The sequence below is a fragment of the Dipodomys merriami genome, unplaced genomic scaffold (assembly GCF_024711535.1).
Source record: "Dipodomys merriami isolate MVZ:Mamm:240054 unplaced genomic scaffold, mDipMer1.0.p SCAF_19, whole genome shotgun sequence".
NCBI classification, from domain to species: Eukaryota; Metazoa; Chordata; class Mammalia; order Rodentia; family Heteromyidae; genus Dipodomys; species Dipodomys merriami.
Window position 1 is genome coordinate 32322457 of NW_027203270.1, and position 573444 is coordinate 32895900.

General features: G+C 43.2%; 7 protein-coding genes, 1 long non-coding RNA gene and 1 pseudogene across 32 annotated transcripts; 5 read left to right on the forward strand and 4 right to left on the reverse strand.

Moving 5' to 3' along the window:
• The first annotated feature begins 12873 nt into the window (after window positions 1-12873).
• On the forward strand, window positions 12874-18290 carry Wfikkn2 (WAP, follistatin/kazal, immunoglobulin, kunitz and netrin domain containing 2). Its single transcript, XM_070026874.1, has 2 exons — window positions 12874-13083; window positions 15442-18290. The coding sequence occupies exons 1-2, from the start codon at window positions 12874-12876 to the stop codon at window positions 16960-16962; spliced, it is 1731 nt and encodes a 576-aa protein (XP_069882975.1). The 3' UTR covers window positions 16963-18290.
• A 20747-nt stretch (window positions 18291-39037) lies between these two features.
• On the reverse strand, window positions 39038-43626 carry Tob1 (transducer of ERBB2, 1). 2 transcript variants are annotated; one of them, XM_070028378.1, is made up of 2 exons: window positions 43609-43626; window positions 39038-40970 (listed from the first exon to the last, which is right to left on the reverse strand). In XM_070028378.1, the coding sequence occupies exon 2, from the start codon at window positions 40831-40833 to the stop codon at window positions 39796-39798; it is 1038 nt and encodes a 345-aa protein (XP_069884479.1). In that variant the 5' UTR covers window positions 40834-40970; window positions 43609-43626; the 3' UTR covers window positions 39038-39795. The 2 variants fall into 2 exon arrangements, with proteins under 2 accessions (XP_069884479.1, XP_069884478.1); XM_070028377.1 differs by lacking the exon at window positions 43609-43626 and adding an exon at window positions 42801-43112.
• Window positions 43627-124702: 81076 nt separating this feature from the next.
• Window positions 124703-256352, reverse strand: Spag9 (sperm associated antigen 9). 11 transcript variants are annotated; one of them, XM_070028379.1, is made up of 31 exons: window positions 255866-256257; window positions 236963-237083; window positions 220319-220389; window positions 209382-209476; window positions 201592-201742; window positions 189046-189087; window positions 180544-180751; window positions 179609-179708; window positions 174525-174646; window positions 164152-164209; window positions 163133-163285; window positions 162212-162263; window positions 160487-160617; window positions 156681-156737; window positions 155480-155653; window positions 152745-152874; window positions 151369-151458; window positions 150787-150957; window positions 149441-149612; window positions 148466-148684; window positions 148004-148199; window positions 145481-145606; window positions 144046-144126; window positions 143301-143368; window positions 138830-138978; window positions 136863-137034; window positions 134847-134960; window positions 133212-133250; window positions 132195-132371; window positions 130925-131074; window positions 124703-128496 (listed from the first exon to the last, which is right to left on the reverse strand). In XM_070028379.1, exons 1-31 carry the CDS (start codon window positions 256166-256168, stop codon window positions 128381-128383), a joined length of 4008 nt encoding a protein of 1335 aa, XP_069884480.1. In that variant the 5' UTR covers window positions 256169-256257; the 3' UTR covers window positions 124703-128380. The 11 variants fall into 11 exon arrangements, with proteins under 11 accessions (XP_069884480.1, XP_069884481.1, XP_069884485.1 ...); XM_070028380.1 differs by having other exon boundaries at window positions 150787-150954; window positions 255866-256256; XM_070028384.1 differs by lacking the exon at window positions 189046-189087 and having other exon boundaries at window positions 150787-150954; window positions 255866-256352.
• A 126-nt stretch (window positions 256353-256478) lies between these two features.
• Window positions 256479-279942, forward strand: LOC138830485 (uncharacterized). 2 transcript variants are annotated; one of them, XR_011373027.1, is made up of 4 exons: window positions 256479-257149; window positions 257363-257570; window positions 260782-260825; window positions 279824-279942. It is a non-coding gene; the product is annotated as an uncharacterized lncRNA (long non-coding RNA). The 2 variants fall into 2 exon arrangements; XR_011373026.1 differs by lacking the exon at window positions 279824-279942 and having other exon boundaries at window positions 260782-260844.
• Window positions 279943-280181: 239 nt separating this feature from the next.
• On the forward strand, window positions 280182-287597 carry LOC138831173 (nucleoside diphosphate kinase A). Its single transcript, XM_070028392.1, has 5 exons — window positions 280182-280315; window positions 281864-281993; window positions 283564-283665; window positions 285822-285934; window positions 287304-287597. The coding sequence occupies exons 2-5, from the start codon at window positions 281868-281870 to the stop codon at window positions 287419-287421; spliced, it is 459 nt and encodes a 152-aa protein (XP_069884493.1). The 5' UTR covers window positions 280182-280315; window positions 281864-281867; the 3' UTR covers window positions 287422-287597.
• Window positions 287598-292593: 4996 nt separating this feature from the next.
• Window positions 292594-297786, forward strand: LOC138831172 (nucleoside diphosphate kinase B). Its single transcript, XM_070028391.1, has 5 exons — window positions 292594-292702; window positions 292950-293082; window positions 294073-294174; window positions 296400-296512; window positions 297533-297786. Exons 2-5 carry the CDS (start codon window positions 292957-292959, stop codon window positions 297648-297650), a joined length of 459 nt encoding a protein of 152 aa, XP_069884492.1. The 5' UTR covers window positions 292594-292702; window positions 292950-292956; the 3' UTR covers window positions 297651-297786.
• A 1855-nt stretch (window positions 297787-299641) lies between these two features.
• Window positions 299642-366184, reverse strand: Mbtd1 (mbt domain containing 1). 12 transcript variants are annotated; one of them, XM_070028400.1, is made up of 20 exons: window positions 365842-366086; window positions 365100-365175; window positions 362934-363041; window positions 361037-361101; window positions 360403-360501; window positions 345781-345980; window positions 339530-339669; window positions 338162-338276; window positions 336096-336178; window positions 323964-324081; window positions 321528-321662; window positions 321289-321377; window positions 320874-321108; window positions 320056-320111; window positions 319640-319744; window positions 314573-314720; window positions 313351-313433; window positions 312871-313105; window positions 312109-312186; window positions 299642-302816 (listed from the first exon to the last, which is right to left on the reverse strand). In XM_070028400.1, the coding sequence occupies exons 6-20, from the start codon at window positions 345932-345934 to the stop codon at window positions 302698-302700; spliced, it is 1893 nt and encodes a 630-aa protein (XP_069884501.1). In that variant the 5' UTR covers window positions 345935-345980; window positions 360403-360501; window positions 361037-361101; window positions 362934-363041; window positions 365100-365175; window positions 365842-366086; the 3' UTR covers window positions 299642-302697. The 12 variants fall into 12 exon arrangements, with proteins under 12 accessions (XP_069884501.1, XP_069884500.1, XP_069884502.1 ...); XM_070028399.1 differs by lacking the exon at window positions 365100-365175; XM_070028401.1 differs by lacking the exons at window positions 365100-365175; window positions 365842-366086 and adding an exon at window positions 365482-365612.
• Window positions 366185-366543: 359 nt separating this feature from the next.
• Utp18 (UTP18 small subunit processome component) lies at window positions 366544-391087 on the forward strand. 2 transcript variants are annotated; one of them, XR_011373127.1, is made up of 15 exons: window positions 366544-366992; window positions 369178-369290; window positions 372174-372272; window positions 373322-373389; window positions 374686-374774; window positions 376993-377118; window positions 377220-377394; window positions 379097-379197; window positions 379434-379524; window positions 381272-381395; window positions 384613-384787; window positions 389361-389503; window positions 390156-390194; window positions 390298-390418; window positions 390953-391087. XR_011373127.1 is itself a non-coding variant. In XM_070028406.1 (14 exons), exons 1-13 carry the CDS (start codon window positions 366645-366647, stop codon window positions 390178-390180), a joined length of 1677 nt encoding a protein of 558 aa, XP_069884507.1. In that variant the 5' UTR covers window positions 366544-366644; the 3' UTR covers window positions 390181-390194; window positions 390953-391087. The 2 variants fall into 2 exon arrangements, 1 of the variants encoding a protein (XP_069884507.1); XM_070028406.1 differs by lacking the exon at window positions 390298-390418.
• Window positions 391088-479070: 87983 nt separating this feature from the next.
• Window positions 479071-479724, reverse strand: LOC138830486 (ferritin heavy chain pseudogene; annotated as a pseudogene).
• Window positions 479725-573444: the final 93720 nt, after the last annotated feature.

Sequence of the window (573444 nt, forward strand, 5' to 3'; positions counted from 1 at the left end):
AGCCTTGAGTGAAGAATGCTAAGCAAGAGCTTGAGGCCCTGAGTTTCAAGCACTAGTACTAGCACAAAAAGAAATTATAAAAAAAAAAAAAGCCGGGTGCCAACAGCTCACGTCTGTAATACTAGCTACTCAGGAGGCTGAGATCTGAGGATTCAGGTTCAACGCCAGCCTGGGCAGGAAAAGTCTGTGAAACTCTTATCTCCAATAAACCGCCAGAAAACCAGAAGTGGTGCTGTGGCTCAAGTGGTAGAGCACTTGCCTTGAGCTGAAGAGCTGAGGGACAGCACCCAGGCCCTGAGTTCAAGTCCCATGACTGACAAAAAAAAAAAAAAAGTTGTGGCCAGGCACCGGTGGCTCATGCTTGTAATCCTAGCTACTTATGAGGCTGAGATCTGAGCATCACGGTTCAAAGCCAGCCGGGGCAGAAAAGTCTGTGAGCACCCAGGCCCAGAGTTCAAGCCCCATGACCCACAAAACAAACAAAAAGTTGTGAACCACAAAGGGACATGAAATCTCAGTCTTGTGCAAGTCAGAGTTGGGGAGTGTCCCTCCTCTGAGCCTGGGAATCTTGGTCTTCCCACCTTTACATTGAGAGGGAATAGCTTCTGGGCGGGCTGAGAACTGAATCTGAAAAGGACCTCTGTGTGTGGTTGCTGGCATCTGGGATGGACCAGAAGTAAGTAGCTAAGGTGATTTTTCAGGTTTTGAGGGAATTGTGGTGTCAATCATAAGAACAAAAGAAGAAAAAAGAAGAAAAAACCCTTTGGAGTTTCAAACCATCTTCAGACCTCAAAACATCTCCCTGCAGGAGCTGTGGGCATCCCAGGTGGGCAGCAACCAGGAAGACATAGTTGTATACACCCACTTCCAGCGTGGCCTTGACAAGACGGACACTGAAGGGTGAGACCACTGGGGTGGGGTGGAAGCAGGACACAGAGAGTAGGGTAGGGCGATTCCCCAGCGGGCGCGAGCCCAGGCGTGAACCCAGGCCTCCCAGCCTCCCTCAGCCTGCCAGGTACACGGGGCCACTAGCATGAGCAAAACTGTGTGCCTTTTACATTTTCTTTTCCAAAGATGATGACAGGACTGCTTTTCCTGTCTGACCCTGCCACCACTGGATATTGGATGTGTGTGTGTGTGTGTGTGTGTGTGTGCGTGTGTGTGTTTTAGGATAGGGAAGAGAGGACACAGATAATTGTTCTTTTTCTTCTTTCTTTAAATGTTGGTAGCAAGCCTCAAGCTGTCACTCAGCTTTTTCATTCATGACTGGCATTCAAGCCAGGTCTTCAGTTCCAGCTTTTTGCTGGTTAATTGGAGATAAGAGTTTTGCAGTTGGCTCTCCCCCTTAAAAAAATAAAATTATATATATATATATATATATATATATATATATATATATATATATATATATATGCGCCAGGCACTCATGCCAACAAACCACCAGAAAACTAGAAGTGGCACTGTGGCTCAAGTGGTAGAGTGTTCACCTTGAGCTGAAGAGCTGAGGGACAGCGCCCAGGCCCAGAGTTCAAGCCCCATGACCGACAAAAAAAATAAATATATATAATTTTATTATAATTATTAAAGTTTTGTATGGAGAGGTTACCATTTCATAAGTCAGGTAATGAGTACATTTCTTTTTGGACAATGTCACCCCTTTCTTTGCTGTTCCCCAGTTTTTCCCTCCCCAGCCCTGCACATAAGTTGCATAGTTAATTTTCCATATAGTGTATACTGAATACCATGACTACATTTGTTCATCCTTCCTCCATAAAAAGACACACACACACACACACACAACCCAAAGCAAAAACAGATACCCCATCACCGCCAACAACAACAAAAATATGTTTCTATTTCCTGGAATTTGTCTCTATAAAAAGTATGTAAACTATTCAGAGGAACCTTTGGGTTCCTCCTCAAAGAGTATTCTCCTTTAGTCTGATAGTTTGTGTCTGAGTGCCTGCAGCTGTGTATAAACACTCATGTCCAGTTGTATTTTAGCTTTCACATATGAGAGAAAAGATGAGCGTGGCTTATCTCACTTAATATGATTTGTTCTAGGTCCAGCCATTTCCCTGCAAATGCAAATGGCACAATATTATTCTTTTATTTTCCAGTCCTAGGGCTTGAACTTTGCACCTGATTGCTGTCCCTGGGCTTTTTGCTCAAGGCTAGTGCTCTACCACTTCTGGATTTTTTTGGTTAATTGGAGGTAAGGGTCTCACAGACGTGTCTGCCAGGCCTAGCTTCAAACTATAATCCTTAAATCTCAGCCTCCTTAGTAACTAGGATTACAGGTATGAACAACAGCCATCTGGCATATTATTATTACTGTTATTATTAACGTTATTAATATTATATTTTTTGTTGGTCGTGGAGCTTGAACTCAGGGCCTTGAGCTCCCAGCTGTTTTGTTCAAGGCAAAATGAAGGGCTGGTGCTTGCCACTTGTCCTTGAGCTCTTTTGCTCCAAGCTAGTGCTCTACCACTTTGAGTCACAGTGCCAGTTCTGATTTTCTGGTGGTTAATTGGACATACTAGCACGGACTTTCCTGCCCAGCTACCTTTGAACTGCAATTCTCAGCTCTCAGCCTCCTAAGTAACTAGAAGTTCAGGTATAAGCCACCAGCACCCAGCAATATCCTTCTTTCTAATGGATGAGTACCATTTTGTGTGTGTGTGTGTGTGTGTGTGTGTGTATACATGTGTGTATGTATATATATATATATATATATATATATATATATATATATATATATATATATATATATATATATATATATATATGCCTTTTTTTTTCCCCTGGTCATGGGGCTTGCCAGGAGGCAAGTAATCCCGTATATACACTTGAGAAGCAGGACTCAAGACTGGCTAGCTCAAGGTGGCTGCTGCTCAAGTCAGTGGCTCTTTCAGGGCCTCACTGGATACCCAAGGATATTATCCAGGTGGATGGTGACTTCCAGAAGGTTCCATTCATTAACTATTAAATGGATGGTGGGGGGAGCAAGTAGAGGAGAGGAATTCCATAAGCTGAGGGTCATAGAACCAGGTGCCAAAAATGTCCAAAGAACAGCTGGGAAAGTTCTGTCATTCTTTGACCTCTGGGTCTTGACAAGCCTGACTGTGCCCCAGATGTCCAGTTTTATGAAGAATGAACTCCCTGAAGTCCATCCAGGAGGTTCAATGTTAAATGAAACACCTAGGGCCCCCCACAGAGTCATTACTTGGCGGGGGGCATTGTGGGTAGGAGTGGGGTGCCCAATCTCCCCATGTCCCATGGCAACAGGAGACTGATGAGGCCACTTCCAGGGTTGTTTGGATTGAATGTGGCAGAAATCCCAGATAAGCCAGAGTACACAGAAAAGGCGATACATTTACTGGAAGCAGCAAGCAAACTGTAGCAAAGCTGCTGTCAGGACCAGTTGGATCCAGGACACAAAGCTCCCTCAGCCTCCACCCCCACCGCTACACACACACACACACACACACACACACACACACACACACACGGATCCTCCATATTCACACACACACACACACACACACGGATCCTCCATATTCACACACACACACACACACACACACACACACACACACACACACACACACACACACACACACACACACACACACACACACACACACGGATCCTCCATATTCAGGAAATCCCAGGAAGATGGAGGGGGTGAGGCAGGAGGTACTGGGTTTGACTGGGGTTTTCCATGGAGGGTTCACCAAGTCTTCAGAGGCACATGGCCATCTCCCTTCCTCTTCTTCTCCCTTCTGCCCTCCCACACAGCAGCCAGATCTGGAGCTGTGACCTGAAGATGGGTTCACTGGTAGAAGACCTGGCCACCCTATCTGCTTGCTGGTCCATCTTCCCTAGCAGTGGCTGGGTGTCAGGTCAGTTGGCCATGGTTGGTCCCATCTGATGAGAGTGCTCTGCACTGTGGAGGACCTGGGTCTCGAAAAGTGAGGTGGGGCTTGTTTTCATTTTGTTGTTGTTGTTTGGCCAGTCCTGGGGCTTGAGCTCAGGGCCTAGGCATTGTCCCTGAGCCTCTTTGTGCCCAAGGCTAGCATTCTACCACTTGAGCCACAGTGTTACTTCCGGGCTTTTCTGTTTATGTGGTACTGAGGAATCGAACCCAGGGCTTCATGCATACTAGACAAGGACCATTAAGCCACATTCCCAGCCCTTGAAGACTGGGGTTTGATGAACATGGCCCCATCTGATGTCCCTGGTCCCTGGCCCTCTGAGTGTGCCCCTTCCTTGGGGACACCCAAATGGGTGGGGTTCATCATTCTCTCATTTTGACCCTCTGCACTTAGCCTTGAAGCTTAATTAGCGTTTCCTTTATTGCTGAGTAGTGGTAAAATGAATAGACACATTGCAATTTATTGAAACTACTGAGGGATTTTGAAGTTGTTTCTGGCTTCTGTCTATCTCAAAGAAAGTGGTTATGGACATTCATGGACTAGTTTTGAATGGATATGACCCTCCGTTTCTCTTGAGTAAATACCCACAGATGGAAAGGTAGATATTAGAGTTGAGGTCGTCAGCTGATGGTATATTTGAATATGGTGAACTCTTTAGTAGGTGGGATCTAGGGGGAGGACGTTAGGTCTTTGGGGTGTGCCCTTGAAGGGATTCTGGGACCCTTCCTCTTTCTCCTTGCTTCCTAGCTATCCTGAGGTGATGTCCGGACTCCCCCAAAGGTTCAAAAACAAAAACCCAGGGCTGGGAAGGTGACTCAGTGGTAGAGTGCTTGCCTCGCATGCACAAGACCCTGGGTTCGATTCCTCAGCACCACATAAGCAGAAAAAGCCGGAAGTGGCGCTGTGGCTCCAGTGGTAGAGCACTAGCCTTGAGCTGAAGAGCTGAGGGACAGCACCCAGGCCCAGAGTTCAGGCCCCATAACTGGCAAAAAACAAACAAACAAACAAAAAAAAACAGACAATGTAGCCAACTGACAAGACTGAATGCTCTGAAATCAGGAGCCAACATAAACCTTTCCTCCTTGTATTTTGTCTCAAGTAGTCTGTTACAGTAACAAGCTGACTAACAGCAAATTTTAAAAATGCCAACAAATAATCACACATTTTGTAGTGGTACAGAAGATACTAATGTTCTCCTGAAGCAGCATCTGATAGTCATCATTTTGTATGGGTAGGTTTTTAAATTTTAACCACTATAATTTGTGTGCAATGGGATCTCATTGACTTTTCAATTTGCATCTCCCTAATGACTAATGATCTTGAACATTTTTAACATGTAATTGCCATTCATCTTCTTTGATGAAGTGTGTATTCAAAGCTTTTGCTCATTTTCCACTGGGACAATTCCTTCCTTCCTTCCTACCTTCCTTCTTCCTTCCTTCCTTCCTTCCTTCCTTTTCTTCTTTCCTTTCTTCCTTCCTTGGCCTGGGCACTGTCCTTGAGCTTCTTTATGCTCAAGGCTAGAGATCTACCACTGGAGACACAGCACCACTTCTGGTTTTTGAGTGGTTAATTGGCGATAAGAGGCACACAGGGACTTTTCTGCCAGGCTGGCTTCAAACCTCAATCCTCAGATCTCAGCTTCCTGAGTAGCTAGGCTTGCGCCACCGGCACCCAGCTTGGCTTAAATTTTGCACTGCTTCTATGATTAGTAAACTTCTGGCTTCTTGTTCTTCTTGTTCCTCCTCCTCCTCCTCCTCCTCCTCCTCCTCCTCCTCCTCCTCCTCCTCCTCCTCCTCCTCCTCCTCCTCCTCCTCCTCCTCCTCCTCCTCCTCCTCCTCCTCCTCCCCCTCCTCCTCCTCCTCCCCCTCCTCCTCCCCCTCCTTCCCCCTCCTCCCCCTCCTCCTCTTCCTCCTCCTCTCCCCCTCCTTCCCCCTCCTCCTCCTCCCCCTCTTCCTCCTCCCCCCTCCCTTCTCTTCTGCTGGTCCTGTGGCTTGAACTCAGGGCCTAGATGCTATCCCTGAGCCTCATTGTGTTTAAGACTAGCACTCTATCACTTGAGCCACATCACCATTTCCACCTTTTTCTCAGTTTATTCAAGGTAAGAGTCTCCTGGTCTTTCCTGCCTGGACTGGCTTTGAACCCCGATTCTCAGATCTCAGCCTCCTGAATAACTATGATACACTGGTGCCCAGCTAACTTATGCTTTCTTGTTGGATAAAAAAGAAAAGAATGGCTGACTCTAAACTTATTAGAAGAGAGAATGGGCTAGGGTGAAGCTAAATGCCTGTGGTGGCATTGAAGCATGTCTAGGAAGGCCATGATAGAGCTTTGGGCTGGTACATGCATTCTGTATAGCTGCTATAACAAAGGACCACAAATTTGCTGTAACCTTAGCTACTCAGGAAGCTGAGATCTGATGATTGTGATTCAAAGCCAGCTCAGGCAGGAAAGTCTGTGAGACAAAACCGAAAGTGGCGCTGTGGCTCAAGTGGTAGAACGCTAGCCTTGAGCTGAAGAGCTGAGGGACAGCACCCACGTCCAGAGTTCAAGCCCCACGATGGAGACACACACACATACACGACCTGAATCGGTGTGGGAGGGAGGTGGGGCGATAATACTAGAAGAGTAAACAGGCAAATGTGATCCAGGTTGAATTATTTGGCCTTATTCTGAAAGACAGGAGAGCATCATGAATCCATGATGAATCCACAAGTCATACAGCCATGGTGCGTGAGGCAAAAGCCCGTGTCTCATCCTTGTGCCATTCCCCCACGCACGCGCGCGCACACACACGGACGTCCGGGCACCTGCACGCATGCCCCATGCGCACCATAGCACATTGTGAGTGCTGAGCAGTAAGGCTCATCTTTAGAGGGCTTTAGAGACCAGGGCCGCTTTGCCCAGCACCATGAGGTCCAGGGCTGCCCTGCCATTGCCTCTCACCCAGAGAGGAGGATACAGGACCAGGAGGCAAAGCTCAGACACGCGGCCAGCAGGAGCAGTGATGGGAGGCAGGGGCAGAGCTGTGCCTCTCTGGTGGTGCTCTCGCTGAGACCCCAGGGCCTGGAAGAGTGGAAACCGCCCTCACCGCGTCCCCCCTCAGCCCCGGGGCCAGTGTTTGTCTTGGCTGAAGGCGACTCTGAGCTTTTTGAAGCTGATCCCATCAGGACGGGGCTGGGGAGCCGTGGGATCCCAGAGGAGGGAGATGCTGGGGAAACAGAGGTAGTCCTGTCCAGGCTGCTGGAAGACTCTGTGCCCAGCACCCAGCCCAAGAACCGCGGCGGGGGTGGAACCTGGGCCCAAACTCCCTCCAGGAGGACGCAGGAGACCCCAGAGGTGCCCAGCTCTGTGCTGCGCGGGCGCTCCGGCCGTGCCAGCACCCCTGCCCCGGGCCTAGGCTGGCCTAACTCATCCCTCCAACCCCGCAGGCCCCAGCTCTGGATGCGGGCCCCGCCCCGCCCCGCCCCCCAGCCCAGCACACGCCCTCCCACCGTCCCGCGGAGGGTCACGTGTCCCGCAGCTGACGGCCTCCCCCTGTCCGTCCGTCCGCCTCCACCATCTGCTGAGGCCCCGTCCTGAGTGCAGGCCCCGGCGCAGCCTCGCTCTGGCGGGGAGGGCTCACACCGCCCTGTAATGTAACCCAGGCCCCAGGGCATTCTGGCGGGAGGTCCCCAGCTGGGGCATGAGCCTCGGGCTTTATTGAATGCAGCTTAGGAGCTGACCGGGAGCTACCCTGCCTAGCTGAGTAAGACATTGAGGACAGCTGCTTTTCCGCCTCTCCGGAACCCTGTTCCTGCTCCCCACAAAATGACCAAGGATGGAAGAGGAGGACCCCGGGGGAGGGGTGTGGGCCTTCCCCCTACCCACAGGGCAGAGAGTGTAGCTGTGTCAGTCTGGGGCCCAGAAAGGGTGCACCAGAGCCGGCGGCTGCGCAAGGAGACCTACAGCTCCCACCCCCACTCCTCCGAAACCTGCTGACCTGCCCCCGGGCCTCTCGGAGGGAGGGCCTTGGCTGCGGAGGCTAGCTTGCAGGCCAGGCCTTTTTCAGGGAATTGGAGGGAGCTGCCTCTTCGCATTTGCTTGCTCAAGTCTCTGGCCTCAGCCATTGTCATACACGTGTAGCAGCAAACCCAGCCCAGCCCCCCCACCTCCTGTCCCCCCACCCCCACCCCAGCATTTCAGGGACCCCTCAGCCAGCCTTCCCTCATCATTGATTCATCTTATCATCATGATCCTATTTGTTTATTTGCAGCGCTGGGGATCAAACCTAGGGCCTTTGTGCACACTAAGCAAGTGTTAGACTACTGGGTCACACCCCCAGCCCTTTGGCCTTCAACTCACTCCTTTGCTCAGGCTGGTCTCAAACCCAAGATTCTAATGTCTCAGCCTCCAAGAGCTGCGATTACAGGTGTGAGTCACCCGTGCTGGGTTCAGGAGGGCCTTACCGTTTTTGCATGCTGGCTTTCTTACCCAACCTGGGCCTCTCTATGGACAGACTTGTGGATTTCTATGTGCTTATAGAAAACTTAGTAGATACTTTTGTGTGTGTGGAAAGAAATAAGATAGAAAAAGAGAACAGATACAGTGAGAGGTAAGAAGTTTGGTTTGTTGCAGGCCTGTGGTGATTTGCGAAGTGTGATGGGTCTCTGGGTCTCCCCACAGCTCTTGCAGCTGAAGCCTGGGGGGAGGGCTGGCTAATTTGGGAAATGGGATCAGCTGTATTGTCCTGTCAAGACCCTAGGGATCCAGGTGTGGGTATATGAAGGGTGACCCTGTGGTCAAGGATGACCCAGAGTTCACTGTCTAGGAGTGACTTCCTCCCAGCCCACCGTGGAGGGTATGATGGGTGTGGTCGGTGGGAATAGATCTGAAGTAGGCCAGTCCCGCTCTCTCCCTCACCTCTCAGGCTGCTCTTCACATCCTTAGGGAAAAGGTGATGGGCAGGGAATACTGGAAGATTGGCTACTCAAGCCAATCAGAGCAGCCTGAGGCCAGACCTCTGCCCAGCAGCCCAGCTCAGGCTCCATCCCTGGTGGCCTGCAGAGGGGGCCTTGCGGACTGGAAGACTGGTCACTAATCCTAGCTACTCAGGAGGTTGAGATCTGAGGATCACAATTCAAAGCTAGCTGGGGCAGGAAAGTCTATGAGACTCTTTTTTTTTGGGGGGGGGGGGAGGTCCGGTCGTGGGGCCTGAACTCTGGGCCTGGACGCTGTCCCTCAGCTCTTCAGCTCAAGGCTAGGGCTCTACCACTTGAGCCACAGCGCTACTTCCGGCTTTTTTCTTATGTGGTGCTGAGGAATTGAACCCAGGGCCTCATGCATGCAAGGCAAGCGCTCTACCACTGAGCCAACTTCCCAGCCCCTCTATGAGACTCTTATTTCCAATTAACCACCAAAAAGCAGGAAAAAGCCAGAAGTAGAACTGTGGCTCAAGTGGTAGAGCACCAGCCTCAAAGGACAGTGCCTAGGCCCTGAGTTCAGGCCCCAATACTGGCGTACACACACACACACACACACACACACACACACACACACGACTGGGTGGTCATGATCATGATCCCCCTTCAATATATGGGGATCATGAGAGAGGCAGTCCAGGACCCTCTAGAAGGGAGGGGCCTACCAAGGGACTTTCAGGCTCTCAAACAGCTTAGGAACAAGCTGGCCTGGGCCTAGGCCTGGTCTCAGGCAGGCTGAGAGGCCTTGTCAGGGGCTAGAAGCCCCCAAAAGGGTATGTGGTTCTCTTGGTCATGAGACCCTTGGGCAGCCCATCCTAACCTCCCCATGACTCAGTTTCCTTTCTCTCATTCAGAGCTCCTTCCTAGGCTTCAGTGGTGATGGAGGAATGGGCTCCAAGTCCTGCCTGGTTAGATGTGATTTGTTATTCTGAGGTGTGTTTGGGTGGGAGAACTCAAAAGGGCTGAAGAGAAGACAGGACAATCTGGAACCTCAGTATTCCCCAGCACGGTTCGGAGAGTTCTCAGCTCCATGGCGAGGAGTCCTCGAGGCCCTGGGAAGGAGGCTGTGGATGGGATGAAGCAGAGTGAGACCTTTCTCCAGCATCCCTGAAAGAGGAGCGGGTAGCATGGCCAGGCTTTCCCCTTCTCTGCCCCCTCCCCCCCACCCCTCCTCATGGGCTCAGCGGCCTCCCCCAGGAACCAGCCTCCCCTGGCTGCTTGTTTGTCTATGTGTAATGAGGCTGTGACAATTTCTCTAAGTGCCGCTTAGAAATGTGTCACTGCCCATTTCCCTTTGTGGTATCGTAGGAGGCCGTGCAGCCGCTTCTGAGCTAGGGTGGCTCTGAGCAGCTGGAACATGGTTTATGAAATTACAGGGAATTCAAAGCAGCCGGCGACGCCCGCTGTCTGGCTTCATTTCTGGGACTGGCCTCCGAGGGAGGTTTATTCCAATCATTTAGAGGATTAGGATCTGACACCCTTCATTAGCAACTTGACATAAACAGAAAAGACAGAGCTTGCTGAATGAGCCACACGACAGGAAGGGGGCTGGTTCAGAGGGGAAGGAGCGGACACCCACCCAGCTAGGCAGAGTCTATGCAGGAAGATTGTGCAGCCTTTTACAGTCCAATTAGATGAGGAACTGGGCCTCAGCCTCAGTTTCCCCATCCATGAATGGACAAAGCCGCTGAGGAGCTTAAAGGACCCTACCACCCCGGGGCCTACCTGTCCCTCGGCCTGCTTCTCACACCCTGGGTGACTTGTCCTTGCATAGACTCCCCCTCTCTCTTGTGGGGCTCTGACCCCCCCCCCCCGACCACTCCAGCATCAAAGGACCAACACACACGTCCAGCTTGTTGACTGTTTTGTGACATTTTAGATACAGGCCATTTCCTGTCAAATGGGGGAGAAATTACCCTTGGTCCCTGACAGTTTCTACCTCCCTTCTTCCCAGAGCCTCCACAAATACAATCCCTGACTTTCAAAATTTTCTTGTTCAAAGTCAGGTGCTGGGGGCTCACGCCTGTCATCCTAGCTACTCAGGAGGCTGAGATCTGAGGATTGCCGTTCAAAGCCAGCCCGGGCAGGAAAGACCGTGAGACGCTTATCTCCAATTCATCACCAGGAAACTGGAAGTGGTGCTGTGGTTCAAGTGGTAGAGCGCTCACCTTGAGCTGAAGAGCTGAGGGACAGCAGCCAGGCCCGGAGTTCAAGCCCCATGACCGACAAAATAAGTAAATAAATTAATAAAATAAAAAATTATTGTCCATTCTGTACAAACCAGACTTGAGTCTATCCCTTGACAACATTTCGGTTCTTGTTTCTGTTTGTGTGCTGGTCCTGGGGCTTGAACTCAGGGCCTGGTTGCTGTCTCTGTGCTTTTGTGCTCAAGGCTCTACCACTTGACTCCACTTCTATTTCTTTTTTGGTGGTTGAGTCTCAGGGACTTTCCTGCCTGGGCTGGCAGATCTCAGCCTCCTGAGTAGCTAGAATTAGAGGTGTGCTTGGCCCTTGACAACATTTCTATTAGATGGATGGAGGAGCAATGGTTTCCAAAGGCTGCTGCCCACACCCAGCAAGCTTGTATCCTTGCCTCCTAGAGCTGTGTGACTTAGGCAGGCTGTGTAACCTCTCTGCGCATCCTTCTCTTAAAGCTAAAATGTGCTGTGAGGATTAAGGGAGATGATGTGTTGTGAGCGCCTAGCCACTGATATGATTACTTTTGTGTACTGGGAGCCTGTCAGTGGCTTGTGTTCACCTATCAGAGCATTTTCTCTATGGTGGGGCGGGGGTGGGGACCCACGAGACAGCACCTTTCCAATGCCTGGTCCTCAGAAAGCGCTCACAGAGCAGGCCCACGGTGGCCATGGGCAAAGGCAGCTTGGCTGTGTGGCATAGCCGGGGACACAGCTGCCGAGGAGGTTTTCTTGGAGCCAACAAGTGTGTTGGGGTGAGGGGGGCCGAGGAATGTGACAGGTCCCACAGGCGGGGAGCCGGAGCCGATCTGGTATGTGTCTGGAATGATTGGGGGGTGGAGGGGAGATCACCAACATCGGAACTGAAGACATAAATGGCCCCCGGGGCCCAGATCTGGAGGAGGAGTTGTGGGTGTGCACACCCCCTCCTTCCAGGGGGACGGGGTGCTGGAGCGGGAGTCGGCCTCCACAGCAGAGCCACGCGCCGCTGGGCCCGCCCTGGAATGGCCGTGAACTTGTTGTTTTTCCACGTCATTTGCTCTCCAGTGTACGATGGCGCTGGGCGCCGCTAACCCAGAGGCTCAGGTCCCTCCTTGTAACAAGCGATTGTGTGTTCTTCAGGGGTGGCTGAAGGGGAGGAGGGGGCCCAGCCCGGGGAGGAGGGGGAAAAGGAAACAAACCCTGCTTTGCAGTGAAAGTGAGCGTGCGTGTCTTGAAGCCAGCTCTTCTCCAAAGTCCAGGCCATTTCTGGGCCCTCGAAGGGGTTAAAGGCCTCCTGGAGTCAAAAACAAGCAGGTGTCCCACCGTGCCAGATACGCTGCCTAAACTACTTCCAGCTCTTTTTTTTCCCTCCCCCCCACCCCCCGGCCTTCCCCCCCCACCCCCACTTCTGCAATAAGTCTGTGATCGGCCACGGGACAGAGGCGCCGGCCGCCTGCCTGTCACGGGCGGCAGGTTGGCTCTCTCCCGCTCGGGTGGCGCGCCCAGGATATCAATCCAGGTTCGGTGGGGGCCCTGCTGCGGCTCCTTCTCCCTGCACACCCAGGAGCCGAGTTGCCTTCCAAAGACCTTTCTTTTATCTGGAGCCGCGCAGCCCAGCAGGCTGGTGGAGGCTCAGACAGCCGCTGCCGCTGCTGCTGCTGCTGCTGCTGCTGCTGCTGCTGCTGCCGCCCAAGCGAGGAAACCTGCTGGGGTGCGGAAGGCAGGGGTCTCTAGCCCTCGGAGAAGAAGCCCCTGGTGTCATCCAAGGGGAGGTCTCTGGCCGTTGTAGCCCACACCATGTGGGCCTTGGGGTGTCGTTGGTTCTGGTCCCACTGGGGGCTGCTGCTGCTGCTGCTGCTGCTGCTGCCCTTGCTTGGGGTGTCTCCGCGAGGCCTGGCACTGCCGCCCATCCGCTACTCTCATGCAGGCATCTGTCCCAACGACATGAACCCTAACCTCTGGGTGGATGCTCAGAGCACCTGCAAGCGAGAGTGTGAGGCAGACCAGGTGAGTGGGAAGCGGGGAGTCGGAGATGGACCATGTGAGTTGTGTGACTAAGTGGTGGGCAGTGTGTGGGGGGGAGATAAGAGGGGTGTGGGGATGACTGGAGATGAGCTGCAGGAACTCAGATGAAGGTTCCTGAGCCCTGTCTGCCTGGAGGTAACTGTCTTGAAGCCTGTTCATTACTACAGAGGCCTGGATGAGGAGGGACCATGACTCCATCCTTAGGCTCCTCCGTGCTGCTATGAGCCAGCCCTGTGCTGGCCCAATGGTGCAAATTGGTCCAACATACCAGCACAGGGGCATCAGCCACCTGCTCACAGGGGCTACCCAGAGCTGTACTGTGGCCAATGAGGGACCCCTATCTGACTGGCACCATCCAGCCTCCAGCCACCTCCCCAGGGTTTGGATCTTGACCCAGAGATTAACCGGGCTGACAGGTAGGCTGAGAAGGAGCAACTGTGGTCCAGGTGTGCTGGGTGTCCTCAGAGGGAAGCAAGCGGGGCCCAGCCCTGTAGACTCTGAGATGCTTCTTTCTCCCCACTGCCTGGTGCTGGCTGAGGACAGGGCTACTTCTAGGGCTGTTGTCCTTTGGCTGCTGAGGGAGGCAATCTCTGCAGGCTCCTGCAGGGCAAAGGACAAGTACTTCCACCTGCTCTGGCCACAGTCCCTTTCTGCTTCACCTGGCCTCCCAGGGCTCCTGATATGATAAGAGCTAGGCCTTGCCGAGGACCCCTGGCATCTCCACAGAAGAGTATCTTCTGTGGAGATGCTGGGGACAGTTCTCTGGCCACTCAGGACACATCAGTCAGTGCTGTAGACAAGAGGATAAGGAGCAGGGAGGGGTGGCGGCTCTCCCCGTTGGTTGAGCTCATGTCGCTAGTAGGAAGTCTTTCCTCACTAGCCCAGACTGGCTTGAGAAATCAGGCAGCACTATATTGGAAATGAACTTTACAACTTTGGGAAGGGTGGGGAGGGAAGGGATGGTAGGAGAAAAACAAAGGAGGGGGTAACAATGCTTGATAAGAAATGTACTCATTACCTACTGACGTCACTGTAACCACTCCGTATAGCATCTTTACAAGAAGTCAGGCAGGAAAATGACACCTGCTGCTGATGTGTCTTGGGGAGCAGATACCCATGCGGGGCTGAGGATTCAGATAGCCTGCAAAGTCCCAGTTCTGAGCTGAATGGCGGTGAGGGGGAGAAGCACAGTAAACAAGTGAGGGGGGTCAGGCTCCCCACAGCCCGGTGGAGATATTTCCCCTTCTGAGCCTGTGTGGAATGCCAAGGAGACTGAAATGAAAGGCCGAAGGACGAGAGGCTGGTCCTGGTAGGGAGTCATTCATGGAGTTATTACCTGGTGCCGGATTAGGAGGGCTGCCCAGCTGCCCGTGGGTACGACCTGTGATTGTGGAAAACACCACGTGAAATCGTGTGTATGCTGGCTCCTGGTGTGCATTGCTCATTTGGAGGAATTAAACTAATGTCTTATGTGGCTCCATAGAAAACCAGCAGGGGTTATAGACGGAAAAAGCCTCAATGACTGTTGATTTTTGCCACACAAGGGGACTTTTGTCTTGTTACTTTCTTTGTGAAATGTCCCTCACGGAACTGGTCTAGTACAGGCCACAAGACCTGGTGTTCTTGGGTCTAAGACACCCTGCCGTCCTTCAGAGGAGAGGTGTGGAGAGACTTGAACTTGAATGGCTGTCCCAGAAGCGACTCCTTCACGTTGGCCAGATAATCCTTACCTCAGTGTGAGACGTGGGAGGAGGTGGCAGATTAAATCTGCAACCCTAGGCCTAGTTTAGGTAACCAGATGATGGATGATGTTAGGATCCACCCCCTACACAGGCAGAGAACGTGAACCTCTTTTCTACCACCTTCGTTCCCTGCAACATGGGTGTTACTTCTCTGTATTTTTGTGAAGTGGTAGTAAGAAAACATCCTCTCTATTGAGTGATAGTGCACTCCTGTAATCCTAGCTACCCAGGAGGTAGAAGTAAGAAGATCAAGGTCCAAGCCTGCCCTGGGCAAAAGCATGAGACCTGATCTGAAACATAAACTAAAGCAAAAAAAACAAAACAAAAACAAGGTCTGGAGGAATGGTTCAGATGGCACAGCACTTGTCTAGCAAATGTAAGGCCCTGAGTTCAAACCCCAGTACCACCACCAAAAGAAGGAGGAGGAGGAGGGAGAGGAGGGGGCGGCCCATAATACTAGCCTTAGGCCCTTGGTCCTCTTACAGGACCTTCCTGTAAGAGGAAGGTAAAGGCTGCACTCTTTCGCGCGGTAGGAGGTAGGAGTCGATCCGTTCCTCCCTTGTCCTGTCTCTGTTGAGAGTTTTCTTGGTTCTCTCAGGAGTGTGAGACCTATGAGAAGTGTTGCCCCAATGTCTGCGGAACCACAAGCTGCGTGGCAGCCCGTTACATGGACGTGAAGGGGAAGAAAGGCCCAGTGGGCATGCCCAAGGAAGCCACGTGCGACCACTTCATGTGCGTGCAACAGGGCTCTGAGTGCGACATCTGGGATGGCCAGCCCGTGTGCAAGTGCAAAGATCGCTGTGAGAAGGAGCCCAGCTTCACCTGCGCCTCGGACGGCCTCACCTACTACAACCGCTGCTACATGGACGCCGAGGCCTGCTCCAAGGGCATCACGCTGGCCGTGGTCACCTGCCGCTACCACTTCACCTGGCCCAACACCAGCCCTCCGCCGCCCGAGACCACCTTGCACCCCACCACGGCCTCCCCAGAGACCCCGGGGCTGGACATGGCAGCCCCGGCCCTGCTCAACCACCCTGTGCACCAGTCGGTCACCGTGGGAGAGACGGTGAGCTTCCTCTGCGATGTGGTGGGCCGGCCCCGGCCGGAAGTCACTTGGGAGAAGCAGCTGGAGGATCGGGAGAATGTGGTCATGAGGCCTAACCACGTACGTGGCAATGTGGTCGTCACCAACATTGCCCAGCTGGTCATCTACAATGCCCAGCTCCAGGATGCTGGCATCTATACCTGCACGGCCCGGAATCCTGCTGGGGTGCTGAGGGTTGACTTCCCCCTGTCCGTGGTCAGGGGGGCGCAGGCTTCGGCCACCTCAGAGAGCAGCCTCAATGGCACGGCCTTCCCCACGGCAGAGTGCCTCAAACCCCCCGACAGCGAGGACTGTGGCGAGGAGCAGACCCGCTGGCACTTCGATGCCCAGGCCAACAACTGCCTGACCTTCACCTTTGGCCACTGCCACCGCAACCTCAACCACTTCGAGACCTACGAGGCCTGCATGCTGGCGTGCATGAGCGGCCCGCTGGCCGTGTGCAGCCTGCCCGCCCTGCAGGGGCCGTGCAAGGCCTACGCGCCACGCTGGGCCTACAACAGCCAGATGGCCCAGTGCCAGTCTTTTGTCTACGGTGGCTGTGAGGGCAACGGCAACAACTTTGAGAGCCGTGAGGCCTGTGAGGAGTCATGTCCCTTCCCCCGGGGCAATCAGCGCTGCCGGGCCTGTAAGCCACGGCAGAAGCTGGTCACCAGCTTCTGTCGGAGTGACTTTGTCATCCTAGGCCGGGTCTCTGAGCTGACGGAGGAGCCCGACTCAGGCCGTGCCCTGGTGACTGTGGACGAGGTCCTCAAGGATGAGAAGATGGGCCTCAAGTTCCTGGGCCGGGAGCCACTGGAGGTCACGCTGCTCCACGTGGACTGGGCCTGCCCCTGCCCCAACGTGACGGTGGGGGAGACGCCGCTCATCATCATGGGGGAGGTGGATGGTGGCATGGCCATGTTAAGACCTGACAGCTTTGTGGGCGCCTCCAGCACCCGGAGGGTCAGGAAGCTCCGTGAGGTCATGTACAAGAACACCTGTGACGTCCTTAAGGACTTCCCGGGCTTGCACTAGGCTGGCCTACCCTCCCTGGCCCTCTCCCACCTACCCAAACCCCAGGGCCCCTGTCCACAAACCAGGCAAGATCAGCTTAGACTTGGGCCAGCAGGGAAGCACCAGGCTACGTGTTGGAAGAAAGCTACCAGTGGGTCTTAGAGTAACTTCTAGTCTTTTGGTTTAATGAGGGATGTGTGTGTGTCTCCATCTCCTTTTTGTTTTCGCTGAGGAGGCCAAAAGGAGATGTCAATAGACACAGGTAAGTTGCTCCTGAGGACCACTCTGCTCAGGTCTTCTCCTCCTCCTCCCCCCCCACTGCCCCTCCCTCCATCCCCCAGCCATGGCTCCCCAGCCAGGGGTCAGCAGACGGCTGGGAGATAAACAGTTGGATGTGTCGACTTGTAAAACAGGTGCAGGTGGAGAGACCAAGAGCCCAGAGACCCGTCAGGATAACTTCCCTCCAGACTCCCAGACCATTGTGAGCAGAGGCTGCTTCCTGTCAAGGGCTGTGAGCAGTGGAAAGCCAGAGGCATAGTCCAATCCAGCGAACGGCATGTCCTGAGTGGAGGCTGCCAAGGACAGGTGCCTTTGGCTGTGTCAGCCTGTGTCTCTGAGGCTACCATGGCACACACAGTAGAATCCATGCTTCTTCTCAGCTGCACGGGCTTGTGGGTTTGGTTCTGTTGGATTCCATCCAGTGGACTCTTTCTGAATACTTCTGTGTATCAGAGGTTGGGACCTGGTTCGAAGAGCCCAAACACAGAGCCCTGATCCCAGAACCCCCTCTCTCCTGCCCGGCCCCCGCCCCCCCAAAAAAACCTCCAAGAGTCATGGCTGGCTATCCAGCTGTCAGTTTCCATCTGATGGCTGATGGAACATTCAGTGACTGCTTTAGACAGAAATTAAATAGATGTCCCAAGATGTGTTTTGGTAATAAGAGAAATAAAGAGAAGAGGCAGGCAGGGGCGGGGTTAGTGGAGGACTGGAATGAGGGGAAAAGAAGATAGGGGGAAAGGAAGAGGCATCTAGGGAACGTGGGTTGCTCGATGCTGCCATCTGGTGGTGGTCTCCAGAACCGGCAGTGACCTGGAGGGAGGCTGCAGGTGGGGCCTGGGAGGGAAGGTGGGAGATGTTGCAACTGGTTGATTTTTGTTTCTAGACTCCTGTGTGGGCCCAGGCACCCCACCACTAGGAAGAGGGTTTGGGAGCCCCACTGCCAATTCTGCATCTGTCCCCATTCTCTCAGCCCTCTGTTCTGACCTTGCCTCTCCAAAGCCAAGGATGGCCATGTGGGGTTGGGGAGAGGGGTGTTCTTTCTCCCTTGAAGATAGGGAGGAAAATGCTAATTAAAAACTCATATATCAACCGCTTTTGTGTGGTTCTCTTGGGCTGCTGCGGGGAGCTGAGGGAGGAGCAGTGCTTGTGACACTTGCTCTTGTTACCTCTTGTCCAGTGGGGCCACATTTGGATGCTGGAGGGACACTGTGAGTTCTGAAGGCGTTCGGCACAGCTCAGAGCAAAACTGGAGAAGTCAGAACCAGCCAGGCAAGGTGAATAGGAGATAGAGGGGTGGAACTCTGGCCCGGATTTGCAACCTCAGAGCTCTCCCTCTTCAAACAATGGGGATGGAAGTGTCAGGTACAGAACCCAGATCCCAACACTGACATTTCAACCGACCGGGCAGGAGGGGAGTCCTGCCTGGCTATGATTCCCCAGGGGACTCAGGGTGAGGCCTGGTCCCTGGAATGCTCAGGGCCTGAAACGGTTCTGCGAATGGAAGCAGCAGAGCTTTCAACCTTAGGGACTGTCATGACAGCTCCACACCCTTGGACAAGAATCCAGGGCCCTGAAAGCCGTGGTCCTACCCCCCCCACTTGTCTGTCCCCTCCAGTTCCCAGGGGATACCGCACCCTGCAGTTTTGCTGTGGCCACGACCCAAAGGAGGAATCCAGGCAGCCACACTCACCCACGAAGAGGGAACAAAAGGTGGGGAATGAGAGCATCAGGACAAGCTATTCCCCAAGACAGAAGTGAGGCCCAGGGAGTGGGAGTTCCTCATAGCATCACAGGAAGCCACACAGCACAAAACTGAGCCACCAAACTGCCTCATGGGCCCATTCCCTCCTGGGCCAGGTGACCTGGCAACCTGGAAGGTTGAGGACTGTCACCTCCCCCTGCCTCGTTTGTGTGTATATGGGACCAGGATAATAGCAGGGCTGGTACAGCAGGGCTCCAGCTCCCTGTTCTGCTTCCCTGGGGAAGGGGAAGGTTCCAGATGCCACCCCTACTGCATCAGACTGGCAGAGCCAGAAACCATCCAGCCCACAGAGCTGGAGACTGGCTCTGCCACTTACCTGTTCTCCAAGCCACTGTCTTCACATGTAACACAGATGGCAACAAGGGCAATTTATGGAGGCCTGAGGTTCCAATCATTCCACAGGTAAAACTGGAAAGCCTAAACAAATTGGAGCCTTGTGCAGAGACAGTGGTTTTCTGGGGGCCCTTCTCAACCAGCCCCAGGGCCCCAGTCTCTCCTCCTCTTGCGCTTCGAGACTCTGACCATAGCTTTCAAGGCTCTATTCTGTGGTTCCCAGAAATCTGAACTGAGTACCTCCCCCAGCCTGATTCAGAGCTCAGATAACTTGGATGCTGAAAGAATGATTACAATTTCTGACCTACTTTGTGACATCAATTGTGTGTGTGTGTGTGTGTGTGTGTGTGTGTGTGTGTGTGAATAGTGGGGTTTGAACTCAGGGCCTGGGCACTGTCCCTTGACTTTTGACTTTTTCACTGATGGTTGGCACTCTACCACTTGAACCACAGCTCCACGTCCTGATTTTCAAAAGAAAAAAAAATTGCTGTGTTGGCTTCGACACATGATCCTCAGATCGCAGCTTCCTGAGTAGCTAGGATTACAGGCATAAACCACTAGCATCTGGCAATATCAATTTTTCTATCTTCAAAACTGCACAGCATGCTGGGTGCTGGTAGCTCATGTCTATAATCCTAGTTCCTCAGGAGGCTGAGATCAGAGGATTCTGGTTCAAAGCCAGTTTGGGTAGGAAACTCTGTGAGACTCTTATCTCCAATAAACTACTCAAAAAAAAAAAAAAAGAAAAAAAGGCTGGGAAGGTGGCTCAGTGGTAGAGCGCTTGCTTTGCATGCTCAAGGCCCTGGGTTGGATTCCTCAGCACCACATAAGAAAAAAGCCAGAAGTGGTGCTGTGGCTCAAGTGGCAGAGTGCTAGCCTTAAGCTGAAGAGCTGAGGGACAGCGCCCAGGCCCAGAGTTCAGGCCCCACAACTGGACCCAAAAAAAAAAAAAGCCAAAAGTTGTGCTGTGGCTCAAGTGGTAGAGTGCTCGCCTTGAGCAAAAGCAGCTCAGGGACAGTGCCCAGGCCCTGAGTTCAAGCCCCAAGACTGGCAAACAAAACAAAACACTCATCATCTTTCATCTCAATTTCCCTAGGATGTGACAATGTCTGGCATCTAGCAGGTGCTATCGGGGCTGAGAGGAGGCTCCAAGTCTGGGTGGCCAGGCGGCCTGTAGAAGTTACCCACCTCTCTCTGGGAGCTTTGGCCCCAGCTGGGTCCCAGCACATGGATCCTAAGGCCTCTGCACCAAGGCTAGGGTCACCCACCTCCCTGTCCATGCTGCCTGCTCATCCCTGGCCTTTCTCAGGTCCATTTGGCTCTGTTTCCCCCTCCAATCCCTCTCTCGAATCCCTCTCTTTTCCTTTTACCCATTCCATCTCGCCTGTCGCTGGACCAGCCTGCGTTCCCCAGGCAGAGCAGCTTGGCCGCTTCCCCTCTTTCTTCCACTCCCAGTCCCCAGCCATGGCCTCCCAGGACACTGCTCCATTGTCCCCCTACCAGCCTCCTAGGACTCTGCTCCATTGTCTGGCCAGCTGCTCTTTGGTCTGTCGTCACCCCCTGGACAGTAGGCTGAAGAACAAGCAATCAGGATGGAACCTGACTAGGGAAGAAGAATGACAGTGAAACACAGCCTCATGGTGGTATATTTCCTTTGTCTGGGAACTTCCTCTGTCCATCTGCCCTGTTCTCATAAAATCTGCCTGAGCAAGGGCTTAAGATATGACAGGCACCAGGCCCCATCTTTTGTCAGTGAGCTGTGACTGTGTGAGGCAGAATGCCATTTTGTAGGTGGGAGACACAAAGCTAGAAGAGATAAGAAATGTGCCCAGGATGTCATGGCTGCTAAGTGGCAGAGCCGAGATCTGCATCCTGCCAGTGTGACATCAGATCTCTTAATGTTTGTGCTATTCTCCTAATGCGTGGAACACACACACACACACACACACACACACACACACACACACACACACCTGCTGTGGACTGGGCAGTGTGGAGTCACATCCGGACATCAGGAACCCACATATCTCGGAAGGACCTGTGTCCAGTCAGCCAGCTGCACGCACACATTCAGGGCTGTTTACATGTCACGTGACATCACACACATGCAATCTTGGCCTAGATTCCTGAGCGAGCCCTCAGCCTTGTGCCTACTCATCCTTCAAGGCTCAGCTCCTCAGGGGAGCTCCCCCAGGCTGCCTCAGCCTCATCCCTAAGTCCCCATCTCTCTCTGTGTGTCCACGGATCCACACCAGAAGAGCAGCCCGGGGACGCCAGAGGCAAAGCCCACAGAGGTCATGGACAGTTTGCCAGATGGAGCCAGGAGGTGTTACTGTACCAGAGGATCCACAAGAAGGGGCTACTTCTAGTGTCTTCTCTCCTGTCCCCAGATCTACCTTCAACCTCTTCCTCCTCCTCTTCCCTCACAAAGAGTCTGAAGCCTCCCTCCTCCTCTAGGGAATGTGTGATTAATGCAGGCAGGATAGGTGGCAGGGTTCCTGGGTCCTATTCTTGGCTGTGCCCTCATTCTGGAATGTGCCCTGAGGTCAAGTGACACTGCTCTCTTGGGCTGTGTCAGGAGGAAGATAGAAACAAGCCTCCAGCTGGCATCACTCGCAAGAGGGTGGGCAGACAAGTGAGCAAACTTACCCACTCACCCCCAGAAGCCCTCTGAGCCCCAGCCCCCAGCACTGCTACTTTAAGGTCAAGTTGATGGCTCTGTATTCAGGTGCCAATTAACCAGGGACAGGCAACCTTGGTGTCCAAGTCTTCGGCAGCATTGGCCACCCTTGGAGTCCACTCAGAAGGAGGGACAGACAGCAAACTCAATTCTAGCACTTGCCCAGGCCAGGCCTCTTCCCAGGTGAGGTGCCCCGCTGGGTGTTGAGAATACCGACAGAATGCCAACAGAAAGGAGATGTCTTTGACCTAGGGCCATACCTCTGATTTTGCCTATAATCCAGGAGAGGTGGTGATTCATGTCCTTTCTGTGTGCACCCAGGAAGCCGCGGGGGCCTGGGGCACTGTGGAGCCCCTGGGCCATACGAAGAACAGTGACAGAAGGAAGGAGCTTATATTTGAGTTCTAACAACTCTCCCTCAACCTCTTTACCTAGGTTATCCAAGTTAACCCTCTCTAATCTCGTTAAGCAAAAGATACTATTTTTACTATTCTCTCATATGATAGATGTGCCTTAGACCGTAGTTGTCCAAAGGGCAAAAGTAATGTGTTCTCATTCAGTGTATTTACCCCGAGCAAGACCTGGCCATGTGGGGTGTTCAACACATCCGAATGGAATGGATGATGGAGCCCTGCACCTCGGGTGATGGAAGAGAAGCCCACACAGGTATCACGTCTCCTGTTTTACAGATGCTCAGAGGCTCTAAAGCTTCCCCGAGGTCATAGGGTTAATAAATGGGAGTGCCAAGAATCAAACCCGGGGGTCTGAGTTCCAAGTCTTTTCCAAGTATATATATATTCCAGGATGGGACATATATTTTAATCATTACAGCTATAGGCTGAGGCCTCAAATGATGGCTTCCATCCTCACTGTCCCTAGCAACCCTTGTGTGTGTGTGTGTGTGTGTGTGTGTGTGTGTGTGTGTGTGTGTGTGTGGTCTTGGAGACATGATCCTCATTTCTCAACCTCCTGAGTAGCTCAGATTACAGGTATGAGCCACCAGGCACCTGGCCTTATCTGCCACTTCTAACTGGTCCCCAGCCTCTGGGAGAAGAAGGTCTTACACAATGGATAGAAAGCCACACTCTCAAGGCAGACAGTATTGAGTGCATGTAAATGAATTCAAATTAAATAAAGTTGAACTTCATCTGCACAGGCCGCAGTTGAGTGCCACGTTTCACATGGCTGGTAGCTATGACCGGAGACAACACAGACACAGGATTTTCCATCGTCACAGACAGGTCTGTTGTTACAAAGGAGCCACCCAGAGTTCTTACTTATTTTGTCAGAAGGTTGTGTAGGGGCAGAGGCATCTTTAATGATCTTTAAGCTCTTGCTCTGCTAAGGACTTCAGATGGGTCATGGCCACTTATGGGCCTGGGGTCTCACAGTCCTACTGTCCAGAGTCCCTGAGAAGGTACGCAAATTTACACATGGGTAAAGAGGAGATTACCAAAGCTTTAGCTAAATGTGGCGGCCAGGTTGCTGGGAGGAAGGAGGGAGGTATAGGAACTACACCTGTGCGGGGCCTCCTTTGGCACATCACAGTAGCCTGTGGCAGCCGCTGCCTCCAGAAATTGGGCCGGGCTGACTATGGGCCCTTTGGCCACAGCTGTGTAGACGCCGCTGCTGGTAATCTTGTATCCTGCCTGCACCTGCTGGCTAAAGGCCTAAGAACTGCTTTGTTGCTGGTCATCCCTGCTGTAATCTTACTGCCTAAGGCTTTTGTTTTGCTTGGTTGGTCATAGAACTTGAACTCAGGGCCTGGGCACTGTCCCTGAGCTCTTTTGCTCAAGGCTAGTGCTCTACCACTTTGAGCCACAGCTCTGCTTCCAGTTTTCTGGGGTTTAATTGGATTATCCTTCCCAGGTTGACTTTGAACCATGATCCTTAGGTAGCAGCCTCCTGACCAGCTAGAATTACAGGCTTGCCACCAGCACCCAGCACCTAAGTCTTTTAAAAGAGGAACTGACCAGATACTGGTGGCTCATATCTGTTAGCTATTCAGGAGGCTGAGATCTGAGGATCTCAGTTTGAAGCCAGCCAGAGCAGTACAGTACATGAGTCTTATCACCAATTAACCACAAAAGTCAGAAGTGGAGCTGTGGTTAGGTACTGAAATTCTAGCCTTAAGAGAAAAAGCTGGGGCTGGGAAGTTGACTCAGTGGTAGAGTGCTTGCCTCGCATGCATGAGGCCCTGGGTTCAATTCCTCAGTACCACATAAGCAGAAAAAAGCCAGAAGTGGTGCTGTGGCTCAAGTGGTAGGGTGCTAGCCTTGAGCTGAAAAGCTGAGGGACAGCGTCCAGGCCCAGAGTTCAGTCCCCATGACTGACGAGAGAGAGAGAGAGAGAGAGAGAGAGAGAGAGAGAGAGAGAGAGAGAGAGAGAGAGAGAGAGAGAGAGAGCGAGAGCTAAGGGGCAGCATCCGGGCCCTGAGTTCAAGCGCTAGTACTGGCATTAAAACAAACAAACAAACAAAAACCCAAAGACCAGATACTCTAGGCTTTAGGCTCCCCAGATCTCCTTACTTCCCTTTGTAGGCAGGGAAGAATCCAGGAGGAGGGTGGTGGAGAAGAGAAGGGAGATCCAGGGAGAGGCACGAAGAAAGGAGAGAAAAAGAGCCACACACGCTCCATACATTCCCCAACTCTCAGATTTGCCAGGTTGGACAGTTGGTGGGCAAGCAAGCAGAGAAGGTGTAGAAATGGGGGTAAAGTTGGGAACCCCTGAGTCCTGCAAGGAGGCCCTAAGATCATTTCTCCACCCTTCATTCCCAGCTCCAATGCCCCTACCCTCCAATGCTCAGCTCTCCCCGTCAAAATGTACCACACAACAGGAGCCGCTGCCCAGGGCTCTAGTGGGGTCAGTAGAAGACGTCATCTCTCCAATCAGCACAACTAATAAGAGGAGAAGCTTGTGTGAACAGATGAGCAGAATTCAGATCTTATGATGTGATTTACACAGAGGGTGACTCATCCCTGTCCCCAGCCTCCCAAAAGGTAGGTCTTGCCAGGGGCTGGTGGCTCACGCCTATTATCCTACCTACTCAGGAAGCTGAGCCCTGAAGATTGCAGTCAAAGCCAACCCAGGCAGAAAAGTTCCCATGAAACTCTTATCTCCAATTAACCACCAGAAAACCAGAAGTGGCTCAAAGTGGTAGAGAGCTAACCTTGAGCAAAAGAACTCAGGGACAGCACCCAGGCCCTAAGTTCAAGCCCACAACTGAACAAAAGAAATGGGTCCCCTTTTCCCATGGGATACCATAATGGCAGGGTTGATCATCTCCATTCTAAGGGCTAACACCCCTTAATATGTGCCCATGTGCATTAGTTCATTAAATACTTACAGGCCTTGGAGGCAAGAGTTATTCACCGCCCTATGATAGTCTCATTTCAGAATTGTGAAACAGACCCAGGGAGGTGGAAGAATTTGCCAAGGTCCTTTACCTAGCAGGGAGTCAAAGCCAGGTGGTTCCCTGTGCGTCAAGAGCTCGTGTATCAAGTCACATGACTAATTCAACAATAAACATAGATTCAACAATAAACAACTATGGTCAGATAACTGGTGGCTCACGTGGAATCCTAGCTACTCAGGAGGCTGTGATATGAGGATCACAGTTCAAAGTCAGCTCTGACAGGAAAATCTGTGGGACTCTTATGTCCAATCAACCAGCAAAAAGCTATAAATAGAGGTGTGGATGAAGTGGTAGACCTTCAGCCTTGAGTGAAAGAGATAGCCCTGACTTCAAGCTCCAGTACCAGCCAAAGAAAGAAAAAAGATTAAACAAAAATAAGGGTCAAGTATGTTTTTCTCTCTTTTGCTTCCTTCTTGATTATCCATCAGAAGTCTTGTCTCCCCGGATTCTCATGAAATAGCATGTACAAGGTCAGCTGACCTCCCCTATGGGTTATGGGGAGAGGGATCATGCCTAATGCCTTATATAGTTTTACACTCATCACCCCAGTGCTAACCGATAGAATTTTCAACCCTCCTTTACAGAGCTGAGTAGGTTTAACTGACAGGGCACAGCAATGAAAGAGTGAGGTTGGGGATTTGGTTCAAAGCTCCTATTCTGTTTACCCAGGAACACTAGGAGTTATTAATGGAGGCCTACCATAGCCCTTTGTTCTACCGCAGAGCCTTCTTCTTTGGTTGTTAGTAGAAATTGGGGAGTCTGCTGGAGTGAGCCCTGAGATAGATGTTGTTGATTTGGGACCCAAAGCCAGACCCATGACATTTTCTGAACGCCCCAGATCATGTGGAAGAACTGGCCACTTTGTGGCTGTATTTTCAGTGGATGACAGCGTTAGCCACAGAAGATGTCAGACCCCGGGGAAGAGCAGCTTTGTCCAGAGGGAATAAATAAAGACAAAAGTGATTTGGAACTAATTTCTGGATGTGCTTTATACAAAGCTTTCCTTCTATAGTCTCTGATTCCCCCCCCCCCGTTGTTTTTTTTTTTTTTTTTTTGAGAGAGAGAGAGAGAGAGAGAATCAGCCCAGACTAGCCTGGAACTCTTTATCCTCCCTACATCATGAATGATGAAATTACAGGTGTGAACTACCATGCTCTGTCAGAGTCTTGTTCTTTGATTTATGCTCAAACTGGCAAGTCTTTCAAGCATCCAAATAGCCTAAGTGGCAGAAGGAGCAATTGAACTCCACAAGTCTGGCTGTCTTTGCCAGGGCAGGGTGTGGTGATGGGTGGCACACCGGAGTAGCCTGAGGTGTCCGAGTTTGTGCAATGAACACATACTTTCCACCAACAGCAGCTTCTGGAAGGGTGGTACCTACTGTCAACGCTGACATCACAAACCCAAGCAGTCTTTGTCACTAAAAGGTAGGAAAACAAATGAGAAATGAGGTGACCCCTAGAGGGAGCTTCTAGCCTGAGGAGGTTCCTAAGACATTAAACTGAAAACCTGTGTTGAAAGACAGGACTTGACCCTCTTTCACTGCAGCTGCTTCTGCTCTTGGGCTTCTAAACCATCTCTTGCATAATTTTTATACAAAGCTTGGAGTTGAGGGGGAAAAATAAGTTAAAATGTCCAAGTTGCTGGGCATGGTGGCTCTCGCCTGTAATCCTAGCTACTCAAGAGGTTGAGATCTGAGGATCACGGTTCAAAGCCAGTCCGGTCAGAAAAGTACATGAGACTCTTTTCTCCAATTAACCACCAGAAAACCAGAAGTGGAGCTGTGGATCAACGTGGCAGAGCATTGGTCTTGAGCAAAAGAAGCTCAGAGACTGTGGTCTAGGCCTGAGTTCGAGCCCTACAACTGACATAAAAAGAAAAAGTTGAAAATGAGCAAAGACACACAAAAAACCCGAGGTCACGATGAAGACTGAAGTTGAATTTAAGTCACAAAAAAAAAAAAATGACATGGGACAAAAGTGATCTCTTGTTCAATATTTCGAAAGGGAACAAAAGCCCAGAAGATAAAGTGTGCAGAAAAATGACACAATTATATAACTTGAGGGTAGGGATGGGGGAGGGGGAATGGGGAGGATGATAGACGAGGTGACATCAACCAAGATGCACTGTACCCAAGATCCAACCAAAAAAAAGGTCCAAGTTCACCCTCCAGCAATCATGGACTGGCAGCAGTTTCTCCGGATCTGCTTCCCTTTGCCTTTCTCTCATGGAATAGCAGCTCACATCCTCCTACCACACACACATGGGATGGAAAAGCATCTCTCAGTTGGCTGATCCTCCCCAGAGCTGGGCATTCAGGGCTCCAGGCTTCCCCATGAACTTCAGTGAACTGATGAACTGTTTTAGTGATGAACTGTTTTCTCTGCTTAGTCTAGGCTACCTAGACAAGCCCAGTATCTCTTTTGTTCTTAGTATGTCCTAGTATGGTGGCTACTTGGGCTTGTGTGTTATCCTCTGCTAGAGGATGTCATCATCGGCTCCTAAGCAACAAGTGCTTGATGAAGCGTTGAGGGGATGAACACAGTGGCTGCTTAATCACATCTCACCTGAGCAAGAAGATAGGAACAACAATGGAATCCTAGCCCAGAGGAGCCTCTTGAGTCAACCATAACCCTAGTAAATTAAGCCAGGACCAAACATCTCAGTAGTGAAATGCCTATAGTTCCTTCTCAAAGACTGATCATCTAAGGTGGGCCCTAGTAGCTCATGTCTATAGTCCTAGCTACTCAGGAAGCTGAGATCTGAGGATCACAGTTCAAAGCGAGTCTAAGCAGGAAAGTCTGTGACACTCATATCTCCAATTAAACACTTTTGCTGGGCTCAAGCGGTAAAGTGCTGACCTTGAGCACAAGAGTTCAAGGACAGGCTGGGAAGGTGGCCCAGTGGTAGAGTGCTTGCCTAGCATGCATAAAGCCCTGGGTTCGATTCCTCAGTACCACATAAACTGGAAAAGTTGGAAGTGGCATTGTGGCTCAAAGAAGTAGAGTGCTAGCCTTGAGTAGAGTGCTAGCCTTGTATAAAATAAGCTCAGGAACAGTGCCTAGGCCTTGAGTTCAAGCCCCAGGATTGTGTGGGGGGGTGCGGGGGGAGTTCAGGGACAGCGCCCTGGCCCTGAGTTCAAGCCCCAGTCTGGCCACAGGCATAAGCCACTGGCACCAGACCTACTCCCTTTGCACCTGGGCACCCAGGACAAAGATCAGATCTTTCCTTTCATTTCTCTACTCCTTAGGAACCTGAAAAGTTCTTTGGACTTTTGTATTCAGATGACAAGAGCCTCTTCTCCTGAGTCACAAAAATAAACAAATGAAACACTTCTTTCAAGTCTTCCAATCTTTCCTAGTAGAAAGATGCAATTTCCCCAGGTAAAATCCTTTAGAGCTGTGTACAAACTGTTTCCTCAAAGTCTGGTTAAAGAGCCTCTGGTGACATCTTAGTTTCTAGAAATACTGCCCAGGGACGGCAGCTTTCTAAGCATCATATGGGATGGTTTAGTACTGAAACAGGATGTGGGGAGGAAGGAGGGACTCGGCTCCACAGAACTTTAGAGAGGCAGGTGGGCAGTATGCTTTGGTGGGGAGCGAGCTCTGCAGGCAAATTGGCAGATGTGGAAATCAGAGTAGAAAAAGAACAGGCACATTCATGGGCAGACAGAACCCAACCTCTACTGTGACCAGAAATAAACTGAAGCCTGGTGAAGGGATGGAGAGGAAAAGTCATCTGATCCAACTTCTTGTATTTAAGGAAAAACAGAAAAAGGGACTTTGCCTAGGAACTATTGAACCTGTGTCACAAGGTATCTGGACCCTGTCCTAACATGAACAATATTTGCATGGTCCTTCAATGTGTGTGTGTGTGTGTGTGTGTGTGTGTGTGTGTGCGTGCATGCATGCTAATACTGGGACTTAAAGGCTGGCATTTTACCACTTGGGCTACAGCTCCACTTCTGGTTTTTTTTGATGATTAATTGGAGATAAGAGTCACATAGGCTTTTCTGCCCATGAACTTTGAACTTTGAACCTCAGATTTCAGCCCCCTGAGTATCTAGAGTTACAGGTGTGAGTCACCAGAGACCAATCTGAATCAATTTCATAAGTCATATGAGAACATACTACAGGTGTCTCTTCCATCGGCACCAGGAAGTCATAGGTTTTCACTCATTTGCTAGAACTGAGACTGAAATGGTACATGTCCATCTTGTCATACTTCCTGGCCTAAATGAATTAGGAAATACTTCAAAATCCTAATTTGGCGTTAGGAAGACACATAACCCTGAGTCAGTGGTGCCACATTTTCTGGTTCTCTCAATAGCACTGAGGAAGGAAGAGAAAAAAGGACCTCAAGAACTAGAGAAGGACATGTAGAAATCCAGTGTTTAAAAATAGTTGCAGCTGGGCTGGGAAGGTGGCTCAGTGGTAGAGCGCTTGCCTTGCATGCCTGAAGCCCTGGGTTCGATTCCTCAGCACCACATAAGCAAAAAGAAAAAAGCTGGAAGTGGCACTGTGGCTCAAGTGGTAGAGTGCTAGCCTTGATCTGAAGAGCTGAGGGACAGTGCCCAGGCCCAGAGTTCAGGCCCCACAACCGGACCCCCCCACCAAAAAATAGTTGCAGCTGGGCATCGGTGGCTCACGCCTGCAATCCTAGCTACTCAGGAGGCTGAGGTCTGAAGATCCTGGTTCAAAGCCAGCCCGGGCAGGAAAGACCATGAGACTCTTATCTCCAATAAACCACTCAAAAAACTGGAAGTGGCACTGTGGCTCAAGTGGTAGAGTGCTTGCCTTGAGCTGAAGAGCTGAGGGACAGTACTCAGGCCCAGAGTTCAAGCCCAAGACCGACCAAAGTTGCAATTTAGCTGGTGGCTCATGCCTATAATCCTAGCTACTTAGGAGGCTGAGCTCTAAGGATCCAGGTTTAAAATCAGCCCAGGCAAGAAAGTCTGTAAGACTCTTATCTCCAATTAACCACCAGAAAACCGGAAGTGGTACTGTGGCTCAAGTGGTATAGAGCTCACCTTGAGCTGAAGAGCTGAGGGACACCTTCCAGGACTAGAGTTCAAGCCCCATGGTGGACCAAAAAAAAAAAAAAAAAAAAGTTGCAACTTGATGGCTTGGGAAGAAAGTTTAGGTTGGATTTTAATATTCAGTGTAAAACAACAAAAACAAAACATAGAAGCAAGAGTCTAGCTCATTCTGTCAATGTGGTTTTTCCACAATTATTTTGGAAACCCTTGAGGGGTATGCCTGCCGACAGAAGGGATGCGACCTATGGCATATGCCGCCAAGGGTTGTCTAAAAATACTTCACACCTGTTCTCTGATCTCACACGGGTCATATTTTGCCAGTGAAGTAAGTACTTATAATGCTAGACGGAATGTGTTTTTCCTTCCAAGGCCTCAATGTTTTTCCCTTCTGCAAAGTAATATGGCTAGCACCATTACCCAGGTGTCATGGCCACCTCCCAGCTACTTTCTGACTACTCCCAGGACTCAGTGTTGCTGAAATAAGAACTGCCATCACACTCTTCATACTGTTAATTTAGCAAATGTGTCTGACCCATCCCAAGAAGGAGTCAGCTAGTTTGGAGGGCCTAAGTCAACTTGTCCATCTACAAGAAAGAACCCTATTTCCTCAGTGCCTCAGAAGCAGAAATAATAACTTAGTGATCTCTGTCCCAGCCCTGCCTGCTCCCCCCCACCCTGCCAATCTCTGGTGCTGGTACTAGTGCTTGAACTCAGGGCTTAGGCTCTGTTGTCCCTTAGCTTCTTTGCTCAAGGCTGGTGCTCTACCACTTAAGCCACAGCTGTACTTCTGGCTTTTGTGTAGTTAATGAGAAATGAGAGTCTCACAGACTTTTCTGTCCCAGCTGGCTTTGAACCTTGATTTTCAGATCTTAGCCCCCTGAGTAGCTAGGATAACATGAGAGGAGTGACACAATGGCATCTGGCTTGGAAGTATATCACTGTCCCCCTGGCGGAGCCATCTGGGCCAAACAACTTAATGTGATTAAGCAAGGAACTGGACCTATAATTCCAAATAGTTCCCAGACAGGAGCTGTTTATTTTTTTGTGATGTTTGCCCAATTGTGAAATAATCTCAAATTTTTAATAGAAAGCAGGTTTTGGGGCTGGGAAGGTGGCTCAGTGGTAGAGTGCTTGCCTTGCATGCATGAGGCCCTGAGTTCGATTCCTCAGCACCACATAAGCAAAAAGAAAAAAGCTGGAAATGGCGCTGTGGCTCAAGTGGTAGAGTGCTAGCCTTGAGCTGAAGAGCTGAGGGACAGCGCCCAGGCCAAGAGTTCAGGCCCCACGATGGGACCCAAAAAAAAAAAAAAAAAAGCAAGTTTCCTAAAATATAAAATCTTCTGTAATCCTAGCATACAGGAGGCTGAGGCAAGGTAATTATGAGTTTGAATCCTGCATGGACTGCATAGCAAGACCTTCTCTCAAAAAAATAGGACATTAGAAAACAGGAAGGGGGGGGGCTGAGAAGGTGGCTCAGTGGTAGAGCGCTTGCCTTGCATGCATGAGGCCCTGAGTTCAATTCCTCAGCACCACATCAGCAGAAAAGCCAGAAGTGATGCTATGGCTCAAGTGGTAGAGCACTAGCCTTGAGCTGAAGAACTGAGGGACAGTGCCCAGGCCTAGAGTTCAGACCCCATGACCAACCAAAAAACAAAACAAAAAAACAACCCCCCCTTGGGTCTGGGAAGGTGGCTCAGTGGTAGCGCGCTTGCCTTGCATGCATGAAGCCCTGGGTTCGATTCCTCAGCACCACATAAGCAAAAAGAAAAAAAGCCAGAAGTGGCGCTGTGGCTCAAGTGGTAGAGCACTAGCCTTGAGCTGAGGAGCTGAGGGACAGCGCTCAGGCCCAGAGTTCAGGCCCCATGACTGGACCCCCCCCCAAAAAAAAAGGAAATAGGGGCTGGGATGTAGCTTAGTCAAGTGCTTGCCTAACAACTGTAATGTCTTGGGTTCGATCCCCCCAAAAAAGAAAGAAAAAATAGGAAATGGGTCAGAAAATGTAGTTCATGCCTATAATCCTGGCCACTCAGTACTTAGATAGCTGGATGATGAAGGTTCAAGGCAAGTCCTGGCATAAAAGTTAAGCGAGTCTCCATCTTAACCAACAAGCTACATGGCAGACGTGAAGTGGAAAATGTCAGTCTAGGCTGGCCTAAGAAAGTCTATGAAATGAAATGAGAGAGGCAGAGATAGAGAAAAACATTGGGGACTTGGCTCACACTGTAGGCAGAATACCTGCCTAGCAAGTGGGAGGCCCTGAATTCAAACCCCAGTACCACCAAAATAGTAGTAAACTATACACATATATAATAAATTATATATATATAGTACGCTTGGAAATATCACAATGGAATTACTTTGAACAATATATGCTGACAAAAAGTATATATACATATAAAATCTTAAAATTCAAATATTGAGAAATGATAGAGGTTTCTATTTATAAGTCAAATTCCATTACTAATAAGAATATCCCCAGCCCAAACTTTCAAAAGCCCATCTTAGGATTCAACCATATTCAGTACAAGCAAATTCAAACTAACCCTAAAATCTAAATAGTATGCAACTTTGTATAATAGGAATTCATTCATATGGAAACTAAAGAAATTCTTGAGGGCCATTTTAAAAATAAGGCTGTCTGTCAATCTGAACATATACAAAACTAATAGCAACAATAAAAGGCATGAAAGGTTTATAGTTTATGCTTCTAAAATGTTATTGCTGGGGCTGGGAAGGTGGCTCAGTGGTAGAACGCTTGCCTTGCATGCCTGAGACCCTGGGTTCGATTCCTCAGCACCACATAAGCAAAAAAATAAAAATAAAAATAAAAAAATAAAATGTTATTGCTTATTTTAAATCAAATGTATTTTTAGTGTTTTTAGGAAAGACTTTCAGAACAAGCTTAAATGAGAAGTCATTTGGTTTAAAAGCAAAAGACCATTTGTCATGTTTTACGAAGTTTTGCCTTAAGATACCTTTCAAAGTAATATAAGAAAGAAGATATAGTGCTGGGCACTGGTGGCTCACACCTGTAATCTTAGCTACTCTAGAGGCTGAGATCTGAGCATCTCAATTCAAAGCCAGCCAGGCCAAAAATATTCTGAGACTCTTGTCTCCAATTATATATGTGAGGCTGTGGCTCAAGTGATAAGAGCTCTAGCCTTGAGCAAAACAAGTTCAAGGATAGTAACCAGGCTCTGAGTTCAAGTCCCAGGACTGGCATACACATAAAAAGAAAAAGAAAAAGAAATTATCGGGTCAGATACTGTGGTTCATACCTGTAATCCCTAGCACTCAAGAGGACTTTGAGTTCCAAGCCATCCTAGGCATCATAGCAAGACCCTGTCTCTAGGTATTAAGACTATATTGTTGAAGGTTACTTGGTGAGTCAATACCTGGCATTTCTTTGATATCTATCAATAAGTATAGATAAGCAATATTTATAAAAACAGGCTGGAATGTCAAGTGCTGCCTGCCAGCAAGGACTGAAACCTCCAAAGACAGGAGGCAAAACAAATTCTTCCTTAAAACAAAACACTACACAACAAACCAGGCTGGAGGGTGAAGGGGAGTCTGTGCTTAATTTTACTTAGAAGTAATGTGGCCATTAAATCTACATTTTTTAACCCCAGGGAATCCTCCAGTGGTTCTAAAATGAGAGAAGTAATTTATGACAGAATTAAGAAAACCATCAAAATTATAGCACTGATATAACTTAATGATTTCTAAGAACATTTCCAGATAGTCTAGCTTATGACGAATGGAAATTAGAATTAAATAGCTCTCTCATAAATATCGTGACTTGCTGGGCACTGATGATTCATGCCTGTAATCCTAGCTACTCAAGGAGGTTGAGATCTGAGGATTGTGGTTCAAAGCCAGCCTGGGCAGGAAAATTTATGAGACTCTTATCTCCAATTAACCACCCAAAAACCAAAAATGGAGTTGTGGTTCAAAGTGGTCGATTGCTAGCCTTGAGCATAAAAGTTCAGGGGCAGTACCCAGGCCCCATGACCTACCCCCCCCAAAATAACTTCTGAGCATGATGCTATGTTTTAAATATAGTAACCTCAAAAGGTTTATGCGTTAAAAGACTGGGTCACCCATTGGGAGGTGCTGTGGGTCTTTAAGAAGTGGGTGAGGCTCATTGGCAGGTACTTAAGTTGTTGCGGCTGTGGGTGAAGGATCAAGTCTCTTTCTTACTGTGAATTGTTTGCCCCCACAGGCACTCTTCCTTATTGCCATCTGGTGCCCCACCAGAGGGGTTAAAAATCACTCCATCTTGGACTAGAACCTTTAGGACTGGTAAGGGTAATTTAGTGAGCAAAAGAAACATTTTCTCTTAATCAGATACTTTATCTTAGTAGTACAAAACGAATATACACGATCAATATACAATCTCTTAATAGACCCTTCTCTTTAAACTGTTGTAGGAATTCTTAAGTTGTGCCAGGCACCAATAGCTCACGCCTGTAATTCTAGCTACTCAGGAGGCTGGGATCTGAGGATTGTGGTTCAAAGCCAGCCTGGTCAGGAAAGTCTGTGATACACTTACCTTCAATTAACCACCAGAAAACCAGAAGTGGTTCTGTGGCTCAAAGTGGTAGAGTGCTAGCCTTGAGCAAAAGAGCTCAGGGACAGCATCCAGGCCCCAAGTTCAAGCCTCATGACTAACAAAAGAAAGGAAAGAAAGGAAAGGAAGGAAGAAGGAAGGAAGGAAGGAAGGAAGGAAAGAAAGAAAGAAAGAAAGAAAGAAAGAAAGAAAGAAAGAAAGAAAGAAAGAAAGAAAGAGAAAGAAGGAAGGAAGGGTATTGGGAAGGTGGCTCAGTGGTAGAGTGCTTGCCCTGCATGCATGAGGCCTGGGTTCGATTCCTCAGCACCACATAAACAGGAAAAGCTATGGCTCAAGTGGTAGAGTGCTAGCCTTGAGCTGAAGAGCTGAGGGACAGCGCCCAGGCCCAGAATTCAGGCCCCACGACCGACAAAAGAAAAGAAAAGAAAAGAAAGAAGGAAAGAAAGAAAGGAAGGAAGGAAGGAAGAAAAAAGGAAGGAAATAATTCTATAAATTGAGTCTTAATAGATCAAAAATGGTTTTATCCCCTACCAGAACCCTGGGCTTCAAATCAGAAAAGTAAAGTAACTCTGAGGAGACAAGGCGTAGTGCTGAAGAGCATAAACTTGGCAATCACTACTTGAGTCTGAATTCCACACTGCCACTTCTTGGCCAGGCAATGCATGAATTGAGCTTTTTCTGTCTCAGTCTTCCAGTGTGCAAGATGAGTATTTACCTATATCATTTACACCAATAGGAAAAAAGGCCTCAGCAAACACAAGTTATTCTCACACAGATCTGTGATCCTTTAAACACTGTATTTTCTCAATATATTACAACAATTAAAGAACTCTGACCCTCAAGTGACCTCTGGGACCAATTTATTCACATATGTGTCATTTTGCTCATTTCTTTTTCTTTTTTTCTTTTTCAGAACCAATTGGCTAACCATTTATTGAATGTTTAAGGTTCTAAAAACATAGTTACAACTTTGTCAATAAATGTTACTGACTTATGTGCTATATTTGCTCATTTCTTTTGAAACAGGTTTCACTTTTTAGAATCTCTGGCCTCTTCCTGCTACAGCCTAGCTCTAGTGCTGGGATTACAGGTGTAAACCACTATGACTGGTAACATGTTTTCTACACAAGGCTTTTCTCCTATGTTCTCTTTTTTTTCTCTTTTGTCAGTTGTGGGGCTTGAACTCTGGGCTTGGGCACTGTCCCTGCACTCTTCAGCTCAAGATGAGTGCTCTACTGACCACAACGTCACTTCCTTCCTTCTCCTCTTTTCTCCTACTAGGGTAGGGTAGGGTCAGGAGGCATGCATTTCGGCCCAGCAAGGAAATAATCAAGCCTTCTTTATCTGTGGGTTTGTACAAACTCTTCCTTTCATTGTTCCCTCAGCAATTCAGTTTAACTAGTTATGTAGGATTTACATTGTACCAGGTACTATAAATCATCTACAGAGGAGCTAGCATACAAGTGGCATGCAAATACCACACCATTTTATTTTAGGGAGATGAGTACTGTCACATTTTGCTATGGGCAGAAGGGATCTGGACAGCCCCTCCCTCAGGTTCTCTAGGAACGGTTCTGTATTTGATATACTGTGCCTTTGCTATTGATGCTTGAGAACACAGGGTTTCCAACCAGCCTTTTTTTTTTGCCAACCCTGGGGCTTGAACTTAGGGTCTGGGCACTGTCACTATGCTTCTTTTGCTCAAGGTTAGCACCCTACCACTTGAGCCACAACATCACCTCCAACTTTTTCTGTTTATGCAGTACTGAGGAACTGAACCCAGGGCTTTATGCATGCAAGGCAAGCACTCAATCACTAAGCCACATTATCCTTTTAAGTCAACTTGTTTTAAAATAGCCTAAGTCCTGAAGGAAGGTTTGTTAGATTAAATCTCCCAGTTAAGGTCCTGTTTGTGAATGGTATTAACAAACAATACATATTAGAAAACTCTGGGGATCCTACAGTACCACCTTCAAAGTGTCTCTCGGTAAAGAGATGTGTTGACAGAGGTGTACATTTGCTTTCTAATGTAGATAGCAGCTACTCAAGATTTCACTCTGCATTTGGTTTAGCAAGGCAAGGTGAAGGTAGTGTTAATAGCTTAAATTGCAAGGTATTTCATTTGCCTTCCCCTGCTGGTGAGCTTCCGGACCTGTAAGGCTGTGTTGGACACAGGGACAAGCCACTCAAGAGGCTGCTAGTGTTCAGTAACCAGAGCTACAAAGGTCTATGAAAATCACCCCTCAAACTGTCAACCAAAAATAGTGTTCATGCAAAGGACCAAAACCGGATGACAGGGAGAAGACGATTTAGGAGTAAGACATAAGCTTTCCTTTAGACCTGCTAGACAAAAGCACCTTGTGTGAACAATTTCCATTCCAAATGAGCAAAACAGGCATGAAAAAAGAGCCTTTGTTCATTCTTAAAAAAAAAAAAAAGTCCTCAAGAATACCAAACTCAAACTCCTGAGTTTCATAAAACCAATCAAGAGAAAATTTTGAGTTGCTAGTTCCCAAATGACAAATCGACAAGAAGGAATTTCCCTAATATCTCACACATTAATATATTAAGCTCCGAATTTGGAATCTGAAGATGTACTAGTCTCAAGTACATCTATTGTTTACACGCTATCTTATTCTGGTTTTCAGAACAAGTATGTTCACACAGACTCTCATTTATGGGCAGTGTTCTTCAAAGTTATGCTTATCGCCAGTCTGTAGCAACAAGAGCTCTTTCAACCTTTCCCCAAGACCCAAACCGTTGTTCAATCCTGATGATCACCAAAGCTCAGAATTGGTAAGTGCTGGCAGACCCGATCTCAACCGGGCCCGTGGTTCTGATACTTCTTCCTAGCCTCATTCTGTCCACTGAGGGACAAAAGCCTCACCATGGAGCTAACAGAGCAGTTCAGCTTGCTTATTCCCAGTGCTTGTTTCCTTAAAACTTCTTATTGCTCTACACTGCATCAGTAAAGAACAAAAGGCTTTTGTAAACTGGTGTCCAAAAACCTCATTTGGGACCAAATTTATTTCACTGGTAACCCAGGCAGTGCTGGTTTCTTACTCTAACAGTTCAAGAATTATTTGTTATTTCTTGTTCAAGACAATTTTCCCACCAATGCTCTGTCAATACCATATCAATGGACATTTAAATAGTGAAGTGACTCATTCTACTTTAAAGATGTTTCTTAAAATTCACTGGCCTAAAAAAAAAACACAACATCCACCAAGACCCTATACTAACCAACAAGACCCCAAAAAGCAGTAAAATGGATATCACTTGCAGAAAAAAACAAAAACACACTTTGGGGAAATGAATACAAATCCTAACATCTATTGACTAGTCCAAATGTGAATGGGTCTTGATCACAATTTCTCCAAGTACATACACTGAACCTTCGAGTGTGAAGATTGATAACACAAGGTGAATAGAACCAACATCTACTATATACCGATATATGGAAATATTACTATGCATAGCTTAGGGTGCTCTATTTTTTCTTTTATTTTTATTAAGTAGTTGTACAAAGGGGTTTGTATTTGTTTAAAAACAAGGGATTAAGAAACAGATCCAGATCTAAATATTTTCAAGTTATGTCATTTGCTTTGTCTAAGCAAGTTTCTGAGCGATTCATCTCCCAATTAAAAACAGAAAAATGATCCTACGTTGTCTCTCTCTCCATACTCCTTTTCAAACAAATGCTCTCAGATTACACGAGTGAATCTCATTGCATCCCCTGGTGCGCCCTCCCAGATGTCAGCATGACATTGTTATAAAATAGGGTTGATTGGCCTTAACACACCTGCCTCATCATGGGGAACAAACAGGGACTGACGAGGACTGTTATAAGGTTGCCCACGGCACTGGCCATACTGCACACTATTCTGGTGCACAATGGGGCCACGATTTTCCATTATTCCTTGGTGACTCTGAGTCAAACCTTCCTTCCCCATTAGCATTTACAACTAGACTCCAGTTCTCTCGTACATGCTGAAAAACAAAGAACACACGCTAGGCCCTTTTAATTTTAAAGAATTTTAATACAAACTTAATATAAACTATTTCAGTCCCTCTTAACATGTAAGACACTGACTCAAAATACTTTTATACCGTTTTTTTCAAGTATTGCACAATATAGGTACAAAATTAATATTTACGATTACATTTTCTTCCATAATATATAGCAAAAATCTTTAAACCTTTAACAGAAAATACATTTTTTTTGAAAAAGCAAATATTCGTACATTTTAATTCCACCACTAAAGGAATATCCTGTACACAATTTTCAGAATAGCTGATGTCTTTAAGATGGATATTTTACAATTTCAGTAAAAAAAATACATGAAGCTGCTGCTGTCACAGATCACTGTAGTAAAAAGATATAAATGCAATACCATGTCGTAGAAACAATATATATATATCCTCTGATATTTTACAAACTTTGTACTAAATTAAATTATACAATTAGAAAAGACCAATAAACCCACTTATTAGTGCCAATTTTTTATAAAAAAAAAAATCAGCCATGTCCTTGCTATATCTTAAATACTGTAAGAGGCCATATCTGAGAGTATACTTGAAAATATACAGTCAGTGTAAAATAACTTTGTGCTTGGTTGGCAAAGGAAAAACGATGCATGTTTTTATTTTTGTAACCAAGCTTGAATGTATCCTTACTATAAGCTTAAAAAAAAAAAAATCTCAAGGAGGTGAAAAAAATTCCCCCTTGGGCCCGTGCATGTTTAATGTGTACGATACATTTTCTCTCTCTCTCTCTTTAGTTAGCCATCACAGGCTGGAATTGCTGGTTAGAATACTGCATGTTATTTAAGCTAAAATTCAAGCCATCTACAAAAGACTTGTCATTGAGGCCTCCATAGGCTGCAAACACATCAAAGGCATTACTGTACTGGAGAGGACTGAGGTTAAGGGGGCTGTCACCTGGGAACATTCCATTGGTACTACTACCTTGACCCTGCATATTAGGAAAAATAAATTCCTTGGCATTAGGAGAAAGAGCAGAGGTTTTCTGCTGCTGCGGCTGCTGTGGCGGAGGGGGGAGCGGTGGGGGCTGGGCTGGCTGCTGCTGTTGCTGTGGGGGCTGTTGGCTGCCCAGGCCCAGCCCGTACAGAGAGTGCATTGAGGAAGAGATGGCTTTCTGCTTCAGGAGGTCGTTCACATTCAGGCCCAGGTTGATGGGAGAAGTACGTGCAACCTTGTTGCTCCGGCCACTGTTCTTCATTTTGGTAGAGCCGAACTTGGTGGCAGCAAAAGTGGCAGTGGTAAAGGTTAAAGGCTGGGTGGAGCGGGGCATGAAGGTCGGGCTCACAGCAGCAGAGTGACCGAAGGGAGGCGATGGAGAGCTTGACGCGGAGGAGGCTGGGTCGCTTATGGGCATAAAGACCTGGGCCTCGGGGTTGAAGCTGTTTTTGATCTCCTTATCCAACTCACATCCATTTTCATTATTATCATCCACATAGAGCACCTTCACTGGTCCCTTTTCACCAATTTGGTAGGAAACCTCAAATGGGTCGATCCAAACACTAAGATCCTGTGGCAGATTGCCACGAACATCATCAATGTCCAAACCACTCTCTTTGGATGCTTGCTCGATCACTGGGTCCACTTTCTCCCCTACATGTATACATCTAAACCCTGAGCCTTTGTATGGCTTTTCAGGATACCAGTGCCCTTCATATTTCTTCTTCAGAAGTCTTTCAAGCTCTTCACCAAAAATGTTGACTCGTCTCCTGGGAAGCTTATTGTACAGATATGAAATAATAAAATTGAGTGCTACTTGGATTTCAAGCTGCATAGCTGCTATGCCACAAAGTTAAGTTTCTTTCAACTCCTCCACAAAAAAAAAAAAAGCTCAATTTGTGGCAGAGAAACAAATTCTCATTCAAAGTGCTGGTATTAGTAGATTATCCTTCACCTTGAGTGGTCTTGTTCCTTTAAGAAAAAACAAAACAAAACAAAAGCAAACACGTCCAAATAAGATCAAGGGAATTTCTCATCGGCTTTTTAAATTTAATCCTAGAGTAATTTCTCTTTTGAGAATGTTAGGTTAGAGAGCCTGGAAAATATAATCAGTACTAAATACAGGAATAGATAATAGTAAGCTCTTTATTGAAGTTCAAAAATCTCCTGGGCAGATGCCTGTGAATAGTACTTTTTTAGAACTGTATTCTGTAATATATAGAACTTTTGGGCATACTTGATTTAAATCTGCTCTATGTTAAAACATTTAGACATTTGCAAGTCAGCAAAATTATGTTGGATTTTTCAGAGTACACGATGCTGAGATGAAAAGTGCCAAAAGAACTGTCGCCCTCATAAATGAGCCAAATTACTCTAAGCAGTTGTGATCCTAAACATACTAAGGATACACACACACACACACACACACATACACACACACAAATAACTGCCCTTCTCTAGCTATCTTCTCAGCTTCTTCTTCCCCTCCCCAATCGGACATTTCCTTTTCAGCAGCCAGTATAATAACAAAAGCAACAACCACTTTTAAAAACTCTTACTGATTATTGTATTTAAAAAGCCATGTTTCCTAGCTGCACTGGATTTTAAAGAGCCCCCCCCCTCCGGCCCCACCCCCAACGACCAGAGAACAGCTCGGAAAGAGTGACTGGTACGATTAGGGCGACCTTTAAACGTTTGCTGGATCAGCACTGGGTGGGGATAAGAAAAGATCAAGGGCAAACAGAAGATATTTCCAAAGGAGATCTGTTTGTACGCTGAGGTTTGATTATAAAAGGGCATTAAACAACCACCACATCAAAAAAGAAGCCGGCCTTGAACCGTCTGTTCCATTTTCCAAATTCGTGGTGACAATGGGAAAAGAACCCGTTTACCACCACCACCACCACCACAAAAAAAAAACACTTTCCAAGCAAAAAGAAAAAAAAAAAAGCCCCAAACACAGACAAACAAAAAGCCATGGGTGTCGGGCAGAAGGGAGCTGGTGAAGCTCTCGATTGCGTGAAGGTGCAGCCGAGCAAAAATCCAGGCTGGGATGGTTCGGAAAGCAACGCCTGAAGACAGGAGTGCGAAGAATTACATAAACAGCCAGTTGGGTCTCATTAGATTTCTGCTCACAGCCCCGGGAGCCCGAGCGCTTTACGACGGCGGCAGCGGCAAGGGGAGGAGGAGGAGGAGGAGGAAGAGGAGGAGGAGGAAGAGTACGAGCTGTTGCGGGAGGAGGAGCGCGGCCAGGGGAAATGGAGAGGCGGCCTGTCTTCCCCGTGGGCACCGGGCACCGGGCAGGTCGGGGCGCCGGCCCGAGCCGGGTCAGCCGCTCCCCTCCCCCGCCGTAACCCGACCCGCCGCTCCCCGCCCCCCCCCCCCCGCCCGCAGCTCCTGGGACCCGGCCAGCGCCCGGGGAGCACCGGTCCCCTGGCACCATGTTTCCAGCCTCGGTGGCCACCGGCTCCCAAGGACGCCCCCCCCGCCCCGCCCAGTGCTGCCCACTCCCCCCCCACCTCCCTCCACCCCACCCCCGCGAGGTCGCCCGCTTCCCCCCCCCCTCCCCGCCACCCCCGGGCACCCAACCTCCGATCCTCATCAGCTGGCCCCGCGCAGCCCGTCGCCGATCACCGGCCGGGCCGGGTTTCGAACCGCTCTCCCCGAGGGTCCGAGCACCGCCACCTCCTCCCGGGCCGGGTCGTCCCCGAGCGCCTCCCTTCCTCCAACCCCGGGCTCGACGACGCTGCAGCCCCTCCCTCGGAGCCGCCGCCCGGCCGCCCGCCGCCCCGCGATACTTACGGGCTGCTTCGGGGCTGCGTCCGCCACAGACCCGCGGCGGGGCGGGGGAGAAGGGGCGGCGGGGCGGGGGGCGCGGGCGGGTCGGCCGCGGCGAGCAGACAGAGTGCAAGACGGGGCGCGCCGCCGCCGGACGGGGGACCGAGGCCTGCGGGCGGGCCGCGGGGAGCTCGCCGCTTCTGGCTCGGGGTGGCGGGGACGGAGGTCAGGCGAGCGCGCTCACTGGTCCACCTTCAGCCCGGTGCCCCGGCCCAGCGTCCCCGTACCGTGCGCACTCCGTGCCGGGCCAGAGCTTCGCTCCTTCTGCCGCGGCGCGCGCCCCGCCTCTCGTTTTATATCCTCCTCCCTGCCCCCCATCCTCTCCGTGGGGGTGCACGCGCCCGTCCGCGTCACACAGCTCCGGGCGGCGTAGCCATTCCCCGCCCTCCCCGCCCCGCACCCCGGGTCCTCTCTGGCTGACTCCGCCCCTGCCCTGCCCCCCGACGCCATTGGCTGCCCAAGGCAGGACGGCCCCCTAGGGAAGGCCACACCCCCAGGGTGCGAGATGACCAATGAGCCTACGATCTGGAGAGACTGTGGGCGGGATAAAGAGAAAATGTGAAAGGCGATTGGAGGAGAGACGTGCCAGGAGGGGTGAAAGGGGTGGGGCAGGGCGGCCGACGCTAAGTCTGAGCCTAGAGCGTCGAGAAGGGGGCGGGGAGGGGGGGGTGAAAGGGGAGCCGAGCGGAGCAAGTGGCGAAGCGGCTGGGTAGAACCGGGAGAGGCCCAAAGCTCGGAGAGGGTGGGGAGAGTGTACAGAAAATGCCCTTACCCGAGTGTGACTGGGGAGAATCCCACTCACGGACGAGCTACCGAGTCGGGTCTCAAGCCCACCCCGGGGGCGGGGGGGGGGCTAGAGAAGGAGCGAGCTGGGGACTGGGACTCGTGCTCCCGATTGATTGAATATTAATACCCTTAGGGCCTAGGCCAACTGCCACCCCGAGAGTGGCAACTGCAGAACCCAAAGCCGCCGTGCAGGGCTGGGGGTGGGGAAGGAAGGCCACCTCGTCGCACCTCCCGCCCAGGTGACAGTTTAACTGTCCATCAGACCTCCCCGGGTCACCCAGCAAGCAGCTCGGAGATGGGGTTGGCTGAGAGACCCTAAGAAGAACCACAGTTGTATCCCAGATATCCCGGTCGAGGCCTCCGTGCCCAGGGTGTGGGCGAAACGATGCCATACTGCTGATCTGAATATTTATATCAATAAATCGACGCTTATATCTACATGCATTTCAAGGGATTGCTAACACAGGTGTACACAATAAACGTGGTGCCTTCCCGTGGTGCGTGTAAGATCGTCTTCGGCTGAACTATGTGTGGGTATCTGGTGAGAGGGGAAAAGAAGGGACTCGCGGGGGGGCGGCGGCCAGCGTCCTTCTCACAACCTGCGGCGGAGAAATACTCCGAGCTACACTGGGCGTGGAATGGGGCGTTCCTCCCAGCTAAAAATATTACTCACAGGTAGCAACGACGCCTGATTGGCCACGCTGGCCCTTAGCAACCAGGCGATTGGCTGCCTGGTATCCAGGAGACAGACGTCAAACTGGGACTGGGGAAAAGGGAGAGAAAATCTAGGGGGAGCCGAGTGGAGGGGGGGTGGTGGTGAAAGAGAAGCAATGAATGAAACGCCCCACGCCTGGCCTTCCCCTTCCCCTCCGGGTCCTCTCCATTCCAGGAGCGCTGCTTGGGGAAACACCCATTGGGGTGCTGCTGTCATCCCCCCAAACTTGCAGGGCCTGAATTTTCAAACCTGCTATCAGGAAGGTGTGCGGTGCTTAGCGGCACCGACCGGTGTAGACCCGCTGCGATCCTTGGACACAAACCCGCCTTAGGCATTGGGGTCTATATAGGAGTTTCATCCGAATGCAAAGTCTGGAGGTGGCCTCCGACAACCGATGGTCTCTCCTGTCCTCCTTCCTTCTCTTTACGAGGGAACTGCGTTGATATAGGATGTTTCTAAAGTCTCAATCCGTATGCCAAGGGAAGATGGGTTTGTGAAAAGGGTGGAGGGTGGGGTCTGGTCAGGTGACCCATTTCATGTTTTCTTGCAAAGATTCCTAAAACTCTGGGCAGTGATTTTTGTTTTGTTTTAAGAACATAGACGTTTTAGACGTCTTGAAATGCTAGTTTACGTTTCGGTATTTGGGTGTTTGAATTGCAAACCGAGAAGAGTGAGATTGGACTTGGGAATAGATGGCAATCATTTAAAATGAAGATGTCTTTCTCTTCACCAGAATATTTTATTCTGGCAATTACTCGTTTAGTATTTTCTTCAGGTTTGTTTTTTTTTTTTTGCCCAGTTGTATGTTTTTGGCTTTATGTAAAGAACATTGATTCTATTTGTAATGAAAATGACTTATTTTTAATTTTATAATTAGTTGAGCACAGATATGGCAAGGAACTAGGTAAGATATTTTGGGAATGGCTTTCCAAAGGGAAACATTTGATTGTTCACGTGCCCAGAAGCTAATTTCTTACCATTTAAGCAAATAACATTATTGTAGTAAACACTTAGAATTGCAGGACCATGTGTTGGGACATGTGTCTTGATTTGTAGTTTGGAAAATATATCACTATAATTAGGGGAGTGTATTAGGCTTGGCTGAGATTAAAATGTCTATCTAAAAATAGGTGATTCATAATTCTGTTCACGTAATCTGTACTTTTTAAGAATTCTCTAAAGAAAAAGCATAACTGTTCATCCTAAATGTCCCTAACTATAATCCCAGATATAAAAATCCTAAAACAGTCACCTGCGAGGTACTGGTTAAATAGCAGTAACAGTAAACTTAATTTTTCTTTTTGCATTTTTGAGACAGGCTCTAGCTATTTAGCCCCAGGGTAATCTTGAACTGATAATCCTCCTGCTTCAGCCTCCTAAATGTTGGGATTAGAGGTGTATGCCACCAAACCTGAAAATCAGAAATTTGGATATAAAAAATTTAATGAGTTCATCTCAGCCCTTGGAAGGCTGAGGCAGAAAGAAAAGTTATAGGACAGCTTGTGCTATGTAACAAGACCCTATTTCAGGTATGAAGTCAAATATAATTATGAACACACACACACACACACACACACACACACACACACACACACACACACACACACTGAAGCCCTATCCCTTTCTGGGGGAAAAGTGTTGGCAAATTAGGAGTTTCAGTTTCTATCAATTTTTAGTTTTATTGCCTATAAGAAATAAGAATAGGGCTGGGAAGGTGGCTCAGTGGTAGAGCACTTGCCTTGCATGCCTGAGACCCTGGGTTCGATTCCTCAGCACCACATAAGCAAAAAGAAAAAAGCTGGAAGTGGCACTGTGACTCAAGTGGTAGAGTGCTAGCCTTGAGCTGAAGAGCTGAGAGACAGCGCCCAGGCCCAGAGTTCAGGCCCCACGACCAGACCCCCCCCCCAAAAAAAAAGAAATAATAATATTAAGTCTTCTGTAAGTCTTTTATTTAAAAATCCACATCTATTAATATTAGTTTTCTTTTGGGGGGGGCGGTCCGGTAATGGGGCCTGAACTCTGGGCCTGGGTGCTGTCCCTCAGCTCTTCAGCTCAAGGCTAGCGCTCTACCACTTGAGCCACAGCGCTACTTCCAGCTTTTTTTCTTTTTGCTTATGTGGTACAGGGAATCGAACCCAGGGCCTCAGGCATGCAAGGCAAGCGCTCTACCACTGAGCCACCTTCCAGCCCCTCAATGTTGTTCTGATTTGCATTTCTTTTATGCCAGAGAGGTTGAACATTTTTTTTTTTTTTTTTGTCGGTCATGGGGCTTGAACTCTGGGCCTGGGCGCTGTCCCTCAGCTCTTCAGCTCAAGGCGAGCGCTCTACCACTTGAGCTACAGCGCCACTTCCGGTTTTCTGGTGGTTTATTGGAGATAGGAGTCTCACGGTCTCTCCTGCCCCGGCTGGCTTTGAACCGCGATCCTCAGATCTCAGCCTCCTGAGTAGCTAGGATTACAGGCGTGAGCCACCAGCGCCCGGCTTAGGTTGAACATTTCTTATCTTTTTCTTTCTTTCTTTTTCTTTTTGCCAGTCCTGGGGCTTCAACTCAGGGTCTAGGCGCTGTCCCTGAGCTCCTTTTGTTCAAGCCACAGTACCACTTCTGGCTTTTTCTATTTATGTGGTACTGAGGAATTGAACCCAGTGCTTCATGCAAGCTAGGCAAGAACTTTACCACTAAGCTACATTCTTAGCCAGATGTTGAACATTTCTTTATGTGTCTATTGGCCATTCTTATTTCTTCTTCAGAGAAGTCTCTCTTTAAGTCTTTAGCCCACTTATTAATAGGATTGTTGTTTCTTTGAGGATTTGTTTGGGAGAGGTTAATTTTCTGAGTTCTAAGTATATTTTAGATATGAGGCCATTGTCTGTTGTATAGCTAGTAAAGATCTTCTCCCAATCTGTGAGCTGATGTTGGCAGGGATGTGGCCAAAAAGGAATGCTACTACACTGTTGGTGGGAATGTAAACTTGTTCAGCCACTCTGGAAAGCAGTATGGAAGTTCCTCAAAAGACTAAACATAGAGCTCCCTTACAACCGAGCAATCCACTCCTGGATATTTACCCAAATGACCATAATCAAGACCACACTAAACCTACCAGCACAACCATGTTCATCACAGAATTATTTACCATAGCTAAGATATGAAACCAACCCAGATGTCCCTCAGAAGATAAATGGATTAAAAAAATTTGGTGTATATACACAACGGAATTCTATGTTTCCATCAGAAAGAACGGCATTGCCTGATTTCTAAGGAAATGTAAAGACTTGGAAAAAAGTATATTAAGTGAAGCAAGCCAGATCCAAAGAAACACAGGCTGTATGGTTTCCCTCATTTTTTTTTTTTTTTTTTTGCCGGTCATGGGACCTGAACTCTGGGCCTGGGCGCTGTCCCTCAGCTCTTCAGCTCAAGGCTAGCGCTCTACCACTGGAGCCACAGCGCCACTACTGGCTTTTTCTGTTTATGTGGTGCTGAGGAATCGAACCCAGGGCCTCATGCTTGCAAGGCATGCACTCTACCGCTGAGCTACCTTCCTAGCCCCGGTTTCCCTCATTTATAATAACTAGAATATTACCATGATATCACCAGCTGAGGATCACAAAAGCTCAAAAGCTAAGTGCATATGACCATATAAAATGAAGTTTATCAAAATGAACTTCAAAAAATGGAAACAATAGTTTTTATAACATACTGTTTGCAGTTATTTCTTTTTTCTTTTTTTCTCCTTTGGTTTTTGACCTGTTGTCACTGTTCTTGATTTCTATGCCCTTTGTCTTGTATATAAGTTTATCTGATTTGGGGAAGGGAAGGGAATCACAGAAACAGCAGGACAAAGAGTGAACAATTGCAACAGTGATACTCACTAGACACTATGTTGGAAATGAATTTTACAACTTGGTGGGAAGGGAGTGTGGGGGGTGGAAAGCAGGAGAAAATGAGGGAGGGAGTAACACTGTTCAAAAAGAAATGAATTCATTACCTTTCTTATGTAACTGTAACCTCTCTGTACATCACCTTTACAATTAAAAGAAATTCCACATTTTACATACTTGTAATTCCAGTACTCCAGAGCTGAAGCAAGAGAGAGTTCAAGGTCAGCCTGGACTTTATAGTGACACATTGTCACAAAAATAAAAAATAAAAAAATAAAAATTATAAATTCAATGTCCCTAATTTTAAAAAATTAACTCTTTTGCAGGAAAAATGAGCTCCTTATCTTTGTGTGTGTGTGTGTGTGTGTGTGTGTGTGTGTGTGTGTGTGTGTGTGCCCATTCTGGGGCTTGAGCTCAGGGCCTCATGCTTGCTCAGCTTGCTAAGCTGGTGATGTACCACTTGAGCCACACCTCCAGGCCAGCTTTTTGCCGGTTAGTTGAGCTAGAATCTCAAAGACTTTTCTGCCCACGCTGGCTTCTCCAATAAACTGCAGTCTTCCAGGTCTCAGCCTCCTGTGCAGATAGGATTACAAGAATGAGCCACCAGCTCCTCACCTCACCTTGATTTTAAGAGAGCTCATCCTAAATTTTCTATTTTTTACCCTGCTTTCTGGTAGTTGGAGATGAGATTGAGGTTGCCCTGCCAGAGGAGCAACCTTTCATCTTTATTTGAAAATAAGGCCACATACATATCATGTTCTTGTTCCTGTCATCCATTTTTTTATTCATTTCTTTTTAGACAGTCATACCATACCAGTCACAGTGTATGCATTTTATTTTATTTTATTTTTGTCGGTTGTGGGGCTTGGATTCTAGGCCTGGTCCCTCAGCTCTTCACCTCAAGGTGAATGCTCTACCACTTGAGCCACAGCACCACTTCTGGTTTTCTGGTGGTTTTTGGAGATAAAGAGTCTCACAGACTTTCCTGCCTGGGCTGGCTTTGAACTAAATCCTCAGATCTCAGCCTCCTGAATAGGATTACAGATGTGAGCCACCAACGCCCAGCTATGCATTTTATTTTATTTACTTATTTTGCCAGTTGTGGGGGTTGAACTCTGGGCCTGGGCATTGTCTCTCAGCTCTTCAGCTCAAGGCTAGTGCCCTACTACTTGAGCCATAGCACTACTTCTAGCTTTTTTCTGCTTATGTGGTGCTGAGGAATCAAACCCAGGGCCTCATGCATGCAAGGCAAGCACTCTACCACTGAACCAACTTCCCAGCCCCTGCATTTTATTTTTAAAAATAATTATTAAATAGTTGTACAAAGATATTTCAAATCCACAAGTCAGATTATGAGTATAATGCATTTTAATCATTCTAACCCCTTCCATCATTCTCCCCCATTTTCCCCTTCCCATCCCTACCCTCAAGTAGTTCAATTTTTACATAATATACATTGAATATAATGATTGTATTTGCTTACCCTTCCTTCCTTCTTTTGTGTGCCTCCCTACCCCTACCCCCCTCCAACATGTATTCACTCCTTGGTATTGATTTTGTTAAATAGTCTCTTAGTTTTCAGAGGAGTTACACCGTTTGTATTTTAGATCTGACTTCCACCTATGAGAGAAAACATGCGTTGTTTGGCTCTCTGAGCCTGATTTAATTTCATTTAATAAAATGTTTTCTAGTTCTATTCATTTCGCAGCAAATGATATATTATTCTTTTTAATAGATGAGTACAATTCATATATATATATATATATATATATATATATATATATATGTATACACACACATACACACACGTACACGCACACATTTTCTTGACCTACTCATCTGCTGTAGGACATCTGGACTGTTTCTATAACTTGGCTATCATGAATAGTGCAGCAATGAATATGGATGAGTGCACACATTTTAAATTAATAATACAATTATAACGCAATGTAAGTTATCATGAACCAAGTAAACCAGTTCTTTCCTAATCATTTCTCAAAGGAAAGCAACACATTCAGTCTCAGTGTAGCTTCCTGTGGCTTCCACCCGAGTTTGCGGATGAGAGCTGTAGAACACACTGGCTCAGAGACTTGAGTAATTAAAAAATGACCACATAACATTGGACAAACCATTTATCATAGGAACAAGCAATTCTACTGAAGCATCTTGGATGGAAAGGAGGCTGTGTCCTTAGAAACTTCTCTTGTCCCCACTTATCAGATGAACTCAAAAGTCCAAACCAGATTTTGAAATTCCTTTCCATTCACCAAGGACGAGGATGATGATTCTAGCAAGAGACTCTGGAGTGGATTTCCAGGAGGGATACCAAGATCCTGACATTTTAAGTACAAAGAACATTTATTTAAAGTTCGCAGTGAGTGAATGCTATTAGAATACTTTACATTTAAAGCATGGGTGGCATATGTTATTATGCAGCTTGAAATAGAATATATCCCATTGTGGCAGACACTGTTGTGAGCTCACTGTTCCTCATCCCCTCCTCTTCCCTAATCCTCCTGACTAAAGGCTAAGGGTGTGCTTCCCCAGGCTTCTCTGCTGCACAGGTGGTCTTGGGATACTGACAGGTAAGCAGATGTCAGCTGGGATGGATTTGAGGAAGGCTTGATTACTCTGATCAAAGGGATTTGCTTCTGTTAGGATTCCTGCACAACAAACCATCCCAAACAGTCTTTTATCACAATTGTAAATACCCATTGTTACTGGTGGCTCATGCCTGTAATCCTAGTTACTCCAGAGACTAAGATCTGAGGATCATGGTTTGAAGCCAGCCTGGACAGGAAAGTGTATAAGACTTATAAGACTCTTATCTCCAGTTAACCAAAAGTGGGAAGTGCAACTGTGGCTCAAGTGGTAGAGCACCAGCCTTGAGTGGAAAAAGCTAAAGGACAGTACCCAAGCACTGAATTCAAGCCCCACAGTACCCCTCAGTGTGTGTGTGTGGGGGTGTAGGGAGTGTGGGGGTGTGGGTGTGTATTGTATTATGTCTACCACCTAATGATTAGGAGCTGAATTCAGGGAAGGCCCAGGGTCCAGGACGATGCAATGCATGGCTCATCTCTGCCCCAGGACATCTGGATTGCATCTGGGGAGTCTTGAGTACTCACATATCATCTGGAGCCACTGTGGGTAATAGAACTTTCTCCAAAGATGGGAAGTAGCTACATCCATACTGCCCAATATGTTAGCCACTTGGATCTGCCCAGCATTTGAAATGTAGCCAGAGGGACTGAGGGACTGGAGTTTTAATGTTATTTCATTTTAATTAAATTTCACTCTAAATAAGCTCATGTGGTCAGCAGATGCTGAGCTGGACAGCACAGGTCTAGAGACTTACATACACACGTCTAGCACCTGGGCTGGGATGACTCACACCCTGGGCTCTGTTTGGCTTGAGTACTGCCACATGGATTCTATTCTCTTCCCTGTGATCCAGGCTCTGCACAGCATGGCTACTAGCCCCAGGAGGCAGTCTCTGGAGAGAGGATGTCCTAAGAGAGTCATGTAGAAGCTACGTGACCTTTCATGGCTCGGCCTCAGAAGACAAAACACACCATTTCCACCATCCTCTTTTAGCTGAAACAATCACAAGCTACATTAAGAGAGGAAGATATAATAACCCTCACCTCTCAAAGGAAGAGGTCACAGAAATTGGGCCATGTTTTAGAATTACCACTAAGACTCTTTCAACCTTCTTCCTGCTTTGAACATAGATCTGAAGGTAAGAGTTTCAGCAGCCTTCTCGTGTGTGTGTGTGTGTGTGTGTGTGTGTGTGTGTGTGTGTGTGTGTGTGTGTACATGCACACACACATGTACGTGCTGATACTAGGGGGTTGAACATTGGTTGTTGTCCCTAAGTGCTCAAGGCTAGCATTCTAACATTTAAGCCACAGCTCTACTTTTGGCTTTTTGGTGTTTTATTAGAGATAATGGCATGGACTTTCCCATTCAGACTGGCTTTGGATCTTGATCCTCAGATCTCAGCCTCCTTCGTAGCTTAGATTGCAGGTGTGAGCCACCAGCACTGCACTCAGCTCAGCAGCTTTCTTATAAACATGAGGGAAGTTGAGCACAAAGCACAAAGGTCAGACCACCAAGGCTCTGACCCATGACAGGAACTGCCTAGGTTCGCCTCACTTTTTAAACTATGAGAACTGTTCTCTTACAGCTGAACTATCCTTAGCCAAAACACCAATTTAACATCCCTTAAGGAAACCTAAACTTGATTCTCAAAAGATCAAAATATATTGTAAAATATCAGGTCTTCCTTCTCATTATATAACTGAAAATGCTCAATTATAGGAAATTTGGAACACACAGATGGGAATGAAGAAGACAATAATAGCAGGGCACTGGTGGTTCATACCTGTATTTCTAGCTACTCAGGAAACTGAGATCTGCAGATCAAGGTTCAAAACCAGCCCAGACAGGAAAGGCCAGGAAATACTTATCTCCAATAAACCACCAGCAAACCAGAACTGGCATTGTAGCTCAAGTGGCAGAGCACTCACCTTGAGCTGAAGAGCTGAGGGACAGCGCTTAGGCCCAGAGTTCAAGCCCCATGACCAGCAACAACAACAAAAAGAAAGAAAGAAAGAAAGAAAGAAAGAAAGAAAGAAAGAAAGAAAGAAAGAAAGAAAGAAAGAAAGAAAGAAGGAAAGAAAGAAAGAAAGAAAAGAAAGAAAGAAAGAAAGAAAGAAAGAAAGAAAGAAAGAAAGAAAGGAAGGAAGGAAGGAAGGAAGGAAGAAAAGAAAGAAGGAAAAAAGAAACTATGGACTGGAAAGGGGAGGATTTGTGTTGGAGCTTTGCTCTAACAGGTATTTGCTAGGCATGGCTGCTCAGCCCTGCCATAATACATAGACGCAGTGATTACCCTTGGAGCTGTGTGAGAATGAAATGAAGCAAGGCCTGTGCAAAGGCCTTGTAGACACTAAGATCCCTCCCCACTCCCTCCTTCCTCCTTCCTCCTTCCTTCTCCTCCTCTGCTTCTTATATGTAGCAGAAACTCAAGATCTATCTGATTCAGCTCAAATAAGAAAATGTAAAATCGCTTTTAAGCTACAAACAAGTACTGTTCACATTGTGTGTGTGTGTGTGTGTGTGTGTGTGTGTGTATGTGCATGTGCATGAATACACATGTTAATACTGGGCTTGAACTCAGGACCTGAGCATTGTCACTAGCTATTTTGCTCAAGGGTGGTGTTCTAACAGTTGAATCACAGTGGTCTTTAGTTCTGGGTCTGGGTGCTGTCCCTGAGCTTTTTTTTTTTAATTCAATCTTTCTACATTTTTATTTCATGCCACAGCCACTTGCAATTTGGTACAATTCACGCTGGAATCATTTGCTATTTTTTTTTCTTTCTTTCTTTCTTGTTGGTCATGGTGCCTAAACTCTGGGCCTGGGCACTGTCCCTCAGTTCTTCAGCTCAAGGCTAGCACTCTACCACTTGAGCCACAGCACCACTTCTGGCTTTTTCTGCTTATGTGGTGCTGAGGAATTGAACCCAGGGCCTCATGCATGCAAGGCAAGCACTCTACCACTGAACCATCTTCCTAGCCCCCTGTCCCTGAGCTTTTGTGTTCACGGCTAGACTTCTACCACTTGAGTCACAGCTCTACTTCCAGCTTTTTGTAATTAATTGGTGATACAAATCTCCTGGCCTTTCTTGCCCAGGCTGGCTTGGAACTGCAATCCTCAGATCTCAGCTTCCTAAGTAGCTAGGATTACACGTGTGAGCCACCTGCATCTGGGTACTAGATTAGTTTTATCACTCAACAAAACAGTTTCAATTATCTGGTTATTCTTTTTTTTTTTTTTTTGTCGGTTGTGGGGCTTGAACTGTGGGCCTGGGCGCTGTCCCTGCGCTGTTCAGCTCAAGGCAAGTGCTCTACCACTTAAGCCACAGTACCACTTCCAGTTTTCTAATGGCTTATTGGAGATAAGAGTCTCATGGACTTTCCTGCTCGGGCTGGCTTTGGACCGTGATCCTTGGATCTCAGTCTCCTGAGTAGCTAGGATTACAGGCATGAGGCACTAGTGCCCAGCTTAATTACCTGGTTATTCTGAAGATAAAATTGTCACTGCATTTTAGAAAAGAAATAGATTTTGCTGAAAAATAATATTTCTACCCATCCAGGAATAGAAGAAAAGGAAACAATTCTTTGACAGGATGTAAATTATAAAACAACTTTGGAGGCTGAGATCTGAGGATCGCAGTTCAAAGCCAGCCCGGGCAGGAAAGTCTGTGAGACTCGTATCTCCAATAAACCACTAGAAAACTGGAAATAGTGCTATGGCTCAAACGGTAGAGCACTCGCCTTTAGCTGAAGAGCTCAGGGACAGCGCCCAAGCCCAGAGTTCAAGCCCCACAACTGACCAAAAAACAAAAACACCAAAAAACAGCTTTGGAGCCGGGTGCCAGTGGCTCATATCTGTAATTCTAGTTATTCAGGAGGCTGAGATCTAAGGATCTCAGTTCAAAGCTAGCTGGGGCAGAAAAGTCCTCTAGATTTCTTATCTCCAATTAAAAAGCAAAATGCTGACTGGAAGTATGGCTCAATTGGCAAAATGAAAATGTAGAATAAAAGTACAAGGTCCTGAGTTCAAGTTCCAGTAGGTACTAAAGAAAAAAGTACACATCAACATGAGAAAAGATAAAATGACTCTATTTACAAATGACATATATGATTATTTATATCCCCAGCACCAACAACTTATAAAAAAAGTTAACAAAGTGTCAAGTGAGAAAATAAATATACAAAAATCAGTAGTTTTCCTCTACAACAGTGAATTAGGCAGCAAAAAAGCTGCCATTTATATTAATAATAAAGACTTTATATAAAGAATTGAGGAATAAATCATTGAAAAATATACATGACTTAAGAAGACATTACAAAATGGTTTTGCAGAATTCAAATGCTGAACATATGGAAAAACAGCTTTTATACCTGGATGAAAAGCTTCAGTATCAAAAAGATATAATCTTCTCCTAAACAAGTTCCTAATGACATTCTAGCAGGATATTTTATAGATACAATGATTGTAAACTATATGTGGGAAGTAAATGTTCAAAGAATAATGGAGAGCTGGGCATTGATGGCTCATGCCTGTAATCCTAGCTACTCTGCAGGCTGAGATCTGAGGATCGCAGTTTGAAGACACATCAGACAGGAAAGTCCATAAGATTCATCTCCAATTAACTACTAAAAAGGTGGAAGTAGAGATGTGGCACAAGTTGTTATGCCTAGGTCGCCGGACCCCCACCAAGAAGACCACCGAGAGTCAGACTCTACAGCTGTTTTAAGGTTTTATTTAGACGGACTGCAGCTCGGGCCTCGTCCTACACTCCGACACAGCGGAGCCCAGGAGGAGAGCCCCAGCTAAGGATTTGCAGGCCTTATAAAGGCGCACAACCAGGTGGTTTAGCACCACGTGTTGCTCTGCTCTGAAACAAGCAACAAATGGTCACTGCCTCAAGTACTTTAACCCTTCAAAGTGATAGAGTGTTAGCTTTGAGCAAAAAAGCTCAGAAACAGTGCCTTTAGTTCAAATCCCAGGATTAGCGCGCGCGCGCGCGCGCGCGCGCACACACACACACACACACACACACACACACACACACAATGCACAATGTCCACAATGGGTGCTTCTTTACAAAGGAGGGGAGACCTTGTCTGGGGACAGACTTGGGACCTGAACCCCAATCAAAGACTCTGGCCTCTGGCGTCTCTAGCCTTCCTAATACTGTCCTGGAAGGACAAGAAAGCCACAGAAAATCAGAAGAATCTCATCTTAGGGGTGGTAGAAAAGATGTCTCATTATGTAGGGAGAGAGAGATGGCTACATTGGGGAGAGGTAGCTTTGGGGTGTATGAAGGGAAGGTCTATTTGTTTTTCTATTGTTAGTTGGTCAGTGATAGGGCTAAGCCCTGGGCCTATGTGTAAATCAGCCTTCCTCCCTCCCCTCTGCCCCTCACTGGGGCAGCCCAGCCAGTGTCTCCCATTTCTCTGAGGAGGAAGCCCAAAATCTACCTACAGATATCTATCTCAGGAGGGATGGTTCCTGGCTACCCTCCAGGACAGCCCAGAGCTGGCACAACCTTCCTCTTGCCCTCTTTACTCCATCTGCTTCCTTCCCACCCAGCTCCAGGTCTTTGCTCAGGCTGGGCGGGTCCTTTCACCACCCCTCACAGCATTAACCCCCACTGCTATTTCCTTCAGCTACCCTGGCCCTTGTTTGCTCTCCTAACTCCCATGAAATTATTTACCCAACAGCAACATTCAGCAGGGCGGGAGCTCGGGCTCCTGAAGTTTCAGTGGGCAGGGCACAGCTGCCTTCTGGGGCATGGGGGAAATGAAGGGAGCTTTGCAGGGAGGTGGACAGGGTTATTCCATGGCCAGGGCAGGGAGGGGAGAGGGCTGGTCCAGATCTCAGCAATCACACGTAGGCTAGAGACTGGTTGTCAGGCCAAGAGCCCTCAGAAGCAGAGATAAGGCTGTAACCGTGGGTGAGGCCAACCTGGGAAGGGCTGTGCATACCAAGAGGGGATTGAACTTTATTCTGTAGGCCATGAGGGAACCTAGGGAGATGTCAGGAGACCTTCCCTGCTACTCCCTCTCTGTTCTTGCCCTTCCTGCTCTGCTTTCTTTCAGGAGAAAGGACCAGCTGTCCAAGTGCCACCCAGAGTGCTCTGGATTCAAAAAGGGGTCCATGGAACTCAGCGGAGCCATCCCCCAACCCTGGCCACAAATATAAAGCCGAGTTAGCCCCAGTGGTCACACTTGTAATCCTAGCTACTCACGCGATCTGAGGATCGTGGTTCAAAGCCAGCCTAAGCAGGAAAGTCTGTGAGACTCTCCAATTAAACAGCAAAAAGCTGGAAGTGAGCTGTGGCTCAAGTGGTAGAGTGCCAGCCTGGAGTGGAAAAGATAAAGGGACAATGCCCAGTCCCTGTACTGGCACGCGCGCACACACACACACACACACACACACACACACTGGTACACACACACACACACACACACTGGTACACACACACACACACACACACACACACACACACACACACACACACACACACACACACACACACACACACACCCCAGAGCTCAAATGGAAGAAAGAGGGACACTCTCCCAGAGCCACTGCATTCTCCCAGAGCTGGGGAGGGACCCCAAAAGCTCTTCCCTCATAGATAGAGGAGGGGTAGAGAAGGCCAAGACCTCAGAGAGGTCTGCCCTGCCCTGTCTCCCAGTTTTGCCTCTGGGCTGTTCCCTCTGCCTCCAAAAGCAGAGGGCTGGAAGTCCAGGACCCAAAGGTTCCTTCCACCTTTCCCAAAGCCAGGCAAAGTTATCTGATTGCAAACGAAGGCTGGTGGGTAATGAGAGCTCAAGGGAGCCTCAGGCTTCACAGCCTCACCTCGAAGACCAGGATCCCAGGATCCCAGGATTCCAGGGTCCCAGGATCCCAGAATCCCAGGGTCCCAGGGTCCCAGGGTCCCAGGATTCCAGGGTCCCAGGGTCCCAGGATTCCAGGGTCCCAGGGTCCCAGGATCCCAGGGTCCCAGGGTCCCAGGATCCCAGGATTCCAGGGTTCCAGGGTCCCAGGATCCCAGGGTCCCAGGATCCCAGGATCCCAGGGTCCCAGGATCCCAGGGTCCCAGGGTCCCAGGGTCCCAGGGTCCCAGGATCCCAGGGTCCCAGGGTCCCAGGGTCCCAGGGTCCCAGGATCCCAGGGTCCCAGGGTCCCAAGTGAGGGTAATAACTCCAGACTCTAAGTGGGCTGATCAAATCACATGACAGCTGAGCTAGGTTGGTGGCTTCTGATGACTCAATCCCCACTTGCCTGCCAGCCTCCTCTACTGAAGTTGTAAACTTTCTACAATTAACTTTGTAACTTTCAAGTGCTTGGGGTCTATTGTCTTTTGATTCCCCTGTCCTACTCTTTAGGAAGGAATTTAGCAGAAACTGGATGCTGGCTGTAGGCCAAAGCCCTGTGTGCTAGGCATGTGGCTCCTAAAGATGAATCACAGCTGGGCTTGTTGGCTCACACCTTCAATCCCAGCTACTCAGAAGGCTGAGATCTGAGAACTGTGGTTAGAAGCCAGCCTAGGCAGAAAAATTAATGAGACTCTTGTCTCCAATTAAATCAGCAAAAAGCCTGACGTGGAGGTAAGTGGTAGAGTAATAGAGCAAAAAAAACGCTAAGGGTGAGAGGTCCTGAGTTCAAGTCCCCCAGTATTAATATACACACATGTGTGTGTATGCACGTACACACACACACACACACACACACACACACACACACACACACACACACACACACACACACACACACACACAGAGCAGGCAGGATTCCCTGACTCGAATGTGTCATTAATCAGGACTGGAAATTGAAAATTAGAACTCCTTACTTGTATTTCTCTAGGGAGAAAAAAAAATCACTTGCCCACTTGTCAGCAATAGCAGAGGGGTATTTAAGAGCCCAGGGGCACTGCGCCAGTGACTCATGCCTGTAATCCTAGCTACTCAGGAGGCTGAGATCTAAGGATCATAGTTCGAAGCCAGCCTGGGCTGGAAAGTCTGTGAGACTCTTATCTCCAATTAACCACCAGAACACGGGAAGTGGCGCTGGGGCTCAAGTGGTAGAGTGCTCGCCTTGAGCTGAAGAGCTGAGGGACAGTGCCCAGGCCCAGAGTTCAAACCCCATGACCAACAACAACAACAAAAAAGAAGAGATCAGGAGCCCAGTGTAGGCCAGAGGCGTGGGGTGGGGCAGCTAGCTTTCCAGGTGTCCAACCACATCCTCCAGCTTTCGAGATTGTTTCAAGCAGCTGCTGCTGTGAAACAAACCATGGCACAATGCAGTAACTCAAAACAGTCATCTGTCATTTCCCACAGTGCTCCTTGAAAGTTCTGGGTGGTTCTGTGGGTCTTATCTGGGATCCCAACGAAGAGGCTGGAAGGTCCAACATGGCTTCATCCATAGAGCTGGCAGTTGGTGCTGGTTACCAGTGTCTCTTGTCCTCCGGAACAGAACAAGGACCACAGCGCACAGAGCTCCCTTATCCGGCCATGGGAGGGAACTGTGCTGGTGAGGAAAGGTCTTGTGTGTGGGGGATGAAGGCAGGGAGGGAAGGGGGTGCAAAGAGTGCTCAGTCGATGTGTGAGCACTAGAGAGATAAATATTTCCTTTTCGTGGTCACTGGATTTGAACCCAATGCTTCTAGCTGGCCATGTGAGGGATAAACTTTTTTTTTTTGCCTGTCCCAGGGCTTGAACTCAGGGCCTTCCATTCGAGCTTCCCCAGGGTGTGTAGATTCCCCTCTTTGTGTGGCTAAAGTCCCTGAGGGGGGGATGGGAGGGTGCCCTATCTATCTTGTTTGGTGCCTCTCATAATGCCTATCTCAGTGGCTCATGCCTGGTGACTGATTAGCAAATGTGGTTTGAATGAAGGGATCACCCATAAAACATCCACGATATTACGAAGGGCCACACTAGTCAAGGCTTTGGGGAGGAGTGAGCTTGGAGAGTTAAGGGTAGGTAGGAGATAAAAGGTTTTAAACTGATTGGGAGCTTTCCCTTACCTTTAAGAGCTTATATGTAAGTCCAAGAGACAGTCTCCAAGACATATCTGGGTCAATTACCCACTTAGTTCCTATTGATTTCTTGTTTGTTTGTTTTGGGATTTGAACTCAGGGCCCTACACTCACTAGGCAGGTGCTCTGTCCCAGGGAGCCACATTCCCAGTCCATTGTTTTCTTTTTTTTCTTTTTTTTTTTTTGTCGGTCGTGGGGCTTGAACTCGGCCTGGGCTCTGTCTCTCAGCTCTTCAGCTCAAGGCGAGCGCTCTACCACTTGAGCTACAGCGCCACTTCCGGTTTTCTGGTGGTTTATTGGAGATAGGAATCTTACAGTCTCTCCTGCCCAGGCTGGCTTTGAACCGCGATCCTCAGATCTCAGCCTCCTGAGTAGCTAGGATTACAGGCGTGAGCCACCATCGCCCGGCCCAGTCCATTGTTTTCTACATATTGTCGCCAAGTAGAGATTCTGCTGTCCTATAGTCTCTCTATCCTCCAAGGGGCCACTGCAGCCCAACTATAGGACAGAAGAGATTGAGAAGGACCTCTTAAATACCATGGTGAGATCATGGGTGCAGTTAATATACACTAAGGGGGAAAATAATCTCAGGAAAATAAGTCTGACTCTGGAGGGGAGGAAGGGATCCACAGGAGGAGGGGGTGATGGAGCAGTGAGTGAGGATCAATAAGGTTGAAGTAGAGGGAATGGGAGAAGGGAAGAGGGGTAGAAGAATCGAGTTTGCTTGAGATACACAGCCCATGTAAAGAAATGTGACAACGAAACTAATGTAAGCCAATAACAATCATTTTTTAAAAAGCAATCACAATAAACAAAAAAGAAAATGAAAGATGTGTAAAATGCTGGTCCCTATTGCAGCAGTGACTAGGGCTGAGTTCTAAGCTTTAACGTACTGTGCAGATTCTGAATCATAGAGGTTAAGGCCAAGGCTGAGGTCAGGTGGAGATCCGGCAGAGTCCACCACTGGGAAGACTAACAAGGAGCAAGAGGAACCAGAGCCAGAGCCCTTACGGCCTGCCAAAGGTCAGAGTGGAGGCAGGAAGTTCAGGTGCCAGGCTTCAATGGCAAGAGGAAGGCCATGAGTGGGGGAGGATCAGGTGGCTTGGTAATGGAGTGGGAGAAAGGCTGGGCCAGAAGTGAGGTCATGGCTTCTGGAGTGACCTGAAGGATCCACAGCAGGACTTTGGAGGTGCCGGCCAGGAAGGTAGCAGAAGGCAGGGGGTCAGGACAGATACCTTGCATCTGGCTATGAGGTAGGTCTTTGTGTGTTCCTTGTACCCAAACCCCAAAGGTCCCTATGTAGGGGCTCCCTAAACTTTCTATTGGATCAAGTTTCTGTCCCTTAGCTGCCAAGTGAGAAAGAAAGGTGAAGAAGAAAAAAGCGAAAAGAAAAACATAAAGAATGTAAACGAGCTTTTTTTTTTTTTTTGTAAAGTTGATTTTCAGTTCCAACTTAAGTGGCTACCTGTTCTGAAACTCCTCATCTGTGTTTACTTTTGGTCATAAGATGGCTTTTCTTTCCTGGAACTGATGATGGTATCGGTGACAGGTTTGCGGTTGTTTGAATGGTCTCACTGGCCTGAATGAAAAGCTTGGAAATATATTGGTTCCCAGACGTCTGAAGGAAAACATTAATAAAGCATCTGATCCAGTCTGGTTATTTCTGCTGTGAGGAACCAAAATCTGGTCTCTCTTATCCACACATTCTGGCAACCAAAATAATATGGTTATCAAGAGCAATAAGAGCACTGGGATGGATCAACTTCAAGCCAAGCCCTACCCCCAAATAATCAGCTCCTCCCTCTCCCGACCCCATGCCACTTAGAGATGCCCCAAGTCTTGATCTGACCCTCCCTGCTCTGTCTACATCAAACTACCCAATGTGATAGGAAGGTACCACCAAATTAGCTACTGTAGTCACGGATCCAAGCACCAACAACTGCTTCCTCACCAAGGTAAAAGTGTCCACTTCAACTTGGTCACTGCTGCTAAAATTCTCCTCTTCCATCTGGCAGTCTGACCCACTGACGCCATTTTTGTTTTGATTTATTTATTTGGCAGTATTGGGATTTGAACTCAGAGCCTCAAGCTTATTTCTCTTGCTTGCTCAGCTGGCATTCTATTCCTTGAACCACACCTCCAACATTGGTTTTTGCTGGTTATTTTGGAGACATAGTCTCTGTGCTGCCTGGACTGGTATCAAATCAAGAACCTCCACATCTCAGTCTGCTGAATAGCTAAGATTAAAGGCATGAGTCACCAGAGCCTGGCTTTGTTTTTGTTTCTTAAGACATTGTCTCCCTATGTAGTCCAGGCTGGCCTTGGACCACCCTACCTCAGCTACCTGAGTGTGAGGATTGCAGGTCTGTACCACCATGGCTGGATTGACTCCATTGCTTCTGGGGAGAAAAAAAAGTGTTCTGTGGACTCTGGCTATTTTTCTGGTGGCTACTTTTGCCTGAAATTTCACAGGCACTCTATTTTCCACTGTCCCAAAGTTACCAATTCCCAGTTGCATATTTCACAATTGAGCTTCCCCTGGCTGAGAGGGACCTCTGGGTTCTACATGAAGTTGCTGTATGAGACTTTAAGATGGTGAGATTTAAGGGGTCTCACCATGGGCCTGAGTCAATGGCTACAAAGCCCCCAATTAAGGTCACCAATACCCGCTTGTCCCAGAGCTTGTCTTTACTCTCTAGCTGAGCCTGAGGCAAAAAGAAAAATCTCTGGAAGTGGCACTGTGGCTCAAGTGGCAGAGTGCTTGCCTTGAGCTGAAGAGCTGAGGGACAGCGCCCAGGCCCAGAGTTCAAGCCCCATGACAAACAACAACAACAAAAAAAGTAAGTAAGAAAGAAAGAAAGATCTCAGTAACACAAGTCCCATCTTTATTAAAACTTTCATGTTTTGATGATCATATATCTATATATATTTTATTTTATTTTTGTTGGTCATGGGGCTTGCACTCGGCCTGGGTGCTGTTCCTGTGCTCTTCAGCTCAAGGCGAGTGCTCTACCACTTGAGCCACAGTGCCATTTCTGGTCTTCTGGTGGTTAACTGGAGATTAGAGTCTCACAGAGTTTCCTGCCCATGCTGGCTTTGAACTGTGATTCTCAGATCTCAGCCTCCTGAGTAGCTAGTATTACAGTCGTGAGCCATGGCGCCCAGCTGATTATGGTTTCATTTGCATTCATTTAGATGCATTTAAAATGTTAAAGTAAGATATTACTCATCTTGGGCTGGGAAGGTGGCTCTGGTAGAGCGTTTGCCTTGCATGCGTGAGGTCCTGGGTTTGATTCCTCAGCACCACATAAGCAAAAAGAAAAAAGCTGGAAGTAGCACTATGGCTCAAGTGGTAGAGCGCTAGCCTTGAGCTGAAGAGCTGAGGGACAGCGCCCAGGCCCAGAGTTCAGGCCCTATGATCGGACCCCCCAAAAAATTTTTTATTTTTTATTTTATTTATTTATTTTTTGGGTCCGGTCGTGGGGCCTGAACTCTGGGCCTAGGCGCTGTCCTTCAGCTCTTCAGCTCAAGGCTAGCCCTCTACCACTTGAGTCACAGCGCCACTTCCAGGTTTTTTCTTTTTGCTTATGTGGTGCTGAGGAATTGAACCCAGGGCCTCAGGCATGCAAGGCAAGCACTCTACCACTGAGCCAACTTCCCAGCCCCCAAAAATATTTTTAAAAAAAGATATTACTCATCTTGATCGTTGAGTTTGGGGGCCCTCTTTTTTGTTGTTTGTTTGTGCCAGTACTGGGGCTTGAACTCAGAGCATCACACTCTCCCGTGGCTTTTTCACTCAAGGCTGGTGCTCTACCACTTCAGCTGTCCACTTCTGGCTTTTTGGTTATTTTGTTGTTGTTGTTGTTTACTGTTAACTGGAGATGAGTCTCACGGGTCTGTCTGCCTGGATTAACTTCAAACTGATTCTTAGCTCTCAGCCTCCTGAGTAGGTAAGATTACATGCTTGAGCCACCAGCCTGGGGGCCCTTTTAAAACCCTAGCAACAGTGAGTAGTGACTCACATCTGTAATCCAAGCTACACAGGAGAGGAAGATCTGGAGACATGCAGCTCCAAGCCAGCCTGGGCAGAAAAGATTGGAGATTCCATCTGCAGTCTCCAATTAACCAGCTAAAAGTTGCACTAGAGATGTGGCTCAAGTGGTAGAATGCCAGCTGTGAGCAAGAAACTGACAGTGTGAGGCCTTGAATTCACACCCCAATAAGAGCAAAAAGGAAACAAAAATAGCAGTGACAAACTTATCTTGAATGGAGTGTTCATTCAGGAAAGTTTTGTCACAAGAGAAAAGGGTGAATGGGAGTCTTTGCAAAGCATTTGATTGCTGATGGAGTTAGAGAGAGCAGTGTTCTGGAGCAAAGCCTGTGACGTATAGCTCAGCGGTAGAGCTCTGGCCCAGCCCATTTGAGGCCCTGGGTTCCATTGCCAGCACTATAAGCAAGAAAACACAAAAAGAGTCCTGTGAAGCATGGACTACAGAAGCCAGCTGCCCAGGTTCAAGTCCAGACTCCACCATAGTGTGTTACTTCACCTGAGTCACTCAGCCTCCAGGCCTCCCTTATCTTATCTTGGCAGGGAGGAAGGAGCTAATACAGAGTTAATGGTGGATGAGGCCTCCAAACAGAGCTTGGATCACGAAGCTCCCGTGTGGACTGTGACTTGTCTGTGGCAGAGGGGGACTGGCATGTCACCACCATTTTACAGTAAAAGAAACCAGGACTCCAGGAGGCTGGAGGAACCACTCGATCTCACAGATTTTAGTTAGACCCAGAATTGAACTTCAGAGACTTAGTTCCGTAGCTGACATTGCCCTTTCTTTATTTGTTTCTTTCTTCCTTCCTTCCTCCTCCTCCTCCACTTCCTCCTCCTCCCTCCCCTCTTCTTTCTTTCTTGGTGCTGGCCCTGGGGTTTGAACTCATGGCCTGGGTACTGGCCCTGAGCTTTTCTTTTCTTTCTTCTTTTTGTCAGTCGTGGGGCTTGAACTCTGGGCTTGGGCGCTGTCCTTGTGCTCTTCAGCTCAAGGCGAGTGCTCTACCATTTGAGCCACAGCACCACTTCCGGTTTTCTAGTGGTTTATTGGAGATAAGAGTCTCATGGACTTGCCTGTCCCTGCTGGCTTTGAACCACGATCCTCAGCTCTCAGCCTCCTGAGTAGCTAGGATTATAGGTGTGAGCCACCAGCACCCAGCTCCTGAGCTTTTCTTACTGAAGGCTAGCACCCTACCACTTGAGCTATAACATCACTCCAGGTTGTGTGTGTGTGTGTGTGTGTGTGTGTGTGTGTGTGGTTAATTTAAGAGTTTCATGGACTTTTCTGCCTGGGCTGGCATTGAACCAGAGTTCTCAGATCTCATCTTCTTCAGTAGCTAGGATTACAGTCATGAGCCACCAGCACCTGGCTTATTTCTTTTCTTTTTGAGACAGGTTCTTGATGTGCAGTCTAGGCTGGTCTCCAACTTCTGGTCCTCCTACCTTTAGCCTCTCAAATACTAGAAATAAAAGTATAAACTACCAGGTGTGGCTTCTATTTCTCCTAGTAGTTTCTTCTGTCCATTTCTAACATGACTGCAGTTGGCCACCAGTGTCCAGCCTTATGGATGCACTCCTGCAAATCCAGGCTTCCTCCTGATGAGCACGGCTGCTGTGGAGCAGACCTAGCAGCCTGTGCTGTGAGCCCTGTGGGATTACCCTTTGCCTCCCTGCCGTGCCTAATTCTGCAAAGCCTGCGTGGGAGAAATGAAGAGGAGATGTGGCTAGCCCAGGGATGACTGATGAGGCTGCCAGCTGTCTTCTCCTCCATGGGACAAGCCCGAGGCCTTATCAGGAGCACAGCTCAGCCAGTGGGGTATATTGGAAGCTTTGTTGTCGGCAGGTGCTTGGGCAGGAGAGGCAGAACTGGGTGAACACCATCCTTCAGTGACTCAGTCCCAGGAGACAGCCCACAACCAGTCACTGAACTCCACTGAAAATTCCTGCAGACCCATACCTGAATATGAACCTGTATTTGTTTTGTTTTGTTTTGTTTTTTTTGGTCGGTCGTGGGGCCTGAAAGCTGGGCCTGGGCGCTGTCCCTCAGCTCTTCAGCTAAAGGCTAGCACTCTACCACTTGAGCGTCAGCCCCACTTCTGGCTTTTTCTGCTTATGTGATGCTGAGGAATCGAACCCAGGACCTCATGCATGCAAGGCAAGCGCTCTACCACTGAGCCACCTTCCCAGCCCCGAACCTGTATTTGTTTATCGGCCATTCTTTTTTTTTTTTTTTTTTTTGGTAGGCCGTGGGGCTTGAACTCCGGGCCTGGGCGTTGTCCCTCAGCTCTTCAGCTCAAGGTGAGCTCTCTATCACTTGAGCTACAGCGCCACTTCCGGTTTTCTGGTGGTTTATTGGAGATAGGAGTCTCACAGTCTCTCCTGCCCCAGCTGGCTTTGAACCGAGATCCTCAGATCTCAGCCTCCTGAGTAGCTAGGATTACAGGTGTGAGCCACCAGCGCCCGGCTTATCCGCCATTCTTCTCCTCACTCACAGCTCAGTTCCACAATTATTCCCTGCATGTCTTTTGGCCACCTACTGAAAATCTGTGCATTGAGTGCCTGACAAGTCCCCTAGCAAATGCCTGGCTGGGCTGACTGGCATCCCGGACTTCACTGGGGACAGTCACTTCAGGAATGCAGACTTCCCTTGACAGTGAAAGGCTCTGACTCCTACCTGAGCCCTCATAAGGACAGATTTTCTTCTTTTCCATGTCCCCAAAGTGGTAGAATGCTAGCCTTGATTTAAAAAAAAAAAAAAAAAAGCTAAGGGTTAGGAATGGCTCAGGTAGTAGAGCACCAACCAGTGGGCAAAAATGTCAGACAACAAGTTTTAGTCCTAGTCTGGACAAAAGAAAAAGGACATCCATGGCTCACACCTGTAATCTTAGCTATACAGAAGGCTGAGCTCTGAGGATCATAGTTCAAAGCCAGCAAGTTGTAAGGCTCTTATCTCCAATTAATCACAGAAAAATGTGGAAGTGGCGCTGTGGCTCTTGGGGTAGAGTGGTAACCTTGAACAAAAAGAACTCAGGGACAGTGTGCATGGGCCCAAAGTTCAAGCCCTATGACTGGCAGAAAGAAAGAAAGAAAGAAAGAAAGAAAGAAAGAAAGAAAGAAAGAAAGAAAGAAAGAAAGAAAGAAAGAAAGAAAGAAAGAAAGAAAGAAAGAAAGGAAGGAAGGAAGGAAGGAAGGAAGGAGGAAAGAAAGAAAGAAAGAAAAAAGAAAAAGAAAAAGAAAAAGAAAAAAAGAAAGCCAGATCCTGGTGGCTCATGCCTGTAATCCTAGCTACTCAGGAGGCTGAGATCAAAGCCAGCCCGGGCACAAAAGTTGGTGAGACTCTTATCTCCAATAAACCACTCAGAAAACCAGAAGTGGCACTGTGGCTCAAGTGGTAGAGTGCTAGCCTTGAGCTGAAGAACTGAGGGACAGCGCTCAAGCCTAGAGTTCAAGCCCCATGACCTAAAAAGAAAGAAAAAAGCTAAGGGAGGGACCAGGGCCCAGCTACCTTAGTTCAAGTCCTAGTACCGGAACACAAACACACACACACACACACACACACACACACACACACACACACACACACACACACACACACACACACACACACACACACGTGTTTTCTATTTCCCTCTAAGTGATGAAGTACCTTAGGACAGCAGTTAAATGCTGTTTGTAATTATGTTTCCTAGTTACTAGCAGCATGGTTGATACACAATATATGTTCAAAAATAGTTATTTTTTTGATGACTAGAATGAAAGAATGAGAAATATTAGCTGCTTAATGTAACCGCTGCTTAGAAGATGAGTGTCATTTGCTGTTGTTCCAGTTCCTGATAGGATGGTGTGAGATACGTGTTACAGGCTCAGTACGCTTGGGGAACACAGCAGGATCTTGCAAACAGTGAATAACATCACCAAAATTTGAACGAAGGTCAAAGTCACGATCATTTTCTAGACAATGATTGGACTTCTGTTGTTTGGGGCAGAAACTGGTTTCCGCCCAAGAGATCTAACCCTGACATAGCTCTCCTGCTGTGTCCTCTTTCTTTTTTTTTCTTTTTGTGCTTATACTGGGGCTTAAACTCAAGGCCCTGTCCTCACTCTAGCGATTCTCTCAAGGCTGCTACTCTACCACTTGTGCCACAGCTCCACTTCTGACTTTTTGGTGGTTAATTCGAGATAAGAGTCTCATAGACTTGGGCTGGGAAGGTGGCTCAGTGGTAGAGCGCTTGCCTTGCAATGCATGAGGCCCTGGGTTCGATTCCTCAGCACCACATAAGCAAAAAAAAAAAAAAAGAAAAAAAAAAAGAGTCTCACAGACTTCTGCCCAATGAGCTTCAAACTGATCCTCAGATCTCAGCTTACTGAGTAGCTTGGATTACAGGCAGCAGCCACTGGCACCTGGCTCTGAGTGTCCTTTTTTTTGGGGGGGGGTGTCCGGTCGTGGGGCCTGAACTCTGGGCCTGGGCGCTGTCCCTCAGCTCTTCAGCTCAAGGCTAGTGCTCTACCACCTGAGCCACAGCGCCACTTCTGGCTTTTTTTCTTTTTGCTTAGCTGGTTCTGAAGAATAGAACCCAGGGCCTCATGCATGCAAGGCAAGCGCTCTACCACTGAGCAAACTTCAAAGCCCTCTGAGTGTCCTTTATTGGTGAAAAAATTGTTATGTTCAATTCTGTCTGCTCATTCAGTCATTCATGCAGAAAACATTTCCGTCTGTCACAGCTGAGGCCTCGCCTTCTCTGCTTTATCTGCCCAGTGGAGCTGGATGAATATAGACAAGAACGAGGCAGAGTGCAGAGATGATTGCTCCAACTCCTGAAGGATGTGTAGGATGTGTTGGTTGCTGGGGGCTGGCAGGTCAGAGGTGGGGCTCCAAGTAGTGTGCCTCTCCTCCAGGCCCCAGAGCACAGCTGGACCTCCTGGGGAGCCCAAACCAGCTCAACTGGGCATCCTATGGATGACAAGCAAGACTGGTTCTCACTGAACCGGCAGAAGGCAAGTTACAGGAGACAGAGGAGATCTAAAGAGGAGCCAGGGGCACAGACAGCAGGCCCCTGCGAGGACAGGACAGTCCTCGCTTCTGTCTCTGTCTCTTTCCCTTTCTTTAAAGAGAAAAAAGGAAAGCCAGTCACCAGTGACTCACACCTGTAATACTAGGCATTCAGAAGACTGAGGTCTGGGGGATCATAGTTCTAGGTCAGCCTGGTTAGAAAAATCCACTAGACTCCATCTCCAAAATAACCAGCAAGCTGGAGGTATGGCTCAAGTAGTATAGTGTCAGCCAAGCAAGCAAGCTGAGCCAGTGCCAGGCCATGAATTAAAAATGTCAGTCCCAATGAGAGCAAGCAAGAAAGAAGGGAAGGTAAAAGAGAGGAGAGGAGAGGAGAGGGAGAGGAGAGGAGGGAGGAAGGAAAAAGATAAGAAAGAAGGGAGGGGGACTGGGAAGGTGGCTCAGTTGGTAGAGCACTTGCCTTGCATGCCTGAGGCCCTGGGTTCACTTCCTCAGCACCACATAAGCAAAAAGAAAAAAGCCAGAAGTGGTGCTGTGGCTCAAGTGGTAGAGCGCTAGCCTTGAGCTGAAGAGCTGAGGGACAGTGCCCAGGCCCAGAGTTCAGGCCCCACGACCGGACCCCCCAAAAAAAAGAAAGAAGGGAGGGAGGGAGGGAGGGAGGGAGGGGAATGACCAGGGTCCTCCAAATCTGGAGGCAGTTAAGCCAGGTGCTGGTGGCTCACGCCTGTAATCCTAGCTACTCAGGAGGCTGAGATCTGAGGATCATGGTTCAAAGCCAGCCTGGACAGGAAAGTCCAGGAGACTCTTATCTTCAATTAACCACCAGAAAACCAGAAGTGGCGCTGTGGCTCAAGTGGTAGCATGCTAACCATGAGCTGAAGAGCTCAGGGACAGCTCCCAGGCCCAGAGTTTAAGCCCCACAACCGACCTAAATAAATAAATAAATAAATAATCTGGAGGCTATGTAGAAGCTAATGCGCCACTGTGGGAAACCCCCACAACACACACAGGGTTACCTCAAAAATCATGCAGGGCCTGTGGTCAAGTCAGTCATGTGGTGAAGGAGGTAGCTAGTAAAAGATGGTGGGAAATGAGAGACACCTGGAAGAAATAAGGAGCAGCCAAGAGAGGGGAAGCCCAGAGCCAGGTAGAACGAGGCCCTGTTTCCTCTCTCTGGATTCCAACAGCTCTGCCCAGGGTCCCACTAGGGCACAGGCAGCTTGAGTGGCCCCCGGGAAAGGCACGGTTGGCAGGAAGAAGGCTGAGGAGGATTGACTGGGCGCGGCAGAGTTTGTGATCCTGGCAAACTTGTAACCTGGGGACTCCTGAAGAGATGTGACAACAGGTTGGTTAACTGAGCCACTGAAGAAGGGAAGGTGGCAGGGAGGGAAGAGGAGGGGGTGACAGTCACCACAAACACCAGAAAGCAGCGGGAGCCCTGTGTTCCCGCAGCCTCCTCTCAGGATGGATCATTGCTTCTGGAGGCATTTGTGTGTGTAAGTCCTTACCCTTTTCCTTTGATTGACTTTAATTTGTAACTGGTGATCAGCAATGGCTGATCTTAGAATGTAATTAGGATCATAAATAAAGCCCAACAGAGACTTCAGAGGACCCCACCGCCTTCCAGTAGCAAGCCCAGGGACCCAGCAACTTCCTGGGAATTCTATTTTCTAATGGTACATTTGCTCCCTCATTGATTCAAAGGGGCTGCCAAGGCCCCGAAGAATCCTCACATCTCTGTTTCTAGAGAAGATCCAGGCTGAGGTTTATTGTAGGAAGCTTTTGTGTGTGTGTGTGTGTGTGTGTGTGTGTGTGTGTGTGTGTGTGTATGTGTGTGTGTGTGTGCGCGCGCGTGCGCATGCCTGCATACACGCATGCTTGCATACATGAATCAGTACTGGGGCTTGAACTCAGCACCTCACACTTTCCCTTAGCACTTTTTGCTCAAGCCTGGCACTCTGCCACTTGAGCCATACTTCATTTCTCAGTTTTTTCTTGTTTGTTAGTTGTGAGGCTTGAACCCAGGCTCTTGGTGCTGTCCCTGAGCCTCTTTGTGCTCAAGGCTAGCACTCTACCACTTGAGCCATAACGCCACTTCTGAGTTTTGAGTGGTTAATTGGAGATAAGAGTCTCACAAGGACTTTTCTGCCCGGGCTGGCTTTGAACCGTGATCCTCCTTAGCCTCCTGAGTAGCTAGGATTACAGGCATGAAGGACTCATGCCTGGCTAGAATGGATCTCTTTTACTCAAGGCTCGTCCTCTACCACCTTAAGCCGCGGCTCCACTTCCATATTTTAAGGTAGTTAATTGGAGATAAGAGTCTCACAGACTATCCTGCTGAGGCTGGCTTTGAACCACGGTTCTCAGATCTCAGCCTCCTGAGCAGCTAGGATTACAGGTGTGAGCCACTGATGCCTGACAAGTAGACATCTTTAGAATTGAGAGCCCATGGCATGAAATGGTGTCCAAAGTCCCTCCTCTGAAATACAACCTTCCCAAGCACACGGCACATTCCTGCCCTTGCCCTTGGGTACACTGGACCACAAGGCCCTCTCATTCGCTCTTTCCCCGCTCCTGTCCCCGCGCTGGGCAGCCTTTGTTCAGGATGACTCACTTTCCAGCTGGGTTTTTTGCAGTCCTCCCAACTGGTCAGCCAGTTACCCATCTTGCTGTCTCCAAAGTGATCTTTCTAAAGTGCAAAGCAGCCATGTCGTGCCCTGTTTATAAGCCTCCCAGAGCTTCAAGATAAATCAGCTCTCTCTTAGCATGGCAAAGAGAGAAATCTGGCCTATTTCTCCTGCAGATCCCGCCCCCACCTTCTTGCCATCATGTCCATCATGGTCCCCAATACAGGCACCCCCTTCCTCACAGTTCAAGAATTTACACAGGGTAATTCTTTTTTTTTTTTTTTTTTTTTTTTGGTTTTCGTCTCATAGAAAACTTCTATGCACCTGTCAAGACCCCATCCAAATAACTCCTCTAATGATTCTCAACTGATTCCTTGGGCCATTATCATTGCTTCCATGGGAAATTATACTCTCATTTTTCTCACTGGGTTACCTGGTGTGTGTGTGTCTGTGTCTGTGTCTGTGTGTCTGTGTGTTTCTGTTTTTCTGTTTGTCTCTCTCCTCCTTGCATCTCTCTTCCAGATCCATTCTGGCTTGGACTAACATTGGCTCTCTACTCTCTTAAATTCTGTGTCATTGTATTATTTTGGGGTTGCAGATGCACTCTTGGGGGAACTCAGGATCTCTGAGGTTCTTGTTTTTCTTTTTAAGCCCCAGCTAAGATAAGAGTGAAGCACAAGGCTGGGCACTGGTGGCTCACACCTGTAATCCTTGCTACTCAGGAGGTTGAGAGCTGAGGATCCCGGTTTGAAGCCATTACAGATAGGGAGGTCTATTGGGACTCTTTCTTTTCTTCCCCCTTAAAAAACAAACAAACACTTTTTGAATAGCTTTTTTGGGGGGTGGGGATAGAAGAGGTGTTGGTCATGAGGCTTGAACTCAGGGCCTGGGTGCTGTCTCTGAGCTTTTTCACTCAAGGCTAGCACTCTACCACTTTGAGCCACAGCACCACTTCCATTTTTCTGGTGGCTAGTTGGAGATAAGAGTATCATAGACTTTCCTGCTTGAGCTGGCTTCGAACTATGATCCTCAGATGTCAGCCTTCTGAGTAGCTAGTATTACAGGCATGAGCCACTATTGCCCAGCTTATCTCTTATTTGCAATTAACCAGTAAAAAGCCAGAGGTAGAGCTATGGCTCAAGTAGTAGAGAACCAGCCCTTAGCAAGAAAAAGCCAAGTGAGATTGAGGCCCTGAGTTCAAGCCCCAGTACTGGCACAAGAATACGGAGCGGGAAGAAGGAGAGGAGGAGCAGAGGGGGAGGGGACAGTCTTCCTGGGTGTGTGGTGGGGGTGGGTATGGCTGTGGGATCAGGATGCGGCTGTGGAATGGCAGTAGCTGTGTTTAAAACACTCTCAGGGGATGGTAAGAACAAGCCAGAGGAAAATAATGACAGTGTTTTTAGCCAACACTGTATCTGCTTAAACTCAGATATAAATAGCTCCTTAAGCCCTCCTCTGCTTAGCAAGGCCACCTCAGCCTCATTCAGGAGCAGTGACTTGGAGGGGCAGCAGGGGATGATTGCTAGTGAGGAAAAGCTCTCCACCAATCACATGCTCCAGCCTCCCTTCTGGACAACCCTGGACAACCCTGCCCGGTCCCCAGGGAGAGAAAAGGCCAGGCCTGAAGGGCAGAGATGGGATGCATTCAAATCTTTCCCCACTTGTACACTGTAAATGGGACAAGTACCTCAGGGAAAAGTGGGACAGCTTCTGAGAAAGAAAACCATACAGCCCAGCGCCCTGCAGGTGGAAGCAGGAAGACTGAGAGTTCAAAGCCACCATGGAGGGGAGAGAGAGAGAGAGAGAGAGAGAGAGACTACCCATTCCCAGGGAGACTCATGCAAATGTTCATAGGTGCTTTATTTATAAAAGCTACAGACTGGAAATGGCCCAGATGTCCAAACACAGATAAATGGAAAAACAAACAATGATATCTCCAGAAAGTGGAATATTATTCTGCAATAAAAAGGATACAACTACGAACCAATTCAGCTTCATGGAAGAATCTTGAAGTTATGCTGTGAGGAAAAAGTCAATGGGTGGCTGGGGGCGCCACTCCCTGAAGCGGATGCGAGGAAACCTTTCAAAGGCTGGAAGTGGTCCCTACTTTGATTATTGTGATAAGAACATAGACACGTTCGTTAATCAACTCATTGAGCAGTGTACCTCAATGAGGATGTTGTGTTACATCAGATCTCCATGAAGTTTTTTTGTTTTTGTTTTTTTGTTGGTTGTGGGGCTTGAACTCTGGGTCTGGGCTCTGTCCCTGAGCTCTTCAGCTCAAGGCTAGTGCTCTACCACTTGAGCCACAGTGCCACTTTTGGTTTTCTGATGGTTAATTGGAGATAAGAGTCTCATGGAGCTGGGTGCCCGTGGCTCATGCCTGTAATCCTAGCTACTCAGGAGGCTGAGATCTGAGGATCATGGTTCAAAGCCAGCCTGGGCAGGAAAGGTCCATCAGACTCTTATCTCCAATAAACTACCAGAAAACCGGAAGTGGCGCTGTGGCTCAAGTGGTAGAGTGCTAGCCTTGAGCTGAAGAGCTGAGGGACAGCGCTCAGGCCCAGGCTTAAGTCCATGACCACCACCACCAACAACAAAAAGAGTCTCACAGACTTTCCTGCCCAGGCTGGCTTTGAACCGTGATCCTTGGATCTCAGCCTCCTGAGTAGCTAGGATGACAGGTGTGAGCCATTGGTGCCTGGTTCTATAAAGTTGACTTAACAAATAATTCCTTTCTGGGAGCACAGATGAGGGGGTACGGCCTGGTCTTGTCAGAGGTAGCCGCAGCCAATATCTCTCCAGAAAGGCAGCTGTAGAATGGGGGAGGCCTTCCTGAGCCTGGGCAATGCTGCCAAGCTGGAAAAACAGCTCCCTGGCAGCCTGGAAAAGCCTCCCTCCAGCCTGGGCCTTCAGAGGCCGGAATTTCTGGCTGAACGAGAAGGCTTGGGATGGTGCTGGGGTCAGCTTCTCAGCTCTGGCAGGCCAGGACGCCCAGTCACCCCTCACACAGGGTGGCAAGCTGCTGCCCAAGTTCAGGACCAGGTAGATCTAACAGGTGCCCACAGCCCCCATGCCCCTGGACAGCAGAAGGAGATAGCCTGGTGCCACATTGTCCCCAGGCAGCAGTCTGTGGCAGGCAGGCCTGTGCCAGCACAGCTGGCTCACAGGTGACAGCGTGAACTCAGGGCCTAAGTCATGGGGGCCTTTCCTCCCAGGGAGGATGGCTTTACAGGCCCCAGAGAGGGCCCCAGAGCTGGGACAGCACAAACCAGGCCAAAGCCCCGGACTTTGAACTCTTGGCCCAGTTCTCTTTCCCCCACGTGCCCTGAACTCTGGAGGTTTGCTGAGGGAGGCAGATTTCCTGGGACACAAAAGGCCCAGGTCCTCTAAGGGGGCCAGAAAGCCCGTGAGTGACTATGCAGAGGATGGAGGATTGTGGAAGGGCAGCTCTGGCCTCACCAGGGTCTTCTGATCATGCCAGGTCCTGGGGGGGAGGGGGGAGGGCTCAAGCTTTGCCCATTCTTATCTTGTCTCTCTCTACCCCTCCCCCATGTCACCTGCACCTGTTTTTTGTTCTGGCCTCCCTCAATCTCTCAATTCACAGGCTGTTTGTTCCCAGGGGTCCCCTCCTCTTATCTCCCACACAGCTGTGGCCAGGCCCTGGAGGCACAGGCTTAGTTAACCTTTCTCTTTCCCATGCACTGTGTGCCCTAGCAGCCAGTGCAGGCTGGAGAGCCCAGGGGTGGAGCTCAGGATAGCCTGCTGGGGTGGGGGTGGGGCAGAGGGAGAGGAGGGTAGGAAGGGGGATAGGCCAGGGCCTGAGTCACCCTGTGACCTTACAGCTCCATTCATCTGCTTCTATTATCCCAGCTCTGCATCCCCTCCTCAACACACACACACACACACACACACACACATACATGCACACACAGACACACACACATGCACAGGCACACACACATACATATTTACAGACACACACGAATATACACACACACACACACACACAACACACACACAACATACTCTGTGTTTTAAAATGTTGGGGCTATCAGAGCACATTCATCCGAGCATTAGTAATTCAGGAGCTGATTTTGTATGAAGAAAAACCAATCAGCTTCAGAACAACATGTTATGGTTTCATTTCCTGAATGAATAATTACCGAATCAATGTACCTCTGTCATACTCCCTGTGACAAAGGCAGCAAAGAAACTGCACATTTTAAAGCTGGGCGTCGGTGGCTCACGCCTGTAATCCTAGCTACGCAGGAGGCTGACATCTGAGGACCATGGTTCAAAGCCAGCCCGGGCAGGGAAGTCCATAAGACTCTTATCTCCAATAAACCACTCAGAAAACTAGAAGTGGCACTGTGGCTCAAGTGGTAGAGCACCTTGAGCTGAAGAGCTCAGGGACAGGCCTATAGTTCAAGCCCCATGACCACCACCACCAACAACAAAAAAAACCCTGCACATTTTAGTTAAGCCCGTACAGTCTTCACAGGAATAAATGTAATCTTCACATGGATAAATGTAGTGAGACTTGAACTCAGGGCCTGGGCACTCTCTTAGCTTTTTTGCTCAAGCCTAGTACTCTACCACTTAACCCATGCTTCCACATCTGGGTTTTTTGCTGGTTAATTGGAGGTAAGGGTCTCATGGACTTTCCTAAATGGCTTGTTTTTGAACTATAATCCTTATATCATGGGTAGCTAGGTAGTTAGAATTACAAGTATGAGCCACCACCCCTAGGCTGAAATGTCCTATTTCGGATGGGATTTTAGAAAAATAAAAAGCAGCTCCAGGCTCCTCCTCTTCCTCTGTTGGCCTAGGGTGGGAAGTGAGGACTAGGAAAATAGGTGGTCTTTAAGACCCCCTTATGGGGGTAGGATAAAAACTAATGACCTCTCCTGTGGAGGGATTTATAGGTCATTGGCTAGCACATCAGTCGATCATCAGGCCCCACCTCCCCGTGCCTGGTCTGGCTAGGGGACCCTGCCTGCTCACCCATCTCCACCAGCACTGCTTCTCCGAGCCTGCCAGTCCAGCCTACAGTTAGCACCCAAAGTCAGCGTGATCAGTGCTAATAACAGCAGGAGCAGGAAGGGCAGAAGCTGAGGACCCTGGAGGCCTTTCCCCAGGGTGGGAGGGACCCAGGCAGGGGGTAAGCACTTCCACAGGGAGGTGTGGGGGTGGGGGTCCACTGTTCTCCCACTGACTCAGGGTGTCCAAAGCAGAGATTCCTATGGTCAACACTTCCAATCCTAAAGAGGAGGAAAAGGAGGCCCAGGGAGGGTGAGAGTGGGGGGGGGGAGGGAGACGTTCAGTTCCCTTCTATCCTCTCTGATCCCTGCATGGTGGACTCGGGTCCCAGTGGAATAGAGGAAGAGCCCAGAACTGGACATGGCCAGCCCAGCTGGTGACTCCCTGATCTGTGCTCCTGCCCTTTGAGGGGGTGCACCGGGAGGGTGGGGGACTTGAAGTGAGCTCACATCCAGCCTGCTCAAACTACCACCTGAACTTGCACCCTCTTTACCCTTGAGCCTCCTTCTCTGTGCAATCATACCGTATCTCCCTTCTCCCACCTCCACAGTCCTGTCCATGCCCTGCTCAAGTGTCACCTCCTCCAGGAAGCCTGCCCTGAATGCCTGTGACCTCCCTAAACGCCTCCCTTTCCATCACCCAGCATCCTCAGACTTGGGTTATCATTACTTCTGTGCTCATCTTCCTGAAGGTGGGGCTTGCCTTACCTTCAGAATTCCAAGAGTGCCCTGCACCTTGCCTGGGTGCTGAACAGGTATTTCTGGAAAGCATTACTGTGCTATTGATATTGTCATTACGAGTGGCTGGTGATGACAGGCTTCATTTGAGTCAACCACTGAGCTCAGTGGGCCGGTCAGAGCTCCTGCCTCCGCACAGCAGACCTGTTCATTGGCCCCACTTCTCAGATGAGGAAACCTGCCCAGAGGAAATCAGCAGCCAGCTTGGGCTGGAAGGAGCCAGAGTTGGAACTCAAGCAGAATCAGAAGGCAGCTGTGTGTGTTTGTGTCTGTGTCTGTCTGTCTGTCTGTCTGTATGTGTTTTGAGATAGTTTCTCTATGTACAAAAGCGGGCAGGGAACTCAAGATTTTCCTTCCTCTGCCTTCCAAGTGCTGGGATTATAAGAATGTGCCACCATGCCAGGCTACAATTGTGACTCTTAGTCTTTAAGCTTTCTTTGCAGCCAGGTGACAGAACACCTGAAGGACAGTTGAGGTCCTGGTGAGAAGCCAGGACTCCCTAGCTCTGATGGTCCTCCCACCTGATGACCTCTGAGGCTCCAGGGCCTGAGGACAGGGCCCCTCCAGGCCTGATTTGCTGCAGCCCCGCTGTGTTTAGAGGTAGTTTGAATCCCAAGCAGGCCAGGTGACAAGAGTTCCCTGCTGGCGCCCTGCTACAGGAACACAATGTACCTTTGCACATAACCTCCCCTTTGTCCCCTGCTGGGGACAGGCCGGAGGAGGGCAGGCCAAGGGCAAAACAGTAATGCCACAGGAGTTTGTGTTGGACTGCTATGCTCACTCCCTTTTGCCTGGAGTTCCTGGCTGGGCAGAGCTTTTCTGTCCTAGCCCAGAGGGTGGGGAAGTGGGGGGCTTCAGACTCTTGTCAGGAAGTTAGGAATGAAGGTGAAGTTTCTTGAGCATGAAAACTTGCACCCCCACCACGGCTAGTCCCAAGGGGAGCTTGAGTGTCCCTTAATCAAAATTCAGGGAGCAAGCTGAGGGCCAGAGGCTCACACCTATAGCTGTTCAGGAGGCTGAGATCTGAGGATCAACGGTTTGAAGCCAGCCTGGGCAGCAGCAAAGTGAGTGGCGACTCTTATCTCCAATTAACCACCAAAAAGCTGGAAGTGGAGCTGTGGCTTAGATGGTAGAGTATCAGCTTTGAGTGAAAAAGTTAAGGGGCAGTGCGCAGGTCTTGAGTTCAAGGCCCAGGACTGGCAGTTTTGTTTTGTTTTATGTCAGTCCTGGGGCTTGAACTCTGGGATTGGGCACTGTCCTTGCGCTCTGCAGCTCAAGGCGAGTGCTCTACAGCTTGAGCCACAGTGCCACTTCTGGTTTTCTACTAGTTTATTGGAGATAAGAGTCTCACAGATTTTCTTGCCCGGGCTGGCTTTGAACTGTGATGCTCAGATCTCAGCTTCCTGAGTAGCTAGGATTACAGGCGTGAGCCACCGGCGCCTGGCTACAATTTTTATTTTTTAATGAAAAAATCCTCAATCCTTTCTCTCCCAGGGCTGCTCGACCTCCTGTTTCTGCCACCATTTCTTAGAGGGTACAAGGATCCCAGTCCCAGGCACTGGCCTTCACAGAAATCAATCTCCTTGAACCTCTCTTCCCACTGAAGTTCAGCAGGCCACCCCACCAGAATGTCAACTTCTGGGATTTGAACCTTGGTCCATGTGGCTGCTGCAGGGCTCTCTGCTAGGACCCTCCTTCCCCCCTGGGTAGCCAATGTCCTTTTGGGAGAGCCAGCAGAGCTTGTCAACTTGTCTTCCTCAAAGTCTGGACACCAGTGTCCCCAGAGGCTGGGGCAAGCCAGGGCCAGCCTGGGTCAGGCAGGAGACTGGCTGGCAGCCTCTGGCTCCTCCCTGGAGTCCCAGGCCAGCTCAGTCCTCCAACGTCATCTGTCCAGGATGCCAGCCTGAACCTTGAGTTTCTGTTTTGTGGACCAAGATGCCAAGAAATGCCCAGGGGGAGGGGATGTCCTGGGGAGGAACCAAGGCAATTATGGAGCCAAGCACTTCCTTTCATGGCTCATGGTGGGTGCTAAAGAAAGGTAGTCCCCAGCCCAGCTGTGGTCAGGATGGGGTGGGGGCTGGGAGAAATGACATAGAATCCCACAGGAAACCTCATCAAAGAGACCGATGTCCTGATCAAGGGAAGCAGCACTTGAGAAGGAAAAAACCAAAACAAAACAAAAAAAACAACTTCTCCATTTTGGCTGAGTAAAGGCAACGATATAATTACCATCATTTATAAAAAACGCCTTCCCATTAATGGCTGATTCCCATGAAGCGCAACAATGATTATCTTATTAACTCGGTGGCAGATTAACTTTGTTGTAGGCTTTATTTGATTAAAACATCGCTGTCTCCATGTGGATTCTCATTCTTTATAAGCTGAGGTTTGGGGAGTGTGTGTGTGTTGGGGGGGAGTAATGTTTCTCTGTTGACAACCTTTTTCTCCATTTCCCTATTTCCAGGGAAGGATTTTGTGAAAGTCTGTTATCTGGAGGCCTCAAAAGCCAGCTGCGGCCAGGTGGGATGGAGGACCTCTGCTCCCTGGCACCTCCCAACCTTGGGCTTGCAAAAGCCAACGGGGATGGATGAATTAGGTGTCAATCTTTTGCAACCTTTAGGGCTTTTGTATTCTTGGACTATGTTACTATGTGCATCTGGATTGGGTTTTGTGACATCCTTGTGATTGTGGACTATGCTGTTGTGTTGCTTTTAGTTCTGCTCCCAAATTCATTGAAAACTCCAAAATCATTCCATCCAGGGTCCATAGAGAAAGAGTTGTCCTTTACCACGTGTGTTTTGGTGCCTGGCATTTTGTTCCCTGCCTTTAGCGAGAGACGCTGCCAGGCGGAGGCTCCCAGCTGCTGGCGCAGGGGGCAATACACGGAGGCAGCATTTCCAATAGGGAGGTGACATGCTTTGCCAACTCCTGGGAAGATAATAATTGGCTAGAATTACCACCTGGGCAATGGAGCCAGAAAATGTAAGCTAGTGGGAGACTGGTCTCCCACCATGCCAGACCAGGGGCTCAGACCCTGCAGGGGGCCCTTCTGTCCCCAGGAACCCTCTTGTGCCCTGCTGTCCTGGGGGGGGGGGGGAGAGAGAGAGAGAGAGAGAGAGAGAGAGAGAGAGAGAGTGTCCCGGTACCATGGACGATCCTCCTTCTGAGGTCCTGTGCCATGGGGGGCTAGGAGGAAGAATTCAGCTGGAGACCCCTCTCATCATGACCAAAATGGAGGCCAAAGGAGGAATCACTCTGTCCTGACTCTGCAGGGGGAGTGGCCAGCTGAGCTCCTGGGGTCAGGGTGCAGGTGGAGACAGCGTGTCTTATTCAGTCAGACCCAAGGGAAGCCTGGATGAGGAGGGCCAGGGAGAGGAGCCTCTGGCAACAGTTGAGGCAGAAAAGGAAGGCTCTGGCCACTTCTGGGCCCTCCTAAGCAGGGGCAGCCTCTGCATGTGGCCCGGAGTCCCCATCTCAGGGCTCCTGGGGACCCTGCTTCTCCTCAAGCCCAAGCCCAAGTTCTGACTGTTTGCCTATGACCCCTGGGCATCCCATGCAGTGCTGTCCAACAGGAAGTGAATGCAAACTACGTGTAGAATTTTCTAGTAGCTGCATTCTTACAAAGTAACCCATAAACAGAAATTAATTTTTCAGAATCGATTTGGTTTATCTAATATATCTAGAATAATTGTTTCAGCATGAAATCAATGCAAAAAGTCAATGAGAACTTTTATTTTGTTTTCTTTCTTAAAACAGGGTCTCACTACATAGCCCAGGCTGAAAGAGAGCCTAAAAAGAACATAGCAAAACATTGTCCTTTGTTCAAGCTTAGTGAGGGGTATGGAGCTACCAAAGGTGTCACTGTACTTTGTTGTATGTTTGAAATATTTTGACATTTACACTTGGGGGAAACTATAAGGAGGATAAATACCTATGATCTGATCTCACGTTAGCCACTGCCTGATTCAACAGTGAAGAGTAATCCCTCCCCCAGCACAGACCATAATCCCTAAGGCCTCTGCCCTCCTTGAGCTCTGACAGTCAGAGATTATCTTAATTGAGCAAGGGTTGGAGGTCCTCAGGAATTGAACCTGATCCCATAAGTTATACAACAAACATCAACTGGGCCTTGGGGTATCAGATATGAAAAGGTTCTAGGGGGATTAAGACCCACCTGCAGTTTGACACTGGTGGCTCACCCCTGTACTCCCAGCTACTCAGCAGGCTGAGATCTAAGGATGACAGTTCAAAGCCAGCCTGGGGAGGAAATTCTGTGAGACTCTCATTTCCAGTTCATTATCAGAAAGTTGAAAGTAGAAATGTGACTCATCAGCCTTGAGCAAAAACACTAAGAGACAGTGTCCAGGCCCCGAGGGTACGGGCACAGGTATGTGTATTGTGTGTGTGTGTGTGTGTGTGTGTACAAATACAGTCCACCTGACCTCAGAGCTGACTGAGGACACAGGCCAGATCTTCTCCTCCTATCCCCAGCCTACCAGCCCAAAGAGAAGCCCCTTCCTTTCCCTCCTGACTGCTGCTCCCCTTCCCATCAGGTGAATTGCTCAGCATTCATCTGACCAAGTCTGAGAGCATTGCCCAGCTGGCCCACTTCAAATATCTAAGTGGTTCCCTAAACCCAGGGTCTGTTCCTGCCAATCACCACTTGTCCCCCCTCCCCCATTACCTCTAAGACCCAAAGATCAGAAAGGTTAGGAAGTACACCAGGTCACTGTAAGTGCAGGCTGGCAATGGCATGTTTGGTGGGAGGTGGATGGTTGTGGAAAAGCAGCATGTGCCAGGCTCTGTGGGGCTGTGTTACCCTGGGAAACAGGTCCTGCTGCTTTGCCATTTGGAGAGAGAGTTTGGGCCCCATTCCCATGGCTGGTTAAAAGGTAACTTGTCTTGGTTGTTTGTGAACAAAACGGTAGGCTGGCCCCAGAGACAAGTGAGACCCAGCTAGCTCCCAGTGCTACTTTTTCTTTTTTCCTTCCTTCCTTCCTTCCTTCCTTCCTTCCTTCCTTCCTTCCTTCCTTCCTTTTCTTTTCTGCACCTCCCCTTTCCCAGCTCTCCAGGCAGCTGAGTCAGGGCAAGAAGGAGTGGTGATATTAATGACAGAGTACCCCAGCCACTCAGGGCCTTTCATTGGGTGATTTCTTTACCAAGAGCCGCTGTACCTATTTTACAGGAGGAACAACTGAGGCCAAGTAGATTGAGGTCAGTCTGAGTCACTGCAGGCCTGGTTCAACGTGGCTGAGTCAAGGAGGCGGAGCAGGCATGGCTGGGGGACAATGCTGGGAGACAAACTCTAGTTCTGAAGCCCCCGTGAAGGTCCTTGTTGGTTCTTTACTATGTGGCCAGGCCCACCCCTCCTGCTGACTGAAGAGCCAGCCACAGGACCATCGAAGCCTGAAGCCCCCTCGCAAATATCAGGACTGGTTTCAAGAGACAAGGAAACAGCATCAGCAGAAACCAGGGGACTTGTTCCAAGTGTCACAGCCCCAGTGGGAATGGCCCTGTAAATGCAGTACGAGACCCAAGCTTGTCTGAGGCTCCTGGACTCCTCTAGGCCTAAGAATTTGAGAAAGCTTCCTTTATTCCTTCCTTCCTTTCCTCTTTCTGTCCTTCCTTTCATCTTTCTTTCCTTCCTTCCTTTCATCTTTCTTTATTTCCTTCTTCTTTCCTTGCTTCTTTCTTTCTCTTTCTTTCCTTCCTTCCTTCCTTTCTTTCTTTCTTTCTTTCTTTCTTTCTTTCTTTCTTTTTTTTTTTTTTTGTCGGTCATGGGGCTTGAACTCCAGGCCTGGGCGCTGTCCCTCAGCTCTTCAGCTCAAGGCGAGCGCTCTACCACTTGAGCTACAGCGCCACTTCTGGTTTTCTGGTGGTTTATTGGAGATAGGAGTCTCATGGTCTCTCCTGCCCGGGCTGGCTTTGAACCGCGATCCTCAGATCTCAGCCTCCTGAGTAGCTAGGATTACAGGTGTGAGCCACCAGCGCCCGGCTTTTCTTTCTTTCTTTCTTCTTCATTACTAGGGCTTGAACTCAGGCCTGGGCACTGTCACTCAATTTTAGCACTCTACCACTTGAATTACAGCTCCACTTCCAGCTTTTTGCTGGCTAATTGGATATAAGAGTCTCATAGACTTTCCTGCCTGTGCTATCTTCAAGCCTCGATCCTCAGATCTCAGCCTCCTGAGTAGCTGGGATTACAGTCACGAGCCACTGGCGCCTGGCACCTTTCTTTCTTTCTTAAGATAGGATCTTGTTGCATAGTCCAGGCTGGCCTTGAACTCTAGTCCTCCTGCCTCAGCCTCTTGAGTGTAGGGATTATAGTCCTGCACCACTATGCTCGGCTTAGAAGGCCTTTTCTTGACACAGATAGTCACTCAAAGAGTAGGGCTGGTGGCCACGTCTTTTTTTACTTTTTTTTTGGGGGGGGGGTCCGGTCATGGGGCCTGAACTCAGGCCTGGGCGCTGTCCCTCAGCTCTTCAGCTCAAGGCTAGCACTCTACCACTTGAGCCACAGCGCCACTTCCGGCTTTTTCTGCTTATGTGGTGCTGAGGAATCGAACCCAAGGCCTCATGCTTGCAAAGCAAGCGCTCTGCCACTGAGCCATCTTCCCAGCCCCATCTTTTTTTACTTTATTTGGGGCTAGTTTGGCCTGGCTGGGCGCCAAGATGGCATGTGCATACCAAGCGCACCAGGGCCAAGCTTGCTTATTGTTGCGAGCATAGCCATTTCTCTGTCAGGACTCGATTGCCACCATGTACCCACCTGTCCAGCCTTGTCTGGTGCCAATATTCTAGGGAGACGAGGAGATGAAAAGGACAGCCCTACTGTCCCACAAATCCCAGGTGGGCATAGAGACCCTCCCCAGTGTCTGAAGACATTGGGGAAGAGAGTACCTCATCCCCCCCCCCGACAGTGGACATGAGCCCTGAGGCATGGTGGAGGACAATGCCCCTGGCCAGAGATGCCAAACCAAGCAAGAGAGGTGTCTGTCCAACAGGCCCGTGGCTCCTAGCGTCATGATTCTAAACCCTAGAGCAGGGGGAGACCACGGATTCACTAGGAGGCAGCATGGTGTCCTCAGCTCTCAAGGTGGGGACATGTGAAGCCGTGCGGGGGGGGGGGGGGAGGTCCCTTACTGGGGACCTCAGAGGTCAGTGAGAGGCAGGAGTCGGGGCCACAGAGAGGTCAAGCCAAGGACAGCTGTCCGCAGCAGGCCACAGCTGGTCTCTCCCCCACACTGCGGGCTGGCTTGGTTGTCACATGAAACCACATTATGTAAATCAGCACTGACTGAGCTGGGACTGGAACAAGTGCTGGCCCCTCCCTCCTTGCTTCTGTGGTGTGTGTGTGTGTGTGTGTGTGTGTGTGTGTGTGTGTGTGTGTGTGTGTGTGTGTGTGTACATGCGCACGCGCATGCAGGTATACAAATGTATGTCTGAGACCTAGGCCCATACAGGTGACCAGTTAGCTAGCTCTGTGTCCCTTGCTAAGGCCAGAGCAGGTGGCCTCCATACTTCTCCAGATGTTTCCAGACATCTGGATGCCAGGGCTCTGCTACCTGGGGCCACCAGCCTGAGAGGCGGCCCGAGGTAGAAGCATGCCCATTACCAGATGAGTAGGGAGGAAACCTCCTACCAGGTATGCCCAACCTTTGACCTGATTTCTTCTTCTCTGAGGCAAAGGGAAAGGGTGTGATTCAGTCTCCCAGGGGCTCAAGGCTGGCTTTCCATCTTTGCCTGGGCTTGGGCAGCTGCAAGAGATCCCTGAGACTCATTTCAGTTGATGGAAAGAGAATGTGTCTGGGGTAAGCACCAAGTTCCCTTTTGGTGGGTCCTGGGCCTGGGTTTTGGAAGCGTCATTCCTTCCCTGGCTGCCTGTCCCCAGATGCCTGCCTTCTCCACATGAGAGCCTGCCACCCCAGGACACAGGCCGGGAGCCACCCAACAGAACCGGTTTGAAGCCAAACAATGGCAAGCCAGCTGAGCCAGCACTGACCACAGACTAGGTACACACAGATTCCTGGCCAAGAGGGGCAAAGGCCTAGGACAGGGGCAGACCGCATCATGGGTGCCCGCCAGCTCTTCCTTGCCTCAGAAGAGGCCAGAAGAGGCCAAGTGCTGTAGCTCCTATCTATCATCCTAGCTACTCAGGAAGCTAAGATCTGAGGCTCACAGTTCAAAGTCAGGCCAGGCAGACCAATCCAAGAGCCTCATCTCCAATTAATTACTAAAGAAGTGGAGCTATGGCTCAAGTGGTAGAGTACCCACAGAGCGTGGAAAAGGCCACAAAAGAAAAGCATTTTTAAAAAAGGACTAAGGCTCCCTTCCCTTCCTGATGGCTGACCTGCTGCTTCCAGGGTACACAGCCCCTCCCCCTCAAGCCTCCCTCAAACAACAGGTGCCTTCCCTGGCCCCGGAGGTAAAAGAAAGGGGTTCCCCAAGGATGGGGAGGAGACAGGGCAAGGTCGACGGCCTTTCGAATGGGAGCAGGGAGCATTCTAGGTCAGAATGGCTGCCTTCAGCGCCAGATGATTGCTGTCTGCCTCCCTCCCTGGGAGCTGAGGGGCCCCTGGGGCCAGAGAGAGGGCTGGGCACCAGTTCTGGGAGGAAGTTGAGCAGAAAGTGGGGCAATGCAGTTGACATGGAAAGTCTGAGTGGGTCCTGCCCACGGTGGTGTCTGTGGTGAGAGGTTCAAGGTTCGAAGCCAGCCCAGTCAGCCCAGGTAGGAAGTTCATGTGCGATTCTTTTTCTTTTTTTTTTTAAGGGTTCATTTCGCTTAGCATCATCTTTTTTTTGGTTTCATGTGAGATTCTTATCTCCAATTAAATCAGCAAAAAGCCAAAAGTAGAGGTGTGGCACAAATGGTTGAGTGCTTGCCTTTAGCAAAAAAGCTAAGGGACACAGCCCAGTGCCTGAGTGCAAGCCATAGTATTGTTGAGAGAGAAAGCGAGAGAGAGAGAGAGACAGACAGACAGACACAGACAGACAGACAGACAGAGAGACACAGAGAGAGAGACACAGAGAGAGAGAGAGAGACAGACAGACAGACAAACAGACACAGACAGACAGACAGATAGAGAGACACAGAGAGAGAGACACAGAGAGAGAGAGAGAGAGAGAGAGAGAGAGAGAGAGAGAGAGAGAGAGAGAGAGAGAGATTATTTCTGGACATACTGCCTTGCTCCTGCCAAGAGGAGGCTTGAGTGACCTTTCTCAGAACCCTGACTACTGGGCCTCCCTGTTGCTTAGTTCACTGTGGGTCGATCAGCCACACTGACTTCAGAAGGTGCCATGCCCCTAGCCTTATTTTCTGCAGAACCCACTTACCCAAGAGCCCACTCACAGGCACAGGAGACCCAGAGCCTTGTCCACATCTTGGCTCTTCATCACACAGAGGGTGACTTGCGCCAGCCCACCTGCTACCTGGGCCTGGAATTGCCATCATCAAAATGAGGAGGAGACACTAGAATAGCCCTGAGCCACCATATCACCATCGGTGATTCTCCTTGTCACACATCACCTCCTTCTTCTCCTAGATGAGGGAGGGGGGGTAGTTAGGGAGGAGGGGCTCTCACAGCAAGGGGCTAGCTAGCAGGGGTTCAGGTTGCTTCCCTAAACTTGCCAGAGCTGGCAAAGGTCTTTACAACATGGCCCCTTCCTGGAGCTTATTCTTGACTTCATTCAGTCTTCCTAGCAAAATAAAGGAGTGTTAATTCTGTGTTAGAGGAGGAGAATGAGTCTGAGACAGGCTCCTTTGGCTACCTGGCCGGGCTGGGGTTTGGAACCACCCACTCCAGCCCAGCCTCCTAGCTGAGTCCTGCCTCTTCCTCCCCTACGTCCTGGTCTAGTCTGTTCCATCCGTCGTGGTTGTCGTTGTTACTGCATTGTAAACACCTCCATTCAGGGCCTGACTCTGCAGCCAAGTAAGCCCAGTGATGTCAGTGTTGCCATGGAAACCCTCCCAGCCCGGCAGGCAGGACCAGCCTCCCCTGAGCAGTCTCCTTTTGTGTGGACTTTGCAATGTGTTGCCAAGGCAGTGGGGCCTGCTGGGCGGGTTGGCACGGGGTGGGAAAGCAGACAAAAATCCCACACCGGCATCCCAGCAACCAACAGCTCACAGCGTGGAGAGGGAGGAGCTGCAGGCGGAGCCTGCTGGGCTGGTGGCCAAGGCGGAGGGTGGGGGGTGGGGGGGAGCCACTCAGGCCCCCCTGTCTCCCTTGGGCCTGGGTCTTATGGAAAGGACAGACCTGCTTTGGCAGGGGGAAGTAGGAGTTGGTGGTTTAAATAAAACCCCAAGTCTGTGATCAGCTCTGAGAACCACCTATTGGGGGGACAGTAACATTTACTGTGCCCCTAGATCTGTCTGGCCCGTTGGCTGATTTCATCTTGTAAATCTTCTCAGTAACCCTGGGGGGGGGGAGAGAAGAACAAAAGAAACACAACATAATGTTTTGTTTTAAATGGTTTTATTGTTATTGTAAAGGTGATGTACAGAGGGGTTGCAGGTATGTAAGTCAGGTAAATAGTCCATTTCTCTGTGGACAATGTCACCCCTTCCCGTGCTATCTCCCAGGTTTTCCCTCCCATTCTCACCCACAGGTTGTATAATTCGTTTTTTCGTTTGAGGACTGAATATGGGACCTGCTAGGCAAGCACTCTACCACTTGAGCCACCTCTGTGGCCCAGTTTTGTTTTGTTTTCTTTCAATCTTCATCTTAACAGTGGAGGACACTGGAACTCAGAAAGCTTAATTCTTCAGCATGTCCAAGGTCACTGAGCACAGATGTGGAAGTATCTAGGTTCAAATACAGGAGTCCCAGGTTCTAGTTCTCAGTGCAGGCCCGCCCAGCTGTCTTCTTCCAGGAAGAATTCTTTCTTCCTCCTCCTCGTCCTCCTCATCCTCTTCCACTTCTTCCTCCTTCTGTGTGTGTGTGTGTGTGTGTGTGTGTGTGTGTTGTGCTGGTACTGAGACTTGAACTCAAGGCATAGACACTGTCCTTAGCTTTTTTTTTTTTTTTTTTTTGTCAGTGGTGGGTCCTGAACTCTGGGCCTGGGTGCTGCTGTCCCTCAGCTCTTCAGCTCAAGGCTAGTGCTCTACCACTTGAGCCATAGTACCACTTCTGGCTTTTTCTGCTTCTGTGGTGCTGAGGAATTGAATCCAGGGCCTCAAGCATGCAAGGCAAGCGCTCTACCACTGAGCCACCTTCCCAGCTCCGGTCCTTAGTTTTTTCACTTAAGGCTGGCACTCTACCACTTGACCCTCACCTCTACTTCTGGCTTTTGCTGCTTAATTGAAGACTTTCCAGCCTGAAGTGGCTTCCAACCCAAATCCTCAAATCTTAGCCTCCTGAGGAGTTATTGTATCCAGGAAGCATTCCAAGGTGCCCTTGGAGGGTGGGTCAACTCTTTCTGAAGCCCCCTACCAGCTTTAGGATCAGACTAAGTAGAGATAGACCCACAAAGCTGGGACCCTCGCCATTGCCTGTCTGCAGGGCTCAGGAGCCCGCCCTACTCTAGTAAGGAAACCTGTGCCTTGACCAAAGTCTCACTCTGGCCCCATCCCAGCCCTCTAGCCACACCTCTCTCTGTCCTATAGATTGTTGTGGGGCCCTTGCTTCTTTTGGAGACTCCTGGTGTTACCCTGGTATGTGCCCTGCCTGTGGGCAGGCAGCCCCTGGCCCAGTTCACAGAGATTCCTCCTCCCCACCCCTATCCCCATTCTCAGAAGCATCTATTTTTCCAAGAAAGCAATCTATATGACCTTTGTGGGCCAGGGTTGTATTGGGTCCTGTCCACACCTCCTTGCTGTCTCTAAAGCCCGCCACCACCAGAGCAACCACCACCATCTTAGCATCTCAGAGAGACCCAAGGCTGCAGAGAGGAAGCTTGCCCTGAGCCCTGGGGTCCATTCTGCCTGTTAACTCTGGGTTGGCTGGTGGATTTACAGCCTCCGTCCCTGGCCTCCTTCCCTTTCCACCTGTTTTTCTTTCACTCCATATCAGCAAACACTGGTGATGTAAGGTGGGGATGAGAGCCGAACTCATGCCAAAGATACCAGCAATGGTTGCAGGGTGAATGGCTATGGGATTTCCCAGCCTGTACTGGGGCACGCCCAATGCTGGCCACTGTCCTGCCCCAGCCATTCCTTCACGAAGCATGTATTTCCTGAAGTCTGTGCTCTATACTAAGGAGGGCTGGGTTTTTGTTTTGTTTCATTTTTAAAGTTCCCTTTTTCCTCTCCCCCCCTAAAAAAAGAAAAAAGATGGAGGAGAACTTATTTAAAACTAAACTGAACTAAATCTTTTTTTTTCTTATGTGGTATTGAGGATTCGAACCCAGGACCTCATACATGCAAGGCAAGCGCTCTACCACTGAGCCACCTTCCTAGCCCCTAAATCTGGTTATTGCGTTTAGTTGTGGAAGTATTTTTTCACCTGGAGTGGGGGGCACCATGACTGATTTTGAAATACCTTTGCCCCAGCCAAGTACAGTGCCTCAAGCCTTTAATCCTAACTACTCTGGAGGCTGAGAGCTGAGGATCAAAGTTCCAAGCTGGGGAAGGAAAGTCTGTGAGGTTGATATCTCCAACTAGCCACCAAACAGGCTGGAAGTAGAGCTGTGGCTCAAGTGGTCCTCTACCACTAGTGCATGGGACCAGGGCCTTGAGTTCAAGCCACAGTACTGTCATTTTTTAATGATACCCCTAAGATATCATTTTGGTGAGCCAGTGGGCCTCAGGCATGCTGAGCGCTTCCAGGGATCAGGGAAAAGGCTGAAGTCATCTGCTTCTTCCTTTTCCCTTCCCACTGGGGCACTTCCAGAACCAGTGGCAAGTTCCCCAGCCCCACTTCTGCAAGGTAGATGAGGCTGTCAGGGGCTAACAGCCCAGCACTAGGGGAACCCTGGGGCATCTGAACCCAATGACAGCATCCACAGAACCAACAGGCCAAGGCAATGAATGGGAAACCCTCCCTCAGATCTTATCCCCCACTCCCTGGCCCAGCCAATCTGGAAAGCAGAGGAGAAGAAACGGAAGTACAGGCTACCTGAGGGAAGAGCATCCTTGTGAGCTGGCCTAACCTCCATTTAGCCATCTAGAAATGGGAACAAGAATAGCTCTTGCACAGGTGTTTGGGGGAAATGAAATGAAATAGGGAACTGAGAAATGGAGGTGTGGCTCAAGTGGTAGAACACCAGCCTTGAGCAGAAAAGCGTAGGGAGAGCACAAGGCCCTGAGTTCAAGTCCCAATACTAATGCACACACACACACACACACACACACACACACACACAGGCTATCATAGTCAGGTGCCAGTAGCTTGCACCTGTACTTCTAGCTATCCAAAAGGCTAAGGTCTGAGAATTGCTGTCCATGTAAAGAAAGTCTATGACATTCTTTTTTTTTTTTTGTCAGTCATGGGGCCTGAGCTCTGGGCCTGGGCACTGTCCCTCAGCTCTTCAGCTCCAGGCTAGCACTCTACCACTTGAGCCACAGCGCCACTTCTGGCCTTTTCTGCTTCTGTGGTGCTGAGGAATCGAACCCAGGGCCTCATGCATGCAAGGCAAGCACTCTACCACTGAGACACCTTCCCAGCCCAGTCTATGACATTCTTGTCTCCGATTAATAACCACCAAAAAAGTTAAGCTGGGCGCTGGTAGCTCATACCTATAATCCTAGTTACTCAGGAGGCTGAGATCTGAGATTTGTGATTGGAAGCCAGCCTGGGTAGGAAAGACCATGAGACTTTTTTTTTTTTTTTTTTTTTTGTCGGTCGTGGGGCTTGAACTCTGGGCCTGGGCGTTGTCCCTTAGCTCTTCAGCTCAAGGCGAGCGCTCTACCACTTGAGCTACAGCGCCACTTCCGGTTTTCTGGTGGTTTTATTGGAGATAGGAGTCTCATGGTCTCTCCTGCCCGGGCTGGCTTTGAACCGTGATCCTCAGATCTCAGCCTCCTGAGTAGGTAGGATTACAGGCGTGAGCCACCAGCGCCCAGCAAGACCATGAGACTTTTATCTCCAATAAACCACCTGAAAACTGGAAGTGGCGCTGTGACTCAAAGTGGTAGAGTACTAGACTCATGCAAAAGAGCTCAGGGACAGTGCCCAGGCCCTGAGTTCAAGCTTTACCACCAACAACAAAAGAAAAAAAGTAAAAAATGAAGCTATGGTGGTAGGGTACCAGCCTTGTGTGAAAAAGCTAAAGGACAGTGCCCAAGACCTAAGTTCAAAACCCAGTACTAGCATTAAAAAAAAGGGGCTGGAAAGGTGTCTCAGTGGTAGAGTGCTTGCCTTGCATGCAAGAGGCCCTGGGTTCGATTCCTCAGCACCACATAAGCAGAAAAAGCCGGAAGTGGCGCTGTGGCCCAAGTGGTAGACTGCTAGCCTGGAGCTGAAGAGCTGAGGGACAGTGCCCAGGCCCAGAGCTCAGGCCCCATGACTGGCAAAAAAAAAAAAAAAAAGCCACCATAGTGGCACTAGGCATCTGTCCTGAGACAGGAGCCATGCCTGTCCCCTCTCAGGAACCAGTGGCCCTGCAACTTAGGCAATGTGGTCCCTTTGTGTCTTGTTTTGTTTTCTAGCAGATAAAAATGGAGGCCTAGCTGGAAGCAGAGGGTATCATCTGTGCTCTGTACTTGTAGAGGGAGGATCTGCCTATAGGCTGTGGGCTTGGGGTGTGGGCAGACACCCCAGAAACACCCCCTTCTGAGGCTAAACCGATTAGGCTTCCCACCTGCTCTTCCATTTGATAATCTCTCACATTTGATTTTCTAACCCAACAGGAACCAGGCCATTCTCCAAGGTCAGAAGCTGGTGAAAGCCCCTGCCCCCCCCCCCCCCATGCCCCGCAGGTCCCACGGTCTAAATTCAAACCCTTAGACCTGGGGGCTACTTTCTACCAGAGTTTCCAAAGACCACATCTTCTGATAGTCTCTCCTAGGATTGCTTTGTGGCCTTTCTTTCCCTTTCATAACTGATTAATTTGAGATGGGGTCTGGCTACGTTGCCCAGGCCAACCTGGAACTCCTTGGGTCAAACATTCCTCTTGTCTCAGTTCACCAAGGGCTGGAACCACACCTGGTGGTTATATTTTAATTATTACACAAACTCCATGGTAGTACCCAAGACAAAAACCTTCTCAAACCAGGAAACAAAGCATAACCCTTGAACAGTATTCCAGTGTATTCCCCCAAACTGCCTTTCACTCTTGGTTCATAGGACAATCCAAGTTCTAAAATACAATTCTTCACATATCTAAAATACAAATGCATCTTTTAGTTGGCATATACACATCTGATTCCTCCTTATTTTGAACAGAGGAAATAAAACGGGTCATTTGCAGAGATGTAATAAAAGCCAGCCACGTGATTTGCCTCCTACGTCCCTCCTTACACCCTATGTCCCTGCGCATGAGGATGGGGTTTAAGGAGGGGCAGCTCTTATTGGATGAGATTCAGTAAATCATAATCTCCAGCCAGCTGGCCACACCCATATAGGGCAGTTGGGAAGGAAGTAGGCTAACTTTAATACAAATCAATACCACAGTAGGATCTATGTAAGCCACTGCTCTGAAATTCTAAGTGGGAATGAGAAGGAAATAAAGTGATGTTTTAGTGTGTACCTACTTGTGTCAGTCTTGTGTGGGTTTTTTTTGGGGGGGCAGTATTTGTTTTTGGCTTCTTGAGCCTATGTAGCATGGCAAACTTAAAATTATCATCACCATCATCATCACCATCATCTTTGTCATCATCATTATCATCATCTTGTTTCAGCCTCCCTTGTGCTGGGATTTGCCTGACTATATTGTGGGGCTTGAGGCCTAGGAAGAATTCTGGTCCAATATTGAAAAGAAGATTATGTGTGGTAGGCCTTGCCTATAGTCCCAGCATTATGAAGTTCTCAAGGAGAGCTTGAGCTTAAGAGTTCAAAGCCACCCTGGGCAAGGGAGCAAGATCTAGGGGGAGGGGAGAATGTTTTGGGGCCCTAGGTAATTCAGAAGTTCGAGAAAAATGTTAATTCTTATTTTTAAAATGTCTTTAAATTGAAAGTGCCTCATTAAGCTGGTTATTTCCAGGTGCCTGAAATTCCCAGCCAGCAGCTACTACTTAGCTTCCAATCTCTTGGGTCTGGAGGGGACACACACACACACACACACACACACACACACACACACACACACACACACACACACACACACACACACACACACACACACACACACACACACACACACACACACACACACACACACACCCCTGAAATTCCCAGCCAGCAGCTACTACTTAGCTTCCAATTTCTTGGGTCTGGAGGGGACACACACACACACACACACACACACACACCCCTTGCACACACACACACACACACACACACACACCCCTTGTGAAAAAGTGCTGGTCTTGCCCTGCCTGGGATTTAGCAGGTCTAGGGTGGGGCTGAGAATCTGCATTTTTAACTAGCTACCTGGTGACCACGGAAGCCACTGATTGTTTGGGACTTACCTGGGAAGGCTCTTAAGAAGGTATGTACCTGGCTCCCACCAGCCTGCCTGCCTACCGGCTTTAACTGGTCTGGGTACAGCCCGCCTTGGGGATCGCTGATGCTCAGAGGATTCTAATAAGCACTGGGCTTTGAGTGGAAGCCGGCAGACAGGGTTTGGCGGTGGGGATTTCACAGGCAGCCTCCTGTCTCCTTTCCTATTGGAGCCTGCTGGACAGAGTCTCAGACAGGTGTGGGGAAGCTGTATTCTCATCTGTCCTTGAAACCGCAGGAACCGTCCACTGGGAAAGACACAGACCTGTCACTGTCTGAGCAGAAGATGACAGGCCGCTGTGTTCTCAGGACAGCTTCCGGACCTCACGGCTCAGCTGCCTGGAGCTGGGTGTGGCGGCTGCCCCTACCAAGCCTTGTGGATTAGCACCTTCCACACCTGGGTTTTTAGCTGCTTGGCATCATGTACCAGCCATGCCCTTCCTTTAAATGGGAGAAAGGTCTGTGTGTGTAAATGGAAGCCTGGCATTAATCTGAGATTCAGAAGACCTATAGCCTAACCCAGGCTCTGTTGCTGACTCTTGAGATGGCATTGGCTGCCATACACCTCTCTGTGCCTCCATTTCCCTAATCTGAAAGGTGAATATTCTGTGGTCCCCTACCCTTCCTGTCTCAGGGGAGAAAGGGCTCCCTGGTTATGCAGCAGCGGGTTGGGAAAGACCTTAGGCCTCAGGCAGGAGGCAGCAGGGGTGCCCTGGGTGTGGGCCAACACCAAGTCTCAACTTGTGCCTGGCCTGACCATAGGCTCCAGAGCTGGGCCCCGAGTCCCCACCCAGAGACTCAGCCCTCCCAGTTCCTGTACCAACCCCGCCAGCCATCGGCAGAGGTGGCAGCACCTCAAGGTCACCAGCCCCGCGGGACCAGCTGTGGCCTTGCTACCTTCCAGGCCATGTGGTTTGGCAGGTCATCAGCACACCTTGGCTCAATATCCCCACACAGAACACGGACATGTAATGGCTGCCCTTGGTGATCCACTGAGCTACACCCAGAAGATGTTTCCCACAGAGCACAAAGCCCTGTGGGCCACTACCACCATCCTCACGAAGAGGAGAGATCTGTTCATCCTCCACATCTCAGCACAAGATGCATTTGTGTGTGTTGCGGGGGAGGGGTTTGAACTCAGGGCCTAGGCACTGTTCCTTAGCTTTTTCACTCCAGGCTAATACTGTAGTGTGTGAGCCATAGCTCTACTTCTGACTTTTGGTGGTTAATTGTAAATAAGATTCTCTCAGACTTTTCTGCTTGGGCTGGCTTTTTTTTCTTTCTTTCTTTCTTTTTTTTTTTGTTGGTCATGGGGCTTGAACTCTGGGCCTGGGCGCTGTCCCTCAGCTCTTCAGCTCAAGGCGAGCGCTCTACCACTTGAGCTACAGCACCACTTCCGGTTTTTTCTGGTGGTTTATTGGAGATAGGAGTCTCACGGTCTCTCCTGCCCGGGCTGGCTTTGAACCGCGATCCTCAGATCTCAGCCTCCTGAGTAGGTAGGATTACAGGCGTGAGCCACCAGCGCCCGGCTTTTTTTTCTTTCTTTTCTTCTCTCTCTCTCTCTCTCTCTCTCTCTCTCTCTCTCTCTCTCTCTCTCTCTCTCTCTCTCGCTCTCGCTCTCGCTCTCTTGGTTGTGGGACTTGAACTCTGGGCCTGGGCACTGTCAGCTCTTCAGCTCAAGGCAAGCGCTCTACCACTTGAGCCACAGCACCATTTCCAGTTTTCTGGTGGTTAATTGGGGATCAGAGTCTCACAGACTTTCCTGCCTGGACTGGCTTTGAACCATGATCCTCAGATCTCAGCCTCCTGAGTAGCTAGGATTACAGGCGTGAGTGACTCAAGCCTGGGTAGGCTGCAGCTCTTGATGCAACAGCTTCCAATAAAGCCCAGGCTCCCTGAAATGGGGTCAGGCCCAGCTGGAGTACATTGGGTGGTTCTCGGGCTCCCTGCAGGCTAGGCCCACTGGGTCAGGTGATCCTCTGCTCTCACGTCTCAGCCCCATTATTGTCCCATTCCACTCAATGTCTCCTGCCCTAAGCACCCTCACCCCTACCCCTGCCCCAGACATTCTGGATTCGGAGTTAGACAGCAAAATCCTCCCTGCGGTATGACCTTGGGTGGGTTACTCAATCTCTTGGAGCTGTTAAAATGAGAATGGCTCCTCTTGACCCTAAACTCTACATAGGCTTTATCCACCTGGAAATGCCAAGCATCTAGTGCAGTACCTGGCACATAATAGACATAATAGGTGCTGAGTAAACGTTTCTCAGGTGACTAAAGGTGAAAGCCCATCCTCTGGTGCTGGGCAGCCGAGATGGCACACCGCAGGCCCTCCAGCAGTGTGTCTTGGATCTGAAGTTGACACTGTGGACTTGGGACGTTTTTCCATCTTGCCCTTTCTCGTGGCCTACCTGTTGAGGCACGCCCCAGAAACTCTGACCACAGGTCAAGCAGGGCTTTGTCATCATACTTGGCTTCCCCCTCCTCCCTCTTCGGCCCATTTCAACAGCAGAGTCTGCCCCAGGGCCTGTCCCGTGATGGCCACCTCATCTATACTAACGAACTCAACCACCACCTGCTGCTCTGCACTCCTGTAGCACAAGTCTCTGTACCTCCCCGCCTCCTCCCTGGGCATCTCTCCAACTCTGCTGCTCTAGTCTAATGGGCTCTTAGAGTCTCTACCTCAACTTGCCCCAGGCTGTTAAACACCAGGTCACCCCTTTGGCTCCTTAAGTCACTGCCTTGCCTGGTCACAAGAAGGAAACCCAGGACACACACTGGTCCATGAACTACCCAACCAGGCCCCTCCCTCCTCAAGCCTGATCTCTTAGCTTCTAGATGCTTCTCACATCCGGTCTCTCACAACCCCTTGAGCCCTGGCTCCCAAGACATGAGGGTCATCTCCTGATTAACATTATCTGGCCTCTCTCTCACCTCCAGGCTGGCGCCTCCTACCTGAAATGCCTCTCCTTCCTCCCCTCACGCCTTCACCCTGTCAACCCTTAATCACCTTTCAAAGCCAGTTCAATGTCACCTGCTCCAGGAAGACTCTTCAGACCCTGGCCAGCCTAGATTACAGACTCTCCAGCGCCGCTCTTCTTTTTTTTTTTTTTTTTTGGTCGGTCATGGGGCTTGAACTCTGGGCCTGGGCGCTGTCCCTCAGCTCTTCAGCTCAAGGCGAGCGCTCTACCACTTGAGCTACAGCGCCACTTCCGGTTTTCTGGTGGTTTATTGGAGATAGGAGTCTCACGGTCTCTCCTGCCCGGGCTGGCTTTGAACCTCCATCCTCAGATCTCAGCCTCCTGAGTAGCTAGGATTATAGGCGTGAGCCACCAGCGCCCAGCAGCGCCGCTCTTCTATTACCTGTGCACGACACCTTCCTTGTCACGTTGTTTTATAATCATCTACTTCTATGGCTGGTTTCTCCATTGCAGTTTGTTTATTGGGGACAGAGGCCAAGCTTATTTTACTCTGTGTGCGTATGTGTGGGCCCATGCTGCTACTAAGGCTTGAACTCAGAGCCTGGGCTCTATCCCTTGGCTTTTTCACTCAAGATTGGCACTCTACCACTTGAGCCACAGTTTCACTTCTGGCTTTTTGGTGGCAATAAGAGTATGGATAAGGGGCTGGGAAGGTGGCTTAGTGGTAGAGTGATTGTCTAGCATGCATGAAGCCCTGGGTTCGATTCCTCAGTACCACATAAACAGAAAAAGCCGGAAGTGGGGCAATGACTCAAGTGGTAGAGTGCTAGTCTTGAGCACAAAGAGGTTCAGGGACAGTGCCCAGGCCCTGAGTTCAAGCCTCAGGACCAGCAACGAAAAACACAAACAAATGAACAAACAAAAAAGAGTATGGATAAGAGTCTCAAGAGACTTTTGCTGTCCCAGTTGGCTTTAAATGCCCATCTTCAGATCTCAGCCTCCTAAGTAGCTAGGATTACAGAGGTGTGCTACTAGTGCCCACTATTATTCACTGTTTTACCCTATCTAGATACAGGGACCCCTTTTTCTTTTCTTTCTTTTTTTTTTGTCGGTCGTGGGGCTTGAACTCTGGGCCTGGGCGCTGTCTCTCAGCTCTTTAGCTCAAGGCGAGCGCTCTACCACTTGAGCTACAGTGTCACTTCCGGTTTTCTGGTGGTTTATTGGAGATAGGAGTCTCACGGTCTCTCCTGCCCGGGCTGGCTTTGAACCGCGATCCTCAGATCTCAGCCTCCTGAGTAGCTAGGATTACAGGCGTGAGCCACCAGCGCCCGACCAGGGACCCCTTTTTCAAATTCTGCTGCTTTGTAAAGAATTGCCCGCAGCAATTATTACCATTTTATTTATTTATTTATTTATTTTTCCCCAGACCTGGAGCTTAAACTCAGGGCCTGGGTATACACTGTCCCTGAACTTCTTTTGCTCAAGGCTTGAGACACAGTGCCACTTGAGACACAGTGCCACTTCTGTTTTTTTCTGTTTATTTGGTACTAAGGAATCAAACCCAGGTCTTCATGCATGCTGGGCAAGCACTCTACCACTAACCATATTCCCAGCCTCCATTTGATTTTAATAATGGTTTTGTGGAGCCAGAATTTAGAAAAAGCTCAACCAAGTAGGTCTCTATCTGAGGGTCTACCATGGGCTGTGGTGACCCCATACACAGCTCTTAGGACTGGATGCCCAAGACAGCACATGCTCAGAGCTGTAAGAGGCCTGGGCTGGCTTCACTGCACTGGGATGTCAAGTTGATCAGACTTTTCACGCAGCCTCCCCATCAGAGCCAGGAGGAGACTGCAAGTCTGGGCTAGTCTAGCCTTGGAAGTCAGGCAGGATCATGCCCACAGGACTCTACTGGTGACAAGAGTCTCTAAGGTCAGCCCAGATACAAAATACAAAGGGAAGGAAGGGACAGAGACCCTTTCTTCTTCCTTCAGTGCTGGTACAGAGGTTTGAACTCAGGGTTTGGGTGCTATCCTTTAGCTTTTTTTTTTTTTGCCAGTCCTGAAACTTGAACTCAGAGCCTAGATGCTGTCCCTGAGCTTTTGTGCTCAAGGCTAGCACTCTACCACTTGAGTCACAGCTCTACTTCCACTGTTTGGTGGTTGATTGGAGATGAGTTTCACGGACTTTCCTGCCCAGGCTGGCTTTGAGCTTCGATCCTCAGATCTCAGCCTCCTGAATAGTGAGGATACCAGGTGTGAGCCACTGGTGCTCAGCTTCCTTTAGTTTTGTTGCTCAAAGCAGGTGCTCTACCACTTGAGCTACAGCTCCATTTCCAGCTTTTTGCTGGTCCATTGGAGAGAAGAGTCTTGAGGATTTGTCTGTGAAGACTGGCTTCCAACTGTGATCTTTAGTCTCAGCCCCCTGAATAGCTAGGGTTACAGAGGTGAGCCACCAGTGCCCAGCCCACCGTCCTTTTTTATGCTGCTCTATAATACATCCTGGCATGGATGTTCCCGAGCTTCTTGGACCCTTCTTCACATTGTCCCAACATTTTGGTGGCTTCCAGTGTTGCAGGATCGCATCCAATCTGAGCCTCTTTTAAATCTGACTGCAACGCTGTCAGATTTGCAAGCTGTGTAGCCTGGGCCAGCTCCCTAGAACTCAGCCTGTGCGAAGCAGGACTTAGGACAGCTGGGCTTAGCAGTCCCAGGGCTGCTAGCTACGTGTGGTGCGGTGTGGGGCGCCCGCAGGCTCTCCCGCCCCATGCCTCCCGCTGGGACAGGCTGGCAAGGGGAGGAGGGGAAGACGGGACAGAAGGGCCCGGGGCTGGCTCGGAGCCACCGCTTATCAGAGCCGAGCCCTGGCGCCAATTACGTAACTGGGCCTTCTAAAGCTGTTTTATTTGTCGATGGAACTCAAATTAAAAGAGGAAATTATTCTCCTGATGCTCAACTCGCCTAATCGCCATCTGCCTCTCCCCTGGTCCCCCCGCGCGCACCGAGCGCTCGCATCCAAAGGTCTTGAACGCGTTCCAGACTTCTAATTTCGTTTGCTTATGCAACCAAAAATATGATGGCCGCGTTTCCTGGGGGTGATGAAGTCTATATTCTGGGCTCCAGGCACACTAAAAACAGCAGCGCGGGGCCCGCCCCGCTGCCCGCCCCGCTCGCCTGCGCGCTGGAGCGCGCGCGCACACCACGCGCAGGCTTTTTTTGGTTCCTCCCCAGTCCGGTGCGGTGCGGTGCGGTGGGTGCGGCTCCGGGTGGCGGTCGGTACGGGCGCTGTGCGGTGCAGGCAGCTCTGTAGACCCGGGCTAGGCCGGGTCCTGAGGAGCTCTGGCCCTGGAGCCCCAGAGGCACGAGGACAGCAGATAAAGGCCCAGCCTGGGGTCCAGGAGATGAGGGAGACCCGCTGTCGCTTTGACTGTTCCCAGGTGTCCTCTCGGATGGGCACCCTCCTCCTTCGTCTTTTACTCTGGCTGATTCCTCAGCCCAGTGCGAGTTACAGGAATCCATCTTTCTTTCTCTCTCGCTCTCTCGCACATGCACCCCCCCTCCCCAGAGATCTATACAGAAAGATGTTTAAAGCACTATGGTGCGTTCAGGAAGGGCGGGGTTGCAGGGGAGATGGGGATCAAATCAACACATGTATGAACCAGGCAGCCATCAAATAGGATTTCACGATGGAATACTGTGTAACTGATTGGAGAAAAAAAAATAGGGTTGATCAAGAGGCACTGACGGGGATCCGATTGTTAAATTTCTTTTAAAAAGCAAGCCACACAAACACACAGCAAGCCTGGAATCCTAGCTACTGGAGAGGTGGAGATCTGAGGATCTCAGTTCGAAGCCAACCCAGGCAGGAGACTCTTATCTCCAATTAACCACCAAAAAGCTGGACTTGGAGCTGTGGCTCAAGTGGTGGACTGCTTAGCCCTGAGCATAAACGTTCAGGGACAATGCCCTGGCCCTGAGTTCAAGCCCTAGTCTGCACGAGGGCGTGCACGCACACACACACACACACACAGAAATACACAGTTCCACTTAGGTGTTTTTTCAAAAAAAAAATCAAACAAATAGCAAAAAAAACAATGAAGGTGGAGAGGGAAAGGTGCTGAATTATTAGCTTGTGTGTTACTTCTGATGTGGAAATCCAGGGAGGGGGGAAGGGGAGGAGGAAATGGTAAAAGGTGGTTTCATTCTATTACTCTACTGTAGTATTTGAAATGTACAAAGAGTCTGTGTTTATGTGACATTTGCATAGTTTGTTTTTGATGTTCTAGGAGACAAGGGAGCAGGAAGCTGTCCGGACCTACCTTCTCTGGAAGCAGTGGTCAGATCAGGAGTGGGACTGGCAGGAAGGCATCAGCTCATACCACAACCTCCACTCTTGGCTGGGGCGTTGAGAGCTCTGAATATTGTGTTCTGAGCTCTTCTGACCGTGGAGAGTTGCTGGAGGCCCTGGGGCTGAGCTATGGAGGGAGCCTAGAGTGGTAGGGTGAATGCTGGGCCGTGATCATCTACTCCAGGGTGGGTCTGTATGTCTGTGTAAGGAGTGCTGGAATGGCTCAGTCTCCCTTGGACGTGCAGTTCTGGGTCCTGGAGGGCAAAAACCAAGCCCACGGTGATTCCTGCTTGAATCCCCAGGCTTTGGGCATCTCCTGCTCTGATGCCTGCCTTGGGCCAATGGGAGGAAGCACCATGTCCCCCTCCAGCTTGGAGGCTTGGGGTCAGGGAGAGGCTGGGTTTGAGGCCTCAGCTGCCTTCAGAAAAACGCCCCTGAATGTGCTCTACAAGATACAGAGGCAGAGAGCCTAGTATGCTGCTGAAGCCACAGGACTCCGGTCCCCTGGTCCAGAGCAGGGGCCCAGCCGATCTCAGCACACCTAGCAGCTGGATACAGCCACAAGCCACACAAGCCGCCCATGTCCCCACATGCAGGAGGAGACACACCAGTTCCATCAAGGAGTCAGCATTTTTAATCTGGTTCTGAAATCAAATTCTTCCAGGAAGTCATGCGTGATGCTAACTTAGCAGATTACTTCTGGAGACCTTTATTACACGCATGGCACCATGAAGGCCAGTCAGGTATATCTTTTCCCAAAAGCACAGGAAACTGACAACATGACTGGACGGGGGTTTGAACTCGAGGGCCTCTTGCTTGCTAGGCAGGTATTCTCCTAATTGAACACCCCCCCCACACACACACAAAGAAAGGGTCCCAATCCCTTTTTGGACTGTAATTTTTTTGGATAGGGTCTCACAGTTTTGCCCAGAGCCTGTGATCCTCCCGCATACACCACTTCTGCACGAACACTTAGAGGTGGAGGCTTCCACACCTAGGCTGGGAGCACTGTTTGTCTAGAGGCACAAAACAATGAGCCCCAGGGAAGGTGGGACATGGGCACAGAAGGTGGAAGGCCCATTACAGGGGCATTTGGGGATGACTTAAGTGTACAATGGTATGAGAAATGAAGAAGCTGCTGGCCTGCGCATGGGTGGGCGCGCGCGTGCACACACACACACACACACACACACAGGATGTGTCTATGGGGGGCAGTCTGCCAGGATAGGAGATGGGCCAAGGATAAACTCTTCTCAAAGTTTGATTTGGGGCACATGCACATGTGTATGCAGGCCTATGCACATAGCCAAGGAGACACACACATACACATACACATACACATACACATACAAACTTACAATGAGAAAACAGCCAGGCATAGCCATATAGCTACTGTATGCACACATTCTTTTTTTTCTTTTCCTGGTCCTGGGCTTGAACTCAGGGCCTGGGCACTGTCCCTTAGCTTTTCCATTCAAGGCTGCACTCTATCACTTGAACCACAGCTCTACTTCCAGCTTTCTGGTGGGTAATTAAAGATAAAAGTCTCATAGACTCTCCTACCTGTGCTAGTTTTGAATTGTGACCTTCAGATCTCAGCCTCCTGAGTAGCTAGAATAACAGGTAGTGAGCCACCAGTACCTAACAATGTACATATTCTTTTTTTTTTTTTTTCTGGTGCCAGTCCTGAGGCTGTCCTTGAGCTTTTGTGCTCAAGATTAATGTTCTATCACTTGGAGCCACAGCTCCATTTTTGCGGGGAGGGGTGTTGGTCATTAATTGGAGAGGAGTCTCATAGACTTTCCCTGTCTGGGTTAGCTTGGAACTGCGGTTCTCAGATTTCAGCCTCCCAAGTGGCTAGGGTGACAGGTGTGAGCCACCAGCACCAGGCTAAGCATTTTTGATGAGAACTATGAAACAGGAACACGCTCATGCACGCATGGCTACGCAAGCCCATGTGATGGTGCAAGCTTGCACCCACAATAGCAAGGACCCTAGACGCACAAAGGGAGGCCCCTGTACCTACACACTGGAGTTCAAGCAGACACAGCTGTGCATACCACACACCAGCACTCGCTGACACACACCTGCACCAGCGTCCATCCAGACACAGGCTCACCGGTGTGCGGTAGGCCTTGGAAAACCCACCTCCACCCAGCCTGTTCCTCCCGGTGGCTGTATCGGAGGAAGAGGGCCGTGGGGTGGAAGGGAAACTGTGGCGTGGAACAGCTTACAGAAGGCACGTGTCCTTTGAGTATTTTTATCTTCAGCATTTGTGTGTCTAGCAGCGTCTGGGTGGCTCAGGGTGCTAGCACGGGGAGGAGGAGCAGCTGGATTTGAAAGCAGATGGCCTCCAAGTGCAAAGGGAGGGCACTTCTTGCTCCTCCCCCACCAAGCCCCCCCCCTCCCAGGCCACCTGCTACCCCCCCCCCCCAGTGAAGGGCTGGGCTGACGCTCAGTGCAAGACCCTGGGGTGCTAACACAACCTCATCACGTGGCTTCCCATACCTCCTCCAGGGCCTGGCTGTGGCAGCCTGTGGGAAGCCGTTCCCCAGCTGCCCCACGTGAGTACGTGCTCCGGGTTTTCTGCCCCGCCCGGGCTGGCAGGAGGTCTGGCATGTGGCCTGGCCCTCAGGCCGGTGGACGAGCTGGTGGATTTTGAAAGCTTGTTTAATCCCTGGGTTCTGACGCACCGATTCACCACCAAGCAGGATCTAGTGCCCGCAGACCTGATGTCAGAGGCTGGATGTGGCCTCGGCCTGGTACTGTCCCTCCTGCCCACGTGGCAGCGGGAGGGGCAGGAGAGAGAGGGGAGGGGGCTCAAAGCCTCCATTTGCTGGCCTCTCACACATCACCAGGAACTAGAAGATGAGGCTGGAAAAGAATAACATGGAAAAATAACCAGAAGCTAGTAAGTGAAAGAAAGATAAGCAGAACACTGTAACCTTGTGTTTATTCTGAAACAATGACAGATGTGTTGAGGCAGAGAGAAAAGCCCGGAAAAGTTAGCAGTGACTATCTTTGGAAATTTATCCAGCCACAAATATTTATTGAGCATCTACTGTTTGTCAGAATGTTCTAGGTGCTGGGGGCCCAGTAAGGAAGAGACAAAGCCCTTTATTCAGGTAATTGGTATTCTAGATCATTCACAGGTAATAAGCAAAATGTGAGTGATTTTTTAAATTTTTGTTTTTGTTTTTGGTCGGTCGTGGGGCTGAACTCTGGGCCTGGGCACTGTCTCTCAGCTCTTCAGCTCAAGGCTAGCGCTCTACCACTTGAGCCACAGCGCCACTTCCGGCTTTTTTCTTTTTGTTTATGTGGTGCTGAGGAATTGAACCCAGGGCCTCATCCATGCAAGGCAAGTGCTCTACCACTGAGCCACCTTCCTAGCCCCCTCTGATTTTTTAATTTTTAAAATCGTTTTTATAAAGGTGATGAACAGAGGGGTTCCAGCAGTATGTGACATTTTGTTTTATTTTTTTGTCAGTCCTGGGCTTCAACTCAGGGCTTGGGTACTGTCCCTGAGACTTTTTTCTCAAGGCTAATGCTCTACCACTTGAGCCACAGTGCCACTTCCAGCTTTTTCTGAGTAGTTTATTGGAGATAAGTCTCATGGACTTTCCCGCCCCAGCTGGCTTCAAACTGCAATCCTCATATCTTAGCCTCCTGAGCAGTTAGGATTACATGTAATATTTTAAAGGGTAACAAATGCAATGGAAAAGGGCAATGGAATGGTATGCCGACTGGAGAATGCAATGCTTTGTTTTTGGTGATATAGGATTATGAATTTAAGGCTTCTTGCTTGCTTGACAGATGCTCTACCACTTGAGCCATGCCTCCAGTCCAGCTTTTTGGTGGTTATTTTGGAGATGGAGTCTCGTGGACTTTTCTGTCCAGGCTGGCCTGGTAGTGATCTTGGCCCAATCTTGGTCTCCTCAATAGCTAGGACTAAAATGTGAGCTACTGGGGTTTTCCTTTATTCCTTCTTGCCTGCCTTCCCTCCATCCCTCCTTCCTTCCTCTCTCCTTTCCTTCCTTACTTCTGTCCATTCTCTTGCCTCCATCTCCCATGTAGCTAAGATTACAGGTGTGTAGCACTATGCTTGGCTTCGTAATTTTTAATAGAATGTATCTTTAGGGAGAGTTTGGATTCACAGAAAAACAAGTACAGCTGGGCATCAGTGGCTCACGCCTGTAATCCTAGCTACTCAGGAGGCTGAGATAGGAGGATTGAGGTTTAAAGCCAGCCCAGGCAGAACGTCTGTGAGACTCGTATCTCCAATAAACCACCAGAATACTGGAAGTGGCACTGTGGCTCAAATGGTAGCCTTGAACTGAGGAGCTCAGGGACAGAGCCCAGGCCCAGAGTTCAAGCCCTACAACTGACCAAAAAGAAAAAAAAAAGAAAGAAAGAAAAGAAAAACAGTACAGAGTCCTCCCAACTCATCTCCACACTTATCTTTCCTAGTTTTTTTTTTTTTTTTTTTCATTCAATACTGGAGTTTTAACTTAGGGCCTGGTGTTTACCAGTCAGGCACTGGACCACTTGAACCATATCCCCAGCACTTTTTTACTCTGGTTATTTTGTAAGATAAGCTCTTGCTCGCCTGGATCCACCCTCCCTCCCCCTCCCCCCCTTATTTATGCTTCCTGAGGAGCTGGCAGGACAGACAAGAACCACCTTGTCCAGCTTTTTATTGGTTGAGGTGAAGACTCTTGAACTTATTGCCTAGACCTGGAACCACAAGCTTCCCAGTCTCAGCCTCCTAAGTAGCTAGGATGGCTGGACTGATCCACTGATGCCAGACTGTTTCCCTGTTACTAACTCATCCACATTAGTATGAGACATGTCATGGTGGATGAACCAATGTAGATAGTTTTTTATTTGTTTATTTATTTTTTTATTTATTTGTCAGTCATGGTACTTGAACTCTAGGCTTGGGCACTGTCCCTCAGCTCTTCAGTTCAAGACTAGTGCTCTACCACTTGAGCCACAGCACCACTTCTGGTTTTCTGGTGGTTAATTGGAGATAAGAGTCTCACGGCCTTTCCTGCCTAGGCTGGCTTTGAACCTCGATCCTCAGATCTCAGCCTCCTGAGTAGCCAGGATTACAGGCGTGAGCACCAGCACCCAGCATATTTATATTTATTTTTAAGACAGCATCCTCACTATGTAGCTCAGGCTGCCTTAAAAGCTCTCGATTCTTCTGCCTCTGTCTCCTTGGTGCTGGGGTTACGGGCATGCGTTTCCACACCTGCCGATACATTATTATTAACAGTAACTCCTAGTTTCTTCAGAGGGCCTTACCATGGCTAATTCTCTTTTTTCTTCCACATAGCACCCCCACTATCACACTGTTTCCTTCTACCACTTGAGCCACACCTCCACTTTTGGCTTTTTGCTGGCTGATTGGAGATAAGAGTCTCACAGACTTTCCTATCCGGGCTGGATCCTCAGATCTCAGCCTCCTAAATAGTTAAGATTACAAGCGTGAGCCACCATTGCCGGACTTCTTCCTCATTTCTGATGATCTTGACAGACTTGGGGCTTCTGTTTGTACATGTCATTGCATAGGGTTTGCCTGGTGGTTTTCTCCTGATAGACTGGCTATGTATTACAGTTATAATCCGATACTGTTGATGCCACTGCTCCAAGGTCACAGCTGCTGGTGGCTGGCAGTTCTTTCCCTGGGCTCCCATGTCCTTTTGACCTACCTCCATCTGTGCGGTTCCTCCCCTCCTCTTTGGTTTTGTTGAAACAAGGTCTCACTGTATAGCCTAGGCTAGACTTGAACTCACAACCTTCTTACCTCAGCCTCTTGAGTGATGGCATTACAGGTAGGCTCTACCATGCCCAGATTGATTTTTTTTTAATAGAGCTTCCTTACTCTCTGAAAGTACAAAACACATCTTTAATTTTTATTAGGGAGGCTAACAAGGGTTTGTCTGATACAGTAATGAGTAAAGGCCTAAGGTGAGGAGCGAAGCATGGAGATTTTGATGGGAGAGGCCAGGGACTCCAGCAAGAGAGAATAGTACATGAAAAGGCCGCGAAGTCCTGAGGCAGGTATGTGCATGTATAATCAAGGAACAGGGAGGCCATTGGCTGGGGCCCTGTGCACACTGGTGGGAGGTGACATGGGAGAAGCAGAGAAGGTGGTATAGAAGCCGTAATAAAGGACCTGAGGGCTGGGAATGTGGCTTAGTGGTAGAGTGCTTGCTTAGCATGCATGAAGCCCTGGGTTTGATTCCTCAGTACCACATAGAACAGAAAAGGCCAGATGTGACACTGTGGCTCAAGTGGTAGAGTGCTAACCTTGAGCAAGAGAAGCTCAGAGACAGTGCCCAGGCCCTGAGTTCCTTGCCTACGCAAGGAAGGAAGGAAGAAAGGAAGGAAGGAAGGAAGGAAGGAAGGAAGGAAGGACCTAGCTTTTTCCTACACTGGCAGGAGAACCAAACAAGCAACACAATCTCCTTTACTTCCCACCTTATGTTCTGAGATGAGGTCTGGTGTTCAAGGCCTGGCCTTGGCCTTGAGTCCCAGCTGCAATGGCAAGACCTGTGATCATGGCCTAGATGAAGCCTGCTGACTGAGGGGAGGCTGAAAGAGGGCAGGGCCAGGCGGGGGCCAGCAGACGTTAAGCCCCATGATCAATATGGCTGCTGGTCTGGCCTGATTCAGCCTCCAGATAGCCGAGGGAATACCAGGCTTAGGTCACCTGCCACTGACTGCTCAAAGGACTGATCCCCCCATAGCAGTAAGGGGTAGTTTTTCCTTCGTTGCTGTGTTACCCATTAAAAGAAAGAAAGGAAAAAAAACATAAGAATGAGGCACTCCGTAGTGGCTCATGTTTGAATAAAAAACACACAAACAAAAAAACGGTACCTTCTGAACATGGAGGTGAAGGATGGAACACTCTCCTAAGCCCAGAACCCTGTGCTATGGAGACATGATTAATGAGACACCTGCTTCCAGCCCTGACTGGCCAGAATGGGTGCCCTATGCCTTCAACCATCGCAGGGACCTGGAACCCACCCCAGCATCTGTCAACAGCAAAATGGGTGAATGAATTATGAGAGTCACACAGGGGGACTCGTGGCCTGAGACCATGTGACAGTGCAGTCCAACATGGCTGGCACCAGGAGCAGAGCCAGTTCCCAGGAGCCTGGGTCGGGAGACGGGTGGCAATCGTTGGGAGGAGTCTGGAGGGGCTTTGAGGAAAACCACCTGGCTGTGCCCCCTGGGTGGCTTCCCAAAGCTGTGTACTTTCTCGTTGATTGGTGTGTGTTTGTAAACACCTGTGTGTGCGCGCGCGCACGTGGACTCAGGGTCCAGTGCTCTTGCTTGGCTTTTTCACTCAAGGCTGTCACTTTACCACTTGAGCCACACCTCCACTTCCGGCATCTTGCTAATTAGTTGCAGGTGAGAGCCTTTCCGATTTGTCTGGTCAGGCTGGCTTTGAAAAGGTGGATCTTCAGATCTCTGCCTCCTGAGTAGCTAGGATTACAGGGGTGAACCACAGAGCCCAGTGGAGGCGTGTAAAGGCCAAGTCCTCCTCTCTGTTCAAAGGAGCTGCCTCCTGGGGCGCCTATCCAGACCCTGGGGCTCCTGAAGCCAGGGCCTCAGACCCTGGATGCCTGGACCCCGAGTTAACCCTGCAGCTGGGGCCCGGGAGCGGGGCCTGCCAGGCTGCAGGCCGTCCCTCCGGGTCACCCGGCGCGGCCGGGGCCTGTCATCCTCAGCGGCTAGCGGGCAGGGGCTGGGGTGGGCCGCGGGGGCAGGGCGCAGGGCACGGCAGGTTGGGTCCTCTCTGCCCCCTTCCACCCGAGGGCCCCTGGGCGGGCGTGGGTGATGTCTGCGTCCACTCCGCCCTGTGCCCCAGCAGAGGATGGGGAAGTCCAGGGGCCTGGTCTGACCTTGCGCCCCACTCCCAGAGGTCGCCGCCGCCGCCGGGGTTCAGGTTCCCGCGGCTGTCGGGAGGGGAGGGCCGTAATCATGGGCGCGCGGATCCAGCGCCGCCGCCGCCGGCCGCCCCGCGCCGTGGTTATTTATAGCCCGGGGTCGCGTTACCGCCCGACCTTCAGCGCCGCCCGCCCGGCGATCCGCGGCCACGGGCGCCTAGCCCGCCGCCCAGCGCGTCCCCGGCCCCCGCACGCCCCGCCACGACCACCGCGCCCCGCGCCCGTCCCGCGCCCTACGTGTGTGTGTGTGTGTGCGCGTGTATGTGTGCGCGCGCGCGCGCGTGTGTTTGTGTGTGTGTGTGTGGTGCGGGGTGCGGCCGGGGAGGAAGAGGCCAGAACCACCCGGTGTCCTTGCTTCCTGGGTTGCAAATGTCCTGGGCTATTCTGGTGCTGGCTTTATTTACAAAGAGGGCTTCCCGGCCCGGGCGGGTTCCACCCGCTCCCGAGCCAGCGGCGGGGAGGGTGGAGTAGGGTGGAGGCCCCGAGAGACCTGCACAGGTGTGTCCCCGCTCCTCCCCCCCCCCCGCCCCCCGCACCGCCCTCACCGCTGCAGCTGCCCAAGCCCTCACCAGAGAGGGCCGGGAAGAAGGTCACCCAGCCGTCCCCTGCCGACAGCCCAGCTGCTGGCTTTGCTCCCTGGACCCCCATTACCCTCCCCAGGGAGGGGGCTTGCAAAAGGAGGCTGGGGCGGGAAGGTTGGCCAATGCACCTATTCAACAAATGTAGCCCCCAACAAATGTAGCCCAGCCGGAGACTCACACCTGTAATCCTAGCTACTCAGGAGGCTCAGATCTGAGGATCACGGTTCAAAGCCAGCCCAGACAACAAAGTCCCTGAGACTCTTATCTCCAGTAAACCACCAGAAAACCAGAAGTGGTGCTGTAGCTCAAGTGGTAGAGCTGAAGAACTGAAGGACAGCGCCCAGGCCCAGAGTTCAAGCCCCATGACCAACAACAACAACAAAAAAGTAGTCCAGACTGGAGTTGAACTCATGATATTCCTGTCTCTGCCTCCCCAGTGCTGAAATTATAGGCATTCACAACATGCTGGGTCATTCAGCACTTTTTTGTGGGAGTGGGGAGAGGAGGGAAAGGGGGAAGGGGGGAGGGGAGGAGACCTACTGGGTACCTGGGGCCTGGTCCTTTGATGGAGCCACAATAAAAGCTTTTTTTTGTTTGTTTTTGTGGGTCCAGGGGCTTAAACTTGGCCTGAGCGCTGTCCCTGAGTGTTTTGCTCAAGGGTAGTGCTCTACCACTTGAGCCACAACTTCACTTCTGGCTTTTTCTGTGATTAATTGGAGTCTCACAGACTTCCCTGCCCTGGCTGACTTTGAACCTTGATCCTCAGATCTCAGCCTCCTGAATAGCTAGGATTACAGGCGTGAGCCACCAGTGCCTGGCTTCCAAGCAGTTCTTTGATATGTGAGAGCCAGGAAGGGAAACTGAGGCACAGAGGGCTAAGCTGAGGGTGGTTGTTTTGTTTTGTTTTTTTTGTGGGACCAAGTTCTTGGGCTGAGCACTTGACTCTGAAGGTCAAGGCTGAGCCAGTGGTTCTATCCCAAGCCTGGGAAGGGCAGTGGAGGGGCCGGCTGGAATGAACTGTGTTGGCTTTGGCTGGTCTAGAGACCCTCTCTCTAGACCAAATGCCCTTCCACCTTGAGTTTGGCTCACCCTGGATGTGTCTTTTTGGTCTGATACAGCCTAAGGGGACAAGCCTAGTGGTGGACCGGTGGATGTTAGAGTAGCTGGAGTGGCTGGTAGTAGCCAAGAACCCATGGCACTGGCAGAAAAAGTGATATGTACAGGCACTTACTTGTGTGGAGGGAGGGTGAGGAATCTTATTGTGGAACAACGGTGGAGGGGCTTTGGAGATCACTGGGTATCTTGGTGGGGTGGAGGCTGAGGCCCAGCAGAGGCCAGGAAGGGCCTTTCCCTCACTGTGCTAGCTGCCCCCCCCCCCGTCCACATGGGCACTTTGTGGCCAGCGGGGGCCCTGACCAGTCAATGAACTCAAGGTCTGGAAGAGTCAGCGGCTTTTCTGACCTTTTTGCCAAATGGGATGTCAGCACAGAGGCGGGGTGGGGCTGGGGGGGCGGGGAATGCCACTGGGAAAGGTGACAATGACTTCATGACAACTGGCAGCTGAGCAGCTGGGGTGGGGAGGGGGCAGCGGGGGAGCCAGGGCCTGGCTGGGCCAGAAGACCTGTCCTGTTGAGTTGGCTGCTGGTCTGGGAGCCCCGCTGGAGCTCCCCTCCCTTTGAGGGAGGTTCAGGTTTCCTCAGAGTCCCATGTAGTTCCCTCTCTGGGGCCTCCTGGAGGAAGGCAGGGCACGGCAGGCACTAAGCACCCTACGGGGACTTTCACCTGAGCTCCCCAGTCAGGCCTTCGTGCTGGTTTGGGTGCATGTTCTAAACCCTGTGTTAACATGGTGGGGGCAGGTAGCCCCTAAAACTCAGGAGAAATCCTGGACATCTAGGCATTAAGCCTTCCCTGAATGAACCCTTAATGCCTCTCAACATACCCCAAAGGGGCTTCTTCCAGAGCCCTTCCATAGGCTTCTCCACAATTTGGAGGTCAGGTGGCTTGGATACCAGGCCCTTGCTACCACAAGCAAGCCAAAACCTTCCCAGCAGCATGGGCAGGGCCAGGCCAGAGCCCAGGCTCCTCCTCTACAGAAGGCCTCAGTCTAGCCGGGGCCTCCTTGTGCATCATGGGGTCACACTGGTTCCTCTGTAGGCTTAGAGGGGGCCCCCCAGATCACAGACCCGTCAGTGGGTGTGAGCCCTACCTTTGTGCCCAGAAGCTGAGCTCAGCTTTGGGACTGCTTTCTTCCACCATTTACTAGTTTCTCATAATAAATAATAATAATACCCCCACCTGAGCTTTATGAAAAGTTCACAAAGGACTTTCACAAACCTTCTCTCATCTCCTCCTCACACCTGCTCTGTAATGAGGAGCTCATATTCCCATTTTATAGATGAACAACAAGTCAAGGAGCAAGGTCCTGGGACAGGACGGGTCTCAGATCACACAGCCAGGAAGTGGCCGGCACTGTGGCCTTCCTGACCCAGGCATTGGCCATAGCAGCAGCCTTGTCAGGGAGTATGGCAGCTGGGTGACTTGGGGGGGGGGGCTTGCGCTGTAGCCATGGGCTAGCAATACAGCCTGATTCTTCCCATCTTTGGTCTGAAGCCCACCTTCCCCTCCTGCCAAGATGGCCAGTGATAGAGCAGGTCTAAGTAAGCCCAACTGACCAGTGTGGGAAGTTGGAGGCGGAGGGCTGGGAGGGGAGGGTCTCCCCAAGCAGGGCCAGCTGCCCTTGGCACTGGGCCCAGGCCTAGGAAGGGAAGAGACCAGAACTTCCTGGAATAGGAGTCCATGCTCAGGGTGCCCAGTGCCAGCGGCTGGCATGTATTCTTCTGCCATGGCACAACAAGGAACACAAGGGCAACACAGTGAACTTGTCACCAAGAGAGAGACTCAATTTGAAAGACACCCCTTTCCCCTGAGTTGTGCAACTTCAGTTGTATGTGTATGTGTGAGCGTGTGCGCACGTGCACACGTGTATTTAAAAGTAACTTTTCTCCGTGACATTTCCTTTTAACTCAGCAAAACACTGGTGACTGGATCCTATACTGGTTTTTGCACTCGGGGCCTGGGCACTGTCCCTTAAGCTTTGTCACTCAAGGCTAGCACTCTTGTAGCTAATCGGACCTTTCTGCCTAGGCTGGCTTTGATCCATGATCCTCAGCTCTAATCCTAGGAACACCTCCCCACCCCCACCCCATCCCCAAGACTTGAGGACCACTGGGCTACTCCTACTGTGGCTCTAGGCACAGCCTGGAGGGAGACAGGGTTTGGTTTTGTTTTTGAGTGGGGTTTTGCTTTGCCCTGGAACTCTCGATCCTCTACCTCCTGAGTGCTGGGATAAGAACTGTTCATGGAACTGGCTTTATTTATTTATTTTTTCTGGTCATGGGGCCTGAACTCGGCCTGGGCGCTGTCCCTCAGCTCTTCAGCTCAAGGCTAGCACTCTACCACTTGAGCCACAGCGCCACTTTGGGCTTTTTCTGCTTATGTGGTGCCGAGGAATCGAACCCAGGGCCTCATGCATGCAAGGCAAGCACTCTACCACTGAGCCACCTTCCCAGCCCGGGGAACTGGCTTTTAATTGAGGCCTGGTTATCTGCAGTGAGGGGAAAACTCCTAGCAGGGAAGGAGTTTGTTTGTTTGTTTTTTTGTTGGTCTTTGGGCTTGAACTCTGGGCCATGGGCGCTGTCCCTCAGCTCTTCAGCTCAAGGCTAGTGCTCTAACACTTGAGCCACAGCGCCACTTCTGGTTTTCTGGTGGTTAATTGGAGATTAAGAGTCTCATCGACGTTCTTACTCAGGCTGGCTTTGAACCATGATCCTCAGATCTTAGCCTCCTGAGTAGCTAGGATTACAGGGAGCACCCGGCTGGAGTTGGGGGTTTATACTCAGACTTACCCTATGGCCCCGGAGATGAGGTCTCCTTAGCAAAGCTGAGCAGAAGGAACATTCGAGTAACTGGACTGGGAATTCTGAGAAAGGCTTTAGGGCTAGTTCTCAATTGTCACACAGCCTGACCCAGAGCAGGGAGGAAATGTTCCATAAACCCTAACTCTGTCTCCCCACCCACCCCAGCCCCCAGAGCTGCTTCCCAAACAGTCCAGGTCCTGGACAGAGAAGGTGGGTTCCCTCTCTCCCTGTCTGTAACAAGTACAGAGGGACAAAAGACACCAGAGGGGCCTCCTAGTGCCTGCCCCACCCCCATCCCTTCTGAACCAGGCACTACCTCCCCCCCCAAATCTGGGCAAACAGCCAGTAGTGTGGCACCCCTTTGCTTGGCCCAGCCCACTAGGGACATGTCCCAACAAGCCCAGGCCCGGGGGAGGCCAGCTCCAAAGGGTGCAGGGCGCGGGCAGGAGCGTGGGGGCACCTAAGGATTCACAAGTAGAACCGCCTTCACCCCCCACCCCCCAGTCCCCCAAGAAGAAAAAACTCAGGAGACCCAGACAAGAGAAGCCTCTCCTGCCTTGCATCCTTCAGCTTCCAAAGGAAACCCAGGCCATAAAACAGGGGGTGGAGGAGGGCGGCAAGCCAAGGCCAAACCCCAATAAACTGCCAGCTGAATCGAACTGCAAATAATTAGTACTGATCGCCTCCACCCTCCCCTCCAGGGAATTAAAAGTCAAAGGGCAGAGCTGCTGACGCAAATGTCACAGGAGCCCATGGCTGGGAACAGCTGGGAGCCAGCTCCCTGGCTGGTGACAGTACCCCAGGTCTCAGTCCTCCAACCCCTCCCCCCCAACTTGCATCCCGGACACGGTGTCCCCCAGGTGTGCCCAGGGTGCTGACCATGTCCCCAGCATCTGTGGGGAGAGGGCTCTGATCCCTCCTCTCTCTCATCCTAGCTCCAAAGTCAACAGGACTTGGTGGAGATTCATCAGAGAGACGCCTGTGAAATCCTGGGCTCCCATCTTAGGAGCTACCCCCTCCCCCAAAGGAGAAAGAAACCTGTCTCCCATGGAGCGGGAGGGGAGGAGGGGCCTGGCTCCTTAAATCCATTGTGCCCTTCCTCCTAGACCTGCCCCCAAGCCAGGCATGGCAGGCACACCCTGGCAGCTCCACCAGGTCTGTGCACCAGTGGTGACCCCCAGCGGTCAGTGCAGGACTTGAACTTGGGCTGTGGGCTGGGGCTGGCATCCTACCCGTCCTGGGCCAGCGACTGGGGGATTTGATTTTGGTAAGGGGATCAGTTGTAGGTCTTAATTTTTCCTAATTGAACTGCTGTTAGACCTCAGCTGAAATGTCTCACTGTTAGCAACGCAGGGTCAACTCCTCAGCTCCCAGCCCCGAACCTACTCCTCCCCACTTCCCAGTTTCTATTAATAGCACGCCACCGCCCTGTCCCAGAGTTTCCAAACCTCAGCGTCATCTCCAACCTCTCCCCGCTGGGCTGGGCACTCTGCCCTGCCCTGCCTTGCCCCTCCTCAGTCTGCAGACTGTCTGGATGGGCATTGCCACAGCCTAGCCAGTCAGCTACTTGCTGATATTCTCAACAGGGTTGCCCAAGGGCCGAGCCTGGGCATGTGACACAACTCCCTACTTACCATCTGTGCGACTTGAGGCAAGTTGCTTCACCTCCCTGAGTCTCAGCTGCTATGTGTGCATTAAGTGTACATTAAGTGCATAAGGATTCGATGGCGTGTTCTCAACACATTTGAATTAATAGAGCTCATCCGTGCAGCCATCCTGCTTCTAATTGTACATAAAAGAGAGCAGAAATGCTGAATTCTCGGTGTCTTTACCACGGTAGCAGAGGCCAGGGACTTGGAAGTTCCTGGAAGTCTTCATGTTCCCCCGCCCTCACCAACACAGTCTGGAAACCAGCATTAAAAGTCTCTGAGTTCATCCGCCCACCTCCCCCGAGGGCACATCTGGGTAGGTATTGAGGTCACTAGGCCACAGGAAATATTTCTGGGATGGGACAAGTCTAGGTCATCTCCAGCAGGCTGCGTGAGGGCAGCCCATGGGTAAGGTGGGCAGTGAGGCTCACCCTGCTCACAGGGCACGCAGGGGTGCGGTGAGACCTCCTCCATCCTACCCTGGATCCCTGCATCCGTCTCTTTTCATCCCTACCCGTCAGTCCCTTGCTTAGATGGCAAGAGTCACTGCGGGTAGACAGATGTTCTTGACATTTTCTTGCTCCACATATGAAGACCTGGAATCCATTTGCTCCCTGAAGGTTGTACTCTGTGTGTGTGTGTGTGTGTGTGTGGTTGTGTGTGGTTGTGTGTATGTGTGTGTGCACAGTTACTGGGGCTTGAACTCAGGGCCTGGATGCTGTCCCCCCCCTTTTTTTTTTTTTTTTTTGCTTGAGGCTGGAGCTCTATCATTTGAACTGCAGCTCCATTTGCAGATTTTTGGTGGTTAATTAATGATAACAAGTCTCCCAGGCTTTTCTGCTCAGGCTGGCTTTGATTCTCAGATCTCAGCTTCCTCAGTAGCTATGCCCGGCTAGTTCTCTGAAGTTAACAGCTGCCTTAGCTTCTTAACGGCTAGGAAGATGGCTATAGCTACAATTTTCAAAGGGGACTTTTACCCCAACTTGCAGAGGCAAGAAGGGTGGAAACAAACCAGTTGGCTGGAACCAAACTGGGCCCATCCTAGAGTTTTTGGACATCTGTTGTCTAAGATGAGTTCTCAAACAGGGATACTCCTCTCTGCCCCAGTGACTACTAGCAACATCTGGAGACATTTTCTGTTGTTAAAATTGGGATCAGACAGGTGCTGGTGGCTCACACCTATAATCCTAGCTACTCCAAGGCTGAGATCTGAGGATTGCAGTTCAAAGCCAGCCCAGGCAGGAAAGTTCGTGAGACTCTTATCTCCTTCCAATTAACCACCAGAAAACCAGATGCGGCTCAATGTGGTACAGCACTAGCCTTGAGCAAAAGAGCTCAGGGACAGTACCCAGGGCCTGAGTTCAAGCCCCACAACTACCACACTACCGACAACAACAAAAAACAAGAAAACATTGGGGACAGAGGAGTACTCCTGGCAAGGAGTGTGGCTCTTTAGCGTAGTGCACACACCCACCACTTGATGAAGACTTACCTGGTCCTCGATGTCCACACCTGAAGCTGAGAGGCACTATTCCCTGGGGGAAGCTCTGTAGCTGGGTGCTGGAAGCTCACACCTGTAATGCTACTTGGGTGGCTGAGACCTGAGAACTGAGATCTGAGCCAGCTTGGGAAGAAAAATCCAAGGAAGTCTTATCTCTAATGAACTAGGAAAAAGGCTAGCCTTGAGCAATAAAAGCAGGCAAGAGCATGAGGTCCCAAGTTCAAGCTCTACTACTGGCAAGCATACAGACACAAACACAGAGACAGAGACAGACAGACAGACAGACAGACATAGACACACAGACAGACACACAGACACAGACACAGACACAGACACACACACACACACACACACACACACACACACACAGAGGTAACAGTGAAACCCACAAAGGCGCCCAGCAGGTGCCCAGGGTTGCCAGGGACCTTCTTTCTCTAAGGCCTGGGACATGGAAAATGTCAGGAGTGGGCACACATTCCGACCTTCACTCTGAAAATTTCTGAACCGAGGCCTTTGTTTGGGCCATTCACCAAGCAGAGGAGGCTGACCCTCAGGGCCCCTGAGCCCCCGTGCGTATATTACGTCCCAGAGGAACAGGGAACTGTGGGTCTCGGATGGATGAACAAGGACATGGCAGTGGGGATGCCGGGCTGGCCCCGGACCCCTGCTGCCGTCTCTGACAAGCAGGCAGGTGGTTGTGAGAAAGCATGAGGCCAGGCACAGCCAAGGAGGAGAAAGAAAGGGGAGCCAAGCACAGAGAATGGCTCAGAGCTCCAGGCTCGAAGTCTCTTCGTGGGGGCCGCGTGCTTGTTTGTATTGGAAATGGTTTTTGATTTTTTGTACATTGTGGGTTTTGAACCCTGGGCCTGAGTGCTGTCCCTGAGCTCTTCAGTTCAAGGCTAGCTCTCCACCACTTGAGCCACAGCACCACTTCCAGTTTTCTGGTGGTTAACTGGAAATAGGAGTCTCCTGGAGTTTCCTGCCCAGGCTGGCTTTGAACGGTGACCCTCAGATCTCAGCCTCCTGAGTAGCTAGGATGACATGTGTGAGCCACCAGGTGCCTGGCTTGGAAATGTCTTTCTCCTGTGTGGTACCCATCTGACCTCTCCTTCTATAGCACAGCCCTGCTGCCAAGCTGGGTGGGTGGGCTGCACCTGCCCTCCCCCACCCCCGAATCCTGTGCCCCTGCTCTGCCTTTGCCTCTCAGCTGCTGAGCCACAGCACTGTGGAGGGCAGCCCAGGCCTGTTCTCCTCAGCTCTTGGCCAAGGGTGACCCGCATGCTGGGCCAGGGCCCTCAGAGAAGGGGGCCAGATGCCACAGCCTTGCCCCTGAAGCCAGCTCCCATCAGCTTTCCTGACATTCCCAAAAACTCTGGCATCTTCCCCACCTCCGGCTTTCCCTGGCCCTTCCCTTTTTCCTACCAGCTTTGCCCAGCACCTCAGTCAGTCGGTGGGGCTGGCAGAGGGCAGTGGGAAGGGGAGAAGTGGGGTCAGTCTGGCCTATGTCTGTTCCCCAGGGGCTGGGCAAGGATGGAGACCTGGGGCATGGGTGCGGGACAGTCTGGCTTGATGGTGGCCAGCCTGCTGAGGCGGCCCTCCTCTAGGCCTTGCCCACTGGCTGTGGTGCTCTACTTCCTCAGCTCATCTGTCTGATGGCCTGTGTGTGGAGAGGCTCTGGGGGAGGCAGTAAGGGTGCTTCATCCTGTGCTCCCCAGCTCCAAACCCACCAGGGGGAGGGGTTCTGCCCTCCTGAACCAGAATGAGTCAGGCGCCCCACTTGGCAGGGACTGGTCCTCATCTGCCCCATCTGTGTGAGGAGATCCGCTCTTCCCTCTCCCCAAGGGGATATCCCAGCCTCTGCAGCTAATGTGGGCAGTGGGGAACAAGCCCAGTCCACCTCTTGCTCCAACTAGAATCATCGGGCAGGAAGATATCCTAGAGAATAGGACAGTTGCTCATGCCTGTAATCCCAGCTACTTGGAAAGCAGAGATCAGGAAGATCACAATTCAAGGAAAATGCGGCTGAGACCCCCCGCCCATGTTAGTCACTAGGCTAGGGGTGGTGGCATGTGGTCACATCTCAGCTATGAACAGGAAAAGGCTATACAGGTAGGAGGATCAAAGTCCAGGCTGAAAAGTAATTGAAGCCCAAAGGGTTGGGTACGTGTGGCTCAAGGGATAGAGTGCTTATGTAGCAAAGCATTAGGTCCTGAGTTCAAACCTCAGTACTGCCAAAATAAAAGTATCCTATCCAGTCCAGCCCGAGGCCTTGTCATTTTACAGCACAGAACATTGAGGACCAGAGAGAAAATGACCAGTCTAAAGCTATGGTGACCAGAGAAGCATGGGTGAGGGCGTGAGCTTTTTGGCAGGAGGTGCAATGTCTACATTGGTACTTAGGGGCCTCTGCAAGGTGTGGAGGAGGGGAAAGTGGTCCTCGAGGGCTAGTCCAGGCACACAGATTCCCCCCCCCCAGCTCCTCCCTTTTTCCTTTTCAGCAGTAGTTACAAAACCCAGGAAATAAATGTGGACTGATGGCCTATAAAGGGCTTAGTTAGTGCTGTGACCCGCTGAGTTATGTAACTCCTGTTTATGATCCGCCTTGGATGAAGTTTCCATTGAAGCAACTCACTAAGCGGATTCCGTGACATTTCCTTTGACTTGCTCACAGGCGGTGGCGGCAGCAGCAGCAATTCCTCTGCACCTTCAAAGACCAGAACTGGTGGTACAGATGCTTTCAAAAATAACCTTCTTTAATCCCCTGGGCCAATGTTTCCCAAAACCTGCTTTTCTCAGCACCAGTCCCAGGCTCTGGACATGTTGGTGAGAGCTGAGAAAAAAAGGTGTCTTCCCTGGTCAGGGTGAAAGGCAGAAATGAGGAGGGCCAGGGCTTAGGAAAAAAGGCTTCGAGCTGAGTCCCATCTCTTCTAGTCCCATCTCTGATGTCAGGTTAACAGCTCTTCTCCTGTACCAGCTTGTCAGCTGATAAGGTGACCACACTTGCCTATCCATAGTTTGACCTGTGGTGTCCTCTGTGGTCTGGTCTGGACTGCTATGCTGGGGTCTGCAACCCAGTGGGGTTCAGAGCAAGGGAGGGGGAAGGAGGAAGCCTTTGGGTGCTAACATTTGAAAGCTGACGTCCATATAGCGCCACCTTGTGTTAAAAAGGGAGCAGAGCGGGCTGTTTCAGAGTGGCAGCTCTCCTTTCCTGCTCTAGGTGGGTGGAATTGGGAGCTGAGGATCATCTCTAATTAAGCTTCATCTCTCCAAAGATTCTGATGCCTGCTCAGTACCTGTTCATCTTCGGGACTTGAGTCTAAGGAGGACAGGTGCTCGAGATGCCTCTGAGACCCTTATGTTCTTCAAGATGGAAGTGTAGATGTCCTACAGGGGCAGACAATGTCAGGCCCGAGACTGTAGAAGAGTCTCACAAAATCTTTTGGAGCATGAAAGGGGCAGATGTGTACACTTCTCAAGGCCTCCACATTCCTCCTGCCTGTATTGATAATTGCTACATAGCCTGCAAATATTGTAATACCCACACGGTCCTTGGCAGAAGAAAAAAAAAAAGGTTCTCCACCCCTGGCAGTAAAAGTTTGCTTGCATAAAAGCAAAGCAAACCAGAATGCAGTACAAGGCAAACAGCTGAAAACTTACTTCTGGATTTGGAACCCAAGTAACTACTCATACTTGTCTGGGACAAGCCACAGGTGGGGGGGAAGGCAAGCTTGATGAGAAAGGACAATGAGAAAAACAAAACACAGGGCAGCCAAGGAGAAAGGCTATACATATTTAATTGGGCAGTGATACCTCTCCAACAATCCCAGGCCTAGAACATCGCCGTGATAGTGCTGTTGAGGACAAATCAAGCTTCTCAAAGACTTCTGTGCTCTGAGGGTCTCTGCATCTGAGATGTCTAGCCAGTATCCTGAATAGATGGAAAGCTGGACTTCCATATCATGTGGCCAGTATGCAACCCTCACAGCCACCATTCTACACAATGCGCATATTAATGTTTATTTAGTTATATGTACTGACTGGTCATAAGACGCCCTGATGGTATCTAAAAGTATCCAGTTTACCTTTTTGTTCTTTTGCTTATCCTGGGGCTTGAACTCTGGGCGTGGGCATTGTCTGAGCTCTTTTTTGCTCAAGGTTAGCACTCTACCACATGAGCCACAGTGCCTCTTCTGGCTTTTTCTGTATTAGAAATAAGTCTTTGAGACTTTCCTGCTGGAGTTGGCTTCAAACCACAATCCTCAGATTTCAGCCTCCTGAATAGACAGGATTACAAGCATGAGCCGCTGGTGCCTGGCTCAAATTTACCTTTCATGCTTCAGTGTGCACCTTGAAGTAGTGTGCTTACATAAGAATGAAATTAAGTCTTGATCTCATTTTTACTTTCCTTTAAACTAGGGAGGGGCAAGCAATAGAGAAAGGAATCTGACAGGCCCAAGGGGCCTCTCATTCCTTGGGACTCACTCTTAGGGCAGATAGGGCCCGGAAATAAGAATATTCAACATTCAACAGGCATCACAGCCGACTGTTTTTAATTTTGAAAAAAAAAATCACACTGCCAAGTGCACAGTATACCAGTGTCACTTATTCACTGCGTGCTTCTGTATGAACAACCAATATACCTGATTATACATGACCATTTTTTTTGTTTTGTGCTGGTATTGGGGTGCTGTCACTTAGCTTTTTTGCTCAAGGTTGGAGCTCTACCACTTGTGCCACAGTTCTACTTCAGCTCAAGGTGGGTGCTCTACCACTTGAGCCATAGAGCCACTTCCAGTTTTCTAGTGGTTAATTGGAGACAAGAATCTCACAGGCTTTCCTGCCTGGGCTAGTTTTGAACTGTGATCCTAAGATCTCAGTCTCCTGAGTGGCTAGGATTACAGGTGAGAGCCACTGGCATCCTGCATACCTGCCACCATTTCTGTGATTATGTCCAGCACCAGCCTAATCTCCTTGAGAGTTTCCTGTTCATTTGCATGTGCCTGCCATCTGGGAACCTCCAAAGCCCCCAGTCACATGCCCAGCGCACACATTCCCTTAGCCATCCCAGAGCCTGCTGGGATATTATTCTCACCTCACAGTAAGGAAAGTGAAAAGTAAAGTCTAAAGTTAAAGGGTTAAAAAAAAAAAAAGTTAAAGCCTAAGAGTTACAAAATTGGGAGATCCACGGCTCTAACCCATTCTCCTGACTTTAGACTGTCCTTTCCCTCACACCTGTAATACTCTCCAATATCCAGTTAATCTGGTTGTATCATCTAGTTTCTCGTCTCAGTTGCACTGTTTAGTAATAGGCAAGGCATCTCCTCTAGCCAGGCCTCTGGATCACCTGACAATGGTAACATTCGCCGAAGGGGCTTTCTCTGCAGCAAAACAATCTTTAGATGTTATAAAAATGAATCTATGCATGATAACTAAAAGGTTTGTCTTTTTTTTTTTTCCTTATGAAAAGCCATGGGAAAATAGCCTTGGCAAGTGAATACAGGCTCATGGGAGATGAAATACTTTTAAAGTTTCTAATGTAGCAGTAAGTTCAAAGTCTTGCAATCTTCAATGTTCATGAATCAAAGAGGGAAGACTGATGCTGAGCCCGGGGTGGCAGGCTGGCGGTCACCATGTGCAGGTTGTAAATGGTGAAGAGTGAATGGAGCTTTGTGCTGTTTGGCAAACAGATATGTGGGATCCAGCTGGGCTGCTCTCATTCTTCTAAGCAGATGTTCTTAATGGAATGATCACAATCACATCACAGTAACTGTTTTGCCAAACACCAGTGGAGTCTGACACTCCCAAGATGAGAGGAATGAGGAATAAGACATGGCAAACGGCTCCTGGGTGATTCTGGCTATACCGCCCTCTCCTGGCTGGCGTGAAAACTTCAGCTTGCAAGTGAGTATCTTCTCAGATCCAGAGCTAATTTTGTCCACTTTTCCTTTGGGGTCTCAAAGCAAATCATAACTTCTTTTTTTCCCTATCTGTGAGTGGAAACCACTGTGATAATATAGGAGCTAAAGTTTCAGGCTCATTTTTGTACAATGCTGTTCTGAGCAACTGGAATTCGAAGTAGTCTGATCCTATCTACCAGGTATTGTTATTACCTGGGTGAATGAAAGGTGGGGTCACAGAATCAGAGGGTGAGAGCCAGGGTCATGGTTTTTGGATCATCTTGGTCCTTCCTGGGGCTTGAACTCAGGCCTGGGCTCTGTTCCAGCACTTTTTTAAAAAAGTAGTTTATTGGGGATGGTCTTTTGTACTTTCCTGCCTAGGCTGGCTCTGAGCCATGATCCTCAAATCTCAGCTTCCCGAGTAGCTAGGATTATAGGCGTGAACCACCAGTGCCCAGTCACCTTCCCTTTTGATGCACTGGAGATCTCCAGTTCAAAGATACCAGAATAGCGTCCTCCCAAACACCACATGTACCACACATGTGCCAGTTTCTGACCTTGCAAAAATGTGGTTTCAAGAACTATGTTAACATAGCCCCTAAAGCAACAGTTGGGGTAAGCCCCAGATAGAATGAAGGCTCGCAACCTCTCACTGTACCACTGTCTCCCTAAAGAAAATGAATTTAGAATGAAATCACATTAGTTTATGGCAGTCTGTGAAATCTATTAAACCTTTCCTTAACAATTAACCACTGCTGAAAAAGAAAAAGACGAGTCCTTGCAATGGCCAGTGCTTTTCTACCCACACTGAACACTGGAGGCCTGAGGCTGGTTCCACACAAGCTACTACAGTTCCAGTTATAAGGCTGGCGCCCTAACACAACCAAAATGAGTATCTCTGATCAGTTTCCAGCACAGAAGAGCAAAGTAGGAGTGAGCCGCAGTGTAGTTACATCCTAAAGCATCCTGTACCTCACTGGACAGATAACTGTGCCCACAGCAGATGGGCCATCCTGCTACTATGCCACATGGCAGGTCCTTCCCTATTGCCCTGGTGCCCCTCTTTCCTCTCTCTCTCTCTCTCTCTCTCTTGGCTTTTTTCTTTTTGCTTATGTGGTGCTGAGGAATCGAACCCAGGGCCTCATGCATGCAAGGCAAGTGCTCTACCACTGAGCCACCTTCCCAGCCCCATAAGACTCTTATCTTCAATAAACCACCGGAAAACTGGAAGTGGTGCTGTGGCTCAAGTGGTAGAGCGCTAGCCTTGAGCTGAAGAGCTGAGGGACAGCGCCCAGGCCCAGAGTTTAGGCCCCACAACTGCCCCCCCCCCAAAAAAAAAGAGTCGTGGACTTTCCTGCCCAGGCTGGCTTTGAACCTCGATCCTCGGATCTCAGCGTCCTGAGTAGCTAGGATTACAGGCGTGAGCCACCAGCGCCTGGCTGCCCCCTTTTCTTGAGAGCATGTTTGGAGGTTCTGGCAGGGGAGTGTAGTTACTTGTATATCTTTGGCCAAAGGTTGGTTCTCCTCTATCAGGGATAGTTGTCCTCTTTGAACAAGAATGCTGTGTTGGGAGGGACACACATGGAGTCGAGAAGGTGGAAGTGGACATCTGCCTAGCCAGCCAGATCAGCTGAATCAACCCTGGTGATCAATGGGGTTGCAGCCAGATTGTCCCTACATCCTGCCTCGCCTTTCTTGAAGGCATAACCAAAAACAAGACACCAAATACCACTGCACTGAGTGGGGATTCATATTGGACCTCCACATGATTAGCCTTACAACTATCCTTCCTTCCAGAATATTGCTCTCTCAGCCAAGTGGATCACAAGCTTGTGGGGTCATTAAAATCCATGCTGCAGCTGCTCTTACCACTTAAGTCATCTGGCAAGCAGCCCACCTCACCTTGGCTGTTACCTGGCATGAGAGCCCCCTGTCCATGACCAGACCTCATCTGATGCGGAGCCAAGCAGACAAGTGTCTGCTCACCTCTGGCCCATGGCCAAATGCCACTCTAGACCTTCAGCCATGATGTGTTTGCAAGGGCAGAATATTAGATGGAAACCATGTTTACACTCCCAAGAAAGGTTAAAAAAACACTCATACATGTTTCATATACATATTTATATATATTTCATGTACAAAGTTACATTCCGAACCCCAGGGATTCCATAATAGAAATAAATACTGAAGTAACTACATTGCTAACTGAGCTTTTTGCTCACAGAAATGAAGCCTCAGCCTCTAAGAGACAGCAGGTGGGGCACTCAAGAACCCATTTTTTTTAGAGGCAAGTAAAGTTCTGGATATCTAGGATTTTTTTTAAAAAAACAACTTTAAAACATAAATGGTTAAAACATATTCAAATATTGAGAATGTAGGACAAAATTAATAAAACAAATTTTAAGAGAAAGAGAAAAAACATTTAGTGTTACAGAACAGCATAACCCTGTTAGAAAAGCATTTATGATTTCCGTATGTAATTTTATCTCCTCTTTCCAGGTTATAAAGTGGGATCAAACCAGTCTTTTTTTCAACATGATCAATTATGAAGAACCCTGGACCCGGCTGAGTCCTTTGGTAATGGTTTTAATACTCATAGGAAATAAATACTCAGGTCCACGAGATGGGCGAGATACACATTCTTCAGGAAGTTAACATTATGAGACAATTTGTTTTATTATTAAGGCTGCCTATGTCACAAAGTATCTTCCTAAATTTAGGAAGACTTTTACAAATAGAAAGGATCAATACTGCAACTTTGAGAAGGAATGCATTTTAACCCTTTCTTATGCAAACACACATCATCTGAAGTCCTGTGCTGCATATTTTGTGCTAAAATGTCTTACAGACTCTCAACAAGCTGCAGCTCTTTTTGTGTATCTGTGTGTGCCAGTCTTGTGGCTTCAACTTAGGGCCTGGGCACTGTTTCTGGGCTTTTTTGCTCAAGGCAAGCACTCTACCAGTTGAGCCACAGCTCCACTTCTGGCATTTTTTGGTGCTTAATTGGAGATCAGAGTCTCACAGACTTTCCTGTCCAGGCTAGCTCTGAACGATGATCCTCAGATCTCAGCCTTCTGAGTAGCTAGGATTAGAGGCATAAACCACCAACATTCAGCAACAAGCTGTAACGTTTAAGAAACCCTTTCCTATTTTAACAATATAGATCCACCCAAGTTACAGAAAAGCACTCTTACAACTCAATTCCTAGAAAATACTCTTCCTCTGTCTCTGCCTCCTGGAGACTTTATAGTAAGTATGAGGTTGCCATTTGTGCAGATCAGCAATGGGCAAACACTGATAATTTTATATGGTTTGACTTCATATATAATCCAAATGTAACAAAATGAAAATTCTCAGTATTCCTGATGTCTTCATGTAGAAAATGAAATTTTTATGTGGACAATGAGATACTCAGACCTCCTTTCTGCCCTATGCAGTAGCTAAGGCAGTTTATATGCCCTTTGCAGCTTGCAAGAAGCTTACATTCTGGCATTTCTACCAAAGGTTACCACCTTGACCAAGACAACATTACAAAAGTATAAACCTGTTATTGGGGAAAGGGGAAGGGAAGTAATGGGTAGAAAATGTTAAAATGAAATTACAACAAATTGTAAGCAACAAATTGTAGAACAAATTGTACAGGCTTTCTTGTCTTTTCTAGTCCCTTAAGTTAATTAACAGGGCCATAGATAATCTGACAACCTTGAATAAAATAACTATATACTTATGTCCCTGTAAGTTTAAGAAGAATAATTACAACTATTGCAAGTTTTCTCATTTCATCTTTAGCTCCTGATTTCCTAAATTACATCAGGCCATACAAATGTGTGGAAGGCTTCTGGACAGGAGTAGTCTGACTCTAGGACACTTCCTTCTTGGGACAAACATTCCCAAATCCTTTGGTGTCCTTATTAATTTATACAGCATTTCCAATAAATGTCATAATGCTTTTTTTTTTTTGGTATTGCCAAAAAAATGGCTCTGGTTTAAAATGAAGACAGAACAAGCTATGGCAAAGCGGCCAACATTTTGTGCCTTGAACAAAAGTGACTACACAGCTCAAGCACAAAATTATCCAGTAAATATAGCTCTACCAAAGCAGGTTTTTTCCCTTCTAAAACATACAGTGACCACAATCTTATTGTGTATACAATGTGCTTATACAACATGCGGTCAAATGGATCCTATAGTCTCCTTGGGCTCATTAAACCCCATGTACTTTATAATCTAATCTAATTAGATATATGCATGAGTCACTGACATTCTTTTTACAGGCATCTTTGCATAATAGTTCAGAAAAAAAAAATCCCTGGTACTTAAGAATGCTAGACAATTAAGAGACCTATGTTTGCTTTCTTTTCTTTGAAGCAGACCTTCCAATGATATGATTGGGAATATGTTTCTGTAAGTTAATAAACTTAAAATAGTAGAAAAACTTATGTTTAGCTTTGCACAGAGTAATGAATAAGAAATGATAAATCAAACATTTTCAGGAAGCTTGAAGGGGAAAAAACTACATTATGGTTTAAAAAAATGATTAAACATCAGTTAAACCCAGACTCTAATGTACTTTTTAAAATGGACGTTGTGAGTGAAAAGATATTGTAATGTCCACCCTGACTTTTTCTGTGACATCTTGGCTTTGTCTCCCTCCTGACATACTTTTTCTCTTTGAAGGCGGCTCTTGAGCTTAAGAGAGTGCAAAAGCTTCAATGTGTTATTTACATCCAAAATACCAAGTACAATTTGATATTTTCAGATAGAACAAAAGAAAATAAATTTCCAATTCAAATTCTGGATTCATTTGGTTGGGCTAGATTCTTATCACCACTCTGTTAATGGCAGTTTTACTTTCATTAACAGATAAAAGCAGCCCATGAACAGTCCATAGACATGGAAAAAAACGGAATGGAATACCACCATCCTTTGTTAAAAGGGACACAAACACAATTTCCTTTAAAAAAAACCTTCCAGTACTTAAACTGTTCTCTGAGCTTCCCGGAATATCTTTTTAAGTTTTCTAAACAATAAACCTCTTCTTAAATGTATCAGTATGAAAATGGATGAAACAAATCTCAAAAACAAATCCGGATATTCAGAGAAGCAGGCCTCATATACTTTAGGAAGCTCTGATAAGAGAAAAACAGGAAACTTTTATTTAAATAATGTAGTCTTAATTCCTTTAATATAAAACCCCCCAAAACCTGATGAAAACAAAGTTTTATATACCATATAAACAAGATTTGTCAATTTTGAAAGTGAAAGTTAAGTAATTTACAATTAGCTTTTAGCCCTCTTGGGACATTTAGATAAATCCTGATAATCAATCTGGTGTTAGTGTGTGTCAATTTTATAATACATTGGGGAAAACTCTACTATTGTATGTCATGGTACAACTTCATTTTAAAGTTTTTCCATTAGTTCCATTATTAGTGACAGCTAAAAAGTGACTCCATCAAATGAAGTAAGTGACATTAGACTGCGGCAGAGTAAACCACATCTGGATTGCTTTCTGTAATTCACCAGTTTGCAGAAAGTAAACATTCTTTGATTTGTTCACAACATACTGAAATTGCCTATAACACTGGTGCAGTAAAATAGCTAGTTCCTCTGTATTGTTATGGTAAAAACAGATATTGTAATATAAAGTTAACAGGAAAAAATGCTCACACATTATGTGGTGAAACTTATTTCACAAAAAGAGCATTAAATTAAGAGGAAAAGGGAAAATAAGCCATGCAGAAGAGATGCTTCCCCGTCTCTGCCTGTTTTCTAGGGGCTCACTCAGTGCCGCACATCACTTGCCACACTATCAGGTGACTCCTTTCAGCTTTGGAGACTGAAGGTTCCAGTGGAAGATCCTCTCCAAGGAGTTCTGATTCTCCACCTTCATCACCTAGTGGATAAGAAGGAGACTGGGTTAGGTTGAGCCACAGAGAATGAGATAGATCAGACAGTGCTCATTGCTAGCCATGAATAAGAGGCACAAAGCTTATATGATTTCCATTGCAGAGAACACAGTGGAAGCAATACCAGGATGCAGATCTTCACCCATATACACTCAAGCCACTATCTGACTTCTGAGAAGTTCATTTCTCACTACACTGATAAAGGCTACTTTACTGTACCACGCTGGGAAGGCATCACAATATGTCTTCATACTGATGGCAACAGAAATTGAAAGCTAAGAAGGCAAAGGTATTCAATTCTGTGTTCCTTCAAAATGGACAGTTTATTTCAAAGTAAGATTGAACTGGGCACCAGTGACTCAGGACTGTAATCCTAGCTACTCAGGAGGCTGAGACCTGAGGATTATGTTTTTTTTTTGTTTTTTTGTTTTTTGTTTTGGTCCGGGTCGTGGGGCCTGAACTCTGGGCCTGGACGCTGTCCTTCAGCTTTCAGCTCAAGGCTAGTGCTCTACCACTTAAGCCACAGCGCCACTTCCAGTTTTTTTCTTTTTTGCTTATGTGGTGCTGAGGAATCAAACCCAGGACCTCATGCATGCAAGGCAAGCACTCTACCACTGAGCCACCTTCCCAGCCCATACCTGAGGATTATGGTTCAAACACAACCTGTGAAATTCTTATCTCCAATAAACTACCCTACGTGCCTCCCGTCCCCCAAGCTGGAAATGGAGCTCTGGAAAGTGGTAAAATGCTACCCTTGAGTAAAATAAGTTCAGGGACAATGCCCAGGGCCTGAGTTCAAGCCCCAAGGTTGGCACAACAACTGTAACAAAACAAAAAGACTGAGATTGAATATGCAGACATTAAAAGGTAGCATAGCAAATAACCAAAATCAAATAACTCATGCTTATTAACATAATGACAGTTCTCAAAGGTAACTCATCTAAGCATAAGAAATTCAGATTGTAGCTGGGCACCGGTGGCTCACGCCTGTAATCCTAGCTACTCAGGAGGCTGAGATCTGAGGATCGCGGTTCAAAGGCAGCCCAGGCAGGAAAATCTGTGAAACTCTTATCTCCAATAAACCTCTAGAAAACTGGAAGTGGCGCTGTAGCTCAAGTGGTAGAGTGCTCACCTTGAGCTGAAGAGCTGAAGGATAGCGTTCAGGCCCAGAGTTCAAGCCCCACAACCAAAAAAACAAAAAACAAAAAACAAACCAACTTTCAAATTGTGACCCTGTAAGATGGCATATTCATCACCTGCTATCCTAAGTTTTTCTCCTCTTCCCCCGCTCCTCACCCCCCAGCAACCCTCACTTCCTGCCACACACATCTTCATGATGAAAAGGGAGAAATGAAGAAGCCTGGGTAACAGGTGGGCTTCAGGACCTTCTGCAGGGCACAAGTCCTGATCACAGACCCCACTCTCCAGGGCCCAGCACAGGCATAAGGACCCTCCTTCCCACGAGCACATATCACTTGAACTTCTGCTGTGTACAACAAGGCTATTGTGGAACAGCCTATAAAAACTTATCTAGTGGGAAGAATTCTTCAGCAGAAACTTAAAAATGTATACCTGAGGAAACAAAGGTAGTCCATTGATCTATTGGAATTATGTGATGTACCCCCACCTGACTTCTAGTGGACAAAAAGATAAATTAAAAAAAAAGTATACACACACAGATTGGCTGAGTAACTGTAATAGATAAAAACCCTGGATATATGCATGTTTCTCTAGTAGCTCCACTCCTCCCCCTCAGGCTTCTCACAGCAATGTCAAAATATAGAAAGCAACATGTTCAGGGCAAAATTCATTTTCTCAACTTAAATATAAACATGTGCTTACAATGTAACTATACCTATAGCCAGCTACTCAGGAGATCTGCGATCTGAGGATTGAGCTTTGGAGCTAGCCCAGGCAGATAAATCCTTGAGACTCTCATCTCTAATCAGGAAAGAAAAAAAAGCTAGAAGGAGGTGAGGCTCAACCAAGCAAGACTCCAAGTGCAAGCCCTTGCACCAGTACACATGAGTTTGCGCACACACACAAATGAAAATAAAATATAAAATTGAATAAATAAAACAAGTATCTGTCACTGATCTACAGTATTACGTTCTTTACAACCATTTAGTACCTTTTTAAATCAATGAGCTCTGTATATGCACAGTGATTTACAGCTCACACAAACTGTTCTTCCCTACTCCACTTCCAGACTTGCCGCTTCTGTGTGTATACAGACACACACACACATTTATGTAGATACACACATGTAATAAACAGGAAGAAGAAAAAAATTTTTTCCCCAGAAATTTTAAGGAAAGTATGTAGGCATCATTATCTGAGTTTCTCATTCATTGTGGGTGAAGAGCCACCTCCTCAATCACAGTGGAAGCTGAGCTCCCAGAAGCAACCACTCACCCATCCGGAAGTCGATGTAGCCCTCTCCTCCACTGATGACAAGCATAGACTTCACAGGTGTCTGGCTGCCGGACTCCTGAGAGGATGACACTGCTTTGTCACCTGTTAGCTCTGTGCCAGGACTGCCACTCTGTGGGCTAATGACTTGACCTAGTATACACAGAAGCAGAAGTGAGTATTATTTGTCACTGATGAAGACAGGGAATACTGAAAATATTCTGAGTTAAATAAAAAGGTAAATATATCAAAAGCACAGCCAAAACATCAGGAATGCTTGACAACTCTCTCTATTATCAGAAAGTAATTCCATAAGGTTATAAGGGCCCAATTTGAATTTGTTTTTCTGGCAGTACTGGACTTTGAATTCAGGGCTTCATGCTTGCTAGGCTGGCCTACCACCTCTTGAACCACACTTCTCGTCCAGTGTTTCGGCTAGTTAATTGGAGACAGAATGTCATGAACTTTTCTGTCCAAGCTGGCTTCAAACCATTAATACTTAGATCTCTGCCTCCTGAGTAACTGGTGTGAGACACAAGCCCCTGGTCTATTTACTTAAAAAAAAAAGTTATATTTGATGTTGGTATAATTTGTGGAGGGGAAGGGCAAAAACAAATCGTTTAACTAGGGATACAGGTGGACCCATTGCAACAATGAGATGTACAAGTTGTTATGTTGAAAAATGAACTTTACAACTTTGGTGGGGGGGGGGGCTTGGGTAGGGGGAGGTGGGGGAGGATGGGAAGGGATGGGAAGGGGAAACAAAGAGGAGGCAACAATGCTTGATAAGAAATGTACTCGTTATCTTGCCCATGTAATTGTAACCCCTCGTACAGTATTCTCACAATAAAAAAAAATAAAAATTAAAAAAAGTTATTATTAAGGTGATACAGAGGGCTGCCATTTCCTATGTTAGGTGATGAATGCATTCTTTCTTGAGCAATGTCATGGCTTCCGTCACTCTCTCCCAGTTTATTAATTTGCTACATAGGTCAGGCTGGCCTCAAACTTTCATAATCTGCTTGTACCCCTCAAGTAATGAAAGTACATGTGTGTATCATCATACCCAAAAAATTTAAATTCTGGAAGGAAAAAGAAAATCATTTTTCATAAGAAAAAATACCTTATAGCACTGTAGTCATACTTTCAATACAGAGCTTCTTTTGTATAGGATATTGAGATCACCTGTGATACTAGCACTTAGCAGTAAAGTAATGGAAGACAGAAGAGAGATGGATTACATGGACTACCACAACAAAGCAATCTAACTCACCTGGGACTGCCACAAAGAATTTCACAGCATCCCGGTGCCCGTGGAAACAAAGCTGTGCATGTGCCATTGAACAATAGGGAATAAAAGTCCCTGGTGTCACTTTGTCACTGTTTTCGTCACCATAGACACGAATTACACTTCCAGGACGATTACCTGGTGCTCCTGAGGTCTTATTTGCTGCAATAGAAAAATTAAATACCAAGTATTTTCCTCCAGAAAATAGTAATGATGTAAGAGGTTATTGGTTAATCCTTAGGACATCATCTAAAAGCTACAGCCAGTTGACATAACACAAGGGCAGCAACGCCAATTCAAGGCAAAGCTGGAAAAAAGACATAGCATGCTAGTTATTTTTAAGTACTTCAGTAAATGGAGTAGGGGATTTTGCCAGTCTAGCAATAACTAAGCTTATGTTTTAAACACATCTATTAGTTTTTTAGAACAAAAGAAAACATTTGAATGTTAGGTTTGTCTGTTTGGGTAGTTTTTTGTTTTTCAATCCTCATTTAACGAATCTAGCTATTATATAGTCTAAAGCACTTGAGTATATTTTTCTCTTTTGTGATAAGACAAAGTCCCTTGAAGGGGCAGGGAAAGCCAACACCACAGAGTAGCTCTCATTTACTCCGGGCCAATGGTGTGCTGGATTACTGCGGAGTGACCAGACTTACAAAACATCCCCCATCCACAGGTAAGTGAGTGAAAGAAACATGATCGGTAACAAGAGTAAATAATGTAGATTAATGGCAGTTTTAAAAGATGTCTCATGTTTTTACTGGAGAGAAAACAAGTCTGAAAGAAAGTTCAGCTGCAACGAAAGATGATAAATAGACTAAGCTGCTGCGCATTTGGTGGCCATATAAGAAATGTTAAAAGAAAAAAAAATCTGCTGCAATGCTGACTGCCAGTGGGTGACACTGAAGAACATTCAAGAGGGGGTTCTAGAGAAGAGGGGACAGCCTCACAGTGTCTGTGAGAAGCCAGGGAGAACAGATTTGGTTCAGGATCTGCACTTACCCCTCAGCCCCAGTAAACGTCCCTGGTGGAGGATTACGGCTACAGTGAGAAAGGAGGAAAGGGGACACGGAGAGGGGCATGACAGGAGGAGAAGCATTACTGTGAGCCACCACTCTCAGCCTCTATTTGGCCCCTAATGAAATTAACAGGGTCCAACTTGGCATAATACCAAGCGCTAAGTTCTTACCAAGACCTCTAGAAAATAACTCTGCTCAAAAGGGCAATTTGAGGTGGAGGAGTGGCTCAAGTGGTAGTTCAAACCCCCAGTGCCAAAAAACAAACAAACAAAAAAAAAACAGACAATGTTTTACTATGATTTTGTTTCCTCCCTAATTTTAAAGCCGTTTTAGTAAAAGTGAATCAAACCCCTGAGAACTTGATGTGGTGCATTTCTTGATTGCTAAGCTTTCTCTTTGTAGTATTTTTTCTTTGTGTATGTGTGTAGAAAGATTCTAAGGTGAACATTATCTTTCTTTCTTTCTTTTTTTTTTTTTTGGTGGGAGTCTGGGGCTTCAACTCAGGGCCTCGGCACTGTCCCTGAGCTTCTTTTGCTCAAGGCTGGCACTCTACCACTTGAGCCACAGCTCCACTTATGGCTTTTCTGGTAGTTAATTGGAAATAAGAGTATTTTTCCTACCTGGGCTGGCTTTGAACCATGATCCTCTGATATCAGTCTCCTGAGTAGCTAGGACTGCTGATGTTAGCTAACAGCACCTGGCTTGAGTATTATCTTTTTATTATGGGATTTTGGTGTTTTTTTTTTTTTCTATGTTAGTCCCTGTCCCTGCATTTTTAATTTTTTTTTTGGGGGGGGGTCTGGTTGTGGGGCTTGAACTCTGGGCCTGGGCGCTGTCCCTCAGCTCTTCACCTCAAGGCTAGCGCTCTACCACTTGAGCCACAGCGCCACTTCCGGCTTTTTTCTTTTTGCTTCCGTGGTGCTGAGGAATCAAACCCAGGGCCTCATGCATGCAAGGCAAGCGCTCTACCACTGAGCCACCTTCCCAGCCCCTGTCCCTGCATTTTTAAAATTTATTTTTTAAGCAAAGGGGTTTCAACAAATCAGATTATGAGTACAGTGCATCTTGAACAATGTCAGCCCATGCATTTTACAAAACAAAAACACTTCATGGATGATCAATGTAATGGAATATAGCATGAGAAAGGTACATTTTGTTCACAAAAATAATAAACCATACTCTTTTCACACAGAGAATAGATTACTATCTTTAGTACAAGGAAGTCTTGCTTAGCTTCTGAAAAATCTCTCCTACAACTTACTTTTAAACCTCAAATGTGGTAAGTGGAAAACCTAAAGCCAGTTTTTAAGGAGATATAGAAATTATGATGACTAACAGGATAACTGGTAGTGTTTCTAGATACTGGTATAATAGAGCTGAAAAAAAAAATAGACTTCGCCCTGAATTGAGCAAAAGAACTCTTCCTACGAAGAACACTGAATTATGAATGGTGGTTCTGACGTTCTTAAATTTCATAGGAAGAGTCAAAGACTAATATGAATTTCTGAGTTACCACAGATTTGCCAGTATCTAAACAATTCCTTCCTCCTGAATTCTAGATACAATTACTTCCTGACATTTTATTTGTCCCAGGACAGTTATTTAGAAGCATACTTACTTTCTGTCAACGGGATGGAGATAATGACACCATTTCCCGTCCCTACCCATAAACGATTGCAAGACACCATAAGAGCTGTGATCCTTACAAAAGAGAAGCCCAGTTTTCCAGTACCTGTAAAGGAGGGAAGAATGAGAACATTTTATTGAAAAGTCAGAAGCAGTGTTTTAGATTCAAAATTCATTAGAGTAGCAGCTTTAATACAACAGAGAAAAAATATCTGCTGAAGGAAGGTAACCTCAAAGTGAGGTTTTATCACCTACTGGCTAAGTCAGGGTTAAAGGTAAAAGAAAATTTTACATGTGGATGGCATTACGTTATCAGTCAGAGGGAGGTACTGCAACTCCAAACCAAAACACAAACTTCTAATTTACTAGACTGGGAAAACAAATGTTTTGATGAATTATTAGCTGATGAAGCTCTGGCTTTCTTTTCATGAAAAAAAATCTTTTCTAACAAAACCTACACATTTTACTTGTTTATACACATAGGCTCTAAACAGCTTAGAAATATTAGAATATTAGAGCATCCTAATAATTTAGCAAGAACAAACATATCTGTATTTTTTAAAAAATTTCATAATTGACAGTATTTTTCAGGGATTTGAAAGGCATTCTGACAAAACAGATAATACATTTAAGACAACAATATCAGTCCTTCATTAGTTCTACTTGTAAGAATTGAGGGTCTGCCAGGCGCTGGAGGCTCATGCCTGTAATCCTACCCAAGCGGCTGAGATCTGAGTTCAAAGCCAGCCCAGGCAGGAAAGTTTGTGAGAGACTCTTATCTTCAATTAACCACCAGAAAACCAGGAGTGGTGCTGTGGCTCAAGTGGTAGGGTGCTCACCTTGAGCTGAAGAGCTCAGGGACAGAACCCAAGCCCAGAGTTCAAGCCAAGAATTGAGGGCCTGACCACAAAGCCAGTGTTGGAAGGAGACTTCACTTCCACCATTATATGAAGAGCATGAGCAGCTATGGTCAGTCTCTAAAGCACTGATCTGCTTCAACCTTTTGTTATAAAAGGAATCCTCTATGACATCCCTAATAGTTACATAGCACACAAGTGGGTGCTAAAAATACAGAGGAGAACAAGACAAGAGACATCCCTGCCCTTCAGGGGCTTCATGGTATGAACAAGAATCACATAATACTGGTAATGATCATATTAATAAACACATGAAGGGAAAGTATGAGAAGACTGAAACAAAGGTCTCTTCTGGATATGTTTTATGGGCTATGATCTGAAAGCGAAGAAGAAAAGATGAGAAAGAATTTGTTAGGCAGAGGATATAGCACATAAGAAAGTCTGGAAAGGGGTGGGTCAATGTGGGCAGAAGAGAGTAAGCAATAAGAGTAGTTTGCATGACCTCATTAAGGCAAGTGAATTTTTGCACACTTGTTACTATGCAGACAACAGACTAGAGTGAAGACAGGGACCCCAGTTAAGAGGCACAAGTTTATCTAGCAGGGAAAGGACAGTCACCCTTTCTAGGGGGAGAATAGCCAACAAAAAGTAGTAATTGACTTAAGGTATTTTTAGACTTGGCAGAATTAACAGTGATGGATTAGATTTGAGGAAGAAGAAAGAAAGAAATATTTGCAGGCAGGGTGCCATTATAGGCTCATGCCTATAATCCTAGCTATTCAGGAGGTTGAGATCTGAGGATTGTGGTTTGAAGCCAGCCTAGGCCTTGAGTTCAATCCCCAAGAACAGACAAACAAAACAAAAAACAAAAACAAAAACAAAAAAAAGAAAAAGAAAAAAGAAGTATACCCAAGTTCTACCAGATACTATGGAGTATTTACCTCAGGATTTTCAGTGAGAAGAGTTTACTATTCTTAGGGCAATCTTTTTTGGTAGTTTATTCAGATAATTTAAAAGTGAAAAGGGGTCAGGAGGGGTTGGATATAACTCAGTGATAGTGTTTGTCCCATCACAAAAGAAATAAACAAGAATAAACAACATAATTAATAAATAAACATAATTAGAACAGAGAAAAGGTTTTGGAAGCTTACCTAGCATTTTGCTCACATAAGGCTCAATGTCCACATCCTGCAGATGTTGGTATGTGTGTGCATGATAGAGACGGAGTGTGGAGTCCAAACGAATGGAGACCCACACGCCATCACCTACCCATGCAAGCTGCCGCACTTGGCTCTCCTTCCTCGGGTGTGCATCAAATGATTTCTAGGAGAGACGTCCAATCACAAAATTACTTTTGTTTCCCAGGAAGTCAAGTTTTAATATAGCCAGACATGGTGGCTGTGTAAGCCAAATATAGGATTCCTATACAGTACACTTGTATTGTATTCCTTTCTACTCAGGAAACTGAGATTGGGAGGACTGAAGTTGATGTACACCTCAGATAAAAAATTTGTAAGAACCTCCCATAGCAACAGGAGAGGCAAAGATGGGCACGGCGGAACATGCCTATCATCTCAGCTACAGGGGGAAGCAGAACTAGGAGGGCTGCAGTCTAGGAGAAGCTGGGAAAAAAGTGAGGGCCTATTTCTAAAATTAAGCAGCTGGCACCAGTGGCTCATCTGAAATCCTAACTATTTGAGAAAGGCTGAGATCAAGAAGACTGAGTTTGGAAGAAAACCCAGGCATATCTGCAAGACCCCTTCTAACTAACTCAATAGCTGGGGGCAGCGGCACATGCCTGTCATCCTAGCTACGTCAGAGGTGGAGATCAGAAGGATCACAGTTCCAGGCCAGCCAGGAAAAATAATGTTCATGAGATTCCATCTCAACAGAAGCTGGGTATGTTGTATCTGTCATCTCAGCTACGATGGGTGGCATAAAATTGGCAGATAAAGGTCCAGGTATAGACTTGGACAAAAACCAGAACAAAACACAACAAAAAATGGATACCCTATCTCAAAATAACTAAAGCAAAAAAGGACTGGGTATGTGCCTATCGAGTATCTACCTAGCAAGCGCAAAGCCCTGAATTCAAATGCAGTAAGGCAAAAACAAACAATATTTCTGAATATAGAGTTTATTAAAGAAGCCTAAATATTTTCTTAATATATGACTGTTCTTCTAAACATAGTTTCATTCCTTCTAGGCTGCTTTTGCATCAGAAGATGCAAAATTTATTTCTTTTGAAACAAATCCTTACATAAATAAGAACAAGGAACCAATGAATAGCACATCAATATTATACCGCAGTGTTCAATAGTTACGAACTCAGGATTTTGTGTTGGTGCAAAGCAATATACAAAGTAAGACCTGGGACTGGGAATGTGGCTTACTGGTAGAGTGCTTGCCTAGCATGCATGAAGCCCTGGGTTCCATTCCTTAGTACCACATAAACACAAAAAGCCAGAAGTGGCATTGTGGCTCAAGTAGTAAAGTGCTAGCTAGTCTTGAGCAAAAGAAGCTCAGGGACAGTGCCCAGACCCTGAGTTCAAGCCCCAGGACTTGCACACACACTCAAAAAAAGACCTTATTTATAATTAAACAGAAAGGAACCCACATTGTTATTTAAAGAATAAGTATGAAAATAAGCACTAAATGGTTAACCACCTCAGGGTTTTTAAGGAAAAGAATGGGATTTGGGAAAGGAGAGAAGTAGAAATTTAACCTCGGCTTTTCTTACTGGAAGTTTGTTTTTTTTTAAGCAATTATGATGAATTTGTGTGGGATGGGTATGTGCCAATTTGAGACTCTTCCTGTCAACCAATCCTTACATATTAAACATACTAAGAACCATGTAGTCAAATAAAATGTAAGTATGTATACATATATAGACACATGTAAACTTGCATTTGTGACTACTACTTTCTTAAAGAAAAAGCAAACAAAGAAAACAATTACTACCCTCAGAGTTGAATGTGAAAAAGAGGTGAAGTAACAAAGTTAATACATCCAAAAATATCACTGAGGTGCTCCAAAACAAGTTCTAAAGCTGAAAATGATAGTTTTATGGTCTTTGGGTGATACAAATTCAATAAACACAAAATATAGACAAACTTGCCTCTATCTTCATAGCCTTTGGCTGAACCACATAGATTTTGTTCCTATAGCCACACCAGACTTTGTCATGTACCACAGTCATGCATCGGATGGAATGGTGAGGCCGTCCAAGGTCTAACAGGTGATAGTTTGACAAGTCCCACTGTCCATCTTTAAAATAAGAAAGATTATAGTTAACCATATCACTTTTTTTTAATTCATGACTCAAAGTGTCATATATGAAGTACACCTTATATCTGCATGAACTGCACAAAAGAGAATCTTAAAGGTCATCTGATCCAACCTACCATCGACTATTTGGACCCTTTTTGCTGTCCTAGACTGGAACTCAAACTCAGTATTTGCTGCTTTTGCTCACTCGCTTGTAGTCTACCGCTGGAGCTACACTTTGAACCTCAGTTAATTTCTTTTTTTGTCTGCTGACCCTCTTTACAATACAGCATATAACAATATTTTAGAATTAGAATTTACTTAATGCTGGGGTTATAGGTCAGAAGTGCTTGCCTAGCAAGGCTCTGAGTTCAATCCTTAGCAACACACACACACACACACACACACACACACACACACACACACACACACACACACACACACACACACACACACACACACACACACACACACACACACACACACACACACAAATGGACTTAAGGGTTAGCATTTTGATGGATTTGGGGTAGAAGTTGACGGTGATTAATTGCTAATATTTTAGGAGTTGTACATAGTTTGAACATCTCTTATCTGTAAACTATAAAGCTGAAATCTGAAATGCTACCAAATCCAAGATGACACTTGCATGCAACCATCTATTAGTCTATAATTTTGCCCAATGCAACTTTGTTACAACTCCATTGTCTTTTCCTTTTAAAGCTTAGCATCTTTGGCATGAGTTTTGTATTTACCATGATTACAGACCCTGCATCCTAATTCTACTTTGTCGGTACCCACTGCATATGATGTCTGGCTAGTAAGTAGAGCAGGACCATCATCATCTTGCACTGCATAATTCATAATTTCTTTTTCTTTCTTTTTTTTTGCCAGTCCTGGTGCTTGAACTCAAGGTTAGCGTCTACCTCTTGAACCACAGAGCCACTTCCAGCCTTTTCGGAATAGTTTATTAAAGATAAGAGTCTCATGGATTTTCCTGCCTGGGCTGGCTATGAACCACAATCCTCAGATCTCAGCCTCCTGAGTAGCTAGGATTACAGGCACGAGCCACTATTGCCCTGCTTGCACATTTTATTTCTGTGAGTCTTCTACTTCATACTAGAATTTACAATCAACCTGTAGATAATTTTCCTCAGAAATCTTTTGTTCCTCAGAACCCAAAAGCAAAACTTCATATTCAACTTTAAATTTTATCTTATACTGTCAATATAATTTTTGATTAAGTTCATAAAAACATTAATATTCCTTTTTTTTTTTTTTTTAGGCCCTTTCATTACTAGTTGACATACCCGGAATAGGTGACTAAAGTGCTTTGTTCCTGAGTTTCCCATCTATAAAATGAGGAAAACAGAACTTTCCTCATAGATTGTTCTAACACTAAACAGAGAAAAGACTGTACAATGTAAAGCAGAGCCCACTCTCTTTGACAATATAACATCATTAACCAGTAGTCTTTATATATTTATCAATTCCTAAGTGCCATCTGTCTGATTTTTTTTTTGGGGGGGGGTCTGGTCGTGGGGCCTGAACTCTGGGCCTGGGCGCTGTCCCTCAGCTCTTCAGCTCAAGGCTAGTGCTCTACCACTTGAGCCACAGCGCCACTTTCGGCTTTTTTCTTTTTGCTTATGTGGTGCTAAGGAATCGAACCCAGGGTCTCAAGCATGCAAGGCAAGCACTCTGCCACTGAGCCACCTTCCCAGCCCTGTCTGATTTTTTTTTTGTGGGGGGTCGGTCATGGGGCTTGAACTCTGGGCCTGGGTGCTGTCTCTGAGCTCTTCAGCTCAAGGAAAGCTCTCTACCACTTGAGCCACAGTGCTACTTCCGGTTTTCTAGTGGTTTATTGGCTATAAGAGTCTCACAGACTTTCCTGCCCAGGCTGGCTTTGAACCAAGATCCTCAGATCTCAGCCTCCTGAATAGCTAAGGATTACAGGCGTGAGCCGTGGGTGTCCTGTTCCTGTCTGATTTTTTTTTTTTTGGGGGGGGGGGTCCAGTCGTGGGGCCTGAACTCTGGGCCTGGGCGCTGTCCCTCAGCTCTTCAAGCTCAAGGCTAGCGCTCTACCACTTGAGCTACAGCGCCACTTCCGGCTTTTTTCTTTTTGCTTCTGTGGTGCTGAGGAATCGAACCCAGGGCCTCAGGCATGCAAGGCAAGCGCTCTACCACTGAGCCACCTTCCCAGCCCCTGTCTGATATTTTTAAGCCTAAGAGATAAACGATTTTAGGGCTGGGAAGGTGGCTTAGTGGTAGAGCGCTTGCCTTGCATGCCTGAGGCCCTGGGTTCGATTCCTCAGCACCACAGAAGCAAAAAGAAAAAAGCCGGAAGTGGCGCTGTAGCTCAAGTGGTAGAGCGCTAGCCTTGAGCTTGAAGAGCTGAGGGACAGCGCCCAGGCCCAGAGTTCAGGCCCCACGACCGGACCCCCCCCCCCAAAAAAAAAAAAAAAAGATAAACAATTTTGTGACAAGCCTTGCTAAAACCCAAATTCAGTGTAATTGTATTCATAATATTCCCCTTATTTACCAATTTTGTAGGTAGAAAGTGAGCTATCAGTTTTAGATGATAAATCTACTAAGGATTATGAAGTGATATTCTCAATTCCCTTAATTTATTCCATTCAAGACCGATTTTCTCAATCTACCACCAGTGTATGATGGCAAAAAATGGCTTTAAAGGGGAATCTGAGAAGTATGATGCAAAATTATTAAACTTTACACAATTAAAAAACAAACAAAAGACCCTTCCCAAATCAGCCAGGCATGGTAGCTTATGCCTATTCCCAGCTACCAGTTGCAGGGGCTTGTAATGTGGTTTAGTGGTAGAATGGTTGTCTGGCATGCATGAAGCCGTGGGTTTGATTCCTTAGTACCACATAAACAGAAAAAGCTGGAAGTGGTGCTGTGGCTCAAGTGGTACAGTGCTAGCCTTGAGCAAGAGAAGCTCAGGGACAGTGCCCAGGCCTTGATTTCAAGTTCCAGGGCTGGCAAAAAAAAAAAAAAAAAAAAAAAAAAGACCAGTTCAGGCAAAACAGTTATCAAGATCCTTTTTTGTTTTTAAAAAGTCAGACATAGGGCTTGAATTCTCGGCTTGGGTGCTGTCCCTGAGCAATTCAGCTCAAGGGAAGGGCTCTACCATTTGAGCCACAGCACTACTTCCTCAAGATCCTATCTTAAACAACAAAGCTGTGTGTAGCTGCAATCCTAACTATGTGGGAGGCAAAGGTATGAGGATATAGGTCTGGCCAGAAAGTTCTGGGGCTAGAGGCTCACAGCTGTAATCCTAGCTATTCAAGAGGCTAAGATCTGATGATTGTAATTTGAAGCCAGCCTAGGCAGGGAAGTCTGTGAGACTCTTATCTTCAATTAATCACCTGAAAACCACCTGAAGTACAGCTGTGGCTCAAAGTGGTAGAGCATCAGCCATTAGTAAAAAAGTTCAGGAACAGGGGCTGGGAAGGTGGCTCAGTGGTAGAGCGCTTGCCTTGCATGCCTGAGGCCCTGGGTTCGATTCCTCAGCACCACCTAAGCAAAAAGACAAAAGCCAGAAGTGGTGCTGTGGCTCAAGTGGTAGAGTGCTAGCCTTGAGCTGAAGAGCTGAGGGACAGTGCCCAGGCCCAGAGTTCAGGCCCCATGACCGGACCCAAAAAAAAAAAAAAAAAAAAAAAAAGTTCAGGAACAGTGCTCTGAGTTCAAGCCCCACAACTGACCTCCCCCCACCAACACACACACACAAAAGTGCTGGTGGATCATGTATGTTATCCTAGCTACTCAGGAGGCTGAGATCTGAAGTTGTGATTCAGAGCTACCCTGGGCAGAAAATCCATGAGACTTATCTCCAATTAACCACCAGAAAACCAGTGTCCAAGCCCTGAGTACAAGCCCCACAGTCGACAAAAAAAAAAAAAAAAAAAAAAGGTGGAGGGGCTAGGATGGTGGCTCAGTGCTCCTGGGTTCAATTCCTCAGCACCACATAAGCAGAAAAAGCTGGAAGTAGCACTGTGGCTCAAGTGGTAGAGCCCTTGCCTTGAGCTGAAGAGCTGAGAGACAGATCCAGAGTTCAGGACCTCGACAGACCGGAAAAAAAAAAATAGGACAAAAGAAAAAATACCCTATTTTTTCCTAATTGAGTAAATATATGAGGTACTCTGTAACCCCACACTTCTTTAAAGGTATTCAAATATTATTCATATAAAACTTACTCTTTGTCCTCTTAAGTGTCTTCTTTATGACAAAATAAAGCAACCTGCTTGAAGATGCTTTGCAAAGCACCAAGACAGTGTACATGTTACACATTCCTAACCACTCACCAACTCCTCTGTGAAAGATTGCAAGTGTGCCATCTGCCAGGGCCACTAACACAATTCCTTTCACATGCCTACAAATAAAAAAAGAGATTTCAGAACCTCCAGGAGGAACATAGAAGGAACCACATACTATTGTATTACTGCAGTCTACGCAGAGGCCAGTTTTCCATGCGAAGAGGCACTGACATAACACTTCAATGAAAGCACTGTCTTACTGTGAGCATCATGCTATAAACACTTGCTGGCTAACGTAAATCAACAGTCTGTGTGGTACATTGACTTTGTAGCCTAAACTCTTCTTCTTATTGCAGGTGGCCAACACAATTCTACAAACCAGAGACACACACCCTGAGTGGAATTAACAGAGTTCACTCTGTGGAATTAAATACAATCTGCAAGAACTTTAATAGTCAACACATAGAAAGGACCAGTGAACTAATATACCAAATGACATATGCAGAAACTAAAAAAGAATAAAACAAATATAAACTAATAGGTATTGATCCTTTCCTTGAAGTAAGTGAAGAATCAATCTGGCAAGAGTTTGCTTATACTTAAATTTTTGTACTTCAGTTTCTATTGAAGAATTTCATTCTTAATTCTTCTAGTTAAAAACAATTGAACCAATTAAACTTGGGTACTGATTTAGACATAATATACGTAATGTTACTTACTAGTCTTAAAATGTAGGTTATGCCAAAATAAATACTTTTATAAAGGGAAGAAATAAAAAATAAATAAAACTTACACAATACTGAGAATCGAGTCTTTAAGTTTAATGGAATGGAGACATTTCCTCCACTGGGCTACAGATGAGTGGACATATAAACTGCAGGAAGAAAGTCAAGACTGGTGAGTCCTAGAGATTATCAAGATGCTGCTTACAGCTAATAGTGAATAATGTTCACAAAGAGGAAAGATGAGTAACGTTCAAATTTTAGGAAAAAGTACTGCTGCTTTTGCCCAGTAGTCAGAAAGCAAACAAAAATGAAAGTCAGGGTAGGCCCAAGTCAGACCAATAGGCTGTTCAAACAAACAGAAACATTCAGAAATTGAGAGGCTGGTGATATTAGAATATCACTTAATGGCATCAGTTAGTTCCAGCCTGTCCTGGACAAATCTAGTGTGTTACTTGCTTTAGAGTACAGTCTAGAATTGAAGAGCAGTTTTTATATTTTTAAATGGCTATGGGACGATTAAAGAATATTTCATGGCATAAGGTTTAAATAAAATTCTAATTTTCATGTCCATATATAAAGTTCCACTAGGTTTGCTGACCTCCTCTTTTATAATACTGAACCCCTATGGAAGCACATTGTGACCTTCTTAACTGTTTAAAAGTCCTCAAGAGTCTTATGTCCAATTAACCAGCAAAACATTTGACTGGAGGCATAGCTCACGTGGTAAACAGTGTGCCAGCCATGAGCAGAAAAAGCCAAGAGAGAGCCTATATATCAATAACTTTGTCTCTCTTCTATTTGTAGATTACAGACATTAAAATTTTCTTTACCTCTTCCAAGTACATAAAAAGAGCATTCTGTGACCAAAAAATAAAGTTTACCATGCAGAACCATTACAAATCTAGTTTGAGACAGTTGCAACAAAACCTTAAATCTTGTGTATAAAAAAATTCTTCAGGGGCTGGGAAGGTGGCTCAGTGGTAGAGCGCTTGTCATGCATGCCTGAGGTCCTGGGTTCGATTCCTCAGCACCACATAAGCAAAAAGCTGGAAGTGGCACTGTGGCTCAAGTGGTAGAGCGCTAACTGAAGAGCTGAGGGACAGCACCCAGGCCCATAGTTCATGCCCCATAACTGACAAAAACAAACAAACAAAAAAATTCTTCAGGGGCTGGGAAAGTAGCTCAGTGGTAGAGTGCTTGCCTTGCATGCATGAGGCCCGAGGTTCAATTCCTCAGCACCACATAAGTAGAAAAAGCCGGAAGTGGCACTGTGGCTCAAGTGGTAGAGCACTAGACTTGAGCTGAAGAATGAGGGACAGCCCCCAGGACCAGACAGAGTTCAGGTCCCATGACAGAAAAAAAAAAGAAAAAGAAAAAGAAAAACTTCATATTAATTCATATTTGTTTGCATTTGTACTTATATATTTTACTTATTTGTGTTTTTCTTTCAAAAGAAAAATGTCAGGATTAAAGATTTTGTCATGGAGAAGTACTGAGACCTACCAGCCATTCTGAGCTCCAAGCCACATGGTTGGTAAAAGACTACTCATTTTCTGAGCTTCTTCTCTCACCAGGTCTTGTTCATTTGGCAATACTGACATTTGATCTTTATACACATCTGAATCATTACTGGGAAGACAGAGTGTAAGAAAAAAAACCAAGTATGTAATTAGGTATAGAGTTCAGGGACTGAATATTTCTACATTTAAGTTTATACCTTCAAAAACAAAACAAAACAATAAAACTTCAGAAAAGTGAATGTTAAATGCTTATATTAAATATATGAACAATTATACCAGAAAAATTAGCAAATTAGAAGGCTCCAAGTATAGATAAGGGAGTAAGTAATGGCAATGAAACCAGTTTATACACACGCTAAAATTAGGATTCTCCTCTATAGTTACTTTGGTTTACAACAGATTCTTCTAGGGGTAGGGTGAGGTGGGAGAAGTGTCTTATAACCTGTGGGAAGACTTTTCTTGAATCTCTTTCTCCCGTGCACGTGCGTGTACACACACACACACACACACACACACACACACACACACACACACACACACACACAATGTTACATTTAAAGAACTTTGTACTGGTGGCTCATATGTGTAATCCTAGCTACTCAGGAGGATAAGAGCTAGAGATTGCGAATTGAAGCCAATCCTGGCAAGAAAATCTAAGTTCTAATCGCCATTAAACTATCAAAAAGTCTGAAGTAGAGCTCAAGTGGTAGAGTGATAGCCTTGAGCAAAAAAACTCAGGGACAATACCCAGGGCCTGGGGGCGGGGGGTGTTTCTAAGCCTAATGACTGGCACACAAAAAAAGGAATTTTGTAATATTAACTAAAATTTGCTTATGTTCTATCTCCAAATGATTCCCACCCCCGCATCGGTAGTGGGGCCTGAACTCTGGGCCTGGGCGCTGTCCCTCAGCTCTTCAGCTTAAGACTAGTGCTCTACCACTTGAGCCACAGCACCACTTCCGGCTTTTTCTGTTTATGTGGTACTGAGGAATTGAACCCAGGGCCTCGTGCATTCAAAGCAAGCACTCTACCATTGAGCCACCTTCCCTTCCCCTGTCAGGATACACTTAGAGATATGTAACTAAGTTATCAAAGTCAAAATATGTTTAGTCCTGAATTAATAATTAAGTACTAAGACTTTTGAAAAAGGATGCAGTTTAGAGATCTCCATTAAGGAGGTCTAGAAAGAGAATAAACAAATTCATAAAAGGGGCCTAGAGTAACCAACTTTTTAAAGAAAGAACCTAAAATAAATCTCTCTCTCTCTATACCTATAAATCTATATATCTATAGATATGTGAATATCTATATCTATATTTATATCTATATTTCCCTTCCTCTCTCTCTTTCTCTCTTTGGCAGGGCCTTCTTACATAGCCAAGACTGGCCTCAAATTCATGATACTCCTGTCTCAGCCTATTACATGTTGAAGTTATTATAGGCTTTGCACTTCCAGGCCTGATTATTTTTCCAATAAAATGTACATAGGAAAGCTAACTAAATAAAAAAGGTCACTCAAAGTGATGCACAACTATAATCTAGCTATTAGAGAGGCAAATAAACAGGAGGATCTTGAGTGCAAAATCAGCCTTTGCTATGTAGGAAGACAGTGTCTTAAATACAAAATGAAAACAAAAGAATTGATGACATACAGATTTGTGGCATAACTCAAGTAGTAAACAGTTTGCCTAAGAGGTATAAGGCCCTGGGTTCAATTTCTGGCACTGGGGAGAAAAAAGTCACTTAAGCTCACCTGAAAAAACTAAACAATGACAAATGTAAATGATACCCCATTTTGCTGATAACTGGAGTGGGAATGAATAGGGTAAAAATGAGTTATAAACAGAATGAAAGACAGTATAATGTTTTAAAAAATTATACCAGAGGAAAGAAGGGAAAATGACCAGAAGATTTTGACTGATATACTTTATGGATAAGACTTCTAATTTAGTGTGTGTGTGTGTGTGTGCACGCGCACGTGCACCTGCTGATCTTGGGGCTTGAACTTGAGGCCTGAATGTAGTCCCTAAGCTTTTGTGCTCAAGGGTAGCATTCTATCACTTGAGCCACAGCTCTACTTCCGGCTTTTTTTGGTGTTTAATTGGAGATATGAGTCTCATAAACTTCCCTGCCCAGGCTGACTTCAAACCTCGATCCTGAAATCTCAGCCTCCAGAGTAGCTAGGATGACCAGTACCTGGTGAAAACTGTATGTGTGTATGTATGTTTCATTCCTAGGGCTTGAACTAAGCCTGAGTGGTGTCCCTGAGCTTAAGGCTAGCGTTCTACCACTTGAGCCACAACTCCACTTCTAGCCTTTTTTGGTGGTTAATTAGAAGTAAGAGCCTCAGAGACTTTCCTGCCTGGACTGTATACAAACTAAGTATACAATGCTTTTGTTCACTGGCTAGCCCTCTACCAAACTAAATCATGCCTCCAACCACCCCCTGGTTCTTTTTATTAAGCGCTATACCTAGTCTCCCAAGTTACTGATGTAGGCTATATACCTCGACTGATAGACTGGGGAGAGATCTTCTGGGATTTGAACTCCTAATGGATCTGTAAAAACATGTTCTGTGTACACGCCAGTTTGGGACATGTCCACAGTATCTTCAGCGGACCCTGCATTGCCTTCTGTGGCTTCAGTTGCTTCTTCTGCTGTTGGAACATTTTCATCAACCTCACTGTTCTCCACCTCCATTTCTGTAAAATACATTAAAAAAAAACACAAAAAAAATACTCAGAGTTTGGGCTTTCCCACTGTAATACTTTTCTGCATAAACCTCTGCTAAAGAACTCCACCCCCACTATCCCCTCCTCCTTCACCCTATGTTATGAAATTGAAAACCCATGATTCACATAATGATCACTATACTATCTTTTCTCCAACTCATTCATCCTGTCACTTTATGATTTATAAGCACACACTGAGGCATCCTGGGGTAGGCTCACAGTTGGCACAGGTTTACCTGGTGGCTTTTCTATTACTGGAGAAGCACCATTAGTACTAGGGGAGGTGGCAGTTCCTACTGCACCTTCGGTGGAGCAACCAACCACTGTGATGCCTCCCAAAAGGCTATCCGTCTCTGCTGAGCTGTTGCTGGTCACGCTTCCACATAAAGATGCTTTGTCCACCTGACCAGATTCTGAAAGTTCTTCTCCTGCAGGATAATCTGTTTCTCGGGCTCCTAAAAAGAGACAACAGAGTTCCTTAATGAGTTAATTAAGCAAATAAGCAGCGTTTTTCCCATCCAAGTAACTTTAGGTTTGAGATGAGAGTTGTGAGACATACAGGTATTCATACACATTTGCCAAGCTGCCAGCATCAATGTAAACTAACCTTGGCAGAATGGGAGAATAACTTAAAAAATAAATAACATTTTAATTAATGCAAATGAAAAACATGAAAATGTCTGAGATGACAATTTCTTTTTCATTTTTAAAGATATAAATCTGAATTTCCTGACTTGTACATTTTGTATTGTCTCATATTACAAGAATGGAAAGTCTGGCAAATAGCCAAATTTATTGTCCAAATATAAATGAATAAGAAAACTTGATGAGTGCTCAAACAGCCAATCACAATACAATCAATTAACAAATAAGGCCAAGGGATGAATATAAACCACAGATTATGTTCTAACATCTTGCCTTTTTCCCTCCAGAAAATAAAAGCAGATTAACTCAAACTAGCTTCATTCACTGTCACTTTCATATGCAACACTGAATGGAACACATAATATTAGTGCCTAGAGCACTGGTTCTATTACTATTATTTTATTTCCTTCAAATTAAATACTTGAAAACATCTTTTTACTCAATGGTTTTTAGTTTATTTTTGGTCTTCTTCAACTAGAAGGTCAACTCCATGAACGCAGGTACAGAAGTGACTTCCTGCCTGGAAAGAGGTGTGAGCAGTGGAGAGATACACTGCTCACTCTTACCTGGGACACTTGCAATGCACAGAACATGAGAGTTGCAAACAGTGAAACTGTCTAGGATGTTGCCTGGTTGAATAGCATCAATGATGATAACTTTTGTAGCTGAATGAGTGCTAGTACAGATCCAGACTTGACTGGATAATTCTTCTTGATTTTTCAACTCCTTTTGCTGTTCCTAGGTTGCCACAGTAAGGAAAATTAATGTTTAAAATGATTTCTGTGTGAATATTCATAATGTTGTGCTAACACAGAAAAGATAAGCACTCCCTTTTCTCTCCTTTCCTTCTTCCTTCCTTCACTGGAGTTTGAAATCAGGGCCTTGAACTTTCTAAGCTGGTTCTTTACCACTTAAGCCACACCATACCCCTTTTATCAGGTAGGGTCTCACATTTTTTACTGGGACCAACCTAGACTGCAACCATCCTACCTACCTGCACAGCAGAGCTCACAAAAGTATACCATTACCGGGGCTGGGAAGGTGGCTCAGTGGTAGAGCGCTTGCCTTGCATGCCTGAGGCCCTGGGTTCGATTCCTCAGCACCACAAAAGCAAAATGAAAAAAGCCGGAAGTGGCGCTGTGGCTCAAGCTGTAGAGTGCTGTCCTTGAGCTGAAGAGCTGAGGGATAGCTCCCAGGCCCGGAGTTCAGGCCCCACAACCGGACCCAAAAAAAAAAAAAAAAAAAAGTATACCATTACCCAGCTTGATTGTTGAGGTAGCAGTATCTTCCTAACTTTTCCCCAGGCTATGCTTAAACTTCAGTCATCCCAATCTCCATTTACCATAGCTGAGATTATAGACACCCAGCCCAATAACACCATTTTAAATTTATTTCCAGTTTTTTTGTGTTTTTGTGGTTTTGGTCGGTCATGGGGCCTTCAACTCTGGGCCTGGGTGCTGTCCCTCAGCTCTTCAGCTCAAGCAACAGCTCCACTTCTGGTTTTCTGGTGGTTAACTGGGGATAGGAGTCTCAGGGATTCTCCTGCCCAGGCTGGCTTTGAACCATGATCCTTAGACCTCAGCCTTCTGAGTAGCTAGCATTACAGGTATATGCCACAGGTGCCTGGCTTATTTCTAGTTTATTTGGAAGGGTAAACTGTGTATCAGTATGTTAACTACACTAAAGTAGTAGTTAAACCAGATCAATTATAAAAGTATGTTATTTTAAAAAAAAATATCTTTTGGTAGTGTTGGTTACAAAAGTGCATATATTTAGCAAAACTGCACTATGGTCATTTCAAATATATATTTGATTAAGTTGACTTCTTAATAAAATTGATTTTAACAGGATAGTGGGGAGGTAAGCCAGTGCAGAGTGGATAGACTCTAAACCAGAAAAATCATATGCTTACCTTAAGTTCTTGATCTAGCTTATCTAAGCTGCTCTGAGATGCACTTCGCTGCTTACTGCCTTCAGTGTCCAAACCAGCAACATCTTTGTAAAACACACTTGCTCCAACAACAGAACCGCCGTCTCTGGTCTTCCCACCAGATAAATTAACTCCAACAGCACACCAGAGCTTCTCAAGTTGGGAGTGGGAGTGGAGATAACAAAGTTACTGTCATCTTCTCTCTAAAAATATTTAGAATTTCCAACCTTTTCTAAACTAACTAATGGTAGTGGATAAAGACTTTTAGTATATTATATAGCTATATAATCTCACTATGTAAGTAGCATTTTTTTGGTCCAGTCGTGGGACCTGAACTCTGGGCCTGGGCGCTGTCCCTCAGCTCTTCAGCTCAAGGCTAGCGCTCTACCACTTGAGCCACAGCGCCACTTCCGGCTTTTTTCTTTTTGCTTATGTGGTGCTGAGGAATCGAACCCAGGGCCTACCACTGAGCCACCTTCCCAGCCCATAAGTAGAATTTTTAAGCAAAAAAAAAAAAATCTCATGTTTGGGGGAATATCCACTTTAATTTCACAATTAACTTACCTTCATGGATGTATCTTTTTCATCAAGAGGTCTGAGATAGACAGGCACAGGTAAATTTTTCATCTTATTTTCCCCTTGACCATTGGTTACCTAACAATGGAAAAGATATCATTGGTAAATCTCATCAAAAGTGAATTTCAAGCCTGGTGCAGTGACTCATGTAATCCTGTAATCCTAGCTACTCAAGACTGTGGCTCAAAGTCAGCCCAGGCAGGAAAGTCCATGAGACTCTTTTTTTTTTTTTTTGTAGGTCATGGGGCTTGAACTCTGGGCCTGGGCGTTGTCCCTCAGCTCTTCAGCTCAAGGCAAGCGCTCTACCACTTGAGCTACAGCGCCACTTCCGGTTTTCTGGTGGTTTATTGGAGATAGGAGTCTCACGGTCTTTCTTGCCCGGGCTGGCTTTGAACAGCAATCCTCAGATCTCAGCCTCCTGAGTAGCTAGGATTACAGGCGTGAGCCACCAGCGCCCGGCATCCATGAGACTCTTATATCCAATTCAGCACAGAAAAAAAGCTGGAAGTAAAGGTGTGGCTCAAGTGGTAAGAGCACAAACCTTGAGCAAAAAGCTCAGAGAGAGTGTTCAGGACCTAAATTCAAGGCCCAAATAGAGAGAGAGAGAGAGAGAGAGAGAGAGAGAGAGAGAGAGAGAGAGAGAGAGAGAGAGAGAGAGAGAGAGAGAGAGAGAGAGAGAGAGAGAGAGAGAGACACACACACACACACACACTAAATTCAAGGCCCGAATAGACACACACACACACACACACACACACACACACACACACACACACACACACACACACACACACACACACACACACACACACACACACACACACACACACACACGAGTTCAAGGCCTGAACACACAGAGCAAACATCACACACACACACACACACTCACACACAGCAAACATCCAGGCTGGAGAAGAGACTCAAGTAGTAGAGTTCCTGCCTTGAAAGCACAACGTCTTGAGTACTGTCAAAAGTGAACTTATTGAACCCCTGAGACATAAGCAACATCTTTTGTTCCATATTTGCTTCTGAAAATCACGTTCAGGTTGATTCATCATTTTTATTTGAAAAATAAGCAGAAAATCGAGTAACAACTGGAAAAAAATGAGGGAACTAAGGAAGCTCAGAAAAGCTACTAATTTGCACATATGTATTTAAACACAAATGTGTTGCGTCTTTAAGAGGTACAGAGGTTTTTTTTTTTTTTTATGCTCTAGGGTGCTAGAAAGCCTCTCTACACTTGTCTAAACATGTATGTGCAGCTTTAAATGAGTGTTTGGGACACATACTTCAAATTATTTATGGTCTCACACACTCCTCTCACCCCATGTGCTCCCCTAAACATCCAGCACATTCCCAGTTACCTGTTTGTACTTCTGAGGCAGACTCCAGCCAAAAGCTTGCACTCTACCATCTTCCTTCTGAACATGTGCCTTCACCTGCCGATACTGTTCTCTCTTCTGCTCCCTGCGTGAGGCTAAACTAGCTTCAGTTCTAAAAGGAAAACACATTTCTTTTTTTGATTAAATGAATAAGAAAGTTATTTCCCCTTTCTTGATAAAGTAGCACAGAAAAAACAAAGTGAAAATAAACAAAAATTACTTGACTCCAAACTTTCTTGTTCAGACTATAAAAGCTTAGTGTTATACCAAAGCTGGAGTTTTCAAGTTTGTACAGTGAAGCAGCAGCTTAATATGTTATTTCTTTAAAAAATGATGGGTATCTTATTTATTTTTTTGGTATTAGTACTGGGTTTGAACTGAAGACTTACTAGGCAAATAACTCTACTGCTTGAGCTATGGCTCCAACTCAGCCTGTTATATTAAACTGAAATCTCAGCCATCAAATTTCTATCAGGTTTCATGTATAGGCCATATAAAAGGAAAAAAAAAATTCTGAAATGATTTTGACACTAATAAGTACAAATAACTTAGTAAGCTTCAGAACTATGGAGTAAATATTAAAAATTCTGAAAGTAATTTCTTTTGACCATTTAAATTTTTATGAAGTATGTATCTGAAGATCTCTACTCAAGTGTTTTCTCTTGACTGAGTACTGGTCATGTGGTATATTAAGCTTTATAAATTAATGCCACCTTAAAATTTTTTTTATGGAGTAACTTGTATAGACCACCGTTATCAAATCTAGACATTTTATAGATACTATACAATATAAACCTAGTAACACCTGAGACATTAAATCTATATATATCTATCTCTATATACTTTTTTTTGGGGGGGGGGGCGGTGTTGGTCCAGGGGTTTGAACTCAGGGCTTGGGCTCTGTCCCTGAGCTTCTTTGCTCAAGGCTAGTGTTCTAATATCTGAGTCACAGCTCTACTTCCAGCTTTCTAGTAGTTAATTGGAGATCAGTCCTATGAACTTTCTTGCCTAGGCTGGTTTTGAACTGTGATCCTCAGAACTCAGCCTCTTGAGTGGCTAATATTACAGGTTTGAGACATGGGAGCCTGTTATACTTTTTTTTTTTGGGTCTGTTGTGGGGCTTGAACTCTGGGCCTGGATGTTGTCCCTCAGCTCTTCAGCACCAGGCAAATGCTCTAACACTTGAGCCACAGCGCCACTTCCAGTTTTCTGGTGGTTTATTGGAGATAAGAGTCTCATGATCTTTCCTGCCTGGGCTGGCTTTGAACCATGATCCTCAGATCTCAGCCTCCTGAGTAGCTAGGATTACAGGCGTGAGCCACCGGTGCCCAGTTACCCTCATTTTTATTCACCAACTTTTAAAGGTTAGTCTGTATATGTATCTTTTGTTTTGTTTTGTTTTGATGTGGTACTGAGGAATTGAACCCAGGGCTTTATGCATGCTAAGCAAGTACTCTACCTCTAAGCCACATTACCAGCCCCATGTATATATCTTATGTGTAGCAGATTGAAGGAGACAACTAAATCTTTTTGACAACAAAGGAAACGTACATCATTTTCAATAAAGGCGTATTAAGAATAATACCTCCAGTATTTCTATTAACATTGATCAGTATCATCATATGTACAAAATCAAACACTCAAAAAATTTCTTCTTGGCTGAGAAGGTGTCTCAGTGGTAGAGTGCTTGCCTTCCATGCATGAAGCCCTGGGTTTGATTCCTCAGAACCACATAAGCAGAAAAAGCCGAAAGTGGTGCTGTGGCTCAATGGTAGAGTGTTAGCCTTGAGCTGAAGAGCCGAGGGACAGTGCCCAGGCCCAGAGTTCAGGTCCCATGACCAACCAAAAAAAAAAAAAATCCTTCTTGAGGGGTGCCGGTGGCTCATGCCTGTAATCCTAATCAGGAGGCTGGGATCTGAGGATTGTGGTTCAAAGCTAGCCTGGGCAGGAAAGTCTGTGAGACTCTTATCTCCAATGAACCACCAGAAAACCAGAAGTGGCACTGTGGCTCAAATGGTAGAACACTCACCTTGGGCTGAAGAGCTCTGGGCCTAGACAGCAGAGGCCCAGAGTTCAAAAGCCCCATGACTAACAACAAAAATTCCTTTTCTTTTAAGAACTGTGGGGGCTGAGAATGTGGCTTAGTGGTAGAGTGCTTGACTCACATGCATGAAGCCCTGGGTTCATTCCTCAGCACCACATAAACAGAAAAAGCCAGAAGTGGTGCTGTGGCTCAAGTGGTAGAGTGCTAGCCTTGAGCACAGAGAGAGAGGCTCAAGGACAGTGAGTTCAAGTTCCAGGACTGGCAAAAAAAATTAAGAACTGTGAAGTGGGGGGGTAGGAATGTGGCTTAGTGGTCAAGTGCTTGCCTAGTATGCATGAAGCCATGGAGTCAATTCCTCAGTACCACATAAACAAAAAGCCAGAAGTGGCTCTATGGCTCAAGTGCTGGAGTGCTAGCCTTGAGCCAAAGAAGCTCAGGAACTGTACCCAGACTCTGAGTTGAAGCTCCAGGACTGGCAAAAAAAAAAAAAAAAAAAAAAGGACTTTGAAATAGAATTTTCACGAAAAAGTATTGGCTGCAAATAATTTACTTAAAGGTAGCTATGTTTCTTTATAGATGAATCTAATTCCTTAAAAGAGATCTGATAAGGAGCAAGAAAATTCTAGTCTGTTAATTTACTTGGGGCAAGACCATTAGCCTGGAAAATACTTACTCTTCACTAAGGAAATCAAAGGCTTTGGACTTATCCCCAGGGAGCTGAGATAAAGTGCTGCTTCTTTTCTTGACAGAAGGAGTGACATGAGAGGTGGGTGCATTGTACTTCAGATTAACAGGAGGTTCAGGCTTCTTTGTTGTATTACTAGAAGAGCTGAAAAGTCTGCTGAAACTTAAAAGAAAAGAAATATGTGTGCTTAGCACATCCACATGAACAATTCATGATTATCCACAAATTTGTATGCTCAAGGAAACTTCAGAACTGAGGATGTAGCTTAGCGGTAAAGCACTTATCTAGCATGTGCAAGACCCTGGGTTTGGTCCAAAGCAATGCAGGGGGAAATCCAAAGTGCTTTTACAAGGCAATGGGTTAGAAATTGGCAAAGACAGGTTTTTATTTTTTTTTTTGTAGCCATACACTGAAGCCTTAACAGTAACTCACAACCAAACTCAGACTTGGAAAAAGAGAAACTACTGGGTTTATGCCAAATGCCTTTCCTTTATTAACAATTTCCATAATGAAAGGGAGAAGTTCTTGGGCACAGGGTACTTCTATTGAATAAACAAAATAAACCTTAGCTAGCTCCTACTTGGAGCAATAAAAGCAGTTGTTAAGCAGCAATATTATGGCCACGTGATTTGAACAGAAGCTTTTAGTATGTCAGTTCTAAAGAGAAGCTATTATAAGGAAGTATTACAACACACATTACCAAGTTAACATAGATCTTATGTATTTTCTGATTAAGCTCATTTATATAACAACTTTCATGTCCAGTTTAAAAACTTTTACGATTCACCCCAAAATGCTAAGTTTTAACCATAGTTATATCTCACACAAACATAATCAAGGTTAATATCCTCATACTAATCAAATCCTACAAACATTAAATTTCTCATCCTCACTTTGTGAAGTTCCTTCAAACAGTAGTAACTCAGTAATGAGGAGCTAGGTAACTGTCAACTTTATAAAGAATTTCTCATTAGGGTTTACTTAGTCTAGCAAAGGATTCCACCAAATGCATAACCAGCATGATGCAGCTTACGAGAATATATTTTTGGTCCTCAAGAACAGCCTTACCCAGTTGGTACACTATATTCAAAAAGAAGAAGTTCAGTTTAGCTATTTTCTCCCAATTGAAAAAAATAAATTGATTATGATCTTGTCTCAAAGTGCTGTCTGATACCCTTAATGTACTTACAACTGCCAGATGCTTGACCTTTTTTTTTCTTGCATGGCTGGATTTTCTCTTGATGCTCTATATTACAAAACAAAAAGAATAATGCTACCAGTTAGATGTTTTAGCTCTCTAACTGAAGAACAAAAGATTCAAGAAGTTTGTAGGATACATAGAGGATAGTCAATGAGTACATTCAGCATGGAAATTTTTTTGACTACCATGAGTCTGCTAAAGTGATAAAAAGAGTATATCTTTTTCATCACACTGATTTTTCTTTTCTTTTTTTTTTTGTTGGTCATGAGGCTTGAACTCTGGGCCTGGGTGCTGTCCCTCAGCAATTCAGCTCAAGGTAAGCACTCTATCGCTTGAGCCACAGGGCCACTTCCAGTTTTCTGGTGGTTAAAATTGGAGATAAGAGTCTCACAGACTTTCCTGTCCAGACTGGCTTTGAATTGCAATCCTCAGATTTCAGCCTCCTGAGTAGCTACGATTACAGGCATGAGCCACTGGTGCCTGGCTCTTTCTTTCGTCTTTCTTCTTTCTTTCTTTCTTTCCTTCTTTCTTTCTTTTTTTGTGATTGTCTGGAGGCTTACTCAGAGCCTGAGCATTGTCCCTGAACTTTTTTTGCTCAAGACTATAGCACTATACAACCTAGCCACAGCTCCACGTCTGGCTTTTTGATGGTTAATTGGGAACAAGAGTCTCATGGACTTTCCTGCCAAGGTTTGTTTCAAACTCAGATCTCAGCCTTTTGAGTAGCTAGATTACAGGCATGAGCCATTTGGTTCCCTGCTTAATCACTATTTTAAAGAAGCAAACTCTCAGGATTGCAGTTTAAGGCCAGCCTAGACAAACAATTCTGGAAGACTCTTATCTCCAATAACCAGCAAAAATCTGGGAGAGGATCTGTAGCTCAGGTGGTAGAGCACCAGTCATGAGCACAAAAGCCAAGCAAAAGCATGAGGCCCTGAGGCCCAGGAATGGGACCAAAACAAAAACCTGCCTTATAAATCCCTGTTTACACATAAAGGCTATCAACTGTACTCTTAGCTTTTATGAAATAGCTTATAATTCAGGGTCTTGTGTTTGTTAGGCAAGTGCTCTAACATTTGAGCCATGTATGTAAGTCCTACTATTGTAATGAGTATTTTTCATAGCAATAAAACTTTTCCATTGCCACAAACTGACTTAGAAACAAGAAAAGAAGAAACTACAAAGACAAGTAATTCAAAAAAACCTCAACATTCCAAATTGATTTAGTAACACAGGAAGGATTCTGCTAGCCTTACAGAGCTCCCCCCACTCCTGCCCCTTTTTATAACATGTTAAGGACTAATTAAAGCATCTTTTTTTTTTGGGGGGGGGGGTCAGTTGTGGAGCTTGAACTCTGGGCTTAGAGGGGTAAGCCACTGGTGCCTGGCTAATTAAGGCATCTTTTAGTTCAATGAACAGTTCAAACTAAACTTCCATTTTCTTTTAGTTTCTGACTGGACTACTGCTTGGCTTCTAGTATTAAAAACAGAAAGAAGCCAGGTGCTGGTGGCATACCTATAATCCTAGCTACTCAGGAGGCTGAGATCCAAGGATCACAATTCAAAGCCAGCCCGGGCAGGAAAGTCCATGAGACTCTTATCTTCAATTAACCACATACACAAAGCTGGAAGTAGTACTGTGGCTCAAGTGGGAGAGTCCTAGCTTTGGGCAAGAAGGAGTTCAGGGACAATACCCAGGAGTTCAAGCCTCATGACTAGCGAAAAACAAAAACAAAACAAAAAAACAGCAAGAAAAATATAGTCTGGCTACATGCTGTGTTTTTAAAACATTTATTATTTACTCGACATATTTATTAAATTCTACAGTAAAGAACATCCTTTATAAAAGTGGTGCTGTAGCTCAAGTGATAGAGCACTTGCCTTGAGCTGAAGAGCTCAGGGACAGCGCCCAGGCCCAGAGCTCAAGCCCCATGACAGTTGGGGGTGGGTAGGTGGGGGGGACATACTTTACTAAAGGTTAGTTTTCTTGTCCAACAAATGAAGATTAGAACACTAATCTCCTCCAGAGCTGTTGAAAATAAAATGACAGCAAGTTGCAAAATATGTTATATACTTCACCCTAGGATGACAGTGATTAGTAAAAAACTGTTAAAAGCTGGGCACTGGTGGCTCATGCCTGCTACTCAGGAGGCTGAGATCTGAGGATCATGGTTTTAAGCCACCCCATGCAGGGAAGTCCAGGAGACTCTTATCTCCAATTAACCACCAGAAAACCAGAAGTGGCACTGTGGTTCAAGTGGTAGAGTGCTAGCCTTGAGCTGAAGAGCTCAGGGACAGTGGCCAGGTCCAGAGTTCAAGCCCCACAACTGACCAAAGTAAATAAATACATAAATAAAAAAAATAAGCTATATTGGAAATGAAGTTGACAACTTTGGATGGAGTGGGGGGAGAGTGAGGTGGGGGAGGGAAGGGATAGTGAGAGAACAACAAAGGATGGGTAACAATACTCAACAAGAAATGTTCTCATTGTCTTACTCATGTAACTGTAACTCTCTGTACAGCATCTTTACAATAAAACAAAATTTAAAAAAATAAAAAGTTACGTAAATGTTAATCATGAGGAAGTAAAAGTTTATAAACTTGAAAAGGATGTATCTATGTATGCTGTTACTAGTAAATCTGATGGCAATCCAAACTAAAAAATATGAGTGAGCCTGGCACTGGTGGCTCACTGTAATCCTAGCTACTTAGGAAGCTGAGATCTGAGGATCATGGTTCAAAGCCAGTCCAGATCAAGAAAGTCTGTGAGACTCCTATCTCCAATAAACCACTAAGAAAACCGGAAGTGGCCCTGTGGCTCAAGTGATAGAGGGCTAGCCTTGAGCTGAAAAGCTGAGGGACAGCGCCTAGGGCCACAGTTCAAGCCTCTTGACTGATGGAAAAAAAATAAAATTAAAAAATATATATGTGTGTGAGTGTGTCTGTGTGTGTGAACTAGTTAGGTGGCAACTTATTTGCAAACTTTATGCGAGCACCTTCTGAATTAAAGGAATACTGTTGCTGAGCAAATGACCATTAGATGGCAGCACCAAGTGAGACTGAAAATCTAATGAAAGACAAGTATCCCCTATTCTCTCTTACATGGGGGGAAAAAGTCAGTTTGCATGTAGTATAGCTATTACTAGAGTCTGGTAGGTGGGGAAGGTGGATATAAAAGTTGATTTGATCAGTACACACTACATTGCATGTGTTTACACAACATACTGAATTTCACTAATGTGTACAATTAATACATATTAAAAAAAGACAATTAGCGAGGGAAGGGGTGACATTGTCCAAAAAGAAACGTACTTTTTACCTGACTTTGTAACTGTAATTCCTTTGTATAACTCTCTTATAATAACAATAAAAAAATTTAATTCAGTAGATGTCAATGAAAGGTATATTTTTTATGAATAGGAGAGAAAAAAATCAAGCAAATATAATTCATAGGAAGATAGTAGGTAAAAATGATTTGCTTTCCTATGTTGTAGATGAAATCTTTTTCTGACAATGTGAATGTATATCCACTTCAATATTGTTTTGAAAAATTACCATCATTCCTAAGAAAAATTTCCTTTTACAGGTCATGGGAACATTTTTCAAATACTGCTCCAAAAGACACTCAGTCTCTGGGTGTCTCTAATCCTGTTCTAAGCATTACTTTAGAAAGTCTCTTCTAGAGAACAGAGAAAGTGGCTTGGACCCTCAAGGCAGGGCTATCTACTTTAGAACAAAGGGACAAAATCTATGAGACAATATTAACAAAACACCAAGGTACTTCTTTGTACAAACCTAATCATCTCTGTCCATCGAACAGCTTCTTGAAGCTCCATCAATCTTTCTTTATACTGGTTTCTCTCCATGAGAACACGTGCCATTTCTACTCTAGTAAATCGCTTCCTTTGGGCTGTGGGGATATCACTCTACAATACAATATGATGACAAATCAATGCAGGAGTTTATATACGTTTTGCTGTTAATCCTGGACTTAATCGGTATGTTAGGTTTTTATATATTTCTTAATTTCAAATCTAATAGATGTAAAATGAACAATTATTATTTATGGATGAAAAAGGGCAGGCAGTTTAATTTCTGAATATAAACACTGATATATAAATGTATTATAAAGGAACTACAAAAAATAAGGGAAGACTTTGAACTAGAACCAAAAATTGTTATCTATACAGATTCAATGTTTTCATAAGTTTTACTTGGAAACACTGCCCTAACATTATTAAATTCATATTTATAATAATTGTCATTCACAAATTGGTATAAGTTAGTTCTAAAAAGAATTCATTTATCTCAAATTACCCAACTATATGTACACCCAGGCACCAGCACAAATGGAGAACTTATTACTTAGTTATCAAGGATCTCAACTGTAAGACTGACTTAAATGTCAGTAGATTACAGAAAACACTGCATGAGCTAGAATTATCCTTAGAACAGGATGTGAGTATGGAGGATACACAGTGCTCAGAGCACCCAAAGGGACAACTCCAAGTTAAATTCCTTCTCTTGCTTCCTTCTTATGCTTTGTTGAAAACAACATATAAATTTTTGGATCAAAGCTGACAGGTCTGTAACAGTGAGACTAAAGCTGTGCTTAGCCCTCAGCAAGCCCAGCTTTGTCCTCCAGACACAGAACTTGTCCTCTTCTCTCAATAAAACTTAACACAAACAAATAATAAAGGACCTGAATTCTGCAACACAGCAATCCCACTAATACTTATGTGTTCTGAAAAAAACTCCACAAGTCTCCACATCAAGAGACATTTACTATAATGTTCTTAACACTATTGTTGTGGCAATAAAAGATTGAAAACAACCTAAATATTCATCAACAAGAGGACAGATAAATTGTAAAATATTCATATAATGGGAATTATGAATAAACTTATACAATACTACAACATAGGTAAATCTAGAAAACATATTGTCCAGTTAAAGAAGAAAGACTTGAGGAATAAATAATTTTTTTCCCCTTTTTAGTGCTGCTGAGGATTGAATCCAGGTCATGGAACATGCAAGTATTCTACCACAAAGCAATACCTCCAGACCCTAAAGGTGAGATAAAACAGGAAAACCATACGTAATAGGGGTGTGTGTGTGTGTGTGTGTGTGTGTGTGTGTGTGTGTGTGTGTGCGTGTGTGTGCGTGTGTGTGTGTGTGTGTGTGTGTACACATATATAAATGCACATATTTCTTTGGTATGATAAAATTATTCTTTAAGTTATGCAAATGATAAATAAAGGATCATAGTTTTCTTTGGATGTGAGGAAATAGTAGTTTTCATGTTTGATAATGTTCTAGTTCTGAAACTGGATGGTATATTCATAATGTGATATTATCTAGAAACCATGTGGAAGGATGAGCTATCCCATTTCTTTCAAACAAGTCTGCTGTCTTTTTTAGAGCCTTATAATAGTTATCTATTCAAAAATTTATTAGAAAAAATTTCCCAAAGTATCAAAACACAGTGAGGTATAAAGAAGTCCCAAATTAGAAACTTACATCATCCTCATCTTTTGCCTTCTGCCTGGCATCTTCAGCTTCTGCACGAGCTCTAGTGAACAAAACAAAACAAAACAAAAACCATGTTATTTGAATTTAAGTCATCTTTTCAAATAAGGAAAGAGTAAAGAGTTTTAACTATGACTAAAGGATTATTTTACTATTATTAGAGAGACAGTAGTTAGCCACCTTCAATTTGGAAAAAATATTATTTTATCACCCAAAACAACAACAGGCAAAGCAAGTTCCACTCTCCCTGGGCTTTGTTATGAGACCTTATCTCAAACAACAGCAAACAATAGGTCTTAAAGAAATCGAGGTGAAGGAAAAGAATGAATTCCAAACTACAGAGGGGGTAACAATGCTTGATAGGAAATACACTCATTATTCATATAACTGTAACCCCTCTGTACAGTATCTTTATAATAAAAATATATATTAAAAATGAATTCTAATTTCCTTGTTATTAAAGATATGTGAGCAGTTCTAAGTTTTTTTACATCAGTGTCAGTGGCTCACGCCTCTAATCCTGGTTATTCAGGAGGCTGAGATCTGAGGATCACGGTTCAAAGCCAGCATGAGCAGGAAAGTCCCTGAGACTCTTATCTCCAATAAACCACTCAGAAAACTGGAAGTGGAGCTCAAGTGGTAGAGCAGTCGCCTTGAGCTGAAGAGCTGAGGGACAGCGCCCAGGCCCAGAGTTCAAGCCCCATGACCAACAAAAACAAAACAAAACAGAGAGGAAAAAATTAGTCTTATTTGTTTAACAGGCTGGTAAATGGAGGAGGCTGCTCAGAACAGAGGCAAACAATGTAGCATGGGCACTTCACTCTCGCCAAGCAGCAATTTGCTTAAGGACTTACACCAGTAATCCTTTGTGGTATTCTGGAGAGTCTGATTTAAGCAACAGTTAAAACTTACTTCCTAAGCTCTTCCTCCAGTTCTTTGTTCTTTTCCTCTAGCTTCAGCTTGGCTTGCTTCACAGCCTCCAGTTCCCCCTGCAGCACATCTTTCTCACAGGTCAACTCATCCACTTTTGCTATCAAATCATTCTTCACTACATTCAAAGCATTTCTAAGAAACACATATTTCAAAAACATCATTAAAACATCTTTTAGCTATTCCTTTGTAGATTAAAATAACATACCATAATAAAGCTGAACAACTGACTACTTCAAGACATCCTACCTGAATGTCTATAGATAAAGGCAAAATAATACAAATTAATAGTTTAGGTTTTTCATGCTTATCAAGCAAAGAATGGCTAAAACAAGACAGACTACCAATAAACAAAAGCTTAAAGAAATCTAAGATCCAGTTCCTTTAAGCATAACTTACTATAGCTGCATTCTGGGTGAACATACAGTTGTTCTAAAGTTGTTTTGACACAGTAAGCAGAAAAGGGGAACCAGTATACTTTTCTGTTGTGTTAACTATGTCCAGATATGATGCTGGCTGAACAAACTGTACCCAAGAATTTACAGGTATAAATTGGGAGTTCTATAGAAGTGACCTTGATATAAATCCAAACATTTGTACAGAAATATAAGAAATTTAAGGAAAACAAATAACAGACAAATCTTAGGGAATAAAAGTGTAGAATAATCCAGAAGACTGAGAGAAAAGTATGAATATTTGCAGAGTAGGAAAAAAAATGTTTCTGCAAAAAAACAACACCAAATAAAAAACAGAGCAACAAAATTTAGCGATTAGGTCAATGTAGGTCCTATACCTAGTCCGTTAAGTGTGTGTGCACATGTGCAAGATGAAGTAAGGAGACATACAGTGCTGTGTGAAAGTCATGAAATGTCATGTGAGTTGGATAGAAAGTCATCATTTTTGTTCCTTGTTAAAATTCTCATACCTTGCCTTGCAAGTGGGAGGCCTTGAGTCCAATTCCTTAACATCTCCAAATAAATAAATAAAGACTCTATACTTACTTGGTTTCTAATAGTTGTGTATTCTCTAGTATGAGATTCTCAACTTCCCGACCCATTCCTATCAAAACAAAAATAATGAAGAATTTGAAGATACATTTATAAAATATATAAGCTATAGCCATAACTTTTATAAGTAAGTAATTTTATTTTGTTTATACTTCATTTGATACTTTTAAGATTGTACAATTACAAATTATTCATCACAGAACAAAGGCAATGAATTTGTTGGTCAATTCTTTTCTGTTTTGTTTGTGTTGTTTTGAAGCAGGGTCTTGGACTGGGATCCAATTTTTAGACTTAAGTGATTCTCCTGCCTCAGCCTTTCAACAAGCTGGGTAAAGTTGTATGTTACCATAACCAGCACTTGTTGGCCAATTTTTAAATCTGTTAGAATATATTCCTTTTCTTCCAGATAATATTTCAAAAGGACCAAGACTTTTCTTCTAACTAATAACTTGCAGGAAAAAAGAATAGCATTAATGTGGATCAGAAACTATTTCTAAATCACAACTGATATTGTTGCCTAAAAATCAAGTCTTATGCTAAAGACAGATGAAACCTTACCAAAGAAATTATGGTCTTAAAGCCCATGCATCCCATGTAAAGCAAAAACAAAGAACAAGAAATGTTTTATGTAATAAACAGCATGAAAACAGATTATTAATCTATAAAGTTCTCTGTATGATAAGAAAAAAATCTGGACTCACAATGTTATGATTTAATGCATACTGATGTGCAAAAAATAGAAATAAAGATGATTTCCTTCATTTATAAGGGTGTTCTGATACACTTAAAATGTGCTCTACCAATTCTTTCTCATAATAGAATTGAATACAATTACATCTGAAACTGCAAATCAATAATTCAAAGTTTCCTACGAAGTGCTATATATGAAATAAGATTTAGCTGTCATCATACAGACTTGTGGTTAATAAGTTAATGAATAGGTATACAGATAGATAGCCTTGTAGAGCATTCAGTGCAAGATCCAATGTAATAGTCTTTCAGGAGAACACAGCTATTAAATTTGTTTCTCATAAGAAACCAAAGAAGGGGGGCAGGGAAGGTGGCTCAGTGGTAAAATGCATGCCTTGCATGCATGAGGCCCTGGGTTTGATTCCTCAGTACCACATAAGCAGAAAAAGCCAGAAGTGGTACTGTGGCTCAAGGGGTAGAGTGCTATCCTTGAGCTAAAGAGCTAAGGGACAGTACCCAGGCCCAGAGTTCAGGCCCCATGACCAAAAAAAAAAGAAACCAAAGAAGTGAAAAAGGAATGTATAGACTATCAAAGAAATAAAACCAAAAGCCCCTCACTCACTCAACCCAATAAGTTATTAGCATATGTTGAAAAACATCATGGGAGAAGTAATACATAAGCTCAGGTACATAAAATGTTTCTTTGGAAAGAATTTTAACATGTCCATTTATTTTACTTTTTTGGTTGGTTGTGGGGCTTGAACTCAGTGCCTGGATGATGTCCCATGTCCCTGAGCTGTTTTGCTCAAGGCTACTACTCTACCATTTGATCCACAGTGCCACTTCCAGCTTTTTCTGTATAGTTTATTGGAGATAAGTGTTTCATGGACTTTTCTGTCCAGGCTGGCTTTGAATCTCAATCCTCAGATCTCAGCTTCCAGAGTATTACAGGTGTGAGCCACTGCTGTCTGGCTTCCTTTTACTTTTTCTAAAGTTAATATTCCAGATTTTTTTTCCTGCCACTCCTGGGGCTTGAACTCAGGGCTGAGACTATCCCTGAGCTTCTTTTTGTTTAAGGCTAGTACTCTACCACTTGAACCATAGTGCCACTTCTGGCTTTTTCTGTGTATATGGTATTGAGGAATCAAACCCAGGGTTTCATGCATGCTAGGCAAGCACTCTACTACTAAGCCACATTCCCAGCCCATATATTCCAGATTTTAAAATAAATAAAATCAATACAGCAATACTAAAAATTCAATGCTGACATTTAACTATCTATGCATTCATGACAAACTGGGAGCAAGAATAAGTTCAAATTCCAGTAGCAAAATGATTTTTGCCAACATACAGTGAAGTTTTCAAAAGCTACAGAAACAGAAGAAACAAGAATTTAGGTTACTTGAAAAAGTATATAAAAACTGTGTTGTAAACTATCATTTAGATAAGCATGAAAGCTGAAAATATATGCAGAGCAAAAAAACTGAGCTCACACACATGTGCACACGCACTCGCACACACACACACACAAACACACACACACACACACACACACGATGAGAAAGCATTAAATGAAAATAGCAGCCAGGAATACCTAGCTTAAAAAGCAGTTATATGTAAGTATTTAAAAGGATACACACCAGAATATTCCCCTGGGTAAGCAGCCCAAGAGAAAAATGAATGAGAAACTCAATTAGACTGTTTTCAGAAAGCTGTGTTCAGAACTAAACTCATTTATTTTAAAATGAGAGAGGTGACAAAAAATGGAAATGATACAGAGAAATCTTTAGCTAAATACAAGTATAAATACTACAAATAAAAAACTGAAATATGTAATGAGAAACGTATAATAAAGGTTTTAAAGTTTACAATAAATTTATGGAGTCTCAGTGAAGTTTTCTTAAAATCTAGTATAAACAGGATTACCTAAAATTTTTACTTTAAAATATATTCTTACAAACTCATTATAGACTTAAGAAAAGTATGATGAAATGACCTTATACCTATTCAAGACTGAAAGGATAAAGTGTAATATACTTGGACATTTTACTGATTAAAAATAGGCAAAAACAAACAATCCTTCCTGGTAGTTTTTAAACTATAGCAGTTTCATTTAGATTTTAGCATCAGTAAGTCAAGCTATATCCACAGAAGGGCTTCAAAAATGAATACAATCACTAAAGAGTATATTTTTCCAAAGGTGCTTTGTTCTCTTAAAAATTCTCCTTTAAGAGGCTGGGAAGGTGGCTCAGTGGTAGAGTACTTGCCTTGCATGCATGACGCCCTGGGTTCGATTCCTCAGCACCACATAAGCAGGAAAAAAAAAAACAAAAAACAGAAGTGGCACTATGGCTTAAGTGGTAGAGCACTAGCCTTGAGCTGAAGAACTGAGGGACAGTGTCCAGGCCTAGAGGTTCAGGCCCCATGACCGACAAAAAACAAAAACAAAAAAATTCTCCTTTAAAAGGTTTTTAAGCCTTTTAAATGGTGGCTCATATGCCTCAGGAAGCTGAGATCTGAGGTTCATGGCTCAAAACCAGCCTGGGCAAAAAAATCTGTGAGAATCTTTCCTCCATTTAACTGTGACTCAAGAGGGAGAGTGTTAGCCTTGAGCACAAAAACTCAGGGACAGTGTCCAGGCCCTAAGTTCAAGCCCCAATACCAGCACACACAAAAAAAGCTTTTTTAATCACAAAAGTGTGAGATAGATCATAATCCCATTCATCTAGTTGTCCTATATGCTAAAAATGCAAGCAAGAAAAAGTTGTGTGGGGGCTGGGAAGGTGGCTCAGTGGTAGAGCGCTTGCCTTGCATGCATGAGGCCCTGGGTTCAATTCCCCAACACCACATAAGCAAAAAGGAAAAAAGCCGGAAGTGGTGCTGTGGCTCAAGTGGTAGAGCGCTAGCCTTGAGCTGAAGAGCTGAGGGACAGCGCCCAAGCCCAGAGTTCAGGCCCACGACCAGATCCCGTCCCCCCCCCCCCCAAAAGAAAAAGTTGTGTGGGCCATATTGAACCTATAGTAAATGCAGTGAGGAAAGTACATGGCAAATTGTAAAATTCAAAGAGTGGTATGAGAATTCAAATCAGGGACAATTCAGCTTTACTTAAAGACAGAAATGGAATCCCTGGAGATGATATCATTTATACAGAGAGTAAAAACAGCTGGAGATTGGCTTTGAGAGAAGAATGGGAGGCCTAAGCTAGAGGACTGAGTGATGAGGAGGTGTTTGGTAACTCAGACACGTTGTGTTATTCTAAGAAAGTCTCAAAGGATAGTCAAAAAAGATGATGAAGCCGAGCACTGGTGGCTCACACCTGTAATCCTAGCTACTTAGAAGACTGAGATCTGAGGATCACCATTCAAAGCCCCAGCCAGGGCAGTTAAGTCCATGAAACTCTTATCTCCAATTTACCACCAAAAAAATGGAAGTGGCGTTGTGGCACAAGAGGTAAACTGCTAGCCTTGAGCTGAAGAGCCCAGGCCCACAATTCAAGCCCCATATCAAGTGTAGTCTACAAGTCATTGAAGAAGCATCTAGCAGGAAGTTTAGAATTAATAGTTTGGGGTTGCAGCAAGAGATCTGAGACAAAGATAAAAATTAATTTGACATAAAAACTAAGAAATATCAGGTGCTGGTGGTGGCTTACACCTGTAATCCTAGCTACTCAGGCAGCTGAGGATCTGAGGATCCCAGTTCACAAGCCAGCCAGAGCAGGAAAGGCCATGAGACAAACTACCAAAAAGCTCTAGTTAACCTATTTGGTAGGGTGCTGGCACAGGACCAGTGCATGCACACACCCACTCTATCAGAACAGTGGAAGTTCATCCTATTAAGGTGAACAGTTAGAATCAGGAAAGGATGTAGGCAAGTCTGATTATCAAGGAAACCCAATACAGAAGGGTTCAAAGAAAATTGCTCTTGAGAGGTCACATATAATAATTGAGAAGGAACCAATGGCTACACCAAACAAGAAGGCTGTTTCAGGCATAATGAGTACAATGGAGAATGCTAGACGGCACTGAGATGAAGACCAAGTAGAACTGGAGAAATCCTGCCAATTAAATTACCCATATCTTCTGATGTATATTGCCAATATCTAGAATGATGAAGATATCTTATCAATGTTGTAGCCATAAAAGCATAACCATGGGAGAATAATGAGTGACAGGTGATAGGCAATAAAGTTACAAGGTAACAGGAAGACAGTACTTTATTTTATTTTTTTGGGTCCAGTCGTGGGGCCTGAACTCTGGGCCTGGGCGCTGTCCCCTCAGCTCTTCAGCTCAAGGCTAGCACTCTACCACTTGAGCCACAGCGCCAATTCTGACTTTTTTCTTTTAGCTTATGTGGTGCTGAGGAATTGAACCCAGGGACTCATGCATGCAAGGCAAGCGCTCTACCACTGAGCCACCTTCCCTGCCCAGTACTTTTATTTTTTAAAAAGAAAAGTCCTGGATATATTTAAGTTATGGGAGGAAATTAGTAAAGATAGTGCAGTTAAAAAATAAGTAATGAGAAATAAAGCTTCAGAAGTTAAATATATGACCCAATATGACTTCCAGATTCTAGAGGGTAACCATGGAACAAGTGTTTCAGAGTTAATAAAAAAAAAAAAGAGCCTCAGAAGGGGAAGGGGAGGAGATGCGAAGGGATGGGAAGGGGAAACAAAGGAGGAGGCAACAATGCTTGATAAGAAATGTACTCATTATCTTGCCCATGTAATTATAACCCCTCTGTACGGTATTTTCACAATAAAAAAAAGAAAAAAGAAAAGAAAAGAAAGTCAAGGGATGTGATAAATCAAGATAAAAGGTCAAACTGTTTGAAGTTATCTCTTTTAAACTACAAAAATCAGAAATAATCTAACTACTAAGTCCATGTATAAATGACTAAAATAAATTTAAGCCAGGTGCCAGAGGCTTATGAATATAATCCTAGCTTCTCAGGAGGTTGAGATCTGAGGATCTTGGTCCAAATCCAGCCTGAGTAGGAAAATTTGTGAGACTCTCAGCTCCAGTTAAACACCAAAAAGCTGCAAGTGGAGCTGTGGCTCAAGTCGTAGCACATAAGTCATGAGCAAGAAAGCTTAGGAACAGCGCCTAGGCGCTGAGTTCAAGCCCCAGGACTGGCAAAAAATAAGTCAAATAAAATAAATAAGTATATTAATTTAGTCCCAAAACAACAGAAGAATTTTATAGTAACAGATTATCTAGAGAAGTGATAAAAGAATTAAAGAATTGCACAGTAGTACCTATGTGTGAATCCAAGGTCAACTAAAGAATATTAGGGGGCTGGGAAGGTGGCTCAGTGGTAGAGCGCTTGCCTTGCATGCCTGAGGCCCTGGGTTCGATTCCTCAGCACCACATAAGCAAAAAGAAAAAAGCTGGAAGTGGCGCTGTGGCTCAAGTGGTAGAGCGCTAGCCTTGAACTGAAGAACTGAGGGACAGCGCCCAGGCCCAGAGTTCAGGCCCCACAACCGGACCCAAAAAAAAAAAAAAAAAGAATATTAGGGAACATCTTTGTTAGTTTAATTACATCCAAATGAGAATTCCCCTCAATGTTACCACTGAACTGCACTGAGCCAAGGAACAAACATGACCCAAAGTATTTGTGTAAGCATGTCATTAACCTTAACATATTAAAATATTCTAATTGAAATATTCTAGAGATAATAAACTATTATTTTCACTGCAAAAAATAGTTTATGGTCTTTCATCTTCATGGGGAAAAAACCCCTAAGGATTTTTATTTTAATCTGTTACTATTAGTTTTCTGACTTTTGATTTAAGTTAAAGACAATTCTTTCTCTTTTCTTGGTGGTATTAAAGATTGAATTCAGGGCCTTTCTACTGCTTGAGACACTTTCCCAGTCTAATCACAATTACTTCAAAGTGCTAAGAGGCTTAATTCTTTACAGGAAAAAGAGTATTGTGCCACCAATATAAAAAACTATACTACTTACTAATGGGCAATAGTGTAACAAATTATATTCAAAAGATATAATAATGAAGGAAACTTTGGCAGGCAAAGTATATTGATTCTGGTGGGAGTTACAACTCTATGCATTTGTCGAAACTCAAAAATGTACATTCAGAAAAAAAGTGAATTTTACTGTCTTAATTTGAATATAAAATTTCATTAAAAAATTTCAACTTAGGGGCTGGGAAGGTGGCTCAGTGGTAGAGTGCTTGCCGTGCATGCATGAGACCCTGGGTTCAATTCCCCAGCACCACATAAGCAAAAAGAAAAAAAGCCGGAAGTGGTGCTGTGGCTCAAGTGGTAGAGCGCTAGCCTTGAGCTGAAAGCTGAGGGACAGTGCCCAGGCTCAGAGTTCAGGCCCCACGACCGGACCCAAAAATAAAAAAATAAAAAAAATTCAAATTATCAGGGCATCAGTAGCTCACACCTGTAATCGCTGCTACTCAGGAGGCTGAGATCTGAGGATCGAAGTTCAAAGCCAGCCTGGGCAGGAAAGTCTGTGAGACTCTTATCTCCAATTAACCACCAGAAAACTGGAAATGGTACTGTGGCTCAAGTGGTAGAGCTCTTACCTTGAGCTGAAGAGCTCAGAGACAGTGCCCAGGCCCAGAGTTCCAGCCAAACGACAAAAAAAAAAATTCTTCCTAACATTTTTGCATCTGTACCTAAATTTTGTCAGGGACTCATTTTCTTAAGTCATTCAAATCTCAAAAGGGGGCTGGGAAGGCGGCTCAGTGGTAAAGTGCTTGCCTTGCATGCGTGAGGCCCTGGGTTCGATTCCTCAGTACCATATAAGCAGAAAAAGCTGGAAGTGGTGCTGTGGCTCAAGTGGTAGAATGCTAGCCTTGAGCTGAAGAGCTGAGGGACAGTGCCCAGGCCCAGAGTTCAGGCCCCATGACTGGTGCAAAAAAAATAAATAAATAAAAATCATAAAAGGAATTTTTCATGTGTAAATGAAGACTAGGATGCAAATATACATGTAAAAATGGAATATTTCTCAATAATTAATCTTCTGAGCCTTCCTTGAGAAATACAATTTACCCAATTTCTGCCAATGTTTTACTAAGATTTTAATAGTAGCATTCTCTTTATATATTTCCAAATAGTAGGGATCTCTATATTTAGTAATAAGTGTACATACTTTCAAATCTTTCTTAGTAGAAACTTGTAGGGAATTTTGTTGCTGCTTTTTTTCTTTAAATTTAAAGTAGGCTCTTACTATGTAGCCCAGGCTGGCCTTCTAGTCTTATGCTCATGATCCTCCTGTCCTGTCTTAGCCTTGAGTGTGGGGATTACAGGCATATGCTACAACTTACTGAATTTATGGAGAAAGAAGAAAAGTCACAATACCAATGACATATCTGGTGAGCAATACATTTAACATAACTTAATGTAAACAGTATCATACCACACTACATTCACAAGGATGGACAAATAGAACCTTCTGAGACCAGTATAGTGTGTAGTATAGTTACAACAATACAAATATATGCATATATATCTGGGGCTTGAACTCAGGGCCTGGGCACTGTCCCTGAGGTTCTTTTGCTCAAGGCTAACGCTCTACCACTTGAGCCACGGCACCATTTCCGGCTTTTTCTGTGTATGTGGTACTGAGGAATTGAACCCAGGGCTTCATGCATGCTAGGTGAGCACTCTGCCACTGAGCCACATTCCTAGCCAATACAAATATTTTTATAACCTATTATTTCTTCTTTTTTTTCCCCCCAGTGTGTGTGGGGTTGTTTAACTGGGGTTTGACCTAAGGCCTAAAACATGTTAAGCAAGTGCTCTACTATTTGGTCATGACTTCAACTCTCAAAAGCAAACATTTCTAATTCATTTTTAGTTTCTACAAGTTCTTTCTTTTTCTCTTCTTTTCCAGTGCAGAATTTGAACTAAGATCTCAAGTTTGATTGAAAGGTGCTCTACCATTGACCCTTGACTCAAACCCTTTACAAGGTCTTGAATTATAAGCATTAAAAGTAACTCAGGTCAGGTGATAGTGGCTCAGGCTACCAGCTACTCAGAATGTTGGGATCCAGAGAATGGAGGGGAAAAAAATCTGTGAGACTCTGTCTCCAAAATAATTCACAAAAAGCAGGACTCCCTTTCCAGAGGGAGGGCACCAATTTAGCAAGTTCAACCCCAATACTTCTACAAAAAACAAACCAATAAACACAACATGTGAAACCTAATGCACATGGCAAGACTTGGTGGCTCATGCTACTCAGGAGGCTAAAATTGGGAGGATCATGGTGTGAAGCCAGCCCAGGTAATAAGTATGTAAGACCTCCATTTCAACCACTAAAAGCTGTATGCACCTGCCACTACAGCTGTGGTGGGAAGTATAAATAGGAGGACTGAGCTCCAGGCTAGCTGGAGCAAAAAGCAAGAAACTACTTCAAAAGAAATAGAAGCAAAAAAGGTTGAAGGCATAGCTCAAGTAATAGAAGGCCTGCCTAGCAAGTGTGAGGCCCTAAGTTCAAATCTAAATACTGCAAAAATTCTCAAGATAGAGAGAAGAAAATCTAATTAATATGAGACAAAATCATATAATTATTGATGAAAGGAACCTTAAGGATTACCTAGAGCCAGGACTGGGAAGCTTGCTTTTAGTGGGCAGGATGACAAATACTGGGCCTTATCATCTCTGCTATAAACTACTCAACTCTGTTGTTTGATCAAAGTAATCATAGATAGGATGTAAACAAATGGGAAGGGAGGGTGCTTTTCAATTAAACTTTACTACCACACAAAGGAGATCACTGGATTTGGCTTGCAAGGCACAGTTTGGGTGGACCCTGAACCATAATCCAGTTAGTTCAGTGACAAAGAAATTATAGGCCAGAAAGGCTAAAATATTTGGCAAAGATCACCAGATAAATTTATAGTGGAAAAGTCAAATACAGTGTTCTTTTCAAATTATGTGTTTGACAATGAAAACAATTTTTTTTTGGGGGGGGGGGTTGGTCGTGGGGTCTGAACTCTGGGCCTGGACACTGTCCCTCAGCTCTTCAGCTCAAGACTAGCTCTACCACTTGAGCCAGAGCCACTTCCAGGTTTTTCTGCTTATGTGGTGCTGAGGAATCGAACCCAGGGCCTCATGCATGCAAGGCAAGCACTCTACCACTGAGCCACCTTTCCAGCCATAAAAACTTTTTTGAGGGGATGTGTGTATGGGGTAACTAATATTGAACCTGTACCTCTGAGCTTATACCTCCACAAACTTTAAAATGATTATATGTAACTTAAGCAACACATAATATTATAAGGTAAAACAAAAGGTAAAAGGTAAAAATGAAACAAAACAAAACAAAAACTCTTAAGTGTTATAAGTGGTTATTTTACTGTCAATAGAATTCAGTAAGATTTATTTAAGCTAGGAACTATCAATCTTACATCTCTTCCCTCCCCCTTCCCACACTACTGTGTTCCATATGTGTAAATATATCTTCAGAATATAGCAGAAGTTGCATAAATTGTGTTATATGAATTCAAAATACTAATCTGAGTGTATTTATAGGCATATTCACATGTGAAGATGCTTTCATTTTAGAACTTTTGGGATCTCAGTAATTTCCTAAAGGGGCAATAACTCTTCTAATAAAGGCAGATGGGAACATTCTGAATGAAATCATGAAAGAAATTTCTTTTTAAAATAGTACAACACTTCTCCAGACAGGCTGCCATACCTAGTAAATCTGCTCCTTCATCCACATCTCCAATGAGACCTGAGCCAGCTGAAGACAGTTCTTCAAAGAGAGACTCTGTATTGCGATCAAAAGCTTTATTCTCTATGCCTTTGGTGGGAGTGCTGTGTAACAAAAATGACAAGACAAAAACAACAAATTAGACATTTTTGGTCATATTTTTTTATACAACAGGCCAAGAAACATTATTTCTTTCTTACAGTTTTCACTTAGAATAAAGTATCAATTTAAAACATTTCTCAGGGGCTGGGAAGGTGGCTCAGCGGTAGAGCGTTTGCCTTGCATGCCTGAGGCCCTGGGTTCAATTCCTCAGCACCACATAAGAAAAAAGAAAAAAGCCAAAAGTGGCTCTATGGCTCAAGTGGTAGAGCACTAGCCTTGAGCTGAAGAGCTGAGGGACAGTGCCCAGGCCCAGAGTTCAGGCCCCACGACCGGACCCAAAAAACAAAACAAAAAAAACAAAAACAAATAAAATAAATTGATTTCTTAAAGGTTCCCTAAGAAATTCCCATGCAACTGCAAAGACAACTTTCTTAATCACAGCATGTTTTTCTTCAGAATCCCAGCAAACACAAACAATAATGGCCAGTATCTGACATCATACCAGACACTAGTCCTGGTCACATTCTTTATTAATTTACCCTCACAAATGCACCACAAAGCAGGTGTTACTATTTCCCCAATTTTATAGCTAAGAAGCTAAAGAGCTTAAGACATTTGCTAAGATCATCCAGCAAAAAGAATGAAATAAATAGGATTCAAACCTAGGCAATTTAGTTTCAGAATCCGTGACCTTAACTATAATGCTTTATGCTGACTGGAATAAATTAGAATGGCTCTTGAAAATTTTTCTTTAAAGAAAATTTGACAGATCAGAGGGAAACGGGAAAACATACAACAGAGGGGCCCATCAGCTGCACTGGACATTGATGAAAATGAACGAAGCCACTCAAAGGCAGCGATGGGAGGAAAGGAATGAGAGGATAAGAGAGAACAGCTTACACTAAGCAAAAGGGAAGAAATGTAAATATCACCTGATGTGGAAGAAATAGCTCAAAGCTCATAGAAGTCACAAACTTTATAGACCATGATAAGGACAAGTTGTCTTATGAAGGTTAAAATGTGTTTGTGACTTTAACTAAGTATCACTATTCCACAATCCTGTGAAATATATGAAATTTATGTAATCACCTAATCTCAATTTTAAGATTTTTTTTTTTTTTGGTCTGGTCGTCGGGCCTGAACTCTGGGCCTGGGCACTGTCCCTCAGTTCTTCAGCTCAAGGCTAATGCTCTACCATTTGAGCCACAGCGCCACTTCCGGCTTTTTTCTTATATGGTGCTGAGGAATCGAACCCTGGGCCTCAGGCATGCAAGGCAAGCGCTCTACCACTGAGCCACCTTCCCAGCCCCCTAATCTCAATTAAAAAAAAAAGGTAATTTGACAATATCTAGTAATTGGCTCAAGAACACTATACCCCAAAAATGTCCTATTAAAACCCTTTCACAAAGTCAATTATATGGAAGTGGTGTCATGGCTCAAAGTGGTAGAGTGCTAGCCTTGAGCAAAAGAGCTCAGAGGCAGAGCCCAACTGAGTTCAAGCCCCACCACCACCATTAACAACAACAAAAAAGGCAATTATCAATGAAAAAGATGACTAAGGCAGGAAGTGAGTGAAATGATTTAGGTATATTAAGCTCAGGGACAGCATCCAGGTGCTGAGTTCAAGCCCCAGGACCAGCAAAAAAGAAAAAAAAAGAAAGAAAGAAAAAGAAGAAACTAATACACGGCAGGTGTTTTGTAGTAATTATTAATTATCTAATATATGGAAGATATTCAATAGCTCCTGTCTGACATTCTTGAACATCAACAAATTTCAGATAACCCTAATTAAGATTGTATCTATTTATTCTCCTCCTGCTTTCTATATTAAAAAATATTTTGGGGGGAGCAGCACTCATAGTTGCTAAGCAGCACTCTACCACTTGAGCACACCTCTACTCCCCATTTTGTGGTAGCTATTTTCAAGGCAGGGTCTCACTTTATGCCCACCCTAGCCTGGAGCTGTGATTCTCCTACTTGTGCTTCCCTGTGCCACTAGGATGGCAAGCATATACAACTCTGCCCAGGCACTGAACTTCCCTCATAGCTGGGATAATAAGGGCATGATCAGGCTCAGCCAGCCATTGGTTGAGATGGAGTATCTCCAACATTTTATGTTTGGCCATTGAACTGCAATGCCCCAGTGGTCTCCACCTTCCAAGTAGCTAAGATTACAGGCTTGAGACACCATTATTAGATTTATTTCTTAGAATAATTAGATTCTTTTTTCCCCCCTTGGTCATGGGGCCTGAACTCTGGGCCTGGGTGCTGTCCCTCAGCTCTTAAGCTCAAGGATAGCGTTCTACCACTTGAGCCACAGCACCACTTCTAGCTTTTTCTGCTTATGTGGTGCTGAGGAATCAACCCCAGGGCCTCATGCATGCAAGGCAAGCACTCTACCACTGAGCCACCTTCCCAGCCCTAGAATAGATTCTTACAGTTCTGAAGGGAAAAAAAATTACATTCTTTCCCTATCTGGGGGAAGGAACAAAGTTTTCTCAAATTGTTGTTTCCCTCACTCTTGTTTCCTCAAATTACTCTTAGGCATCTTTTCCTTCATTTGCTATGTTTTGAACACATCCCCTTCAAAATTAGGTGCTGCTAATATGACATCATTAAGAGGGCTTCTCATTAGTATAGGATGAAGACCATTATAAAAGAAACCTTAGGCTGGGCACCATAGCTTATGACTATAATCCTAGTACTAAGGCAGCTGAGATCTAAGGATTGCAGCTCAAAGCTATTGGGGCAGAAAAGTACATGAGACTTGTCTCCAATTAACCACCAGGAAACTGGAAGAGCTGTGACTCAAAGTGGTACAGTGCTAGCTTTGAGCAAAAGTGCTCACAGATAGTGCCTAGGCCATGAGTTCAAGCGAAAGAAGAAAGAAAGAAAGAAAGAAAGAAAGAAAGAAAGAAAGAAAGAAAGAAAGAAAGAAAGAAAGAAAGAAAGAAAGAAAGAAAGAAAGAAAGAAAGAAAGAAAGAAAGAAAGAAAGAAGAAAGAAAGGGAAGGGAAGGAAAAGAAAGAAAGAAAGAAAGAAAGAAAGAAAGAAAGAAAGAAAGAAAGAAAGAAAGAAAGAAAGAAAGAAAGAAAGAAAGAAAGAAAGAAAGAAAGAAAGAAAGAAAGAAAGAAAGGGAAGGGAAGGAAGAAGAAAGAAAGAAAGAAAGAAAGAAAGAAAGAAAGAAAGAAAGAAAGAAAGAAAGAAAGAAAGAAAGAAAGAAAGAAAGAAAGGGAAGGAAGGAAGGAAGGGAGGAAGGGAGGAAGAGAAGGAGGGAGGGAGGGAGGGAGGGAGGGAAGAGGAGGGAGGGAGGGAAGGGGAGGAGGGAAGGGAGGAAGAAAGAAAGGAAGGAGGGAGGGAGGGGAGAAGGAAAAGGAAAAGAAACTGGCAAAGAGGAAAAGAGGGAAAGAGAGAAGGGAAGGGAAGAAGGAAGGAAATTTCATACAGCACTACTGTCTTGTCCTTTTGCCTTTGCTTTTTGGAAACAAAGAAGAGCTATCATGAGACAACCAATCGAACCAGAGCCTTGATTCTTAACTTTCTAGCCTCCACAACACTGAGGAAATAAATCTGTTACTCATAAATAATCCTGTCGGGGCTGGGTAGGTGGCTCAGTGGTAGAGTGCTTGCCTTGCATGCATGAGGCCCTGGGTTCGATTCCTCAGCACCACATAAGCAAAAAGAAAAAAGCCGGAAGTGGTGCTGTGGCTCAAGTGGTAGAGCGCTAGCCTTGAGCTGAGAAGCTGAGGGACAGCACCCAGGCCCAGAGTTCAGGCCCCACAACGGGACCAAAAAAATAAAAATAAAAAATAAATAAATAATCCTGTCTCAGGTATTGTTGTAGCAATATAAACAAGATACCATCTTTCCATATCTTCCCAATTGCTGCAAGGGTAATCGCCCCCAAAATTCAAACTATGAACAATGTACAGAAATTGGAAGGATAGGGGATGGAAGTATGGCTCAGTAGTAGAGCACCTGCCTAGCTAGTATGAGGCCCTGAAGTTCAAATCCCAGTTACCATCCCCTCAACTCTGGAAAAAAAAAAAGAGAGAGAGAGAGAAAAAGAAAGGAATTCTAATACCAACATTTTTTCAATAAGACATAATGACTGATCTTGTTGCCAGGTACAGTGGCTCATGCCTGTAATCCTAACTACTCAGGATACTGAGATTCGACTGAGATTCAAGGATCATAGTTCAAAGCCAGCCTGGCCAGGAAAGTTTGTGTGAGATTCTTTTTTTTTTTTTTTCTTTTTGCTTATGTGGTGCTGAGGAATCAAACCCAGGGCCTCAGGCATGCAAGGCAAGCACTCTACCACTGAGCCACCTTCCCAGCCCTGTGTGAGATTCTTATTGCCAAATAACCACCAGAAAACTCCAAGTGGAGTTGTAGCTCAAAGTAGTAAAGAACTAGCCTTGAGTTAAAGAGCTCAGGAACAGTGCCTATGCCCTGAGTTCAAGCCCCATGACTGATTAAAAAACAAAAAAGCCAGAAGTGGAGCTTTAAAAGCCAGAAGTGAGCCGGGCGCTGGTGGCTCACGCCTGTAATCCTAGCTACTCAGGAGGCTGAGATCTGAGGATCGCTGTTCAAAGCCAGCCCGGGCAAGAAAGACCGTGAGACTCCTATCTCCAATAAACCACCAGAAAACCGGAAGTGGCGCTGTAGCTCAAGTGGTAGAGCGCTCGCCTTGAGCTGAAGAGCTGAGGGACAACGCCCAGGCCCAGAGTTCAAGCCCCACGACCGACAAAAAAAAAGCCAGAAGTGATAGAGCTCTAGTCTTGAGCAATAAAGCTCAGGGACAATGTCTAGGTCCTGAGTTCAAGCGTCAGCACGCACGCTGTGCACATGTACACACACACACATAAAATCTTGAAAGAACTGATATTGTTGGTCAAAGACTCTAGCTATCACTAGAGTACAGAAAAGAAAAGACAAAATGTCTTAATCTTGTATTTTCTGTACCTTGAACCTTTATATCCACTGAGATCTTTGTCCATATCCAATTCAGGAGTGGATTCAATGATTGCTTGAACTTCTGATTTCTCTTCATTTTCAGCAGAGCCTAAAATAGAATATGATGAAACAAAAAATACATATATAACACAGTATCCTATTATGAAAATCCTGCTGCTTTTATTGTTTTAAATATGTCAACTGAGTAGTTTTAAAATGTAAAAGACAATGACAACATGCAGTTATAATGGTTAAACACAGAGACTAGGAACCAAAAACAAAAGCAATACAATGTGTCCAAGGCACTGCTTTCATTTGATTTAAAGGGAGATGCTAGACATGGTCACACACAAATTTTTATACTCCCAGCTACTTGGGAGGCTGAGTTAGAAGTAATAGCCCAGGAGTTTAAAGCGAGTCTAGATAACAGTGAGACACTGTCTTAAGCAGGCAGACAAAACTAAGAAGGTGGAATATGCAAGACTATCATACTATGGTAGAAGACAAGAAAGGATTTTCCTTTCTACCACTTAGGATCTCTTAACTCCCCAGAACCCAGCATTTTTTCTCTCCAAAAACTAGATGTAACCATTACTTCTTTTTTTGTTTTTTTTTTTGGGTCCGGTCATGGGGCCTGAACTCTGGGCCTGGGTGCTGTGCCTCAGCTCTTCAGCTCAAGGCTAGCGCTCTACCACTTGAGCCACAGTGCCACTTCCGGCTTTTTTCTTTTTGCTTATGTGGTGCTGAGGAATTGAACCCAGGGCCTCAGGCATGCAAGGCAAGCGCTCTACCACTGAGCTACCTTCCCAGCCCCTACCATTACTTCTTTTACGCTTATTTACAACTAAGCACAATTAAGTGGCCTCTTATTTATACATCTAAAGTACATATCATGTGGTTTTACTGGGTACTTTCCTAATAAATAAAAAACCAGGGTCACTTACCTGTAGATACATTCCTAGTTTCTTGGGCTACTTGTACTTCAATGTGCTTGCTTACATCTGATTTATTTAGTGTATCTGTGCCCTTTACAAGTCCTTCATTATCTTCTTTTAATGGAGTGTCAGGAGGGATTGCTGACACATCTGAATTGGTTATTGATGCTGGTGTGGTGGCTTTAGATCCACCTTGGCTAACGTCAGAAAGTTCATCCTACAAATAAAGGTAATTAAGAAGAAAGTTTTAACTAAATGATTTACTCTAAAACACTTTAAAAATGAGTAAGAGATGCTGGGCGCTGGTGGCTCACGCCTGTAATCCTAGCTACTCAGGAGGCTGAGATCTGAGGACCGCGGTTCAAAGCCAGACTGGGCAGGAAAGACCATGAGACTCCTATCTCCAATAAACCACCAGAAAACCGGAAGTGGCGCTGTAGCTCAAGTGGTAGAGCACTCGCCTTGAGCTGAAGAGCTGAGGGACAGCGCCCAGGCCCAGAGTTCAAGCCCCACGACCGACCAAAAAAAAAAAAAAAAAATGAGTAAGAGAAATGAACCTGCCCAAAGAAAGTTCTGTTGTTTTTTTTTTTAACCAAGTCAATAAAGAGTCACTGATTTGGAAATATGTCATTAAATCATGCATTTCCCAAACAAATGAGGATTATAAATAGAAAAATTGAAAATAGTACATTGGAAGTTTTAGCCATAAAATTACACATTAATGTCAATAACAGTTTATAATGGAAGCTGTAACACGTCACAGATATCAAATGACTGTAAAGTATTACAGCTATTATAAAGCAGTTAGAACATGCTCTAAAATAACAGTGGAATAACCTGATTCTTCATCCCACTAAAGTTCTGCAGTTTTAAAACATTTTATATCTTATCATTTAAAGTGTTTGTAAAAAATTTAAAAAAAAAAAAAAAAAGGAGGGAAGGGGCTGGGAAGGTGGCTCAGTGGTAGAGTGCTTGCCTAGCATGTATAAAGCCTGGATTCGATTCCTCAGCACCCCATACACAGAAAAAGACAGAAGTAGCCCTGTGACTCAAGTGGTAGAGTGCTAGCCTTGAGCTAAATAAGCTCAGGGACAGTGCCCAGGCCCTGAGTTCAAGCCCCAGGACTGGCAAAAGAAAAAGAAAATTCTAAGTCAACCCTAATTTAATACACCAACTTTAGAAAGTGAGATTAGGTAAGCATTATAATAAGCAGTTCAGGGAGTAACTATTATTCAAGGTTAACGTTCAAGAGATTCATCACAGATAAAAACTACACAAAATTGGTATTTTTCTGGAAAGGAATCCACTGTTTTTACCAAATTTTTCAAGGAGGGTTATGACTACAAAGTGATCTTTAAAAACTATCCAAAATGAGATAGAACCTTAAGAGCAAATTGTGGAATCTACAAAAAAGGGAACCTCACATAAAGTTTACTACCAAACCCAGTACAGTACATACAACTGTAGTCCCAGCTACTTGCAAGGCTAAGGCAGGAGATTCACCTGAACCCAGGTGATTAAGGCCAAACTGGACAGCAACATAGCACGGTTCACACTTGTTATTCTAGCTATTCAAGTGGCAGAGGTCAGAAGGATTATGGTTTGAGGCCAAACTAGGCAATAAGTTCAACCAGTAGCTGGTGTATTGGCAAGCTGCTGTCATTAAACTGCACAGCATACTGAGGTATGGAGGATCATAATTACAGGCCAACCCTGACAAAAAAGTTTGTGAATCCTCATTTCATCAGTAAAAGCTAGGCATGGTGCATTGTACCTGTCATCTTAACTATGGCAGGAAGATGAAGGTAAAAAAGTGAGACCCTATCTTAAAAGTAAACAGAGCAAAAAGAGCTGGAGTCGTATTTCAATGTATAGAGTGCCTGCCTAGCAAGCAAAAAGCCCTGACTTCAAATAAAAAATAAAGTTTACTATTAAATAATAAAGACCTTAGGTAGCTTACACCTACTTCATATAATTTTTATAAATTATTCTACACAATAGCATAGCAATGAATTTCACATATAGTATTTAAAATATTCACTATATCACATTTTGTCTTTGCCATTTTAATAACTTAAATAATTGTATATATCACAGTTGAATTATATTTAATAAATAGATTATAAATTTTTATATTTGTCATAAAAATTTGAAAAGTTCTTTATTCCTTCAATAGGACCCCTAATCATTCATTTCTATTTATCCTATTTCTTTCTCTTTTTTTTTTTGTCAGTCATGGGGCTTGAACTCAGTGACTCAAAGTGACTCAGAGACTCAGAAAAGAGTCTCATGGACTTCCTGCTTGGGCTGGCTTTTGAACTGCAATACTCAGATCTCAGCCTCCTCAGTAGCTAGGATTACAGGTGTGAGCCACCAGCACCGGCTTATCCAAATGAGGTGCTGGTGGCTCATGCCTGTAATCCTAGCTACTCAGGAGGCTGAAATCTAAGGATTGCCGTTCTAAGCCAGCCCATGCAGGAAAGTCCATGAGACTCTTTTTTGTTTGTCGGTTGTGCGTCTTGAACTCTGGGCCTGGATGCTGTACCTGAGCTCTTCAGCTCAAGGCTAGTGCTCTACCACTTAAGTCACAACGCCACTTACAGCTTTTTCTATGTATGTGGTACTGAGGAATCGAACCTGGGGCTTCATGCATGCTAGGCAAGCACTCTACCACTAAGCCACATTTGTAGTCCCCATGTGACTCTTATCTCCAATTAACCACCAGAAAACTGGAAGTGGTGCTATGGCTCAAGTAGTAAAGCACTAGCCTTGAGCTGAAGAACTCAGGGACAGCATCCAGGCCCAGAGTTCAAGACCTACAACCACCACCACCAACAAAAAGTACACAAGTTCTAAACAACTGTGAATGGATATAATGAAAAGAAGTTATTTTTCAATTTGAGATGAAGTTTTGTGTAAATCTTCAAACCTTTTGTGAATTGGGACTACCTACACATTACTGAATCATGTTTAAGACAACTTTGATCATCTGTCATCTGAAGTGCAATACTAACCATATGCTAATAAAGTTAAATGAACTATACAGCTAATTATTTTTATAGGTTACAAATCTAGATTATTTCCAAATAAATAGTCAACTCCTCATTACCTCCTCCCCTCTCAAAAAAACAAAACTGTATTTCCTTGAACTGGGGAGTAGCACTTAATATGTAAGTATGACAAAATACTGAATTGCTAAAATTAGTTTGTTGGAAATTGAGTCAGAAAAATTGAGAGTAATGGTTCTGGAACCAAAGAGGCCTACAGTGATCAGAGCTAAAAAAAATAAAAGGGGTATGATTTTGATTGATTTATCAGTCTGGCTAATTCATATTTATGTTATCATACACATGAATTCTCAACTCTTATACTCGTTAGAATGTAACACATATCAAAAGCTTGTAAACCAATTAAGACAAAGGATTTCAAAGTCCTATAGAATATCAAATGTGTCTATAATGAGGAAATAATTATGCCATTGAAGTATATGACCCATATACCAAAGTGGTTATTTTTACCTAAAAATATCTTACATAACCAGTTTGGCAAAAGCCCATTTTCCCACATTCATTTGTGGACCAGAAAATCAAAGATTCAGGAGAAAGAAAAAGGGACTATGATATCTCAATATTCTAAGGTTTCAATAGGAAGTGATAAATTAAAATCTACTTGTAAGAAAATGATGTTTTAGGTTTGCTCTAGACATCCAAATAACATGAAATTTATTTTTCTGTAACTTACTTTCCTATTATACTTTTGCCATATAAAAATATTTTACTCTTCAAAATAGCTCACTGTGTAGGCTGTACTTCTGACAACTAGACCACAGAAATAGATATAGCTAGCAAGAGAGCTGAAGAGGAATAAAAACTATAAACTAGTTTTGGTCAGCAAGAAGTTCATAAGGCAATATATAAAAAAATGGGGGAAACTTAACAGGACACAACATTTCTGAGGAGTAGTATGCCATTATTCTACCTTCTACCTGGTTTTCTTTTTGTGCTAGTTTTGGTCAGCAAGAAGTTCATAAGGCAATATATAAAAAAATGGGGGAAACTTAACAGTCACAACGTTTCTGAGGAGTAGTATGCCATTATTCTACCTTCTACCTGTTTTTTTGTGCTGGTGCTGGGGCTTGAGCTCAGGGCCTTTGTGCTGTCCCTGAGCTTCTTTTGCTCAAGCCTAGTGCTCTGCCACTTGAAACACAGCTTCACTTTCAGCTTTTTTGGTGCTTAATTGGAGGTAAGGGTCTTGCAGACTTTCCTACCTGTGTTGGCTTTGAACCACCATCCTCAGATGTCAGCCTCCTGAGTAGCTAGGCGTGAGCCACTGGTACCCTGCCCATCTACTGTAATACTGTAAATTCCTACTAACATCTAATTAGAATTTCCAGGTCATCTGCCTGATTGTGCTGTTTTGGTGAATAATCTTGACAGAAATGCCATGTTAGGCTGTGTCCTATTCCAAAGTTATTCTATATGACATAGAACAATTGCTTTCAGGCTGGGCTTTGCCCTGAGCAACCTCATCTTATAAATAAGCACTTTTGCTCCATTTTGAGTGAAAATGCCCAGACAGAATGACTCTACAACTATCAGTCTAGCACAAACCATGGAACAGACTGACACGTAATTTATTTATGCAAATGAAAGTTTGCCACCTATGTACTTCAAACTAAAATAGAAAATCATGGATTTGTAAGCACATCACACCTGCAGCAGAAAAACCAATCTCATGACCTTATCCAACATACCAGATGCAGGAATAATACAAAGCCCTCACCTGTACTGCATAAAAGGAAGTTTATCTAACACAAGATTGGCAGACACTAATCTGTCATCAGACTAATCTGGTTCCTGAACTCTGAACTCCAAACTTCAAATCCCATTCCTAAGGCTTCTGCTGGATCCCCCTGCTTGATGCCTGACCCAGACCCACTGAAACTGCCAATAAGCTTAGACGCTTAGAAGCAGTTCAATGCTTTGAACCAACACTGAGTTTTGATACCACTAAGTTCATGATGTTAATATCTTATCTAACACTTGCAGTGATTCTTGTTGATTCTGTATCAGATCTCTGCCCTTACTATCAATCAGGCTTCTTGTGGTGGGGTATACTCTTAACATGTTAACCATTTCTTTTTTGTTTTCTTTTTTTTGTCAGTTGTGGGCCTGAACTCTGGGCCTGGGCACTGTCCCTCAGCTCTTCAGCTCAAGGTTAGCCCTCTACCACTTGAGCCACAGCACTACTTCCGGCTTTTTCTACTTATGTGGTGCTGAACAATGGAACCCAGGGCCTCATGCATGCAAGGCAAGCACTCTACCACTGAGCCACCTTCCCAGCCCTAACCATTTCTTAATAATACTATAAATTCTATTCTTACTATGAAGTACAATGTGTGATCTGAGAATTAATATCAATAATTACTATTGGAGTAAAAACCTTGTTTGCCAACAGGCTCACAGCTATCAAGCAACAACAGTAGCACTGGATATAGTTTGTGAATTGTTATTCAAGAAGTTCTGACACTGGGGCTGGGAAGGTGGCTCAGTGGTAGAGTTCTTGCCTTGCATGCCTAAGGCCCTGGGTTCAATTCCCCAGCACCACATAAGCAAAAAGAAAAAAAGCCGGAAGTGGCGCTATGGCTCAAGTGGTAGAGCGCTAGCCTTGAGCTGAAGAGCTGAGGGACAGCGCCCAGGCCCAGAGTTCAGGCCACATGACCGAACCCCCCCCCCAAAAAAGAAGTTCTGACACTACCCAAGTGCCTTTTATATTTCTTTACATAATTGCTCATCACATTATTTGTTTGCTTATCAAATTCTATTTGCTGATGTTATTAAGATATCTTCAGCCCAAAGCAGGTGGCTCATGCCTTGTAATCCTAGCTGAGGAGGCGGAGATCTAAAGATCTTGTTTAGCAGTCAGCACAGGAAGATAATCAGAGACTCTTATCTTTAATTAATCAGCAAAAAGCTGGAAGTGGAGGTGTGGCTTAAGTGGTACTGCCAATCATGAGTGAAAAAGCCAAGTAAGAGCTGGAGGTGGCTTGGAATATGGCTCAGTGGTAGAGTGCTTGGCTAACATGCATGAAGCCCTAGATTCGATTCCTTAGCACCACATAAACAGAAAATGCCAGAAGTGGTGCTGTGGCTCAAGTGGTAGAGTGCTTGCTAGTCCTGAGAAAAAGCAGCTCAGGGACAGTGCCCAACCCCTGAGTTCAGCCCCAGAACTGGGGGAAAAGAAAAAAAAAAAAAAAAAGAGCTGAAGGCACTGAGTTCAAGTTCCAGTACCAGCACAACAAAAAAAGCCTTTTTAACCACACATGGTGGCTCATGCTTGCAATCCCAGCATTTAGGAAGCCGAAGCAGGAAGAATGCAAGTTCTAAGCCCACCTGGGATATATGGCAAGGCAAGACAAGACAAAACAAAACAAAACCCCTTCTCAACATACTGTAGGGTACTGTGGCATACACCTGTCATCCTAGCTACTTGGAATACTGACAGTGGTAGGACCGAGCTTCCAAAACTGTCCTGGTAGAAAAGCTGAGAGACTCTACCTCAATAGGAGAAGCTGGGCATGTTGTTGATACCTAAAATAGGTGGATTGTGGCTCAGGCATTCACCCAGGCAGGAAGTGAGACCCTATCTCAAAAATAATCAGCATTTGGGCGCTGATGGCTCATGCCTATAATCCTAGCTACTCAGGAGGCTGAGATATCAGGATTGTGGTTCAAAGCCAGCCTTGGCAAGAAAGTCTGTGAGATTCTTATCTCCAACAAACCATTCAGAAAACCAGAAGTGGCATTGTGGCTCAAGTGGTAGAGCACTGGCCTTGAGCTGAAGAGCTCAGGGACAATGCCTAGGCCCAGAGTTCAAGCCCCACAAGCAACAATCAATCAATCAATCAAAAAATAAAATAATCAGCATTGAAAAATAAAAAAACAAGAAAGTATAAAAAAGGCTGAAAGTATGGCTGAGTAGCACCTGTCTAGCAAATGTGAAGTTCTGAGTTCAAACCCCAGTAGGACAAAAAAAAGTGATTCAAAGATAATGTACAAAGGGCTGGGAAGGTGGCTCAGTGGTAGAGCGCTTGCTTTGCATGCTTGAGGCCCTGGGTTCGATTCCCCAGCACCACATAAGCAAAAAGAAAAAAAAAGCCGGAAGTGGCGCTGTGGCTCAGGTGGTAGAGCACTAGCCTTGAGCTGAAGAGCTGAAGGACAGCACCCAGGCCCAGAGTTCAGGCCCACTACCGTAACAAAAAAAAAAAAAAAAGATAATGTACAAAGCTGGGCTCTGGTGGCTCACACCTGTAATCCTAGCTACTCAGGAGGCTGAGATCTGAGGATCACAGTTCAAAGCCAGCCCAGGCAGGAAAGTCCGTGAGACTCTTATCTCCAATAAACCACTAGAAAACTGGAAGTGGCACTGTGGCTCAAGTGGTGAAGCACTCCCCTTGAGCTGAAGAGCTGAGGGACAGCGCCCAGGCCCAGAGTTTAAGCCCCACTACCGACCAAAAAAAAAAAAAAAAGATAATGTACAAATGGTCAATGAGCGTATGAAAAGGATTATTCTTTGTGTGTGTGTCAGTCATGGGGTTTGAGCTCAGGGACAGTGCCTGAGTTCTTTTGCTTGGGACTAGAACTCTACCACTTTGAGCCACATAGCACCACTTCCTGAAAAGTATTCTTAACCCACCATTAATTATTAGAGAAATAAAACCACAATGAGATAGCTTCTCACCCCTATTAGGATGGCCAACTATAAAAAACAAAATCCCAGTAACCATTTCAATTAGGATGTTAGGAAATCTGAAGCCTTGCCCATTGTTGTTAGTAGGATTGTAAAATGATGCTATTGCTCTGAAAAATAGTATGGAGGCTCCTCCAAACTAACTAACGAACTAAACAAACAAACAAATAAATAAATAAATTACTAAATAAAGAACAGAACTATCCTATCACAATTCCACCTCTGAGCATACATCTAAAAGAAGTGAAAATAGGGTCTCAGCATTGTTCACAATAGTCATGAAATAGACACAATTTAAATATTCATCAACAGATGAACAGGCAAACAAAATGGTACATAAATATAATGGAATAGAATGAGAGTTTCCCTGTGTACATTCGCCCTAAGGAAGGTATTGGTGCAAAACACGCCTTGCATACTTTGAACTCAGGAACTAATTCTTGGTAGGCAGGTGCTCCACCACTTAAATCTCAATCCTGCATACCAGTTCCCTTACCTAGAGTTTGATCAATTAATTTCCTCAGTATGTATTTATTTTTCCCTCCTTTATTTCAATTGCTTACTCTTGGAAGAATAATGTACAATTTATAGTAAATTAATGGCAACCATTGTAACTTATTTTTCTTTTATACTTCAGAGAATAACATCAATAATCTCTGAAACTGATCATGTGATATTGGGAGAATGGCAGTTTGAGGAAATAACCAATAGTTAATCTCTTTTGTTAACTATCTGTAAAATGTTTTGAAACATCATTCTCACCTCCTGTTCTACTGTCTTCAGAGGTTCAGGACTATGGCTGACCTGGGTAAGAAGGAAAGATTACAAAAGAGAGAAAAAAGTATGTATTTACTAGGTATTAACATATTTTTATCTTTGGCTTATACTACTTCTCATGATATAAAATTTACCTATTATCTACTATATTTAAAATGAGGGCTTTAGGGTTTGGCTTGTTTTGTTGTCTTAACATCACCTCCTCTAAGACTCTATGGTATTTTGAAGTAATGTTCTATATGAGACACTATCATTGGGTCAGGGTCCTACCTTGTATTTTTTGGTAAGCAGCTCATCAACACATTTTTCTATTTTCACAACTCTTTGAAAATCTTCCTGAAATTTATACCAGTCACATTTTGTACTTAACACACTAAATATTCCAGTATACTGGCAAACATTTACTACACCTTCCTTTCTCCTCACATCATTTCTGAGACTGTAAGGTAAAAACAAAATTCAAATTTTTTCAATTTTTTATAATTATTTTTATCCACATTTTCCCTCCCTGTGTTTCTCTTCAACACAATACAGCCTCAAATTTCAAATATTCCTGGTTTAAAAATTCATCAAAACAAACAAATATATATATATATATATATATTTTTTTTTTTTTTTTTTTGGTCGGTCGTGGGGCTTGAACTCTGGGCCTGGGCGCTGTCCCTCAGCTCTTCAGCTCAAGGCGAGCGCTCTACCACTTGAGCTACAGCACCACTTCCGGTTTTCTGGTGGTTTACTGGAGATAGGAGTCTCGCGGTCTTTCCTGCCCGGGCTGGCTTTGAACCGCGATCCTCAGATCTCAGCCTCCTGAGTAGCTAGGATTACAGGCGTGAGCCACCAGCGCCCGGCTTTTTTTTTTTTTTTTTTTTAATCGGTTGTGGGGCTTGAACTCTGGGCTTGGGCACTGTCCCTCAGCTCTTCAGCTCAAGGTGAGAACTCTACCATTTGAGACACAGTGCCATTTCTGGTTTTCTGGTGGTTTACTGGAGATAAGAGTCTCACAGATTTGGGGCTGGGAAGGTAGCTCAGTGGTAGAGTGCTTGCCTCACATGCATGAGGCCCTGGGTTCGATTCCTCAGCACCACATAAGCAGAAAAAGCTGGAAGTGATGCTATGGCTCAAGTGGTAGAGTGCTAGCCTGAGCTGAAGAGCTGAGGGACAGCTCCCAGGCCCAGAGTTCAAGTCCCATGACTGACCAAAAAAAAAAAGAAAGAAAGAAAGAAAGAAAAGAGTCTCACAGATTTTCCTGCCTGAGCTGGTCTTGAACCTTGATCCTCAGATCTTAGCCTTTTGAGTAGTTAGGATTACAGGCGTGAGCCACTAGCACAAGGCTTCTCATCAAATATTTTTGAAAGGCTAAAATATAGCTGCTTGCTTTGTCAAATTCTTTTATTTTACCCTCTGATAAATACTATACCAAGATCTAAAAGGAGGTACTACACAAGACTTCAATGTAAGCATCAAGGCAAAGAGAGCCTCTAGAAGCACCCACTTTCTAAGAAAAAAAAGCACAATCTATGTCTCAGACCTAGGTTCCAATTGCTACTCTTCAATAAAAGGAACCAGTGATCCTTGGAGAGGAAGTTGATTTTTCAGGGCTGAAGCACTTTATGGTGTCAGGAAGGAAAGAAGTACTTTAAAAAGGATGAGGTGAGGACTGGGAGGGTGGCTTAGTGGTAGAATGATTATCTAGCATGCATGAAGCTTGGGGTTCAATTCCTCAGAGCCACATAAACAAAAATAATAGTTTTTTTTTTTAAAAAAGGATGAGGTGGGGGCTGGGAAGGTGGCTCAATGGTAGAGCACTTGCCTTGCATGCATGAAGTCCTGGGTTCAATTCCTCAGCATCACACAAGCAGAAAAAGCCAGAAGTGATGCTATGGCTCAAGTGGTAGAGTGCTAGCCTTGAGCTGAAGAGCTGAGGGACAGCCCCCAGGCCCAGAGTTCAGGCCCCACGACCGGACCCCCCCAAAAAAAATAAAAAATAAAAAAAAGCCTTGGTGAATGTGCTTTGAGACTATAAACAACTTGCTTCTTTTTAAATTTTCAGCCACTGGTAAAAGCATCCATTTAGTGGACTTTGACCACAACAGTTATTAGTAAATATTGCTCATGATTATTTTCTGTATTCTCTAGGCTTCTATATTTATTAGTTGGAATTAAAACATAGCTATCCTCTTTCTGCCCTCCCATTCTTCCAATTTGGACTCACTGCATATGTAGACTATCTAGTGCTATTATTTCTTTAGTTTCTCAAATTATTCCACCTATGGACATTACAAGCTCTTTTACTGTACTCTTTGGATGTACCTCATCCTTTTTTTTTCCTCCCAGTTGTGGGGCCTGAACTCTGGCCTGGGCACTGCCCCTCAACTCTTTAGCGCCACTTCCGGCTTTTTTCTTATGTGGTGCTGAGGAATCGAACCCAGGGCCTCGAGCATGCAAGGCAAGTGCTCTACCATTGAGCCACCTTCCCAGCCCCAAGGCTTTTTTTTAAATATAAAAGGAAAAATAAACTGAGCATGGTGACATACACCTGTAATCACAGTACTTGGAAAAGCCAGTTTGGGCTACATAGTGAGACACTGTCTCAAAAAGGAGTGGTAGACCAGGGATGTAGCTATGTGGAAGACCCCCTGCCTAGATATGTAAAGCCCCAGGTTCTACCCCCAGTACTATGGGGGAGGAGGAAATGAACAGTCATATTACAGTGGCATATAACATATATCAGGTGAACAAAGAAACCAAAATAAATACCACTATGATATAGTGATAGTATAGTATTTTATCTCCTGATATGACACATTAAAGAAGGCATGTAGTAAATGTTTGTAATCCCTATACTCAGAGGCTGAGGAAAAAGGGGGCAAGTTTAATACCAGCCAGGACTATACAGTAAGTTTAAAACCAGCTATACTACATATTAAACCACATATTATGCTCTCTTTATTTTGAAAAATAAAGAAATAATAATAATGCTTCAGTCGTATTCTTAACAAAAAATCGTACATCATGAAAAATCATAAGAGAAGCCCAAATGGAGAGACATTTGACAAAATAACTAGTATTCTACATTTAAAGATCATTGAAGATGAGGAAAAAGAGACATGACACACAGCAAGAGACTAAAGAGATATAATGACTAAACACTAATCTGAGCTGTTATATAGTACTGAATCTGGATATTAACAGAAAAACTGGGGAAACTCAAACGCTAAGTCTGTAGTTTAGCTAATAGCATTATTAACCACCATTTTCTTATTTTTGAAAATAATTTTATGTTAGCATTCAGAGACGCTGGAAAAAGGTTTATGGGAACTATGCTATTTTTACAACTATCCTGAAGTCTAAAATTATTTTACAAGTTTTTTAAAACTTTATTTGAAATTTTTAAAATTACACATATACTTCATAATAGAACTTTAATAAAACAGTAGCAGGAAACAGTTGAGTTAGTATAGAGATTCAAGCTTGTAAAAAGTAAAAACAAAAAAAAAAACAAAAAAAAAAAACCAGAAACCATTTCAGAACTTAAGCACACATGGAGGAGGATGGAAAATTCTTTTCAACAATAATGCTGGCTCTGTTCAGAGTCTCCTGTTCTGTATGCTAAGCACATCCCCTGAAGAATGCAGATACACTGACCATTGCTTTCTCATACCAAACTCTGCTAACAAGAGCTACTCACAGCAGTTCTGCTCAAGTATTTCAAGTCACATGGTTTTAAGAGAACTTTAAAATTTGCACAAGTAAATACAATCCAATTACCTTTTAGTTAAAATTGTTGTTCTCACTCTAAATGTCACATTATACTAACAATCAACATCCCAGCATACTCTTTAAAGGAAATAATACTTTTCTGGAGTATGTACAACATGTGTGTATATATACATCTATGTATGTACACACATATATAATACATATATACATGCATACACACATCTATTATATATATATATATGCCATCCATGTAATTTTTATCTTGTTTTCTAGGCCTTGGTTGGTTATTCATTACAGCATTGTTTATAATAGCAAAATCTAAAAAAAGCTAAGGGTTCCATCAATAAAGACTGGCATTACAATTAGGAATATATAATCTTTCTCTTGCCCATCTTTATAATTCTGATGTGCCAATTATCTCTTTACTCTCATCTTCAATTTCTCCTATTGAATTCTAAGCACACAAACAATCTAGTCATTTCCATCCTAAAAATATCCTATCCTCTCCATCTCTACTTTAAGAAAGCCTTTTTCTTTCCTTCAACTCAATCTTTCTGGAGCAGGCTATACTCCTCATCTCTTCCTTTTATAATTCTGTTCACTATTCTTGTTACTGGCAACTTAAACTGCTCAAATCTACCCCACAGCAGGGTGCCGGTGGCTTACGCCTGTAATCCTAGCTACTCAGGATCATGGTTCCAAGCCAGCCCGGGCAGGAAAGTCCGTGAGACTCTTAGCTCCAATAAACCACTAGAAAACTGGAAGTGGAGGAGCTGTGGCTCAAGTGGTAGAGCGCTCGCCTTGAGCTGAAGAGTGCAGGGACAGCCCCCAAGCCCAGAGTTCAAGCACCACGACCGCCAAAAAATATATATATATATATCCATCCCACAAACTTACAAATTCAGTCCTCATTCTACTTGACTTCACTATACCAGATGACTGTTGACAATTCCTTCTACTTGAAAACTCATCCTTTGCCTGACAGAGCTAAAATCTCCTAAGGGTCTTCTCTGTTACAGTTGTTGCCAATGCCCTTTTCTTCCCATGCACCCTTTTACATCTCAATTCTAGTGCTTCTCCTCACTATCCTCCAACACAAACAAACACTGCTTTCCTCTGACACCCTATCCCTTAGCCTCTAATAGCCGATGCCTAACACTTCTCCTTAGGAAGGGCCTCCCTATTCTGTTTAGGATCTGACAGCCAGCATGCCTTCTGCAAGGATGTTCATTGTGAGGACCCAGACTTTCCACACTAGGCTATTCCCACATGGAAACTCTTCTAACATTACTTGGGCTAGGATACTTAACTCCAGTTATGTCCCACTAAAAGATTCATATCTATTGGATACTAATCTTGCTTAGACCTACACAATCGTTCTGGAACTAAATTTTGCAGAAAGAAAAGAGGAAGAGAAAATAAGACCATATTATACCATTAATTAGAGCTTTAAAGTAAGTCTATGTGGTAGGGAAAGTTTCTTCACTATTTTAAGAAAGTCTTCATTAGACTTGACCTTCTGCTCTCCATTTCCTACTTTATTTGTAACTTGTTCATGAATAAAATCAATTAGATGAAAAAATTTGCATTAACATGTTTGCCCTATATTTAGCACTTTTTTTTCTTTTTTGTTGGTCATGGGGTTTGAACTCAGGGCCTGGGCTCTGAGCTTTTCTGCTCAAGGCAAGAAATCTACCACTTTGCACCACAGCATCACTTCCAGTTTTCTGGTGGTTAATTGGAGATAAGATGCTCACCAACTTTCCTGCCCAGGCTGGCTGGCTTCAAACTTTTAATCCACAGATTTCTGCCTCCTGAGGAGCTAGGATTACAGGTATGAGACACTGGCACTCAACTACACTGGGCATTTTTAAACTCATTTTTAACAGAACAGCTTTATTCATTTGGCTTCCTTTAAAAAAAAAACACCAAAAAACAAAAAGTCTTTTATAAGTCCTCCATACAAAATCTTGGGTAATCATGCCATGTAAAATCCCTTTACTCAGCTGGGCTGATGGCCCAAGCCTGTAATCCTAGATACTCAGGAGGCAGAGATTTGAGTTTCATGTTTCAAAACAAACCCAGGGCAGGAAAGTGTGTGAAAATCTTTCTCCAATTACCCACCAAAAAGCTAGAAGTGAAGGTGTAGCTCAAAGTGGCAGAGTAAAAAAGCACAGGAATGGCACCCAGGCCCTCAGTTAAAGCCCCAGTACTGTTCCCCTGTCCCATCCCCTCACCTCCTCCCCCCCCACCCCAAAATCCTCTGCTTTCTGTCTTGAAATAATCTCTAAACTCCATTTAAGGATTATCAGTAGGGTTCCAGAACCAAATATGGTGGCATGTGTCTGCTATGCTAGCAGTTGGGAAGTGAAGGCATGAAGATCAAAAATTTGAGGACAAAGTTACACAGTAAGATTCTGTTTAAAAAAAAAAAGTTTCAGATGAGGCTTCGTTGTAAACTGTGTTGTTTGGATTGGCTTTGAAAGGGGGTATATTTCATGGTGATAATCAGTCAAGGCAAAACTTCTATGTGCAGAAACTAGAAAGAAAAGCAACTGGGTATATAGGTTAAAAATTCAGGGAAGATGGGCTGGGAAGGTGGCTCAGTGGTAGAGCGCTTGCCTTGCATGCATGAGGCCCTGGGTTTGATTCCTCAGCACCACATAAGCAAAAACAAAAAAGCCAGAAGTGGCGCTGTGGCTCAAGTGGTAGAGCACTAGCCTTGCGCTGAAGAGCTGAGGGACAGTGCTCAGGCCCAGAGTTCAGGCCCCACAACCAGACCCAATAAATAAATAAATAAATAAAAATTCAGGGAATAAGTCAAAATCAAAGAAGTCAAAGATACTGAAACTTGTCAACATCAATATGTATATGAGTTTTACAGACACAGATCTAACAAGATTAAGAAAAGCCTGGTTTTAGGCCTGGTTCTCCAACATTTAGAGGACCAAAAGTTGAAGCAAAACCAATAAGCAAGAAGGACTGGTGAAGAAAGTCAAGTGTTTGGAGGAAGGAGGGAGAAATCTTAGAAGTAAAGTGAAAGAAATTATTTCAAGAAGTAGAATGTACTCACATTGGTCAAATACTTCTAAAAGGCAAAGTAAGAACAAAAAATTTTCTGCCAGATCTGGAAAGGATGTTTTTTGGTAATTTTGACCAAAGGAAAGTTGATACAACAGGTAAGAAAGTCTAAGAGGAATAGGGATAAAGAGGAAACCCGCTCCTTAACAATGCCTAATGTGGCCCTACCTTAGGGCCTGTACAGTTGCTATATCTCATCTTCCTGGCATATCTACCTCCCCTCCATCCCTCTAGACCTTTCCAAAAATCTGCAATCACAAAATAAGTACCTTTCTCCATTAATTACTTTTTAGTTTACCTTTTCTTTTTCTTCTCTCTTTATTATGTTACTAGCCACATACTACCTGTACAAATTAAGGGTTTCACTGTACATTTCATATTTCTATCTATCTTTTACTGATCCTGTGCACTTCACTTCTTTTGTTTTTTTTAATTTTGGAGGAACTAGGGTTTGAGTTCAGGACTTGAGTTTTCTAGGCAGGTACTCTGCCACTTGAGCCACAACTCCAGCCTAAGCTTGCTTTAACAGCACTTAGCAAAACTTAAAATCCTATGATTTTACCATTTGTGTGCTTGTTTGTCTATCTCCACTGAGATAAGACTACGATAAGTCAAGAAATAATGTACTACGACTGGGAAGGTGGCTCAGTGGTAGAGTACTTGCCTTGCATGCTCGAGGCCCTGGGTTCGATTCCTAGCACCACATTAGAAAAAAAGCTGGAAGTGGCACTGTGGCTCAAGTGGTAAGAGTGCTAGCCTTGGGCTGAAGAGCTGAGGGACAGCACCCAGGCCCAGAGTTCAGGCCCCACGACCAGACCCAAAAAAAAAAAAAAAAAGAATGTACTACAACTATTTAAAGATAATAAAAGTAAGCTTGAAAAGAATGTATAACAACTTTTAGGGAATTTTCTAAGTATATCATTCTTAGAAAATCTGCACAATGATTTATAACCTCAGTGGGAAATTTCCCATATAGTAACAAAGTTGGTAACTTTGTAATCATTGGCAAATGTCCTTACTACTCTTCGGCCACAAGGTTTACTATTTGTTGACCCCAAGTCCTCTGCTTATAACCCACTATGTGATTTTTATCATAGAACATTTTCATTTTAACCTAACTGGAGAAAAACTATGCTAGCAAAATTCATGTTAGTCATCAATTTTTTCATACTGAAATCAAATCATGAAGTACATAGTAAAAATAAGGAAATAGAGGTCATCTCAAAGTTCTCAGAAGAAATGAAAGTTATAGGGTATTTTCAATTATAACTCTACTCCAATTCCTATCTCACATGGAAACCAAGATGAAAGACATGCCTTCTGGTCCATAAAGGAACTCAATCTGTGATTCCGGCCCTTGATAAAGTCAGAGAATGACATCTGATTCTTTATAAGGGTTTCACTAAATAATAAATTATTTCTAATTGTCAGACATTTTGTAATATACCACTTCTTTCTTGACAAGTAATCGATTGAGTCTTTAGCTTTTTTAGTAGTTCCATGCTTAGACCAAGTATGTTTATGTGGGTGTGTAGGCTGATTTGGAAACTTTCTGGGGGGTACTGGTCTTACTATTTTCAGTCAGGACACAAAAGGTCCTTGGGTTTAAATCCCCATTAATCATTTCTTAATTGGTTTATAACCTGCCAGTAAAGTTCTGCCACAGCTTGTCACTGGATTAAATAACAAAGAGAATTAGAATAATCTGTCTCTCTCTTACAATCTAATTTATTTTTGTTTCCATGGTACTAGAGTTTAAACTCAGAGCCTTGCACTTGCTAGGCAAGTGCTGCTCTACTGCTTAGTCACACATCTAGCCCAGTTTTTCTTTTTTTTTTTTTTTAATTTTTTTTATTGTAGAGATACTATACGGAGGGTTACAGTTACATGAGTGAGGTAATGAGTACACTTCCACTTTCTCTTGAACATTGTTACCCCCTCCATTGTTTTCCACCTACCATCCCCTCCCTCCCTCCCTTCCCCAAGGTTCTTTTTTTTTTTTTTTTTTTTTGATCGTGATTAAGTGATTACTTAATTTCCGGTAATTCACAGTATTGTGGAATAATGATGCTCATTTAAAGTCACAAGTTCATTCTAACTTTCCTGGAGCAAATTGTCTATCACAGTCTGTAATATATAACGGTGCTCATATGTTATATACCATATATGTGATCAGCAGCATGGGGATATTTAGTAGTGGTTCAACCAGATGAATGGGAGTTCTTTGTTTCTTAAGTCCTGTTAGTTTTGTCATATCACCTAACATTTTGGATTCATCATCCACTTATCAGGGAGACCATGTACTGTTTGTCTCTTCGTTCTTGGCTTACCTCGCTCAACATGATTCCTTCTAGCTCCATCCATTTCCCTGCAAATGCCATTATTTTGTCATTTCTAATGGCTGCATAATATTCCATTGTGTATAGATACCACAATTTTTGGATCCATTCATCTGTGGTGGGGCATCTAGGTTGTTTCCATATCCTAGCTATTGCGAACAGTGCTGCAATAAACATGGAGGTGCACGTGTCCTTGTATATTGGTTCCTGTTGTTCAGGGTAGATGCCTAGAAGTGGTATGACTGGGTCGTAAGGGAGGTCAATCTTTAGCTTTCTAAGGACCCTCCAGACTGCTTTCCAAAGTGATTGTATGAGTGTACATTCCCACCAGCAGTGTAATAGCGTTCCTCGTTCTCCACATCCCCTCCAGCATTTGTCGTTTAGCCCAGTTTTTCACTGGTTATTTTTGAGATACATTCCTTCCAGGAATTTGCCTGAGCATTGATTACACTACTTTAGACTTCCAATTTTTGCTATGATGACCAGAGTATACTATTGAGTCTGGCTGAGATGGAGTCTTGCAGACTTTTCTGTGAGGGCAGGTGTAGAAACAGGATGTTCCCATTCTGTCTTTTACATAGCTTGGGACGATAGGCACATACTACTATGCCCAATTATTGGTTAAGGAATTTCTCAAACTTTTCTATCTGGGCTGCCCTCAAACTAGGAGAGTCTGTTTCCAAGTAGCTAGGATTACCGGTGTGAACCAATGATGCCCAGCCAATAATTTTCTCTTTGGTACATTTTTAGGTAATAATTAAAATATAGCTACCATATTGTATACCTTTTTGATATTAATGAGGTATTCCTTTTGTTTTGGGAAAAGGGATGAGTGTTTTGAAAAACCCATTTAATCTACATGCAAGCCGGGCGCTGGTGGCTCACACCTGTAATCCTAGCTACTCAGGAGGCTGAGATCTGAGGATCGCGGTTCAAAGCCAGCCCGGGCAGGAAAGACCATGAGACTCCTATCTCCAATAAACCACCAGAAAACCGGAAGTGGCGCTGTAGCTCAAGTGGTAGAGTGCTCGCCTTGAGCTGAAGAGCTGAGGGACAGCGCCCAGGCCCAGAGTTCAAGCCCCACAACTGACAAAAAAAAAAAAAAATCAACTGTGGCCATTGGAGTAAAAAATGAGCGAGAGGGGGCTGGGAAGGTGGCTCAGTGGTAGAGTGCTTGCCTTGCATGCATGAGGCCCTGAGTTCGATTCCTCAGCACCACATAAGCAGAAAAAAAAAGCCGGAAGTGGCGCTGTAGCTCAAGTGGTAGAGTGCTAGCCTTGAGCTGAAAAGCTAAGGGACAGCACCCAGGCCCAGAGTTCACAACCAGATTAAAAAAAAAAAAAAGATTGAGCTTGAACTAATACTGAACATGATTAACATCTACCAAATTGAACAAGATGCAGGGAAAAGGAATAGTTTTGTTTTGTTTTGTTTTGTTTTTTTGGCCAGTCTTAGGGCTTGAACTCAGGGCCTAGGTACTGTCCCTGAGCTTCTTTTGTTCAAGGCTAACATACCACCACTTGAGCCACAGCTCCATTTCTGCCTTTTTTTTCCTGTTTATGTGGTACTGAGGAATTGAACCCAGGGCTTCATGCATGCAAGACAAGCACTCTACCACTAAGCCACCTTCTCAGCCCCAAGGGATCTTATTGTTAAAAATACTATAGACTCGGTATAGTGGTTCATACCATAATCCTAACTACTCATAAGGCAGAGATCAGAACCATTATGTTTCCAAGTATGGGCAAAAGTTAGTAAGATGCTCATCTCAACAAATAAGCCAGGCTCAGTGGCACAAAAAGGATAGGGAGGATAATTGTGGCCTGAGGATGGTCCTGGTGGTATTAAAAAACAAACAAGCAAAACAATCAGCAAGCCCCTATCCAAAAAATAAAGACAAATGAGGTAGAGTGGCTTCTTAGTAAGCAAGAGGCCCTTAGTTCAACTTGCAGTACTGCTAAAAATGAAAAAATGTAACATCTAAAACAGGTAATTCATTTTAAAAAATCTTATTTGGAATACCTACAATATGCTGTACTTTTTTCTATGTGCTGGAAACACAAAAGGAAATACAACTCCATCTCCTGGAATTTATCTTCTCAGTGTGAAAAAGAAACAAGGCAAATAAATAAATGGAAAGATATTAAGAGCTAGTAAGAACTATCTCTACATTCTAAGATCATGTATGTATTATGAAGAAAAATATGAAAAAGGAGATAGTGTTTAAATGAAGTACTTGTATCCTAACAGGTGGCCTATGTGTTTTATGACAGGGTAGATTTTTGTTGTTGTTTTTGGTCATGGGGCTTGAACTCTGGGCCTGAGTGCTGTCCCTCAGCTCTTCAGCTCAAGGCCAGTGCTCTACCACTTGAGCCACAGCGCCACTTCCGGCTTTTTCTGTTTATGTGGTGCTGAGGAATCAAACCCAGGGCCTCAGGCATGCAAAGCAAACATTCTACCACTGAGCCAACTTCCCAGGCCCAGGGTAGATTTTATAATATAACAAGGCTTCTTTTTTATAATCAATCTTTAAACATATTCATACAGAACATAACTTTAAAGTTTTGTTTTTGAGGTAGGGTCTTGGTATATTGCCCAGGTTAGTCTCAAACTCCTAGGCTCAAGCAACCATCCTGCCCTAGCTTCCACAGCAATTGGTATCAAAGAATAGGACACCTTTCTAATTTAAAATAAAAAGGTTTTTTGTTTTTTTTGTTTTTTGTTTTTTGTTTTTGCCAGTCCTGAGGCTTGAACTCTGGGCCTGAGCATTGTCCCTAAGCTTTTATGCTCAAGGCTAGGGCTCTACTACTTGAGCCACAGCTCTACTTCTGGCTTTTTGTGGTTAATTGGAGATAAGAGTCTCATGGACTTTCCTGCCTGGGCTGGCTTCTAACCAGGATCCTTAGATCTCAGTCTCTTGAGTAGCTAGGCTGAAAAATGTGAGCCACTAGCCTCTGGCAAAGATTTAAAAAGTGAATTATTAGTGTATCTTCACTCTTAGGGATGTAATTCAGTGGTAGAGAACATGAATATAAAGTCCTGGTCTGATTCCCTGATATGTAAACAAACAAAGAAACATACAATATAATTATGCTGACTTACAACATATCTACATTCATATTATGTAGTTTAAATAAACTAGAAATTCATTTCTATCGTTAATATGCCAAGCAAGATGTAACAATGCTTCATTTTGTTTTCCTATATAACAAACAGAATACTAAAAACTTATACATACATAGAAAAGCTCATTTCCCATTTTTAAAAAATGTATCAATTTTACAAGATAAAATGCATATAAACTATTATTATACTCTGGTTATCTGTTACTTCTATTTAGATAAAAAGTTTATAAAATGCAACCTGGCAACTTCAAGAGAATAAAGCTTACCTTCAGACTGGTATGGGAACGTGGTTGACTTAATTCCTGAAATTTCCACTGCTCTGATCCTGGGGTCTCACCTCCTTTCTGAGTGTCAGGTGTAAGCAATCCATCTCCAGCAGGTAATGGGAAAATCCCTAATGATATAGGGCGTTCTTTTCTATTTGAAGAGGAGAGAAAAAAAATTAAACATTCACTTATTTTTATTTTGCCATTGGGTTGTCACAATTTTGTAATAAACAGTGATTCTTAAGTCATACTGTCTGTCTGTCCAGCTGATAAGTGAACCTGTCAAAGAAAAGTCTACGAAGGGGGAAGGTGTCTCAGTGGTAGAGCACTTGCCTTGCATGTTCGAGGCCCTGAGTTCAATTCCTCAGCACCACATTAAAAAAAAGCTGGAAGTGGCGCTGTGGCTCAAGTGGTAGAGTGCTAGCCTTGAGCTGAAGAGCTGAGGGACAGCGCCCAGGCCCAGAGTTCAGGCCCCATGACCAGACACCCCCCCCCCCAAAAAAAAGAAGAGAAGTCTACAAAATTTAAATTAGCCTCAGAAATTAATTTAGAAAAATGTCAAGAAAGTTTAGGAAATATGGTTAAGTTACTGATAACTCTTCCCCTGGATGTAGTCAAAGGTCTAGCCTAGTTTCACTTGAAGTGTTATGGAGCAACTGCAGCCTTTTCCTTTAAAGGAGCCCAGCCTAGGGCTGGGAAGGTGGCTCAGTGGTAGAGCGCTTGCCTTGCATGCATTAGGCCCTGGGTTCAATTCCTCAGTACCACATAAGCAAAAAGAAAAAAAGCCAGAAGTGGTGCTGTGGCTCAAGTGGTAGAGCACTAGCCTTGAGCTGAAGAGCTGAGAGACAGTGCCCAGGCCCAGAGTTCCAGCCACACGACTGGACCCCCCCCCCAAAATAAATAAATAAATAAATAAAGGAGCCCAACCTCTGCTCCTAGATATCCCACAGCCTCATGCTAGTCCCCAAGTGTTTGCTGAAGCCTCTTCAGCCCAGTAACCCTTTCTGCCTAGACAGAAATCTGTATACAAATTGAATCAAGGCTATTAAATAAATGGCAAAAAGAACTAAAAAAGATTTTTCTCTTTCCTAAAGTAGAAAAGTTGTATTGTTCCATATACCACACTATAAGGGTCCCTTTTCAGGAATAATACATAAGAGAAATACTGAGTTTTCTTCCAAACAAGCAGCCCCCAAAATTCTATGAAAGAATTGTTGACTATCAATGTTTTATGGAAAATTTCAATAGATAAAACTTATCATTTTAATAATAATAAAATTTCAACAAGAAACATATGCTTTGTTGATCTAAAGTTTCCAAATGCAAATGCTTTTAAAAGGATAGAAATGAGGTTACTATAACAGTTGATAATTCATCATTTCTTTACACTAAAATGCAGGTAGGAAGAACAATAAGAGACAGGATTTGGGGGCTTGGAAGGTGGCTCAGTGGTAGAGTGCTTGCCTTGCATGCATGAGGATTGATTCCTCAGCATCACATAAGCAGAAAAAGCCAGAAGGGGCACTTTGGCTCAAGTGGTAAAGCACTAGCCTTGAGCTGAACAGCTGAGGGACAGCGCCCAGGCCCAGAGTTCAAGCCCCACAACCGACAAAAAAAGAGAGAGAGACAGGATTTTAATACTAAATCTGTTTGTACCAGAACAATAATTTTATTAAATTAAGGTAGTCATCTATTCAATTTTCTATCACTTATCACTGATCCATCCCTCATGCTAGTCAGCAACAAGGTTTATTTTTAGCAACAAAGTTTTTATAAGTCAATGTCAAAAAGAGGCATCATTTGTTATTTCTCTACCAAATAATACAGTAATATATTTGACATGTCAACAGTTCCATAGTATGGAACTTGTTCCTTATTTTATTTTATTTTTTGGGGGGGTCCGGTCGTGGGGCCTGAACTCTGGGCCTGGGCGCTGTCCCTCAGCTCTTCAGCTCAAGGCTATTGCTCTACTACTTGAGTCACAGCGCCACTTCCAGCTTTTGTACCTTATTTTAAATTATATCTTTTCTGTTCCTTTAATTTTAAAATGTCCTTTCTTTTTATTAAAGAACATATAGGTGTTGATAGTGAGGTTTTCTCCTCCCCAAATCAAAAATGCAAGGCAAGCGCTCTACCACTGAGCCACCTTCCCATCCCCAAAAATGCAAAGTTGTCAATCTGATATTTATCTTAAATTTTGAGAAGAGAAAATCCTAGAGTCTAAGACTACTAGTTGACCTCTATTTTCTTTTATTTATTTTTAAGTAGTTGTTCAAAGGTGTTGCCATTCAACAAAGCATTTTATGAATACATTGTGCCTGGTCAGTGTTACTCCTTTCAACATTCTTACCCCTCCCTCTCAACCTCCTTGACTTCCATGGTATAACACATACTCTTTTTCAGAGTTAAGTAAGAAGTGACTGGGAATTTAATCAGACTCGAGTCTAATAGAAAGCTTTATAACCCAAAATACAAAGGTAACTAGGAAGATAACAGACTTCAAATGAATTATCACACTGCAAACAAATCAAAATATAAGCTACATATTACAGTATCTTCTTATATACTGCCAACACATTTTCATATATATTACCTTAAAAAAAAAAAAAAAGCGGGGCTGGGAAGGTGGCTCAGTGGTAGAGCGCTTGCCTTGCATGCATGAGGCCCTGGGTTTGATTCCTCAGCACCACATAAGCAAAAACAAAAAAGCCAGAAGTGGCGCTGTGGCTCAAATGGTAGAGCACTAGCCTTGAGCTGAAGAGCTGAGGGACAGCACCCTGGCCCAGAGTTCAGGCCCCATGACTGGACCAAAAAAAAAAAAAAAAAAAAAAAAAGCTTTAAATGGTTGGAGGTATAAATTCAGGCCTACCTTTCCTACTTTGGAGTTGGACTGCTCTGCCCCTGGGGAGCAGTATTTGGACTTTTGGCAATTTATATGCTCTGTGCTTGACTTTTTTCCTCTGAAGGTACTTAAATCTCATTGGATCCAGGTGCCGGTGGCTCATACCTGTAATCCTAGCTACTCAGGAGGCTGAGATCTGAGGATCGAGGTTCAAAGCCAGCCAGGGCAGTAAAGCCCGTGAGACTCTTATCTCTAATAAAACACTAGAAAACCGGAAGTGGAGCTGTGGCTCAAGTGGTAGAGCGCTTGCCTTGAGCTGAAGAGCACAGGGACAGCGCCCAAGCCCAGAGTTCAAGCCCCACGACTACCCCCACTTCCCCCCCCAAAAATGCTTTAAATGGTTGAAGGTATAAATTCAGGCCTAACTTTCCTACTAAATCTGCAGTTCAGAATACAAGTAGAAGCAGTGCCAGTGGCTCATGCTATTCAGGAGGTTGAGATCTGAAGATCTCAAAGCCTGCCTGGGCAGGAAAATATATGAGACATTTATCTCCAATTAACCACCAGAAAACCAGAAGGGGCATTATGACTCAAAGTGGTAGATTATTAGACTTGAGCAATAAACCTTGGGGATAGCACCAAGCCCCAAGTTCAATCCCCACAACTGACCTAGAAAAGAAAAAAGAAGTTAGAATTCCCAACTTTTTATTTTGCTTTTTTCAGTCATTCAGAGAAACTGCTCTGTAGTAACAGGACTTCTCTTCAGATACTAATTAACAGTCTGACAATAGGGCCAATAATGCTTTGCATTACTCTCTGGAAAAAAAGTATATTGCCATATACTCCTCTTGTTATTGCATTAATAAATTACACACATGAGTTGAGGGGAGGAAAAAAAGGCATGTAATTATGCAAATTCAACAGAATTTTACTTTTAAAAAGAAACACTTAGAAGAAAACTGTAGTGCTATACTATATTGGTAGGCATCTTTGCTACTACATGTATTTAATTGTCACAAAAATAACTAGAGAGAGAGAGAGAGAGATCGATCTGTAGAAAAATACCAACAGGCAGATTTATACCCCAAGATTGAAACACTAGCTATCACTCTCTAGTAATACTACCCCTAATATATATAAAAACAAAGCTATCATCAACTGTTTCCAATTAACCACCAAAAAGCTGGAAGTGAAGATGTGGTTCATATGGTAGGGGGCTACCCTTGGGCACAAAAGTTCAAGGACAGCACCCAGGCCCAGAGTTCAAGTCCTGGGACTGGCACAGTAAAATATATACATACATACATACATACATACTTCATAGATATGTCTACTTTAAAGGATGCATTTGTTGAACACTCACCAGGTGTTCAGGTACTGATCCAGATAATTTATTAACTTATCTCTTTTAATCCATACCAGAACACTGGGATTACTTTTCCGGTTTTCAGAGTAGAACTAATTATGCTCAAAGACTTTAAGTAATAGTAACTGGCCAGGATTAAAAGCCAACTCTAGCAAGGCCCTTGTGGCTCCACCTATAATCCTAGCTACTCAGGAGGCTGAGATCTGAAAGATCAAGGTTTGAAGCCAGCCCAGGCAGTAAAATCTGTGAAACTCTTATCTCAAATTAACTACCTAAAAACCAGAAGTGGAGCTGTAACTTAAAGTGATGGAGCAGTAGACTTGAGCAAAAACTCTGGGACAGCGCCCAGGCCCTGAATTGAGTTCAAGCCCTACACAGGATCAAAAACAAAAATAAAAAGTCAGCTCTGGTTTAAAAAAAGGTGACTATGAAATCAATATGATTGTGCAATTTACTATATACATATATAATTTAATTAAATGCAAATCTAATCTCACTTTTGGGGAGGATGAGAGGGGGATCAGTAATGGGGCTTGAACTCAGGTCCTGGGTGCCATCCCTGTGTTTTTAAAATGATCCAATGAGATTTAAGTACCTTCAGAGGAAAAAAGTCAAGCACAGAGCATATAAATTGCCAAAAGTCCAAATACTGCTCCCCAGGGGCAGAGCAGTCCAACTCCAAAGCCCCTCTTACCCACTTCCTGGCACTTTCTTCTCAAATGGATCTTAAGACAACATTAATCTTAGTTTAATAATTTTATGCTGGGTGCCAGTAGCTTACACTTGTAATCCTAGCTACTCAGGGGACTAAGTTCTGAGGTTTACAATTCAAACCCAAATCAGGTAGACAAATCTATGAGACTCTTATCTCCAACTAACCAGCAAAAAGTGAAGGTGTCACTTACCAGACCAACCTTGAGTAAAAACCCACTCAAGAAAGAAAGGTCAGTGGCTCTGTGGCTCAAAGTGGTAGAGCCCTAGTCTTAAGCAAAAGAGCTCCAGGACAGTGCGCAAGCCCTGAGTTCAAACCCCATGACTGACCCAAAGGGGGAAAAAAAAGAAGAATTGCTAAGAAAGAAAGGTCTTGCGGGGTGCCAGTGGCTCACGCCTATAATCCTAGCTACTGAGGAAGCTGAGATCTGAGGATCACAATTCAAAGCCAGCCCTGGAGGGAAAGTCCTTGAAACTCTTATCTCCAATAAGCCACCAGAAAACCGCAAGTGGCGCTGTAGCTCAAGTAGTAGAGCACTAGCCTTGAGCTGAAGAGCTGAAGGACAGAGCCCAGGCCCAGAGTTCAAGCCCCACAACTGATCACACACACACACAAAAAAATTTGCCCAGGCCCTGAGTTCAAGCTCCATGGCCAACAACAACAACAAATAATGATAATAATAATAATAATTTTTTTCTTGTGTCTATACATTTTTTAGTTCCTTAAAGCCTCAATATACAGATCTATATGCAAATCTTTTGTACTAATAATACATACAAGTAATTAGAGCCGTTCCTGAGTTTTTATTAATCAGGAAGGAGCTAGGCATAGTGGTGTATGTATAGATAAGAGAACTAGGAATTTGGGGGCTAGCCTGGGCACTACTTAGAGTTCTAGGCTAGGCTGAGCTCCATATACTATCTCTAAATAAATAGAAAGATAATACACACATACATACATAATTCAACACTTAGTTAAGACTGTAGATGAAATCTAATTTGTGTCTTTAATTAAAATTGAATATGAACTGGCCTACAAAAGAAAAGGAACACATTGAAGGACCTAACTACTTGAATTGTTCTTAATTTATCTAAGTCCACAATTAGTATTTACATATTTTGTAACTGTTTAAATAATAAAAACTATGTATTCTGAACCTTCTCTTAAAATCATGTACAAAACAGAAATCTGAACAAACCAGATACTTTGAGTTTGATATATTACAAAACATTAAAAGCCCAAACTGTAAGCCTCTAAAATGCAAAAGATGGCTCTTACAAGCTACAAGCAGAGCAAACAGCAATAAAGCTACAGAGATTAATGACTACCCCCACAAATAGGCATGGGTATTTATCACCCAGGACTACAAAGAAAAGAAAGGGTGACATCTGACCCAACAATAGTGAATAGGCTTTGCAAAGCTTTCCCAACTTTGATGTGCGGAAATGCACTGCTGCCCTAAAAAGTTGAAATTCTTTTACTTTAAAATATATTTTATTTTAGGAGGAAAACATTTAAATTTTTGCTTCCTGTGAGCTGTTATTAAAATTGTAAAATTTTAACTTAATAGCAAAACCTCCATCAGGCAAAGGATAAAAATTAGAACAAAATTAATCCATGGCCTATGACTAATTTTTTGCAAGATCTATCTAGCATAAAAGATATTTGTTCCTAAATGCTCAGAAGCTAAGCCCAGAGGTTGTACACACTTAAACCTGGTGCTCTACTCTGGCTCTCAGTTCACTCTTTGAACATTATCTCTAAAACAAGATCACAATGACCTTGTATAATATAAAAACCCTTTTCTTTGGTCAGAAATTTCTAAACACAAAGCAATATGCCTAAGTGGTGGCCTCCAAATTACTATAAATAGTAATAGACATTCTAGCTTCAGGCCATTTTCTATTGTTTCAATCTGCAATAGAAATGGTTACAAAGCAGACCATGGCAATAAAATTTCTTAAAACCAGCCACGCAGGGGCTTCCAAAAGACTAGAGTACCTGAGTATCCTTGGTAGGTTCTGCGTCAGAGCTGGCACACCAGTAGAAATAGAAAAGTGCACAAGCAGCAAAACAGAGAGAGATACTAAGATAGCAGAATTAATGACCACCGCCCCGCCAACAAAGCCAAACACAAACAGCAGCATGCATCCAGGACTCATGGCGCTGTGCTGGCATGGTGAAACGTCCGAACCAGGAGGCCTACACGGGGGCCAAAGGAATATCTTTGTAGTGAGGATCTGTCATTCAGCTGCTGCCACAAAAACAATGCCATCAGCAGCAGCTTTCCACTCCATCCTGCAGCGGCTCCCAAGCGATGACGTCATTCCGCTATCCTCACCTCATAACCATAGAGCTGCTGCTCCTAGCATTTATGCAGCAATCCAGAGCGACAAGCAGCCTGTTAACTATTTTCCTCTCTAGTAAGAATCCTAGCTTAGCTCATTGGCTACAATGCTAGAGATCTACATAATTTATTCATGCTCCTACACCAAACAGATGGCTAGCTAATCCTTTCAAACATGCCTCTCTGCAACAGAAAGGACCAACAATATAGGAGAAATAAAAATATTTTTGCATTTCCACAAACTAGAAAATTTCATACCTAGTTTAATTTTCATTAAGTAACAAAAACAATCAAAATACTGTTTTGATATGCTGTTTATATAAGCATAGGTCACAATATGCCTTTATAATAGTGAAGTTTCTTTCTATGTTTCCACGCTTTTCTCTCGTACAGCATTCCAACCACAGAGAGAGCTTTCTGAATCAGCCTAACTATTGTTCCAGGATTAAAGAACAAAAGAAACAGAAATAAAAAAGACATTATTTCACTTTTTCTCAAGGCAAAATGTACGACAAAAGCTTACCTAATTCTACTATGAGCTGTAGACTCTAGTTGATCACTCCCTGAGAGTTGATGAAGTTTTGTTCTTTCTAAGTGCTCCATGTAATTATGGATCATCTATTTTCAGAAAGAAAGAAAAATAAAACACAAAGTTTAAGGCTGGAATAAAATAAAGTATTATAATAAGCCAAACATTTTTGTATTTTCATATTTATGAGATAACTCTCAATCCTATGTAGATTATTAAGAAATTAAAAAATTAATGGTAAAGGAATATGCAAATGATAAAATTTAAAAGATGCTAATGTTCATAAAAATAGCCAATTTCTTGCCTATCATAGCCAAAAAAATGTTAAGTGTATGCCAAAATAATATTGGTATAAAGAGAAAAATAACAGCATTTGAGAAACTTTTTATTAAAATGTGAAATAAGTTAATGTGAAACTTCAGAAAAAGCCAAATTCTTAATGTGTTTATCCTTTTCTCATGTTAAGATGGACTAGCAAAGATCATTTTCAATTTATTAATTTCAAACCAAGATGTTTATTTCTTGTTCTGTAGACTTAATTGAGAAGGCTAAAATATTATTTTTGTTTGCTAACTTACATTACTTAACATAATCATCTATAATAATAGCAACAAGTTAATGCAAGTGAAAAATACCAAAGCTTTTTGAGTTTTAGCTAAGGAAACATGACAAAAATGCTAACTATGGAAGTAAAAAAAACTTCAAGAATATAAAGTACAAAAGCTATTAAAAAATCATAAGATCTATATTTTCACATTTAAGGATCCTAAATTTAAAATTATGGCAAAAATGTAAACATTTCAGGTACTAGTGGCTCACGCCTATAATCCTAGCTACTCAGGATGCTGAAACCAGCCTGGGCAGGAAAGTATGTAAGATTTTTTTTAACTCAAGGCCTGGGCACTGTCCCTGGGCTTTTGTTCAAGCCTCGTATTCTACCACTTGAGCCACAGAGCCACTTCTGGCTTTTTCTGTTTATGTGGTACTAAGGAATCAAACCCAGGGCCTCATGCATTCTAGGCAAGCACTACCACTAAGCCACATTCCTGGCCCTGTAAGTTTTATCTCCAATAAACTACTCAAAAAAGCCAGAAGTGGTGCTATGGCCCCCTTGAGCAAAAGAAGGGCAGGTACAGTACCCAGGCCCAGGACTGGCAAAAAAAAAAAAAAAGGAAAGTGAACCAGTTTTGATCACAAAGGGGCCAGTGGTGTGCCTGCCTAGTATGTGGCAGGTTTGAGCCCAAGAACAGGTAAAAATAAAAGTCTGTGATACTCTTATTTCCAATAAATTACACACACACTCACTCACACACACACACAAGCTAGAACACACACACACACACACACACACACACACACACACACACACACACACACACACACACACACACACACACACACACACACACACACACACACACACACACACACACACACACACAAAAAGCTAGAAGTAGAGGTGTGTCTCAAGAGACCAAACCTACCAATTCTTCCTGCTTTGTTTGGTGGTTAACTGGAGATAAGAGTCTCATGGACTTGCCTGCCAGTTCTAGCTTTGAACAGATTTTCGGATCCTGAGTAGCTAGGATTATAGGCAAGAGCCACTAATACTTCACAATAATGTTTTTAGAAACCCTAACTTGAATTTTTATTATTATTTTTTTTTGGTCGTGGGTCTTGAATTCTGGGCCTAGGCACTGTTCCTGAGCTCTTCAGCTCAAGGCTAATGCCCTACCACTAGAGCCACAACACCACTTCCGGTTTTCTGAGTGGTTTACTGGAGATAAGAGTCTCAGGGAGTTTCCTGCCCACTCTGGCTCTGAGCAATGATCCTCAGATCTCAGCCTCTTGAGTAGCAAGGATTACAGGCATGAGCCACTAGCACTTGGCTCTAACTTGAATTCTTAAAAAATCATTTTATTGGGGCTGGGAAGGTGGCTCAGTGGTAGAGTGCTTGCCTCACATGCATGAGGCCCTGAGTTCAATTCCTCAGCATCACATAAGCAGAAAAAGCCGGAAGTGGCACTGTGGCTCAAGTGGTAGGGTGCTAGCCTTGAGCTGAAGAGCTGGGGGACAGCGCCCAGGCCCAGAGTTCAGGCCCCATGACCGACAAAAACCAAATAATAAAAATTAAAAAATAGTTTTATTGTTATTATAAAGGTGTTATACAGAGGGGTTACAGTTACATAAGTCAGGTAAAGAGTACATTTCTTGCTCTCTCCCAATTTTTCCCTTCTGTCCGCACACACAAGCTAATTTGAATTCTTAAATACTGCATAGTAATCATACAGAATTGATTTGTTCAAATGGAAGAATATAAGTTTTACTTTAAGCATTTCAAATGAGAAAACTGAAATTTCCCCCAGATTGCTTTTCTAGTAATTAATCTATTAACTCAATATAGAAAAGTAACTATAAATAAAATACAGAATTGTTTCCCTAAAAATAGTTCACTTTGGTTGATCTTCTGTTGTCTTAAATGCTTAATATTTAAAATTTAGAAAAAAGCAAAATAAGACAAAAGTTTAGAAAACAGTGAATTCTAAACCTTTTTCCAATGATATTCTAACATTTCAAAATGGTCCAAATTAATGAAATTACTGACTAAACTAAACTAGCACTCAATAGAAGAGGGTAACAACAAAATGACAGCTATCAATTTACTGAGCACCAATGTCCATTTTAGCCAGTCTATTTATAGCTATTTTTCATTTAATTATCACAACATCAGAGATAACCCCTAGCTGCAGATTAAAATAATTTTCCCAAGCCAATAAGCTAATAATTGCTTTCTGTCACTAGCATTGAGGCTACAACTGAGATCTATCACCCTCAATCATCTGAGCAGTTAAGCATTACCGGACTTATGCTGTATCTGTCCTTTTAGGTATTCTCTAAGCTGGCAATGAGTTCATTGTCCTTTCTTCCTCCCACAGGAAAACCCCACACTCAAAAGCATTTCCTGACATCTAAATTAATATGTATTTTATTCTCTAAATGTACAAAAAAGGTAGAAAAAATAAACTATAAATAAAATTTTATTTTTTTAATAATAGAACTTCAGAGTATGGGCTGCAGGCATGGCTCAAATTATAGGGCACCCGTCTTGAACAAGAAAACTAAGCAAGCTCAAAATCCCTGGGTTCAAGCCATGGTACTAACAAAACAAAAAACAAAAACAATAAAGAAACATATAAGCCTGTTTTTCAAAATAAAAGAACCAGTGTAACCAAATAATAAAAGAAGTTCAGCCTGGCGCCAGTGACTCATGCCTGTAATCCTAGCTACTCAGGAGGCTGAGATCTGAGGATCAAGGTTCAAAGCCAGTTGGGGCAGGAAAAGTCCATGAGACTCCAATTAACCACCAGAAAACCAGACGTGGCCCTGTGGCTCAAGTGGTAGAGCACTAGCCTTGAGCTGAAGAGCTCAGGGGCAGTGCTCAGGCCAAGTTCAAGCCCCATGACGGACAAAAAAAAAAGTTTTCGTGTTACAAAAACCTACTTTGGACAAAACAAAATAGAGGGAGAGCCTCTCAGGGCATGGATGAAGCTATGAAAACAGCAGTGTGGCAGGCAGCCTGAGAAAGTTGTCATGTTTACACAGAGGCCCAGATCTTTGACCCCATAATAATGATTTTCCTGAGATCCTTCTTCCAAGTCTGACTGTTCTTCCCAAAAAGTGGAGAACCAGAAATATTTTCAGATGAAGTTGATGTCAGTTTTTTTTTCCTGTAGAAACGTATACTCATGTTTGCAAAATGGTTGTGTGAAGGAAAAATATAAAATTTCACTTTAGAGTCTCTCAAGAATGTATATATTTTATATACAACTCAATTTTACACTAAATAATTGAATAATTGCTATTACAAACATTAATTAAGGGGGCTGGGAAGGTGGCTCAGTGGTAGAACGCTTGCCTTGCATGCAAGAGGCCCTGGGTTCAATTCCTCAGCACCACATAAGCAAGAAAAAGCCAGAAATGGCGCTGTGGCTCAAGTGGTAGAGCACTAGCCTTGAGCTGAAGAGCTAGGGACAGTTCCCAGGCCCAGAGTTCAGGCCCCACAACAGACAAAAAAAAAAAAAAAAGAAAAGGGAAAAAAAAGTTAATTAAGGCAAGTGGCTCATGCCTGTAATCCTAGCTACTCAGGAGGCTGAGATCTGAGGATCATGGTTCAAAGCCAGTTGGGGCAGAAAACTCCATGAGACTCTTATCTCTAATAAACCACCAGAAAAATAGAAGTGGTGCTGTGGCTCCAGTGGTAGAGCGCTAGCCTTGAGCTGAAGAGCAGAGGGGGGGTGAGGGAGGGAGACAAACCTGTATTCCTAGCTACTTAGGAGGCTGGATCTGAGGATCGTGGTTCAATGCCAGCCCAGGTAGGAAAGTCTGTGTGAGACTCTTATCTCCAATAAACTACTCAGAAAAAGCCGTAAGTGGCACTGTGGCTCAAGTAGTAGAACACTAGGGCTTTAGCAAAAGAAGCTCAGAGATAGCACCCAGGCCCTGAATTCAAGCCCCAGGACCAACCAGCACAATAAATAAATACACAAATACATACATACATACATACATACATACATACATACATACATACATACATACATACATACATACATACATACGATCATTATTCATAACAATCAGTTACTTACGACATTTAAACATATTCCTCCAATTATAATTCTCATCAGTGATAACACTACAAAAATAAATATGTACAAGGTACTTTACGGTCTTGAAATGAACAGTGCAAAAAAAATGTAGAGAATCAAAAATAGGATTTTTAGAAGTCTCAATATCTACCAAGTACAGTTTTATTAAAATACAGGTATTTTTGACATACAGAAAAAAACTGCTATGTAACCAACCTACTCCTGTCTTCTTAGAGCTCTACTGGTCTATCCCTTTGTGACTGATCTTTTCCTTCTACGCTGGATATCAATTCTGTGACATTTTCCTGCTTCAGAAGGTAGTAAATCACTGGTCAGGACAATCAGGAAGAAAGTAAACTAGGCCATATGCCAGTGGCTAACACTTGTACTCTTAGTTATACAGGAAGCTGAGAGAAGTTGAGGATTGAGTTTAAAGCCAATTCTGGCAATGAAGTCTGAAAGACTCTATTTTCCAATTAACCAGCAAAAAGTCAGGCTGGAGGCAAGGGGGAGCACCACTGTGAATAATCAAACTGAGAGAACACAAGGCCCCAGTTCCAAGCCCCATACCAAAATGAAGAAAAAAAAAAAAAAGTGCCTACCACTGGTGGCTCACACCTGTAATCCTAACTACTAAGAAGGCGGAGATCTGAGGATCAAGGTTTAAAACCATCCCAAGAGGGCTGAGAAAGTGGTCCAGTGGTAGAGCGCTTACCTTGCATGCATGAGGCCCTGGGTTTGATTCCTCAGCACCACATAAGTAGAAAAAAAAAAGCCGGAAGTGGCGCTGTGGCTCAAGTGGTAGAGCACTAGCCTTGAGGTGAAGAGCTGAGGACAGTGCCCAGGCCCAGAGTTCAGGCCCACGACTGGACCCCCCAACAACAACAACAAAACCAGCCCAGGCCAGGGGCCAGTGACTCACGCCTGTAATCCTAGCTACTCAGGAGGCTGAGATCTGAGGATCACAGTTCAAAGCCAGCCCAGGCAGGAAAGTCCATGAGACTCTTATCTCCAATAAAGCACTAGAAAACTGGAAGTGGCACTGTAGTTCAAGTGGTAGAGCACTCACCTTGAGCTGAAGATTGCAGGGACAGCACCCAAGCCCAGAGTTCAAGCCCCACGACCGACCAAAAAAAAAAAAAAACCAGCCCAAGAAGGAAAGTCTGTGAAACTCTTTTCACCAATTAACTACCAAAAAAGTCTAAATTTGAGTTTTGACTCAACTGGCAGAAGTGCTATCCTTGAGCAAAAAAGTTCAAAGACATCCTTGGGCCAGGATTCAAGGCTCAAGCCTGGGAAAGAGAAGGAAGGAAGGAAGGAAGGGAGGGAGGGAGGGAGGGAGGGAGGGAGGGAGGGAGGGAGGGAGGGAGGGAGGAATTCAAAAGAAAATATAATTGAGTGCAATGGGACTCTTTAAAAGCAACCACATAAGTCTTCACCAGATAGGAAGTCAAACAAGTCAATGGAAAAATGGGAACTGAAGACCAGAATTAGGGTTCTATATGTAGTTCACTGATAATAGTATATGCTTACTATGTGCAAGACGCTGGGCTCAGTCTCTAGCACCAATAAATAGGTAGGTAAAGACCAAAACGATCTTGGGAAAGAGAATTACAGAAAACAACAGAAATTGTTTTATTCATGTAACAAACATTGAATAATTTTTTTTTAATTTTTATTTTTTATTCTTGGGTCTGGTCATGGGACCTGAACTCTGGGCCTGGGTGCTGTCCCTCAGCTCTTCAACTCAAGGCTAGCGCTCTACCACTTGAGCCACAGTGCCACTTCCAGCTTTTTTGTTTTTGCTTATGTGGTGCTGAGGAATCAAACCCAAGGCCTCATGCATGCAAGGCAAGCACTCCACCACTGAGCCACTTTCCCAGCCCCTGAATAAATTTTTGAAAATTTTATTAACTTAGGTATGTAAAACTGAAGACTGTAGTACACAAAAAAAAATATTTAGCCGGGCGCCGGTGGCTCATGCCTGTAATCCTAGCTACTCAGAAGGCTGAGATCTGAGGATTATTGTTCCAAGCCAGCCCGGGCAGGAAAGTCCGTGAGACTCTCATCTCCAATAAATCACTAGAAGTGGCGCTGTGGCTCAAGTGGTAGAGCGCTCACCTTGAGTGGAAGAGCATAGGGACAGAGCCGAAGCCCAGAGTTCAAGCCCCATTACTGACCAAAAATAAAATAAATAAAAAATAATATTTATATTAACAAGATAGAAACAAATGTAATACATGAAAGGCTGACAGAATCATAAAAAATACACTCAAGTAACCTTTCTTAATTGCTTTGGAGAGCTGTTAATTTAAAACACTGAAAACTCATGCAGAAAACCCTTTTAGAATCATTTTATGTTGTTATAACAATTTCATGTTAATAAATCTTTATGCAAGATTAACAATGTAAGATTTTTTTACCAATGCAGCATTTCCAAATGGCAAACATTCTATTATGTGCACATAAAGTTTTGCTTAGCCAGCTAAGAAAGTATTGAAACTGCCTTAATTAACTAAATTATTAGCCAGGCACTGGTGGATCATCCTTATAATCCTAGCTACTTAGGAGTTTGATATCTGAGGTTGATGGTTCAAAGGCAGCAATTAAGGACCGAAAATCTAGAAATGGAGCTGTGACTCAAGTAGTAGAACACTAGCTTTGAGTACAAAAACTTAGTGACAGTGTCCAGGCCCTGAGTTCAAGCCCCAGGACTGACACCAACTACCCTCCCCTGCCCCAAAACACACAAACACCCTGAATCATTCTGTGTCACACTAATTCACCACATGGAAAATGAATTCCAGATTAAAAAATTTGAAAATACAAGAAAAAGGCTGGGAAGGTGGCTCAGTGGTAGGCAGAGTGCTTGCCTTGCATGAATGAGGCCTGGGTTCGATTCTTCAGCTCCACAAAAGCAGAAAAGGCCGGAAGTGGCGCTGTGGCTCAAGTGGTAGAGTGCTAGCCTTGAACTGAAGAGCTGAAGGACAGTGCCCAGGCCCAGAGTTCAGGCCCCACAACTGACCAAAAAAATTTTTAAAAAGGTGGCATTTGACATTTCATTTCACTTTCTGGAAATAATGCCTAAAAATTCTAATTAAAAAAAAATTTAAACATATTATTTTATTTTTATTTAAATTTCTTAAATTTATTCAAATATGTTTCATTATTCTACTTTCATACATGTAAACTTCTTCAATCATGTTCCCCCTCATTCATCTTCTTCACTCTCTCCATTCCTACTGATACTTGCCCAGAAGAGCCTGTTTTACTTTGTCATTTTTTTGTGTGTATATTAATTATTCTAAGGCATTTCACTATGGTATTTTGCTTTTGCATGTATTATATTTTAACCAGACCAACCCCCACTACTGCTCTCTTCTTGACTTTCCAATGGTTTAAGTGAGATCCCTTATGCCATCTTCATATTCTAAGTATACAATGTTTCAATAGTATTCACCTTCCATCACTCTCTTCCTTCCTCTCTTCCCATAGTTATGATAACAGTCCCATAGTTATGATTAAATTCTATATATGAAAATGTACAGTATATTTATAGTGTGTATGTATTGTATGTATTTATATACATATACACATGTGTTTTTAAAGTCTAGATTCTCCATATGAGAGAAAACATTCCATATTTGGCTTTGTGAACTTGGCTTACCTCATACAACTTTCCAGCAAATGACATAATTCATTTTTTTAAAGGCTGAGTAATATTCCTGGTATATATGTACCACATGATTTCAAGTTCTTTATGGCTGAGTAATATTCCATGGTATATATTTAGTACACTTTTTTATCCATTCATTGACTATTGGCACCTTGCCTGATTTTACCTCTTGGCTTTTGTGTGCAGCAATAAATACAGCAATAAATATAGGTATGCAGATGTCTCTCTGGTATACTGATTTAAGAGAGAGAGAGAGAGAGAGAGAGAGAGAGAGAGAGAGAGAGAGAGAGAGAGAGAGAGAGAGAGAGAGAGAGAGAGAGAGAGAGAGAGAGAGTGTGTGTGTGTGTGTGTGTGTGTGTGTGTGTGTGTGTGTGTGTGTGTGTGTGTGTGTGTGTGTGTGTGTGTGTGTGTGTGTGTGTGTGTGTGTGTGTGTGTGTGTGTGTGTGTGTGTGTGTGTGTGTGTGTGTGTGTGTGTGTACACACTGAACTCAGGGCCTCGCCTCTTGCTTAGCTTTTTCACTGAAGGCAGTCTACTACTTGAATCACACTTCCAGCCTGCCTGGGCTGGTTTCACCTGCAACCATAATATCTCAAGACTGGCATTCGTAGCTGCATCCCCACAGCCTTCCAAGGTTAGCATTATCTCTTATTCTCGGAGCTCCAATTGAAGGAGGAAGTCGGTGAGTAAGGCCTCTCTATACCATAGCTTGTACCAAGCATCCAGCTAGCAAAAAGCATCCAGGAAACAACTGGCAACAAAGCCACTCACAAGAGTACACCCTCTCCTAGAAGGGTGGAGAGACCTTATCATTAAAGGCCTAGTACAGTGGCACTTTGTGAAATTAGATACTACCAGAAGTCCATTGAACTTCTGATATGCAAGCTCCCTATCCACTGTCTGGTGCGAGAAATTGCTCAGGACTTCAAAACAGATCTGTGCTTCCAGAACCCAGCGATTGGTGCTTTACAGGAGGCAACTGAGGCCTATCTGGTTGGCCTTTTTGAAGATACCAATCTATGTGCTATCCACTGAAAATGCCTAACAATTATGCCAAAAGATATCCACCTAGCACACCACATAGATGGAGAAAGTGCTTAAAAATCCACTAAGGCTGGGTGCTGATGGCTCATACCTGTAATCCTAGCTACCCTCTTCAATTAACCACTCAAAAATCAGAAATAGCACTGTGGCTCAAGTGATAGAGCACTAACCTTGAGCATAAAGAGGCTCTGGGACAGCGCCCCAGGACCAGTGCCCAGCACTGGAGTTCAAGCTCCACAACTGACAAAAAGAAAAAAGAATCCACTAAGATGGAAAACATTTCATTCTCAAAAAGTTTTCTCAGCAGGGTGCTGGTGGCCCACGCCTGTAATCCTAGCTACTCAGGAGGCTGAGATCTGAGGATAAAGGTTCAAAGCTAACTGGGGCAGGAAAAGTCCTTGAGACTTTTATCTCCAATTAACCACCAGAAAACCAGAAGTGCTGTTGTGGCTCCGGTGGTAGAACACTCTCATTGAGCTGTAGAGCTCAGGGGCAGAGCTCAGGCCCAGAGTTCAAGCCCTATAACCAACAACAAGAACAAAAAGGTTTCCTTCTCATTTTCTTGTTATCAGTAGTTCTGAATGTTAGATTTTTTTCCCCCCCATGGGGTCAAAAAGTACCTAAGTATATGACTGCCAGTAGAAAAATACGGGACAGAAATCAGGATTGGCATTTTTTCCACTCTCATTTGTGTGTGAATTTTTAATATAACTGCAGGAATGTACTGCATTAACGCAAGTCAAAATGTTTCCGTGAACAAGTTTCAGCACTTCCACTTCATAACAATTATAAATAAACCTATTAAATTTTCTGGACAATGCCAGCATTTGGACTTTTTTTTTTTTTTTGAGAGGTCCGGTCATGGGGCCTGAACTCTGGGCCTGGGCGCTGTCCTTCAGCTCTTCAGCTCAAGGCTAGCACTCTACCACTTGAGCCACAGCGCCACTTCCGGCTTTTTTCTTATGTGGTGCTGAGGAATGGAACCCAGGGCCTCAAGCATGCAAGGCAAGTACTCTACCACTGAGCCACCTTCCCAGCCCCATGGACTTTTTTTTAATAAGTACATTTCTTATTGATGGCAAAAAAAAACAAAAAAACAAAACACAAGATCTCAAGATGCTGAGTAGCTAGTATAAACCACCAGTATGTTTAGTTGGTTTGGTTTGGGTTTTTTGGTCATAGGGCTTTAACTCAGGGCCTACATGTTGTCCCTGTGCTTAAGTCTAGGGCTATACCACTTTGAGCCAGAGATCTACTTCTGTTGTTCTAGTGGTTAATTGGGGATAAGAGTTTCATGGACTTTCCTGCCTAGTGGAGCAGGAAATCATCCTCCTGAGTACTTAAGATTACAGACATGAGCCACCAGCGCCCAGCTATATTTCATTTTTTGAGGAATTTTTAGATGTATAGTGGTTTTTGCCAGTTTACATTCCCACCAACAATATATAAAAGGTCCTTTTTCCCTTTGTCCTCACCAGTATTTGTAGTTGTTTATAAAACATGCTTTCCAAGATACATTTCTTTGTCCCCAACATTAACATCGTCATAACAATCAGAAACCCACCTCAGTATGTCTTTGATGTAATGCATTATATTCTTTCTTCAGTTCTGCTTCTCTTTCTTCAAGTCTGCTAACTGAAATTAAGACATACACACTTAATTAAAACAAAATACACAGTCAGAAATTTACTTGGACAAAACCTATCTTGAGTTATCCATAATCATTAGACCTATAATCAACAGTGCTCATATGAAATTCTGCAGTGATATCATTTCACCACCTTAATAAATAACATTTCTGGAGATGAGGAGAACAAAGGGAGTGAGAACAAAACACCCGATCTGTTTGTACATGTGTTTTTAATGTGATTTGAAATTACCTCTTTCAAACACACAGTTAATTCTGTGTAAGTCTTAATGTGGAATCAAAACCCAAATTATTGATTTCTACCATTTTTTTAGTATTCTTCAGACTCTTTCAGTACTAACAGTTTATGAAAGCCTCACTGTTTCTAAGTACTCTTCTGCTTTTCCAGTCTTGTCAATTTCAGGAATTTATCCTCTTTTATTTAGCTCCCTCTGCTGATAGATTTTGTGAGTGGCACTGATGTGGACCTGTGCTCACAGAATACAACTTTCATGATGTCAAAAGAAAAGAGGAAAGGTTTTAGATCCCAAGATACAGAATGTTAAAATAGGATCTCACAAGAGCAAATAATTAACAGCAAAGAAGAATGACTCTGAGAAGTGGTGGGATCTGAGTGAATCCAGGAAGAAATTACACTACTTAAGCCAAATGATAATGAAGTGTTCCAGAGAAGTGAGCACAAAATCAGCTGGAGGAGTTCATAAGTGGGCATAGTCACAGTGCCAGTGGATTGTCCAGATACTCAACTGTGTTAGAAAGTCTTGGTTGGGGACTGGGAAGGTGGCTCAGTGGTAGAGCGCTTGCCTTGCATGCATGAGGCCCTGGGTTCGATTCCTCAGCACCACATAAGCAAAAAGAAAAAAGCCAGAAGTGGCGCTGTGGCTCAAGTGGTAAAGTGCTAGCCTTGAGCTAAAGAGCTGAGGGACAGCGCCCAGGCCCAGAGTTCAGGCCCCACAACCGGACCCCAAAAAAAAAAGAAAAGAAAGAAAGTCTTGGTTGGAAAAAATGTTCTCCTAGAGTGAAGGTCAGTCAGGAGGTAACACACAAGGCTGTTTGTAATCTATAACCTGTGACTGGCCAAGAGCTATAGAAGCAACTAACACTCCAACAACTTGCATATGAATATGTTTTATATGCCTAATGTTCACTGACACCAAACAAAAAGTAGCATGTACTACCCAGTAAACTCACCTTGGTTCTAATACCTTTGCCTGCCATAAATAATCTGAATAGCTTAGAAACAGGTCATTCTTTAAGAAAATTGTACCTCTTTTTGTTTTGATTTGCTTTTGAGTCAAGCTTATATGTTTATCAGCCCATTAATGGATGAGTAAATTCACAACACAACATACATGCAACACAGCTTAACATACCAGGAAAGGATTGAATACATCACAACTAGTAGAACATGTGTATTTGTGATAATACAATGGGTGCTGCAAGATTTGGTGCTTGGGCTGGGAAGTTGGCTCAGTGCATGCATGAGGCCCTGGGTTCGATTCCTCAGCACCACATAAGCAAAAAGAAAAAAGCTGGAAGTGGCGCTGTGACTCAAGTGGTAGAGCGCTAGCCTTGAGCTGGAGAGCTGAGGGACAGCACCCAGGCCCAGAGTTCAGATCCCACGACCGGACCCAAAAAAAAAAAAAAAAAAAAGATTTGGTGCTTTTTTGGTGAGGTGGGGTGAGGAATATTGTCTTTTGAAACCCAGGGGTTACGTTTTGCTAGGAAGGCACTCTATTGCTTGAACCAGGCTCCTGGCCCTTTGGCTTGTTTCTCAAATTGGGTCTCATTTTTGGCCTGGACCACAATCCTCCTATGTATACTTTCTTTATAGATAGTACGACAGGTACACATCACAATGCCCAGCATTTATTGGTTGAGATAGGTCCCTTGGATGACGTTATTTTACCTGAGCTGACATGCAACAAGATCCTGCAAATTTTAGTAGCTAAGATTATGTACACGAGCCGGGCGCTGATGGCTCACGCCTGTAATCCTAGCTACTCAGGAGGCTGAGATCTGAGGATCGCGGTTCAAAGCCAGCCCGGGCAGGAAAGACCGCGAGACTCCTATCTCCAATAAACCACCAGAAAAGTGGAAGTGGCGCTGTAGCTCAAGTGGTAGAGCGCTCGCCTTGAGCTGAAGAGCTGAGGGACAGCGCCCAGGCCCAGAGTTCAAGCCCCACGACCGACCAAAAAAAAAAAAAGATTATGTACACGAGCCACCACACCTGGCTTTAGTGCTGCTTATTTTTTAAAAAGAAAAAGAAAAACATAAGCAAAATAATAAACATTTTCTATACTTTTGAATAACTAAATTCATATAAACGCTTAGGGAAATTCTGAGACTACTGGACAAATCATATCTACTTTAAATTATTGATCTTTTTCAAATCAGTAATTTCTTGTCGGGGTCAGTAACTTTTTTGTGTATGTGCTGTTCCTGTGGCTTGAGATCAGGGCCTAGGTGCTGTCCCTGAGCTTTTGCTCAAGGCTAGTGCAATACCACTTGACTCACAGTGCTACTTCCTTAATCAGTAAACCAGTCTTTTTTTTTTTTTTTTTTTTCCTTTTTGGTCGTGGGTCTTGAACTCTGGGCCTGAGCGCTGTCCCTCAGCTCTTCAGCTCAAGGCAAGCACTCTACCCTTGAGTCATAGTGCCACTTCTGGTTTTCTGAGTGGTTTATTGGATATAAGAGTTTTACAGCTTTTCCTGCCCGGGCTGGCTTTGAACGAAGATCCTCAGATCTTAGCCTCCTGAGTAGCTAGGATTACAGGCATGAGCCACCAGCGCCTGGCAAGTATTTTCTTGACATGAAACCAAAAGAAAAAAAAGGATGGTGAAGTGAAAACAAAATCCAAGTATGATTCATAAACTTCAACTTCAAATTTATGCTCAATAGGAAAGCCTTATTATTCTGTTTTGAGGGTGAAACTCGGAACCTATACTTGGTAAGCAGTGCTTAAGCAGCTTGAGCTATATCTCCAGCCCTTTTGGCTTCAGTTATTTTTCAGGTATAGTATTGTTTGTCCTTGTTCAACTAGCCTAGACTTTAATTCTCCAAGCCTCCAGTAGCTGGTGGAGTGACAGGTGTGCCTAGCTCTACTGGTGAAGATGAGGTAAACCTTTTGCCCAGAGTTGCCTCAAACCATAGTCTTCCCAATCTTAGTCTTCCAAGTAGCTAAGATTACAAGTATAAATCACAACACCCAGTAGAGTTAGAATCAATTAACTCATCAACTTGACATGAGTTCATAAATTTCATCATTAATACCAGATTACATATAGTGCTTATTATATACCACGAACTGTTCTATGAACTATATACAGTCTATTAACCTTATGATGGAAAAATCACCATTACATTCATTTTAGATATAAGGAAACTGAGGCAAATTGGGGTTAACTTACCCAGTCACAAAGGTAATTCTCTAATAGAAGAGTCTGGCTCTAGGGCTGGGAATGTGGCTCAGTGGTAGAGTGCTCGCCTAGCATGCAGGAAGCCCTGGGTTTGATTCCTCAGTACCACATCCACAGAAAAAGCCAGAAGTGGCACTGTGGCTCAAGTGATAGAGTGCTAGCCTTGAGCAAAAGAAGCTCAGGGACAGCGCCCAGGCCCAGAGTTCAAGCACCAGGACTGGCAAAAAAAAGAAAACAAAAACAACAAAAAAAGAAGAGTCTGCCTCTAGAACCTGTGTTCTTAATTACCATGCTACACTGGCACTCAGGAAATACTCATCTGTTATATACAATGGAGTCTCCTTTATGATTCTATCCAGGGGAGAGTATAGGCTTCAAACAAAATATCCTCTGTTTTTATGGAAATAAACCAATTTTTGATACTCTGACAAAAAGCATCAAACCGCCAAGCAAAAGTACATACTCTCTGGGATGGGAATATGGCTTAGTGGTAGAGTGCTTGCTTAGCAGGCATGAAACCCTGGGTTTGATTCCCCAGTACCACACAGAAAAAAAGCTGGTGCTGTGCCTCAGAGTCTTGGGCACAGAGAGGTTCAGGGATAGACCCCAGGCCCTGAGTTCAAACCCCAAGACCAGCAAAAAAAAAAAAAAGTGAGTACTAATGAGAAGACTTTGGGTTATTGGGGAAGCTATCCTTGGAAAAGACTAAGACAGCTCTCCTAAGAGCAAGTTATGAGACAGCTTGACCCCTGAATCGTTTTCTGCATTCTTGTTTTGAGATGTGATCTCTCTCTCCCACTCCCACATGTGCTTTCAACATTGTGATATCATCTGTCAGAGAGCATTCACCAAAGGCACAACCAGTTCTACTACCTCAATCTTTGGGGTACTAGATCTGAAAGCTAAATAAACCTCTCCAGGGTTCTACAACTGAGAGCTAAATAAACCTCTTTTCTAAGTCTGCTTGCCTTATGTTATTTTGTTACAGTAATGAAAAATAGACTAATACATATGTTAAACCCAAAACAAAATGTAACTACAAACCCATCAAATTGGCTAAATAATCAAAAACATCATGACCTGGAAAAAATATAGAACAAGTAGAACTTTCATATAGTGCTGGTAGAAGCATGGATTTGGTAAAAGCATAAATTGCTATACCCAAACTGAAAAGTATTTGGTAAGAGTTTATAAAGTTGAATGCTGACCCTATGACAACAAGTACACATATATCCACTCAGTTATACTTGGAATATGAAGTGAATGCCAAAGGCTTGGTCCCTAATGCAATGGTCAGAGCTGGGGTTTTAGGAAGTGATTAGATCTGACCTCATCAATGGAACCTAGGAAATGTCTAGCCCCAAACTCTTAGTCAAAACAATAAATGGATTGAAACTTCCAAGATATTAGGTCAAAATAAACATTTCCTCCTTTAAGTTGCTTTTACTAGGGCTGTTTTGTCACTATGATGAAAAGCTGACTAACACAAAGTCACAGGCATTTTAGTTTGGTTTTTTTTTTTTTTTTTGGTCGGCCGTGGGGCTTGAACTCTTGGCCTGGGTGCTGTCCCTCAGCTCTTCAGCTCAAGGCGAGCGCTCTACCACTTGAGCTACAGCGCCACTTCCGCTTTTCTGGTGGTTTATTGGAGATAGGAGTCTCACAGTCTCTCTTGCCCGGGCTGGCTTTGAACCGCGATCCTTAGATCTCAGCCTCCTGAGTAGCTAGGATTACAGGCGTGAGCCACCAGCGCCCGGCCTGTCACAGGCATTTTAAAATAGTGTTCAAGGAAGTACTATTAATAACCACCCAGGAAACTACCCAACTGTCTATCAATAGCACAGTATAAAAGTATTCATGAGCCAGGCACCAGTGGCTCACGCCTATAATCCTAACTACTCAGGAGGCTGAGATCTGAGAATCATGATTCAAAGCCAGCCCGGACAGAAACATCCATGAGACTCTTATCTCCAATTAACCACCAGAAAACCGGAAGTGGCGCTGTGGCTCAAGTGATAGAGCGCTTGCCTTGAGCTGAAGAGCTGAGGGACAATGGCCAGGCCCAGAGTTCAAGCCCCATGACCAACCAAAAAAAAAAAAAAGTTCATGTATTGGAATACTATGTAATAAAAATGAATAAACAATGCTACATACACCATTACCACTGACAGACAGTGCAAGCATGAAGTTGAGAAAAAGTAGTAGAAACAAAAGAACACAAAAAAGAAAAGACACATAAAAAACTAAAGTTTTACAAGGCATGGCAGTGGTCACCTTTGGGGAAGAATTCACCAACTGATAAATGATATTATAAATACAATCCCACCTTAGTCCAAATACAATGAGTATCCATCCATTCACTCAGTATATTCCTAGGCTCAAGTATTCATTGTTTATCATGTTCTACAACAACTACTATGAATTGAACATGTATGTAGCCTTTAGCCCCGGCTGGTGGCTCACGCCTATAATCCTCGCTACTCCAGCAGCTAAAATCTGGGGACCTCAGTTTAAAGTCAGCCTGGGCATGAGAGTCCATGAGACTCTTATCTCTAATTAACCACCAGAAAACTATAAGTGGTGCTGTGACTCAAAGTGGTAGAGCACTAGCCTTGAGTAAAAGAGCTCAGAGACAGTGCTCAAGCCATGAGTTCAAGCCCCAAGACCAAAAAAAAAGCAACCTTTAATACGTGAGTCATTGTATGATAAATTTTCACTTAACTATGTTGATATATTCTTAGAAATGCCTCATTAGCCATTTTAACATTGTGAAAACATAAGAGTATATTCACATAACTAAGACAGCTTTGATGTCACTACGTGATATACTCTTATGGGATTACTGTTATTTATGAAGTTTATCATTGACCGAAACATTGTTACATAGTACATGATTACTGTTCCTATTTTGTGGCTTGTTTGCTATAGCAACCAGAGTTAGTTTAATATATATATTAGCTTATAAGCACCTATTAAAGTCCATATGGAGCTTTCTAAATCATAAAGCACCTAATTATGCTTTAAGCATAGTTTGTGTCTTTTGTTATTCCGAATGCTACTCTGGCAATGATTCTACTCTGTCACCTACAGCAAGTACCTAGACAAATATTGTTTGTATTTCAAGTTTTCTTTACCTGTACTGTTATCTAAATACTATTATCTTTTTAGACATATACAGAACAAATCATATAAAAATCATTTAATATGATCATATAATTGATCATATAAATGTATACGTATTATATAAAGCTGGGCACTGGTGACCCAGGTGCAGCGCCTAGGCCCTGAGTTCAAGTCCCAGGACCACAAAAAAAAAATTATGTATTACTATACATAGACTGTGATCATATAATTCAAATTGGAACCTCAAGTGCTTTTCCAAAAATCACAATAATTCAGCACAACATATCCAATAAACTCACTTTAGTCAAGGCCTAAAACACAGAAGGTAATATAAACAGTGTCGAAAAGTACCTTTTAACACAGGAAAAAGCCATCTCTTGAGAGCCCTGAATGCCACTGAGGAACTAGTAAAGGGCAAAGGGAAGGGAAAAACTGGAAGAAAAAAAAAAAGCTCATCTAGACTTCAGACATCTCTCAAAACCTCAAGTACCATGGAGTAACTGATACCTGCAGAGCTGTGCTACATCTGAAAGTATTAAAAGATCATTTCTTATTTAATAGTCCCCTTATAAACTAAACTTCAAAAATGAGTTCATGAAAACTCCAAAAACCTTACTTATTTTACTCATCAAACTAGCTACAGTCTGTTTATCCTATCTATCCCAAACAACAGATAACCAATCAGCCAATTTTTAACTGCTAATTTTCTAGGAGAGAAAAAAATCAAATCATGGTTTCTGAAAGGGGAAAAAGGGGCAAGAAAAAAGAACAATTAAAAGACAAATCTAAAATTGACCTCTCATAAGATTGCAAATGGAAATACTCTAGCCTCATTTGGAATGCTCTTTTTTTTCCTCCATCTTTCCAAAAAGCAAGAGGATATGATATGGCAGGAAGAGCTTCCTGCTCTGCCGGCTCAAATCAGAGCTTACCTCCTTAGATTGATGGCCTTTGCCAAGTTTGGAACACCTTCCATCTCTGTTGTCTTCTGCCCCATCAGACTGCTGATAGGCCTATGGGGAGAAGAAAGAGAAACAGACCTGCTAGAATGCCACATCCAACTCATTATTTGCCTTCTCAAAAGTAATCAGTTCTTACTGTTCATGGAAGGCAGATAAATCCAACTGTTACTAGATCTCAGGAGATTAACATTGGTCTTTCAGAAATTCTCCTTGAACAATTTAGCAACAAAGTTTCTAAAAGAAAGAAGGACTCAAAATACTCACTTAACAGGAAACAAATCTCAGACAACCACATCAAATCAGTAATAAAAACTTTTCCTCTGTCAACCAAGTCCTTCACCATGCCTCTAAACTCCAAAAGACTTTTAGACCGATATTATATGATACTAATCAGTAGCACAGGTAACAGAATATTTTGAAATTCTGTCATGAATCAGTGATCATATTCCTACAAAGATTGGGCTAACTTCCAAGAATTCCTGTACTAAGGACTTTTAACAATCTGACATAGTCACTGTCATGAAGATGTCATCTAAGCCATCCACAAGCAAGGTCGCCAACTCTACTACCTATACACAGTCTCTATACAGGGACAGGCCAGGCTTTCCCTCAGCGCCTATTCCTGTGTATCATCCCCCTGGCCAAGAAATGCTTCACTATGACCAACCAAAACCAACAAACTCCTCTAATTCAATCTTTTCTAAAATTATAGAAAAGGAACTTGGCATCCTTCATGACTATCAATCCTTTAATATATTTGAAGTTTTGAAAAACCAGTTATCAGGGTTTTTTTTTTTCCTGTTCTTTAAAGCACCAGAAATCTTTCAATCTTCCTCATAAAACTCAGTTTTCAGTGCTTTCTTTAGTACTAGATATTAATTACAAACTACAACTTTAATTTTTTTTTGGTCAGTCGTGGGGCTTGAACTCTGGGCTTGGGCGCTGTCCCTCAGCTCTTCAGATCAAGGCGAGCGCTCTGCTGCTTGAGCCACAGCATCACTTCCGGTTTTCTAGTGGTTTTATTGGAGATAAGAGTCTCACAGTCTTTCCTACCGGGGCTGGCTTTGAACCATGATCCTCAGATCTCAGCCTCCTGAGTAGCTAGGATTACAGGTATGAGCCACTGGCACCCGGCTACAACTTTAATATTATTAAAAGACAGCACTAGAGCTGGAGAGTGGCTCACACTTTAATCCTGGTTACTCAACTTATCTTGTGCTGGGGTTTTTCTTTTTTTTTTGGGGGGGGGGGTGGCTTTCCCTCTGATATGTGGACTTTAAAAGCCAATTAGTTCTTTAACATTATAAAAAAATAAAATGGACTAAAAGTAGCTTGCCTTGTGTAGGTGTGTGTTGGTCATGGGGCCTGGGCACTGCCCCTGAGCTTTGGAGCCACAACTCCACTTCTTGTTTTCTGGTGGTTAACTGAAGGTAAAAGTCTAAGGATTTTCCTGCCAGCCTCCTAAGTAGCTAGGATTACAGGCTACCAACCTTCAGCTTAAAAGTCGCTTTCTTTATAAATCTAGTTATATTTTTAAGCCAGGAGATATAAATTTAAAACTTCCAAAGTAACCTTAATAAAAAAGCATATGGTTGCTGGGGGCTGGTGACTCACTCCTATAATCCTAGCTACTCAGGAGGCTGAAATTTGAGGATGATAGTTTGAAGCCAGCCCAGGCAGAAAAGTCCATGAGACTCTTACGCCCAATTAACCAGCAAAAAAGCCCAAAATGGAGCTGTGGATCAAGTGGTAAAATACCAGTCTTGAGTGAAAAAAGCTAACGTAGAGCATCAGGCCCTGAGTTTAAGACCAGCAAGCGCACGTGCGCGCACACACACACACACACACATATATTCAGCATATGGTCCTAAGAAAATCACAGATCATCACTTTATCTACTGTACCATTCATGCAGAGGTTCCTTCCTTTCTTCCTTCCTTCCTTCCTTCCTTCTTTCCTTCCTTCCTTCCTTCCTTCCTTCCTACCATTTGAACTGTAAACCTCAAACTTACTCAACTTGCTTGACTGGTACTTTACCACTTGAGCCTTCCAGTCCAACTTCCTGGTGGCTAAGAGATGGAGTCTCCAGAACTTTTTAGCTTAAGCTGGCTTTGAATCACAGTCCTCTGGCTCTGTCTCCTGATTAGCTGTGATTACAGATGTGAGCCCTGGCACACACATGTGAAAGGGATTTTCTATAGATAAGATTTTATTTAACTTTTCCATTTTTTCTAAACATTTAGATCTGATGCCTTTGTGCCAGTTTTTATATATAGTAAGGCAGGGATCCAACTTCATTCTTTTGCATAAACTTTTCCTTTTTTTTTTTTTTAATCGCAGTGTTAGGAACAGAACCTGGGACCTTGTACTTGATAGGCAACAGCCTGCTACTGAATAATGTCCTTGGTTCCTTTTTGGGTTTTTTCCAAGAATATTAACACTGCTAAGCCTAAAGGTATAGGCTCTCTCAAATCTCCACTATAATTTGTAACTTTAAAAGGCAGAAATTCTCAATGAATCATTATCATTATAAATCGTATCTTTACCAGAAAGACCCTACTTTTAAAATGTCTGAGTCATCAATTTCTTTTATTTAATGTAAAATAATGATGAACATACTACTGTTCCCAAACTTTTCAACTAGCAGAAGGCTTATGACCAAAAAATAATGAGACATGTATTTAAAAGCTGTTTTTGCTTAAAATTAAAAGCACTGATTTCTCTACTTGGGCACATAAATTAAAAGAAACAGAAAAGTTTTACTCTGCTTCCTGAATTTTGTATCTATGTCCTCTGCCCTGAGCCACTTTACAGACATCTTGGAATCAAAGGAGGATGGAACCACCTATCAGGCATCAATATTTATCCTGATTTTGGGGGTAGGAGGGGTGCTCCCATCCTGCTGAAGGGATAAGAAGTTTTAACCAATATGTAATCACCACAACCACCTAAGTCTAGGACTATTTAACTATGGTTACACTTTGCTCCCTCCTGCCCCAACTCCATCCTATTTAACCTAAGGCAAATATGTTTGGAGGGGATAGGGGACACCTGCAGAAGTGGTGAAGCCCATCCATAACCATGGATAATTCTGTCTCTGCTTTTTTCCTGTCTCTTTATTTGGAATTCTGTGGTGAGTAGACAGATGTGAAATGTGGAACTCCTGAAGCTGTGGGCCTGAGTTCTTTCTAATACTCCAGTATCAGTAAGAAGTGATTTTGTCCCAATAATCAAGTTTTATGGTCTAGGCTTAAAGTTATTTTATTAGATTAAGACTTAATACCAAATTAAAAAGCCAAACAAAAGTTTATATGTGAGACAGAATGAAGAGGAAGTTCAGAGTATAAGGCTCTAATATTTATATATCATCAGTTGTCAACCACATTTTCCTTTTTTTTTTTTGGTCAGTCCTGGGCTTGAAATCTGGGCTTGGTGCTGTTCCTCAGCTCTTCAGCTCAAGGGTAGCACTCTACCACTTGGAGCACAGTGCCACTTCAGGTTTTCTGGTGGTTAATTGGAGATAAGAGTCTCAAGGAGTTTCCTGCCCAGGATGGCCTGAGCTACCAGCACCCAGCCATTTAAAAAAATTTTTAAATGTGCCTGTATTAGGGCTTGAATTCAGGACTTGACCTTAGCTTTTTTTGCTCAAGGAGAGTGCCTTATCACTTGAGCCATAGCTCCACTTCTAGTTTTTTGGTGGTTAGCTGGAGAACAGTCTCACAAACTTTCCTGTAAGGGCTAGCTTCAAACCGTGACCCTCAAATCTCAGCCTCCTGAGTAGCTATGATTACAGGAATAGCTACCAAGTGCCCAGCTCCATTTATTTTTTTTTTTAAGGTCTGAAACCAAGACCTGTACTCAGTACCTGCCACTTTCACTCCGTGGCTAGCATTCTACCAACTGAGCCACACCTCCAACCCCTAAGCTGCTTGTTGTTTTTTTTAATGGATTTTTATTGGAAGAAAGGAAAGACAAAAATCAAAAATTTCTTCTCCAAAAAAATTTACTATTACCTAAATCATTTCATCTTCCTCTCACAAAAGGCAATGGCTCTGTACCTAATAAATCATTTTATCTTCCTCTCACAAAAGGCAATGGCTCTGTACCTAAGGGGAAAGAAATTTATTATAAAGTCAAAGAGCTGGAGGACTACTAAAGTTTACTATGAGGGAACAGAATACTAACTAAACAGGCCTGTATCAGTTTCAAGTAGTAGTATGTTGTATATAACTGTAACATGTTAAGATAAACCAAATATTTTGCTACGTATCTTTACTTCTTCAATTCTGCTCATGTTGGAAACAGCCAAACACTACAAATCAAGAACCATTGATTGTTGGAACCATTGTTCCAACTTCCTTGAATATATTCTAAGAAAACTATCAAAAGAGAGGAAGCTTGTAGAAGTGAACATTAGCTATGATTCACTACACAGCGGGGGAGAGGGGGAAGACACCCAACCACCAGAGAAAATTTCTGGGTTTTTCCTCCTTGTGGTGCTAACCCAGAAGCTGCATCTAGCATGGGAAGCAAATGCCCTACAAATGAGCTAGTCCCCCAGCCTCACCTATGTTTACTACTATCCTGATTCATGCCAGGGATTTAAGATAGCATTCAGGAATAGTACGTATGCTTGAGATTTGGGGCTAGAAAAAAAGAATAATTTAAATGGGTTAACTAGATAAGGTCCAAGCTAGTTGTGACAGAAGTTTGTCCTAAGTTTCTGGGCAGCCAAAGTGGAACAATAAAATGGCCATTAAAATAATTCTTTTTTTTTCTTTGGTCGTGGGGCTTCAACTCAGGGCCTTGGCACTGTCCCTGAGCTTTTTCACTCAAGACTAGCACTTTACTGTTTTGAGCCACAACTCCACTTAAAATAACTCTTATTAGATGGGCTGAGAAGGTGGCTCAGTGGTAGAGTGCTTGCCTTGCATGCATGAGGCCCTGGGTTTGATTCCTCAGCACCACATAAGCAAAAAAAGCCGGGAAGTGGTGCTGTGGCTCAAGTGGTACAATGCCAACCTTGAGCTGAAGAGTTGAGGGAAAGTTCTCAGGCCCAGAGTTCAGGCCCCAAATCAACAACAACAACAACAAAAAAAAACACTTATTAGAGAAAAGAAGAGAGCATATTTTTCAGAAAACAAGAGAATTGCCAATAAATGGCATAGTTTCTGGATATCTGATGTATGCTAACATTAAATAAATAAATACTAAGTTGAGTGTAGTGGCACAAACCTATACTTCCAGCACTCTCAGGCTCAGGAAAGAAGATCTAGAGTTTGAGGCCAGTTTGGGCTACATCAAAAAAAACAAAGAAATAATAAAAATCCTACAAGGCAAATAGGATAAATTTAAATTACTACTCTAATTGCAATAATGTAAAAGCATGATACTTACAAAAAAAAGATTATATAACCTTCTACCTTTTCCAACTCCATAAAGTTATGATTTCTTTGGTCACAAAGATTATCATATTCCCCTACACCACAATCACATTGCAATCATTGTAGAATGCTAGGCATACCAGAGCAGTTTATATTTTAACTATATTATGTATGATGTTGATATTTACTTGACTCATTTAAGATAGTATTTGGCTTATGAGATATATAAACAGTCAACATACCAACAGAAATAATAACTATAAACTTTTCGATAAAGACTCCATTACTGCACCTCACTATAGATGACAAAATCCATAAGCTAAAACGCAGCAAACAAGACTTTTTCAACTTGTAACTTCTTCATTGCATACCATATGTTTTAGACTCCTCTTTAATGCTCACAAGATGTTACTTACCAAGACTATTCCTGGTACTCCCAGGTAAGAATAATACACAGAATTCCTTTTAAAATGCTTTATTCATGCTGGAAAAAAATTAAACATAACCACAAAATTCTAACAAAATTTTTATAGTCAATTTCTCAAAGTTGAATCATAACATCACATCTGATGTTTCCACACTATCAAAAACTATAAAGTGTATCCTTTAGTTTCTGTTTATTTTTTCTTCCTTCTCAAATAGCAAATAACTCTAACCAACATTTCCATTTTTAAGTCAGAAAATACTACTCACACCAAAACTTGAAGCTCCATTATGACTACTTTTAAAAAGGGCATATTCCCTAAAATACATCAATCAGAACTGACATGTTCAGTCTTGAAAAATATAGACAATATAGATGTATAGACAAAAATATGGAACTTGAAGTCAGGCATGGTAGTGGACACATATAATCCCAGCACTCAAGAGAAGACAGGAATATAAACAGTTCAAGGCCAACCTGGCCACATAGTTTATCTCGAAATTAATTTTTCCAAAAAAAACCATACATCTTATTTATTACATAAAAAGAACTAGAACTGGTTGTGCATGCCCATAATCCCAGCTCTCTGGGAGGTAGAAGCAGAAAGATCATAGTACATGGCCAACTCAGACGAAAGTGACCAAGACCCTATCTCAAAGACAAGCTAGGCGTAGTGACAAATGCCCATTGTCCTAGTTGCTTGGGAGGAAGAGGCAAAAGGAAAATAGTTTAGGCCAGTCCAGGTAAAGTTTGCAAGAGACACTTTGTGGGAAAAAATAAAAATAAAATAAAAGCAAAGGACTAGGAGTATAGTAGCTGAAGTGGTAGAAACCTTACCTCGCAAGTGAGAAGCTCTGAGTTCAATCACAGTACCACCAGTATAAAAAAAAAATTATAATTCAGCCTAACATGTTTATTCAAATTTGCTTTCATCTTTTAAACTCAGTCCTGGATTTCTATTAATATAGGGCACTTGGGGCTGGGAAGGTGGCTCAGTGGTAGAGCACTTGCCTTGCAAGCATGAGGCCCTGGGTTCGACTCCTCAGCACCACATAAGCAAAAAGAAAAAAGCTGGAAGTGGCACTGTGGTTCAAGTGGTAGAGTGCTAGCCTTGAGCTGAAGAGCTGAGGGACAGTGCCTAGGCCCAGAGTTCAGGTCCCACGACCAGACCCTATATATATATATATATATATATATATATACACACACACACACACACACACATATATATATATATATATATAATGATATGAATGACTATAACTTACTGTCATCTTTTTAAAAATAAGTGGCATTGATTCATATTATAGATTTGAGGGAAGGAAAAGGGGACTACAACAAGCAAACAAAAAAATTGAAAAACTGAAAAATGGATAAAAGGAATCTACAAGGAATTCCTTTCTAAATCAAAGAAAAATTTTCTAAAACTTTACTATTCTTCAGAAATCAAGAAAAAAATACTTTAGGGGCTGGGAAGGTGGCTCAGTGGTAGAGCGCTTGCCTTGCATGCCTGAGGCCCTGGGTTCGATTCCTCAGCACCACATAAGCAAAAAGAAAAAAGCCGGAAGTGGCGTTATAGCTCAAGTGGTAGAGCACTAGCCTTGAGCTGAAGAGCTGAGGGACAGCGCTCAGGCCCAGAGTTCAGACCCCACGACCGGACCCAAAAAAAAAAAAAAAAAGAAAAGAAAAAAATACTTTAAAATAATGAAAATTAGGTTAGTTCTATCAACTGTGCTTTTAGTGTTGAATTCTAAAATACTATTTCCTCTCTGCTATAAAAGCACAAGCAAATCAGGATTAGAGAGTTTATCTTCAATAGCCAAAATTTCTTGTTCTTTGAATTGAGAATTTGTGGATGTTAAATGTGCCAAAAGCTTGCAACTGTTATAAGACTGTTTATGAGCCGGGCACTGGTGGCTCACGCCTGTAATCCTAGCTACTTAGGAGGCTGAGATCTGAGGATTGCGGTTCAAAGCCAGCCCGGGCAGGAGAGACCGTGAGACTCCTATCTCCAATAAACCACCAGAAAACCGGAAGTGGCGCTGTAGCTCAAGTGGTAGAGCACTGGCCTTGAGCTGAAGAGCTGAGGGACAGCGCCCAGGCCCGGAGTTCAAGCCCCACGACCAACAAAAAAAAAAAGACTTTATGTAGATGAGTGGTACTCATAGTAATGTGACTCCAACAGGCACAATAGTCTAGCATAAGCTCTCAAGTCTTCAAATTTCTATAACAGAACCTATAATAGAATCATATAAGTTGATAAATTCAGGGTTAACCAAAAAGATACATAAGTCTATGTATCATGGAGCTTAAAAATACAAAGGCATGACATCTTGCTCATTTTGTTTCATTCACGCCCATTTTTGTTACCAAACATCCAGTAGCTCTCTTCTATGGTATCTGGTTAATAACCATGTATGGTATCTGGTTAATAGCCTTGGAATGCTTGAACTCCAGATTCCCAGTGATTTTTATTTGGCTCTCTTAGGCACTTCTAGAGTTCAATAAAGTGCACTGACTTATCACATACATTACACATATTCCAAGCCTGGTGCTAAAAATTATCCAGCATGAATGGTGGTTTTTTAACATTAGACGTAATGTGCCTTTAGGGTAAAGCAGGAAGAAGAGTAGGACACCTCTTGCTTCATAGGATTTATAAAGTTTTTAATGGTGGGAGGGACAAGCAGAGATCTCTAACTACATGAGATGTAAATAGGTCATAAAGTTTCTTGCCATTTCCTTTTCTAACATTTTCATTAGCCAAAAAAGAGAAATCACTCTAAAGGTTTGAAACAACTATTTTAGAAGTAGAGAATAACATGAAATTATAGTAAAAATGAATTAAATCTGAAAAGTGAAATTCTGTTCTTCTTAGTAACCTTATTGTTCCATTAAAATAAACCAGTCCTTTTTATACATGCTTAAAGCTTTTTCTCATTTATTTTTAATTTAAATGCAATAACAGAACAATGGAATTGTATAAATGATCTACACCCACATATCCCTATGTAATGAACATAGCATGTTAACTATAATCAGGCTGAGAGCTAAATAAAGGAAGTGAGTCTTTTATCTTGTTTTAGCTACTTTTGCATACATAGGTACATAACTGTCATGAACACCGAGTCTCAACTTTTGATTCTGGAATAATTTTAAGCATATATTTGAAACCCGTGTCAAATTTCAGGATCACACTACTGAAGCCCACTCTTCAATGTGTACTTAGGAGGAGAGGTGTTTTCACTTACTCTGGTCAGCATAGTTTTTTGCTTTGAGTTCAAGTTGTCTTGTTTGAGATTCTAGAGATTCTACTCGGGTCTGTAAATCCTTTTTTTCCTGTTCTTGAGAGTCTTCAAATTCAATAAATTTCTATAAAAAAAAAAAAAGAACAATATACATTTTCACCAGAAAAATAAAATCTTTCTTCTATTTTTCAACTCCTATGTTTCTCAGTATCAAGAATAACAATAGAGCCGGGTGCCGGTGGCTCACGCCTGTAATCCTAGCTGCTCAGGAGGCTGAGATCTAAGGACCACAGTTCAAAGCCAGCTGGGGTAAGGAAAGTCCATGAGACTCTTATTTCCAATAAACCACTCAGAAAACCAGAAGTGGTGCTGTGGCTCAAGTGGTAGCACGCTAGCCTTGAGCTGAAGAGCTGAGGGACAGCACCCAGGCCCAGAGTTCAAGCCCCACAACCAACAAAAAAAAAAAAAAAAAAGAAGAACGATAGGTATTAATTACTTAAAGAGATTGTAGAGGTCTGGGAAGATGCATGAGGCCCTGGGTTTGATTCCTCAGCACCACATAAGCAGAAAAAGCCAGAAGTAGCGCTCTAGCTCAAATGGTAGAGAACTAGCCTTGAGCTGAAGAGCTGAGGGACAGTGCCCAGATGTAGAGTTCAGGCCCCATGACCAAAAAAATAAAAGACTGTAGAATGGTGAACTTGGGTTGATTTTAAATTTCTCCATAAAAATTGTGGTGGGTTTTTTTTGTTGTTTGATTTTTTTGGGTCCGGTCATGGGGCCTGGGCCTGGGCGCTGTCCCTCAGCTCTTCAGCTGAAGGCTAGCACTCTACCACTTGAGCCACAGCGTCACTTCCGGCTTTTTTCTTTTTGCTTATGTGGTGCTGAGGAATTGAACCCAGGGCCTCATGCATGCAAGGCAAGCGCTCTACCACTGAGCCACCTTCTCAGCCCCTCCATAAAAATTGTTTAGTCGGGATCTGGGAATGTATTTTAGTGATAGAGTGCTTGCCTAACATACATGAAGACCTGGATTCAATTCCTCAGTACCACATAAACAGAAAAAGCCAGAAGTAGCACTATGGCTCAAGTGGTAGAGCACTAGCCTTGAGCAAAAGAAGCCCAGAGCCCAGGGACAGTGCCCAGGTCCAGAGTTTAAACCCCAGAACTGGCAAAAAAAAAAAAATTTAGTCAAAAGTTGGGTGCTGGTGGCTCACACCTGTAATCCTAGCTACTCTGGAGGCTGAGATCTGAGGATTGCGGATCAAAGCCAGCATACACAGGAAAAATCTGTGAGACTCTTACCTTCAATTAATAGTCGAAAAAGTCAGAAGTGTCACTGGGGTTCAAGTGGTAGAACACTAGCCTTGAGCAAAAGCTGCTCAGGGACAGTACCCAGGCTCAGAGTTCAAACCCCAGGACTGGCCAATAAAAATAAGAATTGTTTAGTCAGGGGGCTGGGAAGGTGGCTCAGTGGTAGAGTGCTTGCCTTGCATGCATGAGGCCCTGGGTTTAATTCCTCAGCACCACATAAGCAGAAAACCCGGAAGTGGTTCTGTGGCTCAAGTGGTAGAGCACTAGCCTTGAGCTGAAGAGCTGAGGGACAGTGCTCAGAGTTCAGACCCCATGACCAGCAAAAAAAAAAAAAAAAATTGTTTAGTCAGACACAAATGGATCAATCCTATAACCTACCTAAATGGGAGACTGAGATTGGGAAGATCAAAGTGTAAAGCCAGTACAGGCAGAAATGTTAGTAAGAGTTCATAACTCTTCATAACTAAGAGTTAGATCCAGTATTACATTGCATCCCTGTTATTCTATGAAAGGAAGCCAAAATTAGGCAGATCAGGGACTAGGCACAAGCCCAGACAGAAAGTGAGAACCTATCTCAAAAGCAACCACCACCACCAAAAAAAAAAAAAAAAGCTAGAGGCATGACTCAATGATAAGAGTACTCAGAAAATACAAGGCCCTGAGTTCAAACCCCAGTACCTCAAGAAATGTTTTAAACTTCTGAATTTAGAAGTAAAAATAAGAAACAAAGAGAGGGCTGGGAAGGTGGCTCAGTGGTAGAGCGCTTGCCTGCATGCCTGAGGCCCTGGGTTCGATTCCTCAGCACCACATAAGCAAAAAGAAAAAAAAGCCGGAAGTGACGCTGTGGCTCAAGCGGTAGAGCGCTAGCCTTGAGCTGAAGAGCTGAGGGACAGCGCCCAGGCCCAGAGTTCAGGCCCCACAACCGGACCCAAAAAAAAAAAAAAAAAAAAAGATACAAAGAGAAAGCAATAGAGAGGGCTATCCTGATAAAATATAGTATGTGCACATCTAAAATACCATGCTGAAACTTCTTTTTTTTTTTTTTTGGGTCCGGTCGTGGGGCCTGTACTCTGGGCCTGAGCGCTGTCCCTCAGCTGTTCAGCTCAAGGCTAGCGCTCTACCTCTTGAGCCACAGCACCACTTCCGGCTTTTTTCTTTTTGCTTATGTGGTGCTGAGGAATCGAACCCAGGGCCTCAGGCATGCAAGGCAAGCGCTCTACCACTGAGCCACCTTCCCAGCCCCCCATGCTGAAACTTCTTATGTACACACACACACACACACACACACACACACACACACACACACACACACACACACACACACACACACACACACACACACACACACACACACACACACACACACACACACACACACACACAAAAACAAGAAAAGCCTGGCGCTGGTGGCTCACGCCTGTAATCCTAGCTATTTAAGAGGTTGAGATTTGAGGATCATGGTTCAAAGCCAGCCCAGTCAGGAAAGTCCCTGAGACTCTTAGCTCCAATAAACCACCAGAAAACTGTGGTACAATATTTGCCTTTAGCTGAAGAGTCAGCACCCAGGTCCAGAGTTCAAGCCCCATGACCAACCAAAAAAAAAAAGACAAGAAAATAAAAGAGGCTGTTGTAGAGAAAGGAAGGCAAATGGAGAGAGTGAATGAGGATGTATATGGTCAAAGTAGTTTACTTCCATATATGAAAACAAAACAATGAAACCTGTTTTAGAAAGGGAGAGGAGAATAGGGACATTGATAAAGTATGTAAAATTTTATAACAAAACGGTATTTTGAGTCGGGTGCTGTTGGCTCACACCTACAATCCTAGCTACTCAGGAGTCTGAGATCTGAGGATTATGATTCTAAGCCATCCTGGGCAGGAAAGCCTATGAGACCTTATTTCCACTAAACTACCAAAAAAGCCTGCAGTGGAGCTGTGGCTCAAGGAGTAGAGCACTAGCCTTTAGCAAATAAAGCTCAGGGATCACACCCAGGCCCTGACTGCAAGCCCCAGGACTGGCACCCCCCTCCCAAAAAAAAGGCATTTTGTTTTGAAAAATAGATAGTATAATCTAAGCTAGCTAGGCCATTTTTTTTTTAAAAATTAGTAAGGTGTTTCTATCTTATGGAATGGATATCCTAAAGAAAAATATACATCCTACTATAAATGCATAAATCCTAATACTCATCTTCAGTTTATAATAATTTTTAATCTGAAGTGTATACATTAGGGGACAAAAAATAAAGGAATAACCATAAATGTTTCTTAAATAAGTAAATGGTTAATAAGCAGTTTGGGGCCTAGTGGCAGTGGCTCAGGCCTGTAATCCTAGTTACTCAGGAAGGCTGAGACCTGAGGACTGTGGTTCAAAACCAGTCTGGACAGAAAAGTCTGTGAGACTCTTACCTCTACCACTTCCAAATGATGGAAGTGGTAGAGCACTAGCCTCAATGGAAAAAGTTAAGGACAGCACCATGCACACACACACATACACACACATATACACACACATGAATACTCTCTTTATGTATATTTGTATAAGTATGTATGTATATACATATATAATAGATAAATATAAATAGATAAATATAAACATAGATTGTATAGACTAGAAATATCTCCACCAAGCAAAATAAATAAAACTATTCTCATCAAGGAGATTATGGTTAAATGTAATCACTAAATTGCAGTCTTCATCTTACATAGCAACATATGACTACTGATGATCATTCCTCCTTAAAACACTTCTTTTTGTCAGTTGTGGGACTTGAACTCAGGGCCTGGATGCTGTTCCTGACAAGACTAGTGCTCCACTACTTTGAGCCATAGCTCCCTTTCAGTTTTTTGATAGTTAACTGGAGATAAAGAGTCTCATGGACTTTCCTGCCCTGGCTGGCTTTGAACACTGATCCTCAGATCTTAGCCTCCTGAGTAGCTAAGATTACAGGTATGTGCCACCAGTGCCTCGTGGCTCTTTTCTGGTGACACTTTTTTCATGTGGCTTCTAGGACTTTTCCTTGTTTCCCTACTAGTTACTAGTTGTTCCTTTCTTGATATTTGCTGGTGATACCTCTTCTCCCAAACGTAATCACCTTTGTATATTTGTCCCTGGACAAATTTTATTTTTCTTATTTACTTATTTTGAGACAAAGCCTCATTATATTGCCCAGGCTGACCTGGAAATCTGGATCCTCCTGCTTCTGTAGCTAAAGTAGATGAGATTATAGGTATATACCACTATATTCAGCTTCTTGCTTACTTTTAATTCCTTGATGACCTCATCCATTTCATAGCTCTAAATACTAACTTTATGTTGACAGCTTCCAAGTTTCTACCTCCAGCCTAGACCTAATTTTCAGATTTGTGTGTCCAACAGTCTACTGCACAACTTCATTTGGACTCTAATAAGCATCTTAAACTTGACATGTCAAAACCTGCTCTTTCTCCTGACTTCTCTCACCTCTTAAATCGTTGTGGCCAACTGTTCAGGCCAAATACTTTGGAGTCACTTTGGCTATTTTCTTTCCCTAATATCTCATTTCCAATCCATCATCAAAGCTACCTCAGGGTCAACCACTTTTCCTCCTCTCCAGCACCACTCTAATCTGTGTCAGTATTATCTATTGCCCGGATTATTGCTACAGCAACAGCCTCCTAATTACCTCCTTACTTGCACTCCTGCCATTCTATCCTGCATTTTCAAGGCAGTGGTTAGGGGAATTCTTTAAAAATGAAGTCACAGTAGATGCAAGTGGTTCACACCTGTGTAATCCTAGTTAGGAAGCAAAGATCTGAAGAATCACAGTTGGAAGCCAGCCTGGACAGGAAAGTATGACACTCCTATCTTCAAAATAAACAGGGAGGGGGAAACAAAGGAATAGGGCTGGAGGCAGGTGTGGCTCAAGTAGTAGAGTTCCAGTACAGCAAGCAAGCTGAGAAAGACCAGGCCCTGATTTCAAACCCTGCTATGGTGGGGGGATGGGGGGGCGCGGGGGGAGCAAAGAAAGAAGAAAGAGGAGGAAGAGGAGTTGTATTTTTTTCTCTGCTCAAGACCCTCTGACAGTTTGCACTCTTTACTGTCAACTCTTATACCATAGCCAACCTGGTCCTACAATCTATTACTACCACCCTCTTAGGCCTCTGATGTCATGTCACCCCTATTTAAATCCCACCCACTACTTCCTATTCTCTGACTTGAGCTCTGGGTGGATTCCCCCAACACCAAGCCTTAGCACTTGATTTCCCACTGCTCAGAATTCTTTTCCTCCACATATTGGAATGGGTTGCTCCCTTCCTCGTCTCCTTTGTCTTTGTTCCTTACCCCCACTTTTCTTTTTTTTTTTTTTTTTTTTGTCGGTCGTGGGGCTTGAACTCTGGGCCTGGGCGCTGTCCCTCAGCTCTTCAGCTCAAGGCAAGCACTCTACCACTTGAGCTACAGCGCCACTTCCGGTTTTCTGGTGGTTTATTGGAGATAGGAGTCTCATGGTCTCTCCTGCCCGGGCTGGCTTTGAACCGCGATCCTCAGATCTCAGCCTCCTGTGTAGCTAGGATTACAGGCGTAAGCCACCAGCGCCCGGCTAATTCCTTACCCCCACTTTTCTATCCCCCTTTCCTGTTTATTTTCACCAGAACACTTCATGCCATCCAGCATGCTACACATTTCAGTCATCTAGCTTAGTTATTATATGCCTTTCAACATTAAGAGTATAGGCTCCATGATGAATTCAAGGACAGTTGTTTAATTTACTATTATATCTCCTGAAGAATGATGACAGTGTATTGTAGGTTCTCAAATATTTTTGAACGAATGACTGAACAAATAATACTTTCTGAATTAACCTGAAACTTTCGTAAAAATGTATAAATCACACATACTCATCTTCCACCCCTCTCCCCCCCACACACACACTCACTATCTGAGATCAGTTGCTTATGCCTATAATCCTAGCTACTCTGGAAGTGGAGATCAGAGGCTCATGTTTTAAAGCCTGCCTGGGCAGGAAAGTTTGGTGAGACTCTTATTTCCAGTTAACCACCTACAGATTGAAAGGTAGAGCTGGGCTCAAGTGGTAGAGCACTAGCCTAGAGCACAAACTGGCTTTGAAACATAATCCTCAGATCTCAGCCTCCTGAGTAGCTTACAGTCATGAACCACCAGCCCCTGGCAAGGTGGTTTCTTTTTATTACTATAATTTGTACATGATCACACTTTCTTTTCTTTTCTTTTTGTGCCAGTACTGAGGCTTGAACACAGGCCTTGTCTTCCTGTTCCATTTTCTTGCTCATAGTGCTCACCCACTCAAACCATGGCTCCAGTCTTGACATTTGCTAGTTAATCAAAGATGTCATCTAGTATACTTGTCTGTGTGGGCTGGCTTCAAACTTTGATCCTCTAGGTCTGTCTCCTAAGTAGCTGAAATTATAGGTGTGAACCATGAGGGCATGGCTAATTGCCTACAACAGTTTTCTGTTTTATAGATGAAATGTGAGGGCTTTATCCTAGCCAGAAATGTTTTTGTTTTTTTGTTTTGTTTTATGTCAGTTGTGGGGCTTGAACTCTGGGCCTGGGCACTGTCCCTCAGCTCTTCAGCTCAAGGCAAGCACTCTACCACTTGAGCCATAGTGCCACTTCCAGTTTTTCTGATGGTTAATTGGAGATGAGAGTCTCATGGACTTTTCTGCTTGGACTGGCTTTGAACTGCAATCCTCAGATTTCAGCCTCCTGAGTAGCTAGAATTATAGGTGTAAGGCACCAGTACCCAACCCAGAATTTTGAAGGAGAAAAGAGAATAAGAAAGAAAAAAGTGTGTGAAAGCAGAGAGAGCGTTGTCTATGTTTTGTAGATGAGATTTGGAGGCTTTATCCTAGCCAGAGACTTTTTGAAGGAGAAGGGGGAAAAAAAAAGAAGGGGGGGAAGCCTGTGAAAGCAGAGCGAGCATAGTTAAAATGGTAGGGTGTCTGCATAGCAAATACAAGGCCCTGAGTTCAAACTCCAGTACTAACAAAAATAATAAAATTTTAAGGAAGTGGCGCTGTGGCTCATGTGATAGAGCGTGGGTCTTGAGCTGAAGAGCTCAGGGACAGCGCCCAGGTCCAGAGTTCAAGCCCCACGACAGACATGACAGACATGACAGAGACAGACAGACAGACAGACAGACAGACAGAAAGAAAGAAAGAAAGAAAGAAAGAAAGAAAGAAAGAAAGAAAGAAAGAAAGAAAGAAAGAAAGAAAGGGGGGGGGAGAAGCAAACAAGTAAGCAAGCAGGGCCTCCCTGGCTCTCGCCTCAGGAGGCTGAGATCTGAGAATCATGGTTCAAAGCCAGCACAGGCAAGAAAGTCCCTGAGACTCTTATCTCCAATAAACCACTCAGAAAACCGGAAGTAGTGCTGTGGATCAAGTAGTAGAGTGCTCACTTTGAGCTCAGGGACAGCACCCAGGTTCAGAGTTCAAGCCCCATGACCGATAATAATAATAATAAAATAAATTTTAAAAAGAACTGAATGCTTATATCTATGGACATGCATAACTGATTTAACTTAATCTCTTGTAAGATGTGATATGATTTTATAAAGTGTTAACTCTCTACAACACTTGGCTAAGCATTAGCAAGATCATGAGGTCAGTACATTAACAAAATTATGATAGGAGGGCAGGCAACAGTTTTTCAAATTACAAAGACATCCAGAAATTCTGGCTATTTATTCCCAGAATAGCAATTTACCAGATCTCTGCCTTTTACTGTCTCTAGCTCACATACTAATTTATATACTTTCAGTGAGGTGGGAGTAAGAATCTGTGGATGGGCTTTTTTAGCATGTATAATAAATAAGCACATCTTCTACTAAAGACCCCCTTTCCTCTCAACAGCTGGTAGGCCAGCAACATTATTGAAGTAACGTCAGACAGAACTCTCCAGGGAACTAAACACTGCTTTAAAAACAACAACAACAACAACAACAACAAGCTGGGCGCCAGTGGCTCCTGCCTGTAATCTTAGCTACTCAGGAGGCTGAGATCTGAGGATCGAGGTTCAAAACCAGCCAGGGCAGGAAACTCCGTGAGACTCATCTCTAATTAACCACCAGAAAACCAGAAGTGACGCTGTGGCTCAAGTGGTAGAGCGCTTGCCTTGAGCTGAAGAGCTGAGGGACAGTGCCCAGGCCCAGAGTTCAAGCCCCGACCAAAAAAAAAAAACAAAAAAGGGCTGTGAAGGTGGCTCAGTGATAGAGTGCTTGCCTTGCATGCCTGAGGCCCTGGGTTCGATTCCTCAGCACCACATAAGCAAAAAGAAAAAAAAAAACAAAACAGGTCTGGTAATGTGTTTAGTGGTAGAGCACTTGCCTAGCATGCATGAAGCCCTGGGTTCCATTCCTCAGTATCACATAAACAGAAAAAGTTGGAAGTGTTGCTGTGGCTCAAGTTGTAGAGCACTAGCCTTGAGGACAGCCCAGGCCCTGAGTACAAGCCCCAAGACCGGCAATAAATAAATAAATAAATAAATAAATAAATAAATAAATATAAAGGCTGGGTATCGGCCTATAATCATAGCTACTTGGGAGGCTGAGATCTAAGGATTGGGGTTCAAAGCCAGATCTGGCAGACAAATGCAAGAGATTTATTTCCAAGTAACTACCAAAACACTAGCTCAAGTGGAAAAACACCAGCCTTTATCTAAGAAGGTAAGTGAGAGCACAAAGTTGAGTTCAAGCTCCAGTACTGCCTTTTTGTTAAAAAAAAAAAAAAAAGCAAATAAATATGCACAAAAAGGCATGTACAGGAATAAACATGTTATATGTAACTGTTCAAAACTGAAAAATAGGGGGCTGGGAAGGTGGCTCAGTGGTAGAGCGCTTGCCTTGCATGCATGAGGCCCTGGGTTCGATTCCTTAGCACCACATAAGCAAAAAGAAAAAAGCCGGAAGTGGCGCTGTGGCTCAAGTGGTAGAAGCGCTAGCCTTGAGCTGAAGAGCTGAGGGACAGCACCCAGGCCCAGAGTTCAGGACCCATGACCGCACCCAAAAAAAAAAAACAAAAAACTGAAAAATAACAAGTGTTCTTTAGTAGGTAATGGATAAGTAAATTATAGATCCATACTATATAAACTCTAACAGCCAAAGAACTGATATGGAGCTAAGGATGAGGCTGAAAACAGGGGAGGTGATTCAAAATCTCAAATAATTACTTAGTAATATCCCTATTATGTCCCAGACTCATCCCAGGGCAACCAGGTAGCTTTCCATAGTTACCCACATAGAAAAGAAATCTGTTTTCTGAAGAAATTCAACCTGAGATCTTAGGCTAGGAACAAAACCAGGCCAGGAGAAATTCAAATGGAAAAAGAGGTATTAACTGATAGTCTATAAACCAAACAGTAATATTGACAATGCCCTTCCAGTTTCTGACCTCATGCAGCTTCCCATAACGTATATAACTGGACTTATCTACCAGTCCATCAACCACCCCACAGGAAGAACTCAAATGTCTGTAAGACGATGGGCTACAGAAACCTGAGTTCCCAGCAGGCAGCAAAATACATTCTGGCATACAAAGCTTCCGGTCCTCTTTTTTTTTTTTAGCAACCTCACTTTTAAAGCATGAAGAGATAATTAAAGGTTATCAGAAACTACAACCTGAAAAAGAAAGACAAAAACAATCTGGGGGTCAAAGGAACTTTCACAATCTGTAATCTATTCTTTTTGTTACTCTTCATCACAACATAAACTTCAAGAAAGTCATGCTACCTTCTTCATCTGTTTTGTTTGTGACTACATCACCAGAGCCTAAAACAGTGTCTTGTTCAATAAGTATTAGTTCTTTCTCAGCAACTGTGTCTATCTATTAAATAGCTGACTATTTTTGAATGGGATAGGGTAAAACTAGAGAAATATGAAATTACTTCCAGTCACTTTTTAAAAAAAGGCAGAAAGAGTAAATGAAATTTTAAAGGCAAGAACAGAGCTAGGAAGAAGGTAAGTTTGGCCAAGTACATTATATGAACATGAACATATGGAAATACTACAATAAAATTCTTTTTTTGTCTAAACTTCAAAAGGTAAAATTCTTTTTTTTTTTATTGTGAAAATACTGTACAGAGGGGTTACAATTACATGGGCAAGATAGTGAGTACATTTCTTATCAAGCATTGTAGCTCCTCCTTTGTTTACCCTTCCCATCCCTTCCAGGCTTCCCCCAACCCCCCCTCCCAATCCTCCCCACACCCCCACCAAAGTTGTAAAGTTCATTTTCAACATGACAACTTGCACTTCTCATTGTTGCAACGGGTCCACCTGTATCCTTATTTAAACGACTTGTTTTTCCCCTTCCCCTCCACAAATTATACCAACATCAAATACAGTGAAAGCAGGTATTATACTGTGGGGGAAAAAGGTAAAATTCTTGCCCAAAGCTGGTGGCTCACACCTGTAACACTATCTACTCAGGAGGCTGAATCTGAGAATCATTGTTAGAGGCCAACTGACAAAACCTCAAAACCACCGAAAATAAAAACAAATCAAAAAAAAAAAAAAAACCTACCCAAAATAGAGTCCTAGCCTTAAGCAAAAATATCCTGGGTTTGGGGCTGGGAAGATGCTCAATAGTAGAGTGCTTGCCTTGCATGCATGAGGCCCTGGGTTCAATTCCTCAGCACCACATAAGCAAAAAGAAAAAAAGCCAGAAGTGGTGCTGTGGCTCAAATGGTAGAGCGCTAGCCTTGAGCTGAAGAGCTGAGGGACAGCGCCCAGGCCCAGAGTTCAGGCCCCACGACCAGACCCAAAACAAACAAAAAAAAAATATCCTGGGCTCAAGATCCAGTATATGGGGGGAGGGGGGATAATCTCACATTTATATATATATATATATATATATATATATATATATATATATATAATCTTATATATATATATAAAAGAAAAACAAAAGACAGTGATGCTGGTCCCAGAGCTGGTAGCTCACACCTATAATCCCAGCTACTCAGGGAGGCTGAGATTTGAGGATTGAGGAATGAAATTCAAAACCAGTCTAGGTAGGAAAGTCTGTGAGACGTTCCAATTAAGCACCCAAAAGCCTGTAAGTAGAGCTGTCTGTGGCTCAATTGGTAAAAGTTAGCCTTGAACTCTGAACTTGCACAAAAACAAAAACAAGTTGTATTTGTTTAATATGCTCAAAGGAATTCAATCTTCTATACTGCAAAAATAAATGAATGAGGGGCTGGGAAGGTTGCTCAGTGGTACAGTGCTTGCCTTGCATACATGAGGCCCTGGGTTTGATTCTTCAACACCACATAAGCAGAAAAGGCCAGAAGTGGCACTGTGGCTCAAGTGATAGAGGACTGACACACAGATACACACAGACACACGCAGACACACAGACACACACACAAATTTTTTTAGCTGGATGTCAGTAGCTCACACCGGTAATATTAGCTACTCAGAAGGCTGAGATTTGAGGATCATGGTTCAAAGCCCAGGGCAGGAAAGTGTGTAAGACTTTTAACTCCAATCAAGTATATACATATTTTTTTAAAAAGCCAAAAGTGCCGGGCGCTGGTGGCTTACGCCTGTAATCCTAGCTACTCAGGAGGCTGAGATCTGAGGATCGCGGTTCAAAGCCAGCCCGGGCAGGAAAGACCATGAGACTCCTATCTCCAATAAACCACCAGAAAACAGGAAGTGGCGCTGTAGCTCAAGTGGTAGAGCGCTTGCCTTGAGCTGAAGAGCTGAGGGACAGCACCCAGGCCCAGAGTTCAAGCCCCATGACCGACAAAAAATAAATAAATAAAAAGCCAAAAGTGAAGCAATGGCTCAAGTGGTAGAGCACTAGCCTTGAGCAAAAGAAGCTCAGAGACAACACCAGGACCAGTAGAGAGAAAGAGAGAGAGAGAGAAAGAGAAAAGAGAAAGAGACAGACAGACAGACAGAACAGACAGACAGAGACGGAGAGATGGAGAGATGGAGAGATGGAGAGACGGAAGGAAGGAAGGAAGGAAGGAAGGAGGGAGGGAGAGAGGGAGGGAGGGAAGGAGGGAAGGAGGGAGGGAGGAAAAAAATTAAGATTTATATTTGGAAATTTTCAAATGTAAATAATACAATGGATAATGGAAGCATGTTCTCATTTCTTAGGAGATAACTGTTAAATACTGAATGGTAAAATGTTGTATTTGCAATTTACTTTGAAATGGTTCCAAAAATGTGTATGGCTGGAAGGATGGCTAGAGTGGCAAACTGGCAAGTGAAGAGGCCTTGAATTCAAACCTCAGTACCACCAAAAGAAAAAAAAAAATGTGTGTACACTTGTATGGGGGTATAGAACAGCCCGATAAACAGATAAATAAAACTACTACTGAATCTAGACTGTGGATAGTCATCTGACTATCATCATCTATCAACATATTTTCTTTGCTTTGTGTGCCAGTCCAGGGATTTGAACTCAGGGCCTGGGTACTGTCTGAACTGTTTCGCGCAAGGCTCGAACTCTACCAATTGAGCCACAGCTCCACTTCCAGCTTTTTTCCGGTTAGCTGGAATGGAGATAAGAGTCTCATGGACATTCCTGCTTGGGCTGGCTTTGAATCACAATCCTTCAATCTCAGCCTCCTGAGTAGCTATGTTGGTCTTAAACTTGCCATGTAGACTGGGCTGATCTTTTTTGTTGTTGTTGTTGTTGGTAGTGGGGCTTGAACTCTGGACCTGGCCACTGTCCCTGAGCTCTTCAGCCCAACGGTAGCACTCTACCACGTGAGCTACAACGCCACTTCCGGTTTTCTGGCAGTTTCCTGCAGAAAAGAGTTTCACAGACTTTCCTGCCGGGGCTGCTTTGAACCATGATCCTCAGATCTCAGCCTCCTGAGTAGCTAGGATTACAGGTGTGAGCCACTGGTGCCTGGTGCCCAGCTGACTGGGCTGATGTTAAAGTCTCAATATCCTCGCCTAGTTTCTGGAGTGCTAGGATTACAAACATGAACCACTTAGCCCTAGTTTTCTATTTCTTTTCTCCCTCTCACTCCCCCCTTCCGCCCCCCTCTCTTTTGCCAGCCCTAGGTCTTGAACTCTGAGCCTGGGCTCTGTTCCTGAGCTTCTTTTGCTCAAGGCTAGAACTCTACCACTTGAGCCCAGAGCCACTTCCAGCTTTTTCTGAGTAGTTTGTGGTAAGAATTTCATGGACCTTCCTACCCTAGCTGGCTTTGAACCCCAATCCTCAGATCTTAGCCTCCTATAGCTAGGATTACAGGTGTGAGCTATTGGTACCAGGCCCCAAGATTTCTTTTATGAATAACTAAGAGCTACAGTATTGGGGGTGGAAGAGAATACTGAATGTCAATGCCTATATAGTTCCATGTTTATATACTTCTTTTTTTGTGCCTGTGCTGGTCCTGGGCTTGAACTCAGGGCCTGTGCACTGTCCCTGAGTTTTTTTGCTCAAGACTAGTGCTCTATCACTTGAGCCACAGCTCCACCCTGGCCTTTTTTGGTAGTTAATTGGAGATAAGAGTTTCAAGGGTGGGGCTGGGAAGATGGCTCAGTGGTAGAGCGCTTGCCTTGCATGCATGAGGCCCTGGGTTTGATTCCTCAGCACCACATGAGCAAAAAAAAGCCGGAAGTGGCGCTGTGGCTCAAGTGGTAGAGTGCTAGCCTTGAGCTGAAGAGCTGAGGGACAGCACCCAGGCTGAGTTCAGGCCCCACGACTGGTCCCCCCGCCCCCCCCAAAAAAAGAAAGAAAGCAGTCAAAAAAAATCACAAAACATTGTTCCTAGCAAAGATATTCTATGTTTTAGTACAAAAAAAAGATGAAGACTAATATATCTTCATTTTTTGTGCAAGCTCCCTTTACCCAGTAATACTAAACAAACTCTCCCTTTGAAGACAATAGTGATAAGGGCTACAAAATTACTTGCAGCCAAATTTCTAAGAAAAAGGGTTAAATTGTGTGCCTACTTCCAGAATAAAACAACAAACCTCCCTCCCTGCCTTCCTTCCAGGAACATTTTATTTAAAATTAAAGCGGGGCTGGGAATGTGGCTTAGTGGTAGAGTGCTTGCCTAGCATGCATTAAGCACTGGATTCAATTCCTCAGTACCACATAAACAGAAAAATCCAGAAGTGGTACTGTGGTTCAAGTAGTGGACTGCTAGCCTTGAGCAAAAGAAACTCAAGGACAGTGCCTAGGCCCTGAGTTCCAGGACTGGCAAAATGAAAATAAAAGTTAAATTAGGGCTGGAAAGGTGGCCCAGTGGTAGAGTGCTTGCCTTGCATGCATGAGGCCCTAGGTTCGATTCCTCAGTACCAAATAAGCAGAAAAGGCCAGAAGTGGTGCTGTGGCTCAAGTGGTAGAGCGCTAGCCTTGAGCTGAAGAGACAGTGCCCGGGCCCACAGTTCAGGCCCCAAGACCAGAAAAAAAAAAAAATTAAAGGAAATCACCAGGCTCCAGTGGCTCATACCTATAATCCTAGCTACTCAGGAGGCTAAGACCTGAGGATTGTGGTTTGAAGCCAGCTCAGGCAGGAATGTCCATGAGACTCTTCTCTCCAATTAACCAGAAAAAAAGTTAGAATTGGAACCGGTAGAGTGCTAGCCTTGAGTAGAAGACCTCTGGGACAACACCCAGCACTGAGTTCAAGCCCAGTGACCAGCACACACATGAAAAATTTAAAGCAAATCATGTCTTTTTTTTTTTTTTGGGGGGGGGGGGGAGTCCAGTCGTGGGGCCTGAACTCTGGGCCTGGGCTCTCTCCCTCAGCTCTTCAGCTCAAGGCTAACGCTCTACCATTTGAGCCACAGCACCACTTCTGGCTTTTTTCTTTTTGCTTATGTGGTGCTGAGGAATTGAACCCAGGGCCTCAGGCATGCAAGGCAAGCGTTCTACCACTGAGCCCAGCCCCCATGTCTTTTTTTTTTCCCAAGTGAGTCTCACCATGTCTCCCAGTTGAGATTTTCATGCTTCAGCCTCGCCGGTGCTGGAATTATAGTCATACACCCAGGTATAGAATATAGGACTAGAATTTAGCTGGTGTGATGATGGAAGGCTTGTATCCCAGTACTTGGGAGGCCGATGCAGAAAGATTGTTAGTTTAAAGGTAACATAGCCTATACAGTTGTTTCTAAAACAGCTTAGGCACATAACAAGACCCTATCTCAAGCCCCTATCGTATAACTTGTACAAACAAAAGTATTTAAAAAAAAAAAAAACACTAATAGAACAGGCACTAGTGGCTCAAGCCTGTAAATCCTGGCTACTCAGGAGGCTGAGATACAAGGATAGAGGTTCAAAACAAGTCCAGGAAGGAAGGTCTATGAGACTCCTCAATTAACCAACAGAAAGCCCCAAGTGGCTTAAGTGGTAGACGGATAACCTTAAGCAACCTTGTCCTTGAGTTCAAGCCCTAGGACCTTCACCAATAAATAAATAAATAAATAAATAAATAAATAAATAAATAAATAAAGCAAATCTGGAAAGAAAGGAATGGAGAAGAGGGAAAGGAAAGGAGGGGGAGGAGGCCAATCAGGTAAATATCAGAGAAAAGCACTACATGGCAAGGGAGCAACCTGAGCAAAGGTATCCCACAGGGCTTAAGTAATGGAAAAACTATGGCAGGGAGCATACAAGAGATAGTGGTGGGTGGAAGGATGAATAATATTTTGATGAACACTTAAAACTGGTACAATTCTACTTATAAAAAAAACAGCGCTACTTCACATATGTGTTTTGGGGGGGGTGCGTGTGCGTGTGCGTGTGCGTGTGTGTGTGTGTGTGTGTGTGTGTGTGTGTGTGTGTGTGTGTGTGTTTTGCTGGTTGTGGGACCTGAACTCTGGGCCTGGACGCTGTCCCTCAGCTCTTCAGCTCAAGGCTAGCGCTCTACCACTTGAGTCACAGCGCCACTTCCAGCTTTTTTTCTTTTTGCTTATGTGGTGCTGAGGAATTGAACCCAGGGCCTCATGCATGCAAGGCAAGCGCTCTACCACTGAGCCACCTTCCCAGCCCGTGTTTTGGTTTGTTGGTTGGTGAGATTACTGTTTGTTTTCTAGTGGTGGTTATTTTTTGCAGTATTGAATAATGATTGAACACAAGACCACTAGAATGCTAGATAGGTACTCTACCTCTAGGCTACATCTTCAGTCCCTAGGATGCTTTTAAAGAACTACTAATACAGTAAACTAACTCCACACACAAAAAAAATTCAAATTAAAGCACAGAGTATATTCAAGTTATACTACCATTATAATAAAGTTTACATTTCACCTCCTCACCGACAATTTCTACAAGCAAAAGATTATAGCACCTCACAGGCTCCTAAAACATTCTCATCAACTATATTACCCTCCTAAATTTCCATAAAGGTGTTCAGAATCTACTTTGCACTCTTGTGATGGATAATTTCCACACTTTCAAATTACTTTTGCTGATAATACTCTCTCTGAGGCACTTCTGCTATAATAGTAGACCCTTGGTCCTTATGTTAAAGGCATAAACACTCTAGAATTTACTCCCACTTACAAGTACAGGAAAAGCTTGGTTTATGAATTCACATGAACACTGACAATGAAGGTGTTTTATGCTTGAAGTTAGGAGGTTGGTTCATCAAGAATTACATCCATGTTCTCAACTCCTAGGTCATAACCAAATGTTTAACTTAGAAAAAATTTTATAGATGTGACTGAAAGAGTATAAACTATAAAGAAACCTATTTCTAAAAAGTTGTTTACTTAAGGAACTTAGAGGCTAGCAGTTAGTTTTCTGATTCTATAACTTGTGGCAGACAGTTTTATGGACACATGTGACTTTGGCATTTTGCCCATATTTATGTACACTAATGGGAGTGTAAGATGCTTTATTTTTTTTTTTATCACCTGAGGTGATAGATCAGGCCAGGCCTACTTCTCATCTGTGTGCTTACATGGTTAAATTCCTAGTCTCTTCCATGCAGATTCACATACTGAAAAGGGCCTGTATGATCATGAAGAAGTGACAAGCCATCTTAAAAACAGTACTTGACCTCTGTTCTGTAAACAGTATTAATAACCTGTGCAGGTTGTGATCTTTGTTTTCCAACATTCCCCCCTCATATGCATATAAATACTCTGGAAATAGTTAATTATGTTTGGAAAACTCGATGACATTCCTTCTGTGACCACAAATAGGTCACAAAATCAGAACTAAAACTCATCACTCATAACAAGCTAAAACCAAGGAAGAAAAGGTACCTAGATGGCAAAGGTACCTGTGACAAAGCAAAAATAAAAGTTCAAATGGAGGCTGGGAAGGTGGCTCAGTGGTAGAGCACTTGCCTTGCATGCATGGGGCACTGGGTTCAATTCCTCAACACCACATAAGCAGAAAAAGCCGGAAGTGGCTCTGTGGCTCAAGTGGTAGAGTGCTAGCCTTGAGCTGAAGAGCTGAGGGACAGCGCCCAGGCCCAGACTTCAGGCCCCACGACGGACAAAAAAAAAAAAAAAAAAAAAAAAGCTCAAATGGTGTTACTATTCAGAAATGAGCTAGTAAATAAACTTCACATCCTAAGAACTTTTCGAGTATTTCTGAAAAACGACATGTGGTTCTTTTGATAACTGATTAGGCTCCCTTCAATCACCATGTATTTCCCTAGTGTGCTAGACCTGTAGGAAATAGGACCCTCCACATGCCTTAGGTAAGTTCAACAGAATAATGTCACCTGAAAGCTAAAATCCCTGACTCCCATAAAGGATCTATCCCTATCCTTTGCAGGCCAGATGTATTGCTTTGAACCTCAAAGGTTCACAACCTCAATGTGAAAGCACCGAGGTCACTGCTCATCTGCTAGACTTAACAGCCGGCCAAATGCACCTGGTAAACTACAGAGTAGAAGCAAACTCATATGGGAAAAAGTGCTGCAACTGTCACTCACATCTACTGAACCCCGCCCCCACCCCAGTCCTCTTTATAAATAGAGGGATTTTTGAAGGGAACTGTCCAAGGTTACCACCTGATAGGGAGGAATGCCTCGGTGTGGGATAGCAATCAAATAAAACAGCGTATACGCTTAGGATTTACTGAGCGTTGTTACCCGGGACCCAAGCGGTTGACAAAGTGTTAAACCAGGTACAGGAGACGTAAAATACGACCTCTTTCTCGACAGGATTAAAATGTCAAGAAGCAACTGACCGAAAGAGGGAGATCGCTAACTTCCCACAGTAGCAGCAACCTCCCTGGAAAGGTACTGGGACCAGCGCGGAACTCACACAGATGGGCAGGACAGAAGTGGCCCCCTCCCCGATGGAAAAGTTTGTGCCGCCATCAGACCATCCTGCGGTGGTCGGAAACTTCCCTCAAACAACCGACGAGAACCAACCAGGACACCCTCAAGTCCCCGCCCTCGGCCAACCCCAGGTGCCTCCGTGCCAGGCGGTCGCCGGTCGCTTCCTCCGCGGGGCCTGGCCTCCCTCCCACCTGACTCCCTTCTGACATTCCCTGGCCTGCCTCAGGCCAGGTCCTGAGGTCTCGGGGTCCCCGAGGCGACCCGGCCTCGGGCTCGCCTGGCCTTGCACAAGGCCGGGGGCGCGCCTCGCGTCCCCAAGGCGGGCTGCGGACCCCGGCCCCCGCCCCGCCCCCGCCGCCGGCCCTCACCTCCTCGGCGTGTTTGCGCAGCGCCTTCTCCCGCTCGTACTGGGTGATGAGCTGCTCGTTGTCGTCCCGCAGCAGCTCCAGTTCCACCTGGTGCTCCTGGTCCTGGGCGAAGACCGAGTCCAGGTTCTCCAACACGGCCACCACCAGTGGCATCAGCTCCTTGACCACCTCTTCGTCGTACCGCCCAATGAGCCGCTCGAACTCGCGGTAGATGGAGCCAGCCAGGCCGGACACCCGCTCCGACATCACGGCCCCGGAGCCGCCGGGCTCCTCCTGATACACCACACCGTCCTCCAGCTCCATGGTGGCGGGCGGGCGGGCGGCCCGGGGGCGTCGCCGGCTGAGGAGCGGCACGGGCCCGCACGGGACCGGCCCGGCTGAGGCTGGGGCTGGGCCCGGCGGGGTGGGGTGGGAGGGGGGGGGCCCGGGGCCTGAGAAGGGGAGGGGTGGGGTGAGCGCACTCACCCCAACCGCTGCTGCACCAACTGCCGGGGCGGCCGGGCCGCGCGCCGTACACGTCACCTGCGAGGCGGGGCCGGCGCCGCGTCGGCCCGGTGGGCGGGGCCCCGCGGGAGGCCAGGCGCGGCCGGGGGCGGGACGGGCGTCTGCGTGCGCGGGCTGAGGCAAAGCTGTGACGTCAACACCCGGCGCCGCGAGACGGGCGCGACGCCAAAGGGAAAGGCCGGGGGCTGCGGTGGAGGAGAAGTGTCAGCCGCGAGCTGGATTTTCTAGACGCTCCCAAAGGGAAGGGAGGGGCTCCGGGAGAGAGGCTGGCCGGCGGAGACGTGCTTCCCCCTCCCCCCCTTTCTGCTTTTCTACACCTCTCTGAGCGCTTGCTCATTTAATCATCACAAAATAGGTGTGCGGTTGACTTTTGGCCCCCGTTTCCCTGACCTAGAAACTAGGCCTTAGAAAGTTGTGGTTCGCTCAAGGTCACGCAGCCAGAACCGGAAAGGCTCCGTCGAGATTCCAATCCATTCGGACTGAGAATTCCGGACTGGGAAAAATGAAAAGCAGAGGTGGGACGGAAGGGAAATAACTAGGAGACAGACTGACTGAAGGATTCATTAAAGACGTTCTCAGGAAAGACCACCGTGACCCGAGTTAGCCTCAAAACAGGAAGTGCGAAGAGATCTGGAGAGGAAGACCGTAACGCCAGCCACATCTTGCATTTTCCCAAACACTGGGTGGGTTTCCTGGCTCCCAGAAAACTTGACACTAGCAAATTCCAGGCTGCAGACTCCCGCCCCTATCCTGTCTTCTCTTGGAAGGGAGGCGGAGCGGGTAAGTGGAAAGTTGAGAAGTTGGAGAGGAAAGGGGTGGAGTCGGTAGGATGAATAAGTCCCGTGATACGTGTGAGGTCTTCTGTGCTTGGGAATGCGTCAAGTGTGGGGAATGTCTCAAGACTCCAGTTTAGGGCGTGATGAGTCAAAGATCACTTCCCAGTGTTTTCCAGGGGGGGCGATGACACTCAAAAGCCCCTTCCTTATTCCCTAGGTGACTCATCATCTAAGGTTTTCCCGGCCTCAACTCATGTAAGTGCCGAGAGAAGAAAGCAGCTTTTGGATACGAGATTAAAGATGAAATCGCCCTTCTCTTGCGATCCTAAATACCCTCAGCTTGATGTTTGCATGCCCAAGTTTGTCTCTCAAAGTTTTCCTCTCTTGACCTTCCTGGAAAAACAAAAACAAAAAACAGTATAGAGGTAAACTGAGTTTGCGCCGGTGCGGTCATCACATCCACCCTTACTTTGTGTGTAAGCCTGCTCTATGGAATGCTAACCACATGGCTTGGAGGTGTGGCTCACATGATTGAATGCTAGCCTACCAACCCCGAGTTTCAAAACCTAGTACTGCATGCCAAATAATAATAATGATTATAACAATAATAATATTTAGGAATGTTGAATAGCTGGTTGGATATGAGCCCCAAATGTCCCTTCCTTTTTTTTTTTTTTTTTTTTTTGCCAATCCTGGAGCTTGAACTCAACCTGGGCACTTGCCCTGTGCTGCTTCTGCTCAAGGCTAGCACTCTACCACTTGAGCCACAGAGCTACTTCTGTCTTTTTCTGTGTATATGGTACTGAGGAATCTAACCCAGGGCTTCATGCATGCTAGACAAGCACTCTACTATTAAGCCACATTCCCAACCTACAGCTAGGCTTTTTGATGGCTGTATGGAGATGGAGTTTGTGGACTTTTCTGCTCAGTCTGACGTCAAACTCTGGTTCTCACATCTCAACCTTCTGAGTAGCTAGGAATTCAGGCATGAGTAATTGGAACCTGATTCCTTATACTTCCTAAACTCACCTCTGAAAACTGGAAAAGGTCTTGCTCTGCATTGCTTTTGATTTCCCGAATTGTCATGCAGGCAATCAATTTGTATAGGTGCTTCTTTTCTGAAGAGCAAAATTTTATACAAAGCTTTACTTTGGCTTTCCACAATTCTTCTTCTTTTTTTTTTTTTTTTTGGGGGGGGGGGGGGTCCGGTCGTGGGGCCTGAACTCTGGGCCTGGGCACAGAGCTCTTCAGCTCAAGGCTAGCGCTCTACCACTTGAGCCACAGCGCCACTTCCGGCTTTTTTCTTTTTGCTTATGTGGTGCTGAGGAATTGAACCCAGGGCCTCAGGCATGCAAGGCAAGCGCTCTACCACTGAGCCACCTTCCCAGCCCTCCACAATTATTATACACACCAGAAAATTTAGAGAAAAAACATCTTACTGACTTTCACATACAAGGTTATAATGTCTTCTTAATAAATATGCTTCTTGAAGGTATGATATATATCGTACCTATATCATACTTATATATGCATACATACATGTGTACATATACATTAAATGTATATATGTACATACATGTGTACATATACATTAAATGTATATATGTACATATATATATATATATATATATATATATATATATATATATATATATATATAAAGAGAGAGAGAGAATGAGTCTTGAGTTTAAGCTTCTGGTACCTACCATTTTTTTGGGGGGAGGGGTCCAGTCGTGGGGCCTGAATTCTGGGCCTAGGCGCTGTCCCTCAGCTCTTCAGCTCAAGGCTAGTGCTCTACCACTTGAGCCACAGCACCACTTCTGGCTTTTTTCTTTTTGCTTATGTGGTGCTGACGAATTGAACCCAGGGCCTCAGGCATGCAAGGCAAGCACTCTACCACTGAGCCACCTTCCCAGCCCTGGTACCTACTAAAGATCACATTGTTACCAGAAACTTGGGGCAGCAAAGTTGACCTTGATCCTTGTTCTGACAAGAGAAGTATTCAGGCAAGATGTGAACATAATATATATGATAGGAAGTTTACTAGAAAAGAAATGTGGCATAGCAGGTGCTGGTGACTCACGCCTGTAATCCTAGCTATTCAGGAGGCTGAGATATGAGGATCACCATTCAAAGCCAGCCTGGGCAGGAAAGCCCATGAGATTCTTTTTTTTTTTTTTTTAATTTTTTTTATTTATTTTTTTTGGGAGGTCCGGTCGTGGGGCCTGAACTCTGGGCCTGGGCACTGTCCCTCAGCTCTTCAGCTCAAGGCTAGTGCTCTACCACTTGAGTCACAACACCACTTCCAGCTTTTTTCTTTTTGCTTATGTGGTGCCGAGGAATCAAACCCAGGGCCTCATGCATGCAAGGCAAGCGCTCTACCACTGAGCCAACTTCCCAGCCCCAGCCCATGAGATTCTTATTCCCAATAAACCACCAGAAAACTGGAAGTGGTGCTGTGACTCAAGTGGTAGAGTGCTAGCCTTGAGCTGAAGAGCTGAGGGACAGCTCCCAAGCCTAGAGTTCAAGGCCCACGACCAACAACAACAAAAAAAGAGCTGGGTGCCAGTGGCTCACACCTATAATCCTAGCTACTCAGGAGGCCAAGAAATGAGGATTGCAGTTCAAAGCCATCCTGGGCAAGAAACTCCATGAGACTTTTATCTCCAATAAACCACTAGAAAACCGGAAGTGACCCTATGGCTCAGGTGGTAGAGCTCAGGGATAGCACCCAAGCCCAGAGTTCAAGCTCCATGACCAACAAAAAAGAAAGAAAGAAAGAAATATGGCAGAGAAAGAGAGCACATGGCATAAACATGCCACAGGAAGACAGTACTTCCTCCCATTTCAGCTACCTTGAATTGTCTTTCTCTTGGCCTTGGGTTACATAGAGAGAATTGAAGTCCTTGAAGATGCTTGTAATTGATGACATCTTATGTTTCCTGTAAGGTCCTGGCACCAAAGATTAGTACTTATTGCACTATACTTGACTTCTCATTCTTTTGTCCTTCCTACTACCTCATTCTTTCATTCTTTTGTTGCCCTGCTCTATTTTGTTGTTGGGAAGACTTTCGTTTTTCAGCTTCTGCTATCTGCAAGTTGTATAGGCTGCAATTACTTGACTATCTTCCTTTCTACTAACTCATACCAACATCTGACTATTTAAAATAAAATTCAGGTTAGATATGGTAGTGTTGTGATCCCAGTGCTCAAGAGGCCAAGGAAGAGAAATGTCAAATTGAAGGCCAACTTTTAAAAAAATTATATTTTTATTGAAGTGGATGTACAAAGAGGTTACCATTCAAGGTCAAATTTATATAAAAAAATAAATGAATTAAATCTCTATCAACTGATGAACAGCTAAATAAAATGTGTCACATACATATAATGAAATAATTTTCAGCAATAAAGAGAAGATATGTCCAGCAATATTAGTGAACCTTGAAAATATATTCTAAGTGAGAATGCTAGTCATAAAAGGGTCACATACTATATATGGTTCCATTCATATGAAATGTCCAGAATAGCCAATCTATAGAGACAAATAAATTAGTGGTTGCCTAGAGTTAGGGAGCCATAGGGCAGAGGATGATGAAAATAGGAGTGACTGCTAATGGGTATGAAATTTCTTTTCAGAGCACCAAGAATACTCTAAAATTGAAGTGGCAATACAGATCTCGGTCAGTATACTAAAAGACATTAAACTTTATACTATGAACTGTATCTCAAGCTGTTGAAAATGAGTGTAATTAAATATTTGGCTGTGGGGGGGGGGAGATGGGAAGGGTTGGGAAGGGGAAACAAAGGAGGAGGCAACAATGCTTGATAAGAAATGTACTCATTACCTTGCCCATGTAATTGTAACCCCTCTGTATGGTATTTTCACAATAAAAAAAATAAATAAATATTTGGCTGCAATAACAAGTAGATGCAATGAAGTACAAAACTTCCCTGTGGTAGTAGAAAGAAAATGGTTTTGAAGTTCAAAACTTAGTGTTAGAGCTGATCATTAGGCCATAAATACAACCAAATAGATACTGAGTACCTACTGAGTGCTGTTCACTACAGTAAGGACTCCTGAACTTTTGGTTTCTCCATCTGTGAGAAAATTGATAAACACTTCCTTTCACTGTAAGGTCCTAGTTCTCCTTCATAGGTAGAGGTAACAGAAGTTCTGGACTTCAAACTGAGTCCCTTTAGTCATTTCCTAATTATGTAGGCAATAATATGCTTCCTATAATCAACTGGCTGAATAGATTCCCAGCACCAACCTCTAATTCCCACAAACACTAAGATTATCATTAAAGACTAGGATTTATCAAGGCAAAGAAGGCCACATTGTGGACTTTGAAGTGTTTACTTTTGATTCCTAAGGGGGAGGAAATTCCATTTCAAGAGATTCCTTGTCCTGGAAAAAATAGTGTGGACAGTATTGGGGGCAGTAGGAGGGAGGAGCTGATGAAGGCAGGAAGGGAGGAGTTTCTTCCTAAGCATAATAACTATAATCACTGGAAGTCTGAAATTACTAGTCCTGACCAGCCTTCTAGAACTATGAACAGTTACTTCTATATGAATCCATTTTCTCTGGGTTTAAACACTTGATGTTTTCCCATTTGTGGACAGAGAATTGTTAAAAGGCAAAGAGAAGAGAGGACTCCTGGGCTCAGGGTCCTCTCCTTTATGGAAGTGGAAAAAGACAAGTGTTTCTTCACTCTATGCAAACTAGAACATACTTGTAAGGCATTCTAGCTATATACTTTCAGATTCTTAAGAGTGCCAGACCCAGGTACTGGTGGCTAATACTTGTAATCCTAGCTACTCTGGAGGCTGAGATCTGAGCATTGTGGTTTGAAGCCAACCCAGACAGAACTCTATTTCCAATTAGCCACCAAAAAAGCCAAAAATAAAAGTGAGTGTGGTAGAATGTCAGCCTTGAGTGAAAAAACTAAGGGACAGTGCCCAGGCCCTCAGTTCAAGCAGTAATACACACAGGCATAGACACAGACACACACACAGACACAAAGACACACACACACACACACACACACACACACACACACACACACACACACACACACACACACACACACACACACACACACACACACACACACACACACACACACACACACACACGGCTGAGTGAGTCCTGTCCTAAACCCAAGGTAAAGGTTTTAGACCAAACGTCAATAGGAATCAGGAATAGTTCCTGCCCCAAGCTGTACAGTTTAGAAATGGAGGCTGGCCTGAAGCATATTCAGCATGAACTATGCACCAATGATTCACACCTATAATCATAGATCTGAAGATCATGATTCAAAGCCAGCCTGGGCAGGAAAGTCCATGTGCGACTCTTATCTCCATTTAACCACTAGAAAACCAGAAATCATGCTGTGGCTCAAAGTGGTAGAGTGCTAGCCATGAGCAAAAAAGCCCAGGAACAGCATTCAGGCCCTGAGTTCAAGCCCCACTACCAAATAATAATAATAGTAATAATATTTTTTCCGGTGTTGAAGTGCAACAAAGCACAACCATGGTAAAGTGGACAAAACAATAAACTATTGAGATGAAGACCTCTTTGCAAGACCTGCCTAAGTGAAAAGTAATTTAGAGGGGCTGGGAATGTGGCTTAGTGGTAAAGTGCTTGCCTCACATGCATGAAGCCCTGGGTTCAATTCCTCAGTACCACATAAATAGAAAAAGCTGTAAGTAGTGTTGTAGCTCAAGTGGTAGAGTGCTTGCCTTGAGCACAGAGAGGCTTGAGGACAGTGCCCCAGGACCAGCAAAAAAAAAAAAAAAAAATAATAATAATTTAGAGCTGGGTGTCAGTGGCTCACGCCTGTAATCCTAGCTACTCAGGAGACTGAGATCTGAGGATCACAGGTCAAAGCTAGCCGGGGCAGGAAAGGCTGTGAAACTCTTATCTCCAATAAACTACTGTGGCACTGTGGCTCAAGTGGTAGAGCACTTGCCTTGAGCTGAAGAGCTCAGGGACAGCGACCAGGCCAAGAGTTCAAGCCCCCCATGACTGACAAAAAAGTAATTTAGACAGATACTTATTCAGATGAGTAAAGAAAATATAGTTTAGTCTAAACCTAATCCGGACTGAGCCCTTATAAAACAGACCTAGTTTGGAAGAAAACGATGTAAACAGATTATTGAAACACTCCTTGTAGGAGGGGAAAGCAGGAAGATTGATAATCTGAGATCAGTCTGGGCTTCCTAGAGCATTCAAAGCCAGTCTGAAGAACATAGTGAGACCCTGTCTCAAAAAAGGAAAGATCCCAGAGCTTATGACTTAGGAGGCTGAGATCTGAGGATGTGGTTGGAGGCCAATCTGGGCAGAAAAGTCCAGCAAAAAGCCAGAGTGGAAGTAGGGATCAAGTGGTAGAATGCCAGCTTGAGTGTAAAAACCAAGTGGGAACTCAAGGTACTGAGTTTAAGTCTCAATACTGGCATCAAAAAAAAAAGTGCCAGTGTCTTACATCTGTAATCTTAGCTACAGCAGATACTGAAACCTAAGGGACCTCATTTTGAAACCAACACAGGCAGAAAAGTCTGCTAGACACTCTCTCCAAAATAACCAGCAAAATGCTGGACTGGAGATATGGCTCAAACAGTACAGCACTGGCTGTGAGCAAGAAAGCTTAGTGAGAGTGTGAAGCCCTGAGTTCAAGAATAGGTGCTCAAAAAAAAAAAAAGAATAGGTGTTTATACTAGCACGCGCGCACACACACACGCATACACTCACATGCACAGAGTGAGCAAGAAAGAGAAACGAGGAAAAGAGGACAGAGGAGAACGAGAGGAAGGAATGAAGGAAGGGGAAAGAAATGGAAGAAAGATAAAGGGAATATAAGGGGGATAGTGGCTCATGTCTGTATTTGGGAGGTGGAGATGGGACATATTGGGGGGAAATCAAGGAAAAAGTTAGCTTGCCTTCATGTCATGGCATGGTGGTGATCCCAGCTACAGGAACCAGTAGGGGTGGGGGAGGGGGGGCGGGGAAGGGGTGGGATTGAAATGTTGAGACCCAATCCTGTCTGGGCAAAATTTGTGAGATCCTGTCTGAAAAATAACTAAAGCAAAAAATTTTAAAAAGGAGGGGATCTTGTGCATCTGATTCAAGTAGTAGAATATTTGCTTATTATTAAATGCAAGACCCAGCGGGGCGCTGGTTGCGCATGCCTGTAATCCTAGCTACTCAGGAGACTGAAATCTAAGGATCACAGTTCAAAGCCAGCCCAGGCAGGAAAGTCCCGAGACTCTTATCTCCAATAAACTACCAGAAAACTGGAAGGGGCACTGTGGCCCAAGTGGTAGAGTGCTAGCCTTGAGCTGAAGAGCTGAGGGACAGCGCCCAGGCCCAGAGTTCAAGCCCCGCGACTGACAAAAAAAAAAAAAAAAAAAAGCAAGATCCTGTGTTCTAGCCAGAGGATTCATGAAAATGGGGGGGGGGGGGAGGTTGTAGAATTTAACTCCATCTTATAAGTGAGGGAACTATGGTCTACTTAGTGAGAGGCTCTGAGACAAAAGCAGGCTGAGGATATCCACCAGGTATGGGAATGAAAACTGAAAAAATGGACGTCCAGGAAAGATTCCGCAAAAGCTGAATAAGAAGTCTGCCTGAAAACAAATCACAATCTCTTTCCTATTTTGTTCAAGATAGGGCCTGTCCCAATAAGACTTCTGCCTCCAGAGAAATCTGGAACCTGTCCTCAGGTTGCCACATTACCAGGGGATGGCTGATATTTGAACAAAACCTTATACATTAAATCACTCTGAAAACTGTAAAGAGCAGTTACAAGGATTAGCACCAACTTCTGAGGGTGGGGTGGGGCTGGGGGCTGGGGTGGAACACCTAAGTTTAAGAGAAGACCAATCCATGAGCAGAAAACAGGATATGAACAGACTGAAACGCAATAACTTGCCATTGAAAATATTTTCTATTTAAAGTATACAGCTTATCTGGAATAAAATAGAAAAAAGATGGACTGGGTGGGAGTAAGGGGCGGTGTCTGGTTAGAAGGGAAATAATCTGCAGAGTGTCTATGACCTTTGTCACTTTTTTCCTCCACATATTCATGTATGAAATGACTCAGCTAGTCTAACTCCAGTGACTTATTTTTAGTTGGGCAACAGATCCAGTTGAAAAACCTCAGCCTAATATCCATTGCCAGTCAACAGCTTCACACATAATAGCAGGGGATAAATGCTCATTTATTCATTTCAAGTGAACATGTATGACTCAAGGAACACCAGTGCCTCTTTCAAGGTCTGTATTTGTTCATTCTTTCACCCATAGTGTTGGAAACTCCCAATGGGATAGTTACTCCTTGGGACATGAGATTTCAGCATTATGAGCTTTCTTAGCCAGCACTGAGTGGAATTGTTTTACAATTGGAGTATCATTCGTTGACATGGAAGTTTGTGACTGTATTGCAACTAGTATCTTGTGGTGTTACTCTCAGCTCAGTGCTCCATTCCACTGGCACTGTTTCACATTTCTAAATCAAAGCTGGGTGCTGGTGGCTCATGCCAGGAAACAACAACAACAAGGAAAAAGCCTAAGCAAGAACTCAAAGCTCTGAGTTCAAGCCCCAGTACCAAAACAAATGGGAAAAAAATCCTAAGTCAAAAAACAAATAGTACTCAGACAGACGTTTGACACGAGACAATGGCTTCATTGGACAGGGCATTGGAGCCTTGACATGACATGAGAAGATAGTTTGAAGTAACTGGACATGATTTCCCTATTGAGTACCAGCCTTTAAGATTTGTGAGCTATTTGTACAAATAGCATATGACAGAATGAGAAGACAAAAGAGACTGCATCTAAAGCAAGCAAACAACAAAACCCCCCATCAAAGCCTGACGCTGATGTTCATTTGGATCAGAATGTACACAGTGTAGAGGAGGAAGACTCATTTTTTTTTTTTTTTTTGTCAGTCGTGGGGCTTGAACTCTGGGCCTGAGCGCTGTCCCTCAGCTCTTCAGCTCAAGGCGAGCGCTCTACCACTTGAGCTACAGCGCCACTTCCGGTTTTCTGGTGGTTTATTGGAGATAGGAGTCTCACGGTCTCTCCTGCCCGGGCTGGTTTTGAACCGCGATCCTCAGATCTCAGCCTCCTGAGTAGCTAGGATTACAGGCGTGAGCCACCAGCGCCCGGCTGGAAGACTCATTTCTGTCAGAGTTCTTTGGGTCCTTTTCCCAGAGGTCTTAGCATCCAGACTATATGACATTGTTCTGGGGGAGATATAGTGGAACAGGAATGGCTGTTAGACCAGCTTCTGGAGGATTTACTCAACTGGCTTTTATTCTAAAAGCAGAGGTCTGTCATCTGACAGACCATTAAACACTCCAAAGAGCAGAAATTGGATTAATCTATAATTAGTGGGTTTAGAGATGGAAGGTAAAAGTCCAAGGTACAAGTGGATCTTTTGTAACTAGCCTAGGAAAGGAGAGGACCTATTGTAGTACATGACATATTAATGAGAAAAAGGCAATGACATTGATAGCTCATAGCTCCTATATTTTCCAACTCCTTCAGAGTAATTTGACTAGTTCTGACCAATGGGCTAGAAAAAGAAGAGATGGGTGTCACCTCAAGATTTTCTTACCTAGGGCTGGGAAGGTGGCTCCATGGTAGAGCGCTTGCCTTGCATGCATGAGGCCCTGGGTTCGATTCCTCAGCACCACATAAGCAGAAAAAAAAAAAGCTGGAAGTGGCACTGTGGCTCAAGTGGTAGAGTGCTAGCCTTGAGCTGAAGAGCTGAGGGACAGCGCCCAGGCCCAGAGTTCAGGCCCCACAACCGGACCAAAAAAAAAAAAAAAAAGATTTTCTTACCTATTTGTTGAGACAGGATCTTATTCTGGAGAGACTGGCCTCAAACTCATGATCCTTTCACCTCAGCCTCTAGTTCTTTGCACCATTGTGATATACTTAGGCCTGTAATTGAGATGGCATAGCCATATGTTGGAAAGAATAAGGCTCCTAGGGCTGCTGCAAAGGTGTAGCTCATTGGAGGAGTGCTGGCCCTTTCGCTGATTTCATGTGGTTGAAGAGGTTTGGTTTTATTGTGGCATTGATAGCTCACAACTATCTGAGGATCATAGAAACCAGTCTGGGAAGAAAAGTCCTAGTGAGACTCTTATCTCCAATTAACCACTCAAAAACTGGAAGTGGTGATGTGGCTCAAATGGTAGAGTGCTAGCCTTGAGCACAAAGAGGCTCAGGGACAGCACCCAGGCCCTAAGTAGTGTAGTCACTGAGATGGGATTTCCTTTTCTGTAGTACCAAAACCTAGCTTATCATAATACAAAAGATAGTATAGGGATTTCTAATGCTCTAGAAATAATGAATATCATGGCTTTGAAGCTGGCAAGGCTGGAGAGAGGATGTTTTGAACCAGTGTAGAATTACTAATGATAAGCACACCCACACCTACACCCATACCCACAAATCAGACCTATGTCCCAGATTCCCTGTGGGGCTCCTGGAAAGTCAAAAAAAAAAAAAAAGAAAGAAAGAAAGCAAAAATGAAATTAATGCAGCTGAGGGTTGATAGCTCACACTTGTAATCCTAGCTACTCAGAAGAATAAGATCCAGAAGATAGAGGTTCAGATCCAGCTTCAGCAGAAAAGTGCATGAGATCCCATCTTCAAAATAAACAGCCAAAAGCTGGGTTGCTGTCATGGCTTAAGTGGTGGAGTGCCAGCAAGTGGATGAGAAAGCCAAACAAGTGTATAGCCCTCAGTTTAAACTCAGTAATTGCAAAGAATGGATTCAGTGCTAAATTAATACTCTGAATGTTGAGCCTATTCATCTATATGATCTTCTCCCCAGAGAGAGTTAGACTGAAAGACTATACCAGGGTCAGGGCAAGCATAGAGATTTATAGACAAAAGTCTATGGTTTTACTAAAGGTTTTATTGTATCTATGCTTAGAGAGTAGAAACAAGAAGTTCTAAGAGAAGGTAAAAATAAATGGGGAGAAGGTGAAGGAACGTACGGTGAAAAGATCAATGGCATTACAATCCTTGCTCATAACAGCAGAAAATGAAGGGTGTCACAGGCAAGCAATATAGTTGAATATGAAGAAAAAGCTGATGTAATTTAGTAATTTAAGTTAGCTTGTGATTGTAAAGGCCTATTCTGCCAGAAAGTCTATGATTGCCTAAAAGGCACAGTATGGGGATTCAGAATGATTGCCAGATCTCAGGAGGCAGATATGGGGTACATAGCAAGTTCTAAGACAGCCTTTTTTTTAATTCTTTTTTTTTTCAGTACTGGGGTTTGAAATTGCTGGCTATTATTCTTTTTTTTTCCCCTGGTCTTGGGGCATAAACCCAGGGCCTGGGTGCTGTCCCTGAGCTATTTCACTCAAGGCTAGTACTCTACCACTTGATCTTAAGCCACAGCTCTACTTCTTTGGTGATTAATTGGAGATGAGAGTCCAACAGACTTTCCTGAGTCAGCAGGCTTCAAACCACAGTTCTCAGATCTCAGGTCCCTGACTTGAGTTATAGGTATGAGCTACTGGCACCTGCTATCTTACTTATTTTTTTTTGTGCTGGTTTCCTGAAGCTTGAACTCCGTGTTGACCCTGAGCTTTTATGCTCAAGACTAGTCCTCTACCGCTTGAGCTGCAGCTCCACTTCTGGCTATTTGGTGGTTAATTGGAGGTAAGAGTCTCATGGGCTTGCTTTGAACTGTGATCCTAAGAGCTCAGCCTCCTGAGTAGCTAGGATTACAGATGTGAGCAACTGGTATCCAGCTTTTTTATTTTTTATTTAAGTTTATTTTACGTGTTGGTTGTGGGGCCTGAACTCTGGGCCTGGGTGCTGTCCCTCTGCTTTCATGGCAAGGCTAGCACTCTACCAGTTGAGCCACAGAGCCACTCCAGCCTTTTTTGCTTATGTGGTGCTGAGGAATCGAACCCAGGACCTCATGCATGCGAGGCAAGCACCCTACCACTGAGCCACCTTCCCAGTCCCCTCGTATCCAGCTTTAAAATTTTTATTTGAATTTTTTGTTCAATTAAATTTTTTGGCAGTGTTGTGTTTTTAGTGTAGTACCACCTGTCTAGCTCTATTTTTAGGGGGGAGAGAGTAGTTGTTTTTCAGACAGTCTCATGTCATTTGCTGGCAATTGACCTTAGACTTCAAAACTCCTACCTGTGCCTCCGGAGTAGCTGAGATGATTACAGGTATATGCCACTAATCTTCTTGGTAGTTCTGGAGTTTGAATTCAAGAACTCGGGCTAGGCAGGTGCTCTACCACTTGAGTCAGACCTCCAGCCCCTATTTAACCTTACATTTCAGTTTTCCCATCTGTGAAATAGGACTGAAAATCTCATCTGGTTATGGCATCAGAGTATGTGATAAAGAGTTGCTCACCATTTCTGCCTCCAATCATCAAATAATGCAGATTTCTTCAAAAGCTCACTATCTCTGTCAGGAATCAGGCACTAAGAATTGCTGGGGAAGTAGAAGCAGATGACCTGTGCTTGGGCTGTGTAAAGCACAGACCATTGCCTTCACCCAAACAATCCTGCTGCATGATTTGTAGTTTGCCTCTAGAGTCAAAGGTGGGAGGTTTACACTTTATTCTTGACTAGGGCAGTGAAGATTCCCCAAGGGTTCATTCTCAATTAGTGTTATAAATGTTCAGCCCTTGCCCTGTCTCCCAAGGTGCCTTTCTGTTTCTCATGCATGGGCATAATGCATTAGTTGTTCTGGCTCCTTAAATCATTCATAACAGGATGGTCATGTCCTGAATCAATTTCGTTCTTTGTACAGTAGTAAACCTCTATGGCTTGTTCATCTCAAATTTAATTTAAAAACAATTATGTCACCTTCCTGTCTGTCACTATGATTTATTTGCAACCCATAATGATTCCCTCCATAAGTGAGACCCAAGAGGAAAGGCTCATGAAAACACATGTGTTTAAGGGCCCATGCTATGGACTCTTTCAGGCAGATTTGCTTGAAATCCTGACTCACCTCTTCTAGTGTGGCCAAGTTATATGATGAGCCTCAGTTTCTTCACTTGAAAAATGAGGAAAATAAGATTTTTAAAAAGTAGTATTCATTAGATGTACAAGGGCTGGTGTTTCACTCATATTTTCAATTTCTTTTTTTTTTTTTTTTGTTGGTCATGGGGCTTGAACTCTGGGCCTGGGTGCTGTCCTTGCGCTCTTTAGCTCAAGGCAAGTGCTCTACCGCTTGAGCCACAGCGTCACTTCCTCTGATATTTTCATACATGTATACAATATATCTCAATTAAACTCACCCTACTCTATCATACTTGCTTATTCCTTCCTGCTTCTTAAAATAATTTTAACAGGTTTAATTGTTCTATTTTCATACATGCAAATAAACTACTACTACTGACCATATTCATCATTACCCTCTTCATTAGCCCTCCCCCTAAACACTAGTACCCACTTCCTCAGCAGAGCCTGTTTTATTTTACTATCATTCATTTTTTTCAGTGTATATTAGTTGTACCAAAATCTTTTACCATGTTATTATTATTTTAATATTTTAGACAAGGAAAGGTCAAAAGCCAAAGTTCAATAGGAGGCTACTGACATCATCACCAATCAAAGCTAGAGATACCAACTCTTCTGGACTAAAGTGGTCAAAGGAGTATACTTTATGAGAGACTTCCTGACAAGATTGGGAACTTGGATGTGAAGCAATGGTTAACTAGAGGCCCTATATTTCCCTGTCTAAAATATGAGGCTGGAACCCAGGGCCTGGGTGCTGCCCCTGAGCTTTTGTGCTCATGGTTAGTGTTCTACCACTTTGATCCAGAGTGCTGTTTCTGACTTTTTGGTAGTTAACTGGAAATAAGTGCCTTATGAACTTTCCTACCCATGCTGGCTTTGAACCTTCATCCTTAGATCTTAGCCACATGAGTTGCTAGGATTACAGGTATGAGTCACTACACCTGGCTATCACTATATTATTTCAAATGTGCAATTGTTATATTTTGGTCAGAATAACCCAGGACTTTATAGATATTAGACAGTTGCTGTTCTACTATACTCCCCGGCCAACAGCACTATTTATATCATGTAGCTGTGTGATTAAATAATTTAGTATAAGTGAAACACTCTGTGCCTAGCATAGAGTAACTTCAATGAATGTTGGGTATTACAAATTTTTGTGTAGCAAGTGAAGAGTAACTATCATCCCTTTTTTAAAAAAAGTTTGTGGGGCTGGGAAGGTGGCTCAGTGGTTGAGCGCTTGCCTTGCATGCCTGAGGCCTTGGGTTCGATTCCTCAGCACCACATAAGCAAAAAGAAAAAAGCCAGAAGTGGCGCTGTGGCTCAAGTGATAGAGGGCTAGCCTTGAACTGAAGAGCTGAGGGACAGCGCCCAGGCCCAGAGTTCAGGCCCCACGACTGGACCCCCCCCCCCAAAAAAAAAAAGTTTGTGGGCCTACAGATCATCTTTTTCTTTTTTAGTCGTGGGGCTTGAGCTCTGGGTCTGGGCGCTGTCCCTCAGCTCTTTAACTCAAGGCTAGTGCTCTATCACTTGAGCCACAGCGCCACTTCCAGTTTTCTGGTGGTTTATTGGAGATAAGAGTCTCACGGACTTCCTGCCCAGGCTGGCTTTGAACTGCGATCCTCCAGATCTCAGCTTCCTGAGTAGCTAGGATTACAGGTGTGAGCCACCAGCACCCAGCTACAGATCACCTTTATGCAGATAATTTCCATATGTCTGTCCTCAGGCCCAGTATCTCTTAAGTACAATTGATGGCTTTACACTTTCTCTTTGCATTATTCTCCATTAGTGACATTTTATCAAATTCCTGGTCCTCTAGCTGGCTCTCTCCTGTCTTCACTCTTTCTGTTAAGTATTGTTTCCAAGGTGTGAAATTTTGTTACCTATAGCTATTTAAAAAGAGAGATAGAGAAAGAAACTCATTTGACATTTATTACTTACGGTGTGACAAACACTATTAGATTTTTTTTCTATTTTTTATTGTGAAAATACTGTACAGAGGGGTTACAATTACATGGGCAAGATAAAGAGTACATTTCTTTTTTTTTAATTTTTTTATTGTAAAGATATTATACAGAGGGTTACAGTTACATGAGTGAGGTAATGAGTACACTTCCTCTTGAGCATTGTTACCCCCTCCATTGTTTTCCCCCTACCATCCCCTCCCTCCCTCCCTTCCCCAAGGTTCTTTTTTTTTTTTTTTTTGTGATTAAGTGATTACTTAATTTCCGGTAATTCACAGTATTGTGGAATAATGATGCTCGTTTAAAGTCACAAGTTCATTCTAACTTTCCTGGAGCAAATTGTCTATCACAGTCTGTAATATATAACGGTGCTCACATGTTATATATCATATATGTGATCAGCAGCATGGGGATATTTGGTAGTGGTTCAACCAGATGAGTGGGAGTTCTTTGTTTCTTAAGTCCTGTTAGTTTTGTCATATCACCTAACATTTTGGATTTATCATCCACTTATCAGGGAGACCATGTACTGTTTGTCTCTTCGTTCTTGGCTTACCTCGCTCAACATGATTCCTTCTAGCTCCATCCATTTCCCTGCAAATGCCATTATTTTGTCATTTCTAATGGCTGCATAATATTCCATTGTGTATAGATACCACAATTTTTGGATCCATTCATCTGTGGTGGGGCATCTAGGTTGTTTCCATATCCTAGCTATTGCGAACAGTGCTGCAATAAACATGGAGGTGCACGTGTCCTTGTATATTGGTTCCTGTTGTTCAGGGTAGATGCCTAGAAGTGGTATGACTGGGTCGTAAGGGAGGTCAATCTTTAGCTTTCTAAGGACCCTCCAGACTGCTTTCCAAAGTGGTTGTATGAGTGTACATTCCCACAAGCAGTGTAATAGCGTTCCTCGTTCTCCACATCCCCTCCAGCATTTGTCGTTGGCTGATTTGTGGATGTGGGACATTCTGACTGGGGTAAGGTGGTATCTCAGGGTTGTCTTTATTTGCATTTCCTTCACCACCAGGGATGATGAACATTTCCTCATGTGTTTCTTTGCCATTTTTATTTCTTCATTTGAGAAGTCCTTCTTTAGTTCCCTTGCCCATTTAGTAATTGGTTTGTTAGGTTTGGGAGGGATTAGTTTCTTGAGTTCCCTGTATATACAGGATGTTAACCCCTTGTCTGATATATTGCTGGTAAATATTTTTTCCCAATTAGTTGGTTGTCTTTCTAGCTTGGTTGCAATAGCTTTATCTGTGCAGAAGCTTTTTATTTTAAGGTAGTCCCATTTGTCGAGTCTCTCTCCAATTTGTTGTGACCCTGGGACTCTGTTCAGGAAGTTCCTTCCTGTGCCTACTAGTTCAAGTGTCTCTCCTACTCTGTCCTGCAGTAGTTTCAGAGATTCAGGTTTAATGTTAAGGTCTTTAATCCATTTTGAGTTGATGTTGGTGCATGGTGATAGGCTGGGGTCCACTTTTAGTTTTCTGCATGTGGCTGCCCAGTTTTCCCAGCACCAGCGGTTGAAGAGGCTGTGTTTCTTCCATTGTATGTCTTTGGCTCCTTTGTCGAATATCAGCTGGCTGTAGGCCTGTGGATTTATTTCTGGATCTTCTATTCTGTTCCATTGGTCTTCGGGTCTGTTTTTGTGCCAGTACCATGCTGTCTTTGTTATTATAGCTCTGTAGTAGAGTTTGAAGTTCGGCATGGATAGCCCTCCCATATTGTCTTTATCCCCTAGAATTGTTTTGGCTATTCTAGGTCTTTTGTTGTTCCATATGAATTTTTGGACTGTTTTCTGTATTTCAGTGATGTACGTCATTGGGATTTTAATAGGAATTGTGTTGAATTTGTATATTAGTTTTGGAAGTATTACCATCTTTACTATATTAAGTCGGCCTATCCAAGAGCATGGGAGGTCTTTCCATTTCCTAGTGTCTTCTGCAATTTCTTTCTTTAACTTTTTATAGTTCTCATTAAATAGTTCTTTTACATCTTTGGTTAGGTTAATTCCTAAATATTTTATTTTTCGGGAGGTTATTGTGAATGGGGTTGCTCCCTTTATTTCCCAAGAGTACATTTCTTTTTTTTTTTTTTTTTTTTTTGTCGGCCGTGGGGCTTGAACTCTGGGCCTGGGCGCTGTCCCTCAGCTCTTCAGCTCAAGGCGAGCGCTCTACCACTTGAGCTACAGCGCCACTTCCGGTTTTCTGGTGGTTTATTGGAGATAGGAGTCTCACGGTCTCTCCTGCCCGGGCTGGCTTTGAACCGCAATCCTCAGATCTCAGCCTCCTGAGTAGCTAGGATTACAGGTGTGAGCCACCAGCGCCCGGCCCAAGAGTACATTTCTTATCAAGCATTGTAGCCTCCTCCTTTGTTTCTCCTTCCCATCCCTTCCCATCCTCCCCCTGCCCCCACCCAATCCTCCCCCCCACCAAAGTTGTAAAGTTTGTTTTTCCATATAACGACTTGTACATCTCATTGTTGTAATGGGCCCACCTGTATCCCTATTTAAACGATTTATTTTTCCCCTTCCCCTCCACAAATTATACAGACATCAAATACAGTGAAAGCAGGGATTATACCGTGGGGGAGGGACATACAAAGCAACTGTGTTAGAAACACAGTTTCTAACTGTGTTAGAAACAATCGCATGAAAGAAAAAAATCATTTGAATACATATCTTAGGGTTCATTTCCCTAACATCAACTTATCTGACCTTTTCTGCTTGACTCAGACATATACTAGATATTGCAAATAAGGGAAACCATGGGACCTATGTTTCTTTGGGCCTGGCTTACTTCACTTAATATAATTTTTTCCATGCCTTTCTATTTCCTAACAAATGGGGCAATATCATTCTTTCTGATGGAGGCATAAAATTATACCACATTTTCTTGATCCATTCATCTACTGAGGGGCATCTGAGTTGGTTCCATATCTTAGCTATAGTAAATAATGCTGCAATAAACATAGTCGTGCTAGTAGCTTTAGTGTGGTCTTGTTTGTGAACATTTGGGTAAATGTCCAAAAGTGGGATTGCTGGGTCATAGGGGAGCTCTACGTGGAGTCTTTTGAGGAACCTCCATACTGCTTTCCAAAGTGATTGAACAAGTTTACACTCCCACCAACAATGCAGTAAGGTTCCCTTCTGTCCACATCCCCTCCAGCATCTGTTATTAGAGTTCTTGATTTTAGCCATTCTAACTGGAGTGAGGTGGTAGCTCAATATTGTTTTGATTTGCATTTCTTTTATGGCTAGGGAGGTTGAGCATTTCTTCATGTGTCTATTGGCCATCCTTCTTTCCTCTTCAGAGAAGTTTCTCTTTAAGTCTTTAGCCCACTTATTTATTGGGCAGCTGTTTCTTTGAGGATTTGTTGTTGGGGGATTTAATTTTTTGAGTTTCAAGTATATTTTAGATATGAGACTCTTGTCCATTGTATGGCTAGCAGTTGTTTCTTTGATTTGTTGTTGGGGGATTTAATTTTTTGAGTTCCAGGTATATTTTCACTATTAGATTTTTATTGGCTTATTTTATATAATCCCTACAGTGATTTTAAGATGTAGGTGCTGTTAGCCCCATTTAGCAGCTATAGAAATTGATACATAGAGATGTTGAGTAACTTGCCCAAGGTCACATAACTAAAAAGTGGTTGAGCCAACAGTCACACCCATGTGTTTTGAAAACATACCCGTATTCGTAAGCCCTCTCATTACTATAATATAGTGCCTCTAGTTAACCATTGCTTCACATCCAAGTTCTCAATCTTGTCAGAAAGTCTCTCATAAGTATACTCCTTTGACCACTTTAGTCCAGAAGAGTTGGTATCTCTAGCTTTGATTGGTGATGATGCCAGTAGCCTCCTATTGGACCTTTGGCTTTTGACCTTTCCCTGTCTAACCTACCCTCTAGATGGCAGCTAGATTTATGAAGGTCTATAATGATAGCTTTTCCCATATACCAGTGTACTCTTGAATACATCAGTCTTATTATTTTATCTGTAACATGAGTTTAAAAAAATAAATTCTTTTTTAATTTTTGAGCTTTCACTTTGTGTGTATGTTTGTGCGCGTGTGCATGCACCAGTCCTGGGGCTTGAACTTAGGGCCAGGCCTAGGCACTATCCTTGAGCTTTTTTGCTCAAGGCTAATGCTTTACCACTTGAGCCACATTTCTACTTCCTGCTATTTGGTGGCTAACTGGAGATGAGTCTCATGGACTTTCTTGGCTGGATTGGCTTTGAACCGCGATCCTCAGATCTCAGCCTCCTGAGTAGCTAGGATTACAGGCATGAGCTACCAGTGCCTGACAAATTTTCAAATTTATGATGTCACTGTCCTATCCTCAAAAATTTCAGTTGTGGGCTGGGAAGGTGGCTCAGTGGTAGAGTGCTTGCCTTGCATGCCTGAGGCCCTGGGTTCAATTCCTCAGCACCACATAAACAAAAAAGAAAAAGTCGGAAGTGGCACTGAGGCTCAAGTGGTAGAGGACTAGCCTTGAGCTGAAGAGCTGAGGGACAGTGCCCAGGCCCAGAGTTCAGGCCCCACGACCGGACCCTCCCCCCAAAAAAATTTTAGTTGTTTCCCTTTAGCTGTAAATTAAAATCAGAAATTTTTATTTTCTTTTTTTTTGCCAGTCATGGGGCCTAAACTCTGGGCCTGGGTGCTGCCCCTCAGCTCTTGAGCTCAAGGTTGGCACTCTACCACTTGAGCCACAGCACCACTTCTGGCTTTTTCTGCTTATGTGGTACTGAGGAATCAAACCCAGGGCCTCATGCATGTGAGGCAAGCACTCTACCACTGAGTCACCTTCCTAGTCCCTTTTAAACTGGGTTTTAAACTCAGGGATTCCCACTCCTGGGAGGATTTTCCACTCAAAGCTGGCATTTGAACTTTGTCTTCAGATCCTGAATTTTGCTGGTTAATTGGAGAAAAGAGTCTTAAAGATATGTCTGCCCAGGTTGGCTCTGAACTGCCATTCTTAGATCCCAGCCTCCTGATGTATGAGCTACCAGTGCCTACGTAAATTCTTAACTTCTTAGACAAACATCGAAGACTTGTCATTAATCGACTGGCCTTATATCCTGATGTTTTACAGGACTTTATTAGGATTGTTGAATCAGTTTCTCCAACATTTTCTACATTTTCCTGCTTGTATCATTTGGTCATGGGTATTTTCTTGACCAAAAGTGCATCCCATCCTCAAAGCCCATTTCATTTTATACCAATCAGCTCTGATCCTCTATAGTGAAGACAACAATCATATTTCTTCACCTTCCAAGTATGGGGTAGGAGAGTGGAATAAGAACTTACTCTACTTATAGTTAATCTTATAGGCATTACATAGATTTATCAAACACCTTTTTTTTTTTTTTTGGTCGGTTGTGGGGGGCTTAAACTCAAGGCCTGGGTACTGTCCCTGAGCCTCTTTGTGTCAAGACTAACTTTACCACTTGAGCCACAGCACCACTTCCAGTGTTTGAGTGGTTAATTGCCTGGGCTGACTTTGAACCATGATCCTCAGATCTCAGCCTTCTGAGTAGCTAGGGTTACTGGTGTGAGCCATTGCATCTGGCCTTTTATATAAACATTTATTTTTATTTTTTAAAATTAGACACCTTTGCTGGGCGCTGGTGGCTCACGCCTGTAATCCTAGCTACTCAGGAGGCTGAGATCTGAGGATCGCGGTTCAAAGCCAGCCCGGGCAGGAGAGACCGTGAGACTCCTATCTCCAATAAAACCACCAGAAAACCGGAAGTGGCGCTGTAGCTCAAGTGGTAGAGCGCTCGCCTAGAGTTCAAGCCCCACGACCGACAAAAAAAAAAAAAGAAAAGAAAAAAAAATTAGACACCTTTTTTTCATTGAAATGAGAGAGTTATATTAGACTCAGAGTGCTAGGAGGGAAGCCTGAGTTACTTTCTGGCAGGCTTGAGTGCACAGAAAGGTTTATTTCTGTGGGATAAATGCCTAAGAGTACAATTGCTGGCTTATATGGTAATCATATGTTAGTTTTATAAGAAACTGTCAAACATTTTCAAATTGGCTGTATAATTTTACATTCCTAGTAATGTGGACCCAGCTTCTTTTGAACATTGGTGATGTAACTATTTTAATTTCAGCATTCTGATAGGTGTGCAAGGAGTGATATTTTGTATGTAGTGGATTTCTCTAATGGCTGATGATGTTGAACTTGTTTTGTTTTTGTTATTTTCTGATTGGACAACATACATACACATATATCTTTTTTGTTTTCCTTTCTTTTTTGCCAGTCATGGAGTTTGAACTCAGGGCCTGAGCACTGTTCCTGAGCTTCTTTTGCTCAAGGCTAGTCCTTTACCACTTGAGCCACAGTACCACTTCCAGATTTTTCTGTTTATGTGGTACTGAGGAATCGAACCCAGGGCTTCATGCATGCTAGGCAAGTCCTATCTTTTAGTTTTGTTTTAGTTTTTGTTTTTTTGTTGGTCGTGGGGCTTGAACTCTGGACTTGGGCACTGTCCCTAAGCTCTTCAGCTCAAGGTGAGCACTCTACCACTTGAGCCACAGCACCACTTCTGGTCTTCTGGTGGTTTATTGGAGATAAGAGTCTCACAGACTTTCCTGCTCCGGCTGGCTTTGAACCATGATCCTCAGATCTCAGCCTCCTGAGTAGTTAGGATTACAGGCGTGAGCCACTGGAGCCCGGCTCTATCTTTTAGTTTTGACGTTAGTTTTTCTTTATATATTGTGGGTAAAGAGTCAGCTACATGCAATTTTTTCCATTCTAACTTGTTTTTAATTGTTTTCTTCACAGGATTTTTCTCAGAGCAAGAATTCTAATTTCAGTAAGGTCTAATTTCAACTTTTCCCTTTTATGGGTTTTACTTTTGGTATCTGTCCCCTCCCCTCGCCCCCCAGTGGTCGTGGTGGTGATGGTGACACGAATCTTTAAATTCAAAGCTTTGCACTTGCTAGGCATTTGCTCTAGCACTTGAGCCATGTATTCTGTGCTTTTGGCATCAAGTCTAAGAATTCACTGCCTCCAGCTTAGGTCTTGAGATTTTTTTTTTTTTTTACTACACTAAGAAAAGTTTAATAGCCTTACCTTTATTATGCAATCTAGTCTGAGCGATTTTTAAAATTTTCTTTGCGTATGCTGGAGCTTGAAACTCTGGATCTAGGCGCTGTCCCTTAGCTTTTTCCATCAGAGCTGGCATTCTACCACTTGAGCCATACTTCCACTTCAGGCTTTTTGCTGGTTAACTGGGGATCAAGAGTCTCATGGACCTTCCTGCTCCAGTTGGCTTCAAATCAAGACCCTGAGATCTCAGCCTTCTGAGCAGCTAGGATTAGAAATATGAGCCACCAGCGCCCATCTTGAGTGAACTTTGCATAACGTATTAGTTTAAGGTTCACATTTGGCGATCCTCTGGCTTCCACTTGCTGACTGCTGGGATTGCAGGCCTGCACCTCCACCCCCGGGTAGGGCCAGGGCTTTTACGGCGGCCTTTACACCTCAGCCCACTCGGTGCCCCCTGCAATGCTCGTGCCCAGTCAATTCCTGGTGAACTAGACTTCAAGCGGGTCCATTTGATTATTATTCCCTCCAACCTTGTTTTCCTTTTTCTTCACTTACATACCAATTGGCCCTCTCCCCCTTCCCCCGCCCCAACCCGACCAGAAGAAGCCCGAGACGAGAATATTGCTTTATCCCCAGGCTCTGCGCTCACGCAGCAGCGCTCGTTAAATAATGTACGTCTGGACGGACCGAGGGCAGGAACAGAGAAGTAAGAGGAGAAGAGCGACGGCTGCCGACGCCTCGGCCTTCCTCGGGCTTCGGCGAGCCGCGAGCGCCCCCTCTCGGGAGGCTGGCTCGCGCCGGCATGAAGGAAGTGACTCAGAACTTTGAGGAGACAAACAACAAAACAAAACAAAAACATGGCAGCTGGACGGAAGAGCTTGAGGCCTGGTGCCGGAAGTTCCATGCCGGAAGGTTGCTCCCTAGAAAGACGTCCCTAGGTAGAGCGGGAGGTGTTCGGCCCAAAGCGCTCGGCTTTCTGCTGTGGACGCGCGCAGAATCGTTCCGTGCGTGCGGAGGCTTCGGAGCCGGAGCGCGCTTCCGGTGTCGGCGGCGGCGGCAGCCCGGGAGAAAGCCCCCGCCGCGGGAGCAGTGAGCGGGGCTCGGGGTCCCGAAGCAGCAGGGGAAGGGGTGAGGCCCGGGGGATGGACGGGGGAGGTGGAGGGTTTTTACCCCTGAGCGGGCGGGAGGAGATGGGCTGGGCGGGGAGGGCTGTCAGCGCCCGCGGACGGGTCCCCAGGCCACGTGCGCCGTGCTTTGTCCCGGGGCCGCCCGGCCCCCGCCCGGCCCCCGCCCCGCTCCCGCCCGGCCCCCGCCCCGCTCCCCCCGGCCCCCGCCCGGACGCAGGGCCGGGGGGGCGGGGGGGGGGACCGTGCCGCCGCCGCCTTCTTCTCTCTAGCTCGGTGCTGGGCCCAGAGTTGGCGCTGTGGCGGGCGCTTGCTGAATGAATGACCTGGGATGCGTGGGGAGGGCTGCGTCCGGAGCCGTTTCCCGCACATCAGCTCCATCTTAGTCTCCGTGTTCCATCCGAGGCTCTCCAGCCGGGCCTTGGGTCTGCTCTCGTTTTCTTGGAAGGACAGGGATCGATATTGAAGGGGAGGAGGGGGCTCCTAATTGACTGCTAGGACCTTGGACTGGGAGTAAGCGAGCCTGGTGTGCGGGTCACAGACACAGAAGTAAAGTCGGACGCCAGCTTCAAGAGTCTAACTCGAGAAGGAAGAGCTGGCTGGTGGTGTGTCAGCCCCTCCTCCCATTCTGTTTCCAGGACTGGGGTCTCCTCTTTGCTCTTCATTTGCAAAATAAAGGGGGAGTGTCATCTGGACAGTCTCTAAAAACTCTGCCAGTTCTAATACCAGGGCTGTGCCTGATAGCAGATGTCACTTCCACATTAGTAAAACCACATCAGTACTGTTTTTTTCCAACCTGGATTATCGAGAAAGAGGATGTCTTTGGTTTTGTTTTTAAATTTTGGTATTTCATTTTCTTTTCTTTCTTTCTTTTTTTTTTTTTGTCGGTCATGGATTTGAACTCTGGGCCTGGGCACTGTCCCTTAGCTCTACAGCTCAAGGCTAGTACTCTACCACTTGAGCCACAGCACCACTTTCCGCCACTGCCACCTGGCTTGCTTGCTTGCTTGCTTGCTTGCTTGCTTGCTTCCTTCCTTCCTTCCTTTCTTCCTTTCTTTCCTTCTTTCTTTTCTTTCTCCAGTTCTGGGGCTTGAACTCAGAGCCTGGGCTCACTGTCCTGGAGCTTCTTTTGCTCAAGGCTAGCACTCTGCCATTTGAGCCACAACACCACTTCCAGCTTTCTCTGTTTATGTGGTACTGAGTAATCGAACTCAGGGCTGCCTGCGTGCTAGGCAAGCACTCTACCACTAAGCCACATACATTCCCAGCCCCTTTGTACTTTTATTTTTATACCTCCTTTCTTAGTTCCATCACAGTATTGGATATACAGCAGAAAATGAATAGAAATTTACTAAATCAAATGGGATAGAAATTACAGTCCTACTTTGGACATTAATTCTTGGGGGGGGGAGGGGGCTGGAGAGGAACTGGGGTTTTACCTAGGGAGATTTGGGGTAGGCATGGCAGTTTTAAGCCAGCTTTAGGAATAATCTGCTTGAGAAGGATAATGATGTGAATGAGAATCCGTGCTGTTTGATTCCCCTATCCCCAGGACCATGGCCTGCACTGAGCGTACGTTCATTGCTATCAAGCCTGACGGGGTGCAGCGGGGTCTTGTGGGAGAGATCATTAAGCGTTTTGAGCAGAAGGGATTCCGCCTTGTTAGTTTGAAATTTATGCAGGTGAGTGGACTTCCTAAGACTTCTCTGTAGTAAGATGTCAAAACTTGAAAACTCCTCAGTGACTAAGCATGTTAGCAGAATCTTGGGACCAAACCAAGTTATTTTGTATTTCCAAAAATAGTCTGTCATTTACCCTTAGCAGTGAAGAATTCCACATATTACTGCAGCCCTGTAATTTCTGACTCAGCTCAGTGTGTCTTTGAGCTCCTGATCTCTAGTTTCTTAAGCAGATAATTTTAGAAAACCCCCACCTCTCTTCTTCCTGAACTCCCAGTCCTTTGAGGCAGGGGGTATTTCAGCAGGAAAATATTTACATCACCAATTACTACCTGCTTAGGGTCCATCATAGGTCAGGTACCTTTGGGCCTTGGGGAAAACGTTTTGCCCTTGGGGAGGTTCCTCTCCTACTGCAGACACAGCTGCCAGATGCATACAAAGCAATATTTCAATAAATGCAAAGAACTAGTGGCCAAGAACCGTCTTTCAAACAAGTCAGAGATGAGAATTCAGATTCTTTCTTTATTTTTTATTTTTTTTGGGTCCGGTCGTGGGCCTGAACTCTGGGTCTGGGCACTGTCTCTTAGCTCTTCAGCTCAAGGCTAGCGCTCTACCACTTGAGCCACAGCACCACTTCTGGCTTTTTTCTTTTTGCTTATGTGGTGCTGAGGAATCGAACCCAGGGCCTCAGGCATGCAAGCCAAGCGCTCTACCATTGAGAATTCTCTCCCAGCCTGAGAATTCAGATTCTTAAATAAAGTTGCAGATAGAATTTTTCCCATTAAGTGAATTAATGTTGGACCCTCCTTAGTATGTTTTGAATGCATGTTTTAGTAGCTGATAGGTTGATGTGTGTTTTAATAGCTAATTTTTATGTATGTGTGTATATACCTAAAGTGTTCAGTATGTCTTGTATGATACTGTTCTGCGGAATCAGAAAAACTAAGGGGCCCTGATAGACCCTTAGCAAGACTAGATGCTGTAGCAAAGGGATAGCATGAGCCAAGATCAGCTGAAACTCAGCAGATGGTTTGCTCTCTAGCTAGCTTGATTTGTTCCCACGTGCCATCCTCGCAGGGTGAGATTCTGAACTTCCGCAGAAGTATTTATTGCTTGATGTCTTGTATTTTGGGGTAGTTTAGATCATATGGTAATCACATGGGGCCTCTATCCTCTGAATAAACGTGAAGCCTCTCCAGGAGTTGTCCTGGCTCATGTCGCTGCTGATCAGATGCAGAATGTTCCCTCCGGTGTTTTAGTTGGGGTCTGCTCTGGAATAGAAATTCATTATACTATTAGTTTTCCTTTCTCACAGGAGAAGGCTGGATTCAGTTCCAAGATCATTTTATTCAGACCCATCAAGGGCAAGAAGGGGAAATTGTGGTTCAAAACTGCAGAAACATTTTAGTCTCTGTGCTCTCTGCCCTCTAGTAGTGTGAAGGGCAAACTGGGTTTTAACAAATCAGTAGGCTGAGAGCGTATATGCTGGATAGTAGGGTCAGTGAGGGGATAACTAGATTGATGATTTGTAGACACTTTGCTCCCAGTCCTCATCTGTTGTCCTGTGGAATAGGCTTCTGAAGATCTTCTCAAGGAACACTACATTGACTTGAAGGACCGTCCCTTCTTTCCAGGCCTGGTGAAATACATGCACTCAGGGCCCGTGGTTGCCATGGTGAGTAGGCCTGGGTGGGAAGTTGATGAGAATGACTTTGTTGGTGAGTGTTCCTCTTCCTGTGTTGGATGTCAGGTCCTCACTGCTGCAGAGGAATAGGTTGTAGGATTGAACAGTTGGGGTGGGGGTCAGCTGTCTGAGGTGAAGACCCAGAGAACGGGCTTGAAAGCCCTGGAGGGTAGAGAGGTTGTCTCTTATTTATTGCAAGTCGACTTGCTTCTTATTTTTTTTAAATTAATTTTTAATTTTTATTGGTCGTAGGGCTCAAACTCAGGGTTTGGTGCAGGCCTGGAACTCTTTTGCTCAAGGCTAGCACTGTACCATATTGAGCTCTACTTCTGGTGGTTCATTGGAGATAAGAGTCTCACAGACGGGCTGGGAAGGTGGCTCAGTGGTAGAGCGCTTGCCTAGCAATGCATGAGGCCCTGGGTTCGATTCCCCAGCACCACATAAGCAAAAAGAAAAAAAGCCGGAAGTGGCGCTGTGGCTCAAGTGGTAGAGCGCTAGCCTTGAGCTGAAGAGCTGAGGGACAGCGCCCAGGCCCAGAGTTCAGGCCCCACAACCGGACCCAAAAAAAATAAAAATAAAAAAAGAGTCTCACAGACTTTCCTGCCCAGGCTGGCTTTGAACTGTGATCCTCAGAACTCAGCCTCCTGAGTAACTAGGATTAAAGGTGTGAGCCACCAGTGCCTGGCTGCATTGCTTTTTATATTTGTGTCAATCACTCTTTATGACATTGGGGATACAGTCATTAATGAGACAAAAAAAAGTATCAGATTTTCATAGTTTTCTTGGCTTACTCTTCATACACACATTGTGTGTTTATGTCTGTATGTATCTGTGTGTATGTCTGTGTGTGTGTCTGTCTGTGAGGGAGGCTGAGGATTTAGCCCAGGTCTTCATACATTCTAGGTAAGTAGTCTACCTCTGAGATACATCCTCAGACTTTGTTTACTCTTATTAAAGGGGTGGAGGTGTTATACAATAAAGGAATTATGAAGTATATATCAGCTAGTGCTGAGTGATAACAAAAATGAAATAGGCTGATAACAAATGTTACTTATTCATTCAGTGCCAGTACTGAATCTTGAACTCAGGACCTGGTACTCTGGATATGTTTTCTTGCTCATAGCTGTTGATATACCACTTGAGCCATGCCTTCATTCCACTATTTTACCAGTTATTTGAAGATAAACTCATAGACTTTTCAGCCCAAGATGACTTCAAACCTTGGTCTTCCAGGTCTCAGCCTCTTGAGTACTGAGGACTTACGGACATAGTGCCTGGCTATGTTACAACTTTAAGTTGGATATTTTAGGAGTATGATTTTCAAACTAATGCCTTTTTTTTTTCTTGCCAGCCCTGGGGCTTGAACTTGGGGCCTGGGCAATGTCCCTAAGCTTCTTTTGCTCAAGGCAAGCACTCTACCACTTGAGCCACAGCACCACTTCCAGCTTTTTGTGTTTATCTGGTACTGAAGAATGGAACCGGGGCTTCATGCATGCTAGGCAAGCACTCTACCACTAAGCCACATACCCAGCCCCCTTGATTGGCTTTTTCACAGCCATTCCTCACAGCTGATGCTCTACCACTGGAGCCATACCTCCAGTGCAGCTTTTCAGCTGAGCAAGTGGAGATAGAATCTTGAGAACTTCCTTCCTAGGCTGGTGTCAAACCATGATCCTCAAATCTCCTGAATAGATTTTAGGAGTGAGCCACTGGTCCTTGACTAGGTATGGCTTTTTGAAGAAGGCTGGCATGCCTGAAGTCTGGCAGGTAGAAGATAGAGTGAGAAGGGTTCAGAGGCACAGTCAGGGCACATCATTTAGGCTGTGTTGGCATGTCCTTCACTAAATGCTAGGACACTGGGAGGTTTCACATTTACTTAGTGTTCTGTATACTGTGGGTATCATGTTGAGAGTGGACTGTAGACAGATAACAGAGATGTCAGAGAGACTGGTATCCCCCATGCTGGAATAAGTAGAAGCTCTCTGCATATTTGTCCAATGGATGGATATCAACTTCTAGGCCCTTGTACTTGGTAGGCAGGCACTCTTCCACTTAATTCTTAATTTTCCTGTTTTGAATTAGTAGTTGCCAGATTTTCTGCTGAGATTGGTTTTCTTTCTTGACCTTGTCTTCTTTTGTCCTTGGAGGTCTGGGAGGGGCTCAATGTTGTAAAGACAGGCCGAGTGATGCTTGGCGAGACCAACCCTGCAGATTCCAAGCCAGGGACCATCCGTGGGGACTTCTGCATTCAGGTTGGCAGGTGAGTTTTTTTGTTTGTTTTTCTCTCAAAGCTATCTTTCTAGCTCTTGTGCCATAGCTCCACTTCTGGCTCACAGAAGTGAGCTGGCTTTGAACCATGATCTTCAGATCTTAGCCTTCTGAGTAACTAGGATTATATGTGCAAGACACTGGTGCCAGATTGGGTGTTTTTTTTTTTTTTTTTTTTTTTGTCAGTTGTGGGGCTTGAACTCAGGGCCTGGGTACTATCCCTGAGCTCTTTTGTGCAAGGATAGTGCTCTACCACTTTGAGCCATAGTCCACTTACTGTTTTTGAGTAGTTAATTGGAGATGAAAGTCTCACAGAGAGTTTTCTGCCCTCCCTGGCTTTGAACCATGATCCTCAGATCTCAGCCTCCTGAGTAGCAAGGATTACAGGCTTGAGCCAATGATGCCCTGCTAGATTGGGTGGTTTTTATCCTTTTCCAACAGCCAAATTGGTCACCACAAGAATTTGTATTTCTGCTGACTCATACCTGTAATCCTAGCTGCTCAGGAGGCTGAGATCTGAGGATTACCATTTAAAGCTAGCCTGGGCAGGAAAGTTTTTTTTTTTTTTTGGTTGGTCGTGGGGCCTGAACTCTGGGCCTGGGCTCTGTCCCTCAGCTCTTCAGCTCAAGGCTAGCACTCTACCACTTGAGCCACAGCGCCACTTCCAGCTTTTCTTGCTTATGTGGTGCTGAGGAATTGAACCTAGGGCCTTACGCCTGCAAGGCAAGCACTCTACCACTGAGTCACCTTCCCAGCCCCACGTTCTTGAGACTCTTATCTCCAATGAACCATCAGAAAACTGGAGGTGGTACTGTGGCTCAAGTGGTAGAGCACTAGTCTTGAGCTGAAGAGTTGAGGGACAGCACCCAGGCCCAGAGTTCAAGTCCCAAGACTGACAAAATAAAAAACAACCCAAAAAACGAATTTGTATTTTTGAGGCTGGAAATGAACGTGGTCCCATAGGCAGATCAACTTTAAGTCAGCTCATGGTCTTCTCTTAGAAGTTGTGGTAGACTTTGAAGTCGTTATTGCCACTGTGGCTGTGCCTCTGAGGTCATTATTACTGTCTCACAGCCTGTGTCAGCCTTTCTACTGGTGGTGGCCAAAGGTTTTCTTCTGTTTTTTTATTTTTATTTTTTATTGTGAGAATACCGTACAGAGGAGTTACAATTACATGAGCAAGATAACGAGTACATTTCTTATCAAGCATTGTTGCCTCCTCGTTGTTTCCCCTTCCCAAAGGGTTTACTTCTGATGTGCTATCAAGAGCACAGACCTTTGGCTTTCCTGCAGTGGGCATGCAGGGGACCCCTGGGCAGTTAATCCTGGTCTTGGTCACATGGTCCTCTCTCTCCACCTAGAAACATCATTCATGGCAGCGATTCCGTGGAGAGTGCAGAGAAGGAGATCAACTTGTGGTTTCGGCCTGAGGAACTGGTAGATTACAAGAGCTGTGCGCAGGACTGGATCTACGAGTGACAGGCGCACAGGCCATGATAGTTTTCCTGTCTACTCTCCACCCTTTTCCCCATTCCCAGACTAGCAAATTCAGTTATTTCTGGAACTTCCTGTAACCTAGAGGAATGCTCTCAAAGATGTGAGTGCTCCTTTTACAGTGTTATGTGCTGCCATCGGATTAAAATATTTCATCTCAATATAGGAATAGTTGATGTGTTACTTCATACTGCTTCATTGCTTTGCATTGCTTATTTCCTTTATACTGAGTGGGAATACTTTGTGAATTATTAATGTTGACTGTACCTATATATGGTCATTTTTTGCCTGATTCTTTTTTTTTTTTTTTGGTTGTGGGGCCTGCATTCTGGGCTTGGGCACTGTCCCTCAGCTCTTCAGCTGAAGTCTAGCACTCTACCACTTGAGCGTCAGCCCCAGTTCCGGCTTTTTCTGCTTATGTGGTGCTGAGGAATCGAACCCAGGGCCTCATGCATGCAAGGCAAGCACTCTACCACTGAGCCACCTTCCCAGCCCTTTTGCCTGATTCTTTACCCCCTGCATCCATCCCATCTACTCTTGGCACTGAGTCAATTAACAAGCATCTGTGGAGGATGTCTGCTAGGTTGTAAAGACTACTGGGCATAGAGGCTCTTTCAGAAATAAAAGAGCAGCAGGCTGGGAATGTGGCTTAATGGTAGCGTGCTTGCCTAGCATGCACAAAGCCCTGGGTTCAAGTCCTTAGTACCACATAAACAGTAAGGGCTGGAAGTAGCTCTGTGGCTCAAGTGGTAGAGTACTAGCCTTGAGCAAAAGAAGCTCAGGGACAGTGCCCAGGCCCTAAGTTCAAGTCCCAGGACTGGCAAAAAAAAAAAAAAAAAGATAGAGCAGCGTGTAGTATTGGGTATTGTACACCTCTGATCCTAGCACCAGTGGGGTGGAAACAGGAGGATCGTGAGTTTGAGCTATGTAGCCTGGGCTTCATAGCTATGCCTTACCTTGGAAAACCTGAGAAGTTCTCAGGAACAGATGGTCATGTGTGAGGAGTTGTAACTATTCTAAGAATCAAAAGAGCTATGTAGATAGTAGGTTTGAATCCCTGGGATGCTATCAAACAAAATGAGAGCGGTTATAGGTAAATAGGTTTGATTTGTGAGGACACTGTTTGAGTTGCTTTGAGAGAGGCTAGAAGCCAGCATGGTAATCCTAGCTACTCTGGACTAGAATATCAGAATTGGAGTCCAAGGCTAGCACAGCTAAAAATTTACTGAGACCACATCTCTAGAAAAATCTTGAATGTGGTGGTGGGAACCTCACATCCCAGCTATGGTAGGGAAGTGTAAATAGCAAGATCGCAGTCTAGGCTTGCTCGTGCCGAAAGTAAGACCCTATGACAAATAACAGGCTGATAATCCTAGCACTCAGGATCTTGAGGTAGGAAGATCAAAACAAAAAAACCAAAACTCCGGATTTATAACCTTTGTTTCCCCTCACATTCCACTGGCCAGAACCGACTTAGTCACAAGGCTGCATTAGCTAACAAAACTGAGATACTGTCTATCTTTATTTGTAAGGTAAAGCTCCCAAGTTTTACCTAGAAGTGAGAGTGAATATTGGAGAGTTGGGGAACAACAATTTTTTTTTTTTCTGGTCTTGAACTCAGGGCCTGGGTGCTGTCCCTGAGCTTTTGCTCAAGTCTAACTACCAACTTGAGCCACAGTGCCACTTCTGTTTTTTTTTTTTTTTTCCTGAGTAGTTTATTAGTGATGAGTCTCATGGACTTTTTTTTTTGCTTGTTTTTTTGGTCAGTCGTGGAGCTTGAACTCTGGGCTTGGGCTTTGTCCCTCAGCTCTTCAGCTCAAGGCTAGTGCTCTACCACTTGAGCCATAGGGCTGGGAAGGTGGCTCAGTAGTAGAGCGCTTGCCTTGCATGCATGAGGCCCTGAGTTCGATTCCTCAGCACCACATAAGCAAAAAGAAAAAAGCCGGAAGTGGCGCTGTGGCTCAAGTGGTAGAGCGCTAGCCTTGAGCTGAAGAGCTGAGGGACAGTGCCCAGGCCCAGAGTTCAGGCCCCATGACCGGACCCAAAAAAAAAAAAAAAAAAAAAAACCACAGTGCCACTTCTGGTTTTCCAGTGGTTTATTGGAGATAAGAGTCTCACAGACTTTCCTGCCCGAGCTGGCTTTGAACTATGATGCTCAGATCTCAGCCTCCTAAGTAGCTCGGATTATAGGCATGAGCCACCAGCCCCTGGCACCTGGCTTCTCAGGGACTTTTTTGCCTAAGCTGGCTTCCAACCACAATCCTCAGATCTCAGTCTCCTGATTAGGATTAGGGGTGAGCTTGGGGCAACTGATTTTTGCTACAAACTTCAGCAGGTTTTCTTTTTCTTTCTTTTTTTCTCTGTAGAGCTGAGGGCTGAACTCTGCCTTGCACTTGCCAGGCAAATGTTCTTCCACTGAGCTAAATCCCCAACCTCTTTCTTGTTATTTTTGAGGTTATTAGGTGCAATAGAGGGAGGAAAGGGAGGTCTGTGGAGATGAGGAAGCTTGGGGTGTGTGCATGTCTGTTAGCCACAGCACTGGCTGTTTTAGAGGGTGAAGGAGAGTATCAGGACTCGGGGAATGAATGTGTGTAGTGCGGTCCACTGCAGGGAAGTGTCCACTAAATTTCCAGACCCTTTAGTAACAGAAAACAAAATCCAGAGAAAGCTGGGCAGCGGTGGCTCACGCCTGTAATCCTAGCTACTTAGGAGGTTGAGATCTGAGGATTGCGATTCAAAGTCAGCCCGGGCAGCAAAGTCCATGAGACTCTTATCTCAGGTAAATCACTAGAAAACCGGAAGTGGTGCTGTGGCTCAAGCGGTAGAGCACTTGCCTTGAGCTGAAGAGTGCAGGGACAGTGCCCAAGCCCAGAGTTCAAGTCCTACGACTGACCCCCCCCCCCAAAAAAAAAATCCAGAGGAGAGGGTGCTTCAGATTGAGGCACAGAATGAAGGCAAGTGACATTGCCAGTGTTTTCTGTGTTGATATTCTACAACCACCAGGTTTGGGAAAGCCAATGGTGGGTAGCCAAGGTCTGTATTGCATCTACCTGGTCAGGCACAGGTGGCCAGTGGTGCTTGAGCGAGCTGCTAGGAAATGGCATGAGTCCTAGAGCTTCCCTCGGCCCACAAGGGAGGGCTTACTATTCTAGAGACACCAGAAACCAGATGCTTGTACTCCTAGCTACCCTGGAGGCAGAGATTTGAGAATGGAGATTTAAAGCCAGCCCAGGCAGAAAAGTCTGTTGGACTCTTTATCTCCAATAAACCACCCAAAAATCCAGAAGTAGAGGGGTGGCTCAAGTTGTAGATTGAGCATAAAAGCTAAAGGACAACATCCAGTCCCTGAGATCAAGCCTCAGTACACACACACACACACACACACACACACACACACACACACACACACACACACACACACACACACACACACACACACACACACACACACACACACACACACACACACACACACACACACACACCATCCAGCCCCTGAGATCAAGCCTCAGTATACACACACACACACACACACACACCATCCAGCCCCTGAGATCAAGCCTCAGTATACACACACACACACACACACACACACACACACACACACACACACACACACACACACACACACACCATCCAGCCCCTGAGATCAAGCCTCAGTATACACACACACACACACACACACACCATCCAGCCCCTGAGATCAAGCCTCAGAGTATACACACACACACACACACACACACACACATACACACACACAATCAGAAAAGGGCTTTCTCCTGATCAAATGAATTGGAGTCACTCCCAAATGTGGCAGTGAAGCCTCACAAAGGAATTTAAATCATCCCAAGATAGGGCTTGTTGGGATTCTAGGGAAAGAAGCATTGAATGATGGGGTGAGCAGTCCAAATAGTTTATTAGGGGGCTGGGAAGGTGGCTCAGTGGTAGAGCACTTGCCTTGCATGCCTGAGGCCCTGGGTTCGATTCCTCAGCACCACATAAGCAGAAAAAAAAAAGCCGGAAGTGGTGCTGTGGCTCAAGTGGTAGAGTGTTAGCCTTGAGCTGAAGAGCTGAGTGACAGTGCCCAGGCCCAGAGTTCAGGCCCCACGATTGGACCCCCCCAAAAAAAACAAAAACAAATAGTTTATTAGGAGAATGTACAGAACTGCAGATCATGTTTGAGAGCCAGTGAGAGCAAAGGACCTGGGTCTGTCTATCTGGGCAAATGGTGTTAAAGAGTCAGTATAGAATTTTTGTAAGAGGGCTTAAGGAATTTTGGCTCAGGGCCTGGACCATAACACCTTTATTAATGTCTGGGAATGTTCAAGGCCCCAGCTTGGACAAGCCTGTCAGGAAAAATCTGCAGCTAGCTGGCTAGGTCACAGAGGCAACAAGGAACTGTGATTTATGGTAGTAGGGGCGTGGGGGTGAGGACGTTCAGGGGGGCTAGTGGTTGTGCAAAGTAGACAGGGCTTAGGCATACTCTGCAAATCAACAGGCCTTAACTTCTAGAAGAATCTAGAAGAATCTTGTCTCTGGTCTGTCTTAGGTTGAGCATGAATAACCTGCTCAGCTCACAGGTAGCGCTGGGTGGAGCAGGAACCTCCATCTCCGGAAGGGAACAGGGAGACTCAAGGGGAGACTCAAAGGGACTGGAAAAGGCTGGGTGGAGGAGACAGGTTATTAAGCCTGGGGGTGGGGGGGGGGAGGGAAGAAGCCGACCACAGAAGACAAGGGCTATCATCCTAGGAGTTGGTGATGCCATCCTGTGGCAGGGGGCAGAGACAGGAGCCAACAGTTGAGGGGGGTGCAGAGGGAGGCTCTGTGGGGCACAGGCCATAGGGAGGTTGGGTGTGTGGAAGAGAAAGGGCTGGGGGGGCGCCACCAGGGCCCACAGAGGAGGGAAATGGAAAGGCTGTGGAAACATGAAGGGACTTCGGCGTGTCTGAGCTGAGTCCCACTCGTGTGTGTGTGTGCGCGCGCGCGTGCGCAGGCCTCTGGGGCCTCCAGAGTTTGGAGGTGCACGGGTGTGTGTGTGGGGAACGACAAATCACTTCCTGCTTGGGAACCCACGGTCGTTCAGCCGGCGGAGGCGGGCACCCCGGGCCACTGGGCGGGGACAGAGCGCCGGCCGCCGGGCGCTGGGCCTCCGGGGTTGGTCGGCGGGGTCCAGGGCGGCCCCACCCCTCGCCCCTCCTCCGGGTGGTCGCTCTCGCCTCCCGGCTTTCGCTGCCGCCGCGATCGGATCTCCCCCTCCGGCTTCTCGGTAAGGCCAGGACGCCCTCCCTGGGCCCCCCGCCCTCCCGCAACCCCCCCTTCGGGGCCGTGGTCCACCGGATCTCCGCGTCCCCACTCGGGCCTGGGGCAGGGCAGGGCGGGGCGGGGCCGGGCGGCCGCGAAGCCACGTGTCCCAGGCCGGGCGGGTGGTGGAGGCCGGGCCGACGCCCACGTGGCTTCCTGGACCCAGGACCCAGCCCCGGCCGGCCGCCCTGACCGCACCTCTGGCCCCGCAGAAGAGCCATGGCTAACCTGGAGCGGACCTTCATCGCCATCAAGCCCGACGGCGTGCAGCGTGGCCTGGTGGGCGAGATCATCAAGCGCTTCGAGCAGAAGGGATTCCGCCTGGTGGCCATGAAGTTCCTGCGGGTAACGCGCCCCCTCGGCCCTCTGCGGCCGCCGGCTCGCCAGTGCTTTGCCCTCCGGGCAGCTGTTGGGCAGCGGCGGGTCCGCGTCTCCTTGCCCGAGGGCCCGGGGTCGGTTTCCCTCCCTCCAGAGTCCCTGTGCCCCGCGCCCCGCCCCAGGCCGCCCGCGGGCCCCGCTGGCCGCGTTCCCAGGCCCCGGAGGACCCGGCGCCCTTGGGAAGGTGACTCCCGCCCCAGGCTGGGCACCTGGGCCCTGCGGAAGCGCGGGTCGCCCCGGGGCCTCCGCCTGCCTGGCGGGTGGATCGCGGAGGGCGTGGAGCCCGGAGCGGAGAGGCCACCTGGGGTTTCCTTCCGGCCCACGTGGGGCCGCGCTGGCTCGGGATGGGGGGCGGCGGGCAGGGGGGCGCACAGCTCTTGGGTGCTACAGCCTGAAACTTGGCCCTGATGGAGGTTTCGAGGTGCTGCGGCGGTGTGGGTCTGCTTCGGCAAGGGGCGCTTGACTGTAGTTTCCAGATTTTTCATTTGGGGCTCAGATCCGAGCCCCTACAGTTTTAAGGGGGTAAGTAGTACCCAAGGACTGAAATTTCCATCAAGTCCCCTTCCCTGAAAGGGGATGTCGTCCGAAACGATGGAGAGGCGCTGGGTAGGCCCGAGGGCTTTGATGTGGTCTCTTTTCTCTGGCATATTCGTCCGTAACAGCCACCCTTCTACTCCAGCTATCAAGATCCTCTGCTGAGGATTAGAAAATCTCATTGACAGCACAAGGATGTTTCTTATGATCACAACAGCTTCTGCCCCTTCTCTCCCCTTCCTTCCCCCTCCGCCAAGGTGGCATTATGATTTGATTCGGATTTTAAAAATATGAGCCTTAGGAATAGGTTGATAGACTAGACCTGAGTTTCAAAGAAGCTGCCATGTGGGCTTGGGAAAGGTGGGTTGGAGCCATATTTGAACCTTTCCATTTGGTTTCCTAATGGGACCCTCTGAATGTCAGGCTTCTGAGGAACACCTGAAGCAGCACTACATCGACCTGAAAGACCGTCCCTTCTTTCCGGGGCTGGTGAAATATATGAACTCTGGACCCGTGGTAGCCATGGTGAGTGCTGGGGGAAAATTGGGGAGGCCGGGAGGGAGCCGCTGAGAGGGACCAGGGAAATTTCTCTGTGCCTGAGGTTCCCCCTCCCCCCTTCTTTTTCTGCCACCGTTACCTTTTTAATAACTTATGAGCAGCATTTTAATGAATTAAAATATTAATTTTACCAACTACTTAGTTAAGGACTGGGACCTTGCTGTGTTTCCCAGCCTGGCCTTGAACTTTGGTAGATGGCCTCCTGAGGTTGTGGTCTGTTCTTAGACTAACACCCCTCCTCAGGATTACCGACCTAAATTCTCTTTTACAAATAGAGCGTGCTGGTGTTTGGTTAAATTGGAGCATGGGAGGGGTTACAAGTTGAAGCCAAAAAGAAAAGATTTTAGCCAAAAGGGTTAAGGGTGGGGCAGGTGGTAGGGTGCTTGCCTTGCTAGCTCTGACTTGTATATGTGGGGCTGTGCAGTAAGTTCCTCTGTGCTAAGCCCAGCTACACATAGAAACCAAAACAGATCTTAAAAAAAGGACCATCTCTCCTGGGTCAGTCTATCTGGGAAAAAAATGCTAAATTTCCTTTTTAATAGATTAAAAAAATTATTTTGTTACAAAGGTGTTGTACAGAGGGATTCTATAAGTCAGGTAATAAGTACATTTCTCTTTGGATAATGTCATCCCTTCACTGGCTCTGACAGGTGATTTTAACCATAATGCTTCCTAGACAGAAATGAATACTTCAGGGATAGGAGGGGTGTTTCTAGCAATAAAGTTCAAACACTAGTACCAACAAAAGTTAAATAAATACACTTCAAAATTTTCTCATGGAAAATTCAGATGGACCAAATGCCAGTGCCATGCTTGTAACCCTAGCTTCTCATGAGGCTGAGACCTGAATAATTGAGATTCAAAAACAGCTGAAGCGTATACCTGTAATCCTAGCTACACAGGAGGCTTAGATCTGAGGATTTTGGTTTGAAGCCAGCCTGGGCAGGAAAACTGGTGAAAAGACTTTACTCTTAGCTCCAATTAATCACCAAAAAAGCTGGGTGTGGAGCTGTGTGGTAGTTTGCTATCCTTGAGCAAAAAAGCTCAGAGAGACAGTACCTGGGCCCTGAGTTCAAGCCCCAGAACTGTCCCCTCTTCCCCCTCCCCCTCCAACCCCAACAGTTGGAGCAGCATAGTCTTAGAGACTCCCATTTCCACTTAACTAGCAAAAAGTCCAGCTTGACGCAGATGATAGAGTGGCCGCTGAAATGCGAAGCTTTTGAGTTCAAACTCCAGGACAAAGAAAAAAAACCAACCAACTACGTGATACTTGAAGTAAAAGTTCTCTAGTCTTTGGATGTCCCACATGTCCAGTTGGGAGTAAAACTGAGGGTGTAATTAATTGGGAGACACTGAAATCTCTGAGAAAAGACAACTTTCGGATCCTATGTGGCTGGCTTTCTTCTGCTGTTCTTTGGAGTACTTTCCCATTTATGCCACTGTTGGCTGTCCTTGTCTTCTGGGATCTTTGTCATTGATGTACCCATCCTTTTTTGTTTTGCTGGTCGTGGGGCCTGAAATCTAGGCCTGGGCGCTGTCCCTCGGCTCTTCAGCTCAAGGCTAGCGCTCTACCACTTGAGCCACAGCGCCACTTCCAGCTTTTTTTGTTTTTGCTTATGTGGTGCTGAGGAATCAAACCCAGGGCCTCATGCATGCAAGGCAAGCACTCTACCACTGAGCCACTTTCCCAGTCCCTGTACCCATCCTTGATAGTGTTTTTTTTTTTGTCTGTGATGGGGCTTGAACTCTGAGCCTGGGTGCTGTCCCTGAGCTCTATAGTTCAAGGCTAGCGCTCTACCACGTGAAATAGCGCCACTTCCTGTTTTCTGTTGGTTTATTGGAGATAAGAGTTTCATGGACTTTTCCTGCCCAGGCTGGTTTTGAACCTCGATCCTCAGATCTCAGCCTCCAGAGTAGCTAGGATTACAGGCGTGAGACACCAGTGACCAGCCTTCATAGTATTTATAGCCATACCAGCATTCTTTAGTCCTAGTTAGTCTCCACCTTAGGTAGATTGGAAACTCCCCAAATTGAGTAGATCTTCCCTGTTTCACATTTGTTTTTGTTTTTCTCTTAAAGGCCCCTACAATCTTTTGGGGTTTATGGGACAGTCTCTAGTTGATCTCTTTGGTGACTGCTATTAGGTAGGTGGGTAGATCTGTTTCAGTAATTCCTTCTTCTCTCTGGTCAAGGTCTGGGAGGGGCTGAATGTGGTGAAGACTGGCCGAGTAATGCTTGGAGAAACCAATCCAGCAGATTCTAAGCCAGGCACCATTCGAGGGGACTTCTGCATTCAAGTTGGCAGGTGAGTCCTGGGCAGGGGACTGGTAGGGCTATTTGAATAAACTTCATTTAAGTGGAGTCTAGAACATTTTGACAACAAGACGAGTGAGTGGTCAGAGTACTTCATATGCATGGGTGAAAGTATAACAATGAAAGCTGTTGAAACTTGAGGAAGAGGAGAGAGTTTGAGAGGTGACTTGGATTCCCATACCTTGTGTTGTATAGAAATGTCATAGTGAGACAACTACGCAATAGATGTTACTGAAAACTTGCACAGAACATTTTTTGATTTTTTTTTTTTTTTTGGTGCCGGTTCTGGGATTTGAACTCAAGGCCTAAGCTTCTTTTGCTCAAACCTAGTGCTCCACCACTTGAGCCACAGGTCTACTTTGGCATTTGTGGCAGTTTAGTGGAGATAAAATTCTCAAGAGTTTTCTGCCCTGTTTGGTTTCGAACCATGAGCCTCAGATCTCAGTCTCCTGAACAGCTAGGATTATAGGCTTGAGCCACCGGTGCCCGATTCTAGAGAACATTTTGTATATTTCCCAATTTTAGAATAAGTTGAACGTTGATAATTAGCATTGCATAAAGGCCTTCATAAATAGCGACTTCCTAGGTTACTTAAAATTCTACCCAGGCCCTTGCCCAAGGGAGCCACATATGGCTGTTGTCATGTGATATGGCAGAAGGTAGCTAAGTATGGGGAGAGGATGGGTTCTAGCTTTGCCCACAACCTCTGCGGGGTGGGGGTGGGGCGGCCCTCTTCCCTCCCCCAAGTCCAGGGGTTTGACATATAGCTCTTCGGTTCTCTCTCCAACATAGTCATATCAAAACACTTCATGGCATTCAAACAGAATAAAGGTTCACAATTCCTTTTAAAACATGTTGGGTGGGGCAAAGGTATGCCCAATTCCCTTCCTCTGCTAAATAACCCTTTAAATACACTTGGGCAAAAACAACAACAAAAAACCCCCAAAAACAAAAAAACAAAAACACTTGGGCACTTTAAAACATAGTAACTAGTAATTGTTCTGTTTCTCAGGAACATCATTCATGGCAGTGACTCAGTAAAAAGTGCTGAGAAGGAAATCAGCTTATGGTTTAAGCCTGAAGAATTGGTTGATTATAAGCCTTGTGCTCATGACTGGGTCTATGAGTAGAAGTGGACACAGCAGGGGTCCTGATCACCTTTAGCAAAACACCTGCGTCCCCGGACCCAGCTCTCCGCTTTACTGACAGAATGATATGATGGAACTTTTCTAAAGCATATTTACCAATAAAGCCTTTGGAACTAGGGGTACAGAGTCCTGTGCTGATTTGATGCTGAGAAGTGACTTTGTTTCCCTGGTTTAGTGGCATTACCCAAACAAACGAGTCCTATTTATTGTGGAGGAATTCTTTCTCCAAATATGGGTGTAGTTGAAGACATCAAGGAAAACTAATAGGGAGAAGGGCAAAGTATGGCCCTGGCTGTAAATGTTTAAGGATTTGTAGGAATTTGGTAAAGCGAGCATAGACATTAGTCAGGTGGTCTATATGTACATTGGTGGAAGTCTAAAGACAGGTAAACTGGGGATACCTACCATTGGTATGCACGATTTAAAAAACTATGCAGTTTACCTCTGGCTTGCCCATAGCTGGTACACAGGTGTTCCCACAATCATGTACTCTTTGTTACACTGGGGCATAACTCAGGGCTCTACCCCTTGAGCCGCAGCTATACTTCCAGCTTTTTAGTGGTTAACTGGAGATAAGAGTCCCAGATTTATCTGCCTAGGACTTCAATTTCCTAGGATTATAGGTATAAGCCACTGATGCCTGGCTGCAACAAGATATTTAGCATACTGTTTCTTAGCAGTGGGTGGCCTAAAAATTTGAGGTAAAGGCCAGGTGCCTGTGGCGCATGCCTGCAATTCTACTCAGGAAGCTGAGATCTAAGGATTGTGGTTTGAAGCCAGCCTGGACAGAAATGTCCCTGTGAGATAATGTCCCTGAGATTATCCACTCAAAAACTGGAAGTGGAGCTGTGGCTCCAACTGGTAAGAGTGCTAGACTTAAGAGCTCAGGGACAGGGGCTGGGAAGGTGGCTCAGCTAGCCTTGCATGCATGAGGCCCTGGGTTCGATTCCTCAGCACCACATAAAGCAAAAAGAAAAAAAGCCGGAAGTGGCACTGTGGCTCAAGTGGTAGAGCACTAGCCTTGAGCTGAAGAGCTGAGGGACAGCGCCCAGGCCCAGGGTTCAGACTCCACGACCGGACCAAAAAAAAAAGAACTCAGGGACAGTGCCCAGGCCGAGTTCAAGCCCCACAACTGCCTCCCCCCCCCCCAAAGTTGGTTGGCACAGTTGTAAAGACATCTGTATCACATTTTTTGTAGTCTGTAGTCATTTCCAAACCTCTGGAGAGCAGAGGGGCTGAAGTTAGTCATCACTGTTTGTCAATGATGTGGTCATGCCAATGTCATGGAGCCTGAAGAAGTGCCCACAATCTTGGTGGCATGTGCAGAAAAGACTAAGCTCTGTGGCCCCTTCCAGGTCTCCCCCTACGCATCTTTCCCATCTATCTCTATATTCTTCATTGTGAGGTGCCCCAGTGGATCAAATCCATTGAAGTACAAGCTGCCACCTGAGTCATGTGACAGGCACTTAAATGTACAGATTCCTCTGATGAATGAGGACACCAGCTGAATTGAGGAAGAACTGTTTAGTGTGGGGGAATGAAGCCTACAGAGCAGTGGGAGTGTGTGTGTGTGTGTGTGTGTGTGTGTGTGTGTGTGTGTGTGTGCAGGTCTGGAGTCTTGGCTTGGGAGTACACCCAACAACCCCCAGTCCCTCGGTCTCCACTGACTTAGCTAAGTAACTCCATTATGCTTACTTCGTGCCCCCCACCTTAAAAGTTTGGTCCTGTTGTGGTATAGCCCTTTTCCTCCCTGCCTGTTAAATCCCAGCACCAATCCGCTCTTGTCCTTCCTGCTAACATTCCCTTCATACCCAGCACCTGGCTCTACCTCATTGTGTAGTATTACAGTCCCAAGCAGGAAGATATGGCCAGCATTCACAGGATACATGACTCTCTCCACCCCTCCCCCCAAACACCAACAAATTAACTTGCTCAAACACACCTAACTTTAACATTTTATTTTGTGTAAAAAAGGGCAAATTTAGTGAATTATTTTCATCTTGTACACAAAGTTATAATTTTAATGCTTTTCACATCCATGCTGAGTTTGCAATTTGGTAAAAATGAAGGAAACATAAATTTCTCCAAAGGAATTTTTCACGCCATTATATACACTTCGTGAGAAAGTTTGAAATACTTTCTCAGTAATCATGTTACCAGAAAATAAAAGATTAAATTTGTACAGATATTGATCTATATATCAAATACATACAGAAATGATGTAAAAACCTTAATGCAGTTTACTTTGACCTCTGTCCTCAAAAGATTTGCCCAGGGACAGATGCTTTCTTTTGTATAAATGACTGTGGCTTTATTTAAAATATGAAAATCAAAGGAAGAAACCCAGTTTAATCACAGTATTTTTAAAATCCCTTCCCAATATTAAAGGATCATTACCAAATATATAGCACCATAATACAAATATTGATGGGAGGGGGGATTCACATCACGCAAAATTAATAATAATAAAAACAAACAAACACTGAAAAAACCCGTGTTAGTATCCGTAGAGTAAGAAGTTGATAACAGCTTTAGCTTTCCTCATACACAGCAAGGAAAAGGTTAAGAGTTTAAACTAACAAAGTTCCCAAGTAATCCGAACAGGAAAGAAAACAAAAACAAATAAAAAATACAAACCCAAGGTCAGCAGTACATTTGAACCGTAAGAGAATGGGACTACTGAGTTGTACGACTGGAGTTATGGCTACGACATAAATCTCCTCTGCAGTAACTTATTTCCTATTCATCATAAGCAGCAGGAGTGAGAATCTGAACAATGAAGAGGGCTCCGGGCTTCAGGCTGGGTTTAGACTATACAAGGTCCTTACCAAGCCTTAAACTGTTGGTCACTGGATCGAGATAAGAAACACTTAACAAGTGGCCGGGAGATTCTAGAACACTCAGAGCTTGGTTTGGCTATAGAACTGAAGTTTATAAAACCCGGCTACAAACGAGCATTTCACAGAACTGTTGATAGGACTGGTGGGCTCCCAACCACACCAATCCTGGGATATGCAGTTCCCTAGAGTCCCTACCTCCAAGGTACCGGCAGTTATACCTGACCTGTACCAAGGAACCAGAGTCCTGGGTCTAATCTGAGCCTGAGATTAAAGACTACTGTCACCTTTGCCTTGGACCTCTTCTAGGCTTTAAGCTCATAGGAAGATTCTTCAAAGTTAAAGATCTGGGAAGTGTGAGGATGTCACATTTACAGTACGTCCCTCTCAGTAATGCTGTTCAAGATAAATATCCAGTAATTTGATAGCTGAATTCACATATATTTGACACATGAGAATCAACCTGCGTTGATGTGATCTGCATTTATGCCCCCAGAGTCAGTATTAAGAAATGGTGACATGTGATTCCATACATTCTTACACTATAAAGTAACACAATTTACTTCCAGTAGCGACTACAAAACCTTATGTATGTTATTAACCCCTCTTGCATAGAATGAGGTAAACCTGTGCGTATTACCAATGTTATTATTCCCAAAAGTAGAGCAATATTTTAGAAAATTAAATTGCTGGTTTTTTTTTAATGTTTCTATGCATTTTAAAACTCAAACAAAAATCTTACCTAAAATGGTCTCCTGGGGCTTTCCACTAACATTTTTTTTTTTAAAGCATTCCATAGGCTGAAGGACTGTAGAGGTTAATCATTTTGATTAATTTCTAATTAGCCCTGCCTGTTTTCCAGAGGAGATGGTCAGCATTACCACTCTGAAGAGGCCAGGCTAAGACCCCGAGCACTTCTAAAACAGATGCAATGAATTCCTGAGAGTTTATAGTTTATGAACCTTACTGGTAAACGCTAGTGCTCTCTCATTCAGTCACAACTTGGTAGGTTAGAAAATGCAGAGAGCAAACCTTTCATCAATTTACCCTTTTATCCTACTTTTAAAGGATGCCAAGTGAATTTTAAAATAGGGAATGTTCAAAATGGTCCAAATCAGTTATATTGTTAAAAGAAATTATGACAATTAAAGACGATTCAAACTATATATATGGAATTTTAAGAAAATGAAATTCTCTTTCAAATTGGTTTTCTAACAAATCCAAGATAGTTAAAAGTGGAGCTGGAATGATTCTGAAATCTACATCTATTGGCTTTGATCACTTTAGACCGTGATTCTCCTGATAATGCAGACATTTTTTTTGGGGTGTGGCTGCACCAAGCTGCTATCTCCAGACAGAGGGAAATGGGCAGAGTACCCATCAGAATCCCTCCTGTGGGGTTTGTTAGCAAGGAAAACAAAGGAAACTCAGGACAATATTGCATTTTCCCAACCCTTCAACATGTAGACTGATCCTGTATATCTTGTCAACCATTCCAGTTTAAGATTTTAGTGTTAGGATAATTTTACTCCTTTCCTACTTAAAAGAGAACATTGAAAGTATACAGAGTTCTTCCAGTTTCATGTAGAACTCCAAATACATTTTTTGCAGAATGAAAAACTTCTGTACATTTAAAATGGGCTGCAATAAAATGCTAATGAGCAGAGTAAATGGCCCCTTCTGTATGAACATGGGGAGGAGCCTCTGTGAGGGTTCAGATGCATATTTCTGCAGCGAGGAAGCTGGAGATGTGACTGGCCTAACTTCTGAAATCCAAAAATCTCCCAACAGGTACCAAGAAGGTTCATTTGTAATGACAGTTCATTTGCATTTACAACTATCTCCTTCGAAAATCATTTCCTTCAATCCTGCTACCTAAACTTTAATCTTACCAAAAAAGTTAGAATTTCAGTTCTTGTTAACAATGCACATAAATCCAAACTTGGAAAATATTACAAAATTCTTTCAAAAGCTTCAAATACAACACAAAAATTGTCCATCTTTATAAATTGAAAAATTCCCCCCCCCCCACTAAAATAGTTTCCCCACCCACCTGAAAAATCTGGAACTGAAATTTTCTGTGTTTAGCAAAATGTCCCAGTAGAATAGCCCGCTGTACAGCTAGATTGATTATAAATCAGTCCTGTGTAAAATTTTCCCCCTCCCACCCTCAAGTTTCTGAGCCATCTCATTCATGGCTCTTGTTTGATGTAGAAGTTGGCAGAGCCATTGCTTTCCTGATCAGATGCTCCTTGGAGGAAGTTATAGTCCTCTCCATCTAGCAACTCCTCCTTCAGTTGCAGCGTAGTCACTGTGTGGGAGAGAAAATGTAAGGGATGTTACCAAACTCAGAGTATCCACATTGCCTTTAGTCTTCATGTTATCAACTCTACAGTTAGTAAGACTTCATTTCTTCAACAATTCTTACAACAAAATCCTGCAGGGCCAGGGATGTAGCTCAGTGGTGGAGTGCTGCCAAGCTTACAGGAGCAAGTATGAACACTGAATTCTTTAAAAGTCTTTGCCATGCTGGGAACCAATGTAGAACCTTGGGGGTTTGCTAGGCAACAATTACACTACTGGGCTACACTCCCAGCATTAATTTTAATTTTCAAACTATATTGGCTACTAAGGGATAATCTGAAAAGAAATAACACTGCACACCAGACAAGGTAAGAATTAGGAATTTTCTTGTGATTCAGCATTCACTTTTAAGTCAGTGTCTATAGAAAGGATGCATTTCTTGGATGTTTCTGAAGCATAATAACAACACAAGAAATTTGGCTTTAATTTTATCATCCCCAAGGAGCACCAGTATTTTAATTTTTGTGGTGCTGGGACTCAAACTCAAGAGCCTCACACAAAGGAGGCAAAATGTTCTATCACTGAGATAGACGACCTCCAGCCAAGGGGTATCTATTAAAAAGACTTCCTGGGTTGGCATGGTGGTACATGCCTGTAATGTCAGCCCTTGGAAGACTGACATAAACCAAGATCCTTCCTCAAAACAAGACAAAACCAAAAATGAAAAAATACACAAACAAAAAGACTTCCTTCAGAAAAAGGTAAGAATCTCCTGTTTAAAAATCATAAATAGAAATCTACTAAGTTACATTGAACTTATATACTTATAAAAATAAGCCTAATATTAAACTCATATTAAATTTGTAATTATAGAGAACCTGGGTAATTGTTTTAGTTAAAATACAAAGCGAGTAGCTATGCATGGTGGTGAATACCTGTAAACCCATCCACTTGGGAAGCAGAGGCTGGAGGATTGTGCCAGTAGGGGCAAAGTCAGCAATACCATACCTCAGAAAGCAAAATACAGGGCTGGAAGTGTTAGATCATTTCCCTAGAAAGCTTAAAGCCCTGAGCTCAAACTCTGTTACTGGGGGAATAAAAAGAAAAGGCAGCAACAGGAAAATATAAACCAAAGGGCTGGGATGTGTGCCTCAAGTGATAGCAGTTCTGGGGGATGAGGGCTCACTGACAGCAGTGTGTAAAATTCTATGGTCAAATGGATGTTTCCAATATTAACAGTAGTGTCCACCGCTTGTCAGAGTTCTTATCTGACAACTTTGTAATGAAAACAAATCAACAGCATAAGCAGTCCTCAACTTATGAATAGACTATGATCCAGTATGTCTTTATTTCAATGGAGAACTGTTTCCAATCTCTGGCGGCCACAGAATAAATGATGATCAGAACTCTTAGTTCTAAGGGCTTTATTATATAAGTAAGGGTCAAGAAAAAAGGAATTTTCTTTGATGAGCCCCAAATTGATCACAGGCCAAGTTTAACTTTGCAATTTTCCTATCTCCTTTTATGAGCCTCTCAATACAATTACCCAGTGCTCTACTGTTGACCTGTACTTTTAGTTCCCATTTCCTGATTTTAGTTGTAGAAAATGATTAAAAAAAAATAGCCTCTAGCCAGATGCCAGTGGCTCACACCTGTAGACCTCAGAATCTTGGTTTGAAGCCAGCTGTGGCAGGAAAGGCTGTGAGACTCTAATTAATCACCAACAGCCAGAAGTAGAGCTATGGCTCAAGTGGTAGAGCACTAACTTTGAGCAAAAAAAAAAAAAAAAGCTCAGGGACAGCACCCAGGCCTTGAGTTTAAGCCTTACGCCTGGCAAACAAAACAAAACAACCCTCCCCCCCAAAAAAACCAACGCCACCAAACAAAAACAAAAACAAAAACAAAAAAACAGGGTCAGGTGATGGTGGCTTACATCAATCCTAACTACTCAGGAGAATGAGATCAAAGGACTGATGTCTAAAGCCAGCTGGCCTTATAGACATCAGGTAAATTAGAGAGACTGTTATCTCCAATTAACCAGCAAAAAGGCAGAAGTAGAGGTGTGGTTCAAGACACAAAGTGAGAGCACAAGGCCCTGAGTTCAAGCCCCAGTTTGGCATAAAAACAAACTAAAAAACAAAGCAATCCCCAAAAGGAATAATCTTTTGAGAGAAAACCATTTATTTTTGTTATTTTGATATCTGTTTTGGTATTGGTGAAGAAGAATCACCCAAAGACAGAAAAGTGAATACATCTGGTGTATAATAACAAAACACCAATCAAGTCAGTTAAAGTTTAGCAAGTAAAACTGGATTTCTTAAAAAAAAAAAAAAAACAAACCAAAAAACTGCTTAATAAAAATGCTGTTACAGAGAACAATACCAAGTGTGTAATAGTTATCTTTCAAATCTAACCAACATGCATTAGGTGTTAGTGACATTTTAACAATACCATAAAAACAAGACACAAGGAACAGAAAATCCAGATTTCATTAAAGGTGCAGTACCCACAATAAAAGGTTGGTTAAAACAGTATCTTATTACATGATGATCAGATGGCTAAATGAATGGGAATTACTATGCTTCAAGATCAAACATGTTTTACTCATATGGATGTTTTTTTTAAATGTAGAAAGGTAAGCTGAGTTTTATAACCCATCCTGGAGCTACATGCATTTTCAATATCAGAAATTAAATTCTCGGAATTAGGCTTCTAGTTATGTGAAAATATGGAAATGATGTACTTAAAAGAATCACTGAAGATAAAGGTGAAACACTCACTCAGATGTGGAATGTTTTAATGCAATGTTCCATTGTTTCCATGGAGCCCAGAAGAAAGCCTGTCTGGTATGTTCATTCACAATAATCATTTCTCCTTTCCAGGCCTTATTCTCAATGAATGATGGATGAGATAAATAGCTCCTGAACCTAATGGCACTTTTTATAATACATTTTCTTAGCTCTGATTTTACAGAGGTCACTTTGTTGACAATAATCACTAACCTTTCAAAAGACAGATTAATGGGTATGACATTTTCGCAGCTATAAAGCTTTCAAATAATATACTCAACAGTTAATCAATGTGGCTTTCAGGTAATTAAGTGGTAATGCAGTCCCTACAGTGTCACCAGAAGAAAGCATCCCAACACGCCTCAAGATGTACCCTCAGCTCAGAAGACACTAGAGGAAAAGGGAAGTCGCATTGGAGTCACACGGTTTCCTTCCATCATGGGGTTTTGCAATCCCGGAAGTCACGCAGTTTTCCACGAATCAGAATCTCACAAAACAAAACACGTGCCTCTAAAATTAAATCTGTTTAAAGACAATACACTGAAAATCCAGTAAAAATTCAAACATCAGAACTCACATTATCTATATTTAATTAGGTAAAGGAAGTCTATTTTATAAATAGCAAGTATAAGAAACCGGAATGCCTTTTAGATAGAATTTTGAAAGGTTTCCATTAATGAGCATGTAACTTGGGGTTTGTAATGATAATTTGTTTTTAGAAGGGCACAATTTCCTCTAGCATAAGGATATTAGAATGATCTTTAGAAAAACAGGACTCGTAAGAAGCAAGAAGGCTTCTCCATCTCTCACACTGTGAGAATACGTTTCAAGAGGGTCGACCCCTCCCTCCCAAAAAAACCCAAAGAGAAAAACTGATGGCTTTAAATGTAAAAATATTAATAGAAGAAACTGAAGAAAACAGTTTCTAGGCACTAAGTCTTATAAAAAGATGTTTTAAAGAAGGTTGATCAGATTTAAAAAATTAGTTTAAAAGCAAGTTACATGACAGATACAACTTTGGCTTTGAAGTGAGAGGACCTGGACTCCTGTCTACAGTTCACCCTGTGAAAGTGCAGCCTTCCTGACAATGCTGCCACCTTTTTCTTAGCAATTACAAAGGGCAAAATCCTTCTACTGTCTTGCAATCTAGCTCCCTGGCCTAATGAATTAAAACTCAAACTAAATGTCATGTACCTAGTTTAATCACTACACATACAGGAACATGAAATTAATGGAAATACATTTCACTCAAATTCAACACCAAGATCACACAGGCACTGATTGCATTCCTTTATATATGAAAGTCACCCCAGATCAAGGTAATGTTACTACTAAACCTCAAAGTTCTCTAGAACTCAAAACACAGCTCCTTTTATGAATGAGATGTTATGGAATGTTATGAAGAAAGCCTTACTTTGGTCTGATCAAGCAGACAGATCCCTCACAAGAATTGTGAAATGTAAAATATTTAACCATTTCAATGCAAGCATGAAACAGAAGTTGTTTCACAATTCCATAAAGTGAAATGGTAATTTTACCCTAAGTTGAATTGAAGCTCAACAAAAAGTCCTTTCCTGAGATGGCATGTCTTAGTGAAGTGACTATCAAGGACCAGTGAGAATGAATATTTTTAAGTAAAAGAAAATAAAAACTTCAATGAGTCAGCGCACCTGTCATGCCAGACCATGCTTTGTCTCCCACCACCCTGCCCAGCACGTTGCCCTCTGAAGCACCTGAGGTGCTGCATGACTAGTTACCTGTTTTGAGGCTGGGCCTGAACTCTCGGCTAGTGCTGGGAGGTGGGAAGGCCTCAGGGGCTGTCTGTGCTGGCAGGGTTCCATATGGAGGAGGAGTCAACTCTTCGTCACCAGAGAAGCTCCTCCGCACCCCGCTCGACAAACTGACAGGCTTCTTCCCAACTGGCATCTTCCTCTCTAAACATCAAGTCAGACTAAAGTAAGCTTTGACTTTTCTGCGTGGTAAGAAAAGTGCATTTTGTATAACTAGGAAAGCTGGTTGCATAGGACAGATACTCTTTGGCAGAGAGAACTGACCACACCAGACTATGTCTGAAAACAAGGGTGTGTGTGTGTAGTGAGACTGTTTCTACTTTCTCAGACAGCCCTGATGTCTCTCAAATAAATTTCAAACAAAGTAAAATGAACTACAGAGCATTTAGTATGAAGAATAGCTGGCTAATTTCTTTCAGGACAATTTCAGCTTGAGATAGGATAAAAAGCCAGTGGAAGACCAAGAAGGTGTTTTAATTATCTTCTTCAGTTCTAGGAACCAGTAGGGCTTTGTAAAGCATGCTAGCAGTGCTGAGCTGCATGCATATCTTGAGAGATCTTTTTGTGTGTGTGTGTGCTGGTCTTAGGGTCTGGACACTGTCCCTGAGATTCTTTTGCTTAAGGCGAGCACTCCTACCACTTGAGGCATAGTGCTACTTTTGGCTTTTCTTTAGTTGATAAAAGTCTCCCAGACTTTCCTGCCTGGGTTAGCTTTGAACTGTGATCCTCAGATCTCAGCCTCCTGAAAATAGCTAGGATTTGGCACCCACCTTAAAGTACTCCTTTTAAGGTAGCATTCCACTGCTTAAACATGCCTTCAGGGAGAAATCACACTTAGTCAAGGTTCAGACTTATCAACTGTGCAGCAGGAAAGTATTGATAAACATGGTTCTCCCATAACTTTTAGTTAGCAATGTATCTTTTCAGTAAGTACTTTTCTTTTTTTGGTTGGTTATGGGACTTGAACTCTGGGCTTGGGCACTGTCCCTGTGCTCTTCAGCTCAAGGCGAGGGCTCTACCACTTGAGCCACAGCACCACTTCCAGTTTTCTGAGTGGTTTATTGGAGATAAGAGTCTCACAGACTTTCCTGCATGGGCTGGCTTTGAACTGAGATCCTCAGATCTCAGCCTCCTGAGTAGCTAGGATTACAGGCGTGAGCCACCGGAGTCTGGCAGTACTTTTAATTCTTATACAAAGCTTACGACTTTTGCTTCTAAGTCTGTAACCTAAGTTCTTCTGAAATCAATTCATCACATCCTTTGGTTTCAGGCTCATAAAAAACCCTAAGCCTTTGATGACTTTACACAATGTTTTCACCAGCCTAAGATCTAGTTTGAACTTTGAAAATACTAAACTACCGTCAGGCACAGTGAACTAAATAGGTTGTAAGCCGATTAATATGAATATGTACATATAATTGCAACTGTAAGTTGTCTCTTTTTCTCCAAAGTATATAACAGCACAGATAAAAAATATTTCAGTTTCAGAAAATCAGAACTAAAGATAATCTAAGACAGCAGTACTCCTATATAAAACAATCTGGATGCTAAATTACTAGCAGGTACACACTCAACTCTCAATTGCCAAAATAAAACCATGTGCAGTGACTACTAAAGACTCTTTCCAGCATAATATACCCTGTAGGGGTAAAAAGAGAAATCTCCACCTCACAGTAGCCTCTGAATATGGTGAAACTTAAAATGGAAATTACTGTTGCTTTTTCTGCTCCACAATTACTTGACAGAAAAAGGCTTTTGAGATCAGTCTAGCTAACAACTCTCCCTTTATGGCACAAACTCAGCTCATTAATCACCAAGCTAGGTAACAAATTGAGTATCTGTCTCTACAAAAAGGATAACACCACCAAACAACATTCTGATGAACTTTAAGTAGAAAAAGACTAAAGAGCTATAAGATGAAACAATAAAGGCAGAAAAAAAAATTCTATCAGCAAACTCAAAGAGAAACGCAAGGTGTGTAGTCCATCCGCTGCTACCTGTGTGCTGTGGTGCTGGCTTAGGTTTTGAAACCCTAAGTTCTGTTATCTTTGGAACTGAAGTTTTGTGGGAAATTTTTCTAGTAAGCTACATTTTTAAGAAAAAAAGACAAAAAACCCAACCCCCCACAAACCAAAAATGAATAGCACCTTACAATGAAAACATCTGCTTAACACTTCAATGCTAACATTCAGAAAAGTTTTTGGTAAAGTTTTGTCAACAAAACCATTGTTACTTGGTGACATATTTATAATATTTACTTGGCCTATTTTATGTAAGTATTTACATTTTGCTTCAGAAAATGCTCCAGAGTCTTTCAATGGATATTATGCAGTATAATCTACATACATTGTTTCTTTTCTAAAATCCATGCCAGGTGCTGGTGGCTCACACCTGTAATCCTAGCTACTCAGGAGGATGAGATCTGATGATCTCAGTTTGAAGCCAGCCTATGTAAGAAAGTCCCTGATACTCTTATATCCAAATAACCCCCCAAAAGCTAGAAGTGAAGCTGTGGTTAAAGTGGTAGAACACTATTTTTTTTTTTTTTTTTGATCCGGTTGTGGGGCCTGAACTCTGGGCCTGAGCACTGTGTCCCTCAGCTCTTCAGCTCAAGGCTAGTGCCCTACCACTTGAGCTACAGCACCACTTCCGGCTTTTTTCTTTTTGCTTATGTGGTGCTGAGGAATTGAACCCAGGGCCTCAGGCATGCAAGGCAAGCGCTCTACCACTGAGCCAACTTCCCAGCCCCTAGAACACTATTCTTGAGCAAAAAAAGTTCAGGGACAGTGTCCAGGCCAGAGTTCAAGCTGCAAGACTGGCCCAACAACAACAACAACAATTCCAAAAGTTTCTGAATTCTGAAACACATGGCCCCAGGGGTTTCTAGTAAGTATTGTGGGTTTGTATTTCTAAGTCCCAAGAAAAACTTAAAGGCATTAGAGATGATGTCTTCAATACTAAAAGCTATCAAAGTGTCAGCTAAGAAATATATTCTAGGGTGGGGAATGTGGCTTAGTGATAGAGTGCTTGCCTAGCATGCATGAAGCCCTGGGCTTGACTTCTCAGTACCACATACACAAAAAAAAGCCAAAGTAGTGCTGTGGCTCAAATGATAAGAGTGTTAGCCTTGAGCAAAAGAAGCTCAGAGACAGTGCCCAGGCCCTGAGTTCAAGCCCCAGGACAGACAAACAAACAAAAAAGAAATGTATTCTATGTATAGCCATTTTACTCAGTGCATCTAGAAATAGGATAAATATTACTAAAAATGGACATTCTCATTCTTAATTTTTATCTTGTGATATTGACATTCTTACTTGATCAACTACATATTTCTTTCCATTCCCCTAACCCATTAGCTCAAAATAATTTAAAACCTGTAAGTCACAATGAACCCTGTAAGTCACAGTGAAGGTTTGTGAACTGTGCATTCTACCCATCAATCAATAAAGGCGATTCTTCATAAGCCACTAAGTACAAATACATCCTAATTCCATGTCCTAGAGACCAAATTCTGAAATCTCAGTCTTGTCCAACAGAAAGTGAGAAAAGGGGTTAAATCAGCCTGTTGATCCATTTTACAGAAAGCCTAGAGCTCATACCTGCTATGGTTCATCTTCAGACATGAAATTGCAACGGGAACTTATCCTAAGCTCATTCGGCTGAGTGGAAGTACAGCCTCATCCATCTGATCTGGTAATATTCTAAACCTCTTTTTGATGAATACCAGTCCTTCCCTTCCCAGTAGCAGGTGGGGAAAAATTAATTCTGAGAGTGTGTTTGTGTAAGTTCTGCCCATAGAAGACAAGGCAGGTGACAGCCTTTCTGTGTACTTGCGATGTCACTAGTGTGAGTGAGGCTGGCTAGGGCTTCATGCTGGGAGTGAGCCATGTTTTCAAAGTACCACTACTAGTCCAGTTTAAGAAGGCTTAAAAAGCTCATCAGGAAGGTAAGAATAGAATTTACTTAATTTTTCTACCAGTCATCCCTCGGTTAATGAGCTAGATTTTTACTTATTTGAACATATGCAAGTCAGTTGGAAGTCTTTCAGTTTTAATACTGAAGTATGTTTTACTATTAAAAAATCTTCAATTAAAAATAAACATCTCAGAGTGAAATATTCTATGATGAATTCCATAAGCAAACCTGTGGCTTTCTATGATAAAGACATACTTGAAAATCGTCAAATATAGTTATCATATTTTATATTACTGTGGCTAATAAATGCCAATAACTGATTACTATAAGGTAAAATACAATATAGATAACATATTTGGAATAATTTGGAAATCGGTCCACCTGAATTTCTTACAAGAATCATTCTAGAAAGAACTTTGCAGAAAGAATGGTTTATTAGGCTCCAAATCTGTGTAAGCACCAAGTATCTGCTTTTTTAAAGTTTTATAAAATAGAAAGTAAAAAAATCTCCCAAAACCCCCAAAACAAAAACCATTGACTTTCTGAAGCTTTACATATTACTGCAAGAATCATTCGCAGGCTCTATTTTTTACTATGTATACTTGAAATTCCATGATATCATTGCTCCTGTTAATTGTTTGTTATTAGTGGAAGGTTTGCCTTTTATGGCATACTGCACCTTTAAGCATAATACATAATAAACAAGCATCAGCTCTCACAGGGATAGAATTTTCTGTGGAAGACCACTGTGACCCCAATTGGTTAACAATTAGAAAATGTATGTAAACACCACGTGGTGACCCACTTTTCTTATGTCCTTTGTATTGCTGGGACTTAGCTTTTTTCTTCTGTTTTGATGAAGCTGATTGGCTTTCTCTTGATGCTGAAAAATAAAAGGAAAAGTTGGTACCACACACTTGCTTACTATTGAAGATTATGCTTATCAGAGTACATGATGCTTTGAAAATAAGGATATATTTGTTCCTATAAAACCATAAAGCTGAGGGGCTGGGAAAGTGACTCAGTGGTAAAGCACTTGCCTTGCATGCATGAGGCCTTGGGTTCGATTACCCAGCACCACATAAGCAAAAAGAAAAAAAGCCGTAAGTGGCACTGTGGTTCAAGTGGTAGAGAGCTAGCCTTGAGCTGAAGAGCTGAGGGACAGTGCCCAAGCCCAGAGTTTAGGCCCTATGACCGGACCCCCCCCAAAAAACAAAAACAAAAAAAAAAACCATAAAGCTGAATACAGTATGAGACAGATTTCATTGTGTACTCAACATTATTTACTATACACCAATATATTTGTAGCTGGTAATTATAGTAAGTCTAGTTTTATTTGGTGACAGCAGTGTTGCTACAACCACTATATAACTTACTATTGAGTTAGCATTGCCAAGTACATATGGTCTGATTTTGTGATTCTGTTAAGTCTTAGTGTCTTACCTGTCAACCAGTCACACATAGGTATATTCCTGTTCTGTGAGCTACCACGATGATTTATGTAAGATAGTCCTCTAGAGAATTTTTGATTTTTACAAAAGGGAACCTTTTCTGAATACAAACTTACACTGTGATGCTGGAGGCTGTAGCTGATATCCAGTTAACTGACACCACCCTACAGGATAGAGGTCAGGGGACTCACAGTCTACCCACTGGTCATACTCTTCTTCCCATCCATCAAAATGTATTCTCAAGAGACGATGAATAATTCGAGTAACTGTGGCTACACATATTAAACGTGGCTCCATGAGATCCACAGCTTCTAACTTCATGCCTACACGAAATCCATGATTTGGAACATCCTGACAGAGAGAAGCAAGAAATTAACACCAATGTATGCAAGAATGCACAAATATACTAAGAAAAGCAATGTAGCCAAATACAATATAAACCCCAAAGACCCCAAGTAATTCTTGAATTATGCAAAAAAAGACCCCATATATTCTTTTATTGCCAAATATTTGCTTACAAGGCAAAGACATTTGGATAAACTATAGTATACATTTATCATTTATGTTATGACAGTTAGGCTACCCTTTACATTTACCTTATTAAATAGTTTTACTGGTGCTGCAATGGAGCCAGTCTCCCTGAGGTAGTCAAACCATTTAAAAGGAAGTTTTGTGTAACCTAAAAAACAGTATCAGTGTAAGTAATAGTTTATGTAAAGTTAACATAATACTAAAGTGCAAATCAAAAAGGTTAATCACCTAGAGCCCCATCATATGTTAGGCTCAATTTTTTTTTTTTTGGTTGGTCATGGGGCTTGAACTCTGGGCCTGGGCTCTGTTGCTCACTCTTCAGCTCAAGGCTAGCGCTCTATCACTTGAGCTACAGTGCCACTTCTGGTTTCTGGTGGTTTATTGGAGATAAGAGTTTCATGGACTTTTCTGTCTGGGCTGGCTTTGAACCTCGATCCTCAGATCTCAGCCTCCTGAGTAGCTGGGATTATAGGCATGAGCCACCGGTAGGTTGAATTTTTTTTAATGAACTTTAATTATGTTCTAATACTGCTGAGCACACTGGTTACTCCATTATATTCATTCTTCTTTTCTAGACACATACTCTATACAAAAGTGGCTCTCCTCTATTCTTACTATAAAAAGGGTAGACTTGCTTTTGTGGTACTGGGGATCAAACCCAGCACCTTGTGCTTGCTATGAGCTTTACCACTGAGCCACCTCAGCTGAAGACTCACTTTTCAGATCTTTGCTTTACAACAACCTAGCACATAATAGGCTACATTCATAGTTTTTCTTCTTCTTTTTTATATTTGAGGAAGAAAACTAGATGAGTAAATATTTTAATAAAACTTGTTTTGTTTTACTATCATTCCATCATAAGAAAAATCTTTGACTAAGACACTGAACTTAGAAAAACCACTAGTTAGGCCATGCGAATTGCTTCAAGTATGCAAAAAAAAAAAAAAAAAAAAAAAAGGCTTTTTAAAAAGCCACCACATCTAGGAAGGTAAGTTCTTTCCCTCAAAATCTAAGTATTAATAAAAGAGATCCCTGAGACCCCTGCAGTCTCCCTGAATATTGCACAGGTGCTCAGAAAAAAAATTCCAAACTAATAAAGCTTACTAAAGCTAGCTAGGTACAGTATTTGGTGTTTTCATAGCAATCCAGATTTGGTATATTTAATCTGCATATACATACATGTTCCATAAACCCACAGAAAAAGAAAATATCAGGCTGTGTTAAATGTAAAGAGACACCATGTAAGAAGATAGCAAGGGTAAGACTCAGTGTTTACACAGGATGTACCTCTTGGTGGAGTAAGTTCAATCATATTAATTTCACAGAAACCAACAGGGAAAATAGAAGGAGAGGTTGCATGGTAACAGAACCAGTCAGATCCATCTGCTGCTTCTGAGCCATCGATCCCGATCATCAGGAATCCATCAGCCAGCACCTTTTAAATTAAGAGAATCCAAGTACTTGAAATTAGATTCCATTATTAGAAAAAAGCCTGGAAACTTCATGAGAAATGCTTCTCCTTCTCATTTTTTTTTTTTTGGGTCCGGTTGTGGGGCCTGAACTCTGGGCCTGGGCGCTGTCCCTCAGCTCTTCAGTTCAAGGCTAGCGCTCTACCACTTGAGCCACAGCGCCACTTCCGGCTTTTTGCTTATGCGGTGCTGAGGAATCGAACCCAGGGCCTCATGCATGCAAGGCAAGCACTCTACCACTGGGCCACCTTCACAGCCCCTCCTTCTCATTTTTTTGTTTTTAATGCTGGTCCCTGGGCTTGAGCACAGGGGTTGGGTGCTGTCCCTGACCTTTTGTGCTCAAGGCCAGCACTGTACCACTTGAGCCACAGCTCCACTTCCAGACTTTTGGGTGGTTAATTGGAGATAAAGAATCTAATTGGAGATAAGAGTCTCATAGACTTTCCTGCCTAGGCTGGCTTTGAGTCTAGAATCCTCAGATCTCAGTGTCCTGAACTAGGATTACAGGTGTGAGCCACTAGTGCCTGGTAGAGAAATGCGTTTTTATTGAATAATGTTCAAGAATAGAAGCTAAGCTATATAGCCAGGTATCAGTGGTTCATGCCTGCAATCTTAGCTACTCAGGGAGGCTGAGAGCTGAAGATCATGGTTCAAAGCCAGCCCGGGCAGGAAAGTCCATGAGACTCTTATCTCCAATTAACCACCAGAAAACTGGAAGTGGCACTGTGGCTTAAGTGGTAGAGTGCTAGCCTTGAGCTGAAGAGCTTGAGGGATAGCACCCAGGCCCAGAGTTCAAGCCCCACGACTGACAAAAAAAAGAATAGAAGCTATACTAAAAACCCATGTAAAATGTAGTAGTGTATACAAAAAACAAGCCAAGATTCCAAGATTCAACAGCAGTATCTCAAGAGATCTGAGCATATCTGTGTCTGTTAAAGACTGAAGCTAAGTCTTAACTCAGTTCATACCTTTCTTTCTTTCTTTCCTTCTGATGGAGCATTATCATTTTCCCAAGCCTTTTTTTTTTTGACAGCCATGTGGTTTGAACTCTGGGCCTGAGCTCTTCAGCTCAAAGCTAGCGACCTACCACTTGAGCCACAGCACCACTTCCAGTTTTTTTCTGTTCATGTGGTACAGAGGAATAGAACCCAGGGCTTCATGTATGCTAAGCAAGCACTCTACCACTGAGCCACACTCTCTGCCCCTTCCCAAGCTTTTGAGCTTTCAACTTGATCTTTTTATTTTTTTGGGGTGTGTGTATGCTAGGAAAGGAGTCTTGAACAGAGGTACCTGTACTCTCATTTGGATTTTTTCACTCAAGGCTGGTGCTCTACCACTTGACTCACATTTCCACTTTGGTATTTTGCTAACAAGATAAGAATCTCACACAGGTTTATCTGCTCAGGCTGGCTTTGAATCTAGATACTCAGCTTTCAGCCTCTTGTGTAGCTTGGATTACAGGCAGGAACCACTGGTGCCTGACACATCTTACTTTTGTTTCAAGACTGTAAACTTTTTTCATTATTAACAGTATTATTTTTGTGATACTGAAGATTGAATTTAGGCCCGTATGACTGCAAGGTGCTAGTGGGCTTAAGGCATCCCACCAGCCCAAGACTACAAACTTTTTTTTGTTGGTTGTAGGGCTTGAACTCAGATCCTGGGTGCTGTCCCTAAGCTTTTTTGTGCTCAAGGCTAGCACTCTACCATTTGAGCCACAATGCGACTTCAGTTTTTCAATGGTTACTTTGAGATGAGAGTCTCACAGTGACTATTCTGCCTGGGCTGGCTTTGAACTGTGATCCTCAGATCTCAGCCTTCTGAGTAGCTAGGATTTACAGGTGTGAGCCACCAATGCCTGGCTACAAACTTTTTAAAGTTCAAAACAAAAGTAGTTATGATCATAATTTCTTCTCTGACACCTGATATGCTGCTCACTGGGACATCATTTCATGTTCATTTCTCCAGAGCAGATTATGTTCTGATGGCATTACTTCCCAACCTGATTGGTTGTTAGAATCACCTGGAGAATTTTTTTTGGCAGGTTGTGGGTCTTGAACTTAGGGCCTGTGTGCTGTCCCTGAGCTTTTATGCTCAAGGCTAGTGCTCTTAACACTTTGAGCAACAGCTATACTTCTGGTTTTTGAATGGTTAATTGGAGATAAAAGTCTCATGGGAACTTTCCTGCCTGGGCTGACTTTGAATTGAGATCCACAGAACTTAGCCTCTGGAGTAGCTAGGATTGTAGGCTTGAGCCACCCATGCCCATCCACTTGGAGAATTTTTTGTTTTTACTTTCTTCTTCTTTTTTTTTAAAGACAAGTACAGATTTCTGGATATTTCTTGTGATTCTAATTACACAGGTCTACAGTAGGACATGAAAATCTGTATTTTAAACCTTATCAGGTGGTTTCTGTGGGGTAAACAGGAAGGAACAGGATTTGGAGTCAGTCCTGTCTACCTGTGTTGCCATGAATACAGGCACACAGGACATGCATTCATTGTAACTTAATTCTTTTGGCTTCGGCTCTAAGTAGTGCTGTAATTCAAATCTCAAGTTATACTGTTACACAAGTAGATTCTGAACCAGTGTTTTTTTTTCCCCTTCTTGTTTTATATTTTTCTGTGACCAGACTGCTGATTATCTTGCCTTGGTCTTCATGTGTACCCATAGGCTTTTTTTTTTTTGCTTTAACTTTTTGAAAGAGTCTTATGTTTATTGAAATGGGTGGGCCTTGCTAATTTTTTTACCTAGGCTGGTTTCAAATTACAATCCTTTTGATCTCTGTCTTTTGAGTTTTATAGGAACATACCACTATGCCTGGCCTTGGACTATTGGTTCTTTTTTTAATTTTTAAAATTTTATTGTAAAGGTGATGTAATGAGGGGTTACAATTACATAAGTCAGGTAGTGATTACATTTCCTTTTGAATTACTGATTCTTAACCATCACTGTCCATGAAAATGACCTGCCTAGGAGTTAGGAGGTGAGGAGGGAAGCAATGCTAGGGGAAAAACAAAGGAGGGGGTAACAATGCTCAACAGGAAATGGACTCATTACCTTGCTCATGTAACTGTAACCCTTCTGTACAGTATCTTTACAATAAAAAAATATATAATAAAAAAAATGACCTGCCTTTAAAAAAATGCCAGTGCTTAAGTTCAAACCTAGACTGATTAAATTAGAATAAAGGATAAGAGGTTTAGCTACCTGTACTTTCCAAAGTTCCCTAAGGAATCCTGATTCTAAGAACCGAGAACTCTTCATATGAAAAGGAGAAGAAAAAAGAATAAATAAAGTTCTACCAAGAACAAAAATCATAAAAAGGAAAATGAAGATAAACTTATCTTGTTACAATTCTGTACTGGGGTATTTTTGGCCAGAAGTAATTTAAATCAAGATTCTTTCTCCTCAGGATATTTTTCAGCAAATAAAGGTTGCAGATCCAAATGACTTTTTTTTTTTCTTCTTTTTTTTGGGTCCAGTCGTGGGGCCTGAACTCTGGGCCTGGGCGCTGTCCCTCAACTTTTCAGCTCAAGGCTAGCGCTCTACTACTTGAGCCACAGCACCACTTCCAGCTTTTTTCTTTTTGCTTATGTGGTGCTGAGGAATTGAACCCAGGGCCTCAGGCATGCAAGGCAAGCGCTCTACCACTGAGCCACCTTCCCAGCCCCACAAATGACTATCTTGACATGTCATATAAAAAAGATCTGTCTTTGTCTGCCAAGAGTCCAGGCTATTTTTTTTTTCTTTTTATTAAACTCGGGGCTGGGAAGGTGGCTCAGTGATAAGAGTGCTTGCTTTGCATGCATGAGGCCCTGGGTTCAGTTCCTCAGCACTACATAAGCAGAAAAAGCTAGAAATGGCACTGTGGCTCAAGTGGTAGTCTTGAGCTGAAGAGCTGAAGGACAGCGCCCAGGTCCCCCCCAAAACCCCAAAAAACCTCTCTGGATTTCTTGCTCATGGCATGTGCTCTATCACTGGAGCCATACCTCCAAGCCTGGCTTTTGCTAGTAAATAAGAGTTAAAAGTCTAATGCTTTTGTCTGATGGGCTATGAACTTCAGTCCTCCCAAGTCTCAGTTTCCTGAGTTGCTAGGATTATAGGAGTGAGCCACTGGTCTGGCTCCTTTGATCCCTCTTCAAAGAGCCTCAGGAAGTAGTTATTTTGAATCAAATGCTTTAATTTCCCTAATATCATTAGAAAAGGCTTCTAAAAGCCTTCAGTATGCATGTTTAGTTACTGTAGTATATTTGAGAAATAGTGATAGCCACAGTAGTGACTAGTTGGATGCTGTTTATTATTAGTGTCTTCAAAATGCCTTTCTGGACCAAGCTATCTCCCTCTATTTGACAGTTACATGGTAGTTTGGGATATCAAAGTATGAACAATTTCTTCAGGGATTTTTTTTTTTTTTTGTACTTAATATAGCCAGGTGCTGGTGGCTCTTGCCTGTAATCCTAGCTACTCAGGAAGCTGAGATCTGAGGATTGTAGTTTGCAGCCAGCCCAGGCAGGTAAGTCTATGAAACTCTTATCTCCAATAAACTCCTCAAAAAAGCTGGAAGTGGCACTGTGGTATAAGTGGTAGAGTGCTTTCCTTGAGCAAAAGAAGCTTAGAGATAGTACCCAGGCCCTGAGTTCAAGCCCCAGGACCAGCCAAAAAAAAAAAGGTAAAAACACTTAGTGCCTGTAATACCTCTGCTTCCCAAAAGAGATCTGAAACTTGTAGTAACTTTCTCCATCTTGAAGAGTCACACTTTCTTTGTTACAACGAACACTGTATGCAACTCATTCTATGTATTAAAAAATAATTCTATAATTTTGCTTGCTTAATAAAATTCCTATAAATATGATTTCTATATTTTAATACATATTCTCTTACCTTTCTAATGGTTGCGACACATATTGTAGAAAGATTTAATGGGTCTATAGCTTCTAATTTCATTCCTTCCTTGAACCATTCTCCACTCTGGTCTACTTCTTTTACCTAAAGAATTATATGAAAGCACATATACTGTTATAAATGTTGTGATTTTAGTAATTAAACTTTTACCAACTTGAAACGTCTACTGATGCCTATTCCTACCTACCTAATACTGAAACTCAAACTCTTATTAGAGAATAAAGGATCAAATAATTATAAAGTAATTATAATACATCAATGACAGCTATGAATTATAAGGTCTTAATCCTTTTTAGTAAACATATGCAATTGTGATTTCTATCATTTTAGGAACAAACCCACAACCCTCTTTCAAACTTAATTTATACATGAGGGTTCTTATAAAAACTTCTTACCTTAGCAAATAAATGTGGTGGTGTATCAAAATGTCCATCCTGTTTCTTTGTAATATCTACAAGGAAAAGTTACATACTAATCTGTCAGCATTTGTGAGAAGACCAAAAACCACATTTCTTTGAAGGCTTCAAACTCACAAGGAATCTAATGCTTTAACATGGCAAAAAGACATGCCTTTTATATATATGTTGAATAAATAGCACTGGTTGACATGTGCATATGCTATTAGATATACACCAGCTATTCATAATGCTGAGAATTCTACAATTGGTAATTACCAGTTTAGAAGTATGTTTTAATCTGTCTAATATTAAGTCTAGCCACACTTAATCTTTCCATTTTGATTAAGTGGAAACTTATCTCTGTGTCTTGCAAATGGACTGGATAAGAAAATGAAGACAATTGCTATTTGACTAAAATCATTGCTATTATTATTTTGTGGTGCTAGAGACCAAACACAGGGCCTCCCACATAAAAGTGCCTTATTCTTTTTTTTCTTGTTTTTTGTTTTTGTTTTGCTTATGTGGTGCTGAGGAATTGAACCCAGGACTTCATGCATGAGAGGCAAGCACTTGACCACTGAGCCAACTTTCCAGCCCAAGTGCCTTATTCTTAAATTGAGGCAAGAGTAGGGAACATGAAGGAACACTAAAGGGACACTAATATGGTATGAACTTTTCCTAATTAAAATAGAATAAGCAGCCTGAACAACTCAAATGTTATTTTTGGTCTATGCTTTTCTGCTGAGAAAAATAACCAAGTAGTAAAGTTCATCCTCTTGGATACTTTCAATAGGAAGTTTGTGGTAGCTGCTTACCAGATCTTTTGAAACGATGACCTATGCTTCGAGACCAACCGATGTGATGGATTAAGGGGCTGTGCATATGGCACCAGAAGTCGTCCGTCCTGTCTTCACTCTCTTCATACACTAGCCTCAGTCTACCTCCAATTACACTCTCCACCACTGCTACCCGCGTTCGACATAAATGCCTCTTGTCAACCACTTCTACTCTCATGCAAGGTTTGAAAGGATACTGCATACTCTCTGAAACCTTCAAATTCAAGCAGACAAAACCTGTTTGAAATTCATGACAGGATTTTTCAAATAATTTTAACACTATACTGTCAAAAATACTGAATGCAATCAATATTTTAACATAGATTATTCAGTTTATGAAATTACAGTTCCTTAAGCGCTCTTCAATCCTTTATAAACAAGATCCTGCTTTTACCTTTTGTGAGAAATCTGGAGGAAGTGTTTTGGCACCAGTAAGTCTTTTTACAAGAAAAGCTTTCCAGTTTGTATACTTATGTTGAATAGCTAAAATAAAAGAAAATAACCAATTATGCTTTAGCAGAAAGTAGAAGTATTTAATAAATTATCTGTTAAAATATTAATGTCTATATTACCTTAAGGTTATTATGTGTGAGATATGTTTCGAGTCACTGTAGGGGTGAATAAGCCACTTACTTCTAGGAGGAACAAGAGGTTTTCCACTGGCTGCACACCAACCAACTGGATGGATATCAGAACCACATATATTGCACCAGAAGTCTAGACCAGAATCATTTTCAAATCCTTCATATCTTAAAAGGGCATTGTAACCTAAAACCAACAAATCAATCACTAAATAAGAAAACAGAAAAACAAAGAAGTAGTAGTGGTTGTCAATCTTTACTGTCCTCTGCAGAACCACCTGCAGAGCCTGTTAGTTACAGAGAGTGGCCCCATTCTAGATTTTACACTCACATCAAGTCCCCGTGGACCAAACTTTTTTTTTTTTTTTAATTATGCCAGTCTTGGGGCTTGAACTCAGGATCTCCGTGCTGTCCCTGAGCTTTTTTTGTGCTCAAGGCTTAGGGCTCTAGCACTTGAGCCACAGCGCTGCTTCTGGCTATTTTTGATGGTTGATAGGACATAAAAATCTCCTGGACTTTTCTGCCTGGTCTGGCTTTGAACTACAATTCCCAGAACTCAGCCTCCTGAGTAGCTAGAGATACAAGTATGAGCCACTAGTTCCTGGAATATGGACCAAACTTTGAGAAACACTGATTGTTCAGTTCAATCAGTTCAACTGTTTTTTTGAGCATGGCTTCTCCTTTGAATGCATTTCAATTTTACCCACAATTTTAGGCTCAGCTTTTTTACTCATGGCTGGTGCTCTACCATTTGAGCCATATCTCTATTTGCAGTTTTTTTTTTTTTTCCTGATTAACTGGAGATGAGAGTCTCTTAGATTTCTTTGCAAGGATGAGTTCGGGATTAGGATTAGAATCCTTAGAGCTCAGCCTCCTGAGTAGCTAGAATTACAGGCAGGTAACATTGGTGCCCAGTGCAAGAGAAGGTTTTGGTATTAGTACAATCCCGTATGTGACAGAAACCTACTTTAAATATATTACAAAGAAATCATCTTATCCAGCTGATTAGACAGCCAATTATAATCTGGATATGGCTACTTTGAGAATCTAAGTTTTTCCTATTTGTAGATTAGATTGAAAAATGCTAAGTAAAAGTTCAATGAATACAAATATACATATTTGACAGCACTTAATGTCCTAGGCAAATAGGGGGCTCTTATTTCCTAGGGAAAACAAAAAGTATGTATTTTGTTTATAATTTAACAAATCTTAAGTAAAAAAGTGCAAAACCAAAACAGTACTGGCGATTAAACTTTGAGCCTCATGGTGGTAGGTAAGCTAGTGCTCTACCATTTGAGTGAGCCATGCCTCCAGTCCCAGTTTAGGTTTAATATAAAGCCTTTAGTAGAATAAAACAAGGGCCAATAATGGAATTTCAGGCAAGGCACCAAGTTCAGTTATTAGCATTTTCTTGCATTAATGTTTACAATTAAACTTTATAGTATTAAATCTTTAGTTTTAAAATTTGTAGAACTTACTGGTTTGTGAATTATTGGTAAACTAGTTTATGATTAACACAAAGCTTACCTCTCCACAATGGCGAAGTGACTTAAAAAGACATAATGCAATTAGACAAAAACAATCTTTGGACATTAAATGTATTGATCTTTAGAGCAAAGGATCTTTAAGTGCAAAGGACTTAAAACGTCTAGGACACAAACTATTTTAAATCAGAATGTTGAGAATATAAACATATGGAGAATACTGATATATTCAGGAAAACATTTCAAGGAAAAGTTTGGTGATTGAACTGAATATTACACATTACAGAGCTTGGTACATTCTTCGAAGAGTCCTAAGTACATGCTGCATGAGCACAAACTAGCTTCAGAGCAAAATATTTACATTAGGGACCAATACAACATTTGTTTTGCAGTGTATGGTAAAGCTCATCAATAGCTGAAAACAGTATCTTGGCCATGTGTGTCTGTCTCCTGGGGCTTGATCTCAGGGGCTGGGTGCTGTCCCTGAGCCTTTTTTTGCTCAAAGCTAGCTTTCTATCATTTGGCCAGGGAACTAAAAGTTGTTTTTGCATTTTTTTCCTTCTTAGCACTATTATAGTTTGAACTCAGAGCTTTAACACTTGTTTGGCTGGTGCTTTACTACTTCAGCCAAGTCTTGACATATTTCCATGGTTCATTTATTTATTTATTTATTTATTGGTCTGGTCTTGGGGCCTGAACTCTGGGCCTGGGTGCTGTCCCTCAGCTCTTCAGCTCAAGGCTAGCACTCTACCACTTGAGCCACAGCGCCACTTCCGGCTTTTTTTCTTTTTGCTTATGTGGTGCTGAGGAATTGAACCCAGGGCCTCATGCATGCAAGGCAAGTGCTCTACCACTGAGCCACCTTCCCAGACCTAGTTTGCTTTTTTATAGATACAAATTTGGTCATATCATTTGGGAATGCTTGCAACATTTATAAACATGCTCTTTTATGAAAGGTTAGTTATTATTAGTATTTTCCAGGAAGTCATCATGCATGCTTTCACCTGCTAGTTTTATAATTCCAGCAATCCAGAAGACTTTGGTAGGCAGGCTGCAGTCTGTATTGGGAACTTCTACTCTCACATTTTCTGATATATCACCCCAGCAGGTCCCCATAGGTGCCTGTCATACAAGAATTATTAGGTTACTGTCTTATTAACATAAAGCCTAGATGTATTCAAAATTAAGTATTATTATCAATAATAATAATGAAGCAAAACCACCTTTTTAATCTATTTTTCTCTAAACTTATAACTGATCTTTTCCCTTGTAGAGACTCTATTTGGAAAAAGCCAATGTCATACTCAAGACGAAGATTAGATCCATGTCAAATTCAAAATTCAACAGACCTACTATAATATGTAAAAATCCATTTTTCTAAAAGCTGAATTACAAAATTCAACTGCACAGGATAAAGCTGAAGTGAGAAGGTTGGCATTTTGGTGCATTGAATGGATACACTTAACCTTTAAGATGTGGGCAAACAGCAGAAGGAAAAACTGTTCCAATTAGCAATGAGGTTTCCAACACGAAGAAATAAAACCTAGCTACTACATTTTAAATTGCAATTAAACTCATAGACTATAAATACAGTGTACTTCAACAAACATGAAAAGCACGAGGTAAGTTAAAAGTTAAAAAGGTGGAGGTGAAGACCTGTGAGAGGTTGAGTATCAAGAGTAAACTGTTAAATAATTTCTCTTTTTGTCAGTTATGGGGCTTGAACTCAGGGCCTGGATGCTGTCCCTGCCTGAGCTTTCTTGCTCAAGGCTAGCAGGCTACCATTTTGAGCCCAAGCACCACTTTCAGTTTTCTGGTGGTTAAATGGAGATAAGAGTCTCACAGACATTTTCCTGCTTAGGCTGGCTTTTGAACCATGATCCTCATATCTCAGCCTGAGTAGCTAGGATTACAGGCATGCCACCAGCAGCTGGCTTGTTAAATAACTTCTTACTTTAACATTTCCAAGGCAAGAATTACTATAATTGGTTTTTACTATAATGAGTCGGTGACCAGCAGCCTTCACACCAAATGGTTAAAGGGGCGGAGGGGATTCAGAAAACGGACTGTACGAGCATCACAAGGGGATTTTCCAAAATACATATTCCCAAATTACCACTTTTATATTTTGGTCCTTAAACTACAAGACAATTCACAATTATCTAGAGTTTAAGCAGTAGCAAATTAGTGAATTTAGGTACATACATAAAGGTTTAAAATACTGAAAAGCAAACATAAGACATTCAAGTTACAAGAAATAGCCAATTTGGAAACTGGAAATGCCTCCTCTGGTCCCTTAATACTTTGGTGGATAGTTATAGAACAGGCTAGTCTTCTGGAACAACATTTATCTCCTGCTCTTTCAATAATTTGTAGAATTTCATAAGGAAAGGAAGAGAATGCCAAGTAATTTTTGACTAAGGCAAGTCTAGAAACTAGATAGAACTTATCAGTAGCTATTCTTTGAGTAGTAAAGCAATGAATGACTGTATCTTAATACTTGAGATATACCCTATCTCAACTAATAGTGATTCTGGGAAAGAAGATATATCACCTATCTCTATAAGTTGTATAAAAACAAAAAGAAAAATAAAATCACCACCCACCACCAAAACCCCTTTTATGGCTACCTTTCTTTTGTAAATTTGAAGAGTGGACCCCTCAGGTTCTGCTACCTCCCCCTATATTATTCTTGACTATAAGGCTATCCCTATTGCCAGCAGATATAAACAGAAAAGAAGAGGCTTCAATGAATGTAGGTAACAAAGACTAAGCTAACATACATCAATACGAAGACCACATGTTCATTTCTATGAGAAAGACCAATTTGAACATATAGATGCAGCTACATGTATGTACAAAATTACATTAAATTGAAGTAGGGCACCCATTCCTCTCTGCTTGACTGCCCAATCTGAGAGCTGGGTTTATTTTTCATTGAGAAGAGGCATGGTTACACTGCCAAGCTAGGGATGAGGTGGATATAGTGCTAGGTAAATTTGGCACACAGGACTCCTTTTTGAGCTAGGTATAATAATCTGTCATTTTTTTGGAAAGCCTTAGCATTTGTTTGGAGGAAATTAAGTTTTAGTCACATTTCATTAAAGAAACAACATGTCAATATGCTCTCGTAAGTTTAACGTTCACTTGAGTGGGAAATCTTATGTTTTGGTCCCTACAGTCTGGATTGGTATAGGAGAAAGTAGCAGAAAGTGACATTTGTTCTTGCCTGTAAGGTTGTGGTTCTGCTAGGCCCTCTTAAACCAATCCATATGGTTTGCTCTAAGAAAACAATTAAGAAAGAAAAACATCAACAAGAGCACCAGTTATAGCATAGTATGTGCTCAATGTGTTGAAATAAGGTGTTTATATTCATAGATATAACTGCCCTTTTGTTGAAAATGAGGATTCATAAATGTGGAAGACTAAATGACCCAGGGCTTCACAGCCATCTTCATCCAAGTCATCCGTCTTCTCTTGCTGGCAGGAGGGACACCTTTGAAAGTCTGGATTGGCACAGCATGAACTAGCAGAACCATCATTTACAGGTAACAACAAATTTACCTTCCAGACTCAGGAGGCGAGGTCCACCTCAGGCTCCTCCCAAACAAGGAAGATCTGCTCCACCACTTCCTGCTCCAGGGCCACTCGTGAGAACTATCTGGGAGCGACTCTCCTTCCCTGCAAGGTAAGCTGTCATCAGGTCCTGTAGGACATGGCCAAATCCAAATCTGAGGGGGGCTCTGGGGGCCCCAACACAAATGTATGATAACCTTTACCTATCTGCCTGTGAGAAAATAAGGGGGAAGGAGGACAAATGTATAACCTCTACCTATCTGTAAGAAAAGAAGGGGGCAGGAGGACTTTCTGCAGTCTAAGAACATTCCTAAATAGTTCAATAGACCAGACTGCTGGTGCTGCGGCTGTTGAGGGCACACAATGTTTAGGGTGGAGATAAAAAGATTCTTCTCCACTAAGCTGTCATTTTACAGCTTTTGATAAATCTACAGTCTTTATTATTAACAAACTGTACGAGTGGGCAGAAGCTAGACCTGAAGTTGTACATAGGAAACATAGGAAGAATTTATCACTATAATATGGCAAGCATATAAATAGCCAGTATTAAAAAAACTTAAGACTGGGGGAGGAGTTGTGGGAGAAAAATGAGGTGGGGGGAAAATCTGACAAGAAATGTACTCACTAACCTTACATATGTAACTGCATCCCCACTGTACATCACTTTGACAATAAAATTAAAAAAGAAGCCGGGCGCTGGTGGCTCACGCCTGTAATCCTAGCTACTCAGGAGGCTGAGATCTGAGGATCGCGGTTCAAAGCCAGCCCGGGCAAGACAGACCGTGAGACTCTTATCTCCAATAAACCACCAGAAAACCGGAAGTGGTGCTGTAGCTCAAGTGGTAGAGCGCTCGCCTTGAGCTGAAGAGCTGAGGGACAACGCCCAGGCCCAGAGTTTAAGCCCCACGACCGACAAAAAAAAAAAAAAAAAAGAAAGAAAAAGAACCTTAAGACTAACAGGTATATGATTACTAAAATGTATCTAGTGAGAAAGATAAAATAACATCTGATCATAAAAGAAAACATTATAAAAAAACCAGCTAGAAGCCAGGTGTGGTGGCTCATGCCTGTAATTCTAGTTTCTTCAAAAATTAAGATGGAACTACAGCAGTTCAAATTCAGCCTGAAAAAAAATTTGGGATATTCCATCTGTATCACCAGTTGGACATGGGGCACACACTTGCTATCCTAGCTACACAGGAAGTGTAGATAGTATTGGGATTTCAGGCTGGCCCAGGAAAAAAAGCAAGATGATACTTGAAAAATAATTACAGCAAAAAGGGCTAGAGGCATGGTTCAAAAGTGGTACAGAGTGCCAGCCTAGCAAACATGAGGCACTGAATTCCCATTCCAGTGTCACCAAAAACAACAAAAAAAACAACAAAAGAATACCACTCCCCCTGAAAACAACAAACATTTCCCTCACAAACAAACCTACCTAGGAAAAGATTAGGATTCCTATATACCGCTCAATGGAATCAGCAAGTAGCAGAAACAGATTAAAAACAAATTCCCACTCTTTCAAGGAAGTCCACCCACTTTTCAAGCAGATACTAGAGTCTGTCTTTTTGGGCTGGTGGCGGACACAAGGAGTACAGTTAAAGCACAAAAGAAAAATGGACTACATAAGATACATGATTAAAGATGAGAAAATGTGCACTCACACACACACGCATGGGGGGGGCAGAGACCATAGGGCTTGAACTTAGGACCTGGGTTCTGTCCCTGGACTCTTCAGCTCCAGGCTAGCACTCTACCACTTGAGCTACAGCACCACTTCTGGTTTTCTGGTGGTTATTGGAGGTAAGTTTCAAGGACTTTTCTGCCCAGGCTGGCTTTGAACTATGATCCTCAGATATCAGCCTCCTAAGTTGCTAGAATTATAGGTATGAGCCACTGGTGCCTATTTTTTTTTTTTTTTTTGCCAGTCCTGGGGCTTGAACTCAGGGCTTGGGCACTGTCCCTGAGCCTCTCTGTGCTCAAGGATAGTGCTCTACCACTGGTGCCACAGTGCCAATTCTGGCTTTTTCAGTTTATGTGGTACTGAGGAATTGAACCCAGGGCTTTATGCATGTTAGGCAAGCATTCTGCCACTAAGCAACATTGCCTTTTTTTTTTTTTTAAAGTTTTTTTTCTGGGTCTTTTTTTTTGGTACTGGGGATTGAACCCAGGATGTTGCACTTTGCCACTGAGCTACATCCCAGCCCAGAGACCACTAATTTGAAAGAATTAAAATAGTCCATAAATATTTAAAAAATTGCTCAAGAGATTCTAAAAAAATATTTAGAGACCCCCCCCCCAAAAAAAACCCTCACAAACAGGGCACCAGCGGCTCATACCTGTAGCTACTCAGGAGGCTGAGATTTGAGGATCACAATTCAAAGCCAGCCCAGGCAGGAAAGGCTGTGAAACTCTTATTTCCAATAAACAACCAGAAAACCAGAAGTGGTGCTATGGCTCAAGTGGTAGAGCACTAGCCTTGAGCTGAAGAGCTGAGGGACAGCGCTCCAGCTCAGATTTCAAGCCTCATGATTGACAAAAACAGAACAAAACAAAAAAACCAAACAGAAACTATTTTAGGAAATAAATAAAAATTAAGACCATAATCTAGATTTATTTGTTTCCTTTATTTCTTATCTCCCCCATTTAATTCCTCCTTTTTTTTTTTGTGCAGGTCCTGCGTCTTGAACTCAGGGTCTAGGCACTGTCCCTGAAGTTTTTTGTGCTTAAAGTTCTACCAATTTAACTGCTTCTAATCCACTTCTAGTTTTTTGGTGGTTAATTAGATTTTCCTGGATTTTCCTGTTGAGGCTGGCTTTGAACCATGATCCTCAGATTTTAGCCACTTGAGTAGCTAGTACTATAGGTGTGAGCCACTAGCACCCAGCTTTTTCTCCCTCTTCTCCCCCCCTCCCCCACCCCCCAGGCTGATTAAGGGCTTTAACTCAGGGTCTAGTCTGTCCTTGAGCTTTTTTTGCTAAAGGTTAGTAGTGCTCTACGAACTTTAAGCCCTAGCAACACTTTTTTTTTTTTGCCAGTTCTGGGGCTTGAACTCTGGGCCTGGAAGCCACCATTCCTGAGCTTCTTTAGCCCAAGCCACAGTGTCACTTCTGGCTTTTTTTGAGTAGTTTATTTGAGATAAGAGTCTCGCAGACTTTCCTGCATGGGCTGACTTTGAACTGTGATCCTTAGATCTGATCCTCCTGAGTAGCTAGGATCACAGGTGCCCGTGTCCTTTTTTTTTTTTTTTTTTTTAAATTTTATTATTATTTTTTTTTGGGTCTGGTTGTGGGGCCTGAACTCTGGGCCTGGGCGCTGTCCCTCAGCTCTTCAGCTCAAGGCTAGCGCTCTACCACTTGAGCCACAGCGCCACTTCCGGCTTTTTTCTTTTTGCTTATGTGGTGCTGAGGAATCGAACTCAGGGCCTCGAGCAGGCAAGGCAAGTGCTCTACCACTGAGCCACCTTCCCAGTCCCCCCCCCCGCCCCCCCGTGTCCTTTTTTTATTGATGGATATTTTGTCGACAAACCCTCATGGACTTTTCTGTGTGATCAGGCTGTCTGCACTGTGGTTCTTCAGATCTTAGCTTCCTGAGTAGCTAGGATTACAGGCCTGAACTATCAACACTGAGCAAAATGTGCTTATTGCCTATTAATTTTTTTACTGGGAGTCCGTCTCACAATGTAGTACAGGTTTGCCTTGCACTCCTGCCTCTGCCTTCCGAGCGCTGCAATTATGATGTGTGGCAACCCTGCTCAGCTAAAACTTTTTAAAATGAGGATTTCTTTTAAAGCCTAACACAAGTGGTTTTCATATTAAAGCTCAATGCTTTCCTAGAATCTATTTCATGACAATATTCATAGTAACTTAGATGGAGCACTACACAGTATATTTTCATTTTAAACAAGTGCTGCAATCTGAGATGCAGAAGAACTGAAGACTCCATATACAGCTGTATTGGAGATAAAATCATATTATCAATTTGCAATTTTCAACAGAGCCAAAAGAATATGGGAGAAAAGAAGTAATTTTAGTTAGAAAACACTACTAATAAATATGTATCTGAGAGGGGCTAGGAAGGTGGCTCAGTGGCATGCCTTGCATACCTGAGGCTCTGGGTTCAATTCCTCAGCACCACATAAGCAAAAAGAAAAAAGCCGGAAGTGGCGCTGTGGCTCAAGTGGTAGAGTGCTAGCTAAGAGCTGAGGGACAGTGCCCAGGCCCAGAGTTCAAGCCCCATGACAGGACCCCCCCTACCCCCCCAAAAAAAACCCATGTATCTGAGAAAAAAGATGTATTTTACTATAAACCTAACTGCATGTATACAAACAGAAGGCTTTGGTTTTATGCCCTTAAAATCTAAAATGTATGGATGATGTTTGTTGCAAATAAATAAAGCAGACATTCAGGTTAAGTACAAGAAGAAAATTAGAATATACCAGCAGTTAAGGTAAAAACATTGAGGCAATGTAAAGAAGCACAATAAATTCAGTCCAAATTCATAGTATAGCCAGGCACAGAGGCGTGTGCCTGTAATTAGTTCTTGGGAAGCTGAGACAGGAGGATGAGGAATTCTAATCTAGCTGGATTACTCAAGAATCCACCACAAAGTGAGACTGTTTTACAAAAAAAGAAAAGTCTGAGGGTCAAACTACAATTTTCAAGGGAGAAGAAAAGAATGATTATATTTTTGTTTTAGCAGTGACAGTACCAACAAGTAGTAAGAGTGTAAATTCAGGTACCAAATAGTAGAAACTTTAAATCTGTGACTATAGGTAAAACTAAGAGTTAAGCTTTGTATGGGCTTATGTATATTTGATATCAGTACATTATGGCCTATGCTGTAATATCTTGGAAATAAATGTTTTGCTTGATTTTGTAAGGGTAACAACAGGAAGGAGTATTTCAATTTAAAAGAATGTAGTCTATACAATGTTAACAACACAACACATCAATCAAATAGAAGCTTTCCTGTCTCAAAAATAAACTAATGCATGGTGGTGCCTGCCTGTAATCTCAGCACTGAGGAGAATAAGATAGAAAGATCTAGAGTCTAGGCCCACCTGGGTTGCTTGGTTGAGTTCGAGGCCAACCTGGGATAAATAAGTCTCTCATTTCCCTCACCCTCCATACAAGCCAAAGTACTAATAGAAAGAAATAATCTGTGAGTTTCATGAATATGTAAAATGTTCATAGTGAAACATAGTACTATATTAGTATTTTGGAGATTTTCTTCGATATATATGTATCTATCTATATCTAGATATAGATAGATATAGATACTGCTTGTAGGAATAGAGTTAAAAAAAGACTATAAATTATGAAAAGTACCAACTGTTTCATTTCATGAGGTGGACTAGGTGAACTAGATTTAAAAGTTGCCTCCACAGGCTTAAAGATTAATTAAAAGTAGTATTATCTAATTTAGTGGTTTCCGACTTCATGGATTACTAAGAAAGGGATGTCAAGGGCCAAAGATCAAGGGTCTGGCAATACTGCTTTGCCTTGCTGGAATACTCAGTTCACTTTCTCATACCATGGCTGTGCTCTGAGGTCTGAATCATGTTTTATAAGGGAATAGGGGAATTCTGATGCTTAAAAGATCTGAAAAGTGACCACCCAGAGATAGATAGCAACCATTACATAGATATTGAAGGAGATACACTGAAGTTAAAGGACAATGGGAATTCAATTTCCCTCACAGATTTTTGTACTTAGTAACTACTCACAGCAATTATCAAAAAATATCCAGTGTTAGGATGTACTTTTCAAAAATTTCCTTCCCAGAAACTTAATGATAAAAAGAAGATTTCTATGGTGGTGTTCAATGATTTCAGTGATAATCACAATAATACCTAAGTACTGACATAGAGAAAATACTGGAATCCTTACTACAGAAAAGATTGGGTTAAATTCAGGAAGCCAGCAGCCAGGGCTCTGCTATTGTCCCAACAATTCCTGTTTCAATCACAATAGCTCTACTTCCACATTGCTTACAGTGTATGTTTGTAAATTATGTTTACAATAGAACCCTCTAGGATCAGGGAAAGGCTCCTACCCTGTGCTTGAGTGGATGAGACTGGATATGTTAGAGTAGGCATCATCTTACTTGAGCTGATGATGACACAAGCAGCGTCTTTTGCTCCCAGAGTTCCTGATAGCAAAAACCACTAACACTGACTCCTTTAGGTGGCTCAGTGGTAGCATGTTTGCCTCGCATGCATGAGGCCCTGGTTTCGATTACTCAGCACCACATAAGCAGAAAAAGTCGGAAGTGGCACTGTGACTCTAGAGGTAGAGCGCTAGCCTTGAGTTGAAGAGCTGAAGGACAGTGCTCAGGCCCAGAGTTCAAGCCCCAGGACTGACCAAAAAATAAAAAAAAAAAAATCACTCTAAAGCACAAAGTAGAGTTTAGTGGGATGTCTGACTTCTTAAACCAAATGGCTTTGAATGAAAATAATGATTAAGATAACAAAGCAAATTCAGCATACTAAGACATACTTAGGAATTACCAATATAACCTTTTCCTATTTGATAAGAAGGCAGCAATGCTAAGAGGAACAGGAATAAGTGGGGTCAAGATAACATTGCTTAATTGAGGCTTTAATGAGAAAACCCCCCCACAAATATTATCCTTTAAAAAAAAAGCCCCAAATATTAGCCAAGTTTCTTTGCTTATCACTTCCAATCTTACTATTCTAATTCCCCTCTGCACATAATCACAATTTCCTGATTACTATTTATTCTTGCAGTCCTTTTTTAATTAAATGATGTTTTTAATTTATATAAAAAATTAGTAACAGCTATCTCACAAAAAAGAATAGAGGAGAATTGTAAGGAGACAATATTTTCAAAATGTTTAGGTCCTCAGTGTGTTGCAGAGTTAAGACCTACTGTAGGACCACAGACAGCTCTACCCTAAATTTAAGCCCAATAGGCAGGCCTGATTTGTTTTTGGGGTAGAATTGCTTGTCCTATGATAAAATATTTTAGTATTCTCTTAAAAGCAGAGTAGAAAATAAAATTGTAATATGTTCTTGCAACATTTTTTTTTTTTTTTTTGCTGGGCCAGGGTCTTGAACTCAGGGCCCAGGTGCTGTCTCTGAGCTTCATTGTGCTCAAGGCTAGTGCTATACCACTTGAGCCACAGTGCCACTTTAGGACTTTTCTGAGTAGTTTTTTGGTGGTAAGAGTTTCATGGACTTTCCTGCCCAGGCTGGCTTTAAAGTGTGATCCTTAGATCTCAGCCCCCTGAGAAGCTAGGATTATAGGTGGAAGCCACTGGCTTCTAGCTGCAACAACTTTAATACAGCATGTTAAATTAAATAAGCTTTTAGGTCTTTGAAATGCACTCTCCCTCTAGCTATCTATATATTTGTGTGTGTGTGTGTGTGTGTGTGTGTGTGCGCGTGCGTGCGTGTGTGTATGCGTGCGCTGGTCCTGAGGCCTGGGCACTGTCCTTGAGCTTCTTTTGCTCTACCACTTGAGCCAGAGTTCTACTTCTGGCTTTGAGGTAGTTTAATGGAGATAGAAGTCATTTTAACATATCCTGACTACTTATTTAAAATGGTTTGACCAGGCTTATGATTTCAAAACATAAAAAGGACATCTGAAGAGAGATAAGGGCCATTAAGAGACAAGAGTTCCAGGAGTCTGGAGATGAAGATCTCCGACTCAGAACTCCATCTAATTCTGAGCTTCTGCCACTTGAAGGCAGTATCTATGAGAAAAGGACTCACTTGCCTTGTAGTTTTTGCACATTCCCCTACCCTCTTCTTCTTTTTTTTTTGCTGGTCATGGGGCCTGAACTCTGGGCCTGGGCATTGTCCCTCAGCTCTTCAACTCAAGGCTAGTGCTCTACCACTTGAGCCACAACACTACTTCTGGCTTTTTCTGCTTATGTGATGCTGAGGAATTGAACCTAGGACCTCATGCATGCAAGGCAAGTACTCTACCAACTGAGCCACCTTCTCAGCCCCTTCTTTTTTTTTGTCGACCGTGGGGCTTGAACTCTGGGCCTGGGAGCAGTCCCTCAGCTCTTCAACTCAAGGACAGTGTTCTAACACTTGAGCTACAGCACCACTTCCCATTTTCTGGTGGTTAATTGGAGATAAAGAGTCTCATGGACGTTCCTGCCTGGGATAGTTTTGAATCTCAATCCTCAGATCTCAGCCTCCTGAGCAGGATTACAGGTGTGAGCCACCAGTGCCTGGCTTACCCCTTCTTTTATGTGGTGCCAGTGCTGCTCATGCTGGGCAAGTGCTCTTCCACTGAGCTACCCAACCCCCTTCCCAGACTTGCAGCTCTCAATAAAGTTGCCAATGCCATATATATAATAAGTAAGTACACCAAGACATCTGAACTACTTTACTCTGAGGTCAATATTGAAGGTTCTACACTACAGGATGTAGTAGTTGGCACTAAGGTTGTTAACATGTGTACTTTCTTTTCTTTTTCAGTCTGAGACCAGGACTTGAACTTAGTTCCTGAAGATTTTGCTTACTAGCTGACAATTTACCAACTGAGCCATGCCTCTAACCCCAAGATTTGTACTTTCACGAAAAACAACAACAAACAACCAGAACAAACTAATGTTATTACATGCTTCTATTTATATTCCTACATTGAATTAATATGCTTGATTTCGATCAAAATCTCCTGGTTATCAATGAGTACTAATTTATTTGGATTTCCACAGCAGGAGACCAAGCTCAGTTTTATTCATATGCTATTGTTCAAAAATAAAGCTCTAAATCAACAAAATATTAAGCACGAACAAATTTTCATTATTTCCTAAGTTGTCTATTCTTATATAGGTATAGTTAGTAACCAACAGAATCTTTAAAAGTGAATTACAATTCTAGTCAATTTACAAAACATTACAGAGAATCCCAGTCAAAACAAAAGTACTTGTTATCAGATGTATTTTTGACATAATTCTGAATTACTTCAAATGCCCTGAAAAAAAAACTTTAAGTGATTTTTAATTACACAGATCACTTATTTCAGCTCACGTAACTTATCACTGTTAATTCTTTGTTTTGTTTTGTTTTTCTGTGATTTTTATATTTGGCAAGACAAAACTGGAAGAAAGATTCTATTTCTGAATAACTGGCTTTACATAACATGTATGCTAAGTGATTTCTAGATTGAGCCATATTATCATCAGAATGCAACTCCTTTGATACACAAAAACTTAGCAACTTTATATAGTCCAGTTTAATTTTAACTTTCAAACAATCATCTCAAATTGCAATTTCCTTTTCTTTTTAAACAGTGCTAGAGAGATAAAGGCTTTGGACATTCTAGGCAAGTACGCATTGTACCACTGAACTATGTCCCCAACCATCAATTTGTAATTTCTTTACAGACATGTTTTACTTATAAAAGGAATAGAAGTTGTTCTTAGCTACTAATGAAGTGTAATAACTAATAAAAAAGAAATATTTTCATTTTAAGGTATTAATGAACACCTTGTAAGGATGAGGCAGGTGTTACTGAAACTTCAGATTTAAACAGTGGCTAAGCATTTAAAAATAAGGTGAGAAACTCCATACTCACATGTTTAAAACAGGTAACTGGAGCTGCTATAAAGCTATTGCTATTGATGTAGTTACCCCAGCTGAAGCTTTCCAGAGAGACTGCTGAAAAAAAATTAGATATAACTTTCAATCCTTTTATTTATAAAGAGGCTGTTATTGTTAAAATGTGAAGGAAACAAAGTGAACTTATCCCATTAAAAAAGTTTTCATTTTTCTGCAAATAATGAATAACTTGGCTAAATAACATGAGCTTTTAGCTACAGGTTGAGTATTTCTCTGAACTATTTGGGAGCTGAGATATTTTAAGATTTCCATCTTTCGGACTTTTAAACATTTGTACAGAATTTACTGACGCACATAAGCTTCAAATCTTGGCTTTCAGGTTTGACTTTTTTGGTGTTGGTGCTTGTGCTTTATCTTCAAGTTCTTATTTGGCTCAACACTACCTGAACCACATCTCTACTTCTAGATTTCTTTGGTTAATTGGAGACAAGAGTCTCAAGGACTTTCCTGCCTGTGCGGGTGTCAAACCACAATCCTCAGATCTCAGTCTCTTGAGTAGTTAGAACTACAGGCATGAGCATATTGGCACCCAACATCAGGTATCTTTATTATTTTTTTTCCTTTACTTTTTTTTTTTTTTTTTTTTTGTGGTACTGGGAATAAAACTTAGGGCCTTGTAAATGCCAAGGAAGCATTCTACCATTAAGCTACCTCTCCAACCTAGACTTCAGGTTTATTTTTATTTATTTATTTTTATTACAGATGCTCCACCTGATTTTGCAAATGAACTCTCTCTTTCCTCTCCACCGCTCCCTCTTTCTCTTTCCTTTTTTTGTGCTGGTCCTGGGACCTGAAGCCGTCCTTAAGTTTTATTTGCTCATAGTACTCTACCAACTGAGCCACAACTTTACTCTTGAATTTTGGTGGGGAATTTCCTGCCCAAGGTTGGCTTTGAATTACCATCCTCAGATCTCAGCTGCATGAGAACTAGGATTACAAGCATGAGCCACATGCACCAGGTTCAAACTGCAGTTTCTTAAATCTTCTATATGCAACACATAATCCTTGGGAAATGAGATGTAAGTTCTCTAGTTAGGGGAGTGAAGAATAGTTAAAGGCTTGGAATGTGGCTTAGTGGTACAGTGCTTGCCTAGGATGCATGAAGTTCAATTCTTCAGTACCACATAAATAGAAAAAGCTAGAAGTGGTGCTGTGGCTCAAGTAGTAGAGTTCTAACCTTGAGCAAAAGAAGCTTAGGGACAGTGCCCAGGCCCTGAGTTCAAGCCCCAGGACTGGCAAAAAAAAAAGAACGGTTAAGTGTGGAGTGTAACAGTCACCACTGTAGCGGGTTTCTGCTAATATAACTACTCAAATCTTTTTTGTATCTCAGTTAAATAGCTACCTATTATCAAGCACCTGATACTTTCACTAAAGTTTTGTTGTATTGTTTCTGTTGTCAAGCCCAGGTTGGCCTTAAACTTGCTATGAGTTCCAGGTGGCTTTGAGCTTGAGATTCTCCTGGTTCACACTCCTGAGTGTTGAAATTATAGATGACTGCAGGTATGCACACCTTTATTGTTCTCTGTGATGAGTCTGCTATGTTGTGTAGGCTGCTCACAAGTGATTGTCCTGACTCACACTCTAGATTAGCTAGGACTATCGATGCTGCCACTAGGCCTTCGTTTTACTATGGCTCTTAACTGCCTTATGATGTAAGGCAATTACAGCCTACTTATCCTATCTGTACTCAATTAAGAATCTTCTATTAGAAATAGTTACTCCCCTCTCTCCAATCCCTGTAATGGTTGCTAAATGCTCCCCTACCAGAGTAGTACATAAAAAGTAAATAACAAACCAAGTAAGGAGAGCAGTATTAAGGAGATTGTTACTAGCACTGGAATTTGTATATTTTAGAATCATTTATGGAAACCAAAACCACCCCCAGGAAACCTAGAGCCATACTGTGCTAATAGACTATAGAAGTAGCTTAGTCAAACATAAATCGGATTTAAAATGTTACTATTTTTAATAGGTGAGTCATTATTAAATATTTCACCTGTTGTTAATATTAACCAGTATTACCTGCTTTTGTCTTTGCTTGATTTTGCAAGGTAGCTTGATACTGAGCATAAGCAGCTAGTTTAGCAACTAAAGGTTGTTTCTGAAGAACTTTTGCTTTCTTTGTTGGAGGCTTACCCTGAAACAAGAAAAGTTAAGTAAATAGGATTCTTTTGCATCTTCCCACTACCAAAATTCTGTATGCTACTCATTCTGCTTAAGTAAATCCAAGGGTTTAGAAAATTATTAAAGCAGAGGAAACATACAAGGAATTTTAACATGAGATATGTCTTCTGGAGTTCTGCTATAACATAGATATCTAATATGGGCAGCAGAGCTGGCACAAGACTAAAACAGCAATATGCAAATTAATATGTTAATAAAAATTACATCCCATAAATGTTAAAATATAGGCTTGTGGTGGATATTTGACTTCTTCTTACAGTAGACAGAACCAGTGTTATTCACTCATGCAAGTTGCCAAGCATTACTATTTATATGGTAAGAGAAGATAATTTGATGTTCAAAGAGCAAGTGACTGAGGTTTATACCTTTAGTGCTAACGCAAAAGATCAATGACAAAATGATCATGGCCAAATTCACAGTGTGACAAACTGCCATCCATTTGGGTACAGACCACTGCTCAGGATCTTTAGGTACTGTCTATCTGAAATATAGAAATACATCTAAGTGATGTATTTCCGTAATTTGGGGGATTAAAAAACCCTTTCCATGCTATGTAATGATCACAGTAAATTAAATGAAAAAAAGGAAAAATGTGACCATTCAATAAAAGATATTACAAAAATCAGTTATGTAGTGCCTTGAAAAAGCTGTTTAATGTAGTAACAACTGAGTCAGTCAAAACTCCAGGTCATTATGGAGGCACTACTAGAAACTTAATGATAACAATTAATTCTGCCCTATGAATATTGAATATTTTCAAAAGGTTAGTTGGATTAACCAAACACACTTGGTCAAATCAAATGAATTTACTCCAATGTACAAAGTTGCTCTTGCCTAGTAATGCCAACGGCCTGAGTCTGCTCGGCACCAAACACAAAAACTATACCATACTCAGCACCACCCTCATCCACGATGAAAGCACAACCTCCCAATCCCAAAAAAACCAAAAAAACAAAAAAACTTGAATAGGGTAAAATTTTTATTTTACTTATACAAACAACTTACACTTTATTTCAGATAGCATGCCTTGCCCATTTAAAATATTTACTCAGTTCTAGAAAACTAGAATTTACACATTTACTAAAAACGTGGGACATGAAATGACTGGCCAGGTGGGTTGAGGTGGAGCACAGTGAATCACAATCAAATGATAAATGGTAAAAGCTGGAGAAACAACAGATATAAAGAATAAGAAGGTTTCTGTACCGTTACCTGAAGTCTGGCCAAAATGCTTGCCTTCTTGGAGTTTGACGAATAACTTCTTGAACATGAAACGCTGCAGAAACGTTTTGTTTTAGAATAAAAAGCATCTCGCACACCAACCATCCCACACATCTCACAGGTGGCTAAAGAATAAAATAAAAACATTGGTGTTATGATTATATAGTAATATCAAATTTTATCTATCATTTTAGTAATTTCTCCATCTAGATGTTTTTAATATTCTGCCTTGAAATTTTCTATTTTTAAAAATATACAAATGATAGGAAATCCTACAAAAAAGTTGGAGAAAACAGTTATATAATTTCATAGTGAGGAGCTGTAAGGACCTGGACAATAGTTGAAGGGTTAAGGGACCAGGTACTGGTTGACTTATGCTTATAATTCTAGCTACTTAGGAGGCTGACATCTGAGGATCAGAGTTCAGAGCAAGCTGAGGCAGACAAATCTAATTTACTAGCAAAAAGCTAGCTGGAGTGATAGTGTGCTAGTCACACTCGCCAACTCCCCAGCTCCTGCTCATACCCCTTCATGAGGCTTGAACTCTGGGGCCTGGGCACTGTCCCTGAGCTCTTCAGCTCAAGGTGAGTACTCTACCACTTGAGCCACAGTGCCACTTCTGGTTTTCTGGTAGTTAACTGGAGATAAGAGTCTCAAGGACTTTCCTGCTCCAGCTAGCTTTGAACCCTGATCCTCAGATCTCAGCCTGAGTAGCTATGATTACAGGCGTGAGCCACCAGCACCTGGCTAGTGTGCTAGTTTTGAGCAGAAAAAGCTAAGGAAGAATGAGGCCCTGAGTTCAAACCCCACTAACTGACACACATACAGATAACATACACAAAAGGATTAAGTGTGTTAGTGGCTTTCACCTGTAATTTTAACTACTCAGGGGATGGTTCAAAGCCAGCTCAGAGAGGAAAATCTGGGTGAGTTAATCTCCTAAGTAACCAGCAAGGGGGCTAGAAATACGGCTTAGTGGTACAGTGCTTGCCTAGCATGCCTGAAGCCCTGGGTTTGATTCCTCGGTACCACATAAACAGAAAAAGCCAGAAGTGGCACTGAGGTTCAAGTGGTAGAGGGCTAGCTAGCCTTGAGCAAAAGAAGCTCACGGATTCACAGATAGTTGCCCAGGCCATGAGTTCAAGCCCCAGGATGGGCAACATAAAAAGTGAAACATTATATATATAAAAAAATTATCAGCAAGAAGCCAGTTTGGAGGCATGGCCGAATTGATAAGGATACCAGTACAGCAAGCAAGCTAAGCAAGTATGAAGCCTTGAGTTCAAACCCAGTATAAGGAGTAGTAGGTGTGTATGAAGGAGTGTGTTAAGATTTGGTGGCACATGCTGTAAACCTAATATTGAGATCCACCTAGCTTGGACCAAACCGACGAAACCACCAAAGATCAAAAGCCATACAACCAAATAGAAGTCACTAACACATTCTTAGTATTTACCATGTACTAGACATTATCATATGTGTAATTTCCAGGCTTTGAAAAAAAAAAAACAAAAGTACAATATAATTGAGGATTAGTATGAGTTTCAGTAGTCTTTAAGTAGACATTTGAGGAAAGAGCTACAAACAGTGATGTTGACAAACAGCATAACCCTTGACAACTATTACATAACAAGACAATGACTCGAAAAGGACAATTACATAATCAAGTTAAAAACATACATAGAAACATGGCAGAGCTAAGAATGTGGCTTAGTGGTACACTGCTTGCCTAGCACACATGAGGCCCTGGGTTCAATTCCTTGGTACCACATAAGTAAAAAATAAATAAAAGGAAAGTATTCTAATAAAGCCATAGTTAAAAAAAAAAAGAAGTAACATGGCAATCAGATGAATTAATATCTCCACCCTAACTTAAACTGAAGGGACTTGTAGTATAAGTAGTACTTAAATGAGTATATTGTAAAAACTCTAGATTAATAAAGGTTCATGACCATGTAGATAATAAAACAAAACATAATCCCAAAGGGGTTTATGAATCCTTGCCAAGAGTTTTGTATGTTAAAATACAACTCAGCTAAATAAGACACACACTTTATCAGGCAGGAATAGGGCCTTATTCTGTGTGGTTCATCTCTTTCCCTTCGGATCTGAAACAGATGTTAGCACATATAAAATCAATGTAACTTTCCTTTTGTGGCAAGGTTACCAGAACATAGTATAACCAAACTATGGCAATAAAATCTACCAATAGCAAAGAATGTATTTAGTAAAACTGTGCATCTAACTCTGGCAACTAAAACATGAAGTTTTAGTTGGAATAGAAGATATCTAGGTAGGTTTTTTTCTAGGTGTGGTGTTAGGGGTTTAATCTAGGGTCTTGCCCATATAAAGCAATTACTCTATGACAGAGCTGCACTGCCTCAATCTCCTAGATAGGTTTTAACTGGTGTGATGATGATTTCACATACAGGGTCTTTTCATTTTACTTAACCATGGTCTCATTAGGTAGTCATGATTGGTCATTAACTTCTACCATTCTGACTCTAGTGAGTGTGTGTGTGTGTGTGTGTGTGTGTGTGTGTGTGTGTGTGTGTGTGTGTGTGTGTGTGTGTGTGTGTGTGTGTGTGTGTGTGTGTGTGTGTGTGTGTGTGTGTGTATTGTACTACGGCTTAACTCAGGGCCTCATATAGTTATCTCTTGGCTCTTTTTCCCTTAAGATTGGCAATCTACACTTGAACCACACCTCCATTTCCAACTTTTTGCTAGTAAGTTGAAGACAAGAGTCTCAGAGACTTTTCTGCCAAGACTGGCTTTGAGGTGGGATTCCTAGATCTTGAGTAGCTAGGATTACAGGCATGAGCCTCTAATAAATCTTGTAATTTGTTTTATTGTTTCTGAGACAGTTCTTGCTATGTAGCCTAGCAAGGCTGGACTCATGATCCTCCTGCTTTAACTCAAGTGTTGGCGTTATACTACTAGCTAAATATAGTTGTCTTATATGGTCTGTAGAACTCTGCAGTATACAACATTCTAGGAGTTTTTTAATAAAAGTCTAGCATAAGACCAATACTGGCAGGATTACCAAATCTGTAAATGATGTAGTATCAGAAGATTAGCCGACATAGTACTCAATATCAGATGACACAATTAGCACTCCAAATGTTCTAAGCTTTGGTCACTGGTTGCCCATGCCTAGAATCCAAACTTCTCAGGGGACTGCCAATCATGAGTCAAAGCTGGTCTAAGCAGATAAATCCTCCAGACTTATTTCTAATTAGCCAGCAAAAAGGCAAAACTGAAGGTTTGTTTCAAGTGGTTGAGGCTGAGATCTGAAGATCAGGATTTGAAGCTGGTCCAGGCAGAAAAGTCCCTGGGAAACTCATATCTCCAACTAACCACTCAAAAACTGCAAGTGTCACTGTAGCTCAAGTGGTAGAGTACTGGCTTTGAACACAGAAAGGCTCAAGGACAGTGCCCTGCCCTGAATTCAAGCTCCATTAAAAAAATAAAAGAAAAAAAGAAAGAAAAAAGTAAGAAATGTAAAGTACTATACTTTCTACTGGATTGCTGGGCACAGGTGGCTCATACCTGTAACCCGAGCTACTCAGGCGGCTGAACTCTGAGGATTGGGGTCCAGAGTCAGCCTAGGCAGAAAAGTTCCTGAGACTCTTATCTCTAATTAACCAGTATAAAGCTAGAAGTGGAGGTATGGCTCAAGTGGTAGAATACCAGCCTTGAGCTAAAAGCCAAGTGAGAGCACAAGGCACTAAGTTCAAGACCCAGAATTCTGTAATCTCAGGAGGCTGAGATCTCAGGATTGTGGTTTGAAGCCAGCTCAGGCAGAAAAGTCCCTGACAATGATCTCCAATTAACCACAAGAAAACTGAAGGGGAGCTGTGGCTCAAAGTGGTAGAGCACTAGCCTTAAGCAAAAAGTGCTCAGGCTCTGAGTTCAAGTTCCACAACTGACAAAAAAAAAAAAAAAAAAAAAAAAAAAAACCAAAAAGACCCAGTACCAGCATCAAAACACTACTACCAATTAACACCCCTCCCCCCACACTCCAAAAAAAGCCCCCACACAAAATAGTTTACTGGAAAAGCACAAGACTGATTTAGTTTATTTGGTAAAGAGCAAAGAAAAACCATTATTATTCAGTATTGTTTTTAAAAAAAGCTAGAGCAATGTTTCTGGCTTGAATGAAAACAGCATCCTGAACAAGACAGCCAGGCTGAGCTATCTACCTTAGAAGCTGGAGGAGTGTTCTAGGATATGGACTTGCAGAGGTACAACTTCATAGTGCCAGGTCAGTCAGAAGGACAGTTATGTTATTACCACACAGGAGAATTAATTCCCTGATGAAAGTGGGCAATGACTTTGAGAAATAAACAGCTGGCCTAACTCAGGCTCTGTGATATGCTCCAGAGACATCCTAGAGCCAGGTCTCCAGTGCAAACAGTCATTGTAACAAGATTACAAGTAGTCCTGCAGCTTTATTAAATTTAAAAGCTGGGGCCGGGAATATGGCTTAGTGGTAGAGTGCTTGCCTAACATGCATGAAGCCCTGGGTTTGATTCCTCAGTACCACATTAACAGAAAAGGCTGGAAGTGGTGGTGTGGCAAGTGGTAGAGTGCCAGCCTTGAGCAAAAGCAGCTCAGGGACAGTGCTCATGAGGAGCCTCAGTTTATGCCCTAGGACTGTCAAAACAAAAACAAAAAACTGTCATCTTTTTCATAAGGCTAATAATTTTTTAAAAAACTTTTACGTATTTTCTGGCATGCTGGGGATGGAATCAGAGAGACTTGGGCATGTTGGGAAGTACCTTATACCACTAAGCTATGTCCTGAGCTCCTTGTGAGGGTTTAAGAGCAAAATTAAAGCCAAAAGCCAATCAAAACAAGTCAAATTTGGGTCAAGATAAAGAATACTCTACTAGACACACTAAAGAAAGAAAAATGGTTTCTAAGTTGGACTTATCACTGGAAGTATTTAATAAGAAAACTGAGGAACTGTCCTGGTGAAAGCTCTATCTAACTTTCAGTTACACAGGATTTTTTTTTTTTTGGGTGGGTCGTGGGCCTTGAACTCTGGGCCTGGGCGCTGTCCCTCAGCTCTTCAGCTCAAGGCTAGTGCTCTACCACTTGAGCTACAGTGCCGCTTCCGGTTTTCTGGTGGTTTATTGGAGAGTTTCATGGACTTTCCTGCCCTGGCTGGCTTTGAACCGTGATCCTCAGATCTCAGCCTCCTGAGTAGCTAGGATTACAGGCATGAGCCACCGGTGCCCGGCTTTACACAGGATTTTTATTTATTGAATTTACATACACCTTCAGTTTCTCAATAGCCTTTTTTTTTTGCCAGTCCTGGGGCTAGAACATTAGTGTGGGTGCTGTCCCTGAGCCTTTGTGTTCAAAGCTTGCACTCTACAACTAGAGGAGCCATAGCTCCACTTCTGCTTTTTTGTTGTTAATTGGAGATAAGTCTCAGGGTGTCTCTGGTGGCCAGTATATGGGTGCTGGTAGAATAATCCTTTGTCTCTCAGCCATGATGGTAGGGGATGGGATGGCTTGTCTCCTTGGCAGTGAAATGAAGGCTTTTTCTGGAACTGGGGATGAAACTCAGGATGTTGTACTTGCTAGTCAAGTACTTTGCCACTGAGCTACATCCCAGTCTGTCTCAGAGCTTTTCTACCCAGGATGGCTTCAAAATGTGATCCTCAGATCTCAACCTTTTGAAATAAAAAGCCTGTTGCTTTTTTATCTTGTTCTACTTGCCTTCCACTGTAAGGAAGGTAAAAATCAACCAAACACAAACTCAGGATGTTATATATGATAAATTTGAATGTCTCCGTTTACTTATTTGGAATTCTACAGCTGGGCATGCTGGTAGAAATGGGAGGATGGAGGTTCAAGGACAGCTTTGGCAAAAAATTAGCAAGCTCTCATCTCAGTCAATAAATTGGACATGATGGTATGTGCCTCCAATTAAGGCTACTCAGGAGGCCAAAGGCTGGATGATTGGAGTTTGAGGCCAGCTCTGGTAAAAGTCTCTTAAGGGTGTGTATGTGTGGGGGCTACCTGAAAATTAAAGCAAGAAAGGATTGGGAGTGTGGTTGAAAATGGTAGAATTGCCTACGTAGTAAGAGGAGGCCCTGAGTTCAAATCACAATACTGCCAAACAAAACAAAGAGTTCTCAGAAAAGGAAATGACAGAAGAAATGGGATGAAAATAATGCCTTAAACATGACGCTATGTAACTCATGAAAAGTATGAATACTCACCCATGCCAGATTTACCATCTGGGTATGTGTAGACCTGTCCATTGTTTTTGATAATTGGGAGACTGGAAGGGAGAGGAGCAACTTCTTCTTCACTCTCCTCAGAACTCGAGCTGCTACTTGTGTCCTCACTGCAGCTGTCATAGCCGTCAAACATCCCGGATGAGTCTGCCTTCCCTTCGGGGTTGTGAAGAATGCTCTGTCTTACAAGTAAAAGAAACCGGGAGCATGTGACACAGCACTCACAAACAATCCCCTTTCAAAGACCTTATCACAAATTCTGGGAAATGAGATTTGACAAATGAAAACCACTTGAGAAATCACTGATGTTTATACTAAAAAGCTGCACGTTTTTGGGAAAACACAGTCCTCTATAAAGCACAAATTAGCTATCATTGCCAGATAGTAAGATGTATAGTGATAGAAAGCAACCACGGTTTGGGAAGCTGGCTCATTGGTAGAGCGCTTGCCTTGCATGCATGAGGCCCTGGGTTTGATTCCTCAGTACCACATAAGCAGAAAAAACTGGAAGTGGTGCTGTGGCTCAAGTGGTAGAGTGCTAGCCTTGAGCTGAAGAGTTGAGGCACAGCGTCTAGGCCAAGTTCAAGCCCACGACCAGCAAAAAAAAAAAAAAAAAGAAAGCACAGCCAATGTGAATGTGGTCCAGAAGACTATCATGTAAAAGTTTTATCTTTAATTAGGCATGTCACTTAAAAAATATTTTAACAAAATACATATAGATGATTTAACTTGTCTTCTGGCTCTAAGATCGTAAATTTCTATACCAGAAATATAAATGGTTTTAAAAAAGATCATTATTGGAAGAGGCACTGTGGCTCAAAGTGGTAGAGTTAGCTAGCTTTGAGCAAGAGAGTTCAGGGACAGCACCCATGCCATGAGTTCAAGTCCCATGATGGACAAAAAAGAGAAAGAAAAAAGATCATTTTTGTAGTTAAGTGCCAGTGGCTCACACCTGTAAACCTAGCTACTTAAGGGGCTGAGATCTGAGGATCACATTTCAGACAGTGCGGGCAGAAAAGTCTGTGAGACTCTTATCTCCAACTTTAAAAAGGCACAAGGGGAGCTGTGGATCAACTAGTAGAGCAGTACCTTTGAGTGCAAAAGCTGAGAAATAGTACACAGACTCTGAGGTCAAGCCCCAGACTGGCACCAAAAAACAAAGAAACAGACCAAACAATCCCAAATATTCATTCTTAACAATTCTAAAAGAATTGGACAATTTTTATTTTTAGGGACCATTTTGCCTATATTTCTAGCTACTTAGGAGACTGAAATCTGGATCTGACAAAATGTTCATGAGACTGTTAACAAAAAGCTGCGCAAAGTCGTGCATACCTGTTCAGACCAGGCCAGCTGGGAAAAATGTAAGACTTTAGAGCAAGAAGTGCTGAAGGCATGTCTCAAGTGCTTGCCTAACAAGCTGGAGTTTGGCTTCAAAGCCCCTCCAAAAGGATCAATCTGACTCTCAAGGTAATTAAAAAAGAAAAGTTTTAAAATTTTACAGATGACAGATTTGCCACTGATTATTACCTGGGAACTTGAGTAACTTAAAGAATTTCTTTTCCTATTCATTTAACATTCAGTTATTCAATCTATGGGCCCACCACGTTTCTGCCATGCATCTGTGCTAATACCTACAGCACATTCATATCTCAGTTACTGAAGGTTAAAGATAGTGGTGGTGTAGAGCAGACACCACCCTCCAATCAAGGCCATGTGAATCAGAGTAACTAGGGTTGTCACATTTGAAACTCAGTGCTGACTTCAGTCTCAGTAAGACCCTGAGGATCAACTTAAATATCCAATGTTGGGGACTGGGAAGGTGGCTCAGTGGTAGAGTGCTTGCCTTGTATGCATGAGGCCCTGGGTTCAATTCCTCAGCACCACATAAGCAGAAAAAGCTGGAAGTGGCACCGTGGCTCAAGTGGTAGAGTGCTAGCTTTGAGCTGAAGAGCTGAGAGACAGTGCCCAGGCCCAGAGTTCAGGCCCCACAACCAGTGGAGGTGGGTGGAGGGGAATCCAGTGTGGGAATATTCTAGGCAAAGGAAAAAGCAAGAATAATCAAATAGCCTTGTCACACTGAAAGGCCAGTGTGGTTTGTGTCAGCTCAGGTGGTATAGGTGAGGTCAGAGAATGTAGTGGGCAGATCATGAGGGTCCTATGGGCCAGCTTGTGTAAGTTAATTCCTCCTGAGGCAGTGGGAAAATATGATGAACCAATTTACCACAGTGTCTGGCCTTCACACCTAACATTCATGGTAAAACTTTTAAGTTCTGTTAGATTCACATAGCTCACTTTCATGAAGCAGTGACTTCTGAGATTCCATGTAGGCTTGTTAATTTTTTTTTTTGTCGGTTGTGGGGCACTATGCCTCAGCTCTTCAGCTCAGCTCAAGGCAAGCTCTCTACCCCTTGCGCCACAGTGCCACTTCCGTTTTTTTCTAGTGGCTTATTGGAGATAAGAGTCTCATGAACTTTCCTGCCTGGGCTGGCTTTGAACGGTGATTCTCAGATCTCAGCCTCCTGAGTTGCTAGGATTACAGATATGAGCCACTGGCACCCAGCCAGTTTATTGCAGTTTGGTTAGCAAATAAGGCACATGTACTGACCTTTAATGTCAACACAGAATATCTTATTTTAATCCTACTTTCAGAGAATAGAAACTTGAAATTTCAGGTCAAATAATTACAAACAACTTAGTTTCAACTATTGTTAAGTTTTCTGTGTGTGTGTGTGTTTTTAAAGTACCATGGTCAAATGCATTTAGGAAAATTTCCATACTTCAAGGTCATTTGGAACCTTTAATATGAATCTAAATATTATGATTAAAGGAAAACTAATGGTATCTTTTCCCCCCAAATTTTCTTGAATGACTAATATTGGCAAGAAATACTTGACCTTTTCCATGATTCCAGAACACTTAAAAAAGATCACTGTGTAACACAGGGAACAAAGCCTGGATGCACCAAAATATCTGAGTTTTGTAGGGATGAATATCCTCATAGACTCATAATTCATACCCTAGTTCCTAGAAAATTGAGTTTTATTTAGGAGTGCTGCATCTCTTACCTTAGGATGGTCTACTAGTGAATTATGCAGATGAGAACTGTAATTTACTAGTCTAGTGTAAAACGTCCCATCCACTTACGATGGAGGAATCTTTTTTGTTTTGGCCCATCCTGGAGGTTTTTTTTTTTTTTTTGGTCCAGTCTTGGGGCCTGAACTCTGGGCCTGGGCGCTGTCCCTCAGCTCTTCAGCTCAAGGCTAGCGCTCTACCACTTGAGCCACAGTGCCACTTCCCACTTTTTTCTTTTTTTTTTGTCGGCCATGGGGCTTGAACTCTGGGCCTGGGCGCTGTCCTTCAGCTCTTCAGCTCAAGGCGAGCGCTCTACCACTTGAGCTACAGCACCACTTCCGGTTTTCTGGTGCTTTATTGGATAGGAGTCTCATGGTCTCTCCTGCCCGGGCTGGCTTTGAACCGTGATCCTCAGATCTCAGCCTCCTGAGTAGCTAGGATTACAGGTGTGAGCCACCAGCGCCCAGCCCACTTTTTTCTTTTTGCTTATGTGGTGCTGAGGAATCGAACCCAAGGCCTCAGGCATGCAAGGCAAGCGCTCTACCACTGAGCCAACTTCCCAGCCCTCCATCCTGGAGTTTGAACTCAGAGCCTGGGCATTGTTCCTGAGCTTTCATGCTCAAGGCCAGCACTGTACCACTTGAGCCACAGCTCTACTTTTGGCTTTTTGTGGTTAATTGGAGATAGAAGTCTCACAAGACATTTCTACCTGGACTGGCTTTCCTCAGATCTCAGCCTTCTGAGTAGCTAGGATTATAGGCATGAGCCACTGGTGCCTACTTGGAGGAACTTACACTTGCATCAGACTAAAGGTCCTAAAGGAGGCTGCAACTTTAATGAAAGGGTAAGTGGGGGGAATCCTGACTATATGAAAAGGGGATCTACAAGGGAGTCTTTTCTGTGCATATTCCAGGTGGAGAGAATTCCCTGAGATTTTGTAATCATGGGCTTGCTCTCATGACTAAGTCTGAGGTGGTAATTTACCTGCCCTCTACGATTAAAAAAATCTCCTGAGCAAGAACTTATAGTGGTTGCAGAATACTTGTACCCCTTGACCACAGAAGCAATCCTAAATCATCAGGGTCCTCAGCTTTCCCAGATTTTATCGTGAGTGAATAATCAAGTATCAGTCACACACAAAATCTACTATAGGCAAATATCAGCAGAAACAGATTAAGAATGACAAACACTTCAAGCAATATAAATGCCAGAAATAAAACTGTATATGAATCATTTGAGAGAAAATGAAAATATTACTGAAAAATAAGCAAAGGCATATTAAAAAAAAGTTCAAAAGACTAGGCCTGGTTCAAAATGGAGAAATGGAAGATAAATGTTAAGATCACCTGGAAATGTCCTCATAGATACCAGAGGTATCTGCTTTACCTCTAGGCAGTTCTCAAATCAGTCGTTTATAATCAACATTAATCTGACACAAACCTAAAATCAGAGATATTAAAAATGGCATAAAATGGGGCTGGGCCGGGCGCTGGTGGCTCACGCCTGTAATCCTAGCTACTCAGGAGGCTGAGATCTGAGGATCGCGGTTCAAAGCCAGCCCGGGCAGGAGAGACCATGAGACTCCTATCTCCAATAAACCACCAGAAAACCGGAAGTGGCGCTGTAGCTCAAGTGGTAGAGCGCTCGCCTTGAGCTGAAGAGCTGAGGGACAGCGCCCAGGCCTGGAGTTCAAGCCCCATGACCGACAAAAAAAAAAAAAAAAAAAATGGGGCTGGGAAGGTGGCTCAGTGATAGAGCACTTGCCTTGCATGCTCAAGGCCCTGGGTTCAATTCCTCAGCACCATATAAGAAAAAAGCCGGAAGTGGAGCTGGGCTCAAGTGGTAGATTGCTAGCCTTGAGCTGAAGAGCTGAGGGACAGCGCCCAGGCCCAGAGTTCAGGCCCCACGACCGGAACCCCCCCCAAAAAAAATGGCATAAAATTTCAAATATGAGATTATCAACAGATATCACCTCTCTACAGACATTTATCCTACTTATCAAATGGACAGTGTAAGTATTACCAATGATTCCATACTAATAAGTTTAATAACCAAGCTGGGTGCTGGTGGCTCATGAGTATAATCTCACCTACTTAGGAGGCTGAGATCTGAGAATTGTGGTTCAAAGTCAGCTGGGGCAGTAAAGTCTATGATACACTTACCTACAACTAACCACTAGGAAACTGGGAAGTGGTATTGTGGCTTAAAGTAGTAGAGTTCTAGTTTTGAGCAAAAGAACTCACAGGTACAGTGCCCAGTTCAAGACCCATAACAAAACAACAAAACCCAGGATGAAATGCCAAGGCAAAATTTACTTCTGCAGAAGGGTGTACCATCAGCCCCAAATCTGACAAGCAGGTAGGTGGTTCACTATTTATCCTTAAGGTACTAGGCCCTGCCCTTCTGTGCAAATTGGCTGAGCTCAGGTTTGAAAAGGGTTAAGATATATTTACATAGGGAGACATTAGAAGACTTTGAAAATAAGATTAGCAGTATACAAGTCATCTCAAAACATACCCATTTCCTCTATTTCTTCAACAATCTGAGGTGTGTCTTGAGATGTGGACAGTTAAAAAAAAGAAACCTACTTGTAGACAGGTACCTGAAGATACCTGAATTAGTTAAAATTTTTGTTAAAATTAGTTAAAATTTTTGTTCATTGTAGGGCTTGCTCTGGGCCTGGGCATTGTCCCTCAGCTCTTCAGCTCAAGGCAAGTGCTCTACCACTTGAACCACTGCACCACTTCCGGTTTTCTGGTGGTTTGTTGGAGATATGAGTCTCATGGATTTTCCTGCCTGGGCTGGCCTTGAACTGCGATCCTCAGCCTTCTGAGTAGCTAGGATTACAGGTGTGAGCTACCAGCACCTAGTGCCCCCCCCATTTTTTTTTTTTAAATTTGTATGTTCCCAGAAAGAAAACATCAGACTAGGTGTGGTGCCTCAGGCTTATCATCCTAGGTATGTGAGAGGCTGAAATTGGGAGAATCATGGCTTGAGGGCAGCTCCAGCAAATAGTTGGTGAGACTTTGTATCAACCAATAAAAAAGCTGAGCTCATTCTTGCCCATGTAACTGTAACCCCTCTGTACAGTATTTTCACAATAAAAAAAAAGCTGAGCTCAAATTTTTATCAATATATAAAAGTAGCATATTATGATCAAGTAGGTTTAGTCTAGTGTAATGTTTGAAAATCAAAAATTGGCCTTATTAACAGAAAACACTTCATCAAGAGATGCAGAAAAAGCATTTGGCAAAATCCAACATTAATTCTTGATTTACAAGACCTCAGTAAGACAGGAATAGAAACTTTTGTCACACAATAATTGTTTTAAAAGTGAACATACTGAAGGTGAAGGGCTAGATACTGAAAGTATGTCTTTTTTTTTTTTCGTGCCACTTTTACTCAGTTCTGTCTTATATTAGAGACAAGGCAAGACAAAAATCTAAAGGGATCCAAATTGAAGCGGAAGTAAGAAATACATTTTAATTCCAGGAACTATGATGGTTTATGTAGAAAATTTGCCTTGAGCTTGGACCCCAACACAACCACCCAAAATGTGTGTGTGTGCACACATGCGTGCAAGTATATACTGGCCACTACCGGGGCTTAAATTCAAGACACTTGTACTCTAGCACACCATTTTTTGACCATGTCTAGCATTCTGCCACTTGGCCCACTCCTCCAGACCACCCATTTTGTTGGTTAACTGGAGACTTTCAGACTTTTCTGCCTGGGCTGGCTTTGAATCTTGATCTTCAGATTCCTGGGAGGTTAGTATTGCATGTGTGAGGCACTGGTGCTTGACACCATTTTTTTTTTTTGGGTCATCAGTTTTGGGGATTGAACTCTGGGTCTGGGCGCTGTCCCTGAGCTCTTCAGCTCAAGGATAGAGCTCTACCACTTGAGCCTGGGCTGGCTTTGAACTGCAATTCTCAGATCTCAGCATCCTGAGTAGCTAGAATTACAGGCATGAGTCACCCGCACCCTACAAACACTAAAAAAAAAACAAACAACAAACCCCAAACCTATCAAATTTTACCTTTTAAATAAAGGACTGGATGCATGGCTCAGGAAGTGCATAGGGCAATGGTGCTCAGGCCTGTCATTTTAGCTATTCAGGAGGCTGAGATTTGAGGATAGCCATGAGATTCTTATCTCCAATTAACTTCTAAACAGCTGGAAGTGGAGCTGTGGCTCAAGTGGTACAGTACTAGCCTTGAGCAAAAAAAGCTCAGGGACAGAACTCAGGCCCTGAATTCAGGACTCAGGACTGGCACAAAAACAAAACAAAAACCATTACTGCCAAAAAATACAGTATTTTACTTTAAAAAAAATCAGTTTTAGAAACCAATGCCTGGTCAAATTATTAACCAATTGTAACAGCAGAATAAAGGTGTTTTCAGATATGCCCAATCCTAAAAAAACCTTGGCTCCTACATTCTTGTTTTCTCAAGTAATTACATAATGTGCTTCAATGCATATAAAAGTAACCAGGAGAAAGGATTATGGCTGATTTAGGAACTAAATGATCCAACACAAGTCAGAGGTAAGAATTTCTATGGTCATGGGTAGATAAAGGGATGGCCTATTATTAAGCTAAATATCAGGCTTAGAAGGCACAGAGACTAATAGGAATCTTTGATCAAAATTGTTAGTTTTTAATCTGGAAGGAAACTTAACATATTTTTTGGGGGGTGTAGGTACAGGGGTTTTGAACTCAGGGTCTCTAATTCTACAGCTGATGTTCTACCACACAAGTGTCAGGGATTTGTATGTCTGAGCTGTCTTTGAATCACAATCCTCAGATCTGACTCCTAAACTGCTAGGATTATAGATGTGAACCATCAGTGCCTGGCTAACATTTGACATGTTCATCTATGCTTTATTCAGACTGCCTTCATTTTCATTTATTTTTTCGTTCCAAGGTAACACATTACTGTTGTGGTAAGTCTTGATGTAAGTTGTAATAAAGCTACTCTAGCTTTTCACAATTTTTCAGGCTTCCCTGTTTTTGATAGCCTTGACCATTTTGAGTAGTGGTTAGGTATGTTGCTGACTGCTTTTTTTGTATGCTTGAGGCGTGAACTCAGGGCCTTATGTTCTCACTTAGCCTTTTCCACTCAAGGCTGGAACTCTACCTTTGAGCCACAAGGGCACTTCCAGTTTTTTTGCTGGCTAACTGGAGACTTGTGTCTACTCAAGCTGGCCTTGAACTATGATCCTCAGATCTCAGCCTCCTGAGTAGCTATAATTATAGGAGTCAGCCACTAATTGCTATTTGTGTGGTACTTTCCTTTTTACAGAGGTGGTCTCTGAGAGGTACACGACAGGCTTTAGTTACATGCCATTTGGATTACATGTCTTCAAAGACACTATCAATATGACTTACCTGTTGATGTTCACTTTGGTCTAGTTTATGTGGTGATTGTCTGATATTTCTATTATAAAGTAACTCTTAACCTCTTCCCATACTGTACTCTTTGCAAGGAGGTAACCATCAACAGCCACATTTGAGGAGACACTGTATCTACACGACTTGGAAATTCAAGTTTCATTTTGGGTTTGTGGATTCCTCATTAGATTGAGGCATGTCCTAAGCGAGTATGTAACTGATGCGGTGTCACTCTAAGGGTATCAAATTCAGAGACATGATGACTGCCTCCACCTGTGGGGATGCTAATTTTGATAAACTGGTCTAGTTATTATCTGATGTCTCCTCTGCACAAGATTTTAAGCTATTTATGGACTTAGAACCACACAAAAATTCCAATCATCAAAATTTTTACTCCATCTCTAGTATCAAATAAGCATTTGTATACAATTCGTAGTACTTTCTTTTTTTTTTGGGTCCGGTCATGGGGCCTGAACTCAGGGCCTGGGCGCTGTCCCTCAGCTCTTCAGCTCAAGGCTAGCACTCTATCACTTGAGCCACAGCGCCACTTCCGGCTTTTTTCTTTTTGCTTATGTGGTGCTGAGGAATTGAACCCAGAGCATGCAAGGCAAGCGCTTTACCACTGAGCCACCTTCCCAGCCCAATTCTTAGTACTTTCTAGTCCAACATTCCCAATATTCATCAGTGAGCAATCTTTTTTGTCTCTCTTTTTTACAATCCTGGGCCTGGGCACTGTTCCTGACCTTCTTTTGCTTAAGGCTAGCACTCTACCACTAGAGCCAAGCACCACTTCTGGCCTTTTCTGTTTATGTGGTACTGAGGAATTGAACCCAGTGCTTCATGCATACTAGGCATGTACTCTACCACTAAGCCACGTACCTAGCTCAGTGAACAATCTGAAGCAATGGCAGTGAGACTATCCCCAAAACCAAACATGGCAATTTTCTCTAATTTACCATCATAATCACAATGACTCAATAATGATAATCACATTTCTTCATCTCAGTCCAGGATCATATGCTGTATTTTAGTGTCCTTAACAAGGAAGATTATTTTTTTTTTAAAGAATGAAGTACTCCCTGCAACAGGTGGTTTCTTTGGGGCTCTTCTGACATTTCTTGATTAGATTCAAGTTATGCATTCCTGTAATACTATACAGTGATAGTGTGCCCATAGAATATGGGATCTAGAGGCAAAGGTGCCTATATGTCTATCAGTAGTGATGTCAGTTTGGGTCACTCAAAGTCTAATCTGGGTCTTTTTTTCCTTCATTGCAGTGTATCATTTCTCTCCTTGCAACTAATAAGCAATCTTGGGGATGTAAATAAAACAGAATTGTTTTCATAACTGAAATCTCATTCACTACTAATTTAAGATGTAATAACTCTTGTGTCAAACCAAACATACCTTGATGGCTGCAAAAACGATTTCCCAACTCCAGCAATATACCAGTCAGCAGAATATCCTGTCTCTCCCTTTATATATCTACCCATCTACTCATTATCAGTGTGATTTACTCTCATCACTGCCTTTATTTCAGTGCTCTAAGTCACTGAGTTGGCTGGTCGAATCCTTTTGTACTGGTTCCTAAGTCTTTTGGATACGCCCTCATTTATTTTTAAGTTCTTTACTTTTTGACATACTTTACACATTCCAGGCTCATCCACAGTAATCCAGCCTGAAATTAATTTCTTCTCCAACGAAGTTTAGTTCTTTTAGTAGAAAGATGGCATTAAAATCCCAAGATAGGGCTGAGATGTTGCTCAGTGGCAAAGCGCTTGCCTAGCAAGTGCAACGTCCTGGGTTCGATCCCCAGTACCAAAAAAGAAAAGACAAAAAAAATACAGTTAAAATCCCAAGATAATCTCAGTGTTTGGTGCAGTATGCTTTTGTTCTCTTCTTTTTGCCCCCTTTTAAAGTGTTTTTGTCACATCCCCCCCCCCCAATTCTTTAAATGCAATAATTTACCCTTTATCTGTATATATAGCAATTTTTAATTTTTTTTTTTGGTGTGGGGGAATCAAACTCAGGGCCTTGCATAAGAACACATACTCTACCAATGACCTATTATAATACTACCAGTATTTCTTTCATTGCACCTTATTAATCAATTTAGCAAATTTTTCCTTAAATGATGGCTCAGAAAAATCCACACAACTTTTCTTGTGGTATTTGTATAGTTTTGTTAAAAAATTTCAGACCCATTTGAAGTTTGCTCTTATGTATGATGAAAAGAATATTTCTAATATCATTCCTTCCCAAATGGCTATCCAGTTGTGGCAATATTCTTTATTGAAGGCATGCCCAACATTACCTCTTACTTGAAATTTCACTTGTGAAACTTCTCAAGTTCTAGTTTTCTGTATGTGTTATGTCCATTTTTGGACTTTATCCTACAGTCGTGTGTCATTTGGTGATAGAGAGATGTTCTAAAAAATTCAATGCTGGGTAATTTACTGTTGAGCAAACATTACTATGTATACTTACACGAACCTAGAGAGTACAGCTTACACACCTAGGCTGTACTGTATAGCTTGTTCCTGTGCCAAAGTGGTCTTGCTAGATTGTTTTGTCAAGTAATTCTTGCTCACAATCAGCTTACGTGGAATTTCTGTAAGTTCTTCAGCTGCCTTATATTAACACTTACATACTCACTGCTCACTTTCACATTATGTGAAGTAATGAATCCTTAACCCACTCAAGAGTTAGCAGTAAATTCAAAACTGTGGTAAGATTCAGCCTTTTCAATATCACAAACTCTTTGCTTTCACTACTGACTATCATAGTGCCTAAAGATGTGCTTCTGTGTTATCTTCAGTTCAGGTCATTGAAAGTTTTTCCAAGTCTGATACAGAATCTTCTCAAATTTTAGTCTCATTGTATCCTATAAAGGAGATTTTTTTTAACACCTTTACTCTTGTTCTTTAAAACAATACATTACAAGACTGTAACAAGTACAAGAATGACCTGATCAAGAAATGGAATAAACACAAAATGTAGGAGTCGGCTCCCAATGTAAGATCGATCTATCTATCTATCTATCTATCTATCTATCTATCTATCTATCTATCTATCTATCTATCTATCTATCTATCTACCTACCTACCTACCTACCTCTATCTACCTACCTATCTACCTACCTACCTAGTTGGTCCTGGGCACTGTCCCAAGTTTGTTTATTCTGCTCTATGATAGCGCTATATCACTTGAACCACAGGTCTACTTTTTGTTGTTTTTGTTTTTTAAATAATTTCAGGGCTAGGAATGTGGCTCAGTGGTAGAGTGCTTGCCTAGCATGCATGAAGCCCTGGGTTTGATTCCTCAGTACCACATAAACAGAAAAAGCCAGAAGTGGCATTGTGAAGCTCAGGGACAGTGCCTAAGCCCTGAGTTCAAGCCCCAGGACTGACCAAAAACAAAACAAAACAAAAAACACAAAAAAATCCCACCAAACCCCCAAAAAACAAAAAACAAACAAAAAACCAAAAAAACACAATTTTTTATGTGGTACTGAGGAATCAAACCCAGGGCCTCAAGTATGCTAGGCAAAAACTCTACCATTATGTCACACTCCTAGCCCCTACTTCTGGCTTTTTTTAGTACTTAACTGGAGATCAGTCTTCGGATTTTCTCTAGCCTGAGCTGGCTTTGAACTAAAATCCTCCTACTTCTGCCTCCAGAGTAGCTAGAATTATAGTTGTGAACCACTGGAACCAGCTAGTAGCTAACCTTTTAAAAACTGAGGCATACTTGTGAATTAAAGACTTCTTTTTACAGAATTAGTATTATGTATTATTTAGACTTCTCAGTTGCTACAGAAATGTCCATCATATACTTTTCTAGTCAATTCCTCACTTCTCAGAGTTCTATCAGCATTTGTACAAAGAGATTAAGAATGCCTTATCTAAAATGCTTTGGCAAAGTAGTATCTGAATTCTTTAGATGTATATTTTTTAAAGTGTGATTGCTGTGCCAGGCACAGGTGGTTTACACTTGCAATGTTCGCTCCTCAGGAGGCTGAGATCTGAGGATCGGGGTTCAAAGCCAGCCTGGGCAAGGAAAGTCCAGGAAGACAAAAAAAGGAAAAAAAAATAAAAGAAAAAAAAAGTGTGATTGCTGGATTTTATGATGCTGGATGAATATCCTTTATCTGAAATTCTTGGATGTTTCAGATTCTGGAATATTTGCATGAATCAAGTCTACATAAAAATTCATTTATTTCACACATGAAGGTAATGTATACTGTACATAAATATATAGATTTTTGTTGCTGTTGTTGTCAATTGTGGGGCTTGAACTCAGGGCTTAGGCGCTGTCCCTGAGCTCTCTGGCTCAAGTCTAATGCTCTACTTCTTTGAGCTACAATGCCACTTCCAGTTTTCTGGTGGTTAATTGGAGATAAAGAGTATCATGGACTAGACTTGCTTTGAACCTTGATCCTCAGATCTCAGGCTCTTGAGTAGCTATGATAATAGGCATGAGCCACCAGTACCCAGCATACAGAATGTTTATAATACCCCCCCTTTTTTTTTTTGGAGGGGGAGGGAAATACAAGAGTTTCACTATATAGCTCAGGCCAACCTTAAACTTGTGTTTCTCCTCTCCCTGTCTCCTGAGTGCTGAGGTTATAGGTATTTAGCATTATGCCCTGTTTTATCTGTATTTTGACTGCAGCCTATCATGAGGTCATTCGCAGAACTGTCTATTTCATTCAAGGCTGGTGCTGCTCTACTACTTGAGTCACAGGTCCACTTTCAGCTTTTTGCTGTTTAATTGGGCCTGGGATGGCTTCAAACCATAATTTACAGATCTCAGTCTCCTGAGTAGCTAGGATTACATTCCTGAGACACCAGCACTTGCCCCTTAATTGATTGATTGATTCTGATGGTTCTAAGGCTTGAATTTGAGGCCTGGGCAATGTAGCTGAGCTTCTTTTGCTTAAGGTTAGTACTCTACCACTTGAATCACAGCACTTCTTTCAGTTTTCTGGTGGTTATTTGGAGGTAAGAGTCTCATACTTTTCTGCCAAGGCTGGCTTTGAACAGTGATCCTCAGATCTTAGTCTCCTGATTAGCTAGTATTACAAGTGAGAGCCCAGCACCTGGTTCAGTTCCTCATTTATTAAATTTTTTGTCGGTCACGGGGCTTGAAAGCTGTCCCCCAGCTCTTCAGCTCAAGGCACTTGAACCACTGCGCCACTTCCGGTTTTCTGAGTGGTTTATTGGAGGGTAAGAGTCTCACAGACTTTCCTGCCCAGACTGGCTTTGAACCACAATCCTCAAGTCTCAGCCTCCTGAGTAGCTAGGAATATAGGTGTGAGCCACCAGCACCCAGCTCCTCATTTTATTCTTGATAAAAAAAAATAAGACAGCCTAGGTTGGTCTGAAACTAATGATTTTCCTGCCTCAGCCTCCTGGCTGCTGGGATTAAATACCATGGTTGGCCAGTTTATAAATTAGGCACACTAAGAGACTAACAAAGATAGTAAGATGGAACAATTGTAAGAACATGCGGTAAAATGTTACATGAGTAAGTTTTCACAAAATATATTATAAAAAGGACACCCTATTTTGTGATATGTCTATGTGATCAGTGAGGTATGATGAGGCTTTAGGCTACCATGTAAGAGTAATCCAAACACTAGCTCTGTCATACTTGGACAATCTGGGGACAGACAGCACTTAAGTAACAGGTGAGTACAGAATGTGGATAAGCCGGACAAAAGAATGGCTCAGTCTAGGCAGGACAGAATGAGAGGAATGGGATAAATATGTTTTCTCAAACCTTACATATGAATGTCGTTATGTATGAGACCACAAAGTTGAACATAGGAATTAAGAAAATTCTTTATGCCTAGACTTAGAGGTAAGGAGCTGTTTAGTTCTTGTTGGACCCTTACCAGGATGAAAGCACAGTCTGGCTACCTATAAGTCTAAATTTCTACCTTTTGGTGTCCAATTTCTTTTTTTAAATTCACATGTACATACATTCTATTTAGCCAATTAACCTCTAAAGCTCTCTTTCCCACTCCTCTCCACCCTCTTGGGGTCAAATTTCTGGTTCTGTTATGACTTCGTATTCAACAACTACTTTGGTCTCAGTTTCCCTCTTTTCTAAATAAGGAAAATATAACTTACCACACAGGAAGGATGTATGATAAAATAAAATAGTTCACATGAATGGACTTTCAGTTCTTCAGAAGAAAGGTATGAATCCTTAAGTATGAACCTGAAAAGCTAATTAAAAATAAGATGACTTTGTCAAAATTAAATATGAATCACACAGTAGCCTACAGGGTCTTTAAGATAATTATTAATGACAATCATTTAAAAAAAGAAATTGGTTATTTTTTTTTGGGGGGGTGGGTTGTATTAGGGCTTCATGCATACTAACTAAGCACATATAGCTACATATACTGTGAGCCCGAACTGTCAATTTTAACACAAATAACAATTCAAATTAAACTGGTTATTCAAAGTCATATTGATATGATACAATCTAAAAACATCTGTATAAAATACTGACATTCTCTTGGTGTTTTATTTTTTAAAATTTGGTGATGGGATGAAAATCAGAATCTTGAATATGCCAGGCAAACAATGTACCACTGAGCTACATTCTCCATGTATTTATGTTTAAAAAATATTAGCTAGGTATGGTGCCTCATACGCTGTAATACCAGATGGGGAGGATGGCAGTCTAAAGCCACTCAGAAGTAAGTACACAAGAACCCATCTCAACCAAGTAAAAAGCAAATGTGGTGGTACATACCTGTTATCCCAGCTACCTGAGAAGTAAAATTAGGTTTAGGCCAGCACAGGAATAAAGGCAAGACCCTATAAGAAAAACAGTGAAAAGGCTGAGAATGTGGCTTAGTGGCAGAGTGCTTGCCTAGCATGCATGAAGCCCTGGGTTTGATTCCTCAGTACCACATAAACAGAAAAAGACAGAAGTGGCGCTGTGGCTCAAGGGGTAGAGTGCTAGCCTTGAGCAAAAAGAAGCATTAGGGACAATGCTCAGGCCCTGAGTTCAACACCAGGACTGGCAAAAAACCAAAACAAAACAGATAAACAGTGAAAGCAAAAAGGTACACAGGCATGGCTCAAGTACAGAGCACCTGTCTAGCAAGTACAAGGCTTGTATACACATATTTAGCTGGTTGCTCATAAGATACGCAATCACTGATAAATAAGAATTACTTTAACTGAAAAGAAGTTTACCACATACATGTATACAAGGGGAATATTAGGCATGTAACAATAATGAATTTAAGTTTTAAAGGCTAAAAGTAGGGCTGGGAATGTGACTCAGGCCCTGAGTTCAAGCCCCAGGACTGGCAAAAAAAAAAGACTAAAAGTATATACAATATTATTTAAAGCTTATTGAGTAGTGTATTAAAATCATAATACTAAGTACTAGATACACAAAAGGTTATACTTACTATGCTTGCCCTAGAACTAGATTGCAAACCGGGGCCAAATAATTAGGTTACAATGGCTTAATAGACTAGTGACTATTACATGCAAACGAGTTACAATAGGAATAGGAATCCATACAGTAAGAAGGGAGAAAAAAGCATAGGGGAAGGTATCAAGATCTATAGAGCAGTTCATTTGATATGGCAGCCATTACTATCTGAGTGGAGGTTTACAGAAACCTCAGGAGGGAGGCAGGGCTGGTTCCCATTCCATATTTTAGATAAGGAAAACAAAGCTCAAACATTAGACAACTTCTGTAAGAAGGTCACAGGTCAGAGGGGCATACTCAAGAGCTGGAGCTACTTTGCCGACTTTGTTCCAGACCTTACTTCTACTTGAATAAATTCTAAATTACTAACACTTAAGTGAAAACTAGAAGGGAACTTTAAAATCTCCCAATGAAGTGTCTCCTTAACTCTGTGGTATACATTAAAAAGAATCCCAGAGTGTAGTATAGAACTACTAAATGTCAGTCTTCAGGAAGGAAGTATTTTAACTCAAGTCTTCTCTAAGTCCAGTGATTTGCTAAGTTTAGAAAATACTGCCGTACACCTGTATGTCCAATTTGGGAGATGTGGGTATTTAAGGTGACATACTAAAAGAAATACAATTAAAAAACCCCCTAATACTCCATTAGCTACATTTTAAATATTCACATATGGCTACTGGCTATTATCGGGCCAGCACAGATAAGAGGACATTTCCAAAATGGTAAAAAGTTCTACTGGACAATGGTGATTGAATCATGATCAACCCTTTAGTTGTGATGAGAAAGCTGATGTACATTGCTTGTCCAAGAGATGCCATACAGCCACTGGTCTCTAGCTCCCTCCACACATTCAGTATGTTTAAATGGAACTACTTACTGCATTTTCAACTTTTCTTGTGGCTTCCAAGTAAAATAAGAGAAACTGTAAATCTGATTATGTGAGGGAGAAAATAATTTAAAAACACAAAAGACAGGGTGGGGGAGGGTTCACACCTGCAATCCCACCCTCAAGGGAGCAAACATTGGAGGCTTGGGTCTGAAGCCACTCAGTGCTAATGGAGTGGTTTAAGTGGTAGCGTGACTGCCTAGGAAGCAAAATGCCCTAAGTTCAAACCCTAATACTAACATCCACACCCATACCCATGCCTCCCCTCAACCCACAGTTTATGAAAAAAAAACAAGACCTAAAACTAATCCGTACCTTCTACACAAAATCAAGAGATGTGCAGGACAGGCGTTGGAAGACAAGTATCTTAAGTCCATTTTCTTCTGTCCAGTTTTCATCTCTCATGCATTTGAAACCCTGAGACTAATTACACATGTTGTCTTACTTTAAATTTAAAATAGATGGCTAAATCTTATATCACAAGCCTCTTAAAGATGCAAAAGTGGGAAACAAGGAGCAATTCAAAGAAACCTAATTTTCTAATTTTAGAATGTGGTCACTTAGCATACTGAGTACTCCTGGCTTTCAGTAATTTAGTAGCTTACCTAAGTTTGAGATACATGGCATTAATGTGTTGTTTTCACTTGTAAAATAAAATTTTACCTTCTTTTTTTGTTGTTGTTGGTGCCAATACTAGGCTGGATCTCAGGGCCTGGGGGTGGTGACCTGAGCATTTTTGCTCAAGGCTAGCACTCTATCCCTTGAGCCAAAGCTTGGCTTCCAGGTTTTTGAAGTTAATTTGAGATAAAAGACTCCAGGGTTTTTCTTGCATGGATCCTTAGACCTCAGCCTACTTATACCCAGCTCTCTTTTTTTTATTTTGAGCACTAGTGTACATTTTAAAACACAATCATGTGTTTCATTTTAATTTTCAAAATTAGAGATTAAGAGTATCTGACATACATACAGTCCACATATAACCAGCCATAAAGCATACAGCAATGTCCTCTTTAAAGATAAAACCAGTTGTTCCTGTCTAGTATGTTTAGAATGCAAATGTTTCCAAAGACAATCAACATGTCATGACAGTTGAGGTTTAAAGTTGGCAGGAAATTAACTTGAAACCCTCTATAAACTAAAACTTGAAAGGTATCATTATATATAACTCCATTAATTTTTACATCCCATGTTAAATTCTAGTGATTAGATTTGGAGAAAATAGTCACAGTTTTCATTAAGTTAAAAATTGGATAGTTAAAAAGTATGGCACAACATAAGACTATGCATACACATTCAAGAAAGATTCTACCATAATTTGCAAGATTCTACCATAATTTGCACAGCCTTGAGTATGGGATTCTATATAAATAGAAGCTACTTGTTTATTCAGAGATGGGGCGCAAGAAAAAAAACACACAGCTATTTTTCTTTTTAAATACTCTTTGGTGTTGAGATAAATGAAAGAAAAGTAACAGTTTAAGCACACAAGAGCAAAGCAACAGTCTAAGAAGGGGAGAAAAATGTGCTCTCAAAGGTTTTAAACAGATACTGGGAATTTAAAATAAAACTTATTAGTTGGCTAAATTTTAGGCCAGATATGTATTGTTTTGACTCCCAGTATACCATATTCGGTAAAGGAAAACATGTGTGCCCAATATTCTTACACCATTTGGTGCACAACAAATGAAGGATAACATTAATTAGAAAAAGAGTGGTAAACATATTTAAAAACAAATAACCAAGTAATAAACACTGACATATTAACTTGGAGAGGATTAAAAATACTGCAACCTCTATGCAAATATTAAAAGCATGGCATAAAACTAAAAAAAAAGTTGAAAACATAAAAATGTAAAAGCAGTTGGGAAGAGGGGGCTTGGAAGGGAAGTTTAGAAAGAATGTTAAGCCAAAATATTGGGGAATAGTAAAATTCTGATTATGCTTCTCAACCAGGTGCTGGTTCTATGAGCTTCATTCATGAAGGGGCAGGAGAGAGAGAGAGAAGGGCCACTTTCCCCAGTATCTGGTGGAAGAGAGCAGTATCAAACCATTTTCACCCATGTAAGCCGGAACACTTGAAACTGTCCAGCCCCAGAAAGAGAGGAGAAAAAAAAAAGTTTCTCTCAAAGTCCCCCCCCCCTTCCTCCACTTCCCTGCTGTTCTTTCCTGGCACACAAAATATAGGCCAATGAGCAGTGGGTGGGTGAAGAGGATGTGAGAAAAAAAAAAAACTGAGAAGTAAAAAAGAAAGAAAGAAAGAAAAAAAAATAAACAACCAGGAGCAACTTAACCAGGACTTGAATGAAGACTCTCCAGGGTCTAATGAGGGGAGGCAAACGACACTTCACAGACTACGGGAACACGGAAGGGGCTTTCCTGCCCAGCAGCGAGCTCCGGGCTGGGCGGACGGGGTGGGGGGTGGTGGAGGGGGGGTGGGGTGGTCGGGGGTGAAGGTGGAAGGGGAGAGGCCGCGCTACCTACCACTTGTCAGGAGCTGCAGAGGGAGGGAGGGAGGGGGGGCGGCCGCTTTGGGTGACCTCTAATGTCTCGTCCGACTCTGAAACGTTAGGATTGGTCTTTCACCAACGACCACGCCACGGTCCCGGGGCGGCCCACCGACGTGGAAACCCGTGCGAACCAGCGGCCCTCCCTCCCCCACGTGCCCACCCCGCCCCCTTCCGTATTTCCACCTCCACGTGCAAACGTCTGGCGCGGCACGGCGCCCCCCGCCCCCCAACCCGGCCGCAGCCTCCCTCCCCCCCCCCAGCCGAGCCCCCCGACGGCGCCCCCCGCCCCCTCGCCCGCCCCCGGGACGCCGGGACGCCACGCTCCCACCCTCGGCGGCTAAAAAAGGAAAAGTCACCGATTCAACCTTTCTCCTCGGGCAGAGCGGGGGTGGGGAGAGAGGAAAAGAAACAACTTTCTTCTCCATTTGTTTTCTTCCAACATCCCCCCCCACCACCACACACACACACCCTCCGAGTGTGGAGAGAAAGAACCCCGGCGAGTGTGGGACCGAGGGGGAGGGGAACCCCGGAACGTTTAACGGCCGGCAGGGGGAGGGGTGCTCCGGAGGTGGAGGGGGGCGTGGGAGGGAGAAGCAGGCCTGGGAGCTGGGGGGTCAGGGAGCTGCGGGGGTGGTTCCGGGGGTCGGGGAGCTGCAGGCGCCCCCCCCCCCCCACGCAACCTGGCACACAAAGCGGCTGCCGCGCTCGGCTCTCACCAGATCCTTTGTGTTTTCCATCAGGGCCTCATGGGTAGGGGTTGTCCGTGCGCCCCGAGCCCGCGGCGCCCCCTCCCAGAGCTGGGGACACCAGTCACCTCTCCCCGGGAACTGCGGCGACTACAGGGCAGGGGGGGGGGGAGCCCCGGTTGGGCCCAGACCGGTGGCGGTTGCGGCAGCCCCCGGATTTCCCCCCCTTCAACTCGGGTGGCCCCAGGATATCAACAACATTAGCATAGCCCTCCCTCCGCAGCGCGCCTGCGCCGTGACCCGCGCCCCGATTGGCCCACTTCCCCACATACCCTCCTCTCGCTTCTCCAGCGTGGGACCCTCGGCAGGCGCCGTACTCTACGGGCCGTACCAAGACGAAGGAAGGGAGAGGTACGGAGGGCTGGTGTCAGGCCCGCTGGTTATTAAGTCAGGAGCAAGCAGACGAGTTTCTTTCGGTCTCCTCTCGTCAGTCCTCGGCCGTTCTTGCGCTTCTGTCAACACTGAGTTGCCTCGGAAAAATTTTCCACTCCCAAGTCACGCCGCTTCCCCCTACACTCGGGAAGATAGGCTCTCCCGGAGGAACTCCCACACGGGGCGGGGCTGCCGACCGGAGTGGGAGTGACGCAGGAGGGAGGCGGGGGTGAGGTGGGGTGGGGGGGAGTATCAGTCACGTGAGAGAGAGGCTGCGCAGGCTTCTTCCGGTCCCTCAGGGTTTCGGCGGCCGCAGCGGTGGCTGCGGCAGGCGTGACGCCTCGGCGCATGCGCGGCGGGGGCTCCACGTGTGCGCCTGCGTTTCTTCTCCAAACCCAGCGATGCCGCCCGAACGGAGAAACCGTACGAAACCGGACCGGAGAGCCGGCACCAGGCTTGACCGGAAGACTCAAAGAAAGCCAGATGGGAGAGCCAGACTGGATAGGGGCGGGTTGCCCCGGAAGGCTGGCCCTTCTTCATCCCAGCGGACACCTCCGGCCCAGTCGAGCTCGGCGACCGCCCTCGAGGCGGCGGCGGCGGCGGCCGAGGCAGAGCGCCGGCTCCGCCAGCGGAACCGCCAGACGTTAGAGGAGGACATACCGGCCGAGGAGCGGTGCCTGGAGGAGCTGGTCTTCGGCGACGTGGAGGAAGACGAGGGCGCGCTGCTGCGGCGTCTGCGGGGCTCGCAGGTGAGGGGGGCCTCGGCGCGGCCGGGCGCGTTCCGGCGGGGCGCGCGGTGGGCGGTGAGGCCCCGGGGGCGGAGCCTGCCTGCCCGGCGGCGGCGGCGGGCGCGCGGGCGCTCAGGTGTGTGTGCGCGCGTGTGTGCGTGTGGAGGGGAGCGCACAGGTGTGTGTAGGGGGTGGGGGGGAGGCCGGAAGGCGGACGCCGGGGGTGGGGGTTCCGCCGCGCGCACTCCGCCTGCGGCGCCGGGTGCGGGTTTGGGCGGGTGCGGACCGCGCTTTCCCCCCTCCCCCGAGCGGCCCCAGCTCCTGGTAGTACCGCTGCAGGCGCTCCGCAGCATACTTCATTCGTTCGTTTTTGGAAAATTCCGGCGGAGAGCGCTTTTGGCAGTCAGCTCCGTTATCTTCCGCGCGAACTCCGGGCAGTCGTGGGGTGGATCACCTACCGCCGTTCTTCGCCCGAGCTTCCCCGAGTTCCGGCCTGGGAATCTGCATTTTGACCATCTTAAACCTCCCCCTCCCGCCCCCAGAGTGATCACGATATATATACATATATATGTATACACACACATATATACACACATCATCTTTTGCGAATTGTACGTCCTTTGGTACGTATTCTCAAGCTTCTGGATGCCAGAACTCGACGCTTCCTGACAACGGGCAATACTCGGCGCGATTAAAGTTAAAAGTTAAAGTTTTTGCCCTCTGTCATTCGCTTTATTCTGTATCTGGTTTTTGCACCAACGTAGAGATTCTAGGCGTTGGAAGAGACCCTGCAATGGACATAACTAACAACAACAACAACAAATCTCCCTGCTCTCTTGGAGCTTTTGTAACCTGTAATGATCTAGATGCAAGGTAAAGCAGATAAAAGTGGTGACAAGTGCTGAGAGAACAAAGTAAAACTTTTAGGAAAGGGAAATAGTTTGTGTAGGGGAGTTGTGTGAAGTTTGTAGATTGAATGGCCAAGGACAGTCTGGCAGAATTACTGGCTCCCTCTGCTAAATTAATACACATTTACTGCCTCCCTCTGCTAAATTAATACACATTTAGCAGGTATCTGCTGATGTCCATAACCTTCTTTGTGTGTAGTTGGGAGAAGAAGGACTGGAAAAATGTGCAACTGGGACTGTGCCGATGGTATTTGAAGGAGCTTAAAACAGCTGTAAGACATTACTGTCATGTGGGTTGGGGGAAGCCCCAGATCACTTTATCGGGGTTCTGTGGTTTGGATTTAGATTACATATTTTGGTATAAAATTTCAAGGATATGGGGGCCAACCACAGTCAAGAACAATGGAAAAGAGATGTACCTAAGAATATGAGGTAGGAAGCTGGGCGCTGGTGGCTCATGCCTGTAATCCTAGCTACTCAGGAGGCTGAGATCTGAGGATGGCGGTTCAAAGCCAGTCCGGGCAGGAGAGACCATGAGACTCCTATCTCCAATAAACCACCAGAAAACCCAAAGTGGTGCTGTAGCTCAAGTGATAGAGCGCTGGCCTTGAGCTGAAGAGCTGAGGGACAGTGCGCAGGCCCAGAGTTCAGGCCCCACGACCGACCAAAAAAAAAAAAAAAAAAGAAAATGAGGTAGGGATTACCTTATCTTTAATTTTTAGTCTGTAGAATTAATTCTGGGTCTTGTAATTTTTGTGATTTTATTGTTTGCCTTGCCCCTTTCTTCATCTGCCCACTTACCTTTGTTCTTGTCTAATAGTATTTTCCTTTCAGTGCTTTGAGTTTTTCTGATGGCTTTATTTTGCCTCACCTTCCATCTATGTTTTACCCATTTTCTGCTTCTGCCTCTTGCTATTGTTGTGGTAGCATTTTGTGTTATTTCATCAGAGGGCCATAAACAATATGCATTCTACAAGTCTTCAAAGGGTGAGGGGTCTGTCTACCACCACAGGATAAGAAAAACTCAGAGCTTGGGGCTGGGAAGGTGGCTCAGTGGTAGAGCGCTTGCCTTGCATGCATGCAGCCCTGGGTTCGATTCCTCAGCACCACATAAGCAAAAAGAAAAAAGCCAGAAGTGGCACTGTGGCTCAAGTGGTAGAATGCTAGCCTTGAGCTGGAGAGCTGAGGGACAGTGCCCAGGCCCAGAGTTCAGGCCCCACGACCGGACCCCCTCCCCCCCCCCAAAAAAAAAAAAAAAAGAAAAATTCAGAGCTTGAATGTGTTTTGACTTTCTGTAGACTCAACATGGTGGAACCTTGGATGATTCTGAAGGGGAGAGTGAAGCACATGATAATTTTCCCCCCCAGAAGAAACCAGTTTGGGTGGATGAAGAAGATGAAGATGAAGAAATGTAAGTTGCTTGTTCCTTCTAGAATCTATGTAATCATTTTCCCATGAACTGATTCCATCAATGAAATGAAACTTAGAAATCACGCATGAGAAATTGCAGCAGGTGGTGAAAATTACTCATTTTAAAAAGGTATGATTATTGAAAAGGTTGTTTATCATTCCATGCTGAGGGAGAACTTCTGTTAACCTTTGGTATAGGTTTTTCCCTATCTGGGTTTGCTAGAGTGGCATTCTACCACTGAACCATGCATTTGGCCCATCTGGTCTATTCTATACGATGTACACTAGCTCTTAAGAGGACATAGTTTGGTCTTGGTGCTGAGCTTGCCTTTTTTTTTTAATTGACCAGTTCCAAACAGCATGGACAAGCTTGAAATCCACCTTTTTTTATTTTGCAAAATCAGCATAAATAATAGTAACAGGCTGTTGGGGTTAAGATGGTGCATATAAAATTTCTAGTATATGATGCTTGAAGCTGAAGGCTTAAAAGAAAACTTGCACACACAGATGTAATTTCACAGTATACAGTGTGTACTGTATACTTGATATTTTGACATTCTGCCTGAAGTTACTTTGTAAGCATCTCATGTAAAAACTATATGCAATTTTAAATGGTTATTGTAGTCCTTGAATAAATCAATCATAATTTATGTAGCTGTTTTTGGATAAATATTTTGTATTACATTAGTACTGAGGTAAATATCTTCAAAAATAAACATTTTTATTTTTTTGGTTGGTCGTGGGGCTTGAATTCTGGGCCTGGGTGCTGTCCCTGAGCTCTTAAGTTCAAGGCTAGTGCTGTACCACTTGAGTCACAGTGCCACTTCTGGTTTTCTGGTGGTTTATTGGAGATAAGAGTCTCATGGACTCTCTTAACCTGGCTGGTTTTGAGCTGCAATTCTCAGATCTCAGCCTCCTGAGTAGCTGTTCTTTTTTTTTTTTTTTTCAGTTGTGGGGCTTGAACTCTGGGCGTGGGCACTCAAGGTGAATGTTCTACCATTTGAGCCGCAGTGCCACTTCCATAAACATTTTTTTCTTATTCCTTAAGATTCTTTGTGGATAGAATTACTTGATTATATAGCACAGATATCTTTTAAGGTTCATGATAAATACTGCTAGATTGCATACCAGTTTACCTTCTTGGAAAGTGTTCAGTTCAGTTCTTAAGATAGTCTGATCTCTGAATGCAGCCTGTGGTTCACGCCTGTAATCCTAGCTGAGATCTGAGGATCTCTGTTCAAAGCCAGCTCAGGCAGAAACATCCCTGAGACTCTTAACTCCAATTAACCACCAGAAAACTGGAATTGGCGCTGTGGCTTAAGTGGTACAGCGCTAGCCTTGGGCTGAAGAGCTAAGTAAGGGACAGCGCCCAGCCCCAGAGTTCAAGCTCCAGGACTAACAAAGAGAAAAAAAAGATAGTCTAATCTTTGAAACTTCCTCATCCTTTTGGTTGTTGTTTGTCTGTTTGCCTCAGTAATGATGCTTGAACTCATGACCAGGCTACTCTTCCTTAGCTTTTTTCATTGAAGGCTGGCATTCTGGCACTTGAGCTGCATTCTAGCTTCTTGGTGGTTAATTGGGGATAAGAGTTACACAGACTGGGCTGGGAAGGTGGCTCAGTGGTAGAGTGCTTGCCTTGCATGTCTGAGGCCCTGGGTTCAATTCCTCAGCACCACATAAGCAAAAAGAAAAAAGCCGGAAGTGGCACTGTGGCTCAAGTGGTAGAGTGCTAGCCTTGAGCTGAAGAGCTGAGGGACAGCTCCCAGGCCCAGAGCTCAGGCCCCACGACCGGACCCAAAAAAAAAAAAAATAGTTACACAGACATTTTTGCCTGGGCTGACTTCAAACCTTGATCCCCAGATCTCAGCCTCCTAAGTAGAAAGAAATACAGGCACGAGCCACTATCACCCAACTTACTGTTTTTCTTTAAAATGTTTATTATCTTTGTTGGTCCTGGGGCTTGAACTCAGAACCTGTGCACTGTCCCTGAGTCTCTTCTGGCCTTTTCTGAGTACTTTATTGGCAATAATAGTCTCATGTACTTTACTGCCTGGGCTGGCTTTGAACTGTGATCCTTAGATCTCAGCTTCCTGTGTAGCCAGGGTTACAGGTGTGAGTCATCAGTGCCTGGAATATTTTTTTTATGATCTCTGATAACTTATAATTTATAACTAGGAAATGTCCTTTATCATAAAGAGATAACCTTTGTGCAAATTTTTTCTTTATAGTTATTTTAAAGTTTGCTTTTTGTGTATTGAGCTCTTATTCTTACTTGGGGTTTATTTTGAAGAATATTTCTAGGTAAGTTATGATGAGTGTTGTGAAATATTAGCTTTCTAGACAGTAACTATGATTTGGAATACCAGAGAACCAAAAGAAAAAGAATAGAGAGTATGCATATGAGATATTCCACGTCTTATAATCTTTTTATGTTTTTCATGATACTGAGGTTTGGAACTTACAGCCTCCTGAAAGTTAGGCAGGCACTGTACCACTTGAGCTACACCATCAACCACCATATCTTACAGTCATAACCAATATTGTTCCATTAAATGCCTTGGAAAATACTAAAGGTACTATCAATTTATGATGACTTTAAAATTGCTTAATTTTTTTTTTTTTTCTGTCAGTTGTGGGGCTTGAACTCTGGGACTGGGCACTGCCCCTCAGCTCTTCAGTTGAAGGCAGGCATTGTACCACAGCGCCACTTCCAGTTTTCTGGTGGTCACTTCCAGTTTTCTGGTGGTTAATTGGAGATAAGAGTGTTATAGACTTTCCTGCCTGGGCTGGCTTTAAACTCCAATCCTCAGATCTCAACCTCCTGAGTAGCTAGGATTACAGGTGTGAGCCACTTACTTAAATTTTGCTGTTCTTTATTTTACAGGGTTGACATGAAGAAAAATCGATTTCGGAAAGATATGATGAAAAATGTCACAGAAACTAAACTCTCAAAAGATAAGCTTCAAAAGAGACTCAAAGAAGAGTAAGTATCACTTTTTACTGGCTTCATCAGGAGGTATATATCCAGTAGTTTACCTTTGTTTTCTCTTGTCTTTGGCTGTAGCAGCATAGCATCTTTTTTGATTACATTTTTAGTTCCCACCTCCAACCCCCAAGCTTGAACTCTTCCAGAGCTGTTTTGTTCAGGAAAATTTAAAAAAAAAAATGGGCATAGTGTGAACAGGCATTAATACTGTTGGGAAATTTTCTGGGGATTGTAGTGCTCAGTACACTAATGCCTGTTGTCCAATTTCTGAAAGTAGTTTCATATGTTTTGTCCATTTTTCTAGTAGTTTATAGCTAGTGGCTGTGTTTGGAGGGTTTTTAATTTTTTTTAATATTTGGGCTTGAATTCAGCCTCATGCTCTCACTGATCTTTGTTACACAAGGCTGTTGCTCTATCATTGAGACTTGCCTCTGGTTGGCATTTTTGCAGGTTAATTTAAATTGAGTTTCACAGACTCTTCTTGAACTGGCTTGGAACTTCTTTGAACCTCTGTCCTCAGATGGCAGCCGTTTGAGTAGCTAGGATTATAGATAGGAGCCAGTGGTACCTGGTTAGTTTGTACTTCTGTGTTAAAGAATTAAAATGACTCTCTGATCTCTTCTAGCTACTTTTAGAACAACTATTACGGCTTGTTTTTTTCAGGTGGAAAGCACCTATTTAAATGATATATGATGAAGCTTGGTTTATTCTCACTAATCTATTACAAATTTCATGTACTCTGACATTAGTTTGTAACCACAAAGAGACTTCTTTACTTAGTCTTGAACATTTGTGTTTCTCTGAGCAAATAAGACAAATATCTAGACATAAATTTAACAAGATTTGTGTCTAGATGTTCTATAGCCAAGATTACTTTAGGTGAGCAGAGGTTCATGAAAGTTCTCAACATAGGCTCTATATGAATAAGAACTTTTGTTCTTAAAGGTAGTGACTGGTAGAAATTCTATACATACTGTAAAGGATACTTATGTATTTTATATATCCACATCTATGAACATTGTTTTGTTTCTCAATATTTTGTTTAGATTTCAGCATGCTATGGGAGGAGTACCTGCATGGGCAGAGACTAGTAAGCAGAAAACATCTTCAGATGGTGAGTTGATGGCTTGTTAGTCTCTTTACTTACTCTGTTATTATTTGAGTTTTCTTATGCTTCTTAAAATCTAGTATTTCAAGAGGCCTTTTTTGTTTTGTTTTAGCTGATGCTCAGATTTTGAAGTCTGTTGTTTCTTAGAGGGAAGTATAGGGCAGAGATGAGGAATAGCTGCCTGGTGGACAGATGAGGCCCATGAATTTGGTACCTGATGGGATAGACATATACTTCTTGTCAGCTGCCCATGATTGTCTGCTTGCATTGATAATTTTGTATGGCCCACAAATGAATTTACACATATCCAAGTGACTCTGGGCAAAAAAAAAAAAAAAAAAGAATTTTCTACCCCTAATTTTTCATCCTCCTTTCCTGTCCCCAAAAAGTTTGATGGCTCTTTATTATTTTGAAACCTGTGCATTTTTTTCTTTGATTTTCAGTCAAATTATAATACTAATATTGGCCTTACTATATTTCACTGAGTGCTGAACATTGCATATGAAAATTAATTAGAGGTAAGGATAATAGTTTGTCTGCGTGACTGGGTAGGGAATACTAGTAATCTCAGAGCATCTTATTCCAGTGAGGAGTTGTGAAGGTTTAAAGCTAGATTTCAGTTCTTGAAACTTTTTTTTTTTTTTTTTTACTTTACCTATAATACTACTTGTAGCATTTGTGGCCTTGATTGAAAGCCTGGTAGTTTACCAGACCTCTGTCAAGAAGCTTAGAGGGCTTGGTGGTGCTAGTTTTAGCCTTCTTAGCTCCATGAGGGTTTAAAGAAGTCTGTTCAACTTCTCAGCTGTTTCTTGTACTGTTTTCAGTCATGTCTAGGGGACAAGAAGCCTTGTTAGCTTTCTGAAGTTAGGTTATACATTTTGCTGACTGTGATCTTTTAGTCAATGGATCTCTTACTCTTAGTTCTTTTGCATTTATGTTGTTAAGCTAGCTCTACTGTTCTTCCCGTTGCTAATTTTGACATAATTATGAGTTGCTCTTTTTAAATGAAATTGCTGGCTTTATTTAAACTTGCGTGTTTCACTTCATCTTTAGTTACCATCTGTGTGTTAATCTTGTATTTTGAGTCAAGCTTTGATTTTTAACTATGTATGCTAAATGCTAAGTCATCATTGTCTTTTCCTTTAAAATGTGTTCTGCTGTTTTGCTTTTACCAGTTGGAACTTTAAAAAGGTGGTTGAGTTTAGAAGGCCAGGAGGGGAATTGCAGTTGGAAATAGAGTAGTTTGAGATAAAGTAAAAGACTGTTATTCTCAAGTTAGCTTTATGGTTTTCCCTGACTTAGATGAAAGTGAAGAAGATGAAGATGATCTGTTGCAGAGGACTGGGAATTTCATATCCACATCCACTTCTCTTCCAAGAGGAATCTTGAAGGTGAGAGTTGGTGAAGTTGGGACTTACCAATTATTTTTGAGATCTATTCAGCTTCACAGTATGTATGGGTTTCTGATATGTGTAAGATTAATTGTGCTTGCTGTCATTTTACTTCAGTAAATATTTGTTATTTTTTTTTCTTTTTGCTTCTGCTTTTGCAAAAAAAAAAAAAAAAAAAGATCAAAAAGTAAAACCTGAATCATACTTAGTTTCTCCTTTTGCATATCTCTTTGCATTTCCCTTGGTAGCATCCTCACCATATTGCTGTCATCTCCTTGGCCCATGTAGTTGTTTTGTGACTGGCCTCTATATTTAACACTTTGCCTCCTTCTAAATCATTTTTCATACAGTAGCCAAGTGTTGATCATGCCACTTTTCATTGCCTTTTGGAACCCTGTGAATTCCTATCATAGTCTACACTGCCTTGCATGATCTAGCTTTTGCCCACATCTCCTTTTCTTTGTTCTCTGCTAGAGCCATACAAATCTTTTATTTTCCTTAAAACAGGCTGGGTTATTTTTTTACCTGTGAACTTTTGTCCATGTTTTTCCTCCAGTCTGTCCATTAAGTGTTGCTAGTGGCCAGCTTGGTCTCTGTTCAAGTACCACTTTAGATAATACTTTTTTCGGGGGGGTGGGTGGTGGGGGGGCAATCATGGGGCTTGAACTCTGGGCCTGGGCACTGTCCCTGAGCTCTTCAGCTCAAGGCTAGTGCTCTGCCACTTGAGCCACAGTGTTTCCAGTTTTTTGGGGGTTAATTGGAGATAAGAGTCTCATGGACTTTCCTTCCTGGGCTGGCTTTGAACCTCAATCCTTGGATCTCAGCCTCCTGAGTAGGATTATAGGCATGAAGTGGCTTATGCTATTTATATTTTAACTTCTGCTATTTATTGTGGTATTTAAGTGCCTACAGAGTAAAGTGCTTCAATTACATATCTCAAATTAACAGCTTTTTTTCCCCCCGCACTATAAAATGGCATGTTTTAGATTTTGCTAAGTTACTAAGAGACAGAGAGAGCACAGTTCATTCAGTTCTTCACAGAGTGAACTCACCTCCATTGAAAATGTAGTTAACATAAATCACTGGTTCCAAACAAATGTATACATTATGCTTCCCTCATGCCTTCTTGGCTGGCTTACTCATGGCTGGCACTCTACCATTTGAACTATGTGTCCAGCCTTGCTTTCTTTTTATTTTTTGTTGTTGTTGTTTTTGCCAGTCTTTGGGCTTGAACTCTGGGCCTGGGCACTGTCCCTGAGCTTCTTTTGCTCAAGGCTAGTATTCTACCACTTGAACCACAGTGCCACTTCCAGCTTTTTCTGTTTATGTGGTACTGAGGAAATGAACCCAGGGTACTGTACCACTAAGCCACAGTCTCAGCCATAAAGAAACAACTTTTTTTTTTTTTTTTTTTGGTCAGTCATGGGGCTTGAACTCGGCCTGGGTGCTGTCCCTGAGGTTTTCAGCTCAAGGCGAGCGCTTTACCACTTGAGCCACAGCACCACTACCAGCCTTGCTTTATTTATTTATTTACTTATTTTGTTGGTCGTGGGGCTTGAATGCTGGACCTGGGTGATGCCCTCAGCTCTTCAGCCCAGGGCGAATGCTCTTCCACTTGTCTCACAGTGCCACCTCCGATTTTCTGGTAGTTAATTGGAGATAAGAGTCTCATGGACATTGCCACTTGGGCTGGCTTTGAACCTTGGTCCTCAGATCTTAGCCTCCTGAGTAGCTAAGGGTTATAGGCATGAGCCACTGGTGCCTGACTCCAGCCTTGCTTTTTGCTGACAAACCAGAGATGGACTCTCACATACTTTGGAGAACATGGAGTAAAGTCGATCATGTCAGAGTAGCCAGAAAGGAGAAAAGGAAAGAGGAAAACCAGGGCAAAATTTAGTTCCAGGGGCATGTTCTCAGTGACTTACTTCCTTCATCAGGGCCCCATATCCTACAGTTTTCAACACTACCACTGGGGATACATGAGTCTCTGGGGGAGCATTTCATATTTGTGCCTTAACAAAAGGATCTGTCTTAATGATTATTAATCCCGTAATTGGAGAGGTGGTAAACATGGATACTTGTAAAGAAGAGACTTGTAGTTGGTGCCAGAGTTGTAGCTTTTGGCTACCATTCAGTTCTTTTCTATTGTAATCATAATGCTTGTTTCTCTACACTACATTATTTGAGTTGATAAAATTTTTGCTTTATTATTCTACAGATGAAGAACTGCCAGCATGCCAATGCTGAACGGCCTACCACTGCTCGGATTTCTTCAGTTCAGTTCCACCCTTGTGCTCAGGTGGTGATGGTTGCTGGGTTAGATAATTCTATTTCACTCTTTCAGGTATGCTTTGTAAGGGAAGGCTTGTAATGTGATAGTTTCACTGCCAGCATATAGAGTCTATGGACAAAAAACCAAGAGCAACATTTTGTACTTTCTTACAGGTTGATGGCAAAACAAATCCTAAAATCCAGAGTATCTATTTGGATAGGTTTCCAATCTATAAGGCTTGTTTTACTGCAAATGGAGAAGAGGTTTTAGCCACAAGTGTTCACAGCAAAGTTCTTTATGTCTATGATATGCTAGCTGGAAAGTTAGTTCCTGTGCATCAAGTGAGAGGTAAGATTTCTGTTGAGCTTCCAACCAGTTCCCCCCTACCCCACTAAGCTGAGTTCATTTTAACAATAATTATGACCACTTTTTCACCTCAGAGGAATCTTAAGAGTGTTAGTTACAACATTTGGAAAAATGTCATTTTATTGAGCTAATGTATTTAAATGAAGGTAATAAATTGACCTTTTTTCTTTTCTTTCTTTTTTTCTTTTTTTGGTCGGTCATGGGGCTTGAACTCGGCCTGAGTGCTGTCTCTCAGCTCTTGAGCTCAAGGCTAGTGCTCTACCACTTGAGCTACAGCGCTACTTCCGGTTTTCTGGTGGGTTATTGGAGATAAGAGTTTTATGGACTTTCCTGCCTGGGCTGGCTTTGAACTGAGATCCTCAGATCTCAGCCTCCTGAGTAGCTAGGATTACAGGCGTGAGCCACCGGCACCTTGCGAACTGGCCTTTTTTCTTAAGCATTTACAGCATGATCATAATTTACAAATATATCACTCTAGAATGCAGTTGCAGATTCTTGGTTGTAAAGTTAGCAACTGAGAGAGTTAGATGTACCTGGCTTGTAGCTCCTGGACATATGCTTCACTTCGTTGATAGATAGGAATTACATCATCTGTTTCTGTGGTTTATTGTAACTTTTATTTATACTTGAAGGTATTTGTGTCTTTCTTTTGCCAGTCCTAGGGCTTGAACTCAGGGCTTGGGCGCTGTCTCTGAGCCTCTTTGTGGTTAAGGCTTGCACTCTACCACTTGAGCCACAGCACCACTTTCAGCTTTTTCTAGTAGTTTATTGGAGATAAGAATCTCATAGACTTTTCTGTCCAGACTGACTTCGAGCCATGATCCTCAGATCTCAGCCTCCCGAGTAGCTTGGATTACAGGCATGAGCCACTGGTTGGTGCCTGGCTTTGTGTCTTTTTTTTTGTTTATAAAGAGTAAAATAATGTAAAAAATAAACTTTTTATCGGTAAAGATTTATTTGTTCTCAACCTTACTCATTCTTTTGTATTCTTCTACTGTTACCACAAAATATAGTGACACTTCATGATTCTTTTGGGGACCAATGCCATTGTAATGAGGTTGGCTGAGTTATTGTCATAAATCTGGGAGGTAGTGTTGGCACAAGCCACAGCTCACTGGTGGTTTTGTTACAATGCACGTGTCTCTAAAAGAACAAGGGTAGCTTTTTACAGCCATATTTCTGCTTGCCATTGACTGAATAATGCCTGCCAACTTAAATATTTATGGTGCTTATCTTTATTATTTGCACTCTTCACTGTGTTCTCTAATACCTTTCATGATCCTTTCTTAGTAGGTTCTTCGTTTATCTAATTGTGCTTTGAGCCAGGATTTCTTAGACATTAATGTGCATATGAATTTAGCTGGGAGTCTCAAGGTTGCAGTTACAATTCTGAAGTATTTCTGATGGGTTTATCATTTATTCTTATAGTGCATTACTACTTACATTTGGAAAATTGATATATTTACTATCTGAAGAACTGAATCTGTGCTTTACAATTAAAATGGTGAATGTTAACTACGACAGTTTTACCAAGCATTTTGTTTGGGTCCTTTTTGGTGAACCATAGGATTTTGCTCAGTTATAACATTGTGACATTTTAAAAGGTAAACTCAGTTGCAAGAAGGTGATAACTTTATTGAAACTTACATTAACCTTATTTTAATTGATTCATCTCCTTTAATAGGTTTGAAAGAGAAAGTAGTGAGACGTTTTGAAATCTCCCCAGATGGATCATTCTTGCTTATAAATGGTATTGCTGGATATTCTCATTTACTGTCAATGAAGGTAAAGCATTATTAGTTGTTCTCTTGTTCCTTTTGAGTTAGATATTAGTATATCAGGATTAAAGACAATCTTGAACCCTAAGTGTATACCCTGGAATCTTCATAGTAGAGGTACTTAGCGGAGTAATTGTGGGCAGTTGGTAGAAAATCTTGATGGTCAGAAAAAGATTTAAAATTAACTTCTAGAAACTAGAGAACAGTTCACTAACATTTGGTAAATAATATGTATTATTTTAGACCAAGGAGCTGATTGGTAGCATGAAGATTAATGGAAGAGTATCAGCATGTACTTTCTCTTCAGATAGTAAGAAAATATATACTTCTTCTGGTAAGTTAATGAAAAGAGAAGCAGAAGCTTTGGATGTCTTGTGTCAAGTTTAATTAAAAATGACTTGTTTTTTGTTTTTGTTTTGTTTTTTTTTAGTTTCCTTAGAAGATGAGATTTCACTTTATAACTAACTTATTATAACTAACTTTTTTTTTTTTGGTCGGTCATGAGGCTTGAACTCTGGGCCTGGGCACTGACCCTGCGCTCTTCAGCTCAAGGCGAGCGCTCTACCGCTTGAGCCATGGCACCACTTCCCGTTTTCTAGTGGTTTATTGGAGATAAGAGTCTCATGGACTTTCCTGCCCGGGCTGGCTTTGAACCGTGATCCTCAGATCTCAGCCTCCTGAGTAGCTAGGATTACAAGCATGAGCCACCATCGCACAGCTAACTTTTTTATACTAACATTTTCCTCCTTATTTACAAATAGTAATAGTGAAGAACTAGCCACCTTCAACATGCAGTGTTAGCATGTTCACTGCTACTTAACCTTTATTCTTTGCCCAGCCTGAGGAAGTTGATTTGTCAAGGAAGTAGTTGGAACTGAAATTGGCTCAGATCTCATTGAAGTGGGGAATAAGGGAACATATACAGAAGGGTGAACTTTGGAACAATATTTACAGAAAAGGAAGCGATAAGTAGGGGACTAGGAGCCGTTTTTGAGGTGGCTGTAGGGTTATCACAGCTGTGGATAATGGATTAGGGAGGAGGGTTGTCAGAATCAACTGGATGAGAGAAAAAAATGAAATGAGGACTGATTTTCACAGATGTCTTAGCTTACATATAAATATTTGTGGTCTTTTCGTATTTGATATCTTGTGTGTGTGCGTGCGTGTGTGCATGTGTGCATGTGTTGTGTGAACATGCGCACGTCTTGGGTCTTGAACTCAGGGCCTGAGCACTGTTCTGAGCTTCTTTGCTCAAGACTAGTGTTCTTTTGGTGGTTAATTAGACATGAGAGTCTCATGGACTTTGCTATCTGGGCTGACTTTGAATAGCTAAGATTACTGGTGTGAGCTACTGACACCTAGCTTAATATCTTTATCTTGCCCACATAATTCTCCTTTCTCTAAATTATTTATGCTTATCACTAGTAGCATTCCTTGTTATTGAAATGACCTGGAAAGATTAAAAAAGTGAATATCTTCTAAGTTAAATGGTAAATTATTTGTGTCTGGATCAGTTCTTCCTAGATCTGAGGATCATGTTTTTTTGTTGTTTTTTTTTTTAAGTGAAAAATCCTTTCTGTTAGCCCAGCTTGTGCCTGTAATTCTAGCTACTCAGAAGACTGTGAACTAAGGCTTATAGTTCAAAGGTAGCCTGGGTAGGAAAGTTTGAGACTTTTACCTCCAATTAACCACCAGAAAACAAGAAGTGGATCTGTGGCTCAAAGTGGGAGTGCTAGCCTTGATCAAAAGAGCTCAGGGAGGAGTTCAAGTCCCTCAACCAACAAAAAAAGAAAAAAGTAAAGTCCTTTCTTTGGATGTACTTTTTAAACTGTGTAAGTTCACAGGAAATTTTTTTAGGGGCTGGGGATGTATCTCACGATTAGAATGTTTGTCTAGCATGTTCAAGGACTTGGATTTGATCCTCAGCATTATAGTAAATGTTTGTAGTCTTTTCTAGAAGCAGGAGTATTATTTTTTGTAGTCCATGATACTATTAAGTTGGCCTATAAACATGGTCAATTCACTTGACTTTCAGGTTTAAAGCAAAATTAACCAAGCTTTTCTTTGGATCTTTCCTTCAGGGGATGGTGAAGTTTATATTTGGGATGTGAACTCTAGGAGGTGCCTTAACAGATTTGTTGATGAAGGCAATTTACGTGCATTAAGCATTGCCACATCAAGGAATGGACAGTATATTGCTTGTGGGTGAGTAGAGGTTCATGACACCTAAATCACATTGTGCCAGTGAGAAAGTTGTAGGAATTGAATATACTGTTAGGTAGTTTTGTGTATGAACAATTCTGGTAAACCCAGGTAAGCCTTTTGCTTTGTCTTGATGCAGCCTTTAATATGTATACTTATAAAAATTATATATTCATATAACTTAATTTATATTTTAATTTAATAATGCCATGTTAATAAATGTTTTCCAGATATTTAGCAAAGAAAGTAATAAATTACCCTTAAATCATTGTGTATTTCGTTATATTTAAAATACCCATTTGATCTCATCTTGTTTTCTTTCTATTTTCATTTTCTTGAGGAGGAGGTAGAATAAATCAACTTCAGATTTAAGGTTTTTTTTGGGGGGTGGGGAGGGCAGTTCTGGGGCTTGAACTCAGAGCCCGGGTCTGTCCCTCAGCTTTTGCCCAAGGCTAGTGCTCTACCACTTGAGCCATAGCACCTTTTCTGACTTTTTCTGAGTGGCTTATTGGAGATGAGTCTTAAGGACTTTCTTGCCCAGTTTATCATGGAACATTGATTCTCAGATTTTAGCTTCCTGAGTAGTGAGGGATACAAGGATGAGCTACCAGTACCCAGTCAGATTTAAATCTTAAGGATAATTATAGCAATTTTAGCACTCTGGTAGTGGGATCTCCTTATGTTCTTGGGAAATAGCATTTTTTATTTTTGTAGGTATTTTAAAAAATGATATAACTAAAACATTATTACTGAAGAAAGTGGTTATTACATTGGGGAAAAGATGGCTTTATTCTTTCCTAGTTAATTGAGAGAGGAGATATTGGATACTTACTGTGGACTAGATCCTTAGCACTTTATACAAACATTTTTAGTCTTAAGATACATTACCAAACCACTGATTAGCATCTCTAAGTAGTATAGTAGTATTAGGAGCATGAAAAAAATTATAATGTGTCCTTTGTACATGTCTTGGTTGGGTTATACTTTTTATTGAACTCATGGTTTTGCACTTGGTAGGCAGAGATTTTCCCCACTTGAGCCGAGGCTCTAGCTGTTTTAGTTATTTTTATATATTTATTTTGTTGGTTGTGGGGCTTGAACTCCGGGCTTGGGCACTGTCCCAGAGCTTTTTTGCTTAAGACTAGTGTTCTACCACTTTGAGCCACAGTGCCACTTCTAGTTTTCTAGTAGTTAATTGGAATTGAGAGTTTCACAGACTTGCCAGGCTACCTTCAAACCACAATTTTAAGAATTCAGCCTCCTCAGTAACTAGGATTACTAGGATTACATAGGTGCCTGGCTTTTAGTTATTTTTGATTAGGTTTATGTCTTGGCCAGCCTGGACCATATCTTCTATTTACATTTCCTGCATAGCTGGGATGATAGGTGTATGCTGCCATGCCAAGATGAGTCTTGCAAATGTTTTGCTTAGGCTGCCCTCAAACTGTGATCATTCTCTCTTATGTATCTTATGTGTGCATCCACAGTGGCTAGGATTATGGACATAGGCCATTACATCTTGCTTCTGTGTATTTCAGCTTCAGCTCCTACCATAATCACTACATGCTGGTAGTTCGTTGTCCCAGTTCATAGGAGACATTGTTCTGGCTAATTAATGGCCATCTCCTGTTTGGGAAAATCTTTGTATGCAGAACACCCTGGTTGTAACCTGTTGGTGGATTGTCTACTCTTGGTTCAGGAGTTATTTAAGAAGTAGTTATTTGGGCTGGGAATGTGGGTTAGTGGTAGAATGCTTGCCTAGCATGCATGAAGCCCTGGGTTTGATTGCTCAGTACCACATACACAGAAAAAGCCAGAAGAGGTGCTGTGGCTCAAGTGGTAGAGTGCTAGCCTTCAGCAAAAGGACAGCTCCTGGACAGTGCCAGGCCCTGAGTCCAAGCCCCAGGACTGGCAAAAATAAAAGAAAAAAAGTTACTTGAATCAAGTGAGAAAATGTATATATATAAGTAATAGGAAAACTTTAAAGCATTAAGTAATTCTTAACGTTTTGTTTGTGTGTTGGCTATAGTTAGAGCCCCTAGAAAAGGGCTTGACTTGAAGGAGTGCCTTCAGTTCCTTTTGTCAGGTAAGGCCCTCTGGAGGACGTAGTAATGAGGCTCCCATTTTGGAAATACAGAGCAGCCCCACTAGACTGACTGCTGGAGCCTTGATTTTTGGACTTTTATGTCTCTAAAATTATGTGTGAAATAAATTTCTATCACCTATATATTATCTAGTTCAGATATTTTGTTATAGCAACAGTGGGCTAAGATAGTAAGATAGTTTTAATTCAGTGTCTGAATTATGTGCCTTATTTATTTATTTTTTTGGTTGGTTGTGGGGCCTGAACTCTGGACTTGGGCGCTGTCCCTCAGCTCTTCAACTCAAGGTTAGTGCTCTACCACTTGAGCCACAGTGCGATTTGTGGTTTTTTCTGATTATGTGGTGCTGAGGAATCGAACCCAGGATCTTATGCATTCAAGGCAAACACTCTACCACTGAGCCACCTTCCCAGCCCTGTGCCTTATTTTTTTAATGCTCATAACATTACATTGAGACAAAAAATGTTGATATAAAGTTCTTGTATGTTACTGATTTTATAAGTGATTTACGAACATTATTAAATCACTAGTTTGGATTTGCTTTTACTATTTGCTAGTAAACAGTTAAATAAACGGAGTAGATAATTTCTGTAACAGTTGATTATAGTATTCCTACTTTTTACTGCTGTTCACCACTACTTTGCACATTCCTACAGGTACAGTAAAGGAAGGAGGAGCTGTCAATGGGGAAAGACAGTTGCTTTTCACACATTAGGATGATAGGCAGTAAGCATTATAGACTGAGAATGGTGATCTTGATCTCTTTTGTTCAACACTGTGTCCTAAGCACTCAAAATACTGCCTGGCATAGAGTTGGCATTTAATAGATATTTATCAGGGGAATGAATATAATAGAGATTCTATGTTTTTTTTTTTTTTTACTTTTTTTAATTTTAAAGGTGGGCATAAGCTGACAGAAGCTGAGTTATCTAAGAGCTCTGCAAGACTGGAGTGGAACTGATAAGACTTTGTTTTGCCATGAACCATCTAGTTGCTGAGTTCTCCTTAACATGCTATTTTTTCCTAACACCAGTTTGTGGATTAACATTTGTGTTACTTAGGTTGTGAGAGCCCTTTTACTTGTTTTAAAATACTTTTATTTCCTGTTGTCTTTGCAGTTCTAGTTCTGGAGTAGTAAACATATACAATCAAGATTCTTGTCTCCAAGAAACTAATCCAAAGCCAATAAAAGCTATAATGAACCTGGTTACTGGTGTTACTTCTCTGACCTTCAATCCCACTACAGAAATCTTGGCAATAGCCTCAAGAAAAATGAAAGAAGCTGTCAGATTGGTAATATTTCTTTACCCTTTATCATTGATAACTTCAAAATTTAAGCAGAAAACATAATGAAGTCACAATAGTGACTTCAGAACAGTGGATTATTTTTTTTTTGTTTTATTTTGGGTCTGGTCGTGGGCCTGAACTCTGAGCCTGGGCGCTGCCCCTCAGCTCTTCAGCTCAAGGCTAGCACTCTACCACTTGAGCCACAGCACCACTTCCGGCTTTTTTTTTTTGCTTATGGGTGCTGAGGAATCGAACCCAGGGCCTCAAGCATGCAAGGCAAGTGCTTTACCACTGAGCCACCTTCCCAGCCCCACAGTGGATTATTTTTAGAAGTGACTAGTCACTCTTGTAGAAATTATTAGTAGTGTAGTTTTTGGCACAATTAACCACCAGTTTTCTGTTTTCAGTTCTTTTTTTTTTTTTTGGCTGTTGTGTGGCCTGAACTCTGGGCCTGGACGCTGCCCTTCAGCTCTTCAGCTCAAGGCTAGCGCTGGCCACTTGAGCCACAGCACTACTTCTGTCTTTTTCTGCTTATGTGGTGCTGAGAAATTGAACCCAGGGCCTCATGCATGCAAGGCAAGCACTCTATCTACCACTGAGCCACCTTCCTGTTTTCAGTTCTTTTAGGAAAGCTAAGCTGTCCATTCTCAACATTTCTTAAGTGGTAGTCCTCACTTTCAGAAATGTTTTTCAACATATGTTAAAAAATATACTTAGGAGGCAGGCGCCGGTGACTCATGCCTATAATCCTACCTCCTTAGGAGGCTGAGATCTGAGGATCACAGTTCAAAGCCAGCCCAGGCAGTGGAAGTGGCGCTGTGGCTCAAGTGGTAGAGTGCTATAGAACACTAGCTTTGAGCTGAAGAGCTGAGGTACAGAGCTCAGGCCCACAGTTCAAGCCCCACAATTGACAGAAAACAAACATAGGGTAAACACCTCATTCCTCTACAGTTTTCTTTATCTATTTTTTTTTTCTTTTGGTCCCAGGGCTTGAACTTGGCCTTGCATTCTCATTTAGTTCATGGCTGATACTCTACCACTCAAGCCATGCTTCTAACTCAGCTTTTTGCTGATTAACTAGAGATGGAGTCTCATGAACTTTTTTGCCTGGCCTGGCTTTGAACTGTGATACTTCTAAGTCTCAGCCTTCTGAATAAGTAGTATTGTTGGTGTAGGGTATCAGTATATGGCTTTTCTTTACCTGGTTTTTAAACGCCTGTTTTAATGGAGTGGAGGCAGTACTTAGATTTTGAAAATAAATTGAAATTCAAAATAACTTAACCTAAAATTACTTGAATTCAGATAACTGTCCTTAGGACCACCTCAGGTTTGTGAGTTACTGGAAAGACTCAGAACTGTGTATGGCCATATTCACTTGCTGAGAATTGATTAAAGCAAAAGAATGCAAGCAAAGTGAGCAAAGGGAAGAGGTGTATGGGGTGAAGACTGGATGAAACTAGTGCAACCTACCAGGAACCGTCTTTGACTGTTCACATAGGACGTGTTTGATTCCTCTGGACAGTGAACTATATTACACATTTACCTATGCTCATCTGAGATGTAATGCTCAAGAGTTTTTTTTGGGTTCTTGGCAGCACCCTGTGCCTAGTATAATACTTATCAAAATACATGTACCAGAATGCCAAGTGTTAGCATAAAAGTTGCATAGAAGTATTTACAACCCATGTTCCCAGACACTATCCAGGGGTCATACTTGTAAATAAGCCTTTGTGAGGATACCAGCTATAGTGTTGCATTAACTCCTTTTGGCCCAACACTGGAGCTCATTTTATGTCACTCTTCACTCTGTGAAGTTCTCTACTCATTTTCTTCATTTAGCAATTATTCTAGATAAACAGCATAGAATTTAGAATAGTGATACTATATAGTACTGTTATGTTTGTATTATCAGTTTATGTTTTTCAAAGATAGTTGTTTTTATCTTGCTTACTCAACAAACGCTTCACATACTTAAAAGCTTCATATTTTGTTCACTTAACCAAGAACTCTCTTTTTAAATTTTTTTATTTTTTGGGTCCAGTTGTGGGGCCTGGGCGCTGTCCCTCAGCTCTTCAGCTCAAGGCTAGTGCTCTACCACTTGAGCCACAGCGCCACTTCCGGCTTTTTTCTTTTTGCTTATGTGGTGCTGAGGAATCGAACTCAGGGCCTCAAGCATGCAAGGCAAGCGCTCTACCACTGAGCCACCTTCCCAGCCCCACCAAGAACTCTTTAGAACAGTTTTGAGTTGAATAACAGTTTGTTTAGAGTATTAACTTTCCAAGCCCCAGTTAGTAAGGGACAGAATTATAATTCTGATTCTGTACTCTTTGTTGCACTGCTGACAGAGGTTTGTTTTTTTTTTTTTTGGCAGTTAGTGTGAAGAGAAGCTGAAGCTTCTGCCTGTATTACATACAGCATTGTCTATGGGATAGTGTCTATACTGTCTATGGGATATGTTGGGATTCTGTGTAAGATTTTCCTTAGAAAATACTCTGCTGGGGCTGGGAAGATGGCTCAGTGGTAGAGTTCTTGCATGAGGCCCTGGGTTCAATTCCTCAGCACCACATAAGCAGAAAAAGCCAGAAGTGGTGCTGTGACTAAAGTGGTAGAGCGTTAACCTTGAGCTGCTAGAGCTGAGGGACAGGGCCCAGGCCCAGAGTTCAGGCTCTACCACCGACAAAAAAAAAAAGTACTCCGCTGGGGAAAAAAGAATATGAAGAATAGAGCTTTTGTATTTTATTGCCTCCTTGTTCAGTGAGTCATTTGATAAATGAGAAGGTTCTAATTTGAGGTAGCTTTTAAAAATCTCTGTTTTTCTCCTGGCTCATACTTAACCTTTTGTCAATTTAATGATAGTAAATAGTTTCAGAAAACCATGGGATCTATATCCTGTTGACATAATATATTCTGTAAGATGCACAATAGTTAGTTCTGCCTAGTTTGCTTCAGTAATCATGACAGCCTTTATGTTTTTTTTATTGTGGTAAAATCACACAAGGAATTCATTAGTAACAGCCAAATCACATTTTTAAAATGGTAGTCAACCATAATATCTAATGGAAAGAAGCCAGGCATAACAGCTTCAGAAAGCCTCAATGAAACCATGTTGGTATCATTAAATGCAATTGCTTATAATGATCCAAACAGTTTTGTTATCCCAGCACAAAGCTGTGAATATAAAACAAAGCTGTTGCATCAGTAGGAAACTCAAATGAACACATCCACAATCTTGGATGTAGTACAAAGTTGCAGAATTTCTTTTTTTGTTATTTTTAAATTATACTTTAAGTAGTTGTACAAAGGAGTTACCATTCAGTTTATGGATATAATTCATCTTTATTCAATGTCACTCATTTCATCATTCTTCCTTTTCCCTTCTAATTACCTGAATTTCTTAAATCAGTAAATCAGGAGTAAAATAACTTGTTAGGTTTTTATCCATCCACAGATTGGATCAGGACTTACCTCACTCACTCATCTAGACATGGGTCCATTTTCCTTAGAAGTTGACCTTACTCCATCTCACACTTGGTCTAGGCTTTGCATGGAGCTTTTGGCTTTCTAAATCAGAATACAGTTTCAGTGGCTGAATCAGATTTTTATGATTCAACTCTCTGAGAAGAGATGGCAAAGGTAAAGGGGTTTATCAGATGTTTAAAAATGTAAAAAGAAGTCATAAGATACTAGAAAATGGTGTGACCCCCTTGGGCCTCAGTAAAATCAAATACGTCATAATGTAAAATGTCAATTCCTGTGATGAGATTTGAGTTTCCTTTTTTTTTTTTTTTTCCTTGTCCCAGTCTTGGGGCTTGAACTCTTGAACTCAGGGCCTAGGTTTTGTCCTGAATTTTTGCATGAGGCTGTCCACTACCACTTGAGCCACAGCTCCACTTAGTTTTTTCTTAGTAGTTTATTAGAGATAAGACTTTGCTGCTCTATGGGCTGGGAAGGTGGCTCAGTGATAGAGTGCTTGCCTTGCATGCTTGAGGCCCTGGGTTTGATTACTCAGCACCACATAAGCAGAAAAAGCCAGAAGTGGTGCTGTGGCTCAAGTGGTAGAGCACTAGACTTGAGCTGAAGAGCTGAGGGACAGCACCCACGCCCAGAGTTCAGGCCCCACAACTGACAAAAAAAAAAAAAAAAAAAAAAAGACTGCTGTCCTGGCTGGTTTCTAACCATAATCTTCAAATCTCACCTTCTGAGTAGCTAGGATTATAGGTGTGAACACCAATGTCCAGTTTGATTCTAGTATTTACTATGAGCAGTAAGCTAGAACTTTAATGGGTACTGTCATTGATTCGCCACTTCAGCCTATTCATTCACTTATTGTTCAGCAAGTGTCTGAATCTCCAGGCACCATGCTAGTTGCTGCATCTTCCCTCCTTCCTTCTTACTTAATAGTATTTTAGAAATCAAATTTTAGTTTTGAAACACTTTGCTATACTCAGAGAACAACACTTCCATGTATATGCCACAATCGAAATGAATTTTACATCCTAACAAAAAGATAAAATGAAAAATAAAATACAAGAAAAATGAGTTCCCACTTTTGTAACTTAAGGCTTTTTATGATCTGCAGGTTCATCTTCCTTCTTGTACAGTATTTTCTAACTTCCCAGTTGTTAAAAAGAAGACTATTTCTCGTGCCCAAACCATGGATTTTTCTCCCAGAAGTGGATATTTTGCTGTAGGGAATGAGAAAGGCAAAGCCCTGATGTATAGGTAGGTATTATTTATGTTTAAAAGTCAGATATGTAGAAACTGCTTTTGAAATGTGAAGAGTTACTGTGTATTCTTGGTTTTTACAGTTTGTAGATTCCACAATTATGGAGCATTTACTAGTTGTGCTAATAAGTGAACTAGGTTGACAACACATCTATTTAGTGTTGATGATTAGGTATTTCCTAGATCATAATTGGATGCTTTGGAATAAACTTAATAGTTTTGTCTATTATCTGAGGTATTATGACCCTCCACAATGTCAGACTGAGGAATCTGACCGATTGCTACTGAGAATGATTAGTCATTAGAAATGCCCCCCCCCTTTTTTTATTGTGAAAATAACTTACAGAGAGGTTATAATTACATGAGCAAGGTAATGAGTACATTTCTTATCAAGCATTGTTGCCTCCTTTGTTTCCCCTTCCCGTCCCTTCCCATCCCCCGCCCCTCATTGTTGCAGTGGATTCATTTGTATCCCTATTTAAACAATTTGTTTTTTCCCTTCCCCTCCACAAACTATACCAACATCAAATACAGTGAAAACGGGGGTTATACCGTGGGGGAGGAGAAATGCCACTTTCTACGTGCCATTCCATGATAAGATTGACTATACTTCGGGTGATTACAAAGCTATTTTTTTTTTTCTCTTCAGGTTGCACCATTACTCGGACTTCTAAAAAGAGTCTTTGAAGTAAGAAAATTCTATTTTATAAATGCTACAGGTTGTAAGGTTACACAAGTGCTGTCCCTTGGCAGAGGTACACATTAGCTCAGCTTTGTTTCTCTGCTCCTAGGTTGCTGTATCCTCAGTTAGGGGAGTGGCGTGGAAATAGAGCAGGAGCTGTATAGCCGGACCTGAGTCTTCCTTGGGAGTTTCTTACCCAAATCACAACAATCTGCCTCTGTTCTTTTGAGGTCAGATCTCTAATATTGTACTCAGTAATTGTCATCAAAATTGTAATTACTGAACATGTTTAATCCATAGAGGAGAATAGGCTTAGCAGAAATAGAAATCTACAGGCTTGCATGAGCTTAAACCTCTTACTGTATAGATGTTTCCTGGGAGATTGATTACTGAGTGGCTTACATGTGAAGTAGGGTATGTGGATGGCTATTTGTTTTGTGGCCCAGTATTTAAAACATTAGGCGTGCTTCCCTTATATCTGCATCTTTGACCTGATAATGGTAGACCTTTGCAGTTAGCTGTTCACCATAGTTGTTTACTGGGTCTTAGTGGTTTCAGATTCATGAAGAATCTGAAGAAGAGACTCGTAGGAATGTGGATAGATTTAGTTAGAAAAAAGAATTCATACAGATGGGAGGAATTGTTCACAGTTGTGAAGGGAAATAGTACAGCAATTCTGTCTCAAAATTAGGATGTTAGGACATGTTGTTTGTGATGACCAACAGCTATAAATCAGGTGTATAATTTTTTCTTTTTTTCCTCAGATCCAGTTGAGTCACTGAGGAAGCCTGTCCCAGTATATCTCAGAAACTTTGCAGGATTTGTATGAAAAATGATTTGTGGGACCAACTCTGCTTAAGTTACTAGCAATCATGTCTTAATAAACATGGCAAGTTTTGTTTGACAATAAGTACATGTTTTTTTTTTTCCTTCCATCTATACACGCACATATACACACCCACTCTACAACTTGGATGCATATCTTTTAAACTAAACAGGAGAAATTGGAGACAATTATCTTTAACCCAAAATAATGTAGGCAGATAATTCTCATTCTTCCCAATTAACCCTGATTAATATTTTCCCTTCTGCACAGATCTCTAGATTTTAGGGTATTAACCAGTAGATATTCTGAATGGCTGCAGAGGTCATATGACTTCATGTGAGAATAATAAGACCTCATGGAGTAAGTTTTAAACTTTTAATTCTTCCTAGAGAGTTGATCATGGAAATAAAAAGATTGATTCTCTAAAATTCTTGCCATTTTAACTAACGTGAAGGGACACATGAGAACCTGGTATTTTCCTGTTGTGGCTCAAATCTATTAGCTACTTGGAGATGGAGATAAGGGGATCCCACTTGGAGGTCAATGTGGGCATCCAAGTTCAGGAAACTTTGTTTCAGTGGCTAGGCATGATGGCCCAGTGCCTGTCAGTTACAGGAGAAGCCCCGTGACTGGGCACAGTAGTGCATGCCTGTTCCAGTGACAAATAGGTGAAGCACAAGTGGGAGGATCACAGGCCAGGTTTGGCATAAAGTAAGATCTTACCTTGGAAATAACCAGGCAAAAGTGGTTGAGGCTTTGTAAGCAGAGGCCCTGAGTTTAGTCTCTAGGACCAAACAAAAACTTAGTGTTCTTTTTTTGTCCTACTGATTATTAGCCACTCATGCCTACTTAAAGGTTTCATTCCTTTTGGATTATAAAGTCAATCCGATAATTGTATTATTTATTTATTTTTTTTTGGTCGGTTGTGGGGCTTGGGTGCTGTCCCTCAGCTCTTCAACTCAAGGTGAGCGCTCTACCACTTGAGCCACAGCGCCACTTCCGGTTTTCTAGTGGTTTATTGGAGATAAAAGTCTCACGGACTTGCCTGCCCGGGCTGCTTTGAATCGTGATCCTCAGATCTCAGCCTCCTGAGTAGCTAGGATTACAGGTGCCCGGTTTGTATTTTTCTTGATGAGACCTGGTCCAGTGTAGTCCAAACTGGCCATACATTCAACAATATTCTGATATTAGCATCCCAAGTTCTGGTATTACAGATGTGAACTGCCATGGCTTGTTCCCAGCATCTTTCTTGGAAGAACATTTTTTAATTAAGAAGGATGTTGCCCTTTTAATTGTGGAGGGTCTCCCACTATCTCTTAACTTTCAGCAACATTGTCCATAGTAAATGTTAACACTGAAAGTTGGAGTGCCTGGAACCAGTGTCTTACTAGTGCTGTTTCGCTCTTGGGTTGCTAGAGGGCAGCATTGGATTATGAGAGTGACTAAGGCAGGGCTGTATCCTTTTGCTATGGCATTGGCTGTAGCTTCAGCTACATCATCCCTTTTTTTCAGCAATGGACAACAAGCCTATGTGCTTGTTTTGCAAATAGTTTTCAGTTCCTAGGAGTCTAGTTTGTCTTTGTAGGCAAAATGATGGAAGCAGTGTATTAAATACACTTTGTTAAAATTTTAAGTGTTTTTCTTTTTTTTAGTTGGTTGTGGGGGCTGAACTTGGCCTGGGCACTATCCCTCAGCTCTTCAGCTCAAGGCTAGCGCTCTACCGCTTGAGCCACAGTGCCATTTCCGGCTTTTTTCTGCTTATGTGGTGCTGAGGAATGGAACCCAGGGCCTCATGCGTGCAAGGCAAGTGCTCTACCACTGAGCCAACTTCACACGGGGTGTGTGTGTGTGTGTGTGTGTGTGTGTGTCCTGGGGCTTTAACTTGGAACCCTGAGCTTTTTTGTTCTGTTCAAGGCTAGTGTGTGTGTGTGTGTGTGTGTGTGTGTGTGTGTGTGTGTGTCCTGGGGCTTTAACTTGGAACCCTGAGCTTTTTTGTTCTGTTCAAGGCTAGTGTGTGTGTGTGTGTGTGTGTGTGTGTGTGTGTGTGTGTGTGTGTGTGTGTGTGTGTGTGTGTGTGTGTGTGTCCTGGGGCTTTAACTTGGAACCCTGAGCTTTTTTGTTCTGTTCAAGGCTAGTGTGTGTGTGTGTGTGTGTGTGTGTGTGTGTGTGTGTGTGTGTGTGTGTGTGTGTCCTGGGGCTTTAACTTGGAACCCTGAGCTTTTTTGTTCTGTTCAAGGCTAGTGTGTGTGTGTGTGTGTGTGTGTGTGTGTGTGTGTGTGTGTGTGTGTGTGTGTGTGTCCTGGGGCTTTAACTTGGAACCCTGAGCTTTTTTGTTCTGTTCAAGGCTAGTGTTCTACCACTTGAGCCACAGCTCCACTTAGGACTTTTTGATGGTTAATTGGAGCTAAGAGTCTCAGAGACTTTGCTGGCTAAGCTGACTTCAAACTGATTCTGAGCTTCCAGAATAGCTAGGGTAGCAGGCATGAATCCTTGGCTCCTGGTGTTGTATGTGTGTGTGTGTGTCCGTGTGCGACCGTCCCTGAGCTTTTTTGCTCAAGGCTAGTGCTCTACTAGTTGAGTCAATTCCACTAAGACTTGTTGATGATTAATTAGAGATAAGAGTGTCCAGGACTTTCTTTCCTGGGCTATCTTTGAACCATGTTCCTCAGATCTCAGTCTTCTGGGAGGATTGTAGGCATGAGCTATCAGTGCCTGGCTTTAGTTATTTTTATGCTCGAGCTAGTAAAAAGTTTACTGATCTAATCTATTAAAGTAGACAAATGTCTTTTCTACAGACTACAGAGGTGCCAGTGAGGCTGTGTATTGTCTCAATACAACTTTTCACCCTTTAATGGGAATTAGGAATTTGAGTCATACTGGAATTGTTCCTCTCAAGTGACAATTCTTCAAGATAGGGCCACAACCTTTAACTCTTTCATACAGTTCCCTCTTTGCAGTTACTAGTATAGCATGTGATAGCCCTAGAACTGCACAAAAAAAGCAGAGGAGAGACAGAAAAACTGAGTTTGTACATTCAATCTTACTTATAGTCATCGCAGAGTACTCTGTGGACCACTGGTCTACATAATGACTATAGTAAGATTGAATGTACAAACTCAGTTTTGTAGATCTTCTTAACTTTTTTGGTCAAGGGGCTTGAAATTGGCCTAGATATTTTCCTGGAGCTTTTTGCTCAAGGCTAGTGCTCTACCACAGTTCCACTTCCAGGCTTTAATTGTAGATAAAAGTCTTCAGGATTTTACTTCTGGGCTTCCAATTTTGATCCTCAGATCTCAGTTACAGGCCACCAGTGCCCTGCAGGTAGAAAACATATCCCTGTATGTATATATCTTCACTGCAAAAAGAATTTTGTTTTTGGAGGGTACAGAGCTCTAGGGAAAAAGGGCAAAAAAATGCACCAGTGGAGCTCACTTGGACACTGATGAAAGTGAACATACAATTTATGGGTGGAGACAGGAGGGAGGGACTAGGCAAAGGTATTTAAAAAGGTATTTATTTTTATTTATTTATTTTTGGGTCCAGTCCTGGGGCCTGAACTCTGGGCCTGGGCGCTGTCCCTCAGCTCTTCAGTTCAAGGCTAGCACTCTACCACTTGAACCACAGCGCCACTTCTGGCTTTTTCCCCCTTTTTTTGCTTATGTGGTGCTGAGGATTTGAACCCAGGGCCTCATGCATTGCAAGGCAAGCGCTCTACCGCTGAGCCACCTTCCCAGCCCTTAAAAAGGTATTTAAAGGTATTTAAAAAGCTTAGAAAATTTGATTTGATTACCAGAAAAAAAAAATATAAGCTGAGTACTGGTGGCTCAAGCCTGTAATCCTAGCTACTCAGGAGGCTGAGATCTGAGGATCATGATTCAAAGTCAGCCCAGGCAGGAAAGTCCATGAGACTATTTATCTCCAATTAAGCACACACATATACAAAAAAGCCATAAGTAGAACTATGGTTCAAGTGGCAGAGTGCTAGCCTTGAGCAAAAAAATTTCAGGGACAGTGCCCCCTGGTCTTGAGTTTAAGCCCCAGGATCAGCACACAGGCAAAAAAAAAAAAAAAGAAAAAGAAAAAGAAAATAAAAGTATAGGGTCATTTGCTAATAGCACATTGTCTGAATTGTGAATTCAAATCCTTGATTCAATATATGGGAGTTTTGTTCTACCTTTTCATGTGAGATGCTGTTTTAGAAATACAGTGTGAATGTGGAAATGATGAATCCTGTGAGGTGTTTTTGATAAACTTTATACACACAGCAGGTCAGAATAGTTAGAACTGAGATTGTTTTAGGGGTTAAGTTATAAAGACCTTAAGAGAGAACATTGAGAGGGACTATAGGTAGCTGGAGGCAAAATTCAAGTCAGTTTTTAAAATAGATGAGTTGAAAATAAACCATAAAATTTTGAGTCAGCCAGAGCCAGCAAATGCATTTTCTCATTGACAGCTAAAGAGAGATAAAATTTCCTCATTGAAGGACCTGCCTCTTCAGTAAGCTGCTGTGGACTCTGCATGGGGAAAATGAAATAAAATTCCCAGAAGGTGCAATAAAATTATTTACTGTTATTTTTATTTGCCCAGTGTTCTCCCTCCATCCTGTGCTTCCTCTTGTTTGCCCTTTGGGTTTTCAGATTGTCCATCCACCACCAGTGTACCCACCCATCTAGCCACCTGTTCACCCACCTGTCCTCCTCAGTGAATGTTAAATAAGCACCTCTCTATGCCAGGCACTGCGCCTCATCCTAAGCAGTCACTTACCTTAGGTTCAGCAAACTTGGCCACTACCAAGGGGGCAGAATGCTTCGAGAAGTTGGCCTAGACTGAAGGGTTCTGACAAGTGTCCTGGGGAAACCGTGTTCATGTGAATTTGGAAGAATGAGCTGGAGTTGGCTAGGAAATGGAGGAGTGTTTGTTCCATTTCTCCCAAAAGCTGTTTTGTATTCAGATCTGTGGACTTCCCTTTCATGGTGTGAATTCTCCTGGTGGATTACTTTCTTCCTTCCTTTTTTCTTCTTCTTTTTTTTTTTTTTTGTTGTTGTTGTCAGTTATGGGGCTTGAACTCAGGGCCTGGGTCCTGTCCCTTAGCTGTTCTGCCCAAGGCTAGCATTCTACCAGTTTGAGCCATGGCTCCACTTCCAGTTTTCTGGTGGTTAATTGGAGATAAGATTTGCTGACTGAACTGGCTTTGAACTGCCATTCTCAGGTTTCAGCCTCCTGAGACAGCATTGCAGGTGTGAGCCACCAGTGCTTGGCCTTTTCTCTCTCTCGTTCTCCTTTCCTCTTTCTGGCTCTGTCTCTCTATCTTTGTCTCTGTCTTCTCTCCCTTCCCTCTTCCCCTTCCCTCCAAGTCTCAGTTTCTTCCCAGGCAGAACAGAAGCAACACTGGAGGCTATTTGAGAGAGCTGCTGGAGAATTCAGGGTGCTAAAGTACGTAAAGCAAGAGGCCCACCGCCTGGCACATAGCAAGCTCTAGTGGACACCAGCTGTTACTATTTGCTCCTCTGATCCTTACTGCAGCCCTGGGAGGTAGAAGGGCAGCTGCTATTAGCCCTTTTATACCTCTGGGAAGGCTGTTTTTCAGAAATGTTAAATGACTTGATCTGAGGTCACAAAGCCAGTAAATGGCAGTCAGGACCTCAGGTGGCCTGACTTTGGGTCCACTGCTCCTTCCCCCTGTCACGGTGGCCTCTGAAATGAATGATATTTCCCTTGGGGAACTGTGCCTGACTGACTTTCATGTCTGTGAATTCTCTCTCCTTCCAGTGTCAACTCCCTTTGTCAAAATTCTGCCCAGTCTCAGCTTCCAGAAATGTGTTGCTTAAGGCCAGGCCTCCCAGATTGCTTTGGGGGGTGGGGGGGAGCCCTAGTGTGCTTATAAGACTGATGGGTTCCTGTCATTCGGGGATTGTCCCAATTTTAGCTTGGAATTAATTTAGTAATCTACAGAGTGGACCAAACTCTGAGTCTCTCCAATTTGAAATAAAACCTATCATGCATTTATTTATTTGAAAATTGCAGTGATGATGTAAGTATATGAAATATATTGTATTGAATGTATACAATACTACTGAAAAGATACTAATGAGTTTTTACACTATTGCATTCTGAACAAAAGGTAACTTCTCATGCAAGGCCCTTGGGCTTCTTGCTTTTGTATATTGCCTAAAACATTTCATCTTGCTCAACAAGAACACTGAGTTTCATTCTCTTTGCTATTTGAGGGATTGACAGGGTGGTTGCAGGTTTCTTATTTTCTAACCTCTGGAGACTTTCTGAATCCATGGGTTCTTTCTGTGAGGCTGGATGACGGGCTGTTCTGAGTCTCAGTGATGACCATTATCTGATGTGTAAGGAGCAGTGGTGAGTCGTGAAGGGCCTTGCCTAGCACGACCCCTGACCTTCGATAGGCTGGTCCTAGGATTTGAACTCAGGGCCTGGGTACTGTCTCTGTTTTTTTGTGTTTTGTTTTCTCAAGGCTAACATGCTACCATTTGAGCCACAGCTCTCCTTTTGGCTTTTTGATGGTTCAAAACCAGCTTGAACAGAAAAGTCCACAAGACTCTCATCTCCAATTAACTAGTAGAAAAGCTGACTGGAGGTGTGATATAAGTGGAGTGCCAGCCATGAGCAAAAACTAAAAGAGCTGAAGGGTCTGAGTTCAAAACCCAATTGTCTATTAATTTCTAAGATTTTTCCTCCATCTGTTTTTTTCTTTACAACATCTTAGGGATGTTGATGGTGACATTCTCATTGTATTACTTCCTTTTCATTTATTAAATTGGGGTGTGTTTTTTAGAAAAGGATTTCTACCCCCACTTATTATTTGGATACCTAGGGGTACAATTGATTTAGGAAATGCAAGATAAATGTTGGATGATTTCCTTATCAGTTTTTAAGACAAGAAATTAGTTCTCCATTATCTTTGGAGGGTGATAATAACTTTTTATACCATATAGGAACCCAAGGACTCCTTTTTGGGCCCCTCTGTTGATGGATAGAGAATCTTGCTACTTCTTTCACAGTTTTCCTTTCATTTTCAAATAAACTTACTTTGCTTACCTTAAAAGATCCCAAATACATTCAGTAGGTTTTAAGCCACTGCAATTAGTAGTAGTAGTAAAGCTTGTTATGCCATGCTCGCAGGACCCCTCACAAGAAGACCACGGAGAGTCAGACTCTACAGCTGTTTTATTTAAACGGGCTGCAGCTCGGGCCTCGTCCTACACTCCGACACAGCGGAGCCCAGGAGGAGAGCCCCAAGCTAAGGATTTGCAGGTCTTATAAAGGCACACAATCAACCAGGTGTTTTGATTACCACCACGTGTTGCTTGTTTCTGTCTAGCAAAGCAACACGTGGTGGTCACTGCCTCAAACTTTAACCTTTCAAGCTGACCTCATCCCTGTACCTTCTAACAAAATATTACAAAGAGAACAAAAACAGCTACCCGTAGTCCTCAGTACATTAGATGTTTTGTGTACTTCTTCTAGTCTTTGTCCATCAGATTCACTGTTTCATATGTTCATTCATTTTTTAAATATAATTTTATTTTTATTAAGGTGTTGTACAGAGGAGTTACCATTTCATAAGTTAGATAATAAGTACATTTCTTTTTTTTTTAACATACTGTTTTTTTTTTTTTTTGTCCGTCATAAGGGCTGAACTCTGGGCCTGGGCACTGTCCCTCAGCAATTCAGCTCAAGGCTAGCGCCCTGCCACCTGAGCCACAGCGCCTCTTCTGGCTTTTTTCTTTTTTCTTATGTGGTGCTGAGGAATCGAACCCAGGGCTTCATACATGCGAGGCAAGCACTCTACCATTGAGCCAACTTCCAAGCCCCCAGAATTATAGAATTTTAAGGCAGTGATTTCTGACATACAATGTTGCTGTTGAAAAATCTGATAGTATTCTGGTCCTATTTAATTTCAAGGTAAAAACTGATTTCCCTGGAAGCTTTTAGAATACATTCTTTATTTTTGGTGCTATAAGGGTTTATGAGTATGTGCTTTGACAAGTGTCCTTTGCATCCCTTGTTCTGAGTTATCAGGGGAACTTTTCTGTTATTCCTATTTAATGGATTTAGGCTAAAAATGACTTGTTGGAAGGCTGGGCAGGGTTATTTTTAAAAAAAATACACAACAGGGCTGGGAAGTTGGCTCAGTGGTAAAGCGCTTGCCTTGCATGCATGAGGCCCTGGGTTTGATTCCTCAGCACCACATAAGCAAAAAGAAAAAAGCCGGAAGTGGCGCTGTGGCTCAAGTGGTAGAGCACTAGCCTTGAGCTGAAGAGCTGAGGGACAGCGCCCAGGCCCATAGTTCAGGCCCCATGACTGGACCCCCCCCAAAAAAAAACACAACATTATTATTAAGGTGTTGTACAGAGGGGTTACCATTTCATAAGTCAGGTAATGAGTATATTTCTTTTTTGGACAATGCTACCCTTTCCTTTGCTTTCCGCCAGTTTCTCCTTTTGTCCTAGTGCACAAGCTACATAGTTCATTTTCCACATCGTGTATACTAAATAGCATGATTACCTTTGTTTACCCTTCTTCCCTCAATTTCTGTGCTCCTCTTGGGCCCCCCAAAAAAGAAAAAAAACAAAAGCAGAACCAAATACTACCATCACCACCACCACTACCACCCCTGCTCCCCAGTTTCCACTTCCTGGAATTTGTTTCAATAAATAGTATTTAAATGTTCAGAGCAGTTATGCCTTTGGGTTCTTCCCTTAAGGGTATCCTCCTTTAGTCTGACTGTGTGTGAATGCTTAGAGTCTTGAACATCATCATGTCCAGTTGTATATTTTATACCTAGCTTCTACATATGAGAGAAAATATGTGTGTTTGGACAGGGCTATTTTTTTTTTTTTTGGGTGCTGGTCCTGGGGCTTGAATTCAGAGTTTGAGCACTATCTCTGAGCTTCTTCTGCTCAAGGCTAACACTCTACCACTTGAGCCACAGCTCTATTTCCAGCTTTTTCTGAGTAGTTTGTTGGAAATAAGAATCTTAGAGACTTTCCTGCCTGGGCTGGCTTTGAACTGTGATCCTCAGATCTCAGCCTCCTGAATAGCTAGGATTAGAGGCCTGAGCCACCAGTGCTCAGCCAGAGAGGGCTATTTTGATGTTCTCTTATGAGCATGTATAATTTTTTTATTTTTGTATCAGTTCTGGGGTTTGAACTCAGAGCTTGTGAGCTGTCCCTGAACTTTTCTACTCAAGGCTAGTGCTCTACCACTTGAGCCCTACCTTCATTTCCAGGTTTTTGGTGGTTAACCGAAGATAAGAGTCTCATAGATTTACCTGCTTGGCTAGCTTTGAACCATGATCGTCAGATCTCAGCCTCCTGAGTAGCTAAATTACAGGTGTGAGCCACTGGCACCTCACAGCAATGTTTTTAGTATATGTCTATTTGGACATATTAACAACAGAAAAAGAGATTGCTCTTGTTTAGCTAGGTCCTTGTTAAGGAAATACATGTTGGGGAGTTACAGTGGTCTGCTAGGTACTAGAATGAACCCAACAAGAGATTTACTGCACTGGACTAAATTTTGTGTTGCTTTATTATATCAAAATGTCTGGGTTGTTGGCAATAAATATTTGGGATTTCTGGGCTTCATCAGGGCTAACTTGACTTTCAAGACTGAAGCCAGCCCTAGCTCAGAAGTCTGGTTTCCAGTGTCCAAGTTTCCCTCACTTTCTCCCTTAGTGTTCCTGGCTGCATCATCTATTCACTGATCTCTGAGTATCTATGGTCAGGTACCACATGTAGTTCATTTCTGTGTCTGCCACACTGAACAAAGTGCCCAGAATGTAATAGGGTTATAAGGCATGATAAAGTTTATAGCTTATATTATCTGTTTGCATATCTGTTTCTTCTATATGAATCCAAGTGCCCCAAGAGCAGATATCAGAGACTATTCAAATTGTACCTCATTAAATCAATACATCTAAATAAGAAAACAGAACTATCAGAAGGCTTTTAACAAGGAACATTCTTTTTGTGTTCTTGATGTTTTAGGAGAAAAGTAATTTAGCACTCTCGGCTTCAAATACTAAGAGAAGCAAAGTCTTTGAACAAAGGCAAATTTACTCAAAGTATAGCTCTTCCTGTATATGTGCTCAGGTCTGTCCCCAACCTCCCAGAGGGTACCTCCCCTCCCCAGCCTGAGACAGATCTCAGCGCCCATCCCCTCCTCCCAGGATAACATTACTTGTAGTTGGAAAACAAAAACAAAACAACCCTACAACTCTGCTCTTGGTTTCTCTTGCAGATGATGAGATTCTATTTCCTCATTGGTTTCTAGAACTTATGTGGGGGCTGAGGAAGTACCTAGGTTCTAGATTTCTTCCTGAAATACCCACCACTCATTGCACAGCCCTTCCTTTATGCATATTTTGGGTACTTCTGCCATTAGACTACAGGACTATTAGCTTGTCCACACTTACGTGGGATGGTCTTCCTGAATATACCTGCATTTTTGGGGGCCATCCTGTTTGCTTACCCAGCTGGGCTCAGATGTCTCATTGTACACCAGAGCCTTGTCATACCATTCAGTGTTGATGACAATGGACTTCATTTTTTTTTGAGCACTGTTAATATGCCAGGTGCTGTGCTAAGTTTGCTTCAAACAACATTTCATTTAACTCCTGCCACCTGAGGAATTCATGATGACTACAGCTGAAGCCTCTGAGAAATCGGGCAGTACTTTTCAAGGTAACAATGCAAGTCAATATAAACTCAAATGTAGGTGTGTTACGAGTGTCCAAAATCTATTTTGCTTACAACTTTTATCCTGAGGGTTCCCAGGATGCAGACTCTGAGATGGTGATCCATGAGCAGGAAACCTCTGAGAGAGTATTTTGGGGACTGACACCAAGAAAAAAACAAATAGGGAACAGAATTAGTAGCAAAGGAAGACTCTGAGCACTGATGAATGCCTCAGCCAGCCCTGGGGAAACTCTGGAACTGGGAAACTGATGCCCCTTAGCATCATCCTGAGTTGGAGTGCAGGTTCTAGAGGAAAAGAAAATGATAAATAATGAAGAAAAATATTGTTTTCCCACTCCACAGGGAAGCTTGTTAATTTTTATTCATTTACTTGTCCATCCATCCATCCAACCATCCATCCAGTGTGTCAGGGTTGTACTAGATGCTGAGGGAACACAAAATGGAACCCATAGCTAACATGGAGATGATCTGTGAGTCCTGTGATAGATAAACCTTAGTGGAGGGGAAAGAGTCAATGGCAACTCTGCTAAGAGAGATGGGAGGCATATAATTGCCACTGACATTTGCTGCTGCTGTAAATCCTTTCAGAGCTCTATGTCTTTAATGGTATGCCTTCACAGAGAAATGGCATCCAGCTTGATGAATCAATTGTGGCTTTATTAGTCTCTCCTTGATATTAATAATAGCTGATATCCAGCCCTCCAGAGGCTATCATAGGCCACCTGTACTGGGAGGAAAAGGGTCAGTCTGGAAGGGCTTATGTCACAAGGAAGGGACTGGTTTTCCTCTTGTTTGAGCAGTGTCATTCTCATGCTTCAATACTTAATGAGTTGCTATAGGGGGAGATAAACTAAAAAGAAAAAATATAAGCACCAAGGCAAGTAGAAAGTGGAGAAAAAATACTGGAATGTATGAAACACTCAAATCCTTCCTGAATTCAGCCATTCTGGATTTGTCAAAGCTCTGTCTCTCTGTCTCTGTCTCTGTCTGTCTGTCTGTCTGTCTCTCTCTCTCTCTCATTTAATCCTTAACACAGCCATATAACTGTCTTTATTTTTAAGAGGAAAAAATGGAGACCCAAGAAGTCTAAGAATATTGCCTGGCTGCCCAGGGTAGGGCCGTGAAGAGGCAAAATTTATGTTCTTTCTATGGTTGTCACATATCACAACCATATTATGCAAAATCAGGGGTCTATGAACTATGGCTAAATTTGCCTGCTGCCTCTTTCTGGTTTGCAGTTGAAGACTAGTTTTTATATTTTAATGGTTTAGACAAATAATATTTCACAACATGCAAAGAGTATATGAAATTCCTTTTCTGGTGTCTATCAATAAAATTTTATTGAAACACAGACTTGTTTATTTACTTAAAAGTTATCTATGGCTGCTTCTGATCTACCATGACAGAGTTGAACAGGGATACTATAGCCAGCAAAACCTAAAATATTTACTTCCAGATTTTTTTTTACAGTAAAGGGTTATACATCCCATTCAAACTGATTCCCTGTTATCCTGAATGACAGAAAAAGATGAGTTGATTTCAGACATGGATGCACACTTTATTGGTAACCAACTTTGTTAGACATATCTAAGCACTCACAGATTCAGAAACATCAAACACTGTCTTATCACTAGTCAGGAATGGCCTTGTAAGGACTTTAGGATAGACAAGCATTGTTAAATATTTTAGTAGGGACTTCTCAGCCACTTCAATGATTTGCCTTGAACGTACTTAATATTTTCAAATAAATGCCAGGTCTGTAACTTGGATAGCTGCTAATCTCTTTGTCTCTTGATTATTATATATATAATTATTCCAAAAATAAAAGAATATGTTGACTCTCCTGCAAATAGCCTAGCACAGGTTTTATAGATACCTAATTTTATCAGTGTGTGGGGGGAGAGAGAAAAGAAAGACATCAGTCCATGTAGACTGTTACCAGGTCACTGGTTTCATTGAAACATGCTTCTAAAAGAACATGCATGAGTGACCTGTCCATCTTTCCAACCTAACAATGTTTGATTCTGTGGTGAGGAAAACTTCTCTGACCTGACAGTAAACTACCCAAAGAAGGGCAGAAGAGGAAGATTGTTTTTCTTTTCCAGTGTTGCTCTATTTGATACAAGAAAGGCCTCCCATCCTCAATAGTTTCTCTTGCTCATGACCTCAGGAAGATCAGGGGACAGCGATCTCCTGGACTCCTGAGTCTTCCTGCTCAATGCCATTGTCATCTTACACATTCACCTGCCTTACTTTAAGGTACATGTACTAGCAGAGATCTTTTGTCTATCTTTTGCCATTATTCGAATGTCCATGAACTTCTTAAAGGATGTGGCTAGTGGGGCTTCAACGCAGGAGCTGGGCACTGTTCCTCATTGTTTTTGCTCAAGACTGGCACTCTACTACTTGAGCCACAGCTCCACTTTCTGGTGGGGAATTGGAGATAAGGGTCTCATGAACTTTCCTGCATGGACTGGCTTTTATCTGTGTTCCTCAGCCCTCAGTCTCCTGACGGGCTAGGATAATAGGTGTGAGCCCCCAGCGCCCAGCTATACTGTTATTTTTTTTAAACTTCTATGTGTATCCTTCATTCAAAACCATGCCTAATCCAAAGTTAATTCTCACTAAGTAGTGAATGAATGAATGAATGAATGGGCTCATGGAAATGAGAGAATATCCTGGGCTGAGATTTTGAGACCTAAGTGTCTCACTTCCTTCTCTGGATGAGAGAAGAGGGATAGGACTGTAGTGTTCAGGTCCCTGAAAGTCCTCAAGGAACCTGAGCAGGGTGAGGACATAGGTCTAGAAAAAGTGAATGTAGAGCCAGAGGCTTTAAAACGAGCCCAGGATCTGCTGGCAAGACCCCTGTGTGTAGTCCTCCGTGGCTGTGTCAACCACACACACATCTCATAATGGCTCTGTGCGGGATGATATTACTTTTTTTTTTTTTTTTTTTTTTGTCGGTCGTGGGGCTTGAACTCTGGGCCTGGGCATTTTCCCTGCATTCTTCAGCTCAAGGCAAGCGCTCTACCACTTGAGCTATAGCGCCACTTCCTATTACTTTTGTTTTATAGGAGAAAGAAAGCAAACTCAGATTACCCTTTCTCACATCACTTACTTAAACCAGCGAAGACGAAGTGAGGATTCACATTTGGTGTTTTCTCTAGAATCTATAAATCTTTCTTATTTTTGTCTGAGACTGGAATTCAAACTCTGTATCTGACACTTGCTTATTGGCTGAAACATTACCATCTTTCGGGAGAAAATCAACCTCTTTTCATTTAGGATGATGTCATAGAAAAAACACTTCTCATTTCTGCTTATTGGTAGTGTCAGGCGATTTAGATTATTATTTTAATTCTCTCTTTTTTTATTTTGTGTTGGTCATGAGGCTTGAACTCAGGGCCCAGGTTCTGTCCCTGAGCTCTTTGTGCTCAAGGTCAGGGCTCTCCATCTTTGAGTCACAACTCTACTTACAGTTTTTTTCCCTGGTGGTTGATGAAGATAAGAGTCTCACGAACTTTCCTATTTGGGCTGGCTTTGAACTGGGATCCTTAGATCTCAGCTTCCTGAAAGGCTATGATTACAGCCACCAGTGCTGGCTTCTTTCCTTTTTTCTTTTAGGTCTGTGACTGGGACTTGAACTTGGTATTTGCTGCTGCTTTTGCTCATTGGCAACTGCTCTACCAACTGAGCCACATCTCCAATGCTATATTATTGTAATTTTCATACTTTTAATATTCTCCCTCCCCAACAAATGAGAGCAAGACCAGAAACTCCTTCCCTCATGCTCTCTGTTACAGGGTTTTCTTTTTTAATTTTGTATGTGATGTTGGGGATTGAATCCATGGCCTTTTGCATGCGTCTGGTATACTGAATTACTCTCCTATACATCACAGACTTTTTTTTTTTGAGACAAAGTTTTGTTTATGTAGCTCGGTCTAGTCTCAAACTCTCAATCCTTTAGCTCCACTCTCCCAGTGTTGGAATTAGAAGTTTTCATTATTTAACCCATTGGGAGGCTGTAAAGGGTGGTGAAAATAGCTAGAGAAGGGAACAGAGTTCTGGCTTTAGAGTTTGTGAGTATTAAACCTAGAAGAACCAAATTGGGTCATCAGGCACAGGAACAGGTATGGCTGAGATGGGGTCACACACAGCGAGTGAGAAGCCGCACAGATGGGACAGAATAGACCCAGAAAGCAAGGTCACAACCCAGCCAAGGGGACTGAGACACACCGGCTGCATGTGGAGATGTGGGTTGGGGTAGACATGGGGGCATGTCTATTCTGAATCTAGAACAGGAGGGTCTGGCATTTTCTGGGACAGAAAAGGTGTCAGGTTCTCTCTGCCAGGGCAGAGCAGTCAGGAGAGCAGTACTATCTTGAGTAGGATAGCTGTAAGATTAGATAGGGTTTGTATGAGAGATGATGGAACATGGTCTTTGTGAATAGCACCAACAGCCAAAGCCAAGACTCAATCTGTCGTCTCCTCCTTCTCAAGTGTCTGAGTCTGGTGGTGATGTGGCTGGAGTGTCTGTCTGGCTCCTCCCACCCCCAACACGTTCTTTTCTCTTTGTTAGCCACAATGCAGACACCAAGGCAGTTACCTCCTTTCCTCTGCTGTGCTGTCTCACCTCCTATCTGCTTTCTTGGCATTCCATGAAGCACGCACTTTCTCCGGCTTCCATCACTCCCAACTTGTTCACGCTGTATCCAGGGACCTTTGCGAAATGCAAATTCAATCGATATCTCTGATCCCTTACTCCCACCCTATTCTTTAGATCTTAACCCAAACATCACTTTTTTTTTTCCAATCAGGTCAGGACCTTCTGTTATTTGCTCTCAAAGCATCGTGTACTATTCTTCCAAGCAATTATCATGGTTGTTTAATTATACTTTTTTTTGCATGTGATTAATAGATTAATTTCCTTCTCTTCTACTAGACTCTCTATTCCACAAGGAAAAGGACAGCATCTATTTTTTGCTCCTTCACTACTGTGTTTCCCAAGCAACCAAAACAATCTCTAACTTGGTAGCTGTTAAATGACTAAATAAGTGAATATATTTTAGGGAATGAATAACTACACAGATGATGTGATAAGGAGTAAGGACTCACTGCTGGGCAGGGGTCCAAGAGAACACAGAGCAAGGCAGAACTCCAAGCTGAGACTTCTTGTCTCTTACAATAGCACAGACTCATTTTTGAAATCCTCTGGGGCTAGGAATGTGGCTGAGTGGCAGAGTGCTTATGTAGCATGCATGAGGCCCTGGGTTTGATTCCTCAATATCACATAAACACAAAATAATAATAAACATGAATATTAAGCTACAATGAACGATTTAAGAAAGTAAAACACTTGAAAATATAATAAATTTAAAACAAAAAATGTGCTCTATTAGCCAGGCACTGCCCAGCTACCCAGGAGGCTAAGATCTGAGGATTGTGTTTTGAATCTAACCTGGGCAGAAATGTCTGTAAGCCTCTTTATCTCGAATTCACCGCCCAAAAGCTGAAAGTGTGGCTCAAATGGTAAAGCACAGGCTTTGCCCAAAAAAGCTACAAGACAGTGCCGAGGCCCTGAGTTCACACCCCGGTACCAGCACACATATAAAAAATATGTTCTGTTATTTTCTGGTGCTTCCCTAAAATGAATGTAGCAAACAAAATCTGGGAATTGCATAGTGTAATATGATTTTTAAAAAGTGCAGCAAATTGGTTCTTACTTAGGCAAAAATGAGCAGACTAGAAATTATAACAGTTGGGGATCTTTTAGAACAAATGAAGAGGAGAAGAGGGAAAGAAAGAGGCCTGTATATTGGAATGGGAGCTGTTTGGGGCCACTTGGTGCTTTTGTGATTTTGGCTTTGGGTCAAAGGCACCTGCTACAGGACTCTGCTTTTTCTGGAAAGCTTCTCTCCTTCTACCCATAGGTAGAAGGGTGAGGTGCCCTCAGGGGCAATTGAATTGAACCTACTTTACAGATAGGGTCAATAAAACAAAGCAAGTACAATATCTAGCCAGAGGCAACAGGTATGTTTTCTCTTTAGGAAACCCTTCTTTCATCTAGGGCATGCATACCGCTTTACACAGCACTTTTCTTAGTTGTTGTTTGGCCATCCTTACCTTTTTAACCTGTCACAGCAAGTTGAGATAAATACCTATACCCTGTGCTAGAGCCCAGGTAACCAGTCCAGTTCCGGCCTGTGCTTTACCAACCTTGAGTGTTCAGAGTAGGTTAGACTGAAGTGGGACAGGAAGGAGAGGGGAGAGTTGTGATACAATGCTGATGATGTAAGTGGAAAGACTCCAGGCTTTGCAGCCAATCATGCTTCAGTTCAGATCTTGTAGCAATGTCCTCAACCTCTCTGAGCTGTTGTTTCAGATCACTGTAAGGATTGGATGTGTGAGGGATCCAGCACAGATCTGGAGCATACAGTGGTGATCCATTAGTATTTGTTCCTTTCCTTTTCTCTATCTCTCCACCTGGTACAGAGAAGGGGTATGTGTTTTGTAGCCTGGTTGACCTTGTGAGACATTGGCTTGGCCATGGACGGATGGTATAATTGTGTACAAGGACTTTAATCTCTGAAACCCACCCTGTAAACTATATTCCGCCATGTGTACTTTGGAGAGAGGCGGGGGGGGGGGTTGGGCCCATGTTTCAAGTTGAGCCTCATGCAGTGAGCATTATGCATGCTTGGTGCCTGGTGAAGACTAGGAAGTGATTTCATTGCATGCAAATGTCCTCTGCTATCTTCCTTTGTGGATGGATGGAGTGATTCATAGATACTCACCCATCAAGGGAGGACAGAGTTTTACAAAAAGCTGTGTGCTCACATGAAAGGAAATGCGAGGCCAGGAGTAGCTCCCTAGAATATTAACTAAGATATCTGCTTCCACAGCCTGTCTTCACAAAGGGCTGTTTGCGGATCCTGCCCGTGTTGGTATGCCACTGGTATACTGAAATGTGGCTTTGTACAAGGCAGAACCTCTGCCACAGATGGACACTAGCTCCGTCTGGGCTATGAAGCGTGTAAGACATCCTGTGTGACAGAACTCGGTTATTCCAGGAAGTAGATCTCCTGTCACTTCATTTTTAAGAACAACTATTAAAAGGAACCTAGAACCTCACATCTTATCCTATCCCCGAGAGTGCTTTTTACATTTATCCACAGATTAGGTAAAATGCTTCCTTTTAGATTTGTCCTAAGCACCCTGGGAACATGGGAAGCTTTTGTGGAAACCTGGAGCGGGTTGAGTGTTCCATGTGCTGAAAAGCTAGGTCCTTCACATTGTCAATTATCTGGAATTGCCCCATGTACCTATTTTCCAGCACCTGCATGTGAAAGGAGGAGACAGAGAAAGGATCCACCAACGTCCAACAACTGATAAGTGAATCCCAGGTTTTGGAGGCAGACCCATGTGTGTTTTAGACCTGGCTCTAGCATTTACTCACTTCAAGCAGATGCTTTAAGCTGTTGAACCTTAGTGTTGTCATCTGGAAAAATGGGAGAGGGAGGAGAGTTACCACCTCAGGATGTTGTTAGGATTAAATGTTACAGTGTTGGCTCAATATCTAGTTGGAATAGCGCAGCTATTTGGCAGTGTCCCTCCCTCTTTCCTGCCATTACCCCCCTCCCCCCCAGAAGGTCAAGTTGATTCTCTGTCGGAATGTAAGAGCCTTCAAACATGGAATGATTGTACATAGCCACCTGGCCTGCACCAGTCACTAGGTCATCTGTAGGCAGTGCTTTTAGGATCTCAGGTATATAGGACAGTGGGGTTGTCATCCACCCACTAGGCTGTACCTTTCTCCCTGACTTTTTTCACCTAGGCATTTTTTTAAAGTTATGGCTATAGCAGGTGAAAGTTCCTTCTTTCCCAAAGTGCAGGTGACATTTGCTGGGCATTGAAGGCTTCCAGTGTTGGAGCTGGCTGCTTTTGGACTGGCAGGGGGTCTCAGCAATGTATGATGAACTGTCAGATGATGCTTGTTTCAGTTTATTTCTTCTTTACTCCATGGTCTCTCATTTCTATCTTACTCTCCAGGTCACTTTGTCTGCACTTTCCATTTAGGGCTGATTAGTGGGACAAGCATGGATCTTTGTGTTAGACTACAGCTTCAGGCTTACTACCTTTATGTATAACTTCTGTCAATATTTAACCTGAGTCTCAGTCTCCTCACCTATAAAATAAGGAGTAATGCCTAATCTCTGAATTCCTCATGTGTTCACATACACACACACACACACACACACACACACACACACACACACACACAAACACACACACACACCTTAATTAAATTGATAAGCAAGATATTGTTTTATTACTAGCAAATACCAGGGCTCAGTTAGATTTGTTCTTTATGGTGGGGCTTGCTGGGATATCCCAGGTTCTACATGAACAGTTTTTGTGTAACAAACAATTTTGTGGGCAACAAATGACCACACATGGTGGTACCTTCACTGTCTCCCATCTACCGTGTGGCTGGAGTCCAGGAAATCTGAGCCACACCCTCATTTCAGTGTCTCTCATGAAGCTTCAGTGAAGGTGTCTGCCAGGGTTGATCTCATTTACAGTGTCTGTGGGGCAGGATGAACTTCCAAGCTCACATGGGTGTTAGCAGTGCCCTGTGGGCTGTTGGCTGAATGGAGAGACTGCTCTTCATTTCTTGCTACTTGAGTCCTTCTAGCACAGCAACCTGGTCCATTAAAGTCAGCAAGATGAAAGCCAATCTTACGTAGCTTAATCCCAGGCTGACAGCCTGTCACTTCCTGCATATTCTACTAGTCACTAAGCCAACTTGCCCTCAAGGGGGAGAGATTACATGGATGTAGGTAGCAAGAGTCAGGGGCAGCAGGGGCTGTCATTAAGTGTGTGACTTGGGCAGTAACTTAGCTCTTCTCAGCTGCAACAATAGATGACAATGAGGACATTTTCTTTCTAGGTTGTCATAATTAAATCAACATAAATCAAACAGTAGCTAGCAAATTATTGGTCTTATATAAATATTTGCTTCTATTATTAGGCCAGTGTCTGACACATAGCAAAACCACAGTAAACACTGGTTGGATGAATGAGTTGAGGAGTGGACTTGAATCACGGGGACTCTGTTTTGCAAAAGTCTGGTCTGCTCTTAGCAATGCTGCAAGTCCTAGATGCAATAGCTCTGTGGGATGCCAGCATAGTCCCTGGCATGTGCTAGGTTCCAGTCAAGGTCACTTCCCTTCCTAATTGCAGAGTCAGATTTAAGGCCTCAGAGAGGTCAATGCAGCTTCCTCCTCGGTTCATTTCTTGTCTCTGTCTCTTTCTCCTCTCACTCTTTCTTCTTCCATCGGAGGTAATTTTCTCGGTACAGTGCCTGGAATGGGGCTATGAAAAGTTAAATGCTTCCCAGTGGCTCTGGATGACGCTGGTGATGACAATTAAAGACACTTCAGGGCCCTGAGCGACCATGGAAATGAAGTGAATGGGAAAAATAGAATCAAGGGCCACCAAAATAAGAAAAAGACCCAGAAAAGACCATTTTAAAAAGCAATGCTTTTCTTTTTTTGTTTCTGTATCTAAAAATTTTGAGGTGCTTTAATAATCACTTTAAAAATTTTGAAAACACCATTTCATGTTTTCTCTTTCCACTTAGTGACTCTTAGCCATTACGTTCAAAGCAGATATTCCTTCCCAGTATTCTCTGCAATTGGTTACTGGCCATCTCCTTTTAAGCAAATTTAAATCAATTTGCCTTTTGATTTTCATGATACTCCTAGAGTAAATAAAAACAATGAACACTGATGCTCTGTATCTGCAAATTACTTGCACACACATTTCACTTGAATCTTATATAACAACTGCATGTTGTAATTGTCTTTGATTAGGACAGAGTGCATTGGGGTAGCTGAAGAAAAGAGACCTAGATCAGGGCCAACATCAGCACCTTATCACACTATCTGACTCCAAACCAACACACTTCTTGGCTTCCTGCTCTGTTATCCATTGTGAGTGGACATGAATAGGGGGCTCATTCCTGAGATGTGTTGCTTTGAATCAGGTATCTCTGAGTCCGTTGGGGGGAACGGTGGACATCCTCATTTTTTTCATTTCGATAAATATTATTTTATATGGCCAAAGGCACACAGGCATTGTGCCTTTGGTGTTCCTTCCCTAAGAGTATGTTCCTTTGGTCTCACTGTGTGAGTGTCTAGAGGAATATCCCCCGTGCTGAGGAAGGATTCTCACACTCTTCCTACTGAATCTCACCAAGCCTCACAAGACAGCCGATGGTTTTACTTCCTACAAACAGTATGGGATCTCTGAGGCCAGGCAGGGGAGAGCGATTGGCTCCCTTGAATGGCTCCCTTAGCTTGCCAGGAAAGCTCTCTGATGTCTGTTGGCTTGGACTCTTCACGTTGGCTCTTCTGCAGAGCAGGCTGGACATGTGGCCCTGATGTCAGTCACAGGCAGTGATGTTCAGGGATGAAGGTGACTCCTTCAGAATAGGTCAACAGCCATAGCCCGTGGATATATTTTCCCTTTGCTCTGTGGGAGAGGCCAATCTCTCCATTTTTCTCTTTGGAGATGCATTGGGTCCAGTGACCTGGTGGGACCTCTCATGTCCATATTGGTTCTGTATAGTGGTTTTCAATCAGGGGTGTTTATCACCTCTACTTCACAGTTCCTGTGGACATTTAGCAATGTTTGGGAATGGATTGAGCCCTCTCCACTTAGTGGGAGGAGAGATTGCCACTGATGTTTAGTGGGTAGTACGTGACGTGTTGATTTCCTACAATGCACAGGACCAGCAGTTACAATAAAGACTGCCCAACCAGAAGACTCCTACTGCCAAGGTTGACAATTCTGCTTACTCTTTTCCTTTTAGATGATTCAATGGCTCTGGGGTCTGGGTGAGAGTTAGAGGAAGGTTGGGTGCCATTGTTGCCACTTCCTTAGTCATGAGCTTTGATTGTCTCCTCGGTACCCCAGTATTCTCCCATGCTCCCCTTTTCTGTTTTAAGCCAGTCCTATTTGAGGAGGGAGAAGTGTCTTTTCCCATAGGTCCTGTGCTTGGCCTGCTCTTGGCCTTGGCTGCGTGGCTATGGTTGGGAGTTCATGTGCTACTATTTGGAGAGAATCATATTTTTTTTTACAGCAACATAACCCATTTTACCTTTATAGTAATTGTTTTGGAATAAGAAGTAATCATCCAGGACTGACCAACTTGCTTTTCTAAGCGCTCCTTTCTCACTCCTAGCAAATTGCTTTGAGAATTGAACAAAGCCCGACTCAATCATGCAGGATATCCATTCCAAAGGATGCCAGGGAAGTAAATCTCTGTTAAGCCAGCCCCAGTCAGGCCTCCTTCGCCTTCCCCCACTCCTCCCCTCCCCCCCAGGGATCAAATGGTGAACATAGGCTTCATTCTACCTGCTACTTGTCTGGCAGGTGGGAACCTTAAGCCTGGGGCTTGGCCAGGGTATTCTCAATGCTCATGGGAGCACATAGAAAACATGTAGCAATAGAGTGTGTTATTAAACAGCTTTCCTTCCTTAGGGCTGATGTTGAAGCTGGTGCTGCCCAGGTGCTTGCTGAACTTAATTTATAGAAATCTTTCCCTGACTGATGTTCTGTAGAATGCTAAGTCGATATTGATTGAGAAAGTAGTCAAATCAGTTGGGGGAACTCATGTTCTTTACTGCAGGACTTCTTAAGGTCTTTGCACTGTTAACAAGCTGTATAAAGTGTCCAGAAAAGGATACAGCATTCCCTAAATTTGTTTATATGGAGTGTCCCCCAGGATTAATGATCTACTGAGAAGGACTTGGGAATATTAGAAAAGAGTCTTCTCTCTCCCCTCTCCTCTTCCCTGTCCTTTCTCCCTGCTCCTCTTTTAACTCTTCATCTCCCCTTCTTTTCTCTTGATCGATCCTTCCATTGATGTGATGTCAACATCGTTCTGGAGATTTCTCCCACAAAGTGTTATTTTGAGAGGCAGTGTGGTTGATGGGAAAAACATAAGCTTTCTCACATCAAGGACTTTGGGAGTGCTGCCTTCTTTCCCTGAAGGGGCTTCTACCTCATCCTCTTCCTGAAGCTAAGTTCCGCTTCCCCATCTTTAGAGGGTCATATCCATGTCACATCCTTAGAAAAGCTTTGCTTGAACCTTGGCCCAGAAGGTATCTGAAGACCATAGCCCTGCTCTGCTACTTACTAGTTTCATGAACTCATTGGTTGAGAAGTTACCATGAGACTGAGAGAGGGAGCTCATATGTATATAATTTTTGGTGCTTTTGCCTTTATATTTGAACTCCAAGAAGGGTATGATAGTTATTCAGTGCCCATCACATGACAGGAAGTCTAGAAGTGATTGACAAACCTAGTTCATAGTAAGAGCTTTCACTCTGGGCATGGTTAGGATCCTTAACAGAGTCCTAAGCTGTGTAAAGCTCTGCCCACATGGCAGCCTCTGTCCTGTCTTGCAGTGCAGGAAAGGAGACCAGAATACAAGTCAGGAGCCTAGGGTTCCAGGCTGTATTTCAAATTTACTCCCAGAGCCTGTGGTCTATGATTATGCAAGTGATTGAGTTGCAACACACTGATCTTGAGTAAATTATTTCTATTTCTGTGATCTCCCCACAAAGGCTATTATAGAGACTGCTGCTACCTTGGCTGTTAATTATGTGATTGGGAGTCAAAATGAATGGATATAACACAAGCCAACATCCCCGCAGCACCGTTATGAATCAAGTCTCAGAGCAGCCCTGGGAGCCTATTGTCTCTAGATGATGCTAGGCCACAGCCTTTCTGTTCATTCTCTCATTTGTTTCAACAGATACTGATTGAGCCTGACCTTGAGCCAAGCTCCATCTGTGCTGGGTTCTGGGGAAACAGAAGTGAATAAGACAGAAACCTTACCTTATGAGGATTATTCTCAGTTTATCAAAACAGAAACACCGACCTCCCTCTCTGGCTCCCCAGATCTTCAGCAAGGAACAATCACATTTATTAAAGCTATTCACTATCCAAAGCTGTGGCTGCTATTCTAATTCATTTACATTCTTCTTGACACTGAGATTCAGCCTTTCATATCACAGGTAAGGAATTTCAGTGATCTACTTCTCCCCTTCTCTCCAGGACCCATCTTGGTCCACAGAGGGGGAGCTTTAGCTCTCATGCTTCCTGCTCTGGGAAGTTCTGCACTGCAAATTCTGGTCGCTCCCTCTTCTTGTTTCTCTTCATCAGAGGACTGGTTTAGTCCTGTTTTACTGATGGGCTCAGGGTGTGATACAAAAGACTCAAATGTTAAAGACTTGGTTGCACTGTTGGGACATGGTGGAACCCTTGGAGATGTAGCCTGGTGGAGGAATGTAGGTTAATAGGGATGTGCCTTTGAAGGTGATATTGGGATCTTGATGAGCTCTCTCTCTCTCTCTCTCTCTCTCTCTCTCTCTCTCTCTCTCTCTCTCTCTCTCTCTCTCTCTCTCTCTCTCTCTCTCTTTCTCTCTCTCTGCTTACTGGCCACCATGAAATGAGCAGCTTCCTCTGTTCCTTCCTTCCTTCCTTCTTTCCTAACTTTCTTTCTTTCTTTCTCTTTCCTAACTTTCTTTCTTTCTTTCTCTCTTTTCTTTCTTTCTTTCTTTCTTTCTTTCTTTCTTTCTTTCTTTCTTTCTTTCTTTCTTTCTTTCTTTCTTTCTTTCTTTCTTTCTTTCTTTCTTTCTTTCTTTCTTTCTTTCTTTCTTTCTTTCTTTCTTTCTTTCTTTCTTTTCTTTTTCTTTCGGTCCGGTCCTGGAGCCTGAACTCTGGGTCTGGGCGCTGTCCCTCAGCTCTTCAGCTCAAGGCTAGCACTCTACCACTTGAGCCACAGCGCCACTTCCAACTTTTTTCTTTTTTCTTATGTGGTGCTGAGGAATGGAACCCAGGGCCTCATGCATGCAAGGCAAGCACTTTACCACTGCCACCTTCCCAGCCCAAGCTTCCTCTGTTTCATGCTTCCAGTACAATGTACTCTGCTGCCACAATACAAAGGCAAGGGGTCAACCAACCCTGAATTGAAAGCTTTGAAACTGTGAGCCAAAGGAAATCTTTCCTCCTTACAAGTTGATTGTCCTAGGTATTTGATCAGTGTAACAGAAAACTGATTAACACAACAAGGTTCTGGGTGCCTCAGTAGCTGGAAAGAGCCTCCACTCTATCTTCTTGACCTGTTGGCCCAGGACTCCAGGAACTCTGTCTCTGCTCCATGCCCAGCCAGGCACAGCATCCTCACAATCCTGTGAGTTGTGGTTTAGAGTTCCAAAGGGAGTAGGAACTCTTCCACTTTGGTCTCATCCCAGTCTGCATTTGCTATTCCAACTTTGTCACCAGGTTGCACCTTTTGGGGGATATTGGGTACATAACTGACTTTTTATTAAGTTTCATATACTGATTCTCCTGGTTGTGTACCTATTGGCTGAACTGGGGTGGAAGAAGGAGAGGTGTTTATATTCTGCCTGTGACCTTAGCCTAGACCTTTGCATTTAAAGGCAGAGGGGAAAGAGGGCTTGTTCAGAGTCATGAGGACTTGGCTTAGAACTCATCTTTTTACCTCCTCTTGGGCAAGACACCACCATTTGGTGCTCTGTTTGCTGAAAAGAGCTGTTTGGACACAATGATACAAATATGAACTCTGGGCCTAAAGAAAAGTAGATCTCTAGATCTTTTTTTTTCCTTCCAGCACTAGGGGTTGAAATTGAGGTCTCATAGTTGCTAGGCACACTCCACTATTTGATCCATACCTCCAGCCATGTTTTGTCCTGGTTATTTTTGAGATAGGGTCTTGCTTCCTGTCATAGCGATGTGGTTGCCTATTCTTTGAAAACTTCTTGTCATTGCAGAGATTACAAGCTTGTGTCACTGTGACCAGCTTCCCTGTATGAAGATGAAGTCTTCAGGACTTTTCCATTTAGTCTTTTCTGTTCCCTGTAATGTAGCTTGGGATGTCAGGTGCATGCTACTATACCCAGCTATGAATTGAAAAGGGGGTGGGTCTCATGAATTTTTACTCCTGGGTTGGACTCAAACTGAGATTACCCTCATTTTCAGCCTCCCAAATAGCTAGGATTACAGGTGTGAACAACCAGTGCCTGGCTGGATAACCAAACTTTTAATCTTCCCTGCATCTCAGCTCCCTTGTGTGGAGTATTTGCCTCATAGTATTATGTTGGGGACAAAAATGAAGTAATCCACATAAAGTGAGCATCATAGTGTCTGGAATATGGTAATTGCTCAGTCAATGCTACCTGGTTTTATCTCATACAAATGAAGCAATAGGAAAACCTTCAAGCTAGAAAACTCTGTCCCCAGGAGAAGAAAACAGAATCCAACTGATACCTAGCACCAGCTGAGGTAGTGTCCAAATTAGTGCCTTGGCAGCTAAATTTTTGAGGAGCAATACTTTCCACCTGGGATTCACTTGATTATCCTAACTGTTCCCTACTAACCATGGAGCCTAGGTTGAATGCTCTCAGTACATATATCTAGTATACCCCAGGCACTGGTATCTATAAATAGGCAGGAAGCCATAAATGAGAGCTCATTAAGTTCTTACTGACTGCTGAAAAAGTAAATTAGAAAAAAAAATAAACAGAGCTGAACATTTGTGTAAGCTTCAATCTTTTTGATGTTTTTCAATTAGCCAAGCCATTTTTCATGTGAAAAATTAATGTCTGTCATGTGCCACCTGGCTATAGAACCAAAAGACAAATTTGTTTTAATGGCCACTGTCATATCTCTGGATCCAGTTACAGGCCATCTGGGCTGGGAGGAAGTTAGAGGGAACAGACCTTTTGGGAACACTGCTATGTGCCTGGTACTGTGTTAGGCTCACAGTGTACGTCATCCTTGGGATCTTCTCCAGGGCTCACTGAAGCTATTGTTACCCTCATTTTGTAGATGAGGTCAAGAGCGGGTGAAGAAGGCAGCCTGGGGGGTCACACAGGAGCTGTGCAGGGCAATCTGGTTGTATAATCTCTGTGTATCTTCCATAAACCCACAGTCTGTAGAGGAGAATGATCTGGTAGGGAGATGGGAAGAGCCTGATTATCCCTGGTAGGCAGCCTGCCATAGGAGCTGGAAGGAAGTGGTAGGTGTTGAAGTGGGCAGAGTTCAGCAACAGGGTCCTTGACACAGGGGTTGCTTAGGATTCTGTTTGGGTAGAAGTCTCTCCCTCAATTAGCAGAGCATCTGTCATCAAATGTGGCTTGGATCAAGACTCCAGTCTCTGGGAGAGAAATAGCAAGAGGCAGGGAGAATATCTGTTCCAGAAAGGATCTGAGTCAGTAGGTACTCAGCAAATTCTTAGTCAGATCATTGAGAGTTTGTGAGAACAAGAAATTAAAGGTGCAGCCTGGTGATAGTGGCTCAGGCCTGAACTCCTAGCTACTCAGGAGGCTGATATTTCTGCATTGTGGTTTGAAGCCAGCCTGGGCAAAATAGTCCATGAAACTCTTCTCTCCAATGAACTATGATAAAGCCAGGGTGGAGCTGGGCTCAAGTGGTAGAGCTCCAGCTTGGAGCCAGAAAAAGCTAAGCAGAGGCAAGGTCATGAGTTCAAGTACTGGCGTGCATGCGTGCACGCACACACACACATATACACACATACACACACAATTAGAGGAACAACCAGACAAAGGTCATCTTTGATGCTGAGGTAGCTCAATCAGGAGCAACAAGAAGTTGATGCAAAGTCCTCAATTTCAGTCTGCAAATGCCTTCATTTTGGTAGTGAGGGAGAGGCAGAGAACTTTGCACGTTGGATCAGAGGCCACAACTGTGAGTGGAGCCCAAGTGGAGGGTTTAGAGTGGGGATTCAGGAAAGGATTGACCACCATGGTGACAGCTTTTTTACTGGTTTTGAGAAAGACTCTGCTGTATCCTTTTAAACTCTGAAACAATATCCAAAGATAGGCGCTATTGTCCCTTTTTGTTGGCGGGGAGGGGAAGTTTCAGAGAGCGGAGGTAACACATTTAAGGGTACACGGAAGACATATGCAGACCCAAAGATCTGTGCATGCTTCCTGCCTCCAGTACTATTTCTCTGACAACCCTACCCAACATCCAGCATTGCTTTATCCATCCACTCCTTTCTCTGCCTCACCTGTAAATGACTGACATTGATCTGCAGACAAAGCAGTGACCTTGAATTTAACTTCCTGGGCACTATGACCTGGACTGCAGAGACCATCTTGAATCTAGGGACAACTTTGCTTGATGATGAGGCACATGAGAACTTCTTCCTAGACTGAAGGCAGGACGGCCAAACCTGACCTTGCCACTTATCTCCCTCTGGGTGATGCCCCACTGGGCAAGAGAGGAAAAGGGAACCTGTAGAACAGTTTTTTAGTTTCCAAAAGTATTTTCGTTAAGGTGTGGAGATGAGTCCTTGGGACCCAAGTCATGCTGAGCCTCTCCTCCAAGGAAGTGTGTGTGTGTGTGTGTGTGTGTGTGTGTGTGTGTGGATTATGGGCTACTCTACTTCTGTGAGCAGGACAGAGACTCAGTGACCTTAGTGGGATTTGTTGAAGCTATGGGCTCCTTTTCGGAGTTTGGCTGATTGCTTTGAACTTTACCTTGAACCCAGTAGTAGATAGAGGTGTTAAGGTTTTCCATAGGTCTCTCTTTCCAGTTTGTTTCCTCTTCTATTTCTAATTACTGAGCTATATAATTGCTCTGTTTGCCCTTTTGTGTTTGGTGACTGTTGTTTTTGTTGGGGCTGCTCTTTCTTTGGGCAGTGTGAATATTCTTTAATGCATACCTCAGTGGGATCCATCCACACTCTTTTGGCCTGGAAGTGTTGATTTCTGCTCTGGCCTTGAAGTTCTCTCTCTTTTCAGCATGCTTTATCTACCAGTTCTCTTATCCACCGATTAATCCACTCCTTATCCTACTCTTCATCTGTGTTTTTGCATGCTATGGCTCTAAATTAGCAGCAATTACATTGCTTGGGTAAGAGATGACCCTTATATACCACTTAGGTCTTCCTGTACAAAGAAAAAAAAACTCTTACATGGAGGAAAGCAAAGGAAAAAGGAAACCAAAGCAAAAACTCTTACCTAGAAAATGAGAATTCAGGATTGAGCATGGTAGTGCTTGTAATCTCAGCTACACAGGAGATGAAGGTAGGAGGATTGAGGGCTGAAGCTGGTCACAGGCAAAAAAGCAAGAATTTGTCTGAAAAAACCCTCTAAAGCATAAAGGGCTGGGGGAAGGGAAAGGGAGGCGGCTCAAGTGGTTGGGTAGCTATCTAGCAAGCAGAGGTTCTGAGTTCAAACTGGTACACACACACATACACACACACACACAATCTAAAGAAGAAAATTTGTCCATCTTAAACCTTGCTTGAATTTATTATTTATCATTCTTCCTCTAAAGTGTTTTTCTTGTCTGTGTTGGAGACAAGAGAGGAAAGAAAATTAGATTGGGGTTTTAGATTCCATATCTAGAGATCAGATCTGTAACACTGGAGGAAGAGGAGGCATTATAAGGATGGTAGGATTGGTCTCTCTTCACTAACCACATGGTAGCCCTTGACTCTTGAGTGTGAGATTCCAGCTAAGGACTTGGGAACCATTGTTTATCTTGGTCATCTGGTTCCTGGTCTATACTCATATTTATCCCTGGGTCTTATAAGTAACCTTAAGATGGGACCTCTGAAACTCTCTCCAGGGACTTACCCCACCCCTTCCCTCTCTTGTCCTTCCCTCCTACTCCCCTTCCTCTCCCCTCCCTCCCCACCTCTCCCCTTCCTCTCCTCTCTCCATCCTCCCCTCTCCCTCTCTCCCTTCCTCTCCTCTTCTTTCTTCTTCGCTGCAAGGAGCTGCCAGTCTTTCAGGGACTTTTGGGCTCTTCCTTGTTCTTTGAGGATTTCCTGAGTTGAACTCACTAATATTGCTTTGCCATTTTATTTCAACCAGTAATGGCTTTTAAAAAACCTTGTTACACATTTGAGTTCTAGTTCAAGCAGTCCTGCTGAATTTAGAGCCCCATATTGACAGGGGTTTTTTTTTTTGATAGTGTAATATCAAGAAGTAAGTTGTATACTGTAATTTTCTGCAGTTAAAAAGGCATATAGCCTTTACAGTGCACTGTTGAGAGATGTAAACTCTTCCTTGAAAAGGATCATTTTAAAAACGAAGACTCTGAAATCAGAACCCTGGGGTTAAAAGTCTTGATTTTAAGCGGGGTGGGGGGGGGGGGCAGGGTCAGCTCAAGCCAGTCATCCTAACTACCTGAGAGACAGAAATGGAGGGATCTTATCTCAACCTGATCACTTTCCAAAGGCTCCACTTCCAAATACAACCACATGAGGAGTTAGGGCTCTAACAAATGAATTTTGGGAGAGCACAAACACTTCAGCCTATAAGAAAGGTTCAGGGTACAGTCTCGCATAAGTCCAGTAGGTCCTTGGTCTGTGCAGTGAAGATACCGGGTAAAGTCCACAGTGAGGAGAGGTGAGCATGGTCCAGAGTTGCCACCCTATGGGGTTTCCACATTTTCTTTTTTGTCAGTCATGGAACTTGAACTCTGGGCCTGGTCGCTATCCCTGAGCAATTCAGTACAAGGCAAATGCTCTACCACTTGAACCACAGCACCACTTCCGGTTTTCTGGTGGTTTATTGGAGATAAGAGTCTCCCAGCTTTCCTGTCCTTTGAACCACAATCCTCAGCTCTCAACCTCCTGAGTAGCTAGGATGACAGGTGTGAGCCACCAGTGCCGGGCAGGGTTTCCACTTTTTAAAGTGACAAGACAAAAATTTTTGTCTTTGTATTAATTTGAGTGATAGACTCCTATCACTGTTGCCATGGCTCGTACAGGGTTTCTTTCACTCTCATAGCTTTATGGCTTGGGAGAATCACTTAGTCCTGCTTGAACATAGTAACCACGGGCACAGGTACAAAGCATAGGGTAGTAGCAGGGCTCTGGGTGCCATCCTAATTGTGCCACAATGGGAGATGAATTAAGAATAGATTCTCAAATCTGGCTGCCCAGTAGGACAACTTTTTTTTTTTTTTGTTAGCCATGGGTCCTGAACTCTGGGCTTGGGCGCTGTCCCTCAGCTCTTCAGCTCAAGGCTAGTACTCTACCATTTGAGCCACAGCGCCATTACCAGCTTTTCTGCTTATGTGGTGCTGAGGAATGGAACCCAGGGCCTCATGCATGCAAGGCAAGCGCTCTACCACTGAGCCACCTTCCCAGCCCCTGGTTTTTTGTTGTTGTTGTTGTTGTTGTTTTTTGGTCAGTCATGGGGCTTGAACTTTGGACTTGGGCACTGTCCCTGAGCTTTTCTGCTCAAGGGCAGTGATCTACCACTTTAAGCCACAGATCCATGTCCAGTTTTCTGGTAATTGGAAATAAGGGTCATGGACTTTCCTGCCCAGGCTGGTTTCGAAGCTCAATCCTCAAATCTCATCCTCCTAAGCGATTAGGTGGAATGAGTCACTGGTGCCTGGCTTGGTGAGTTATGTTTTTCCTCCTCCTCCTCCTCCTCTTCCTCCTCCTTCTCTTTTCTTCTTTTTCCTCCTCCTCCTTTTGGATATACAGTCTCCTGAACTCATCCTTAGAGAGGGTTGGTTTTTTTTTTTTTTTGGTGTTGTTGTCATTGGTGCCAGCGCTGAGGCTGGAACTTAGGGGCTTGTGTGCTGTCCTTTACCTTTTTTGCCCAAGGCTAGTGCTCTGTTGCTTGGAGCCATAGTTCCAACTTCTAGCTTTTTGTTAGTTAATTGGAGATAAGAGTCATAGACTTTCCTGCTTGCCCAGGCTGGCTTTATACTACAATTCTCAGATCTCCTGAGAAGCCAGGTTTACAGGCATGAGCCACTGGTGCCTGCAAGTATTGATATTCATTTTTTTTAAAAAATTTTTTTTTTTTGGGTCTGGTTATGGGGCCTGAACTCTGGGCCTGGGCACTGTCCCTCAGCTCTTCAGCTCAAGGCTAGCGCTCTACCACTTGAGCCATAGCACCATTTCCGGCTTTTTTTTCTTTTTGCTTCTGTGGTGCTGAGGAATCGAACCCAGGGCCTATGGCATGCAAGGCATGTGCTCTACCACTGAGCCACCTTCCCAGCCCTGATATTCATTTTTTTAATTGTGAAAATACCATACAGAGGGGTTACAATTACATGGGCAAGATAATGAGTACATTTCTTATCAAGCATTGTTGCGTCCTCCTTTGTTTCCCCTTCTTATTCCTTCTGATCTCCACCACCCCCCCCCCCACAAGTATTGATATTCTTAAAAAATTTTACTGTGGTATAACATTTACATATACTATTGGCCTAGTTAAAAAATCTCATGTAATTCCACTGTGTGGCCATGGGGAAGAGAGCAAAGAAGATGCACATATGGAAAGGGAGTATCTGGTTTTTGGTTCTTCTGTCTCTCTCCCTCCCAAAAGTCTTACCTACCTCACTGACTTGTTGCTGTTGATCTGAAGGTCAACTCAGAGCCCAGGAGGGCTCACCTGGCTGAGGTGAGGTATAAGGTGAAGTTCCTGCGCCCCGTGGATGTTTATGCCAGAGTGTTGGCTGCTGAGTTGTAGGCTGAGGGAGTGTGAGTTTCTCCAGGGACTCTGGATGAGCTGTTGTGGTTGTTTTGAAATCTATTCTTTAGCCCCTTGATTTCCTCACTGAGTGTTACCTGTTGTACCTTCTACCATCTGCCTTTACGTTCACCGATTATTTCCCCAACTTCTCCACTCCAGCTTATGAGACTTCACATCTCCTTTCACCCCACCTCTACCTTATGAGACAGGTGCTATTATTTTCATTTTGCAGATGAAGAAATGGAGGCTCAAGTGTTTGCAAACATGACTCAAGATCATATAACTTTAATCAGTGACAGTAAGGACTTTACCCCCTTGGGTATTTATTTATTTTGCTAACATGATTGATAGGGGTCATTTCTGGGGTTTCTTAATTTGGGAGCTAAGAAAAATCTATTGGAAAATTTGTAGGTTTTGTTGTGTTTTGGGGACCCTTTAAAATTGTTTTAAAATTAGGTGTTTGTATTTTTGGTATAGGGTCCACTGCTTTCATTATCTCCTCAGTTTGTTACTGCATGATTCCAATTTCCTTCTAAGATATAAAAATTGCTTAATTTACTCCAAATGTATGAAATTGCCATCACTGAGATCATGCACGTAATTGGGCTGTAATGCAGCTGGATTCCCAGAATCAATAACTTCCGTGTTCACACACGGCGTATCACACTTGCATCCCCAGCACTACTTTGGGCCCTGTGGTTCTAGGCAATCTGAGTTAGAAAAACAGGTGATAAGAAGTCCTGTAGTCACCCAGTGGAGGTAGAGCCAGAATGCTGGCTTTTATGCTCATTATTGCTGCTGATTTCTAGGGCTTAGTTTAGTCAGAGGGTGGAGACTTGTGGCTAATGCCTGATGGTACTGGCCCTTGTTTGCCATGAGAGGGGCCATTGGTTTTCTCAATTAGTGATAGGAGAGCAACAAGCTTTGGCTTTGGTTTGGAGCAAAGTCACTTTTGCTCAGAGCCACAAGAGTTTCAAACAGCCCTGTCCAGCATAGGGAGAGCTAACTTTTTATAAGCCAAATGTTGAACAAGGTAGAGAAATCATCTGATTGGCTGTAGTCAGGTGTTTCCCTTACTTGGGCATGCCAGCAATGGGGAATATTCAGGCTATGAGGCCTGTGAAATCATTCTGTATGTATCGTGACAGACACGATAAGCCTGTGTCCTTTCCGTTGGCTACTGCCACCGTCTGCCTGTATTGATAATTTTGTATGGCCAGTGAATGATATTATAAATTTCAAAATGGCTCTTGGCAGAAAAAAAGCTTCCTCAGCCCTGCTTGGCTGCTGGTGATTGGCTGAAACTTGGCTGCTTGTGATTGGTTGAAATCTAGCTACTATTATAAAAAATATACTCCTAAATTCAATTTCAGATAGTTTATGTACAAAGTAGGAGAATGCCTTGGGCTAATGGGCTATTACTAATTTAACACCTTGGTGGTTGTGTTGGCAATAACTTGTAGAGAAGAGGCTAGAGGGAAAGAATCTTTCTCCAGTCTTGCATTTGCTGGATTGACTGTGATGATTATTTTTGAACATGTTACTCTTTGAAGAGGTTTGAATTTTCTTTAGGAAGTGAGCCAACCAATCAACTGACCAACGGACCCACACAATTTTATGAGAATTCTAGCTCTAGGCTGATCTTTTAAGATAATGCAGTATTTATTCTGTGTAGTATATTAAACATTTATTCTGTGTAGTATATTAAACATTGTAGTATATTAAACATAGTATATTTTAAAACATTTACAATATTAATTGAGCTTAAAGTGAGAAACCAATTATCATTTTTTTACATCTTAAAATCTTAAAAGAATGACAATCAAAGGAATTATCACCAAAATGATCCTCGAAACACACACACACACACACACACACACACACACATTTAGTTTTAGGGGTTTCCAGTTTTAATGTGAAATTCTTTTGTTAGAAGAAATAACATTTGGTTTATTTCACTCATAGGGATATCTCTAAATTCTGGAATGGCTTCTTCTTGGTATTTCTTCTGTTATTGAATTTTAGCACAGTCATCTGTAGAAAAAAGAAAAAAAATCTGAAGCTGTTGAATCAAACAGGTTTTTATTTTATTTTTTTGACAGTCTCTGAGGCTTGAAAAGTTCCTCTGATAGTTCCTGGGGTTGGTGTTTGGATAATGAAGTGTTAAACATAAACTAAATGATTACTTAAATCTTCTCTTTAAAAGGAATGTCCCAATTAAAATGAAAATACAATCAGAAAGTACTCTTCTCATCTCTAACTTAGAAAAGAATGAATACTTCATTCAATCAAACAATGATAATTAAATTCCCATTTCACATTTTTTTTGCTGTTTATTTTTTTGTTCCAGGGCTTGAACTCAAGGCCTCAAGCTCTCTCTTGATGGCCAAGATTTTAACTGTATTTGATGGTTATGAATGTATGTGTAAACTGCAAACTGCCTCTGGAACTCCTTGGCTAGACTTGAATGTGAGTGGGGGCCAGACGTGGAAAGTTTTTTTTTTTTTTTTAAGAAACAGGTAAATAGCTGGGTGCCAGTGGCTCCCGCCTGCAATCCTAAGTCTCAGTCTGTTCTATTACAAAGTGATATCTAACCCAGAAGAGGAGGTGGACATGAAGAAGGGGGAAGGGAGTCATCCACTGCAGACCACATCTGTTGATAGTAAGCAGGAATTCTGTCAGAATGAACAACTAGTTTGGCATCTCCTGGGAATGGTGTCCAGGGCAGGCCTCCTAGTCCAACCTCCCATTCACCACTTCCTCAGCACATGTGACTAAGCATCCGTGGAAGCCAGGAGAGTTACTGGCACCACATGTATGACAGCCAGCACCCTCTTTCGGGTACTTCTCCTTGGTTGGCTATCATTACTCTTAGTTCTTTCTGAGTGGGAGCTGCTTGCGTAGGAATTGCTGCACCACGGGCAGCTTCCTTGGTGGTGTGCTGGTGGCAGAGGGGAGACTAGACTGATTAAGCAACAGCCAGGAGTCACAGCTGATCACCTGGGGGATCCAGGAAGACTCAGCCACTCAATTTCCAGTCTCTACAACGATGGATTCCTTTTCCTTGTTCTCTTCACGAATACTTAAAAAAAAAAACAAAAAAAACCCAAAACCGTAGCTGGGTGCTGGTGGCTCATGCCTGTAATCCTAGCTACTCAGGAGGCTGAGATCTGAGGATTGTGGTTCAAAGCCAGCTGGGCAGGAAAGTCCATGAGACTCTTATCACCAATAAACCACGAGAAAACTGGAAATGGTGGCTCAAGTGGTAGAGCACTCACCTTGAGCTGAAGAGCTGAAGGACAGCGCCCAGGCTCAGAGTTCAAGCCCCAAGACCAACCAACCAACCAACAAAACCCCAAAAAACAACCAAACCAAGCCAAAATAAAAACCACCCTAACATCTATAATTAAATATCCTTCTCTTAAAATCGCATGTCACTATCTGCCAGCTCATCAACCTGTTCTAACATTGGCTACCATATGAAGGTTTCTCAGGTACCAAACAGTCTTTACTGTCTTTCAGTCTTTCCTGGGAATTCTTCCCAGTGATGCTAACAGAGGGCCATCACTATTATCCTTGCTTCTTCTCATGGACTCATCTTGTCCAAGGTCACACATTAGGAATTGACAGAGCCATCTGGGAACTCTGGCAGCCTGGTGCCAGAGCCCAAACTCTGAATGATACAGACCATGCCATTTCTCTGCCTGGGGTGGCCTAGAGTAACTTACTTCAAGGACTACAATGACGTAAGTACTAACACTGGCTAGTTCACAGTGGCTGGATTTGGGATGATTTGTGACTTCTTTGAAGTTTTTGGTAGTGTTTTCATTTTTAAAATTATTATAAAGGTGATGTAGACTGGAGTTACCATTTCATAAGTCAGGTAATGAGTACATTTCTATTTGGTCCGGTGGTGGGGCCTGAACTCTGGGCCTGGGCGCAGTCCCTCAGCTCTTCAGCTCAAGGCTAGTGCTCTACCACTTGAGCCATAGCACCACTTCTGGCTTTCTTCTTTTTGCTTATGGAGTGCTGAGGAATTGAACCCAGGGCCTCAGGCATGCAAGGCAAGCACTCTACCACTGAGCCACCTTCCCAGCCCCTCTCTCCCAGTTTTTCCTTCTCATCCTCACCCACAAGTTGTATAGTTCATTTTCAACATAGTATCAACTGAGTACTGTGTTTATCTTTTCCCTCTCCATTTCTGTACCCCCCTACCCTGCAAAGACAGATAAACAAACTAATATGACAAAAAGAAAAACCTTGTTTCTATTTCTTGGAATTCATTTTGATTAATATTATTTTATATGACTAGAGGCACAGAAGTGTTTTCATTTTTCTTTTCTTTCTTTCTTTCTTTTTTTTTTTTGGTCAGTCGTGGGCCTGAACTCTGGGTCTGGCTCTGTCCCTCAGCTCTTCAGCTCAAGGCTAGTGCTCTACCACTTGAGCCACAGTGCCACTTCCAGCTTTTTCTGCTTATGTGGTGCTGAGGAATTGAACCCAAGTCCTCATGCATGCAAGGCAAGCACTCTACCACTGAACCACCTTCCCAGCCCAGTGTTTTCATTTTTAAGTGATAGGTGTATGTCATTTTTATAGGATGAAATAAAAAAGTGAGATCCATAGAATTCCCTAAGCATGTTATTTGCAGAATGCTAAGCAAAACAAGATATTTTTTTTGAAGTGGGAGGGGCTGGAGGCAAGGGAAAAGACTTTGAGGAAGCATCTTTGATTGTGAACATCAATTTGTGATGGATTTTAGAGGCTGATCATGGGATTTGGAGTTCTGATGCCTACTGGGGATGCAACACCTTGCATTGCATGCCTTGCTCTGTCTTTGCCACAAGATGGCAATTGAAGCACAAAAATGGGCAAGCTCACAGCCTCCCTGAAAGAGCAAGGAGCATCTTGTCTCCAAGCTGTTGTTTCCAAACTACTGAGCTGGCTCCCCAGTGCATCGCCAGAAGAAGGGGCTTTTGGAGTGAGATTGCAAAGCTGACATCTCCTGCTGACCCAACCCCCTGGCAGTGGGACAAAAAGAGAATAAAAGCTATTCAGCAACCCGTAGCTTTCCCTAGAACAAGGTGGCATGGTCCATTTCGTCTTCTGATGGAAAAGACATGAGGACAACAAGTCACAGTGGTTTCCAGCCACAGAATGAATGCCAGTGAGCCTAGACAATAGGTTATTTGTAATCTAAGGGGTAGTTTATCCTAGGCTTGTGTAGATTCGTTCTGCTTCATGAGAAGAAATTGGTACTGGCCCTTCTAGGTACAGAGGCAAGTCCAGAACAGGCAAATGTTAACCTTCACTGGGATCTTCCTATGTGAGTTGTTGACTAGGGCAGCTTCAATTGAGGCTCAGCTTTTGGGCCAGCTTTTCAGAGAGGGGCACTGTCAAGAAGGCTAACCCTAGTTCCTGGGGTGAAATTGGGGAGGAGCTCAGATGTTCAGGGAAGGAAGTGTGGAGTCCTGATTGCATTTGGAAAGGTTGTTAACCCCAGCTGCTATAACAGATGACATTTCATTATCTCAGTGGCTTAACACAATGCAAGTTCATTTCCTGCTGGTGTCAGGGTCAAAATGGCTGATCCCGATCTGCATATGGGTAGATCTTCTCCAGGCAGTGATTCAGAGACTCAAGCACTTTTCTTTTCCATTTTTAGCACATAGCTTCAAAGGCCTCTTAGAAGTAGAAAGAACTCAGAGGAGCATGCATGGGAAGCTTTCTGGGTCAGGCTCAGTGTGAGTGGAAGTCTTGCTCTCACCTCTCTTTCATTGGTCAAAATGAGGGGTGTGGCCTTACACAGGATCCTGGGAGATGTAGGCGAGGGCATGCCTTAGAAGAAAAAATTAAAAAAAAATCAAAAATAGATTGCATGCACACTTAGTCACTCTGCTCCGATTCATAATTTAAAGAGAATACAGAGCTAGACCCAAGGATTTGCTCACATAGACATTCCTGCCCAAAGATGTTCATTGCTATCATTACAAGTCATTTATTTAAAATCAACTTAAATGTTTAGCAATAAGAGTTTAAAGAAATTGTAGTGTATTCACACAAAGGACTACCATGCACTCAACAAAAATTGTATGGTAGAAGAAGATTTTTGTTCCTCCATTCTTTAATAAGCCATTAGAGTGTTTTATTACTTATTGAATGCTTTATTAAGTAGTAATTCAAAGCAAGTCCAAGGTTCATATGAATCAAGAATAGAGAGACATTATCTTTTTTCTTTTAAATGTTCTACCATTTAGGCATACTCAAAATATTTACTTTAAACATAAACCTTTTAAGTAGTCTCTGTGTTTCTAGAGATATTATTTATTCAAAATGTAAGTGTGTGATTAAGTTCTATTGCAGACTTTGTAGGTGACTATTTAATTCACTATGTGTATGTGTATGTTTGTGTGTGTGTGTGTGTGTGTGTGTGTGTGTGTGTGTGTCTGTTTATTCCAGTCTTAGGGTTTGAACTCAGGGCTAGACAGTGTCCCTGAGCCTTTTTACTCAAGGCTAGTGCTCTACCATTTGAGCCACAGCCTCACTTCTGTGTTTTTTGGTGATTAATTGGAGATAAGAGTCTCATGGGCTTTCCTGCCTGGGTTGGCCTCAAAGGGCAATACTCAGATCTTAGCCTCTTGAGTAGCTAAGATTACAGGTGTGGGTTACTGATAGCTGGCTTAGTTCACTTTTAATTTTCCTTGTTCAAGGTCTGACTCCCACCCTGAACCACAGCATTCCAGGGCAGAAGTTGTGTTAGGCTAGTCTACTGCTGCTCACACAGTGCAGGACCTGAAGTAGGTACTGGGTAAATACTGCCTAAAATGGACCTGAGTGGGATGCTCTCAGATGCAAAAAAAAAAGAAAAAGACTGAAAGCAAGAGAAAAACTGGACACAGAAGCCCATGTCAGCTAGGTGAAAAGAAACTCATACATGCACAGAAGAAGACTGCAAGAGAATATATCCCCACCGTAAGACTGTGCCATGATTTTCTATTCAGAATTTCCTCTACTTTCCATTTCTTTTATAATATATCATTTGCATAATCATTGACAGCTGTAATTGGCAGTCAAGTTGAAGAGAAGTCATTCTTTTTTTTTGGTCAGTTGTGGGGCTTGAACTCAGGGCTTTGGGTGCTATTCTCAAGCTTCTTTGTTCTCAAGGCTAGCGCTCTATCACTTGAGCCGCAGTGCCACTTCTGGTTTTTGAGTGGTTTATTGGAGATTAGAGTCTCACAGGGACTTTTCTGCCTGGGCTGGCTTTGAACTGCGATCGTCAGATCTCAGCCTCCTGAGAAGCTAGGTGCCACTGGTGCCTGGTGAAGAGGAGTTGTTCCTTAAAAGGCTAGAAATTTAACTCTAATACTGTGCTTTGGGCAAAGTAGTGACGGGCAGGTGTTGGGAGTGACTTAAGTCATTTCTGTTCCATCCTTTGTCTGGGATCTGGGCCAGAACTCAGTCTGGGTATGTAGGCTAGGGAGTTCAGTAGCTGGGGACCAGGCAGAATGCTGACAGGTCTCAGGGCCTGAACTCTCTGAATCTAGAGTGTCTCTTCTCTGCTGAAGTAGTATGGGTTTCACCTCTAGGGAGAGGAGGGGTGGAAGGCCAGGAAGGCTGTCAGCACAGGCTGGGCTGAAATCCTTGGGTTGGCAGTAAAATACAGGACACAGGTTACACTTGAACTTCGGATAAACAATGAATTCTTGTTTTAGCCTGGATATGTTCCAAATAGTGCATGCACTCTTTAATGCCACAACCAAACGACAGGGCCTTGTTTAGGTGAAATGTGTTGGAAGCTGTGAGAAAACATAGTTAATACCCAACAATCCACAGTCAGATGGGCTGTGTGACTCTGCAGACAGCTTCCTTCCCTTCTTCTCCGCCTTTGCCTTTACCCGTCAGCCCTACCAGCAGCTCTGTGCCACCCAGAGCAGCACAGCCAGTCTCTGTTGGTTGCTGCAGGATGTGTCAGCTGGACAGACGTATCCTGACAGATCAGACTCTTGTTACATGACTATGTAGGGCTCACCCCTTTCTAAACAGCTCTTTTTTGCTATCCAGCTCTGCTCCTATCTAGGGTTGCTCTCTCCCAAGGCCTCTCTTTTCCCAAGTCCTCAGCCAGGTTCCCCGCTTCTCCTCTAGCCTCTTTTTGAAAGTAACACCCTACTTCTTTTTAAGGTTCCCCCTGCCCCCGCCCTTGCCCACATTTTTAGGGTAACAGACTCAGATAAACGTGACAAGTATTTTCCTCATAGAACATTTTCTAGACATTTGAAAGCATGCACAAGAGCCATTCTGCCTTGTACTGGGGATGAATGGGGTTCAGCAAGGGAGTTAGGGAAGGAAAAGAGCCTATGGAACAGGAAGGAAAAGAGACCTGCAGCCTGGAAGCCAGGGGTGAAAAGGCAGGCTGAGCCCTGAGCACTGAAGCCCTTCAGGAAGCTGGAAAGTGCTGGAATCCACAAGCAAACAGAAGCAGAGAACAGGGTAATCTTCCTAACAAATGAGGCAAGCGGGGGTTCAGAGTAGAATCCAAAGGGTCTGACTTGATTCTAGCAGCTGATGCCTTTGAAAGGTGCCCAGTGGGCCCTTCCCTGCCACAGCTGGCGGGTGCTGGGTGTAATTGGAAGCAGGCTTGCTCTCTTAGGCTCTGTCTCTTCCACTTGTCAACAGAAAACCAAATAGTGCCCCTGAATCGCTTGTTGGTTTTGAAACATGTATTTTCAGTGAAGGCTGGTGAATAAATCTTCCATGAATATGGAATTTCCCAGTTTTCAAAATGGGAGGTTGAACCAAAATGAAATGGGCAATATTTCACTGCTTTGAACCTATGAAAACAGAGATTTTATGTGCTACAATTATGAAACGACACACATAATGCCACAGGCATAAACCTACATATATACACACAGATATGCACATGCACAGAGAAGACTGTAGGTAGCAAAAACTGATAATCTGGTTGCTGAGGCTCAGTCTTGGCATAGACAACTGCTGTGCCTGGCTTAATGAAAGAACATCTCCTGGAGTTTTTCTCAGGGTGTTAAAGGAAATTGAAGAAGTTTGCAAGTCTCCTACAAGCCTGCTTTCTTTGGAAGAGCTACTTTGCTATTTGTTGTTTCAGAAGTCCCCCTGTAGGGTTGGAGGCCTGGCTCGGCTGGTAAAGTGCTAGCCAATGAGCCAAAGCATCAAGCACCCAGTTTGAGTCCCACTCTTGCACCTTAAAAAATAAATACCCCCCCACAAGTCCCTTTGGGCCTTGGGGGTAGGTACCACTTGACCTACCCCAGGAAGCCAGGTCAGAGACTTGCTGGGGTCAAGTTCCCTTTGCTTCAAAGCCCAAATTTACTTTGGAAACATCAGCCACATTCGAATTTTCTTATCAACTTCTGTATTAGCTGTCATCGTCCAGGGGGCACCTAAACTTTCTGCTTGTCAAAGGGGCTCCTCAATTTTTGCTTTTCAATCATTGTCCCATGCCTGTGACTCCCTGGGATGTCCATAGTGGGGGGCAAAGTAGACTAGGAAGAAGCCAGATGCCCCTAAGAGTATGGGCATGCTGTGGAAACTGGATTTAAGGAGGTGAAGCGGAGTCAGAACCTATGCCAGTCCATATAGTAGGAGACACAAAGTATTACTGAGATGGATGAGAGAATGAGCTGGCGAAGTCCAGAACCAGAGTAGAGGGTAAGTGGACAGCAGTGATTTTAATTTAACTGTCCACTCTGTGGGTGTTTCATTTGCTATGTTACCTTAGATACATTACCCAGACCTTCTAAATCTTTGTTTCCTCATCTATAAAATGAAGAGGAGAATCCTTACTTTGTGGGTGCCATGGGTACCTGATGGAGAAAGGTAAGTAAGAAGCATGTTATAAATGTAACTCTGTATAAAAATGGCATGGGCAATGAACGCTGAGAATTCCCATTCCAGGGTACAGAAAAGGGGAAGGAAGATAGCAGGCTGTAGAATGCAAAGGGAAGAAGAATAGCCTGACGTTTTGGGTGGGTGGACCAGAAGGAAGCGGGGTTGCTAGGGAACCAGTCTCAGGCTGCTGAGATGAAGGATGTGATGCAGGATGGTAAATGTACCTGAGATAGTCAGGCTCTCCTGAGCTGCCAGTGGCTGAAGGTTGCCCCACACTTCTACTGGCACTGTCTTCAGGCTGCAATTCCCCCAGGGCCCTGGAAATGCAGCGTTTATTCTCCAAGGGCTTAAAGAATGCTGTGTTGTAGCATTTTCCAAGTACCAGTGACATTTTAGAAGTCATAATTCAGAGATGTACAACAATAGAATGTTGGGTGTCAAGGTTCAATCAGCACTGAAATCTCATAGACAGCCAGGTACTGTGGTGCACACCTAGAATCCAAGGCTGATGTTGGAAGATCACAAGTTTGAGGCATCCTGGGCTACACAGAGAGATTCTGGTTAAAGTCAAAACAAATGAGAAAACAGAAAAAAATATACATATGATGATTTATATGACAAAGTGCATCACGTAACCGGTGATCTTACAGATGTGTCTGCTTTGAGCTTCTATGGTACTTGGTACTTATTTTGTCTTCCTTGCAATGAAAGACTCTTCAACACAGGTGACAGAGCATAACTCAAGCCTCCAGTTAGGAAGAGAATTTCTTGGCTTGATTGTTGCAAGTATCAGTTGGCAGCTACAACTCTATGTCTTTCTAGCTCACTGATCAAGGAGAGCCAGGATCTTTCAGAAGAGTGGTGGCAGAAAATTTCCAGAGAGATTCTGATTGGTTCACCTTTTGATCATGTGCCCATTCCTGACCAATCAGGAGGATGGGGGTATTTTGATTGAGTTCTTAGAAGGACCTTCTTTCTCTAGGGTGGAGAGCACATTCCTTGTTGGAAAGGTAGAAGTGGGTGCTGGAGGAGAGCAACAATTGATGCCCACTGCATACTTTAATGCTTCAGCGTAATTGCCTACTTTCAGCTCTATAAGGCAAGAACTTAATCTGTTTTGCTCACCATGGTAATCTTAGCACATTGCTAATGAACTAATGAACAAATGGACCAATAAATTACTTTACCAAGTTAGCAAATCCTGCATCTATAATAAGATTTCCTGGTTTTCATACATATAACACATGTGCATATTATACATATATTTACATATAAAATGAGATAAGCATCGATATACATATTTACATGAAATACTTATCTTTGTATATAAATATATTTGTATATATAAAATGAGGTAAAATTCACACAATTAAAAGTAACTGAAAGTGTACAATTCAACAGTCCTTGGTACACTCACCGTTATGCAACCTGCATTTATAGCTAAAACATATTCACCACTTTCAAGGAAACTCCCAAATTATTTAAGCAGTTATTCTTCATTTTCTCCTCTTTGCCTCTTGGCAACTACTAGTATGTTTTCTGTCTTTATAGACTTAAGTATTCTGGAGATTTCATACAACATTACTTACTGCTCTTTGGTGAAAATAAGGAAGCAAAATTATGGGATATTTTTCCTTCATTGATCAACAATCAGAAAAATATATTTCTAGATTGACTGAGAGAAGCCAAGCCCAATTTGGGGTCTGGAGCCAGTCTCTGAACAGTCCCCAGAACTCTGCCCTCCGTTTCTGTTTGTTCCCACTTGCCAGTTGTCTCTTTCACTGCTCAGATGGGTTTTTACTGCTTTCCAAAACACACAGTGGGAGGTGCTTTCTCTCCAGCTTCCAGGGTAGAATCTCTTCTGTTCCTCCTGGCTCCGGATTCCCCTTCCCAACTCCAGGGAGAGGAAATCAACTGGTTCCACTTGGACCTGATTTCTTCCCCTGGCTGCAGGATATTAAGGTAGAGCCCTGTATAAGCTGAAAAAAGGGTTTTATAGAGAGTAGAAGGTGACATGATCTCAAGCCAGCAGCCAGTAGACCAGCCATCACTTGAAGGCTGGGGCCTTCTCCTCTGGAGACTAGTCTGTTGCTCATAAGCTAAAGAAAGGGCTGCTCTGGCTCCTGGAGCGTGGCTGTAATTGATTTTGCTTTAGAGGATTTCATGACCCTTCTTGAGATAATAAAAAGGACTAACATAAACTTCTTCCAAACAAAATCAATTGCTTTCCCTTTCCTCCAGCACAGAGTCTGCTGTTCCTCTGAATGAGTAGAGTTCTAAAGCATTGAGGTGCCAGGAAAGGCCAGGCCCGGCATGGAGGGCCCCTGTGCCAGTCTGTATCATATGGGCCTGAATCTCATGTTCTTTCTAGACTTTTGTCCCAGTTCTTGGCTCAAGAGGTTTTCTACTCTCCAGACACAAGTCTTTGAGATTGGTTGATCTCCTAGTGCCAAAGGAAAGCGACCAAGTGCCTCATGGTAACAGGCTAAATGTGAATACTCCCAACTACTCTGTTGATAAAAGTCATCTTCTCAGCAGTGGCCAGGAAAATGGCTTCAGTAGCTTTAGGTGGTCCATAGTATCTAGCTCCTGCAGCTCTGCTGACAACTAAGCAGAAGGCTCTTTGGGAGAGCAAGGACCAGGCACTGAGCATTCTACCTACAATGCGACCTCCAAAATCCATATGTATTGCACCTGCCAACCCAGCCCAATTGGGTGCCTGTGTGCCCTCTCGGGCTGAGAGAGAGGTATATTTTAAATTTTTTTTGTTCATCATGGGACTTGAACTGAGGGCCTGGGTGCTGTCTCTGAGCTCTTTTTTGCTCAAGGCTAGTGCTCTACCAGTTTGATCCACAGCGCTACTTTCAGTTGTCTGGTGATTAGTTGGAGATAAGAATCTCTTGGCTTTTCCTGCCTAGGCTGGCTTTGAACCACGATCCTCAGATCTCAGCTTACTAAGTAGCTACGCTTATAGGTGTGAGTCACTAGCGTCCAACTCAAGTGTGTACTTAAGAGCAGGCCAAAAATCTTCTTGGGATTCTGGCTCTGCTTCTTGTTAGTTGTGTGGCCTTAGACAACTCAACCTCAGCTTCCTCATCTGTAAAATGAGTCTAGCAATGTATTATATTCCACTTGTGTAAATATAAAACTCAGTACTTAGTTTGCATGGAACAAAGTTATTCTTGTCCTAAAGAAAAAAAGCGATTGAATATATTATTGCGTAGTCAGCTGGAAATAATCGTTGCTGTTTTGATTCATCTTGAGTCTGTCTTTATTGCTATCCTTCTACATTTCTTAAATTGCTCATGATGGAGTGGGGCTTAGTGGTGTGTATCTGTAATCTTCAATCTTGGGAGGCTGAGGTAGGAGGATAGTTAGTTTAGGACCAGCCTGGGCACATAGGGAGAACTTTTCTTAAAACAAAATATTGCCGAAAGCCTTTGGGTAAGGGCTTACAAGTCCAAGGTTACAATTTCATCCCCAAGATACCTCCTGGCAGCAAAGTTCAGCTTTGTGGAATCCTTCAGGACAGGAACATGGATTCCCCAAAGCCTCGTCAAGGCTGACCACTTACAAGACTGCTAGACTAAGGGTGCCTGACTCTGATTTTACAATCTGGAACAACCTAAGCATGGTAAGAATGAGCCTGAACAGCTGTTTTCTCCATGTGTGTGAAAAGCTGCTTCCCATTTGAATTCTCAGATTTTATGCTGTGCTAATGTAGATTGAAGTTGCTAACCCAAGAAGACTTGTAAATTACAAATACTTCTGCAACACCAAATGCTACTTGAATATGGTATCAAAGATGACTCTTTCACGTTGGTAAGTTACCATGAATACAGACAATTATCCTCCTGTTTAAGGATGCCACCATGGCATTTGAGAACAGAAAATCCAGTATTGTTGAACAGAGCAGCCCAAAATAGCAAGGTCATCATATGATGGCCATTTCTATGGACAACTGAGAACTCTTGTTCATAATACTCAGAAAATGCCTGGAGGTTATACAAGAGCCGGCTTATTTACTCTGAAGAGAGCCCTGGCTTCATCTCTTTGCTGATGATATACTTCATAAAGCCTGGCCCCGGGTGATCTTGTGACAAGTCCAGTCATTTTCCCTGGGACCACAGGCTTCCTTTAGTTCCCTGGAGTAGAGCGTGGCATGTAGCAATCCATGAATGTACTGCATGGGAAGGTGGCCTCGTGTAGAGGAGAAAATAGTGGAGCTAGAGGCAGGAGTTCTAATTTTAGTCCTGGACATCTCCATTTCTGGATAGTTTTGGCCAATTGTTTTATCTCTCTGGGCTTCAACTTCTTGATCTATAATATAGGAAGTAGCTCTGTGTTTGTTTCTTTCCTCTTTTCCATGCAAGGAGATCAGGAGGAAGGTATAGGTGTGCAACAGTGTGTTTGAAATGCTTTGCAAACTCCAAGTTAATATATTATATATGCAATATATATAATATATGTAACATATGACATGTTGTGTATTCTTTGTTACACATTTCATACATGACCACCCATTAGGAAGTGGCCTTGTTTACGTCCAAACCAACTCAAATTCCCTAGTGGTTTTGAAATCTATTCCATGGTCTGATTGTTTATGTTTTTTTTTCAGTGGTATATGTATTTCAAGTGCCTTGTTTTTTATTTTTTTGTGCTGGTCCTGGGGCTTGAACTGGGCCTGGGCACCATCCCTGAGCTTCTTTTGCTAAAGGTGAGTGCTCTACCACTTGAGCCACAGCCCCATTTCCAGCTTTTTTTGGAGTAGTTTATTAGAGATAAGGGTCTCACAGAGTTTCTTGCTTAGGCTGGCTTTGAGCCTCAGATTTCAGCCTTCTGAGTAGCTAGGATTACAGGTGTGAGTACCTGGCACCTGGCTCAAATGCTTTACTATTACTTTTATAGACACAAGGGATATTGCAACAGTATTATTACTTGATGGTCCTATGATGAGTCTTGAACCACCTGAAGGAATTTGAATCTACATTCATCACTGGCTTAGTGCTGTCACTGGTTACCCCAGTATTCTGATTATTCCCAGGAAACCTCTTTGAGCATGTACATTTCCTCTTTCTTGTCTCTTTCTGGGGATTTGATCAAATGTGCTGGCTCCCAGCTCCTTAGGCAGCAAGGGGAGACAGCTGAGTACAAGCAAGATGCTTGTCCTTGCAAAGTTCAGGAGTAATTAACACGGTGGGAAGGGAGGAGAGCAATTTGGATTTCATCGCTTGGCAGCTTTGCCCCTTGAGAATACCTTGTAGTGGAGGAAATGACCCTTTAGGCTAACTGTAGCATTTTTCTTTGCATAAATGACAAACATCCATCATGTAATACATCCCTTGCAACATTTCAGCCTGTCACTAATGACCTTATTGGAAAGAACATTTGATTTAAGATTTAAACCTTCCTCGACAACCTCTCCTAGCTTGGATACATACATTTGAAATAAAATTAATATGGTTTTAGCCTACGGTCAAGTAGTAAATCCATGAGTTTTCTAAGTTTAAGAGTTAGCCATTTCCTTCCTCTCCCCATAGTTTTTTTTTAAACACATGTGCTTAACTCACATGCTGGGTCTTGGAAATATATTTGAATGATTTCATTCACTTTTGACCAACTAATGGAATGTTCTCTGAGGTTTCAGAAGAATTATTATCTTATTTTAGGAATCAAGGTTGGAGCAGCAAGTGTCTGTTATTCTCTCTTATAGCTGTACATCAGATTCTGAACTGATGGTGGTCTTGTGGCCAAGGAAATGATTTAAGTCAGGAGACTATTTCGAATGACATGTGACAGTGTCTGTAAAGCTGAAGAAATGTTGTTGCCTCCATTAGATCCTCTACTTTAATATACATCCACCTGCAACTCCTTAGTTCACAGACTTTTCACCTGTGATGAAAGAGGTAGAGCCCTGACCTTCTGATACCTTGCCTTAGGATATTCTAGATGGCATAGGAGCTAGGCACCAATGGCTCACACCTGTAATCCTAGCTCCTCAGGAGGAGGAGGATCTGAGGATCGATTGTTTGAAGCCAACTCGGGCATAAAAGTGCATGAGATTCTTAGCTCCAAGTAGCCAGCCAAAAGCCAGAAGTGAAGTTGTGTTTAAAGTGGTAGAGAGCCAGCTTTGAATGAAAATGCTAAAAAAAGTCAGAGTCCTTGAGTTCAAGCCCCAGTACCATAGGAGACTAGCTTAGCTCTTTTAAGAGCTGGCCTATGGACACCTTTACTGCTCTTGGACCTGCCTGCAAAACTGTGTAAACTGAGGCTGCCCTGGGCTCTACCAGTTCCTAGAGGGGTTCATATAGGGAAGATTGGTGGTGGAAATTGCTAGAAACTTGACAAATAACACACATGGGGCCTGCTGGGAGATTTAACCTAGTCTGGTATGCTAGGAGGTCCTTGGGAGATAACTCTTATGCTGCAGCCTGTGAGTGTGTCCCACTGGAAGCCTGAGATGGAGGCTCTGAAGTGGTGTGGGTGTCTGCTCACACTACCATGCAGGTGTTGTACAAGGTGCTATTTTCTTTTTTAGCACCTTGGAGCTGTTATTCCAGTCAAGTTGCCTTCACAGAGGTGTGGTTTGAGTCATTCCACCCTCCCCAACCCTTTCCCAAAGTGTGTATATTCTACTTTCTCTTCTCACGGCCCAAGGACTCCCCATTTTCTTCTTTGCATGTCACCACTGGTGGGCGGTCTTATTGACTTCAGATTTCCTGAGATGCTTAACTCAAGGGGCCCTTCAGTGTGGCCACTAAGGTGGAGATTCCAGATAGGAAAGGATACACACCTGGCAGCTTCCACAGGTTCAAAGGTCAGATTATGAGAAAGAGATTCATTAGAGATTGAGTCTGACCCCAAATGGAGCCCTGGCCATTTTTGAATATCACAGCTATACCCACAGACGAGCTGGACCTGAGAGATAAGTCCACAGGCATGAAAGGTCTCCTTATGTCCTGTACTGATTGCCCTCCATTTTCTCCCTTCCATTTTGCCTGGATTCTGTTCTTGCTCCCTCCTGCTATCTCGACTCTAGGGTTTCAGCTGTTTACCAGATTTCTAGTCATTATCATCCTGGAAATGGACCCAGACCCTTCCTACATCCATCTACCACGTATTGACTTTCTCCCAGACAGCTGGGACCTGCTTACACATACTACTTCAGCTGCCCTCAGCTTGGCTGGAGTCACATCAATGTTACCTTCTCCTCATTCTTATAATACCACACCAGCATGTGAGAACCCCTGCCAGTCTTTACCTCTTCACTCTGCCCTCTTTGCAGTCACTACATTGGACAGTGTAGAACATTTTCACCATTCTAGAAAGTTTTGTTGGGCTGTGGGGGCTAGCAGATATCACTGCCAGTCCATTCATGCAGGTAGTTAATAAGTATAATTTTTATTATCTGTCTATCTTGGCAGTCTTGGGGCCTGGGCACTGTCCCTAAGCTTCTTTTGCTCAAGGCTAGCACTCTACCACTTGAGCCACAGTGCCACTTCTGGCTTTTTCTGTTTATGTGGTACTGAGGAATCGAACCCAGTGCTTCATGCATGCTAGGCAAGCACTCTACCACTAAGCCACCTTCCCAACATCTATAATTTCATTAAAAAAAAAAAAGATTGAACTCAGTCTTTATTCCTAAGTGATTATTGTTCTTACCATTTTGGGGTTCCCTCCTCTCTCCTGGTACAAATGATAGGACTCTTATGTAAAGCCATATTTGGTGGGATAGGAGGGACTTGGTACCCCCCCCCCCCGCCATTATTCCTGAGCCATCTTCCTCCTTTGGGCATTAGTCCATGAAGGACAAATAGTGCTAAAAGTCTTATAATAAAAAGCAACCCCAGCCTCCCCCTTTACTCCTTATTCCCTAGAGCCAACCTTTCCATTTTTAAAAAGCCATTTCTCCAGGCTCATAAATAAAATGTGTATATGGCTGTCTCTCTTAACTTCTTTACTTTAGACATACTCTTATCTAATTCTTTTATGGAGATCAGCTTTTTAACCCCTTTCAACTCTCCCCTTCCAATCAAAAATGTATTACAGAGTTTTGCCAAATTCATTATTATTGCTATGCTATTATTGTCCACTATTATACACATTATGTTCTATGTCCTTTCTTGACCAGCTCTCTTAAAATGTTAATAGTTGTGACATTGTATTGGCTTTATTGTTTTCTTTGTACTTCAGGCTAAGTCCCCTTATAGTTTCCAATAATTATACAAACCAGGTGTGTGTGTGTGTGTGTGTGTGTGTGTGTGTGTGTGTGTGTGTGTGTGTGTGTGTGTGTGTGTGTGTGTGTGTGTGTGTGTGTGTGTGTGTGTGTGTGTGTGTGTGTGTGTGCTGGCCTGGGGCTTGAACTCAGGGCCTGGGCACTATCTCTGAACTTGTTTTTGTTTTGTTTTGTTTTGTTTTTTTGCGTAAGTCTAGAGTTCTAACACTTGAGCCACAGCTCTCTTTCTGGCTCTTGTTTGGTGGTTAATTGGAGATAAGAGTGCCTCCTCCTGCCTAGCTCAGATTTCAGGTGTCAGCCACTGGTGCCCAGCTGAAAGTTTTTAAAAATTTGTGTGCTAGGCTTGGGGTTTGAACTTAAGGCCTAGATGCTGTCCCTATGCATTTTTGCTCAAGACTAGTACACTACCACTTGAACCACACCTCCATTTTTTTTAAATGGTTAATTGGAGATTAGAGTCTTAGGGACTTTCCTGCCTAGGCTAGCTTCAAACTGCAATCCTCAGGCTGAGGCCATCTGAATAGCTAGGATTATAACAGGCATGAACCACTGGTATCTGGTTCAAAGCAGTTAATTTTTTTAAAATTGTCATTATAGAGGTAATGTACAGAGGGGTTACAGTTACCTGACATAAGTCAGGTAAAGAGTACATTTTCTTGTTTCCTTCCTTCTTCCTTCCTTCCTTCCTTCGTTCATTCCTTCCTTCCTCCTTCCTTTCTCTCTCTCTCTCTCTTTCTCTTTCTTTCTTTCTTTTTTTTTTTTTTTGGGTCCAGTTGTGGGGCCTGAACTCTGGGCCTGCACACTGTCCCTCAGCTCTTCAGCTCAAGGCTAGCGCTCTACCACTTGAGCTACAGCGCCACTTCCGGTTTTCTGGTGATTTATTGGAGATAGGAGTCTCACTGTCTTTCCTGCCCAGGCTGGCTTTGAACTGCGATCCTCAGATCTCAGTCTCCTGAGTAGCTAGGATTACAGGCGTGAGCCACCAGTGCCCGGTTCCAGCTTTTTTCTTATGTGGTGCTGAGGAATCGAACCCAGGGCCTTGAGCATGCAAGCCGAGTGCTCTACCACTGAGCCACCTTCCCAGCCCCTCTTTCTCTTTCTCTTTCTTTCTTTCTTTCTTCTTTCTTTCTTTCTTTCTTTCTTTCTTTCTTTCTTTCTTTCTTTCTTTCTTTCTTTCTTCCTTTCTTTCTTCCTTTCTTTCTTCCTTTCTTTCTTCCTTTCTTTCTTCCTTTCTTTTCTTTCCTGAATGCTTGAACTCAGGACCTGGGCACTGTCCCTGAGCAATTTTGCACAAAGCTAGCACTCCATCACTTGAGCCACAGCACCACTTCCGGTTTCTGGTGGTTAATTGAAGAGTCTCATGGACTTTCCTGCCTGGGCTGGCTTTGAACCATGATCCTCAGTTCTCAGCCTCCTGAGTATACAGGCATGAGCCATTGGCACCTGACAAAAGTACCTTCTTTTATGGACAATGTCACTCCTTCCCTTGCTCTCTTCCAGTTCAAAACAGTTTTTGATACAGATTTCTGTGCAGATCTTTTCCAGACCTTCCTCTTGGGATCCTCAGTCCTCTTCAAAATGTCTTAGATGCTGTAACTTGCTACATGGCCTCAGTTTGGGGGTGTGTCTTCTCTTCTGTGTTGGAATTCTGCTTGCTTAATTCCATAGCTCCATTTTTCATGACTAACTTCATCATATTGATGGAGTACAACTTGTGGTAGTCTTCTGAGGTAAGGGTGCCTTTCATCACAGAGGTAGATACTGGCTAAAGGAGAGGGTGAGGCATGGTCCAGAGGAAAGCGGGGCAGTGGCAGATCCCAGAGTTGTCTCCTGGCCAGGTAATTGACAGTCTGTAGATTTAACAAATGCAGCTGGTGACTGTTCTCCAACAAGTAAAAACACAAGAATGTAAAACACAGAATGAGTGCTGCCTCCTCTCCCTCCAGATCTTCCACAAGAAATCTCTCTGTGGTCTATCCTTCTAAGAAGCACTTGGGAAGGAAAAATTTGGGAAATCAGGTTCAGCTTCAATAAGCTGACAAAAGTCATAATGTTTGTGTAGCTGGAGCATTGGCTAGGAAGAGTTGTAAAGAAATGAATTGTGTGCCTGTGTGCACATGCATGCATGCGTGTGTGTGTGTGTGTGTGTGTGTGTGTGTGTGTGTGTGTGTGTGTGTGTGTGTGTACATTTGGAGCACAGCAACAGCAGCTGTGGAAAATGTGTGGATACTGCCCAAGGGCTACCTTTGAAGGGAAGGAGCTGAGGTCTGAGCTGTGGATATTCTCATTCTTCCTGCTCACCTTCATGAACCATGAACCACTGGTGAGCTGCTTCTGACATGAATTCCTGTGTAGACAATGGGAACAGGGGGAAATACCATACATTTCTTTTTTTTCCCCTAAAAGTTTGAAAAGTTTTGGATATTCTTCTAAGGGCTAGAGGGCTGGAGGACCAGAATACTGGGTTCAAACTGGAGACACTCAAAGACTTAATGTACATCAAGGTGGTAGGAAAAGGAAGGTTATACGTGGTTACTCACCACTGTCTCCTTATTTTTCAATGGTCGAGCCAGTTCAAGGGTCAGCATTTCCAAATGGCTTTTAATGGTTCAGCCTTTTCACCTGTAATAATTGTATCATGTGTGATGTATTTAGCTGTTGGTGGCTTGGATAATGTCTTTGAGTTTAGGGGTGAGGATGAGTGCTAGTAAGAGGGAAAATAAAGAAGACTTATGAACGTCTGGCTAATCAGGTCACAAGCACTGTAGGTGCCAAAGGATAGCTAATAGTGAAGTAGCAGTGGAGGCAGTCAACATTTCCGTATTCCAGGACTCTTGCCTTCAGAATTTTAGATCTGAATATAATATCCCCAATAGCTCCTAAGTTAGAGAATGCCTATGTTCATTTTTCTTCTTGTCTGAGTAATCGGCCTTCATCATTCATCTGCTCCACAGTTTTTTGAGAGCTGAATGCGTCTCTGTGTGACATCCTACAAATATGGTTCTGGACCAGGGGGAATGTGTGACCTCAGGGGAAGAGACAGCATAGGTGGGGAAAACAGTTTATGAAGTAACAGTATAAGATAGCAAATGAGATAGATGTGACAAAGTCTAGTATTTTTGTTCTGCAGGGTGTAAATCAATTCTTCACCTCCTTCTTGCTCCCATTGCTATTTTTCTGTCCTATCCTTATTCACCATCATGAACTTGTCATTATTTGGCCCACAAGGCCAGTGGGATTTGAAGGGGAGGTGCTAGTTTGGTTGAACTTTGAAGGTTGGACATTTTTTCCAGCTGAAAAAGATGAGAGATGAGACTAAAGCTTTGCATTAGAAGCCTAGCTACTCACAAGGTTGAGATATGAGGACTTTGGTTTGAAGTCAGCATGATCAGGAAAATCTGTGAGACTTTAACCACCAAAAAGCAGGAAGTAGAGCTACAACTCAATTAGTAGAATACTAGCTAGTAGAATACTAGCTTTGAGCAAAAAAGCCCAGCAAAAGTGTGAGGCCCTGAGTTCAAGCCCCATTACTGGTGCATAATAAAAGAGCACTAGAACCAAAGCAAGGAGTAGATCAAATATATCCTTTGCACTTTAGAGCTGGCTTTTGTTTTCTCTCAGTTTCTAATAACATTAATATCTTGGTCCAGAACAGAGCCCTGTTGTCCATCCTGGAGAAAACTGACTCTACTTATCTTTCTCAATCTACTTTGTAGAGTTGAATCTCCTCTTAGCTCTCTTTCTAGGAAATCTTGTCCTTGAAGGTAACAGAGAAAGACATCAATGAACTCCAGAGGTCCATTTAGCATTGCAATTGACTTAAAGTGAGAAAGGTACAGAGATAAATGTCTATGTGCAAATGGGGTTCTTTTCTACAATTGTGTTTGCATAAATGGCTGACAGCCAGATTTCCTTCCACAGAAGTTTGAGTCTCTCTTTTTTTCTTTGCCAAACCCCTGTACGAGGAAATACAATTGACATGAAATTTGTAGATTTACTTAAGAGTTTATGACACTAGATCTTTAAAAATAAAGCAGAACACTGTTTCATATTTTTTGAGCTTTAGGATGGTTGAGCACCTATAATTTTAGGCACATGGATGAAGAATGTAAGGGAAGAAGCTTTTTATTAAATTCACAAGGACATCTCAAATTGAACCAGGGATGGATGGGAAAAGAAAGCAGCAATAGCTGGAGTGCTACTAAAAGAAAGCCAGTTTGCCTTGAAAACAGTTACTTCAATATCTTTCTTTGTATGTGCAAGTTGAATAGGATTAAATCCTGATCAGCCATTCATTACACAATTGCCAAGTCAGTATGCTTAGACTTAGCTGAGTGCCAAGTCCCCTTAAGTCCAAGTTGAATGTCAGATGCTCTGAATTACAGGAAATTCATGGGCCTGCTTGTGATATCATCTTTTCCTACTCACAAATGTATATTTTCCTCCCTAGTACTTGGTCTTGAAATGAGGGACATGCACTTTCCCTTAGTTTTTTTTTTTTTATTCAAGGCTGGCACTTTACCACTTAAGCCATCCTACCACTTCCAGCTTTTTGCTAGAAAATTGGAGATAAGAGCCTTGGACTTTTCTGCTCAGGGTGATTTCAAACTGCAACCTTCAGATCCTTAATAGCTAGGATTATAGATGTGAGCCATGTTTTATTCCCACAACTTAGAATTCAGCCCCTCACCTCTGTAGACAGCACATAAGTTTTGAGAATGCAGAGCATTGGCCAAAGATATTAGACATAAAGAAACACAGAATACATAAATTCAAAATAACTGAAATTAATGGCTATTCACAAAATTTTAATGTTTTATATTTTTCATGTTCATTTGAACTTCCATTACAATTTTGAGACTCCTCCCCCCCCATTCCTGAAAAGAGTGTTTGGCTCCTTTTAACACCACAGAGATTTTTTTAAGTAAAAATTTGTTTTCATGGTAGCCCAAGTTCAGTGATAAAGTCCTTTTCTAATCCAGTCACCCAGGGGCTGAGATGTCATTGTTGATAACTGTTGAGAGAGGAAATGAGATTTTTGTCAGCTGTCTTGTTCCTCCTGATCCTTATTGGATGGAAATTAAAATGCCTCTTTTCTTGGCACAAGAATTTTGGCTAAGACCGGAAGGACCTCTCAGTGGAGGCCTATGGTAAAGGACGGCAGGAGGGATAAATGTTGGTACAGAGCTGGCGCACCATGCTTGGAACTTATTCTCTGTATTCATAACCTGTGAGTGCCCTAAAGGGACAGATTAAAATTCAAAGCATGCAGATCCTTGGCTGTTTGATTTCAGACACAAAATTGGAAACGGGCTGATAAACATACGTGGCACGAATCTCACTTGCATTCCCTCTGTGTTCCGTTCCACTGGGCTTGGTAGAGAGGCAGAACTCTGTTGGCTGTGGCCTAAAAAGGTACCCACACTTGTGCAGGAGTCCTAAGATCTCACTGAAGGGTCTATTAAATGACCTCATTTCCCCGCATCTGTGTGTTTGAGATAGCCATGGTCCAGAGGGGCCTGGATGGGAGCAAGCTTGCTCACATTCATTCGTCTACCTTTCTGCAGAAACAGAACAGAGGCTCACCTAACCTTGGGGTGTACTCACTGCCTTTTTGAGAGAACAGCCATGCGATCATGAGGTCACAAGATCTAAGATTCATGGCCATCACTGAAACCTCCAGAATGATGTTCTTTCCTATTCTGTTCAGGGGCATGGCTGAAGTCTTTTATTGATCAGATTCTCTTATTCTCTGTCTGCCTTTAATTCTTGGATTTTCGAGGTCAAGACTATATTTCCTTAAATGGGCAAATTTTGCATTAGTTATTGAAAACTCACAATGGTCAAGTCACTTGACTTGCAGATCTCACAGTACAGACGGACATCCTTATGTCCTTATATGTCATGTATATTTTGGGTTTTCCTGAACCCTTGTAGGAAATAGACATCTTTGCTTGTAGGGGCACAACAACTGGCAGCATTCGATTTTGGCCTTTTTGGTGTCTTTTGCCATGCGAGACTATAGGCTGTAGTGCAAGAAGTGGGAATTTATGATTAGCAATTCATGGAACTCTCATTCTTAATGATTAGGCAGTTTGTTCCTAATGATTTCTAGGGTATTCTAAGAACTGATGAAACTAATGGTTACTTTTGAATATTGAGTTCTGTGTTGTTTTAGAGATGTGTGGTTGTCAAAAATGTGTTTTAGAGTGAGCCTCAATTTTTTTTTTTTGTAATTTCTCGACTTAGATGAGCTCAGTCCTTAATCATACACAGATGATTGAGTTGAGGCATACACCTAACTCGGGGGGATCTGATGTATTGAGTCAATCCACTCTCTTTACTGACAAATTGAGTGAAGGGGTACAGAGACTGGCTGGTTGAGATGGTAGCGGACAAGAGACAGTCATGGGATTTGAAGCCAGGATTGGTGCCGAGGCCAACTGGTCCCCTCAGTAAACTGAAGGTGTGTGTGAAGACTAGAGCCTTATCCAGAAGCTTGTCCTTGTTGAGGGTGAGTAGAGAAGAGAAGAGGAGACACAGGAAATATTCCCAGTACACTGTGACAGGAGAGATCCTATTCATGTATGCTCAATTGCATGGTGTAGTTCTCTAGTGACTCCATCTGTCCAGAGAAGATTTCTTTTCCTTACAATCACTCCTGACCACAAACTGGTCCTAGAGTGGGACCAGTAGAGGGAGAAGTGGCATTTTCCTCATGTTTGAGTACGCTAGTTAATAACATCTTCCCAATAAGAAGACGTATGGCTTCCAGGTGGTTCAAGTGAACCATGGCTTATACCAGGAAAGGTACGCCATGTAATAGTCATTTTGTCACAAGTGTCCTGGAGGCATGGGGAAGATTCAAGGATAGAAAGCGGTCAAGGGCTTGTTGGTTTCCAGAAAATGTGTGAGTTGACTTTAGCCCAGTGGCTCTGAATTCTGAACTCCAGATCTGTCATAGGAAAATTTGTGTTATTATTATTTTTAATTTTTATTTATTTTTTATTGTGAAAATACTGTACGGAGGGGTTACAATTACATGGGCAAGCTAATGAGTACATTTCTTATCAAGCATTGTAGCCTCCTCCTTTGTTTTCTCTTCCCATCCCTTTCCATCCTCCCCCCCCGTCCCCTCCCCCCCATCAAAGTTGTAAAGTTCGTTTTCGACATAACAACTTGTACTTCTCATTGTTGCAACGGGTCCACCTGTATCCTTATTTAAATGACTTGTTTTTCTCCTTCCCCTCCACAAATTATACCGACATCAAATACAGTGAAAGCAGGGTTTTTTTAAAATACAATTTTATTATTATTTAGGTGTGGAACAGAGGGGTTATCATTTCCTATGTCAGGTAATGAGTACAATTCCTTTTTTTGGATCATGTCACCTCTTCCCTCACATTCCCCCAGTTTTCTCTGCCCATCCATACCCACAAGTAAATGTGTTGTTTTATGCAATAAGTACAGTGTTTGTGAGAGCAGCAATAGGAAACCAATACAATAGTCTCATAAGTCCCACTTTTACAAAAGAGGAATGCATTGCAAATCATTGAATGCAATGATTTGCCTAAGGTCACATAGTACCAGATGGACCAAAGTTTTGGTCCCAACATTGTCACATTCAGTGCCTCTGCTTTTCCCATGATTCAGTTTTAGTAGTACTGGGCCTTAAACTTGCTAGACAAGTGCTTTACCACTCAAGCCACATCCCTAGTCCCTCTGATCTGATTTTGCTGTCTGACAAAGACTCTGAATCAACCAGGTCAATGCAGGGTTATCCTGAAGACAGATGGAAAGACTTTTACATCCTTCCTTCCAACAATAAGAAATACAGAAATGCATGTAACTCCCTGTGGCCTAGCACTGGGGCCCTGCCAGCCAGATCTAGAACCAGGATCATTTAGGTGCCTTCTTCTTTCAGGATTCAGGAGTGGGTCTGATTTATTATGGTGCATTCCCCGATTTCATGCCGAATGATTCAATTACCATCACCCCTGGCACTCAGGAGAGACTTCCTGCTAGCTCACAAAGCTAGACCAGGGGTGGCTTGGAGCATGTAGGAGAATTTCACCTTATTATTTATTGGAGGGGGAAGTGGCATTTCCCCCATGTTTGAGTAGGCTAGTTAATAACAATGTATGGGAGAAGAGGGAGGGGAAAAATCTCCCATTTTCTTTGAAAAGTCAGTTTTTAATGAGGAAATAGGGTAATGGCTTTGTTTTATTTTCCCTGGCTGCCTTGTGCTGCTCAGCTCAGTGTTACTCCTCTTGCTCAGTCAAAAGGAATCTAAGTTGATTGACTTCCCACTGTCATCAAAACAGCAGCTCCCATTTGTTAAGCACTTATGATGTGCCAGGCACTAGGCCTCTGTTTTCTGAGTGCTGGAATTACAGGTGTGTGCACCATGCCCAGTAATACAGTTTTTATTTGGATATTTTATCATCTCCTCTATACACCCTGGAGGTAGCCAGCTAATCTGTTCTTTTCTTCACTCAGCCTTCTCTGACACCTCAAGTCCAGGCTCTCTTTCCTACTTGTTCCACTTTTGGTCAAGTGTCATGTCATGTTGTAACTACTTCTCTTCTGTGTCTCCTCTATACCATGGCTCCTTGAGGAAAACTATGCACACTGAATGTTTAGAACAGAGCAGACATGCTATCATTTCTTACTGAATGTATAAAGAACACACACACACACATACACAATACTATTCCCTCAAATTATCATGAACTTTAAATAACAATTGGGGGAAGTGCCATAATTTAAGAAGTGCGTTCAAATACCCACTTTAAAAATTATAGGTTGAGGGGGTGGGGGGGGGAGGATGGGAAGGGGTGGGAAGGGGAAACAAAGGAGGAGGCTACAATGCTTGATAAGAAATGTACTCATTGTTTTGCCCATGTAACTGTAACCCCTCTGTACAGTATTTTCACAATAAAAAAATAAAAAAAAATTATAGGTTGAGCTGAGTGCCAGTAACTCATTGCTTGTAATCCTAGCTGCTTAAGAGGTGGAGATATGAGGATCATGGTTTGAAGCCAGCCTGGGCAAAAAAGTCTGTGAGACTCTTATCTCCAATTAGCAACCAAAAACCAGAAGTAGAGCAGTGGCACGAGTAGCAAAGTACCAGCCTTGAGCAAAAAAGCCAAGTGAGAACACAAGGCTTTTAATTCATGCCCCATTACTGGCGGAAAAAAAAGAAGGCTGGATGGTGGAAAGGATGACTGATTCTGATCAATTCATTGGGACAATCTGTTTGGAGCTCAGCTAAACTTTAAGAGATTTAACTGTGCCATGTGCAAGAAAATTCCCTAAAATGATAACACTGCTCTTCTCAATGCTGACATTTCTCACAGGCTGGTACAGAAGAGTTGTAAAAATATTGCTCTGTTTCCAAGTTGTATTTGGACTTTTATTTTCAAAGCAACCCTTTGGATGGATTCTTCCCATCCACTCCTTCCCTTTCTGTCTCAGAATTTATTCCCCCTTGTCTATTTGAACACAGGCAAATTGAGGGTGGGACTGACTTTCGCTCTTTGCCATGTGCTACTGGCATTTCAAACAATGCATAGCTCATGGAAACTTTCGGTTTATATGTGTTGATTCATTGATTCATGATCCTGTCAATGAATCAACATGGTGGTGACAATTGGAGAGAAGAAAGACTCACCTGGGAGATGCAGAACCTGCTAGTATCTCACTCTTTCGGATAATGGATGCTGTCTTTCTGATTTGTCCAACACTTCTGACTCTCCAAACACCATGTTCCATACCTCTAAGTCTTCCCTTATCACTCATCTTTGCTTCTGACCTTCTCTTCTTTGTCTGCTGTTTCCAAATCCTTCACATGACCTTCAGTTCTATTCTTGAGCTGTGATTATGGCCACGGGTTTTGACCGGAACCCCAGTTTCATTTACTGCTAAGCACTATATGGCCTTGGGCTAATTTCTTAACCTCTTTGCTCCTCAGGCTCCTGATCTGTACAGTGGAGATCAGAGCTGTGTTTGCAAAAGGGTCAGTGAATAGGACTAATAGTGGACTTAGACTGGCATGTGGCATGCTGTAAGGACTAAGTCCTTATTTGCTATGATTATGGTTATGAGTGCAGTTATGATTTTGCTGCCCTTCTTGGACTGTAGAGGAACCCTTGGCAGTGCCCACATAGCACCAGTGGTTATATAGATTATCCTGAGAAAGATCCTCAGCTGACCAGGGGGAGAAGCATGACAAAGCTAGAGGGAACAAGTCATTTCTTTGCTGCTACATTGAATCACCCCAGTGTACACTGGACATCCCTTGCTGGATGCTGGAAGGCCCTTCTCTCTATAATTGCCCTCCTTTTTCTCCTCTTCCTGCCAGGGATCTCCTTGGTCCTTCCAGGCTCTTTCTTCTCCCTGAAGAGTAGTTGACTCCATCCTGAAAGACTGCGTCACAGATCAGGTGATGAGGGTAGAGTACTCCAAGCCCTGCCAAGTCTTCAAAACTTTCCTGACACCCCAACATCTGGCTTTGCCATCATTGACAGCCTCTTCCCAAAGAACCAGGGGAGTATTCTTGTCCTAAGTGCCTCCCTTTCATCTTTAGCAAGATTCTGACTCAGGGAAAGCTGAATGTGAGAAGAAGAAAAACGAGGGAGCAGGCTCTGTCTGACAGAGCCTAAGGAGTGTATATTGATGGGCTGGGGGATGGGTAGTGGTGGTACTAGGCTGGAGTGAGTGAATTTCTTGGGATCCAGCTGCATTCTGGAGTATCATTTCACACCATGCAGATGGAGCCTGACTCTGCTACTAAAAACCACCTGCTCTCATTAGCATGCAGACCTTGATGAAAAGAGGCACTAATTTACAAGAAAAGTGCCAAGGAGCAGACATGTGTCAGTACGGGACTTTTAACTCAAGCAAGGAAATAAATCCCATTTAGGAATTAATGTCATGATTGGCTTTAGAGCATATAAGCTCATTATGCAATCAATCTCTGAGTAGAGAGAGAATGTGGAGTAGAGAGCGAATGCATTGTCCACAGTCTTTTCTTCCCCATTTCTCCCTCCACTTCTCCCCAAGAACTAGTGAGATCTGATCTGCTTTTCTTGGTAGTGATACCTTAGGGAAATGTATGCTAGAGTAACTAATGATCAATCTAGCTGAGGAGTTAGGTTCTAGGTCTAACTTATATCTTTCATGCTGTTTCCCAGTCCTGTCTCTATTAGTTCTGATGTGGTGGTGGCTGTCTCAGAGGCTGTCCATGCCCAGACACATGCACCACTAGCTACCTCACACCCCGCCCCTCTTTGTGCCCTCTGTTTCCAGCATGTTCCTTCCCATCTTCCTTCTTAATGAGACCGTGGGGGGGCAGTGATGGGTGTGGGGACCTAGGTCCTAGGACTTTGTGGATGGGAAGAGGGTATAGGCTGTGAGGAGAACACTACTAAGTTTTTAAGAGTCTGAGTATTATGGCGTTGAAGCTTGGTCTGCTATATTTATGGACTGGCCTCTGTCACCCAAAGTACAGCATTATATCAACCAGCATGCTGAAGGTGCCCCCAGTGGTTTATGGCTGTGATAATGGAGTTGTTACGGGCCCTGCTGAGCTGGAATTTATCAAGGCTCAGGTGCTTCTTTGTGTAGGTGGCTCTGTGATATCACAACCTCTGCTAACAACGGTAGGAACCATAATCATAAAAATCACAAAATCGCTCATGCCTGCCAAGCCTTTCCCATGTGCTCGGCACATGTTAACACTTACCATACATTATTTCGTGCTACTTAGTCTTGGGAGGTAGACATTATTTTATCACCAGCTTGCAGATGGGAATATAGTTAGGTTGAGGTTAAGCAGTGTCACCAACACCAGGTGATTGGTAGGGTTTGAACTGTGAATTCAGACCCTGGTGGCAGTCATGCAGAACTCTCAATGTGCCTGCAGCAGCTACAGGAACGGGGGAACATTCATTTTTGACATTGTCAAACTTAGCAGACTTTGGTATGTGAGTGTGCGCAAGTGCACATGCATGTGCAAGTGCACCTGTGTGCCAGGGAAGCTGCTGTGAGAACCAGGGCATCGGGGACTCTTCGTGGTGAGTCTGGGACTTGACCATTCCAGGCCCATTTCCTAGTTGCTAGGTGGGGTTTCTGGAGGCCACGGCTAGAAAACTCAAGGTCATTATACTCACAACCCCTTTATCCCAGGTGCTAATCCCAACTTCCTTTAGGCTTCTCACATGCAGGCTTAGTCAGCCTCTCCTGGGGGACTGTGCTCGACAGCACAGGGATGGCTCTAATGCCCACACCTCATTTAGACCACGGAGCGTGCTGTGAGGGAAGAACGAGTTCAGATAGGGGAGGCAGGCAGCATGACTAATAAAAATAAGCCAAGGGACTAAGAGACTCAATGGTTCCCAGGCCAACCTAGAGTCAAACTGGTGGATATTAATGCAGCTAAAGGAAGAACCAGTCCAACGGCAGGAGAGCTGGTTAAATGAATCCTGGTGTGCAGCTGTAACTGGCTAGCACACAATCATTAATTAGTGACCAAGAAGGATCTCTCCCAACACAAATAGTTAATTGCTATTTATTGTTCTCAAAGAAAAAAAATGACCAGAAAGTATAAGCCATATGGTCCTATTCTTATAAAAGTATATGTGTGCATATTTGTTGCATACATAATGTATATATATATATATACATGTATTGCCCTATACAAAAAATATCTAGCTGCTTCCATTCCAAAATATCGACTGTTATCCTAGGGTGGAATTATTATTATTATTATTATTATTATTATTATTATTATTATTACTCTATTTTTGAAGTTTTCTGTAATGAGTAATGTAATGGAGTAAGATTAATATTTATTAGCAGAAGAAGGAGCAAAATATTAAAAGGGAAGTGTCCAGTCCAGGAAAATGAGGAGCTAGAGAAAGAACAGAAAAGTACAATATATAGCAGTGCTCCAATCTTTAGGACTTGAATTTGTGGCCATGAGAGTTTTAGGTCCTGTTGTGTCCAGGCATAGATCATGACCTGCACCTCACCTTGCTCTCCCATTCCCCTTGGCTCTGATTCCTTGCTCAGTGTGATTTCAGTTTAACCTCTGGGGGGCGTGATGTTGGATAGGGATGTGTGCTTGTTCAGGGACTGGAATATTCTAGTTAGAGTAAAGAATATCAGCATCCCTCTTACACATCAACCAATCTCAGTGTGTGAGGACCAGAGTTAAGGTGGTATGAGGCTGAAGGAATGTCAAACAGATCTAGCATTGTGCAAAGTGCAGTTTGCTAAGGGGACTTATTGATGGATGCATCGTCCTGAGTAGCAACAAGATCTGCAGTTGGGGCCAGAAAGTGGGTCATATTGATAGTTTCAGATAAAAGTGACTTCTTCTTAGCAGAATATACTTGGCTTAATTTAAGCTCATATAAAAACATCAAGCACATCCTTTAGCCTGGGTCTATAACTCACTTATGATTTTGTCTATTTATGGTTTACTGGCCAGCTATGAGGAAAAACCTGGCCAGGGTTATTTGGGGGCAATCATAGCACTTCTGCTCAAGGTGGTTGTAGTCATGACAAGTTACATTCATACAGCCCACCATGAAAAACAATCACTTTAGCTTTCTGATTTATAATGAGTCTCTTATGAGCTTAATTAATGGGAGTCTGTCTAAAGGGTGACTAATCAATCAACTCTTGGGCTTGTATGCTAAGGACAAGACCAGAGAAGTGATAGGCATCTCTGTTCAGAGCTGGCCAGTTGGCCTTTCCCTCATAATAACTCTCCTAAGGAGAGAAGCCTTGGAACTGCATAGGCCCATGGTAAAATCCTAACTCTTGTCATTTCTTAGCAATAGGACATTGAACTGCTTGCTTAAGTCTCTTTCTTTCCTTCCTTCTTTCTTTCTTCCTTTCTTTCTTTCTTTCTTTCTTTCTTTCTTTCTTTCTTTCTTTCTTTCTTTCTTTCTTTCTTTCTTTCTTTCTTTCTTTCTTTCTTTCTTTCTTTCTTCCTTTCTTTCTTTCTTTCGTTCTTTCTTTCTTTCTTTCGTTCTTTCTTTCTTTCGTTCTTTCTTTCTTTTGTTCTTTCTTTCTTTCTTTCTTTTTGTCAGTTGTGGGGCCTGAACTCTGGGCCTGGGTGCTGTCCCTCAGGTCTTTAGCTCAAGGCTAGTGCTCTATCATTTGAGCCACTTCCAGCGTTTTCTGCTAATGTGGTGCTGAGGAATGGAACCCAGGGCCTCATGCATGCAAGGCAAGCACTCTACCACTGAGCTACCTTCCCAGCACCTCGCTTAAGTCTCTGAAACTTGTCTTTCTCATATGCAAAGTGGGTAAAGAACAGTATATAATCTGCCTCTGAAGATTAGAGAAATATGCTGTAGAAAGTTCATGGTACATGGTTAGCATGTGACAACAGTTAGTTCCCTTCGCTTTGCTTGTCTGAAATATTGAGGAGTGCAGGAAAAACAGAAAAAATATCTCTGGTATCTTTTAGCATGGATCCAGGGAGACTATGTTCTTTTCTTATAGTGACATAGTAAAACCAAGTTGGTCCTCTTGCCTTCCACAGAAGGTTATGCTTCTCAGTCTGTTTAGAGTAAGGATTGGCAGACTGCAACCTAGGTCTGAATTTAGTTCATTGGCCCTTTCTGGGACAAACTTACTAATCTCTGGTGTATGATCTCACTGAAGTGGGATTCACAGAATCAGAAAAGCAAGAAATTAGGCATTAGTGGATCATGCTTGCAATCTTGGCTAGCCAGGAGTTTGAGATCTGAGGCTAGTGGTTTGAATCTAGCCCAGGTAGGAAAGTCTCTGAGGCTTTTATCTGTAATTAACCAACAAAAAGATGCCAGAAGTGGAAGCGCAGCTCAAGTAGTAGGTAGAGTGACAACCTTGAGCAAAAACGCTAAGGGACAGTGCCTAGGTCCTGAGTACAAGCCCCAATAGTGGCACAGAGAAAAAGAACAGCAATAAAATTCTTGACAGGTTACAAAAAGAAAACATTTGAGGAGAGGAACATCACTTTCTAGGAAAGGGAAGGTGGAGAATAGGAGAATATAGACTTGGAAATAACCCCCAAAGACCAGCCAGGAAATATTAGAAAATCGATAAATCTGCTGCTTTTAATTTCTTGGTCTCTGTTGGGGATACAAAACCGTTTGCAGAGATTATGAGAAAATATGTGCTGAATATCTGGCAAAAGGCCAGCTCTCAAGATGAACCTTCTGAAAACCCAGCTGGCGACGGGACTCTCCTCTCCTATTTGTCTTCTCTGCCTCTCGGCTCTGACTTTAAGACCTGGAACTCCATGGTTCTTGCAAATGCATCATCCTCTCTAGACGACTGGTCCCAAGCCTTCTCTATTTTGCCTCCTTAAATATACTTCCAGTCTGTCTCTTCCTCTCCATCTCTACTGCTTAGACCATAACATATGCCCATCCATCCAGCCAGCCAGCCCTAGGACACCTGCTGAACATGGCACAGTGTTTACCTCCAACACCTTATTAACTAGTAGCTCTTCATAACTGAATTTCCTGTTCTAGCCTTACCTCTGTCTTTCTTCCTACTTCTCCCAGAGTGATCTTTTGAAAGCACATATGTGATTCTGCTATTCTCCTAGTTAAAACATTTTAATTATTTCCCATAACTTAGAGGATAGGGTCCTTATGAGGTCCTTTGGAGTCCTTTGGGATCCTTTTCAAATTGATTTCCACTTACTTTTCTACACGTTTCTGCCACTTATATGAATTTTAGTGAGCCATTTCTACTATGTTCAGGCAAGTAATGCTACGCTGTGGCTGAGGTAACAAATAAATCCTGCAATCTCAGTGCTTTTACATTTTACAGTGAAGATTTATATACTGTTTTACTCAGTCAAATGTGTGTTTTTTTTTTGTTTTTTTGTTTTTTTTTGGTTGGTGGCTTTTCCTAGGCAACTCCCTTCTATGTAATGATTCAGGGGTTCAGTCTCCTTTTATCTCTAAAAGTGATTTCAAGGTCAACCTGGAGTCACCCGGCCAGCAGATGACAGGGTGGAGTTTATGGAGGGATGAACTAGAGGTTTGAGGAACCAGATCTTGTATCGTCATTTTGATCCATTTCATTGGCTAGGCCTTGAGTATGTGGCTCCCTTACCTGGAGTAGAGACCAAGAAATGTAATTGAACTGTGTCAAAATCAGGTTTGAGGCTGGGCGCAGGTGACTTACACCTATAACCCTAGCTACTTAGGAGGCTGATGTCTGAGAATCTGTTTAGAGGCAGCTTGGGCAAACAAAGATTCTTGTCTCCAACTAACCAGCAAAAAAATCGGAAGTGGAAGTATGGCTCAGATAGTAGAGTACCAGCTGGAATTGAGAACTCACCTGGAGTTTAAAGCCTAATGAGCACACACACACACACACACACACACACACACACACACACACACACACACACACACACACACACACACACACAAAGGAAAAGAAAAAAATGGGATTGATGGACAAATGACATTGTCTTTGTTACTTTTATCTTTCTTTTTTTGTCTTTGTCTCCCTGGATTCTCCTTCCTCTGCTTCTCTGAGTTTTCCTCATCCCACATGACCCTATGCTTCATTCTTTTAACACTGATCCAGCTTTTCTATGTGCCAGACTCAGTCCTATGCTCTTCACATGTATCTATTCTAACAAGTTAGTACTACTATTCCTCTCTGTTCTATTGTTCCTCCCCAAGATAAAGCCAAAGTTCAAGGACTGTTATTACTGTAGTACAGTCCATGCACTGGGCTGCTTCCTAGTCTGCCATACCTATGGAACCAGGAACTCCTCACAACCAGGGGCCTGGTTTTATTCATCTTTGTGTTCTCAGGAAGTGTTTATTATATGAAGAAACGTTTCCATTCAATATGTTAATATGCTTATTAATCACTGAATTTATTTTATCCAGACACATAATGGATTATACGCAACATATAATGGGTTATACTCTGGAGACAATGAAGTTTGAACTCAGGGCCTTGTACTCGCTAAGCGGGCACTGTACCACTTGAGCCATGCTTCCACACCTGCAGGCCTCTTCCTGAGGGAACCTTCTGGGGGGGGAGAGGGTGTAAGGACTGTGTAGTACATTGACTTACGGTTGCTCTCGCAGCCTGGGCCTGTGAATATACAGATCACACTTTGTACTCTTTCATCTGAGCTGAATCTTCTTCCTTCCATCTCTTTATTGCTTCTCCTACCCACAGAGGATATTGGAGGGACAGCCCACTGGAAAGAAAAAAGAAACCTGCTTGAAGAAACATTGGAAAAAAACCTACTTATAATTTCAGGAATTGCAAGACTTGGGAAGCTTACAGCAGATTTGTCTCAGCCTCATCTTTTCATGTGGATGGTGCTCAGATGACTTATAACCATACCAGCTAAGGAGATGATACATTGGCTGAAAATAACTGAAAGGTCTAAGTGAACCAGGAACCTGGGTCACAGAGGCGCCACCTGCTTCTCCACCTACACGCTAATAGGAGAGTTGTATGGGCTTAATTGAAACAGAGCAGAACTGCTGAAAACCTGCTGCTTCTATTTATTCTCTAGGTTTCTATGGAGAGATGAGCTCTAAGTGGTAATCTTTTTAAAGTATGTACAAGACAAATAGCTTCCTGGAGATCATGGAGGAATTTAGGCTTGGGTGGAGTTGGTGACTGTATTTGAGAGGTGCTGTGAGATTATGGGAAGAAGAGGAAAACAGAACTTCCATCCCCTTGAGTTTTATTAATGATGATAACAGCCACACGTGTTTGTTTTTTTGAGTGCCTACTGTATTCTATTCACTGTCTTACTTAACTATTAGGCATCTATGGGAAGATTAATAGAGCAGAACTGTTATGCCTATTTTACTAGCAGAACTCAGTGAGGTTAAATAAATTACCTGAGGTCACACAGATGATGGAGGACAGAACTCTCTGTGTGCTCACTGTAGTGTCTGGTACATAGTAAGTGCTCAAGAAAAGCTTGGTGAAGTCTTCTGAGCTGATTTCTAGGCAGAGGGAATAGCTCGATCATGGACAATAAACATGAACACTCACTCGAACACAGTATTTATTTGCAAGATAATGGACCATCCTGGGATGCTTCACTCTGCTGTGAATGCAGAGATGAGCCATTGGAAAGGGAATTGAGGCAGGTGTGTGAAAGGATGAGAGAGGAGAAGTCCATCAGTGTTTCAGATTGTGGGGAGCAATTGGCAGACTTTGACTGGTAATATAGCCAAGATATGACTTCCCAGGAACTATGGGCAAAGAAACCTGGGGCAGAACCAGTAAAAGTATCATTAGAAATTGGTAAGATTTCCAAGAGAGAAATCATCAGTGGGGATTAGAGTGCACTGCAGGATAGATGATTCTAAAATGTGAACAGAAAGTTGTTGGGGGAGTATAACACACTTATACCTCAGGGGGAGGTATCACAAGTCAGTCTGAAAAAAAATCTAGAGGAAGAGTTCTGATTGGCTGGGCTAATATACATTTCCACCAGTGACAGAAGTCAAAAGATTTCAAGCTTCTTTCAGTACCAGTTACTAGAGGAGGTGGCCAAAAGGCTGCAGGGAATGCACTCTGATATTTATGGCCACTTCTGCCAGTTTCTAATGGAGCTAGTATCTGTATTCTTGCATTGCAAAAATTGCATACCAGAAGGGTAAAAAACAAACAAATAACGCAGTCAAATTCAGAATGCATTCTGAGCATTCAAGCTAATCTTAAGGCAGTGGTTCTCAAAGTGTGGTCTGGGTACTACTAGGAAATCCTGAGACCCTTTCAGAATCCCAGGAGCAGGCTTAGTTATTACCTAGAACATGATTTGCTTATTTCACTTTTTTTTTTTTTGTCAGTTGTGGAGCCCGAACTCTGGGCCTGGGAGCTGTCCCTCAGCTTTTCAGCTCAAGGCTAGCACTTCACCATTTGAGCCACAGCGCCACTGTTGGCTTTTCTGCTTATGTGGTGCTGAGGAATCAAACCCAGAGCCTCATGCATGCAAGGCAAGCACTCTACCACTGAGCCACCTTCCTAGCCCTGCTTATTTCACTTTGATTCTCTCATGAGTGTACAGTAAAAGAGTGAGGTGTTCCAGAGGCTGCTCCAGACCATATTCAGAGAGCCAACTTTAAAATCTGCACAAACAGAAAACAGTGCCAGTATCTCTTTTGTTTTTGATAATAGTTATTTTTCATAAATGGATTATTTTTATATTAACATGCAATATGTTTATTGTTACTACTTTAGCTATAGTAGTTAGAATATAAATCTGTGTAGATATTGTAGTGATTTCTGTTTTTGTTTTTGTTTTGTTTTGTTTTGTTTTTTTGGTCTGGTCGTGGGGCCTGAACTCTGGGCCTGGGCGCTGTCCCTCAGCTCTTCAGCTCAAGGCTAGCGCTCTACCACTTGAGCCACAGTGCCACTTCCGGCTTTTTTCTCTTTGCTTATGTGGTGCTGAGGAATCGAACCCAGGGCCTCAGGCATGCAAGACAAGCACTCTACCACTGAGCCACCTTCCCAGCCCTATTGTAGTGATTTCTGAGCTTTAATTTCTAATATGGCAGGTATTCTTTGGCATCCTCAATTTGTTAAGAGTATAAGTGATCCTGGGACCAAACAATTTGAAAATTTCTGCCATTGTATGATGTTAAATCCTTGATCAATGAGTAGGGGGAGGTGAATTCACCCCCTGCCATATCATTTCCAGTAGTCTGCTTAATAGTCATGAACAAATGATATGATTTGTCAATCCATGGAGACAGTCCTGAGGAGACAGGAGAATCTGCCAGAGGAAGGAGAAAATCTCTGGGTAGATGATCAGTATTCACATACTTGTTTTTTCTGCCCTGAAATGTCTCAACAGTAGATGTAGATGGTAGTAGCCCCTTCTCTCAATGGAATTCCATAAACTAGGTGTTGTGAAACCACTGGAATAGATACTAGTTGCATGTGAAGTACGGTGTACACTTTTAGTTCCCTATCTTTCTTTGGATCACCAAAGGATAAATCCCTGCAGTATCACCAATGAGACTTTTTGTCTGAAGTGCTTCATAAGGGGTTCAGCTTCATCTCTGGCCTTTCTTGTCCCATAAGTCTCTTACCTTTAAAGAATCAATTCTCTGTCTCGTGGGACCCCTTTATTTTTGCAACACCATTGGCACTAAGTTATAGTTCATGGATTTTCTTACTCTTCGTTGATGTAGTGAAATCACAAGAGGAGTAGGTCATTATGGTTAGACACAGATACACTTTCAGTGGAGTTTCTACAAACTCCCTGTCCTCATGCTTTGGGATCAGAATTGGCTTGAAGGGGAGGGAGAAAGGCTCAAGTCTTTTTATTTTGAGAATTACCTAGCCACTTTTTTTTTTGAGAGTTACCTAGCAACTGTTGGAACTCAGGTGAAATCTGCTAATTAGATTGATATGGAGTGTGGTTGGAGAGGAGTTGCCTAGCAACCAGCAGTCTCCTGGACCTCACTGTGGAGTTTGGTGCATGGTATCTATACTGCCTTGAGAAGAGTTTTCTCTCAAAGTTGCTGACTCATGGAAATTTCTACCCAAATTAGCTATTCTCCCTCCCCCCTCTCCTTTCTCTTTTTCTCTGCATCAATAAAACAAACAAACAAACAAACAAACAAGCAGATAAAAGAAAGTTGGACTTTCTGGGGAAACAAGTTGTCCAGGAAAAAGCATGAGTTCTGAAGCCAAGTAAATCCAAATTTCTGAACCATTTCCACTTGCTGGTTCTATAAGTTAGACACATGATCTCATCAGAGAGTCAAGGCCTCCATCTATGAATTGTAAATGATAGAGCCAAGCTTGGAGGACCACTGTGAGGCTTAAAGGAAGGCCCAGGGTTCTTGGTATACAGTTACATGATACCTCCTCCTATTCCTCTCATCTCAAGTTAGATTTTCCCTCAGCTATATGGAATCAGTTATAAACATTGAAATATTAGAAATGCATGCTTCAAACATAAACATGACAGACATGTATGCTATGGTTATTAACATAATGTTGCACTTTATGTAAATATATTGGAAATGGGTTTCTTTCTCACCAGTTCTGGACATGTAGGTATGTAAACAAAAGAGAACAAAATATGTTTGAACATTAGGGAAGATTTCATGTTCATTTTCCATCCTGCTCATGGAAGATGCTGTCAGATCATGACAGGTTTTGCATTAGAAATGTGAAGATGGCTTCTCAGAGATGATCACATTTCCAGAACCTGAAAAGATGTTACTGGGCAAAGGGCCTTCATGGATGTGATTGGAAGGGGAGAGTTTTGTAGATTATCAGGAAGCTCCTCATAGGGAGATGAGAAGTGAAGAGAGGAAGGGACAGAAGCAGAGATCAGAGAGGAGGAGATTTGAAGATGCATTGGTGCTGGTTCCAAAAAGAGGATGGGGTCACAAGTCAAGTAATGTAGGTGACCTCTGGAATCTGGAGAAGACAAAGGGGATCAAACCTGGAGCTTCAACAGACAGGCAAGTCTGCCAACAGCTTGATCTTAGCCTAAGGAGGGCCATTTCAGACATGTGATCTCTAGACACCTCAAGTAATAAACTACTGTTTTTCAGCTATGAGTTTGTGATCACCTGTCACAGCAGCACTAGGAGTCTATTACAGATGACTTTGAGAGAGTGTGCCCTGGACTAGCCGAGGCAAGTCAGTTCTTTCCTCAGAACTCATTTTGTCCATCTGCCTATTCAAAGTGTTGGGTTTAACCAGGATCTCTTCAGCCACCTCACCCGTACTTTTTACATGACTCTCTGCCCCAGGACTGTCTACACAGTGGGAGTGAGTAACTGGACATTTGTGTTCATTCAACAAACGGGGATTTCATAGGTGCCAGGTGTGATGCTAATTGCTGGGAATGTAAAGATAAATCACTATTTCTACCCTTGCAGAAGCCAGAGTGTAGTGGAAGACTGAAGGAGGGAGGGTAGAACACAAATGCTGGGTCAGGGGGCAGAAGGTGGTAGGGCAGGGTTAGGGTGCCTCACTGGAGTGAAAGTGACAGTAGGACTCCCCAAAGAAGAGAAAGATGACTGGTGTCTAGTAGGAGAAGATGTGAGTGGGGTGAGTTGCGTGCCAGAGACTATGTACAACAAGAGAGACATAGAATGGTGACTGTCTGGATTACAGGGGAGAGGAAGTCTGGCTGAATGGATAGAAGAGGAAGAGTGAGCTCGGGCTGGAGACAAAGCAGAAGTCAGAGATTGAAGCATGGTGTGGGTCTCCTAAACCACATGGAGGGCAATATGGAACCCATAAAATGTTTTGTAAGGTGCATGGCAAATTGTCCTCCTTATGTCACTTTGGTACTTTAAAAAAAAATCTAGTGAGGTTGTGTAAGTTCCCATCAAGTTGCTATTATATTGTGATGATCAAGAATGTGAAGATCTAGACCAACGTTTGTCAAGGCATTAACTTTGGTGCTTAACTTCCTGGCATTAAATCTTGATCTGCCACTTTCTGGCTTTGTGGCCTTGAGTGAATTGTTCCACCCTTGGGTCCTCGCAGTTTGCTCATCTATAAAATAAGAACAGAATTATCTCAAAGAATTAGATGAGTCTAGTGAAATGCTTAGAATGCTTCTAAGAATACAGTCCGTGCTATTTAAACTCCTGGCAAGATACGACACAGCTGAGTATGTTTCGACGTGGCCCCCTGTGGCATGCTTTGGTGTGATGTGGACATCCTCATAGGTGGTGTCCAGGGGGCCTCATTACTGCGTATGCTGTGGTTGCCAAGATAGACCTTGTCAAAACAACAACTCTGTTTGGCAGCCAAGACTCCAAGGAGACCATTAAAGTGACACACTAATGCATTTCAAGAATATTCTCTGTGTCCCAGTGTCCCCAGCTGAAGGAGCCTGGTAGGATAGCCCAAGGCAAAATCTTGTGTGGAGGGCAAGCTTTATATTTTTCCTATATACCCTTCCTATACCATATATACATATATAATATACTCTATATAATATATACATTTCTATATATACTATATTCCTTTCCCTATATACGCTTGTGAGTGTCTGCTGAGATGTTTGAATGGAGACTAGTCTGTCTGAGGCTTAGCTCTGCCACTCATAAATGGTGAAGAATGATACCGTTGTCTGCATCTGACTCAGAACAGTTTATTTATCATGCTGAATGAATGTGTTGCACCTGTGACTGGTTTATTATACTGAAAGTTCATAGCTTAGAAACAATGACTATATTTATTGTCTCCCCATTTCTGTCAGTTGGAAATCTGCGTGCAGTTTAGCTAACTAAGTACCTCTGGCCTGGGTCTCTCATGGTTGAAGACTCCACCATCAAGTTCACTCCCTGGCCCCTGGTTCCTGTATTTCTCTGCTAGGGCTTCTATGACAAAACCCCTAATCCACAGCAGTCTCTTTTCTTACAGTTCTGGAGGCTGGATGTCCTTGAGTAAGGTTCTGGCATGGTCATTTTCTCCTGAGGCTTCTCATCCTGGCTTCAGGTGGCTACCTTCTTTCTATGTCCTCCTCACCTGGCCATTTCTCTGCCACAGCCTACCTGGTGTCTCTTCCTCTCCATGTAAAGGACACCAGTTCCATTGGATTAGGGCCTTACTCTCATGTCCTCTTTAGCCATAGTTACCTCTTTAGAGGCCTCAGCTCCAAATGCAGTCACACTGGGGACTTTAGAGGAGCACAATTCAGTCCCGAGGAGTTCCTTGTTGTTACAGAGGCTCTCTCTATAAACTATGGGTCTTCGTATACCTGCTTTCTGCACCCTAGTTCTGCAAGTCACATCCATCACTTTTGCGGTGTCTTATTTGTTAAAACCAAGTTACTCAGACCAGCCCACTCTCAAGGAGGAAATCACCTAAGGAACAAACATTCGAGGAGGCAGATCATTGTGGCTATCTTATTGGGTGCTATTACAGTCAGTCATTCACATATCAACAAAAAAACTGCCCCCCTTCTTGGACTGTCCTATATGGTAGCTAGCCCAGGGTTTTCTCATTAATGGTAATGAACTTGCTGGTGTTCTACGGCCAATTTAGTCCTTCATTTGCTCCTACATTTCTGAAATGTTAATCCAGAACACTCTGGATTAATTCCCCAGGACATGGAATTCCTACTCTTGTCTAACCAGCAGTTGTCTAAGCAGGACACCGTTTATTCTACTGTCTGGAAATAAGCATGTCTATAGCTAGAACTGGCACAAATTGTCCCTATTCTGAGAGCCTCTTGGTTCCAATTTACTAATAAGTTACCGAGTGCTTGCAGAAGTATCTGGAAAAGTTAGAGATTTAAGAAAAGCAACTGTATCGTTTGTAGTACTGTTCAGCCAGGCTGTTTTCTCCCAGTGACCTGTAGAGTCTTTCCAGGTTTACCCCGGCCATGTGATGACTTGGGCTAAGTCTGATGGCCTCTCTGGAGATCCTGCCACCTGAGGAGGGGGTACAACAACAGAAAATATCTTCATTGTAAGTTCCCTGTGGGCAGACAAGCTGAGATGTGCTGGAATGGAATGTATGGATGGACTGGGATCAAGCTTTGGGAAGGGCCTGAAATGAGTGGTTTGAACTTGGCACACCTTTTCAATGAAAACTGACAATACAGCAATAGAAGAAGGGTTGGACTGCAAGGCATTGATTCACCTGATCTCAGGCCTCAAAGAGCAAGGATTACATGTGTGAGCTACTGGGCCCCTTCTTCCTTGGGACAAGTGTTACAAGTTCACCATTCCTTGAAGATTGTTAAATCCTTAGCCAGGGTCACCTACTGCTCAGAACTAGCACTTTCTCTGTCCCAGACCTGCCGGGTAAGCACACTTGGCTGCGTTACACTTGTTTGCTGTGGTGTCAGCTTCCACCTATATCCCACCTTAAGCCCTGTGCTTATAAAAAGAGAGGCAGCCAGGCCAGAGGTCCTCCTGAAGCCTTAGACATGGACAGGGCTAACTCTTGCTACCAAACTGAGCACCACAGAAGAGAGAAACATGTTCCTCAAACAGGGAAATAACCCAGGCACTGGACTCATTGAAAGCTGTGCAAACCCTGCCATCTCCCAAGGCAGAAAATCAGAACCTGTGGGGGTTTGTAACTTCCATTTGTATTTCTAAGCATAGGGTTCATCTTCCATCAGGTGACTGTGAGCATCAGGTGTTCTTGGGGTGGCTTTCTTCCCTGTGGGCCCTCTGAGCAGATAAAGGTGTCACCCTGGCCCAACAATAAGTTTGTATTTGCTCAGGTTGGCCGATTTTCCTCTGTGGCCTCCCTGCCTGGGGACTCTCTTCAGGACTAGGTCCCTCATTTATACTTCCCTGTATGGGGAAATGGCTCACAGGCCATGGAACACAGTTGCTCCATGGTAAGTAATGTAGCCAAAAGCCAGCCATGGAAGGCTTTGGCCTTGGCACTGTGGGTACCAAAGACAGTAAAGGTCTCAGAGCAAGAGCACTGATAGAGGAAGTGAGCCTTGACTAGTGTCCACCCTTTGCTACTTCTACCCTGGAGTGTTACCAAATGAACAAGGTCTGTTTTCCTTATGCACTGAAGCCAGTGAAGGAGAAAGTCTTCATTCACAAGGCAGGCCCTCAGGAGAAGGAGAGGATCTCCCACACTTAAATCTGCCTGCAATAGGGTAGAATAGGGTGGATGGATGTCCACAGGGTAAAGAATCAGCATTCTGAGGGGGAGGAGAGTGCTGTGCAGAGGTAGGGAAATTGATGGTTATCATCAGACTGTGCATTCTTAGCTCAGCTTCCTGCCTGCCCCGCCCCTCCCCCCCAAGATGCAGGTACAGAAAATGGTAGACTTAGCATGGGCACACAACAGAGTTTTTAGAACTCAGACGCGAACTCCAGGGATTCCCTACTTAAATCTAGCCACTTGTTCCCCTTATGCCAAATGAAGAGATGTGATGAAAGGTAGAGAAAGGACACTGATTAGATGGCAGACATGAAAAAAACTAAATTTCAGTACATCTGCAGAATAATATAGACTGTGGACCATGCCCTTCTCAGCCATATTCTTAGGCTTGGGGGGTGTCTAGGGGTGCTGGGAGTTAGCAGTATAGAAAGATCAAGGGCTGGGAAGTGGTGCTGTGGCTTAAGTGATAGAGCACTAGCCTTGGGCTGAAGAGCTGAGGGGCAGTGCCCAGGCTCAGAGTTCAAGCCCCATGAACGACAAAAGAAAAAATAAAAAGAAAAAAAGAAAAAAGCATGAAGGGTTGGATTGAGACTGGTCTGTCACTTGGGTTAGGAACTAATTTTGGTAGGTGATGGAGGCACTGAGTACTGTCCTGTAAATCTGTGTATGCCTTTCCTGAGATTTCATCCTTCTATGGCTCCTAAACTAGCCAGGATTGGGTCAGCTGATGCTAGAGCAGCCGCCATGTGACTCCATTGTGATGTCACCCATGCCTGCTGGCTTGAGAGTGGGGGGGGGGGGCAGGGAGGCTGGCCACGCCCCCTCGTCTTTAGCATGTATCTCACTGACCAATGGCATGGGAGCACTCAGGCCACGCCCACATTCTGTTGCCATGTGCCTTGTGTTAGATTCCATTCTGATTTACATTTGGACTAACTGGTACGCTAGTTAGACAGCTCCTGGTGCTTGTTGGAGCAGCCATACTTGTGTTGCTGGTTGACGTCCTGGAAGTGTGGCTTACACACCTTCCTTCTCAGCCCCAAACACAGAACGCTGAAAAGTGGCTAGAGCCAAAACACAGCTGTGAAAACACCTGTAGAGGAACTGCCCCGGTGGTATTCCTCCCTCACCTTCTCCCCCAACCCCTTTCCCCCTCCGCTCTCCCCCTCGGGAGCAACAACGATGAAGAACAATCACAGTGGTGATGTGATCACCACGAAGGAATGTATGTCATCAAAAGAGCCACCCAAAGACCAAGATCGCCATGACCCTGAGCCGCTGCCTGCTAGGCAGAATGTCCTAGATGCTCGCTCCTCCCTGGCCCGTATGCGGGAGGCCGCCTCCCACATCAACACACAACTTCAGGATATTTCCAGCTTCGTGGAATCAGCAAAGCACAGATTGAGTGAGCTGAGGAAGACCCTGAGCGTTCTCCATAGAGGAAACGAGGACTTGCACATGAGAATCCAAAAGCTGCAGAATAGCGGGCCTGCCCAGGTCCAGATTGAGGAGGAGGAGGAGGAAGAGCGGAAGGAGCTGCTGGTGTCCCAGGTCCAGATTGAGGAGGAGGAGGAGGAGCTGAAGATGCTGCTGGTGTCCCTTGGCGGGGAGAGCCCCCAGGGCGAAGCTAAGAAGCAGGCAGCCGCCCAGACACCTGCTGCTGAGCCCTGCCCGGGTCCCGTGGTCATTGACATCGCTGAGGAGCAGCCAAGTTTGGATGATGTGAAGAGTCCTCATTGTGTGGGGCCTGTCCTCAAAGCTCGGGGCGGCTGGTCCTTTAGGAGCCTCACTGCCAACATCCTGCAGCTGCCCAAGATCGTGAAATATGTGGTGGATGCCATCAAGGATGACAATTTCGCCCTCCGCAAGCAGGCTGAGGATGATGAGCTGGTGGAGGTCGTGGTGCTTGCCTAAAGATCGGAGGGCACCCTGGAGAGGTGGGGCAGGGCTCTGCCCCACACCATTTCCTGTCACCCCAATTCCAGCCACCCCAAAGCTCTGCCATGTGGTCTCTAACAAGGCCAGGACAGTGCGGATCAAGCAGTGCACTTGGGGGTCCTGCCTCTCATAGGCACATTGGGTCCCCTGAACTGAGTGCAACTCTCTCACATCTTATCATTGAAGGAACTGGAGGCCTGAAAAAGGCCCAGACTGCTAGGAAGTATCCCAAACCACAGGACCATCAGCAGACCATGGGTGGCCAGGGAAGGGAGGGAAGGGGTTGTGAAAAATACAAAATTCTTTAGAAATGAATGGGGGGTGGGTGGGTGGGAATGGAATATTAGTCTGTTATATAATGAGATGAATTGTTTAATAGGTTCACAATTGTCTTATGCCTCCTAAATTGTTTATGGAGTTTTTACATTGATATTAACTATGTTATCTCCAAAAATACTTTTATGATTGCATCAATGCTATTTGGTATTGTCTGCCAATATTCACAGTCTGCCTTTGACAAAGGGCATTGAACTCGGCACCAACACTTGTGAGATTGACTGTATATTCAGACGTCACAGTGGGGTTATTGATATGAAGAGTGGAATAAAACCTGAAACAAGGAATGACTACAGCTGACCGTCTGAGGGAAGGAAGGATGGATGGTAAAGACTGTGACAAAAGTTTCATCACAATGGAGTTTGGGAAGGATTTAAGACTTTTATGTTCTCCAGTATTTTCACAAAAAAAAAGAAAAAAAGAAAAAAAGAAAAAAAGAAAAAAACTTTTATGCTCTCTATGTTAATGTAATATCCAGTAGGCTTAAGTTATTCTATTGTGCATATTCATTATTTTTACTCTATGATTGTATATGAGTCTGCATTTTTTACAATGCAATGAACTGTGTATGGCAATACTGAACTCATTTTTATGTTTGAAATGACATAATAGGAAAATTGACACTAGAAAGCAGAATAAAACTAACAAAAGTGAAAGTTTTGAAGAAAAAATAAGATTGGAGATATGCTGTAATTGAAAACTACATAGCAAATATTCTTATTGTAACAGGAAAATAATAATGCCATATACAAATATAGACAACCTGCAGAAAGAAAATATCTGTATAATTTTGTGTTGAAATACGTTGATGTCATATATGTATTTTTTGTTGAGTAAAATAAAATATTCCAAAAAAATATAACTGAATGCTTACTGCATGCCACTGGTGATACAACAGCAAATAGAACAAGTAGAATTCTGCTCCTCCAACTCCTGCATTTAGAGTTATGTTTGTTGTGTGAACATTCATTATACAAAAGGTTATACCCAATAGTATGGAATCAAGAATCTCAGAAAGGAAATGGATACATTCAGGTGATGGACACCTGCTCTAGGAACTATTTCACAGGACCAATTCAACCAAATAGTCCTATGTCCAAAGCTAGGCAGGGGGTTAGAAAACATGATGGTTGAGAACTAAGGATTGGATGTTGATAAGTAATCATCTCCTAGATTGTGGACATTAACAGAATGGCTTGTGCTCAGTCTGACCATCCCAGGCCTACCACCCCTTACCTCTTACACCTCACTTGTAGAAGGAGTTGATGACACATAGCACAGTCTTAGAGGTTACTGACACATAATTCAGTTTTCCAGTGCCGGTCACTGTCATCACTGCAGACTCCAATAAAGGCTTGAGGTCTGGCAATCTTCAGCATAGTGCTCCTTTTTTTCCCTCATTTTTTTTTTCCAGTCCTGGGGTTTGAACTCAGGGCCTGGGCACTGTCCCTGAGCTGCTTTTGTTCAGCACTAGTGCTCTACCACTTGAGCTACAGCATCACTTCTGGCTTTTTCTGTGTAGTTTACTGGTGATGAGTCTCAGACTTTTCCTGCCTTGGTTGGCTTCAAACTGCGATCTTCAGACTCAGTCTCCTAAGTAGCCTGGATTACAGGCTTGAGCTACTGGCACTCACCCAGTACTCCTTTTTTGAATCTGCCCATCCTCTCACTGGAGGATGCACTTTGCTTCTAAAAAACCTACCCCATCCTTCAAATTGTCATCATCCACGGCAACATTCTCTTGTGTCCCACTGCTCTTTCAGCAGTGTCCTAACAAACTTTTTGCTTCTCCTACTTGTCTTGGTAAGATCTTTCACCAGCCTACACATTGAAATCCATGACAGCTGTCTTATCTTTTAGATTCTTTTTACTTAGCAACTAACTGGCCTGCCAACGATGACCTTAAGACTTGCTTTATATATAGGAAGTGCCAGTGCATAACCAGTGCAGAACTCTTCAGCTCTGCAAACATCAAAGTGCCAAGGAATCTGCTTTGTAAAAAATGGGGTAGATTTCCCTGATCTAAAAGAATCTCCGATGTTTCCTTTGCTCTCCAAATATACCAGAGGCCACCCCAACCCTGAGTGTGTATATCTTGGATTCTGATTCATTTTCTCCCAAATATGAGATTCTTTCCTGAAGGTACATTTCTATGTTTTTGTTTGACTTTGACAAAAAGAAATATCTGTAACTGTATAGATAGGACACTATACTTCTATAGAAATATTGTATGCTATATGATATGTCTGGAAGAGTATACATACTGTGTTGTACACCCACAGAAGTAGGTGTAGAGATAGAGCTCTGTAGGTTTGGAGCCAGAAGGATTAATGCTCTGAAGGACTACCCAGTGTGACAGGGGCTGGTGTAATGATGAGGGATGATGGAAAGAGTGGTTTAGAGCACTTCTGAGGGGAAACAGAGGTCTGTGGGGGAGGGGAAAGTTTGTTTCTGGGAGTGAGTCTGTGCTCACGTGTGTGAGCCAAACTCTGGTGGCTCATGCCTACAATCCTGGTTACTCAGGAGGCTGAGATCTGAGGATCACAATTTCAAGCCAGCTCAGACAGAAAAGCCCTTGAGACTTTGCTCTCCAATTAACTACCAAAAAGCCAACAGTGAAGTTGTGGTTCAAGTGGTAGAACACCAGCTTTGAGTAAAAAGCTAAGGGACAGTGCTCAGGTCCTGAGTTCAAGCCATTGTACTGGGACACACAAACACACATGCAAACAATACACACACACATACACAAATCACATGTGCAGAAGTGCTGGTAAGTGGAGGACTTTTATCTGTCAAGTGGTGATATTATTGTTGTTACAGTTTTTGTTGTCCCTCTCTTCATCTAGTTTGTTAAAGGGATTAGCTGACTCTGTATATATTAGTTCAGTGCATAACTTCTCATGACTAATTTTTTCATGGAATGCCCTTTTGTTCATCATCTGTTTGTGTGTGTGTGTGTGTGTGTGTGTGTGTGTGTGTGTGTGTGTGTGTGTGTGTGTGTGTGTGCATGCACGCACATACGCGTTGGCCCTAGGACTTGAAATACAGAGCCTGGGCACTGCCTCTCTGAGCATTTTTGCTCAAGGCTAGTGCTCTATCATTGGAATCACAGCTTTACTTCTAGCTTTTTGATAGTTAATTGGAGATAAGAGTCTCATAGACCTTCCGGCTTGGGTTGGCTTTAAAACAGAATCCTCAGATCTCAGCCTCCTGCATAACTAGGATTGCAGGTGTAAGCCACTGGTGCCTGACTTGTTCATTGATTTTTTTAACTTCCTAGTGTTATTATATGTCCAACCTTTTATAAGTAATATAGAACTGGATTTTTGTTTTCCAGATCCCCACTTTAAGGATATTTGTTGTTTCATAGTAGGATTAACTCATTCACATGGATTTGGTATTTGGGTTGTTTTCATTCCTGCCATTTAATTTTATGTCTTATTTATTGTACTTCCTGTTATTTAGGAAGCATTCCTTCTTTATTTGTAACTGTAAAGTAAAAAAGCCAGGTGCTGGTGGCTCACACCTGTAATCCTAGCTACTCAGGAGGCTAAGATCTCAGGATCATAGTTTGAAGCCAGCCTGGGCAGGAAAGTCTTTTGTAAAACCAAAAATTAAATTGTAAAATAATTGATAACATTTCTGTATTTCTTTTTTTCTCCTGTTCCAGTGAATTGCAACTTGTAATATGAATTTATATTCTGCTAGTATTTACACTTAACATTTACTATACATATTTAAACATATTTCTACTATAATTATAAAAGTGAAATAATGATTGTATTCCTCCAGTTTTGTTGAAATAATCTCGATAGTTTTATGTTATTAATTTCCTTTTCAAAGAGTTTCAAGAATCTCTTGTATTTTAAGGATCCATTAACATTCACAGAGCAGTTTCAAGTCATAGTTTATCATTTACTTAGATTTACTTATTAATATATGTTTGTTCCATTGAATTGCAGGGGTCAGTTTTGCTCTTTTTGTCCCCTCTGCTTGAGGACAGGGACCATTAAAAAAAATTACATATATTCTCCCTCTCCCCTACCTTCTCCTCCCCCTCCCCTTCCTCTGTCATACACATAGTAGGCTCCTCCATAGTAGGCCTTTTATTTTATTTTTGAATATGGGTGTTGTTCCTTAACTTTTTCATTCAAAGCTGGTGCTCTACCACTTGAGCCACAGCTTCACTTCTGTTTTTTTTAAACTGGAGATAAGAGTCTCACCAACTTTTCTGTCTGGACTAGCTTTAAATGGTAACCCTGTGATCTCAGCCTCCTAAGTAGCTAGGACTACAGGCATGAGAGCAACAAGCAAGACCATCTGTGTTTGGCCAAGCCCTGCCCCTTGTTAGTTACATTAGCATTTTATTAACATTATTTGTGGTCGGTTTTCTATTACTCTGAAACAGGAAGAACTTGGCAAGCTAGTAAGCAACGTAGGGAGATTGAATTTGCAAGATGTGAGATGCATTGTGTATAACTCCTGGATGAACCAAGAGATGGGTACAGAAGGAAGGAAAAATGGAGAGCAAAGACTCAGAGAGATGTCCTCAGTATGAAGACTGCTCCCTGGCTGCAGGTGGAGGTGTAGTGGAGAAGCTGGGCTTGGTGATTTCCCAGCCATGTATGTGTCTGTGGGAGACGCAACCTATTCCCCACATAGGGTTTCAACCTGTGCTGTCCAGGCTGAGATCAGAGGGGGGAGGCCTTGGTACTTGGCAAGGGCATCTTGGTTTCCAGGGAGCTTATTTGCACAGTTAGATTGGCTCCTACTCCCCTGTACTGTGACCTGTGGAGGCGTTATTCTCCTTTCCCTTCCTTCCTCACCCTTTGTTTGTCTGACCTCTTAGTTCCCTTTCTAATGCTACTGCAAGATTTTTATGATTTTTTTTCTGTATTAAAAAAACACACACAGTATTTTTTTTCCTCTCCTTTTTAATCTGAGAGTTTAACACCTGAGCTGGCACAGCTTGATGTTTATGTGGTTTCTATTTTTCACAAGGATGAGTGAAGTCCCCGTGACCCTGCCTGGCTTTCTGCTGGGGCTGCTTGTTAACTCCAATATTCTCTTCGCTTCCTTTCAATGGCATTTCTGCTACTGTGATTCTGAATGCTCAGGGCTTGAACCCTGAGCTGCATTTATTCTTAACTGTGCCTCATTCAAGGTTCCCCTTTGCCTATGCCAGTTTAGTAGTGTGTGTGTGTGTGTGTGTGTGTGTGTGTGTGTGTGCGCGCGCACACACACACAGTGGGGATTGGGGGTGGTCCATTCCTTGTTCTACTTGAGATCCCCCCCCCTTCCCCAGCTAGGCTGGAACTGGACCAAACTAGCATTTTTGCAGGGAGCCTGAGGACATGTAGCTCCCTCTGTCTCCCTTTACCTCTTTCCCTGGGGGAGGCAAGTCTAAATTAGAGCACCATACAATGGCAGCACAGTTGTCATCAAAGACCATGTTTCTCTGAGTCAGATATCTGGGTGTCTCACCCAGGGTCCTCTAGACTTTCCATATCAGCACCTCAGGGGAAAAGGATACAGAAAGCAAGGGCCACATGAGCCTAGCAGGGGGATGGAGCAAGGAAGAGACCAGCAGCAATTCCTCTCCCCTGTCATTACCACTGCTCCCAATGTATCCTGTGTCTTGTTCAGTTTCCTCTTCTGCTCTGGTCCTCTGCCTTCTCTACAGAGGTCACTGGCTGGCTCCTTAGCAGAGGAGGGCTTTACAAAGTGTGGTCAATTAATCCTTCTTTATCCAGACCCTGACTTGGAGCTGGCATCTGTGGCAATGCTGGATGGTGAAGTGACCATTGAGCGTTTCAGAGCAGAAGCCCTGGATGGGCTTAGAGAGCCCTTTGTTTCCATCTGGACTCTGCTACTAAGCAGTGGTGAGATGTTGGGTAAGTCACTATCTTTCATTTCCAGGACTACAACAAGGGGAAAGAAGGTAGATGCTATAATTCTCATGGTCCTTTGTAAGATTTTAATTTAGTTTTGACATGCCCAAAGAATCATAATCTAAGGTTTTCTGCCAGAGGTAGGGAAAGGCTGGGTAGACTAGCCAAATCACAAACATTACAGAATTCATGTGCTATCTTTGCATGATAATATTACTCACTCTGGGCCAGGACATTTTTTTTCCCATTGTCTGTCACACGTTTCCATTGTACACTTTGGGAAGCCTCAAGATTGTGGGCAGTTCAGCCTCCATTTCTTCTTCATAACAGTACCCAATATCTCTAATCTGGTATCTTTAATCTGGTAGTGGCTTTAATCTCACCCCCTATAAACAAGCACTGGACCCAAACCAGGCTAAGTAGATGCTGCTTTCCTTGTAATTTGACCCTTGGGAAAATCAGAAGAGGTTGTTAGTGTATGGCGTCAATCCAGTCTACTCTTGTCTCGGCTGTTCCTGAAGTAAGACCGTTCCTGGACTTTCTGCTTCCAGTAGCTTCTGCATCCACAACAGTGTTCCCAACCTGGAGCCCAGCCTTCTGGCTGATTATGAGAGCCCTAATTCCATGATTTCCTCTTTTGTAATGTTAGGCAATAACAGCTTTTACTGTGTGCAACCACAGATCTATAAACATCCAAGATTTTTCTGTTGACCATCCTAAATGTGGACTTGTGATAAGAATATTTCTGTGTTTCAGGTATTTCCAGGAATACTGGGAAGAATCATCGAGGCCACTGATATTATATATAAATATATAAAAATAAATATATATAATATCCCCTTGTATTTAGGCTCTAGAGTAGACAGACTTAAGTCAAATCTTATATGATGTCTGTGGTGTCCTAATAACTTTCCTGAAGTCCCCAAGCCTTAATTTTCTTTTTATAAAGTAAACATACTAATAATACTAGCTATAGAGAATGGTTGGAATGATTAAAGGCAATACATCCTAAGTTATCAATCAAAATTGGTTTTGATTATACTTGTAGTCATGAAAGCTTGGGTTATGGTGCTGTGTTGGATCTTATCTGTCTCTGGGGACCCCAAATAACTGTGAGCAGAGAGAATGATAATAATAGTAGTTATAACAAATGATATAATAGCAAGGTACACTTATATAACACCATAGCCCAGGTAGCTCCTAAGCACTTCATATATTAACTTACTTGTTCCTTGGAACCATGTTTCGTGGCAGGCACTTTTATTATTTCCCTTTACAATGAGGAATTAAGACAGAAGTACGACTGGCTGTAGACTTCCAGAAATTCTGTTGTTGTTTTTTTAAGCTGACAAAAGAAGGCTGGGCAGATGGGCTAATACCACACAGAGCTCGCAGAATTTGTGTTCTTTTTCTGCTCAGCATTCCTGGTCTCAGGGAAGGCTTTGGAGAGAGGGAGGGGGACGTAGTTAATCAGTAAGCATGACTCATGGCTGGGTCTGTGCTCCTGAATTTGTTCTCAAAGTGAGTTCATTGTGTTTATCTCAAATAGACAGGCAGCCCCATTTCTTGTTGGTTTAGCTTCATTTCTATTGAATTACTGAGCTGCTAGGACTGGGGCATGTGGGCAGTGAAAGGCAGCAGAGTTAAAAGAGACTCTGTCTTCAGCAAATAAGGAATTCCCTAGCAACCTTTTTGGCACTTAGTTGGGTGTATCCAACCCAAAAAGATGAGCTTAATTACGCTGAAAGAAAGGAAGGAGATGAGCTGAATTACTCTGCCTCAGTTGCAGTTATGAAGACAAGGATCAGCTCTCCTTCTGGGGCGCTGGCCTACGAAAAAGACATTTCCTGCTTGGGAGAGAGGAAAGATGGCACAGAACCATGGGGGACATGAGTTTAGGTTTGAATAAGGAGGCAGGTCAGGGAGATGGAGGCTTCCCTTCATCGAGCCCCTGCCCACCGACACTCTTAAAGACTGGGGAAGCAGTGACCACCTATCAGAGCTCCACCTCTCTCCAAAGTTAGTTTTCAGCTGTGGGGATGCAGGTCTAAAATCCCAGTTACTCAGGAGGTACAGGTGGGAAGATGATCAGCTCAAGGTCAGCATAGGTCAAGTAATGAGAACCTAGCTCAAGAGCAAAAATAAAGGTAAGGGGACTGGGACATGGCTCAAGTGGTAAAGCATGTGTCTAGTGTGTATAATGCTCTGGGTTCAATTTTCAGTACTGCTACCTGCCCCCTCCAAAAAAAAAGGAAGGAAGGAAGGAAAGAATTACCTTAACTTCCCAGCCCGTCTCCCCCCAACCCCGATGCCTGATGCACATACCCTCCTGCCAACTGTTTACTCTTCAATGACCCCTGTACCTTGGTATCACCACCCTCCATGTTCTCTATTTTACCAAGTGGTATTGAGATGAAAGCCTTGGCGGAGAGGACCTAGCTTGTAGGCCAGGGGAGCTCAGAGGATAGGGGTGGTGCTGAGGTAGCCTTGGAGACCAACCAGATTTGACTAGATCTTCTGGCTCGGCAAGATCACACATTTGCTGTGTGATTTTGAGAGAGTGAAGTAAGGTTTCTGAGGTTCAAATTCCTCCTTTGGAAAATGGGGATTAAAACTACGATTCCTATGGGAAGTAAGGAAGATCGAAGACTCAGCACTGTGGATGATGCAGAAGGAAATGTGGATACACGGAGCTATCATGATTGTGGTGATATTGACGCATGCCCTTGTACCTGTTGGTTCCATTTGAAGGCTTAGGGCTTGGTGTGACAGTTGTGACTTTCTTTGGTTCACATACCCAGGAGGTATGATGGCTGGAAGGGAGGTCACCATCTGCCCAGACATGCTCACAGCCTTTATTGTTCAGTACCGAGGACAGAATTGTTGCACCAGGATGGGAGTGGTGGGGGGATGTGGGACTGGCGAGTCTTGGCTCACATGCAAAGCCTGCTTCTCCCGGGCTTCTCTGCATCCTTACCTGAGCTCTGGAAACCCACTGGTATGTTCCTGCATGCTCCCTGCTTCTTCAGGATGTCTCAAATGATAACTATTCTTTCGTGACAGGATATTCTGATGGGAGGTACTGGGGAATGTGGGTTTTCTCCAGGAGACAGAGAGGGAGTCACAGCTAACTGCTTGATCTGATCACCAGGGTTTTACGTTTCTGTCCACTTGATCATTTCCTATCCCTGCCTGCCACTTTTTCTTGGCTGAGCCCTGGGAGGCAATTTGTAGCTATTTCCACTGGTAGAATTGCTGACTTAGAGGCTCACTTAAACAGGGATAGGGGCTGGGCCCAGTCTTCTGAATATTGAATGTCCTAGTGGGCAAGAACCCGGTGGCTTGGTCACAACCATGGCAGGGGAGTGGCATGGGCTCTCTTTGGAGCCAGCTCTGAGTTCTGGGCTGTCTCCAGCATGGGTGTAGGAATAAATCCCCCCCTTTCTATGACAAGCAGCCCACATCCTAGTGTCTGAGTCCCCGCCTCTCTCTGCGTGTCCAGCTGCCTGTGTGCAGGTGGTTGAGCAGTGGGAACATTGAGGCAGTCAGTCACTGGCTTCTGAAACAGAAGCCTGGAGAGACTTACTGGGGGCCTTTACTCTGCCTCCAGGCTCTGTCAGGGAGCATCTTCTCCAGAGATGTCTCATAACAGTTGTGCCTTTCCTAAGACCCTGGGATGCCTTTCCTAAGAGTTCCTTCATGCCTGGCAGCATGCAGCTTCCGCTGGGAAGCCCATGGCTCTGCTAATTGCTTTCTAGACTACATCAGAAGGCTCTGTGGGATGTTTTCTGCCTTGGTGGGTGGGGCTGGAAAGACATTTTTCCATCAGTCCAAGTTTGTCTTCCTGCAGAGACTTTTTTTTTTAGGTACCAAATTTCTTTATTTGAAGGAATGGTACACATTAAAAGAACTTAGGATGTTCTGGTACAACTTATAGAAAAGGTAATGATAACCTCACACATGCATGCACTGTCCTGGTGACCAGAAGTCATGTGTGGCTTTGGGGGAATCAGCCCAAGGCTTAGCGCTCATCACTTTCTGGCAGAGTGTGCTTGTCAAAGAGATACTCTGCCATGCCAGATTCAGGGGCTCCCCATCTTGTGCAAGTTGGTGACATGGTCACCCAATTCTTTGATGGATTTCACCTGCTCATTCAGGTAATGAGTCTCAATGAAGTCACACAAGTGGGGGTCATTTTTGTCAGTGGCCAGTCTGTGCAGTTCCAGTAGTGACTGGTTCGCATTCAGCCTGCTTTCACGGTCTGGTTTCTTGATATCCTGAAGGAAGATGCTGGTTCTGCAGCTTCATCAGTTTCTCTGCAGTTCTCTCTCCTCATGAGATTGGTGAAGGAAATACTCGCCAAAGGTCTTTGAAACCACATCATCTCGGTCAAAGTAGTAAGACATGGACAGGTAGACCTAGGAGGCGTAGAGCTCCAGGTTGATCTGGCCGTTGATGGAGTCCTGGTGGTAGTTCTGGCGCACCTGTGAAGGGGATGTGGTGGTCATGGCGGTGGCTAGGCCCCGGCGGAGGCCCGGGGGTGGTCCAAGGGCACGGTGAAGAGGTGGCAGGAGGTTGGTGGCTCGGAGTGGGCAGCTGGGATGGGAGAGGTGGAGGGGTCAACAAGCACTGTGGAAGCAGGGAACCGCGGCGACTCTCGGCCAGGGGATCATCTGGCCCCTGCAGAGACTTTTAAAGAAATCCTTTGACTGATGCTCATTTTTATGTCCAGGGGCCTCCTTTGCCTGTTTTCTGGATCTCATACCATATATGCCTCCAGTCTTGCATTTTGCTGGTTAATTGGAAATGAGTCTCTCAAACATGCCCCACCCCTCCTGCTTCCCCCAACCCCTCCTTGGCTTTAAACCCCAGGCCTCCAGGTTACAGCCACCAGTGGCTGGATGAGGAGATAGAATTTGATAAGAGCAGGAATTCAAAGCCAGCAGAGGTCACTGGAATGTATATCTTTGAAACTTGAAGAACTTGGGGGAAGGCCTTGGATTTCCAGAAGGTTGTGGAAGGGGCGGGCGGGTGGACATTTTATTTAAAATTTGAAGCTTACAAAAACTTAATCCAGAACTAGGGGAGATGACTCAGACCTGTAATCTCAGTCACTGGGGAACAGAGGGAAGAGGGCTGAGTGTTCAAGGCCAGCACATGCAAAGTTAGTGAGACCTTATCTTTAAATACCACCCCCCCAACCCAAACCTAAAAAAAAAAAACCCAATGAAAACAAACCATCTGGACATATAGCTTAAGTGTTAGGCAGCACTTGCTTAGTTAAGTGTGAGGTTCTGGGCTCAGTTCCTAATAGTTCAGAAGCAACCAAAAGTCCTTGGTTGAAGTTGGGAACTGCCTGTGGGCTCCAGCAGGTGCCTGAATGAGCCCCACCTGTGTCCCAGGCAGAATCCCGAGCTGTCTAAACCACCTATCCCTGACTAAAGTCAGGAACTGAGCACAAGCCTCAGCAGAGAGTGTGTCTGCCCACCAGAATCTAATAAGAGTGAACCGTATGTGCGCCAGATTAGCAGCTGGATGTTGGTCCCTCCTCCAACAGAACTGAGACCAGGCAGTCTCTCTCAGGCAGCCCAGGGCTGAGAGCAAGCTTCACCAATTGACCCAGAAACCAACCCAGAACCATGCGTAGGCAGCCACCTATTGACCAAAACAGTCAGAGTTTGGGATTCATCTCCAATAATCCCTGAATCCTCATGAGAAAATCACAGTGAAAAGTTACAAGATTCATCAACTGCCAAGACAGCAAACCATCCCCAAAGGCCAACAGCCATCCCAGGGAAGAACTCCAGTGAAAGCAAAAATGAAATGGAAGACGAATGCTACATCCAAGAGTTGATAGAGGCAATGACTCAAGCAACTCCATTTTAAGAGCCCATCTTAGATCTGCAACTCAACCCTTGACTGACTTTAGCCCCAATCCTAGGAATTTATGACAGAAAGCCTTGCACAAACAATTCTTGGAGCCATAGGTGGTGTTTGCTTAAGGCAGGATATCGAGATATCTGAAATTCCAGAACAGCCCCCCCTAGGGTCTGGTGACCATTATCTAAACCAGAAACCTTGCAGTTTAGCACGTATGTATCCTCTTGAGACACCCCTGTGGGGCAAGCCAACCAGTTTAAAGTACATCAGCCCCCTTGATCTAACCAACAACCTGTTTCTGGTCCTTTCCCGCTTTGTAGTGTGCCAGTCATACTATAGAGTTGCTTTATGATTTTCCCGTGGTGTGTAGTGATTTGTTGCAAGATGCTATAATGTATGCGCAGTCCCTGCCTTCCCTAAAAAATGTATAAAAAGTGCTGTAACCCTGGGCTTGGGGCCTCTTAGCATCATCGGCTGCTGCTGTGTATGTGTGTGTGGGGGAACCAAGCTCGAGCTTGCAATAAAGACTCCTTTGCTTTAAAAAAAAGAATTAAAGCGAGAAATGGATCAGAAATTTAAAGAACAAAGAAATGAATGATCAAAAGAGATCCAGGATTTCAAACAAGAGATGCATGCAAAAAAATAGATGTAGTACACACCTCGTTAAAAGACGAAATTAATACTTTGAGAGATATCATAAATGGTTCAATTTTCTCCATGCAAACCACAATGGGAGCCATAGTTAATAGAGTGAATGGATTGGAAAATAGAATATGAGGTACTGAAGACAAAATGCAGCAACTGGAAAAAAAAGTCACAGATATGGAAAAACACTCAAAATATACCAAAGGGCAGTCCAAGAACAATCAGACAGTGCCAAGAAATTTAACCTTCATATAATTAGGGTTGACAAAGGTGAGGAATACCAGAACAGAGGGATACAACACTTATTCAATAAGATTATCATTGAAAAATTCCCTAATCTTAAAAGAGAAAATCTTACCTACGTAACAGAAGCATACAGAATACCTAACAAACAGGATCCCAGGAGGAACACTTCTAGGCACATCATGGTAAAAATGCTAGATTTGAACAATAAATGATCTTGCACATGACAAAACAAAGAAGGAGCTATAATACAATGGAAAAAAAAATCAGAATCACTGCAGATGTCTCCATGCAGACACTGAATGCAAGGAAAGCCAGGGAAAGTACCATCTGAGCCCTGAGAACTAATACCTGCCAACCCAGACTGGTCTAAACAGCGAAGCTAGTATTCACATTCGACAGAGAAACTAAAAATTTTTAATAGTAAAGAAGTAACTAAAACCAAACCTCTCAACCAAAACTCTTATCCAGTGCCCCAATTATTTTGGTGCAAGAAATAAATAAATGAATGAATAAATTAATAAATAAGAGGGTCAGATTTCCACACCCCAAATGATGTGAGCTATGTGGTATGAGATCGGAATTGGGGGAAGGGAGTTGCACTTTCTTCTCTATTTATATTTATGTATTATCTCAGCACATTAAATTCATGTGTTTTTTTTTTTTTTTTTTTTTTTTTTTTTTTTTTTTTGTCGGTCGTGGGGCTTGAACTCTGGGCCTGGGCGCTGTCCCTCAGCTCTTCAGCTCAAGGCGAGCGCTCTACCACTTGAGCTACAGCGCCACTTCCGGTTTTCTGGTGGTTTATTGGAGATAGGAGTCTCATGGTCTTTCTTGCCCGGGCTGGCTTTGAACCGCGATCCTCAGATCTCAGCCTCCTGAGTAGCTAGGATTACAGGCGTGAGCCACCAGCGCCCGGCAAATTCATGTGTTTTTAATTAAATTAAATTAATTAATTTTTTTTTTGTTGGTCATGGGGCTTGAACTCTGGGCCTGGGCGCTGTCCCTCAGCTCTTCAGCTCAAAGCTAGTGTTCTACCACTTGAGTCACAGTGCCACTTCTGTGTTTTTAATTTTAAAATGGTACTATTTTATTTTATTTTTAAGATTTTATTGTAAAGGTGGTGCACAGAGGGATTATAATTACATAATCAGGCATGAGTACATTTCCTTTTGAACAGTATCTCCCCTTCCCTTATTCTCTTGGAGTTTTTCTCCTACTGACTTCCCTCCCCTGCAAAAGTTGTGTAGTTCATTTCCAACATATTATCTAGTGAGTATCACTGCTGAATTAGTTCACCCTTTGTCCCACCACAGACATAGTGGTACTATTTTCTACTTTAGGGAAAACTGAGAGGATTAGAGGGATGGGAGAGGAAAAAGAGAATGGTAGAGTGAACAGTAACAGAACACATTACATCTCTGAATAAGATGGGGAACTCACTGAGAACTGTTGAATGGTGAAGGTTGAAGGGATGGGGAAAGTGGGCATAAGTGAATGGTTAAGCTGATTAAAGTATTGTATACACATGTGTTATATACCATGGTAGAACCCCGTGGAACAATCAGTATATACTGTAAAAGAGGAGTGGCAGGAATGTGAGACAAGGCCTGTCTGTCTTGCGGGTACTACTGGAAAGAGGGGAGGTTGAACTGAGAGGGTGAAGAAGGGTGAATATGGTCTAAGTATTTATTTCGTTTCTGGTAAGTATTTTTATTATTATTTTAATTAATTAATTTTAAATTTTATTTTATTGTAAAGATGCTGTACAGAGGGGTTACAGTTACATGAGTAAGGTAATGAGTACATTTCTTGTCAAACATTGTTACCCACTCCTTTGTTTTTCTCCCACTATCCCTTCTCTTCCTTCTTTCCCACCTCCACCTCTGAAGTTGTAAAGTTCATTTCTAACATAGTCTCTTGTGAGTATCATTGTTGATTGGGTCATCCTTTGTCCTTGTTTCAGCATTTTGTTATTCCCCTTCCCTTCCCCAAATCAGATAAATGTTTATACAAGATGCAGGGTACCAGAATCAAAGACAGTGATTATTAGGGATAAACCAATGGAGAAAGTAAACCAATGAAATAAAGTAAAAAGAAAAAACTAGATAGACTACATTGATGATAACAAGGTCAACAAACAAAAAAAGACTTGTTGTTTCCATTTCTTGCAGTTAATCTCAATTAGCATCATTTTATGTGGTCATATATACATAGCTATTGAGCTATTATGATCCTCTTCTAGGACTATCCTAGACATATATTAATTATTATAAATGAGGGAAACCATGGAGCCTATGTTTCTTTGGGTCTGGCTTACTTCATTTAACATATTTTCTAAGTCTTTCCATTTCCTGGTGAAAGGGGCAATGTCATTCTTTCTGATAGAAGCTTAAAATTCCATTGTGTATATATACCACATTTTTTAATTGTGAAAATACCGTACAGAGGGGTTACAATTACATGGGCAAGATAATGAGTACATTTCTTATCAAGCATTGTTGCCTCGTCCTTTGTTTCCCCTTCCCATCCCTTCCCATCCTCCTACCCTCCTCTCCTCCCCTCCTCGCCAAAGTTGTAAAGTTCGTTTTTTGACATAACGACTTGTACATCTCATCGTTGCAATGGGTCCACCTGTATCCCTATTTAAACAATTTGTTTTTTTCCCTTCCCCTCCACAAATTATACCAACATCAAATACAGTGAAAGCAGGGATTATACCGTGGGGGAGGGACATACAAAGCAACAAAGAAATCATCTTATAAATATGTTAGAAACAATCGCATGAAGGAAAAAGCATTTGAATACTTATCTTGGGGTTTAGTCTTTTGAGGAACCTCCATACTGCTTTTCAGAGTGGTTGAACCAGCTTACATTCCCACAAACACTGTACTAGCGTTCACTTTTGGCCACATCCCTGCCGGCATCTGTTATTATTTGTTTTTCTTGATAATGGCCATTCTAACTAGGGTGAGGTGAGGTGGAAGTTCAATATGGTTTTTTTTTTTTTTTTTTTGGTCAGGGCCTGAACTATGGGCCTAGGCACTATCCCTCAGCTCTTCAGCTCAAGGAGAGCACTCTATCACAGCACCATTTCTGGTTTTCTGAGTGGTTTATTGGAGATAAGAGTCTCATGGACTTTCTTGCCCAGGCTGGCTTTGAACCGCGATCCTCAGATTTCAGCTTCCTGAGTAGCTAGGATGACAAGCATGAGCCGCTGGCGCCCGGCTTCAATGTGGTTTTGATGTGCATTTCTTAGTACTTTATGTACATGAAACAGGTGAGGCAGTGAGGGAGAGCGAGGCAGGGAGTGAGTCAGATTCTTCTTGTACAACTAATCGATGCTAAATAAAACAGGGAACAAAAAGAAAATTTCCACTGTTAAGAAATCTCTGAAATTGGGGCTGGGAAGGTGGCTCAGTGGTAGAGTGCTTGCCTTGCATGCCTGAGGCCCTGGGTTCGATTCCTCAGCATCACATAAGCAGAAAAAGCCGGAAGTGGCGCTGTGGCTCAAGTGGTAGAGCGCTAGCCTTGAGCTGAAGAGCTGAGGGACAGCGCCCAGGCCCAGACCCCCCCCCCAAAAAAAAAGAAATCTCTGAAATTATAAATATCTATGATGTCCCTTCCCACAGGATTAACTTTCAACATTCAATATGCATTTCCTGATGTTTTATCTTGCATGTGTAAATACATAGATATCCAAAAATGAGATCTTACTATATTTTTTTATCGGGTAATCTGACTTGCTGTGGACTATATACCTTAGACATCTTTGCAGATCCTCAAAAAGATAACTGCATATCATCTTTCAGCACTCAGTTATACTGCATTTCATTTGTGTTCCATGGTTTAGGTAATCAACTCTCTTGTCAAAAGACATGGAACCTGTTGGGTACTGGTGGCTCATAGCCACACCAGCAAGCTGTGATTGGAGGATCACCATTGGAAGTCAGTCCAGTCAGGAAAGTCTGTAAGACTCTTATCTCCAATTAACCTGCAAAAAGCAGGAAGTGGAGGTATGACTTCAGTGGCAGAATGCTAGCCTTGAGCAAAAAAGCTAAGGGACAGAGCCCAGGCCCTGACTTCAAGCCCCAGTATTAGTACATGTATATTTGTATACACACACACACACACACACACACACTCTAAAGTGATTTGCATGTTTTACTCTGAATTAGTGCTGTAGCGAATAACTTTATAGCTACGTCTTCTTGAATCTTTTTTTTTTTTTTTTTGTCAGTTGTGGGGCTTGAGCTCTAGGCTTGGGCGCTATACCTGCACTCTTCACCTCAAGGAGAGTGCTGTACTGCTTGAGCCACAGTGCCACTTCTGGTTTTCTAGTGATTAATTGGAGATAAGAGTCTCATGGATTTTTCTGCCCAGGCTGGCTTTGAACCATGATCCTCAGATTTCAGCCTCCTCAGTAGCTAGGATTACAAGCGTGAGCACTGGTACCAGGCTTCTTGAATCTTTTAGGTGTATCTATTGGAAACATTGGGAGGTGGAATTACAGGGACAAAGAATAATCATGCTAAACTAATTTTGTTGCATATTGCCCATTAGTCTTCTCGAATTATAGTAACTGCTACTTCTATGAGCGATAGTCACATACTTTTTGAATGCTTACTGTGTTCTAGATAAATATGACATTATTTCTGCTTTGAGGAGGCTTATATGCTAGTAAGTACTTTGTTTACATAGACCAAGATTTCCTATTTATTTAACAAGCATTTACAAATGCTTACCATGCACCAGACACTATTTTAAGGTGCTTAAAATATCAACTAATTTAAACCACAACAACCCTATGAGTTAGTGTTATTATCATTTCCATTTTTCAAATAAAGGAGCTAAAGGAAAGAAGTTAAGTAACTTGCTCAAGTTCACATAAATGACTCTGTGGCAGTGCTGGCTTCAGAATCCTTGCTCTTATTCTGGTGATGTGGTCCTCTTGGTGCAACAGGTAATAACGCTCCCAGTGCTGAGATAATAGACCCTGTATTTGATATGGGAGCTAGTAGGATAAAGGCTTTCTGTTATTTTAGTGTCTCCCTTTTAGGACTGCAAAGGGTTCTTCTGGCCCAGTGAAGGCAGCTGAGAATAGATTGAAAAATAAGCATCAGAGAACTTCTTAGAATCTCTCATGATAAGGCTATCATTGGAGGTGACCTAGGAATAGATAAAGCAGCCCAGGTTTATTCCTTAGGATAGTGAGTGAGGCATTGATTGTGAAGAAGGTAGGGCCTGGGGTGTGTGTGTGTGTGTGTGTGTGTGTGTGTGTGTGTGTGTGTGTGTGTGTGTGTGTGTGCAAAAGAGAAGGCCAGGGTTCAGTATGAGCTGGGTTTAGAGGTGTGAACCACAGCACCCAGCTAGGCTCATATTGATAGTAGTATTTCATGTGCATAAAGAGAGGAAGGACCTGCTTGTGACCATCCTGAAGGTATAAAGAACGATGTCTTTTTGGATGTGTGTGAGATTGGGGTTTTAATTCAGGGCCTTGTGATCTTTAGGCAGGTGCTCTTCCAATTAGGGTCTTGCTCCTGGGCATTTTTGAGAGATTTTTTTTTTGGAGCCTTTGACTGTACAATGATGCTAGAACCACTCTAGTAAGTTTTTTGGCATCTTACTTTCTTTTCCCCTTCCTTCCTTCCTTCCTTCCTTCCTTCCTTCCTTCCTTCCCTCCCTCCCTCCCTCCCTCCCTCCCTCCCTTCTCTCTTTCTTTCTTTCTTTCTTTCTTTCTTTCTTTCTTTCTTTCTTTCTTTCTTTCTTTCTTTCTTTCTTTCTTTCTTTCTTTCTTTCTTTCTTCTTTCTTTCTTGTGGGGTTTGAACTCAGGGCCTGGGCACTGTGCCTGAGCCTCTGTATGCTCAATGTTAGCACTTTACTACTTGAGCCACCCTGCCACTTCTGGCTTTTTCTTAGTAGTTTAGTGGAGATAAAAGAGTCTCACAGACTTTTCTTCCTGGGCTGACTTCCAACCACAATCCTCAGATCTTAGCCTCCTGAGTGGCTAAGATTACAGGTGTGAGCCACTGATGCCTGGATGGGTTACTCTCTTCACTTATTTTTTTAAAATGTGTACTGGGGATTGATCCCAGGGCTTTGTGCTTACTGGAAAAGTGCTCTACCACTTGTATCACAACACCAGCCCACTTTCTTTCATTCTCAGCTACTGTAGGAGAAGAGTCACAGTTGCTAAGAAAGGAATTCTAGCCTTGGTGACACTGAAGATTTCTTCATGAACAAGGCAACCAGTGGGGCCACGATGGTACCCACTACTCTAAAGATCAATGCCTTTAAATATGGCTGACATGTTCTTTGGGAAGGCATCTTGTAAGACAATGAGAATTCACTGTATCTGGAGGGAGAAAGGGCCATTTAGGCTTTAGCAATGGGGAGGTAAGAATGAGCACAGGCCAGGGGCATCATCAACTTATATGTCATAACTGGGACTGTGCCGATGTCATCCTTCACTGAGCCAGTCAGAGCATCATCAGCTCCAAAATTGCTGGACCAAAGGCTGCTGTGCATGTCTGTGATTTGTGACAGAAATCATGAACTGCTACATTAACTTCTTTGCTTCCCATTTATGTTTGTGTGAAGTTCAAAGAAGGAAAGACAGGCTAAACTCTCTCTGAGATGCTCAATAACTATCACAGTATCAGAGGAAGTCATATTTGCTTTGTACCTTTAAAGATCTGCTCCTTGGTGTCTGATCTTGATGGAGAAAGATACCTGGCCTTAACCAACTCTTCTGCATTCCATCTTTGAAGTTGCTCAAGGGAGCCAGCTCATTAATAGGTTTAATTGAGGTTCCTGAAAAGTCTAAGCGTGGAGAACTCTTTATTTGAATGCAGTAGCTAGGCTAATTTAAGATACACTTAGTGATCACATATACAATTCCATAAATGTGGCTCTCAGCAGCTTGCAGACAGTTTTAATTAACTATTGAAGATGGTTCCACTCTTGTGGAATTATATCAAGGTTAAGATTGAGGACAGTCAACGGGATGAAAAATGCCAGGAAATGTCTATATTTTTGTGTTGTAGTCTTTTTTAAATTGCTGTAACAGAAGACCTGAGACTGTTGATTTACAAACAACAATTTTTACTTTTTCACAGTTCTGCAGGGGGGGGGGGTTCAAGATCAAGGTAATGGAAGATTGCATGTTGGTCCATTCCTTTTACACAGCACTTCCCCTCAGGGTATTAATCCTATTCAGTAGGACTCTGCCTTCATGATCTCATCACCATCCCATAGTTTTCTTTAATCCATCACTTCAAAGGGGCTAGGATTTTTAAAATAAAACTTCTTTTTCAGGGGACCACAAATATTCAGATAGTAGTATATATGAAAATGATCAGAAATACACAGAGGTGAGAATACAAATGAGAACAACTTCAAAGGGTTCATGTAAAGAATTATTTACACAATTATTTACATAGCCTTTTACCAAGTAATGAGATTCATGATTTAAAAAAAATATTGTGGGGCTGGGAAGGTGGCTCAGTGGTAGAGCACTTGCCTTACATGCCTGAGGCCCTGGGTTCGATTCCTCAGCACCACATAAGCAAAAAAGAAAAAACCGGAAGTGGTGCTGTGGCTCAAGTGGTAGAGCGCTAGCCTTGAGCTGAAGAGCTGAGGGACAGCGCCCAGGCCCAGAGTTCAGGCCCCACGACCGGACCCCCCCCAAAAATAAAAAAAAATAAAAAAAATATTGTAAGCTTGGTGCTCACCCCTATCATCCTAGCTACTCAAGAGGCTAAGATCTGAGGATCAAAGTTTGAAGCTAGCATGGGTAGGAAATTCTGTGAGACTCTTACTGCCAATTGACCACTAAAAAGCTGGACGTGAAGCTGTGGCTCAAGTGGTAGAGTGCTAGCCCTGAACATAAAAGCTCAGGGACAGTGCCCAGGCTCTGAAATCAAGCCTCAGGACTGGCACACATACAAAATTACTATATATATATATTTTTTCTTTTTTCAGGAAGAAGTCATTGACTACCAACTACAGGTCACACACTGTCTTAAGGATGACAGATCATGAGGTCAACAGGATAGAATGACCCTGCCTTTAGGAAGATCATGGTTTAGTGGAGAAAGAGTCCATAGGTATAGCTATTTGAGAGAATACAAAGTACTATGACTGTTGAGAACAGAAGATCGTGGCGAACAGACCTTAGGAGAGCCGCGACAGATGAGTGAAGGAAGTACTGAATGTGTTGAAGCTTTATGAGATGAAACCTATAGGTGGAGTTTGAGGGAAATAACCAGAGGAGAGAGGGAAGAGAGTATTTGGAGGGGCATATGAGCAGGAGGAAAGTGGTATGGATTTAATGTTTATGTCCCTCCCAGTTTATAAAACTGAAAGCTTAAACTCCAATCTGATAATGAGGCTTTGGAAAGAGATTAGGTCGAGGGGGTAGAACCTTAATGAGTAGGATTAGCCACTTTATGAAAAGACGCAAGGAGCTTAGCAGGATGGCCCATTTCTGTAATCCCAGCTTCTTGGAAGGTAGAGATCGGGTGGATTAAGGTTTAATGACAGCTCTGGTGAAGAGGCAGCAAGACTCCTTTTCATTCAACAAGCTAGGTATGGTGGTGTGTAACTGTTGATCCCAGAGGAATTGGAGGCTCAGATAGGAGGATCCTGTCTGATGCTGGTCCTGGGCAAAAATGCAAGACCTTACCCCCCAAATAGCTAAAGAAAAAGAAGAAGATGCAAGAGAGCTTGCTTCTTCCCTGCTTTCACTCTTCAGTGAAGATATAATGAAGAGATAGGCATCCACAAACCAGAAATCGGACCTTGGCAGAACCTCCATCTTGAGCTTTTTGCCTCCAGAGCTGGTGGAAATAAATTCGTTGCTTCTGCTACTTGGTGACTCTGGTGTTTAAAGATAGCTTCCCAAAGCTACTAAGACAGAACTTTTGAAGCTGAAAGCGATTTAAGTGTAAGTGTAAGGGTGAAGAAAAGAAAGGGAGACATAGAGAGATGGCCTGGATTACTTTTCCCTTTCAGGACATGATTGTGCTTAAGCCAAAAGGTTCACTTTGGATTCAATCAATCAGTGACTGCTTGAACCCCTTCCTTCCAAAAAAATATCTGGCTATCTCTTGGGAGCAGAGAAATCTATGAGTGAGGTTAATTTAATTAGAAAGGAAAGTTAGGTCTATAAACCCATCTCCCATTTTTACTCATTTAAAAAACTATGCTTGCAGGCATTTTTATCCCATATCTGATTTTATTTCCTTTTCTCTGCTTGGTTTTCTCATTTTCTCTTCAGAGAGATAATCATTGACATAAGCTTATGAAATACTTTGGGAAACATGATCTCCATGAGCTTTAGTCTTCCTATCCATGAACATTGTATGCTTCTTTTTTTTAAAAAAAGTTTCTTGTAAAGGTGATGTGCAGAGGGGTTACAGATACATAAGTCAGGCATTGAGTACATTTCTTTTTGAACAGTGTCACCCTGTTTCTCATTTTCTTCTATTTTCCCCTTTCAATGTATGCTTCTTTATTAGATAATTCATAAACATTTCACACTTGTTTATTCAGTCATATGCAATGTTCCACTATGAGTGATATATTTTTTCAATTATGATTTCTTACTAGTTATGTTGTTATAAGGGAAATCTACTGATTTAAAAACTTTGATTTTTTGTAGGTGATACGCTTGAAGAATTCTCTTATTAGTTAGGCAACCTATTATGTAGGGCAGTCTGCAAATAAGTCTTTATTTTTGATTCTTATGTGTTTTATTTATTTCTCTTTACAGATTCTTTAAGGCCAGCTTTACAATGCCAAATAAGAAAGGTGATGGTGGGTGATTTGTTCTTCACTATAAACTTCACTATAAACATCTCTAAGGTTTTTGTTAGTAATTACAACATTGGTTGTAGATTTTTCAGTTGAAAGTACATTATCAGCTTGAGGAAGTTCTCTTCCACTCCTAGTTTGTGAAAGTCTTTATTTTGAATTTTGAAACTCCATGAGAGCATGGATTTTTGTGTGTTTTGTTTCTAGGTATTTGGTCATGATTACTTTAAAAAGCCTGATTGATATGTTAATCATTAATGTGTCTGTTGGCAGTCTGACCACACACACATGGGGGTTACAGCTGGACTCCTCTTCCCTTATAGAGGTCACAGACTACAGAATTACTTATGATTCTTTCATCTGTTTATTAATTCAACATGTACACTTAACTGTCTAGTATGTGTCAAGTGTTATGATAGGTGTTAGTAAGCTAAAGATGAAAAAGAACCAGTCACTTCCATAATTCATACTAATAATCACGGAGTCGTATTACTAGAAGTTCTTGGACTGGCTCTGATCCAACCTCTGTATTTCACAGAGGAGGACTTGGGGAAACTCAGAAGGCAGACACAACCAGCTTATGATCTGTCTAATTCAGAGGATTCAGACAACTCTGAGACATGAGATGTCAGGAGGGGAGAACCATAAAAGATTGATGAAAATTATTTCTGTAGTTTGGGGGGTGGTGGTACCATATTCCTTAAATTAAATAATAACAACACATAAAACCTTGTTACTTAGGAAAAACCTGATAGGGGTTTTGCTTATGAAAAGTAAGACTTGAGGCATAAGTATAGATTTGGGAAGTTGGGAGAAAGGAATGGAATTTGCTATTAGCAGGACTTTTCAGATTTTCTTTATGGATTTGGGATCTGGTACTGAAGGCCATGAGAACCTGGTTTCTCTAAAGATAATTTCTGAGTTTTAGCAACAGCGATACCAGGTGATATCAAATAAAGAAGGAGGGGCTTTGTGTCAGAAATCATGTGACTAGAGGAGGGCATGGTGTGGAAATGTGTAATTCCCCATTCCTAACAGAGCAGAGGAAAGTTGGCTGTATCTCACTGTTTGTATCATACAGTCTGGTCCCCACATATGGACCATGACCCATGTTTGTGCCAGCAATTACTAGCTACTGTTGTTATTGTTAAAAACTGCTATGGGTCAACCATTGTCACTTGGCTCCACATCTACTGTGAAGCTCAAATTCCTTGATGATTTTGTTTGCCACCCGGCTGGCTGTTAGGCTCTGCCATCAGGGGGCGCTAGAGGGAGTCTGCAAAACCAGAGCATCTGGTCTCTGAGCATCACTCTAAGCCAGGTGTCTTGGCCCTGGCAGCAGCTGCATCTGCTTTGCAGTTCCTCCACTATTACCGAACCTGTGCGCTCAGAGGCATGGCATCAACCAACCATCACTGTCTCCGTAGAGCTCAGTTTCAGTTCTGTGGAACACTTCCTTCTTCCAGCTTTTAAATACTATTCTAATGAAGGAGATTTGTTCTGCCAGCCTTATGGGGTTAGGGCTCTTCCTTCTGTCAATAGTTCTGTAAAAATCTTAGAATTCTATTTTGTGATTTCTAGTAACCTCGTTAGCAGTTCTTCACAGCAAATCCTCTCTTGTAACAAATAATGAGTGTGGTTTTTGTCTTCTGACTGGACCCTGTGTGACACATTAGCGATCTCTTAAGAATTCAGGCTTGGTTCTGGCTAGAGTTGTGGACCCTCTGGGAGTGGGGCAGAATGTCCTTCAAGCCTTCTTCTACTCAAGGCTTGTTTTGCACTGCTGTGGAAATCCTGGGTCAGACATTCTATCCTAGTCTATTTTTCTTTACCGTAATGAAATACATGAGGCATACTAACTTTATAAAGAGAAAAGATTCATTTAGCTCACTGTTTGCAAGGTGAAGTGTCAAACCACCAGATGCAGGGTGTGGTGAGGGCTTCACGGTGGTGGAGTACTTGTGAGAGGAAGGATCAGATCTGGAAACAGGAAAGTACAGAGACTGGAGTCCTCCTATCCTTCCAGAGGGCACCCCAACTGATCTAAAGCGCTCTTACTAGGCTCTACCTCTTCAAAGTTCTCCTACACCCTAATACTATCATCCTGGGGAGCATCCTTTAGCATGTGGATATTGTGAAGGGGGAGGTGATACACGTGAAGAATATCTAAACCAAAGCATAGGACAAACGAAACCCATGTCTGTGTACTCTCTGACTGCCTGTCCTCTGCAGCGGGTGCAAGCTGCAAGGATCTGTGAGAGTGTGTGTGTGTGTGTGTGTGTGTGTGTGTGTGTGTGTGTGTGTAAATTGGGGGTACTCTCTGCCCTTCATGTCAGAAAACTGTTCTCGCTCTCCCCCCCCCCCCAGTCGTGGGGCTTGAGCTCTGGTGTGGGTGCTGTCCCTCAGCTCTTGAGCTCAAGGCTAGCACTCTACCCCTTTGAGCCACAGAGCCACTTCCTGTTTTCTGGTGGTTAATTGAAGATAAGAGTCTAATGGACTTTCCTGCCCAGGCTGGCTTTGAACAGCGATCTCAGTGGTTCAACTCAGATCTCAGCCTCCTGAGTAGCTAGGATTCTCATTCTCTCTCTTTCTTTCTTCTCTCTCTCTCTCTCTCTCTCTCTCTCTCTCTCTCTCTCTCTCTCTCTCTCTCTCTCTCTCTCTCTCTCTCTCTCTCTCTTACTCTCTCTCACTCGCTATCTCTTTATCCTGTGCTGTGTGGGCACACGTTCACCAATTCACAGATACACTGCAATTTCTGGGAAAATCCTCTGCTGTTTTACTTTCCCTTTCCCCTGCATTCCTTGCATTGGCTATAGGAAAGTCAGTATGCTTTCCTTCACGTGCTTTATTGTCCACTCTTTCTGGTCTCCTACCTGTAGGCCTCTTTATCTTGCCCCTGGGAGAAGGAGAAAATTCATTCTTCCAGTCTATGCATGTTTCTCCAGGGATTAGTCAGACCCAGTCCCCTGTCCACTGTATCTCTTGGTTTGGAACCTGCCTCTCTCCTCTCTTTCTAAAGATTCTTTATGCAGTGTGTGAACTCAAAATGACCAGTTGGCTACAGATAAACATGCCATGTATCAATCTCCTTTTAGCATACTATGTTCCTCTTGGTGGGTTAACAAGACAGAAAGTAAAAAGGAAGATGGTATAAACTTAAGAACGACATGAATCCATCATACAGACCTGATGCTGGGGATTTCATCTCACGATGACAAAGCCCCCAAGGAGAATGTAGAGTCAACTCCCTTTAGCTCAATAGCCAAGGCCCCACTCCATTCCACCCACAATGCACTTAGCTCAGCCTCTTTCCCACAGTAGCCTTTCTGCCCCAGATGCTAATTGCATTTAACTAATCCACCAGCAAAATGTCCACACAGAATTCCATTTTAATTAGCATACCACACTCTTTGTGCAAATTCGCTCTCAGAGGAGTCCCATTGCAGCTGCATGCAGACGCTAATGACAGGGCCCCTTGATGTTTTCCCGATAGCTTTCAGCTGCAAAAGCACTTAGGCAGAATGCCATGAGCATCCTGCCCAACTGTATTACTGGGGAACACCTGATTGGCTAGAAGTTGATCTTCCTGTAACTTTTCTGAGTTTCTTTACATTTCCTCTCGAACCCCAAATGTACTATTTCTTATCAGGATGCCATGAAGGGTAGCAGTGTCTAGGAGGAAAGAAGAATTAGGCTTTGGACTATTTTCTTCCCTCTGTGCCATGAAATTTCAATGTTGAAAGGGATTTTACAATTGTTGCCCTCAGCTAGTTCTTTGTGTAATGGAGAAAACCATGCTACACATTCTTTTTAGCTTGAGCTGGGCCTAGATCTTTACTCTGTAGTTTTGGTTTTTAATGATAGACACACAGAATTAAGAAACACCCATCTCTAGACTAGATCCGGGTTTTTTACCCTTGTGGGGAGGGTGGGATGAACAGAATTGCCGCTTCTCAAAGCTCTGTCATTATGCTCTCCAATTCATATCTTGAAATTCTTGCTGTATTAGAAGTGACTGAATTTGGAGGTAGGGCTCTTGAGGGGGGTTAAGGTAGAATGAAGTCGTAGGGGCATGTACCCTAATTTGATATGATTTCTGTCTTCATTGGAAGAGGAGTTTAGGATGTAGATAGGCAAGCTATCATGGGTACATATCAAAGAAGACATCCGTCTACATACTAAGGAGGCAAGCCCTCAGTGGAAGCACACCAGGCCAACACCTTAATTTCAGGCTGAGGATCAGAGGTGGGGAATAGCCAGCCTGGAGCTGTGTCAGGTCCAAGTAATCATTTGGTGCTTGAAGGGACAGACATGTGGGCTTCTCATTGGTTCTGGCCTCCCCCTCATCTGCCTAAACTGACAATTTTGTATGTCCAGCAAGTGCAAGACCATAAGTTCAGCTCCCAGTACCATGAAAACAAACAAACAAGCAAACCTTATCTCTAGTACGCTAGAATGTGACCTGGTTTCAAAACAGGGTCATTGCAGATTTAATGGGAGATGAGGTTATATTGGAGTAGGATGGTCTCCTAATCCAGCCTGACTGGTATCCCCATAAAAACAGGAAGTTTGGGGCTGGGAATGTGGCTCAGTGGTGGAGTGCTTGCCTCCCATGCCTGAAGCCCTGGGTTCGATTCCTCAGCACCACATAAACAGAAAAAGCTGGAAGTGGGGCTATGGCTAAAGTGGTAGAGTGCTAGCCTTGAGCACAAGAGAGGTTCAGGGGCAGTGCCCAGGCCCTAGGACTGAGTTCAAGCCCTAGGACTGCCAAAAAAAGGAAGTTCAGACACAGACACATGCAAGGAGAATGCTGTCAGAGAACATAAAGGTGTGGGTCAACATGTGCCAGAGATTGCCAGCAAACTACCGAAAGTTAGGTAGAGGTAGTGAGTGACTGTCTCATAGGCTTCATATAGTAGTTTAATTGCATTCCTTCCCCCACTGTGAGCTGAATCATTTTGCTCTAATTTGCACACTTGTATTAAATTTTATTAGCTTACACTAGTTATACAGAGCAGATTTCATTGTTTCATTTCCACACATGTTTACAATATATTCCAAACCAAGTCACACACCTTTCCCCTGTCTCTCAATATTCTTTATCTATAAATGTGACCTTCTTTGATTTGGTTTTGATCTGGTTATCATATATTACTGGTTCCTTCATTTAATCATGAGTGAAATAATTTTTTTAAGCACATGTTTAAATTTATCTGCATGAAGTTCTGATTTTGGAGAAAATAGTCTTTCACAGTCCCTGATCACCAATTCTCCCACATATTTACTTAATTCACAGATTTTAATATTTTCTTTTCTGCTTTTGAATAAATATTTTCCCTTGAACAGTAGCCACAGACTCTGAAAGGTAGGAGAGAGAAGATGGAGGAAGGTTAGGTAACAAGTGTCAAAGTACAATTATTACAGGAGGAGTGAGCCTCAGTGTTCTAGAGTATCTGGATAACACAATCCAGTTATGACATAGTTTGATACTTCAAGCTCTGCTTGAAAAGGGCAGAGCTTGCAGGTCCTCATCATGGATAGATGATAAACATTTGAAGACATTCAAATGTTTTACCCCAATTTTATCATTACATGTTACATGTATTGAATTATTGCACTACAGAGATGTACAACCACCAAAGATGACATTCCAAGGGATCAGAGACAGGTCTGTGTGAAATTGAGGAACATGAAAACTTGTGGGCGTATGGCTTCTCAAACATTCAACAGGCTCCTGCCAGAAGAAGAGAATGAGGCCACTCCCTGCTTCTTCTAACAGCCGTCAGCCATAGGAAGACAGATTTTTAGGTCAAAAGGAAAATGAACTTGCTAGTCATCAGAGTTATCCAGGACCAAATGGATTGCTTTGGGAATAATGCGGTTTTGGGCTGGGGCATGTGTACGAGGGGTCTACCCTTTTGGCAGGATGCTGGAGAGAACAGATTGAAAGTTTTAGGTTGCTTCTAGTTACGAGCATCCATAATTCAGATACAAAGACAGAGGTAAATATCCTTTCCCCTGTCTCTTTTCTTGTCTCCATTTCTACCATTCTCTTAGCTAAAACAAGTATCCCCAAGTCCCTTTTCAAGTTCTGTTTGCATTTATCCTTCAACCTTACATGTGTCCTCTTTTTTTTTTTTTGGTGGAGGGAGATCTGGCTTGCTCATTGTTAGCTCTGTGTCACCTGGCTGCCCACCAGACCAGAGCCAGATGGAGCATCTAGAATTTGTCCTCTGGGCCTGGGGACATCTAGTGCAGCAGGCTGCCTGTGAGTGACAAAGCTGTCACTGGTAAATGGCTACGAGACAGTGTGGATGGGGTGTTACTGCCACCTGACACCCTGTCTAGGACGGTAATCTAGTAAGAACTCGAGACTATAATTAATGCCATACGCATATTGTCTAATGTCATAATAAATCTGCCTTTGATGGCTTCTCATGGGCATTTTCTGACTCTTGGTGCTAAGCTTCATGAGTCCCCGTCATCATTTTCTAGGCATGTCATCATTTCTCAGGCTACAAATTTGCAAGAGGAGAGAGACACCTATTAGCACAGAGCCGGTTAAGGTTAGACCAGCGGCTTCATTATATAGCACGCCTCTTGAAGGCTGGTAATTATGCAGTTAAAAAATTGCCAAAGGCAGTTCCTTGACATAGATGGATAGTTGCAGTCCACAAAAATTGTTGATATATTTTTGTTTGGCCTTTAAAAAAAAGATTGAAAAATTAGACTGGAGGTGACGGTGCAGGTCTATAATCCCAGCCCTTGGGAGGTTGAAGCAGGAGGATTAAGGCTAGCCTCAGCTGTATAGAGAGTTCAAGCTCAGCCTGGTTTATGTGGTATTTCAATGCCTGAAACGTATGGGCACAGCAGGGGTTTACCTTGGGTCTGGAGAAATGTTAACCAGGCAGACAGAAGGTCACTTTTGTTGCAGTAGAAGGGAAACTCTTGATTTTGTGTGTGTGTGTGGGAATCTTTATCCTTCTCAGATGCTACTGTCACAGGTCATGTTGTGGATTCAAAGGTGATCCAGACTTGAGGACTTGATGGGGCAGCTGGTCCTGAGTCTTCACTTAGGTAAGGGTAGGGATTTGTTACCAAGGCTCTGGCCTGTAAGCCCTGAGCCCTGGATTGTAGCATGAACTTCAGGCCCTAGAGAGCATTAGATCAACCAGGAAGACAGTGAACAGCAAGTCTGTGGGCCGCCAGCCATCTCTCCTCATCGCTGGAGGGAGAGATCTTTTCACCTAAGAACTTCCACCATATGAGCCAGGGGTCCCAGAGCCACTGCCAGCCTGGCTGAGCTAAGTGACAAATTGGGAATCAAACTTCATTCACTCTCTAATTTCCCTCTCCTCCTGCCCTCAATTCCTGTCTGGGAGCCCTAGCCCAGGGCTATCCCACTCAATTTACTATTGACTTCATCATCATTATCATTTACCTCATCATTGCTATTCACTTCTGTCATTATCCCTTAGTTACAACTAGGAGGGGTGGCTGTTTCCTCTTCTAGGAGATGGGTGGTGAGTCTATCTCTTTTTGGTACTTCTGGCTAATCTATCACTGCTAGCTCCAAGGGCATTCACAAATTCTCTTATTTTTCAGATGCGTTTGTAACATTCATAAATTATATACCCCCAAGACTATTATCTTCATACCTTAGGAAGGCCATCCCAAGTGAAGTATGATGTCATCTTTGTTTTCTTTGCAGTTTGAGTGTATATTTATCTTTTTGGAGGGGTTGTGATTCTGAAAATGTCGGAGTAAATGGTTTTTTTTTGTTAACTGTCTCATTTCACCACTCACTGAAGTTTTAGATTAAACTTCTCTCTGGTGGTCATTTAGAAAGTGCTCCTGAGCTGGGAAGTTGGCTCAGTGGTAGAATGCTTGCCAAGCATGCATGAGGCCCTGGGTTCAATTTCTCAGCACCACATAAGCAGAAAAAAAGCCAGAAATGGCACTGTGGCTCAAGTGGTAGGGCACTAGCCTTGAGCTGAAGAGCTGAGGGACAGAGCCCAGGCCCAGAGTTCAAGCCCACAACCAACCAAAAAAATAAAAGTGCTCCTAATGACCTCCTGCTCTTACATTTCACTGTTCAGTAGTGAATGATCTGTAAGTCAACTCTTAATTTGCTAGAGCTTGATATTTTCCATGTAAAAATGTTCTAAGACAAAACAGAGTTTTACAATGTCATGGTTTCTATTTGATCAGATTAGATGCATGCCTCTCAAATGTTCTTTGATAAAAGTGGCGACCAGTGGGTGTCAGGAAACCTGGGCTTTAGGCCTGACTTGGCAATTGCCTTGGAATAGAATCAGCATTTGCAGAAAGTTGACATCCATCTTCATACTCATGCTCTTGGTCTAGGGAAGCCATCACTAACAGATCAAGATAAGATTTCCAGCTGGCTCACCCCAAGCCTCAGAATTCTTTCTAAGATGTCTTTCTAGTCAGCCCCTCTCCCTGTAATTCATGAGTTACTAGAGATGAAAAGTACTTCAAGTAGGTCTCCCTTGTCAACAGTTCTATGGTGGTGTATAATCAATGTGTATAATCTTGGGCATAGATGAAATTATAGAATCCTTTTTGTTTGTAGCTGAAGAATTCCCAATTTTCTCATGTCACAACTCTGACTGGGTGGATCTTGATGGAATTCTCTGGTGGTTAGGACCTTGCATCCTGGGGCTGTACAGAAAGTTAGGATATAGTGTGGCAGAGGCTGGGAGCACTAATATGGACATGGTGAGTATATTCAGTGAGGGGGCTGAGAGCTGCGATGTTCACTGTTGAAATGGCTATGAAGTAGCCCAGCTTCTTAGAGCAGGTGTTAGAATTTGCTTCCCAGTCTAGGGCAGGAAAGTGTCTGGTAAACAGACAACAGATTTACAAGAGAATAAGATATCTCACTTTATGGCCATTCACAGTCAGGTCCTAGTTGGTGACTTTAGGAAATGAGAAAGGGGACTTGGAGATGTAAGGCAAGAATCCAGTCCCAGCCTCATTCAAGGATGGCTTGAGTGAAGGCTAGAGTGGAATGTGTAATCATAGATGAATGCAAGAACTCTGATCTGACCTTCAGATCTGACCTTCAGCGCATTCAGTACCAGGTCAGCAACATTGTTACTGAATTCCAAGGGAAGGTCTGGTGCTGGGCACTGGTGGCACATGCCTGTAATTCCAGCTACTCCAGAGGCTGAGATCTGAGGATCACAGTTCAAAGCCAGCCCAGGCAGGAAAGTCTGTGAGATTCTTATCTCCAATTAATCATCAGAAAACCAAAAGTGGAGCTGCAGCTCAAAGTAGTAGAGTGCTAGCCTTGTGCAAAAGAGGTCAGGGACAGCGCCCAGGCCCTAAGTTCAAGCCCCATGACCACCACCACCATCACCACCACCACCAAATCAAAGGAGAGATCCGGTATAGCAGGAGCTGTGGCAAACTTTGGCAAGTGTTTTGATTTCATAGCGCTCCTGTCTTGAAATTGTGTGCACATTTAACCAGGGACCTTTCAAACACATCCTGCACTGAATGCAACTTGCTCAAAGTCAGAATTAATAAAGCATCCAGAGTTTGGGGCACAGGTGTCTTTCAAAGGCTATTTCAGAGCTGCCAGCAACTGAGAGCATGTAACTCTTATAAAGCTTGTGGGGAAAAAAAATCCTTTGATTGAATTGTCTGAAGATTGAGTCCAATAGCAAGTCTTGATTATGGGTTTCTTCTTCTGGCTGTCTGTTGATGGGCTCTAGGGAGTGAGTTCAATTAAAGTCCTAGTGTGGGAGATGGAGATGTCCGGAAAACCTAAGTAGCCTGACATGCTCTTTCATAACCATAGCCACTTAACAAGAGGAGACTGTAACCCGCTTCCTGGTCTCGGAACATAGCCAGGCTTAGGAATAGGGTATTTCTTCCTTATGTTTGTACTCAGTGTTATACTATCCATTTTGTACTTCGATTTGCACCAGGTCTCAGAGCTACTGTGCTCATTTGCTAGTGCAGTAAATCTGAATCCTAGTTTCATATAAAAAAAATCACTGGAGGGCCAGGTGCTGGTGGCTTACACCTGTAATCATAGCTACTCAGAAGGCTTGAGATCTGAGGATAATGGTTTGAAGCCAGCATAGACAGACAAATCTATGAGACTCTTATTTCTAATTTCTCCAGTTAACCAGCAAAAAGCTGAAAATGGAGCCATGGCTCAAGTGGTAGAGTGCCAGCTTTGATTGGAAAAAGCTAAGTGGGAGAATATGAGGCCCTAAGTTGAAGCCCCAGTACCACCCCCCAAAAAAAATCACTGAAAGAATTTTAAAAAATAATCCTATGAAGGGTTGGGCATGAAGCTCAGTGGTAGGTCACTTGCCTTGCATGTACCAAATCCGAGGTTTCATCTCAACTGTTGCAAAAGGGAACAAACAAAAATCCCCCCAAACCCACACACAAAACAATAATCTCTGAGGTTCTCCTAAAATCCTCAAAACAATCCTATGTCTGGACCAATGCCAGGGATTCTGATAGAACTGTTTGTGATGGGATCTGGACATTAGGATTTTAGTTTAATGTGTACCAGGGTTGAAAGCCTCGTAAAGAATCTCTGGATTAGTTACGAGGCTCTGATTGGTTCCGACAATGACTAGGGTAGTAATGAGAAATGCAAGGAATTATAAGGGAATTGTAGCTCCTACACTCTGATGACCTCATTGAAACACGACCAAACTCCTTCACATTATTCAGCTCCATTTCTCCCACCAGTAGGCTGAGTGGTAGGAATAGAGGCTGTAGATGTCAAACCATCCTATCCCAAGCTCCAGAGGAATCTGTGAAAATATAGCTGATTTATCCCCAGTCTCTTCTTGTTCCAAACCAGTATTCAATAACCTTTAGTTTTTACACTGTTGAGAAAGATCTACATACTAAAAAAAACCAAAAAAACCATACTTCCTGAGTATATAGATAGAGATCTTTATCATATGACCACTACTCAGTCACTTCCAGTACATTCCAAGTTTTCCTGTGCCCTTTGTTATCTGGAAACGACCACTTTTCTGATGAGAAAGAAACCCACTGTCATTTGAATTGGATTTCCACAAGAAAGGTTTTGTTTCCTCTGGCTGCTTCAAGCCCCTCCCCTCCCCTCCCCTCCCCTTCTTTTCCCTTTTCTTTATTTTCTCCTTCCCCTTTCTTTCCCCTCCCTCTCCTTTCCTTTTAGTTTTTAGAAATCTAATCATGTTGCGTGTGCTAGAGTGTGTTCTTTGGGATTATCCTGTTTGGGATATACTCAGCTGGTTTGAATCTGTAGTTTTATGTCTCTTGTAAAATGCAACCACTTTTCTTTTTCTTTTTTTCAAGTACTCTTTCAGCCCTGCTTTTTTTTTCTCTCCTGTCCTTTCAAGACTCTAGTAACATGGAGATAAGTTCCTTTGTTATTATAGTACTGCTTTTTTTTTTTTTTTTTGTGGGGCTTGAACTCAGGGTCTGGGTGCTGTCCTTGAGTCTCTTTGTGCTCAAGGCCAGAGCTCTACCATTTGAACCACAGCACCACTTCCCATTTTTGAGTGGTTAATTGGAGATAAAAGTCTCGTAAGGACTTTTCTGCCCTGGTTGGCCTCGAACTACAATCTTCAGATCTCAGCCTCCTGAGTACCTAGGGTTACGGGCATGAGCTGTTGGCACCAAGTCCTGATTATTTTTTAGTCTATTTTCTTACTGTTCGTCTTGTATATATTCTATTGTTCCATCTATCTGTTCACTGTTGCTTTTTCTGCCTTCCCCTTGATTGGTCAAGCTTTACGTTTTTTTGTTGTTGTATTTTTTAGTTCTAAAATTTCCAGTGTGTTTTCCTCCTGTATTTGATTTCTTTGTTGAGATTGTAGCTATTTACTAAGCCTTTCAACATTTTGCAATTGAGTAGGTAGAATTTCTAGCTGAAGACTGTGGTGGCTATTTATTTATTTATTTATTTATTTATTTATTTATTTATTTATTCTGTGCTGGTCCTTGGGCTTGAACTCACAGCCTGGGCACTGTCCCTGAGCATTATTAGAGATAAGAGTCCCATGGATTTTCATGCTCAGGCTGTCTTTGAATAGATTTCAGCCTCCTGAGTAGCTAGGATTACAGGTGGGAGCCATTCATGCTTGGTTTATGGAAGTTAATCTTAATTGTCAACTAGACTGGATAGACTATGAAATGATTACATTAACTTTTATTAGTATTAATTTTTCTTTTTTCTTTTTTTGCTGATATTGGGGATTCAACTCTGAGCCTGGTGCTTGCTTGGCTTGTTTGAAATGCTAGAGCTCTACTATTTGATCCATGTCTCCAGCTCAGCATTTTGCTAGCTGATTGGAGATGGAGACTCACAGAAATTTTAGTCTAGGCTGGCTTTGAACTGTGATCCTCAGCTCTTAGCCTCTTGAGTATCTAGGGTTACAAGCATGAGCTACCAGCACCTTGCTCAGATTTTTAAAATAAGGCCATGAGTGAATGGTTTAGAACTCTATTTTGGTACACTTTCTTTAATTTCTACATAAGGTAGCATTAAATAAGGATTTGGCAACCATGCATTCTCAGCTCTCAGTGAATGAGATCTCACTCTCTAATCATTTCCAAGACTCCCATAGAGCTGGAGACAGCCCTTACCCAGGCTGTTTTATGAGCAGCACACAGGGGGTACTGGTGGTAGGGAGCGGGGATGTCCTCACAGAGATCTGTAGTTTGGCCCTACCAAATGATTGCTTCTTGTTCTCCCCCTAGCCTGTATAGTTTATACTCAGGATGATGTAATTGGTAATATCTGAGGAGAGCCCCCCCCCCCCCTCCTCCTCCTCCTCCTCCTCCTCCTCCTCCTCCTCCTCCCCCTCCTCCTCCCCCTCCTCCTCCCCCTCCTCCTCCCCCTCCTCCCCCTCCTCCTCCCCCTCCTCCTCCCCCTCCTCCCCCTCCTCCTCCTCCCCCTCCTCCTTTTATTGGGTCCGGTCGTGGGGCCAGAACTCTGGGCCTGGGCGCTGTCCCTCAGCTCTTCAGTTCAAGGCTACCTCTCTACCACTTGAGCCACAGCACCACTTCCGGCTTTTTTTTTTCCTGTTTATGTGGTGCTGAGGAATTGAACCCAGGGCCTCAAGCATGCAAGGCAAGTGCTCTACCACTGAGCCACCTTCCCAGCCCTGCTTTTCTTCTTTTGTATACTGACAGTATTTCTGAATTTTCTGATGGAGATTTTTACAAATTAGAAAATCCGTAACAGAAAGACTGGAGAACACACAGACTTCCACTCACTTTCCTGTGATAATTTTTTGTGAATTTACTACTCTTCTGATCTGTTGTCCTAACCAAGTCTTCAGAGGAAGAAATATTGTTCCATGTTAAAGAGCCAAGGAGTTATCAAAGGCTTCTCTCTTGTAATTCAGGATGTGTTGTCTGCATCTTCTCTAGACTCTAAGTTCCTTGAAGACAGTCTCTAACTTTGGATCACTCATATATTCTCCATGCTTGGCACAGGGTAGGTACTCAATCGACATTTATGAATTGATGGCTTATTTTACTGCCCAGGAATGCCAACATATATGACATATGAGTATCAACAGTAGATTAAACCACATACTATGTAAAGTCCAGGCTGAGAGAGCAGCTGGAAGAATAGACCAAGAGGCTGATGCGAAGTTTTCTGATTTGTGGAGTAGATTCTATGTACAGGCATATTTCAGAAAGATATAACAGCCAAGATAATAACTAGCACATTAGGGAGACATTGTAAGAACCATTATATGTTTCTAGGAAAATATCTGCAGTAACTAGAGAACCAGACACAAATTTGATCTAATTTGGCTAAAGAAGCCGGTAGGATCCAGATGGATACTGTGTTATCCTGGGAGAAATCTTGGTCACATGTTTACTAAAATGACTTTGCACATATCAATTGCCTGATAAAACTAAAAAGTCAAATCATGATCAATCTGTAAAGGCCCCGTTCCTTCCTGTAACTTAACTAAGAATAATACAGCCAAATAACATCTTAGCATTTTACCTCAGGGAGACTGAGGGGCAGTCCTTCCAGTCTTGGGGAAAGCACAGATTTTGGAAAGGGAACACAGCTAATTAAAGATATTCCATCTTTTTCTTTTGGTACTGTTTTATCCATCTTACTTGTCATTTGAGTATTATAGACATGACTTTACCCATATGGAATTCAATAGAATTACTATCTGCATTTTCAGTCACCATTATTATTATTTTAGCTTATGATTATTGCCCTAAATTATTTGTTTTGTAGAGGAAGGGAAGGTATGAAAAATAATCTGCCCAGGTATGAAAAATCCTAAGCATATCCTGAATTGGAGGCAGCATAACTTTCCCCTAGCCAACCTCATTAAGTTCTAATCTACTAATGCTAGATGTAAAGGAAGATGGTGGATGACCTATGTTATAAAGAGGCACTTTGCAAGATGATGGAGAGGCTGGGTCATTTTTTTTTTTTAAAGGACAACACCCAAAGAACAATCAGTGAATACGTGAATGAGTAGTCACTGTTAATTCGTGGAACTCTTCAGTATTGTCACTCACAGTATGACCACCTGAATCTTTCTAGAGGGAGTTGATTTCGAAGCTGAGGCAGGCAGAGCCCACTCAGAGATCATCCTACCTGTCACCTGACTCTATGGGAGGTGACCCCGGGTAAGAGAAGGGAGCCTTCAGAGTCCTCTCCAACTGCCATGTGGCAAGGGGGAGCTGGGCAAAGCAAAATCTTTTGCTTCTGTCAGTTAATACTTAATAGAACTGAGAGTGGAGCTATGTTTTTTGCTGGCCACGGTATGTCTCAAGAGCAGCAGGGATCTCCGCCATTATAGCCTATACTTTGTCCTGCAAGTATAACTGAAAAACTTAAGTGACTTATGAAAATGACTTATTGCTTATCCAATGAGCAATTTTTATGTCACACTGGCTATACAACGTCCCTGAGCAGTTTTACACATTGCCTTTATTGTTTCTAAATTGAGTGTGCATCATTGAATTCTCCAGAATATAAGTGCTACCAAAGCCAACTTTCCACCCTGTATGCAGCCAAAGGTTTGCTTCTCTAGTTGAGAGCCATGACTTTTCCAGGTGGCTTTAACTTTTTGCCATGTCTATTGTTGGCAGCAAGAGTTGACTTTCCTTCGGGAACCATTCTGCATGCAGAAACACAACTTTAGCTACTTGATAAACATTAGTACATACAGGACAACAAGGAGAGGATGACTGGATACTGTTGAATGGCAGATTCTAGAATTTGAGTAGGTTTATGCACTGGTTTAAGACAATGGCTTGGCTCAGGCCACTGATGCTCTGGATTGAAATTTGTGTTTCAAAGAAATGGAAAAGTAAGTTGGTTGTGATAGCTCAGGCCTGCCATACTAGCTGCTCAGCAGGCTGAGACCTCAGGATTCTGGTTCACAAATCAGTGAGACTTTTTCTCCAATTATTCAGTATAAAGCTGAACTGGAGGTACAGCTCAAGTAATAGAGCCTCAGCTTCAGTGGAAAAGCTGAGAAAGACTGTGAGGACCTGAGTTCAATCACCAGACATGAGCCACCACTGTAGGGTTTTACCCACTGTAGTCTGGGAAAGAATATTACATGTCTGTGGCTCTGCCCTTATCTGCTATGTCAGAAACCCAGCCTGTCAGAAAAGTTATCACAGTACATTCACGAAAATGCTATGAGGTATCTTCAAGTGTTCAGCAACCCGATCCTCCACCACATTCATCTGATGTCTTTTTTTCTTTTGCTCTGGTGGCAGCAAGAAACTTCTCTCCGGATCCTAACATTGCAAAATGCTCAGCTCATCTTCTAACTCTCCATTCCAGGCTCAGCTGGCTAACTGACTAAATTAGTCAAGGTTTATTATTTGCAAATAACTAAACCTACCCAAGTTAGTTAAGGCAGAAAGGAATTTATGAAAGGGTTGCTTAAGGAAGCATAGAAAAGGGTCAGAAAATCAAATCAGACATGGTGCAACACAGCCAGAAATAGAACCCAACTCTCTAGCTGATGGTTCAGGACAGTGCAGCTCCTGGGGCAGGAATGGGTCTCACTTACTGACTGTGAAGACTTTCAGATTGCTTGTTGTCAGCGGGCCATGAATTATCCCACAATGCCTCCTTCATAAGGTTTCTTCCATGCCGAATCTGCTGGGGAGGCAGCTCAAGAAGGCTATTCAAGCAGTTCTGGATGCCAGAAATTGTGAAAAATCTTCTTGGTACTCACTGTTCAGGCTGGTAAGGCCTGTTCTGTCATCAACAATGACAGTGGAATAGACATAATGTCTCTGGTTGTCACTAATGCCGTAGGCTTCCACCATCTCACACTGATTTATTATTATAATTAAGACAATTTACTAGAAGGAAGAAAAAGAGCCTATGAAGAAGTCTCACTTTTTCAAAGAGTTTTTTTTTATTTGTGTTGAAGAAATACATGCCCTTAATTTGAAAAAGTCAAGTAGTGCTAGAGGATTTATTTTAAAACACTCAAGTATTCAGGCTTAACTACTGTCCTCTATCAGCCTGTCTCTCCCCAGAAACATGTTTGACTTCTAGTATTCTTTTTTCCTTCTTTTGTCTAGATTTATACATGATATAGATATAAAACTCTGTTGTGTGTGTGTGTGTGTATGCGTGCATGCATGTGCGTGTGCACGTGCACACTAGCCAGTACTGGGGCTTGATCTCAGGGTCCTTTGCTTATACCTGATTTTTTCCATTCAAGACTGGAGCTCTACCATTGAGCCATACCTCCAGTTCTGACTTTTTCTGGTTCATTGAAAACAATAGTCACATGGACTTTCCTGCACATCACAGTGCAATCCCCAGATCTCTGTCGCCTGAATAGCTAGAATTATAGGTGTGAGTTATCAGTGCCCAGTGACTTTGTCTTGGTTAGTTACTTTTAGACAGGGTTTATTACTGGAGAGATGAAAATTTGAAAAATTTCCCCATCTTCCTTCTATAATTAGAGGAGGATAATTTTTAGTGAAGTCTAGATTTTTCTTTCTAGTATACTGTTTGATTTGGCTCATTCCTGGGTTAAAATTTCACTATCTTATTTCCTTCTTGAACAATTTATTTTTTACTGTTTGGGATTCTTGGCTCCATCTTCCCACATTTTCCAGAGTTATACAAATTTTCCTGACAAAAGGTTCTAAGAAAAAAAAGAGCACGAGAAGTATATTTTATGAGACACTCTCGTCATTCTCCTTTCAAAAATCGATTGATAGTTTAAATTTTATGTTGGGAACCATTTCTCTCAAGAGTTTATGAGGCATTCTTATAGTGTTTTATAATTTTCAGTGTTGCTGTTTCAAAACCTGATGCCATTCTCATTCCCCATTTTTTTATATGTGACTTTTCTTTTCTCTCTGGAAGCATTTAGGACTGAGATTTTTCCCCCCTATCTATACCTATACCGTTCTGACATTTCCCAAATGATATTGGTGCTTTTATTTTGTCAGTGTGTCACATACTTAAGGGTTTTTTTTTCCTTGATTCTGCGCAGTTGTGTCCTTCAGTCCTGAACATTTTTCTTGCAGTATATCTTTAATCATTTTTCCCTTACCTTATTTTTGCTGCTGTTTTCTCTGTTTAAAATTTTTATATTTTTAAAATGATCTTTGAGTGGTTGTACAAAGGAGTTGCCATTCAACAAAGAAGTTTAGGAATACCACGTGTCCCGATCCATATCACCCCTTTTAACATTCCCACTCATCTCTCCTGACCCAGCCCTTCTCTCACTTTTCTTAATTTTGTAGGATACACATTGTGTTTCAAAATTTTTTATTTGGCAGATATTATATCACTTAGGTTGGTCTTATCATTCCTTCCTTGTCATCATATCTTCTTATTTTTGGCCCAATAACCAAAAAGGGCTAGAGATATTTAAAATTATAAGACTTTTTTATTAATGAGTTTTTTAATTGTGAAAATACCATACAAGCATTGTTGCCTCCTCCTTTGTTTCCCCTTACCATCCCTGCCCTCCCATCCCTGCCTTCCCCGCCACGCCCCCTCCACCAAAGTTTTAAAGTTACTCTTTCGACATAATGTCTTGTACATCTCATTGTTGCAATGGATCCACCTGTATCCCTATTTAAACAATTTGTTTTTGCCCTTCCCCTCCACAAATTATACCAACATCAAATACAGTGAAAGCAGGGGTTATACTGTGGGGGGGAGGGACATACAAAGCAACAAAGAAATCATCTTATAAATATGTTAGAAACAATAGCAAAAAAGAAAAACTATCTGAGTCTTTATCTTGGGGTTCATTTCACCTAACATCAACTTGTCTGACCGTTTCTGTGTGTCTCAGACATATATTGGTTATTGCTAATAAGGGAAACCATGGGACCTATGTTTCTTTGGGTCTGGCTTACTTCACTTAATATAATTTTTTCCAAGTCTTTCCATTTCCTAACAAATGAGGCAATGTCATTCTTTCTGATGGAGGCATAGAATTCCATTGTGTATATATACCACATTTTCTTGATTCATTCATCTACTGAGGGGCATCTGGGTTTTTTTCCCCCAATTCATTGATTGTTCTTTTTAGGGAGATAACAATCTGACATTCCTCCATTCCTCATTCTCTAAGGTCATTGATTATCATTAATTATAATTTGTTAGTTTTCTTTTGCTTCTTTCTCTCTTCTCTCTCTCTCTCTCTTTCTCTTTCTCTCTCTCTCTCTCTCCTCTCTCCTCTCTTTTACTCTCTCTCTCCTCCTCCTCTCTCTCTCTCTTGGGTTGGTCATAGGGCTTGAACTCAGGGCCTGGGCACTGTCCCTGAGCTCTTCAGCTCAAGGTGAGCGCTCTACCACTTGAGCCACAGCTCCACTTCTGGTTTTCTGGTGGTTTATTGGAGATGAGAGTCTCACAGACTTTCCTGCCTAGGCTGGCTTTGAACTGCAATCCTCTGATCTCAGCCTCCTGAATAGCTAGGATTATAGGCGTGAGCCACCAGCGCCCCACACTTTGTCTCTTTTTAAAATGATTTTTTCCTTCCTGCTTGTTTTAGTCTCTTTCAACTGTCAGCAATTCTCAAAGTCTGGTGTCCATTCAGTTTAAAAGTGAGGCACTGCAATAGTAATTTGACATTGGCCGATCTCATTTACTTACAGGTATTTCATGTAGTGAAGTTGGTTGGCCAATTAGATGGCTGCATTTTGTCATTCTTTATAGGCTTCTCTCTTCCCCAGGAATGTAGTTCATTTTTCTAGACCTTCCAGGAGAATATATGGCTAGATGACACTCTTATAAAGCTTCCTTCATTCTTACTACCTCCGCAATTGAATGTTTAGCTAGTTTTTCCTGGTTTGATTTTGATATTTGTGTATAGCTCTTCTATGCCCTGTGTCTTTGAGATAGAAGCAGTCTGGCTCAATTCATCCAGAGAATCTGTAGCTTATCTCCTAAAGCAATGGGAGAGGGCAGATGCTTCACTGCCCACAGTGATGGCTCTACTTTTGCCTTGTGGGTACCTGGTCATTCCAGTTTTACAGTCTTTCATGAGTTTTGGTGCAAATTTGTTTCTTCTTACTTTAACTTCTTCTGAAGCATGTTCATTTTAGCTTACTCTTCCTTGCTAGCTATTTTCTTCTGTTTTCCTCTATTTGCTTTCTGGATTCCTGTATTGGGGTTCTGGGTTACAAATGTCTTCTGATTCCATAAAAATGGAGTTCATATTCTTTTTCTAGGACATTGTATGTTAGAAAAGGCATGCATGAGTTCCTACATTTGTTCTAACAAGGTTTCCCAGAACTAGAGTGATAATTGATTATCTCAAATATGACATTCTGAAAGGAAGCTGGAAAAGGGAAGAAAATTACAGGTGTAGACTAGGACTGTTTGGGGGAAAGCTAGAATGTAACTCGACATAGAACTTAAGTTTTCTTTCAATCTCTACATCAAACTGATAACCATCATATCTTCTTAAGAAAGAACAACCTTTATTTAAAAAGTATGATAGAGGGCTGGGAAGGTGGCTCAGTGGTAGAGTGCTTGCCTTGCATGCCTGAGGCCCTCGGTTCGATTCCTCAGTACCACATAAGCAGGGAAAAAAAGCCAGAAGCAGCGCTGTGGCTCAAATGGTAGAGCGCTAGCCTTGAGCTGAAGAGCTGAGGGACAGCTCCCAGGCCCAGAGTTCAGGCCCACGATTGAAAAAAAAAGTATGATTGAATGCAATGTGAGTGTTCTTTGACTTGAATTCTGACACAAATCCACAGGGATCTGGAAGAGCCATTAGGCTGCATTCAATGTTGCCCATCTTTCCTGGCCCATCATTTTATTTTGTACAAACTTTGACACTTCAACTCTTTCTTCTCTTGGGATGGATTATTTCCCAGGAGCTCCCTAGTACCTCATTGCAAACAGACTTTTGGAAACTTTGCCTACCAACCTTTTAGTCACGCTCAATGTGTCTGAATCACAGTGGCTATGTTTGTGCTTCTGTGACACCACAATATTGTTACTTTGGAGTTTTAAGAACTATTAGGGGTGGCAACAAGTTGAATTTTAAAGTCATCTTGGGATGTTTACATCTGGTGGGGATGGGTTTACCGTGTATCTACTGAACTTCTCATTGGACTGTTCCCCTTATACCTCTCCAGGCTCTTATCTTGAGACTTGGGGTATTTTTTCCACTTCCTGTTCCAAGCTTTATCTCCAACCTTTAATTTAGTGTAGTTCACTTGATTTCACCAAACATACATGGGTACCTACTGCATATCAGACACTGGGCAGGAGGAATGAATTTCTTCTGGTATGGGGAGAAAGCATTGGGAGTAGAAAGGATAATCGATGGGTCATGGAAGCTCCTACAGAGGTTTGAAGAAAAACCAACTTCAAGGAACTTCTTCTTTATTGAATTTATCATCTATAACCTAAGACAACTGTAAGAACTTTAGAGATGCTCTACTTTCACCACTCACATGGTGGTGGCTGAAGGAGAGATACAGGTTAGCTGTGGCTAAGGGAAGTACTTATGGAGCTGGGGCTGAGATGGTCTCCCAGAACCTCCAGGTCCATGTTTGTGTCCAGAGAGTCAGACGTTCCCTGGTGCCTTAGTGGAGCATCTGCAAGGGCTAGAGGAGGGCTGGGATAAAGAAGACAATTTTGGGACAAGAAGTCACAAAGGTAGGGCCATCATAGCTGGAAGCATTCTCTGGGGTCAGACCCTTAGCCATGGATCATTTTTCTTGATACTTCTTAAAGTCTTATCTATGGTTTGGGACCTTAAGATATTTTTTTCCAATCCTTAGGGATTCCAATTTAATCCATTTCCCCCTCAACTCTTCCCCTCTTCCTCCTTATTAAAAGCAAGCAAGGGAAAAAAATCTAACCCAACCCCAAGTCCAAAAGCAAGTAACACTTGTAATGTTTTGTCATAAAATGTGATAGGCCTCTCTCTGCAAGGTTCTTCTCTGGCTGATTACTAAGCCAATGTTGTGTATTTTAGGTTTTATCTTGTCAATATATATACTTTTCAAGTCATTCATTTAGGGAGTAAGTAGTTTAATGTTAGCTGCTATAACAAATAACCATCCAAGCCTTTAGTGGCTTATCATAATATGGGATCTCTTTATTTCTTGTATAAAAAGTACAAATAAGGTGTTCATAATTAACAAGCAGTTCTCTTAAAAGTAGATACTCAAGGGTGAAGAGTCATGCTGCTCTTGAGTCTCAGAATCTTCATTTAGCCAGAAAATGAGGCAGTGTATGAATGTCATGCCTGGGAGATGTTTACAGGCCATTCAAGCTTCTGTTCACATGTTACTGGCGAGAATGCAGTTATGCCTGTTTGCAAGGGAGGTCACATCTAATATAGCAAAGAGGTGAGGAGCGTGGTCTAGCAGTATGCAGAAGAAGAGGAAATGGGTTTGTGAAGAGTGGACCAGCCTTTGCCAAACATTGTTACTTAACTGCTTTGTGAGTATGATATGATTTAAGAATTGGATTATCCTAAATATTCTACCCCCCCAACTCCTCGCTGCTGCTGTGTGTGTGTGTGTGTGTGTGTGTGTGTGTGAGAGAGAGAGAGAGAGAGAGAGAGAGAGAGAGAGAGAGAGAGAGAGAGAGAGAGAGAGAGAGAGAGAGAGAGAGAGAGAGAGAGAGAGAGAGAGAGAGAGAACTGAGGCTTGGACTCAGGGCCTGGGTGCTGTCCATTAGCTTGTTTGTTCAAGGCTGGTGCTCTATGATTTGAGCTATATCTCTACTTCCAACTTCTTGCTGGTTAATTGGAGATAAGAGTCCCAAGGACTTTTAGGGGTCTGGCTGGCTTTGAACTGCAATCCTTAGATCTCAGCTTCCTGAGTAGTTAATTATAGGCATGAGCCGCTGATGCCCAGCTATTTTAAAGTCCTTTTGGACTTTCCTCTTTCTTTCAGGAACATTTTCTCCCCCTATGAAGACTAAGTAGAACAATTACTTGGTGTGTTCTCAGTTTGAGAAGGCTAGGAATAAGTCAGGCTATTTGTAATCCTTGTCTGACCATCAGTGGTAATGCTCAGACCACAAAATCCTCTTGAGCACTTCTGGATTTTCTTCAAGGCTAGCTTCCTTCCTCCTTTTTGTTCTTCTGTAATATGTCATCGCTGACCAGTCAACTCCTTATCCAGCTTGAATTCAGGTATAGGCATTGATCATTGCACTTTTAGTTCAGCACGAGACTTGATTCTGTAATTTCCTCAAGTATACCCAGTTTTCACTGTTCCTGTGTCCTGACCTATCTGGGATGGGAGCTTTTTTTTTAAATAGACCCTGGAATCCTCAGATGATCCCTTCCAGGCACTGTCCTTGGTACCATAGACAGTGAGATCCCTGTTCCCAGTTTTTGTTTCCCTCTCCCTTGCCCCGCCTGTCCCTTGGCCTGGCACTCAGGAACGACCAACTGCCTCCTGCTAGGCCATCTGGAGGCACATTTGCTTTCTGGCAAACTTCTTTGCATAAGCAGCTTTTATGTGTGATGTCCAGGTTTCAGATTTTCTTTTTTTTTAAATTACTTTATTGTAAAGATGCTGTACAGAGAGGTTACATTTACATGAGTAAGGCAATGAGGACATTTCTTGTCGAGCATTGTTACCTCTTCCCTTGTTCTCCCACTGTCCCTCCCTTCCCCTGCCTCCTTCACTCCTCCCCTCCCCCTTGAAGTTGTTAAGTTCATTTCCAATATACTGTCTTGTGGGTATCGTTATTTCAATAGATCATCCTGTGTTATTGTTTCAGCGTTTTGTTATTCCCTTTTCCCTCCCCAAATTAGACTAATGTATATACAAGGTGCAGAGACCAAAATCAAGTATAGTGACAACAGGGGATATCAGGTTTCAGATTTTCAAATTACATCCTAGATATCTACTCTCCTTATTGGTTCCCTATTTTCTGCAAAACTGGAATCCTTTCTCCTCCCTTTCAGTACACTCTTTTGAGCCTTTTACATAATAAAAAATCTTGGGTTCCAGGATTAATCATTGTGATTAATGTGATCTCACTAATAACCTTTTTCTACTTGGGAAGGCTCCAATTATGGCTATATTTTGGGTATGGCCTAGGGCCAGTTTGTAACCCAGTGATATTCATGATTCCTTAGCATGGACATTAACCTCTCCTGTGTCCATTTTCTCCTACAGATTTCAGACAGGGCTAATCTTCTACTGACTCATCCTTGGATAAAATGCTATCAGTGCCTCAGGAAGCAAGGTCTGCTTCTCCCACTGTCTGTTTGGCTCAGACACATCCTATTCAAGGATTTTTTGATTTCCTCAAAGGTGGTATCAAGCCACATTCAGTTTCATAACTCTTTGGCTCACTATTCACCCTCATAATTAATAATGGAACCTTGCCAGAAGTGGATTTTTTTTTGAGTGCTCTTCAAGGAGACACTCAAAGAGCTTTTCCTTATAAACTCTGGACTCCTTTGAGACATAGTAGAGGAAACAGACTGGCTCTTTAGAGCCATAATATGAGATAAAGGAAAGAAAATGGTTAACCTTACCGTTGCAATAGCATTGAACTAAAAAGCCAAATTACAAGATGTACAAGAAAACCAATGGCCACATCTGAGAGTCATTGGGCAAAAGAGACACCAGAATTGGAGCCCCAAGAGCTTCTGATAACAGATCTATTAAATGGAGACAGACCATGAAATGAGTACAGTAGTTTCTGCTTCTCTACCAAGGTAAGTTCTAAGACCCTTGTTGGATGTCTGAGACCACAAATGGTATGGGACCATACATATATACCTACTTATTGTTAGTGTGGCATTTTCCATTCAACATTTTATGGGAATGTGGGGGAAAGAAGGAAGCTGGAGAGCCACAGTGAACCTGTAGGAATAAAAGTGTAGTCACTGAAATTTAAACTCACCGGGCAGAGTAAAAAGCCCATGGAAGCCGGAAGTATTAGCACATGCCTATAATCCTAGCTCCTGGAGAAGCTGAGATAGGGGAAATCCCAGGCCAGCCTGAATGGGCAACAACAAAAAAGTTTATGAGACCCCATCTCAATGAAGGAAGCTGGGTGTGGAGGCACGTGCATGTGACTTCCACTACAGAAACCTAAAATGGAAGAATTGCGGTCCAGGTGTTAGCCTGATCAAGAAATTGAGACTCTGGGCTGGGAAGGTGGCTCAGTGGTAGAGTGCTTGCCTTGCATGCCTGAGGCCCTGGGTTCGATTCCTCAGCACCACATAAGCAGAAAAAGAAAAAGAAAAGAGCCGGAAGTGGCGCTGTGGCTCAAGTGGTAGAGTGCTAGCTTTGAGCTGAAGAGCTGAGGGACAGTGCCCAGGCCCAGAGTTCAGACCCCAGGACCAGACCCCCCCCAAAAAAAAAAGAAATTGAGACCCTGACTTAAAAATAACTAGCACTTGGGGAGTGTAAGGGGAGGCACAGAAATGGAGGGGCAAAGGGTGAACAAATGCAGCTGTGGTACTCACTGGACACCGTGTTGAAAATGAACTGTACAACTTGTGGGTATAGTTGGGAAGGAAAACCCAGGAGAAAGCAAGGGAAGGGTGACATTGTCCAAAATGAAATGTGCTCTTTACCTGACCTATTTAACTGTGGTCCCTTTTGTACATTATCTTCATAACAACAATAAAAAAACTAGTTAAAATGGAGATATAACTCAGTAATTGATTGACACAATGGTGAGAATATTGGTTTCTTGGGCAGCAAGGAGAGGCTAGAAATCTATCTGTCTATCCTGTCTGTCTGTCTGCCTATCTATCTATCTATCTATCTATCTATCTATCTATCTATCTATCTATCTATCTATCTATCTGTCTGTCTGTCTGTCTGTCTGTCTGTCTGTCTGTCTGTCTGTCTGTCTGTCTGTCTGCCTGTCTGTCTATATATACATATATGTACATATACATATATATACATATTCATTTATAGCTCTATAAGTTACATTTTAATTAGTAAATTCACTCATTTATTTATTTTTTGGGTCCGGTCATGGGCCTGAACTCTGGGCCTGGGCGCTGTCCCTCAGCTCTTCAGCTCAAGGCTAGCACTCTACCACTTGAGCCACAGTGCCACTTCCAGGTTTTTTTTCTTTTTGCGTATGTGGTACTGAGGAATCGAACCCAGGGCCTCAGGCATGCAAGGCAAGCACTCTACCACTGAGCCACCTTCCCAGCCCTAGTAAATTTATTTTTTAAAGAGTAGTTTTAGATTCATAGACAAGTTGAGGGAAAGGTGTAAGGGCCTTTCCCATAGGCCCCCATCCCCCCTCTCACACAACCTCCCCCCATCAATGTCAGGTACCAGAGTGATACATTTGTAACTGAACAGCTTACCTTGACATATCATCATCATACAGAGTCTATAGTTTACATTAGGGTTTACTCTTCATATTGTACATTTTGTGGGTTTGGACAAATACATGATGGTCATGTATCCTCTATTCTGGTAACATCTAGAATAATTTCATTACCCTACCCATCCTGCATGCCCTGTCGGTGCATCCTTACCCCTGACATATCCAATCATTTAACTATCTTCATAGTTTTGCTTTTGCCAAAACTGCTGGGATCATAAAGTCATTGCCCTTCTCAGATTGCCTTCTTTCACTTAGCCATGTGTATTTGAGTTTCCTCTCTGTCTTCCATGGCTTGCTGACTCTTTTTTTTTTTTTTTAAGTCTTAAGTAATAGTCCTTTGTCTGGATGTGCCCAAAGATATTTACTTACATACTGAAGGACATCTTGGCTGCTTTCAAGTCTAGCAATGATAACTTGCTGTACATGTCCAAGCACAGGTGTTTAGGTAAATGTATGTTTGCAATTTGTTCAAATGAATGCTGAGCTACTTGATCGCTGGATCCTGTGCTTAGAGTGTGTTTTGTTCTGTAAGACTCTGCCAAACTGACATCTCCTGTTCCCACCAGCATTCTCTAGCCTTGCTAATATTTGGAATTGTCAGTGCTTGGATGTGGGCCATTTGGAAAAGCGTGTGGTGCTCTCTCTTTTAATTTTTGAATTAAGTGTAGTGTGTTTTAGTACACTGGGTCACTCCTGTAGTACTGTGTTTTTAAATTTAATTGGTGGTGACACTCTGTGTCTTTTTCTTTCACTCTTAGCACACACAAGTCGATGGGCTCCTTTCAGTCCTGTTAAATGCTATCTCAATAAAGGACTTTCTGGTCCCTCCCACATACAGCCTGGGGTTCTGGAAAATGTTTAGGATTTGGAAACAGAAAACGGAATTTGAATATAATTGAAGAAATGTTTATACAATTCTAATCGTATTTCTTTTTCTTATTCTAGGAGTTATTGATAAGATCTTGTCACGACAGTTTATTGTACCTGGCAAAAGTCAGTATAATGTTATGAAATTGTTATTATATGCATATCAAGTCATAACTAATTAGAAGATTCTGGGGAGGTTTTCTTCTGTGAAGTACTGGGTTTGACCTCAAGGCCGCCCTTTGCTGGCAAACACTTTACCACAGAGCCCTAGGTCCAGCTGTATTTTAGCAATGGAGTCTAAACACCAAATGAACATGTCTCCAAAGGTGGAAGTTCAGGTATTAGTAGGCAACATAGGAAGCATTTTTTTTGACTCTCTCAATTAAACATGAAATCCCACCAAATAGGAAACTACTTTCCCTCTTCAGTTTTTAGCTTATGTTTTTCACAGGTGATTCAGGATTCTATGAAATGATTCTGCACATCAAAGTTAGTTTTCCAAACCAAAAGTAGGGACCTCAAGGAGGAAAGTGTCTCTGTTTCTGTTTCTCCTCATTATAGACAACATGCTCATATGTGAACATTTTATGACATATGTACATGATCCATTCAGTGATATCATTCAGACAATTCTTATGACCTCTCTTTTATTGGACTATTGGTCTCAATGAGTAGATGCTCTTTAGATACTAAAAGATTATGGTTTCATTGGTGATGTAATTGACAAAGTTTGCCTACCATGTAAATATATCTTTTATCTCAGCTGAGTTTTCAGATGTTGAGACTTAAAAAGTACAGCCCCCAAATTACAAATTAATATTATCAGGCTCCAAGTCATTCTTCTCCCTCACATCCATGTGTTCTGAATTATTTTTTATGATTTTATTTAGGTGAGAGATTTGAAATATGGATCCAGAAAAGAGTGGAACATTCTGGATCCAGGTGAAGTTTCTCTTATTTCTCCTGCTTTAATGTTCCCCTCCAGGTCTGTGAAACCCTTGTTTTGTTGTAGACACTTCAGGGGGTCTCTTAGACTCTTTAGTAAATCTGGCTTTAGCCTGTGAAATTTATGTGGGAAAAGGGGCACTTTTTATTCTTCTATTTGCTATATTCCTTTGTGAATTATTTCCAACAGAAGCCAGGTTTTTCTATTATTATATATCTAAAGAATTTAGTGGGTGATATAAAGTTATAGATGCATTTCAAAGCCCAATTTATCAGCTAACCAGAGGCAGCTGTGGAAAGTCTCTATTCGCCAGTAAATCTGATGCCCTCAGAGGGTAGGTAGGGGGGACTGAAAGAGACAGAGGGTGAAATTTCTCTGGACCGAACAGGACTCACTCATAGTGATGGAACCAGTAAAACAGACCCCAGACGCAAAGTGTAATCTGTTCTTGTATATGCAACAGATAGATTACTTCTCCTATTCTTACTAGGCTTTGCTAAGTCAGGATGGGTTATGGATAGAGGGAACAGGAGGAATTTCCACCTCCCTTTTGGAGAGAGCAATTTACTATAGAAAATGCTGTGGGCCTCATAATGTTATAGAGCTGAGCAAGACCTCTAGTAACCTTAAATAACCTCAAACTTTTTTCCTAGTTCTCTCTTCTCCTTTTTCTTCTTCACTTCTAAGTTTTCCTGGCAAATTTGTGTGCAACCAGAGACATCTGTTGAGTGTCTTGCCTTTGACAAATGATCCCAGCTTTGACTTCCGTGGTGATCTCTCTGTGTGCACACGCAAGCGCGCGCGCACACACACACACACACACACACACACACACACATTCACACACAGAGCTGTGCTGATCACAAATAGCCAGAGACCTTGGTAAAAGAGAACACATACATCACCTGAGAGTAGCCATTGCCCTCTAACTTTCCTTTTCCAGGGATTAGAAGGAACTTTTTTTATTTTTCCAAGTTCACATGATTCCTAAAACAATAGTGTACTAAGGCCCTGGGTGGGGATCAGTGCAGCACTGTTTACCTGTAACAAAGGTTGAGACACTGTATCCTGGAGTGCAACATGGTACAATGTGGTTGTCTACCTGGTGGAGTGTGAGGCACTATAGAACTTAGCATTTTTTCCAGTGATTACTTTAAGCTTCTCTTTTTGCTGATTAGAGACAGAAGAAAATGACTTAGGTACCCAAAGTCACAGAGCTAGTAGCATAGCCAGATCTTAGGTCTTTTGACATGATTTTCATTGTTTTAGTGATAGATCATCTATGATTTTCTTCTTGAAACCCTAGATTGAAGACTGCCTAATGCCAAGATGCTGGAATTTCTAAGTGGGTTCGATGAGGAGAGGATGATGCTAGCTGCTCATCTGATATCCTTGATTCTTTCTTCATGAAGATGATGTATATCCATTAAAGGCTGTATTTCCCAGGTTTCTTCTTCTTCCTTTTTTTTTGTTGGTTATGGGGTTTGAACTCTGGGCCTTAGTGCTGTCCCTCAGCTCTTCAGTTAAGGCTAGAGCTCTACCACCTGAGCCACAACACCACTTCCAGTTTTCTGGTGGTTAATTGGAAAGAAGAGTTTCACAGACTTTCCTGACTAAGCTGGCTTTGAACTGAGAATCTCAGATCTCAACCTCCTGAGTAGCTAGGATTACAGGCATGAGCCACCAGTGCCTGTCTTTCCCAGGTTTCTTTGAAGATGAGATGACCATATGAAATAGTTGTAGTTAATGAGTAGAAATTAGATGTCTTTAAGTGGCTTTTCTGGCAAAGTCCTCTTAAGGTTGGAAAAATCTAGTCCATGTGCTATTTTCAAATTCAGTCTTCTTTTTGCTTAGAATTTGGATGATCTACAGACTTTAGGCCAAGAGAATTGCCTATTCGTATGCTTGAGCTACTGAACTAATGTTATCAGCCACCCTTTCATTTTTTTGACCTGTTCAACCCACTGTAAACTGAGTTTTCTGATATTAAGTCAAATGCATTCCTCTGATACAGTATAAAAATTGGTATATATATGCATATACATATACACACATGTATGTGTACACATACACGTACACATTGTATACACACGTATATACATATACACACATACATGTCTATATACATTCTCGTTCCCCAGGAAATAATTATTTTTTAAAATTTTTTGTTGGTTTTGGGGCTTGGACTCTGGGCCTGGGCGCTGTCCCTCAGCTCATCAGTTCAAGGTGAGCACTCTACCACTTGAACCACAGTGCCACTTCTCATTTTCTAGTGGCTAATTGGAGATAAGAGTCTCACAGACTTTTCGCTCAGGCTGGCTTTGAACCGCGATCCTTAGATCTCAGCTTCCTCAGTAGGTAGGATTACAGGCATGAGCCACTGGTGCCCAGCTTCCAGGAAATAATTCTTACATTATTAAATAGTACTGAGTATGTTAGAAATCAGATCATTAGAGAGTGAAATGATTTGCAGTACCCAAGGATTTTTCACATGAAAGGATCACAGGATCTTTCTCAGTGACTTCTTAAGTGTTTGTTTATAGATTGCTTTAGGCTCCACAGAGGAGAAATTAAAAGCTGACTGAATTGCTGATTACCAGTGATTCAGAAGCTTGGCACTGGTGGTTCATGCCTATAATTGTAGCTACTCAGGAGGCTGAGAGCTGAGGATAGTGGTTCAAAAATGGCCTGGGTAGGAAAGTCCATGAAACTCATCTTCAATTAACTACTAAAATACCAGAAATGGAACTGTACTTTAAGTAGTAGAGTGCTAGCTTTGAGCACAATAGCTCCGGGACAGCAACCAGACCCTGAGTTTCAAGCCCTGAGAAGACATAATGATGAAACAGATTTGCATGTATCATAATAATAAAAAAGCACTTTCACTAGTTACTATTTTTTAATCCGGCAGGAAATTGAAACCTTATGTGATCTGTTTAATGCTGAACACCTGGCTACTGTAGAGGAGAGGATTTGAACATATTTATTTCTAACCATGTATCACTCTTTCCATGAAACTTACCCAAGTATTCCCCCCTCCCATTTTTGTTAACTATCTCCCATATCCTCCTGAATACGTGACTCCAAATGTCCATCATCTTTCCCACCTCCCAATTCCAGCATTTAGTTGGTTATTAAACTTTGGGTAGGATGGGACTGGAGGAAAGAATCCAAAAGTGGATTTCCCCAGTTGTTCTCTGTAACCTCCATTATTCATGCTCTTTGCTCAGACCACTTATTAGCCGCTGGTGTGGGAAATGTCAGTTTGCGTGACGGTGACATTTGAGGCTTATGCGATTGCTTTGATGCATTAGTTTTGGAGACCAAACACCCCAATTACGGCCAACAAGAACACTTTTAATTGGGACACAGAGGTAAAAGGACTCTGTTGCCATAGTTTCAGAGGCACACATGTAGTCAGCTGCCTAGTGCTGGATTTATTTTCAGATGTTCGATACTACTAACTGTGAGCCCTAGTGACTGAGGGACATCTGCTGTTCTGGAAGGAATTGAGTGTGGGCTTGGCATCATAGTGGAGGCCAGGTTCTTAGGAAGAGCACGTGATGGAATGGTATTGCTTCCCATGTGTTTTAACTTCATATTCTTGGATTAGGCGTCCACGTCTGAAGAGGAAATGTGAACCTGACTCTTAATAGGTACTTAGTCAATATGCCCTTCGTTGGTTTATTAATATAATGCCTCTTGATCAATGTCACCCCCATTGTTGTTCAGAGTCTCAGAGGAGAAAAAAAAATAAAAGGAAAGAAAAAGCGAAAAGGTAAAGGGGTGTGTGTGTCTAAGCAAGTTAGCAATTCCAGTTCCTGATCTACCCCTGAAGAAGCCCGTGGAAATGGTCGAGGACACACAGGGAGAGAGAAATCTGCAAAGCATCTCAGGAATGCTTACAGCCGGGTATAGACAGTCTGCCAGTATAGATCAAAAAAGACTGATTGCATTTGGAACGCCTTTCCTTTCCAAACTCCTGTTGTCCTTAAAACCAGCTTGCTTGGGAGGTGAGAGACTTCCCCTGAATTCATAGTAAGGGGTAGGGGGAGAGGGGCTGCTGGCAGTCAGGGAGGCAGGTCCACATCCTGTGAGTAGAAGCTCATTATGGGCCCTGGCCCAGTTATAGTACTGACAGATTGCACTTAGAGCTGATGTTTCTGCCAGGCAAAGCATGGGGCACTCCATGGCTAGCTCTTGGTTGGCGGCTCCCCCATGGCAATGAAGTTAGTAAACCCGGAAGTTGGCTGTGTAGTGACAACCTCATACAATGTTAGCAATCTCCTCGATGCTGCTGGATCTCTGGGATTCCACAGTAACTCTAAATTTTCCCTGTTTGTCAGAACTGCACAGGTCACACCTAATTTCCATATTGTTAGTATTAATAACTGGAAATGGAACTAAAACTCCAACCACTTGAAAATTAGAACCAAACCAAATATAAAACATTTACTTAAGCAAAGTCATAGGTAAAGGAAGAAATAAGAAGTGTAATTCGATTCTAATTAGGTAATAATGACAAAGAGGGCACTCAGTAGCAAACTTAACAGGATTGGACCAAAATTGTATTCTGAGAAAATGCATAACCTTGTGTTCTCTGGGGCCCCTCTCAGAATGGGGAGTTTCCCTACATTCACTTCCGAATGAACTTACTCTGTTTACCATAAAAAAAAGGCATGACTTTAAATACCTTTAGTTTAAATAAGGATTAAGCTGCACACAAACATTTAATTTAGTAATCAGGAAAACAAAATATGCCTAGCATAAAGCAGACAAAACTAAGAGCAAGGGCTTAAAAATTACAGAGTAAGCCGGGCGCTGGTGGCTCACGCCTGTAATCCTAGCTACTCAGGAGGCTGAGATCTGAGGATCGCGGTTCAAAGCCAGCCCGGGCAGGAGAGACCGTGAGACTCCTATCTCCAATAAACCACCAGAAAACCGGAAGTGGCGCTGTAGCTCAAGTGGTAGAGCGCTCGCCTTGAGCTGAAGAGCTGAGGGACAGCGCCCAGGCCCAGAGTTCAAGCCCCAGGACCGACAAAAAAAAAAAAAAATTACAGAGTAATAGAGCTGTGTCACTCACACACCGAAAGTAAGGATTGAGGGAAAGCATACGTTCACACATGAGGAATTAGAAAGGCTGGCACAAGAGGTATTAAAGGGAAATGTAATATTCCACTAAATGGTAACACATTTGGAAATATCAAGAGGCAGCTGATTTTCTGAGAGGATTTAGATTATAACTCATTCAGGAAGAAATAAAATGCCAAAATATCCTAAATTAAAAAAACAATCTGTCACTTATACCTTTAATGACTTTCTTGTTGCCTGAGTTCTTGTGTCATTGTGGTAAAATATATACAATATAATATTTAACATTTTGGTTCTTTAAAAATACACAGTTCAGTGGCATTAAGTATATTCACTATATGTGACCCTCAACCCTAGCCATTCCAGGAGTTTTTCCTTTTGCTTATTTTTTCATCATTTCAGGAAAACTGGGACCTACTACACAAGAACTCCTATACCTATACTTCTACTTTATGTCTCTGTAACTTTGCCTCTTGTGGAATCAGGCAAAATAATTCTTTTGTGCCTCGTTTTTTACTTAGCATAATGTGTTGAAGTGTCATCCATATTTCAGCATGGATCAGAACTTTATTCTTTGCAAAGGTTTAATACCACTCATTGTATGTACTTACCAGTTTCTTTTGGCTACTGCACACAAAGTTCCTGAGAACACTGGCATACACCCATCTGTTTAGAATCATGGCTTTCAGTTCTTTTTGGTATAGATGCAGGAGGGGATGTGTAGGACCAGCATGAGAGTTGCTGGGTCTGGTAATTCTACCTTGGGTATTTTTCATAACATTGCAGAACAATTCAGTGCTGTGAAAAGTTTCTAACTTCTCCATGTTCTTACCAACTTCTGTTATTCCCTGTGATTTTTACCTTTTAATTATGGATTCATAAATGTGTATGTTCATGAATATATGTGTTTGTTTAGTTGTCTGGTTAGTGATAGTTAACATAATGGGTTGTGTGTGTGTGTGTGTGTGTGTGTGTGTGTGTGTGTGTGTGTGTGTGTGTGTGCCAGCACTGGGGGGCTTGAACTCAGAGCCTCTGATCTTGCTTAGATTTTTTCTTCTTACTCAGGGCTGGTTCTCTTACCACTTAAGCCACACCTCCTGTTCCATAAGTTCTAAAATTTTTTAGGACAATGAAAAGAAGGACTGATGAAGTGAGCAAAACCAAAATCAATTTAAAAATATGCACAAGTGGCAAGAGCAAAAGAAAAAGGAATAGAGATCTCGGGCCAGACTAAAGGTAAAGATTGCATATCCTTTATACTAATGATATTAGTATCAAGTGGAGACTTTGGGGGGGTGGGAGCCTATGGAAAGGGGAGGTTGAAAGGAGTGGATGAAGTGGGTGTGATATTCCCCACAGTAAACGGGTTCCAAGCAGCACTGCAGTGCATCTCAGGTCACCCTGCGATGTGTGATTTTGGCTTATGCAGGCAGTGGAAGGATGGAAAAGGTCACTTGATGGACCCCTCAAAAAATGAATGCTTTTCTATTTTTTCATGTTTTTCCTTCCCTGCTTTTAGTTAATTAAGTATTTTATTTGTGTCCTAGCTGCTACTGCAAAAGGATAGATGCAGGCCTATCGTTCAGTTATTTGAGTCATCTAAGTTTCAAAGACTCCTTTTAAAAATGTATTATTGGGAACTGATGGGAAAATTACTATAGTGTGTTTTCATTTGCTGGACATGTGCAGCCAAGCAGAATTTTCACTGCTTTTCTTTGTAGTAATTGTCCACTTTTCCCCCGGTTGTCCATTTATTCCAAATTGCTGGGGGTTAGAATAAAACAAGCCATCCAAGGTGCGTTCTCTCTCTCTCTCTCTCTCTCTCTCTCTCTCTCTCTCTCTCTCTCTCTCTCTCTCTCTCTCACACACACACACACACACACACACACACCAGCAATAATCTCTTCCTCTCTGTCTCTGTCTCTGTCTCTTCATCTCTCCCCTCCCTCTCTGGGACTTGAACTCAGCTCCTGGTCATTGTCCTCTAACTTTTTGCTCAAGGCTGCCTCTACCACTTGAGCCACATCTCCACTTTGTTATTTTGCTAGTTAATTTGAGATAACAATTTCACCGACTTTCCTTTCTGAGCTGGCTTTGAACCTTGATCCTCAGATTTCAGCTGCCTGAGTAGGTAGGATTATAGATGTGAGCCATTGGTGCCTGACAAGTCTCTTAAGAAGAGACAAATATTTGCTAAGAATTTATAATACCCGGTATTTTATATGTATTTTGAAATCTGAGGTACTCTTCTTACTCTTTTTAGCTCTAGGTTCAATTGATCCAAAATGGTATTTCATGAACCATCGAGAGTTCAAAATGGCCGATTCCCCAGAAACCTCAGCACATTTCCTTGGGGCAAAAATATTCTATGACTCTGAATACCGTGTTTTTGTTTCTTTAATGTTGAAAAGGTGGAGTAGATTGTCTTGCTAGCTCTTAGGCACTATCAACATTCAAGAGAGTTCTCTTCATGGTCTTTCCCATGGAGGAGGCATAAAGGGCTTTTATAGATAAGCAGAAGACTTTACCAAAGTTTTATCTATTAGCTAGTGTTCTTCAGAGAAACAGAACCAACAGGACATAAGGGCATAGACATATGAATGTTTAGAAGGAGATTTATTATGAGGAATTTGCTCATATGATCATGGAGGCCGTTAAGTCCCATGGCTGAGAAGACCATCTATCAGTAAGCTGTAGGCCCAGGTTAGCCATTGGTGGTTTCCAGTCTAAATCCAAAGGCCTGAGAACCAGGGAGTTGTGTCAGCTAAGTCTCAGTCTGAATCTGAAAAGTCTTGAGAGCTAGAGTCTGATGGTCTAAATACTTGTCTAAATCCAGGGATGCTGATGTTCAGGAGCAGGAGAAGATGGACATCTTAGCTCAAGTAGAGAGCAAATTCAGTCTTGTCTACTTTTTTGTTCTATTTAGATTCTTAAGGTACTGAATAATGTCTGCTCATGTTGGTGAGGATGATCTTCTTTACTTAGTTCATTGACTCAATGCTAGTATTTTTCCAGAAGCACCCTCAAAGTTATGAACCAACACACACACACACACACACACACACACACACACACACAAACACACACACACAGCCATAGCACATAGCCAGGGCCTTGTGCTTATCAGGTAGAAGCACTCTACACTTGGGTCATACCTTCAGACCTACCTTCATTATTGTTGAACAGAATCTCTTATTTCTGCCCAAGCTGCCCTTGACTTTGGTTCTCCCATTCATATTTTTTGCGTATCTGGGATGATAAGCACATGCCACTACACCCAGATTTTTACTGATTGAGATAGGGTTCTTGTGAACTTTATAACCTAGGCTAGCCTAGAACCACAATTCTATCTCTACTTCCCAAGTAGCTAGAATTATAGATGTAAGCTGCCAATTATATCCCCCATTTGTTTTTTACTAGCTATGTAGGCATTCCTTAGCCCAGTCAAGTTAACACATGAACTAATCATTCACAATGTAAACCACCTCAACTGTATTATTAGATTTCCCTATTTTTGTTTCTTTTGGGTATGATTATGAGATTGGTGGTCAAGCTAGATCACAGTGCACTTAGCAAGGTCACAGATTACTTTCTGTAAGCAATATATCACTCATTTACATGGTTTTGAGTATATAATTCCTCTAAACTTAATCCTAACAAATTTAACACACAATAATTCTGTAAATCACATGCTAGGATTCTCATTTTGTGGATGACATTTTGGAGCTCAGAAAGGTACATGATAAAAAAATAAAAATAAATAAATACCTGGATTTTTGAGAAACCAGATATCAGATGAAACCAGATATCAGAGAAACCAGATGGAGATTCCTTTGTCTCAAAAGCCCATTCTTAGATTTTTCTCTTTGTTCAAAGAACGGTTATTTTTGTTTTTATTTTTTTATTGTAAAGATACTATACAGAGGGTTACAGTTACATGAGTGAGGTAATGAGTACACTTCCTCTTGAACATTGTTACCCCCTCCATTGTTTTCCCCCTACCATCCCCTCCCTCCCTCCCTTCCCCAAGAAGAACGGTTATTTTTAAGAGCAGTTAAATCCAAGATTTCATTACATTCCATCAACGATCTTCAAAGTTGCTGCTTGTGCTGCAACTGCCTTTTTGGCGTGGTTCATTTGTTTCATTCAAGTGCTGTTCCTAAGTATCTACTACTAAGTGCTGAGCTTTGTGCTTGATATTCCAAGCACTCCAAAGATTGAACTTCAGAAAAGGATGTCATGGTGCAGGAGATGGGGGATAATATTGCTCAGAAAGAGTCCACTTCTTTTGACTGGCCAAAAAAAATCAATGTGTCAAGTCTCCCACCTCTACCCAAGAGTGTGGCCATGCATAAAAAGCACAAGACCTGTGGGAGGTGGTCTCATGGTTGTTAGGATTTTCAGCCCTGCTTCATAAGAAGGTATAATGGGGCAGTGGGTAGGGGGACTCAGGGCACAAAGTGAAGCTCTCATCTTGAATTAGTCTATGGAGGAGTTCTTATTACCAAATCCCACCTCCATTTTCCTGCTCTGCATCATGAGTCTCCTACCAACTCATGGGCACCTAGGCCTTGGAAGACAGAAAGAAAACTGGAAGAGTTTCTAGCTAGCCACAGGAGGTAGACGGGAAATTTACGAGGAGAGAGATTGGCCTGAGGATGAAGATACTCTGGGTCTAGTGATGTAAAATAATGGAGACTTTTCTTTTCCTCACCTGTTTCTTCAAGATCGTTGGCAAAATCCTGTCTTTTTTTTTTTTTTTTTTTGTCAGTCATGGGGCTTGAACTCAGGGTCTGGGCCCTGTCTCTGAGCTTTTTTTTTTTTTTTTTTTGCTCAAGGCTAGTGTTCTACTACTTAGCTCCACTTCCAGTTTTCAGGTGGTTAATGGGAGATAAGAGTCTCATAGCTTTCCTGAGCTGGCTTCGAACTATGAACCTCAGATCCTCAGCCTCTTGGATAACTAGGATTACAGGCATGAACACCTGGCACTCCTTAATCTTTTCGGGCCATGTTTTATTTGCAAAAGAAGTATCTTCTGCAAACTTTCAGATCTGACATTTTCATTTTTTTCTACAAGTTCTAGAGAAAGGGTCCTTGCTCATTATTGACTGAGAAGACTTGGTGCTCTGTCGTTACATGGAGATGTTTATTTTCCTCTCTGGCTGGTTCTTAGTTCTGGTCTCCTTTCCCTGCTGATAGATATCTTGTCTCTCTGTTGGAATCACCTTCCATTTATTCCTCCCTCAGTTCTTTCTTCTTTGTCCTTCTGTTGACAAATGATGGAGAAATGGCCCTGTGGCAGGAATCGGAGTTGCTTGTAGCTAAAGGAGGCTGTGCTCAAATCACCGCAAAGTTCTTAAAACTGCACGCCTGTGAAAGTATTGATTCTGATTTTATTTTCTCTTTTTGGGTAGGAATCTTAATTGAACTGTGGGTAGCCACAATTACTACAGGCTCACCCCTATTAAGTCCCAAACTCACTTTCCTGAAATTTTTACACAATCAATACTACCTAGTTTCAATGAGAAGAGAAAGGTTACAAAAAATTTTTATATGAAAGTGGGTATTGAAAAATTCCTCTGGTCAGCTCCAGGTCAGCATCCAATTCACAGCACTTTATGAGAGCCGTTCTTTCAGAGAGAGATTTTTTTTCAGACCATGAATGACTTTTGCAAGCTGTGGGGACCAATTGGGATGTCAGCTTGACAGCTCTTCACTGTATAAAAAGCTGATGGGGGTGGGAAGAGGTAGCCAGGCCTGACTGTGTCCAGCTGGGTCTGGAAGAAGAAGGAGCTGGTAGTGATGTGTCCTAGGGACACTCAGGTGAGGACTGCCAGATGCCTGGAGGGAATCTGCTTGCTGTTCCCTTCAATTGCCAGAGGAACAAGCCTTCAGTAAGTTCCTTCCAGCTGATGGTTGTACAAACCTGATTTCATTTCATTCATCCAGTGACTGTTGAGTATCTCTTCTAACATTTTATGTTTGGTATTATCATTTCTAGGACCCAAACTGCTCCCTAGTTACACAGCTTGGAAGAACTTAATTTCAGCAAAAAGAGGTCTTAGTCTGGGTCCTCTAAGAAGCAGACACCAAGGAGAATTAGACATGAGGGAATTTACTGGAGATCATTGATGGGGGAAAAATGGGAAAGGAGCCAGAAAAGCCTGGGAGAGCCATAAGAGTGACTTGGTCCTAGGAGAAAGAAATGGAAGAAGAATAGAGTGAAGGAAGGAAGGAAATTAGGAAGAAAGGAAAGAAAGCAAATGAGGACAGAAAGAAGAAAGGACAGAAAGGAAAAGGAAAGAGAAGGAAGAAAGGAAAGAAGGCAGAAAGAGGAACAGACTAGATTGTAATATAGCTCTAAGGAATCATACTGGTGGAAATCTTTTTTTTTTTTTGTCTTTTCTCTTTTGGTACTGGGGATTGAACCCAGGACATTGCACTTGCTAGGCAAGCGCTTTGCCACTGAGCTACATCCCAGGCCCTGGTGGAAATCTTGAGTCCAAGCTTTCTATGAAGAGGGGTTCTGCCTCTCCTAAGAACTGGTCTTAGTACCCAAGCCATGCACAGTCCCTGACCTGGAACAGCCCACAGGTTATGTTGCTTTGTGGAAAAAGTGGTGCTGGGTTTCAGCAAGCAGCATCAGAGCTGTGGGTCAATTAACCCTCCTAGCAGAAGAAGGTCAGAGAGGTTTTGTTCTGGTCCAAATCTCTGTTTGACTACCCACAACTAGGTAATCGTGGGCAAGTTAAATAATTTCTCTCTGCCTCATTGTTCTCATCTTGAAAGGTAGATAATGTGTATCTCATGGAATCATATGAAGGAATAAATGAGATGATCAACATAAAGAAAGTCTTTTCTCCAGTGCTTGATGCTTAGTGAATGGCCATTATTAGGCTTTATTATATTAATGGCTCAAACTTTAAGTTTTCATTAAACTGCTTTATAACTCTAAATATACAGAACAGGTCTGAGTAGAGCTTTTTAGCTGAAGAGGTGTGAGAAGCCCTGTTTGATTCCTGTCCCTCTTCCCTAAACCCTATCCATAAGGAAAACTGGAAAAATGAGGCATGATCACATCATTCCTATTACTTTCATGTACTATGTATGTTTTTGAATTTTATATTGATGAATTAATTCATCATTTTATATTGATGAATTATTCTTGAATTACTATTTAGTAAGATTGACCTTTTGAGGGCAATGTAGCTCTAGGAGCTTTAACATATGCATAGGTTTGTCTGATTTTTTTTGAGACAGAATCTCATTATGTTGTTCAGGCTGCTGTCAAACTCCTCGGTTTAAGAGGTTCTTCTGTTTGTGTTTTCTCCATTAGAGTGAGAAGAATTTCCAGCTCCTAGTTAAAAAAAAAACTCTCCTGAGATGCCTTTCAGTAGCCAGGCCACATTCCTCAAGAGCTCAACTGAATGGATGACCTTCGGTTAAACCAGCCTTGCCTTCCTTCAGTCCAGTTGTGTTTTAGCAGCTTTTGTGTCTTCATTACTCAAACCAATCTTAATGATGTTGATATTAGTAAAGGTGAATACTTGATGGCTTTGGCACAGAAATGATGAACTTGCTAAGTAAAGAAAGATGTCAGAGTTGTTAAAAATGCTTGGGGAAGGGAAAAATTTCAGGGGAGGGAAAAATCAGCATAGAGAAATATTTGCAAGAGGCAGGTTAAAGAGCACACTGTTGGTGAATGTAAAGTCTGAGAACCTAGTTATTTATATGAGCGAGGCATCCTAAGACAGTCATTGATAAAATCCTGAAGCCATTGCTTATGGTTTGAAGATACTGATTTAATTTGGTAAAGCAGAAGTTTGGAGGCAGAGAGGGAAAATATTTCTCCTTGCTTCCTATCATATCCCTACCACCAAGAACCTGCCTCATGAATAAGGGAGTTTTAGAGGTATTGTGTTCCCTCAAAGTTGTGAATGTATTCTTTCAACACTTACATCATGGCCCTAATCTCTAGTCCTTACAGTGTGACTGATTTGGAGATAGGGCCTTTAAAATGGCAACTAAAGTCAAAAGGGTGGGGCCCTTTTTGCTGGTTAAGTTACCAGCCTGTGGTATTTTGTTATGGGACCCTTATAAATTAACAGAAGTAGTTGGATGATCTCACTTAGATCTTAAGGACTTGGGAGGTCTAAGCTGACAGCTTAGAGTGATATCTTTGGCAAGAAATCATGTCTCCATTTCATATAAAATCAAGCATGTCAGAAAAGAGGTGGGTTAGGGGTAGAGGTAAAGGATGAAGACATAGAGTCAGAAGAGCTGGTTACTGACTCAGCTTGGACACTCACCAGCTTGTGACCTGGCATAGTCATTTCTCTGAGCCCCATTGTCCTCTGGCATCATCAGGGGGACAGTTTATCTTGTCCTTACTGCTTTATAGAGCTTTATGGATCCAGTGAGAACACATAAAAGCCCTTTCTTACTTGGAAAGTGTGATTGATAAACAGATACGTTTCCTAGTCTCAATTAACCCTTACCCAGGATCTGCAGGTTGTTGGACAAGAAATATATTATGTAATATATATAATACATATTCCATATAATAATTCATGTAGTATTTATAAGTATAAATGTATAATGTATATAATTATATATTATACAATTATATTATATATAACTATATATAATATAATAGATAATTATACATAACATAATACACAATTACATATAATTGTATATAATATTTACATATAATATATAATTATATATAATATATAATAATACATAATAATATAATATAATATATAATTACACATAATTATATATCATAATATTATATAATATGATATTATATAATATATAATTATACATAATTACATATTATAATATAATTATGTTTTATAATTATATATATGTATAATTATATATTATATTATATTATTATATATTATAATATATACACGTATTATAATCAGAATATATAATTATATGTAAATATGAGTATAAATATATATAATTTATATAATAATTTCTATAGTATATGTAACATGAATATATGTATTTGCTGTGTAGCCCAGGCTGGCCTCATTTTCACCGTCCTCCTGCCTCAGCCTCCTGGGTGTAGGTCTTACTGGCAGGTGCCACAGCACTCAGACCATTTTTATGTACATTAAAGTAAAGATGGGCTCCTACTGATCTCTGACTTTCATATATAGTAGTAGATCATCACAGGCATAATTCTCCTTCCTTGCTTCTTTGTAACTTGCAGCTACAAAAGTGAGAATTTTTTTTACCCTTTGCCCTAAGTTCCTTAATTTTTTTTTCCTTCCAACATTCATAACATGCAGGTTTTAGACTTGTTAATTGTTCTTCTGTGGGGAATGATTGGTCCTTATTGAAGTTAGATTCTTATCCTCCCCAGAGTCTGGAAAATAGGACCATTGTGTGTGTGTGTGTGTGTGTGTGTGTGTGTGTGTGTGTGTGTGTGTGTGTGTGTGTGTTTGTGAAAGACAGAGACAGAGAGAGAGAGAGAGATGAGAGAGAGAGAGAGAGAGAGAGAGAGAGAGAGAGAGAGAGAGAGAGAGAGAGAGAGAGAGAGAGAGAGAGAGAGAGAGAGAGAGAGTACCAGCAGTACTGGGGCTTGAACTCAGGGTCTGGGCATTGTTCCTTAGCCTTTTGCTCAAGGCTGTTGTTCTACCACTTTCCCACAGCTCCACTTTTGGGTTTTTGGTGGTTTACTAGAAATAAGAGTTTCATGGACTTTCCTGCCTAGGCTGGCTTCAAGCAGGTCTTTAGATCTCAGCCTCCTGAGTACGAGGATTACAGTTGTGAGCCACTAGCACCCAGCTATCATTGATTTTATATTGAGAAAGTATGTCTTGAGTACTAGAAAAACAAGATATTCCCAAATTGTAGAGCAAGTGAGACCGAGGGAAGATTTATATCTCAAAGGAGCAGAGGAAATCATTTACAATAGCAAGACTTTGTGCTCTAAGACAGAAGTTAGGAGTCTCTGGTTCAGAAAAAAACAGTTAAAAGTTTACTCACGGAGGGGGATGTGAAGGCTGTTCCTACTCAACTTTTGGCATGGATTCAAGTTTTCAAAGAAGTCGAATTCATACTAAGAGGGCCTTGCTGGATTGTGTAGTAAGACTATGTTTAGCTTTGCCAGAAATGGCCAAATTGTCTTCTCAAGTGATCACATCGTTTTGTATTTCTACTAGTCATCGTTAAGAGTACCTGTTGTTCTCCAACAATTGGCATTACTCAAGAAAAAGAAGACTTCTAGTTGTTTCAGTTCATACACAGAAAACATTCATTTAACTCGACGACTCGACGTATTCCTTTTGGCCATGATCTCCAAGGCCTTGTGGGATTCCCTCCTCCAGTCTGTCTTCTTCACATAGGCATTGTGCTCCCAGATGGCTGGTCTATCCAAGAAATTTAGTAATTTGCTTTCTGTCTCTGTGATTTCTTGTTTCTGGATGTTATGCATACATGGAATCATATAATATGTGGTCTCTTGTCTCTGAGCATACTAGAGGTTTGTTCATAAGTGTCGTGTATTGGTAAGCCATTCTTTTGTACTATCCAAAAGTTTGTCATTTCTGGTATATATGGTGTGTGTGTGTGTGTGTGTGTGTGTGTGTGTGTGTGTGTGTGTGTGTGTGTGTGTGTGTGTGTGTGTTATACATATATATGTAAAATCTATTTACTATATATATATATCAACTAGTAAATGTATTTCACTTACTGGTTGATGGACATTTATATTTTGGCCAGTTTTTTTGATATCATGAATAATGCTGCTATGAATATTTACACACAAATCTGTGTGCACATATGTTTTAATTTTTCTTGGGCTACTTAAATGTGAACTTGCTGACTCATAATGATAAGTTCATGGCTTACTTTGTAAGAAATTGCCAGACTGTTTTCTCAAGGAACTAGGCCATTTTATAGTTCACCAGCAATGAGTAAGAGTCTCTGGCTCTTCATATCTTCACCAGCATTTATTATTGCCTGTTCTTTTTTTATTATAGCCATTAGTGGATATGCAGTGCTAACCCATTGTGTTTTAAATTTGCATTTCCTTAATGACTAATGATATTGAGCACTTTTATGTGCTTTCAATTTTTTAGAATTAAAGATTCCATTGTAGAAATTAAAGACACCCAGGAAAAAATCAAGAAAGAAAAGTTGCTGGCATTTCTACAACCTAAATAAAAATAGTACCATTGGATGTTTTGCTCATTAACATGTGTACAAAAATTAGTGTTCTACTTTTTATGATGCTTTGAAAGCTGTGTCTTTCCCCTTATATTTTCTTATATTTTCAGGTATTCTTTTATAATTTTGGTTTCAACTTTTCCCTTCTCTGTACAACATTCAAATCCTTTTTATAAGTGAAGGTTTTTTGGGAATTCCAATATGCAAAATAAAAGCATGTCTTCTGTAAATAGTTTGGATGGAATGAATCCTAGTAGGTTATTAGGCTTCCTTGTTGCTTCTGAAGGTTATATTTCAAACTACTCTATACGTTTTAATGACTGGAACAATTCTATTCTCTTTGGTAGGAGGTGGGGGAGGATGGTACTAAGGCTTGAACTCAGGCCTTGTACTCTTGCTTAGCTTTTTTTCTCAAGGCTGGTGCTCTACCACTTGAGCCATAACTCCATGTTAGGCTTTTAGCTGGTTAATTGAAGATAAGTCTCTCAGGTTTACCTGCTGGACTGACTTTAAACACAGATCCTCAGATCTCAACCTCTTGAGTAGCTAGGATTATAGGCGTGAACCATTGGTATCTGGAAAATTCCCTATGTGTAAGTGTTGAATTGCAAAGGGGTTAAGAAGTTAGAAGTGAGCCTGCTGGTCTTTGAATCTCAGCTCTGCCTCTTACTAGCACTGTTGACTGGTTCCCTTCCTGTGCCGTGTTTCCCTTCTTTGTCTCAAAATGACAATAATAGCGCAACTTCCATAGAACTCTATGGGCAGCGTAGAGTTGACAATGTTTTTATTCCTACTTGATTTTGCATTATTTAGTCCCACATTTGCATAACAGAAAATCTAAAATGCACAATTTAAGAACATATCTTTAAGTGAACACACTATCAATTGTTGCTTGTCCTAGGGCCACACAAACTGGTCAATGGAATGGTCCAGAGAGAGGAAATGGGTTTCTACTCTTTCAATACATACATCTCGTGTGAGGTCTTGGAAATTTACCCTTGATAAATTTCTGTAAAGTTTTGTAAAGATATTTCTATCTTCCTTATTTTTTAAAATGACTTTGTGAAGTTAGTGATTAAGGAAAGGAATCAAATTTTACAAGAGGCATACGGAATGTGAACTAATAGAACATGTGGAAGATAATAATATACCCCCCCAGTACTATTTTTTTTCGAATTATTTTTTCCAGAGAAATAGTTCTTCCTGAAGTTTTGATGCTAATATGTATGTCTTGTTTTGGAAGAAGTACTGATTCTGATATGTTTACTTATCATTATTTATAATTTATTAACAATAAATATTAACAATATTATGGATGTATCTTTAAGCCATCATGACTTTTTTTTAGTTATAGGCTATTGTTTCATACATAGTATGCAAAAGAAAGCTGTTGATTTGTATTTGCATTTTATAATTAGCCAGCTTACTAAGCTTTTATTAGGTCAAAAAGTTTTTATGAATTCTCTTGAATAATTAGATAATAATGCTTTTCCTTCCCTCCTTATTTATACTGTTTTTTCTTCTCATTTCCCTAGTATCTAACTAGAATTATCCAAATAAATCATAGCACATAATAGTATGATGTAAATATACTAATAAAGGCAAACAATATATAATAAAGATGAGCAGTAATGGACAACCCTGTTTCATTTCTCACTTTAATGAGAATGTCTTTCGGGTGGTACTAGTAAGAATGATGTCCACTGCTCTTGGATTATTGTGTTAAGAACATACTTTTCTTGCAATCATTTACTAAGAATGTTAGCTTCTCTTGGTTTTCAGAGCATGGTTTTACTGTACAGTTTTAGGCATTGATACGCTTGGATTTTCTGTCACTTGAAGTAAACAATCCCAGGCTTGCAGAATCTTAGCACCTGGATCGGTGCTGAGGTTCAAGCAGGAATATCCTGACACTTTGTTTTATCATGTACAGGTGCTTTTCTGTTTCTTTTCTGCCAATCTCTCCCAAGAATTTGTCATCATATTCCATTTTCTGTCCCTGGAAAGCTCAGTGGGAAGAAAAGCATGCAGGTTTAGATGTGATGTGTTCCTTCAAGGTCTGTGTGTTGGAAGTTTTGTCTCCATGATGTGATGTGAGGATATGATGGAGATTCGTGGAAAATCATTAGGCCCCATGCTCCATGTATTGTGATGACATAATGCGAGGTCCTCACCAGAGCTGAATCTCCAAAACTATGAGTAAAATAAACCCCTTTTCTTTATAAAGTACTCAACCTCAGTTGTTCCATTATGGTTATAGAAGAGAGACTAACAGAATGGCTAATGCTAGGGATTTCTCCAATCACGGCATCATTTGTAGTGTGTAGGGAAGCTTGTGAAGCTGGACTTTTCCTAGAGATCCTTTTTTCCAGAGGACTGACTACTGGGAAAAATATATCTTTCATAATCTGAAGGCTCCTTTACCAAGATTCTCATCCACTCCATCAGCCATGTTCAACCCCTCTGTGATAGTAGGCTCCTCTTTCTTGATTCATAGGAAAGCTGATTTCTGAAACAGTTGGATAAAATGATCCTTGTAAGTGGTCCAGCTAAAGTATGATCTTTAGTCTTGCCTGTCAAAGCTCTGCCTGGCAGCATCAGTGTCCCCTGTGGCTGGCTGGACGTGCAGACTCCATCAGATCTATAGAATCAGAACCTGCATTTACACAAGATCTGCAGGTGATCTCCCTGCTCATTAGTTTGATATATGGTAGTCTAAACCACTTGGGCTTCAGAGGGCACAATGGGCTTTTAGGAATATTTCTCGAGTGTAAAGATATTAGTAACTGAGAAGAAGGTTATGTCTCTCGCCGTCTTTCTTCTAGCGCTGTTTCTGCCCTTTGCACTCTCTTGGCCTACATCCTGTTTCCCTTTCCGTCTGTAAGAAGTGTGTCATTTCAATTTGCAATTTCAACTGGAGATGAGGCATTTTCAAGTAAATCTGGGTTTAGTGAGACAAATGAAAATCCAATTAAAGAAATTAAACAGTGAACGGGGAATGTCTAGGAGAGGTTGTTGGGGGCTTGGGGTGGGAATTGGTTTGAGCTCACAAAACAGCTGAAAATTACCCACGGGCAATGAACTCCACTGTGAGGGCTTAGAAGGCAAAGCTGAAAATAGGGAGTAATTACAGGCTAGAGCCTGAGACCTGTTCAGTAGAGAAGATATGAGGGACAGGTTGTAAGGGAAATGCCTTTGATTAAAAAGCAGCTTAACCTCTCCAAGAAGCCTGGATTAAAAAAAAAATTAATAAAAAGGAAAAGAAGACTCTTAATGCTGCGGTACTGCCTTACATGTGACAAATGAAAGACAGAGTGGAAAAGTGAATGCACTTGTATTATATTCTCATAGGGACTCTTAAAGACATTAGAGTTAGACAATGCCCAGGGAGACCTGCCTTGTTCCAGGTGCTGTTCCAGGGGACAGAGATACAGACTCAAATAAAGAAAACACTGCTCCTGCCCTCAAGCCCTTGCTGGCTATTGGGAGACATGGCCATGAGAATGTGGGAAGAGGATCTAGGTAGTTCTAGATTGTAAGTAACAGATACTCATTTTTCACTGTTCCAGAGACTATAAGCTTAAGATTAGGGCACTAGCATTGTCAACTTCTTCTTTCTCTGCAGGGAAAGAGCCTTAAACTTAGTAAACTCCCTCTCAGTACTTGTAGAGAATTCCACCAGTGATGAATTTGTTGAGTGGATGGATGGTAGATGTCCTAGTGGGTTTGTCCCTGGAAGTAAGTTCCTGTAAGGACACTAATATCAATCATGAGGGTATCATCCCTCCCAAACGATCTGCCTTTGAGTACCAGTGCATTGGGGGTTAGGATATTAAGCTATGTTTTGTGTGTGTGTGTGTGTGTGTGTGTGTGTGTGTGTGTGTGTGTGTGTGTGCGTGTGTGTGTGTGTGTGTGTGTGTGTGTGTGTGTGTGTGTGTGAAAACAAACACTCTATTTATAACAAGTCTCTTTCCCCCTTCCTGCTCCCAGAAGGATGAGCGTGCACTGATTCAGTTCAGATCCTACCTGATGAATGAGCTGGTCACCCTCGTTATCTGTTGGAAGGAGTTGTTAAAGGTCTGAGAGGAGGAGGTCTGGGGTGGTCTGGCTTCAGAGGGGGGAGAGAGGATGAAGTAGAGAAGTAGGGCCAGGATGGAATTGACTCTAGTGAAACCTTTTCATGCGGCACAAAAATGTAAGAGCTGCCATAATTTAGAAAGTTACTGCACTGTTCAGTAGTAGTTTTTGTACAAATTTTGATTTTTGAAAAAGTATACCATGTAAACCAGGTGCTAATGGCTCATTCCTGTAATCTTAGCTACTCAGAAGGCTGAGTTCTGAAGGTGGTGGTTCAAAACCAACCCAAGCAGGAAAGTCTGTGAGACTCTTATCTCCAGTTAAGCATTAAAAAGCCGGAAAGCCAGCAGTGGAGCTGTGGCTTAATTGGTAAAGCACCAGCCTTAAGTCAAAAAGCTTAAAGACAGTGGCTGGGGCCTGAGGTTAAGCCTCAGGACCGGCACACACACAGACAGACAGATAGACACACATACATACACACAAACATACATGCAAAACACACAAATAGCATATAAAAATAAAATATTTTAAGCTTTTCCTTTCTTTATTATTTTTTATTGTAAAGGTGATGTACAGGAAGGTTTTAGTTCTATAATGAGTATCTTTCTTTCTTTCTTTCTTTCTTTCTTTCTTTCTTTCTTTCTTTCTTTCTTTCTTTCTTTTTTCTTTCTTTCTTTCTTTTTTCTTTCTTTCTTTCTTTTTGTGGATCGGTAGGGCTTGAACTCTGGGCCTGGGTGCTGTCCCTCAAGCTCTTCAGTTCAAGGTGAATGCTCTACCACTTGAGCCACAGTGCCACATCTGGTTTTCTGGTGGTTAACTGGAGATAAGAGTCTCATAGACTTTCCTGCCCAGGTTGGTTTCAAACCACAATCTTCAGATCTCAGCCTCCTGAGTAGCTAGGATTGAAGGCATGAGCTACCAACGCCTGGCTTCCTACAGTCTTTTAAATGGGCAAAATACACACAATTGAAAATTAACCATTTTAACATTTTTTTTTGGGGGGGGTAGAGTTCAGTGGCATTAAGAACCTTCACCTCATCCATCTCCAGAAGATTTCCATCTTGCCAAACAGACATTCATTAAGCAATGACTTCTCTATTCTTTCCTCCTACCACTTCCTGACAAGCACCATTTTTTCTGTGTCTATGAATTTGTGTATTGTGGGTACAAGTGGAAGAATATTATACCTGTTCTTTTGTGACTGCTTCATTTTGTCTAGCTTAATATTCTTAAGGAACCTCTGTTCCTTATAGAGTGTTTAATATTCCATTTTACACAGTAACAAAATTTGTTTATCTCTTACTGGGTGGCTTCCAACTGTAGACCTATTGGAATGAGGCTACTGTGAGCACTTACTTGCCGTCTGAGAAAGAAGAAGGGAAGAGGGCCCTTTGGGTGGCTACTCTCCATTACTCTCCATTGAGGCTTGGACTCCAGGACAGTCACCGGTTTAAGACCCCTTAAAGACTCATTATGTTTAGAGGTTCTGTGTTTGGTCTTGTGGATACTACATCACTAAAGACATGCCCTTTGTGTTAAAGGACTCAGCTTCAGTGTGTGGGAAAGGGGATCAGGGAGCCTGTAGAACAGTTGCATCAGTAAGTGATTCTCGTTGGATCTGAGTTCAGTCTGAGAGGCAATTGCTTCCATTTATTATTTTGGTCCTCGAATAAGTGGAGAAGTCCCTTAAGAGTAGCAGCTTTCACTCAAGTGAGTTAGAAGAAATGTGGACTTGAAGGGGATTTTGGAGTCTCCATCAATATCTCCTTATGAATTTACACACCATTCAAGCAGGTCCGGTCCTTTCAATACTGGGATTATATAGTCTTCATGTTGTGACCGTTAAGGGTGACATATCCCATTGGGGACTCCAGAGTTGGGGAGACACAGGGGCTGCCATCAGGGGAACTCAATACCTTCACTCTCTCTCGTTCACACACCTGTATTCTGAAGGGAGACTGGCTTGAGGAAGTCCTTGAAAGCAAGTGTCTATTGGCTGATTTCACAGGACTGCTTCATGGCTGAGAGAAAACCATCTAGCCTATTAAAAGTCATATACCCTCTTTAATGTGGATGATAAAACTTTAATTAAAGTGGTGATTAGGAACAGAATAATAATGACCACTAATAAAGTAGTTTATGGGGATCGATACCTTTACAAAGAGCAGTCCATTCCGTTCTTGCAGGCAGTGGTGAGCAGCCACAGAGCAAGGTCTCTGGGCAGGGTAAAAGGATGAGGGGAAGGATTTACTGAAATAGAGAGATAACATAAAGGGCAATTTATAATGTGTGACTCCGAGCAATGAGCTAGGGAAAATGGAAAGCTGCGATGTGGATGGAATTCCTTGTACCTTTGCATTACCAATGAACTTTACAAGATTGCAGGCTATAGGGAGGATATGGTTACTTATGTACAAATGAGCATTATCTACGTTGTGTTTTTCTTTTTGTTGTTGTGGTCTGTGTATTTTAGGATGAAGAGAGGCAGGACAAATAAAAACCACATCAGAGAAAGCCTTTTGCAAATAGCAGTGAAAGCCACAATAATAATAATAATAACAACAACAATAATAATACAGCTGATAATGAGGCCCTACTGAGTGTCAAGCTCCATTTTCTCTCATCGTCCAGTTTATTGACTCATCTGTCAGGTAAGCATTCTTCCTTTCCCTTCACTGGATGATACAGACTAAGAAACAGTATTGGTAGGGGAATCCAGAGATTTCCTGGAGGGCCACATTTTAATTTAGGATTAGAAAAGCAGTGAGAAACCTAGTTCAGTAGGGGAAACATGAAGAGGGAATTTTATTTTTTTTGGTCGGTCGTGGGGCTTGAACTCTGGGCCTGGGAGCTGTCCTTCAGCTCTTCAGCTCAAGGCGAGTGCTCTACCGCTTGAGCCACAGCGCCACTTCCTGAAGAGGGAATTTTTATAGCTGAAAAAACTTCAGGAAGACCTCATGTACCTCCTCCCCCACCTTCCCACTCAAGTCTTCCTATTATAAATACAACATAGAAGACTGGTATGCAACACGGAAGCTGATACCAGCTCTGATGGACACTAGCTTCTAGGTTTTAGGTTCCTTAAGGCTTAAGCCTCAATACTGTTGTCAGGAAAACTGGACTGTGAATTACCTCATGAGATCCTTGTGAGGATTAAACTAGCATCAATCAGAGAATGTTTATTAGGTATCTATCAGAGAGGAAGAGCTTGAGGAATCGTGTTCTCCCAAACTATTTGCCACCTGGTTTAGGTGAGGGGTTATGTTATAGAGCACCAGGAATAGGGCAGAGACCAATGGGTGGTGAGCCAGGCTTTAAGTCTTGAGAAGACAGAAGGAACTGGTATGGGAGCTGGTTGCATAGTGATCTGGAGTGAATAGTTAATTCTTTCAAAGGGTCCTGGGAAGTCCCCTAAAGTTATCTCTGAGAATTTACCAACGGTCTTGGATGGAGATGGCCACTGATAGACTTATTCAGGGAGGTTTCCATGGGGCACTAGGGGTGGCTGAAAATTGAGGAGAAATGAGAAGAAAATAGGAGCTTGAGGCAGCCTAGGCCTCTGTTTTCTTATGAAGAGAAGAGGAATAGGGTAAGAGCTGGAGGGACACTCAGCGTCAAGAGCAGATGTAGATTTCTTGTTCTGCTGTGAAGAGGAGTAAGACAGCGTTTGTGCTTTGGTGGGGATGATCCCACAGACAGAGAGAAGTTGGCCATATGGAGGATAGAGGGTGATTGCTTGAGGAAACAAGAAGGGAACTGATTAGACATACCAATCTTAAAAAATCTGGGTACTTCCTTAACGACTCTGACAAGGTCCTGCTAAAGCTAGATTTGCAGAATAGTGCTACAGACAACTAGAGATGATACAAGTATATAAACAAGAACGTTTCTAAGAGTGGTGGTAGTCAGAAAAAGAACAGCCATATGGCCACGGGGCTGAGAAGGTATGTTAGGGAAGAGCACCATGCATCTTATTGCTCAGGTTCAAACACACACACACACACACACACACACACACACACACACACTTGTTTGAATATATATTTATATAATGTGTGTATATGTAATATATTTGTAAGGTACATTGGCTTTCACTGTAAAGTACAATCTATTACTGAATACATCTCATTGCTGGACTCTTGAAACTGCTTCTTAACTGGTCTCTCTGGCTCTACCACCTCCTGACCTATTTTCCATAGAGTACCCAGGATGGTCTTCCCAAAGCAGAAATCAGGGGATTTTTTTTTTTGGTTGGTTGTGGGGCTTGAACTCTTGGGCCTGGGCACTATCCCTCAGCTCTTCAGCTTAAGGTAAGTGCTCTACCACTTGAGCTACAGCACCACTTCCGTCTTTTTCTGTTTATGTGGTGGTGAGGAATCGAACCCAGGGCCTCATGCATGCAAGGCAAGCACTCTACCACTGAGCCACCTTCCCAGCCCCCAAAGGATTTTCTCTATTTAGGACACACACACACACACACACACACACACACACACACACACACACACACACACACACACACACACACACACACACACACACATTCTATTCCAAACCCAGTAAAATCTGGTCCCTGCTTACCTCTCTAGTCTCATAAAATTCTACTTTCTCTTTACTAGTTGACATTTGTTTTCTCTGACCCTCAGCAATGCCAGGCTCCATGCAGACCAAGTATATTTGTACAGAGAATGGCTCCTTTGCAGCATTTTTCTCTCAGAGCTTCTCTGGGGTCTTTTCTTATCATTGAGCTCTTAACTGAGATGTCAAGGCCTTAGAGAGGCCCTTTCCACTAACCATGGCCAGCTGTCTTTCTCTAAACTACTTTTCTTATCACTCTGTTTTTTTTCTGGGTTGCACCCCAGCCTCTGTAAGCATTTCATATATTATTTTTCATTTGTTTGGCTTCTCTCCAGTAAAATAGATACTCCTAAGACAGTATTCCCTTGTATTAAGCCTTATGTGTGTTCCAGGAAGTCTATATAACAGGCATTTAGCAAATGCCTTGCAGAATACATGAACAAAAAGACTATTTGATGAACTTGTTTACCTTTGGCTGCAAGGTAAAATCCCTAGCCCCACAATGCACTCCTTTCAACTCTCCATGTCTTTCTGGCTCCCTCTTTATTCATTGAATATACATTTCATAAGGATTTGGACCACAACACAGAAAGGCTTGAGAGGAAACACTCTAATCCAGTGATTTTTAAGAGTCCCTAAGTTCTAATTAGCACAGTGCATGCCAATGATGCTAAATGTACTGTAACAGTCTTACCAGGTCAAAACCCAGCTTTGTAGGTCAGTCCAAAATAGAGGCTATGCTCTTTTTGTCTTTAGCAGGGTGGTGTGTGGAGTCTCCAAAGGTGTATTAAAGTTTAATAGACAAACAATATACTTGGTAGACTTGTGCACTGAGAGCTCTTGAGGGTATGGCTTCCGGATATTGAAGTTTCCTTCTGGTGCACTTGGAGGTGTGGATGGATGGTTTCAATTAAGAGTTCAATTAGCATCAATCAAGGTGAACCCCAGGGACAGCCAGTGCATCCCAAGTGTCCCTGCCCCAACTGCTCTCCAGACAACCCCCTTAGATGCCCTCCCCCCCAACTCTCTCTGGATGGTTCTGCAACAAAGTTCTGCATGAGAACAACTATGCAAAGGGAATGACTTTTGGTTCTGTTCCAGTTCAACATGGAGGGAAGAATTCTATACTCTCATACCATGGCCATTTAAGGGATCATGTGATCACCAAATCCGGCCCTTTAGGTAGTTGGGTCTGTCTTAGGTTGCTCAATCAAGTGTACTTCTATCACCTTCTCACTACTCAAAGCTTTCTTTCTGCACCATCTAGCAATCTGGCAGCTTATCATAAGACTATTTGCTTTCAGTCTTCCAGGCTTCTCATTTGAATTTTGCTGTGTTCTTAGAATTTGACTCTGAAATTGCTCCTCATTACTTATGATGCCTTATTTTTTTTTAAAACATGGTCATAAATATATTGTGATCATAGTATGTAGAACCACAGAAGGACTGTGTAGAGAAGCCTGGTCCATTTGCTTGAGTGGGGATGTTGGCTCAGTGGAATCCTATTTACCTGAGACTATCTAGGACGTCTCGGGATATTAGAAAAGAGTACTTTGAAACTAATAGTTGAATCTTGGGAAACCAACATTAAGTCTCTCCAGCCAAGGGGAAAAGGAGATGTAAAAATTCTGTCCCTCAGCCTTGGGAAGAGGGTGTCAGCATAGGTTAGAATTTCCACTGGAAGTTGAATCCTCCGCTGTCCTGAGGTGACAGTTGATTATGAACAACACAGAGAAAGTTTGTGTGAAGAACAGAGGATGGCTCTGAAAGGACCTCCAACCCAGCCTCAGAGAGGAACTTGCCTGGGGTCCCTTAGGGAAGAACAAGCATAGAGGAACCTCCTGTTGGGAAGGCTGTTACATTAACTTAATCCTGTGCAGTAAGGGCTCTTGTCTTTCCTGTGTCCTTGAGCACAGAGGTATGAAAACAACTTGGGGATTTCTGGGGTCGCCAGTGTCAGTTTATTAAAATATATTTCATCAAAACAGAGAGGGCATCCAGGGTACAAGGCAAGGGACTTCAGTATTTTGGAGGAGGATGCGATCCACCTAGAACCTACTAGATGAAAGAATCCTAAAGACTGTACCAGGCTGCCCTTAACCATGGCTTCTATAGATTCCTTTGTGCTTGCTTATTTCTTTTTAAAAATCTCAGTCTTACCCTTCATCCCTGACAACGCTGTACTCATAAGGCTGAAACAAACAAACCGAAAAGCAAATTTAGCAACAGCCACTGCTGCCATAGCAGCTACTATTGTAGCTGTGGGGGATGATGTTTGTGTTCTTATCAAGCTTGTCATCATAGTTAGTGGTATTTCTTTCTGCCTTCCATTTGGACTGTGAACCATGGGACTACTGTGATGGCTGCTGTACACAGAAAGATACCAGACAACAAATGCATGTTCAAGGCAATTGATTTAGGCCAGAACTTCTTCCTGTTAAATACTGCTTGATAAACTCTTAGAGTGGGAAGTGGTGCTGTGGCTCAAGTGGTAGAGTGCTAGCCTTCAGCCAAAGAGCTCAGGGACAGCATCCAGGTCCAGAGTTCAAGCCCCATGACCAACAAAACAAAAACAAATAAAAAACTCTTAGGGTCTAAGTATCCATGGGACCCCACCAAATGTCAGTTCTGTAGCTTGCAAAGGTGTCTCAGCTCCAGAAAGAGAGAAAAAACAAGGGCTGGCAGTTAAAGAGAAATGTCAAGCCACGCTGAGCAGGCCTGAGGAATTCTGTGCTCTTAGCAGGTGTAATTGTCCAGCTCGGAGGCCTGGGTGGCCAGGCTGTTCTTGCCACTGAGGAATAGTGCTCTTGATCATACAGTTCTGCAGTAGGGCCTTTGCTTAAGGAGCTGGCACATGCAATCTTCTCTGTGAATTGAAGCAAGAGAAGGCATCTGGGAACTGGGGATTTCTCTCTCCAGTTATGTGAGGGTGATCCTACCCTGGGACCTTTCTGCAGGACATGTGTTTTTCCTCTCCAAACTACCCAGACATCTCCAGCTTCACAGCAGAGTGATGAGCATGCTGAGGTTGAGTGAGGACTTTATGTAGCTTAGATCATTTCATTTTCTTATTATCATGTTTTCTTGGATAACAGTGCAATAAAAGCACCAGCTCAAGAGTTGGAGGGACCTGGATTTAAATGCCAACTTCTGATATCTGGGTGACTTGGATACATAGCTCTCTGACCTGCTTTGATTTTTCATTCATTTATAGCATCACACTTGAGTGGGACCGTGCCTCTGAATCCTTTTTCTTTAACAAGGACCCAGACCTCTTTCCAGGTCTTGGAAACCCTTCCTCTAGAAGTTGGATTCTCATCCTAAAATGGGCTTGTCTTTAAGGGACTATTTCTTGGTTCTTTGTATGGCTGCAGCCTTGTTTCCCCTGTTGCTGTGTCCTGTACTGATCTAAGGATCTTGTGTATTGCTTTAGTCCAATCAAGGCTAACTCACCTTGTTCTGTTGGATTATGGGATTTGGACCAATGATTTCCTCTTCAGGAGCTAGCACTAATGCAGAGCATTTTTTCTAGTTCTGGCCCATTTTTATCCTGGCTCTTCTACTTGCCTGCACACTCATGGGGGCCAAGGACTGACAGTGCAGGCATTATGATTAAGTGGGTAATGAATTCTGCCATTGGTATCTATTTAAATATAAGTCATATCCACCTCCCTTCACACATACTTTCAAAAGAATTTCAGATTGGTTTCGATAAACGGTGCTTAAAATTGATTACACAAGCAAGCAAAATAAAACATAACCAAAACATAATTCCCCAAACCAAAACAAAAAATAGAATCATTACATGGAAGAGGGGGCTTAGAAGGTCACTTAGCATCTAGGTTAAGGATGTTCTTGATGTTGAGCATCAGATTTGCAGTTGAGTTTTCTAACAGCCAAAGGGAAAACAAATAAAAATGAGTTGTATGAGCCAAGCACCGGTGGCTCACACCTGTAATCCTAGCTGCTCCGGAGACTGAGATCTGAGGATCACTGTTCAAAGCCAGCCCTGGCAGGAAAGTCCGTGAGACTCTTATCTCCAATAAACCACTAGAAAACTGGAAGTGGCACTATGGCTCAAGAAGTAGACTGCTTGCCTTAAGCTGAAGAGTGCAGGGACAATGCCCAAGCCCAGAGTTTAAGCCCCACTACTGACAAAAAATGAGTTATATGGCTCTCTGCTTATCTGTCTGTCCATCTGTCTTTGTTAGTGATGTCATGGTGATCTGACCAAGTATTTCTTAGTTTTGTATTTATAGGTTAAGATAGTCATTTCAGTAGTTTTACTTGACTATTTTTAAGGAATGAATTAGACGGCAAATTTGAATCATCATGATAGATCAATTCAGAGCATCCAACATTGATTTATTTTTTAATTAAGTTTGCTGAGTTCTGTGTTATCCTGGGGCATTATGGTGCATGCTGTGAGGGACAGGAAGATACAGTACCTTTCTTGGAGCATCTCACAGTGAAGAAAGGAATCTGAGAGCTTCTTCATATATTTATGAAGGAGAGCATCTTAAGACCCATAAAAGGAGCATAGACTGGGGCTTGGGAGTGTCCAGATGAACCATAAAGGAACAAAAGGATCATGAAAGGATGTGATGGACAATCAGTGTTCTCTGGAAGTGAGAAGGATAAGTAAAAAGAGAGGCCATTTGAAGTTGAAGGTACCATGTGGCCCAAGACACAGATGTAAAAATCATAAGGTGTGTTTGGGAAAAAGGTCAGCACCAGGAAGGTCATGGTTGGTTGTTTGGATTCTAGAGAGATCTAGTTGAAATATAGAAGGGCTCATCAAAGTGTGTGAAGGCAGTATGATAGGATAGGTCATGCAGGTTCTGGAATATAATGCTTAGAAGTTGTAGAGCGCTAATTAGGATACAGTAGGTAATACAGTCTAGGTGCCATATTTCCTCAAGATGAGGTTTTAATACTGTAGCCAAGAGGAGTTGGTGGAGAGTTTATGTTGGAGGAGGCAATTTTGGGGCTTGAACTGAGGGCCTTGTACTCACCAGGAAAGCCCTCTACCATTGACCTTCACTCCAGCCCTTCATTCTTCAGTATCTCATGATTTTTGCCTAGTCTGGCTTTGGACCATGATCCTATTTCCACTTACCAGACATGAGCCAGCAAACAACTAGCTTCTGGAGAGTTTTGAGTCAGAAAGTGATACGATTCTTCCTCAAGACATGGGAGATTCTCTATTATGTTAGGGGATATGTTTTCTATCCAGTGGCTTGTATCTCTTCTTCTTCTATGCACATGCTTCTTAGGTTTGGTCTCTTAACAGTGTGTTCCATAGCTTTTGCCTGTTCCACTCAATGTCTTTATTTTATTTCCTATTCTTGCCATTTTGTAGTTTAAAAATTTCACAGTGCTCAGGTTGGACTGAGTGTTGGAAGGGTTCCATTGTAGTCTTTTCCTGCTGACTAGGTGGTTGCTTTTTTGCTAAGCTTTTGCCTACATGCTTGGGGCATCAGCACCACTCAGAAAGAGTTCTCTTGTGTTTAGGTCTCACATGTTCATTTCCTTAGCATTTTTCTTTGATTTCCCTCCCTGATTTATCTTTGTTACCTGAAACTATTCTCAACTTGTTCTATTCGATTAGCAAAAGTTTCGATTGTTTTTCTTTTCTCTTAAAATTTAGGTTATAGAACTTTTTATTTCGAGGATTTTATTCCCCCTCCTTTAGGATTTCTGTATCTTCAGTGAATTCCACTTTCATATCCTGCATTGTGTTCCATCTTTCCCTCAGGTGACTATTTGAATTCAACTTGACTTCATTTGGCTGTTTTATTTGCATCATTTTGAATTCATTCAGGTGTTGTACATTTCTCCTTTGATTTCGTTGTTCTTTGAGTTCATTGTTTGAAATTTCCTCTGTTTCTCTGTTATTCAAGTCCTTTATTGTAGGATTATTGCCTTTTGGAAGAGTTATTTTGCCTCTTTGTTACCTTAGTTTTTATGTTGTGATTTATGCATCTGAGACCAAGAGGTTTTGGTCTCCTGTATTCTTGCAGTAGGAGTTTCCACAATGTTTAAGTACAATTGGGTAGTGTCTGGGTTGTATTTTCTCATCACTGGACTGGAAGTATGTGATTTAGAAGTTAAATATGATCCATGATGATCAAGATGCTGATTCTAGCCACCTACTTCACACAAGGAGGGAAAACTTAGCTGTAGAAGCCAGTCATCATGAGTCAGAGGATCTTAAGTCCAAGGCCAGCCTGGGCTACCTTGTCTCAAAATACAAAGAAATAAGTGGTATCTCATTGGTATCTGGTATCTCACACCTGGCTAGGATTATAGGCACCCTGCTCTTTTTCTTTTTAAACACTAAAACAATGAATTCTTTCTGGTGAATCAGAAAATGACAAGCTTCTGTTAAATGCAGCTGATAGCAGTATCAACAATCTACTAGAAGTTGTTCTTACCAGACAGAACAGTGAACTATATTTCTCCTCTCTATCTAAAATACTTTCTTGCATTGTGATGGGACAATTGACTTTATATCTGCTTTGGTGTGGTCAGATAATAAACTATGAGCAACCAAAATATGAAAGTTTAATTTAAAAAAACACCCTAAAATGCTCTGCATTCTAAAATCTTATTTTCACACCTCCTGTAAAACCCCCATCTGCCTCTGCTTGTGACTTTGAGGTTGTGATCTTGATATTATTTGTCTTTGGGGCTTCATGCATGGTCATTGCTTTACCTTTATGTCTTACCTTTGTTCTGAGGGGAATTGACTTGTCAGTAACATATTTTGCTTGACTTCTGATTTTCTTGTGAGGGTAATTCATTATATTGAACTAATCTGGGTGACTTTGTCCCAAAAGAAATATACTCCTTACCTTACTTATATAACTGTAATGTCTTTGTACATTACCTCTATAATAACAATAAAAAATTAAAATAATAAAACAATTACCCATGTAATTGTAACCCCTGTGTATGGTATTTTCACAATAATAATAATACTAAAAATAAAACAAAATAAAAACTGGAAGGTTAGGTTTATTAGATGAGCAGTCTTACTGTTTTACTGAGACTCTTCGTTTTGGTAACTTTTGATTTCTATGCTAGAGAGAGTAGCAGGGCAATAACAGTAGGGGAAATTGTAGAGGAAATGGAAGGATTTTCACTGATCTAATACCCATTTCTCTTGGACTCACCTGCTCTGTAAAGCCTGGAAAACCTAAATGCTCATTTTCTCATCCTTCTTTGTTTCTAAAAATGATTCTTCTCATAAAGAGATGAGTACAGCTGACACCATCTCTATTTCTTTCTCTTTCTGGAACATATGGATAAAATGCCTGAAATTAGAGCAGCCAACCTGGAGCCACATGGGAATGACTAAGAAGATTACTAAGACATTAGCTCTGCAATTATTGAGCTACTATCAGCTGTTTACCTCTACACTTCTTAGGTGAAAAAGAAAACTCATTTGTTTAAACTAGTGTTCTGGATTCTATTTTTTTTTTTTTTTGGGTCCGGTCATGGGGCCTGAACTCTGGGCCTGGGCGCTGTCCCTCAGCTCTTCAGCTCAAGGCTAGCGCTCTACCACTTGAGCCACAGCGCCACTTCCAGCTTTTTTCTTTTTGCTTATGTGGTGCTGAGGAATCGAACCCAAGGCCTCAGGCATGCAAGGCAAGCGCTCTACCACTGAGCCACCTTCTCAGCCCTGTTCTGGATTCCATTACTTATAACTTAAGTCATTCTGAGCCATATAAGGACCTGGAAAGTAACAAAGTTCACACAATGAATTGTTCCAGAGTGCACTGATCTGTGCTACTGCCCTAAAATGATCTGCAAGGACAAGAGGTGGGCTTTCTAGACAGATTGTTAGGGTAGAACCAGTGCTTGTGATTGGGATGACTGTTACAGATTTGAGCAGCTGCCTAACACCACATTGGGCAGACTGGGAAAATAACCTTAGATGGCTCTATGAGGCTCCTCCTCCTCCTCCTCCTCCTCCTCCTCCTCCTCCTCCTCCTCCTCCTCCTCCTCCTCCTCCTCCTCCTCCTCCTCCTCCTCCTCCTCCTCCTCCTCCTCCTCCTCCTCCTCCTCTCTTCCTCCTCCTCCTCCTCCTCCTCCTCCTCCTCCTCCTCTCTTCTTCCTCCTCCTCCTCCTCCTCCTCCTCCTCCTCCTCCTCCTCCTCCTCCTCCTCCTCCTCCTCCTCCTCCTCCCTTTGTCATTGGTCGTGGGGCCTGAACTCTGGGCCTGGGCACTGTCCCTCAGCTCTTCAGCTCAAGGCTAGTGCTCTACCACTTGAGCCCCAGCGCCACTTCTGGCTTTTTCTGCTTGTATGGTGCTGAGGAATCAAACCCAGAGCCTCAGGCATGCGAGGCAAGCACTCTACCACTGAGCCACCTTCTCAGCCCCATGAGGCTCTTCTTAAACCATATACTCACACCCAGCTCCTAGGATAGGATGGAGGTCAGTCTTTCCTCCCCCCCACCCCCGTCTCTGTCTGTCTGTCTATCTGTCTCTGTCTCTCTCATGGTAAAAATTTTTACTTGATCAGTTTGGGTTTTGAACAAGGTTGCCCTCTCCCTCATTTTCTCCCAGTTTTATCCCTCCCAATAATCATTTCAGTAACATGCTTACCTGACTAACCATACAACATTATATTTCTCTTTCTACCCTATGCTCATATCTTGGGCCAATGGTTCTCAATGGGTGTTTAATGTTGCTTCACCCAATCTAGGCATTTGGTAATGCCTGGAATCATTTTTGATGTCAGAGAACTAAGGGGTTGCTATTTATACTAGTGTGCAGAGACAGAGTTTCTGCTAGACATTTCCAGTGTGCAGGTCAATGCCCCATAGCAATTATCCAACCCGCTCTGTCGTGGCTGCTGTATCAAGAAGTTCTCCTTTAGACCTATCAATCAATGTATCATTTGTCTTTAAATCCTCGGTTAACCTTTAGCTAACACTTCACTTCTATCTTGAGTAACTTTTGGCTCTGAGGAATCATACTGAATAAGCCTCTGCCCCCAGAACCCTACATTGTTTGGTTATTCCTCTCTCCAAGCCTGACCTCATTTCCTGAAAGGAGGACTCTGATGGGAGCAGGTTGTCCAGAGCAAGGTTATCTCGTTTTCCCAGCAAGCACAGAGAGAAAGAAGCAAAGAGAGAAGCTATTAGGGTAAAGTGCAGGGCAGTCTCCTCTGAACGGTAGAGGTGAAATGGGATCTCCTTTCTGTCAGATAAAACAAGGAAGCGGATACTGATACGAGAGGGAACTGGAGGAAGTGAGTGGCTCTTCTATGTGCAGTGAAGGCAATTGACAGGGGCTAGTGTGCAAAGAAACCAGTTAGGTTGACTTTATCAGAGGCAAAATTAAACCGGGACATTGCTCAAGCTATGACATTACACAAAAAGCTGAGGCAGTGGAAATCTAGGAAAATAGAGGTGGCGAAGGGGTTACCAGCTCACTGGGACTTCCATATGGAGACAATACCTCCACAGACAGCATCGTATGCTGTTTTAGGTCAGCAGAGAACAGCCACTTCCTGTCCAGGGCCTAATAAGTTCTTGGTTTGAATGTAAGGTTTCCTGTAGGGCAGGATCAGGCTGCATGTGCAGGATCAGGAATTCTTCACAAGGATGAAAGAAATTTCATCTCATCTAACCAGGTCTGCTCCACCATTCTCTTGGCCAAATTTTCTCACATAGGGTGTGACTCAGGAATCAAGTTTTTTTTTGTTATTTGGACATTTTAGTTAATACAGAATAAGTATGAAGCTATGCAATGGTGGTTAGAGTCCTAGGCTTAGTGTCAAAGGCACAGCTCTACTTCTTGCTTATCATACACATTAATTTTCTAAGCTTGTAGGTTTTGACTTGTTAACTAGGTATCAAATATCTGTTCTGTCTGTCTATGAGTGACAATGCACTCATCAAATAAGGTGCTGTACATAAGAGTGTTTTGAATAGTTATTGAAATTTATGTGTCAAAGCTACTAGAATCCAATCACACACACTGATGACAAATTGTTACTTTCAAAGAATAAGAATAAAGTATACATGAAGTTCAATGTATACAGAAATAAATGTTATTCTCTTTTGTGACAAGGGACATTCTCCTCAGTATCATAGAGAGAAGGAAATCGCAGAAAAAAAGCAAGCAGACATTTCAAAGTCACTGTCAGGGTTCTACCTCTAAAATGAAAAGTGTAGAGTTGACCAGTGTTTAGTAAACCTGATGACAATGCTTCAGATTTCGCAAATGGAGACTTGTGAGTACAAGTTCCAGAGGCAGACTTTTTTCACCTAACAATGGGAGGATTGAGTTTTGCAGAGAGTCAAGTAGGAAGGAAATCCAGAAACCAAGGGAGGGAAGGGTGCTGACATAAAACCCCTCTGCTCAGATCTTCTAACATGGCTAGCACTTCCTCAAATGATTTGAGTCTTTCTACTGTGGGCAGATAAGAATGTCAACAGAGCAAAGGGCCCATGTGTGTGTGAGAGAGGCAGAGACTGTAAGTAAGAGAAGATGTATTGGTGAGAGAAGCAAAGCCCTAAGTCAGAACTAAAGCATAGAGTAACCAGTGAGGACTCTCCCACTCTTAGTACCGAAAGCTCACATCTAAGTGTCCCGGTAGATGGGGGATGGATGGTCACCTGGTGAGTGATGCTGAGATGAAGATGTGAATGAAAGAAGTAAATTAAAAACTCTCCAAGGACATCTTGTTGTTTTGGCCTGTATATACTTAAGTGTTTAGGTTAACAAAGTTACTTGACAAGGTAAAAGAAAGCACAAGTCTTACAGGTGTGTGTGTGTGTGTGTGTGTGTGTGTGTGTGTGTGTGTGTGCATGTAAGCTTTTTCTGATCCTGAGATTTTTCTGAAATACTTTTGGTTTGGCTCATCTTAAAAGAAAAATATCTCCCAGCTCTTTCCCCTGTGATATTTGTTCAGAGTTGAACAAAGCAACACACTTCTGTAAGCAAAAGCAAAACTACAACCAACTACCACCAACAAAAGAATCTCCTCTAATTGTATTTGACAATAGGATTTTATAAGAACTACAAGAAATAAAATAGTCCAACATGGAGAGAGGAAATAGTCACCATATATAGACACCATATTCAATGTGTATATGTGAAAAAACAGAATCAGGTTACTTGAAGGGTTGGGAGAGATGGAAGAGAATGAAGGAATAGGTAATACTGATCAAGAGGCATTGTACTCATGAACTGACAAATTGGATTGAAAAAGGACAAGGAAATCAACTAGTCTAAAGATCACCAATATACCCTATTTCCAGATGAATCTACTGTTAACAGTTTGCCTGGTTTGCTTTATGACTTGTGATTTCTTTCCATGTACACCTTGGACACACATGGACACACACATACACTCATAATTTCTTTCTTAACCATTTGACACTAGTTTGCTTACATCTTTGTATTTTACTTCTTTGTGTGTTTCTTAAGAATAGAAACATTTTTACTTTATATCAACTTCTGTAATTTAACAGAAATAAGATAACTCCATCTACGGTGAATATTCTAATTTCATCAAGTGACTTAATAATCATATCCTTTCTAGCATTTCTTTTCACCTCCTCCCACACAGGAGCAGGGCCTTCAATTATCTCATTTCTTTAGCCTCCTTCGATCTGAAACATTTCAATTTGAATCACTTCGTAGCCTTCTATTTATTTATTTTTGTCATTTAAGACAGCATTTTGGGGCTGGGAAGGTGGCTCAGTGGTAGAGTGTTTGCCTTGGATGCCAGAGGCCCTGGGTTTGATTCCTCAGCACCACATAAACAGAAAAAAGTCGGACCTGGCAAGTAGTAGGGTGCTAGCCTTGAGCTGAAGAGCTGAGGGACAGCACTCTGGCCCAGAGTTCAGGCCCTTCTACCACCACCACCACCAAAAAAGACAGTAACATTTCAGAAAGTACAAAATCATCTTTGTGTTTAATGGAAAGTTTTTTCTCTGAGATTTTATTTTCCCCTTCAGAGTTAGGTTTGGGTTTTTCATCTCTGAATATCCTGAGGGATTCTGGGTTCTTCTCATAGTGTTGCATCTGGAGGTCCCTTGTGTCCATCTTGTCTCTCACTGATGATCTTAATGCTCACCGTCAAATCTGATTGCTGTTGTATAGAATCGTTAGTGATTTCTCTCACACACAGTTAGCACACAACTGTGCATCTAGTTTTTAGCACTGTAAAGGACTTCAAACCTCTACTGTCTTTGCAATCATGGGCAGGTAAGTGTAGCATGTTTTGGTTTCTATTTGTGCTACATACACAAGAAGGCTTTTATATTGTTATTTTTAATTTTATACTTTATTTCTGGAATCCAACCAACCTCCAAAGATTGCTTTTTACTTGACTAAAGAAGTGAAAAAAACAAAAACAAAAATCAAGAACCAAGATAGCAAAACAAAAATCCCAGACTAAAGCAACCTCACCCTGGCTGCTCAGCTTCCTCCAGTAGAGGGGATGATTGGCTTTCAGAGAGCCAGCCCTTCCGAGGAAATTACACTTACTGCATCTTGATGAGCGTTTGACTGAAAGTGCTTCGGAAAAATGAGAAGAAAATGGACTATATCTCAGTGATTAAAAAGCAGAGGGGGGGAAATATCAAATTTCTCCTGGTTAGGAATTCAGAACATGTGTATCACTCGACACTGATAAACAGGGCAGGTTTAGAAGAGATGAAATGTAGAGATTCCCTGGTTAATGAAAATGTTTGATTTCAAGAAAGGAAAATATTGTACTGACATTCCCTCTATCTCCCCTTCTCCCCCCCGCCCCCGGGCCTAACCTGAGCCTAGGACATGACTGTAGGTGTTTAACATCGTAAATGAACACATAGAATTGTTCCACTTTTCCACAACTCATGGCCTTCCTCTTATTGGCCTTTTCTGTTGTCAACTTTCTCTTCGAAGTGAACCTTGACTTTGTCTACTGGTTGTCTACTGTCAAGAATGTGTCTTCTGGGCTGGGAAGGTGGCTTAGTGGTAGAGTGTTTGCCTAGCATGCATGAAGCCCTGGATTTGATTCCTCAGTCCCACATAGACAGAAAAGGCTAAAAGTGGTGCTGTGGCTCAAGTGGTAGAGTGCTATCCTTGAGCAAAAGAAGCTCAGGGATAGTGCCCAGGCCCTGGGTTTAAGCCCCAGGACTAGGGAGGCAGGGCAGGGGAAGGGAAGGAAAAAGAGTATTTCTTCCTCCTTGGTGTTCAATTTGCTTTGAAATGATCATGGGTAATCAGCTTTTTGCTTGTCATAAATGTGGAATATTTAATACTAGAGTATTAAGTTATGAGCAGCTCAGCCTGACCCCACAAGGTCCCATTGGAGACACTCTAGCTGTGTCTACAAAACTGAAATAGAGCTGAAGCCTGACCATATGAGGCCAACGAGGATATACACAGGAAGAAGTCCTAATAATTATGCTGCCTCTTCAGTAGATCAGGTAGCAACTTTTTGTGCCCCAGGAGTGCAGAGATCCAACAGATCTTAAGTAGGCAGAAAATGAAAGGACACCCAATATTAGGACCAGAAAGTGGGGATCAGAAAATGACAGGAGATAGAAAATAGATAGGGGGAAAATAAAAGGGTTGAATTAATGAGCAAGATATTGCTTGGGTGACTTCTGGAGGTGGGAGTCTTAGGTCAGATTTCATTTTTACAGTGTCAAAGCACAGACTGCAAGATTGGGCTCTGTCTGTTTAAAGGGGCTGGCGAGAGACTTCCTCTTTAATGCTGCCTGGGTGTCCTGGTGATTGATGAATTTGAGCAGAGAAGTTCTACATCAAAGGAACAATGTGAAGCCGAGCTCAGTGGGGAGGGTTAAGAGCAAAATGACTATTATAAGTGTCATGCTGGTTTTTAAAATTCTCTCACTTAGAAATCTGGGAAAGTTGGAACATGGAGAGAAGCACATGCTAGGGAGATAACATCGTCTCAGACTTTGCAAGATGCAGAGGTGCAGAAGGGTCAGGTTGGAATCTTGGGCGGCATCATATTACAAAAAAAAAGCCTGATTAGCAGACTTTGGGGTTTAGATTGTTCCAGGTGTTTCTAGAAGCTCGGAGTTACTATCAGCCACACTTGCGTTATGGTTATTTCTTTTAAATCAGTGTATATTAATTATACAAAAGGGTTTCATTGTGGAACTTCCATTACACATATACTGTACTTTGATCAAATTCATTCCTCTATTACTCCTTCTTATCCCTCTCCCCATTGTTTTACAGTTTTTAGTGTGTCTCATTATGCTATTTGCATATGCCAATCTCATGTACATCAGTCATATTCAGATCTCCATCACTTTCTTGCCTGCCTTCCATTCCCTTCTTCCTTCCTTCCTTCCTTCCTTGCCTCCCTCCCTTCCTCCCTCCCTCCCTCCCTTTCCTTCCTTCCTTCCTTCCTTCCCTCCTTCCTTCCTTCCTCCCCCCACCTCTCTCTAGTGGCCCTGGGGTTTGAACTCAGGCCCTGCTCCTTCCGGCCATTAGCTAGGCAGGAACTCTACCACCTGGGCTACTTTCATTATTTTTCAAATAGGAGTTCTCTCTTTTTTCCTGGTCTATGATCCTCCTGTTTATGTGTTCCACATACCTGACCTCAACATCATGTTCTGCTTTTGACTGGTGGAGGTGGAGTTTCAAGACTTTTTTTTTGCCTGCTCTGAGACTCTTAATCTCTGCCTTCCAAGTACTGTAGTTACAATTATGGATGTGAGCCACCATAGGTGCCTTCTTATATTATTTCTGCCTTCCTGAGACCCTTTGAAATAGTTGACCATTGTTTACACACTAATAACTGTTTATATCCAAGTCTTTCCCCATTCAGATAACTGGTGTGGCTTCTGTCTTTTGACTCAGCCCTGGCTGACACAGTGGTATCCTCACAGGTCTGACAGATGGACCAATGACGCAGACTAGAAGGCTTCCAGCTGCACTCATGCTGTTCATGGGCAGCTCATAAGTGAGGAAGACGACTCCGAAGAGTAGTGATGAGGAAAATGGGTTTTACAACCCTCCCAGTCGATCTCTTTCCGAGTCTTCTGCTCTCCTCTTCATTGCTAGTCTGCTTCAGCCTTGCTGAAATCTCAGAGCCTCTGTGGCTGCTGTTTCCTTGCTGGGAAAGTTTTTCCTTGAAACCTACCTGGCTTCCTTCAGCCTGTCTCCTTAAATCTCCATTCCTTAGAGCAAGATTTCCTCTAAAGAAGGAGATGCAATTTCCAGGCATGCTTTAGTGCCTCATGGCCATTTTATATTTCCTCTTTCTGCACCAATTGTGTAAATATTTATTTTACTTATTAGGTGTCTCACCCCCCCCCCACACCTTTTTTTTGGTGCCAGTATTGGGCTTGAACTCAGGGCCTGAGTGTTGTCTATGAGCTCTTTCACTGGTGCTCTACTACTTGAGCCATAGCTCTACTTCCAGCCTTTTGTTGATTAATTGGAGATAAAAGTCTCATGAACTTTCCTGGCCTAACTGGTTTCCAACTGTGATCCTCAGCTCTCATCTTCTTGAGTAGCTAGGATTAAAGGCATAAGCCCTGGTACCCTGTTGATTGTGTCCCTGATCAATTGTTAAGATATCTCAGGATATAGATTTTGTTGTATTGACTGCCATGGGCCCAGGATTAAGTTTCCAGTATTTGTTGTATGAATGAATGAATGAATGATACGCTATGAGCTTGGGCCAATGGGCCCTGGGATTTCTATGAGGCATGGACACATTCTCTCCAGATGGTTGTTGGAGCCTCGCTCTAGGAGAAGCTATCTGCTGTTTAGTTGCATCAGGAGCTTCCTCTAAGAACACCTGTCAGAGAGCGACTCCCATTGTGTTGGTGATTTGAAATGTGATGTTGCAAATTATGTCAGATTCTTTCCCTTCCATGCTTAAAGCCTCAAATAACTTCCTGTTGCATGTGGGGTAGAATTTGCCCTCTTTGTCTGGCCTGCTGGACCCAATACCATCCTGTTCTCCTGTTTTCCTGACTGCTTCTCTCTGTTTGCTCTCTTTTGCTCTGCCTTCCCCAGGTATACTTGAGTCCTTTCTTTTCCTCATCCATCCCATGGTGTAGCTCTTCCAGCATCTCAGCTTGAGTTTCCTTCTGCTCAGAACCTTGTCCTCCCACGAGCTTTTCTTGCTTAATCCTTTCTCATTCAGTGCCAGTGAGAGCCTTTCTGATCACCAATTTCCATTTCTACATCATTTTGCTTTATGTCTCTGTGAGAGACTTGTCACCCCTTAGAAATGATCTGCTTTATTTAATTTTTCCCCCTCTCCATCTCTCTTCTCCAGTGGGATCTTGTTTTGTTTTATTTGCTAATATATTCCCAGTGCTTAGATAAATAGTACTGGATACTTAATAGGTGCTCAGTCAACATTTGCTGAATAAAAAATAATATTTCACCAGTAACATCATTTGAAGGGGTGAAATGCTAGCCTTAGAGACGCAGATTCTTGCAGTAATATTATGAACAGTTTGGGTAGTTTTCTGTTTGCAATAACTTCGAAGCTGACTTTCTTCACACTCATGTCTGCATTTCTACAAAAGCCTTTCTTTATTAAAAAAAGACATTAATTTCTCACTGCTGCTTATAAATAAGGTGTACTTTGTGTCTCGTCATCTTGCTTTGAAGACTGTCTCGCTCTCCTCTGCCCTTCTTATGAGGATATTGCCCTTCTTTCATGATTGAAGGTAGGCTGATATCTGCCTTTCATCTTCAGGGTCTTTTCGCTTGGCTTCTGGTTTATCAGCTTCAGGCAGTCTCCGCTGCTGTTAGGAGGAAAAGTGTTAATCTTCCTTATTTATTTTATGTATTATTTACGCCCCACCTGCTTCCCAAACCAATTTGAGACAGCTAACTTCTCTTAATTACTTCCTACTCTTGTCTTTTGAAGCTCTTGGCTCTGCAAGGATTCGCAGCAGTGTCACTGGGTCTTTGATTCTGCTTTTGAAAAGTACAATGTTGAGTAGTTGCAGGAGAAGATCTGGGCTCTTCCTTTATAGTTGTCTTTCACAGAGTTGAGGCCATTAATGACTGGTTATGTAGGGTTGCTCCATCACTCACTTACAGGCTTCTTCTCCTTTTGGAGGGTTTGTCTTTTCTACTTCCAGCCACCCTTCCTAGGGACACTCACTTTGAAACGTGATGTATATATACAATTGATGCTCTGTATCCATAAACTCCACATCTGTAGATTCAATCAACCCTTGGCAAACATATTTGAACAAAAAATTGTGTCTGTAAGGGACATTTTTTTCCCTCCTCATTACTCCCTCATAATATAATGTAGAGCTGGGAAGGTGGCTCAGTGGTAGAGCACTTGCCTTGCATGCCTGAGGCCTTGGGTTCAATTCCTCAGCACCACATAAGCAAAAAGAAAAAAGCCGGAAGTGGCGCTGTGGCTCAAGTGGTAGAGTGCTAGCCTTGAGCTGAAGAGCTAAGGGACAACACCCAGGTCCAGAGTTCAGCCCCCCCCCCCCACAAAAAAACACAATAATATAGTGTAATAGCTACTTACATAGTGCCTTAGTCTGGTTTGGGTTACTACCTATAATAGAATACTTGACACTGAGTACATTATAAAGGAAAGATGTTTGTTAGTTCACAGTTATGGAGATTCATACCCGAATGGTGTTGATATCAGCGTGGTCAGGTACTGATAATCTCCCATGAGGTAAGGAGCATGTGCTGGAGAAAGGTCACATATGAGACAAGAAACAAGAGAGAAGGCAGGTGCCAATGTCACTGATGATAGCCACTCTTACCAGAACAAGTGGCTCAGTAAGAGAAGCATTCATCTTCATTACAGTCCTGACTGTCTGCCAGTGGGCCCCAGCTTTTTAAAAGCCCCCACCTCTCCTCAATATCACCGCACTACGGGCTAAGTCTTTGACACATGAACCTTGGACAAACATACTCCATAGATATCCAAAATATAACACTTGGCCACTGACATTGTATTGGGTGTTACCAGTGACCTTAGGTGATTTAAAGGGTAAGTAAGAATGGGCATAGGCAATAGGCAAATACTATGCCATTTTATAGAGGGACATAAGCATCTATGGATTTTGGTATCTGTGGGGGCAGGGAGAGGTCCTGGAACTGATCCACTGTACATACAGATGGACATCTAAATATAACTTTAAATATGTACTTTTTCCATCAAAGTGTGAACTTTTAAGTTGTTATATGTAGAACATATAATACTATTTACTAAACACTCACTGCACCAGAGAATGCTAGTGACCTTGTAAGTTGCATTAATTTATATAAACTTTCTAGAAGGTAGGTATTAGTACCCCTATTCTACAGAGGAGAGCAATCAAGGAACAGGATAATGGAGAAACTTATTCAAGATAAAATAATAATAATTGAGTGGGATCAGGGATTAGAAAGCTTGTCTAGCTGTCCCTAAATCAGAACCACAGAGGCTATGGGTTGATGTATTACCATGGTTACAAGTCATGGAGAGAGAGGAATTCAACCCTGGCCATGAGTGAGAGAGGGCAGAGGGAAGCTGCAATAGTGGTAGAAAAAGAAGTGCCTTGTCTGCTTTTTCAGCTTCTGTGCTATGCTTATTTACATGAAGATACATACATGGTGACTCTAGGCAAGTCGATTGATGGATGGATGGATGGGTAAGTGGATGTATGCATGAATCGATGAATGAGTGGATGGGTAGATGGATGGATGAAGAGTGGGCAAGTCATGGGATGAATGATGGGTGGATGGATAAATGGATGGGTGGATGGATGGAAGGACAGGTAGGTAGGTGGATATATGGATAGATGGATGGATGTGTAGATGGACCAATGGGTGGATGGATGGATGAATGGGTGGATGGATGGATGAGTGCATGGGTGCTGGAGTGGTGGGTACATATCTGACTAAGGTCTTAATGGTTGCAAAGGGTCATCTCCATTAACAAAGTGGAGGTTGAGCAGAAGAATTTTCTTTCTAGGCAGTTCAGTAACATGTCCTGCTGTAGACCTGGAGCACTCAGAAACTGGATTGTTTGGTAAGACCAGAATCTAGGATATGTCTGTAGATTGGAGAAAGAAAAGGTTAGAGAGGCAAGCCGAAGGCAGGTTATAAGGAGCCTTGTGTACTTGGATAGTAGTTTGGAATGAGTCCCCTAGGCCACAGAGGACCATTGGAGGACTGAAGAGGAGCAATATGATCTGGTTCTATTTTAGAAAGCTTGCTCTCCTTCCCCATTGCCTCTGAGTCTTATAACCTGGCAAAACTATTGTTGGTCAGATATGTGAGAAGAACTTCCCTAGAGAAGAAACCTCATCTTCTTGGTAGGGCAGAATTCTCCTCTTAGTATCTAGAACCTATGATGCTGTCAGAATCTGGGTGGGGTTCTTGTGACGGGAGGACCTCATAACTCAGTCTTTTTTTTTTTTTTTCCGGTTGTGGGTCTTGAACTCTGGGCCTGGGTGCTGTCCATCAGCTCTTCAGCTCAAGGCTAGTGCTCTACTACTTGAGTCACAGCACCATTTCCAGTTTTCTGAGGGGTTTATTGGAGATAAGAGTCTCACATCCTTCCCTGCCCGGGCTGGCTTTGAATCAGGATCCTCAGATCTCAGCCTTCTGAATGGCTAGAATCACAGGTGTGAGCCACCAGCTCCCTGCCATAACTCAGTCTTGAAAGGCATTTTTCTATTTTTTTTAAGATAAGAAGAAAGCCTGTCTTTGCCTCAAATACCACGGCGTTCTGCGGGTGAGTTTTCTGCTGAAAGTGAATCAATGCCCATTTGGAATTTATCCACTAGACTCTGAAAAACAAAATTAAATTATCGGCCTCCTTTCCCCTTGCAGCTGAAGTGAACTGACTACTGTGCCCAGTGTTCAGATACCTGGAGGGAAGAATGGACAACTTTCTCCAGTGAAAGAGAAAAAAGGGACAGGAGCCTTGAGGTGGACACTTGGTCTGTAATTGCTCAAAGTCTTTGCAGAATGGTAACACTAAGGGGTGATGCTTTTTGGTCCAGTGGTAGAGGTGTAACTAAGATTTTCAAACTGCTTATTGACTGGGAAAACATTTTCCAAGAACATAGCCTAAGGTGCCTCACCAGTACTCATCAATTACTTGACACTAGAAAGTGTGATTAGAAACACTTAAAATAGAAAGTGACAAAAACAGTTCCAAAGTTCATATAAGCAGGGCAGTGGTGGCTCATACTTGTTATCTTAGCTACTCAGCTAAGAGATTAGGAGAATCACAGTTGCAGGCCACCCCAGGGACAAAGATCATGAGACCCTTCCATCTCAACTAGCAGCTGGGTGTAGCGACACACACCCATCATTCCAGTTATAGCAGGATGTGTGAGTAAGAGGATTGTGGTTCAAGCCAGCTTGAACAAAAAGCAAGACCCTATCTCAAAAATAAGCAGAGCAAGAAGGGTTGGTGGAATGGCTCAAATTGTAATTACCTAGCCAGCATGACTTTCTGAGTTCAAACTTCAATACTGCTTAAAATAAAAATAACAAAGAACAGGGCTGGGAAGGTGGCTCAGTTGTAGAGCACTTGCCTTGCATGCCTGAGGCCCTGGGTTCAATTCCTCAGCAACACATAAGCAAAAAGAAAAAAGCCGGAAGTGGTGCTGTGGCTCAAGTGGTAGAGTGCTAGCCTTGAGCTGAAGAGCTGAGGGACAGCACTCAGGCCCAGAGTTCAGGCCCCACGACCAGACCAAAAAAAAACCCAAAAAACAAAAAACAAAAAAAACAAAAACAAAAAAAACCCCCAAAGAACAAAGTGGATTTAAAAAAACCTATGGTTCCTTTACACAGTGGAATTTTGTAAAGCCATTAGAAAGACTATTATGTCATTTGCAGGACATATATTGGCCTAAAAATATCATGTTAATTGAGGCAAGCCAAGCTCAGAGAGACAAATGGCACATGGTTTCTCTCATGTGCAGAACCTAGATCTAAAATACATGGGACATGATTAATTCTACAGGACTCTAGGTATTCACACACAGTGAGACCAAAGAGGGTACTCTCAGGAGAGGATCACAAAGGCACAATGCCTATGTGCCTCTGCTCATAGAAAATAATATTGACATAAATATGCAAATGAACTCCAGGAAATGGAAATGAGTTTTTTTCTTTGTTGCTATTTTGTTTTCTTTTTTTGGTCTTGTTGCTTTTATTATCAATTTGGGTAGGTAAGGGGGGGGACACAGAAATGGAGGGACAAAGGATGAACAAATGCAGCAGTGGTACTCACTGGACACTCTGTTGAAAATGAACTATACAATTTGTAGGTAGGGATGGGAGAAAGTAAGGAAGGGGTGACATTGTCCAAAAAGAAATGTACTCATTACCTGCCTTATGTAACTGTAACTTCTCTGTAATCACCTTTATAATCATAAGAAAATTTTAAAAGTCACATATTGAGAATAAAAATTTATTTTTGATTCTACAAATTAATTTTAGGCTATAAAACTTTTGAAATTACTGAGTAGCAAGTGTTTTGCAAGACCCCTTTCTCCAGTCGACAAGCATGTCAATTTTGTTACAGCAGCTGTGTGTGAAAAGGAAGATATTACTCAAAAGTTTTGTGGACTCTAGAGTCAGACAAACCTGACTTAGTCCCCGTACTTGAGCGTCCATGGGCAGATCATTTCATCTCTGTACGGTTCAGTTCCTATCCACCACATAGCATCAATATTTCCTGCCTCAGAGGATCACTCTGAGAACTGAGTCAGATTGATTCTATATTACTTAGTATTTTGTTTGGTATGAAATAAACACTCATTAAAAGGCAGTTGTGAACACTGGGGGTATTGGAAGCTCAAATTTCCTAGTGTCAATTCTGTACCAGGCTAGCTCTTTGCCTGGACCTCACTTGACTTTAGCTAGTTCCTTAGGCTGGCCAAGTCCATCTCTCTCCAGCCCTCATCTATCGCTGATAAATACTCCCTGCTCTGTACCACAGAACATTTACCTCCCAATCTGTCACTCAGCTTATCCTTCTCCTGTGATATCCTGATACTGTGACCCACTTCCGATCAGAGCATCTTTGGCCCTGGCATGTGATGTCCTGATAATACATCTTCCTCCTTTTATCATCATCTCCCACCTACCCTTTGCTCTGCGGTCCTGAGACCTCTTATCTGCTAAATTGTCTGTGTCAGGCAGCGTGATGTCTTCCCCCTAATTCCAGCTGGTGTGACTATGTTATATTACGTAGTAAGAGGAGCTAAAGTTGCAGATAGAATATGGTTGTCCACTAATTGACCTTGCATGGAAAGACTCTGTGTGGATTTTCTTGGTGGTCCCATGGGATCATAAAGGAAAGAGGCTGGGGGCAGAGAATCCAGATCAGAAGAAAGCATGTGAGAGAGGCTCCCATGCCCACGGCTGCCTCTGAAGATGGATGAGCCTATAAGCCAAGGATCATGGACATCTTTGAGCAGCCAGAAAAGTCAGTAGAACAAGATGATGCTCTTCTAGAGCCTCCAGGGAAAGTGCCTGATGCCAGCACTTTGATTTGTTTTCTGAGGTGAATGACAGAATATTTTTCATACAGTAAGTTCAAGCTTGACCCTCAATCGGCTGCAGCAGTAATTTCCCCATTCTGCTATACACACTGTATAGGAGAGGAAGCTGCGGCTCAGACAAGTTAAGTGACACACATTCCAACCGTGTTCAGCTCAGACCTCAATTGCAAACAGCTCTTCTCATTAGAGATGATAAAAAAAAAGTCCTTCTTCTTGGACTGATGTGAGGACCGATGTCACCAATCTGAATGGATGTGACAGAGTCAGAGAACTAGGAGAATGCACGAGGGCAATGAGCTACCTTCCAGGGAAGACAACAATGGACTGCCTTTTTAAAGATTTCTCTTTGAACAGGTCAGATTAGATATTAAGATATGTAGCAAGAAGGCTACCTTGGCAGACATAGATGATCACGAAAACTTGAAGGAATACAAAAGCATCCATACCATGCCTGTACCAGCTCTTCCTGAAGGCAACTAGTATCGGAATCGGTGCCCTCTTCCAGTTGATTTACTACACTTACACTCAGGAAGGAGCTCTCTTCTCCCAAGGTCTTTTACAAACCCACTCCAGGCATTGTTGGGCTTCATATTGGGGGCCAGCTGGTACACACCTGCATGGTGCTTAGCAGCAGGTGTCTGTTGTATTGGGCTGAGAATGATGCCACTGCTGTATCTGGCTATTCTGAACATTACCCTGGATAGAAATGCCGACCCACTCACCATGGCAGTGTCTGCAGGGAGTGATGCTAGATAAGGAGGGCCACTGATAACAATTTGTAAGGTATGTTTTGACATGCGTCCACTAGGAAGCTGTGGAACCAGAATTCAAGCTCCCTTTTAACTGGATTTTGCAGACGTACACTTTTTTTTTTTTCACATTGTGCTGCTGCATCGCAGGTGATGAAAAGCATTTTTCAATTTTATGGGTTTCATCTGCATTTTATTAGTCTATTTCTGGAAAAAATACCATTTGTACATCGTCCTTCTTGCAGTCTGGTCTTTATTATTCCCTTCCTTGCGTCGGCTGGTGGGGCCAGGAGATTTGATTTTCTTGTAGCTTTTGGCACATTTCTCATCCTCAGAGCAATTTACCCTTGGTGACAGTCCATCCGTCTCTCCTGCCCCTACTTATGAATACTCTGCCTTTTCCAATTTTCCTTATTTCCTTTCTCATAGCATCAGCACCATCTTTCCTGACCTTTTCCAGCTCTTCAGGTGGCCTGTGGTTCCTTATGGAAGTGTTTGATGGAGAGAATCTAGTCAGTTAGGCTGACAGCCTGTCTTTCATAGTTTACCCTATTCTTTCTCTTTCTCAATGACTCCATTGACCTTTAGTTGTGTTTTTGTGGCTTGTGTTTTTCTCTTATTAAAAAAGAACAAAAGAGCTGGGTGCTGGTGGGTCATGCCAGTAATCCTAGTGTCGCAGGAGGCAGAGATCTGAGGACTGTGGTTCAAAGCCAGCCCAGGCAGAAAAAAAAAGCCTGTGAGACTCTTATAAATAAACTACTCAGAAAAAGTCAGAAGTGACTTTTTTTTGTGGCTCAAGTGGTGGAGCGCTAGCTTTGAGCATGAAGAAGCTCAGAGACAGTGCCCAGGCCCTGAGTTCAAGCCCCAGTACTGGCAAAAACAAAAAAACAAAAAAACAAAAACAAAAAGGAGGTTGGTATAGGTAAACTGTAAGCATTAAACATGTGGCCACTATCTGAATGCTATCATTCAAGAGACTATTTGGGTGTCTGTTATTTACCTCCTGGGCTGTGGTTCTGTGGGAGTTGGTGGGAAGGATCATATGCGCTTATGACTTTCAGTGGTTACCTCTGAAATTAAAGGGGGTTCTTTGATGTGTTAATGGTTATTACTATTGAGGTCATCAGAGTGGAAAGCACATTTACTCTTTTCCTTCAGGAAGCTGCAAATGCTTTTTCTGCAAAGGGCCAGCTAGTTAAGACTTGAAGCTATTCTCAGGCCATATGATTTCTATTGCAGAGACTCAGATCTGCAACTGTAGTGAAAAAGCAGCCAAAGACAGTAAGTAACAGAATGGGCAGGGTTGTGTTCCAATAAAACTTTATTGACAAAAATAGACAATGGACCAAATTTGGCCCACGTACCTTAGTGTGTTAAGTTTGTTTTCGAGTGGTTTTTTTTTTTTTTTTTTTTTTTTTTTTTTACCTTATACCCTCTTATTTTGTATGTGTGTGCTTTGCTGTTTATTTGAACATACCTTTTAAGAAGAAAGTTAGCATTCCATCTTAGAATTCTTAGAGAGGTCACCTTGGGAGGGAGAGAGCAGCAGAAGCAAGGATGCTCAGTGCCAGACAATCTCGTGTGGTGTTTCTGGAACTATTTAGGTTTGCTGGAGGAAGCTGACTATGTCATAGGTTGGTGTGAAATGGGAAGATTTGGCTCTGACCTTGGATGATTTTTCTTAGGAGCTGAGTCGACTTGAGTTAATCATTTCATGTTTTTGGATGTCACTATTTTTATCTAAAGAATGAGGTTATTATTTCTATTTTTACTTTATTATCAATTATGGTTATTTTGTTTCACAGCTCTGATGATCAGTTGCCAGCTGTTATAAAATTTGTATCTTGAGGGTATAGTTGTTGTTGTTTTTTAGTATCTTAAGGGTGATGTAGTATATGAATTATAATGGAGTCTACATATCATAGGAAGCCCAAATATTACAAGCAATGATGCAAGTTTTATTTTCTTTCTCTCAATAGTTTATGGTAGCTTCATGATGGCAATCTTGCTCTCTTTCTTTGCTACTAGTCTTAGTACATGGTTTTCAACCTCAAAATCCCTTCAAAAATCTCAGTATGATCATTGTAGCTCCAACCATCACATAGTTATTCCAAGTGCCAAATCAGAGGAAGTAGCAAAGGCAAAAATAACTTTAAAAAATAGTTTTTGAGTAACTTTTCTGGCAACTCCACCCATTGATTTCCATTCATGCACTATTGGACATCTTCACCTTCTAGTACATGCAAGAGTTCTAACTTATCACATGGTTGCTTATCACATGTGCAATAAGAAGGTGGATTAGATATTATGAATGAAAATAGAAGTTTCTGACATATGCAGCTTTACATAATGGCTCAAAATGAGAAGTAGATCGGTGTCTTAGACCACATCCTGGAATTCTGTATCACTTTGGACATACAGAGATGAACTTATACAATTAGTTAGCGTGACCATATTATATAGCACCTTTCATGAAGAAGGCATTCCATTAGTGATCATTTCCCTTAGTTTTTCTTACAATTTCTATACTAGAGCTAAACAACAGCAGTACTTAGCATGCATAGGGAGGATTTGGGAGAATGATTGAAGCCTTACTGTGGAGTATAATCCATTCACCAAATAAAATTGTTGGAAGTGAACTGGAAGGACACACAATACTAGTGTTGGTCCATAACTGGTCCTCAGAGGTGGCTGGTAATGACTCTCAGAGCTGGCCTATGATGGATCTATCATTCTGCATATTTGGAGAACCATGTTTCTCAGGTTGCTTCATACTACAGGCTCTGAACTAATCTCACCAGCTCAAAAAAGAAGTCTCAAAGGATTTAATCATCATTGGTTTGTACAGAGGGCACTCTTTCTGCCAATGTGTTTCAACAAACATGCAGTGTTGGCTGTCCGTGTCCCCGTCAATGGGAAATCCTATTTCTCTGATTCTTTGTCACCAGAAGGCTCAGCATGGTGGTGGCAGTCCCAATTGTACCAGTAGAGAAGGCTTCCATTGCTTTGATGGGGAAGAGACTAGAAATAGATGTGCCGTTCCTACAATTCCATCATCCAACCCCACTCACCAGCTACATCCAATATGAGGAACTCTGGTATTAGTGTTTAACTATGCCCTTCCTTGTGAGTACCTCCCTAAATGTTAGATATCACAGCCCCCAAATGATTCTTTTGTGTATGCATGAGTGTCTATTAATATATTAAATTATAAATAATATATATACATAAATGTCTAATGGCCCATCTTATACTTTCATGCTCATTTTGATCCTTTTATTTTGGTGTCAATCCTGGGGCTTGAACTCAGAGCCTAGAAACTGTCCGTGAGCTTCTTTTAACTGGAGGCTAGTTGTGCTCTACCACTGGAACTACAGTATCACATCTGGCTTTTTCTGAGTAGTTTATTAGAGATAAGAGCCTAACGGACTCTTCTGCCTTGTCTGGCTTCAAACCACAATCCTAAGATCTCAGCCTCCTGAGTAGCTAGGATTACAGTTGTGAGCCACCAGTACCCAGCTCACTCTCATTTCTCATTTATTTTCTTCTTCTATTTTGGTTGTTGTTAGAGAATTAGAAAAGCAGAGTTGGGGGTAGGAAAAACAAGAGGGAAAGAAAAACATCAGTGCGAGGCTGGGTGGGGTGTGGAGTGACAGCAGTAGAAAGAAAACTTTTTAAGTAAAGGTGTTGTAGGAGTATGCATCAGGATCTTGTTCAGTTTTAGAGGAATGCAGTCAGGTGACTTTGTTGCTGCATTATCTTTTGTGGCCTGGTACTTCTCCCCGTGAATGAGTAACCTATGAAAGATTCACAGAACAAAGATTCTATTTTTAAAAAGTAAGCTTTTTTTTCTTATTTAGAAGCAATACCTATCCATCTATATTTGGTAGACAAGAGACATTAGTTTATTTTCTGTTATTAAAAACACAATGGCACCGACAGGGTAAGTTTTAATGAAAAGAAGTTTGTTTTGGCTCAGGATTCTGGAATTTCAAGGAGCTGGAGCTGGTGATGGTCTTCATGCTGGAAGTTGGGAGATGGTGCAGGGCATCCCATGGTGAGAGACAGGGAGCTTGTGTTGTGCATGTGTGTTTATGTGTGTGTGGAGTGTGTGTGTGTGTGTATGTGTGTGTATATGTCCTCTGATTCCTCTCTTTTTCTCATAAAAGGATTCAATTGTGGGGACTCCATCTTGATAATCTTATTTAACTCTAAATATCTCCTAGAGTTTCAATCTCTAAAGACCACAGTTGGATTAAGTTTCAACCTTCTTAATACCTCACAATGGGGATTAAACTCTAGCATGAGTTTTGGAGTGGAAAAAAATCACCTAAGAAGCCTGGAGCTGAACAGACCCAATTCTTAGTAGCACATGGGGCCATAAAAACTGACCAATACCTGTCAGGTAATTAGAAGTAGAAATAAGCGAGCATAATCATTCAGGAAGGGAGAGAAAGGCAAAGAATGACAAAATGGTCATCTTACCAAGGTGAGAATGTTTGAAGATTGGCTAATGTCTATAAAAGTGCAAATATAACTTATTTGTACTCTATGCAGGGAGCTTCATACCTGCCAGTGTAGACTACAAATAAGTTATATTCTAAAACATTAAAAAATGTAGATAAATTGTAAGAGAAGAAGAAATGAGCCCTAGTGTACTATAGCAAACAGGGTGGCCAATAGGAAGAATAATTTATTGTATATTTCCAAATAGCTTTCTAGATATTTGAATATTTCTAATTCAAAAAGATAAACACATGCACATATTTAAGTTGGCTGTGTTCCATTATATTATAATGCATATAGGATTAAAAATGATAAATATTTGAGATGATGAATATGCTAATTATTCTGATTTGATCAGAATACAACATATACCTGTATTAAAATATCATTTTGTATAGGGCAGTGGTTCAGAGCAGTAGGCTTCGGATTCAAATATTTATGCATTATTGGTGGATCTCCTACTTATAAGCTGTCTGACTTTAGAGAATTCACTTAATTTCTTTTACTCTCAGTTTCACCAGCAGTAAAATATGTATAGTAATGCCAGCCTCATACCACTATTGTGAAGGTTAAAGAATATATAAAGTCTAACAAAGGAGGAGGCAACAATGCTTGATAAGAAATGTACTCATTACCTTGTTCATGTAACTGTAACCGTGCTGTACAGTATTTTCACAATAAAAAACTTATTAAAAAAGTCTGTAGTGCCCTTAGCTGAGAGTCAGACAGAGGAATTAGGCAGTTGGTACACAATAGGCCTGTGCTCCATAGTGTGTGAAACCACAGAAGAGCTGGAGGTAAGCACTACAATCAAAGAGGAATGCCTGTGGGATCAGGGGTTGAGAAAGAGATAACTCTAGGCTCTCTGGGTGGCTGTGTTATATCCAGAACACAATTACCAGGTCTTCTTTCCCTTGTCATTACCCCATGATGTCCTTGGGAAACAGAAGTGCAGCATAAATAGTATAGTAGGGACCAGACCTGCATTTCTGATGGCCACTCTGGATGGCAGTTGGAAGCTGGGGACTGGCAGGTGCTCACCATGCATGTATTGAACAAATGATTGAATCTCTGGTTTCTATGGAAAAGGATGAGTGTTATTCTAAGGTGATATTAGTTCCCCCTCACCCCCCACCGGCCCACTCCCAATTCAGTAGAGACATATGTAGTTTTAAAGTCAGCTCAAAAATGAGGAAACTGGATTGAATACCAATTGTGAGATGTGAGTCAGCTGCCTAGTATGATTATTCTTGAGAGCTGGGTCCTCACTCCTTGGTGAAGCTTTTGGAGGTAATGAAGCTGG

What these genes read in the sequence shown, in the direction of transcription:
- LOC138831173 (XM_070028392.1), top strand. Translation starts at nt 281,868, where the DNA reads ATGGCCTGCACTGAGCGTACGTTCATTGCTATCAAGCCTGACGGGGTG. An exon ending in CAGGGCCCGTGGTTGCCATG is followed by an intron (nt 283,666 to 285,821) that starts GTGAGTAGGCCT and finishes TTGTCCTTGGAG; the next exon opens with GTCTGGGAGGGGCTCAATGT. An exon ending in TTCTGCATTCAGGTTGGCAG is followed by an intron (nt 285,935 to 287,303) that starts GTGAGTTTTTTT and finishes CTCTCCACCTAG; the next exon opens with AAACATCATTCATGGCAGCG.
- Spag9 (XM_070028379.1), bottom strand. Translation starts at nt 256,168, where the DNA reads ATGGAGCTGGAGGACGGTGTGGTGTATCAGGAGGAGCCCGGCGGCTCC. An exon ending in AGGCAAAAGATGAGGATGAT is followed by an intron (nt 160,618 to 162,211) that starts GTAAGTTTCTAA and finishes ATTGTATTGTAG; the next exon opens with AGTGATATCCCCACAGCCCA. An exon ending in TCCCCAGTCTATCAGTCGAG is followed by an intron (nt 145,607 to 148,003) that starts GTATATAGCCTA and finishes CTGTCTTCCCAG; the next exon opens with TAATGATTCAGATGTGTATA.
- Mbtd1 (XM_070028393.1), bottom strand. Translation starts at nt 365,862, where the DNA reads ATGGAAAACACAAAGGATCTG. An exon ending in TGGCCAGACTTCAGGTAACG is followed by an intron (nt 338,277 to 339,529) that starts GTACAGAAACCT and finishes TTCTTGTTTCAG; the next exon opens with GGTAAGCCTCCAACAAAGAA. An exon ending in ATACAAAGGACATAAGAAAA is followed by an intron (nt 302,817 to 312,108) that starts GTGGGTCACCAC and finishes TCTCCCACACAG; the next exon opens with TGACTACGCTGCAACTGAAG.
- Utp18 (XM_070028406.1), top strand. Translation starts at nt 366,645, where the DNA reads ATGCCGCCCGAACGGAGAAACCGTACGAAACCGGACCGGAGAGCCGGC. An exon ending in CTCATTTACTGTCAATGAAG is followed by an intron (nt 379,198 to 379,433) that starts GTAAAGCATTAT and finishes GTATTATTTTAG; the next exon opens with ACCAAGGAGCTGATTGGTAG. An exon ending in GAAAATATATACTTCTTCTG is followed by an intron (nt 379,525 to 381,271) that starts GTAAGTTAATGA and finishes TCTTTCCTTCAG; the next exon opens with GGGATGGTGAAGTTTATATT.
- LOC138831172 (XM_070028391.1), top strand. Translation starts at nt 292,957, where the DNA reads ATGGCTAACCTGGAGCGGACCTTCATCGCCATCAAGCCCGACGGCGTG. An exon ending in CTGGACCCGTGGTAGCCATG is followed by an intron (nt 294,175 to 296,399) that starts GTGAGTGCTGGG and finishes TCTCTGGTCAAG; the next exon opens with GTCTGGGAGGGGCTGAATGT. An exon ending in TTCTGCATTCAAGTTGGCAG is followed by an intron (nt 296,513 to 297,532) that starts GTGAGTCCTGGG and finishes TCTGTTTCTCAG; the next exon opens with GAACATCATTCATGGCAGTG.
- Tob1 (XM_070028378.1), bottom strand. Translation starts at nt 40,833, where the DNA reads ATGCAGCTTGAAATCCAAGTAGCACTCAATTTTATTATTTCATATCTG.
- Wfikkn2 (XM_070026874.1), top strand. Translation starts at nt 12,874, where the DNA reads ATGTGGGCCTTGGGGTGTCGTTGGTTCTGGTCCCACTGGGGGCTGCTG. An exon ending in GAGAGTGTGAGGCAGACCAG is followed by an intron (nt 13,084 to 15,441) that starts GTGAGTGGGAAG and finishes TGGTTCTCTCAG; the next exon opens with GAGTGTGAGACCTATGAGAA.